The sequence below is a fragment of the Sorex fumeus genome, unplaced genomic scaffold, assembly GCF_029834395.1.
Source record: "Sorex fumeus unplaced genomic scaffold, SorFum_2.1 ptg000063l, whole genome shotgun sequence".
NCBI lineage: Eukaryota > Metazoa > Chordata > Mammalia > Eulipotyphla > Soricidae > Sorex > Sorex fumeus.
Window position 1 is genome coordinate 52138604 of NW_026606120.1, and position 576716 is coordinate 52715319.

At 46.1% G+C, this 576716-nt stretch overlaps 1 protein-coding gene and 1 pseudogene across 1 annotated transcript; one reads left to right on the forward strand and one right to left on the reverse strand.

The window, feature by feature from the left end:
- Positions 1–205: 205 nt before the first annotated feature.
- On the reverse strand, positions 206–262236 carry ASIC2 (acid sensing ion channel subunit 2). The gene is made up of 10 exons (XM_056127053.1): positions 261389–262236; positions 88777–88927; positions 67750–67877; positions 12253–12403; positions 10161–10217; positions 7945–8098; positions 6737–6828; positions 5604–5683; positions 3144–3212; positions 206–801 (listed from the first exon to the last, which is right to left on the reverse strand). The coding sequence occupies exons 1-10, from the start codon at positions 262100–262102 to the stop codon at positions 700–702; spliced, it is 1698 nt and encodes a 565-aa protein (XP_055983028.1). The 5' UTR covers positions 262103–262236; the 3' UTR covers positions 206–699.
- Positions 262237–523955: 261719 nt separating this feature from the next.
- Positions 523956–526686, forward strand: LOC130035029 (interferon regulatory factor 6-like; annotated as a pseudogene).
- The last annotated feature ends 50030 nt before the right edge of the window (positions 526687–576716 follow it).

Here is a 576716-nt window from a genome sequence, read left to right on the forward strand (position 1 = left end):
GAGACATGAACAAAAGCCCCCGAGGAAACAGAACCCGACCATACAGGCGTGTCACAGGGAGAGTCAAGGACGAGGCACCAGGGAGGGGGGGACCCGAGACACCTCCAGCCCCGCCTCTGGGCCTCTATCACAGGGGCCTGGGCAGCAGGGGGTGGTGGTGGCCCTGGTCCCGGGGAGGGGGGCATATAGGGTGGGAGCAGGTAAGGGTCCGGGGTGGGGGGGGTCTGCGGTGGGTCAGGAACCTTCACGAACGACACAAGGACTGGACGTGGTGGACAGTTCTGCGGAGCCCCTCCTAATGGCGCAGTTCGGATTCCGTGGGGCCTGGCAGGGCCGTGGGGGGTGCGGCGTGAGCCCACCCTTCCCCCGCTGAGCGTTCATGTACGGAGACGCGGCAGCCGCGCCGTGAGGAGCGTGAGCATGCAGGTGCTTTATACATCTGGCAGTAAGATGTGATGACAGGTCGGTTCTGGGTCCGTTCCAGAGCGTGACGCACGGGACTCACTTCTCCGAGGAGGGACGCGCGCAGGGCCCGGCGCGGCGGGTCAGACGTGGCTGGAGCGAGGTCTTGGCAGAGAGTTGGCTATGTGTGCACGGGGGGCTCTTGCTTCTTCCGGTCGTCAGGGGCCATCCCGCCTGAGCCCGCGGCGCCCTGACCTGGGTCTGTGGGGGAGGGGATGCTGGGTGGTCGGCAGGCTGTCAGCAGGCGATCTCCTCCAGAGTCCCCAGGGCCGTCTGCAGGGGCACATTCACAGTGTGGCTGATGGTTTCGGAGTGGTTGGGCACCGTGTCACACGTGCTCTGGAGGAAGGGAAGCTGGGTATTGACATTCAGCTCACAAGACAGCAAATACCCCCACACCACCAGGTGCAGCCTGAAGGCTCTTGAGCATAACTGGGTGCTGCTTGGAGGGCCCTGAGCATCACTGGGTGCAGCCTGGATGCCCCTGAGCATCACTGGGTATAGCTTGGAAGCCCCTGAGCATCACTGGATGTAACCTGGAGGCCCCTGAGCATCACTGGGTGCAGCCTGGAGGCCCCTGAGCATCACTGGGTATAGCTTGGAAGCCCCTGAGCATCACTGGATGTAACCTGGAGGCCCCTGAGCATCACTGGGTACAGCCCGGAGGCCCCTGTGCATCACTGGGTATAGCTTGGAGGCCCCTGAGCATCACTGGATATAACCTGGAGACCCCTGAGCATCACTGAGTGCAGCCCTGGGGGCTCACGTCACTGCTGGATGCAGCTCTGCAGGCCCAGAGCACCACTAGCTGGTCTGGGCAATCCGGCACTCAGGGCCTGAGCATCGCCACATCCATAGGCTGTCGCATTGCCTTTTTGGTCAAGAATCACCAGGAGCACCGCTCGGTCTTCCTCCTCCCTGCCTTCATCCCCAAAGGCTCAGCTGTGGGCCAGATGCCCACTATCTGTGCACTGCTCCTCCTGCCTGGCATTTTCAAGCACTCACACGGGAGCATGGGACTGAAGGGACCTCATTCCCCTAAGAATTCTCACCACTGCTGGCTCAGATGCCCTCCCAGCCACCACCCAGTGCAGGGGCTCCCTGAGTTGTTTAAACATCTGTTTAAACAGGGGAGAACAGCTAAAGTTCTCCCCTACAGGGGCCCCGAATGTGTCCCCTGAAGCTGCACCTGAGTGATCTCGAGCTTTGGGCGAGGAGATGCAGCCTGTGGCTAGGTCTGGGGCAGACACATTGGTCACTAAAGCCAAGCAGGAGGACTCAGTTGCACACGGGCCTCTGAGTGAGGCTGGGCTAAGTCTGTGTGGGTGCCGTGCAGGGCAGGGAGACTGCTGGAGCTGGGGAGTGACACCTAGGCTGAGACGGCCAGGAGGAGACCTGGAGGGTGAGAGACTAGCGGGGGACCTGTGCCAGGAACGTGGGAGAGCTGAAGGAACAGGGGCTACATTCTGGAGGCAGAGGGGGCCCCTACTGTCTTAATCATGCAGTATGGCTTGCTTTCTGGGAGGTTCTGGCAGGCTCAGAGCTTCTATGACGGAGCAGATAGATACTCAGGGATGAGCTGTAACTTGCCCCGGGTCCACAGCGAGGAGGCAGGGAACAGAATCTAGAGCTCAGGCCCCTGGCTGGCTCCCCAGTACATGCTATCTGCTTGCCAGAGAGCGCAGGGCTAGGAGACTCAAGGCAAGATTTTAGCCCGGAAGATGATCTGGAGCAGAAATGGAGACATTTTTGGGGAAAGAGACTGGGTAGCTTTTGTATGCTTGAGGGAAGAGACTAGGAGGGTCTGGGGTCACTCCTGGTGGTACTTGGTCAACTGGTCGGCTGGTTCAAGCCTGGGCCTGGTGGTGCTGGGTCTCCAAGGCCACGTCCAGTGGTGCTCAGGGGTCTGGGCAGTGCTGGGGATCCATCTCAGAACCTTGTGCATGGCAGGCAAAAGCTCCAACCCTGAGCCAACTCCCCAATGCTGTTTCTGGGTTTGCTGGCTCGGAGGCACTAATGGCCTCCTCAGAGACCAGAGGTGCTGTTTGAGGAAATCCAGTGACACCAGAACTGTCCCGCCACGGCCCATCCTAGGAGCGCTCTGAGTCTGGGAAGGAGAAAGGTTAGTGTGTTTCTCTCTGGCTCCAGGAAAGGAGGCAGTGTCAGGCAATGGGTGGGGTGGGGCCTTAGTGTTCAACATGGCAGGTGCTATGTGCTCTGAATGTGACAGGTGCCAGGCAGACGTGGCAATGGGCTGACCGTGGTGGGAAAGACCTAGACTCCAGGCACCGGTACTGCGGCTGGCACACAGGGAGTTAGTGCCGGGTCAGCTCCACAGAAGCCCACCCCTGGGACCCCGTCAGAGCAGAAAGAGGACAGTGATGTCCCTGGGGAAGAAGGGAACAAACCCATCTCCCAGCGTGTCTCCGCTTGCAATGCGGGGAATGAAGTCCTGGCTGGGAAGGGCGACCCTGAGCCAGGCAGGACCTGGCCTGGAAGCACCACCAGTCTCTATAGCACACCTGGCTTATTAGGGGGACCTGAGACTCGGCATGCCCTTGGACCTGGTTACTGACAGGGTGCCTCTAACCAAGAGGCCTGGTGAGGCACAGGCCTCCTTCCTCCCCCCAGATCTGCTTTCTTGCTCTCCAAAGCCCAGCTCCAACCCAGGTCGCTCTTACCACATTCTCATCGTGGCTCCCTTCATCCTCTTCTTTGCCCAGCAGGTCTAACAGCTTCTCTTTGATCAACTGCAAGAAAAGCAGGCGGGGTGGGTCTGGCTGCAGAAGGGGACAGAGGTGGAGACTGCCCTCTGCTTGGCTCAGTGGGGGAAGTGCAGATAGTGCAGATTGTGAGGCTCTGGGGCACGGTGACACAAACCTAGGCAGTCCCCCCCCCCCCTCCCGCCCATGTATGGACGGCAGCCGCAGTGGCAGGGCAGGGTCTAGTTTGGGAAGGTGACAGGAGAGCCCTATCTCATACTGAGGAATTCCTTCCCTAGTGATGGAGAGAGTGAAGAAAGGACAGAGCTGAGAAGGGAGAGGGGGTGGGGGCAAGGGCACCCCATTCGCTTTCCGGTGCTGCCTCGGCCTTAAGGATGGGATGGTGAAACCCCACCAGGCCTGACAGGCTCCTGGCTCATAAGGTCAGGCCTGTCCGAACCCTTCCCAGGCTATTCTTAGCAACAGAAATGCAGTTATTAAATGTATTACCCAGGGTGAATTCATTTCCATAACTTTGTACAGCTTCTCACAAAAATTAATAAACAAAGCAGAACAAGATGTAGCCCGGGGATCGAAAATGAGTGTGAGGAATGCTGAGAAGTGGGGTCTGGCCCTGCAGAGGCCTGGGGTCACAGGCATGCTCCAGCTCTCTCTGGTGAGAGACTCCTTCCTGCTCTCAGGCTGTGTGTGTGGCTGACCCACAGTCCTGGGGCTCTGGAGAACCTGGAACTCGAAGGGATTCTGGGTGACCGGGGACCAGCCCAGTCTGGGGTGGCAGGTAGGGGGCTGACAGGCACGGACAACCTCAGTGCCAGAAGCCACTGCTGTCTGAGAAGCCACTGAGGCCCTGTTCCAGCTTCCTGGGAGGGAACACCCACAGACTTACACGTGGACACAATGAAGTGTCTGCTCTCTTGCTGCCGTTGGCGATGCTGCTGGAAAATGCTCAAACCTGTGGGGCTGTGCATGGCGACCATTGATGGCCACTGGAAGAAGGGGTATGTGTGGTCAGAGTGAGAGGCACGTGCTTCTGTCAGGGTATGTGTGAGTGTTGTATACCTGTGTGAGAGCTGTGTGTGTGCATATGTATAGTATACCTGTGTGATGTGTGTGTATTGTGATATACCTGTGTGTGGGGTATGTGTGTGTATAGCTGATGAGAGGTGTGTATGTGTGGTATACCTGTGTGTATGTGGTATACCTGTATGAGAGGTGCATGTGTGTGGTATACCCTTGTAAGAGGTGGACGTGTGTGTGGTATACCTGTGTGAGGAGTGCATGAAGGTTTTATATCTGTGCCAGGGGTGCATATGTGTGGGGTATATTTGTGTAATGTGTGTGTATGTGGTATACCTGTATGAGGGATGTGCATGTGTGGTATACCTGTGTGAGGGGTACATGTGGGTGTTATATCTGTGTAAGGGGTGCATGTGTGTGGGGTATATCTGTGTGAGGTGTGTGTGTCTGTGTGGTATACCTATGTGAGGGGTGCATATGTGTATGCTATATCTATGTGAGGGGTGCATGTGTGTGTTATATCTGTGTTAAGGGTGCATGTGTGCATAGCATATCTGTATGAGGGTGTGTGTGTGTGGAATACCTGTATGTGAGCATGTAGTATAATTGTGTGAGGGGTGTGTGTGGTATGTGCATATGAGTGATGTGTGTGTGGTGTGTATGTGTGTATGTAGTCTCTCTGTGTAAGAGGCGTGTATCTCTGTGAGTGGTATGGGCTGTGTGTGTGTGTGTGTGTGTGGTGTATCTATATGAGTGCTTTGTGTGTGGGAGTGGTATATGTGTGGTATACTTGTGTAAGGGGTGTGTGTGTGTGGTATATCCATGTGAGGGATGTGTGTATATGGAATACTTGTACGTAAGCATGTAGTGTAATTGTGTGAGGGGTGTGTGTGATATGTGCATATGAGTGGATGTGGTGTGTATGACTGTGCATGTAATCTTTCTGTGTAAGTGGTGTGTATCTGTGCTAGTGGCTGTGTGTGCAGTATATTTATATGAGTTCTTTGTGTGTGGGAGTGATGTGTGTGTGTATGTAGTGTAACTATGGGAGTGGTGCGTGGCGTGTGTATGTGTATGTGCTTGTGGTGAGTGTGTGATACACCAGGCATGGTGCCAGCACCCCCGCCCAGCTCCAGAGAGCTGCTGTCACACAGTCAGTCACACAGGCTCTGGTTTCTTCTGTCCCTGCAGGATGGGCCCTGAGACAGAGTGCCCTCAGGGCCTCAGCACAGCACTGCATGGGGTGGGTTGGGGGGCAGGGGAAGGGGATCTTCTCATACAAACCGTGGAGATAGACAATCCCCAGAGAGAGGGAGGAGGAAGCAGAGCAACCCCCCTGCTTTGGTTCTGAACATTGGGGCGTCAGGAGAGCACCTCCCCGTGAGCAAGCCCCAATCTTACCTCATAAATATAATCAAAGAGCTCTAGTATTGTGAGGATACTAGCACCGATGAACAATCCCATCTGACCGCCAATATCACCTGCAGAGAGAGAGAGAGCGAGGATTATACTTGCCGCACACAGCCAGCTGCAGAATGAGGCCCGGCTTTCCAGGGCTGGCCCTGCCACAGCTCAGAGAGCCCTGGACACCAGCGCTCATCGGGACAGGCCCTGAGTGGAGGGCAGGAGGCAAACGGCCTGTCCGAGGACAACGGTTCTCCCCCACCGCAGGGGCCCTGCACTGGCCCTGGGCTGGACTAGAGACGAGGGGTTGTGGTCCTGGAGATGGGGTGTCAGGGGGCCTGAGTGGGGCTCTTGGGAGCAGTGGCCCCCCAAATGGCCCCACATCATATCACAAGCGTTAGGACTGCCCTGAGGTTCCTCTTACCCTTACATGAGGTCACAGGAAGCACCTCCCCTCCCCCACCCCTGGGCACAGGTCTTCCGTAGAGCAGAGAGCAGTCCTGGCTCCTGCCTCTTGACCACATGTTTCCTAGGTTGGCCTTCAGGGCCCCAAACCCCACTCGGGGGCACTTGTAAACAGTGGGTCAGGGCGGAATGCAGATTGTCTATTGTGTGTGCAGGGGACAGGGGCATAGTGTGGCACTTGTGTGGGGGCAGTCATGTCTATGATCCAGGGAATCGGGTCTTTTTCTTGTGTTTGACAAAGGACTCAGTCCAGGGGACAATCCTGCTTTCTCCTGCAGGACATTACTGTCCAGGAGGGGGGCCCCTGTCCCCTCTGCCTGGGGAGCACCCACAGCTCAGCTCACAAAGCGCCGGAGTCATGCTCCCCTCTGTGCACAGAAGACCATGGAAGCTGAGGTCTTTTCCAAACCAGAGGAGAATCCCAGAGGATGCTTACAGCCCAGCTGTCCTTGTGTCAGTGGGGAAACTGAGGCCAGACTGTGGCAGGAACCAGGCTCATATCCCCCACCAGAGAGGCATCCTCCCATTTGGGGGTAGGGGTGTACCAGGAAAGGGGAAGGAGCCAGTGGCCTGGGAGGCTTGACTCCTCAGGAGGCTCGTCTGTCTGCCCGGCTGTCTATCCATCCCCTGTCCACCTCCACGAGTTGTGGAAATCTGTATCATACCGAGTAAGGCAGCGACTTCATACGCCTTCTTCTGTTCAATTGTCTCATAGTTGAGGGCTTCAAAAAATATATCCAGAACCAGGATGTTCTCTCTGCAGAGGGGAAGGGTCAGGACCAGACATGGTTAGCGTTCCCAGCAGGAGGTTTGGCGGGCAGCTTTCCCACGGACACTCAGGGAAACTGAGGCCCTGGGGACTGGAGCAAGCAGCCTGGAGTTAGAGCCAGTTATAACAGAGCTGGGGCTTGGACCTGAGCCCTCCCTGAGACCCAGAGCCCCTTGCAGGCTGGAGGTGTTGACTGGCCACTCTGGATTGTTACCCTGCTCTCTCTCTGCCCCCTCTGCAGGAGTCCTCCCCAGTCTCCCCACTTCTGACTCCCTCATAGGGTCAGCTGAGTCCACCCACGATCCTGAAAGCCCCCAAATTCCTACTGGGCTCCATAGAGTACATCTCTCCAGCAAAGACTGGTAGGAGCAAACCTCTCTGAGGCTGGGGGTGCCCACCTGCTGGAGCAGGGGTTCAGTGGGGTCCCACCTGTGGAAATGAGTGGGAGCAGCCCCCGATTCTGCACCCAGGCACAGTGCCCTCCATGTCCCCTTGAGCTCAACCTGTGGACCAAAACCATCCCTTCCCACCGCACACACAGTATTAAAGACAACACTGCTAAATTGGGCAGAGAGGGCTAGGAGGGTGTCTGACGAAGCTGTCACTGAGCCTCAGTTCAAGTGGACACAGATGCACGGATGTCCCAAGGAATCAGCTGGAGAGTGAGAGGCAAACCATTCCAGCAGAGGGAACAGAATGGGCAAAGCCCTCCTGGACATCTATTTACCCTAAAAACAAACTCTGAGGCTCCCTGGGACGACATCCCCATGCACGGTACAGCCAGCACCCCCCCCCCCCCCCCCGATCGCCTTGTCCCACCCCAGTCAGCAGAGCCGCCAGTCCCAGATGTAAGCAATTTAAAACAGGGACAGCAGCACCTAGGTCACCTTTGTCTCTGTATTCTGAGTGCTGAGCCCAGAGCTGGGCACCGGGTGGGTGTTCAATGGCCATCTGTCTGTCTGGGGAGGCTAATGCTCTGCATTATTCTTCCTGAACTGCTCCCAAATTGCCACCCTCCATTCACTAATCCATTCCCGTCCCCCCCCCCCCCCGCCCATCCCACTCCAGTTTAACGACCAGGCCTGCTTTGCCTGCTTTGCTTACGAGATATATTTCTCAGATTTGTTAAATTTCTTCTCTAGGTACTTGGCAGACGTCTTGCTGGGGATCTTCACCATGGAGAGCTCTTTGTTGTAGCGGGTGAGGTTGCAGGGGGTTCTGCAGAGACAGTAATTACTGTCCTTTTCCGCCAGCAGACCTGGAGAACAGAGGGAGGTGGGGCTTAGCCAGGTTTGGACGACAGACAGTCATTCCTGGTAGGGGAGGCGGGAGGGAAGAGTAACACACCCAAGGGGGTGTGCTCTAAGGAGATGAAAGGGAGAGTCAAGTCTCACCATACGCCAACCTCCCTCCCCTGCCCCCCAGTGCTGGCTGGGCTGGAGATGGCCCAAAGACTCCAGTGCTTTGCATATGCGGGGCACCCTGGACTTCTCTGAGCCCCAGGTTCTTTCCCAGATCCCTTCACCTCCCCCCCAAAAAAAAGAAAAGAAAAGAAAGGGAAGAAAGGTGTCAACTCTCTGTTACTCAGTCTTACTTTCCTCCCACTTCCTCTATTATTATGACCCCTTGAGTGGGCACATCTTTTGGAGTTCTGGCCCTTTAACTCCCAGGCCACATCCGGTGGCCCTAGCCTCTGCGCCCACATCCACAAAGTGGGCTGTCCCTCGAGGATGAATGTGGCAGACTGGAATCCACCCAGAAGAATTACAAATTCAAAGCTGAATTTAAGATTAAACAACAACCAGAACCCCAGTAGGCTCTCTGGGCGGGGAGCTTGTTCTTATCTTGTCCTTCCCCTGAAAACCCCAAGGACAAGGACAGGTCACAGCTAATTCTGACTCTGGTATACAGGTAAGGTGGAGCACGCTCATGAAGAGGTTTCTTGATCAAATGCACCTTCCTGTTCTCTGTAAACAACTTATTTTCTTTTTAACTTAAAAAAATTAATTGGTTTATTTATTTTGGTTTATGGGTCACATCCTGTGATGTTCAGGGGTTATTCCTGACTCTAGGCTCAAAGATCACTCCTGGCAGGACTGAGGGGGTGGGGCAGGGCACTGTGTGGGATGCTGGGGGTTGAACCTGTGTCGGCCACATGCAAAGCAAACGCCCTACCCACTGGACTTGCACTCCAGTCCCCAAAGCTGTTTCTTGACACGATGCAGAGAGATGGTTCCTGGGAGGACTGGAGTCTGCCATCTTCCCTCTGCTAAAGGCCTCCCTCCAACGGTCCCTGGCTCTCTCAGTGGATTGGCCCTTGGATAGCAGAGGAACTGAACCTTCAAGGATCTAAGCCCACTTTATCTGAAACCTTCTGCCCCTTGATTTCCCCCCTGGCTCCCTCCTCCTCCATCGCTGGGTTAGGATGGCAGCCAAATCCCCCTCTGGTTCCCGTGGCAGGACTCTCTATCCTGGGAGTGACGTTTCCATCCCTTCTCTTCTGCCACACAGGATGGGGCACTTTCAAGTCCTCCCATCCCTCCTCTTCGCCCAAAGCCATGCAGTGCTTGTGTTCTTGTCGGTTCTTGGCTCCAACAGAGCCAATCAGCCACTCATTCCCCCTCCCCAGCATAGCCCCCCAACCCCAGCCCCTAGGATTGGGGTGTGTGCGTTCAGGGCTAGCCCTCCTTAGCTCCTGTGAGTGCAGTTGCTGAGGTTTTTGAGACTGGAGGACTGAGACCTTGCCCTCTGTCTGGATGAGAAACTGAGCTGGCCTGTGGAGGGTGAGGGGGCCGGCCATTGGTGAGCTCACTGACTGGTCTGCTTCTCCCTCACCTGCCGGTTTCCGGGTTCGGGATGGGGGGAGCAGAGCTATTCCAAACCATGCACCGTAACTCCCCCTGCACAAGCCCTCTCACTCCCTAGGCATGTCGAATCACGCTGGTTCTGGAATAAGCTTGGCCTCTGCATGTGAGCTAGAGGAAGAGACCCAGGAGCTGTCTGTCCCAAAGGCTGGCTGCTCTGTATCCCAGCTCCGACTCTCCTCGCCTGCATTCCTTATGCCATTCTGCCCTGGATCCCACACCTCCTCCACTTCCACTGGCTCCCCAGGTCCTGTTGCAGCCTCTGTCAGCTGTGTCCCTTGCCTCCTCCACCCCTTCCTCACTCCGGTCCTGTAGGGAAGGATGCATCCTGCCCTCTCTCCCCCGCACTCTTCCCCAGGCCCGCTTCTCTCTCTCTTCCCTACTCAGCAAGTGCTGGATCTCAGTCTTAGTCTCAACCCTGCCCCATCCCCATTCCGTCTGTCCTCCAGTACTGACCTAGGGCAGGTTCTGCACATTCCTTGTGCTGCTCAGGGGTACAGAAAGGGGCATCACCTGCAAAAAAGGAAACAAGGGAGAGATGCTCAGGCAGCAAGACCCCATCTCCACGCCCCACCCCTACCTCCCGTAGGCCCAGGAAGGCAAGGACATCCAGTGCCCAGAGGGAGCCATTGACAGAGTGGCCTGGGACACTGGGGGCTGGAAGATTTGGGTTCTCATCTGCTCTGTGATCTGAAAAGTGACAGCAAGTTGGCGAGGAAGGTACCAGAAACTCAGCAGGTGATGGGGGAGAAAGCCTGGGTGGCTGGCAGTGGGGAGACAGGGCCCACCCTTCACCAGACCCAGCTGCTCTCTGTGAAGTAGGCAATGCCATATTGGTTTTAACAACCCCCTCCCAGAGACTTGGGACTCAGTCTCCTGCCTTCTTAGGAGGCCTGAGCACAGAGCATAGAGGGGCTTGGACACCAGTCTGACCCCAGATCAGGGTGTTGCCTACTGACCAAGTAAAAGAATGCTTGATTTTTCATTTCCCCTTTTGTCCTGCTTAAAGCTGGGCAACTTCCCAGTACAGGAGGTTTCAGTTTGGGGAAAATGTACCTTTGTAAATGATTTGTAAATGATGTATGAGGAACAGCACAATCTTTGCAGATTTGTCAAAGCTATATCAAAGCAGGTCGTTCCGACCAATAGCATTAAGTCAAAAGGGTCACCAGGTGGCTGACCAACGGTGCATGGCTCTGCTCATTGTCCCATCCACTTTCCCACGTCCCATCCACTTTCCTTTCTTTTGGGTGGGCTGTGGAAACATACTTAAGTCTGTACCTATGCTCTGAATAAACGCACGCATTCATGCCATCTCCTGAATGACGGAGCCCTGTGTGTCTCGAGTGCGGCTTTCACCCTGACGGCCCTCCCCTGGCTCGGCCCCGCAGCGCTGGACACGGCACAGGGCTTGCTCTTTCTCATTACACCACCATTTGTGAGGGAGAGGGGCTTGTGTGAGTCCCCCAATGGCTTTGCTCTTCATTCCCACGAGTCATGGGTGTGCAGGTCACACTTTGAGCTGGGTGATTGTTTCTGCTATTTGCTTTGACTCAGACTGCAGGGAGGAGGCTTCACTGGCGGTTGACCCAGTCCAAGAATGAGGCACAAAACACTCCCCCCCCCCCCCCCCCCAGAACTCAGTTCTCATCTCTGGTCTCCCTGCCCTTCACCCTTTCTTTACCAGGTGCTACATGGAAAGTCATTCAGAGACTATTTTCCCAACCATTTCCCTATGCATTCTTTTCTTTATTCTTCTTCTTTTTTTTTTTAATTTGAACCACCATGACACACACACTTAATTCAATTAGACAGTTGTTCATGATTGGGTTTCAGTCATACAGTGTTCCTACACCCATCCCTTCACCAGTGTACATTTCCCACCATCAATGTTCCCAGTTTCCCTCCCCCACCCTAGTCTGCCTCTAGGGCGACACATTTCTTCTTTCTCTCTTTCTCTTTTCTTTTGGGTATTATGCTTTGCAATACAGGTACTTAAAGGTTACCATGTATATCATGTTTTCCTTTGGCAGAGCCTGGTAAGCTCCCTGTGGCATATTCGATATGCCAAAAACAGTAACAATATGGGTTTCATTCCCCTGACCCTGAAAGAGCCTCCAATATGGCACCTTTGGGGTGAGTAAAGAGAGGTTGCTAAAATCTCAGGGCTGGGACAAATAGAGATGTTACTGGTGCCCACTCTAGCAAATTGATGAACAACGAGATGACAGTGATACAGAGATACAGTGATCCTTTTCCTACTTCCATCACTCAGTTTTTGTCCAGAGTAATCATTTCCAACTATCATTGTCATAGTGGTCCCTTCTCTATCCTAACTGCCCTTCCCCTAACCCCCACCAAGTGGCAAGCCGTCCTCCTGGCCCTTGTTTCTGCCATCCTTGGGTATTAGTCTCATACCATCCTAAACATCCTTTCCAAGGCCTGTTGCTAAGCCTCCTCCTTCCTAATAATGGCCATTTATCTCATGTCTCTTGCTTTCTAGGAAGCTTGGGCCCACAGCTGCCCCTTCCTCGGGGAGGCCACTGACCTGGCATGTGGACCATGCGGCAGTTGCAATTTTCCACGATGTAGCGGGTCTCACAGTCAATCCGACAGGCGGTGATACTGTAAACAGGAAAGAAGTCGAGTCCCATCTCTGAGGACCGGCATTCCCCCCATGGTGGGGGCAGGTACGTGAGCTGCAAGACAGGAAGAGCAGATGCAGCAGTGAGTCCTGGCGGGTCCTCACAACAGACTCACAGCTCATTCACTCACCTAGCCAGTCCATGCACACGGGGCCTCTCCCGCCCGGCAACGTGAAGTTGATGGACCTCTCAGACCCTCTGTATCTCTTCCCAGTGTGTCTCCCTCTCTCTCGAAGTTCCCACTGAGGTTGATCTTTCGAGTCTCACACACACCCCTCACGCATGACTTCCCTCTGTAGTGCCTGGTCATCTCCTGCATCTTGGAATGATTTGGAAATGACCCAGCTAAAAGCTGCCCCTCCCCTCATGTCCTGGGACATTGAGATCCCAGACCTAGAGCCACAGGAGGAAACTGGGATGAGACCCAGGAGGAAATGTGTTTTCCATCATGACTGCTATTCATTGTATTATTAATTTTTTTTATAATGCTGGGGTTTGAGCCCAGGGGCTTCACACGTGCAAAGCAGGGTCTCTGTTCCTGAGCTACATCCCAGCCCATCATCACTGTTAATTCATGATTCTTGGCCCTGACTCAGGCAACTCCTGGTCATGCTGTGGACGAGGGCTCTGGGGGAAGATATCACTCTTATTTATAGGGTTTCAGTGAACATAAAATGCTCAAATGCTCTAATATTAGGGTGCTTGTCTCCTGGACTGACAGGCACTTGTGGTTGCTAAGCACTGGCTAGGGGTTTAATCCCAAACTAAAATCCTTTACATGTACCATGTTGATTGATTCCCTCCCCCCCCATCGAAGAACATGAAATAAAATTTTACATATCCTCAGAACACAGTTCAGCAAACTTAAAAAAAAAATGTGTACACTGTATGACCACCACTTCAATCAACAAATCACACCAGAAAGTTCCATCCTGTTGCTTTCCAATCAGCCCCCCACCTGCCCAGGCAATCACCGTAAAGGACTCACTGTCACTGCCTTTGCCAGAGGCTGGCTTTGCCCATTCACAAACGGAGGGACTCTATGGCCTGGAGCTTCTTTGGCTCCAACAATGGGTGAATCAGCTCATTCCCTTTTATTGCTGAACAGGGTTTCAGGATCATCTGTATGTGCTACAGCATCGAGGCTCTCCGGTAGGTGAAGAAGGCTACTTGGCCCACTACAAATTTTTCCTAGATAAGAAAATACCCTGACTAGCATTTACATAAAAGTCATTACGTGAGCATATATTTCAATTTTCCTTGGATAAAAACTAGGAGTATCATAAGATATTTCTTATATTGTCTAGACTGCTAGACAATATAAGAAACTGTTGTAAGGTTTGTGGAACTATTTTCTACTGTGAAGATACCAATTTTTATTCCCCCCCGTAGTGGAGAGTTTTGGTCCCTCCACTTCCTTGAAATTTTTTTTTTTTTGCTAAATATTTAAAAGCTTAGTCATGTTTTTGGTGAGAGATATAGTAGAGGTCTAAGGCACTTTCCTTATATTGACTAGTCAATTCTGATTTGAATCCTGCCACTGTAGATGGTTTCTTAAGCACTGCCAGGAGTGATCCCTGAGCACAGAGCCAGGATAATCCCCCCCCAACTCCCTAAAACTTATTATTCTAAAAGGTGTATTGTTGTAACTTATTGTATCATTATTTGTGGTTCTCTGGTAACTGATTACATTGAACACAATTTTCATGTATGGTCTTTTGTGATAGGTCTTTTGTCTACTAAAACAACTATTTTTTTTTCCTTTTTGGGTCACACCCGGCAATGCACAGGGGTTACTACTGGCTCTGCACTCAGGAGTTACTCCTGGCGGTGCTCAGGGGACCATATGGGATGCTGGGAATCGAACCCCGGGTTGGCTGCGTGCAAGGCAAACGCCCTACCCACTGTGCTATCTCTCCAGCCCCCTAAAACAACTTTTTAAAAAAGTTTTATGATTGAGATGAAAGAATTCATTGTACACTCTTTTTCAGATGTATATCCAGAGAGAAAGAGAAAAACATTTTCCATTCCTCTTAGAGTTTGTGACTTACTCCTTCACATTCTTTTCTTCCTTCTTTTTTAAGTGAAGAAAAATAGTTTTAATCGAAAAAAATTTAAAGAGGTGTGAGGAGAGAGAAATACATATTCAAGAGAGAACACGGCCTTGTCCAGAGTGGAAAAGCGGAGGAGAGAAAGAGACATATGTTCAAGAGAGAACACGTGCTTCTCCAGAATAGTAAAAGCCTCCTTTATTTTCTTAATGGTATACATTTCTCCTGTGTTTAAAATCAAGATTATTATGATATAATTTGTATAGAATAACTGCATCCATTTTGACATGCAATTCAATGAGTTTACAAATGTTTGCAGCTGGGGCTGGAGCAATAGCACAGTGGGTAGGGCATTTGCCTTCTGCGTGGCCAACCCGGGTTTGAATCCCAGCATTCCCAGCATTTAATGGTCCCTCAGAGCACTGCCAGGAGTATTCCTGAGTGCAGAGCCAGGAGTAACTCCTGTACATCACCGGGTGTGACCCAAAAAGCAAAAAACAAAACAAAAACAAACAAAAAAAAATAAAACCCCCAAAACAAATGTTTGCAGCCTTTTAAGGACCCTCCTTAAAGGCTGCAAAAAAGGCTGGAGTGATAGCACAGTGGTAGGGCGTTTGCCTTGTGCACAGCCAGCCCGGCCTAGCCGGGTTCGATTCCTTTGCTCCTCTTGAGAGCCAGGCAAGCTATGAAAAGTATCTCACCCACAAGGCAAACCTGGCAAGCTACCCGTGACGTATTCGATATGCCAAACACAGTAACAAGAAGTCTCAAAATGAAGACGTTACTGAGACTGCTTGAGCAAATCGATGAACAACGGGAGGATAGTGTTTGTGTTTTTGTAAGGACCCTATTAATGGGGATAGAGAACATCTCCATTAAACTCCCAAATACCCCCAACTGCAGTCCCTTGCCCTCCTCAGCCCCCAGGGAACAACTGACTTGCTCTCTCTCAGAGAAGAGTTGTTTTTTCCTGCTTTTCAGACCCCCCTCCACTTTTTATTAAATAACTATGATTTACACCATTATTCATAGTTGAATTTTAGACACAATATAGCAGCACAGATCCCATCACCAGTGACCACTAACTTCCCTCCACCAATGTTCCCCGGTTCCCTCCACTCCCCCCTCCACCTCTACTCCTTCTCTCCCACCCTCTCCCACCAGCCTGCCCTCTCAACAGGCACCTTTCCAAGTTTCCTTGTTCAAGTTTGGGTCTCTTGATTTCAGTGTTGTCGACTCTGTGGTTTGGCCCTTTGCTGCTCTTGAGTCTTATATGAATAGAACCATACAGTGTGTGTTCTTTTGTGTCTAGTTTCTTTATCTCTGTGTCAGGTTCGGGAGACTCATTCATACCTGTGTGTGTATCAGTAGTGTATTGCTTTTTAATGCTGAAAGGTCTTTCAAAAATAGTTATAACTCTTTATCTCCTTTTCCCGCTGGCTAGAAACTCGAGTATCATATTGAAAAGAATAGATGAGAGAAGACTTGGGCTCCTTGCTTCCTAAGATCCCTCGATCCTGAGGAGAAAGGTTTATTCTTTTACCATTAAGTGTGGAAGGCACACATTTTTCTTAAGAGGCCCTTACCAGTAGAAATTCTTTTCTATTCAAGTTTGCTGAGTGGTTTCCCTCTCTAATGAGCACTGACTTTTGGAAGACACATTTTCAGTGCCTATTAATATGACCACATGATTTTTCTCCTTTATTCTTTCATTTAGATGCATGGATACTACTTTACATTTTGGAGACAAACCCACTGGATCACGATTTATAACTTTTTTAATTAATTTAATTCACTTAATTCAAATATTTCTTATATATTGTTGTATTCAATTTGCTAACATTTTGTGGAAGATTTTTGCATTTATCCTCATAAGAGTTAATGTATTTATTTTTCTTATAATGTTCTTACTAGGTTTTGGTATTTGACATTGTGCTAATGTCATAAAAGACTTATAAAGTACTTTCTATTTCTCTGTTCAGCTGGTGCATATTTTGGTATCCTTCCTGTCTTAAATGAATTCACAAATGAAGACTTTTGGACTTGGTGACTGTGCGTGTAGATGTATGTGAAGATTTTAAAAATTAAAAATTTAGTTTCAGAAATAGATTTAGAGACAACATTTTTCCCCTTGTGCTTAGTTTTGGTAAGCTTTTTTCAAGGATTTTGTCTATATTATATAAGTTTTAAAATTTTTTAGCAAAAAATTGCATATACAATCTCTGACCAATGTTTTAAATGTCTATAGAATCCATAGCAATATCTCCTCTTTCATTCTAGATATTGGTAATAATTTTTTTCTGTTTAGGTACTGCCCTAACTTCAAATTTAATTATGTTTGAATCAGGAAAGATACTCTCCATGGCTTCAGTCCTTCCAATTTATTAAGATTTGTTATATGGTCCGGCAGAGTACACCTTGGTGAATGCCTTGTGTATCCTTAAAGTATGTGTATTCTGTTATTGTTGGTGCAGAGGCTTTCTTTTTTTCTTTCTTTCTTTCTTTCTTTCTTTCTTTCTTTCTTTCTTTCTTTCTTTCCTTCCTTCTTCCTATCTCTTTTTCTCTCTCTCTCTTTCTTTCTCTCTTTCTTTCTTTCTTTCTTTCATTCTTTCTTTCCTTCTCTAACTTTCTCTCTTTCTTTCTGAAGAAATTTGAATTCATTTGCATTTCACTTAAATGTTAATATGGTTGATTTTGAAGTCTACCATCTTGCTCTTCATTTCCTAATTCATTTCTAGTGCTTTTTCCTTCTTTGTTCTCTCCTATCCTAATCCTTTTAGGTTAATTGAGTTTTGTTTTAGCAAAACAAAACAAATGTCCTATTTGTTTTTGATTTATACCTCTTTTGAATATTATTTTATTATATTTTATTTTATATTTTATTATATATTATTATTATACCTCTTTTGATTATTATTTTCAGTTCTTTCTTTCTTTCTTTCTTTCTTTCTTCTTTCTTTCCTTCTTTCCTTCTTTCTTTTTTACTTTTTGGATCACACCCAGCATTGTTCAGGGGTTACTCCTGGCTCTGCACTCAGAAATTACCCCTGGCAGTGTGCAGGAGACGATATGAGACGCTAGGGATAAAACCCGGGTTGGCCGCGTGCAAGGCAAACACCCTGCCCGCTGGACTATTGCTTCCAGCCATGGTGCAGAGTTTTACCAAGGGCAATTAAGTTGCTATTAAGTTTGGACAGTGTTGCTCAAATCTTCTGTGTCATGACTGACTTTTGTCTACTTGTTCATCAAGTTTTGAAAGAGCAGAATTGAAGTCTTTAAATCTGGCTTAGGGTTTGGTCCTTTTTCTCCTTTTAGATCTGTCAATTTTTGCTCATGGATTTTTTGAAACTTCTGTTAGATGCACCTTTACTTAGGATCACTATTTTCTTTTTCTGCCACTGTCACTGTCCTCCCGTTGTTCATCGATTTGCTCGAGCGGGCCCAGTAACGTCTCCATTATGACAATTGTTACTGTGTTTGGCATATCGAATATGACACAGGTAGCTTGCCTTTATTTGGTTTTGAGGCCACATACATCTAGTGGTGCTCAGGGGTTGCTTCTGGCTCTGCACTCAGGAATCACTCCTGGCAGTACTGGGGGGATCATATTGGATTCCAGGGATTGAACCTGGGTTGGCAGTGTGCAAGGAAACTGCCCTATCTGTACAATGCTCTGGTCCCATCGCTGTATTTTCTTAATAAACAGAGGCTGGTACCATTGTAAAATAACTCTCTTTATCTCATACAGTTTGTTTGGAAGGGTAAGGTAAAGGTAAAGGGCTGGCTGGAGCGATAGCACAGCGGGTAGGGCGTTCGCCTTACAAGCGGCCAACATGGCCGACCCGAGTTCGATTCCTCCACCCCTCTCTGAGAGCCCGGCAAGCTACCGAGAGTATTTGATATGCCAGACACAGTTTGGAAGGGTACTTTGTATATTATATCAGCTTTCTTAGATATATCACTGGTTTTTGCTTGGGTCAATTCTTTTATTTAAAAACTGTCAGGAATTTATATATTTCTATCACATCTTTTGTTTATTTCTTTTTGGATCACACCTGGTAGTGTTCAGAATCTCCTCCTGCTCTGTGTTCAGGGATCATTCCTAGTGGGGTTCAAGGGACTGTATGTGGTGCTGGGGATAGAACCCAGGATGGCCATGAGCAAGACAAATATCTTATTGGCTGCAAGAAAGCCCCTTACATGTTTAACTCTCTCTCTAGCTCTAAGTGTTATGTTTTCTTTTACTCAATTTTTATTTAAAAAAATTTTAAGTGTTATTTTATTCTTTCTGATAATCTGTTTTTATAGTCTCTGAGTCTTGGCCATTGATGGGATTACACTGCGCCAGGGGGCCAGTTGGTGGATGTGACCCCCGCCTACTGGAATTCGGAGGATCTGGGTGGAGGATGCTCAGCCCCAATCCGAGTAGGCTTGGAGATCTCAGCCCCGGGAACCTCTTGCCTTTGTTCCTCTGCTGGTACCTTCAGGTGTGCGGAGAGTGGTCTCAGCATGGTGGTGGCTGGTAGAGGACATAGTTACTTTTAATTATAAACTGAACATAATGAAAAATGCTTCCCAGTGATTTTATATCAACCTCATGCCTTTGGATAGTATTGATTTCTGTTTCTTTTTAATTCTTTTTGGTTTGGGGGGCGGACATATCTGGTGGTACTCAGGGTTTACTCCTGGCTCTGTGCTCAGGGATCACTCCTGGCTGGTGCTAGGGATTGTGAGGTGCCAGGGATTGAACTGGGTTGGCCACATGCAAGGCAAGCGCCTTACCTATAGTACTATCACTCTGGTCCCAGAATCCCGTTTCTAATAGGCAGCTAAGCAAATAGGTAATTGCTCCTATCCTTGTAGGCACTGTTAAGGCTGGGCATATTCCAAGTCTGCCCTCAGTCCTGAACTGTACTCCTAACCCCTGAGGAAGGATGCCTCAGATTCAATGGGGTTTGGAGCGTCCCTCTGCCACGGTGCGTCCCTTCAGCAGCAGCCACTGGAAAGAGTGCTGAGTGCTTTCAAATGCAGTTTTCCTTCTGGGGTTCCTGGGGTTCTTCATCAGTATGAAGCTCAAGATTCAGCTGGGGATTTTTGGATGATTTATGTAAAAATGTGGGAACCACCATCTGTGACTTCCTCCTTTCTAGGATTTTCCTTCCCAATTTTCAATCTTTGGACACTCCAGCGCTCTGGCTTTGGAATCCTTAACTTGAAACAGTCTGCTTTTTTCTACTTGAGATCGCTTTGAACTGAGGGGTCGTCATGGGGAGGTCTTGTGTCTTTCAGCCATGTGGTTCCCTTCCTGGAAGGTGGGACAATCCTGTCACTGCCTGCTTGGTGCACTCCTGTATTTGCGGTGCTGGTGACTGAATGGAAGTCTCCTGCATGCAAGGCACGCGCTTTACCGCCGAGCCACATCCAGACCCTCTGCGCCTGCATTTAGTCTCCCCCAGCACCATTGCATAATTTTTTACAAAACTTTCTTGTGCATAATGGTAATTCCGGGGGTGCGGAGGGAGGTTGTCTGATGTAAGTAAGCTACCCCACTTTCACTGAGAGTCAAGGTTTCCATATTTTATTTAACATTCAGAGGACCTCTTGGAAGTAGACACTCCTATTCGCATTCATTCGAGAGGAAACTGAGAATCGGGAAGCTTACATCATTTGTCCCCAGCAGTGGCAGAGTCCGTCTGTGGACCTTGAAATTTCTGGCTCCAATAAGGGGCAGAAGGAAGTCTCCAAGGACACTTTCCAGAGCCCTTTGTTTTGTTTTTCATCTATGGCTCCTCCATCTTTCTCACAGAGGTTTACTTAGCTTCTTTGTACTTCTGTAGAATTCAGGAGCTGATGGGGGTATTTACATACATTCTTCATATGACCTTGGCTGAGCCACCATCCACCTCCAGACATGAGAGAGGATTTGGGGGGTACACTGTTGTTCTATGATTAGAATCGACCTACATAGGCTCACCAACATTTGCTCCACAGGATATGGGAAGCAGCGATGTTTTGCAGGGCTGGGGGTGGGGACCTAAAATGCTCTAACTTGGAGGGGCGAGGGTCACTTTTTCCCTCTTCCACTGAAATAGGTTCCCAGAGTGGGTGGGCATGAGCGGGGCTGGTAATGCTCTCGCCACGGGCTGCTCCCCTATTTTGGGCAAAGACATGATTCACACAGCACAGCTGCCCTGTTGCTCATCATTTGTTCCACCAGCTTCTCTCTCCTAGCGTGTGTGTGTGTGTGTGTGTGTGTGTGTGTGTGTGTGTGTGTGTGTGTAGGAAGCATTCCTGTGGTACTCGGAGGACCATGCAGTATTGGGAATCAACCCAGGGCTCCTGAATGCATAGTATGCACTCTAGCCCTTTGAACCCCATCGGCTTTTCTGAAGCCTCATGTACCCCGGCAGCTGGGGGGGAAACCAGTGTGTATAGCGTGAGCTTGCGCTTACCAGCCAGAGAATCTGAAAGGAGGTTGGAGTATTTGTTTATCCTGGGCAAGAGAAGCCTCAGGGGGACCCCGAAGCGCTGTCTTCAAATATCTGAAGGGCTGTCTCAGGGAAGAGGAATTAGATTTGTTTTCTGGTCTCCCAGGGGAAGGATAGCTACAAGAAGAGTTGTAATGGCAAGCGCGGACGGAGGACATTACTGATACAGCAGGCACTGGGGGAGGTGGGGTGTGTCTATCACCTCCCTTATTCCCAAAGGGGAGAGACTTGGGCACGACCTTCTAAACCTGCGAGTTGGATTTAATAAGAAAACCACTGTCTCTGAGAGTGACTTTACCATCACCAGGGGGTGTTTAAGCAGAAGCTTCGTAACTTCCAAGCTGGGATAGGGGGAGAGATGGACGCAGAGGGCGCTGCTGTCAGATCGCACGACTTTCAGGTCTCTTAAGCCCCTGTGGGTTATGGGGGAGGGGATCATAGACCCTAACTCTATTACTTACTCACTTCTGTTTGCAGTGCTGGGGATGGAACCCAAGCCCTCACACAAGGAAAGCAGGTGCTCTACCACTCTGCCTTATTGGTTTGTGTTTTCATAAGGGCCTTTTTCTGCAGTCCCTGGAGTGGGCAGGGGACTCCTTAGGGATGTAGCACTGACATTTACGTGCTGGAGCCACCAGGGCGAAGCCTGGCAGTATAGAGGATACCACGTGGCATACGTGGCATAGTCCTGCCCAATTCAGACCTGCCAGTCAGGGTGCCAGCGGGAAGCGGGCTCCTGGGTTCTGAACTGGGGGAGAGCTGGGGAGGGTGCCGATGTGGTGAGTGATGCAGAGGAGGGGGCTGATGCTCTGCCCGGGAAGAAAGGAGACGGCGAGGTAAAGCCTTCAGAGTTTTGTACTCCCTCACCAACTCATCATCTTCCCTTTCTCTTGTTTTTCCCCTATGCCGTGGCACGGAACTGGGGGGCTCTGGGTAGCTGCTTCAATGTATGAGCCAAAAAAACTTGGAACTGCTCTGGGTGCAGTTCCTTTCAGCGCCCTACGCCTGTGCTGAGGCTAAGCGGGCGCTCCAGCCCGCAGACGCCGCACTGCGCCAGCAGGTGGCGCTGTGGTCAGCGGCGGTCCCCAGGTCCCCGGGCGAAGCTGCCCGGGGGGGGGGGGGGGGGGGGGGGTGGGGGGTGGGGGGTGGGGGGGAGGGTGCTCGTCCAGGCTACTCGGGAGCAGGAGGACACGCTGGTGGCCAGGGCGAGAGAGGGGTGAGAGGGAGAGGGAAAGGGAGCGCTGTCAGCTCCGCTGACACTCACGGGCCCGTGCTCTCGTCCTCTTGGCGTCCTGCTCCAGGGAGTGGACAGGACCCCACCAGGACGCAACCGGGCGGACCTTGGGGTCCACCTGTGGGGTCTTTCCTGGCTTCCCCTCCTCTTCCTCGCCAACCTGCGCTCCCGCCCCGCTGTCTGCCAGGTGGGTGATGAGGAGGATGGACCCTGGGTGGATGCAGCTGGCTGCGCCCCCCGACTTACTTGGGGGGGGGGGTCTTGAAGCTGGAGGCCAGGACTCTGACCGCTGCTGTCTGCAGGAGAAGCCCCCCGGGCCTCGCCGTCCCCACCATCCACCCTGCAGTGCGTGACTCTCCAGGCTGGATCCCTCCAGCCTTCGCCACACTTCCCAGCACGGTTGCCGCCCAGGCTCTGACTCCCGGCTTTCCCCCCAGTCTGTCCCCCCGCCCCCCCCCCACCCCAATCAGGGCAGTTTCCCAAGGAAGGGCAGTTCCCTCTGGAGCAGGAATGTTGAGGTTTTCTCCTGCCTTGTTATGTAACACTATAGAGCACGGACAGGTGTCACTGGGACATGAGCAGCTCAGGCCTCCCTGGAAGCCAGATTCCCTCTGGGGACCCCTCCACAGGTGGCTACAGAATTCAGGCAGCCGCATGGATAACCCAGGCAGCTCCCATGGTGGGTTATTGCTGGCATCTTTTCTCTGTGAGCTCTGCCGGCAGGGGGCTGGAGGGAGCACCAGGAGGTTCTGACCTTCCTAAAGGCCTGAGTGGTGCTGAGGAATAGGTATGTGTGTGTGTGTGTGTGTATGTGTGGTGGGTAGGGGTATATCCTCTGTTCCTTAGGCCCTGCACCAGGCCCCTAGTTGATTATGCCCCTCTCATCTTCTCAACAAATAGCAAGACGTTACTACTCCATTATACAGGTGGGAAAGTTGAGGCCCAGCCACAATTTACTCTGGATCACGAATTACATTGATTCCAGGACTCTCAGATGCCAAAATTCCTACATTCTTTTTTTTTTTTAATACGAACTTGCAGGAGCCAGAGAGATCCAGCAGCAGGTATGATATTTACCTTATGTGAGGCTACCCTAGGTTCTACCCCTGGCATCCTATATGGTCCCCTGAGCCCAGTCCAGCTGAGTGCAAAGCCAGGGGTAAACCCTGAGCATGGCTGGGTATGGCCCCCAAACATAACAAAAACAAAAGTAGGAGCCTTCAAAGGCAGCACAATGGGACACTAATCTACACACAATTGAGTTGGGAGGGGGTGTTGAAAGGGAGGGACTGTGAAGTTGTTGGGGGAGGGAGATGGTACACTGGTGATGGGTGTGGTGTTGGAATTAGGAGCATGAGAAACCATTACTTACCATACTGTAAATCACAGAACCACAATTAACAATAATAAAAAAATAGGGGCCTGCTGAGCTGTTCTTGGGGTGTCCAGGGACCCCTCTGTGGACCCCTGGCAGTGTGAGCCTGATGGCTCAGTGCTGAAGCCTGATGAGGCTGGCACCTCCTGTTACTACTGGGCATGGGGGTGGGGGTGGGACTGCAATGCTGTGCCAGGGATCAAACTCAGGGGCTCACGCACGCAAGACATGGGCTCATCCCTTTCCGCCATCTCCGGGCCTTCCTGATCCCGTAGAGTGATTCGCAAACTTTCGGTGACCTTAGCTCTTCTCCCTCCCCTTAATTCAAATTAACTCTGTACTGAAGTGGCTGTAGTTAAAAAATCAAAGGGAGCTTCTGTGGATACTGATGGGACTGGGAAGTCCAGGGTTTTATGAACAGTTTTCTAGGCCCTAGAGTTGTTGGGTCTGCCCAGGGGATCGGGGTAGAAGGGCGCTGGTGAGCACTGCAGACGGGGCTCATGAAACTGCCCAGTTTTTTCATCCTGCTGGAATTCCTGGAACTTGCACAGTCTCCAACTTCCTCATTCCATCCCATCCCCTTCCTGAGAGCTAACTGCCACATAAGATGTCCCCATAGGCTGCCAGCAGCCCCGTGCTGGGCGCTACTTCTCTGGTCTCTTTAGAGACCCATGAACCTCGCCCAGAGCATCCCCAAGAAATCTGCTTTGGTTTCCTTTTCCTTTCAGTCCTGGTCTCTGCTTCTCCTACAAACCTTTCAGCAGTGACCCAAGTATCTCTTAGTAACACCTGGGCTTAAAGTGCAGAATCTAAATACCCATGCGAGATCCCAGTCACTTAGGTGGTTCTGGGGTAAAGGGTGACACCCTCGCCGAGTCTCACTGCTCCAAAAATAAGGGCTCCATATGACTAGAGAATTTTCGAGAAGCTTCAAAGGTTTGATCAACATGTTTTCCTCCTCTAATCCAGGATAGGGGTGGGAGTGGGTAGGCTGTTCCCAGGTAATTGGTCTGGTTTAAATATTTGGCTCAGAGCTTGCTTTTGTGTGTGTCTGGCTTTCCTTTATGTGTTTCGAGAAACGGATTGAGATGAGGCCAAAGTGACCTGGCTGAGAGCCAGCGGGAAGCCACTAGCACAAGGAGAAAAAAAAATCCCTTTTGTGATCTGTCAGAAAACATGGTAGGAAGCAGGGCGCAGCTGCACTCCTCCCCGGCCACCGGGAAGGCTCAGTGAGGGAGGTGGCCGGTGGGTGCAGGGAACAGGGTTCTGGGATCGTCCCAAAAGGGCTTTTGATGAGGCGAAGCTTTCTCACAGGGGGTTTATAGTCCTAGACAGCACCAGGAGCTGAGCTGGAGAGGTGAGCCAAAGGGGCTAGCTGCTTTTGCCGGGTCGCACTGGCCAAGGCCCCTCCTCCCTGTGTTGGGCCTGCCTCTCAGGCCTGTCCTGTTCCTCTGCCCTCCCTGCCCCCTCCTACCACCAGCACTGCTGAGGGGGGTGGGGAGCCCACAGCCGCAGCTGACAGCCAGTCCTGGGCGAAGTTACCTGACGCCTCAGACTCTGCTGCCTTCTTGGCAAAGCAGAACTGAGCACCTGAAACTCACCGTGCTCCCTCAAGACATGGAGGAGATTTTTTGCAAACCACAACACCCAAAAGGAGAGAGAGAACAAAAGGGAATGCCCTGCCACAGAGGCAAGGTGGGATGGGGGGTGGGGTGGGGTGTAGGAGGGATACTGGGATCCATGGTGGTGGGAAATGGGGACTGGTGGAGGGATGGGTGTTTGATCATTGTATAACTGAAACCCAAGCACAAAAATTTGTAAGTCTACAACTGTGCCTTGTGGTGTCTCACTAATAAAAATTTAAAAATTAAAAAAAAAAAGACTTGGAGGAAACAGGCATGGAAGTGATTGCTCAGTGTGTGTGTGTATGTATCTGTGTGTATGTATGTATATATGTATATGTATATATATGTGTATGTGTATATGTATTCACGTGTGTACATGTATTATGTGTGTAGGTGTGTATTTGTATATGTGTGTGTGCATGTGTGTGTGCATGGATGTGTGTGTGGATGTGGATGTGTGTGGGGATGTGTGTATATGTGAGTATGTGTATATGTGTATGTATGTGTGCGCGTGGATGTGTGTGTGTGTGCTTGTGTGTACCTAGGTTTACCGTTATTCCTGGTGTCCGGCTGTACTGGGCTGCTGTGTGTCCTGTTGGCACCCCTTATCCCACACCACCCTGGGATCTCAGGCCCGGGCATTGGCATTTTCCAGGTGTTCACCATTTGCTTGTTGGTGGCAGGAAGGAGTGACCGCTCTGCTTTCTTCCCGGCCAGCGTGGAACATGAGGCAGGGAACTGCTCTCTCTAGGCCAGGAAGAAGCAGAGGGGCGCCAAGCTGGGCCTTGGCACTGGGGCACACTGGGCACCCTTGGTCCCTGGGTGTGCTAGCTAGAGGCTCTAGGATGACCTGGACTCTCACTGAGCTGCCCGGTCCAGTCTGTGGGGGCGAACCCCAGAGGGCACCGTGCTCCTAACGCCTCTGACAGTGCCTTTGGACCTCCCATTTCCTGCTACTGATGTGAAAACTCAGCCTCGCCCACACCAGTCTTTGGAGCCGTGATTTCTGCCTTGATGTTTTTATTGCATCCCGCAGAGTGATTTAGGTGTGTTTGCAAATGATGTGATTGTGCTCCTTTTAAACAATACTAAAACTCAAATGAAAACGAAAATCAAATCTACTGTCAGTCAGTAACAGAGCAGCACTGGGCTCTCTGGGGATGTGTGGCCAATGTGGAACCCCAGCCCCCCCCCCCCCCCCGCTCCTGCCCGGCTCCAGGGAGCATCTCGCTGGTGTGCGCCCCACCAATAGCACTTACAGAGAATCGGCCACAGAGCATAATTGCAGTTACAGGGTGGGTGGGTGGGCATTGTGGGCATTTGTGAGATGGGAACATAAGTTCTTCAGATCTCCCCAAGGGAAACACATAGATTCAATGAACAGTTTCCAACCTATGGACTCCAGTTCAGCACCATCATCCCCAATTCACAGATGAACAAACACTGGGAACTCGCCCAACAACTCCCAGTTTAAGGAGTGGCAGAGACTGGGCTCAAGCCCACACTTTCCAGTCCCAAAGCTCCTGGGGTGGGGTGGGGTGGGGTGGAGTCAGGAGACATCCTAATCTTAATTTTTTATTTGTTTGGGGGCCACACCTGGCTGTGCTCAAGACTTAATCCTAGCTCTGTGCTAAGACTTACTCCCGGCCCCGCACTCAGGAATCACTCCTGGCGGGGCTTAGGGGTCCATATGGGATGCTGGGGATCAAACCCAGCTTGGCCATGCATACAAGGCAAGAGCCCTCCCACTACACTATTGCTCTGGCCCAAGACTTCTTACTCTTGGCCTGGCACTCACTCTGCTGTGCTCTCAAGGATACCTGCACCCTGGGGTACAGATAGCAGGTGGATTGTGAGGCAAATTGGGGACCCCCACTCTTCTTCCTGGGCACATAGCAGACATTGCCAATGAGCCACAGATGTGGTCTTAAAAATTACCTAAGGACTGTTGTTGGACTAAAACTGGAAATAAGAGTAAATGTTCTATGTTAGGAGGATTCATCCGTAGAAACCACCAGCTGCATATTACTGAATATTCTCATAGACCAGATACAATGCATTTCCTACTATAAAAACACAGAATAACTCCCCTGCAATAATAACACTGTGACCTGCCCTCAGGCGTGGAGATACCGCTGGCTGGCATTGGTGTCCCAGGAGGACCCACTCGGGGTTTGGTGACACCTCAGTCCTACACGGGGTTATACGTGGAACTCTTTACTGTGCTGTCTGGAAATGAAGTACTAGTAGTAGCTGAGGCAACACGTCCAACAAGCAACCAAAATCAATTGAAAAAGTGAATTACCCATGGTTTGTTACTAATAATAAAATAATAAGGTTATACCTAAGACAAAAAGTCTATGAGTGGGAGAAAAATGTGACAAGAGCAGAAAAATATGAATTGTCTATACAAAAAAAGAAAAGGCATTTAAAAATAATGATGAATTGCCCCATTCCAGAATGACTATCACTGGGGACTGATTGGCTCTTGTCATGCCTCTGGGGCTCTTCAAGAATCTTCCCAGCATTGGTGTCATGGGGCAGATGGCTTCTGAAGTTTTACTTTCATTTATATTTCCTTCCTTTCTCCCTTCTTCCTCACATCTGTCCATGCACCTACCTATACGGCCATCAGCCCACACATTCATCTACCAACACATCCATTCATTCACACACCCGCCCACACAATCATCCACCCATGTATCATTCATCTAACGCATCTATCCATCCATTCTTCCTTTTCCCATCATTTCTTCCTTCTACCCACACATCCGACCATCCACACATCCATCCATCCATCCATCCATCCATCCATCCATCCATCCATCCAAATATCCATCCATCTTTCCACTCATCCATTTGTCCATTCAAATGTTCATCTAGCTATCCACCATGCACTCACCTCCACACCTTCAACAAACATATATTAAACACCGAGTTGGTTTCAGCATCAATCCAGGAACTGAGGCCCAGGAACCAAGGCCATAAAGACGAATAAAATGTGGTCCCTCTGCCCACAGTCTAGGAGTAACAAACATGTGGCAGTAAGGCAAGTGCTTCAGTGGGGTGACAAAGTGACCCAGTACAAAGTACAGGGGCTCTGAGCAGGGGGAAGCCGGGCCAATTCAAACTTGGGGAGGGGATCAGGAAGGAGTTTTACAGAGGGGCAGTCACCTTTGATCCGAGTCTAAAGAGCTGTTCAACAGGCAAGCCAGGAGTGCCCTAGGGGAAGGAGAGTCTGGGCAAAGGCACGGAGGTCGGAGGTCGAGAGGCCTGTCTGGGTGGGGAGCCTTAGCGGCTCAGCAGGCTCAGGGCTGAGTGTCAGGCTGGGGGCAGGACAGTCATCTCTGATTGTCTCTGTGCTCCCGCTCACGCTCACGCATCGGATACAAGTCACCAGCCCCTGCTAGATCCCTCCTTCCCCTCCACGTCCCTGTGATCTGTCTGTGTGTGCTGGTGCACCGTCATATTCACATCCGCATCCTGACACAATTTCCAGGGCAGGGGCTGTGGTGCCAGCAGTGTGTTCTTGGCAAACTGCCAGGTGGGTGATGTATTGGTCCAAACAGAGCAAGGGGAAGGGCTGCAGGGGTACAGGGGAGGTGGTGGCTCCCCCTACAGGGGTAAGCTTGGAGCCCACCAGCCTGGCCCCCACCTGGGGCGGGCACAACACTGCTTAGAATCCTGGCTCTTCAACCTTTCCTGCTCAGCGGGGCTATTGCTTTGCCTGTCTGTCTGTCTGTCTGTCTGTCTGTCTGTCCTTCTGTCTGTTACTGCCAGGGCGCAGGCAGTTTTTCCCTCTCAATTGTCAGTGCTGTTGGGTCCTCATGACTCACCCTTTCTTGGACTTACACTCTCACATCTGTGAGTTGCATTGTGGCCTGATGGATTGCAGGCTGCATTTCTGCCCCATAATTTCTTTTTTTTGGGGGGGGGAGAGGGAGAGGGGGAATTTTTTTTTTTGCCTGGTGAAATATCTTTCTGTTTATTTGTATTCTTCTAGGCACTTTTTAAAAAAATTTTTTTTGTTTCTTTTTTTTTTTTTACAGTTGTAGATTTACAATTTTTTGTGCTTGGGTTTCGATTATACAATGATCAGATACCCATCCCTCCACCAGTGCCCATTTTCCACCACCATGGATAATATCCCCCCACCCCCATCCCCCCATCCCCCCTGCCTCTGTGGCAGGGCAATCCCCTGTGTTCTCTCTCTCCGTTTGGGTGTTGTGGTCTGCAAAAGAGGCATTGAGTGGCAAACATGTTCAGTTCATAGTCTACTTTCGACATGCATCTCCCCTCCTGGGAGGATTCTCCAAACACCCTTTATTTGGTGCTCCCTTCTCTATCTGAACTGCCCTTTCCTCTAGGATACCCGGCTGGCCTCTAAGTTATGGAGTAATCCTCCTGGTGCTGATCTCAGCTATTCTTGGGTATTAATCTCATACTTTGTTACTTTTTAGAGGGGGACATTTTTAAAAATTTATTTATTTTTGCTTTTTGGGTCACACCCGGCGATGCACAGGGTTTACTCCTGGCTTTGCACTCAGGAATTACTCTTTGCAGTGCTCAGGGGTCCATATGGGAAGCTGGGATTCGAACCCAGGTCGACCGCATGCAAGGCAAACGCCCTACTCGCTGTGCTATCGCTCCACCCCCAAGGGGGACATTTTTTAAAAAAATAAATTCCTTAATACAACTTCCACCCTCCAGCACCATCAAGTGAGAATTCAAAAGAGGCCAGTCAGATTCCCCTCCCTCTGTGCTGGAGGTCTCTGTATGGCTGCTCAGTGTGTACACTGCACAACCCCAGGCTCTGCTCCAGAGAGTGCACCGAGCATTATCTAGCCATTGGTCTCTCCCAACTGTCTGCTTCAACCCCATTCACTCTGAACCTCAGCCAGCTGGCCAGCCTCCATCCCAGTCTCCCCTGAAAACCCACCTCTCATATCACAGTAGATCTGACCCCTGATTGGGCACAGAGCGACCTTTGTTCACTCTTGATTTTTACCCCCAGTGGCTCTATTTGGGTCCAGGGTGAGATGTTCACTAACGAGGCCCCTTAAAGAGGAGTGCACCTTGAGGCATTTGACTCCTAGCCCCAGGCAAACACCCGCTTTCATGTAACTGGGTGGGGATCAGACTCATGGTGGGGAGTATTCACCCACTTCAGTGGCCTGTGCCCAGGCAGGGGCCATGAGAGGGTGGGTTGGGGTGTCGGGGGTTGGAACACAGGCCAAGTCTCCCCAGCTCTGGGCTCCACATTCCCCCTGTCCCCAAATGGAGACACAGCATCCCCTGCCCCCAGGAGCTGACTCTGAGCCCAAATGGCAGGTTTCCGTTCCATCCTGCACCAAACTCCAGGTCTCAGACCTGAACAGGAAGCAGCAGGTGCTTTGGGGTTCCACATGACACTGGAGCTCCAGGGGGTCCTCCTATGAAGCCACGAGGTGGGGGCACTCTGGCTCCCCCCCAAGTCAACTCCTCCCGGGACACGGCATCCTCCCTCTGTGCTGGAGGTGAGTCTGTCTATCTCTCCGGAGCAGCGACCCACACAGGGGAGGCGAGGGGAACTAGGCTCCAAGCAGAAACACCTCCTCTGGGTTGTGACACAGTGACAGAAATTCTGTCACTTCCTGCTGATCTGAAGGGGGCCCACAGGGAGGCTCCCTCTGCACCAAGCAGTGACCATAAAATCCATCTTTTATGACCCGGTCCTGCAGGGTTGGGGTGGACATTTACAGGAACAAAAAAAATTGTGTGTATTCTGGAAGGGCGAGAAGCAGCCCTACAAGTTTATGCTTTGGGGCCACTTGTGTCTCCGAGGTGAGGGTGAGTGTGGGGGCCCCCATCTTTCACGTGTGGCCCAGCACCAACCTGACCTGTTTAATGGGATCTTCCATAACTTCCCACAGAGGGGGCGCCTGCTCTGTCAAGGCTGTTGATCACACCTGCCTGGGTCCCAGAATCCCCCCAATGATGAAGGTTTGCAGAGGGGTCATTCCAGTCTTGAAAGGCCACCCATTACCTACAAATTTGGGCCTCCTGGTCACTGCCCTGAGCCACATGGCTGGTGTCGGGACCTCAGACTAATCTCTCACCTGGGTCCGAGTACTTCACCTATCTCTCCCCAGCTCAGTGCTTCCATCTCCCAGGGAAAAGCTGGCGCCACATGGATCCCTGTGCTGGTCACCACACCTATGGGTGGTGCATCTGTGGAAGGGGCTGAAGTAACTGTGGCAGCTGCTCCCTCTCACAGACATTGCCCCTGACCCAGGAAGGGTTGTAGGGAGGAGGGAGAAACAGTGCTGGGGGTGGGGGCAGTTCACAGTCAACGGTTTTGGATCTGCATGGGGTGTTCCCACACCCCGTGTGCTGGTTGAAGCCCTAACTTATGGAGCATGGCATCAGGCGCCGGAGCAGATAAGACCTGTCCCTGCATAGCACCCAGTAGGAAGTGTCTGCACCAGGCATTCTCACCTCCCCTTCAAGAGTCATTCCTAACTGCAGCATCTAGCCCTAATTGGGATTGGGCTGGGGCAAAGCAGAGTTGGAAAGGTGATAGGTCAGTAATGCTAAACTTTATGTGATTGGACCCTCCTCCTAAGCCAAGACCCTCTATAAAAGATGTGTGTACTTGGCAATAAAGTGAGCAAGCCATCAGTTGTCTCCCGGAGTGGTTTCTCTGCACACCCATCATCCTTTGCCCCACGTCTGCCTGGACCCGGTGTGCAACGTGTCTGGGCATGATGGGGAAGACTATCCCCCAACACCAACTCTCCTTGTGGAGAAAGGGCCTTCCTGATCGATGAAGACAGCACAGCAGGTGCTTGCTGTCTCCTCAACGGATAGGAGTCGTGCCCTCATAGGAATGGGAAACACCAGAACTCGCCCCCTCGCACACAACTGAGAAAAGGCCCTTTGAGGAAGCTGCAACGACGCCAAGCCACTGGCTAGGATAGCCTGGGAGAGGCATGGGTGCCCACAGCACAGGCTGTCCTTGTTCCATGCTACCAGTATGGTGATGGCAAAGGATGGGAGCTGGGGGCCAGACCTGAGGCCAAATGGTGCAGACATGCCCAGCATGCGCAAGGCTCTGAGCTGGATCTGGGACGATGTGGTTCCCCCAACCGGTAAGTCGAGCCTGATGTCCCCCAAATACTACTGGGAATGGCTCCCCATGAATGGCTGGGGTGATTTCCATTTAAAAATGAAAGACTGGGGTCTGAAGAGACAGCACAGCAGGTAGGGCATTTGCCTTGCATGTGGCTGGCCCAGGTTCAATACCCAGCATCTCACATGGTTCTCCCAAGCACTGCCAGAAGTGATTCCTGAGTGCAGAGCCAGGAATAAGCCTTGAGTATCTCTGGATATAACCCAAAACCCTAAAATAAATAAAGACTAGCTGGAGCAATAGTGGGTAGGGCAATTGGCTTGTACTCAGCAGTCTCAGGTTCAATTTCCATCATCCCATATGTTCTCTCGAGCACTGTCAGGAGTAATTCCTGAGTGCAGAGCCAGGAATAACCCTTGAACATCACTGGGTATGGCCTTCAAACCCGCAAAATAAATAAAAGTAGAAGACTGGAACAGGGTGGTGGTTCAGCGGTAGAGTATCTGTCTTGCATGCTTGAGTCTGTGGGTTCTATCCCAGTCACACGTGTATACACACACACACACACACACACACACACACACACACGAAATATTAATCTTTTTCAGGTACTCCTGATCCTGGGTTCCACTGGCTCAGTTTCCCCACCTGCATGTGGGGAGTGACCACGTAAAACTTGCAGCTGAGAGAGTGCCTATATTTCAGTGGTTCAGATGTTGCATTGTGGCTGGAGAGATGGTAGAGTGCGTGAGGTGCTGTATGGCATGTGGGCAACTTGGATTTGACCCTCACACCACATATGGGCCCTCAAGCACCATCAGGAGTGATCCCTGAGTACAGAGACAGGAATCAACCCTGAGCACAGTCAGGTAGGATCCAAAAATAAACAAATAAAAAAATAAGTCAGGAGGGACTTGGAGATGGCTCAAAGGGCTGGAGCTCAGGATTTGCATGTGGGGGCCCTGGGTGAAAGCCCTGGCATGCCTGGTCACCCACGCACCACTGGGAGCCACTCCACAGACCGAGAGGAGTAGCCCCCTACCAGCACCACTGGGTGTGTCTCCCAACAAAATCAAAACCAAATTTAAACATGGGAAAAATTCATCAAGAGGAACTGACCTAAATTCTTCTTAAAGATCTCCCAGATCTTTCATGCCAAGCAATCCATTTTCAGTAGCTATATTGATGTTTAAATTATATTGACATTTTTTATCTTTAAAATATAAGGCCTACCGTACAGTGGGAAAATCATTTGCCTTGCATATGGCCAAACCTGGTTCAATCTCTGGCATCCCATATGATCCCTGAGCACTACCAGGAGTGATCCCTGAGCATAGAGCTAGGAGTCACCCCTGAGCACTTCCCGGTGTGTCCCCCACCCCTGCCCATGTCCACATTGGTTCAGAACCACACATTTGCTCATTCCCTAATATCTCTGTGAGCACCTTTTCCTCCGTGGTCTCAATTTTATGTCCTAATTTAGCTGGTTGTGCTTTCTCTTTCTTTTGGGCATCTAAAGCAATGCTGACCCTTGTAGGGGTTGCAGATGAGATGACGGAATAAAGAACACAGCTCATGCTGGAAGGACCAGGCGCTCGGTGAATGCATCTGACTTATGGAGGGATCAGGGGCTCATTCAAAATGATCTTTGTGCTTCACAGCCCACACCATGGGCAGAATCTACTCGCAGGTTTGAGAATGAGATGTTGCATCTACAAAGGAGATGGAGCCCCCTAACATGGCATTTGGCACATGACAGGAGCCCCAGGAGTGTCCTCCCCTAGCCCGGCCCTGGAGTCCCAGGGCACTTTGGCATAATGGATGGGGCAGGAAGTGGATTCCTGGTTCTTTAGAGTCATCCATGAGCTTGTTCTTCTCATTGCCACCTGGTTCCAAGAACAGAGGCTAGGCCGTCCCCAGACAGAGGGACAGGGAAAGAAAAGGAGGCAGGGGGCCCAGTTCAGCCCTGAGAAGTCCTTGACAGAGATTCAAAACTCACCTGTGATTGATTTATTGCAATGAAGAAGAAATGAATGACCTGTGATGCCCTCAGCTGTGGTACTCTTTGTTTCATTTGGGCAGGAGGTGGAGGGTATTGATGGCTGTGCTCAGGGGCTAGTCTCTCTGTGCTTAAGAGTGACCCTTGGCTGTATTTGGTGCCAGGCCTTGGAACCAGGGTTGGCTGCCTACAAGTCAAGCACCTTACCCCTGTATGATATCTCTGGCTCTCTGTTTCTCTATACAGAAAGTGATGGCTGAGGAAATCCACCAGCTCTCAGGGCTAATCCGAGAGGCCACACCTTGGTCACCAGTTGCTCCCTAGACCAGCACAGTCTTCACAGTTCTGTCCCGGAGGCACGAAAGGTGTGTGGCCACACTCTGGCTGCTTCCTGCTCCTTCGTTCCAGACCATGTCTGGCAGGGGATGGCTGAGCCCTTGTGTCCGAGCCTGGTGTTGGATGACCCTGGGCACTGACCTCAGTGCTGTGCAGGTCTCAGCATATGCATCAGCAAGGCCGGGGTGGGCAGTGAACACACAGGAAGTCAGCAGCACGCAGGAAAAACCTGTCGGAGGGCTGGTGCCATGACGTGTTTGCTCACCTCTTGCGCTCCCCGCTGCCTCACCTCCGGTGCTTTGAGTATCGGAAGAAATTATAAGCAATATTGACTTAACTACAAAGGTTGGATGTCTTCCTTGCTGCTATGATAAAGGGATCTTTGAAGACAGCTTCTCCTGTGAAGCTGCAGTATCATAAGAGCAGTGGACGTACCAGGCAGAGGGCCCAGGGCTGGTGTGCCAAGGGGGCACAGGTAACCCCCATTCACGCTCTGGGCTGGGCTCATGGAGATGATTTCTCGCCCTTCTGCTTGGTAGGGGCCAGGAGGGACAGAGGGAGGGGGCAGGGGAAGCCTGGATGGGTAGACCTGGTCATCCTGCCGGTTCTGGGCCCAGAGGGTGTCTGAGGTGGGCGCTGTTGATATCTGGTTCAGACAGGTGAAGAAACTTGTATAACAGAGGCAGAAAGGTACAGATCTTGTGCTTCTTGGACCCAGATATTGCTGCCTTGGTAGCAGAGTCAGTGCACAGGCTGATGACCCATCCCACTACTGAGTGCTCCCACCCAGGCCATCTCCTGTCCAATCCCAGGTGCTACCCCAGACAGAGCCGCTCATTATCAAAGGCTGCTACAGAACCATGAGATGTGCCAGCCTGTTTTGAGGTGCTGCCCTGGAGGGCTCCTCTTTCACTTTCGGTGTGGCACCCTCATTTTAGGTAGAAGACTTAGGCTCATAGCATCCAAATGGCACACTGTGAGAGGCAGGAGTTAGGACCAAGAATCCAAGAGTGGGGTGTCACGGGTCCTGTCCCACATGGGGCCAGCTCTCCCCTCCTCCCTGCCCTGTCTGACCCTCTTTCTTGGAGGCTTCCCAGTCATCTGCAAAGGTCAAGGATGGCCTGTCCACCAAATCCACTATCACATGGTCCATCACCCTGAGGGCTCCAGGGTTGCCTTTGCCCTGAGGGTTTTTTAAAAAAGAATAAACTGACCCACACCTGGGGTGTTATGTGGGCGTCTGCAGGCAGGATTAGTACTGGGTAGGGGTTGAGTTGGGAGGAGAAAGAAAGTTTGGAGGAGAGGCTTTGTAGTCAGAAATCCTGCAGGGTTTGGCAAATTCTTGCATCTCTTGAGTGTCGAATAACCTCCTGCAGAAAGGGAAGGTGCTTCTCTGCCTTGGTGCTTCCATGAGCTAAGACAGGAACAGAATCTAGCGTCATGCTTAGAAGACATGCTACGCCTGTGAAACACAGATGGGCAGGTGCTCCAGGCAGCTGCGCCCTCATCTTTTGCCCCTAGGTCTAAGGCCACAATAAAGGCTGGAGAGAAAGAACAGGGGTCACGACGCATGTGTCAAGCCCGAACAATCCTTGGCATCATTCACCCAAGTGTCACTGGGTGTGATCGCGAGATCCTCAATTCCTCTGGGCCCAAGCAGCATCTCATCTTCGACGCTGACCATCACCCAGTTGGCTGAGAATCCCTAGGAGTGATCCCCAGGTCCTCTGAGTACTGCCTGAGAGTCCAAAGGGGTGGGGATGGTGGGAAAGGTTCCAGAATATTTCATTTGCCTTAAGGAATTTCAGTGTGTAAAATGCACTGAAGTCAGGGTAGAGGTTATTTTTAATTATTTAAGGATCCCTGATTTTCACAGAGGACTTAGCCAGGTTCTTTAAGTGGCAGGTACATTGTGCGCTGCCATCCTAGTTTACGAATCATTAGCTAGTGACAGTGATGGTGGTGAGGAGAGCGGATGCTACAGCGGGAGGGTGGAGAGCCAGCACCCGCAGTCTTTCCCTGTGAGAAATCAAATAGAAATGGAGGGGGAAAATAATAGGTCTGGAAGAGCAGCCTCCCCCCAGAAGATTCCACGTAGAAATCGCTGTCACCTTCTTTCCCAGAAACCCATCTTTCAGCTGTTCCATGCATGATATAAATGCAGAGCCAGGTTCCCCCAAACCTTCCCCCCTAAACTTTAAAAGCCCAGTGACAGGTGATTGGAAGGAGCCCACACAATGGACGATGCCCAGGTTGTAATTGTTAATTCTTCAGGCTGTAATTTATCCTGCTTTCCCTTTGGGTAACTAAACAGCTCTGATCACAAGTTGCCCAATCGGCTTATAAGTCTTCTTGATGAATCGCTCTCATTCTTCTAGTCCTTTCTCTGGGCTGCAGTAATTCTTGACAACTGCCGTAGAGTCGCTGTCTCCGGTGTGTGCGGAGGGGAAGAACCATCTATTAGAGGAGCCAGAGGGGGAGGGGCAGGTGGTGGGCTGAGGCCTCTTCTCAGGATGGGACAGCCAGGGTCTAGGTACAGTAGAGATGAACCCCCCCCTCCCCCCACCACTGCTCCCTGCCTGCCTGGATTCTCTGCCCCCAGAGATGACTGGCTAATCCTCCCCAGGTGTGGGTGAGGACGCAGGGCATCTTCACTACGACCATGCTGGCTGAATCCGCTGTAGACATACATCAAGTGCTCCAGGCAGATGCTGTGAATCCTCCATCCCTGGGATTTGGGTCTTCTTCCAGGCTGGTGACCTTTACTGACCCAGAGATGTGTGGCATCTGGGCTGGGTGGTGCTTCTCAGCAAGGAGATATGGGTGGAAGGGATGCAGGGATACCAGGGCAAAAAAAAAGGGAGGAGGAGACATGCTCTCCCTCTCCCTGTGAGATATATGCCCATAAACCTCTGGGCAGAGAGTCCTGGAAAGCAGTCCTCCCTTGGCGGCCGCGGGGCTAGGCACTGGGGGTGGGGTGGGGGCTGCTTGTGCCACTGCCAACTGCACTGCAGCCACATCAATGTGCACAATGGGTCCACTTCGATTGGGTCGAATGCTCGTATTCAAGGGTTAAACTCTTCTGTCAACTTGAGTCAATACTTTATTTGATGGAACACAAATCCTCAACCTGAAGGAAATGCCAGATGACAGCTCCCCGTAGCCGGCAGATAGCCTTGGCTCACCCGAGCGGAGCCTGGAACTACCCCCAGCCACTGCGTGCATGATCTGGTGTCTTGGAGAACACGGATAAAAGGAGCCTTTGGAGACCTGTGGGTGGGTCTCTCCTTCCTCCCCTATATTCTTCAATAAGTCAGTGCAAATATCCCTCCCCAAGTCAATACCAGGATACTCTCTGCTCAACAAGTATCCCCATATTGGCTCTCTCCTGGAATCTTCTTAACTGGCTTCCTGCTTCCCAGGGCCCCCTTCCAAGAAGACCCCCCATCTGATCTTCCCAAAGCTCAGACTCAATCACACTGCCATGTTCCCTGGGAAAAATCCAAGCTTCTTCTCTGGGGTCTGTCTTCCTCTCTCCCTCATCACATCCTGGGATTGTCAGAGTCCCCTCCACTTCCACACCCCATCCCCCGCTCTGTTCTTTTACGTCTGTGCCTGGACTGTCCTTCCTGTTTCTTACATATGACCACCACCCCAGATTGCCAAGCTCTGGTTTGTGTCCCTCTGCCCAGAAGCCTTCTCCACCCACTCCTGTCTTTGCACCCTTTTTCTCTTCCCTGCTCTTCTCTCTGCTCATATTGTGGGTGCGATGATCACACCCATACTTCACTGTGGTGTTCACATACTCTGCTGTGGGGTTGCACATGTGCTTCTTGGGGTCCTACTCCTGGGGGTGCTTGCACATGCTGTGGTAGTGCTCCTTGGGGGGTTGCTGTGCTTCTCACAGTGCTCACTCTGGTTGCTGTGCTCATGTGTCCTTTCACTGTCCTTTTACTTGGGTTGCTTGCTGGGGGTTGTGCCCCTTTGTGGTGCTTATATGCACGGGGTCCCAGTGGGACCGGAATTTGGTGCTGTGTCAGTCACATGCACTAGATTTGTCAGGATTAATCTCAGGCATTCAGGTGGCACTAGGGATCAAACTCATGGCTTCATGTTTGCAAGGTTGGTGCTTCAGCTATCAAGCCACCCAACTACAGTCCCGGGCTTGTGTTTAATTTCAGCTCCTGCAGCACTTCACTGTCATAATCAGCCTCTATGCTGCCTCCTGCGGGCAACAGGACAAGGGGGACTGGTTTCCATTCCCCAGGGCCAGCACAAAGGTGGACTCTTGACTGTAATGCTGCTGAGCCCGTTATCAAGGCAATGGTTCCCCTTTGGTTCCTGTTTCTCCACAAGCTAAACCGAGAAGGTGCATGGCCAGGCTGGTCCCTGATGTCCCAGGACCTCCAGCGTCCAGATTCCAGGGATCTCGGACTTTACCACGAACCCAGTGCAGAGGCAGGAGGGAAATCCACATTCAGAGCTTTTCCTGTGTCATGTCTGGGCAAGCCCCAATACTTCAGGAGTCTGTCCTGGGGGATGCCTGTGGCTTTCCGCTTTGCCTGACGCCAGAGAGAATTGATCACCCCAGGAAAGCTTATGGTGCAGCTTTAGCAAATGTGCCATCGCAGGCTTTCCGGCGCCCCATTCATCAAGCAGGCACGGTTTCCTTATTTAGACTTCAATCACCGGACTCGTAAACTATCACTCAGATACAAGCGCTGGGGCAACACAGCCTCTTTTATCGATCCCAATGAGAAACAGGCGTGATCAATGATGCCCTGGCACGTGGAGAAAGGCCATTTTCAGGCTGGCAACTTGTTACTCAGAGGCTGTGCTTTGGGCACTCAGGAGACTCAGGCCAGGTGGTCTGCAGGAGCTGGGAGCTCCGGCATCATTGGCCTTGAAGCTTTGGCAAGTTTCCTCCCTTCCAGGGTGCCTCTGGAGCCCTGGGGCTCTCCCGGGGTGGGGGTGGGGGTGCCAGGAACACAGGGCCAGTATAGGGGTGGTTTCTGCAGCAGCACATGCAGTGGTTAGGGGCGCTCCAGAGTGAGAACGCTGTGGGGTTCAGGGGCTGAAAGACTTCTGGAACAAATCCCTGGTTCCCTGATGGTGGCTCTGGGGGGTTCCCTACTCAGTACAACCCCCAACAGTCACTTCCTGTTTCCCAAAGGCCTGTGGGATCAGCCAGTCTGCAGAAAACTTTCTGCTCATCCGGTCTCCTCAGCAACCTGACAGCGCAGCTGGGTTCACAAATCTGCATCTCAAAGGAAGCTTCCTGGCTCCCTCCTTGGGCAGCACTTCAGGCCACAACTGGGCCTTCCAGGCCTGCAGCCCTGGGGTCACCATTTATCATTGTAGGATCCCAGGGCAGTCTATCTTCCAAAGACTGCAAGGTCTTTGAGGATATAGCATGCCTAGTCGTTCTTTAAAAAATTAAAACAAATATATTTTCCCTATTTTGGCCTTGTAAGCGGCCAACATGGCCGACCTGAGTTAGATTCCTCTGCCCCTCTCGGAGAGTCCGGCAAGCTACCGAGAGTATTCGATATACCAAACACAGTAACAACAAAGTCTCACAATGGAGACGTTACTGGGCCCACTCGAGAATATCGATGAACAACGGGTGGGCAGTGACAGTGATTTTGACCTTGTAAATGGTGCTCAAGGGGTCCTGGCACCATTTCTGGTGAGGCTCAGCCCATCAGCCCAGCGGTTTTATGCAAAGGCCCCAGGATGAGGCACTGCTCGAGCTCTACAGGGATGGGGACCACTAGCACCACACCCAGAGATGCTTGGGGGCCTCTAGGACTCCCCCAGCTTTGCTTGGGAGGCCCTGGCACACTGGGGATCAAACTGGGGTTGAGTGCATGCACCCTAATCTATGCACTATCTCCCTGGCCCTTACTTGGAGGTCTCTATGACCCTCTTCACCTCAGGCAGAGCCCTCTGAAGACTCTCTGGATGGTCACAGGACAGAAGAGATGTGAAGAGGCAAGCCTCAGGGGGTCCGAATCCTTTCACCTGGCCTGCTTGATCTCGCCCGCCTGCCTCCCAGTGCCCTAACTCTGGGCTGTGAAATTCCAATTTCTCACAAGCTGGCTCTTGAGCCTGTTCAGGATGCCTTGAATGATTTTTCCTCCCACAGAGAGCCTGAATAACAATTTCAACAGAAACTCCTTCAGCTACCTTTCCTGACCCCAAAACTAGAGTGAGGGTCCCCTTCTCTGGGCCACTGTAGCGCTCTTGTCCTTCCTTCTGAGCATGTTGCACAGGCATGCCAGGTGGGCTCACAGGTGTATTGGCCTCTTCTGGACTGTGTGCAACTCATGGGTGGGATCATGTGTGAGCACCCATGGAATCCAAAGGTATGCACCAGCTGGGTAAATATTCATCTGCCCATGAATGGATGGACACTTGGTGGATGGATGGATAAATAGAATAGAAGGATGAATGGCGGATGAATGGATGGGCACACTATGGATAGATGAAGGACAGATGGAAGGATGAATGGAAGGATAGAAGGATGTGCACATTATGGATGGATAAAGGACAGATAGGTAGATGGCTGAGTAGAAGGATAGATGGAAGGATGGATGCTATGGATGAAAGTATGGATGGGTAAATTGCTGAATAGAAGGATGGATGATGGAGGGATAATTGGGAAGATGGAAAGATTGAGCAGTCTTGCTGGGCTGTACATAGAAACAGGAAACAGGAAACAGGAAATGCAGGTGCTATGTTGAGTTCCAGGTGCAGAAAGGAGCAGCCTGGGCTAGGATGGGTGTCAGGGTTTGAGCGAGTGATGCTTTTTCTGGGTGAGGATTCGGAGAGTTTCCAGGGTGTGGCCCACAAAGAGAGGTGCAGAGGACGTCTCACAAGGACAGGAAGGAAACCGTGTGTGTGTGTGTGTGTGTGTGTGTGTGTGTGTGTGTGAGAGAGAGAGAGAGAGAGAGAGAGAGAGAGAGAGAGAGAGAGAGAGAGAGAGAGGTGGAGGTGCCTGTCCAAGCCCAGCCCCAATTCTGCTACTGCTGCTGACCTGTATCGCTGCTGCCTCTTAAAGGACCTGTATGTACCTGCATTCTCTCAAGGTGTCTTTCCATCCAGGCTCTCAGACAAACCACCTTGCACAGTGTCTGCAAGTGTGAAATAAGATGGGACCCCACGGAGGTTCTTATTTATAGTGAGGCTCTGACTAAGTGTTCCTGGCAAATAGATTTATATGCATGGGGCATGTGTGTGTTTGGTAAGAGGGAGTGTGAGCTGGTACAGCCCTCTTCAGACTTTAATGTGTCTAGAATTACTGGGGACCTTCAAAACACAAATCATGACTCAACATATCTGGGACCTATGACTCTGCATTTTTGACTATCCTGTGTTTCTGATGCATTGCTATTGTTGATGCTGCTGGTCCCTGAATAACATGGAGTGGCCAGGAACATGTATTTTGATGACTATCCTTTTAAAGTACACACATACACACACACACACACACACAATATCTGTAAAATCTAACAAAAGAATTTAAAAAATACTCTAAAGATCATCTGGATGCAGGACCATATCACCCCCAAAATTTTGAGAACATTCAAGTTGGAAAAGACCTGAGATCTTACCCAATTTCATCAAAGCAAAGTGACCAGCCACATTAAGATGTCCATATTTTTGCACAGCACTTGGAGGAAGCATCTGGCCAGCCCATGTTAAGAGGCCACCTATGTCAGAGCCGCTAGGATGCTAGAGATGTGAGATGCCTGACTCAGAGCTGAAGGGTGACTATATCTGATCTATACCTCAGATATGGGAGGCACAGGGGGCAAATACTTGTCTCAGCTGCGCTGACTGGACCCTTGTTCCAACCTTCTTTTCCTTGGGGCCAGGAGAATATCACCAACCTCAACCACCCAGGGGCTTCCCTGCTCACTCTTGATGAAGGGTCCTCCGAGCTTCCTGGCTCCATCCTAAACACCAGGCTGAGCCTTCTCATCCCCATACATCTGTATATTTCTGCTTAGAAACCTCCAGTCCAGGAGGCTGATGTTGCCCATTTTACATTCAGACCAACCATTTCTTTCTGTTAAAAAATTTCGCCAGTGAAACTGAATTTTAGAGGGCTATCCAAGAGCCTTCCCGCCTATCTTTGGGGGCATCAGAGGAAAAGGGGTTGCCCCCTCCTCTCTCCTTCCCGCCTCTGCCTCCTCCATGATAAATGGTGGAACTAATGACACAGCAGGACTCATCACCCAGGGCGCTGGTGCTCAGCCCACAGTCTGCATCAGAATGACCCTGGGGAGCTTGACTAGAAACCGCAGAAGACTTGGGCTCACTAAGAGATTAGGATTCAGTCTTTATGACAAGCACAGGGTGCCAAAACCAGCAGTTTTCAAAAGCTAACCAGTGGGTTCTTTTTTTTTTTTAAATTTTATTGAATCAACGTGAGATAGTTACAAGCTTTCATGTTTGGGTTACAATCACACAATGATCAAACACCCATCCCTCCACCAGTGCACATTCCCCACCACCAGTATCCCCGGTATACCCCCTCCTTGCCCACCCTCCCCCTGCCTCCTTGGCAGACAATATTCCCGATACTTTCTACTTTTGGGCATTATGGTTTGTAATGCAGATACTGAGAGGTTATCATGTTTCTGACCAGTGGGTTCTAATCCAGTAGCTAGGGTGAGAGCGAGGCATTTCCTCCAACCTTTTGCACAGATGGAAAAACTGAGAATCAGAAGGGTTAAGTAATTTGTCTGAGGTCACACAGCTGACTAGAGGTGGGAGATTCCCTAAAGTACTCTGGATTATAAACAGTTCATTGTTGGAAACACAATCAGGGAAACTTTAGTTTTGTTTTTTGGGCCACATCTGTCAATGTTCAGGGTTTACTCCAGGCTCTGCACTTAGGAATCACTCCTGGCAGTGCTTAGGAGACCATATGGAATGCTAGGGATTGAACATGGGTTGGCTGCATGCAAGGCAAAGGCCTTATATGCTATCCTACTGTGCTATTATTCCTGCCCCTAACTGGGAAACTTGTTAGCTGCCTCACTGAGCATGAGAGAGAGAGAGAGAGAGAGAGAGAGAGAGAGAGAGAGAGAGAGAGAGAGAGAGAGAGAGAGAGATCCCTTTTCCTTTATCTTCTCTGTTCTAGTATCTGTCCCTCACAATGGTTGAGGGCAAGATCTTATGGGGCACAAAGGAGGTTTCCTAGATGCTCAGTCAGGTATGGCCAGGGCCTCACACATGCAAGGCTGGTGTTCTGCAACTAAGCCACATTCCTAGCACCAGCACACAGACGCCGCCCCGGCCCCTTCCCCTCCATCCCAATCAACCTCCAAGCATGTTTTAGCCCTTGCTATAATTTCATGGCGTGGCTGTTAAGACCCCATTTTCCCAAATGTAGAAAGTTGGCTTTAGAGAAGTGTTCACTTCTGGTGGAAAGAAAAGTCAGGGTACCCCACCTATCCCCACCAGCCCTGTTCATGGCCTTTGAACAGTTCTGGAGAGCTGTACCTGGGAGTGTCATGGTGGGAATTCGAACTGCCTACTGGACATGGAGCCTGCCTTGCAGAGGAAGACTGGGCCTCTGGAGAAGTGATTCACCCGAAATCAGAGAGATGAAGGGTTTCCAGAGGACTGCAATCAGGTGTTCTGCCCACCCCCTCCCCACTCCGCACACCATGATCTTAACACTGGGACTGGCAAACTTTTCCTGTAAATGCCCATATTTTAGCACTTGGAAAAAAAAAAAAGAAAGTAGCTAGTGTTGGGAGGGACTGTGTTCCCTGCAGGACTTGCCCTTGTTTGGCTCTCCACCAGGGAGAAATGGCAAGCCCCAGTGGGCTGGCATCACTGGACAGAAGGAGTGTGTGTCCGTCCCTCTGCACAGTCGTGCTCTCCTTGGGAAGTCAGAGCTTCTCCCATAGCTGGGCCCAGTGAAGACTGGTGGGTGGGCAAGGACAGTAGAGACAAGGGTCAGGAGGATCGCGCCGCGGTTTGGATGCCTGTCTCATGTGCTGGGGTAGAAGGCAGTTGGGACAGAGAAGGGACCACTAAGTCAGTGATGGTTGGAGGGATCACTTGGGATGGGAGATGTGTGCTGAAAGTAGACAAAAGCCCAAACATGTTGGTATTGGTATTGCAAACCATGATGCCTCAAAGTAGAGAGAGAATAAGAAGGAAATAAATAAATAAATAAGAAGGAAAGTGTCTGCCATAAAGGCAGGGTTGGGGTCAGGTGTGGTGGCGGAAGGGATACTTTGGTGGTGGAAAATGTGCACTGGTAGAGGGACAGGTGTTCTATCATTGTATGACTGAAACTCAAGTATGGAAGTTTTGTAACTGTAGCTCACAGTGATTCAACTTATAAAAATCCACTCCTGGGTGGGGAGGTGTGCTCAGGGCACATTTCCTGTGTCATTGTTTTTTAAAAAAAATTATTATTATAGTACTTACTCCCAGCAGTGCTCCAGGGCCATATGGTGCTAAGAATCAAACTGAGGGTCTCACCCATGCTAGGAATGTGTTCTTATACTTGAACTATTGTCGTGGCCCTATCCTGTGTTTTATTTTTTTAAAAGCTAAACAGTATTTGCATAATAGTATTTTAATTTTTATCATTTTTATATTTATTATTAATAAACAGTATTTTTCCTCTTCTGAGAGGCATGAAAACACGATTTTGCTCCCTGGCATCACTCCCTTTAGCAGAGTCCACAATAAAGTTTTGTTGTCGCAGGCCCTGCTTTTTCTTGCCTGTGGCTGTTAGCTGTCTGCTAACCATCTATCTTCTTTGGGTCCTCTGACTCTCTTCCTTTTTTTTACATAAATATCTTGGGGGAAAATACACACAGCACTCTATTTTTCAAGAACCATACAAGTGCTCATTTTCTTGACCCAATAATCTCATCCTCTGAGAAACTAGCTCATGGAAAGAATGAAAACGAGTCCAAGAAAATAATCATTAAGTTCTATGCACAAAGATGTTCAGCAGAGTATTATTTACAATAGCCAAGGACAGAAAAAGCAGTCCAAGTGTTCAATAATGGAGGGTTAATAAGTAAATTACACGCACATCAGATGGAAATATGCAGCCCTAAAAATGATGAAGAGATAGCATCTGTAAGAACAGGGAGAAAATGCTTTCAACAGCCTGTAAGTGAGGATACACACCTGTTTATATGGTAAAATTATGTTCATTAAAAAAAAACCCAACGCAACAAAAGTAAAACACCAAAAATCGATACTTGAAAAAAGATCTACAAAACCACTGAAGTATTAAACTCAGTCTGTCTTTGGGTGGTTATACTTGCATTATTTCTTCTTTCTCTCTCTTTTCTGAGTTTACAAAGACATACAACTCAGACACCTGAACAGAAAAGATGATGAAATATTTGCACAGAACTGTGAGTATCAGGGCTGGAGTGATAGTATAGCTGCATGCAGTCGTATTTGATCCCCTGCGCCCCAACAAGTCCCCTGAGCCAACCGGAAGTGATCCCTGAGCTCAAAGCCAGGAGTAAGGCCTGAGCACTGCCTGACTTGGCCCCCAAACAAAACAAAACAAAAATCGCCATGAAACTCTGAGTTCCAGCGAGGATTTAATAAAGGAGTTGGCCAACATTAGAGCCCGGAAATTTCCAAGGTTTGAAGATACACTTTCTCTATGTCATTTTTCTCAGTTGAAAACTACACTTTATGGACAAGATTCTTTGAGGGTTAAATAAATGTACTAATATGTATAGCACTTAGTAGGGGCTATTGAAAATAATTATTGAAAATAGCAAATGAATTGCCATAAATCAAATAATATCTGCAGAAGGATGGAGGTTTGTGTCCTCACCTTTCAGGTATGTCCAGATGTGTATCACATTCTCAAAAGTGTCTGCTATGTGCTGGAAATGGTAAGAGAATATATTGTCATTAGCATCAGCCTTGTATGGTATAACAAGCTGAGGAGAGAGAACGGAAATTGGAAAAAAAATCAGACTACTCAATAAAAATAAAAGAGAATAAAAGCGGGGTAAACTGAAAAAATACTTGTAGATTGTTTCGTTCTGAGCCTCCCTAGTAATGCTGAGGCCACCACACTCTGGAGTGCCCAGGAGGCCACGAGGCTCTAGGGCCTGAATCTGGAGTCCTGTGCATGGCGATCCAGTCCTTTGAGCTAGCTCCCAGCCCCTAGCCCTTTGAAACTGGAATGCTTTCATTGCACTTTGAGAGACGCAGCGTGAGAGGCAAGATTCTTGGGCAATATTGATCTGGGCAGAGTTGGGATCCACTCCAGGTCAACAGGGTGCTATAGCAGTCAGTTGCCACCTGTCACTTGGCAAGGGAAGGGCTTTTTCTACAAGTCCTTCTCTCCACACAGGGTCCCTGAACTGCTGCCTAAGCAGAAGAGCCTTTGTGAGCACCCCTTGCCAGACTATTCACAGGGGCGCCACCATCTATTCTTAGAAAGACAATGCCCCCATTGCTGAGGGGTAGGGCCCAACTTCTCCTTCTGAGGAGTTGTAAGTGACATGTGAGGCTTAGAAAGAATGACGTGAACCCCTAGTCGCTAAGGGACCCTCTGGGGCATGGATGATGCTGGAATTCTCACCCTGCTTTCGAGGTGAGAACCTGAGACACAGAATTCATCAGAAATTTGTAGGTGACTGGGGGCCCCAGCCTGGCATGAGGCATTGGTCAGAGTGTAAAGGAGGCCCATTTGGGCCAGACTTGTGCTTGCAAGATTAGAACTATGAAGCCACCAGTATTTCTGCATCAAATGACTCAGACGAAGAGCGGAAAGTCCCAAGAGCTACAGACAAAGTGGATTCAGAGGGAACATCCTCACTTCCAGCTCGGGGCATCTAAGAAGGCTGCCTAGAGGAGAGGCATTTGAAGCGAGCATGAAAAGGCATGTGGGGTTTGCTGGAGGATTTTGAGCAATGAAAATGGGGCAGACACAGGATTGGTGTCCAGAAGCTGCCGGGCACAGTGAGGGTTCTGTCTCACAGAGCATCATATCAAGTATGAGCATGGATCACAGGAGACCTTGAACGTTCCCATCATGAAACATAGACTTTCTTCTTTAGACAATAGAGAGCCAGGGAGGGTGCCCAAGGGAAGGCAGAGCGCGTGCAGGGCTGGCTGTGAAGTCTGACTTTCCAGAAGGCCTCCGTTGTCTCAGAAAGAACTCGGAACTCCCAACAGGGCAGGGAGAGGCAGGGACACTGCAAAGTTCCCAAAGAAGAGGAGAGCACCTGTAGGTTGCGTGTTAGTGAGGAGAGATGAGGTGGGCTAGGAGGAACCCAGTGACACCTTCAAAGCTGCCTCTTACCCTGGCTTCTGGAAGCCACTTCTTTAATGCCTCCTCAAAAGGCTGCCTTTGAGAGCACCACAATCTCTGGGAGCCCAAAGAAAGTGGCTGGTGGGGACTAGTGTGGTACTTTTGCAGCATAGTGCCCAGGAGACAGAAGGCTTCAGCAAACTCCTGCAGAATCTAGCACGGCGAGAAGATCAAGCAAAGACTCTCATCACTGAAATGACTAAAACATAAGGCTGGGGTCAAGCTGGGTACATAGGCTGCCTCTGCGGGTGACTGAGGCTTCTAGGTGATTGATCTGCGGAGGGGGGAGAAGTAAGAAGGATGCCAGCTGACGGTGACTGACAGGTATAGTATGAAGTATCCATAGCCCCAAGCAAGTACCCAGCAAACCTGGAGGGGTAGATACCACCCAGTGCTGACCCCTAGAGGCTACACAAGGTATGTGGCTGGGAAGCCGAGCTGTGGAAGGCCAACAAGAGCCCCCAGTGGTCAAATCATTGCCTTAAACTTACGTTTTCTCTCATGATTCCTTTTATATCTGTAGCATCTGTACTGGTGTCACCACTCTTCTTGCCAACAGTAATAGCTTCTGTGTCCTTCCTCCCCTGCATCATTCTGGCAGGAGAGTTATCAGTTTTATTAATATAAAAGTCTTTTGAGTTTTATTGTTCTTCCTGCTTTGACATCCCATTGATTTCTATTCTAATCTTACTTAGTTCTTTTCTTGTGCTTACTTTTGATTTAATTTGCTCTTGTTTTCCTAGTCTCTTAATGTGAAAGTTGAGGTCATTGATTTGAAACCTTTTTCCCTTTTCCCAATATAGACATTTAATTCTATAAATTTCCCCTTTAGTGTATTTTTCTAATAGCAGCCACAAAGTTTTTTAGACATCCATTTTTATTCAGTTTAAAATATTTTTTAATTTCCCTTTTGATTTCTTCTTTCATTCTTGGATTATTTATGAGTGTGTTATTTAGCTCCTAATGACCTGGAGATTTTTCTTTTTTTTTTTAATTTCTAATTAAATTCTGTTATCAGAGACTATGCTCTGTACAACTTGAATTGTTTTAACTATATTGAAATTTCTTCTTTTAGGGATCACAATATAGCCTCTCTTGGTAAATGATCTATGTATGTTAGAAAAGAATGAGAATTTTCCTCTTGTTGTAGGGAGTGCTCTATAAATATCTATTAGGTCAGCTTGGTTGATGCTGTTCAAATCTCCCATATTCTTTTTGGTTTTCATTCTGCTTGTTTCATCAATTATTGAGAGGTTTTCAAATCCCTACTAGAATAACAAATTTGTCTACTTTTCTTTGCAATTTGACTCATTCTTTTATTTTGTGTATTTTTGAAGCTCTGAAAATTGAGCTCAACTTTTGCATCTTCTGGATAAATTGAACTCCCTTCTGCCACTTCCCCCTTTTTGTGGTGCCAGGAACCAAACCTAAGGTCTCACACCTGCCAGATAAGTGCTCTACCACTGAGCTATACTCCCTGCCCTGACAAGCCTTCTTTATACTTGGTGACATAATCTGCTCTATAATTTAATTTATATTTAATTTAATTATGGTAATATAATTTAAGTTGTATGATATTGGTATGGCTATTAAAACTTTCTTGTTCATTTTTGTATTTTGGGCTATACCTGCAGTGGTGTTCAGGGTCTTCTGTCATAAGGGCTTAGGGCTGCCTTCTGCAGTCCTCAGGAAACTGTGCCAAGGGTTGAACCCAGGGCTCTCACGGCAAAGCATGTACTCCAATTATTCAGTGATCTCCCATCCTGACTGTGTTTCAATAAAAGGAAGCATAGTACACACACATATATGTATATATACACATATATACATACATGCATATATAAAAATATGTATGTATACATATATACACACACATATATATGCACCTCTACCCATTTAACTTCTTTTATTTTAATATTTAAAACACAATTTTCAAACAAGAATTAAGTTGGGAATCTGCTTTCTCAGTCTGATGATCCACCTTTTTTTTTAAAAATTAGATCACGTGGGGTACAGTTATGGACTTACAAATTTTTGTGCTTATGTTTCAGCCATACAATGATCGAGTGCCCATCCCTCCACCAGTGCCCATTCTCCACTACCAATGCTCCTAGTATCCCCCCCACTATTCTCCCCACCCTCCCCCCTCTGGCTCTGTGACTCTCTCTCTCCTTTAGGGTGTTGTGGTCTGCAATACAAGTATTGAATGGCCAAAATGTTTGGTCTATAGTCTATTTTCAGCACACAGCTCCCATCCTGAAATGACAACTCTAAACACCTTTAACTTGGAGATCCTTTCTCTATCTGAGCAGTCTTTTCCCCCAGCATGTGAGGCCGGCTTCCTGGTACTTATCTTTACTATCCTCGGGTGTTAGTCTCCCATTCTGTTACTTTATATTCCACAAATGGAATATATACATAAAATGTTACTTTATATTCCTTCTCTTTCTGACTCATTTCACGTAACATGATACTTTCCATGTTGACTCACTTATATGTAAATTTCATGACTTCATTGATGATATACCTTTTAATTGTCGTGCTTAAATCATGGGGTGATTAGCATGTTTAAGTTTGTTATTTTCGTTCAGTTTTCTATTGGTTTCATTTGCTCCTCACTTTCCTGTCCTTCACTTTCTTCCTTCTCTAAGACAAAAAAAAAATTTGTGATTTGTTTTATTCATTGTTGGATTGTATTAACTTTTTGTTTAATTGGATTGTATAACTTTTTGTTTGGCTAATGAATGCTTGTTGTAGGGCTTATGGCATATGTTTATAACTTGCCCTGCTTACCTTCTACAATTGTAAAACTTCATCGAACATTTTTGACAGTGGTGGACAGTTTTGACAATTCTTCCATTTCTTCTTGCTTGCTCTTTATGCTACCACTGTCATTAATTATATATTACACACACACATACATACATACACACATTATATATATATATATATATATACACAGTATGTGATTATTTAGTACATCCATTACTTTTACATAAATTTGAATAATAAAAATTATGATACATATAGTTACCATTTCTGGTGCTCTTCATTCCTTTTATGTAGAAACTTGCTCTCCTTTGGTGTTATTTTTCTTTGGCTTAAAGAACTTTCTTTAATATCTCTTAGAATACAGAATCACTAGATTGTCAGTTTTTTATGCATCCTAAAGAATCTGCATTTTGGAAGTTATTTGTACTGAGTACACAATTTGAGATGGACAGTTTTAATCGTTTTCTGTACTTGAATGATATGGCTTCATAGTCCTATAATTTGCATTTTTTCTAAAGAGAAATTATTTATTATTATTATTATTTATTTTCCTGTTATTATTTTTATTTTCCGGTATAAAATGAATTATTTTTCCTCTAGTGCTTTCATAGTTTTCTCTCATCACCAGGGTTGAGCAGTGATAGTTTTTTTAAAATTTTTTTTTGGGGTCACACCCGGCAATGCACAGGGTTTTTTCCTGGCTCTGCACTCAGAAATTACTCCTGACGGTGCTCGGGGGACCACATGGGATGTTGGGAATAGAACCCGGGTCAGCTGCGTGCAAGGCAAATGCCCTACCCGCTGTGCTATTGCTCCAGCCCTTGGGCAGTGATAGTTTTAGAATAGTTTCTTTTCATTCCTTGGGACTGGATTTTATTACGATTTCCAGATTGTTGGGGCTGGAGCGATAACACAGCAGGTAAGGCGTTTGCCTTGCATGCAGCCCAACCCGGGATCGATTCTCAGCAGCCCATATGGTCCTCGGAGCATGGCAGGAGTAATTCCTGAGTGCATGAACCAGGAGTGCATAGTTGGGTGTGACCCAAAAAGCCAAAAAAAAAAAAAAAAGATTTCCAGATTGTTGAGAGCTGTGAGTTTTAAGTTTTGTTTTTTTTTAAATCATCAAACTTGTAGAGAATTTACCCAGAATTTTCTAAAATATTCTGTCCATCTCTCCCCTTACTTTAAAAACTGCTCATGCATATATGCTAGTCTAGTTGAAGTTGTCTTGTGACTGATACTTTTCATTAATTTTTTTTTCTGTTTTATTATTACTTCTTCAAGTTACTTCATCTTTTCCTCCACAATGCTTAACATGCATTAATCCTATTCAGGGGGCTGGAGCGATAGCACGGCAGTAGGGCATTTGCCTTGCACGCAGCCAGCCTAGCCGAGCTGGGTTTGATTCCTCCACCCCTCTCGGAGAGCCCAGCAAGCTACCAAGAGTACCTCGCCCGCATGGCAAAGCCTGGCAAGCTACCCGTGATGTATTCGATATGCCAAACACAGTAACAACAGACAGGTCTCATGATGGAGACGTTATTGGGCCCACTTGAGCAAATCGATGAACAACGGGAGGACAGTGCTACAGTGCTACAATCCTATTCAGAATTATTTTCTTAATCTCATACATTGTAGGTTTTATCTCTGCAAGCTTGACTTGAGTCTATTAAAATAAACTTACTGTCCAGAACACATGGGATTAAGTTGTCACAGTTTTAATATCCTTGATGACTGTTTGTCTCATATATTAGTTCTGGTTTTGTTTCAATGTGTTGCTCATTTTCCTCATTACAGGTGATGTTTTCCTGTCTCCTTGTAGGCCTGACATTATTTGACTGGATGCCAGATATTGCTTTGTGATTTGTTAGGCAGAAGCAGAACAGCTTTTAATCTAACACTAATTATTATGCACTACTGATTCAAGACCCCATGGGCATTTCCCCAAAGGTCCTATGCACTAGGAGGGCTTCTGGTTTGACTGGTTGAAATAGTAGGAGTAGGCACTATTTGGGAACTGTGTGAGGGTCTGACACTCAACCAGTTCTCTCTTCTTTCAGATCATTTCCCCCTATCTTGGGTCCACTTCTTCCATGCGTACCCCAGCTGGAAATCTGCTGAGTCCCAAAAGGGCTTTTCCAGAGATCTGTGCCATTCTGTTCTATCTTTGACATCCACCCCTCTTTAAAAATTTTGTCCATGAACCCATGAAGTCTAGATGTCTCGGTCTTCCTAGATCCCCCTTCCCATGCCTTTAGCATAGTATACCCCCCCACCTCCACCCCATGAATTGTGATCTGGAAACTTTCTGATGCAGAAGAAGTGGGTGGTCCTAGAACTCGACTTTCCCAGTTCCCATTCTTGTGGGATCACTGTTGTTCCTTCATCCTCATAGGCATGGAAACCGGTGTTTCCTATGGGTCTGTTTGATTTAGGTGAAAGGGTATACCCACATCTTGGCTGGACTGAGAACTCAGAGCCTCTGCCAGGACCAGTCCGATGTGATATAAGGGTTTCAAGGCGCTTTCCAAGCTCACTAGCAGATTTGAATCTTCTGTGCCTGTCTCAACTCTGGGTCTTTGCCTCTCCATCCAGAAAAAAGGTATGCTGGAGTGATTTCACTTCTGTAGAACTCGTTATTATTATATCTGAGGCTTTCAAGAGCCACCTGAGATAAAGCTAGACATTACCACCCCTTTGACAGGTGAGAGGCCAAGTCACCAAGGGACAGAGTGACCTGCCCAGGGCTACATGGAGGAGGGGCTACATAGGGCCTCTGTCCTGGCCTCTGGGCTGTGCTTGCTGTGTCTTCCCTCTCGGGAAAGCAGCAGGCAGGGCACTCGATTCTGCTGATCTGTAGTGACACATGCATTTGCCCACTGGAAGGAGGCTGAATAATATAGTCCCCTGTTAGAAAACACACGGGAGAACAATGTCGCGATGAACACAGCCCCAGGCGGGCCCCCATACTGCCCAGATGTGCAGTACATTCCGTACAACCCTGTGGTTTTTGATGGTTGCCATGGTGTGTGGACAAAACGGGAGCATGTTCCCTTGGAAAAATGTCAACAGTGACTCATCCTGATTTCGATGAAGGCTGATGGAATAAATGGAAAAGCTTGGGAAAGAGCTATGATTAGAGAAGCAAATGTTTGCTACCTTTCAGGAAGTGGTTTGCCAGCAAGAGAGTGTTCCTTACGAGCTCATAAAAGCCAGCCATGTCGATTCCGGTCAAGGAGAAGCTGGCCTGAGAGATGCAGGGGTCTGCAATGAGCTCAGATCCATGGAGCAGGGGTTGGGGTTGGGGGGGGGTGTCTCACTCCCTCTGCTGACTGAGAATTCTGCCCCCACAAGAGAGCTCAGAGGCAGGAAGGAGGGGTGGAGAGGGCACAGATTTGGCCAACTGAGGGATCTGGCTTGGAATGTGCCTTCCTTCTGTAAAATGGGCACTGGAGGCCTCTCTTGCAGGGGCTCTGATGAGGTAGCCTGGAGAGAGCAGCCGGAACCACCCCCAATCCCCAGATTTGGCCAGAATCTCAGAGTCCAAGAACAAGGAAGGATGAAGTTGGGTACAGGGACTCCATTCAGCGAGAGGGGTAGCACATCTCACCAGTGCCCCCAGCGTTACATTGTAGGAGAAGATGCACAAGGGAAAGGATGCAGAGGGACCAGAAGCAAGAACAGTGTCCGAGCCAGGAAGGTTAGAAATAGCCCCGCTAGGGGGCTGGAGAAATAGCACAGCGGGTAGGGCATTTGCCTTGCATGCGGCCGACCCAGGCTCTATTCCCAGCATCCCATATGGTCCCCTGAGCACCGCCAGGGGTAATTCCTGAGTGTAGAGCCAGGATTAACCCCTGTGCATCACCATGTGTGACCCCCGCCCCCCTTCCCCCCCCCAAAATAGCCCTGCTGTTGGCTTCAAGGCCCAGCCCTCTCGGGCTTTGAGTGCAGAGGTTCTTGGGAGGCAAAGCCACGTGAAACGTGTAAGTCGGGTTAGGCGCCGGGCAGCACCAAGGAGCACAGGCATTACTGAGTTCCTTGAAAGAAAAGCCCAGAAAAAGTCCACAGAGAAGGAGAAAGCTGAGAGGCAGAGGGAGTGGGGTGGGAGGAGAGAGGCAGAGACAGGGACACAGACACACATGGTGGGTCAGAGGAGAGAGAATAGGGGGACCCTGGGATCTGTCTCACTCAGGACAAGCATGTCTGTGCCTTCGATAAACATGCTCTTTCCTTGAGTCACCCTTAGGACCCTCTGCTTCCTGCCACCCAAGAGTCGAAGGCAGACACAAACATTCAAATATCATGGAGACTTCCAGGAGAGATGCCAGCAGCATACCCTAAGTGGGGGTTGGTTCTGCGCCCCTCCTCCAATTTTCTCCAATAGGCAAGAGTTAGTCCTTCAAATGACCTTGGGCACAACTGCTATCTCCTTTCCTGCCCAAATTCTTCCTGCCCCTCTCTTGATAGTCTTTCTGCAGGTGACAAGTGTGTTGAATGTGTCTATATAACCCCCCCCCCCTTTCCCCTAGGCCTCCTAGTGTCTTCCATTTCCATTTGCATCTGCCTGCGGTGGCCAAGGGGGCATCTCCTTCATATTTGGGTCCCTCCCTTGGAATTTCTTGGAGCTTGTGCTGTTCTCTGGGCCAGAGTAAATGCAGAATAGTGCTGGGTAAATAAAGGCAGTAAATCCGAGTGGGGAGAACCCTCATTTTAGTAGCAAGTAGATTGCAATCCAGGTTGCCCCATTTCCTTAGGTAAATTTCTTTTGGGGGTGTGTGGTGAGTGGGTAGGTGGGTTTGGACCACGGCCAGTTAAGCTCAGGGCTTTTGTCTACCTCTGCATTCAGGGATCACTCCTGGTGGGTTCAGGGGACCACATGTGGTGCTGGGGATAGAACCTGGGTAGGCTGTGTGTAAGGCAAGTGCCTTACCTGCTAGACTCTTTCTCTATCCCTACATTTATTTTTGTTGTTGTTGATGGTGGTGGCTCCTAGCAGTGATCAGGGGGCCCAGGGTCACTGCTGGCAGTACTGGGCCTGGCTGTGGAGGTCCAGGGCATGGGCCTGGTGATCAGTGCCACTGGGACCCTGCAGTGTGGGGGCCACTAGAGTCACTCCAGTAGTCCCCAGGAACTGCCAGGGCTAGCCCGGGAGCATTCAGGGAGCCATGCAGTGCTGGAGGTCAGCTGTGGGGCTTGTGCATGCCAGGCATGTTCTCCAGTCCTCTGAGACTCCTGCACTTCTCGAAGCTCCAGGTTTATTTCCTGTAAAATAGTTTCCAATCATTTCTACCTTGTTAGATACGAGCTGCACACCTGCAATATGGGTAGGATGCACTTAGAAAGTCTGCAGATTCAATAAAGTCCAGTCACAGAGCCTTCAGAGTCTCATGCCCCACTGTGGGGGGCTGGGATCAGGTTCCCACCTCATTCTCCACAGCCAGCACCCACCTCTCATCTCCAGGACACAGAAGGGTCAGGGGGTTTCAAGAGCAGCCCAGACTCCCGTTGGAGCACCCCCAGCCAGCTGTCTTTAATAAACCTGAATGTCCAGTAAGCCTGGGCAGCAGAGGTGCTGAGTGTTCCCAGACACAGTCCCCATCCCCCAGAAAGCTTGGGAACTGGGGTACTCTATCTTATTGCCTCCCTAGGTGCTGCTCAGGAGGTCAGGGGTCCTTGTCTGGTGATACTCAGCCCACTGGGGCTGAATTCAGTGCTAGGGCCTGAGGATGCAGTGCTGTTAGTAGGGTTCTGCAGTACTGGGGACCACTAGGGCTATCCCACAGTGCTGGGAGGAGGAGGTAGGGGTGCTCCAGGGATGCACCAGGCAGTTCTAATGGGCTATTGGTGATGGGGATAGAAGTGGGGGGTGGGCACTTGCCTCCTACTGGGCCCTAACTCTTGTATTATCTCCCAACCCCTTATACTTCTTTAGAGGTATCAAGCAGAGGGAGGGGACCTCCCTGTGGTACAGCCCAGAAATGGTGGACATTAGGGCAGGGAGAGGTGGAGAGCGGCATTTTAAAGGACAGAATAGTAAAGAACAGCTGTCAATCAAATCTGACCTCATCCAGCCAGCTATGTCTATTTCAGTCTTAACTATCCCACTGGGCTAATCCGGCCCATCCTACATGGATGGAGGAGCACTGGGCGAGGCCCAGCGAGCTTCTATGATCTCTGCAAACTCTGCACTCTGGCCTCTGACCTGGGGGGTGGGAGGGGCACAACAGATTTTTTTTTTTGAACCTGACTTCTCACCTCCCTCCACCATATGAGACTGTCTCTAAGCCCAATTTGTAAACAGCTGCCTTATGCACATTCTTTAAAGAAATTGCATCATTAGATATGAAAATACAAATAGATTCTTGTTAAAAATATTCTGGGGATTCAGGAAAAGAGAAAAGTCTTCTTAAACACTCAATTCGGCTCCGCCTCCTGAGTATGGTGTGGATCTCTCCAGAATTTTTAATATAAAATTTACTTAATTTATTGAATTTAATATGAACATTTGGTGGTAACGGTCTGTAACTTGCTTTTTTCATTTACCATTCTGTCTTGAACATTTTTCCTCAGGGACCCCCAGGTCTTCCAAGCTCGCTCCAACTGCTGCAGGAGGGTACATTTGAATATGTATTTGCCCTCAATTTAATCATCCTCCTATTGATGAAGATTTAAGTTGTTTCTAAATGTTTGCTCACACAAACAGAGCTTTAGAAATAAGCTTTGACTATATTTCTTGGGGTTCATTTGTATTTTTTTGGGTTGGTGCCAGAGACTGAACTCAGGATCTCACACATGAAAGCTCTACCACTGAGATACATCCCTGGCCCCACTTGTTAAGTGCTTTTCTGGGGGGTGGGGGGGTGGGGTGAGAGGTTGGGACCATATCTAGTGGTTCTTCTGGCCCTGTACTTAGGGATTACTCCAGGCAGGGCTTGGGAAACCAAGCATGAATAGAGATGATCATATGCGAAGCAAATAACTCCTGCACTATCTCCCCAGTCCCTCCATTTGTTAAGCGTTACTTATGTGTTTGTTTTTTGGTAGAGTGCTATACTCTGAGATTCTCAGGGCTCACTCCTGGCTCAGGGACCACACCTGGCAGTGCTTAGAGGTTCATATGTGCTGCCAGGACCTGGGTTGGTCACAAGCTAGGCAAACGCCTTACCTGCTGTGCCCCTCTCTCTAGCCCCTGTCAAATGGTTCCTCCCCCTGCCTTTTTTTACTGTTTTCTGGGCCACATCTGGAATGCTCAGATGTTTCTCTTGGCTCTGCACTCAGGAATCACTTCTGGCTATGTTCTGGGGAACCATATAAGATGCTGGGGATCGAAGCCAGGTCTGTCGCAGGCAAGGCAAGTGTCTTACCCGCTGTACTATCTCTCTGGCCCCCACTGCTAAGTGTTTTAAAGAACTGATCCAAAAGGTGGAATTGGATCCTGTCTAGTCTCCACCCATCTTTCCAGCTAAGGCATTACCTTCAGGTTCCCTCATCTCAACAAAGTCTCATCCACCATCCCCAGAGGCAAGGGGCTTCTTTGCGTCTTTGCTCTCACTCCCCTACTGCATTTCCCTTTGCTATCCTCTGGGCTCTCCTACAGACCTGGCCTAAAGCTGTCTTCTTGTTCTTTGTCACCCAGTTGCATCAAAGGCCCCATCTGAAGGACTCTGACATCAATCTCAAAACCGAAAATTAATAAATCAAGGAGCAATGACTCATTTCAGGAAGATTTTGTTCCACAACAGGCTGCAGGGTTCAGAGAAATCCATAAGCCAATACTGATTAAACCTACAATTCATGGATTCATTGATTCACCTAATCATAGCATTAGGCTCGATACTAATATCAGAGCCCTTGCCTTCAAAGGGCGCACTCTCATTGGATAGAGCAAGAGGTGCAAATAATCTTATGTTCTGCCCCCCTGAGCACCACTGGGAGTGATTTCTGAGTGCAGAGTCAGAAGAAGACCCTGAGCATTGCCAAAAAAAAAAAAAAAAAGAAAAGAAAAGAAAAAAATGTTTTAAATACTAGCAAACAAACAAACAAACAGAAATATCAGTAGGTGAGAGACCAGAAATACTCTGGGGGTTGTTAGTGGATTATTACTAAGATTTACTCATTGACAGTGAATAACTGCAGGGTTTTTGAGCCCTATCACCACAATACAAATGCACAGGCATTTCTATCTCTGAGCAACAGTTGTTTTAAAGCATGAGGGAGGAGGGAAGAGATAGGAAAAAAAAAATCTGTCTTGGGCCCACCTTCCCAGCTGTTGCTAAGAGAATGTGACACTCAGAAGGACTGTTCGTATTCATTCGTTCACTCATTTATTCACGTGGTGGATATTTCCAGAATATTTTTAGGTGATTTCTTGTCAACCTTTCCAGCTGGCAAGAAATGGATAAACACCCAGCTTTCAGGTTGTGTGTGGAATTATGAATTATCCTTTCCTGAACTTTTTTTTCTTTATAAAAAAAAAAAAAAACAGAAACCAAAACCACACTGTTGTGAGTTCAGATAGCAAGCTGCTCATGAATCAAAAGATAACGTGGTACCAGAGAGCAGGAACCGACCCAAGAATGCTCTGATTTATGGACTTGTCTTCCGAGGAAGATAAAGGAGCTGAGTCAACAGACATTAGGCCTCCTTTTCTCTGCCCGGCTCTAAGGAGGAAGACGGCCACCAAGCGAGAGAAGCCACAAGAATCTCATGGGGCAGACAAGTACAAAGCAGCTCCGGGAGGGGCTTCTTCGAGCTCTGATGACCAATGAGGGTGGGCAACCCACAGGGCAAGACATGGATCCTAGCCATGTCTGTCAGTACCATGCCAGCCTTGCTATCTTTTTAATGCCCTCTGTAGGGAGTTTTTTTTTTTCTTGTTTCAGTTCCTCACGTTAAACACTGTTTAATTCACTTACATCATATTTGAAGGCTAAGCAGAGTGCTAATGGACTGTAAATTATTGGAGTTATCCCTGAGAGATCGTTCTCACGATTCCATCCATTCATCCTTCCATCTCCAAAAAATCACCTTAACTTCCCTGAGAAGTTTTCAGTTTAATAGGGACACATGATGTAGGCCCCACAGCTCCGAATCTGCGATCGTCTGATGGTCTGGCCTGTCTCTAGACTGTTATCTCCAAGGTCCATATTATTCCTGTTCAGCACTGCATCTGTCCTGCCTGACACAGGTACTGGCACACAGCAGAGTTTCAGCAAATGAATGAGTCAGCAGAACATGGCCAAGGAGTGGACACACAGGGAGGCTGAGTGCGAAGGGCAGCGCGTGGATCAGAGGGGTTCGCTGGGTAGTGGAGGAGTGAACCATTGGGAAAGGTGACAGCTGGAACCCGAAGGTGGAATGTGGACTTTATTCTCTGGTTTCGAAAGACATTAATGAGGAGCAAGCCGAAGAGTGACATGATTCATTAGCTTCTTTCATGTTCAGACATTCATGTATTCATTCATTCCATTCAATACAAAATTCATCAAGGCGCTTCCTATGTAGGGCACCCTATAAACCGCTGAACTATAACGAACAGGAATGAGATGGAATTGGATCCTCAGGAGCTCACAATCTGATTGGGGAGATGGATGAGCAGCCGATAACTCTGATATGTAAACTGTAAGCTAGAGATTCACACAGGGTGCCTCAGGATGGTCTCCTGCAGGAGGTAACATGTGAGCTGAGTCTGGAATCAGGTGGGGTGGGAAGTGTGGAGCAGGCAGATCTGAGACAGAGGGGAGGGGTCACGAGCTGTTTGGATGAGTAGAACTGCTGCTCTGTGTGGGAGTCAGGGAGTGGGCTGGGGCTGGGGAAAGGAGACAGAGAGAGGAAGAGAGAGGATACAGAGATTGTTGAAAAGGCAGGCAGAGGCTAGAGCTGAGAAAACCTGTGAACAGACTCCCAGACTTCCTCCTGGGGGTCATGAGGTGGTCAGATTGGTACTTTAGAAAGTCCCCAGGGATGCAGAAAACAGAGGCAGGAGAATCAGGAGAGGCAGCAAAGAGCCAGGGAGAGGACAGTTATTCTGACCCAGGGGAGGGATCATAAAGGACTGAACTAAGTGGTGTTTGGGGGTTGGAGAGAGAGTCCAGCAGGTAAGGCATTTGCTTTGCATGGGAGGAGTCTGACTGGATCTACAGCACCACATATGGTCCCTCCAGCACCACCAGGCTCATCCGGATCTGAGCACAGAGCTAGGGATAGCCTCTGAGGGCTGCAGGATGTGGTCCTAAATCCCTCCCAAAATAAATCAAGTGGTGTGTGTGAGGGCTAATACTAGCCAGACTTCATGTGGACACCTGCCTTATGAACTACTTTATGTACATGCATGATCTCAGTTCTCCCTGTGCCGTCTGGGAAAGAAACTATCCTCATTCCCATTTGGCAGATGAGAAGAACAAGGCACAGGGTCAACCATCCAGGGAGTGCAGATTTGTATTTATGGGGCCTAGGGATCTAGGAGACACAGCAAATCTGGGGAGCAGATGAAGAAACAGGGCAAGAGGATGAGTGTAGTTTAGGCAACTGATTTGAGATACTCATGGAGCATCTCTCCAAGGGTAGCTAGAGGACAGCACCCAGATATTCGGGTCTGGGGTCAGAAAAAAACATCCATTCGAATTAGGGTAGCAAAATCACATTCATGGCAAAGGGTGAGCTCACGGAAGAAGACTTTAGGCTTGGGAATGTCCATCATCCTTGGCTCACCAGAGAAAGACTTGCACATGTAGGACTAGGCCGGAGAGGGCAGAGAGATAAGAAGAAAAGCAGACCAGAACAGAGCAGAGCAGAGAGTCTCTAGGAGGGCTTGACCCAAGGGCACCTACTGCTGGGAAACCAGAGGGCTGGGACTCTAGAGTGACGAGTGAGGGTCTGGGTATCAAGATTTCTTGGGTGGCCTTGACCAAGAAATGTTTCCAGGGAGAACTCAAGCAGTGCTGGGAAGCAAAAGAAAGGTGATGATGAATCAGATAGAAAGTCTAGAGAATTCTTTGTTGGGAAGGAAAGGAAAAGGGGAGAGTGAAAGGAAGAAGGAAAACAGGGTAGAGAAATCTGATATCTTTTTTGTGGGGGGAGAGGGTTTACCTGATTGTGCTCAGGGCTTAATCCTTGCTAGGCATTCAGGGGTCATTTCTACTGGGGCTTGGGGGGACCATACATGGGGCCAGGGATAAAACCTGAGCCAGCTATGTACAAGGCAAACACCCTACTCTTTGTACTATTGCTCTGGCCCCTGCTCTCTTTTTAAGATTTGAGCATTTTGGGGTAGTGGTTTGGGTCACACACAGTAGTGCTCAGGGCATGTGGGGTGGTGACTCCTGGCAGTGCTGAGTGGGAGGGGGTAGGCATATAGTGTTGGGGATTGAGTTTGGACCTCCTACAGCATGCCCCAGACTATTCAGCTTGCTCTCTCTGGCCCTGGAGTACAATTTGACATAAATTTCTTCTGAGCTTCTACTCACTCCTCCAATTATATCATGACTTACACCTTGAAAGAAACCAGCTCTCATTGTGTAGGAGAAAGTGATGGAAGTCTATCCTTTGGTATCTGAAGATATTTCTATTTTAGGGGCTAAATGGAAACAAGTGATTAAGAAACTAAACCAGAGTTGCTTAATTAATTCCTATTTTTATTTATTTATGGGAAACAATGTACCCAGTTGGTGGTGGAGGCAATGGTCACCTGGAAGGCCACCCTGCCTTCTGGAGCCTCCTGCTGCTGTCTGGAGAGGCACTGGAGGCTGCCACATTTGTCCAGCTCCTGCTCAGGCATTTCAGAAGGTGCTGAAGGTGAAACGGGTAACGATGCTACCTTTTCTAGAACAACTGAGCAATACCCCATGTCCGTGTGAAGCACAGATATCAGGCAACATGGATCTGGCTGTCAGCCTGACAAATGAGTCTTCTCTATTGAACAGAACGTAGGAAGCTGTCTTTGGACACCTAAGAGGAACTGCCTCAGGCTGGTGAGGGCACTCCTCAACAGCGGTGCCTTTAATTAAGAGTGGAAGTGGAAATAATTGTATTAATTCTGAGCCAAAGTGGGATTCTCTTTTAATGCTAGAAGCGTGGCCAACCTATGTCTGAGGCAAAACTTTAGGCTTCTGCAGGAGCCACTGGGACCACACATCCTGCCCATGTCCTAACCGGGCCAATGAACCCCAGCATCTTGTCTGCCTTTGTATCTAGTCCCAAATAGGCAAGTGGACAACTGCTTGTGCAGGGGATGAGGTGGTGGTGAAATTCTCAGGGCACTTAAGAGAGAGCTTAAGGGAGGAACCAAGAGAGTCCAGATGGTGGGATGGGCCGTTTCCTATTCCCATTCACCACCCCAGACGGACAGTGGGAGCACTCGGTGCAACAGGAGACCCCTGGGCAGGGACTTTTCCCACCCTACCTTCCCCAGGTATACTGAGACCCTCAAATGTAAACTCACAGTCATCTCTTCAAGATAATTTCCTGAACAAAGAGACTCATGGATCCCTCTAAGATCTCTAAATTCAATCTTAGGCCTACCAAGAGAAATGGGAAAAGTCGGCGAGTTCATGCTCCATGAACACAACGAGAGACATTGAGAAAATAAGAGCTGTCAGAGGAGAGGACAGAAATCAGTGAGAGTCCTCTGACACCACCTTGGGACTGGGGCCCCCCTCAGGATAGTTAATCACAGAGTTTGACACACTGATGACAGGTGGGGATGTGCTCTTACCACACAGGCTTCCCAAACTGCACTTACACCCCTGCTCAGTTAATCTTCCCGACTCCAGAGTTCCATCCGTACACTGACTCCATCCACGCTTTAGGAGCCACAAGGCAGCACAGCCCTAGCCCGTTTCACAAGCTTCTGATTTGATTCAGGTCTTTAAATGTGGAACCAGATACAGTACGATTGAATCATCTATTACATCTATTACCATCCTGGGGAGAAGGCACGGCCAGGGCAGATCTGAAGGAGAGTTTTATCAGGGGCCGAGGGAGAGAGGGAGGGAGTGCAGTGGAGGGGGCAACTGGGTACTAGCCGAGCATCAATGCTGCCTGCTGTCAGTGTGGCATACCCTCATTCTTCCAACTATGCACACACTGATGGGGCACACGCACACAAGCAAGGCACTGGCTGTGACACATAGAACCCAAAGGACACAATCCTGACTCTCAGGAGCGCCCCATCTAAGGAAGATGGTGGGGGTGGTGGTGAAGAGAGATATTATAGGATTAGGGCAGTTGATTTGCAATCATCGATCCCCAGCACTGCATGAAGTCCCTAGAAGAGTACCCAGTTGGAGCTGGATAAATATGGTGGCCTCCAGAGCCTCTCATACAGCAGCAGAAGGCTCCAGAAGGCAGGGTGGTCTTTCAGGTGGTCACTGCCTCCACCACCAACCAGAGTGACTCCTGAGCACAGAGCCAGGAGTAAGCACTGAAGTGAGCACTGCTGGGAGTAGCCAATGCTACACCATGACAATTACCACCACCACAACAAAAACTCTCAGGGACCTGTTGGGGGGTGATGAAGGGAGTTCTTCGCAGGCAATCCTCAGGACACAATTCTGCTCTGAGAACATGCAGAGGCTGGGGTCACAGAGTGTTAGTCTTCATTTGCCCAATACAGTAGCTGCTCAGTGAGTATTTGCTGCAGGCAGAGATGAACGTCTGTCCATAGTGTTGTAGGAATAGCTAGCTGCCTCTTGGGAGTGTCAGGGTGGGAAAGGGGGTCTTAGAGGCCTTTGAGCAGGGCATGGGATGGGGAAGAGCTCCTTTTCAGGTAAACAAAGCCAGAAAGGGTAGAGACAACTGTGGCTTCAGGGAGATAGAGTTTGTTTCTGTGTCCAGCCCTGGCCTGGAGGGTACATGTTGGCTAAGCATAGGCAGATGAGGAGTCTGGAGCGGTGGGCAGTGGGCAGGCTGCAAGGGGTCTTAGAAAGCATTCTAGAAGGTTTGGAGTTTTTGTTTTTTTGAAGGGGGCAGACCGGCTGTGCTCCTGGCTTTCTGCTCAGGAGTCACCCCTGGTTCAGAAGACCATATGTGGTGTGAGAGGTTCAACTTTGGAGTCAGATGCATGCAAGACAATCATCTTACCCACTAGAGTTTTGTAAGTTACAGGAAGTGCTGGAATGTAAGGGTTTTAAGTAGGGCCATGGCATGGCCTTTGTATCTGTGGGTGTTTGGGGGAGGTTATGGGGTATTGGGGGGAGGACAAGTGCCCAGGGGCATGCCCGGAGCCTCTCTGTCAGAGTTAGGGCTGCCATCTGCCCGGGCTCTTGCTTCACGTGAGCAGGACTCCCTGTGCTGCCTCCCAGAGCTGGGGAGGAAACTGACGTCACATGTCTTTGCCATAATTTACCCTAACGGCATTATCCCACACCAGCCGGCATGACGGATGGAGGCAGAGCAGGGAGCAATGCCAGGTTTCTGCCACCCTAACTCGCAGGTGATTGGGGTGTTCTGTAGTGAGAGGGGAGAGATGCTCAGCCCATGCTGGAGGCCTTGGAGGTCATCCAGTCCAGGCCTGCTACTCTATGGATGGGAAACTGAGGCTCCTTGAGGAAGTGACCAGGGTATAGTCAGGATGGGAAAGACAGATCTGGACTCAGTGCTGAGCCCAGCCACTCCCCTAACTCGCAGACTGAAAATTCTGTTTCCCATCTGTGCAGCATTGCTGTTGGCAGATATAGGCAGAAATACCAATTTTCAGGGGGTGCTATAGGGGAAGGGGAGAGTCACTGAGCCTCACAGGTCTCCAGAGCTCTGCTCTGCTCCTGCAAGCTTCCCCACTGCCTGAGTCTGGGGGTAGGGGTGATGGGCAGGGGTGGGGTGTGTTCATTCAGGGGCTCTGACAGCAGCTGAAAGGGAAGGGGAATGGGGGGGGCATGTCTCACTCAGGTCATCCGGGAAGGCAGGGGTACACCTTGCCTTAATTGGATTTAGGATAAATGTTGATTACAAAAAGCAATCTTTAGTCTGGCTTACAGCCCAACAGTCTGCTCTTATGGATTACAAAACAAAAATAAAAGAATATCGAAAAATATTGAGCGCGATTTTTGCACAGGGGGAGGGAGTGGGCTTTATCATGCAAAAGGGATTCATGGCAGGGTTTTTTCAGGTCTTTTGTTTGTTGGTTGGTTGGTTTGGTTTTTGTCTTTTTGAAATAACACTAGTCTTATGCGGGGACTAAGAGGAGGGAGAGGGGAGAGCATCTATGGTAGGGGTCCCTGACATCACGGGTCTCTCTCAGGAGCTCACTAAAGAGTCGGTTTCCTGAGTTTGCATCACCCATCCTCACTTCCCAGAGAAGGAATACATATACTTGGAGTCAAAACTGCTGAGTCCAGGAACGGGAAGGATGTGGCTGCAGGAAGCTGTGAGCTCTAGCACAAGTTCAGAGATTACAAGAAGGAAGAAGCCCAGCCCCCTGCAGAGAGAAGAAGCATCGAGGATGGAGGATCTAGGACCAGTTAAGAACAGCTGAGGTGGGGAAAAGCACTCAGGGATCCAAGAAGGTCTAGGGTCAGCAGTGTAGGCTCATTCTCCTGGCGGAATGAGAATATAGCCTATCCCCAAATCATATTCAGCCTCATGTAATGCCATGATTGATTAATTTTGGAGGGGAGGGCTACACCCAGCAGTGCTCAGGTCTTGCTCCTAGCTTCTGCTCAGGGATCATATTGGTAGGGCTCAGGGAACCAGATGCTGTGCCAGGGATGGAATTCAGGTTGGCCCTATGCAAGGCAAACATGTTAACCCTGTACTATCTCTGTGACCCATGATTATTTACTTTTTATTTGTGGAGAAACCACTAATTCATAGGCTCCACAGAGCAGACACAGTCTTTTTTTCACCACAGTGCCCCCAGTCCTTTGTACATAGTAGGTATTCAACAACTATTTACCAAATACATAAAACAAAGTCATTTTATCAAACATTAGAAAACTCAGTCAAGAAAATAAACCATTCATTGTTCCCCCACTGCGGGTATTTTGGCTTATTTCCTCCGAGTCTTATTTCCTCTGAATACGCTCTTTTATATACATGTAAACATAATGTATTATTAGACTTAGCTCTGGGATGTGTTTTTGTATTCCTCCATTAATATGACTGAAATGATGAAATGAGATGATGCGGAAATGCTTTGAAGACTGTAAAATGTTTAACCAAATATCTTATGATTAGTTATAATAATCATAGCAATACTGATATGAACGAGGCTGATTTTTCTGAACCTATCCTTTAAGGCAAACAGGCATTGGCCCTGCAAGGCTGGGGAGATATTCTGTTCCGCATCTGGGAGTGTCTCTCTTTCATGTTGGGGAGAGAAAGTGTGACCCAAGATTGCTTAGAGGTCCTCAGTGCTAACTTCCCAGCCTGCTCCTACTCCTGGCTGACCTCAGACTGGTCCCAGCCCTCCAGCATCCTCTGGGTCCTCTTCTGAATCAAACTAGCAGCTTCTGTTCTAGGCAACCAGGAGGCAAGAGAAGTGAAATATCCTGGGGCCTTTGTGCTCTGACACTTCCTCCCCAATTTAGATGCAAACTCCACATCGGTGCCAGTTTTCCCCCCAGTGGGCAGCACTGCCCCACAGTCCAAGAGTGCTGGGAAGGGCCCCCTTCCCAGTGCTACCTCAGAGCACAGAGCGGGAGCTTTCAATAAAACTCTAGAAAGGGTCAGAGACGGCCCCTTCTGATTTCTTTCTGCAGACCACTTTGAACTGCATTCATGGAACTAATAACCTTTCAAACCCTTGCTAGCAGCTTCCCTTGGTACCCACCCCTGCCGACTTTCCCCACAGAATGTTCTGGGGGGGGAGGGGAATAAGTTCCCAATGAGCCAAGCATGTGGGGAAAACAAAAGCTAAGAGAAGTTTCCCTCAGGCCCAATTTTAGGAACTGACAGACAGGAGAACTGGACCATGGGGGACAGTGGCACCTCCAGTTTCAGGGCAAGTCTCTTCAATCCCACGCCAGCCCCCTCGGTGGACTCAGAGCCTTCCAGGATTGGGGACCATGTGTCTCCCCTCACACCTACAGTTGGCAGGGCCAAGTTGAGGATCCCAGGTCCAGAGCCCAGGGAACTTACCCTCTGCTCCTGTGTGGCCACGAAAGTCTGGAACCCGGGAGCCACCCCAAAGCCCAGCTCTTGGATGAAAGGTGGTTCAGATTGACTGTGGATCTGAACCTTCACGCCTGCTTCAAACGTCGTCTCCTCTGAAAGAACAAAGGTGGACAGAGCCAGGGGTCAGAGATGGCAGGTGCTCGGAGCTGGGACAGAGAAGCTCCGAGGGACCCTAGAAAGGTCACATTGTAAGCAGAACCGTGGACCCCAAAGACGTCCGTCTTCTCAGCCCTGGAAACAGAATAGGTTACTGACTTGACCACAGGAACACTGCAGGTATTAGTAAGGATCTCGAGAGAGGCGGGTTGTACTGACTATCCCAGTGACCCAGAGGAATCCCATGGCTCCTTAGAGGAGGGAGACAGGAGACTCAGAGATAGTGGAACTGAACTGAAGATGAAGTAGAAGAGGAAGAGGATGCAGGAGCCACCAGCCAAGGCAGGCAGGCAGCTATGGTGGTAAGAAAGGGGAAGGAAATGGATTTTCCCCGAGGGCCTCTTCCAGCAGCACAGGCCCGCTGACACCTGGTCATATTTAGCCCCATGAACCCCGTGTTTGAATTCTGGCCTCTGGAACATGAAGCTGGAAGCCACTCCCTTCATGATGCTCAAGCACTGTGATCACCAGAAATGGATTCAGGTCATCATTGCCCACTCTTTGTTTCAACCACCAAACCAAAGAATGGGCTTAGAAAGTGAGAGAAGCACCTTTATTGGATTTGCTAGCTTCTGTATGGGGCTGTGGGCTGAAGGGGAAGGGATGAAGAGGAAAATATGAAGATGCAGCTAGAGAAAGTGCCATGGCACTGATTCCATGGAGCCACAGAGCTGGGAGACCAGATGCGTGCATTTCTTTCTGTGTCTCTGGTGGGGGACATTCCCTTGGCTGTGGGAGGAGGCAGGGATGGCACAAGGGGCCTGGCAGAGGGCTCCTCCTCTGTGTTGGAATTCCAGACTGGTGGAGAAGGGCTCTGGGATGGAGAGGCCTCACCCGGGCTTCTCTTTCTCACTCATTCCAGACCATCTGCAGCAGGAGCTCTCTGAAACACAGGCCTGCATATCACTCAGCTTGGCAGAGAAGGAGCCAGACTCTTCAATCAGCCCTGGGTCTCCTGGGACAACGAGGTCAATCCCTCCAGGGCTGCCCAGATTGGCTATTTCAGTCCCCAACTCTGCCTGACATCTCTCCTCCCAGCAGTGTCTTCCTACCTAGACCCCGGCCATCTCCCGACTCGTCACAGAAGATTTAGCCCCCACTCTGTCCACTTAGTTCACTTTGTGGTCCTCTGACATGTAATCAATCAAGTCTCAGCCACACCACTGAATCACCTTTTTTTAATTGTTTATTTTGGCATCATTCCTGACAGTGCTCTGGGGTCACTCCTAGTGACACTCAGGGGAACCTGGCAGGTGTGGGGATTGCACCTGGACCTCCTGCATGTAAAGCTGTGCTCCAGCCCTTTAGGTTACGTCCATGACCCTCCACGTAAACCCAACTCTTTCATCTGACTCTGTCCTCATGATCATCCTGAGGTTATGTTCTGGACTTTCTCTCTGAATCTCGAAACTCCTATACAGGACCAGACACTGCGGCAGGAACCCAGAGAGTAACAAACCAGTGGCTCAAATCTCACTCACATAATTACGAAAGGGCAAGACCAGCCTGGAGTCCAAACCAGGGAATACGCTCAAAGAGGAGCATGTTAGATGCAGGTGGGGGCAGGGATGGGGAGGTGGGGCAGGGAGAGAATGACTGTCAGGGGTCATGTCATAGAGGATGTGCCGGCCCTAGAGCAATATCCTGGTGAAGGTGAGGGGACAGATACTAAAGCAAGCACGAGATAGGACTGGGGCCATACTGGGAATGGGCTGTTCTATTGGACATCCCTGAGCCCATGCAGACAAAGGATCTGGATCTGGGTGAGAATTGCAAGGTTGTGTAAGTACCAGGGAAGACCCTGGCCAGGAGGGAAGGCAAGCAGGGCTTCCAGAGTTGCGACCCACAGGTCAGTGGGTGACACAGGGTTTCAGCAAGTGACTGGGGGTCAGCTCTCCTTTCCCACGCATCTTCACAGAGCAGGATGGGTCCCCAGGCAGCCCAGCAGCCTCCCTTGCCCAGGATGTCTGTCCCATCACCCAGTGCCTTTGTGTCCTTGTCCTCCATAGTTGGGGACTGCCTCCAAAGAGAGGCCTGGATCACTGCTGGCTCAGGGAGGGGGACAGTAAGAGTGGGGTGCAGTAGATAGGGTGGGAGGGGATTCTGCAGCTTAAACTTTCTGAAGTCTGCTCAAGTGGGGAAGGAGGAGGAGAGGTCCAGGAGCCCAGGACCCAGATTCTGCCGGGGGAGAGGAGGAGTCTCAGGGTTCTTCAGGGGAGCTAGGCTGAGATAACTGAAAACCCAGCTTGGGGGGCTGCGGGGTGGGGTGAACTGGGGTGACACCAGAAGGTGTTTTCTGGAGGAGCCTGTGAAAGCTGCGTAGCTGAGCTTAGGGAAGGGGCTCTGGAGGAGCTCGTGAAAGCTCCCTACCTGAGCTTAAGAAGCCCCGAGAGCCACTAAGACAGGCTCAGAGAAGGGGTGCTGGGGCTTAAGGGAAGAAATTAAAAATGAAGCCTTGCTGAGGGAATGCTGAGAGTAATGAGCAATGCTGCGGGGCTGGTGTTGGGTCTCAGCGAGGCTGCTCGGGGCTGTGATGATGGGGTGAGGATTGGGAGGGGGGCTTACAGGGAAGCAGCGGTGGCTCAGGGCAGGGAGACATTCTCACGTAGCCTCCATTTTTTTTTTTATTAGTGAAACACCATGAGGTACAGTTGTCGATTTACAATTTTTTGTGCTTGGGTTTCGATTATACAATGATCAAATACCCATCCCTCCACCAGTGCCCATTTTCCACCACCATGGATAATATCCCTCCCACCCCCACCCCCCCAGCCTCTGTGGCAGGGCAATCCCTTGTGTTTTCTCTCTCCTTTTGGGTGTTGTGGTCTGCAAAAGAGGCATTGAGTGGCAAACATGTTCAGTCCATAGTCTACTTTCGACATGCATCTCTCCTCCTCAGAGGATCCTCCAAACACCCTTTATTTGGTGCTCCCTTCTCTATCTGAGCTGCCCTTTCCCCTAGAATGCCCAGCTGGCCTCTAACCTATGGAGTAATCCTCCTGGTGCTGATCTCAGCTATTCTTGGGTATTAATCTCATATTCCATTTATTTTTTTTTCTTTTTGGGTCACACCCGGCAATGCACAGGGGTTACTCCTGGCTCTGCACTCAGGAATTACTCCTGGTGGTGCTTAGGGGACCATTTGGGATGCTGGGAATCGAACCTGGGTAGGCCGCGTGCAAGGCAAATGCCCTACCCACTGTGTTATCTCTCCAGTCCCCCTCCTTCCACCTTACAGACAGTGGCAGTGGTGAAGGGGTGGGTCTGATGTGATGTGCTCTTAAAACAGCGCCCACCAAGACTGGCTTCCTGTCACCTGCAGTATCCAGCCCTGCAGCCACTGGTGTGTGTGTCAAAGACACGCATGTGTCAAAGGAGCTGAAATTTTAAATGACTCAATCGAGCAATCAATTAATTAATCCCTCTTCCAGCTCTGCTGAGGATTGTTGACAAAATGGTGAGATCTTTAACCTATACAGTATGATGATTTGATAGATCCCCCACACTGAGCTCACGTGCCATCACCTCCCACATTTGCCCTTACGTGCTTGCTTAATGTTTAGTGAGCTGAGTTGAACTTATACATCTGTTGAAATAGCTGCAGGCGGGCAGTGTTGCTAGGCAGTGTGGGCAGGAAGTGTGCCCCAGCTCCTTTGGGACATCAAGGGTGACTGGGATGCCATGGCCCAACTGGGCACCCCTTAGAGGCCCTGGTTCCGAGAGTCAGAGTTGCACGCATGGTCATCTCATGCCCAAAGACCCAGGTCCTCCCTGGCTTAGCTTTCCCCAAAGTGTCATTTACTCCCACCTCTCTGGAGAGAGCACTGTTTCTTTCCCTTCTGAGACCTGCTCTGGCCTATTCTATGTTTCCAGTTTGCCAGTGAAACAGCACTGTTCTCTCTCTCGCTCTCTCTCTCTCTCTCTCTCTCTCTCTCTGATACATCTCTGCCCCCAGTCTATATTTCCTGGACATGGCACCCCCCACCTCCCAAATATGAGGATATGAGGATCCACTTTTTTTAATTGAATCACTGTGAGATGGTTACAAACTTTCATGGTTACGTTTCAGTCATACAATGATCGAGCACCCATCCCTCCGCCAGTGCACATTTCCCACCACCAATGTTCCCAGGATCCCTCCTGCCATCCCCACCCCATCCCACCCATTGCCTCTGTGGCAGGTAGATTCCTTACTCTCTCTCTACTTTGGGGTGTTATGGTTTGCAATACAGATACCAAGAGGCCATCATGTTTGGTCCTTAATCTACTTTCAGCACGAATCTCCCATCCCGAGTGATTCCTCCAACCATCATTTACTTAGTGGTCCCTTCTCCATCCCAATACTGCTTTTTCCTCCAGCACATAAGTCAGGGTTCCAAACTGTGGAGCAATCCTTCTGGCCCTTATCTCTACCGAGGGCCCACCCTTTAAGAGCTGCATTGAAAAAACAGAGTCAAAGGCTCCAAGATCATGGACCTCTGAGTTTCTCAAACTATAACATAGTTTGAAAGCATGAAGGGAACTATGGGGAATGATTCCTGTGTATATTCTAGAAATTCCAATTTGGTTGATATGGTGAGGAGCCCAGAAATCTGTATTTCCAGGAGTTCCATGGGAGATGATAAAGGTTAGGCACCTATGTGCATTGATCTTGACCAGAGCAGGACAAGGCCTTGCCCTCAGTTCCCCAGCAAGAGCAGAGGTCCTCTGACTCTCACTACGGGATGGGTTACTTCCTGTGGGCAGACCCCTGGACTCACAGTTCCTGCATTGTGAATGTGACTGTGGAAGAGAATTAGTTCTTTCCTAGTCAGGTCCCTAAAGTGCCCAGCCCAGTCTTGGGAGAGAATAGAGCTGAGTCTTGTTGGTGTCTCTTGTTTTTCCACTTTAGGCCACACCTGCCCTTGCTCAGGGCTTGCTCCTGGCTCTCTGCTCAGGGATCATTCCTGGCAAGGCTCATGAGACCAGAGGGTGTGCTGGGGATGGAACTTGGGTCAGCCGCGTGAAAGCCAAGTGGTTTACCTCCTGTTCTGCCACTCTGGCTCCAGCAATTATTTAATTATTTGCTGAATGAAGTCAAGGAGTGAATTAGTGGATGCCATGTCTATGGCTCCTGTTCTTGGACCTGCTGTGAATCTGCCTGAGATCTGGCTGGAGACTGGGAGCCCCCAGTGTCACAGACTGCCTGGAGGTAGGGTTCTGTCTTAGGCCAAAGTCTTTGAGTCCTCCTTGGCTCAGCGACAGGTGGCGGTTGCCTACAAACCACAGCGACACGTCACCACAGCAACCACCACAATAACCACTTCATTTGGGTGCAAAAATCCAAGAGTCAAAGGAAAAGGTGGGGCCTTTCTTAAAAAAATTATGATGAATTTCAATATAGCCAGGGCAGAGCATTAAGTCAAGCCTGTGGTCCGACTGAGCTTGGGGGCACACAGGCTGCACAGCCCAGAAGTCAAGCCACAGTGATGGAGATCAGTGCCAGAGAGAAAAGTGGCCACATCCTTGCAGGCCAAGTGCCACCAAATGCCACTGAAGAATCCAGTGCCGAGGTGCTTCAGAGAGTATAATCTAGTCATATACTATGGAGGAGAGAGGAGAGAGAAGAGAGAAGAGAAGAGAGCAGAGAGAGAGAGAGAGAGAGAGAGAGAGAGAGAGAGAGAGAGAGAGAATAACATACATGCGTGGTGTTAGGCACTTAGCTAACTGGAACTGAGCTAAGCCCAGAGTGCTTAGCCTGAAAGCTAAAGCGGAAGCCAGAGGAGGCGTGGGGTGTACATAGCCAGTGCGACCCTGGAGCCTGCTTCTCCCGGCACTCTCTGGCGCTCAGGTGAGGGGAACCTGTGGAGTGTTTTCTGTGCGTGCAGACAGGATTTGGGAGCTCTAACTGAGGAGAGGGGAGTGAGGGGCAGAATGCATAATGGGACAGGGAAGGTACATCGCAATAAAAGAAGCTTAAATCTTTAATCTTTGCAAATTACAGGCAACACGCCGAGGAAATAAACAGTGGCGAGGAGCAGGGAGGCGAGCGTCCCCGAAAAGCCAGAGGAATTTTCTAGGCTAAGGCAGGGATGTGCAGATACCAACCAATCTGGATTGATGGAAACTGACTTCATAACAGTCGTGAGGAAACAGAGCCTGAGAGAAGGAGGGACGCAGGCTCAGGGCACGGCAGCTGCACGTGGGGGGAATATGCCTGTTCCCCATGCTTCTTGCACGCCTCTCCACTACACCCTGGGAGTTGCACCTGCACCCACAGTACAGATGGGTGGGCTTCCTGCTCTATGGGTCCTGTGAGGTGGGCAGGCAGAGGAGAGATGAGAGCCAGGCTGGAGTATTCAGTCTCCTAGTTCTCTTTGCTGGCTTCTGTGGCCAGCTGCCCCAGGAGGCCATGTTTCTGAGTTGAGAGCTGGGAGAAGCTTCTCAAATCCTGTTGCATGGTGCCCCCACTCTGACCTCTGTCCTCTCTGCCCTTGGGGTGGGAATGGCTATCTTTGTGTTGGTCCCAGGACACTGCCCCATCCTGTACTGCTTTCCCCAAGCCTTCCCTACAGATCCCTTGCCGTTTGTTGGATTACAAACAGTTTGGAGGTGGAACCATGGGGTTCCTGCTTAAATCCTGGAGGGTGGAGCTGCAGAGAGCATCTGCTCCCTCAGCTCTGGAGAGAACAGGAGGCCCATTTGCTGGAGGCCAGCCTTGGTGACAGTCCTCTCTTAGGTATGAGACCTCACTACAGGCTAGAGAGCTCAGCTTTGGGCGTTTGTGTTTTTTTATTGGGTGAGTGGGGCTCCCAAGTGGTTTCCAAGGGGCCACTAGGACCACCTGGAGTGATACTTGGCCAACTTGCTGGCATTTCAGTGCTAGGCCTTGAGGATATTGGTGCTCTCAGTTTTCTGCAAACTCTGCAGAATGGGTTGAACATATTAATGGCTCTTGTGTTCCTAGGGCTGTTGGATCTTTAGGGGAATCACCACATAAGAATCTACTGATGTGCCTTGATGCTGACTTAGTGTAAAATCCAGCCTGATCCTCTGCTGTCTTCATTCCTCTGTCCTCATGCTTATTCCTCCCCTAATACAGGCACTTCCTCTCCCCGTGCATTCAGTTGACCTCTCTCCAGCTCCTTTGGCCACTGCAGGACTTCAGGGACCCTTCCTCCCTCAGTGTCAGTGTCCCAATATTGGTCCCTACCTACCATTTCCACTCTTTCTCACACTCTTTCTCCACTAAGGTCCAACCTCCCCCTCCTTAGGACAGTTTATCTCTTTCTCTCTTTCTTTCTTTCTTTCTTTCTTTCTTTCTTTCTTTCTTTCTTTCTTCTTTCCTTCTCTCTTTCCTTCCTTCTTTCTCTTCCTTCCTTCTCTCTCTCTCTCTCTCTTTCTTTCTTTCTTTCTTTCTTTCTTTCCTTCTTTCTTCTATCTCTCTCTCCCCCCTTTTTTCTTTCTTGAGGTCATTGTTTTCTTTATGTTTCACCACTTGTTACCCGGCACACCAATAAGTACTTGGAAGTGAACAAAACTGCCCACCTGATATCTGAGATGCAGAGATTTCTACACATGTCTCCATCAGTGCCCCCCGACCCTGCTGGTTTAGTAGATGTGTCCAGAGGTGCTGAGCAGGTGAGGGGAGAATTGTCTGGCTCTCACAGTGAGTATGTGGCCAAGCTGGGTTATAATACATCAGCTATGGCTGGAGAGTCACAGAGAGTGGGCAGCCGTGAAGAGAACAGAGGGCAGCGCTCAGGAGAGCTGAGCACCACCAAGGAGGACCCATGAAGGGCCTCAGCTGGGCTTGTATTTTGCATGACTGTCCTTCGTCATCTAGAAGAGGCAGCAGACCCAGATGACGAGGCACTAAGGCATGGGTCTGGGCAAGGATGGAGAGGGAATCCAGTTTCAATCACAGTTTTAGCCTGTTTTCTCTCCTCTCTGACTTCATGGGAGAGCTACTGGGCCTGTCAGTGACAATGACAGGGACCAAAGTCCCCTGGCCCTGCCAGATGCTGTTGGGGTGGTCAAGTAGGGCCACCATCTTGGACTCTAGCGCTTTCAGTTCCACAGAGAACTCCTGGTCCCAAATCCAAGGAGGTGCAATGGAAGAGCAGCTGGGAAGTATGAAGCAAAGCCCGGGCTTTGTAGCAGTGGCTGCTGGGGTAAGCTCCAGCACCTCTCTCAGCATCACTTTCCTCTTTCCTGCTCTCGAGCAGGGTTCATCACTTAGGTTACTTTCAGCTCTAAAATTCTTTGAGCTGGAGCTCACACACAGGTCTCCCAAGCTCTTGTTACATCTCATTTCAATTTCCTGGGGAAAAAAAAAGACCTTTCTTATTTTTCTCTCCCCCAAGTAGAGCTTTTAAAAAATAGGCATGGCTCAGTACCCACATCAAGTCAGCAGAGGCTGATTTTTCTAAAGACAGCACAAAGAATCCATGAAGTGCTGCCTCGCTGAAATCGGGTGATGCGTGGCTGCACCCTGCCCCCCCACAGATCGGCCCCCTTCACAGCGAGCATCCGAGCAACAGCAGGCCGAGGAGGTGAGAAAATTGGGCTCCTGCTGGAGAGGGCAAGCTCACGCCTGATTGCTCACAGGTGACATTTTGAGGCTAGGAGAGCTGGAGGGAAAAAAATTGGCTCTGGGGCCCCATGCTGGATGGTCTGTAATTATGCCTAATGGTGGCAGCAGAATGGAACTGTATTCTCATTCACCCCAAGAGCCAGGAGAGATTATCGGGTGTCCCCCAAACTTGGGAGCAGGCTAGGAACCCCCGCTCCCCCGGCAGCATCTCACAGGACACTAGCAATTTCTTTTCTTTTTTTTTTCCCTAGTTGTCTAAGGAGAAACAATATAAAAATAATAAAACATATTTCCAGTACGAGCACGCACAAGAGTCAGGTAAAAGTAATCTTGAGGAATAGCTCCTTGGTATTCTTAATAATTAAGTTGCAAAACCCTAGACCAGCGTGATGATACTTAAATCCTCAAATCAAGTCAAGTGTGCTAATCATTTTTCTTTTACACTATAGTGTACACGGTGTACATTTAAAGTTAGCCTTGCCACGGTTTCCAGCATGATAATAGGAGGGCTACAGAACATCAGGAATGACCTTTAAGAAGAACTAGTTGTGCTATTCAACACTGAGTGGTGAGGCAGGACGATTATTAGCTTCTGCAATTTCTGATTAACCCCTAGAAAACAAAAAATGTCCTCCCAAGGTAAGTTACTTGACTTTTCATACCATAAAAAGCATTAGAAATAAGAAAGAAATCTTCTGGTCAAAACAAATAGGACAAGTGAAGATCTGAGAATCTTGGAGGTTGAAGGACACTAGCTCAACACCCCACCCCAAAAAACAGCACCCCCAAACAACAGTAGAGAAACCAAGGTATGCTAATGCCAGAAAGGTTCTGAAAATACCTAACAATGGCATTGACAAGCCTCTTAATTTGTGGCTTTTTCAGACGTTGTACTCATAGAAAGTGATAAGTAAAATGCCTTTTATCAGTGGCCATGGAAGAATCACTACCTCTCTTTTCTTACATTCCAATCTGCCTGCCATTCAACGTAGCCAAAAATAGTGCTATTCCCAGAAAGAAGGGGATGGTTGTTGTCAGGGAATAGCTCAAAGGACTGTTTTGAGAGAAGCAGCCGAGTCTGAGAGCGAAGAGCCCCCGTCACAAGCTCTCATTCTCCGGCTCTATTGCCTGGTCTGGGAAACTACAAATAAGACCCACGGGCACAACCAGTATTTCCAAGCCCTGTCTACACACAGCAGCAGAACCTGCTACCCTTTTGTTGAATTGCATCTCTTTTAAAAAAATATTTTTATAGGGGACAATTCCCGCTGTTCTTGGGCTTGAGGTGAAGATGATGGCCCATTCCTGGAGATGCTTAGCCTGGTGGGCTTGATGGTTCAGTGCTGGATTTGGGAGGTGATGCTCAGGGCTCACCGGGGACATACTTGGGTAGCACTTGTCGGGGGTGGGGAGGGAGTCATGTTGGTGCCAGAGTGCAAGCTCTGGAGCAATTCTCATGCTAGGTGTGTGCTGTACCATTTGGGCGTTATCTCCCTGGGCCACTGTTTCAATTTTTAAGGAATATTAGCTCTCAGTGGAAAGAAACAAGACTCAAATCAGAAGATAAGGAGGCAAGTGCAGCCATGAGATGGTGGGGAAAGTCACTTAGCATCTCAAATACTTGCTTTCTATATCTGCGCAATGGGTTAAGGTGTGACATGAGCAGCATGGCACTGGGTGGGCATCAGAGGAGGGTACGAGGGTTAGAGGACAGACTGGAAGTGAAGTTCCTATTCCAGCAAGTCCTGTGCCCTTGCAGGGAAGGACACAGTTCCCGTGAGGTCTTGTTTGTGCAACAGAGAAGAGCAACTACACACAGCACATTCATGTTGAAGCGAATATTTACAAAACATACTTCAGTGAAGGCACCGCAGAGTTGGGTCTGAGCTCATTACAAAAAGATATATTCCAAGGATTCTTTAAATAATGAGTTTCCCCGGTGCATTCAGGCTCAGAGATTATAAATTACTTGCTAAGAAGGCTGATGAGTCTGGGTGGGCGACTGGTGCGCAGGAGGCCCCACACTTGAAAAGCCACCGAGAAGTGCCATGGCTCTGAAATTACAGGGGAAGTTGGTGGGTGATTAAGATTCTATTTATAAAGATTCTGTTTACCCACACTGGTGGCGGAAGTTAGGTACAACCAGCTTGCTGAACAGAACATGCAGATAGATGTGATTATAGAATCCAAAATCACTCAAGGCATTATTGAATCCATAGCAACTTTTTGATATTGACTGTTCTCTCAATCAATGAGTATAAAATCTTGAGAGCTCTCAGAGGTGTTTGGCCTCCTCATGCTTGGGAAGGGTGAGGGGACTGCTGGGTCAGAGCTTCTGATCTTAGACTGGGAAGAGGGGGCAGGAAATCCTGTTCACAATGCAGATTCCAGGCCAGGGCTGAGCCTGTGCAAAGCGAACAAGCCCCAGGGACGTGATGATGCTGCATCTTCTGGTCCTTTGGGTAGTAGGATCCACATGCTTTTTTCTTTTTTTCTTTTTTGGGTCACACCTGGTGATGCACAGGCATTACTCATGGTTCTGCACTCAGAAACTACTCCTGGTGGTGCTCAGGGGACCATATGGGATGCTGAGAATTGAACCTGGGTCGGCCCATGTGCAAGGCAAATCGCTACCCATTGTACTATCGCTCCAGACCCTGGACTCACATGCTCTTTTGGAGTTTACACAGACTGTGGTGATGGAGGCTCAGCCTACTATTCAGTCTTATGTCTGGTCCAGCTACCCTGAAAGGCCTGATTCCCCTCCTTCTGCTTGGGGGTCCATCTTTTATGGCCCTGTGTCCCCTCTAGCTCCTCATACTCTCCAACAAATTAACAAGCAGGCTTGAGACTGAGCTCCCAGAAAACCACCCCTGAGATGCCCTTCTCCTGCCTTCCAGAAATGACAAAGCCCCTCCTTGTACTCCCCCTATATCTTTTGGCTTAGCATTTGAGGACATTTAATTGTTCACTTACCACCCCCTGACCAAACTGTACATGCCTACACTCCTCAGTCACTCACCATGAACCTCTGTCCGATGGATCAATGCATTTCCATCGACTGCACTAAGAAGCTTTTGAGGGCTCCTCTAGCTCGCGAATTCTCCAAACCAGGCCTGGGATCTCTGCTCTGCACCTCTTAGTGCCGCACACACTGCAGACGAAGGGCTCCCATGCACTGACCAGAATGTGTTCTGCAGGAGGCCGGTGCTATTCATTTTCTAGAGATTCCTCTTGGCCGTTCGCTGGCTGGGAGTTATAAGCAGAGCAAAGATCCTTTCCATATAGCATGTGCACTAGGCAGGTCTTCTCAGAATGACTGAAGTCAAAATGTGTCTGCACCTCCCTCTGATGATGCTTCTGGTTAAGGACATCATTCTCCAGCTTCCCTGGCCCCTGGGGAGAAAGGCTCACACAAAGGCTCCCTCTCACAGTGGGTTTAGTATTCTAGCTGCATTCTGGCCTCCTGTGTGTTTCTGGGGTTCAGATCTCTGAATTCAGGTCCGAGATTGCTGCTCTCCTGGGCGGGTATGGAGGATGTGTGTGTGTGTCTGTGTGTGTGTGGTGTTGTGGTGGTGGTGGTGGGATGCGGGGGAGGACGGTCTCCTGAAGGCACCTCGACAATGTGTTTTTGTGGGAGCAGAGATGTTGGAGAAACCGTCGCAATCTCATCCATCACTCTTGCCTTGTCCCATTTATAATGGGGGATAAGAGATGAGTTTCCCTGGATAGCTGCTTGGGCCTTCCAGCTACACGGAAAATTTATGATTATTCTTAATTTAATATACATTTTTTATCAAAGCAATATATGTACATAATTTAAAAAGCCAAATGGTACTGCCAGGCTTATAATAAAAAAAACAGCATTTTCCTGCTCTACCTCATCCAAGATCGTGAGCCCCATTCTCAGAGCTACTACCCTTAGCTCTTGTCTTCCCCCCACACCCGGGTATTTACTTTCATATTCCCAAAGACACCACCTGCTTGATGGTGATTTCTGGGTTATGAGAAACACTAGACATTACTGCACTCCTGCCATGGAAGATGAGGACGCGGCAGTCTTATAGGAAGGCCTGCCATATTTGTTCTCCTTCCATCTGCCAATCTAGAATCTTTTGGTATTTTGGTTAAATTGGTATCCAGTTTTTATGTAATTATGACAATCTAAATATTGTCCAACTACATAGCATATGGCTTTATTTACTTTTGGTTTGGATTTTGGACCTCACCCAGTGATGCTTGGGGTCTACTCTCAGAATGGTGGTTGAGGGGCTTTCCTGTGGTGCACAGGGGACTATGCACTGTCAGGATAGAACCTCAACCTCCTGAATACGAATCATGTGCTCCAGCTCTTTGAGTCATTTTCCTGGCCCCAAGTATATGTTTTAGATCTTGCTTGTCAAGCTATTCTGTCTTTCCTTTATTATTATTTTGTTGTTTCTGGTTTGCTTTGTGATCACAGAAATGGCAAAGAAGTCAAACTCACAGAAGGAGAGATGAGAGAAGTAGCTCCCAGGGATCAAGGCAGAAGAAGTAAGAAGAGGTTGGCACAAGGGCAGAGGCTTTCAGTTAGAAGATGAACCAGGTCAGAAGATCTAAGGTATAATGTAGTAGCTGGTTGAGAATACGGTTTGGGAGGATCAAAATTTCCAGGCTGTAAAATGTATGTTCTCATGGGGATAGAGAATGCATTTGAATCTGAATCCTATCTTCATTCTTCACTTGTCATTGCTGGGAAAAGACTTCTCTTGAGGATGAGTATGTGAGTGAAGGAAGAGGTGGACTGGAGGAGGCATAGGGATAGTGATGGAGAATCTTGGGGACTTTTGTGGTGGTGGGGTTCAGTGACTTTGTGCATCAATCCTGTAAACATCAATATTACATCAACATGTGACCATGTTACCTAAACTATGGTTTGAGAGAGATGGGTACGAGAGAGAGAGAGAGAGGCCGAGAGAGAGAGAGAGAGAGAGAGAGAGAGAGAGACCGAGAGAGAGACAGAGAGAGACAGAGAGACAGAGAGACACCGAGAGAGACAGAGACAGCGACAAATATAGAGAGACAGAGAAAGACACATACACACATATACACATAGAGAGAGAGAGAGAAGAGAGAGAGAGAGAGAGAGAGAGAGAGAGAGAGAGAGAGAGAGAGAGAGAGAGAGAGAGAGAGCCCGGCTCCATTCCCCATCTGAATGCCTTGCACTATCTTTTGGCTTCAACAGCTTCCATTGCTTTGAGGTCTCCCAGGCCTCTTTTGATTTCAGAGCCTTGGCAAGTGACTTGTCTTCTTTCTAGAAACCATAACAACTTTCTCTTCATCTGTCAGTTTGAATTTCCCATGACTGTGTCTTGGGCGGTATGTTTTGCTGCTCATGGTAGACAGGATGCGGCATCTCCATATAGAAAACCACGTGCCTCAGTAGACTTTTTCTTAGACTACTTCTCTGGTAATGCCTGCCACCCCCCACCCCTGCCACCCCCACCCTAATGCCATTTCCATCCTCTTGGTGTTGTTACTAGAATTCCTACAATTCCTACTAGTACTTCTGGCTTCACTTGGGCTTCCTGGCTTCACTTCTTCAGCTTCGTAGTTTTTCCTCTCCTATTTTGTCTTTTTCTCTTTTGTTTTACTTTTCAAGAGATTTCCTCATTTCTATATACTCTCTGGATTTACAAAATGTTTGCAATCATATTTTTTTAAATGTCTAGGAGTTTCCTTCCCTTCCATGAATGTTCCTTTTTAAATAGCACCCTATGCTTGTGTTTATGAATGCGACATCATTTCTTACCTCTTAAGAATTTTAATTAAAGTGGTTTGATGTTTCCATCTGCTCCCTGAATTTTTTAATTTATCAGACACTTTCAGAGTGCCTAATATTATTCAGGGCACTTCTCTAACTCATTTCAATCTTATAGGGTGGATAATACTATTTCTCCCATTTTAGAGTCCTGAAAAGGAAGCTCAGAGATGTTAGATCACTTGCCTAGGGTCACACAGCTGAAAGTCCAACTCATGCTCTGGCTCTGTATTGTGTCCTTAACAATTATCTCTACTTCCTCAAAGTCCCTTTTTCTGTCTGGTGCTGGTTTCTTTCTTGCTCATGGCTTCCCTCAGGAGTCAGGCATTTGGGCTGTTGACTCAGAGCTGAGAGTACTTGCTTGTAGGCTGCACAGCTCTTCCTGTACACCCAGAGGCTAAGGGGCAGCAGTGGAGGATGCTCCAATGAGGCCACGGTGCTTGTTATTCTCCATGGCTCTTTCCTATTGAGCCAGTGTCTCCAAGAAGGGACTTCCCCAAACTTCTGTTTGGGTGTAGATGAAGCTGATGGGTTTTCTTGGAAACCACACAGGAAGCAGAATTTCACCTAATGTCTTTGCTTCCTGAAGCACCTTATTCACACCCTCAGCATGGCCTGTTTTCCCCTATACCTAATCTCTTAAGGGGTAAGCTGCTTCAATCTTACTTGCTGCTGGGCTGAGGAAAGAGATCTGTCTGGTGCTCTGGGGCCACGGGGTCGGGTTGGGGACTGCCTGGGAGGGTTCAGTAACTCCTTTGATAGGCTGTTAATTAGCCACCCAAGTTTAGTTCCTCCTCTCATCTCTGAATCACTATTTGCCAATTTCTAATTGCCCCCCCCCTCCGCCCACACAGGGGCTCTATGATGAAGATTGATTGGCAATACTTGGTTTCCCGCTGTGTACCCTTGTCTTTCTGTCTGTCTGCTCTGCCAAGTTGGTTTCCTCTCGTCCATCTCTTCCATTTTCCAAACTTTGCTGATACCTACTATTGTCTTCCTTCCCATCTCCTATCCTGTGCTTCATACAGATAGACAGGCTCACTCACCCCTTTGCCATCAAGAGAGAGTTGGGGTTTGGGGAGCATGAATGCTCTTACTGAGTCTGTCTTCTTGAACTGGTGTGTAGGTTGTCAACCTTTGGAGGCTCTGCAGCTCAGCAGGAGGGCCTTGAGCTTCTTTAAGCATCCCAGGAGTAGATGGAGAGACAAGCTGAGAGCTGTTCTGGGGGAGGTTTGCTGTAATAGAACCAACTCTGTTTGTTCCCCAGAATAGCAGCCTCCCATCTAGTGGTACCCCACTGGGTTCCCTGGTGCCTGAGGGCCCCCTCAGCACTGACCCAGGCTTGTTCATGGGAAGCCCCGGACTTGGTATTGGGAATAAAGAGAAAAGCGGAGATCTCCATCTCCAGTGGAACCAGAGCCATGGCACCTTTATCTGTTTTATATGTTGGGGGGTGGAGGTGTTCTGCTACATCTTTTGTTCAGTAAAAGGATTCTGCTGCTGCTTTAAAAAAAAAAAACCGCTGAAAAAGGAAAATTGCAGCAGACCTATCATTACATGCCGCTCTCTCTCCATTGATGTCACCTGAATCTTATTTTCCTGAGCTATTTTCATGGCAGACTTTTACAATCACATTTTGAACATTACGGGAATGCAGCAGAAGGCGTGTCAGAGGGTTTTAAAGCTTGGTGTCACTGCTTAAAGGTGTTGGGAAGCTTACTCAACCTCTCAGGCCCAGTCCTTTGTAATACGCAGCTGCCAGGGCCACTCGGAGGATTCACGGCACAGACTGTTCCCAGCACATAGCAGCTACTCAGTCATGTTTGTTTCTCACTCTCCCTGGCCTGCCCACGTGCACAGCGACAGCATTTCCCCGCTCCTTGACTCCCCAAGAAATAAATCAACACACTCAGATTACCCTGTCATGTATCAGTGAACCAGACCAGACAACACCCTTGAATTCTTGGGGTGCTTCTGTCCAAGGCAGGAGATAGACTGTAAATCACAGAGTAGACAAGGCAGAAAAACAAGGACCAAGAGGACTGGTCCCATGGTTGAAAACTTGCCATAAGTTGGGAGAGGACAGTTAGGACAGAGAGGAACCACGGTGACAATGATAGTTGGAAATGATCATTTTGGACAAAAACTGAGTGCTGTCCCAAAAGGAGAGAGAGAACAAAAGGGAATGCTCTGCCTCAGAGGCAGGGTGGGGTTGGGGAGGGGATGGGAGGTGGGAGGGATACTGGGATCAGTGGTGTTGGAGAATGGGCACTGGTAAAGGGATGGGTACTCGATCACTGTATAACTGAAACCCAAGCACAAAAATTTCTAAGTCTACAACTGTACCTCATGGTGTTTCACTAATAAAAATTTAAAAAAAAAACTGAGTGCTGAGAGGAGGTAAAGGAATATACATGCCTTTCAGTACCTGTATTGCAAATCATAATGCCCAAAAGGAGGAAGGGAGCAAGAGAGAGATAGAGGGACAGAGAGAGAGGAGGGAAGGAGGGAGAGAGACAGACAGACAGAGACAGAGAGGAAAAGAGAAAGAGGGAGAGAAAGAGAGAAGAGAGAGAGAGAGAGAAAGAGAGAGAGAGAGAAAGAGAGAGAGAGAGATAAAGAGGAAAAATGCCTGCCATAGAGGCAGGCTAGTAGGGGTTAGTGTTAGTGGCAGGAGAAAAACTAGGGACACTGATGGTGGGAACTGTGCACTGGTGAAGGAATGGGTGTTGGAACACTGTATGACTGAACCCCAATCATGAACAATTTTGTAACCGTGTGTCTCACAGTGGGATTGGAACAATAGCACAGTGGTAAGGCGCTTGCCTTGCACATGGCCTGCCAGACTGGCCTGAGTTCAATTCCTCTGCCCCTCTTGGAGAGCCCGGCAAGCTACTGAGAGTATCTCGCCCACATGGCAGAGCCTGGCAAGCTACCTGTGACCTATTCGATAGGCCAAACACAGTAACAACAATGATGGAGACGTTACTGGGCCCTCCTGAGCAAATTGATGAATAATGGGAGAACAGTGCTACAGTGCTACAGTATCTCACAGTGATTTTTTTTTAAGTTATACTGTAGACTCTAGGTGACACATGTGGAGCAAAGGGACCTGCAGTGTGGATAACAAGGGACCATGAAAAGGGTGGGGAGATCATTTCAGGCACTGCAGGCAGGGCGGGCCTCCCAGAGCAACTGTGACCCCCCAGCAAAGACTGGACACAAGCAAGGCAGCCACACCAGGCCGAGGGGGCTCTCGGGCCAGGGGTGTTTGGATGGTTCAAGGAGCAGTGAGAAAGCCAGGTAGCTAGAGACCATGAACAAGGAGGCTAAAGGAAGAAGTGGACGTGGCTGGGGAGACCTGAAGGGGCCTGTTACTGGCTCTTATTAGAGCTCAGACTCTCAAAATAATTAGACTCAAAGTCCTAATAGCCACTTCCTTTTTAATACTAGAGGACATCAAGGCAATTTGTGTTGATGACAACATGTGTTTGGCATGGGGGTGAATGAGCCCCAGAGGCAGGAGAGAGGGGAAGGGTCCTACTCATGGTCTTTCTCTCTTCACAGCCCATTCGCTTGGAAGTACAGAGGACTGTAGCAATTCCTACACACCCGTTCCCCTTCTCCCAGAAGGAACCCACCCCCGGCCCTCATCCCAACCCCACTTCCCCCTACCTGACCCTTCAAGGGACTCCCTCCAGATGGACACCCTGCTCTGGTTGGTCACACTTCGGTCCCCCTCTAGTGTTCTCAGGGTGCCCAGGCCTTTTGCCACAAACTCACCCAGTCCTGAGGAGGCCTGGGGGCAGCCACCTGAGTGAGCTGGGCCTTTGACTTTTTTTTTTTTTTAAATTCCCTACTCAGGAGATTAAATGGAGACTCTAAACAGCCTCTCACTGGTGGAAGGATGTGTCAGATACGAAGCTAGTGGGAGCCATGTGTGAAAAAACATCCGTGTGTGGAAGCAGCCTGTCTCCCGGGAGCAGGATGAAAGCGCCGGGGGGAGAGAGAGGCGCAGCCTCGAGGGGAGAGAGGGGAGTCGGAGGTGCAGGCGCTGGCTTCCCGGCTTTCGCCTCGGAGGCTCCGAAGCCGCAGCCTCGCCTTCCCGCCGCGCTGCGGTGGAAGCTGGCCTTGGATCCAAGCCGCTGTACCGTCCCTTTCAAGTCTGAGCGTGTTTGAATCCGGTTTCTCTCCTGTGCACCCCGGATAACCTGCTGCTGGGGCCTTTCATCTTTGAAGTTGACTCTGAGGCACCGACATGGAATTTCATTTTTTTTTTTAAACAACTCCCACCTGCCTTTGATTCAATTTCTTTTAGAAAACAGTGGCCATGAAACCTGCACTTCTACGGGCGAAGGGTGGCTCCTCTGGTCCTTGTCTCTCTTGCAGGCTCCTCCCTGAAAAGGGAGGTTTCCACGGTCACGGGCAAGACTGTGGAACAGGATGTGGGAGTCCAGCCTTAGAGATTCCCTACGTGGCCCCTGAGAGGGCTCCTGCTTCTCTTTGGCCTCACCAGGTTCTCCTCTCCTCCCCGCCCCCCCCCCCCCCACCATCCCTTTGGTTCCTGAAAGTATGACCCCCAACTCCTGAGATTCTGCAGGGCTCATTTTGGCCTGTACTGTCTGGATCCAGAGAAGCCCAAGTTGCCTCCTTGAAATGAGTGTATCTCCATGGTGCCCTGCTCAGGGATTATGTGACCCAAGGGCACTCTGGTTTGAAACAGTTTCAGCTCTGAGCGAAAGATGCCTTTTTTTTTTTTCCCCTTTAAATTTTTTGGGACATATCCAGCAGTGCTTAGTGGTTTCCTTCTGGCTCTGTGCTCAGGGAGAGCTTCAGGTGTAGCCCAGGGGGACCATGTGGGTTGCTGGGGATTGAACCCAGGTCTACAGGTCTGCTACATGCAAGGAAAGTGCCTTACCCACTGTACTATCTCTCTGGCCTCTTCCTCCCTAAGCTTCTTTTCCATGCAATCTGCTTCTCCAACCCTCCAATCTCAGAGAAAACTGCACCAATAAAAAGCACTCGTTTATGCCTCTATCCTGGGGTAGCGCAAGTTCTGGGAAGGAGCAAGACTATTCTCTGGTGGATTCTGTGTGCCAGTGTGATTTCCCAATGAGATGAGAGGCTCCTCAAAGGCAGAGTGTTTGCCCTGGGCCATCCCTGACAATGCCCTGCATGGAGGTAGGCACATGGCAGGCCCTTCCATGCAACTGTGCCCAGTCCTGACTTGACACCATTCTGGCCCATGAGGCTGACTGAGGGATCAGCGGCCAGTACAGATTAGGCCTGGCCTTGGATTCACTGTGTGGTTCCTAATACCTCACAGCCTCCTACTTCCTATAGGCACCAAGAAGTTTGGCTGGAAGAGGTGATGGAGAGACTCCTTCCTGTCCTAACCATCAGAGGCTGTAGATCCTGGGTCCTCCTTCCTCATTCCTGCTAGAATCACCTCTCCTCCTACTTCTCCTCTTGTCTCCCTCCCCAGGCTCCGCTCTGAACACCTGGTCTCTTTTGCATCCACATTCCAACACTTGAGCTCTACTTCCTGTTCATACCCTGTGAGAGTGCTGAGACCACCGTCACTTCCAGGTTTAGGGCGGGCGGCACTGTTCTCCACTTCCAGCGCCACACTGCCTTCTCCATCTCACCTTCCCAGGAGGACCTGCCTGTGCTCTCCAGGGCCTTCTCAAGACTCCACTCGAAGGTCCTTTGCACCTTGATGCTTTCCCCAAGCCTGCCCTCTCCTGGGTGGACGCTATGTGCCTTCACAGGCATGCACAGTCCTGCCCCACAGGGCTGGATTACCCATCTCCTCCAGAGGCTCCCATCAAGCACATGGTGTGGATCACCTTAATGTCCCCGCTTTGGTGTTAAGCCTGCGACGGTACACATGGCTGGTGAACAGCTTGCAGAATGGACCAATGAATGAATGAATGAATGCAATGCAATGAGCTGTGGGGCCCATGCTCCCAGGCACAGTGCCAGATCCCTGCCCCCCACACCTTTGTCTTTGTCATAGGTCCAGCTTCCCCCAGTCGGAGGGAGTCTGCTTTCCTGTCCTGGGTTCCTTGTTTGACTGGGACCTTGAGGATGGCAAGAGGAAAAAGGGATGCTGGGTTCTTTCTTCATCTCCCCAAATCCAGCCTCCTCAAGGAGGTCCAACCATCCTTGTTCATTCAAACTTTCCTCCACGTCTCCTCCCCAACCCTGCCTTTTGCCTGTCAACCCCAACCCTTTTGCCTGTCATCCTCGATGATCTCCTCAGCTGCCCACCTCCCACCTGGAGAAACAGCATCCCTGTCCATGCCTGTGACATTCTTCCACTTCCGGGCAGGTCACCAACCCCTACCTCGGACATTTCCAAGCCTCGCCCCCAAGCCCCGCCCACCCCGAACAGGCCCCGCCCACCCAGCCCCCGCCCCGCCCACCCAGCCCCCGCCCCGCCCACTGCCCTGCTCACCTGTCTCTCCCCAGATGGGCAGGTACTCGTCTTGCTGAATGTCCAGCATAATCTCCAACCCGTTGCCTGTGCCCCCCTTGACTGTGGTGAGCAGAGGTCTGCCATCCTCGCCTGAGTTAAACATGTAACACTTCCCGTATTTTGTAAACACCTGAAGGAAAGAAGAGAGAGGCACGTGGTGACTTTAGACTCCAGGGAAGACCCCAGAGACCTAACAGCAGAACAGAGTCCCGAAGCCCACCACAACCACCAGCCCACCTTGGACACGGATGAGCCTGTGCACAGCCGGCGGCCTCATATTTGCCAAATAGGCTTCTGGCAGTGAGGGGCAGGTCCTGAGCCCCTAGGGGGCTGGGTGCCTGGGCTGTGGGCTAACTTCCCTCAACTCTCCCCCAGGCAGTTCCATCCATCACCAGGTGGGACCCCTTATTTGTGCACTTCTATTCCAGAGACACCTTCCTTCTCCCTGATAAGCCTGGCCTTGGGGGTCTCCCACTGACGATGCCCGAAGCTCAGTGTACCCCAGGGGGAGCAGCTTTCTCTTCACTTTCCTGCCTGGGGATGGCTTCACTGCCTGCCGAGGAGCAGCCAGACTGCAGAGTGACTGTCCGCTCCCGTCCCCTCTTCTTCCAAACCCCCATGAAGCAGCCAGGCCTCTCAGCACTGCCCTCACATCTCATCTGCATCTGATGCTCTCTCGCCTGCCCTGCAGTAATTTAGACTAGCCCTTGCTTGTGGAGTGGGGGCTGGTGGTGGCTGCTGCTGCTTCCCAGCAGGCCTCCCTAGACCACCCCCTCCACCAGCCTGCAGCACTCCCTGCTTCCGAAACACAGAACCCCCCTCCCCCATCTTGCCAGTACCACAAGGCTCCCAACCTTGCAGGTGGGAGACCTGCCCCAGCCCCCTACATTTCTCAATACCCCAGGCTGACTCCACTCTCTCACTTCCTGTCCACAGGAAGTCCCAGGACTTGTGGACCACATCTGCACATGCGTGGAGGGGTCTGTCCCTCAGGTCAGCACAGTGCCCAGGACAGAGGAGGGAGTGCTTCAGACACAGAATACAAGAATGAGTGAGTGTGAAGTGAGTGATTAAAGCACGACCAAACAACTTTTCAGCGCCTTCATGTGTACCCTGCTGGGTCACACACTGGTGACTTCTATTAACTGCTCTGCCCTCATTCCATGATTCTAGGCAACCCTTTGCACTCCACCTAGACAAGCTCAATTCCTGACCACATTCTCCACAACCGGATTGATGCACTTCCTCCTCCTCCAGAAGCCTTCCTGAGCTTCTGGATCAAGTAGGGAAACCCTCCCCGCCCCCCCCCCCCCCTCAACACACACTATCTTTACCCTCCTCCACAGCATCTCTCGCACAAGCATTGAAGAGCTGGACCTGCAATTTCTCCTGGCCTTGATTTTGCCTTTTCACTCTGGAATCCCCATCCTATTGTCTGACCCATGAGTGGTGCTCTGCCCACTTTGGTCTCATGTGGAGGCATCTTCAAAGATGTGGTCCTTCAGGGTAGAAAAAGCCCAGAGCCAGGAATGCCGGGATCTTGTTCAAGTTTGATATGGCCACTTAAGTAGCTGCAATTTTGGGTGAATGCAGGTAAACCTTCCAGGTCTTAACTTCTCCATCTCTAAATTAAAAGATCGAGTCTGGCCTTGGCTTAATCAGAAGGTAATTGAAAGGACTGATGGAGGTAATTCACATGCCAGAGAACTAGAAAAGCCAGAGACTAAAGCTAAAAACATGTGACTACATAACAGCTTTGGAATCCCGAGCTGAAGCTGAACCATACCTGACACAGTTGGCTGGAAGGGCCAACGGGATGGAGTACTGACCTCTGCTGCTTGGGCCAAGGCCACCGCCCTAAACTGTGTTCCTTGGAGCCAGGTGCTCCTCAGGGAGGATGCTGGGGGGTCCTGGTGCAAGGTGGGTGAGATGGAGTGGGAGGGGGTGAGTGAGGAGGCAATCTTTCTCACACAGATCTTGGTGGCTGGCTAGAAGGCAAGGATCCAGGCCCCTGCTCCATGCCTTGCACCATGCTGGACGCTCAACCATGTCATCTCACTGAATCTATGCAAGTGTGATGAGGAAGGGCCTGGCTGCTCTCATGGTGACTAAGCTAAGTGACTTGCCTAAGGTCACACAGCTGTGAAGGAGAGAAGCAAGGGTTAACTCCCCGTGTCTGATTCTGTAACACTCGCTCTTGAGTGCTCAGAGTGCTGCCATGGGTCTTTATCATGGAGATGTTTCTGAGCCCCTCTCTGCTTTGCTCTTTCAGACAGACAACCAATAATTATATGCACATGCAACTGCTGAGTTCAGGGGTTGGGGAATCACTGGAAGTACAGGTCCTACTGCCTGCCTTCGGGGTCTGTCCAGCAAAATATGATGGTCCACACTTTTTTCTCCCCTCCAGAGAGCAGCTCTGCCAACCTGGCCAGCGATGTAATTTCAGGTGAGCAGAGCCCGACGCTTCCGCCCCGCCCCCCTCCCCCCCCCCCCCCCGTGGCTGCTGGAACATGGTATCTTGGGGGCACTGAGCTCCATCTATCTACTGCATAGAGCCAGTGGACCTGGTTCTGAGATTGTTCCCAGGCTCTAGGGGAGCACTGGAAGGGACAGATAAGAGCACTGGATACATCATAGGCATCCCTATGGTAGAGGGCCTCTGCAGACTTCCAGAGACTCTGACCCGGCTTCTCTTTGTTAAACCCACTAAAGACCACCTGTCTCCCGGCTAGAATATCAATTCACTGACGTAGATGAAGAGATTGGTCAGAAGTTTATGCCTTGCAGTGTAGTGCCAGGTTACTGCAAATACCGACCTCTCCATCCCTTCTGGGACTGGAGAATCAGAATACTAGGGAGCTTTGGGGTCTCCTCCTTGGGCTCTCCCCAAGCCTGGCCCCTGCAGCTCTGAGGCAGAGCACAAGGCAAGCGAACTGATAGGTAAGGACATGCCCCCCTAGAGAGAGGAAGGACTTGCCGAGGTGGTGCAGCAACCAATCAACCCAGCAACTGCTGGGGCTCCCCTTAGTGTGAGAGGAGAGAAGTGGTGAGGGTGGCAGCCTTCAGTGAGTCACTCACTGAGGCTGCATCCCTGTAAGCTTCATGCACTGAGATCTGTCCAGAATAGGGAGGGGGCAGGCAGGCAGGTGAAGACCAGTGCCCCCATCCTCATCGGTCGTCACCAACCTGCCGCCGTCATCTCCCAGAGCAGATGGGGCAGCCACAGGTACCCTTCATGACAATCCCATCTTCCCAACCCTACATAGGTGCTGGGAAGAGCCCACTGGGCAGAGTGTGGTCAGAAGTGATGCTGATCCGAGGGGAGGGGTGAGGAGCTGAGGGGTGGTCTTCACTGTGTGTTTTATGGAGCCAGAATGCAGCCTGCGCAGCCTCTTCTGGGGCTTCTGGTGACACTGAGGGGAAGTCCCTCACCTTCTTCCCAGCCTCCCCTTCTCCATCTCTCTCATGCTTCTAGCCTACACGTAGCCAAGCTCTTCACTCCAGGCTCCTTCCACAGGCCCTTTTTTGGGCCTCGACTCCCCACACCCTCAGACTTCCAATTTGAGATCAGCCTTTGCCTACATTGAACCGCCCAGAAGCTTCACGTGCTCCCTGCACTGCCCCCAAACATTGTTGAGCTGTATTTTATTCTTGTTTTTCATTTAGGTACTGTGATTTCCAAATCTGCTGATAAGAGCGTCTCATGGAGACAGTGTTCTAACTCCATTCTGACCACCAGCATCCACATCCCCCCACAACCCCCAACCTGTCACCTGAGCAGACACGTTTTGAAGTTGATTGTTGTTTGGGTCCCCTGCTTCCAGCAGAGCTGGATCTAGTTTAGACACATATAGCTACTTCACCTCTACGCGCCCCCCCCCCCCCAGGTGACTCCCTGACCCCTGACCTCATCCCTCTGTCATCTCTAAACCACCTCTTCTTCTCTCCCTCCATTTTTCTTTCTGTAATCTAGGGTCAAGGGTTTGGCCCCTTTTAAGGTCAGGGGGTTAGATTTGAGAACCCAAAGCTAAACCCTCGGATCTGTGGACAACTAACTTACAACATGATGCTAGGAGCTTCTTCAATAAATGGTGCTGGGAAAACGGGAGAGCCAGCCTCCATTTAAATGAGGGCTTCTTGGTTACATCCCTCCAGCCTGATTTCCTTTGTAACACTCATCCCAGTATGTGACTGGGTGTTCGTTCACTCAGTTATTTGTGGGTGACTGCCCCTGCACCACAGGGGGGCAGGAGGGTCTTGTGTTGTTGAATGATGAATGAATGGATGAATGGATGGATGGATGGATGGATGGGCTCCAAGGTGCTGCCGCCCATACTTCCTCTGCCCACCTCTGTCCTCTTACCTTGCCACCCCTGGGAGGCACCCTTCAGGGCTGGCTGTGCCTGGCTGGGTGGGGGCTCATGCTGACATCATGTCCACCTCCCCTTCCCACCCTTTCTCTGCACTGGCTTTCTCCTCCCTTCACTTCATTGCACCTACGCAGTTGTTCTTCTCTGTGAAGGCATTAGGGGAGAGAGCCTTTGCAGGAGCAGAGACAAGTTTACCTTCACGCAGGCAGGAGACGCGACGCTAAGGTGCACAGTGAGGCATGGGGTGTGCATCTCCCCAGATCTCCTTAGCCTCCCTGTCTGCACACTGTGAGCTCCCATCCTGCCCCGCTTCTCTAAGAGGATTATTTTCCTCTCTGTTCAACATCAAAGGCCTGAGAGCTCTCTACACACGGTGCAATTTTACTCCCAACTTGGGACAAGACGCAGCTCTCCTTCCCCGTTTCGGGGCATAATGACAGGTAAGTGTAACACACGCTTCCCATTTGTGCCTTATCACCCCCAGCCAGAAAATATGATTTATTTGAGGCCAGATTGTCAGGCTGAGCCTGCGGCAGCTTCTAACTTGCATTTCTTGGTTCTCCTGGCCAGGGCTCTCAGTCCCATCACTGATGTGGGGCTAGGAGGGTTCTCAGTTGGGTTCATTTGCAAGAATGAAAGGTACCTGTGCGAAGCCTACAGGGGTGAGTGAAGGGAGAGATTCTGAGATTAAAATAGGCCCCATGACTGTGGACAACTTGCAAGGTGCATTTGGTATGGCTGATGACCATGGCTGATGACCAGTGTGGTCCATCCCAGATAATGTGTGGATATCCTATGTGGTCTTATTTTTTTCTTTTTGGTCACACCCGGTGGTACACAAGACTTACTCCTGGCTCTGCACTCAGGAATTACTCCTGGCGGTGCTCAGGGGACCATATGGGATGTTGGGAATTGAACCTGGGTCGGCCTCGTGCAAGGCAAACACCCTACCTGCTGTACTATCGCTCCAGTCCTCCTCTGTGGTCTTGATGGTCAAATGAATCCCTGAACCTGCTCTGAGTGGGGCCCCACCTGGCATTGCCATTCCCCTCTTTCCTGGGGATTATTCAGCTCCCCCGGTGGGGAAGCAGGTACGAGTCCAACCCTATTTGCCAGTATAGGAGACTTCGGCTGGTGGGGGGGAGAGAGGCTCCTGAGCGGGGACATCATTGGAAGAGCTGTGGGATTTGGGCCAGACAGGTTGGGGCCGGGCAGCTCACTCATTGCTCACCAGGTTGGTGGCCTGAACAGGGTGTCAACACTTTCCCGACTTCCTGCAGGGCAGGTTGAGCCAGAGGGTGGGGCTTGGGTGCCTGCAGGCCAGCCTACCCCAGAGCTGGCCAGTGTATGAGAATTACACCATCAGTGGGTATCACCACTAGTTAGGAGCATCCTGGCAGTCATGGGCACGTCTCTGTACACCAGAGATGAGGAGTTTAGCTGGTTTATGGGATGAACGGCTGGAGAAGGGAGGGGTTGACAGTCCCTGCCCTCTCAGCCTCTGCGTCCACAGAACCAAGCTCATCTGGAAAGAGATAGAGGGGAAGAAACTCCCCACGTGCCATGCATTTGCTTATCCCGTAATCAAGTCAAGACTGCAGTGGGAAGCCGGGAGGTGACCTCTGAGATTTCTAGGGCCCTGGAATTCAAAAGAAAGATACTGCAAAAACTTTCTGCCTGGGAACTGGGGAAAAGCCAGGGGCTAGACCAGCATTTCTCAATGAGGTGCCCCCCCTTTTGGTTCCCAGGATATTGCAACATGGGGGAGCAAACGTTGTTTAAATGGGAGATAGGGCAGTGCCTGGAACTAGGGGGCCAGTGTGGGAGGGGGCAGGAAGGAAACAATGCTTGCCTTGTCAGTGGACGGCTCAGTGTTCAGTCCCTGGTGCCACACAGGTGTCCAGCATGACCCAACAGCCCCCAAGGCTCATATCTGGCAGCTCTGTGCTCTGGGATTGCAGTGCCACAAACAGCTTCAGGCCGTGCCACAGCCAGAGGTGTATGCAACTGCAGCCAAAAATGGGGTGTGTGACCCCACGTCCCTCCAGCGAACTTCACAACCAAAAGATGTGAGCACTTTGGCTAGAAAGCACGGCCCCAGGGAGTGCATGTGAGCATCACACCACTTCTTGGCAAGCATGCGAGCACGGCAGCGCCCCCTAGAGAGCCCCGTGAGTACTGCAGCATCCTTTAGCAAGCACTGCTAGAGGTGTGTGTGAACACTGCCAGAATGTGCATCTTGGCGGTGGTGTGAGTGCGATAGTCTGCTGTATGACCTCTACCTGTATCACAACTGGGCATGTGTGTGACACTCCTCCTCCCCACCCCATTCATGGCAGCAACAGGAAGGGAATGGAAAGATGGGTGGCCCGTGGCCTTGTCCTTTTTTTTTTTTCCAAATAAAAGCAGACAATTCACTTTGAAAAGAATTCAACATTTGGGGCTGGAGCGATAGCACAGCGGGTAGAGCGTTTGTCTTGCACACAGCCCACCCGCGTTCGATCCCTGGCATCCCATATGGTCCCTCGAGCACTGCCAAGAGTGATTCCTGAGTGCAGAGCCAGGAGTAACCCCTGAGCATCACTGGATGTTACCCAAAAAGAAAAAGAAAAAAAAGAATTAAACATTTGGATTTTAACAATGGAATCATAACTAGCTATTGGCATAGCAGACAGCCTACTCCAGTGGGAAGCATGTTCCAGAAAGAACCTGGAGGTGGGGCTGGAATCATCTTACTACTTTCTAGCAATGTTCCGAGTAGTCCTGAGGGCCCAGGTGGGCACTGGCCCAGCTGACCTCCCTCCTGGGGTGCCACCAGTGCCAACCTGGGCAGCAGCCCCATGCGGTCAGCACCAGGTAAGGAAACAGAGGCAGGTTGTAGCACCCGGCCCCAAGAGGCTAGGGTGAAGCCTTCTCTAAAGCCAGTGCTCTCTCCCCAGCCTTTCCCAGGCTGCTCTGGCGGCCGCGGGGGTCTCAGGGTCAGAGGGATCCTGGTAAAGACCACCGAGATGCCACTCTCCCAAACTTCTCACTGGGAGCCCGGTGTGTGTGTGTGTGTGTGTGTGTGTGTGTGTGTGTGTGTGTGTGTGACAAAGGCCCGAGAGGGTGCCTTGACTTATTGGAGCTAATGCGGGGGCCGAGGGCCATCCTGGGCTGCTGCTAGGTGCTAGCCTCAGTTTCTCCTCCATGGCCAATGGTCCCACCTGCCAGACTGGAGACAGCAGCATCCCACCCCTGCCTGGGGCGTCTGGGAGAAGGAACCAGATTGGTGAGTGCTGCCCCCTGGAGCTGCTGGAACCCTGAATCACTGTCTGGGAAACACAAGCCCGAGCCCCAGCTGGCAAAGCTCAGGAAGGGCTGATCCCCATGAAGGCACCCGGCTTTCGGGGCCAATTAGCAGTACAAACAGCATTTCTACAAGCATGCACCTACTCGAGGCAAATAAATTATGTATAAGCTCCCTTAAGGGCTATTGAAACATCCACTTATGAGCATAAGCCCGGGCTGCAGGCTCCCACCTCCCCACCCCGGCTTTAATCCCGACCTTTAGGACTGCTCCTTGCCAGTGGGCTTCTCGTCTCTTCTTGCTTATTACACTTGAAGGAAATGAAATTATACTGCTCCAAAATGCCGCTAAAACTCAGTCCTATTTTTTTTCCCCTTGATTGAGCTTTCCTCTCAACGAGCTCCTGAAATTTCTCATTAGGCTGTTTTCAAAATACCACGCATGTGAAAGCCAACCATTTAGTTGTGTCTGTTTGATTTGCTTCTCTCAGACACAGACGCATTCCACAGCACCACGACGTGATCAAGTCTGTCAAATGGGTTACCGGGATGGCAGTGAACGAGCAGAATCTGCTTGTTTTGTTTTTCTGGAGTTGCCATTAAACGCGTTTGAAAATTAAACAAGGAAAGGGAGAGAGACACGAGGAGAACGCTGGAGACAGGCTGGTGCTCCTGGAAGCCAGGATGGTCTCCGGCTCCTCCAGCCACAAAGGTTGGCTCCCAGGACTGCTGAGGGGCTGGGTTTCGCCCCACAGTCACATTCAGAGGTGATGGGAACCCAGAAAGCAGCGCTAGGTGGCCAGTGCTGGTCCAGGGGACGAACGAAAGGGGAGATATGGCTTCTTTTGGTGGGGGTGAGGGTGGGCCACTCCCTGGTGTGCTCAAGCTTACTCCTGGCTCTTCACTCAAGGACCACTCCTGGAGGTAATCGGGGGCTGGGGGGGTGGGGGGATGGAACCACATGAGATGCCGGGGATGGAGCCCGAGTTGGTTGCATGGAAGGCAAGTGTGCTCTCAGCTAAATGATCTCTCTAGCCCGGAGACACGGCATGTTTGGCACCACGTATCCTCTTCCTGACAGGCAGCCACCAGCAGCTTGGAACATCATCACTGACATGGTTATATAGAGGTTGTGGGAGGCAGAGGAGCCGGGAAGAACAGTCATTTGCAGAACAAGAAACTGAGGCTCTGCCAGGGCCAAACACCTGGCCAAGTTTTCAGAGAGAGAGAGGATGGGCCGGCTGTTTCCTCTGCATCTTCCAGCTCCTGGAAGACCCTTTTTAAAAAATTTTTTTTAAAAATTTATTTCTTATTTTTAATTTATTTATTTTTTATTTTTTGGGTCACACCCGGCAATGCACAGGGATTACTCCTGGCTCTGCACTCAGGAATTACTCCTGGCGGTGCTCAGAGGACCATATGGGATGCTGGGAATCAAACCCAGGTCAGCTGCGTGCAAGGCAAATGCCCTACCCGCTGTGCTATCGCTCCAGCCCCAAGACCTGTTTATTTTTCCAGAATGGATGATAGGGTCAGGAGGTCCCTCCTCCATGCCCCAGGGCCCACCTATGAGGAGATGGAGTGCTGTGCCCCGCCCACGATCACTAAGAGGCCCTCCTTTGGCAGTACTCCCTGTCAGCTCTGCCAGCCTGAACACCTCCTGGAGACTGTGCAGGGCACTTCAGACCCTGAGGAGTTGCTGATTGAGCATCTGTGGAAGATGGCACCAGCCAGGAAGTAGCATGCGTGCACCCGGGTGTCTGTGGCCTGTGACCCTGACGATCTTGTATGAGACAACATTTGGGGGTCAGTGTTCTCTGGGCACCCAAGTCCCCAAGAGGGCAACTGACAAGTGTGTTATCATTTGTCTGTCATTGTTTATCTGGTCCTGGGAACAAGACATCTCACACCAGACCTCAGCCTGGGGCTCCCTCCCAGCTGAACCCTGCTAGAGGTTCTCAGGTGAGGTAGGGGAGCAGAAGTTCGCCGCCCCCGCCCCCCACCCACCAGGCAGACAGCAGCTGGCTGGTGGGAGAGGAACTGCTGAAGTTGGGGTTTATCAGAAGGTTCCAAGTCCTACCTTTGGTCTCCTGGGGGGCAGCTGGGACCCGTCTCTTTCATCTCTAGATTCCCCATGCCTGCCCCCTGCCTGTGAGGTGCCTCTGTGATCCAGACTCCCAGCAAAGCTTCCAGAGCTGTCTGGGCCCTGATTCGGTTGTTGGTGATCCCCGTATTGATCTCAGTCCCTCTTCAAAGGCACCACCTCCCAACACAATGGGTGAAAAGAGCCAAAGGGGACTGAATAAGAAATAAGGGCACAGGAGAGATAGTGCAGGACTTAGGCACCTGCCTGGCATATGGGTGACCAATGGAATCTTCAGCCAAGAAAGACTCCTGAGCACAGAGCCAGGAATAGCTCCTGAGCACTGCGGGGTATGGTTCAGCCCCCACCCCAAACAAACTGTACAAGGCAGAAGGGGTCTAAAGCACTCAAAGGCTCATGTGCTTACTCAGGGAACACCTAGAATTCCATTGCTGCTCCAGGAAGGCTCCTGGCTGTGGGGGATACAGAGAGGAGCCCCTCACTCTTTGGAAACCCCATCATGGTGGAGGGTGGCTGTACACTCCTTTTGAATCATGTCAAGGCTGTGAGGTGACCTTCACCCAGAGGGAAGTGGCACGGCAGGCAGAGATGGGGCTGGATGGGTCTGTGGCATGATTCCCCATCGGCACAGTGGGGCCACCAGCTGCACGTTGATTTGGCTGTGCCCTGAGACTGTCCCTGGACTCGGGGTGGGTCTGAATTCAGGCTGCCGGCCCATCAGGCCTGGCACCCTCTGTGGAGGTCCACAGGCGACCCCGAGAGGCACGCAGTCTACGTGGAAGGAAGGACATAGCCCAGGTTATCCTGGATGGACCCTCCAGTTGGCTGGACAAGGGGCACTACAGGAGGAGGATCTTAGCCATTAGCAGTAGGTCCAGAAGCTGGAGAGGCGCTGGACACCATCTCCAAGGAAACTTGGTCATTCTGGGAGCCCCTGCCCACACCACCAGTACCCCCAGCCCCCCTGCCAACAAGCCACCAAGCCAAACCTAGGAATCTAAGGCCAAGGCAAGCGCGAGGAACCAAAGGCAAGGGGAACGGCAATGAGCTCTTCCTGGGGGCAAGGGAGATGGCTCGATGCTGAAGAGCACTGTCCTCAGCTCTCCACGGTTCCCTGAGCACTGCTGAGAGTGCCCCTGCCCTGAAAACATAAAGAGCACCCCTTTAGCTATCACCAGACATGGGGAGCAGGACCCAGGAGGGCAGAAACCCTAAATGTGGTTGGCGAGAGTGTGCCCAAAGAGCACGAGTGGCCTTGCCAACCCTTCCCTGTATTTCTGCTGCTGCTGTGTCTAACCCGCTCCCCTGACTCCTGCTGGCCCCTCCAGTTATATCTCCCAGGCACAGCATGGTGTGGAGGTAGCTCAACACCTGAGGATGTGACCCTGAGCCGGGGTGCAGAGCCTCACAGCTGTGGACCTCTTAGTCTAATTTCTGATTATTTGTGATATAAGAGACAGGAATTGCTGGGCAAAGGATACTCATGTAACCAAACTAGAATCCAGGGATCACCATAGCATTACGTACCAAACTCTGAAATCCCGCAGCCTATAGGATGTACTTCTGGAAGTGACGGCGTGGTTCCAAGTTCCTCTTGGAAGAGGTGTTTGTCAGATCCTGTCTACAGCCCTGTGCCCACCTCTAGTTGCTGCCTGCTGGGATTATAGGAATATGTGTCCTGTGTCCAGATTCTTTCTGGAGCCTTCTTAGATATTCCTAAGTAGGAAGTTTTGATCACCCCTATCTCTCCCCCACTGAAATTTCCCCTGCACCAATCCCAGAGTGTGTGGGGAAGTGTGTGGCCTCCCTGGATGGCCAACCCCGAGAGACGATACACGTTAACTCCTCACACCTAGCTCTGTACACGCCCCCTAGAATTGTCCTTCATTTGGGCAGGTGTGGGATGAAGGTGGGGACAGGAGTGTATCATAAGCGTGTTCCACTGCGGTTCCCATTAACTTCCCATTATTCTATGGGGCTGCATTGAAAACGATGCATCGGCAAGAACCAGATGATGGCTTATGATGTTTACAGAGGAAAAGCAGCTGTTCCAATTACCGCCGGGGCTGAGAACAATCCCCAGACAGGCTGATTCTAAAAGCTGATCAAGAAAAGGTCAGATAGGTAACTACCCACATGATACTGAAATCCTTATGCCATATTCTTACTGATTTCATGTTTTCTCATTAAAAACATCTTGTAGCTTTTCTAGGAATGGCTCGGAACTGTCTTCCGTTTTCTTCCCCATGGCTGCTCTTGGAGGTTGAATGGCATGTAATTTTAGCAGCGAGCCATCTTCAAAACCATCACAGATTCACAAATGCTGAGGGGTTTGGGTAGTTTAATCAAATTGCTTTCCTGACGTGTGGAATGAAGACCTGGCTGGCAGTTACACAGCACGCACAATGCCATCTCCTTCCTGGGGCCCTGACAGACATAATTCACTGATCACAACATGGTTTTTCTCTGGGCCCCCCCAGTATTTTTTTTCCTCCAGCCAACAAATTCTGACTGCCACTGGGAGTCTATCGGGCTTGGCAAGTGAGAGGAATCCTATTTCCCATCCTTATGTCAAAAGAACGTAAACTGTGCCATGATGCCAGTGTTCCTGTAATCAGGAAATGCCTGAAAAAGGGGGGTAGGAATGGGTGAGGAAATACGAGAGGCACAAGTTGGGCGGTTTGGGAAGAAAGGACTCTAGCTGGTCATGGAGGCAGATGGAGGAGCTTGTATGGTTCACAAATACTGCTGATCGTTGGCTGCTGGGCTCATGTGACGCCAACATCAGCTTTGGATCCAAATCCTGATTGTGCCATTTACTAGTTTGTAAGTCGGGCTCTTCCTGACTGAGTCTCCCATGTCTCCCTGTCTCCAGTGGGCAAACTGGACTCCTGGGTGAGCGCAACTTCCACTGTCACACTCATGCCACAGCTCTTTGACTTTTGATTGAAATGTCAGAGGACCTATGGTGATTAGGGAAATTAGGGACTGTCAAAAGGAAAGACAAGGGGCTGGAGCGATAGCACAAGGGTAAGGCATTTGTCTTGCATGCAGCTGACCTGGATTCCCAGCCTCCTATATGGTCCCCCGAGCACTGCCAGGAGTAATTCCTGAGTGCATGAGTTGGGAGTAACCCCTGTGCATCACTGGGTGTGGTGCAAAAAAGAAAAAAAAGCAAGAAAAGACAAAACACTCTTCCTTTTAGTGAAATTGAGATCATAACACCAGCATCAGAAAGTTCCAACACCGAGTGGGTGATGACTCAACGTCTAATACCTGCTAGGTAGGTTCAGGAATGATGGGATCAAGAAGACACTGACCTGCCCTCAGGTCATCTGAGCACTGTGGGGGAAGAAAGGGGATGCCCCAGACTCAAATGATCAAAATTTGTGTCCACTGATTACAGAAGGTGACTCTCGCGGGACAAGGGCAGGAAGTAAGGTTCACCAAGCAGCGCACTCCCGTTGAGCTTTGTAAGCTCGATGTTTGTGCATCTGCTGTTCCCCAGCATGCCGTGCAGCTGCTGTTACTGTCCCCTCCATGCTCACCTCAGCCCCACTCACATCTTTTCACCTCCCTAGCAGGGCCTGGACTAAGCTGAGGCAGGAGAGGTCCCGCAGCATGTGCTCTGACAAGGCGCTCACTACCCAGGCCAGCACACATACTCACTGGAGGGGCATGAGAAGCTCCTTAAATGTTCCTCCCTCCCCTCCAGCTGCCTGACTCTCCCCACTCTCGTATGGGCTCTGCTCCCAAGTCAGATGGCATAGGTACTGAAAGCATCACAAAAATGTGTTCTCATCACAAGTTGGCAAAACAGACACCTTCGTCCCATTTTTGGATTGGGGAGTGAGGCCCAGGGAAGGGGAGCTTCTTGCAGAGGCATTGGGGGGCAGGACTGCAGGAAGGCAGAGGTTTTCCAAACAGAGAGTCAAAGTATCAGGGACTTTGGGCCCCTTCTTTCCTCAGAGCTTCTGCATCCCCACCTGGAGAGAGGATATGAGCACCTCTCAGGGTGGGAAGGGAGTGACGCCCAGACTCTTTCTCTCTGCTTTCATGATTTTGGTTTCTCAAGTGTCAAATGGCCACCCCTGCTTTCAGAGAAGGGACCAAGTCAGCAATGGCTGTGGCAACCTGCACTGGGTTCTGCAGAGCTGTTCCGATCAGGGATCAGTTTATTAATAGGCTTCTCTGTCTGCTGCTCTGCCAACCCTCAGCATTGGTTTGGCGGGCTTCTTGATAATAGTTGCAGATCTTTGTTTATTTTTTGCTTTTTGAGTAACACCCTGTGATGTACAGGGGTTACTCCTGGCTCTTCACTCAGGAATTACTCCTGGCGGTGCTTGGGGGACTGTATGGGATGCTGGGAATCGAACCTGGGTCAGCTGCGTGCAAGGCAAATGCCCTACCCTCTGTGCTATCGCTCCAGTCCCAGTTGCAGATCTTTAAAGGGATCCCTGAGACCCAATGCACACGTATCCCAGTATTATAATGGTGAGTATCTGCCTGGCATGGAGGGGCTAAGCAGGTAGTGAGTACATGTTGAATAAATCAATGCATCCATTTACATGTCTATCTTTGCTCCAGCCCCAACTGTAAAAAACTATTTTTTTCAAGCACTCTGTGCAGATTGCTTAGCAAAGCTACTCCATAGAAGTTTGCTAAATGGAAGAAAGACTGAAATAAATCGTATTGTAATTTGTTTTCTTTTGTTTAGTTTTTTTTGGCCACAATGGGCAATGCTCAGGGTTTATTCCTGGTTCTGTGCTCAGGAATTATTCCTGGTGGTGCTTGGGAGACCCTATAGGATGCCGTGGATTGAACCCAGGTTAGCCATGTGCAAGGCAAATGCCCTACCTGCTGTCATATCTTTCAGCCCCCTTGTAATTTGTTTTCTACAGAATGGCACTTCTACACAAAACTCAGTTGTTAAAAGGCCACAGAGAGTGCATTCACTTGGAAGATCCAACCCCAGTAGGGACCTTGCAGAGTAAAACAATTTCTGTCCTCATAGCATTGCTATCAAAGGACTGGGGATGATTTGGTTAGGTGGAAAAGATGAAATCAGGACTTGGTTTATCAATAGCAGAAACAAGTCCTCTGTTTTCTTAAAGCAAGAAAGAAATGTTCAGAGAAACTGAGTGTATTTAGAATTTAAAGAGCAGTCTTATTGACGATCACAGGCATTAATCTGTAAATATTTGAAAGGATTCCATTTGGAAGAGAGAAAAGACTTATTCTGTTCTGTCAGAAAGAATAGGAGTTGGGTTGGATGTGGGGAAAAAATTTGACCACTAACACAGGAAATGTTGATTTCTTTTCTAGAGAGACAAATAGTCTATACCATAAAGGCATGGATTACTAACACTGCTGTGCCCTTTTATCAAAACAGTACAGGTATGATCTGTGAATTTCAATATACATACATTTTATTTAAAAAAGGAAATATCACACCATCATCTTTATCAGTTTTGAATGAGGGTTGGAAGGGGCCGTAGTGATAGTACAACAGATGGTGCTCACCTTGCATGTGGCTGACCTGGGTGAAACAAAACAAAACAACAGCCAAACACAAACAAATGAGGGTGGGGATTCATGGAGGTAGCAGGAGAATGTGGACATGTTACCACAGTGGGATCTGATGATAGATTTTGCTCTGCTACTATTATCATGGGCTCGAGTGATAGCACAGTGGGTAGGGCGTTTGCCTGGCACATGGCCAAACCGGGTGACCTGGGTTCGATTCCTCCACCTCTCTTGGAGAGCCTGGCAAGCTACCGAGAGTATCTCGCCAGCGTGGCAAAAGCCTGGAAAGCTACCTGTGACATATTCGATATGCCAAACACAGTAACAAGTCTCGCAATGGAGATGTTACTGGGCCCACTCAAGCAAATTGATGAAGAACGGGAGGACAGGACAGGACTGTTATCACTGTGTTTGAACATTTTAATTCTAAAACCTGATCTAAGATCCTTACTAAACCAAGATGAATCGGATGGTCTGTTGTGTGTGTGTGTGTGTGTGTGTGTGTGTGTGTGTGTGTCTGCCACTGTAATATTTATGCAAATACTCTAGGCATTTTTCCAATACCCCTAGCTACCACAAGCATGGACGAGTAGAAGGAATGGCCAAGAGCACGTGCCTGAGCCAGAGACCTTTGGTTGGGCTCCTCAACCATTTCCTAATGACCAAAGGGAATGGGCTGAGGAGCTGGAGTCACCAGGAGCCAGACATCCTTTTTCCTGACCATGGTGGTGCTGGCAGTGAGGGTGGAGGTGGGGCTGATTCCCAAGGCATCTAAGGAAGATTCCTGAAGCTCAGGAAAGGAAGATCCAAGGCAGGAGTAATAAAATAAAATAAAATATAAAAATTATAGCAGCTTTCTAATAGGGAGCTATTATAGGAGTTAGGGTGCATGCCTTCCATGCACTTAACCTGGGTTTGCTCTCTGGCACCATATGGTTTCCCAGCATAGCTGGGGGCAACTCTGGAGGCCCCCAGAGCACCACCAGGTGTGACTCTAGAGGCCTTGAGAACTGCTGGGGTAGCCCATGTGTCCCTATACCACAGGGACCCAAGCAAGACCTTATCTGCAGGCCCTCAGTACTGGCCTGCTAAGCTGGCTGGCTGAGTAGCAGCAGAAGCAAACCCCTGGGCTCACTGGGCACTCCTTGAGAAGCCCTCCATGAAAAAAACAAGAAGAAAGAACGAAAGAAAGAGAGAGAGGAAGGAAGGAAGAAAGGAAGGCAGGAAGGCAGGAAGGCAGGAAGGCAGGAAGGAAGGAAGGAAGGAAGGAAGGAAGGATTGAAAATTTATTGCAAAGCCCATCTGATCTGAGCCCACATGCACTTGGGGCTCCTAGCCATAGGCCACTGCTCACCAGCTCTGCCAGCCTGAGCAAGTCACACCACACCTCCAAACCTCAGTGTTCTCATCTGTCGAATGGGTGATAAGAATGGCATCACAGGGTTGTGATGAAGATGAAGTGAGAACAGGTGTCTGGCCAGAAGAGCCCTGCATTTTTGGGAGATAAAGCCCTGCTTTCTCAATTCTGTGACAGTTATTTCCCAGGGAGGGGAAAGTCTCAGACCGGGGGTTATCCAGGGGAGGAGGAAACGGACTTGTAGGTTCATAGGGGTGGGATATCTGAAGGGATCAGCCTGGCACCCAAAGCAGGAAAATATAGGTAAGATCCCTCCTCCCCACTTGACCCACTCCCCAGAATTCTAGGGGTGTTCCCAGTTCCCCATGCAGCCCCTCCTTTATGTAGTCCCTGCTTCCTGACTCTCTCCCTCCATGTCTCTACAGTCTTGGACTACTTCTGACAGGTCCTGGAGTCACACACGGTGAACCCCAGGATAGCCGGAAAGGGGTTCCTTTAGTTCCAGGCCAGTATGCAGTGGCTGAGTCATACCTGGGCTCTGCATAAAGAAACAGCCCCATGAGCTGTGCGTGGGGACAGGCACTTTTGCTGGGTGCATGTCTCTGAGGGGCCCTGTGAGGTGCAAGGAAGGGGCGGCTGGGCTGTGCTCCCCCAGCTGGGTCTGCAAGCGCCCTGGAGGCTTGTGGGCAGGCAGTTGTGGTGGCCACGCACAGCTTCAAGCAGATGATGATGGCCTTTCCATGTCTATGAACACATGGGAGCCCTGTGAGGCCACCCAACGGACATGCCATTCATCAGAAGCCTAATGGTGTGTTTTAGAATGTGAGGGGTGATGAGTGAGCAGAGCTGGGAAGGGATCAGCAGAGGTACAGCGGGGAGAAACAAGAACCCTGGAAGCACCTGGAAAGAAATGGGCCCGAAGCAAACGTCCCACCAGGAGGAGCCATTGGCTCACACCTAGGGGCAGCAGGTATACCCATTTCACTGAAAATTACCACCCTTCCCCGATTGTGTGACCTGGCTCTAACACAGCCCTCCCAGCCACCGATTTGAGTTTTTACTTGATCGGCACTTTGCACACCTATGACATGGCATGAGGAGATGCACATAGGTGAGCCTTTAGTCAGGGGTTCAGGGTGCAATGCTGGGTTTCCCAGAGCCCTGGCATGGCTGTTCCTGAGTCCTGGTTTGATGCAGACATCCTGCTCCTCGGCCTTTCAAATTTCTGATAACTGGAGTTCCCCTATCTTTAGAGTAGGGATGGAAAGTTCCTTTTTTTTTCCTTAGAGCATTTTTGTCCCGCCAAGGGCCATTTGGACATTCATGACATCCTTCCTGTCCATATTAATGCAGGCAGGCAGGATGCAGGTACCGATGGGAAGTTTAAGTGTGTGTGTCCCTTTGTAGTCCAGGGCCAGATCACATTATGCAGGTCTTACCTGGATTTTGCTGCCCAGGCGGGGCATTCTCCATCATCTGCTTCTGAGTTTGACTCTCTTTCAGATTCAAACACTATACTTTTGGGATGCTTTTTTTTTTTTTAAAAAGGGCTTCAATTTATTTATTTATTTTGCTTTTTGTGTCACACCCAGTGGTGCTCAGGGGTTATTCCTGGCTCTGCACTCAGGAATTACTCCTGGCGGTGCTTGGGGGACCATATGGGATGCTGGAAATCGAACCCGGGTCGGCCACGTGCAAGGCAAACGCCCTATCTGCTATGCTATTGCTCCAGCCCCGGGATGCATTTTTATGTGCCTGTGATGGATGAGAGGGCTGTGTCAGCTCCTCAGGGAGAGGAAGCTAAACAATCATGTCTAGTCATGTTGCTTCCTACCTACCTTGTTCAAATTTGGGGGGTGGCAAGGACAGTAGAGACAAGGGCCAGGAAGATTGCTCCACGGTTGGAAGCCTGCCTTATGAGCTGGGGGAGAAGGCAGCTGATATAGAGAAGGGTTCACTGAGTCAATGATGATTGGAGGGATCGTTGGGGATGGTATGGGAGATGTGTGCTGAAAGTAGATAAAGGACCAGACATGATGGCTTCTTCTCAGTATGTATTGCAAACCATAATGCCCATAAGTAGAGAGAGAGTAAGGGGGAAATAGTCTGCCATGGAGGCAGGGGGAGGGGTGTGACAGGGGAGGGGGTAAGGGATACTGGGACATTGATGGAGGAAAATGTACACTGGTGGAGGAATGGGTGTTTGATCATTGCATGACTGAAACTCAAATATGAAAGTTTTGTAACTGTAGCTCATGGTGATTAAAAAATTATTTTTTAAATTAAAAAAAACATTTGGGGGTGGGCTGGAGCAACAGGATAGTGGGTAGTGTGCTTGCCTTGCATGCTTCCAACCCAGGTTTGATACCTGGCACCACAAAGGGTGGCCAGTGCCCCAAGCCCACCAGGTCCCCCAATGCAGAGCAAGGAGAAACCAAAAGTACAGCCAGCTGTGGCCCACAAAATGAAAAGCAAACTAACAGAAATCCCCACACAAAGTTGGTGGTTGTGGGGGAAGCATTTACAACAGAGGGACAAACATGAAAAGGCTCTTACCTTCAAGGACTCTAGAGCCCTCTTTGGGGACAGGAGTGTAACCAAATAATGCAACATGCGATAGTGGAAGGGCAACTGCGTGCTCTGAACTCACTGAGGACACACCAGGAGAGCAGGAGACAGTGCAAGGGGCAGAGCTCCTGCCGTGAATGTGCTAAAATGAGATTAATCCCTGGTGTTGCATGGCCCCCTGAGCGAAGCTGGGTAGATCCCTGGTGATCTCAGCACTGTGGGATAGGCAGCCAGTCATGGTGGCCACACATAGCTTTACACAGCATGTGGCACTAGCGAGCTCTGACTACTAGCCCTCACCAGGCTGTGCTCAGGGTGGAGTGCTCAGAACCCCGAGTACTGCTGGGTATGGCCCCCTATAATAATCTATACACACAGGATGACCCAGAGTATGGTTGAGGGCTGAGGTCTGGTATGAGGGATGAGAAGAGGCTGTGAGGAGGAGGAAGACTCTGTGCTGTGGTCAGAGGAGGAGGAGGAGGGTAGGGCAGGGCAGGAAGAATAGCACTGAGGGGCTGCAGAGGTGTGGGTGGATCCCTGGTGTCCCTGGGAATGTCGAGCACACAGCAGGAGATGCAGAGGAGACTGAGAAGGAAGCAAGGAGTATGGGCGGGAAGGTGGGGAGGGTCCTGACGAAGACTGTGATGCTAGGTTAAGACCAAACCGATGCAAAGTGGCTTATATGGCCATGTACTGCATGCTCGAGGTGGTTCCATGTGTTACTATCACCCTTTAGGCATGGAAACATGGACCTGGGAGGTTACTAGACATTCTAATGCATGCCAATTATTCCAAACACAGCCCTTTAAGCATACAGTAGGGGCCGAATCTTCAGAGCCACATTGCTGCCCCGAGGTAGTCTGGAAAATCATGGAAGACTTCAGAAAATACAAATTTCTGCTGGTCTTCCAGGTAAGGAATCTGCTAGTCTTCCAGGCTATGCATCAGAAGACAAATAATTGACCCAAACCCTCGCTGTAACACAGGAAGAAAGGAAGGAAGGGTGGGAAAGAAGAAAGGAAGGAAGGAAGGAAGGAAGGAAGGAAGGTTAGAAGGAAGAAAGATTAGAAGGAAGGAAGGAAGGAAGGAAGGAAGGAAGGAAGGAAGGAAGGTTAGAAGGAAGGAAGGAAGGTTAGAAGAAAGGAAGGAAGGTTAGAAGGAAGGAAGGAAGGTTAGAAGAAAGGAAGGAAGGTTAGAAGGAAGGAAGGTTAGAAGGAAGAAAGGAGGAAGGAAGGAAGGAAGGAAGGAAGGAAGGAAGGAAGGAAGGACCCGGGTCTGAGGCTCAGCAGCAGGGCATGCAGCTTGCAGTAGTCAGGGCACTGTCATTAGTGATCTTGATAGTAGGTGTGGTATTATCTCTTCCACACTGCAGCTGAGCACTGCAAATGAGTGCCCCTGACACTGCACAAAGAAAAGGGAAGGGAAGAGATAGAAATAAAAGGGGAGGTAAAAAGATGAAAGGAGGCTAAAAGTAGAAGTACAGAGAGCATAAATGAAAGGACTATGAGAAAGGCTTGAGGAGGGCTGGGGAGAGGGATGATGCTGGAAGAAGAATTCAACTTCCCATCCAGAAGGAAGAGTCCCAGAATTTGCAGAATGTCTTGGTTCCTCTGACAGAAGAGAAACAGGAGTGCAGAGAGGAGCCCCAACTCCTGCACCTGGGCTGGGCTGGCTGAAGGAATCGTTTGAGTATGCATCCAACAGCCCCTCCCTGGTCCCACATGGAGCTCTAGGGGGTTGCCAAGAGGCAGAAGGCAGGGACCATGCATTGTGTAAAGAGCGTTAGGTACTGAGGCATGTATTGTGTACACACAGTGTTAGATACTGAGATGCATTACCTCCTTCACTCCTTCAGAGACTCCCTGTAGAAGCAGTGACAGTCCCCTTCCAGCATATAAGAAAACTGAGCTCAGAAAAGTTTATCAGTTACTCAAGGTGGAGGAGGGTTAAAATCTTGTTCACAAACAGCTGGTCCAGTGCAGGACCAAAGTCTATTCCTTTCTCAGCCTTCCACGTTCATTCTTGTCCTCCGAAACCTAATGAGGGCCAGGGAGAGCTCAAAGGGCCAGCGAGCATGCCTTACATGCTTGAGGTCCCAAGTTTGATTTCCAAGTTCAAGCCCCAGCACTGCCCTGGTGGCTCCCAAGAAGAGCCTGAGAGCACCAAAGGAGCATCACCAGGAGAGACCCCTTCCCCCCAGCATTGCTGCATAAGCCGCTCCTCACAAGCAACTGACAAATGAACTGAAACTTAATGACCAGAGCAATTGTAACATTGAGTGTTCCAAGTGTCCCCGGGAAAGTGGCAGATGGGGAGATTTTCAGTAATGCCGTCAGGATAGCTGGTGGAACCTGGCACGGTGCTGGGCAAACTGGGATGGAGGGTCTCCCGGCCCCAGAGGGGGTTGTTTCAGTATTTGCACGGTGCTTGACTGTGTTTACCAGCACGCTCGGGCATTCAGCCCTGACATTCTGTGTCTGCTGACAGGAGAGTGCGACTCAGAGACTGAAGCCAGTCCTTCCTCCCACAGGATGTGGGACCAAGCTGGGAGCTGGTCTGTGGCCTTCCATGCACTAAGAGACACACAGGCACCCGTGACTGCCTGTGAAGACTCTGGGATTCACGGGCTCCCCAGTTTCTAAACTTTATGTCAGCAAAACCCACCGCGACTAGCCCAGGGGAGCCCCAGCAGGGCTGGAATGAGAGGAAACCTGGCAGGCGGGTCCATCATGGAGCGCATTGAGTTCAAACTCTATGCTACTCAGACACGGGCAGTCGGGAAAGGGACTCACTCAGATTAGTGACAGAGATGGGACTCGAACTCAGGTCTCCTGACTCTAGCTCCCCGTGGAGCTGATTCCACAGGGCCCCCTCGTCTCCCCTCTTCCATGCCACCCTGGTCCCGCTGGCAAATGCCCTCTGAGCCTTTGTCCTGGCTGTTCCCGCTCTCAAGAGAAAGTAGGTGGCTGCCCTGCTAGGCGGCTTCGACTGGAACCCGGACTGAATGCCTCTTGGGATGTGTTCGCGGCTCATTTTTGCTATCTATTAGACTGCAGGATTTATGTGCCTGCCTCTCCATTTGATTCCAGGCTCCCCGAGGGCAGAACTTTAGGACTCGCTCTTGTTCATCTCTGTATTCCAGTGCCCCGCACAGGGCCCGAGAAAGAGAGAGAGAGAGAGAGAGAGAGAGAGAGAGAGAGAGAGAGAGAGAGAGAGAGAGCAAGTTTTCAATCAATGTTATTGCATTAAATTGGAATGCCCTTGGGGTGGGGGAGGGGAGGGAGCTGTGACGGGAGAGGCTGGCAGGGAAGGGGCAAAGGATGGTGGCTGAGGGAGATGGGTCCATGGCCCCAAGGCACTCAAGGCACCGTGGGGCCCAGGGTAGTCCTGTGCAGAGAAGTTGCTTAGATTTGGCCTGTGGGTACCGGGAGAAGGTAAGGGGGAGGGGCACCAGCCCCAGAGACTGTTCAATGCTGCATCTGCCTGTTGGAGTCAGTCTCTGGAAAAGTACCAGTGAATTAAAGCCCAATAAAAAAGTCAATTAAGTCCAAACTCGTTTATGCCTTAAGCTCCCCCAAGCCAGTGAGCCAGAATGCAAGCTGGGCTGATATTTCTCCATTTCCCTCCATGTCTACATTGGTCTCCAGTGAAACAACCACGACACGTTTTATTTTGACTATAAATGGGGAAGATAGACAGAGAGCAAAGTGATGGCTGCAGAGGGCTTTCTGGAATCCATCCATATCGATGGATGTGAGGTCTGTGCCCTGATTTTGGGTTCTGGGGTGGGGGCGCTCTGCGTGTGCCTATATTTTGAGATTCACAGGTATTTGCCAACACATACAGGGGCATGGGGCACCCTGTTGCTTACAACTGTGTAAGTGCAATGCACTCATTGTGTGCCGATCAGTCTACTTATTTCACACATCGTTAGTGAGAACCTGCTGGATCCCAGACACTGTTCTTGCCTCTCTGTTTCTTGGGGTGAAAGAGAACATTTCAGCCCCACCCTTATGGAGCTTTATAGGGTACAAAAGTCTAGAAGGAGGGCAGACAATAAAGCAAATTCTAACAAGAAAGCGAGTTGAAAGTTATATAGGTATAAAGTGTGTGTATACATATATGGTCCTGTCCTCCCGTTGTTCATCGATTTGCTCGAGCGGGCCCAGTAACATCTCCATTGGAGACTTTGTTGTTACTGTGTTTGGCATATTGAATACATCACGGGTAGCTTGCCAGGCTCTGCTGTGCGGGCGAGATACTCTCGGTAGCTTGCCAGGCTCTCTGAGTGGGGCGGAGGAATCGAACTTGGGTCGGCCATGTTGGCTGCGTGCAAGGCAAACACCCTACCGCTGTGCTATCACTCCAGCCCTCTCTCTCTCTCTCTCTATATATATATATATGCATATATATGTATATATAGAGATATATAGATATATATCAGCAGACTGGAGTGATAGCCAGTGGGTAAGGCATTTACCTTGCATGTGGCTGACCTGGCCGACCCGGGTTCGATTCCTCCACCCTTCTCAGAGAGCCTAGCAAGCTACCAAGAGTATCTTACCTGCACGGCAGAGCCTGGCAAGCTACCCATGACGTATTTGATATGCCAAACACAGTAACAACAAGTCTCACAATGGAGATGTTACTGGGCCCGCTCGAGCAAATTGATGAACAGCGGGAGGACAGTGCTACAGTGCTACATATAATGCATGCTTGAATATCTGAATATACTCATGCCTGGAAATCTAGGTGCACAAGAATGAAATGGCTTGTGTGTTGTTGAAGTTATTGGTACTATGGGAGGACTAAGTCTCCAGCTGAGCCAGGTCCTGGGAAATGCCTTCTGAAAGCCATTTATGACCTCATGAGAGGGTATGTGAGAGATGGACAAAGATGAAGGGGGAGAATGACAGTGGTCAAGGTCAACTGAATGGGAACAAGGTACCATATGTACCCCAAATTGTGCACCCTTTTTCCTCTCAGTCCCCCACCTCTTAAGCTCACACAGCACCTGCAGGAGTCCCTGGGAGGCTGAGTACCCATCGGGGCTGGGTTGGGTAGAGACTTGGGTCTAGGAGGATGGGGCCATGGAGTCTATGCCAAGATCCTCTGTCAACTAGGAATGCAAGCAGGGCTGTGAAGGTAGGAGCCGGGAGCTACCAGCTTGCAGCTCTGTCATGTGGGCGTGTCTCCGTTCTGTTTCCTTCCCTCCTCTCTCAGGAGTGTGGGAGAATGTGGTGTTTGTCTCCTGCCCCAGGACCGTTGTGACAATCAGTGAGTCCTGCTGCGGCCATGTGAGAGTGGGATGGAACTAAGCACTGCCCACAGTTGCTGTGCTCGCGGTCCCTTTGTAAAGGAACATCCATGGTACCCACTCATCTGTGCAGCATTTTTCTAAAATCTTTGATAGTGGGGGGGGGAACACCTCAATCATTCAACTTTGAGGTCAAATAGAACATGCTTGGTCTGTTTATTGCAGGACTTCTCAGAGTCTTAACAGTGCTGACATGCGTCATGAACTCCCAAGAGGTGGCAGGGGATTTCTGTCTCAGCTGCTCTCTCCAGGGGCTCTCTCCAGGTAGGGTGTACCAGGGTGTGGTCCTGAAAGTCCTGGAAGGGGGTGCAGGAGCAAGACAGCAAGAGCTATCTGGTGCCTGTGGTGGCAAAGGGAGTCCTGAGAGGCAGGGAGCACACCCTGCTGGTGGCTGCACTGGAGCGGGGAGAGAGTGAACCACTCATGCTCTCTCCTGTCTATAGCTGGTGTAGGATTGCTCCTAGACTCCCCTCTGAGACTACTCTAGATCTGAACACCTCCCATGCTCAGCTTAGGGTGCACCTAAGCCCAGAGAGTGACTCAGCCTGAGAACCAGAGGGATCTGGTAGGAAGTGCCTCGTGCCATTCCTGGAAAGGAACGCAGAGTGCAGAGGCCACGCAGGCAGAGGCCATGCAGAGGCCACACAGAGGTAACACAGACAGAGGCCACGCAAAGGTAATACACACAGAGGCCACACAGATAGAGGGCACATAGAGGCCACAAAGTGGCAACACAAATAGAGGTTACATGGACAGAAGACACAGGAATCACATGAACAGAGGCCACATAGACAGAGGCCACAGCAAAGAGGCCATGGACAGAGGCCACATGGACTGAGGCTGTTTGAGTAGAGGCCATGCAGACAGAGCACAGGCAGCAAGTGGCTCAGGCTCCTCTCCTGGCTTTCCCCAAGTCTGTGCTTGTTTCCACAGCTCTGTGTGATCCTGGCTCCAGAGACCTCTCTTATGGAACCCCAAGATAGTGACAATACCCACCCTCCCTCCTCAGCCTGGCCTTACCCTATTTCCCCAATCAGATCCATATCTACTCCGGTTAAGCCTCGGCAACAGGCTATGTGGATTCTGACAGTGGCAGTGGAGTTGGGTTTGGTGACTACAAGCATCTTCTCCAACTTGATCTTTCCTGGGGCATGTGCAAGGCCTGGGGCTGGGGAATACGAGATACACTCAGGAACAGGGGCCTGGGACTCAGCAAGCACAGGTCACTAGCATACAGGGGACGGAAGGACCCAGATGTAACAGCCTGAGATGTCCGGCAGCAGGATTTATGTTAGAGAAGCTACCACTGAAGCTGGAACGTGAGACCAGGCTCTGGGTACCAGGTGTCAGTGAGGGGTAAGAGAAGGGGGCAAGTGGGCTGTGAAAGGCCTGAAGGTCCCTTTCATTGAAGAGTCATCAAGAGAAAGTCAGAGCTCAAAAGAAGCACAGGGAACTGGGAGTTAGTTAAGCCCCAACACTGTTTAAATATAAAAAAAAATGTGAGGACCAGAGTGCAGAAGGGGCTTCCCAAACGTTACTCAAGTGCAGATTCTGGTTAGAATGCACGTTCCTAGCTCACTGGTGAGCCTTAATCCTGGACAAGCAGGGCTCCTTCTGGCCAAGAGCTTGACCATAATCTGTGAACTCCCAGATGAGAAAAATACTCCATGCAGTTTGCTGAGGCTCTCCCATTCCCTGCCCATAGCCTGAGACCCTAAAGTGCAGGGTGCTCCCCCACCTCTCCTCTCACCTTCTGTGTTCCCCGGGGTCCCTCAGCCACCTAGGGTGGTAATAAGATCTGTGATTTTTCAACATGTCAGCAAGTTTTGCCAGCAAACTGAGGGGCCACGAATACTAATGTGCCTATCTGGGGATTCTATGAATACACTATCCTGAGCTGACATTTGAAAAGTTGCATATTTTAATTGGTTTCCTCATCCCTCACCAAGTCCCGGATGGTCTAGTATTTAGCAAGTGTTGAGGGTGGATGGGGTGGGAGCTGCCCTCTATGAGGTTGGAAGGTGCCTGGGGAGGGGGCAGGAGTCTGGGCTGCAGTCCCTGCGGGTACGACCTTGTGAAGGTCAGTCCTCCCCTCGGATCACATGTTCCCCATCAGCACAGGGAAGGGTCACCTGCCTGCATGGGCCTTCTGTACGCCCTGGAGTCCCCCTTTCCCACAGACCCCTTGTCTTTTCCCCATCATCTTCACCACCCTAGCCAAGAACACTATCTCTCCCTCATGCTGGGTCCATTTACAGATGGGGGACACCCTTGGTATCTGGGCTACTTTTTCTTCTAAGTCTTGAAGCCCGGGTTCCCCTCGGTCCCCCACTGGAATGAGACAAGAGCAGCGGGGAGCTCTTTCTGGCTCTTTCTCAGACCCCTTATTGCTCTGGTGTACCCACACTCTCCTTGCCTCTGTGGACAGGAGGTCAATCAAGAGGCTCTTGGCTCACCCATGGCTGAGAAGCTGAAGGTGGGCTGCAACTCTGGGGCACCGGCTTCCCACACCCCTTCCTTGCTGGTTCTTATTCTGTTTGCCACTGACACCCCACAAAACCTCCATCACCCCTGACTTGAGCTCCTGCTGCCTTCCTAGCCCTGCTGCCACTAACTTCTGATTGGTCACAGGTCCTCCCCGAAGCCCCTTCCGTCCCTGTCGCAGTCTCTTGCCTCCTAAAGATCTCACTGGGCCCAGTCACAGGAGCAAATACAGCATCCCCTCCTTTCTCAGCAGGCGGGTGAGGAAGCTATCTGGATAACTGGTCAGAGCTGAGAGGCAGAAGGACACGAGTGAGGCACAACCTCCACCCCATTGGCTTCTCATGTTTCTCTCTTTAAGGAGCCTCAGTTTCTCCTTCATGTGACTTGGGACCAAGGCTGCCTTGTGGATCCTCTGAGATGATGTAGATGTGTGGAGGATAACATACTCTAAAGAGAAGGGAGGAGGAGGGTGATCTGACAACACTCTGTGTAGCAGCTTTTCATCTTCGAAGGAAAACATCTTCTTCCACCCTCCCTGGACTCAGAGCTGCATGTCTCTCATCAGTGGCCCATCCTCAGTGTGTGCCTGTACCACTTCTATCTGACTGGGCACCTTGCTGCAGGAGGATCATGCTATCCTCTTCAGACCAGGAGACCTGCTGGACAGGGCTGGGGGTCTAACTATCTGACTGAAGACCCCTGCCTGGGGGAGGCTGCTGGCTGGTCTTTGTCCCAGAGGACCCCTTCCTTTGTTTATATATTTTAATCAGAACAGAAGCTTCTGTCTTTATTGTCCTGGATGGGGGTTGGGGTGGTGGATGCTGCCCTTTGTTTTGTGTGCAGTAAAAAGGAAAAAAAAAAGCAAAAGCAAAAGCAAAAGACCCAGCAACCAGAAGGCACTAGCTTTCTTTTACTCATTGTTGGCTTTTAAGTAAAGATAGTTAAAATAATTTATATCTTGCTCAGGGGGAAAGCAGGCGAGAGGAAGGAGGGGTAGGTTTTCCTGGCATGAAAAGCTGCATAAAATGTCCTGTTAAATGCTCACTCAGCGGCCGCCATTCCTTCCAGTGCACAGTAAACACGGTGATTTAAGCTAAGTCCCCAGGGTCGGGGTAATACTAAAGCCTCTTGACTGCAGATTTGGCCCAAACGTGTTGGGACTAGAGTCTGGCATCCCAGGAGATGAAGAGAATGGTTCACAGACGAGGGCAGGAGGTGGACAGGATGGTGGCAGCTGCTAGCATTTCCAATTCATATAATTCACATTTGGACTTCAAGTCGGGGTCAGTGATGCGTATGCTGAATCCTTGGGCAAGACCAGAACTGGGAAGTAAGGACCCAGCTTTCTCCTAGTGACTACCAATCTACCTGTGTTACTATGCCTCATCTCTTGCTATTTTTCTTGGTAGTGAAATAACCTCGAGGGCCCCTCTAGTGTTAAGATTCCAGAATTCTAATTCTAAGTATTAGGTACTGGCTTAACTTTTCTTAATATGGATGGTAATTAAGAAGGGTTTCCAGGAAGGCGGGAAACATACACCCTATCAATAAGGATGTTTTCAATTTGCTTAAAGGTGTCTACGCTTAGCACCAAGGTTCCCAGGCTTTGTTGGCGTAGGCCTGTGTGTATAAGATTAGTGGATACATTTCTGTCTTCTCCATTGCACCGTCAAGTCCCCCAAGGGCCTATGACCAGGAACTCCCCTCTCACCTCTTCACTACTCTGCACAGTACTTTCTTTGCACAGACCAGGAGCTCGATCACTAGTATTTCACATGTGCTTATGACTTACTGGATATCAAGGCTTTTTGGGGGGATGGAGAAGACAATGAAATAAAGCAAAGGATGGGTTTTGAGGGAAGATGCTCAGATATTTTGGACATTAGCTGGGACCTTCAGGGTGTTGAGAGGTCAAAATTTCTACCTCTCCAGGATTGGGCTGTGATCAAAGAGACAAAAATAGGGAACTAAGGGACAACCTGCAGAGATGAATCCACTCTTATCACTCAACTTCTTCTGAACATTTATAGATCCATTCTCTGTCTTGAAAGGACAACTGTCCCCCTTTCATAAAAGATTAGACTCCTGCCCATAGAATTTGGGTTCATGAGGGGTCAGTGAATGCCCATTCTGGAGTCCTCAAAGTCACAGGGCTGTCTGTCTGTCTCTCGGGATAGGACAGAGCATGCAGGAGAAGTTGGGAAGAGACCCTATGGGCTTTGGGGATCTTTGTATGGGTTGTTCTGCTTGCCTGGAATGTTCAGCCCCTAATATACTAGGCCTTATATTTCAAGACCCTGATTATCACATCATGGACTTGGTAGAAATGGCCACTTCCTCCTCTGAAACTCACTGGAAAAGGGATATTATTTTTATTGTGCATTTTAGTGTAGTAGCGATAAACCACTTGCATTTATCAGTGTTTCCAGATTTGGAGACCATCTTGCAGCTCAGAGCTTCCCAAATTTAGTAGACCTACTGCCCCTTTTTTGAAAAAAGAAAATATCACTCAACAAAGGTTTGGAAATGTACCTTTTTTAGGCAAACAGAAAAATGACTCCCTTCATCTCCACAAATTGCTCTGGAGGCAACTACCATTGCCTGAACTTTTCAGCACTCCTGGGAGTGGAGCGTGGGGCAGTCACATCTTTCATTTTGGGAAACACGCTGTATGTGAAGCCTGTACATCCACAGCTACTTTTGCTGCTGAGTGCCTGCATGTCACTGTTCATAGTTCTGAAGGACAGGGGCGCTCTTATGAACCGTAGAACATAGAAACTTCCCCATTCTCTTCCACCTTTCAACAGAAAATGCCCAGTGAGGGCTTGGCTGTGGTCTGGGAGAAGAATGCATGGAGTTCAGTGGGAGCCCAAAGGAAAGTCAGCCAGCACATTGCCTGGTGGCTGTTGATCACTGCAAGGGCAGAGCAGATGGTGACTTAAGACCCTTAAGACCTTGAGTTTTCGTAGTTCATGGGTTTTGGCTTATCAGGCAAATGTTTTCTCTAAAAGATAGACCTCTCAGCTGGATGCATTTAAGTTAAACCAGGGAATGTGTGAAGGTCTCATACATTCTAGGAGGCAAAGAATGACCTATTTTGAATGTCATTATTATTAAAGTAAAAGGTAATCATACATTGAAGACATCAATTTTAAAAGCATAATTCATGGAAAACCTAGTTTGTGTCAGGCACGATGATGGTCTTTTGCCTTTAATGTATTCTCCCCGTTGCTCCAAATAACTCAGGAGAATTACATTGATGCAATTATCTATAGACTAGAGAGTGTTCAGAATGTTTGAAAACTTGCTTGTGATCACAGAGCTAGTTAAAAGTTGAGTGAACTCCAGACTGTCAGCCCTTATGTACAAGCTGGAGTTTTTTTTTTTTTTGCTAGTCTATACTACCTAATTTTTTACCAATTGCCTAGCAACAGAGAAAAGTTTCCATAGCAACAATTGTAAAATCAGTGTTGATATTTGGATAATCTCATTTTTTCCACGAATCCATTTAAAACTCAAAGTTACATTCCACATCTGGGGATATACACAAAGGATTGTAACAATGGAAAATATTTATGTGTAAAGGAATAAACAGAAACATTATTCATAATTTTTAAAAAAGTAGTAACCAGAACCGTCCAACACCAGGGAAAAGAAGCAGTGCTGTCATTCAGTTTAATACTTTGTGATCTGCCCAACTTGGCACCTGCCCCTCTATTTCTGGGACTTGCCCTCATTTCTGAGATGTGATAAACCCCCTGGGGCAGTTGTTTCATGTCCTTTAACATGATTCTGTTTTCTCAGTCCAGGCAATTGGACCACAGGCAAGAATCTAACTCATGTTTGGCCAATCAGTTCCTTGCTTGGAAGTTTTAGGAGTCTGGACTGAGTTGAGTCTCTCTTTGGGAATGTGGAGGCATAAGGAATTGGGGTGGTGTCTTGCCTCTGTGTGCTGAGAGAAGGGTCACAACAAGAAGAGACACAGAAATGAAAGGAAGAGGAAGGGGAGGGGCAGGAGGAGAAGCAAAGAAGGCCTAAGAGAAGCAAAGGCATGTGTGACACTCCCTATGTGGAGTGCCCTATGGCACTCCACTCTGGTCCCAACCTTCCAAAATCTCAATGAACTTGAACTTCAATAAACTGTTTCTTATTCTTTCAATATAATTTTTTCTTTATCCAAGCCAATTAGAACTAGCTTTTTGTTATATGTGATCAAGCTCCTTCCTTCCTTCCTTCCTTCCTTCCCTCCCTCCCTCCCTCCCTCCCTCCCTCCCTCCCTCCCTCCCTCCTTCCTTCCTTCCTTCCTTCCTTCCTTCCTTCCTTCCTTCCTTCCTTCCTTCCTTCCTTCCTTCCCAAAGGAGTCCCTAATAAGAAGGGAGACACACAAATTCCTCATGCACTGAGAAGAGATTTGGGGACAGAGGATAACAAAGTCTAGTCTCTGCTTTTACTCTAAGACTGTGTGTGAAGTAGGCTTCTATGTGTGTGTGTGTGTGTGTCTGTGTGCACGCACACACAATCAGAAGGGGGGACTGGTCCCCACGAGCAGTGTCCAGCATGGTTAGAAGTCCAGTGAACTCACTCACCTTCCACCCAGCCAGGGGCCCTTCCAAGCACTCATAGGCAGGCGGGGGTTTGCAAAAGCATTCTGAGCTGGGTTCTCAAAACATGCCCTCACTACACTGGTGGAGGGATGGGTACTTGATCATTGTATAACTGAAACCCAAGCACAAAAATTTGTAAGTCTACACCTGTACCTCAAGGTGTTTCACTAATAATAATTAAAACAACAACAACAACAACAACAAAACAACAAAAAACATGCCCTCACTTAGCACCCTAACCTTAGTCATTCAAACTGCTTTTAATTTGGTCTCAAATATCTTTCAGTGACACCAGGCAAGTGCCGTAAGTCAGGTGGGAGATGGAGTCCAGAAGCTCCACTGGCTCAAGGACAAATCCCTGGAGGTGACAAGGAGAGGCCAGAGGAACCACCATCCTCCATGGGAGCAAAGGAACAAATGATGAATGAACACTCCAGGGGGTGCTTTGGGCACCATGGCTCACCAACCCACACTTGATCCATGAGGTAGGGAGGGTTCCCTGCACTTTATAGAGGTAATCCTGGAACAGTGGAACGATTCAAGGGGGTGCCATGGGCTTAAATTCAGGCCACCCAGTGCTGGGGCTTGAAACCAGTTTCTGCTGACCGAGGGACAGGCTGCCCACTAGGTCCTCCCATGACCTGACTCCTGGCCACAACCACACTCAGGACAGCAGGGGAGATCTGGGGTCAGCCTGGGTGATGTTCAGATCACGTTTCCCAGAGCCCAGGCTCCTTGCAGCTCAGAGCAAAATAGTGGGAGAAAACCAGAATATTCCATGCAGGTTAGATAGGCAAAGGTGGCCGGAACCAGCCCAAGCCTCTAGTGCTGGGGCGTAATTTGGGCACCACCCTAGAGAGTGGGGGAAAACAGTCACACACCTGACAGCACAGAGGGCACATTTGACACAGGGCTAGGATCCGAGGTGTATACGGCACAGCAATCGGCAACAGCAACAAAACAACCCTATGAAAAATGGAGGAGAGGAGCAGAACAGACTCTTTCTCAAAAACAAACAAACAAACAAAAAACCTACAAAGATGGCCAGCAGGAATATGAAAGTTTTCAGCCTCCCTGGTTATCAGGGAATCATACATCAAAATGACAATGAGGTATCTTCTCATACTGGTGAAAATGGTCTATATCAGAAATAGCCAGTCCTGGCAGAAATGCAGTGAGAAAGGAACGCTCATGCATTGTGGTCAGGTCTGTTATCTGGTTCACCCTCTATGGAAAACAGTATAGAGGTTTCTCAAAAAGTTAAAAATAGAGCTTCCATTGATGACCCAGAAATTCTACTTCAGGGCATCTATGCCAGGAACACAAAGACACTAATTAGATAAGATATATGCACACCTATGTTCATTGCAGCACTATTTGTAATAAGAAGTAAAGTAAAAAGAAAGATCTGGAAATAACCCAATTGCCGAACGACAGATGAGTGTAGCTAAAGAAATTATGGGGCTGGAGCAACAATATAGGACATAGGACATTTGCCTTACATACAACTGACCTGGGCTCGATCCCCAGCATCCCATATGGTCTCCTGAGATCTGCCAGGAGTAATTCCTGAGTGCAGTGCCAGGATTAAGCCCTGAGCACCACCAAAAACAAACAAATCCCCACCCCCCCATAACACTCCAAAGAAATTGTGATATATAGATGCAATGCAATGCCACTCAATTACAAGAAAATATGAGAACCTGTTTTTTGCTACAACTTGAGTAGACTTGTCAGTGTCATATTAACACAACAAATCCAAGGGAGAAGGACAAATACCAGATGTTCTCATGCATATGTGGGATATAAAGAAACCAAACAAGGGAATGGACAGTACTCGCTGCAAACCCATTGACCCTGAGAACAGAACTGAGGTTACCAAGAGTGGGGGTAGCCCAGTGAGCAAAGAAGGAGTAGGAATGAGACAAGGACAGTGAAGGGTCTCTGGCACTTTGATGTTGGTTGGGTGCAGTATGTTTGTATCCCCCAAAGCACAAACCTTAATTCTACTGTAACACAACTCACCTCAGTAATAATCCAGTTTAAAAATCAAAAGACAGGTGACACCAGGGGACCATGTTCCCTCCTGCTGGACTGTGGCATGAACTGGGTTCCCAAGAGCAGTCATGGACGAAACCAGGAAGGATGGAGGATGTGGTGGTCGGGAGCATTTGGAAGAGATGAGAAATCTATGAAGGTCCCCAGGCCATCCAAGTGGGAGCTTTGGTTATCTACCTCAGTCAGTGTTGGGTGGGAGTAGGGGGTTCCCATAACAAATCCAATGCCAAGGGTTCCTCTTGTAAGGGGTCAACTAAGAGGCCCAACCAGGTACTTTTTTTTATTTCTTTTGTGTTTTGGGGCCACTCCCAGCACTGCTCAGGGCTTTATCATGGCTCTTTGCTCAGGGATCACTCCTGGCATGGCTTGAGGGACCAAACGGGATGCTGGGATTGAAGCTGGCCCTGCCACCTGTATGCAAGGCAAGTGCCCTACCCACTGTGCTATCTCTCCAGCCCCAGCAAGCAGGTACTTGTATAGATGCTCCTTTTCATAGTTAGTGATTCTACTTTGCTCTCTGGTGTCTATCCAAGACCCCAACTGTACTCTGAAAGCATGCTTGCTTACTTTTTGACTACCTTTGAGGTAAGGATCTGACAGCATCTCAAGTCTGGGCAAGATTAGATAAACTGAGTCCGACAGAGAGGTGAGGTTGGTGGGAGGAGTGTGACTATTGAACACTGTGATGAAGTGGACAAGATTTAAGTATTTTAGAGCATATGAAGGGAAGAGTACCAATGTCCAAAAAAGAAGATTTTAGACAATAACAACTACGAGAGAGAAACGTTTGGAAGTAAACGTTTGAGATGTGTTAGTCACTGCCCATGAACTGTGAATTCAGATCTGCATCGCCTGGTAGCCTTGACTCAAAGGAAAAACAATTTTCATGGTTTGATAAAAGACACACTACAAGTTCAGCTGGTGCTGAAGTCTAGAGGGCCAGGTGGGCTGATGATAGCTTGCTGAACAGAAGCAATTGCAACTTTGATAACATTAATAGACACCTCTGCTTGGGCCAGGGAAAGTGTTGTGTTCTTTAATAAGTTTCAGTCCACTGTCATTTTTTTAAAACATATAATGAGACACAGCAGGACTGTCCTGGAGAAATTGTGGAGTGACACAGAGGAGGCAAAGTAATCTTTCTGTTGCTTCCACCTTCGATTTTAATTGAGGAAGGAGCTGCTAATGATTTTTCTAATGAACAAAAATGACCCCATGCTCCATGGGAACCCAGGGCCAGTGCCAACTTGGATTCAGCTGCTGCGGACAGCAAGGAACTGTGTTTACTGAGCACGGTATATCCATTATCACTTTTATTTATTATTATTATTTTAAAAACTACCCCCACCCTTTATGGTTTCTGTGATGATGAATACATGCTGGGTTGCAGTGAGAATAAGAGCTCCTGCTTTTATGTGTCACTGGAGATCCCAAGAGCAGACCCACTCAACCCCATTCCCTTTAGAGGGAATATCCAAAAGGTGGGATTGTGGGATTGACACTGTGACCTCACTGGCCACAGGCTTGCAAGGCCGTGCTCTACCACTCAGCCGTCCTAGGATCTCTCTCCCCAGCACTTTAATTTATTTGAAAGGTTTGGGCCTCACTCGTCAGTGCTTGGGGGGCTATGACCCCTCCAGGTTTTGTGCTCAGGGACCATGTTGTCCCGGGGATTGAACCTGCCCCCCCCATGCAAAGTATGTGCTCAGCCCCCTGCCCCTAATATATTTAAGCGCTAGAAAGCTGCAGACCCCAGTATCCAGCTTTGACCCACAGGCCTCCCTCTCACAGTGCTCTGCCTTGGGGCACTCAGGTCCTTACTTCAGATGGGAGGACAAGAGATGTTTAGTTTTATGTGTTCACCTGGAATTCCCCGGCATGCAATAGGGGGGACTATGGAGGTCAAGGAGCCCTTATTTCTTTCCTGGGCAGATGGGGAAAACAGGCTTGGAGAAAGACTATTTCCTCTGTTTTTTTTTAAAAATTGAATCACTGTGAGATACTGTTACAAAGCTTTCATGTTTGAGATTCAGCCATACAATGTTTGATTTTTTTTTTTTTGCTTTTTGGGTCACACCCGGCAATGCACAGGAGTCACTCCTGGCTCTGCACTCAGGAATTACCCCTGGCGGTGCTCAGGGGACCACATGGGATGCTGGGAATCGAACCCGGGTCGGCCGCGTGCAAGGCAAACGCCCTACCCGCTGTGCTATCGCTCCAGCCCCCATCCAATGTTTGAGCATCCATCCCTCCACCAGTGCATATCTTCCAACACCAATATCCCCATTATCCACCCCCAACCCAGTCCTCACCCTGCCTCTATGGCAGACAATCTCCCCAATACTCTCTCTCTACTTTTGGGCATTATATTTTGCTTGAATTTTCCCACCATCACTCAAGCCTGCCTGCCAGGGGCAGACACTAGATAATTTATTTTCCATTGCTCATTTTGAATATCATGAGAGGTCGTGTGGCTGCAAAAGCAGCCGTGCGCTTCTGGAATTCTAAGATTGTAAATGGTTGGGTTCCAGAGACACCTCTGTAGGGCACCAGTCCATTCTGGGATTCAATTGGAAGTCTCTGGACCAGGGCTATTGGTGCACTAAGATGGCACCCAGAGGCAGATTGTGGGCATTACAGCCAGGGTGCCGGATGGGCAGGGAGCAGAGGAGGGACAGACCAGCACTTCTGCCACCATGTGGCCTGGAGACTTAGTCCTGGAACCCGCATACCTGGGCCTTGCTTGTGGAAGCTCTTGGTCACTGGGATTCCATCTGAAGTGGGCAGTCTCTTTTATTTGTTAAGAGACTGAGACCTCTCACCTCATGTGGTAAGAAGCCCAGAGTAAGTCAAAGAAAAACTAAAAATAGCATTTACCATCGAGGCATAGGATATCCAGTGTAGCCGGCACTTTTCTACCTGTGGTGTCACAGGTATCTGCACACATGTTCCTGTGCAGAGGCCGTTCTGTGCCAAGCAACACACACTGTCCCCTCGTCAGTCCACGTCATTGCCCAGGGTCATATGGAAAATGGTAAAGATCTCAAATCAGGGTCTCGAGTTTCACACTGAGGCCATGTTCAAGCCTTTCCTCTGCTGTCCAAACGTTCTGGGGTGAATACACCTTACAGCTGGGAAAGATCAACACGTTGCCTACAAAGTTATGGAGATGAAGATCCTGGTGATTGAGGTCCAACGCTCCTGCCATCACTTCCAGCCTATTCTGTGCCACTTATCCATACTATTCCTCAATCTTCTCTTTTATATTTTCCTTTTCTGTGTGTGTGTGTGTGTGTGTGGGCACACCCAGCTATGCTCAGGTGTTATTCTTGGCTCTGCACTCAGGAATTACTCCTGGAAGTGCTCGGGAAACCATATGGGATGTCAGGGATGGAACCTAGGTCAGCCACATGCAAGGGAAATGCCCCTTGGCATATCACTTTGGTCTCTCTTCTTCAGTCCTTTTCAGTATTTTTTTTTCACTTTTTGGGCCACTCCTAGTGATGCTCAGAGGACCATGCAGTCCTGGAGACCAAACCCGAGTGCCTTCATGTAAACGCCTGTGTTCCATCCCTCTCTTGTTGCTTTGTTGTGGGGATTAACTAAAAATCAAAAAGCACTCAGATCAATGTACTACTCAGCCCTCAGTAAATATAAGCTAATAGTACTTGTATTGTAAAAGCAATACAAGACAATAATAAATGGCACAAAATAAAGTGGGAAAGGTGAGTCATATCTTTCTTGGCACTTCGGCTTTAGATTGGTGTTCTGTTTTTTTTCAGAAAAATGGAAAACATTGAAACAAAGAAGAAAATAAAAGCATCACTATTGCCCCAACACAGTACAATCACTATACTATAATATCTAGCTATTTTTCCAGTCATCTTTTTCTAAGCGCATAAAGAATATTGATAGGTTTTTATCCTGCCATTTTTATTTAGCATCATGGCAGGGCACTTTCTAATGCTATTAAATGGATTTAAAAACTATACCTTTGGAGATGACTAGGTTTTATTCCCAGCACTGTATCATCCTGGGAGTATCATCAGGAGCAGCCCCTGAGCACAGAGCTGAGAGTAAGCCCCAAGCATGCCCCAGAAAGCAAACAAGTAACAATGTATCTTTGAGTCGTTACAAGCGATGCCCTTCTATAGGGAAATCCATTCCAGAGGGCTGTGTGTGGTTGGCTAGGGCTTCATTCTTGATGGAAGTTTCTATATGGAATCCTGCTCCTGCACCTTTTAGTACAGTGTGCTGTGCCCCGAAGGGGCATAATTATACCCTGGGTGAATGGAATTCCAGGGCATGATAGCTTTTACTAGAGGGTTTCTGCCAATTTGCTTCCCTACTTTCATTGTAGAGGTCTTTCTCACTCCAATCCCGCCAGCACTTAGACATTTTTAAAAAGTTTAAAAATCTGCCAGTTTTCTTTTTTTAATTTAATTTTTAAAAAGTTCTTCACAATAATTTATTACAGTCAAGATTCCAACACCAATCCTGACACCATTACACCTTCCCACCACATTATTTAGAATTTTCCCACCACCACCCAAGTTTGCCCCCAAAACAGGTCCTAAATAATTTATTTTGTATTGCTGGTTATGAATAATCTGTTAAAAATGGTGCAAAAAAAGTTTCTTAGAGGAAAGTGTGTGAAGGTTGTTGTATCTCACCCTGGAGCCATTAAGCCCTTACATAAGAGACTACTAACATGTTTTTACAGGTTAAATCTTCCAATTTTCTAAGTGAAATATGCGTTGTCCTTGTTTCATTTTTTAAAACTTAATTGACTATTAATAGATTAAAGGTTTATTCATCTGTTTTGTTTTGGGGCCACATCCAGTGGTGCTTGGAGCTTTACTCCTGGCTCTGTGCTCAGGGATCACTTTTGGCAGGGCTCAGGGAATTGAACCCAACCCAGGTCAGCTATGTGCAAGGCAAGAGCCCAAGAGCCCATCCTACAGTACTCTCTCTCTCTCTCTCTCTCAAGTTTATTCACCTGTTAATTAGGTCTCTGCATTGCCCTTCTCTCTTCCTTTCTTCTTTTACTCTTTTCCCCTTTCTCATAAAAGTATCATTTTGAAGAAGCAGATGCCAACCCATCACTACATTTCCTTCGGATTCCTCCATATTTCCAGACTAACTCTGAGGTTCATGACAATGAAAGAGGTGCTTGCTAATTGTTTTAAGGTAATTGCATTAATGAGTTCAGGTATTCATTAATTCTGAGAAAGCTGTGGCAGCCCTCAAGAATTAATGAATTTCTTGCTCAGGTTGAAGAACTGGCAGTTGACACTCAGCTTTCTTGATATTTTTGCTTTCAGATTGCCATTCTGTTTTCCTGTAATTCCAGGCACACCTTATTAAAGTTCAATTATGACTCTGGAGGAACCTTCATCTAAGGCATTAGCCTCCTGTTAATTACTGAGAAGTGACGGCAATTGAAGAAAAATGGATTTTATTTGCTATCATGACAACAGATCCCCTCCCACCCACCTGTCCAGCACAGGTGCATATTTCTTTGGCACTAATGTTCCACCTGCTGCTCAGGGAATCACAGAGACAACCACAGAACATTCCAGAACTGGGGTAGAAGATTAGATTCCTTGCTTTCCAGTGAATATTCACCCCCACTCTCCACCCCAAGATGTTGTCTATTTTCTTCTTGGAACATCTTTGGAAACCAAAGCCTTACACCTACTTCCCATCAATCATTCCTCGGTATTGTCACTGATGAGAAAAATGGTCTTTCTTTAATCAGAATGAAGTCATTCCTGTCTTAATTTCTGCCACTTACTCATAGGCGACCTTGGAAAGCCCTCTTAGTAAGCTTTCTCATTTCTAGAATTGATAGATCTGGAGTTATGACCCCGTGTCAAATCGTAATTCTAATATCCACGAGGTAAAGAAGGTCACAGAAGAGGATGGCTAACCAGCGCTTTCCCCAAGGAAGACTGGGAGGGAGTCGACCCTGACTCAGGTTCTCCTTTGGGATATTACACCTCTGGGGCTTTCATCCGGACCCCCCTCCCTTTCCACAGCAGTCCTGGGGTGTATCACCTTGTTAAGCTGAGTGGGCAGCTGACGTTAGATGGGTAGCTCTCATTCAGCCACACCAATCTGGGGGTACATTTGTTCTTCTTGTCACCCAGAGAGAGAATCACTAGATTTTGCTTGGCACAAGAGACCAGGTTCAGGGAAGTGGATAACAGGAGGCAGCCACACCTCGGGGCTACAGAGAATCAAGATGCCTTCCCAAAGATACCCTGTTGAGTGAAGGAAGCCAGAAGAAGAAAGACAAACACAGGATGGTCTCACTTATCTGTGGTACATAGAATAGCTGGATGAGGAGATGTGACATAGTAAAGGGGGCAATGTCTAGACAACCCTTGACCCCAGAGTTCAGGAAGAGAGAGGATAGAGAAGGAAAAAAATCAAGGATGGGGACAAAAGAAGATAAGAAAGGCAAGAGATGGGGAAGCAGGAGTTCGAACTTCAGTTATACACGTGATGTGGGAGAATGGTATAGCACAACATTGTATCCAAAACACAGCAACACTGAATGCATGAGATCTAAGCTGCCACCACCAAATTCTGCAATATGCCCATCAAGGCGGCAGGTGGGGTTGGGGTGAGGAGTATGGGGACACTAGTAGGGGGCTGTTCACACTGGTGGTGCGATCGGTGTGGAAACATCTGCTTAAAACTTAGCTACCAATAACTCTGTAAATCCTGCCTCTTTAATTTAAAAATTACTTTAGATGCCTCCCCAAAATGCCTGACATCCAACACAAGGTCGGGAGGCCATAATGCCTGAGGTGGGCAAAAGTCCTGCAGACGAGGATGCTGGTGAAGCTTCCCAGGACAGGGCTGCTCTGAGTTTGCTCTCCAAGGATGAGGTGGTGAGAGAAACATGAAGCACAGCAGGGGTGTGGAGATGCGGAGATCTCAACAGAGGCAGGAGGTGGGAATGGTCTCAGATGGTGGAATAGAGAGGACCTGGAAGAGTGGTGAGAGAAAGTGCTGGAAAGGGAGCTGGCAGCCAAGACCCACATACCCCATGGCGACAGGGAGAGCACTGGGGAGAGCCGCAAAGAGAGACTGAGTGATCCCTGCACACGGCCCCTGTTCTGGCCGGTCACGGTGGGGGTCAGCAGGCCAAAGGACTGAAAAGGAAGAGCCAGAAGGTATTTATTTTTTTAACCTTTCACTGGAAAATTTTCAATTAAATACAATTTTAAAAGAATAGAATCTACCATAGCAGCCTGGTGATTCAAATCCCTTCGCCCAGGGTCAGTAGGCAATTTTGTCATCTCCTGGGGTCGGGGCTGGAGCAATAGCACAGCAAGTAGGGCGTTTGCCTTACATGTGGCCAACCCAGGTTCGATTCCTCTGTCCCTCTCGGAGAGCCTGGCAAACTACCGAGAGTAACCTGCCTGTACGGCAGAGCCTGGCAAGCTCCCCCTGTCATATTCGATATGCCAAAAACAGTAACAACAAGTCTCACAATGGAGACATTACTAGTGCCCACTTGAGCAAATCGATGAACAACGGGAGGACAGTGCTACAGTGCTACAGAGCTGGGGTCACCAGAGGTTGAGACAAGGAGTTCTGGTCTCTGAGTGGCCCTTCCCTTTCTCTCTCATTTCCAAGTAGTCGTGGCCCACTGAGTCTGTCCAAACTCCAGTCTCACTTGGTGGACATGGCCACCCGGAAGGCTGGTCACCCATTGGTAAGCAAGAGGAAACTGAGAGTTGAAGTGACCACCCCATCCCTGCCCAGGGCCCTGCAGCCAGTTTCAGCTCTCTGGTGGACATCTGTTCTAAGTGCGGGGCATTCACCCACACCTAGACAGCCCCCACCCCCAAGCCATGCTGCATCCTGCTGATCCCTCCTTGGTAATCCTTGGGGGCTTCCTGAGGGGCTTCAGTTACTATTTGTTGCAGGGGTGGAGGGAGTTCTAGAGGAAGGAAGATCAGATCTGAGAATTGAGCAACTGTATGATGGCCAGCTAAATAATGAAAGTCTCTGGAAGGAAGACATGAGGGACTGATGTTTGAAATCTGGCCACAATCCTTACACGCATGGGCACGGTCCAGCTCAGGTGAGCAGGCACAGCTGAGAAAGTGTGGGAGTTTCAGAGCCATGGACACGGCAGGGTTCTCTTCACTCTGTGGATGGCTGGTTTGCAGGGCCAACACTTTGTGGGATGGACATTTCCCAGGTGAGGGGGTCGGCTTCACTTCTGTGCTGGACACCAACGTGCCACTCCTCTTCATGGTCATGCAGACCAGCAGCTCCTTGGGAAAGCTGTCAGTGGACAGCCCTGGAATCAGCACCTGCAGAGAATGCCTTAGTGGCACTAAGGCCCCACTTCTGCCAGAGCACCCTGCATCCACAGCCTTGTCCAGACGGTCTGCAGCCACCTGGCCCCGCTCCTGTTAGCATCAAGGCAGCCAGCACTGAGTACTAATGCCTTGTCCAAGGCTTGGGTTGAGGCTCCATGCTGGTCTGACCACACCCCCAGTCCTGCAGGCTACCTTTTCCTTCTAGCAATAAACCTTGACACCAGAGCTGCCCTCTCATGGATGTCCTGCACACTACATTTCATCAGGGGCTTGGGGGGCAGCTTTCCAGGTATCTAGGGTGACCATTCATCTCCCAATCTCTGGATTCAGTGCCCAGAGTTCCATGGACATCTGCTTCTAGAGACGCCCTGAGTGGCAAATCCCTGCACCCAAGGCTGGAGCTATTAGTCCTCAGGGTGCCCTCCAGATGCCCAACTGGTGCTCGGGTCTGATGAGTGAGGTAAGGGCCCAGTTTGGACCTGCCTATACTGGAGGTTCTACACACTAGGTGCCAGGCTCCAGCTTGGATGCCCAGATACATGGTGCCTTAAAAGCTGCTCAGCCCACCTGCCCAGGCATGGGTTCCCGGGGCTTCCCAGGTGGAGCAGAGTTCCCACCCTCCAATGAGAGCTGCTTCCTCCCAGGCAGTTCCGGGAGGAACACCACAGCTGACAACTTGGCACAGCCAGCAGAGGGGAAGACAATGAACAGCCTGGGAGAATGGCCCTTGGTGTCCTCCAAAGTAATTCGAAATGCAAATAAGCCGCATGATCATTACCCACAAGTTTCAACTTCTCCTCCAGCCGCACCAACCACCTGTTATGAAATTAAAGGGGATTTATTTTTAATTAATGTGACAGTAATTAGCAGAGTGTTTCGATGCTTAGAACTGGGCCTGTGATGCAAGACAGACCCTGAAGAGAGAGGGGGTTTGGGTTCTGCAGTAAGTTCCCGGCGTGTTTGGGATGCTGGATGCTGGGCTCTGCATCTGTGTCTGCACTACACCTCAAGGGTGCCCTGGGTCCAGGCTAAGGTGCCCCAGGGATACAGTCCCCACCCCCACCATCTGACTTCTCCTGCCTCCAATTTCTCTGGTGAGACCCATTTCCCCGGTTTTGTCATAAGATTATTGGGAAGAGTTAAGAGAGAAATTGAACGTGCCCTGTACCCAATTCTTTCTTTTCTCTTTTAAATTTATTTTTATCGCTCCCCTTGGTTGTTGAGGGTTACACACATGCTTGGCCCAAGGGTCCTCACACACTTCCAGCTTCGGTGCTTCCACATGGGCTGACTAGAGGATGCGCACTGGGACCCTTCTGTCACCCACTTAACTTCCAGGTTCACCAGGAATGCCTCACTTTAGTTGTGGGATTGCACACACTGGGCTGCAGTGATCGCAAGACGCTTGCTAGGCATGCACTTTTGACTGTGAACCATCCTTGGGAATCCCTCCTGCCAACTGAGGTTGGGTTTGCTGTGGGGTCCTGGTGGGCTCCTCACTGTCCTAGTTTTAACATTGAAAACCCTGTACCTTGAGCAAAGGAGGATACCATCTGTCCCCCCTTAGACTGAGAATCAGTGCCCAAGAATTGCCACCTCCCAGTTTCTCACTTTGGATACATGTTACTTGTTGAGGTTTCCTGGACACTGAGGAGTTACATGCATTTCCACTTCCCCAGTCATTCTACAAAGGAGGGAGCCACAGAAGAATACTTCAGCATTTTGCACATTAGAACCCAATGTCATATGGTAGGAACAACCCGGGCTGGCAGGGATTGAACACAGGCTCAAAGCTGCAGGGAATGGGGATGTGGTATTAAGGGGTGCAGCACATGCCCTGCCTGTATGAGGTGCTGAGTTTGACCCCAGGTTCAACATAGTGGCCCCTTGTAGTACCTCTTAGCACCTGACCCACAGTGAGTCCAGTGTACTGTAACAACAATCACAACAGCAGCAACAACAATAACAACAACAACAACAAAAATCAAAAAGAAGAAAGGAAGGAAAGAAACAGAGCCATGAGCTAGACGAGCTGTCATTTAGAAACATCTCTTCTCTCTTACCTCCCTTACACCTGCCCACACGTACAGCAGGAAACTATGATCTTGGCAATTATTAGGCCAGATACCCAGGGATTCCTCATTCCTCCCAGTCCATTTCTAACTTTTAGGGATCTGCCTTTCCCATCTACCCAGAACCCAGCAACGGCACGCCCTGCTCTCAGCCTCTGCTCCTGAAGTTGGCCCCTTCCCTGTCTCTGCCCCGCCCATCTGTGTATGGGTAGCAGCTGGCATGAACAACCAGATCCCCTCACACTGGTCAGTGCCAGCATCCTCCACAGAGGCGGGCACTGCCTGCCATGTCCCACCCTCCTGTCTCCTCTCTGAACTCACTGATTGGGTGTCACACAGTTTTGCTCTCTCCACACCACTACTGGACCCTCTCTTCTCCGTGCCTGGAATGTTCTTCCCCCAGGGTCCACCTGGTTTGCTCCTTTCCCATTTTCAGAGTTTGACTCAAATGTCAACCTGTTTAAAATGGAAATGAACCCACAGGCCACCCTGACTTCACTCCAGCTTTACTATTTCTGGGCCCAGCCAGTAGCTTACCATTACAGTCACACTGATTCGTTTATTGTCTGACTCCAATAGTTTCATTTCTATTTCTGTTGGTTTTATCCATTGCTCATCTCCAGGCCTAGAATAATATTTCCACATAGGAGGTGCCCACTAAGAACCCTTCAAATGAATGAATGAACGAATGAAGAATAAAATCAGCTCCTGCCTCTTGGGAAGGGTGAGCTACGCAGTGAACAGAGGTTAGTGGAAAGTTTGGGGAAGATTTCATGAAGGGATGTGTCCCCAGAGCCAGTTATTATTCTTCTCCTTGGTGTTGGTGTCAGGAGACGGCAAGGCCCAGGGCTGAGTGTGACACATGTTCCGTCCTTCAGACCATCCCCATCTCAGCTGCTCAGCGGGCTTGCCATCTCAGGGACTCAGAACCCCACTCCTTGTGCCATTCTCAGCACTTCTCACTCTACTTGCCTGCTTCTGCCTCACACTGCCACCAGCTTCCTCCACAGTGGTGGGCACTGCCTACCACGTCCCACCCTCTTGTCTCTTCTCTGAGCTCACTGACTAGATGTCACATAGTTTTGGCGGCCTCCCTCCCCACCATCTGCCTCTTCAACAGAATGAAAAGCAATCAATTCTCCCCACTGACCAGAGACCATGCAAGCCTGTCTTCATCACTAAGTGCTCCCCCCAATGATCCAGGGTGGGTAATGTGAGCCTGTCTTCATCATTAAGTGCTCCTTCCAATTATCCAGGGTGGGTACCTCTCTTGTCCCTGCTTTACAGAGGAGGAAAGTGAGGCTCAGAAGAGCTGAGGAACTTGTTCAAGGTCACATGGCTACAGAGCGATGAAGACAGCATTCCACCCAGGCATGTGACACGGTAGTCCATTAGGTCTGCTTGCTCGAAGCCATCTCTCATCTTCTCCTCCCAAAGACTTGGGTTCCCAGAGTGCCCTCTATAATAGGTTTCTGCCTCTGGGGCTGGATGTTGGGGGCTGGGTGGTCCTTGCAGTGGAGGCTGTCCCGTGGGTAGAAGAATGGTAGAGCCATCCTGGCCTCCAGGCGCTAAGCACCAGTAGCACCATCTTTTCCGCGGATTGTGAAACTAAGAATGTTCCCTATGGTGCCCAGTGTCCCCTTTGGGGGTGAAATGGCCCTTAAGTGCCTGTAGGGGGAGCAGCGAGAGGGATTAGGAGGTCTGTGCAATATTAGCTTTGGGTAGGGTCTGTGCTGAGGACCCCCCAGAACCTCAAGGGGCTCCAGGAGGATGCTGAGCTACTCTCACCAATGCACTGCATCCCTGGGGACCTTTAGGGGTTTGTTTGGATTTTTGTTTGTAAGTCACATCCTCATACTCAGTGGCACTCATCAACAGATTCTGTTCAGGGGACCATGTGGTGCCAGGGTTGGAACCCAGGGCCTCACATGTATAAGGCTCTACTGAGCCACAACCCCAGCCAATGCATCTCTTGTTAAGTGATGTGGAAGGGTCTACGGAGTACCAGTATTTGAAAAGAAAAATCAGAAGGTTGACCTAAGTTTACGGAAATCTTTTATTTAATGGTTTACCCCCCAAGTCCAGATGCACTGCCTTGGGAGGTGCTGCAAGCCCCTTGCCCCCTCCAGAGCCCCTGCAGGGCTGCTTGGGGGAGTGCAGTCTTCTGCAGAGAGAGCGCTGGCAGTGCTGTCTTGATTTGGTGCAGCTTTCCAATTGCCACTGTCCTTGCTTTTTAATTATAAATCACCATTAGTTTAGTTTCATCATTACCAATTTGGTTTGTTGTGGGCTGTTTGCTTAACAACAGTAATTTTGGGCTTATGATTTTCAATGACTGCTTTCAGGCACGTGCTCAGTGCAGTTCAGCCATGAGTCATCCATCTCCCGTTCCTAACGCCAATGCTGATCTGTCTCATTTCTCCCCAAACTGCCTGCACAGATGCACTTTCCTCTTACCTCTGGGGCACAGGGAGAGGTGGAGGTAGGGAGCTGCAGGTTCTTTCACCTTGCCTGGGGGTTGGGGGACGGATAGAGTTAAAAAGGATGAGAGATGCTATTCAAGCTGTCTTCCCTCTCCCTCCTGTTACACAGATGGGGAAACTGAGGCTGGAGAGCTGAAAGTCAGAGGTCATCCACAGTCACTAAAATGTAGCTCCCCTAACAACGTAATTGGGTTTCTTCTGCCAATCACACTAGCTCCTTTCCTCCAGAGAAGATTCGGAGCCCCTCAAAGGTGTGTTGAGATTACCCAGCCTCGGGTCAGGGTGTCTTTCTGGCTCCTGCTGTGGAGCTTGGTTGTAGCTCCTTTGTGGTACCCGGGATGGGGAGTGTGCAGAATGGTGAGCACACACAGGCATCCAGAAATGGCTCAGTGCAGGCTGATGATGAGAATGCCCTCCACCCCTTGTATTTCCAGGTGTCCCTTCCCACCTAAAACCTCGGGGTAGGGGGAACAAAAAGAAAAACCGAAACAGTTTCAGTGTATCTAGTGACTTCATTTGACCTCAGAACAACCCAGGACAAGAACAACTACCCTCACTTTACAGCTGGGGACACTGAACCACAAGGATGCAAAGGATGCAAAGACTAAGCAGAGTCCTGCAGCTAAGGGTCCAGAGCCCTTCCTCTGCTGCTTCGGGGCTAACCTCACTGCCCCTCCCCATGACCCCCACCCTCACCCGGCACAGGTCCTGCCTTCGCTCTTCTTCACCAAGGCTCCATCTGTGGTCCAGTAATTCCCAGCCACTCTCGACACACATCCAGGCCAGTTGGAGAACACTTCCTTGTGCTCTGTGTGGGGAAAGCCTCCCTTCCTATTCTTGGCAAGTGGCCTGAGCAGACACAGCAAGAGTGCCTGCTGTTTCTTTCTTTCTTTTTTTTTCTCTTTAATTAAAAAAAATGTTTTTAATCTATTTTTTTAAAAATTTTTGAGTCACACCCAGCAATGCTCAGGGGTTACTCCTGGCTCTGTACTCAGGAATTACTCCTGGTGGTGCTTGGGGGACTATATGGGATGCCGGGGATTGAACCTGTGTCAGCCATGTGCAAAGCAAACAAATGCCTACCCCTTGTACTATTGCTCCGGCCTCGCCTATTATTTCTTATGTTGGGTCACACCCAGCAGTGTGCAGGGGCCCAGTGAGATGGTGAGGGGACCATGAGGTGCTCAGAACGGAACCTGGGGCTCCCACCTACCAAGCATGCTCTCCCGCTTCCCAGCCCTGCCTGCTCTTTCTTTCCTGCTCTTCCAAGTGCAACCAAGTGGAAATCCCTCTACGAGTGCCATGTCTTTGAAGATGTGACCTGGGTGGGGAGGGTGGACAGGGTCCATGCAGACCCTGAGCTGCAAGGCTGCTGGCGGGTGAGGGAGACCCCCAGGCATCTCTGCAGGCCTGGCTCTGGCTCAGCTAATGAGCACAGAGTGAAGGAACCTGGAGCCAGGCCAGGCCTCGCCCGCCTCCGAGACTGGAGCTGATTAGGAAGCCAAAAAGGAGGGGATGATGAATCACTGTGCGCCCCAGTTTCTGGGACAGTGTATGGTGAGGAGTGGCGGAAAGTGGGGGTTTCCTAAACCTCATCGTAGCAGCTCTCCGAGAAGCAGTGCTATTACTAGCGGAACTGGGGGGGGTCTGTCTCCATGGAAGCAACTAGGGTCTTGCAGGCTCTCCCCCGCACTAAGCAAGGACAGGCACCTTGAGCATTTCAGTCTTGACCTCAGAGTGGGGTGGAGGACAAATACTTGTCCAGCGTAGGCTAGGTTTCAGGCACTGGGTGAGGCATCTTCTTGTAGTATGCCTCAGTCAAACCAATCTTTCTTCCCTCTGAAATTCTGATTTTACTACCACAGGGCCTTTGTATAGACCCTGCTGCCTGTTGCTGCTGCTTCTTGCTTTGGCGAGGATCGCCTAGCTGTTTCAGGCCAAAGGTTGAGTTTTGGAGAAGGTGCCTTCCAATTTCAGTTGTGGCATAATTCCTCCTCATCACTCGACCATGCTTTTTCCACTAGTTTTTCTTTTTGAATGCATTTCTCCAGACCCAAACATATCGCTGGCTCATTTTCTGCCTCCCCCAACTCGAGTGTCAGCTTCTTGCAGGTAGGACCCCTCCAGCATGGCTCATGTCTGTCTGCCCCGGCAGGCGTGACCACAGCACCTAGCATGTGCTCAGAAAACACCACGACCACGACCACCCTGTTGTTCGTCGATTGTCTCGAGCAGGTGCCAGTAACGTCTTCTTCGTCCTAGCCCTGAGATTTTTTTTTAAAAGTGCCATATTCAAGGCTTTTTCAGGGTTAGGAGAATGAGACCCATCATTGTTACTGGTATTTGGCATATTGGGTATACCACGGGGAGTTTGCCAGACTCTGCCGTGTGGGCAGGTTACATTTGGTAGCCTGCCAGTTTGTCCAAAGTAGGAATGAGATGATAAGATGTCTTATTATTATAGTTATTATTATTATATATACTTCCGGGAGCTGAGTGTGATAATCTCTGGATCCTGGCTGTTGTTGGAGTTACACGGCAGTTGGTGGGTGTAACTGTCTAGTTACTGGCAGGTCCAGTCCCAAACCGTGCAGGCTTGGAGATCTCAGCCCCGGGTCCCACACACCTCTGCCAGTTCTTTTATGTGTGAGGCTCATCCAAGTGTGTGGAGAGTGGTCCCAGCATGGCCTTGGCTGGGCCCCGGAGGTCTTCAGCTGTTGGGCCCTGGTGGAGACAGTCAGGTACAGGGTAGGAGACTCTGCCTTGTTCTTTCCCGGGAGCTGAGTGTGATAATCTCTGGATCCTGGCCGTTGTTGGAGTTACATGGCAGTTGGTGGGTGTAACTATCTAGTTACTGGCAGGTCAGAAAACACACTTCCCATTTTTCCCAAAATTCTATGGGAACCTCACAAACAGCCTTGGAGGTGGAATAATGATTCCAGTGGGAGCATGAGATATGTATGCTACTAATAAATAATAGATGTCAGATCTGAGCTAATTTTTGGTTTTAAAGTGGTCCCTTTCACTTCTCTACACCACTTCCCAAGAGACAGTTCTCTGATGCTTCATGTAATGATAAGAGCAGTAGCATCAGCACGATCCCCCTCTTTCCGCAGGCTCCATCCTGGGCCTCACCCAGCTTGCTAAGGACATCATGTGGAGAGAGGGAAGTGCTGACCACCAGGACATGAATATTGCATGGGCCCCAGCAGTTCTGTCTCCCCAGTGAAAGAACCCACTGGGCATTTATATTTACCAGCCAGCCTTCTGGGAGAGTTTTTGGCTGCTGAGAGCCACCACCCGCTGTGCCCCCATGATGTGGGCCACTCCTGGGACTACTGACTCCAGCAGTCTCTGACTGTTCAGCTCCCCAGCAAGCTCTGTGGTTCCTTCTCCAAGGCCAAGGAGGCTGCCACTTGAGATTCGGGGTGAATGAGGCATGCTCAGCAGACATTTGTTTCCATGCTTCAGGCCAAAGGGTGTCAGAAACACACATCTTGCAGGGAACAGCAACCGTGCCCCACAGGGGCCATTCATTGCTTTCAAGTGGAATCAGACAGAACAAAACGCGAAGAGAAAGCTATGGGGCTATCTGTAGGGGGCTACTGGGACAGTTTATCTGGCTTCAGGCCCCATAGGGTTCCCTTCTGTCTCTCACTGAAGCCACAGGCCCACCCCCAGCTGAAGGTAGGTCCTGACCCCATTTAGGGCTGCTCTCACCAGACACCTCTGGTCCAGTTTGGGTGGGGGGCAACTGTATTGCATACCCAGACTCTGCATCTACAAAATCTTGGCCTTGGAGATGAGAAATTCATTTTGCTCATTGTTCTTTATCTTGTGGATGTCTCAGGGGTACTGGAGTGGTTGGAGCAAAGGTATCCTGGTTCTCTTTATTCTAATGAGCAACAGCCCCCCCACCCCAAAGGGCAAATAACTCCTGTGGTTATTTGAAAACATCCGAGGTGAAGACTAACACCGTGAGCTGGGCAACTCTGGCATGGTTCCAACTTTGGGTCAGATGTTTTTCTAATGTTGCACGTTTGTGCATGCATATATGTGTGTGATGTAGGTATGTGTATGTATGTATGTGTGGTGTTATGTGGTATGTGTGGTTAGGTGTGTGTGTGTGTGTGTGTGTGTGTGTATGTGTGTGTGTGTGCATGTGCACATGTGCGCGTGTACTGGCACAGATTTTGGGGACCTTGGTGGATGTTTGAGAGCCTGCTTGGGGGTTCAGTGAGAGTGAGATGCTGCTTATTTTTGAAGTGGGTTCAGTCTATCATAAGCCACAAACGGTTTCTTCTGGGTTTCTGGATTCCTGCTATCTCTCTGACCAAGAACCCTCCAAGCACTTAAGAAATTCAGTCCAGAATCTGGAGCGATAGCACAGTGGGTAGGGCATTTGCCTTGCATGCAACCAGCCCGGGTTCAATCCCAGGCATCGCAATGGTCCTGAGCATCGCTGGCTGTGGTCTAAACACCAAAAGAAAAAGGAAATAAAGAAAAAGAAGCTCAGTCCAACAGCAAGACAAAGACACATCTATAAGGGTCCCTTTAGAGATCCTTGGGCACATTTTGAAGTGAGGATCAAGGATAGCCAAAGGATGGAGGCTTTGCCTGTCCTCTAAACATCTCCAGAAGATGAGGCTCCTGGCTTGAGCTGGCTCCCACTCATTTAGGCATGCAGTTGGTCACATAGTCATGATGTATTGGAGACCCACTGAGATAGTCTGCATACCTCGAGGGTGTATGGATGTGAGAAAAAGAATAAAGAACCAAAAGGCTTGGGAAGTCCTTTCTGAATAGATTCTGGGTTTCAAAGCTGCAGAGGTACTAAGTAACCATGAACTCTGGACTTGGTTCAACCTGGACAGAATGCCAGGGCGTGAACCCTTGGACAAGATAGTCAATAATAATTGTTCTAATTTATAAGGCACTTGTGCCAGGCACTTGTCTAAGTACTTTGCTTGAATTTAGTCAATGGAATTAATCTTAACTTTTTCATCTGGAAAATGGGGTGAAAATCCTCTCCTGACCAGAGGGCTAGGAGGGTTACATAAATGAAGAGTTCCCTTGACCTGTCGTGAGAACTTATAATTGTGCCTTCTCTCTCTTTCTTTTCTGCTCTCACGTGGTTCATAGTCTGAAGGAAGAAATGATCTAAGAACATAGGGAATGAAGGTGAGAAGCTAGTTCCAAGGGACAGTTGTGGCCAAGTGCTGAGTGGACTGGGGGCATTCCCTTCAGTTGGAAAAACAAAGAGATTCTTGGTCCTGCCTTGCCTCTGGGGTCTCTGGATCCACTCCTGTCTTTCTTCCCCCAACTGTTGGTGACCCTGAGGTCCTGGTAGCACCTGCTCCTAAGGGCTTCAAATAAAAGCCACCTGTCCTGGCCTCATCGGAACAGTCATCAGTGGAGATGATTCTCAGGGGAATATGGTGAATACTGAGAGGTTGGTAGAGCTCTGAGCAGGAGCAAACAGAATTCTGCCTGCCTCCTGCCCGGGAGGAATGGATGGGCACGGCAAAGGCAGCTCTGCAGAACGCAGCTTGACAGCTCATCAGAGAATGTCAGATTCTGCTAAGGCGTTAGAAATGATGGCGATTTGTTGGTTTCCTTAGAAGCAGTGCAGAACAGAGGCCAAGTTTTGACTTGCTTCCTCAAAAAGAGCATCATTTTGTAATGGCTAGGAGGCACAGGGTCAGTCCTGATGCTGAATGGGAGAGCAGTGTGCCCCTCAGCAGCAAGTGATGATAGAGTTTCAATCATGGGGCTGATGAAGTTTCTTGTAAAGGACTGATGAAGTTTCTCCTATGGTGTTAGTGCAAAGTAGGTCCACACCACCTCATTGTGTGCTCCAAGTCTCTGGTTCTAGACTTGAACCAGAGGTTTTAGACCAGAAGGGTTAGACCAGCACCTGACACAAAAGCTGCTTCACACTTGGCACCATCAAACCTGGCCAGCCTTTTCTCTGGGAGGCACCACTCCTAAGTGACAAGTCAACCATCAGGAAAGACTTAGGAGCTGCTAGACCTCCTTGCCAGGCATCTGTTCAATCACCTGCCAAACTGTAGATCTGCCCTGACTGCAGCTCCCTGCCTGCTTCCTGCTTTCCGAATCACCACCCATACTCCGGTTCAATTCCCTGACACCCTCAATCTCCCACATCAATTTTGATGACTTGTCTCCTCACAACATCAATGGACTTTTCCCAAAGGCATCAATGGTCTCACCCCTATTTGCCCAACTCTCCATGTTTCCCCAGATGCCTCCTCCAGGAGATATGAGCTCCTGACTCAGACATTCAAGGCTTTACCACAGGATACCACGGGCTATCTTCCCAGACTTCTTTGAGTGTCTCTCTAAGATAAACACGGTGCTTAGCAAAACCATAGGGCCTGCTAAATCTGCCCACCTTCAAGCTCGTGTCCGAGGGGCGTCCCTCAACCTCTGTGTGCCCAATCCATCCATCCTTCAGGGCGCTTTCCTGTCAGAAGAAGCTCCCCTTAACCCTAACAGACTTCCTGCCTTTCCCTTGGAACCTAGAGAACCCAAGCTTCTCTCTTGGTGGACCCTGCAGTATGAACAGGTCTTAGCCCCCATGGAGGGCAGCATGGAATTCAGCTGTCTTTGCATGCTGCTTTGAGCAGGGCTTTGTACACCATGAGTACTAAGTCAGTACCAGCTGGTTTATCTTGTGGCCTAGGAAAGTGAGCAACTGGGTCTTTGGAGTCTTACCCCCCAACTTTTCTAGGTGAAATTTGTGCTGTCTGTTGCTCAAGCAGGTGGGGGTGAATTTCTAACACCCAGTCATTCCAAGGAGTGCTCAGTACTGAGGGATTCCTGCAGATCTTACAACAGTGCCAAGTTCAAAGGCCCCCAAGGCATCATCCTTTGTAATGTTCCCCTTCTACAGGTAGATAAAAGGGGAATGTGACTTGTCCAGGGTCACAGAGAAGGTGAACTGGAATTGGGATCTTAGAGACAGAAGACATTTTAGAAATTTGAGCTAAATGAATGGACTTGATTTCTATCAGCAAACACCAACTACCACTAGGATCTGCAGGAGATCCAGAGGATTTTGAAATAAGAAAATCTAGTTTCTGCCTTCCAAGGACATACTGGCTGATTTATGTAGGAGGGGAGGAGCCAACATGTCAGGAGAAAGAGGAGTGATGGGAGTAGGCAGGAAGGCATTTCCACTCAAGTCTCAACCAGTAATGAAGATGGTCCCCAGGTCAACTCATCCCAGCTCCTGCCCCTGCTTTCAAGGATAATCCAGCCTCTGCTGGATCACTTTGTCTCCCTTCTCTCCCACAGTCACTGCTGCAGAGACAGTGTGAAGCAATGAAAGGGAGAGTGGTGTTTTATATAACAAGAACCTCTGTAAAACTCAATTAGACAAGGCATGTAAACCACTTTACATGTGGTTAGTGCCTATAGTTTAGTGCCTATAATTTAGTGCCTTACAGACAACAAACCCTCACTAGAGGAAAAACTACATACTCTGGAACGTGATATAGTGTTTTTAGAATAACACAGTTCAAAAGCTGGGGAGCAGAGCATGAAACTCAAGTCTTTCTGTCGGCAACCTTTCTTTATCTCCACATTGCCACTCAGACAGAGGTCATGGAAAGATCCTGTTGTCTCCTGCTGTCTTTGACCTAAAGATGTGATCCTACGAATCTGCCCCACTTCAGGGTCAGTGAATTCCCTGTCCCGGATCATTCTGTCTCACATACAAGAAGGGGGTGTACCTATGGAAATAATGGATGTTCCAGGACATGCTTACCCCAATGGCTTGACTTGAGTCAAATGCCCAGAGTCTGGTGCCCCCAGTTCTCATCCAGACTCCACAGCAGTAAATACCTCGAACATGTCAGTCTGCAGCCTCCCTAAGGTTTTTCACTCTCTTTCTGTCCCACAAAGTACATAGAAACCCCAAGATGAGTCAATCCACTTTGGAATCCATCGTGTCCTAGGCGAGGGAGCAAAGAGAGGAGAGAGAGCTTTCTGGGAGCTAATAATGTGGAACCAGCAAAGAGGACTGCACTCCCCACAGTGCTGGAAACACACACATTATTATGTGGGGAAGTCCTTCCAAGCAAACCAAGCATAGCCAAGTCAGCCTTTTGGTAAATTCTTACTCAAATTTTATTCACCTTAAAAAACGATTTTCATGGAAAGGTCCAGCAGAGCCAGTTTACATAGCACAAGAAATGTGTGATTCAAAAGGCACGACCCTACTTCCAAAAGATTGGGTCTGTGAATATCTGGTTGTCCAGTAAAAACCCATCACAATCACTCTCATGATAAATATTCACCTCCGAATTCACTGCACAATGAAATGGCTTTGCCTTATCATTTTTAAAACAGATCATTAAGTATTTGACTAGGAGACGTGGGAGTGTGAGGCCAGACAAAGTGAAAGGCATAAGGAGGACAACTCTACCAACTCAAGGTCCTTTTGGACAGTTTCAAAAACACAGTTAGAAAGCACAGACCCGAGTCCTTTGTGGTCTTACTCATGCAGTGGGCCCTTTTCCTGTCAGCCCCACCTGTGCATCTGATGAAATGTGTTTAGTAGGATTTCCTTCTATACATTCTCCAATGACACCCAATAATCTAAAAGCAAGGGCTACTAAAGCCCAGTAGGACAGTGTATGAGAGTTTCTGGCACACTGGGCTTCAAAAACCTTGTAGGTCAGAAAGGGGCCAAGATTAGGTCGCTCAAACCATCATGGATATCTTTCCATAAAATTCCCAGCAAAGCTTTACTCCAGTTGTGCTGGTGATGAGGAATTTTTTCCTAAGATGACCCATTCGACTTGGAACAGGAAATTGTTCTTGTTGGCCCGACACACGGAGTTCTATCCACTTGACTGGGTCTTCTCTCTTTTATTGGCCTGTGGAGGTATGACACTGGGCCTCAACCAAAGGAAACATGTGAAGGTTGGATAGGACTCATCAGGGTTCAATGTCTACATGCTGAAGAAAGCCTCCAAACCCTTCAGTATTGGGGCTTGATTAACAAACCATCCTGTGATCATTGGGCTAGCAAAATGGTAGCAGAAATCCAGAGAACCAAGCTTTAAATCTTACTCCACCACCAACTCTAACCCTCAATTCTAAAACACTACTCCTTATTTCTCCCTAGTTCATGGATTTTTGATAGGAAAATTCCTATCATCAGCCTAAGCAAGTTTTGGTGAGACCTGAATATTCCACTGCTTATTTAATATTGTGTTTTAGTACTTTGAAAAGACTTCCAATTCAAACTGGTCATCATCTGGGGAATCCCTCAAATGGAGCCTGGATCCTTGAGTGACCTGTTGTAACTGTACACTTACTTCACATCCATGCCTGAAATGCATGGATGTTGTGTTTAAGCTCCTGATTTTCAGGGGGGGGGATGGGTGTGTTCTTACCAATCAGCCCATGTGACGTAGCCACTAAGCAGCACACTGACCCTGATGCCTTTGTCAGTATAGATGAATTCCTCCCCTCTGTCTGCCTGCCCACTGCTCCTGCCAAAATTGGAACTTTATTAGAATTTAAAACCCTAAGCAATTAAGATGCTATAAATTGAAGAGTTCTTTCCAATGAACAAAATTACTCTTATTTCTAATGAATATGAGATGGCTTACATGAAGCTAAGGACTCTGGTGATTATAAAATAGCCGACACAGAATAGCAACATTTCTTCTTCCACTGCTAAAGTGGCCTATTAAATGGAGACTGATTAGGCATTTTTCTTTTGCAAGAGCGCTTTCTCTGACACTGATCCTTTGTGCGGTTTCAACCTGAGGTCTGACAGAGCCTGAAATACTTATCCCTTCTTGATCTCTTTAGGGGGTACGTCTATGCTCCCCTTCTGAGTGGCTGTAGGCAAGGAAGAGGGCCTGCAGATACTTAGGATTCTGAATTTCCAAAAATAGACCTGAGTTAGTGTTACTTCACATTTCAGGATACTCCTTTCTATTTTGCAGTGATTTCATTGTCTTGCCCTTGGAGGAGTACAGAGATCAAAGAAACTATGAAAAGGGGCCCTTCCCCCCACTGGACTAGGAGGACTAGCACTGGAGAGAGCCTGGACGGGGCAGGAAAGGCTTAATGTAGTTCCCAACAATGAAAGCAGCAGCACTTGACAGCTTGTACATGCTTTCTCATTTATTCACCAAGTCCAGTTGCTACGTACGGCCTCTCAGGTGTCCATGGGGATCCCTTCATCCCCCTCCATCCTCCACCTGTTCTATTGTTTTTCCCGGTGGACAGCTCCAGCTTGTTCCTAACTGGTGCTCTCAATCTAGCTTCTCCACCCTGCAGGCAAGAGTGATCTTTCTATTAATATAAACCTGAATATTTTATGCCTCGGCTCAAAACCCCTCCCTAGCATTTTCCGGAAAAGGTCCCATGTTGGCATCCCTCTGTGACCCTGTCCCTGTGTATGACTCCAATTTATCGCTCTCTCTCTCCTGCTGCATTCCCCGAAAGCTGTGAGCCCCAGAGAGCAGCCTATTCTTATCTCCCTGGCAAAGGCACGGCTGCTCCCCTTCCTGGAATGCTGCTTATCTCCTCATCTCTAGTTAACATTCATTCATCTTTCAGTTCCCAGCTCCTCCCCTGAGATGGCTCCATTTTTAACTCCCAAAGTCAGGGCAGATGGCATTCTGGGAGATTTCCACAGGCCTAGAGCACACCCCATGTTATCCTGAACCTGGTTGTTTCCCCACTGGACAATGAACACATCTAGGGCAGGGAGAACCTCTCACTTCTCCTTATGCCTCCAGAGCTTGTCACCTAGTAGATGCTCAGAAAGCCCTTGTCTGAACCCAGTGAGAGATTCAGCTTTTTTGATCTTGCCAACAATTCAGGGATGGAGGCAAAGCAAAAATCAATCCCTCCAGCCCCTGCCCCTGCCCCCAGATGTGAGACTCAGAAAACCTTTTCCTCTTAGGGACCCTACATTGTCCCTTCTCTTTGGACTGAATGTCCCATCCTCAGAGCAGTTCAGAATGGCTATCAGGGAAGGGTGAGGATGTGTACCAGGCAGACTCTTCTTAGAGGTGCAGGGGTCAGATAAGAGGTGGTTGGAGTCATAGCAATACTCAGACCTATATATGTGACCCACTGGCTCCTGATTCTGAATGCCTTTGTTCCATAGTCATGAATATAGCTGGTGGGGAGAGCTTGTATCATGGGTACTCTGGCCCTGATGGCCGTGGTTTCCATGGTGAGTCTTCTAACACAATGATGGCACACATACAAGCTGGGCAGAGGGATGATCTGTGTCCCTCTGCCTTTGACCTGCCTGGTGAAAAGTCACAGAGAAATGTCATGGTTCTGATTCTAGAGTGTGTGACCTATCCGAAGCCCCAGGACCCCAGTAGGTATGAAACACTGGGCCCCTGCATGACTAGGGAATGTTGGTGGTTGCCATGAACAAAGCAAACAGGCAAGAGTAAGAACTGTGACACCTGGGGCACATAAACTTGACCTGGGCTTGAACAAAGGGAATATGAAAAATGGTCTGAGGAAGAGGGGTTGCCACCAGATAAAGGGGTTACTAAATGCAACAAGTCAAGTTTAAGGGACTAACATCAATAGAATATTTGGGTCTCCCAATTTATATGTTGAAACTTACACACCCAATGAGATCGACCTAGGAGGTGGGGTGTGGTGGATCTTTATGAGGCACCTAATTCCAGTCCCTTCACCAATGGTATTAACGTTTTTTGCAAAAGGCATCTCAGAGAGATCCAATGTACTGCCTAGCATGAGGAAACAGCTAAAAGGTGCTGTCTGAGAACTAGGAAGCAGGCACTGGCTTTGTCGGCACCTTCATCTGAGACTTCCCAGTATCAGAACAATGAGTATCAGAACAATCTATGGCTTGTAAGTCACTGTTTCCTTATGGCACCTGGAAGAGCTTAGGACATGGAGAATGGGATGATGTGGAGTGCTCTTGTAGGAAGAGGAAGTGGGGATGGAAGACCAGAATTCTGTCTGACTCAGAGGCAGTTTTCTCCCAGTCTAGTCTGAGCATCCCAAATGGCCCACACATTTGTGCCCATCCCGAAATTCCCAAACCCTTCAGTATTGAGGGGTGGCCACTGTGAATGGTGGGATGGTGAGAAACGGCGGGAATGATCGAATTTCAGGCTAGGGTCTAGGCATATTCACTCACTCACTCACTCACTCACTCACTCACTCACTCACTCACTCCATAAACACAGGTTTAATACCTACTGTGCCAAGGCTGGTGCTGGCTAGGGCTAGGCTGTGCTGGGCACAATTGAGTCTAGTTCTCATTGTTATGAAGATCATGGTCTCTGTGAGAACCTTATACGAACTGGGGGCCTTGTCTATCAAATGATTGCAAACTCTGACCCTAAATGACATAATTGAGAATGCCAAGAAAGGAGGGGACAAGTAGGAATTGAGGGAAAGGAGAGGTACACAAGAAGTGTCATGGGTACATGGATCAAAGGTCAGGGACCTTTTGGAGATGGAAAGATGATGTAACCATATATCAAAACCATAAGCTCTAACATCACCATAAACACATGACCCAAACTATGATGATTAAAAAATGAGTTTGCCATGGAGGTGAAGTAGGGGGATGAAAGAAACCTTGAGATATTGGGGGTGCTGACACTGGTGATTGTGTGGTGTTGAGACATCATATATTAACAGTATTATAAATCACAGCATGTAAACAAAAGTCGGAAAAAGAAAAAACAACAGGTCTTCCTTTTCAGAAAAAAAGCAAACCAAATCCTTCCTCCTCTTCCCCCATTTCCACATGCATACATGCGTGCACACGCACTCATGCATGCATACGCGTGCACGCACACACACACAAATACACATTGCAGAATTCCAGGGAGCTAGGTATGTTTCACTGAAGCATATTCATGAACCTAGGTTAAGAGCCCCTGGTTTTGATGGGGAGACAAGCAAATAAACAAGTAAGTGTCACATTAACCAAGAAATTACCAATGTATTCATATCCTTTAGGGGAAATGGGGTTCAAAAGACTTGGTTTGTTAGTAAGTCAACAAACGTTTAATGAACTCCTATTTGTCAGGTACTGTGCTAACAATCTGAGTGAATGGCGACTAGAGCCATTGAATCCTTGTCCTCTGGACCTTATAGTCTAATTAACAGTGTCCTGGTGAAGTGGGGAGGGGGTGCTTGCTAATAAGTGTTGAGGTCAGGCATAAAGATGGGTAAGGGCAGGCTGACAGACCCACAGAAGGTGATATGCACCATCTGAGTTAAGAGTTGAAGGCAAACAGCACCCTCTCCCCATCTGCTCCTCTCCACAAGGGGAGCAGTTTCCTGTGCTCAGTCTGGAAGAAGACTGTGTTGCAGGGGAGGATCCCATGGACAGAAGGAGTCTCCATGTGATGAGTGTGTGTGTGTGTGTGTGTGTGTGTGCACGTGCGCGCGCACGTGTGTGTGTATGCTCTATGTGTGTGCACGTATATGTGAGTAGATATGAACATGGACACAGAGACCAGCTCATCCCCAATGTGGTCCTTGCCCCCTTCCCCCAACCTCTCTGCAGTGTCACCTTGGGCCACGATGGGAGTGCTTTGTGTCAGGCATTACCCAGGTTTCTTCCCTGATCCCAGCCCAGAACCCATTCTGGGGGAGAAAGCCTTGTCTGATTTTCTTGCCCCATGTTGGCTGCGATTTCAAGTGCATGAGAAAGGAAGTTCATCACTGGTATGGATACTAACATGTCCTGGACCCTGATGCAATCTTACCCAGCTTCAGTGTCTGTGAGCATGGCTCTGTGGAGAAGGCAGGGACACTGGCTGGTAGCCATGCACTCGTCTACTGCCACTTTGGGGCTCAGGGCTAGCTTTCACCCGCAACCTCTGCTCTGTTTTAATGGCAGGAACTAGTTCCTGCCTTCCTTTTAGCTTCTTGGCACTTGTAGTGGCCCCTCTGATATTTTTGGCAGATTCATTTCTGGCAAATGGAGGACGTTTTGTAACTACCACAAACAACCATTAAATAAATTCAGAGAGAGAGAGAGAGATCTTTTTTTCTGGATAGAAAAAGAATATAGGCAATGTCTGGATTCATAATGTTACTGTCAGTCAGTGGGCATATGGGTTCCTGAAAACTTGGGCAGAAATCCTAATATTGTTGAAAAGATCCCTGAAATGCATTCCACTCTACCTGGCAAGCTCTTATTCCTCCTTCAGAACCTGCTCAAATGGCCCCTCCCCTGGATGCCTTCGCTGGAGTCCCTCCAATGCAAGGGAACAGATTTTTGTTGCATCTCTCCTGTGTACTGGGAACTGGGCTGCATTACAGATTAGCTAGAACCATCCAATGAATAAACCCTGAGGTAGGAGGCAGACATGTGATGGGCATTAAACTGAGGCCCGAAGTTAGGAGGTTTGTGCACCGTTCCACAGCACACAGGGGATGAGAGTAGATGTTGTACCCTGGTTAGCTGATTCTGAAGCTCAAGCGCAGACAATTCCCTCCAATGTTGCTTGCACTATGATGTGTCCTCCTGGATCACACCAGTCTCTAATTATGCCGCGACTGGTTTTTCCTCTCAGTGGGAGCTAGGGTGGAGGGGCTCTCTTGTGCTGGGAACATCATGACTCTCCACAGGCCCCCTTGGGCCTCTCCTATAGGAGGCGGACAGGGAATACTTTTAAGATTAAATTGGGAATTGATTACAGAGAGCTTCCGAGGTGTTTTAGCTGCAATGATTTTTAATCCCTCTGTAATTGCTGCTTAGAATTCCCTGCTTGCCTCCTGTGGCTCTCTAGATAAACAGTATGGATACTCGACTCTAAGCAATGCAACTTCCTCTTCCATCCTCCAAGGAGTAGCAACTCTGCAAGGTAACTCTAAAAAGTTTTACTCTAGGGCCCCTGATCCTATATCCTAGTCCACTGACCAAGACTTACCCAATAATCCTTCCACCTTCCAGAAACCTAACTTGGAAGCAACTGAACAAGACACAAATGCCTATACCATGAGCTTATGTCTCTGTCACTATTTCAACGACTCTGTTCCAGTCCTCTGATTCCATGAGTGTTCTCCACAGCATGGCTTTTGGCCTGTCACCCCTGAGGGGGGAGAAGCAGCAGGAAATTTGGGGCAGAAACAAAGATGCCTCAGATATCGCTCCATCCAGCCTACTCCAACCCCTTTCATAGCTCATAATAATAACAGTGATAAGAATAAAAGCCAGTTTTTATGGAGAACTTTTATATTCTGGGCTTAAGTACTTTTTATGGATTAACTCACCTCATCTCTGCAAACTGCATTTTACAGGCAAGGAATAGAGGTATAGAGACATCAAGAGGTCCTGCTTCAGCAGCAGAGACTGAAAATGGCAGGCAGGAGCTGACTCTGGGCGTGCTGATCCCCGAAAGTGGGAGTATGACTACTTTGTGATAGTGACTCATAAGAGGTTTGGGGAACATTCCCCAGACATCCCCTCCCCATCCAAACCACTCTGACAACAAAACTTTTTTTTTTCCAACACTCCTTGCCCTGCACCTCCTTATCTCTGCTTCTGAGCTTGCCTTCAGCCCAACTTTGAAATAATTTCCTTCTTGTTGAAGAACACTCTCTCGGATATTGTTGTTTCTCTGCTTTTGAGTTCTACTCTGCATCTCTGGATAACCCAACCCACCGCAGCCCTGCTTTTCCTATAAAGAAAGGGTGACCAAATTTCAAACCTTCCAGAAAAGCAAGAGCTCTGGCAGGCAGCCTGTCTTCCTAGTGAGTTGTCTGGAAAGAATCATCTGAGCAGAGGAGTTTGTTTTGTTAGATGTAGCATAAGTGGCGAGACTTTATCAAAGCCCCCTCTGACTCCCAGTCTCACGAGGTGGGAGTGAGAGGGAGGTCTGAGTAACAGTGACCATGTAGCACGTAGGGATGCCAGAAGGGATACTGGAGGTAGGCAGATCTCTTCTATTTTAGCTGTTCCTAGCATGCATTGAAGGCCATTGCCACTCCTTCCTGGGGCTCCCATGTGGGGGGAGGTGGACAAAGGGAATTGTGTCCTTAGAGGACACAATTCATTTCATCACCACTTCTCTCTTCATTCCATCACCACTTCCTGAGCCCAAGTATATTTTGAGTTTCCCACAGAAGATTTAAGCATTTGTGGGAGACTGGGGTCGGGGGGAGCACTCTTAGGCAAGCCTGGTTAGTAACACCCATTCTGTGTCTTTGTGGACACACAGGAAAGTTGCCAGGGCATTCTCTGCTTCACATCTGCAACATTTGCTTTTGCAATTCAGAGAATCTTTGGGGAGTTCTGGTTGACTGAAGGGAAAAGGAAAACCCTTTTGCTGGAAAGCATTGGATCAATTATAGACTTTAGGAGCCGGAAGAGATACAGTGGAGATTACTGTCAACTGAGGGTTATCTGTCAATAAAATGCTAGGATATAGTGCAGGGGGTTGCAAGTGTTCAACCCCAATTTGATCCTTAGCAGCATATAGCCCCCAAATCATTGCCTGGTGTAGCTGTAGAGGCCTCCAAACACTACTCGGGAGGTCCTGGAGGCCTTCAGACCTCCCTAGATATGACTCCAGAGACCCCTGAGCACTACAGGGCCAGAGCTTCACTGCATCCTTGAGCCCACACATTGAACCCTACAGCATGCCGAATATTGCCAGGCATTAGCCCAAAGCTTTCTGAGCATTGCTTGCAAGGAGTCCTGCCACCACCACTACCACCACCTCTGCCTGTCCAGGCCAGGCAGGTGAGCAGAAGCCATAGCCACTTACTGCTGTTATGATCTCTGAGCCACATGTAGGGGCTGGGAGCTCCAGGGCAGGGCATTTGTCCTCTAAGCACTTTGGTTTCACTGACTGTACAATTAGGCAGCACTAACAGCTAACACTTAGCTACTTCTAATAAACTCTGTACATAGAGATCTGATCATTAAATCCTTTCCACACCCGAATGCATTAACATCCTGGAGCAGAGGCAACAAATGGTTACAAACTTGTGACTGAACACAACAGAAGTTCATTCTCCCACAGAGCCGGAAGCCAGAGTTTGAAACCCAGAAGGGCTACAAGGGCCTCACCCCCTCCATGAAGAACTCAAGGGGGGCTTCTTCCTTCCCTCCTCTCGCCTCCAGTAGTAGCTCCTGGCTTCTCTTGGCTTGTGGCCACATAGCTCCCATCTCTGCCCCATCTCTGGATTCAGGGTGAGAATATGTCCAGGTGTTTCTCTCAATTATGTCTGCAAATTACCCTATTTCCACCTAAAAGCCACACTCAGAGGTACCAGGACTGAGACTTGAAAATGTCTAAGAGTGACACCGCTCAACTCCCCGCTGCCTGCAAAAGAGACACACCACTCCTAGGATCACTGTTTTGCGTTTGAGGAGACAGATCCTTTTTAAGGTCAGTGGCAGACCTGAATATCACACCATTAGATATATTTATTGATCCAGGTATAATAATTCTTTATGCTGGAGACAGACATACCAGTGGAAAAGAAGAAACCGAACAGCAACAGTAGCCCCCCAAACCAATTCCAGGAACCAAAAGGAAGCCACTGGAAAAGTCAGTGAGCATTTTGAATGAAGAGACGGGAGCCCTTTATGCTTGCAAAGTACCGTTGGTAGTTTCTGGACTGAGACTCTCGTGATAGGTTCAAAGCCTTGCAGGGAGCACCCCTGGAGGTCACTGGAGGATCTAGGCATCCTGGGGCAGGGAGACAGTGGGGCTAGGGAAGCAGCTGAGACTGTGCACATTTTATAGGAGCAACTAATAGACTTTGCCTGCAGGTTGGTGGGAACTTTGAGGGAAGTGCACGCCAAGGTTTGGATCTGACTCCTGTGATTTCCAACCAGATTTTCGATTTGACCTAATGAGGTAGTGAGAGGGAACATGCCTAGGGATGGAAGCCAAGCCCATGCTCTCTGTTATCACCATCATCATCGTCATCGTCATCACCATCATCACCATTATCGTTATTAGTGTTGTTTTGTGATCTGAAACTTTTGCCGGTTCTTGGCTGCCAGGAGTGCCCGTTGTGCTTCGAACCTGTCAAGAAAATCAGCATCTCAATTATAAGAGTGTATAATTAGCTGATTATCATTTTGATTTGTCCTTCTCCAGAGCAGCAGTCTCTTCCCTGCTTGTGTGGAGCATATACTTGAGATTCAAGAAACCTCTCTCTCTGTCATAATGGACAAGACAATATCAATATAGATGGCAACAAAGGAAACAGTGGCAATTTCAAAATTATCTCCTTGAGATCCTTGTCATTTTCTCCCTGAGCCTTTGTATTTAGATGGAGAATTTGGAGGCTCTTCACTCTTCATGATGTGAAGTATATAATGACAGGCTACTGCAGAAGGAGCCATAAACTCATGCCTGTCCAGTTTTCTATCAAAATCCTTATCAGTGTGACAGTTTCCTGTTGATTTTTTCTTAAAGGAGAATAATATCCCATATCTTGTCTCATACGTGTCTGAGCACACAAGGGAATTTTCATTGATTCTTGGGTGTGTGGTTCATTTCTTCGAACATTCCACAACTTTCATTGACATGAGGCAGCTACTGCTTTCATTGTGCTTGTTTTACAGATAAAAAAAACAAATGTTCCAGAGGTAAAACCAGCAGTACAGTTCAGACTTGAAGCCCATTTGCCTTCTCAGGCCAATGGGCCACCTCCTCCCTAGAGGGTGGATTTCCAAAAGTTTCACTGAAGCTAACCTTCCTCTCGCCCCTTCTCCAAACAGTTTTTATTAACCTTTGTGAAACGTTGAAATCATAGAGTGATTTTAATGAAAAACAGTTTTATTACTTTCAAATGTTATATAAATGATCAACTAAGATATAATAGAGTGCAAATAATGAATATGAGGGGAGTTAATGAAAAAATTACAATTCATACTAGGCCTGCAAAACGCAAGCATGTATCATAAACATAAAAGACCTTTGACATTACAATAATTAATTGCTAGACTCAGAAGTTGCTGATGCATGAAAGGAATGCTTAATTTGAGAGCCCTCAATCTGAGAAAAAGGATGCTGATTTCAAGCACATTGAGATTAGCTACAGAGACCCCAGTGTTTTGGGGAGTTGAGGTAGTTTTAAACCATTTGCTTGAATAAGACCATAGCCACAGTAGCTGCTTTTATATAACCTCTAGGTGAGTAGGATGCAAAAACCGTTGTGGTCACAATAATTTTCCCTCCGTGCTGTCCATTAAGCACTGCCGAGAGCAGGAATGGAACAGCAGGGCCCTCTCCACACACCCTCTGGGGTTGGTTCCTGGGGTTCACACCAGATTTCAAGATTTCCCTTCCAACTCCATATGCTTAATCACACTTCCCAAAAATCATACTGGATCAGAGAAGGAGAGAGTCTCTGGGGCTGTGAAGTCCAGGTCTGTCATCTCCTGGTCATGCTGATATGGGCTCAAGCTTAAACCCTCTGGATTTCAGTCTCATCAGTCTCTTTAAACTAATAACAGTATTAGTAATGATGATATTATGGGGACTACCATAAGGGTTGGAGCACTGTCTGTGAGACGTCTACTCCGGCAACTGGCGCATCCATCAGTGCTCAGTTAGTCCATTAGTGAGTCCTATGGCCTGACCCCATTACTTCAGAGAGGAGGAACAGATGTTTCAGCAGGTTAAAGAGACTTGCCCAATCCATCTGGCTACCTAGTGACCCATATGGTATAAAAGCAGATTTAAGGTGTTCGCCTCCAAGCCCAATACCTCATCAACCATTCTGTTAACACTAAGAAATACCTCCTCCTACAGACAGATCCCTCATAAAACTCTCCACCTGGAACAGATCTAGAAAAACATTCCCTGTGAGAGGAGAGGCTAGAAGTGGTCAAAGTCAGGAACCCAGAATTCCTTAAAAACATCTGAGACTTTTGGGGGTGAGAGGGAAGAACACGGCCCCCTAGTCCCATGTTTTAGAAGTGGACTATTTTCTCCGATATGTGACCTGACCCTAGACGAATCACATTTTTAACCCTTTGCATCCTACACAATAAATATCCTAAATATGGTTATACAATCTGATTATCTTGATCTTTGGCCTTTGTCTTGATGCTCACTCAGAACTTTTTGTTTTAAAATCTAAATTTTGCCCAGATTTATTCCTAAACTTCCATCCTCTGCAAACCTTTTTATGCACCTCCTTCCTCTCTGTCAGCTTCCAGCCCCTGAGTGGGGTACCTTGCACCACCACTGACTAACCCTGACTATGACTGGTCCATGTACTCGAGGTCTTGCTGTGGGTCCTTCCACTCAATAGTAAGTTTGGGGAACAATAAAAGGCAGCCCCACATGAAACACAGGATGCTAAACTTCCAGAAATTACTGCCCTCCTGTCCCTGGAAGTAGTACAGAATTATATGGAATTTAGCACCTGCTTAAGGTAAGCAACGTGTATAATTCATTAGAACTTATAACTGTCATTAAATATCTTAGGAGCAAATAACTTCTACAACACCTTTTATAGTACTTATAAAAGTTAGAAATTTGTCCCAAAGATTTACTCATCTTCAGTCCTCGAATATTTTCTCCAGAACCTATTACTGGAAGAAAATGAAACAATAATAATAACAAAAATCTAAATGAAAATCAAGCTGGAATGCTCCCTGTCAGTGTTTGCAAAAAATGGACTCTGTTATTTTGAAATGTCCACTTCCTAGAGCAGTCTCTGTGTTCCAGGTTTGTTTTGGTTAAAGTTAATTTTTAAAAAATTGTATTATAGTATGGATAACACAGTTACACTGGTGTTTCAGTTTTTAGTATTGATATATAAAGTTCTAGGTTTTGATAGTATTTTTTTTTAATCCCACTATCACCTCCAAGTTGTTTTCTAAGGAATGACAGTTTCTCCCCAGAGCTGACTGGCGACCCTCTTGGATGACTGTACCTATTAAGAAGGTTTGCATTATTCATCAAACTAGACTAGCTCTGCCACGCCAAACACAAAGGAATTCTTCAACTCACAGAAGCTGCCTAGAATGGCTTTCAGACATCAAGCAATGCAGGACTGTTTTTCCCCAGAGAAGGGCCACAAATAGGGGGAATCCTTTGTTCTGTATTAACTTCAGTTTCTATATTGCAGGAGAGCTGGGGGTGGGGAGTGGGGTAGGGAGAAGCAGGGACCCTCACAGAACCTGAAGGCTCATCCTGAGTTGAGGTGACAAAATTGAAAATTCAGGAAGTCCAAATGGCTAAACATCATTGGGTAGAATATCTAAGAGACAGGAGCAGCAGGAGCAGAGAACAAGGTCTTTGGAGAGCTACAGAAAGTCTCCCTTGCATCATCAGTGAAATGGGGCAACATACAAGGGCATGTACATGTACTTGTATATGTACATGTACTTGGACACTACCAAGAATGCTCCAAAGAACCACCAGAGGCAGAAAAATTCCAGAGATCAAGCAAAGCTAGGAAACATAGGCATTTCTGTCGCTAGATCGAAACAAGTTTGCAGTAAGGTAGGCATCAAGCAGAGAATCCTGACAAGGGGATTGCTCTATTGTAGAGACAAATGAGCCACAGATCTGGGCTAGCTTGGGCTCTCCTAACACAGTTTTAAAAAGTAACTCTTTAAGATTATTTTTAGCAAGAAAACAATAATGAAGTATTATGGCCTTTACACCAAAGATAGAAGTACAATCAATGACAAAAATAGCATTAAGGTAGAGCACGGGCTGGCATACATTTTGTAAAGGGCCAGAAAGGTAGTATTTTAGGCTCTGCAAAATTGCAGTTTTTGTCTTTTTTTGGGGGGAGGGTCACACCCAGCGAAGCTCCTGGCTCTGCACTCAGGAATCACACCTGGTGGTGCTTAGGGGACCACATAGGATGCTGGAGATTGAATCTGGGTTGGCCTCGTGCAAGGCAAATGCCCTACCCGTTGTACTATCACACCGGCCCTACAGTTTTTAATCTTAACTACTTAAATTTGCTGTTTTTTTCATACAAAATAGCCACACTCATATATAAATTAGTGGATGCAGGCATAGAACATCATTTACAAAAATGGAAAGTGGGCTGTATTTTTGTATGGAGAATGCAGATCCCTGTTCAAAAGACCAAAATAGTTTCCAAGTAGTTTAACTGCATCTCAGAACAGGGCCCCGGACATTTAAATGAATTTTAAAAATGACAATGCCTAGCAACATAAAATTTATAATCCCTGACATCCAATTAAAAATGACCAGGCCTGCAATATAACAGAGAACTCTGACCCATAATAATGAGAAAATTCAATCTATAAAAACAGACCCTCCAAAATAAGACAGATGATCAGATCCCTGGAAAACTGAAACAGCTGTTCTAAACATAGATCATTTGTTCAAGAAGCTAGAGGAAAGCAAGCAGAAGGGGAGATGTGGACAACAATGAGAGGACCCTCAATCAAAAGTTTTGAGATTAAAAAATAATTGACTGGAGCTCAGACCCTAGAGAAGAAAAGATCTACAAATATGAAGAAGACACAGCTAGAGGAGCTAGCCAGAATAAACAGGGATGAGAACATAGATCAAACAGGGCATGAATGATTTGTGAAACCATCTCAGATGACCCAATGGTTGCATCACTGAGTCAGAAAGAGGGAGCGGGATGGAGGAGAGAAATGGCCTGGAAGAAATCCAGTACTTTTCAAAGCTGTATAGAAATGATAAGCCCATGTATGCGATCAATAACTATGAAAATATGCATCAATGAATGCCTTCATCAAATTGAGTAAAAGTAGTGATAAAGATCAGAGAATCAAATCAGAGAAGTAGGCAAAACTTTGATCCCCAGCACTCTATATGTTCCCCTGAGTTCTACCAGGAGTGATCTGGAGCACAGAGTCAGGAGTCAGTTCTGAGCACACCAGGGGTGGCCCCAAAACTAAAATAAAAAAGAAATAAATAAAAGAATAAAGTGATATTACCGAAGTGTTGAAAGAAAGTAGCTTTTGTCTGGAATTCTCTAAGTGTGAATATACTGCAAAAACAAAAGTCAGCCAAAGACTTTTTTTCAACATACAAATGATGACAGAATGCATCACCCGCAGACTACCACATGAAATGTTAAAATAAGCCCTTTAGCAGAAAACAAAAATGATGGCAGATGGAAATTGAACTTATAGACAGAATAGGAGTAAATATAATTTTTTTGTTTAAAAATATCTCTAAGGGATTGTGTTTTAAAACTAAGTATACTTTAGTAAGATTTTTATACTATTCATAAAGTGGTATAAAATTGGTTGAAAGAGATGTGGTGATAAACAGAAGATTTTTACTGTAAGCTAGAGTGGTGGTCCTAGCATTGATCATCCTGGGGATATGTGCCACCTGGAGAGAGAAAGGTGACTTGCATCTAGTGGGCAGAGGCCAGAAATACTGTTACATACAATGCAAAAAAGCTTCTTATGCCAGGTAATTGGTACCCCCAAATACTAAGAGTGTTTATGAATTCCAGAACTCCAGCTCCAGAACAACCCCTGAGAACAACAACAACAACAACAACAACAACAACAACAACAACAACAAAACACCCAAAGAGATAGACAGAAGAAGCAAAAACCAATCAAATGGAATCACAAAAATATAATGCACTCTAAAGAAGGCAGGATAAACAGAAAAAAAGAAACAAAGATCACATGGAACAAATATTGCAAAAGCAATGATTGACAGATTTAAAGTCCAATCAATGGTCCTACTGAATAAAGTAACAATAACTGAGTGAAGGCAGAGACGATCAGACTGAATAAGGAAGAAAGACCCCACTATCCCAGTCCTGGGAAGAGAAGGTGATAGGTTCTCAGTGAAGAGTCAAGTGTAAATGTCTTAGAATGTGCTTGTATAAACTGAGTCAGCATCCCTACCAGGAGCCTGATGTTGACACCTGTTGGGCCACTGTCACAGATGCCACCTGTCTGAACCAAAAGCCATTAAACAATGCATGACTGTGTTGCCCCCCGCCATGCTCATAGTAAGTCAATCACGGTCACGGTCCTCCCGTTGTTCATCGATTTGTTGGAGTGGGCCCAGTAACATTGTGAGACTTGTTACTGTGTTTGGCATACAACACGGGTAGCTTGCCAGGCTCTGCCCTGTGGGCGAAATATTCTTGGTAGCTTGCCAGGCTCTCTGAGAGGGGCAGAGGAATCGAACCATGTTGGTCGCGTGCAAGGCAAACGCCCCACCTGCTGTGCTATTGCTCCAGCCCAGTAAGTCAATACTGTATGTTTAATACATATATAAAATTTTTTTCCCCTTTATTTTATTTTATTTTTTTAAAGTTGTGGGCTGGAGCGATAGCACAGGGCTGGAGCGATAGCACAGCGGGTAGGGCGCTCGCCTTACATACGGCCAACATGGCCGACCCGAGTTCGATTCCTCCGCCCCTCTCGGAGAGCCCGGCAAGCTACCGAGAGTATTGGATATGCCAGACACAGTAACAACAAAGTCTCCAATGGAAACGTTACTGGGCCCGCTCGAGCAAATCGACGATCAACGGGAGGGCCTTTACCTTTACCTTTACCTTAAAGTTGTAGATTTACAATTTTTTGTGCTTTGGTTTCAATTATACAATGATCAGATACCCATCCCTCCACCAGTGCCCATTTTCCATCACCATGGATAATATCCCTCCCACCCCCATCCCCCCATCCCCCCTGTCTCTGTGGCAGGGCAATCCCCTGTGTTCTCTCTCTCCTTTTGGGTGTTGTGGTCTGCAAAAGAGGCATTGAGTGGCAAACATGTTCAGTCCATAGTCTACTTTCGACATGCATCTCCCCTCCTGGGAGGATCCTCCAAACATCCTTTATTTGGTGCTCCCTTCTCTATCTGAACTGCCCTTTCCTCTAGGATACCCGGCTGGCCTCTAAGTTATGGAGTAATCCTCCTGGTGCTGATCTCAGCTATTCTTGGGTATTAATCTCATACTTTGTTACTTTATATCCCCCAGATGAATGCAATCTTTCTATGTCTATCCCTCTCTTTCTGACTCATTTCGCTTAGCATGATACTTTCCATATTGTACCACTTGTATGTAAATTTCATGACTTCATCTTTTCTAAGAGCTACATAGTACTCCATTGTGTAGATGTACCAAAGTTTCTTTAACCAGTCATCTGTTCTTGGGCATTCAGGTTTCTTCCAGTTTCTGGCTATTGTAAAGAGTGCTGCAATGAACAAACAAGTGCAGATGTCACTTCGACTATACATTTTTGCCTCTCTGGGATATATTCCCAGGAGTGGTATTGCTGGGTCAAATGAGAGCTCAATTTCTAATTTTTTGAGAATCGTCCATACTGTTTTCCAGAAGGGCTGAACCAGTGGACATTCCCACCAACAGTGAAGGAGTGTCCCTTTCTCGCCACATCCACGCCAGCATCGGTTGCTTTTGTTCTTTTGAATGTGGGCCAGTCTCTGAGGTGTGAGATGGTATCTCATTGTGGTTTTGATCTGCATCTCCCTGATGATTAATGATGTAGAGCATTTTCTCATGTGCTTTTTTGCCATTCGGATTTCTACTTTGAGAAAGTTTCTGTTCATTTCATTGCCCCATTTTTGGATGGGGTTGGATGTTTTCTTCTTGTGGAGTTTAACCAGTATTTTGTATATCCTGGATATCAACCCCTTGTCAGATGTGTATTCGGCGAATATCCTTTCCCATTCTGTAGCGATAGCACAGCGGGTAGGACGTTCGCCTTACAAGCGGCCAACATGGCCGACCCGAGTTCGATTCCTCCGCCCCTCTCGGAGAGCCCGGCAAGCTACCGAGAGTATTCGATATGCCAGACACAGTAACAACAAAGTCTCCAATGGAGACGTTACTGGGCCCACTCGAGCAAATCGACGATCAACGGGAGGGCCTTTACCTTTTTACCTTTTATTCTGTAGACTGTCTTTGTATTTTGGTCACTGTTTCTTTGGAGGTGCAGAAGCTTCTTAGTTTAAGATAGTCCCATTTATCTATCTCTGTTTTCACTTGCTCGGCCAGTGGCGTGGCATCTTTGAAGATACCATTAGCTTCAATGTCATGGAGGGTTTTGCCAACTTTATCTTCAATGTACCTTATGGTTTCTGGTCTGATGTTGAGGTCTTTAATCCATTTTGATCTCACTTTTGTACATGGTGTTAGGCAGAGTTCTGAGCCTATTTTTTTGCATGTAGCCGTCCAGTGATGCCAACACAATTTATTAAAGAGGCTTTCCTTACTCCACTTCACATTACTTGCACCTTTATCAAAGATTAGATGAGCATATGATTGAGGAGAGATGTCAGTGTATTCAACCCTGTTCCATTGGTCTGCAGTTCTGCCTTTGTTCCAGTACCATGCTGTTTTAATTATTACTGCTTTAATACATATATAAAATTTAACCAAGCTAACACTAATCAAAATAAAACTGGAGTCTATGAAAATCAGATGAAGTGAATTTCAGTTTGATACATGTGACAAAAGGAGTTCACTAAAGGACATCGTGAATGTTTAGACTTTGAACAGCAGTGCTTCAAAACATATGAAGCCAAAACTGCTTTAGAGTGGAGTGGAGTGGTGAAGATGTCTATGATTTTGCCCTAAAATTGAGGACAAGGTGAGAATGTCTGCTCTTAACACTTCCATTGGGCAATGGAGTGGAGGTCCTTGCTAGCACAAATGGTCAAGAAAAATGACAGATAAGTGAATTGACAAGACAGGATTAAACCTGCTCTTCTTTAAGATAAAACAGTCTGTGGAGAAAATAGTAAGGAATTTTTTCAAAAGCCACCCATCAACAAAGTGATCTATGTAGCGATATGAAGAAGTTTAAAAGTTATGAGGATCCGATAAGAAAGAGAACATACTGTAAGAATTCATTACTATACAATTCTAGAAAATGAAAACTAATGTCTAATGAGTGACAGAAACCACATCAGGGGGTTCTTAGGGATGGAGATGGAAGGACAGATGAATGACAAAAGGATGTAAGGGAGCTTTGGGTGGTAATGGAAATAAATGCCTATTTTTCTGACTGTGTCAATGGATTTACATGAGTTTTTGTCACTACCCATCATATCAAACATTAAACATGTGCATATGATGGCAGATAATGGCAGATAATAATAGTCAGAAAATGTTAAAAACAAGAAGGATGTAGAGGAAGGAGAAACCAAGTGGTCAGTGCCTGAAGCTCAGGTGGACATTACGAGGGGTTCTCCCTCTTCCCCTCACAGTGCTGATTTAGTCCTCAGGCTGTCCCCCTGGGTGACAGTGAGTACCCATTCTAGATCAGAATCACAAACATCCTGGTCTTTCTGCAGGAAAAGAAGGAGAGAACGGACCCCACAAATCTCCCCTGAAGACAGAACATAGTACTACCCCACCCCACTGAATCCTCCTTCAAACTTCCGTTCCTAGATCATTGTCCAGAATTGTGCTAGTGACTTTCTCTTGAACATTTGATTAAGGATCTAGCACCCATTTCACGAGGAGAGCAGGCTAACAGGCCAGGGGGAATCCCAGTGTTCCTACAGGGATTTTTCATTGTAAGGAGCTACTTTTCATTGGGCGATGGAGGACTGTTTCCTTTTCTTCTTCTTTCTTATTTTCCCTTTTACCCTTCCCACCTTTTTCCCCCTCTCTTTTTGGGTTTTGGATAAATTCCCTTCTGTTTTCAGGGATCACTCTCAGTAAGACTCTGGTGGGGCAGGGTGACAGGGGGTGTTGGAGACTAAGCCCAGCTTGTAAATCACACAAATACTTGCAAGCAAACTGCTTGCATAGGATCAGCCAGTCGGTTCCTGTATCAGGGTTTGCTTCTGGGGAATCCACCCTAAAGCCTTAGATAATGAGCCCCTTAGCTGGTAGAGAGTACTTACATGTCAAGACTCACAGTGGGTAAATTTTCTCACTTTTTAATGACACCTTCAATGCCATATAAATGTATTTTGAAATGAAATATATTTTCATTAAATATAAAAAACTCTTGAGAGAACCATATTTGGGAACAGAGAGATTTAGAAAAGGATAATTAAAGAATGACATGATTAGTAGTTCCATTATTCTATGCAAGATTGGGACAAGGGTCAGGTAATGTGACATATATATATATATATATATATATATATATATTGTGTGTGTGTGTGTGTGATCATTACCAAGAAGATTTTAAGACATCAATGAGATCACATAGCTAACTCTTTTGTGCATTTGTGATAGCACTGTAGCACTATACTGTAGCACTGTCATCCCGTTGTTCATCGATTTGCTCAAGCGGGTACCAGTAACGTCTCCATTGTGAGACTTGTTGTTACTGTTTTTGGCATATCGAATATGCCACGGGGAGCTTGCCAGGCTCTGCCGTATGGGCGGGATACTCTTGGTAGCTTGCCATGCTCTCTGAGAGGGACGAAGGAAGTGCATTTGTGGTAAGACTATTTAATATTACTTTCAGTGACAGTTAAGTATACAATTGATTATTAAATATAGTCACCATGCTGTACATTAGAGCCTCAGAACTTATACCTTTTCTGTTTGTTTATTATAATTATTTATTTCTTGCTAACCTGGCAGTGCTCAGGACTCACTCAGTGCTCAGGGATAACTCCTGGTGAGGCTCAGGGGACTACATGGAAAGTGAGGTATCAAACCAGGGTTGGTGCATGCAAGGTAAGTGTCCTACCTGTTGTACTAATCTTCCCGGCTTCAGAACTTGTACTTTTTCTAACAGAATATTTATACCCATTGGCCTGTAAGGGCCCCAATCTCTCCCTGCATAACCATGGCAATCACCATTTTATTCTGTTTCTCTGAAGCTGGCTTTTTAATAAAAGATTTCACATATAGGTAATACCATCCACCCTGCCAATGACCCACCATGGTGGGGTAATAGTCTTTAGCCAGTGGTGCCACAAAGCTCCCACCCCAACTCTCCAATAATTCTTCAGGTAGAAAGAGCCCATCTCCCTAGATGTCACTCTGAGTGACTTATATCTCAGTCCTTCAACCCCCCAAAACTATGGGCATCTGGACTCTGGCTTTTACTAGTCTCATATGATTATGGTGATGAAGGGAAAAAAGAGGTTGTGGCTCCCTCCCCCAACAAGATGGTGAGGGGCACTCCTTGGTTATGCAGGGGGCTGTTGTGTCATAACTAACTCAGTACACTTAAACTTTCACATGGAAATTTTTTCAGTCTTTCCTAGGGAAGGAAAAAAATCTATACTTGAGGTCTTAAACTTTTTTTTAAATTTTTTTAAATTTTTAATTTATTTAAAAAAATTTTATATTTACTTATATTTATTTTTATTTTTATTGAATTTTTTATTGTTTAAGCTTTAGTTTACATGACTATTGTTTTAAGAGTACAATTACACATCTCTTCAAAATATAGTTACCACAGTCCACCTCCCCTCAGAGTACTAGTATCCCCCCAATCCAGTCCAGTGCCCCCCCTCCTGACTTTGGTTCCCTTTCCCTTCCTCCTCCCGTCAAGGCCAGGAGGTTAGAGTTCACTGTTTACTTCCATTTGGCTTTGTCTGTTCCCATGCATGGTGCCTCTCTAGCCCACAGCCCAGGGAGACCATCAGGTCTTTTGTCTTTCTTCTGCTGACTTATTTCTCTTAGCTTGCCCTCTCCCGTTCCACCCAGGGGAGTCACAAAAGGCAAGGGACTCTTGGATGGAGAGCATTGCACAGCAGAGATTGTATTTATTTTGTTGAGTCTAAGCCTCAAACTGTTTAGATTGGGGTACAAGTCAATCCTATCTGGGGACTCTGTACTGGCTTATAAGACTATATCCATACCACTATTATCCCTGTAAAACAGAGCCTGAGGGCAAGATGGTCATGCTCTAGGGGAAAGAGGTGCAGAATCATTGGACTTCAAGAGTAACTCTGCAGGGTCCTGGTGGTCATCAGTATCTGTACCAGGTTCCCCATCCCCCTGCTCCCCTGGCTCCTGCCAGCCCACCCAGCACCATGCTGAGCCCATCAGGCTGAGTGGGAAACTTTGGGGGTAGATGCGGTTGTGTTTACCACTTCTCGGGGAAGGATGACAGCGCCCCGGCAGAAATATCTGGAGCTCTGCGGATGTGTGAAGCCCAGCCTGGGAAAGAGAGGTAGGAGGTAGGAAGACGGGTGTGGGAACAAGCTAAGTCGGGCTCCGGCTTGACAAATTATTATTCAGCTGGCTTGCCTGAATTGTGACATATTATTTATTCCAATGGAAAGAAACTTTTAAAAGTGAGATGTCAGCTCCAACCCCAACGCTCCCAAGCAGAGGCAGCTGGCACAAAAGCAGCGCCTCTCAGCCTCGAGACCCACAAGATGGCAGTGGGGGGAGAAAGAGTTGGGGAGCTGCTTCAGAAGTCGGCAGACTAGGAGCGTGGGCGGCCCCATCACTGTTGAGTCCCAGTGACCTTGGGACCATGACTCTGTCTTCTTCAGGTCTCTTTCACATTTTGTGGTGGTAGGTGGCGGCAGGGGAGAGGGCATCCCCCAAGCAGTGTTCAGGAAAGCCAAGGCTCCTTCTGGCAATTCTTAGCCAAGTACGCTGGTGGTTGAAGGCAAGGTCCCCAGGATGTGATGCTTCTCACTCCAGCAGAGCAGGTATCCTGCTGGTTATAACATTTTTGTTTTTGTTTTTGTCTTAGAGCCACACCCAGCTGGGCTCAAGGATTACTCCTAGCTCTGCACTCAGGAATCACTCCTGGCAGTGTGCAGGTGTTACTCCTGGCTCTCCACTCTGGAATCACTCCTAGCAGTGCTCAGGGGACTAAATGGGATGCCGGGGATCGAACCTAGGTCAGCCACATGCAAGGCAAAAGTCCTACCTGCTGGACTATTGCTCCAACTCCACCACCAATATTTTTACTCGCTGAGAGATACCCTTCCACCAGGGTGTCTGCAGCCTGCCTGGAGTGTGGTGAAGTTAGAGGACACAGACCTGATACCCAATCACTGGAAACTATTGCCCTGGGCCACAGAAGACCAGAGATCATGTTCATGACACAGAAAGGGAAATCAGGCATAAAAGCTGACTGACAAGCCCAGGGTTGGCGGCTTGAAAGGAAGGGCAGAGGCTTGCCCTGCCTCTCACCTTCACCACACTCCAGGCAGGTGGCCCTCACCCCATGCCCTCCTGGGACACAAAGTGGAAACTCAGCTGCAAGATTGGAGGAGACGAAGAGCAGGAACAAGGCAGTGACAGGAAGTCTCCCCAAGCCCTGTCCTGCCTTCTGTCTGTGTGCCTGTCACGATCCTGGGGAGACTATTTCAAGATAGAGGGTGACTTTATTTTCTGAAAAGGGAGCAATAAGCCAAATGAGTTGGGGACCTTCTGGGTTAAGTCATGGGCTAACAAAGCAATGAACTCACAAATCCTGACTTTGGAATGCAAAACTGTGCCAACATGCTGCCTTGAGGGGACGGGGGTGGGGGGATGACAGTTATAATAATGACCATGATGACCACGATGAGGAAGATGATGGTGGTGGTGATGATGATGGCAATAATGACGACAACTTATGGACAAAGTTGCCAGCACAACCTGCGTCCCAGGAGAGCTGCCTAAGCCACCTTCTGCTGGAGCATCCCCCAATTCCAGGCCAGAGGGGAGAGCCTGCTGAGAGATATAAATAGAAGTGCAAACAGCCTGCCCAGCGGGCATACCAAGGTGTGGCTGTCAGAAGCAATAAGCACCCAGTGCATGGGCCACGGTGCTGGGTCCTGGCACCATTCATGCTGCTTCCGTCTGACTGGGAAACACCAGTATGCTCCGTGCCAGCACCTGATGTCACCACCAACTCAAGTGCCAAGTGTGCTCCTTTGGGCTGGAGACGGCGAGGGACTGGGGATGCGGCTAAGATTCTCTCCAAGCAGGTGGGAAGTGGTTGGATATAAATATTTGAAGACAACAAATCTGATTCAGAAGCCTAATTGAAACTGCTGCCACGGTTGGGCTCCTGGCGGCCAGACACGCAGACGGGAGCAGGCATCTTCCCCCTCGCATTGGAGCACCCTGCAAGCCAGAAGGTGTGAGTGCCGCCGGAAGAGCCACACTGGCCCTTCCTCCCTGCCAGGCGGCCGGGGGATGGGTTAGGGTGGGGGAGAAGATAGGAGGCAGGAAGAATGGCGAGGGTCAGGCAGCCTGGCTTTCTGGGATCTGCCTCCCTTTCTCCTGAGTCGCTTCACCTCTCTGAATCTCTGATCTCTACTATGGGTAAGAGCAAGTGGGTGGGGGTCAGAGCAGACCGTCTTCTGGTTCTCCCTGCCCTGGGTTTTTATGCTTTGCTATTGAGCTCTTACAGAGCCTGGGTTCAAATACTAGTTCTGCCTGTGGGCTTGGGAGGCCTGAGCATGACACCGTGTGGCCTTTCATCTGCTCCTTTCCCTATGGGGACCTAGAGGACGTGCCCTCCCCCTAGGACCAATGAAAGTTTCTCCTTCCAGAATGAAGAAGAGAGGACTAGAGAGATAGGACAGTGAATAGGGAATTTGCTTTGCATGCGGCCAACCTGGGTTCCATCCCTGGCATTCCACATTGTCCTCAGAGCATCATCAAAAGTGATCTTTGAGCACAGAGCAGGGAGCATCATCAGTGGGACCTCAAACCGAATAAATATTTTTTAAAAAAAAATAAAGGTAAAGGTAAAGGCCCTCCCGTTGCTCATCGATTTGCTCAAGCAAAAAGTAACGTCTCCATTGGAGACTTTGTTGTTACTGTGTTTGGCATATCGAATACTCTCGGTAGCTTGCCGGGCTCTCCGAGAGGGGCGGAGGAATCAAACTCGGGTCGGCCATGTTGACCGCTTGTAAGGCGAATGCCCTACCGCTGTGCTATCGCTCCAGCCCACCCACCCCCCAAAAAAAAACATGGCCAACCCGAGTTCGATTCCTCCACCCCTCTCGGAGAGCCCGGCAAGCTACCGAGAGTATTGGATATGCCAAACACAGTAACAACAAAGTCTCCAATGGAGACATTACTGGGTCCGCTCGAGCAAAAAAAAGTAATGCAGGCCTTTTTCTCTCTGGAAAGAAAGATGGCAGCCACTTGGGAGCTTTGTGGAAAGCCAGGTATGAACTGGTCATGATGGGGCGACTAAAACCTCATGAGAAGGGGGGTGTTCCCGGCTCGTCCTTCACGCCCTACAGAGGTCACGGGTTGCTCCCCATGAGCGGCTCTCCGGCACGGCCATGGCTCCAGAAGCACAAGGACTTAATGCAGAGCCCGGCAGCTTGCAGCAGAAAAGTGAATGGACTATGTGTTAATCCACGCCGCCATGCCTGCCCGGAGGGGAAAGGGTGTTGGTCCTTTCTGTCCTTTTCCCTCTGGAAAGAAAAATGGCAGCCACTTGGGAGCTTTGTGGAAAGCCAGGTATGAGCTGGTCATGATGGGGCGACTAAAAACCTCATGGGAAGGGGGGCATTCCCGGCTCATCCTTCACGCCCTACTGAGGTCACGAGTTGCCCCCCACGAGCGGCTCTCCGGCACAGCCATGGCTCCAGAGCACAGAAACCAATCTCATAATTATCTGACTCTCAGCAGAAATACTTCCAAGGTCAATATGTAAAATACTAGAAATCCAAAATTGCGCGGCCGCTATTGTGGCCGTGTGACTTCATTTGATTCTTTTGACCAGCTGTAGAAAACAAATTCACAATGCCTTTTCAGCATGTCTGATTTGGGGTTGTAAAGTCTAAATAATAATGGTGCATCTTTTGTCGAAACAATGAATCTAGACAAAGTAGATAGAGTGTTAACTAGAATTCCTCTGCCTCACAGGCATTAGGAGGGTTGAGAGGGGGCGTTTATTGGGGTTCTTTCTGGTGAAAAATAAGTATTGGTAAAGGGAAATGTGTTTGATATTTGCATAACCAAGACTTAAAACTGAAAGCTTGGTAACTTTTCCCACAGTGATTCAATAAATAAATTAAAAAATAATAAAAAAAATAAATTAAAAATTAAAAAAGAATGCACTCCTGGTCCTTGGAAACATGGATCACTCAGGCCCACTGTGACACCAGCTTGTGGGACCCAAGAGGGCCCCTGACCAACAGGCCAGACTGTTGCTATTGCCCCTCCTCACTCAGAGTGGCTGAGCTGGGACGTCCACATGCTCTGAAGTATGTATGAGAATTCTGAATCCATATTCAGCTTTATTCCATGGGTGTATCTATCAAGAGGGATGAGAAAACTATTCAGCAATTGGTGAGCTGAAGCCATACATACAACTATTCAGGCCGGAGGTTATGTTCCACGAGTTGCTACTGTTTGCCTTGAGTCCCCACAAAAGTGAGTAGGAAACCTGAGTCCTGAAAACCTGTTTGTTAATCACTTGCAACTGGGTTTCCTCATTTGTAAACTAGGAGTAATGTGAGAAATGAACTCAGGGAGTTGTTGAATGGGCCAGTGAACTGACACGTGAAAATTAGTCCCATCACCACGAATTTATGGATACGCAGTGTGAACATCTCCTGCAAAGTACAGTTTGTGTTTGTTTGCTTACAAGTCACACCTGACAGTGCTCAGGGTTTACTCCTGACTCTATGCTCTGTGATCACTCCTGGCAGGGCTATGGTGCCAGGAATCAACCTTGGGGTCAGCTGTGTGCAAGGCAAGTACCTTACCAAGCAAAGTCACTACTATTTTCTGCCACCAATCCCTGAAATGACACTCCCCCAGTCCCTGCAGATATTGTGCTGTCTCACTGTAATCACTTCTCCTCGCCTATCTCATCATTGTTTGTGCCCACAGAACCACCTTTGCATCTCATACTCTCCTGTTGTCATCCTCCACTCCTAGAGTCCCTTCCAGTCTACAGGAACCTCCTCTGTGCTCTTCTGGAAGTTCTCCATCCCGGGGGGGAAAGGAGTCATCAGTTTTCTGGCCAAAGCCTGTAAGCAAGATCTGGGCGCCTAGCTATTTGGGGTAAACACTCTCTCTCTCTCTCTCTCTCTCTCTCTCTCTCTCTCTCTCTCTTTCTCTCTCTCTCTCTCACACACACACACACACACACAGAGGTCTCTTTAAATATCACCACCCCAGTCTGGGAAAGACATATGGAGAGCCAGATACATAATCCCTCTTCTAGAGAGCACATAAATAAACAAAAGGCCGGCTCCCAGGCTGTGGCCATGCCATTCCCCAGCATGCCTGGAGACCTGAGTCATGATAACAAGCCCATGGGAGGGACTGCTCTTTCCGTTCCGCTTCGGTCTCATCCAAACGCCTTCTGCGGTTCCTCTGAAATGTTGATTCTATTTTTCCGGCATCATGCCAGTTAAAGGAAGGATAAGTGATAAGTCTGCTAATGAGTACCCCAGTTAATTTTATGGCAGAGAGAGCAGAGGAGGGAACGGGTGGGACCATCCTCACACTGTGGACTCATAACCATTTGCAGCATCAAACATTTATTAAGGACCAATACTAAAAGCCCCCGTGATGCTATAATGGCTCATTCTAAATGCTTCCTGCTAATAAAATGAGCATTGATTTGAAAGACAATATTTAAATTCCATCCACAGTATGTCAAGGAAAGGACAACTGCGGCTGAGGCGTGAGAACCACTTAGCCAATTTGTCTAATCATCAGCTGCCCTGCCAATGGTTGTGGGGAGAGGGGGCGTTCTCGCTGGGAAACACTGCATTGGGCAGGCATGCGCAGATCTGGGTTCAAATGCAGGCTCCCCCTGATAGACACCCCGTGGCTTTGTGCTTGACCCACGTATCCTTGGATCCTCTAGATGACAGAGATAGTAACACCTCTCCCATATGGTGGTGGCTGGGAATTGGGGGTTAAACGGATGATGTAATAAAATGCTGGGGCAGTGCCCATAATTTGGATGCTGCCTTCTCCATCTCTTGAGCCTGAGCATGGCACTGCTCTGGTTTGGGATGCTTAAAATGCCATGAATCAGGCAGAGTTCTGCATGTGACGGTATGTGTGGCTGGGTGAGCCTGCCATGGTATGAGTGTCATGAGTGGAACTGCACAAACCTAGTGATGGAGCCTATGGGGACCACTGTGGTATCAGAGCCTGCTGCTGACCAAAGGGTGGCAGGTGATGCCAGACTCTGACATGTGTATAGAAAGCGAAGAGTTACTCTCCCTTATAGAGAAGAGCTTTGCACAAGCGCACTCACCGCCCACCTGGATTCATCTCAACAGCCCCAGATTGTGAATAAAGTGACACTGATGAGGGTCGTATGAGCAGAACCTTGCAGTGACCCCATCATGTCCAACCCAGCATGTCCACCCCACCGTTCTCAATGCGGAGCAGGTCTACGCTCCTCGCAAGGCCTCTCAGGCTGCCTGCCACCTCTCCCCACCCCCTCCGACTCTTCCACAGTGTTTCATTTTGGATTCAGCCCATGATCTGCCACCCCTTTTCTGCCTTCACACCTGCTGGTCCCTCTTCCTGGGACTCTTCCTCCATCACAGCCCCTTTATCCCTTAGGGGAACAGAGAGGACCAGCCCTTTAGAGTCCTTCCCAGGCAACCGCACCCCACTCCAGGTTAATCTTCAATGTAAACCCTGAGCCTCTCTTCCTCAGAAGTGATCCCCACCCTTCCATGGGCATTGCTCTCCCTTCTGTTTAGGACCCGAAGGTCAGTCTTACGTCTACATCCTGCATTCTCGTAGTCCCTGGCCTTGAGGTCATAAAGTGAAGGAGGGCTTTGATTCAGTTATCACCTCCTAGAAAAGCTGCCCCAGATTCCCAGATGTAAAAGCCCTCTCTCTGCAGAGGACTTGCAAATCAATCTGGTCCAGTCTACACTGGTGGATCGAACTGCCGTCTCCAGTACCTCCTTAGACATCCAAACCTGTCCCAAACTGAGCTCTGATGGCACAAACTATTGCCTCCTCCAGTGGTTCCCTTCTTAGCCACCCTTCCACTGCTCAGATGGGAAGCTCTGCTCTCACCCCTGGTTCCCACTGTTATCCGTACACCATCTTTTCAGCTTGGCTCTGATGCTATTGTTCTACCTTCAAGACAGATCCTAAGTTGGACTTCTCACCACATCACCAAGGTAGTCTGAAAGGGTGATTTTCCACCCCTGGTCTGCAGACCAGTGTTGTTTTTACTGGTGGGAAATGATGGAACCCCCCAGATCCAAGCACTGTCTTCCTCACACCAGTGATTGCAACAGCTGCATTAGGAGCATCCAGCACTACGCCTCCACCTCCCCTCTTTAGTTTATTCCTAGAATAACCACCAGAGTGAACCCGTGAAATTGTCACTCAAGTGCTCCTCATCACATGCAGCATAAACATCAATATCCTATTTTGTGAATACAATGCCTGGCATAAGCTGGCCCTTGTTACCAGCCCTGTTCACCGTCACTGTTTTTTGGCTACCCCTGGTTGGCTCCACATCCAAAAAGTTTGCACTGGTTGTTTCTTCTGTCCACTTTGCTTTTTCTCCCAACCTCTGTGATGAGCTTCCTGGCTGCTCCAACCCTTCCTCTGATACGCCAGCCTCATCCCCTGCTCTAAGTCGCCTCATCTACACTTTCACTTCCTAGGGTCCACTCCTTTCTGGATTTATTTTTTCCTTCTTAGTGAGCTTTTGCCATAATGACTTATCCTGCTCATATTCTGTCTCCTTCAGCAGCGAGGGCGTGGATTTGGTTTGTTGTTAATTACCACATCCTCTGTGCTGAAACAGTACCTGGTCCACAGTAGAAGTCTATGAAACAGGGGACTGGAGTGATAGCACAGCTGGTAGGGCACTTGCCTTGCCTGGGACCGACCCGGGTTCAATTCCCAGCGTCGAATATGGTCCCCCAAGCACCGCCAGGAGTAATTCCTGAGTGCATGAGCCAGGAGTAACCCCTGTGCATTGCCGGGTGTGACCCAAAAACCAAAAAAGAAAAAAAAGTCTATGAAACAACATTTGGTGGGATGGATAAATGAATGGATGGATGGATGACAATCTTCCTCAAGGGAGGAGGCACCCCACTGGCTCTGTGGTATCAAGGAGCTGGCTGGGGTGGTTTTATAATGAAGGATGAGAAGACTTGGTTTGCTGAATTACTAGACACAAGGACAGTTTTCTGGCCATGGAATATATCTGAATAAGATTTCAGATGAGGAAGACATGAGTGTGAGATGGAGGGCACTGTGTGGGGGACCTATACCCCACTCCCTCTGGGAGAGATGGTTCTCTCCATCTGGGCAGACAGGGCCTCTTGGGTGCCCACTAGGGATGAAGGATGGAACTGTGTGCCATGCACACAGTTCCATTTCTTCATTAACATCGGATCTGCGACCCTTTACAATGAAAAGGTGACTTGAAGATATAATTGTGCTTTCATTGAAGATATAATTGTGCTTTCATTGTATCACCTTCCTAAACAAGCAATTATCTGAATTTCTTCTTCCTGCTTTATTTGGCTTAATCCTTTGGATTAAGGCACGGGTCTTTGGAGTTTTCTCCTTGAGGTCTTCCCAGGAAAAGAAGCCCTTCAAAAAGCAGAGGGTGGGGTGGGGTGGGGGTGAGGAGTCAAAGAATAATTCTTATTCCGCAGGAAAGGATGGAATGTGGTGTCTGCTCTGAGGAGCTCGGCATCCTCGCAGATGCTACTTGGTAGCACATAATGGCTTCTTTTGGCTTAAGAGCCAGGAAAGGCAGCTGTTAAGGGAAGCAGAGGCCAGAGGGCTTAAAAGGGCAGTTTGCAACAGATGAGGCAGCTTTGCACAGAAACAGGATGGAGGCCCAGAAAATCCGCTTATGAAACTCCAGGGACAAGTGAGAACATGTGCACTGGCTGTCCGGTGGGTGCTGGTGTCCGGCCTCCAGGGCTGCAACACTGGCCCTGGCTGCATTTTGGTCTTTCTCCAGCATGGGGTCCAGCATGGAGTACTTCCTTTCTGCCTTTCTCTGGGCCCCCATGGCCCTTCCTGACCCTGTCTCCCTTGGTTCCCATATCACCTACCAAAGAACCGACACCTTCCTGTCTGTCTTCTGCTCGGGTGGAAGCGGCCCTGGGCAGGGGTCATGTTCAGCTTACATGTTTCCCTGTGCATATAAATGATGTGTGTGTATTACTACTGCTGGACTCTGGGCCACTGGAGGTGGCTCCTGCCTTCCTGATGTTGTTTGCTTAGCTGCCTCAAACATGTGTGTGCATGGACACGTGTGCCTGTGTGGATCTCTCACCTTCCACATTTGTGCATGGTTATGTGTGTGACTCTGTTACCATACGTATTTGTACACATGTTTGTGTGTGACCTCTTTCTCTCTCTCTCTCTCTTTCTCTCACCTTACATAATTGCATAGGTACAAGCATGTCTGTGTGCCGTTACATGTTTATGTATGTTTATTATGCTTATATCTGTGTCTTTGTGATTCCTCTGGCCTGATGTATTGATGCATGTGTAGTGTGACCTCTTTCTCATCTTACCTGTCGAGCCTGTACCTTTTCAAGTCACCCTGTTTGGTCATTTGGCATCAATCTTTCAAGCCACCCTGTCTCCCAGTGGGTGCTGTGTGCACAGCTAGAACAGTAGCTGGGCCCCATGAGATGCATCAGAACCTCTTTAGAAAGAGATAAAGAGACTTTTCTTCTCTGCTTTTTTTTTCTTTTTGCGTTACACCCAGCAATGCTCAGGGGGTTGTTCCTGGCGCTGCACTCAGGAATTACTCCTGGCAGTGCTCGGGGGACCATATGGGATGCTGGGAATCGAATCTGGGTTGGCTGCATGCAAGGCAAATGCCCCACCTGTTGTGCTATTGCTCCAGCCCCATTTTCTTCTCTGCTTTGCTCCTTCCTACCCTGGAAAGGAAACTTCCTGGCATCTCTGCCTAGGGGGTGCGGGATGCAGATAAGACCCAACCCTGCCCCTGCTGCTTTCTAGTTCCACGCATTTGGAGCAGAAGGAGCAACCGGAGATCAGGACCAGGTGCTGATCCCTCCCTCATGGCCTGTGGTGTTGACATCATCCGGTCCCAGCCAAGCTCCCAGCCTCTACAGGGCTGGACCTCAGACTTTGCTGTTTCCTCATGAGGACTCCCCTGGCGAGGGAGGACGGGGGGGGGGGGGGGCGGGGGGCGGGAGGTGACATATAGATTGCGCTGACAACTTTTATTCTTCTCTGAGCTGTACAGACTCCCTGGGACTCCATTCTGAGCCCACTGTTGAAATTCAGCAACAAGCGTGTCTGCAGTACATGTCAACACGGAGCTCAATGCTAAACTATGATTGATGTTTCAAATCAAATGCTCTCGGGGTCAGAATGGTGCATGCATTTCTAGGAATAGGAGCCTGAAATGAAACTCACTAGGGTCATAAAAATGTAAGAGGGCTGCTGGATGCCTCCTGGAGATGCCTACCTCGAGGACAGGGAGCAAGCTCTGTTGAAATCATTTTCCTTCTCACTTCTGCCACTCCGTACCCCTCAAGGAAACAGAAAGGCTGGATGGGTCCTGCGTTGTAAATTCTCAGGTCCTGGGAGAAGGCCAACGGAGCCAGTAGAGCCAGTGAGACTAGCCCAGGGGTGGGGATGAGGGGACAAGAAGGACATCAGCCCTGGATGAAGCCCACTCTGTGCTAGGCCCCATGTGAGCTGCCCTGCATTCATGCACCTTCTTACTCTTTGCAAAAACTGGTGGTTAATAGTGCTTCCTACTCACTGGGGAGAAACTCAGATCCCGGAAAGAGGAGTGTGTCCCCTGAAGGACGTGCTGGCATTTCGCCACCCACCCAGAGCACCCAGAGTCCACTCAGAACCATGGTGTCTGTTCCTCCACTCTTGTTGGATGAGATGGCTCCTGCCTCTCCACCCCTCTAGCAATCCCTAAGCCCTGTGTGCTTGGGCTCTGCTCTCTGATGGGGGGAAGGAGAGCTCTGAGGGGCTGCAAAGAAACTAGAAATGAGACAAAAATTCCAATGTTATCCAGATATGCCCAGATTGGAGAAGCTACTTTCAAATGGACCCTGGTTAAGTTAGCAGTGATCATAAATGATCCAAGGAAACCTGCAAGCTGGTTTACTCCCAGGAAATGCCAATTGCTTTTTTGGTATCTATCCCAGACCAAGAAGTCATTCCAAGGCAGGATGGTTAAAAAACTGAAACAAAAACACTCTGGATTGGAAGACAGTAGATCTAGAATCCTGGGTATCTGGGATCCTGGATCTGACACATTCTAGGAGCAAGATTTTCTGAGCCTTCCTTTCTGAGCCTCAGTTTCCTCATCAGTATTGTGGGTCCGATCATTCCTTCACTGCCCATTTCATAATGGCAACAGATGTGATGATGGAAGCAATCCATCCCCTGGGATTTACTGAGCACTACTTGCTGGCTACTTTACGTGGTCCAAAGCATATGGATTGTAGAAGTGGAGATCCCCATTTTCAGGGACTCCCTTAGAGCAGTGAGAATGGACAGAAGTGGTGAGTGTAGATGGACTCCATAGTCATGCTCTCGTTCATTTGCATCCATTGCTTCACTTAAAGCATATGTCAGTTGTCTGAGGGAGGCAGAAGCACAGGACTCTTTTTCTCATGTGGCAGATGGAGGAAACTGAGGTTGCAGAAAGCAGAGTGGTGCTAATACCCTCAAAAGTCTGTGCTCACAATTCATGTGCATGGGGCTTTCCTATGGGGCATGTCAGTGAGTCTGTAAACCATCCCCAGGGGGTCAGACTTAGGAGCGTTAGGGCATCTGCAGGGAGAGAGGCAGAGCCGGCATGTCCGCGCATGGAGACCAGGAGCTGGGACCTGTCATCTGTGTTTTGCTGGACTGTAAATGATCTCTGGTCACACCAGCATTTGTCTTGTCTCAGATAAAACAAGTTCAAAATGGATTTAGGACTCAAATGGACAGGTTTCCAAAGCTCTGTAAATGGTTCAAAAATGTCTTTTAAAGCTCTCCACATCACTAATCATCAGGGAAATGCAAACTAAACCACAATGAATTATCACCTCACAACTGTTAGCACGGATGTTACAAAAAACAAACAACAAAAACCTCCAAAACAAAACAATGTAACAACAACAACACACTTATACAAACACACACACACACACACAAGCACACAAAAAGTAAGTGTTGGTGAGGTTGTGGAGAAATCGACATCTTTTTATACATGGTTTCAGCACACTGTGAAATGGGGCAGCTGCCATGGAAAATTCTTCAAAGCATTGGAAATAGGATCTAGCAATTTTACTTCCAAATATTTATCTAAAAGAATTTAACCAAAATCTCTCTCTTTTGGGGATGGGGTGGGGCCACACTTGGTGGTGTGCAGGGACTCCTCCTGGCTCTGTGCACTTGGGTCATCTGGGTTATCCCTGACACTGTTGGCACCAGTGTTGACAGCATGCAAGGCAAGTACCTTAACTTCACAATCAGAATCTCTCTCTCTCTCTCTCTCTCTCTCTCTCTCTCTCTCTCTCTCTCTCTCTCTCTCTCGCCATATCTGACAGTGCTCAGGGCATACTCTTGGCCCTGGGCTCAGGGCACACTCCTGGGCTCAGAGATCACTCCTGGAGGACCTCGGAGGACCATATGAGGTGAAAGGCAAATGTTGCCCACTGTACTATCTCTACAGTTCTTGAAATAAAAGTCTCTTAAAAAGGCACAAGCATATCCACACTCCCTGAAGCTTCCTTCACAATGACCAAGGGATTGAGGCAATCCATGTCCATCCACAGATAAACAATAAGGACAATATGAACCACATATACAGTGCCACACTAGTCCACATTTTGAAAGATGGAAGTTCTGCAATATGCAATTACATGGATAAATTGGAGCCAAGAATGCTAAGAGAAACAAGCCAGAACACAGAAAGAACAAACAAATGCTCTAAGAGTCCCTTTTTCTAGAGGGGTGCAGCTGGGGGAGGGAAATGCAGTTACCAAGAAGCGGCACGAAATTTCAATGAAGGGGTGTAAGTTCTAGATATTCACTATACAACATGAAACTCACAGTCCACAGCACTTCACCGCACACTTCAAAATAGTCAAGAGGATAGATCTTGTGCTAAGTGGTTCTTACTGCTGTGGAATTAAAAAAAAAAGAAGTAAATAAAACCTAAATAAAACAAAGTGCTTTAAAACAAAGCTGATCTTAGCAGATGCCTCTTTAGGCTCTGCCCATATTCTCTTGGAATTATCTTTAGGGCAGACGGTTCAATTTGTCATTCCCAGTTCCTGCAATTTTGAGGGGGAAGACTTGCAAACTGTGCTCTGGGTTTACTCCTGGATCTGCACTCAGAAGTAAATCCTGGGGGTGCTTGTGGGGACAATAGGGAGTGCCAGTGATCGAATCCTATTAAGCTCATGCAAGACAAATGCCCTACCCGTTGTGTTATCTCTCCAGCCCCAGCTCCTGCAATTCTTTGCTTAAAGTCTTTCTCAAATAGCGAGAACCCTCTTTGCCCAGGCACCTGGCAGGCCTGAGGGTGAACCCTAGGAGCTGTCCCCAACAGATGATGGAGAGGACCACACCACACAGGCAGAGGGCAAGACTTTTGTTGCTGAGATAGAACTTTCTTTAGAGACTGGGATATACGTGACAACCTTTCAGTATCTGTATTGCAAAACACAAAGCTCAAAAAGGCGGGGCGGGGGAAGAGACACATACACAGAGACAGAGAGAGGGACAAAGACAGAGAGAGAGAAAGAGAAGGGAGAGAAAGAAGTGCCTGCCATACAGGCAGGCTGGGGGTTGGGTGGGGGGTGATGGGAGGGAAACTGGGCACACAGGTGTGATGCTGGGAAATGCACACTGGTAGAGGAATGAGTGTCGGAACACTGTATAACTAAACCTATCATGAACAGCTTTGTAAGGGTCTATCTACAGTGATTTAATTTGGGGAAAAAAATAGACTTTTCTAGTTTCGTCTGAGCTGAAACTTGGCTTAGCCAAATAACTTGTCCTTGAAAAAAATGCCACACAAATAGGACTTTCCTTCATATTTGCCTCTAGGTCATGTTTTGATTTTGTCTTTGGGTCACAACCAAAAATGCTCAGTGCTTACTCCTGGCTCTGTGCTCAAGGATTGCCTCTGGCAGTGCTTGGGGACCATCTATGATGCTGGGGATTTGAACTAGGGTCAGCCTTATACAAGACAAGCACCGTAATTCCTCTACGCCTATCTCTATGCCTCCCCTTTTTAATAGATTGTTTTCTTAAATTCCTGAAACTTTTATTTTAAATTGTTGTTGTTTTGTTTTAGATTCTAACCCAGAGGTGCTCAGGGCTTACTGCTGGTTCTATGCTCAGAGGTCACTTCTGGCTGGGCCCAGGAGACCATATTCAGTGCCAGGGATTAAACCAGGGTCATGTTGCATGCCAGGCAAGTGCTTTACCCCTTCATTGTCTCTCCGGTGCCATTTAATTTTGCTTTTAAATGCAAAATTACTAATTATTCTTGATTACTCTTACATTTCATATGCTTTGCAACATTTCTGGCCTCTATCCACCATATGCTTGGAGCTTCCTCAAGTTATGACAATCAAAACCGTTTCTAGACTCTACCCCTTGGGGGTGGGGGTGGGTAACTGATCCTACTTAGGTATCACTGCATCTAACTCTTGGAGGGACAGATACTTTTTCTAGTTTGACTTATGATCACATCCCCAGTGCCTGGCCCAAGTTAAGTGCTCCATAAATATTTGTTGGACGACAGGATGAGTAAATGAGTGACTAAGTAGATGAATGAATGCTGGACTTCAGGCACTGTCCTTGGACTGAGATTGCTGAATCACTTAAACTATGCAGCATCTCACCACCCTCCCCCATCACGTTGCCTCCTAGTTGCCTGACCATTAGTGACATCCCCTTGTAGTCCATCTGGTCAGCTCATAAATGATCTCCAAATAGGTTGCAGTACCCAATTCATCCCAGCCTGATGTGCAGAGTTCAGAAACTCCTAGCCTTTAGACCTATAGAGAGACAGAACACAGAGTACGTGTAGATGTCATATGTCCCCCTCCCATGGTGGGCAAAGCCCCTACTTTGGCCATCCCAAAATGCTGCAGCAGAAGAAAGTTACCGAGCTGACACTTTGCCTGTGCCCTCCCCCGCCCTTCATATTTCTCCATCTCAGAGCCCCGGGTGTAGCAAGCATCCATCAGGGAACATTACCCTGTATAATGAGACAACTGCACTCAGATCCCAAATAAGAAAATGGGAGGCTTCTATTAAACTTGAAGCCACTCAAGTTCACTCAGCCTCTGCTAATGAAAATATGAGCAGCATCTAAAGCTGAGCCTGCTTCCTCACGTGGTCTGGTAAATATCTTAATATCCCCAGATTTCCTCCTGCCTTCTAAATTGTGTGCATCACTTCTGACATTTACGAGTTATCTTATGATGCCTGCAAGATGAAGCCACCAGGAAACTCTCCATCTGCATTCTCTTTCCACACCCCCCACACCCCAATCCAACTCAGCTCGCGTCTCTCAGACTGTGAGAGCTCATCCCATATGGGTGCGATACGAGGCCAGATGCAGACCTTTTAGGGCGCAATTCCCTCCTCATCTCTATTTGCATTGCACATGCTGGAAGATTTCATTTCAACAAGTTTCTTCTAAGTGACGCGAATGTGGAGGGAGAGGACAATCAGGGGACGTGACCCCACTCTCCAAGGAAGGGTCTCATCATATATAAAGCACCTGTTATGTTCTCCATCCATTCCTATCTAGGGGCTCCTCAAAAGAGAATGGGGTATGGGTTGGTCCCTTTGCTTTACAGAGGAGAAGCTCAAGTGCTCTGATTCACAAAGCTACTTAAGGGGATGTGACAAAGGCCAGGAAGGCAGGAAGAAAGATATTGAATGGCTTGGATGTATGCTAGAAGGTAGGATTGAAAAAATAATAAAACGGTAACTGTCCTGCACTAAAGCAGAGGAAAAGGATCTCGATTCACATGAGGACTTGGTGAATCCAATATTTAAGAAAAAGTACAATGTATTGGTGGAATATGGGAAGATCCCAGGGCTGAAAGAGAGCATGTACAAAAGCACTGGAGTGTATGGCCCTGGATCATGAGCCAGGAACATGCAAAGAAATGTATGCGAACATGCAAGCGAAATGAGGGTACAGTGGTGTGGCCCTAATGTTAGTTCTTGAATCCATAAAACACATTGGGGGGGCAAAGTGGTTCAGGGAAACAGACTCATAGAGGCACACAGATACCAACTGCTTGTCCTGACCAATTTGGTCAGTGATGTTGGGTTGGTGCTTGAAATCTACCACAGGAAGGGAAATCTCTTTAACAAATTATACTGGGGGAAAAAAGGGATGAACCTAGATCTGTACCTCATACCATGCATTAAAGCCACTTAAAAATGAATTAAGGATCTCAAATGTTACATTTTAATTATAATTTTTCATATCCCACAGTATTCTGGGTTCTATGCTCAGGGATTACTTATGGAGGTGCTCGGGGGACCATATATTACCATGGCTCAAAGAAAGGTCTTCTGCATGCACTCCAAACCATTGAATTCTCCCTCTAGCCCCGATGCTAAATCTTGGGTATATAAACTACTGTCACTGTCACTGTCCTCCCATAGTTCATCAATTTACTCGAGCGGGCCCAGTGACATCTCCATTGTGAGACTTGTTGTTACTGTGTTTGGCATATCGAATACGTCACGGGCAGCTTGCCATGCTTTGATGTGCGGGCAAGATACTCTAGGTAACTTGCCAGGCTCTCTGAGAGGGGCAGAGGAATCGAACTCGGGTTGGCCATGTTGGCCGTGTGCAAGGCAAACACCCTACCTCTGTGCTATCTCTCCACCCATATAAACTACATAGAGGGAAATATAGGCAGACCTCTCCATGATATTGACTTCAGAAATGTCATCAATAATTCAGCTCCACTAGCTAAGGAAATTAAAACAAAACTTAACAAATAGAACTATATCACATTAAAAGTCTTCTGCACTAAAGAATAAACTATCATTAAAAGCAGAGGACACCCACCAGAATGGGAGAAAATAAACATGCACCCAGTAAAGGGTTAATATCCAAATGATATAAAACATTCACACCATGTAACAACAAAAAGACCACCTCATCAAAGAAACAAAGACACACAGATGAACAACAAACATGAAAAAGTGTTCATCATCACTGATTATCAGAGAAATGCAAATCAAACCAAGTGAGAAATCAGCTCATACCAGTGATAGTCACTTATATCAAAAAGCCCAGAGTGCTGGTGGGGATGTGGTGGAAAAGGAACCCTTGTTCATTGTTAGTGGGTCTTTCATCTTGGGAAACAGTATGGGACCTTCTCCAAAAATTAAAAATAAAAACTTTCACAGGACCCAGTGATACTGCTCCTTGGCATCTATCCCAAGAACACAAAAGCAAACATAGTTATATTATTATAAGCCATGATATCTCAATTAAAAATAAGCCATTGTAGGGGACTTACATCATGGCAATGAGCAATCAGGATCATACCCCCCACATGCAAAGCCATTTGCTATACTTCTCTCAGCTCACATTAAGAGTAAGGGATTGCCACTTGCAAGGTGACTCCAGGGACCCAAGACCCAAACAACTGTAGTTGATCATGCTGTTGATGAGGAAGAGGACTCAGGAAAGGTCCAGTTAATGGCTGCAAATTCAGATCTATGATTCAGAAAATTAGAGGGGCTCATTTTCCTCTTCCCTCATCTCCTCCCCTCCCCCACCTCCACAAAGTAGAAACGGTTTTGTTTAAAGAGAAATAAACATCTCTCTAAACAGAAAAGACAACACACCAGAGTAAAGGGCTGACCAACTGAAGTTTCTCAGTTGGGAAGCAGGCAGAACATGCGGCTCCTTCCATTTATTATCCATATTACATTATCCCAACTCACTTACTCAGAATTCTCTTACCATAGATCAGTGCTTGGCCTCTTCCATTACTCGCTAATCCAAATGGACCTGGTGCAAACTTAATTTTCAGGATAATGGCAGTCCAATCTGTTTGCACAATCGGCTGGCTTGTGCATCTTTATAGCATTTGCTGACTCCTTAAAATCAGCAAGGCTATGCCAGGCCATCAAATCCTCATTCTGAGAGGGAAACAGAGTTCTAGGCTGCCCGAGTGCTCCCGGCTGCCTGTATTGCACCCGTTACAGACTGCGTGGCCTGGGTGAATCATTAAGACTCCTCAGCACAGCGCTTGAAAGGGAGTAACATGACTTCCATGTCATAGAAGAGGAAACAGAGGCATTCTAAGAACACCCAGAAATTTGCTAAATCCAATTCAACAGGGTATAATGTCAACCCGATTGGTTTAATCCTCCTAACCACATCTCATTACTACCTATAGTAAATAGAATAATCATCCCCTAGATATCCTCCTCCCAACCCCTGCAGCCTGTGACTATTACCGTATATAGCAATTTAATTCAAGAGATGGGGCAATTATTGTGGATTATCCAGACAGACCCAAGATCATCCCAGGGCCCCTGAGAACTGGGAGACCAAAAATGTGATTAGAGGAGAAGGCAATGTTAGTGGAGGCAGAGGTCAACGTGACATGGCTGAGGAACGCCAGCAGTCATCAGAATCCAGGAAAGGCAAGCAACGGTTTATTCTTTCCCACCTGGAAGCATTAAAAAAGGAACCAACTTTGCCAACACCTTGATCTTGTCCCTCTGAGACTCATTTCTTGATTTCTGGCTTCCAAAGTTTTGAAACATTTCCACTGTGTTAAGTCACTACTGGCGGTAATTTGTTACTGCAGCATGAAGAAACTCATACACTTGCCAAAGCAGGAGGAAGAGAGGTAAGTGAACTGTCAAAACAAGGAAGGAATAGGATAAAGGTGAACCTGGGGGTATTTTTTGGCACAGGTTCTAGCAGAAGGACCCTCCTCCCTGTCCTTTCCATCACCCACTCTGATCTCAAGATTGATCTAATGTGTACTGATGACAAGCACTCCTGCCACCCCCAAGGAAAGGAGGGAACTGAAAGGCAGAGGGTAACATGCAGGACTCACATTGCTTGGGTTCTGTCTCAGCTCTGCCAGACACTTGCTGTGTGATGATGGGCAAAGCCCTTTATTTCTCTAACTTCTGAAGATGCTGCGACTTCTCAGATTGAGCTCAAAGATTTTTTTATACTTATGTGCTAAACAAACTAATCATAACAGCTCTATTTGGGTAGAATATTGAGCTCACCAAAGGAGCATCCAGGACACACTCTGTGCTGATGATTCTTCTCTATCTTTTTTATGCAAACCCGTTCCTGGGGCTCAAAGCTGCGGGGCTCAGGAACCATCCTTCAGGGAGATGCTCCATGCATATTAATTTGGAAGGATTTCTCTGGCTGCCACGGCCAACGCGTGGGCACAAACTGGCCCTATGAACTGAAAGTGGAAAAACAGACTATCCTGCTTGGAAAGATCTGAAGCAACACTGGATGCCTGCAAATGCAAAGACTTTGCAATCGAGCTTGCAGGAATGGGAATAATTTGGCAGTCTGAGGGAGGAGAAACTTGGGAGCTAAATTGCCAGGAGTGGTAGAGTTTTAAGGGCTTATTCTTTTATTGATGGGAAGTGGAACTGGACAACAGTGGAGAAATGAGGCTTGGGAGTATAGCTCAGTGGGATATGGCATGACTTAACTGAAAACCAAGATGTGCGTTTCCAGTGTTTGAGGTGCGAGTTCAAGTCCTTTAGGATCCTTCGCATGTCAAACTTTTAGCTTCAGCATCCCAATGTGCCAAGTGAGCATGAAGAGTTCCTTCCCCGAGCCAGAGAGCCCTGGTGGGTTGTCCTTGACAACAACCTCTCTGGCTCTTAGTTTACTCAATTGGAAAATGGGGCTCCTCATTAGAAGTGTTGAGGGAAGGTTCAGTGAGCAAGACTTTATCTGTGGTGCTGGCCTTGGAATGCAAGATTTCTCCTGGCTCGTGAGAGCAATGAACTATACCAGAACAAAACTGAGTGTATGGCTGCTCTTCTTTCTAGGAGGCGGGATCCATGAAGCAGGGAGACCCTTTGTGGGGGACACTTGCTTGCCCCTCTGCTGCTCTTCTGCTACTTTCAGAACCAAGTTCTCACGCACCTCTCACCTGCAGTTGAGAATGGCTGCAAGGAAGGATCCAGGCTTCCCACCTCAGTCTGGTCAGCAGTTCTGGGCACCCAGCAACAAAACAGAACGTTTAACATATGTAAATGTTAACATCTACATAACATCTACATAAATATGTAGATGGCTATGTTGGCAGAGTCTATAGCCTCATATCTGCACCCAATGGTGTGTGCCTGGGGTATGACCATTTCTCAGGCAAGAAAAAAGGCTGTTTTTTTTTTAATTGAATCACTGTGAGATAGTTAAAAAACTTTTGTGTTTGAGTTTCAGTCATACAATGATCAAACACCCATCCCTCCATCAGTGCACATTCTCCACCACCAGTGTCCCCAATATACCCTCCCTTTCCAACCCTTCCTATGCCTCTATAGCAGACAATTAACCCCATACTCTCTCTCTACTTTGGGACATTATGGTTTTCAATACAGATACTGAGAGGCTATCACGTTTGGTCCTTTATCTACTTTCAGCATACATCTCCCATCCCAAATGATTCCTCCAACCATCATTGACTTAGTGATCCCTTCTCTATTCCAGCTGCCTTATCACCCTGCTCATGAGACAGGCTTCCATCTATGAGGCAATATTCCTGGCCCTTATGTCTACTGTACTTGGGTATTAGTCTCATATTACTATATTTTATGTTCCACAAATGAGTGCAGTCCTTCTATGTCTGTCCCTCTCTTTCTGACTCATTTCATTTTGCATGATACTCTCCATGAACATCCACTGATAAGCAAATTTCATAACTTCATCTTTCCTAACAGCTGCATAGTATTCCATTGTGTAGGTGTAGCAAAGTTTCTTTAACCAGTCATCTGTTCTTGGGCACTTTTGTTGTTTCCAGATTCTGGCTATTGTGAACAGTGCTGCAATGAACATACAGGTTCAGATGTCATTTCTACTGTGCTTTTTTGCACCCTCAGGATATATCCCCAGAAGTGGTATTGCAGGGTCTTATGGAAGCCCAATTTCTAGTTTTTTAAGGAATGTCCATACTGTTTCCACAAAGGATGACTTCTAATGACGGGGTCCACTCTGTTCCTGAGAGCTGACAGAAGCTGCCTGAGAAGAGGGAACATGGCAGGGTAGCAGGCTCAGAGTCTCTCTCCCTTCCTGGCTCTCATGCTTGGAGCACTGCAGCTTTGGCCCTCAGACTTCACAGTGTGACAGGCTCCCCAACTCCAGTATGCATCTGAATTATTTGGTCTTGTTAAAATGCAGAGTCTGAGGCAATAGGTCTGAGGTGAGTCCAAGATTCCGCATTTCTTTCTGATAAGTTCCTAGGTGAGTGGTCAGAGAGATAGCTCAAGGGGCTAGAGCACATGCTTTGCATGTGGGAGGCCTGGGTTTGAACATAGTCATCACATGCTTCCCTGAGCATAGAGTCAGGAGAAGGCCCTGAGTGCCCCCTGGGTATGGCTGCAAAACCAACTAACCAAGCAAACAGTTTCTAGGTGATGATGAAACTGTTCACCTCCCAGAAGCTAGGGCCCATAGTGTCACCTGGAAGCATGACACTGGGAAAGAGAGTCCCATCTCTGCTGTGGGGTTCCCTGGACATAAAGAGCAAGTTCCACTGCAATTCACACATCGGAGACACATCTACTGGGTAATAGGAAGGGTGCTTGGTTGCATGCTTCATCCAGAAAATACAAAGCAAAATGGGGTGAAATGATCTCACCCATCAAAATAGGACAGATGTTTAGAAATAATAATTATATTGAAAGATGGCAAAATGAGACTCTTTGTACATTTCGGGGGAGATTGAAAACTGGGGCAACCGCTTGGAGAACAGGTGGTAACGTTGCTCAAGAGCCTTATAAATGTTCTTGCCTTTGAATAAGTGATTTCAATTTTTTGACTCTGTCCTGACCAAGATTTGAATAAACCTATCCCAGCATTACCCCAGAGAGAAGGAAATGGTAGGAACAGTCTTAACATCTCAGAGCTGAGAAAAGAGATGTGGATCTGCAGTCATCCATGCCATGGAGTTGTATGTGTGCAAGCCCATGAAAACACTGTGTTGTACAGGGGAAAGTGGTTTGCAAAATTAAGCACAGAGAATAATCTTAAATTTATAATAAAAATTACTTAAGCCTGGGGTCAAAGACATAGTTCAATGGGCTAGAGTGCATGTAAAGCATGCAGGAGGCCCTGGCTTGACCTCCTGGCACCTCATACAGTCTCCTGAGCCCCTCTGAAAGTAACTGCTGAACTTGAATCAGGAGTAGCTTCTTAGCACTTCCAGGTGTATCCCCAGTAATATTACACAGAAAGTAAGACTGAAAGGAGTTAAAACAACATGCCAGTGGTTAGGATTGGGTGGTAGAACCACTAGTGAAATTTGAGGGGGTCACAGGAGACTTGGGGATATACCAGATATACTCAGGGCTTACTCTTAGCCCTGTGTTCAGGGATTCCTCCTGGCAGTGCTCAGGAGACAATCTATGGTGCCAGGGATCCGAACTCGGATCAGCCACATACAAGGCATATGACTTAATCTCTGAACATCTCTCTAGCCATGATTGGTGATTTTTCAAATCAGTTTCCAAAATGTTTCTAATGTGTGTGGACTTTATGATGATTTAGTAGAAATGTCCTTTCAAATGAACTCAGATCTATTGGCACTTAATCCAATGACTTAAAAGTCAATGCACACTATAATTTTATAAATTATTCTTTATTTTCCTGTTGACTCACATGGCAATTTCAGGGACAAGTTTCTGATTGATTACTGATTAGCAGCAGTTTCTATTTCCCTGTCACCAGCTTCTCTGGTTAAGAATACTGTAAAGTCTAAGGAAAAGTCCCAAGAGTGAGGGGGGAGGAGTTCAGTTGGCAGAGCAGGGAGCCCCCATGCTGCCTTACAAGCATGAGATCGTGAGTTCGATCCCCAGCACTACCCCACAATGCTGAGTGGAACTCCCAGCAACATTCCAACAGATTGTGATCCACAACCCCTGTGTGCAAGCCCCACAATCAGAGTGTTAGGTTTCTCCTTGAACACCACAACAAAGTATAGGAACATTTCAACCAAGTGGGGGCTCTGGCAAGCATCAGAACCAAGCATGTGGCCAGTGGTCACCTCAAAAACAACAGCAAAGGGAAGGAAGGGAAAGTCACCCTAAGGTTAATGCAGTAAAGGAAGCTTATGAGTGATCATTCCTTCATCCAGTGGACCAGGCCCTGTATCTCCAGGCATAAGGAAGTTCATGAGCGTTCTGCAGTCTGGTGTGGGGGAGAAGTAGATCATTCCCTTGCATCCACACTTCTGGGTTAGAGTCACAGGACATGATGGAAGTGAGGTAAAAAGGAGTCACTCTGCCAAAGATTCCCTAAATAATGGGGAGGGATTAAACAAGGAGTGGCAGAAAGGAAGCCCAAGCAAGGTTTTCAAAGATGAGAAGGGGAAACATGGAGGACATGGAATGTTCCAGAAGGCACTGACCAGCACTTGGGGAAGAGAAGAGATGAGCTGGGAATGGCTGAGGATGCCAGAAGCTGTTGGTGCCATATTGGTGGTGGTGGGGGGGGTGGGGGGTGCGCTTTACTGAGGTGGTGCAGAGACCCAGCAGGGTTTTTAAAGAGGGAAGATTTGTGGCCAGATGGAAAATCAATGACGATAATTCTAGCTTCCAGGAAGGAGGTAAGACTGTGGGTGGTTAAAAGGAACGTGTGGTGCGGACAGCAAGCCCTAATCTGGGGGATGTTTTAATAATTCAGAAGAGAAACAGAGGAGGTGGCAGTGGGGATGGAGAAAGTTGGACAGCTGGGAGAAAGAGTTAGGTGGCAAATCAGTAGCCACAGGTTTTGTAAATCAATTGGATGTGGAGGGCTTGGGAGAGGAAGAAACTCTCAAGTTTTTGGCTTAGGCAAGTGGGTTGGCTGTCTAAACATTTGTAATTGCTAATTTATGCATTTTTGAAGGTTCGCATTTCAGGGTCGATTAAAAAGTAATTTGAACAGAATAGAAATTAGTCACAACCTCTCAGGACTCTAAACATCACTTAAAAATGTGACACATTCAGATCAAAGGTTTGGGGAAGACGCCAAGGCCGGCCTATCCCCTACCTCTGCCTGAAGGCCTCCGCCAATATGAAGATGCATCACAGGGTGGGTAGCCAAGCCCAGACAGTGGCTCACTGAGGACTCGGGCTCAGAGATAGTAAAAAACACTGTTTCACAAAGGCATTTTGACCGATGATTGCCCCTAGACAGAGGCACTGGGCAGTTCCTCGAGTGCACAGCCCTGGCAAGCTCTGAATTCTTTCTGGATCTTTTCTGTCTGGGATCTTTCCTTACAAAGCAGACAGGAATCGTGTTTTTCCGATCTGCTCTTCCCTCTCTGAGAACTGCCTATACACCAGACACAGATGTGCATCCCGAGCGTGTTCCTGCCCATGCAGACATGTGTGGGCAGATCTAACAGATGAAGCTCCATCTGTCTTGCAACCAGGTGCTGGCCCCAGCAGAGACAGATCAGACCTGAGCCTGACCTCCTGGCTGCTGCTTTTTTCTTTTGGGCACCAGGTTTTGCAATTGGTTATTAGTAGGATTTCATACATGAACTTTGCCAGCACCACAGCTTCTCCCCATGTATCCACTTCCCTCCACCGTTATCCCACGGTCCTCACCCAGTGGTGGAATGTCTACTGGTTTGACCTTTTTGGAAAACAATATGGGCACACTTCTCAAGAACCAAGGGATCGAACTTCCATATGCCCCAGCAATTCCATTTCTGGCCATCTAGCCCAGGGCCCAAAAACTCAATTTCGAAAAGAATACACACTTCTATGTTCATGGAACATGTTTAAACTTCCCTGGAGCACCTTGGGACTTAAGGTTCGATGCTCTGAATGGGAAGGGCTGGGTCTAAATTCAAGTTCCCCTCATCCCTTCCTGGGCCACTCTGGGATCTTCCTCTGGAAGACTTGCTGTGAGGATTAGCTGAGAGGACATGGGTGCACACAATACATAGTGGGTGTTCACTATCCAGGTCATGACTCTGGGGGCTCCCTGCTATCCTGAGGAGATCCCGAGTAGCTGATTCCCTTCTGCTGAGGGGATCTGAGCAAATCCAGGGACCAATACTGTACACAGAAGTCCCCTGGGAGAGTCCAGCCCTGTGACAATCCTGTTTTATGTGGACATTTCTGCAGCAACATTTCCTATGATGGGAAAGATAAAGTCCTCTGTTCTAGAGAGAGCAACTCATGCTTTTATATATTAAAAAAAAGGCAGTGCTGGAGAGATAGTACAGGGATTCAGGCATTTGCTCTCGTACAGCCGACCCCAGTTCCACAACTGACACTGCATCGGATCCTCAAGCTCCCCCAGGAGTGACTCCTTCGAGCACAGAGCCAGGAGCAGGCCTTGATCACCACTGGCTGCGGCCTTTCCAAACCTTCCCCTCTCTAAACAAACAAAAAAGAATCAGCCATGCTGGTGAAGATTGACCCCTACAGTGATGAAAGGGCTGAGTCTTTGACCCATCCCCAGAAAATGGAAAGTCTGGCTCAGGTGCCTCTGGCAGGTGGCATCCTGACGCTACAGGCAGCTCTGGGTCCAGCATACCGAAGCCAGATTCTCACCCTGTTCCTGCCTGCCTGTTTCTTGGGGTGCTGCGCTCCCCTGAAAGCCTTCGCTCTGTGCATCCTCCAGCACTTCAGGGAATGCACGGAGGAACCAAGGTCTCTGCCTCTCCTTCCCTAAATGTGACTGGTAACTCCTGCCTTCAAGTACTGTGTGCCCCATAAGGAGATGCTGCCCGCTCTATGCCTGGCTTATAGTAGATGTGTGGTCTGTGGGCACCAATGGCACTGTTGGATCATTACAAGTTACGTGTTGGTCTGGACCATGGCCCTCTCCTCCGTGGTCTCTGCCAGGATGCCTCACATAGAGTAGCTGTTCAATTCCTCAAAGGGGATTGGGGGGAGGAGGGTTGAACCACATGCTGTAGTGTTCGGGGCTCCTCCTTCTTCTTCCTCTTGTCTTGGTACTTGGGGGTTGCTCCAGAGATGTTGGGGACCATGTGGTTCCAGGAATCAAACATAGGTCTCCTGTTTGAACAACATCTGCTCCAGCCCTGAAGGGATTTTTATTTATTTTATTATTTATTTATTTATTAATTACTCTCATCGCTAGAAGACCAATCAATGCATTATCCATTGCCCCACAGAGCCACCATAGGCTGGAGCTATAGCACAGCACAGTGGTAGGGCATTTGCCTTACACGCGCCTGACCCAACAGACTTGAGTCTGATTCCTCCGCCCCTCTTGGAGAGCCCAGCAAGCTACCAAAAGTATCTTGCCTGCACAGCAAAGCCTGGCAAGCTACCCGTGACATATTCAATATGCCAAAAACAGTAACAACAAGTCTTACAACGGAGACATTACTGGGCCCACTCGAGCAAATTGATAAACAATGGGAGGACAGACTGTGACAATGATTTATTTATTATTGTTATTGTTGTTATTATTATTATTATTATTATTATTGCTTTTTGGGCCATACCCAGCAATGCATAGGGGTTACTCCTGGATCTGCATTCAATCTGAATTACTCCTGGCAGTGCTCAGGGGACCATATAAGATGCTGGGGATTGAATCCGGGTCGGCTGCATGCAAACACCCTACCCACTATACCACAGCTCCAGCCTCCCTGAAGAGATTTTAAAACCAATTTCCCTGTTTGCTTCCAAGGGGATTGTGAATCTGGGTTTCTCAGGGTATCTCTCCTCCCTCCTCCCACCCCTCCTTTCTTCTCCTATTCAGGGGACAGAGTGACAACTAGGGACAACAATTTTTGGTACCCCAGGACCTACTCCTACCACTCCTACTTCCCAACCCTGCCCGGGGAAGCAAAAGCTGAACTAGGACCCGGGAATCATTTTCAGTATTGTCTCCAGCTATTCTAATCACTAACATTTTGCAGTGGGTGGTTGGAGCTGGTGGTTTTCCTTTCTTTTGTGCAAACGAGACTAGAATAAACAGCATGGGGTGAGTCACTTCAGACTCGGAGCACTTCAATTACTTAAAAACTCAAGGGCCTGATGAAGCTTCGAATGTCACCTTCTTCAGAGCAGCCAGAGCAGATGGGAAATGTGCCCTGTTCTGAATTGTCAGTGCTTTCCCGGCACGGCGGCCTCGCCGCGAGCAAGCAACCTGCACCCACGAGAAGAGCAGGAAAGCGCATCCATCTCTGGCGGGCCCTCCAGGTGCCAAGAGCCCTACACAGGGAGTTCTGCATCTGACTTCCTTCCATCTTTACAATGACCTGATAAGGTAATACCCAAGTGCCTTGGTGGTGATCGATCATGGCCCCATGCACGTTCCTTCCCACAGAGGTGATAGTCAGGAGTTTCCGAATCCTTGCAACACTCCCAAGATGTAACTCTTGCTCTCTCTGATTCACAAATGAGACAATGGGGGCAGAGCAGCAAATGGGGGAGCAGGAATCAAACCTGAATCTCTCTGTGGGTAAGATATGCAGGAACCCAGGTGTTTTCCAAATAGCATCATAGGGAACCCTGGAATCTACTGAGTTACAAATAGGTAATTGTCAGGGGACGATAAAAGCTAATGTAGCCCAAAGGTTTTGGGAGTCTTCACTTGCACGGCCTCCATCCCCTTCATAGCACACATCTTACTTCTATTTTTATCTATTTGAGGGCAACAATTGACAGTGTTCAGGGGTTATTAGTGCTGGGAGTTGTTCCCCAGGATGTTAAGGGGACCTTGTGGTGCTGGGGATCAGACCTTGGGATCCTGCATGGAAGGCATGCACTCTAGACTGTTGAGCAATCTCCCCAACTCTCAAGTTACTTACTCAAGACTGTCAGAAAGCTGGTATTAAAGCAAAGAGCTGGCTCTGTTTACCTAGCTATTTCTCTGACTGGCCTTTCAAGGGTAGTGTAAATCTGATCTGAGCACATAGCCCTTCACTCATTCCTGCCTCACCAGAATGCTCACCACAGTCCCATGTGCCCCTGGGCCTGGTGGAGCAAGACTGTGGACAGGAGATGCTACCTCCTGACAGAGGACTCATAAAATAGCTCCATTTCCTCCTAGCACTCCCACTGGGGTACATTTTCCAGGGAAGAAAGCCCAACCAAAGGTTTAAAACAGAATTAAAAACAAATTATTGGGGGGCACAAAGATAGTATGGAGGTGAGGGGATTGCCTGCAGCTACTCCCAGATCAATCCTTTGTACTCTATGTGGTCCCCTGAGCACCACCAGGAGTGATCCTTGAGCACATAGTCAAGTGTAAGCATCGAGCACCTCTGGGTGTGGCCCCAAATACAGACATTATTTTATAACAGATTATAACAGATCTTTGGAACTGGAGAGATAGTATAGAGGTTAAGGTACTTGTCTTGCACGTGGTTGACCCTAGTTCGATCCCCAACACCACATGGTCCCCTGAGCACCACCAGGTTTGACCCAAACCACCCTCCACCCCCAGTTCAGCAAAGGACACCCAAGAATTACTGTGAGAAAATACTGTAGGAAGTCACATTCTGAACACCAATGACTAGCAGCACTGCTTTTGCAGGTTAACACTTGCCTGGGGTGGTGCCCAATCTACATTATAGAGGTCTTAGTAGGGACTTTAGAAGAGCTAAGGGCTAAGGTCCTCCACTGTGGCATGGGGTAGAGGCAAGTGCCCCATCTCCTCCAATTGACCTTCCAGCTTCTGTTTACACCACCCCCACCCCTGGAAACAGGAAGTCCCTGCCCAACAGGCTGCTGTGATGCACTGAAGTGTAATATGTTTCCCAGGGTTCTTGCTCCATGCTCCCTCTTATTTCCCTGTGGCCTCTGAAAGTTGTGAAGGTCCCCCTCACTTCCCCTAGAGCTTTCTATTTTTGGCCTAAAAGATTCACTTGCCCACAGACAATGGGCATGGTCTGGGCTTGGTGAGCAACCTATATCCCTCCATGCCCCTCTCCGCACTCTGCTTCCTCTGTCTCCAGACCTCCACTCTGTCTGCTGCTTGCTCACTGCTTGTCTCTGCTTCCCACTTTCCCTCCCCTGCCCCCATTATCCTCACAGAGAGTCAGACCCCTAGGACTGACAGTGGCGCAGTGCCCTCATTTTAGTCCTGGTTCCCCTGTGAACCAAAATGAGATCTTGGCCAGCTGCCGCTCTCTTCTTCAGTCTTGGTTTCCACCTCTGCCGTCCAACTCTGGCATTCTGGGCTGCTTACAAACGTTCAAATGTGTTTTTGTATTATGTTAAAAGTCAGTGGCTGATCTGACTTTGAGAAAAGAAAATAAATAAAACCAATCACCAGACACACCTGTATACTAAAACTAAAGATGTAGAATCATCAAAAACCAGAAACCAACAAGCATTATTATTTTCCTTTCTTTTGAAAGACTTGAACATTTCCATTTCTCTTTAACTGATTTCAAAATAATGAGAAATTTGGCCAGTTAAATTTAGGTATAAACATGGGCTTTTAGGGGCTGGAGAGACAGTATAGCGGGTAGGGCACTTGCCTTGCATGAAGCAGATTTGGGTTTGATCATGGGAACCTCATATGGTTTCCCAAGGCCAACAAAAGTGATTTCTGAATGCAGATCCGAGAGTAAGCCCTGAGCACAGATGGGAGTACCCCCCCAACACACACACACACACACACACACACACAAGACATAGGATTTTAGGTTAGGTTCCCACTCGGCACAGAAAAGAAATGGGACTTAAGATGTTGATTTCAAAAAGGGTCAAATAAAGGAAAATTTCTTCTTCCATATTTAGATTTATAAAACAGGAATAATGTGCATTATGAAGATTATACTCAAATGTTTTGGTTTTACTGCTTGAACCAAACACAGATTTCCTTCTTTGGAGCTGAAATGCAGACGCTGAACAGTAAGATCATAAAGTATATTTTTTTTCTGAGAGTTCATCGTAAAGATCATTACTTAGAATTTAGATTCAATTTCCCCATGAAAACAAAGTTATAAATGGTGGTCAGGTTCCCCGGCTCTCCTCATAAATGTCTATTTTTCCCATTCACATTTATACTTCTTTTGAAAGTGGCTTGTTTCTTCTTACCGTTACTGCCTTCTGTGGTCTGCCCAACATTTAGGGGGCTCTATTATGAATTGAGTATGTCTGAGGGATTCTTCAGGGAACCTGAGAATTCCTAGGGTGAGTGTATTCTCTGTAGGGCCATAAAAAGAAAATGTGGTGCCCTCAGGGCCACGTTGGATGACCTTTGAGGTTCACCTTTGGGTGAACATGAGGAAAATTTTTTTTTGTTTCTAACTCCATGGCTTACCCTCCATTCTGGCAAGAATTAAGCAAAAAAAAAAAAAAAAAAAACCTAGCAAACCTAAGCCCCTGAGGAGTGGCTCATTGAAATATATCCATTTCAATGGACTACTGGGTATGGATTACTGATACATGCTACACATTCTGAAAATGAGCAAAGCGAAGGAAGCTGATCACAAAAGACACACTCAAATTAGGTGCCCAGAAGGGGCAAATCCATGGGGACAGAAAACAGTTTTCACGGTGAGGGCTCGGAGATCAGACGGATGGTGGGTTGTAGGCAATGAGTATGTGCATACTCTGCAGGTGGGCAAACATGTTATAGATTCAGTTATTGTGATGTTTCCACATCCTTACCACTGAATTGTTCATTTTACATGGGTGAATTGGATGGCGTGTGAATTATGTCTCAATAAAGCTCTGTGTGTGTATTTTAAGTAGAATTAGCAAAGCCATTGAGGGAGTATTTTCCTCTTTCCTGTTCTCCAAGAGAGTGTTCTCCCCTTCCCTGCTTTGGTTCTGGCCTGCTGTTCACAGAATACACAGGACCGTTTGTAACATGGGGACTCATAATTGAGGCGATCCTTCTGTATGTCTCTTCAGAGAGAGCAAGCATGTTTCACGAAATATTATCTAATAAAGATACAGTTTAGGCTCCTTCCTTCTGCAAACTTTTTCTGATCACCAATTCTGCACAATTCTCACCTATGAAAGCCACATTCAAATGAAGGAAAGAGATTCTCAAAAGGGAGAAAGATTCCCATGAGGGGCTCATTCTCACATCAGGAAGCCAGCTTCTCACCCTAGGCCTGGTTTCTCCTCAGGGAATCAGGTTCACACTAGGAATGAGGTTCCCACCAGGGCGCCCCCATTCAGAAAAGTGCTTTGATGTGCTCAAGCTGTGGGATGCAGGCCTGCAGATCTAAAAAAGGTTGAAAACGGCTCCCTTAAAGCCCTAATTAGCCCTTTTTATATCCTAACCAGCATCTCACAGAACTAAAATAAAATATATTGAACTACCCTTTCCCCTTTCTGAAAAGTTTGCCCTTTACCAAGCAATTTTTTTAAGGGGAAAGAAAACAAACATCCAAACATCTGGGGCTAGTATCGAAATCAATTAATGTACTTTATGAAAAGATTTCCCACACGGCTTCAAAGAGGGAATATGTCTGGTGCAATTAAATGTGTCTTTGGCAGCAACAGCAGAGTTCTAAGACAAAAATGTCTAGGACTGAAGCTTTCAAGGCAAAGACCCATCAGCTCTCTCCCCAGAGATGGAGAGATCCTATTACTGGGACAAAATGGCAAGTGAGGAACAGCGCTCTGAATCCTTCTGTGGGTTTCCATCCAGGGGCTGTGCTGGCTTCGGAGATATCAGAGACCAAGACTCTTCCCCAGAGGGTCAGAGTTTGTTGGAGCAAAAGCTGAGACATAAAGAAGATTCTGGTCATCTGATTTTTGCACATGACAACTGGAGGAACAAAAGCCTGGATACTTCTATGGGCTACTTAGAAGGAGGATTTTTGAGGATTCTTTCTAGTAATTTTCTGGGCAAGAGCTCACAGTGTGGATTCTGGGTCTCAGATACATTGTCTCTATGTGGAAAGCAGCTTCAAATTCAAGCCACAATCCAGAATCAGGTGATGTGTATTTAAGCTGGGCCAAATCCAATTATAAAAGCAAAGGGGCTGTATTGGAACTGGAGAGCCCCACCCCCACCCTGTCTTCCGTTAATTATCCTGCTTTGCTTTCTGGGGCCTGAATTATTCATGAGGCCAGATATAAAAGATGATGATGATTGGTAGACTCCAGATGTGACACCTGACTGTGCACCTGCTACATCTGTCTCAGGGAAACAGAGATTGGTCTAAGGGATTCACAGGCTTCAGGGCTCCCGGGAGCAAGAGGTGGCAAGGAGAGGAAGAGGGAAGTCAGGGAAGGCAGAGGAAGGTAAAGTGATGTGGTCACAGAGGAGGGATGAGCCAGCTGTGCCCCAAGTGGGCTAACACCTGGGAGAAAAGAGAATAGCCCCAACTTGAAGAAAGTTCTGGATAAAGGCTGAATGAATGAATGAGTGAATGGTGAAACTGAAAGGGACCAAGGATGGAAACTAGACTTTCTTGCACCCACCTTTGAGCCATTGTATTTAATTCTCGGGACATTTCACGAAACCTGGTAGACACATGATGTTTGCTCTGACATCACATGATGTTTCCTCACAATTCTATATGGGATGGGTTATTGGAAGCAAAGGGTTAAGACAGACAAAATGAGGAAAAGGCAGAATGGGAACTGAGGGGAAAGAATGCTGGCCAGCTGAAGGGTAAAATACTAATGCAGGGGTACTGTGCTGCTCCATCTCCATTTGTCTTCCCCGAGGAAAAAAGTCCCAAGACAAGCCCACAACATTTGTCCCGATACATCTGTGCATATGTACATGGTTAGCCTGGTTAGATCAGGTTAGGCTCAACATTGCTGAATATTGTTCTCCTGGGTCAGAGGTATCAATATTGAACAGGAAGAACAGTTCGGTTTTAGCCACGAGGTTGTTAGTCCCCTACTTCCATGCTTTCCTCTTGTTCTGTCTCATTTCTCAACTGTTGGCAGTGCCACTTGTTCAGCCCTGTTCATCAGAACTGGTCCAGGGAGATGAGCATCTGATTCACAGTGCTGGAATCTGCGGCTCCACGGGAGACCTACTCAGCTAGCAACCATCACTTCAGGTCAGGCCATCCCAATTCCTCTGGCCCGACACAAGACTCTGCCTGCTCAGCCCTCTGGGACTTGGGTTTTGGGTCTTTCCTCCTCTGGCTGCTTTCTGGACAGTTTTGCCTCCAGGGATAGCTGAACTCATGGAGCTTAGGGACTGTGTCCAGTTCTGAAACTCTCGTCATTCTGAGCATCCACCTAAAGATTCGAGGGGAGCTGAACTAGGTGCCCCTGCCCCTCACCCCCATCCAGCTGGCTCCTGGGGCAAAAGTAACACTGGCTAAGGTCTTGTCTCTGGTGTCAGACTGCAGCACCCAGGTGCAAGGATTGGTGCTTCCTGGAACTAGAAGGACTATCTATAGCTCTAGGGGTGTGGTAACTAACAATCTCCTTAACATCACCACAGCAGCAAACTTCTTCCTTCCTTCTTTCTCATTTCTTTGCATTCATTGATCAAGAGATTGGAGAGATGCCAGTGGTTGAAATCATAAGTATTTGGAATGTACAGAGGCAAAGAGGACCCCCAGACCATAAAATAGTCTGGTTTGCGAACAAGTCTCACTGTCTGGAAAAGTGTCCGTCCTATCAGAAGTTAAAACTATTTCCAGTATCTATGGGCACAACAATAGGATCTGTGGAGACACAGAAGCAGGAAGAACCAACTCTGCTCAAAGGCAGGGAAGTCTGTGATAGTGATACATGGATCTGGAGGCGGGGGTGAGTTCAAAGCATAGTGTGTGTGAGCCCCAAAGTTCCATCCCAGCACAGTGCACCCCCACGCTAACATCATAGCTGTGGCTTCTATGAAGAAAGAAAGATGCATAGGAACACGGATTTGGAAGATGAGCATCCAAGAGTTTGCAGGGTTGTCACAGCATGTCCGCAACACTGTCCAGCTCACAGCTGCACTTCATTTTGCAGGAAAGCAAGGTACACACTTTCCTAACCACACAGGCAGCAGGAAGCAGGGCCAAGAGGGTGCCCTCAGCTTTCCTCCCCGCAACCACTGGCCCAGAGAAGTCATGCTCTTCATTTCTGTAATAACTCTCATCACACAATACCATTTATCTGGATTTGTATTAGGTGGTTCCCTCTTTCTCTGGCTCCTGAAATGATACTTTCTCAAAGTGTTCAAAATTCATAAGTGAAGGCAAGGGAAGAAGCAGGGGGCTGGTCCCCCCCTGTCCGGATGTCTCGTGGCCACTCTGTCCCACGGAATATAATGAGGCCCCCGATAGCCTTTCACATTTTCTGTTAGCTCTGCTTTGAAAAATACGGACAGATGGAATGAATTAATATATCCAATTAATGAATTAATAAATTTTATTGAATCTATTCCATCCCAAGTAGTCTAACACCAACATGGAAAATATCATTGAGCCAGCCTTGTATTTGCAAAGGAAGTCTTGGGTTGTACTCAGAGCACATTTCAGCAGGAGCATGTTAGTAGTGGGGCCCATGGTCTCCAGCTCTACCCCGCCACATAGGGTCTGTGGGGCCTGCCTGGGTCCTCATGCAACTTGTCACTCAGATCAATGGATGGAGCCATGTCTGGTGAAAGCAGGATAAAACTGTTTAAAAGAATATACGTTGCTCTGGCAAAACTAAACAGCTACATGCAAAAGAAAAAAAAAAGGCTCAGATCTCTACCTAATACCATGCACAAAAGTCAGATCAAAATGGATTAAAGACCTCAACATCAGATCAGAATCCATAAGGTACACTGAAGAAAAGGTCGGCAAAACCCTCCATGACATAAAAGCTAAAGGTATCTTCAAAGATGACAAGCAATGACCAAGAAGTGGAAATAGAGATAAACAAAAGGGACTGTCTTAAACTAAGAACTTAAACTTCTGTACCTCAAAAAAAAAAAAAAAACAAACAGTGATCAGTACACAAAGACAATCTACAGAATGGGAAAGAGTATTCACCCAAAACCCATTTGATTGTATATCAAGGATATACAAGGCACTGGTTGAACTATACAAGAAGAAAACATCCAATCCCATCAGAAAATGGGGCGAAGAAATGAACAGAAACTTTCTCAAAGAAGAAATCTGAGCGGCCAAAGGCACATGAAAAAATGCTCTTCATCACTAATCATCAAGGAGATGCAGATCAAAACCACAATGAGATACCATCTCACACCTCAGAGACTGGCACACATCCAAAAGAACAAAAACAACCAGTGTTGGTGTGGATGTGGGGAGAAAGGGACTCTCCTTCTCTGCGGGTGGGAACGCCGACTGGTTCAGCCCTTTTGGTAAGCAATATGGACGTTTCTCAAAAAATTATAAATTGAGCTCCCATTTGACCCAGCAATACCACTTCTGGGAATATATCTCGGAGATGCAAAAAAGTACAGTAGAAATGATATCTGCACTTGTATGTTTATTGAAGCACTATTTACAATTGGGCTGGAGCGATAGCACAGCGGGTAGGGCGTTCGCCTTACAAGTGGCCAACAATGGCCGACCCGAGTTCGATTCCTCCGCCCCTCTCGGAGAGCCCGGCAAGCTACCGAGAGTATTCGATATGCCAGACACAGTAACAACAAAAGTCTCCAATGGAGATGTTACTGGGCCCGCTCGAGCAAATCGACGATCAACGGGAGGGCCTTTACCTTTACCTTATTTACAATAGCCAGAATCTGGAAAAAACCCGAGTGACCGAGAACAGATGACTGGTTAAAGAAACTCTGGTACACTTACACAATTGAATACTATGCAGCTGTTAGAAAAGATGAAGTCATGAAATTTGCATATAAGTGGATTGACATGGAGAGTATCATGTTAAGTGAAATGAGTCAGAAAGAGAGGGACAGACAAAGAATGACTGCACTCATTTGTGGAATATAAAGTAACATAGGGAGACTAACACCCCGGGAGAGTAGAGATAAGGACCAGGAGGATTCCTCCAAGGCTTGTAAGCTGGCCTCATATGCTGGGGTAAAAGGCAGCTGGGATAGAGAAGGGACCACTAAACGAATGATGCTTGGAGGGCTCACTCGGGATGGGAGATGCATGCTGAAAGTAGACTATAGATCAAATATCTTGGCCACTTACTACCTGTATTGCAAACCATAATACCCCAAAGGAGAGAGAGAGAGTGAAAGGGAACGTACCTGCCACAGAGGCGTGAGGGGCGATGAATGGGGGGGGGGGGGTAGCAGGAGGGATATTAGGAACACTGGTGGTGAAGAATGGGCACTGGTGGTGGGATGGGTTGTATGATTGAAACATAATCACGGAAGTGTGTAAGTCTGTAATTGTATCTCACGGTGTTTCATTTAAAAATGAAAATGAAAAAAGAATATACGTTGCCCTGCAGCTCCATTTTGATGTGGATGCTCCATACTTGGACCCGGTATTCCTGGGCCCCTCCCTCACAGCTCCAACTTCTCCTTCCCTCACAGACTTTTCCCTCCTGGTCTGTGTAACTATCAGCCGTGGCGGTGCCAGCCGGCCCGTTGAGCCGATGTCAACACACAGCAGGATGGAGACATGGCCTGTGACTGCACCAGGACATGCCTGAGTGCCTGCCACCATCCTTTTCTAGCCTCTCTGTGCACTGCGGCGCTCCACCCCCTGCACCCCACTGGATGTGGGAAGGACATAGCTGCTATACCAAACACGTCCCACACTGTTTCCTGAGCTTTCCCGGGCTCACATGAGGAAGCCACGTGACCACCCTATGTGAAGGGGTGCTATCAGGGACCCCATTTTTATGGAGAAAGAAGCTGAAGCCCAAGGATTTGGAAGCTGGGAATGAATTTGGGAGCCAAGAAAGAGGTCTGAAGATGCTCTGGGAAGGGGTGCAGGCAAAGGTTGATTTCCCAGGATGGGCGAGAGATAGAAGAGGCAGGTACAAACTTAAAACGGGCCTCAGACTATGGGGATGGCAGCATTTCCCAGAGGGGTCCTTGCTTTCTCCCTCAGAGATCTGTTACGCCCTCACCACCTTGAGCCAGGAAGTCCGCATGGCTCTCATTATCTGCTCTCATTATCTACACTCTGAATTATTTCTAGAGTGGGTTCTGATAGAAATGGAACCCCCAACATTTCAACGATGCCAAAGATGTGAATTTCATGCTAGGTGAATGCACTGCAATTAAAAGGGTGCAGGAAGGAAGGCACTTTCTCCAGAGTAGAAGGACAAAGAGAAATTTGGAGAGGCAGAACCGCCCAGCCCTGACCCGATGGTGACAGGGGAATGTGAAAGTCTCGGAGGGTGTCGAAAGGTGGAGGAAAGGGCAATAGGTAAATGAACCAGTCATGCCCATGAGTTGACACACCTTGTGACATCAGAAAGTGTGTGATGTCCTGCACAGGAGGGAAGGATCCCACGCTTATGAATGCATGACACTCATAGTCCTAACGTTCTTACAGGGAGCAGGAGGGAGGGAGCACTGCACGGAGTGAGCAGAGACTAGTGGGAGGCCACACCCCCTTGGAGTGGAGAGGGAGCGGGGGGGGGGGGGGGGAGGGAAAGGATCCACCTCCCTTTGCCCCTGCTACGCTCATCTTTACCTCCTCCACTGGAGCCCAGGTGAGAATGACTGCCCAGTTTTCACCACCCCTGCACTCAAGCCCCCTCCCCGCCCCCCCCGCCCCCGGAATGGATCCATGCAGAACAGAAAGACTTGAATGGAACCCTGAACTGAGGCTGGGGATCAGAGACTTTACCCTAGCCCCTGTCCAGCAGGCCAGCTTAGGGGGTTCTGGAAGATTCCTCTGGAGGAAAAACCACTTGGAGGGTGGGTACTAGTACCCATGGTGTTTCCTTGAATGTGGAAGCATAGGGACTTGGAGCAGCAGCTTAGACTGGGTGCCCATGGCAGATCTGCCCCGACAAGGGTGACAGTCGCAGCTAGAAGAAACTGACTAGGTAGGGGCATAGAAAGGTGGAGGAAAGGGCAATAGGTAAATGAACCAGGATCGATGCAGTCTTCAGGAAACTCCCACAGCTCTAGTGGCAGACTCTGCTCAGACGTTCCTTCATCCCTATGTATGCTTCCTGAGCATGTTGGTGCCCGAGATGGGGAGGTTCTGAGGAGACAGGTTGGAGATAATGGCTCCTAAGCTCAGGGAGCCCACAGGAGAGAGTTGGAGCCAGGCCTGGAAATAGGTGGACCCAGGCTCATGAGACTGTGTCCGCCTGCCTGGGAGGGGATCCCGCGGGTTGAAGGGAAGGCTCAGAGTTGCTCTACAGAAGGGGAAATGCAGGAGTGCTTTCCCTTGCAGCTGCATGGTCTGATGTGAAGCACGTTCCAGGAGCAGGCTTGAGTCAGAGAAGACAGTGGAGACAGAGGAACGCAGCGTGGACCATTCTGGAGCTCCTATACAGCCTGGGCTGGCACGTACTGGCAGGAGATGGAAATGAGGCAGCTCCTTGGGGCTGGCCTGAGTGTGACGTTGGCCCAAGCTGCTTCTCTGCTTCCGAGATGTCTCATTTATCCAGCAAGGAGATCATATCAGATGACTCTCTAAGATAGGAGAGGGGCTTTCCTGCAGGGATGGAGATCCCCCCAACCCTCAAGACTGTCAAGCAGAAAGTGGGCACCACTGGATGGGAGGGCAGCCTTCTATAGGCATTTGGGTTAGATGACCTTGAAGCTCCTTTCTAGTCCTGAGTTGCCCTGATTCCAGGACTCAGATGAGACTTGTGGGCAACGCCAGGACATCTGTGCCCTTCCTGTGTCTTGGACGGGATCTGGGATAGATTCATGGGAGTAGGATGTGCAGGCACAGACCAGTGGTGCAGTAACTCATTTTTGGGGGGTATGCGGGGGCGGGGGGCAAGGCGGAGGCACAGATGTCCCTTTCACTGTCACCAAAAAAAAGTGGTTAGAAGGTCTCTGTGGGCCGACGGTTGGCAGCTGTCCACTGGCAGATGAAAGCAGATGAAACCTCTGTGCTGAGTGGCTTCGAATCAAACTCATAGAGTACCACGGCCTCTGCCTTGCCGGACACAACTCTTCCTCTGCTGCGAGTGAGTGTCCAGTGACTCAGTGACCGACTGCAAAGCCTGGAGGCATGGGGCAAGGCTGGGAGCACTGCCGGTGTGTTCGGGGGAGGCCTCTGCTGGCCCTTTCATCTCACTGTGGCTAGTGGTGTTGGAGGCACAAACAGACTTCAAACTCAGTCCTTCCACTTCCTCGCGGGATGATCTGGGGCAGCCTCCCCCTCTCTGCAGATTCCTGTCTTCTGCCATTCAAGGTGGACAATCAAGCCCCTCCATGCACAGTGAAACAGCAGGGGTGGGGGGAGCATCAGGAGAGTGCTCCTGCCCTGGATTTCAGGATCACTTGACTCTTTCAGAGGACTGTACAATTAACATCCATGCTAAGGAGATGCCAGTGACTTCAGCAGGTGAGCATGCATGTGGTATATGTGCTCAGGAGCCCTGTCTACAATGTAATCTTTAAAAATTCTTGATTTGTAAATGCATATTCAGGAATATATTTCTTGTTTAACTCACAGAAGGGACAGGGTTCTGAGCTCATTCACCTTTTTTTTTATGCAATATTCTCTCAGATTCCCGGAAACTCCAGGACCACACAGAGGCCCACACCTGCGGGAAAGCTCCGCAGGTCACTTGGGCTATTTCCCTGCAGGTTCCCTATGGGCTCCCAGAGCCAGGACTGGAAGGCACAGACTGGAACACAGAGCTGCAAATCCCCATGACTGGAAGGCACAGACACGGGGCATAGGCACTGGTTCATGGAGGCCTGGGGTCCTCCTTGCTAGGTAGCCTGGAGCAAGCTGAAGCCCTAATTCCCCTCCTCTGTAATGGAAAGCAGAACTGCTACCCACCGGGTGATGGTAAGCACTGGCACACAGAGGCACCGCCCAGTGCAGAACTGGTGCCGAATAGACACCCCGGGAAGTTGGAAGCAGTGCTTACAAAGACTTGGTCAAATCCCGAGAGCCAGAATCAGCCTTCTAGAACATGTACCTGGGCCTCAGGACAGTCTGCTGCCCAGGCTTCGTCCAGCTCTGTTTCCTCACAGCCACATCTGAGGGGTGGTCTCTCTCAGAGGCACCATCCCATCCCACGCAGCATTTGGTGCACCTCTCCTGGAATCCCCAGAGCTAAGCTCCTTATACTGACCCTGGACACAGTTGGAATCCCAGCCTTGCCCTTGCCCTGTGATTCTCAGACCTCAAAACACTCCTCCCTCCCCCCTCCCCCCAACCCACCGCCTACCCTGGGTCTGCATCTCTGGCCACGAGCAAGTATAGCTTCCACATTTCTCAACCAAGGAGCCTTATGCTTTGCAGGTATCTCTTTTTATTTTTATTTTTTTTAGTTTGGGCAACACGGGAATTGTATCCAGGGCCCCATGCAGATGAGGAACATGCTCTGCCTCTGAACTGTATTCCTAGCCCCCCCCTACCATTTCTTTTTCACATAAAAAAAATTAAATTGTAATTTATTTGGGGCTGGAATGATAGCACAACGGGTAGGGTGTTTGCCTTGCATGCAGCCAAAATGGCCAACCCGAGTTTGATTCCTCCGCCCCTCTCGGAGAGCCTGGCAAGCTACTGAGAGTATCTTGCCCGCAACAGCAAAGCCTGGCAAGCTACCTGTGACGTATTTGATATGTCAAACACAGTAACAAGTCTCACAATGTTACTGGACCCGCCCGAGCAAATCGATGAACAATGGGAGGACAGTGACAGTGACAGTAATTTATTTATTTACAGTGACAGGGATTTCATCCAGGATCACATACATGTAAGACAGGTACTCTACCACAAAGCTACCCTATCCTTCGTGGTACAAAATTAAAAAAAAAAAAAGTCCCACACAGGGCTGGGGGTGGAGGCAACAAGGTCCTTTCTTTGTGATTTAGATGGAGGTGTTGCTTTGACAAGTTGGCAGTGCTCAGGGGCTACACACTAGAGGTGCTGGGGGAGGGCGGTCTGAGGGTGGGGCCTGCAGTTCTGGGAACTGAACTCAGGACATTGCACATGCCAGGCTTGTGTTCCACCTCCTAAGCCAGCTCTTCAGCCCAGCACCCATTTTTTAAAAATTAGAAAAGTGAAGTGTCCACAGCAGCTTCTATGTTCACTCATCACATTTCCCCCATTTCCCAAGGATTTATCATCTAGGACATCTCCAGCACTGGGCTAGGTACTTGATCAGTTCTACTTACACACTCTAAAGTACATATGAAAAACGGTTAACCACCTCAAATATTCTTAAGCAGCCTCTAAATGTAATTTATTTGGTATTTGTGCTTGAAATAGACTTTTGAAACAACCTCTCGGCTGCAAATTCTGCGTGTGGAATTTAGGTAAAATGTTTCCCCCGCCCTGCTCCCCCACCCCCCACACACACACAACTTGCAGGAGAAGAACAAATTCTTAACCCTCTTAGCTTTCCAGTGGGGTACAAAAATTAAGCAAACAATGGTAGAGTAGGGGCAGAAAACACAGAACTGTTATGGAATTTCTATCTATCTAGGGGAGAGTCACAGAAAATAAGACCCTCTCCCAGAGAGGTACCGAGAGGCACCAGAGCAAGAAAGTTCTAGACCTTTTAGACAAAGCAGCTATAAAGGGGTGAAGAAAGGAAGGATCAAGGGGACAGTAAGTGGTGGGGTGACTGGAGAAAAGGTGGACTCAGCCTGCATTCCTTGGACTGTCCTACCTCCTCACCCCTAAACTCTGCATCTCTGCTGTGGAGCATGAAGGCTCCCATAAGCCCAGCTTGGGAAGGGTATCTTTCAGAAGGGAATTTTAAGAAGACCAACTTGAGGGTCGGGTACAAGGGGATCTTCCTGTTTTTGCTCTGGCCTCAACTTCCTCCAATTCAAGACATCTTGCATGCCAAGAGGCCACCTCGGGGCATACTATGTTCTGGACATCAAACTGAAGCTGTCCTGTTGTTAAGCCTGTCCACCAGATCAAATTTTCAGCCCCCAAAGCCCCACCATTAGCTTTCAGTTCAAAAAGCACATCCACTCCTGTCTGTCTCCATGGCCACATCCAGAAGCCCAGTGAGAGGAAGCTAGAGGACCAGGAGAGGTACAGGGTGCATGAGATGGTTAGGGGGTGGGTGACCTACAGCAAACGCCCTGCTCTGTGCTCAGGGGTGTCTCCCTCCCACAGCATCTCTGAGTATGCCCTGGACTGCCAGGGTTATACCCAGGGCTTGTTTCTCATGTGGCCAGAGAGCACGGCCATGAAAGGAGAGTGGGCTCACCTGTCCTCTCCCGGGAAGGACCTGTGATGTTGGTTCTCAGAAAGAGCATGCTTGTACCACTGGAAAATCTGCGTGGACCTGGTTTGAAGTCAGCTGTGCCTGATGTTTCTTGGCGTTCTCAGCTCTATACCCTTGCAGGCTGAGACTGTGCTAGGGTGCCCCAGAAGTCGAGAACCCTCCTCTCAACAGCCCTGTAGGTCCTGGATGTTTCATCAGAACCCTCAGTGGGAGGTGCTCACTGCTCAATGTGATTGTCAAAATCTGAAATGTGCCACCCCAACAAGACGTGTGACTTTGAGTGACACGGTCCTCATAAGCAGAAAGAGCAGAGAAAGGTTTTCTTTAAGTCCCCCAGCCGAGAGAGAAATATTTCCAAGGAGCACAGTGGTCACAGAATCCCTCTTGGGAGTGTCATCAGTGGAAGCACTGACTCTGGTCACACCAGAAGGGCACCGCACACCACACAAATCATCACAAATGAAGCCTTGCCCATCTACTCTCTGACAACTTGTCACTATTCCTAAACGGCATCTCCTCTCCCCTCCAATTGCCCACTAAGATGGCACTGAAGCCTTAATTCAAAGGTCACATCTCAGACGAAGTCCTTCCTCCTGGGGACTCTCTTACCCAGACCCGAGTTACACATGGGAAGAAGCTTGCCCTTTCTCCCATCTTTCAGGACAGCTGAAAGAACGTGGATGACAGGAGAATTGTTCATCCTCCTCGACAGACTGTCTCTCTAGAAAGCACACGGACTCTGCCACTGTGTGTGTGTTACCTTCTCTGGAGTGGAATTCTACAGCCTGACCTGATTCCTACACACAGGAATGCTTTCCAGAATTTCCTAAAGGAAACACCTCTTTTGGGCAATGAATTGGCGGTTTAAGGAAAACACAGCCCCACGCACACCCACAGAACCACAGAGCCTGGGAACTCCAGCAACGGAGCCAGAACCCGAGGCCTGTGCTTGGCAAAGGGCTGTATATCTACTGAACTGTGTCCACCCCAGGTGGGGCATGTATAATTGTGTGTGTGTGTGCACGCACATATGCGCATGCATGTGTGTATGCACATGTGTATGTGTGGGCATGGAATCACACGCAATGTGAACAACCATTGTGAAACACTGGGCCTCAAACCCCAGCATGGGACAAAATTCGAACTCATTCTTTATAAAGAACCCTATGGCACATACATGCTCACTTACATACACAGGGACCCACATGCATATAGACATACATGCACATTTCAGCACACATGCACACATATAGCACACTCACATGCACACACACTTTTGTCTGTTGGAAATACTCTTTCCCGTACACATCTGGCTGGACCTTGGACTCTAGGTGTCCTCAAAGTGGGACAGCCTGCAAGGCCCTATAGTCTGTGCGGTAAAGAGAAAATTAGGTCATGCCACTGGCTGGTGGCTCTTGGCACGTACAAATGGCCAAGAGCCAAAACCAGTCCTCCAGCAAGAAGTGGGCACATGGACACCCGCATGGCCACCTTGCCTCTTGCTCAGAGGCTGACACAGAACCCACAGAACCAATGTTCCTGGGGAATGTGCTTTATTCCAACTGCCAACATGCCCCGAGCGATGTTTTCTTTGAAGTGAGCAGCCTTTTAAAGGGAAGAAGAAGTTCATAAAAAACTGTGGATGTTATACAACTACACCATCCATCTTTTATGAGGCTTGGGGCAGGCCGGGGGGCCCTCTCTGTAACCTGCTAGAAATAGGGACCCAGGAGGCTGCCCACTCTCGAGGCTTTGCTGTCTTGGGCTCTGTGTCCTGGGCTGAGGTGGGGTCTGGCTGTCACAGGGGGCATTCAGCTGGAGGTGGGGGTCCTGTGCTGGGAGGGAAGCGGCTTCAGATTGGGTTCAAACTCACTCTGCTACCCCCTCCCAGGGCATTTCCATGGTACCCACAAGGAGTGGGTCTTGGAGGCTGTTGGTGCTCCTCAGTAGCATATGCACAACTTCAGTCACACCCTCTTTTACCTCCTTTCCCTCTCCAAGGGCATGTGACTTGGTCTTGTTTTAGTGTCTCTACCCTGCACTTGACAATGTCTGTTCTTAGAAATCCAGGTCACTGCTGGGCCAGGGAGCATATATGCACACACTCTTAAATCCACTCACCAATATACATCACACACACTCACACTCAAACATACACTCATATCTGCATATGCTCACTCAAACATTCATACATTCACATATATACATGTACAAGCACACTAACACACGTGCTCAAATATATACATGCTCCTCCACACACCTCCACACCTACATCCCTACACAATCACACACATTACACATTCACACTTTCACACAAAAATACACACATTCACACATACACACATATATCCACATACCTTTATATACACGCACAAACACATACACACTCATGTGCACATATGCACACTCAGACACACTCATACACATTCACACACAGACACACACAGACAACAGACAGACACATACCACACACACACACACACACACACACACACACACTCACTCCAGCAACCACAGCTCCCACAGACCCGTCTTCATTCCCAGGAACAACAACACATATAGTAAATCCAAACTCACTGGGCTCCTCCCAGGGCCTGCCTGTAGGGCCCGACAAGAAGTGGGTGCTGTGACTGGCAGGGTTCACTCCAGGACAGGAAGGTGGGCCCCTCTGCCCTGGGAGCTCTGCCCTCTTTCGCAGGTCTCCAGGCTGGGAGTGAGGGCATCTAGGCCAATTCAATGGGAGAAATGAGGACTCCAAGCTCAGTTCTCTCAGGGCTCGGGTTTACCTGGCATCTTCAGGCTTGTTGGGGCAACTTGTCCCTCAAGAGCTCCAGCCTCTACTGGGCTCTGCTAGCAAAGGAAGTAGCCCCCAGCCTCCTGACTTGAGCGAGGTGGGGAACCCTGGATGGACTGGACCTCAAATCCATTCACACCTGATTTCGGTGAAGAGACTTGAGTTTCTCTGAGTTACTGAGATGGGGATGAGACTTGGGTTTAGAGATGAGACTGGAATAGAGAGTACTTTGCGGGGGCACATTGGTATATTTCAAGGAGAAATAGTTGGGACCTCTCCTGGAAAGCATGTCCACCTGGAATTTCACAAGCAAGTCTTATCTGGAAACAGTGTCTGTAGAAATAGTTCATGAAAGGTCCTGAGACGAAATTGTCTGGGTTTCAGCATGGACCTGAAACCCAAAAACAGTGTCTCTGTTGGAGAAAAGAGAGGACGATTTGGATGAAGACAAAGAGCTAAAGGCCTCATACAAATAGAGGTAGAAAGTAGAACTTGGGTGAATTTATCACACAGGAACCATAAAGCCTTCTAAATGGGCACACCCAAACCACAACATCCTAAAGGAAAGAGAGAGAGTAAAAGGGACTGTGCCTGCCACAGATGTGGGAGGTGGGGGCGGTGAGGTGGGGTGGGAATGAGGGGGAGGGATACTGGGAACATTGGTGGTGGAGAATGGGCTCTGGTGGAGGGATAGGTACTCGATCATTGTATGACTGAAATGTGAGCACAAAAGCTTATAAGTCTATAACTGTACCTCATGGTGATTCATTAAAAAAATTAAAAATTAGGGTCTAGAATGATAGTACAGCGGGTAGGGCATTTGCCTTGCACACAGCCGACCGGGTTCAACTCCCAGCATCCCATATGGTCTCCTGAGCACCGCCAGGAATGAAAAGCCAGGAGTAACCTCTGTGCATCACCAGGTGTGACCCAAAAAGCCAAAAATAAATAAAATAATAAAAAATAAAAAGTAAAAATATCTTTTAAAAATGGGTGCACCCTAGGTGGCTGATCCAGAAGCTTCGGGCGCAATTCCAATTTCAGTCTTGATTTGGAGTCTGGAAAATGAGGGATATCCCTGGTAGTGTGAGTGAGGCTCAGATGACCACAGAGGAAACATTATCCCCCCTGCTCTGCTAGCATCGTTGGCTCAGCCCGCAACCAACTGAGGCCCAGGCACTGGCCACGTCACCTGGCCCATTCATGGGGATTCTTCCCACCGCTCTTTATTCCTGGAATTCTCCTCCGGCTCCTCCACCCAAGTGACCACCTTTTGTGGAGGCTGGAGAGAGCAAAGCAGCTATTAGGAGGCAGCCTGCCCAGGAGAGGCGGGGGGCTGCTTGGGTGCTAGGCAACGGGTCAGGAAACCAATCCTGGCCTCATCTCCAGGGCTGCTCAAGCCTGCAGTTCTGTGTGTGGATCAGAGTTTGCATTTAATTAAATCTTCACCATTCCCCACCCCATCTGTTTGCAGGGCCAGGAACCAGAGGCTGTTTACCCTGGGTTGCTGGAGCCCAAAGGAGCTTAGCCCCACTAGAGAAGACAGTGGAAGGGGTCTCCTACTTCAAGGCTGGTCACCCCAAGCAGTTAGAGCAGGAAAGAGTTGAGGCCCCAGAGAAGAACGTGCAGGGTGGGGAGAGAGGGGAGGACTGTCTTCTACTTTCCAGAACTGCTGAGCCCATGGCCTGCAGTGGAGGTGGTGGGACTTCTTGCTCCTCTGCAATCCTCCTGCTATAATGTCTTTATTGACCTTTTTCTTAGCCAACCCTCTCAAGAAAAACAAAAAATGGGAGAATAGGCATTGGGCATTATCTGGTGTGGCCCTTTATGGAGGGTCAAATCTGTCCTGAGACCAAGCCCTGTCATCGAATTCACAGATATTCTCCATAGAGAGTAAGAAAGAAACTCTGGTGCCCACAGGAAGGTTCAAGAACGCAAATTCATCAGATCAGGGAGCTGGACTCTCCCTCATCCTCCACTCTTCCTGCTCGACACACTCTTTCTCTCAAGCATCTTGGGCTTTACGCTCGAGTTGGCCTGATTAGCAACACTTAGAGGATGTTGGTTCTCTGATGGAAGGAGAATCACAAATAAAAGAAGACAAACCACATAAGACAGCCCTTGTTAGGGGATGCTTCGTGGCCCCGTTCTACACCTGACAGGGCTCTGTGCATGCCAGACTTGGTGCTTCTCCTACTTGCGTCTGGCCCTTCCTTACTTTTCTGGCCACTCTACCTGTCCTGATGCTCAGCTGCCCAACTGGAGGGAGCACAGATGGGATTCTCGGCCAATGTGTGCTTAGGAAACCATTTTCCTGTGTCTCTCAGCATCCAACCATTTTCCTGTCTCTCTCTCAGAATCCTTCATCAGACCTTGTGGGTTCTAAAAGTAACATTTGTCCTTTCCTTATTTTTTCACCTCATTCTTGTGGTTCCAAACCCAGGCAGGGGGGATGACACATGCATCGAGGCCCCAGCGATGCTGGGTTCTATTCCACTTGACTATACTCAGGGAAGCTCAGTGCAAAGGCTCATACCCAGGGCCTGGCTAGGCCCCTCTCCCTGCCTCACTTCCAGTGCATACTGCCCTCTCCTTGGCTTTGAGGCCCAGCTGCAGGCCCATTAAGGCATGGCATGACAACTGTCACTCTGAAGGCCATGCCCAGAGACCTTCCCAATACCATGGGAAGCATGAGCATCACATTTGAGTCATCTAGATAGCTTTTGTTGGTAAGAGCTGCCCCATATAAAAGGAAGCCTAAACTCAACATGCCATAAATGTCCTACATGGTATCTGACCCACACCAAAGGGTGCTAACCCCCACTGCCCCTGCTGCACAGTTGGGCTCCTCAGGGAAGGTTTGAGGCCACCCTGGATGGGAAGCTTTCCTGTTCCTGCTTCACAGCTAGAGAAAAGGAGACTCAGAGGACTCAGTCCCATCTCAAGGGGACAGAAATGGGATCTCATGCAGATATTTGGATTTCAAAGCCAAGTCCTTGCTAGCACATCTCGCTGCCTCTCTGCAAACATGAGAGCGTTAAATCCTTAACATTCGTGTGAGTAATCCAGACACCTCTGGGAGCTCCCCCTCGACAAATTCCACTTTAGCATGAACTTGCCTACACAAAACATCTATTTCCCAGCTTTTCAGTCCTCCTGAGTGAGCATGGGTCAAGGGAAGATTTTGTTAAACTGTTACATGGGCGGATGTTTTGTTCTCAAAACAATTATGCACCTTATAGCAACTATTAGAATGAGTGTAACTAGTACATCATACCCTGATCAACTAGATAATGTGGCTAATTCTGTTGGCAATGACATCCAGTTTCTCTGATGTCAGTTCCTCTGAAATATCTAGAACTAAGCAAAGCAAGTCTGCTCAATGGAAAATAGTAAATAAAAGTGGTTCGGGGCCTGGTGACGAGGGATATGCAGGGGTATGAAGGTGGGACAAACTGGCCAGGAGGGTCCACTGGGGAGTGGGCAGAAGCTGAGGGAGCTTCAATTGTGGAGAAGCCTGCAAGCGCTTCTGGGAAGCCACTTTCTGAGCTCCTGTGATGGGAGGGCCTGCATTCCCATTGATAGAGGGAAGGGGAAAAACCCAACTCAATGCCCTCACTAGTAATTAGGCATGGAACAGACAGTGTGATGTGGACGGGATGCAAAGGACAGGAGAAAGCCTTCAGAAGAATGAAACACAACTTCTTTGAAGAGGTGAACAGAAAAACAGGACCCCCTCGTGCTACAATCAAACACTCTCCTAGGGTTCTTTTTTTTTAATTTAACATTTTCACATGGAAAATTTTAAACATATGCAAAAGGAGAGAGAATAATATAAATAACGTAGACCTATCTCTGATGCCTTCCTTAGCCTCTTTAATCTTCTGAAGGAAACCCCGGAGCAGGGAGCAGCAGCGAGTACGGGTTAGTTATGACTCGGCTCCTACTAATTTCCTGCTGGCTCTAACGATGTGTTCTCATCTGCCTGAGACCTGGAGCTCCCAAGGACCTCCTGCCACCTCAGCCCACTCTGCAAGGCTATGAAACGTTCGGCAATGAATAGGCTCCATGTCGGGCCGAGCAAAATCAGCTGGCAAGGGTTTCCTGCCCTTTTATTCCCAGTCTGACCTTCCCCACGGGAAAGTGTAAGGATGTGTGGGGACATGCCGGGCGAGCCTGGTAGAACAGACACACACAGCATGGCTGACATGCCGGAAGTCAGGTCCTCATGCGCAGTCAAGCGAAAGAAAGAGAACAAAATATTTCCTTTTTTTTTTTAACTCTTGACTCTGAGCTCAGGGATCCAGAGGGGCTGGAGGGACCATAGGAAGTGCAAGGCAAGTGGCCTGCCCACTATACTCTATCTCTCTGGCTCCAGAACAAAATCATTTTGAAAATCTCTGGAATAAACCTGACTTTGTATTTAACAATATTCAAGGTCAAGTGTGTATATGTCTATAATTCCCACCACACAGGCCTACCTTTGAGCTAGGAAGATCATATGGACCACCAGCCTAGAAAATGAGGCTCCCAGGAAGCCAGTGAACTTCCGGGGGAACTTTTACACCACTGGGTGACTTTGGCTGATCAAACTCATCAGATCATTGTTTATATGCACAATCACGTAAACATGTATATTAATGTCTTTGTGATTTGTGTTTTACATGCATACTTTTTGTTTTGTTTGGCTTTCTGGGTCACACCCAGTGATGCTCAGGGGTTACTCTGGCTCTGCACTCAGGAATTTTTCCTGGCAGTGCTCAGTGGACCCTATGAAATGCCAGGGATCAAACCTGGGTTGATCAAATGCAAAGCAAATACCTTACCAGCTGTACTACCACTCTGGCCCACATGCACATTTTTAATGAAAGCTTTAAGCATTCAAAAGGGTTTTAATGGAAAGAGCAAATAAACTCATGATAATCCACTTTGCTCGAATGATCTATGCTCCTGAGGGAGGAAGTGAATTGTTTTCTGCCTCAGAGTACCCTGTATTCCCCAGTCACACTGGCCACCCACGAACTCTCCCAGGAGCTTTGTGTAGAGTTCTGTGCTTTCAACACTCAGCCTTGCACATGCATCCTGAATTGTCTCACCACTGACCTGCTGCACCACATAAACATCTCAGCTCAGGTGGGAATGAAGAGGTGAGATGGGGGGGGGGGGGAAGAGAGGGCTGGTAGCAGGACAAGCAGAAAGATAAGAAACCAAGGAGTGGGTGGCTCTGAGTTCTGATCCCAGTCTGTACCAGGTAATCCTAGGCCAGATCCCCCTTATTTTTTTTTCAAGGCACCTGGGCTGGTGAACATGACCAAGGAGGAAGAAGCCATGGCAATGCTTACAGCCTCAGCAAAGTCCATGCTCTGCCAATAATGCCAAACATTATTCTCTTCATACAGCTCCTAGTATCAAACTTTAACACAGGTGATCACGAGCCTTATAAAGACTTAGGTACTCATGTCTGGGACTGTCCACCGGAAGTTCTATTTACTACTATCATGCATTTTCACAGGGCTGCCTGCTGAGCACACATGACTCCTGACTTTGAGAAACTCACAGGCTACCAGAAGGAAAAGATTGACTCAAGTACAGTAAGTGTTATAGGTGTTAAGGGGTTTGAAGGAAGCAGCTGTGATGCCAAAGAAGCTAGGATGTCGGCTCATCTTGGGATTAAACACTTGCTGTCCCACACTGAGCCAAAGTGAAAAGTTTGGGGAACTTCCGTGAAACCCAAAGACTTGTTGGTCACTCTGTCCATGCTCTCTTATTTACTGTGGAGAACCTGAGACAGAGGATCTTGGAGATCTAGGCAAGTTTTCCTGAGGAGGTGGCCACTGAGCTAGGAGCTAGCCTCTGAGGAGGTGAGATTTCAGGAAAGAGCATAGGAGGCTGAATACAAAGATGCAGAAATCAACTGCAGAGTGGCAGGAACACCAACAATGAGGGGAGATGGACTGAGGGTAAGAGATCAAAGGGTAAAGAGAGTCCCTACCCCCAAGAACTTTGGGGTTGAGAAGTGAACTGGTCTGTTTTGTCTTTACAAGTCTCTCTGCATTTTAGCAGAGATGGGATCAAAGCGGGGCAATAAGCACTGGAAGGCCATGTTGGAAGTGATAGCAGCAGAGATATTGGAGAGGGGTGGGTGGACAGGGTACAATTGAAGGTGGACCAACTTGGCTGATTTGGTTTATGACTGAGATAAGGGGAAGAGAGATGAGAGAAGGAGGGATGCAGACAGGTTCCCAGGCTCCTAGCTCCAGTATAGGGCTGGAGGTGAGACAGATACAGGGAATGAAATGATGCTTCCATGAGACAAGTAAGATGCTGTGCAGAGAACATCAGCACACAGAGGCACCCAGAAAATTCTGGCCCCTTCATCTTTGTTGTGTTGCATTTGGGGCATGGTGGGGGATTTCCCATGCAGTGTTCAGGGGTCTTAAGAGCCACTCCTGGTGATATTTGTCAGAAGGCTGAAGAGTTCAATGCTAGGGTGTGAGGGTATGGCATTACTTGTGCAGGGTTCCAGGGACCACCAGGGCCACTCAGAACTGCACTTGGGGGAACCATGCAGTGACCAGGAGTGAAGCCGAGTCCTATGCATCAAATCATGCATCCCTGAGCCCTGTGCTATCTCCCCAGTGCCCCTTTCCAGTTTTACAAGGAGCTTTCAGAGAGATGGGCAAGCTTCCTGAGACCAGGGTAGGCAGAGGAGGTTGGGAACAGTTAGGTAACAGTATAGTCTCAGGAGGGACCCTGGCAAGGGAGCTGCAGGCTCACTCTCCCTTGGAGGGAGGGAAAGCCTCGTCTGTCCCTGGTCCCAGCTAAGTCAGCTGGAAAGGATGGTAAAAACGGTAGCCATTAAGAACAAGTATTAGCTGCACAAAGCACCACATTGGCCAAAGTGTACATTGGACTCCTACAAACACTTGGAAGTCGAGGCAGCCTCCTAATTCATTCAGCAGCGGAGCCCCAGCAGAACCTGCATTAGGGTCTTTCAAGGCCACAGAGCCTACCAGTGGCAGCACTGGCCTTTCTTACTTCCACCGAGAGCTGCCCAGGTCCACCAATTGTATGCAGCCCCTGCTAGGGAGGCGGTAGGCCCAGGGCCCAAGAAAATTTCCAAAATCCTATAAGGGAGAAAGAGCAAAGCCTGAAAAAGTATATTGGTGCCCAAACTGCAATATAGGAAAGGCAGAAATGAATGGATGTTTATTTAACTATCTACAAAATATAATATTGTGTCAACTTCATTCATTGTTCCATAGTGCACCTATTAAAATTTCATTATGCAGGGAAATAATGTGGAGGCTAGATTGTCCTCACTCCGTGAGAATTCAAGGGTACAGGGGGCCTTACTGTTGTTAAGGAATCATAGCCCGAGGGGCCTGGGATGTTGTTCAGCTGATAGAGCAAGTGCCTGCATGTGTCCTGCAAGTGGAAGGTCCTGGATTCAGTGAAACACACACACACACACACACACACACACACACACACACACAATTATAGCTTGCAGGAATGGGCAGTAACTTGTAACAGTAACTTAACAGTAACAGTAACTTAACAGTTAACAGTAACAGTAACTTAAATGAACACAAAGGCATAATTTCTATAAATCCTTTCCCAGTCAGTTACAGTCAAAAAATTGTATTTCTCATGTAATAAGGAGTCTTCTTTTAGCATGTTTGATGCCAAAAGTGTTCATTCAGTGCCAAATACAGATGTCCAGCCCCTAAGAGATCTCAGGTAGCCAAGCACTGGATGTCTTTGGAATTTTGTTTCTAAGTTTATTTGATTTTCATGAAACTGACTCTAAAATAGCACCTAAAAGCACCTCTTGGGTTGTAAACCTCCACCTTCTGGCCATCATTACCGTCATAATATTTTTCTGGAGAGTATTTCCAGGTGGAAACAAGAGAATGTTTCCAGGATGTGTAAATAAGAGGCTTCCAGAAAAGTGAAGTGGGGAAGGCCAGGTTTGTCCTGGTAGTCAGAGGCCAGTAAGGAAGCAAGCAACTCAGCAGAAGAAATTTCTAGGGGGTCCCAAGGGTGTGATGATGATGGAGAGGCTTCCCTGAAGAGAAAGGCAAGCATGCTTTGACTTCCTGTGTCATCTATTACGTTTTCTCATTCCACAAATATCTCCTGGGCATCTCTTCTGGACAGGCACACAAAGACCAAAGAGACAGAGATCTCTGGTGTGGGGGCATCTGTTCTGACACCTGGCGCTTGGAGCAGGGAGGCAGCCAGTACGCAGTTCTCTGATGAACTAGAAAAGGAGAGGAGGAGAGAAGAGGGTGGGGAGAACAGACCAGAGATAGCCAAGGAGAACTGGGAGTGTCAGGGAAAGAGAAGATGCAGAGGGTGGCTGAAAGATGCAGAGGGTGGCTTGTGCTGCCCTCAGAGAGACTGAGAAGCGTTTTAAATCTCCACTTTAGGCACACCTAGGGGGTGTGGAGAGAGTCATCATGAAGACTTTTCGGGGAGGGTGGAGTCAGTGCAAAGGCGGGTGGGGCTGGGGGCTAGAGATGCAGATCTATTCCTGGACTGCAAAAGAGATGCTTGGCTACCTGGAATCCCAGAGCTCTCCTTAGCCATCTCAGTGTGTGTGTGTGTGTGTGAGAGAGAGAGAGAAAGAGAGAGAGAGAGACAGAGACAGAGACAGAGACAGAGATAGAGACAGACAGACAGAGACAGAGAGACAGAGAGATGGAGAGGGAGAGGGAGACACACAGAGCATTCTGCTTCTTATAAGGGCATTTGTTTGTGGGAGCATTTAGATCTACCCAGTCAATCCAGGGTTATCAGCCTATCCCATCCCTAATCAATCCTGCAAAGACCTTTTCATCCACAGGTCCCAGGATGGGAATCTGATATTGTGGGGGTCATGAGTCTGCCTCCTTTAGGGGGGATGGGCAGGATGACTTGGGTTTTCTGCGCAAGAGATGTTGATGGCTAGACCAGGGTGAAACCTGACAGACTGGAGGTAGGGTGTGGAAGAAAGAGAGAATCAAATTAAATGTTGCTCAGTCCAAGGGGCTGTGGAATAGGCTCAACACTCCAGCTCTCACATTGTGCTTACTGAGCCTGGATCTTTGGCCTGGCAGCCTGCATTGGTAGTGTGGACTAATAGGAGAGAGAAAGAGAGAGAGAGAAAGAGAGAGAGAGAGAGAGAGAGAGAGAGACAGACAGACAGACAGACAGAGAGACAGACAGAGACAGAGACAGAGACAGATCCCAGAATAGACTAGATGCAGAAACATCTGGGCAATACAGGCCTTGCTTTTCTTTTTTGGTGGGTGGGGATGGGATTTGGGTCACTCCTGGTGGTCCTCAGGGTTTACTCCTGTTTTTGTGCTCAGATATCACTCCTGGAAGGCTCCAGGGACCATACGGGGTGCCAGAAATCAAACCCAGGTCAGAGGCATGCAAGGCAAGTGCACTACCCACTGTACTATCTCCAACCACTTGCCCTGCCTTTCCAAGCTTCTGCTCCTTATCTGTAAAATGGAATTCTTAATTCTTAATTCCCAGGGAAGTAACAAGACAGTGCATGGAAGCTCCAGGCACACTGGAGACACTTGAAAATTTCAGATTTACACCCCTCTCCCCACTGCCTTGATTTTATACGCCCTGGGCCAGTACTGCCCTAACACCCACCCAAAGGGAGATGCATTCTTCCAGGGGAGTCAAGAGGGTCAGGTGACTAGTCTGTGGGCTCGGACGCCAGAGACGGGAATCTATTCCAGAGATGGGAGCCTATTTCTTATGTGGGGCTGCTGTCTTCCTAGATGAACTCCAAAGGCCAGGCTAGTGCTACCCAACCATCTCACAAACTTGTGTCGGCAGGGCAGAGGGCCTGGGGGCTCATGGCTCGTAGCAAACATTGCTGCTCAACTCCAGCAGGTTCACATCACATCAGGAGAAGCCTGAGTGTGATGCTGCCCCCCAATCCCGTGAGCTTTGCCCTCTTGCTGTGTTCTGGGCAAGTCCCTGAGCCTCTGACCTTCACATTTTCCCACCTGTAAAATAAGGCATTGGATATCTGAATGGCACTGGACATCTTCATATTTTTATTTTATAGCAGAACATTTAAATATATATATGTATATATTTTAATCTCATAGGAGAGCCTGGTGTTTAAAATAGATTAGAGATGTCTTGGAAAGTGATCAGGGTCCTAGGTCCTGCTGGGCTCCAAATCTTCCTTAACCCTCCTGCCCAACCTAACCCAAAGCACCACCATGGAGCCCTCCGGTTCCAAGGCATCAATCTGAGTAAAGGCAGAGATTTAAGGCTACATGTGATTGGAGGCAGATGAATTGGTGCTGATGAATATGTATTTCCAATGGTTATGGGTAAAAAACATATTTGTGTGCATGCTTTATTTCCATTTTTAACCTGCAGATTTCTGGCTCTGGTTAAGTTGATTTATGCCAACTTGTTACTTTCTCGACATCAAATGTGTTGCACAGTTGTGTTTAGAAGAAGGGGTTGACTTAGCATTTGTGGCCCATGAAAAACGCTTTGACTATGAGAGAAAATTAAAATCATGCTGAGATCAATCTTTCAAAAGTCCCTCATACTTCAAGAAAATCTCAAAGACAGCCGCTTTTTCTTATGGTCAGTCTCTACAGTTTCATGAAGCTGATTTGAGGTGACAAGGTGGTTAGGGCAAATGTTCAATAGTTTGTGCAAGAAAGGGAGTAAAACCTGCACTGAACATTTGTTTGGGGCCAGGTACCACCTGATACCTTATATTAGTTCATCCTTTGGCCAATGACTGCTACAGGGCACAAAGAGATTATTCCCATTTCACATATGGTGGAAACGAAGGCAACATGTGTTTAAAGTGACTTAACTCAAGGTCAGATAGCTAGCAAGTTCAGGACAGAAATTTATGTGTGAAGACTGTGTTCCCCCTTCATTATATTTAAGGGAAAAACTGGCTAGTTCCTCTCCCTATTCCAGTAGATGGACATTGAGCAAACACGCCTCCAGCACATATTCAAAGCTACTATTGATCTGCAAGGTCCTGGTTCAATTTCAGCTCTCCATCAGTGTTATAGTGGAGCAAGCAGGCAGGCACTAGCAGGCTGTGTAATCTCACACAAAGGTGGCACAGCACACAGCGGCGGTGGCTCTATCTCTCCCGCCGCCCACGTTGATAGTCTCACCCTTCTCCCACCCGGGGAGGTCTATGGCGATGGTCAGGCGGAGGAAGGAACGAGGGCCAGGCTGGTTGGTATTAGTAGCAGTTTATTTCATTCCTCTCTCCATCTACACCAGTCTCTCTTGTCTGTCTCTGCTTCTGTCTCTGCTCTGTCTCTTCTCTGTCTCTGCTCTCTGCTCTGCTCCCCTATGCCCAGTCTACAGTCTCATTATATCTCTCTCCAAGAGGAATTGGGGAAACAATTACACATAGGTGTGGTCACAATCAATAGGGGTAGAAATCAGTAGGGGTAGAAATCTTAGCCTCAGGGAAGGCCACTCCTAGGACAGATCCTTCCTCAGCAGGAGGAGCCACCCTAGAGCAGAATCCCAAGGGTGTGTCTCTCCTTCCTTGTCGACAAGCATTTAAGAATATATAATATAAATCATTTTGTATGGATACAGTAAGAAATATCTTAAACTTATAGAATTGCTCTCCTAGGGCCATCTCGATCTCAGACTACAGTGCTCAGGCCAGATAGTCTTTCCCACCCCTAGCAGGATCCTAGTCTTGTCGTTACCTTTGGATCATGACAGCATTTGTCTATGATCAAACTCTTAACTTATAGTTAAGTTAAGTTAAGAATCGTGGCACTTTGGCCTGGCCCATTTCGCTGCCAGGGTAGCTCACCGCTTGCCCTGGGTCCATTCAGTCCCTCGTCGGGACCCTGCTTTTGGGGTGTTATGAACTAAGGGCAACTGAGGCTTAAGTCGAGAAAGCAGATGCCCGGGAGTGAATAATATTCAAAGCCAATCAAATCCTAAGTTACAAAGCATGATGTTAACGGTGGGCTGGAGCGATAGCACAGCGGGTAGGGCGCTCGCCTTACAAGCGGCCAACATGGCCGACCCGAGTTCGATTCCTCCGCCCCCCTCGGAGAGCCCGGCAAGCTACCGAGAGTATTCGATATGCCAAACACAGTAACAACAAAGTCTCCAATGGAGACGTTACTGGGCCCGCTCGAGCAAATCGACGATCAACGGGAGGGCCTTTACCTTTACCTTTACCTGATGTTAACGGTCTTCCTGTATCTATACAAAAAAAGATATTACTTTAAAGTAAACTGTTCATAAGGCATAAGGAGAGGAGAAAGACAATATTTCACTCATACATATAAAATCACAGATTTCTGGGAAACTAATCTTACAAATTAACAAAGTCTGATTAAGGGGAAAGCTGATTAACTGGGTGGGAAGGAGAGCATAGGGAAGACTGTTTACAGATAAACACAATGGAAGTGGAAGTGCCTCAGGAGCACTGTGATGGGTGTAACCAGATTGATGGGTGTAACCAGATAAACCTAAGCTTCTTGTACTCCAACAGCAGGCCCCTTTTGCAGGGAGACAAATGGAGAGATGAAGCCTAACCTTACAGAGTATGGGACTAGCTGAAGGCCTGCCACTCCCTTCAGATCTTCTTCCAACCAACAAACTTCTCTTATGCCATGGCGCTATCCATAGAGCTACCCTGCTCAGGCGACTGCTCTACTCTCCCGCCCTCCGCTTTAGCTGAACTCATTTTGTTTTCAAACTGCACCAACTTTTTCTTTTTTCATCATCGCAGCCTTTTCATTTATTAGGCATTCAATTTCCCTTCCGTTCATCATTTATTTGGTGCTGCTTTTCATTTTTTAAGAGGTGAAGGAAATGCAAATTAGCCAATGAATGTCATGCATAATACAGCCAGCCTTGTTACAAACAGCCTTGGTGACAGTTCGCCCTGTTCTAGGACAAATTGGCCATCAAGGACCTGCAACACCTCTGTGGGCATATTAACCTAGACCCAGTCTAGAGACCAGACTTCTGCCCCTGGCCTTCCAGGAACAACCAAATATGCTCACATGGGGGTTTCAAGACTAGAGCACTGTCTTCTTGAGCCACAGGAAAGGGGGTTGGCAAGGGCAGTGGGGACAGCACACATACCTGAATGTGGAGCAACCTGCTTGGCATGGGCATGGCCTCAGTTCCAGGACTTCCTGGCCCTGTATACTTCATCTGCTTCTCAGCTCTCCAGGTTCAGAGTTTGTTGTCTCCCTTCTCCTATGCCATGATGTAGGCTCTCTGGCTTGTTACTGGTCTTGTTACTTCTTCCAGGATCTCAGCTCTTTATTGAGCTCTGGCTGCATGTTTCCACTCTAATAGCAAACTCATGGCTTGCCTTAACCACTCAGATCCCTCTCGGCGCCCTCTCTCTCTCTCTCTCTCTCTCTCTCTCTCTCTCTCTCTCTCTTGCTTTTTGGATCACACTCAGCAATGTTCAGGGGTTACTCCTGCCTCTGAACTCGGGAATTACTCCTGGCAGTGCCCGGGTGACCATATGGGATGCTGGGAATCGAACCCAGGTTGGCCATGTGCAAGGCAAATATCCCGCCTGCTGTACTATTGTTCCAGCTCCCTCTCTTACGTCAGGTCTGACTTGCTCTCCTGAGTGGAACCCAGATACCCTTTGACCCTTCAACATTCATATGCTGACCTCCAACAGAAACCGTAGTTACCAGTGAGTGCACGCTGGTCACTGTATTCAGAGTCTTGGTGGGCGAGTTCTCATCTTCATCAGGACTCATGCCCCTGAGAGATTATTAGTATAATGACTCCCACTTTGCTGAGGGAGAAACTTAGAGAAGGCACACAATTTCACCAGTGCTCATGGACAAAAACGGGGTTCAGACACAGGTTACATTCATAAATATATGCACTTCTGCATTCCAATCAGTATGCTCCACTTCAAGAACTCAAGAGCAGATGCATGACCTGCCAGTTTCCAGCTTCATTTTAGCCATATGTGTGCACAGCCACACACATACTTACCCACATGTGCACACACATATGCGTACACGCACAACCCCTCAGCAGTGTCAAGAAAGCATCTCCCAAACAAGGGAGCAGAGTTGGAAAATGAAAAATCACTGCTAGGTCTGTATTATTAATACTCCAGGAAAAATATTCCACTTCTACACAATTAGGTTGATGGATTTTCTTGAATTTCATTCCTTTTTTTCTACTTAATACTACAGATGTTTACAAGAAGGAACAAAGATTTCTGCCCTTGCAGCATTGATTCGTGTTTGCTAGCAGAGATGATTCTTCGTAGAAGGGCTGGTTAGCAACGGGCCTTATGGAGGAGGCAGAGTTCAGGTCGAGGAGAGGGGCTGAGGGGCTGTGGCCGTCCACTTCCCTGACTTTCCAGGAAATAAAAAAGGTAAGGAGGCTTTTAAAATAAGTGAGACATCGAGTCTTTTTCAAATGTCTTGGGCTGCCTGCCCATGACCCATGGAAGTAGCTTCCCTCAGGGAATGTCCAAGTATACCACCAGGCTAAGGCCATTGGACAGGGGTGCTGATGTGAGAGGCATCCATTTCCCATCCAATGAAGCCAGTGTTGGGTTTTATCACTATGTGAATTCCCAGCTCTTACTTCCCCAAGATTTCTGTTTTATAAACTGCAGAGGGCAGTTAGAGATTGAGAAAGCAGATTTCCCGTTATATGTTTTCCAAAACCATTTCCATTGCATTGTTAATGGGTCCAACAACAGGTGTTCTGGGGCTTGGACGCACCATCCCCCAGCTGAGAACGTCACTGCTATCTAAAAGACTCTGATGCTATATGTGGCATCAGCTTACGCACCAGGGGGAGGACCAGGTAAGATTTCAGTCTAGAAGGTTGGGGAACATGGGTCCAGGAATTTCTGTGAATGCTCCAAGCCTCTCGCTGCCTCTAGTTACAGTCACTATTCATAGTCATCAGTGCGATCCTTTTAAAGGGTAAATCTCAGAGGTGATCCTACCATTTTCCTTTCCCTTCCTGGATAAAATCCTTCCCTTGGTCACCTTTGCCTTCAAGACAAAGTCCCTCACTACAGCCTAGATGTTGAGGCTGAACTGAGCTACCAGGATGAGCCCACGTAAACTGCTCCGCACAAGGGCAGGAACATAGGGACCCATGAAAGTGGGTGAGATTTCTCATGTGTCCTGACTGGTTTGGATGAGGCTGAACATCTTTTACTTTTGGCTGCCTTAGTAAATAATTTCATAAATTTCGGTATACTGAAATTGTCAGTCCTTTTCCCACAGATCCCTGAAGGATCCCTTAGCCTGTTTGTTGTCAGCATGCAGATCCTAGGTACCTTGTTTGTTTTCAGTATGCAGAAAAGCTTTCAGCTTTGAATGTTCTTCGTGTAACTTCTTTGTTAGTGACCGTACTGTAGGATGGTAATAAAAGGAGATTTCGGGGCTCTCTACCTTGGTCACAGGTCTGAGAGAACCTGGGCCCTCCATGATATAAGTTTCTTTTGCGTTCCTTGTCTCAGCAACTCTGACTGAACGAATATTCACGCAACACCTAAACACATACAAGACCTGGTTCTTGTCTCCCTCCCCAACCCCATCTAACCCACTAGACTTCATGGAGTGTTTGGATGTCCAAAGTTTCCTTTTACCCCTAGACCTTAACCCTTGCTGTGCCAAGCTTATCTATTTCCTCTTCTCCTTCTTCTTGTTGACTTCCAGTCATCCTTCAGGGCTTTGCCTGGGCATCACCTCTTTCAGGAAGCCTTCCTTGATTGTCCCACATGGAAAGCTATCTTGCAACATCTGTTTTTATTCCTTTCAAGATAACATATGAGAATCATGATCACATTATAAGTAAAGGCCACCAAAATTCCCAAAACTGGACTTAATAAAAATATTCATTACCACCTGCAAAGGCACAGATCTGTGCTCTAAGAGTGATGACCACTAGGAGGGTGGTAGGTCACTTTCATTTCCTTCTTTCACGTTTATAAGTTATCTACATTTCATAGGATGAATTGGATGGTTTTAACAATAGAAAAATGTTTAAGAATAGTCACACTGAATATTGTGTGTGAGTGTACAGATTTCACTAAGGAAGGCCAGAGACAGAGTACAGAGATTAAGGTGCTTGCCTTACATATGGTCCCCTGAGCACCGCTAGGAGTGATCCCTGAGCACAGAGCCAGGCAGGAGGCTTGAGTACTGATGGATAGAGCCCACCCCTCCCCCACCTTAAAAACCCAAACACTAAAATATTACTTAGAAAAGAATAATGCTGTGTCTGAAAACCTTGAATCTGCTGGTGAGAGCATAGTCATGACATGTGACAACTGAAAAAGAGCCAGCTGGAGTTTCACAGGCTTATTTCTGGCTACATGCACAAATAGGTGACTCTATTCATATACATATCTAGGGGTAGACCTGGACACTGCAGGCGGCATTCACAGTAGGCAGACATGCCGCTTATTACAGGGAGGGAGGGGGAGCAGCCAAGCAGGGAGGCAAGGATGCGCTTTGCCTTTTTCCAACTCCGGAACAGCTTATTTCTGTGTTTAGTCCGGGCCTGCATCATAGCTACCCCAACTGTGCATCAAAGAAAGTCCAACAGAGACAAAGAGACACCAGATCTGGATGGACTAAGGTACTTCCAATTAACATGATAAGATTTCACACATGCTTCCTCAGAGTTATCTGTTAACACTTTTAATTTGGAGAAGATCTTAAACCTGGAGAAAAAAATGGAAAGGACAGTACAAAGAACACCCACATCCATGCCCTTTACAGAGTCATCCCTGATTACTATTTTGTCCCATTTGCTTTGTGATTTGTTCTCTCCCAGAGTAGTTTTTAACTCATACTAGGGAGAAAAGTAATAGAGGGTTATATGCAGAGAGATACGGTTGTTCTTTGCAGCACTATTTAGAGTAGAAAACGCTGGCCAACGCCACAGGCGTGACCACAGGGATGGTAAAATAAATGATGGCAAATGCATACAATGGCTTTCCAGGAGGCATCCAAAATTACAAGAAGAATTTGTCTGAGCTAACACGGAAAGGTGGATAAGACATGTTGGGTTAGGAGTACAGAACAGTGCAGACAAACTAGGGGTCCATGTATGAAAAACAAGGAATTTAAACTGGAAAAGAGACACCTGTGATTTGCTTCCTGGAACCAAGCTAAGTTCCTAAGACACCAGGACATAGTCTTTTATTTTGCTTTGTTTTTCAAACCATGTGCATATACTACACTCAAATAATTTTTTTTAAAGAAGCTGACATGAGAAGCATTGTATGACTAAAACCCAACCCAGTTGTGAACAACTTCAGAACTGTGTATCTCACGGTGATTCAAAAAAAAAAAGTGTCGCAAACAAGAAAGAAAGGAAGGAAGGGAAGGAAGGAAGGAAGGAAGGAAGGAAGGAAGGAAGGAAGGAAGGAAGGAAGGAGAAGAAAGTATTTGCTAGAAGATTTGGGGACGTGTAAGGAGCTGGCTCCAGTCCCTCCATGGCACTCTGGGTGGAGGTGAGGGCACCTCCATCCCCGAATAATCTCCTTGCTAGTGGTTCTTCTCCCATCAGCAGGCACAGATGCTGAGTCCAAGGATTCCAGGCTCCCCATCTAGCATACAGATATGTCTCCTGCCATTCCAGGGAGCAGTACCACAAGCTAACACTGAGCATAAGTGGATATTCATAGAAACAAATGCAGATTCCCCACCCAGCTGGAGAAATCTGGCAATGCTGGGCTACAGCCATGATCCCAAGAAGCAGCTGGGGATGGGTTGTGTTGGGGGTGGAGGGCAGGAGGTGGCACCCACACCTCAGCTCTGAGATGTCACAGGTGGAACCCTGCCTTCTCAAGGAAGCCAGGTGTGAACATCTCTCCCTTTCAGCCTCAGGGTGCAACAACTGTTGGAGTCTGCTCAGAGGCAGAGCCTAAGGAGCCCTGCAGTGAGTAGAGAGGCATTCTCTCACATCCTTTGGTAGGGATGAAGAGGCTGTGGCCCAGAGAAGTGAGATGACTTTTCCAAGGTCACACAGCAAGGTAGTCTCAGGGTTGAACAAGAACTCAGGGTGTCTAATGGCATCCCACTCCTGTGCATATTAGGTTACCTCCCTGATTAGCTCCCAGACTGAGCAATGACTGAGAATCATGGGGCTGGACTTTTCAGGGGTACAACCCACCTCCTCAGGTCATCTCTGAGTGAGGAAACAGGCTGGTGTGTGTGCAGATGACCAGGGCCAAAGAGGTACCATAGTCACAGTTCATTCTGAGAGTGCGAAGCGGTATCCACGGCAGGGAAAAACACAGTATGAACAGTAGCATCAGCGCCTAATATCTAGCTGAACCTGGGCACATTTTCTCACTTACTACCAAGAGATTACACCAGCAGCCACCTCATAGAACTGTACTAAGGATGAATTGGATTCACATGTTTAGAGTATTTTAATCATGCCTGGCACATAGCAATTGTTCAATAAACATATGTGGATATGATTACTATCTGGTGGAACTATGATGAGAGTTTTGCATGTGTTCTCTTGAGCCTTAGCAATGGGAATCAGGTGCTGTTCATTCATTCAACAGTTACTCCGGTTGTCTTGGGCTGTGGGGCTCTGTCTGAGGTGCTGAACACTGGAGCCTTCACACAGAAATCTTAGAATTCCACCTTCCCAAAGCTTAGTTACATTCTCCAGGGGCAGGGGGATACTGAAAATCAACCCATCAAGTAGTCGAGAGTGGTTCATGCTGTGAAGAAAACAGGAGAGCATGGGATAGAGAATGAGGATGAGTGGGGCGTTGCGTGGGCAAGGTGGGGAGGTGAGGCTGCTCCCTGGCACTGCATCTGAACAGAACTCTGAGTAGCGTGAGAGGAGAGTCAGCAGATGAACAGAGCATTACTGAAGACAAAAGGGCAAATAGGGTAGGAGGGAAGGGTTAGAAATGTGACGTTCCACACAGAACCCAATGAAAATCTCTGTGGCTGGAGTCAGTAACCCGGGACAAAGGCTGGACCCAGGGTAAGGAGAGAGTCAGGGATCAAACCTTGTATGTCCTCTACTTTGCAGAAGAAGAAACTAAAGCTGAGAGATGTTAACTCTCCCCATGAGAGTTCAGTTGCTGAAAGAACCCCACAATCTGGCTTCAAGGTATATATTCCTTGCAAACCATAATGCCAAAAAGGAGAGGGGGGAGTGGAGAGAGAGAGCGAGAGAGCGAGAGAGCGAGAGAGAGAGAGAGAGAGAGAGCCTGTTATAGACACAGGTGGTGGGGGGGGGAGAGAAACTGGGGACACTGGTGGTAGAAAATGTACACTAGTGAAGGGACAGATGTAGGAACACTGTGTGACTGAAACCCAATCATGAACAACTTTGTAACTGTGAAAAAAAACCAGATAATTTAACTTAAAAATAATAAATAAAAGTAGTAGTTTTTTAAATCACAAATTGGGGTCAGATTATTAAAAAATGTATATATACCCTTGCCCCCAGCACATCTAATCTTGGGTTAATGCAACCAAAAACACAATGGAAGTCCGGACATATCTTCCCTGTTAGTCCTCCTCTGAGCTGTGTCTTGGGAAATCAGGCACAGAGTAAGGATGGTAGAGGGTGTGTGTCAGTGTGTGCTGAACACTGGAGGCTTCACACAGAAATCTTCGGATTGAGCCTTCCCAAAGCTTAGTTACATTCTCCAGGGGGCAGGGAGATACTGAAAATCAACCCATCAAGCAGTTGAAGGAAGCTGAAGGCAGATGAAGGGAGGGAAAGTCCAGCAGAAAGAAAGAGGCATCTTCTCTCCAGCCTACCCACATTCATCTTAGCAGCTTTAGTTGGCCCCTATGAGAAATAGGGGCTCAGGGTTTCCCTGAAAAGAGGCAACTAACCCCAAACTGACAGCTCTTAGGATCCCTTGGAGGTGGCAGTGCTAAAACACCAAAGAGACTTAAATAAAAATAGCACATTTCCAAATGCAACATCCCTTTTGGTAATGATCTATTGGGTCTCTATTGCTGGGTGGCATTATCTTACATAGCAATATATTGCACTGGTACAATTCATGCCATCAGTTTGCAAAACCAGGGTCATAAAACCCTGTAATTTATAACAGAGTCTTGCAAATCTATATTTTATACATGCGCAGATATCATTGCCCAGCATTCTACATGCAATCCCCACTTGGTTCATGAGTCAGGCATACATGTTCCCCAGCGGTAGGGCTCCCCAGACAAGCCCAGGCACACATATCACGGCCAGAATCCCCAGACAGAGCAGTAAATTAAGTGAAGGATTGTGTCTGGGTGGAAGAAGAAAACAAAGATACAGAAACAGCACAGTTCGATGGAAAGAACAGGGAGAGAGTGTAGAGATGCAAATGTGAGTCAGATTTTGCTCATGCAATGATGACCAAAATCTGACTCACATTGTCGTGCACCGAGCTGGGGACAAGGATGAAAGGAGGACCCAGCCCTCCTACAAGCCAGTGTTTACAGAACCTCAATGTGGACACAAGTCACCTGGAGCCGGACAGACCACGAGTGCTGACTGCTACTACAGTGCTTCTGATTTGCATCTGGAGCTCAAGAATTTCCATTTCTCACAATCTCCCAGGTGATATTCTCAGAATATCTGGAACCCCACTTTTAGTTCCGTCTATTCCATCCATTCCAAGTGACGTTGGGGCCTCCATAATAAAATCACAGAAGGAGGGCTGGAGAGATAGTACAGCAGTCCAAGTACTTGCCTTGCATGTGGCTAAGCCAGGTTGGAATTCCCAGCACCACATACGGTCCTCTGAGCACCCACCAGGGGTCACTCCTGAACACAGACAGATGAACACTTCCAGGTATGGCCCACACCCCCATCCAAAACCACAGAGGTGGGTGGGGAAATAACTCAAGGGACTGGAGCACATGCTTTGCATGTAGGAGACCCAAATTGAATCCATGGCACTGCATGGCCCCTGATCACCAAAGGGAGTGACTCCCGAACGCACAAGTAACCCCCCAAGGACCTCCAGATGTGCACCCCCCTCAAAAAAAAATAAAAGAACAAAAAGACTGCAGAAAGAGAAACATATTACTTGCTATCCCAACAGAAGGGGCAGGTCGGAGCTTGATGCTTGGACTCCAGAGTGAGTGCTCCCACAGTGCCTGTGCCTGCTGCTGGCTTTGTTCCCAAGCAGACTTCATCCACAGCAGCGACAGTAGCCACAGGACAGCCACCAGCGACAGGCAGAATCTGCCCTGAACATTAACTCTGCGGGGTGCTGGCGGAGCACTTGGCAGAGGCCACTCAGAGCTTCCCAGGGCGCCCCTAAAGGTCAGACAGAATCAGCTAATGGCTTCTTGAGGGGGAAATAATGGCCTGATGCCTTTTCTCTGTTGAACCTCATCACCTCCAGCAGCTGGGAGAGATCGCTGCTGCTAGGGGGTCCGGAAATGCAGGTCTGCTCTGGACTGCAAGGCGATTGGCTCTTTCATCATCGGAGGTCATGAATCACTTAGGGGGTCAAGGGGTGAGGTGGGGGTGCCGTGTCCAAATGAACACCTCCCCTCCTGAGTTGGAGCCCTGCTGCGTGGTTGCAGGGAGCCCCTGTCCCTCTCCAGAGGGGACCTTCTCCCCACAACCCTCGCTGGCACAGGTCAGGTCCAGGCCCCAGGGCGTCCACTGACCCTCCAACATAGTTGATCCCGTGCAAGTCTTTCACGGGCTCCTGGCAGGATGGCAGAAAGGCAGCATTGCTCTTAGCCTGAGTGTGCTCGGGAACGTCTTCCTCAGATCTCCTTTAAAGCACGCCTGCAAACACTCTGATTTCATTCCTCATTGCCTGATCCTAGCAGCAGAGCCCCAGTTCCTGTAGACTTAGAAGCAAATATCTGAGAGTGCTGACCTCGTCTGAGGATCCAGAAGCCCACCAATGCTTCTGGATCCTGCTCCCCTCTCTTGCCACCTTCACAAACATGGTTTCTCGCCTTGCCAGCACCCCTTGCATGGTGTGCTGCCTTGGATGGGAGTCCCAGCCTTCTCCTGCATCCCAGGTATGCCAGCAAGAAAGCTGGTCTGTGCCTTCTGCTCAATCCCAGCAGCATAGACACTGCCTTCTCTGCCCTTGATCCAAAGGCTGGACTCTGAGCTGCTACTCTATGCCCAGAGCTGGGGGCTGGGCTCTTGTCCCCATGTGCCTTCCAGGTTCATAAGGAAAGCAGTCAGGATATGGGGGACTTGGCTTTTCCCGTGAGACCCTGCTGGACAGGAGAATGTCAGTAAAGTTGCAGAGTGAATGCAGCAATTTGGGGTCCTGCATTGTCCTCTTGCATGAGCAAGAGGATATTTTCCAGGGGGAAATGCAGAACCCCAGATTACTGCATTCCTAATAGTCCATGGGCCTACACTTTACACATGCTAGCTTATATCAGACTCAGGACTGCCCTAAGAGGCCAGCATGAAGATGACATCCGTCACCTTTCACCCAGACAAAAGACCTGAGAGCAGGATCTGAACCAAGGACTCAGCCTCCAGTCTTCCCACTTCCACACTGCCCTCAGAGTCACTTGCTAGGAGACTGTCTTCAGTTAGGGAGTATCTTCATGTCCAGAGGAAGCAACCCCTGGGTTGCTCTGTAAACATTCAGGGTGCTGTTGCCTCACCCTGTCCCAAAATGCAGCAGTCAGAGTTTCTGTCAAGCATTTCTGGAGAGAGGAGTGAGAAAGGGTTGCTGGTGTGTGACTGGGCTGTCAGTCCCAGCACAGAAGGGACTGTGGTCAGAACAATATATTCCAGGAGCTGGCCTGCAGCTGGAGTGGGCTCAGCTGGGCCTGCTGCAAAAGGCCCCCAGACTGACACCCAGGCTCAAAACAAGTGACCACACTCAGGGCAGGAGAGCAAGAATGGGAGAAGGTGTTCCTCTTACATGCACTGACCCGAAGTCCATCCCTAGCACCATGTATGGGCACTGTCAAGAGTGATACCTGCATGCAAATGGGGCTACCTTTCCCCCTGGTGCCTCCAGGGGCGGCACACAGTCTGCCAGCCCTCACCAGGCTCAAGTTTCTCATGGGACAAAGAAAGTGACTGCAGAGGACAGAGGGTGGGGGTGGACAAGCCCCCAGTGATACCAGGTGACACCCCCAGTAGTTGGATCCCCTGCTAGCATTGTTCCTGAACCACCTGGGCAATGCTGCCCTGTTGATTAGACAGATGGGGGTTCTCCTTGAGGTGAGAGTGTTTCAGAGTCATTGCCTCAGAGGCAAAGGACAGTGGCAGAAAGGGCCCCAGTCACCCTGTAACTTGTAATCCTTGCTCCTCTATTACCAGCAGTTGGCTTGACTCAGGCCTGTTCCCTTGCTAGGCGGTTATGTTAATTGGGTCGCCTGCCACTCTTTTGTGTCACCCTTTGCAGTGTTGCCATGGCTTATGGGCTCCCCAGGGAGACTCACAATTCCCCCAGGCCTGTGTTAAACGTCTCCTCTGTGCTACACTTCTCTGCATTGTTTCCCAGTCTATCACCATCACCCCCAACACACACTCTCTAGTGGTTGCTCTCCCCTATATCTAGTCTGTGGTATTGGGAATAAAGGCTGTGGTAGACAACCCACTCCTCATCTAGTCTAGCAGCCAGGGAATGTTTATTGGCCCCAAATGCACCAGGGACGGTGACTCAGACACCTAGTAGCATGGCAGGAGTCTGAGAGAGAAGATCCTGACTTTGGATAAGTCAGTATTTGGGGTTGCCAGTTGATTCAACTCTCAAAGGGTGTTTGGCTGCCATCAATTGTAAGGAGGGAAGGACTGGAGCTGGGCTAACACCCAGGGCTGTATGATGTAGGGCAGGGGGACAGAGCCACTTGGGGGCCCTCCTGGCATGCTCATAAAGGCCATCATTCCACAACGATTTCAGGATAACTGACATGATGCAAATGGGACATAGCCAGACCAGGCTGGAGGCAGCTGCCTCCTTGCACCCATGGCATAAGCACAGTGCCCAACCAGGAGCAAGAAAGAAAGAAGGGAAGGGGACTTCCCTTCCAGCATCAAGGACTTGTGGCAAGTGAAAACCAACCAAGTTTCCATTTTTGTCTTCCACAGAGGAGCAAGTCTGCTCTTGCTTGTGCTGCAAAGAGGCAAACAGAGGGAAGGGCACTGTTTCTTCCTCCTTTGTCGAGGAGGCGGGCACTGCAGGGGGCAGAGCAGCATTTCCATCCCCTGAGCTGCCACGTAGGGAGCAGAGTCTGATGCCTTGTGGGTGGTCTCAGTTCCAACCCACAAGAGTCCCCCATCCTCACGCCCGTGGAAGCCTTCTTGAACAGGCTTCCCTGCCATCTGGAACCAGACACTAAGTGGATGATCACTATGATTAAAACGCCTTTTAATTATTCAATGAGATGTCAATGACAGGCGCCATTGTGACATTATAATGGACTCTGACTCCTTCGCAAATGCCTAGAAAGGCAGGGGACCATTACCTTGTCAAAATGTTCGCTCCCTGTGACTTTATTTCCAGTACACCAACTAATTTTTCAAGCAGCACAGAACAGCGGAGCGAGGCGGGGAGGCGCACAAGGGCACCCGCTCTGAATGATTTGGGCGACACAGAATTCAGCTGGATCCGTCCCGGATGCAACAAATCTTCCGCCCTCGGAAATTTATTGACTCTCAAAAGAAATGAAGTTTTAGGAGTAATCAATCCCAATTTCTTGGTTGCTCACTGGCAAAGGGACTTGCAGTGGGCAGCTATTTATGCAAGGAGGAACAATAGAAAGAACAAATTATCACAGTCCAGGCAAGGCTTGGCTTGATTCATTAAATGATCAGGACTGGGGTTTGGTATGAGAAGTCATGTTCTGGGTTAGAACCTACGTAGGACACAGGTACAGACATACACAGACAAACGGACACACACAAACATAGAAACAAAGATATACACAGGCACACAGAGATACACAGATATATGCCCACATACTGCAGCATCATGGAGTGTTGATTTTGATGGGCAATGATTAGAGGTGAATTTCAGGCCTAGACTCTTCTTGGTCTAGTGGCGCAACTTTGGATAAGTCAGTGTTTGGGGTTGCCAGTTGATTCAATTCTCAAAGGGTGTTTGGCTGCCATCAATTGTATGAGATAAGATAAAATAGATGAACCCTGTACTCAGCCTCACTGATAATTGATCAGCACACACAGATTGGTTGCTGACACTAAACCCAACACTCTTCTCTGACCAGGGGGAATAGCAGGAGAGTCTGACAAGACTTCTGTATTTAAGAAACTTTAAAGAGAGCCCAAGACCTCAAAGACAAAGCAGCCAGTGGACTGAGGGATAGTTCTGGTGCTCACTGAAGGTGAGGTAACTGGAGTTCGGGGGAAGGAACAATCTTCAGGGACTTGAGAAGCTGTGAAGCTTTCTAGAACTAAGTAGGAAGTGCCTCCAGGACTCCCAGAGATGAGAGGAGGCATGATTCAGGGAGAATGAAGTGAGAGAGGAGGCAGGGAGGTGGGAAGACCAAGATACGATACTGCTGCCTCCAGGGACTGATGACTCATCTGTTGTCTCAGCTCAGGGCAGTAGTGGAACAAAGTACCCAGAGGTCATTGTCTCTCCTTTGTCTCTCCACAGAACCCTAATTGCTTTGTGGGAAATTGTCTGCCCCTCATTGTACTTGCTTAGAGGGTTTATGCATCGAGGGCTATGTGACCCAGCAATGTCAACTGGGCTGTATCTTTCAGAACTTTGATCTGAAAGCAGTGACTGGGGGGTGAAACATGGTGGGTGCTCATTCATTTCAGCAACCATGCCCTGAACTGACTTGGGGGAGGGCCTACCATACCTGGTTTCTCAGTGCTTACCTTTGGCCAACTGGTCTATCTGCATCTCTTTGTGCAAGCATGTGTGCAGGTATGGTTGTCTGGGTCCCACCTCCCCAGCTAAGTCCCAGTATGCTCCCATGTCTAGTTAAGGAAATTCTCATTCAGATGCTAATTAGAAAAAAGCCCAGCCAGCATGTTCAATTCTGTAAGCTACCCAATATCTTTTTGATAGACTACCAATCCTTTTTATTTAATCTAGCTAGGTTCAGTGGTCGGGGACCCACACAACTTACTAAGAGCCAATATCAACTACCACCCAACTAACACTCATCCCTACATCTATCCATTTATTTATCTGCTCTTCCTTCCTTCCTTCCTTCCTTCCTTCCTTCCTTCCTTCCTTCCTTCCTCTCATTTATTCATCCATTCTTTAGTCTATTATTGGAGAGTTAAGGATCACTGAGAAATAAAGGAGAATAAACAGGAGCAAAACAAAAAAAAAACTAAAGAAAAAAACAGGAAGGACACATAACAAATTAACCCAGTAACAACAAGCAATTTGGTGCAAGTAATGTGATGCAGTTGGTCCACTGGACCAGCTGAGCTACCAGGAAAGCCTCTTCGGAGGAAAGAACTTTGTAAAGAGCAAAGTTTAAAGAAAATGATGCATGGAGAGCAGCGAGTACCATCCCTGGCATGGTACCCAAGTGACAATCCTCATTTTCCACAAGAGGACAGTCCTTGGGGGAAGAGAGTTTAGGCAGCTTGGCTTCGGTTACATGATACTGAATGTGAGAACCAGATTCAAACTCAGGTCTCAGCACTTCATATAGCCTTGCTCTTTCTATGTGTCCCACTCCCTCCTCTGCCCCCACAGCGCCTACTGCATCTCCTAGGACCCAGTGAGGAACTGCCCTGTGTTCCCCTCTGGGAGGAGAGCGGTGGAAGAGGCAGATCCATGCTGGCATTATCTTCAGTAGGGAGGGGAGCGGTGGGGTGTAGCATTTCTGTTTTCTTCAGGAGCCGCATGCCTTGTACTAGATGTGGGTGAGTCATTGATTGCTGCTCCCAGATCCTCATCTTTCACCAGATCCAGGACTGTTTTTCTGCTGACTTTTTGGACTGGAGATTCTTGTACCACATGGACAGTATCCATCAGACCCCTCGGCCACTCATGGTATCACCCTGTGGGTTCTGGTGTTTGCAGGGAAACTCCGACCTCCACCGCAGGGACTCCTGGCTTTCCAGGGCTTCTGAATGGAGTTTTCTACTCTCCCTTTAAAGAAAGGCCAGTTCTCCCAAGCTCTCTCCATTCTGGCCTTGCCACAGGTATCTTAGATGCTCCCACTTCTCCCAGTCTTACACATACTGGTTTCCCTGCCTAGAGATCCCTGGGAATGTGGCTGTGGGGCTACTACTGCCTTTCATTGTGTCTGAGACCTGCAACCACATTTCTTTCCCTATTCCCTTTTTTCTTACCTCCTTCCTCCCTCTCCACCCTCCCCTTCCCTCCCCTCCCCTCCCCTCCCCTCCCCTCCCCTCCCCTTCCCTTCCCTTCCCTTCCCTTCCCTTCCCTTCCCTTCCCTTCCCTTCCCTTCCCTTCCCTTCTTCCCCTTTCCTCTCCCCTCTCTCCCACCCTCCCTCCCTTCCTTCCCCTCCCTACCTCCTCTTTTCCCTCCTTTCTGCCTCTCTTCTTCCTGCCCTCCTTCTCTCCCTCTCTTTTCATCCTTCCCTCTCCCTCCCTCCCCTCCCTCCTCCATCCTTCCCTCCTTCCTTCCTGTTTCTGTACTTGAAAACATCGGAGAATAGAAATATTATCGTTTGGAGCAGGGGACAGTCCTGTTCCCCGTTGGGTAAGTGTTTCTAGAGCAGAAGGCACAGTTTCAGTTCTGTGCCCACTTGGTGCCTGGTTCCTTCAGGGTGAGGCCAGGTCAGACCCACCACCTTCTTTCCAAGCATGCAGAATCTTGTCTCTGGCTTGACAAGGAGAGTCTCCTGAGTAACCCACCCCGCAATTCAGCTTTCAATCTAACCACCCACTAATCTGTTTTACAAATTTACTGTCCACAATGAGTGATTTTTGGAATCAATAAACTAATTTATTGCTAAATCAATTGGTTAAAAATTAATATCTTATCTTTTATCTCCACTCAGTCAACCAAACTCCCAGGTTGGCAAAGTTTCTTTCACTAAAAGGAAAAAAAAACCAACCCTTAATCATATAATCATCTTTACATTTGAAAAATGATAAGCCTGCACACTGATTATAGAAATAATCATGCTATAATGAGCCCATTTCCTTATCCTGGTCTTTTCTTACCTAAGCAGAAAGCTTCCTGGCCCCTTTTCTATGGGGAACTAGACCCACTCCCCTGAGTTTCTCTGCATATTGCTTCCAGAATAGTTCTTCTGAAATGCAAATATGCCCTTTTTGTCAATCTCTTTTTTCCTATTTAAAATGCCCTGGTCCACCAGCACCGGAGAGAGGGCACAATTCCATGTGGGTCATGATAGACCCACACAAATGTGCTCTGTTTGGGCTGCTTAGGACCTGGGGCATGTTACTTAGGATGCTTCTAAACAGTAAGCTTGCTCCTGCTGGCCAGGTCCTGTGGCTCTTCTGCACCACCTGTGCAATCCCATATGTGCCTTAAAGAGCATCATTTTCAACCCTGAATGAAGATAGGACTCCCCAGTGCAAACTTCCCTTCATAACCCAGATGTCTCCCCAGCACCCCTGAAGACCACATAGGTCCTCTTCTGACCTGTTTGGAAAAGAATACAATGAGCTTCTTTTTACTGAGCACCTCCTATATGCCAGGCCCAGTGTGGAGCACTTCACGGGCACCATCTCCTGAAACTGACATGAAAGGTTGAGGTTAGTGCTTGCTCAGAGTAAAAAAGCTGGGCAATGATCTGGTTACAAACCTAAGAGGACAACCTCCTCCCTCAAACCCTCCCGTTGACAAGGAGGGGCAAGATCTGTCCTCGGAAAGCAGTATATTGCTGTACCCACATGGCCCTCTAGTCTCTGTCCTAGGCTTCTGTTGTCCTCTTCACATTTCCCATCTCTCCTCTTATCTTCCTTTGTCAAGCTCCTCTCTTTTTGTGGGGGGTGGGGGGACAGGGAGGGAGGGGCCACACAAGGCAGCTCTCAGGGCTTACTCCTAACTCTGCACTCAGGGCTCATTCCTGGCAGTGCCTGGAGGACCTATGGAGTGCCAAGGACCAGACCCGGCTGTCCGGGTGCAAGTCAAACATCCTGCCCACTCTTCAGTCTCCCTCCTCTGCTTCTTGACTCCTGAACAGTGGTGTTCTCTGGGACCCAGCACTCAGTTCTGTCCACTGTTCTGAAGGGCACCCAGCCATGTCCACACTTCTGAGTCCATTCATGCCTCCAATGTCTTGTCCCTATGCCAACTTCTCCCTAGGCTCCTATAGTCAACCACCTACTAGGAGAGGAGCATATGTTTTTCTAATGCCAATTACAAGAGCAAATGAGTTGACTTATCCTGTCCCTACATGCACGTGCACACACACACATACACACACCTCTCGCATCCTCCCTATTTGCTTTCCCCTGGCCTTTCTCTCCTTGGAGCATGATATCACACTGGGTCCACAACCTGGGGGCCACTGAGTCCTCCTTTCATTGCACTTCACCAACCTAACATCAAGTCTCACTGAATCCACCTCCAAAATATCCCTACCTTGACCACTGTCACCACATCCACCCTCAAACCCCTAGTCTAATACACCACATCTCTCAGCAGTACTGACTATAATTTCCAACAAGTTTGTAGTACTTTTCATGGAACAAAATAATTTTTTGCACCTTATCCCTTAAGTTCTCAGAACATTCCAGTAAGGAAGGTCAGTTCCAAATTCTTGTCCACAGTTTACTAATGAGGAGACTGAGGCCCAGTAAAGAAGTCCCTAAAACTGAGATCACTCAGCTTCAGGTAAAAGGTATGTGACTCAAACCCAGTACTATAATATTCTATATATTGTACCTATTATATCTATAACTATAATATCCTAAATATTATATTTATTCTACACTGGTGCCTGCTCAAGCAAATCGATGAACAGTGGGAGGATAGTGCTACAGTGCTATTATATCTATTATAGCAATAATTATAATATCCTAGATATTTTATCTGCCTCCTAACTTGTCTTCCTAACTCCATTCTTATCTACTTTCACTCAATTTCTGAAGCTAGCATGACCTTCTCAGAGAGTTTGTTATTACATGGTGCTCCAGGCCTAAACCTCTTAAGGGCTTCTCATTGCCCTTGGATCAATATCCAAATTCAGCCTAGCCTACAAATCTAGCCATAATTTGGTACATATCTGCCTCTTTTGTTAGCCCTTTACACCATCTCTCTCTCTCTCTTTCTCTTTGCTTAAGACACACAAAACCTCCTTTTCATCTACTGTATAGCCAAGTTCATTCTCGTCTCACAGTTTTTGCATTGAGTCTCTTCCACCTGGAATACTTTGGCCCCCAGATCTTCCTATGGTTGCCACCTCTAGCATTTCAAATATCAATCTCAACCCAAATGTCACCTTCTCAGGCAGGCCTTTTTGGACTAAAAATAACACAACTAAAAATAATCTGCTGATAGTCATCTCCATCATTCTATACCTTCCAGCTATTTTATTTCAGAACTTTTATTACCATCTAAAATCGTCATTTGTTGGTATGCTTACCATCTGTCACCACCACCTTCACCTTACCATCTTCTAGACTATAAGCTCCTGAAGACAGGGACCCTGTTTAAAATGCTAACTTGGTCTGGTACTTAGCAGACACCATCACCATTACCACCATAGCCATCATCATCCTCCTCCTCACCACCACCATCATCCCTATTGTTGATATCATCAGCACCATCACTACTACCACCACCACTGTCATCATCACCTTCACCATCATCACTTTCATCACCATCATCAGCATCATTGTCATCCTCAGTAGTCCTAACTATAATTTCCAACAAGTTTGTTGTACTTTTCGTGGAACAAAACAATTCTTTTGCACCTTATCTCTTAAGTTCTCAGAACATTCCAGTAAGGAAGGTCAGTCTCAAATTTTTTTCCACATTTTATTAATGAGGAGACTGAGGCCCAGAAAAGAAATCTCAAGATATGACTGAGATCACTCAGCTCCAGGTAAAAGGCACACGACTCAAACCCAAACTCAAACTTGGACTCCTGGAGCTAGATTTGACAAACTGAGCCCAAGATTTACTGCTGTTGGAACCAAACCTTGTTAAGAAATTGCTCTGAGTCTGTTCATTTTCATGCTGGGAAGGTAGGAGAGGGGCTAGTTTTTAAATTGCAATCCATGGTCATATTTTTGATTGCTAAAGGGGTAAAAAAAAAGCCTAAGGTGAGTTTAGAAGGATTTTTCGGTTGGTTAAAGAAAAAAATTTAAGAAATTAAAAGAGCGGAAAAAAATAAATTACTAGTGACTGTTTTTACTGCATGAGCTTACAAGCTGGAGTGGAGAATTAAAAAGTTATATAGCTGGGGTTTCTAACCATGACTTATCACAGACAAATTCTCCATATTTATAGCTTTTTTTCCTCATTTTTTTCTCTTCTTTTTTCTTTTACATCTCAAGATAGTAAGCAACTCCCTGATATAGGGATGCTGCTATATCAACTGGGAGCTTTGGGGGCTACCTACCTGGCAGAGTGGACAGCTAAGAATACTGGGAGGGGTTGGAGGTTGTGCTGGAGTCTTGCTTACTAGCCCTCTGGCTTGTGGGGATCGATCTATTGTTTACTCAATAGCTACAGTGGGGGCAGGTGGGGTTGGCTGGTGGGAGGCAGTCCTGCTTTGGGCCATGGCCCAGAGAAGAGAAATAAAAGTCCCTTAAGGAAAACAGTAATAGCCCCTACTCTACGCCAAAAGCATCTCTGGCCCTCACCAAGGCACATACTCCATCATCCCCATTCCACAGAAGGGGACCCCAAGGCACAGAAAGACTGGACAGCCTGTCCGAGGCATTGTTCTTGATGACCCAGTCCTGGAAGAGTTTGACAAACAAGCAGGAGGAGTGGAAATGATAAAAAAGAAATGGGAGAAGGAAGAAAGAAGGAAGAGAGGAATACTTAATTGCTCATCAGTGTTGTGCCCAGAGATGCAAAGACTTCGTGGCTCTTCCTATTTTTTCCCCCTCCCCACAACCACCCTATGGAAATGGGTGACATTCATGTCCATTCTACAGATAAGGAAAGGGAAGCCCAGAGAAATGAAAGAAGAAAGTTTCATTTGAAAGCAGCATGACTGGCTGGGTTGGGTTCTGTTCCTTTCTGACTGAATGATGAAGGGCAAATCTTGAGGAAACAGAAATAGCCTTATCAGGCTGACCCCATGGGCCCCGGGTGAGAAAATACTGTACACCCCAGATGGAATCGTAAAGAAAGCGCTGTGGCAACCCCTTAGTTGCAAGCAGGTGGTTATGAGCTACTCTCTCAATATCTAGCCAGGAGGACACTGAGGTCCAGGGTCCCCAAGTGGCCACAAGGCAATAGGAAAAGAGATGCAAAGTGATTCTCTAATATTCTCTAGGAAGATGCAGCCATGCTGGGGAAACATGAAGACCAGGCTGCTGGCCTGTGGGCCTGGTGAATGGCATGGACTCCTCGAATGCCCATCCACAGGGAAAGCGCAGAATTGAGGGACTCACAATTAAGGGACTCTCAATTCCCGCTAAAAAACATCCATGTCCACACTCAGGTCGAAGCAACCGGAAGCTGGTGAATGAACCTGGGGTTTTTGTAATTGTGCTTGTTTTTCAAAGATGTTTACTTTTCTTTTGGTGGGGGTGGAGGCATTGGACCACACCAGCAGTGTTCAGTGATCACTTAGGGCTGTGTTCAGGGAACCATATGCAAGGCTAGCACCTTACCCCCTTGCACAATCTCTCTGGCCCATGTGTGTGTGTGTGTGTGTGTGTGTGTGTGTATGTGTGTGTTTTAAGAAGTTCTCCCCACTCCCATTCAGTGACTGCAACATGCAACTAGAAATAAGAGGCCGATGTGCGTGGGGAGCTGAGGCCCAAAGGGGGCAGTTCAGGGCAGCCTTGGGAGGCTCACCATCAGCAGTAGAAAGGAGGCCTGTACCTGGCCTCCAGTTTAGGACTCTTCTTTGTTTCCTTTGTTCTGGCCATAGAGACTAGATCCTGTGAGTTGCCCCTGATGCTTGAAATAGGGTCTTCCCCACTCATCCCCCTCCGGGGATGCTCTCTCTAGCATCTCAGAGAGAACCCTGAGAGAGAGAGAGAGAGAGAGAGAGAGAGAGAGAGAGAGAGAGAGAGAGAGAGAGAGAGAACCCTGGACATCAGGATGACCAGGGGTGAATCCTATTCACGTCTGCACCTGGCCTGGTCTCCGTGCTGCAGCGGAGGTGGAGATCGAGGCAATTATCTAATGTATTAGCAAGCCTGTCCCTGTGGCACTCCTGTGAGCCAAAGTCATAAATACAAAATGGTAATTTCTCTCCGGAAGCCTGGCTCTGGCCTCCCACTCAATTCCCCTCCCACCCTGAAGTCATATACCACTGCCTGGTTGTCCTCTCCTGCATGGGGCGGCAGTAACTCCGAGTTATTTCAATATCTCCGGCTGAGGTTGCTTTTCAAAATCTGAATCATCACCCAATAACCTCAGTTCTCCTCTGCGGTTTGCTTGTCTAGCCAGGGCAGATTCTTCGAGATCGTTAAAAATGCCTCACTGGTATGAACAAATGACTCCCAGTGGTTCTCTGTTTCTGGGCGCATGCCCTGGGCCTGCATCAGCCTAGGGTAATCTAGACTTGCTTGGGCTTTTATTGGCATTGTGATCAGGGCAGATTCCTCTACTTGCCTGGGATTAGCAATTTCTCCACTACCTTCCCTGAAAGTTATGTGAATCCAGATGGAGAACGGATATGAAACTTTGACTCTGGTCAAACCTTCCCAAAGTCATGCAGTCAGCAGAGGGGGATGTCATCATTTGAACCTATAGTCCTAGTTGCCACCACTAGGAGATTGTGTCTCCATGTGTTGGTCATAAAAAAACTTGTGAGGAAGGACCAAACTCTTCCTGCCATAATGGCATGGTAAAGGCAAGAAACTAACATGCCTGCATCTTTTTTTTTAAGCTTTGTGGGTCACACCCAGTGATGCACAGGGGTTACTCCTGGCTCTGCAACTCAGGAATTACTCCTGGCAGTGCTCAAGGGACCGTATGGGATGCTGAGAATCAAACCTGAGTCGGCCATGTACAAGGCAAACGCCCTACCTGCTGTACTATAGCTCCAGCCCCATGTCTGTGTCTTAAGGATAAGGATGAACTCTCAGAAGACAAGGACATTACAGGACATGCAGATCGAGGGCGCAGACTATGCTAAGACACGAGAAAGTGTCGCATGGTGAGGGAACCCCAGTTCCACATGGTGAAAGCATGATGGGGTGGGGGGAGGGCAAGGGTGTGGAGTTTACCTGGATGACTACAAGCCTTACGTCATTGACTACAAGCCTTATCTTGTAGTCAATGAGGACCCAGGTGATAAATTTCGTGGGGGGCAGGTTTCCCAAGCAGAGATCTGGAGGCCAAGGGATCCCTTCCAGCAATTCTCAACTAACTGATTGGGTGGTTCAATGCCAGGGCCCAAGGATGTGGTTCCAAGGATACCCAGGCCACCCCAGTGGTACTCAGGGGCCACCAGCATTGCTTAGGGCCCCCAAGGCAGAATCTGGTGATGCTCAGGGACCACCTGTTGGTGCTGAGGACTGAACCAGGATTGGTTGCACACAAGACATGTGCCCTCACTCCTGTCCTACCTCTCTGCCTGCCCCCATGATAACTTTAATATGGATTCTCATAATAAAGAGATCAAATGGCTGGTCCACTATTTCGGACGAGATGAGGGGTGTGGTCAGCTGACTGAATATAGGATATAGAGGGCAAGGGGATGGGTGACTTACAGTCAGGCCACTTTAAAATGGAGCCCTGGAAGAGTGAGTGGCATAGAGAATACACTCAGTAAAAATAAATGGACCCTGATGCCCAAAAGTAGAGAGAGAGTGTATGGGGGAAACTGTCTGCCACAAAGGTGGGAGGAGGGGTCTGGCGGTGGGAGGAGGGATACTGGGGACATTGGTGGTGGACAATATGCACTGGAGGAGGGATGGATGTTCAATCATTGTATGACTGAAACTCAAACATGAAAGTTTTGCAACTACATCTCATGGCGATTCAATTAAAAAAAAGAAAAAAAAACATAAATGGACCTAAGAATCTGTGAATGAATGAAAGAATGAGAAAGAGAAGGCCTGAGTAGAAATAATAAACACGGGCATGAATGAATGAACTAAGTGAGTGGTTCACAGCTGCTGCAGCAACTTTAACCAAAGGCCTCGGGGTAACAAAAGCATAGGTTTCCAGCCATGGAAACCTGAAACTGGCCTGTGATTGGCAAAGCATTCTGGAATGGAAGGCTTCTCCCCCTTTATGGCAAAACACCACCCAAAGACAAAGACAGATTACTGTGATCAAGCGAAAGGCTGTTCCTCCTGGCCCAAACCTCTCACACATGGCTGGCTGCCAACACCACTCAAGCAGGACAGGGGCAAAAATGTCCCATTTCCTTCAGACTTGCGGGGAAACTCGGTTTTGTAGGAATGTGACTCTGTGGCCATTTCTCCATTTACACAGTCTCTCTGAAGCACTGGGCATTTCAGAATCGGATAAAAACAGAGAAGGAAGTTACCCTTAATAGAGTCTTATTAATGGCCGTGCCATCTGCATTTGTAAGTGGCAGAAGCCTGCATCCCACCTAGAAGCCATAAGCTTTGTCACTCAGGGATGGATCCGGGACCAGGTGCCCTCACCTGGCCCTCTGTGCAACAGGGAAGAGTGTGGTGCTTCTCCCAGCTGCCTCTCCCTCCTGCCCCGGGGATCACTGATGCTTACAATGTGACCGGATACCAGCTGCACCCACAGCATCAACCTTATTCAGGAAGGAGCTTGTCAGAAAGTAAGTGACCGCACCAGAGCGACACTTGCATTTCAGCAACATCCCCAGGTGGCCCTTGCATACCTCAAAACTACTGAAGCTTGAAGCCGAGAGATAGTATAGCAGGTGGGGGTGTTTGCCTTGTAGGCAGCTGACCTGGGTTTGATCCTTGGCACAGCATATAGTTCCCCAAGCACCACCAGAACAGATCCCTGAGCTCAGAGCCAGGAGTAAGCCTTGAGCACCACCAGGTCTGGCCCCAAACCAGACGAAAGACTACTGAAGTTCCAGGAGCTTTGCCTGCCTCCCAGCCAAAGCTCCAACTCCCCAAGCGGGTTACACAAATCTCTCCTCTGGGGTCTCTCTCTCCAATCCAGTGGTGACAGTGACACAGATTTCCATCATGGCACTGATTGAGTCTTACAACAATATTTCACCAGTACGGGTGGGAGAAGACCAGGAGGAGTGTCTAAGCTAGAACGGACCCAGGCTGTGGTGCTAACTGATGACCGACCTTGGAGAAGGTCATTCTCCCTTTTGGGGCTCAGCTGTCCAGCTGTAAAATGGGCACAGTGCTGTTTGCTGTTCTGAAGATGTGTCTCACAAAGATGAACAGAGGTGAGGATCACAAACTCTGCATAGCACGCGGCCAGGAGAAGGGACTGTGCTCAGAATGGGTAGCCAGAGACCCAGCTGAACATTTCAGCAGCTGAATAAGGAAATGTATCAGGATGTCAAAGGTGTAAGACCATGCCCTCCTGAAGATTCATCAGCAGAGGAGTGAAACACTAATGAGCTAGGACCCAGAATACTCCAAGGATAGGGCCTCGAGCCCTGGGCCTCTCCCAGGCACCCTTACACAGGAACCTGCAAATGACTCTGAGGCCTGTGTTTTGGTTGATTTTTAACCCCTGCTAACCTGGAGCTTTTGGGTTTGGTTTAGTTTTCAAGGGGGGTTAAGCCTAGGGATGCAAGGCTACATGACTACATGACTACAAGGCTACATGATGCAAGGCCTTCCAGAGGTCAGTATTTCCAGAACTGCTAGGATCATGTCGTTCTTTCTCATTGTGTGTGTGTGTGGGGGGGGGGGGGTTGGGAGGGGAATGACATTTTGGAAGAAGCCAGATGTAACTCACCGTGTGAAGAGTAGGAGGTGTGAGCCATCGCGGCTGCATTTCCAGCACTGGGAGTCAGGAGGCAGAATCTCCCAGGCTCCAGAGCCCTTATCAGGCTGGTCCCCACGCATAGAAGGCTTTCTACAGCTCTAGATCCTCCCTCTCATCTTCCAGAATTCAGAGTGCATAGCACATCCTTAGAGAACCAATCCTTCCCTCCCCTGGTCTTCAAGCACCCCTTTGCCCCCAACATTCTCCATCACATGTCCTTCAGCTTGGGGTTTTCCTACCTGCTTTTGTGGGGGGTTTTTTTGTGGGTTTTTTTTGTGGCCTGTATGAGTATTAGAAATAGCATTGTTTGTTTATTTGCATTCTATCTGTGTGCCCCTCTCTCCTAATACAGAACGCTTTCCTCAAACCCTCCTTCAATGGGAGCTGCATGTTAAAAACAGATTGCTGGATTTCTCCCGTCTACATTCTAATTCAGTCATTCTGGGTTGGAACAAGGGGTATATAAACAAGTCTGCCCAGGGCTGAGGAGAGGGTGCAGGAGTTAAAGCACTCGCCTTTCCATGTAGCCGACTCCAATTTCAATTCTCAGCATTGCACAGTCCCCTGAGCACTGCTGAGTGCCGGCCGGAAGGCCTCTAGCCCCACCAGGGTGACTCAGGAGATCCTCACACCTGAGCAGCACCACATCTTCAAGGCCCCGAGCCCAACTGGCCAAGAATTGCAGAAGGGGCTCCTGGGAACTCCGCCCACAGCCCCCCATAAAAATAAATAAAACAAATTCAACGACTCTAAGAGAGTCAGAAAGAGCTGGAGGGGGTGGGGCGCAGGACATTGGATCCACTTCCTGCCAGGCTAGATGACACCTCATCCATGTGGCCTCTTTGCCATTCTTCACGCAGATAGATGACTGAACCAGCAAATGAGCCCACATATTTGGGAAGTCCTCCTTCCTTTTTCCTTTTCAGCAATACAGAACTCAGGTGAAGCACTTCCTACCTCTCAGGCATGGGGTTGGGTGCCTGGGCAGCAAGAGGAAGGAGAGGAGCATGGGTCCACCTGAGGAGGGGGGAGGGTCTGGCGAGGGCAGTGGAAGTGTGTGGACAGTGCTGCCATCCAGGAGAGAGGCAGAGGCAAAGTGGACGTAGGGGCTGAAGGGCAGAGCCTTCATCTTCCTGACACTTTCAGTGAAAGAGGGGTTGGAGAGAACCTCAAAAGAGAAGGGATGGCTTTCTCAGACAGTGTTTCACTTCACATGTCTGCTTACTACAAGCTGTACAAGTATCTGGTTTTAGAAAAAAGCAGGGCTAGGGCCACGGATATGGTTGCAATGCCTACCTTCTATCCTTCCTTCCTTCCTTCCTTCCTTCCTTCCTTCCTTCCTTCCTTCCTTCCTCCCTCCCTCCCTTCCTTCCCACTGTTAGATATACAGTTTTGAAGTTGTTTGTGATTGGGTTTCAGTCATACAATGTTCCAACACTGTCCCTTCACCAGTGTACATTTGCCACCACCCATTTCTTCCCATTCCCAATGTTCCCAGTTTCTCTCCAACACCCAGCCCTGCCTCTCTCTATGGAAGAGACTTTTCTTCTCTCTCTCTCTCTCTCTCTCTCTCTCTCTCTCTCTCTCTCCTTTTGGAAACCCTGGTTTTGATCCCAGGAATTGCATGCTCCTCTTGTGACAAATACAAACAAGGTATAGCTCTGCCGGTGCCCACCTACACTGACAGAAGTACCCCCCCCCCCCCATTAAAAGAAGGTGCCTAGCCCTGGCCTCTTCTTGGGGCAGAATATCCTCAGAGGCACTGTCCAGCATGTTCTGTGCATATGGAAGTAACGGCCCTGCAGAAGAGAGAAGGCTTACAAGGCCATCAAGGCAAAGATGTGTAAATTAGAAAATTCCTGGAAAGAAGATAAGCAGCTCCTAAGTGACTTTGCTCTGGGACTCCAGGCTAGGAATGCAGTAGCCCGGAAGATGGGATGGGATTATTTCCCACTGAATCATTGGCTAGTGAGGATTTGTGGGGCATGGATCAGGGGCAGGAGAGGAAGGAATGAAGTTGCTGGAGTACAGGGGGAAGTAGGAAGGGCATATTCCAAAGATTAATTTTATGAATAGGAAAAACAGGTCCTCATCCTGCTTCCCCCATTGACCTGGCCAGCCTTGCTTTCTTTATCTGTGAAATGGGCTTGCACTACTATGTCTGAGAGGACTGTTTGGAGTGTAGAAGAGACCAACAGGAGCTCTCGAGCCCTCATGTCTAGGGTTACAGCATCGGCAGGGCCCCAATCGGGACAGCTGCCATGATCTTCTAGAGCTTGGGCATCCCTCCTGCCCCCAAAACACACATGTACACACACATGTGTGTATGTACACGCATTCACTCATACACACATACATGCACACGCCCACACCCCCCACACCCCTCCATCGTCATTCACCGTCATCATCCCCTGCTCCCCAGCCTGCATTTTCTAAGCGAAACTACTTGGATGTGAAAAATGCAGCCTTGTTTCCCTGGCTGGTTAAAATATTTGATGCTCATCGAATATTCAACAACAAAAAAAAGGCTCTCACTCCATGTACTGTCAAAAATGTAATGTAATTATAGCGATGTTAAATATCCCCAGCTGTTCCGAGATATTTGAATCTTAAATCAAGCTTGCCTGCTCCTACCCCGGGGTTGCAGCTGGAGAGCCACACTGAGCACCATACAAATGCAGAGCTGGGGAAGTTCCGGCGAGAACTTGGAGCACCGTCTTGGCATTCCCCCTCGCCCGGGCATCACCTCCAGGGCCCAGGCAGGGAGGAGGGCCCCTGAGCCCAGCAGCGGGGCAGGTCAGCACCCTGGGAGGGTGGGAGAGAGCCCCGTTCCTCATGAGGCACAGTGGACAGGCATGTCATCAGCACCTGTCCGGAGAGTGCGCTGCCCCCGCGCAGGAGGCATCAAGAGATAGCACAGAATAAACGGCAATAAAGTGAATAAACACGCGTCTCACTCCAGAGGCTTTGAGGGGCTCCTATAAATCAAATCCCTGCCATAATTTGCTCTGTGAGACCGTGCTGAGAAGCAGACTCAAACCTCATCTGCTTTCCTGAGCAGCGGGCTGAGATTTATGGATGTGAGTGCACGGTGGATGCCCGCGCCGTTTCAAAGTGGGAAAATAATTTTCATTGGGAGGGGTTCCAAGAGAAGATTAAACCCTTCACTTTCAGAGATCGGAGCATCAACAACTTTCAGATCAGATATGCCATCGCAATCAGAAGGGGACGGCCGGCATACATATTTGGGGAGGAGAGGAAGAATCAGACATTGCTAGGAGGGAACCAGAAACCTCTAGTATCCTGCGTCAATTTCGAGCTTCCTCCAGACTTTTCACATTTTCAGTGACCTCGAGCAATTCAATCTCCCTCTCAGATGTTGAGGAGGGTCAAGAAAAGGATCTGCCATCCCCGTAAAGCTGTGACAGGAAACTACCTGGGGCTTCCTGGAAAGAATTGTGGTGATATATACAAGGACATCATTGACTCACTATTCTTCCTGGGCTCAGAAGTGGTTTTTGAAAGAAGAGTTGCCTGTTAATCATGAACCTGAGAGCATGCATCTAGCACCACCTCTACCTCAGTGCATTCACAATGCAGGGGGTAGAATCATTTTCTATATTTATACTAAACTTTTATCCGTCAGGATGGCCATACCATCACTGACTCAAAAAAATTTTTCATTTGGTGAGTCTGAGTGATAGTATAGTGGGTGGGCACTGGCCTTGCATGTGGCCACCCTGGATTTGATCCCCGGCATCCCACATGGTCCCCCAAGCACAACCAGAAGAGATTCCTCAGTGCAGAGCCAGAAGTAAGAGCTGAGGAGTACTGGGTGTGGCCCCAAACCAAAACCTAAATTAATTGATTAAATTAAACAATTCAGATGCTTTTATTACCGTATCCTCCTTAAGTCTCCGGACAGCCATCTGGAAAAAATGTTCGCGATCTACAGATAGGAAACTGAGTCTCCATGAAGCTGAGCAGATCTTTAGCTGCCACTGGATCATCCCTGGAAGAGCTTAGATTTGACCTTGCGTCTATATGATTTCTAAAGAAACTGTATTCTCCTGCTACCAACCCCCGCCCATGCCCCACAACAATCTTGGGGTGCAAATTCCCAATCATGCATGAATATAAATGTGGATTAAATACTCCCTCCTGGACTATGTCTTATATCTAGCGGCCATGCTTTTATTTTGGGTTTGTTGATTTTCTTGGGTACAGACCCTGAGGCAGACTCCCCAGTGTCATGGATTGGTGTGTGTGGTAGAAAATGTTCTGTGCCACCAGCAAAGCTCGTATCCATTTTCTGTTGCTGCTGCTGGGGTCATGAACAGATAGTCTTGGGGGACAGGAAGCTAAAAACAAGGTGTCAGCCAGGTTGCACTCCTCTGAGCTCCAGGGGAGAATGTGTTTCTTTGGTCTCTCCAGCTTTTGGAGGCTGCTTCACACACACACACACACACACACACACACACACACACACACACATCTGCCTTCTTCAAAGTAGCACCTCTAACCTCTACTCTGGGTTACATATTCTCTGGTTACATCTTTCTTTTCCAAGACCCTGTCATGACACTGGACCTGCTAGATCACCCAGGAAAATCTCTCCAATCTCTCCATCTCAAGACCCTCAACCACATCTCCAAAGTTCCCACTGCTGCAAGACCCTGGACTCACAGGTTCCAAGGATAAGAACATGGACCTCGTTGGGGAGCCATTATTTAGCCTACTACATGGCCCTTAGCTTTGGCTTGACTGGTATATTCAGATTGTGGTCACAGATCCTTTGGGGACCCTACTCTGGTGTGATAAGAAAAACTCTCCCCATCCTCCCTGGGAACAATGCTGCCTCTGCAATGCACACAGCTGGGGTTCAAGAGGAGCCCAGCTCACTTCACACAGGCCACCATTCATTTGCCATCCCAAATGCCCAACCCACAAGCATGTGTGCAGACCCAGCATGTGGAGCATGGCTGATAGAATTCTCTTTTGACTCGAAACCTCAAGTTGCCCACAGCCTGGCCTCTCCAAGAGTGGGTCAGGGACCGGCATTGTCTGCATCCCTTGGAAGCTTGTTAAAAAGACAGATCTTAGACTGGAGCAACAGTACAGCCAGTAAAGGCACTTGCTAAGCATGCAGCCAACTGGGTTCAATCTCCAGCACCACATATGGTCCCCTAAGCTCCGCCAGGAGTGATCCCTGAGCAAAAAACTAGGAGTCAGCCCTAAGCACAGCTGGGCATAGCCAAAAATCAAAAAAAAAGAGAAGCAAAGAGAAAGGAAGGGAGGGAGGGAGGGAGGGAGGGAGGGAGGGAGGGAAGGAGGGAGGGAGGAAGGAAGGAAGGAAGGAAGGAAGGAAGGAAGGAAGGAAGAAAAAGAGAGACAGAAGGGAGAGATGGAGGAAAGAAGGGAGGGAGGGAGGGAGCAAGGGAGGAAGGGGGAGGGAGGGAGGGAGGGAAGGAGAGAGGGAGGGAGGGAGGAAGGGAGGGAGTGAGGGAGCAAGGGAGGAAGGGAGGGAGGGAGGGAGGGAGGAGAATGCAATGCAAACCTCTGACCTGTTCTAGACCCCCAATCAGCATTTGTGCTGTGGGCCCAGGAATGAGACCTCGTGAGACTGGGGGAAGCGAGGCCCTAAGGCCTTTTCATGCATCCACCTATAGCTTGTTAGAGGGCATTGAAGCCTGGGAAGGAGGGCCAGTCTGCAGGAAGTCAGAGCAAGAACTGAAACACCTCTTCTTAGCAGCCAGTTCAGCACACACTCTTTTCTGCACGCACTCGCACGCCTGCTTCTCTTTCCCAAGGAAAATCTTCTGGGACAGGTGAAGTCCCCATAAGACCAACCCTGACCAGGAACAGAGAAGCCTTAACTTCTGGCTATTTTCTGCTCCCTTGATGGTGACCCTCGGCACATCACTCCCAGCTAACTATCTGTAGTTAGTTGGTACCAGAGGATATATGACCATCACCCTCCATTGCCATCAGGATAAAATGAGATGCGGCTGCCCTGTTGAGGGATATTGTGAAGGCTTCATCCAAAAGGAATTGGTTTAGTTTTTAATCTAACCAAAGACAGGCTCTGATCGCTTTGGGAAGGAGAACTATGATTTAATAGAGCAAAGGACAGTGATGCTGGAACCAAAATACCTGGTATCCTGCTACCAACCATGGGTAATTGCTAAACCCCTTGGCCCCTCATTCCTTCTCAGAACTGGAGAACCAAAACCTACTTTCCTCTCTGCGCATTGTCGGGATGGAATGAAAGCAGGAAGGTAAAGGTGCCAGCAGAGGAGGAGCTCAATAAAAGGGTGTAGAATGAGAGGAAACAATTTACTGAGCAAATTAATAGTATAAACAACAGTGTCAGGGGAAATATTTGACATGCTCAGGAGAGCAAACTTCCCCGGGGCCTGCGGGGCCTCTATTTGTTTTACCAACAATTCATGTTCCAATTACGCATGAGTCATCTTTTTGTTAGCACTGGCCCTGCTGGAGCTCAATTTGGCAACATCTCCTTAGCCAGGACCTCAAGTCACCAATGTCCTTGAAAGTGGAAATGGTCGTTGAGTTCAGATTCCAGCTGAATTAAAGCTTTGCCAGGACTGCTGCAGACGTTCCCCTTCAGAGACCTACTTCCGGCCAGCCGCCAAGGAGTTAGCATGGGCAAGTCATCGATCACATATGCGCTTAGGAAAAGGACTTCCCTTCTCAGGATTGCAGGTCTGGGAACCCGAGATGACTTCCCTGGGGTGTGCAGGCCTCTGCATTGAAAGAAACTTGTCATTGAAGCTTGAATGATTGCAAGGGAGAGACAGTTCGGGTCTTATCTGCATCTCCAAGCACTGGCAGATGCCAAATCAAGAAAGGGAATGGGCTTTGCAACCAGACCCACCTTGGTTTGCGTCCTGACTCCCTGACTGAGAGTGAGCAGCTCCCTGAGCCTAGTTTCCCCATCTGTAAAATGGGTTCCACAATATCAATTGGATTCTGGTAAAATGGATGTAACTGATCACATAATGCGTACCTCCCAGAAATCCTGGCCATGGTGGGCCAGGCCCCACATTCTCTGTCTAAGGAGTGGCTCCTTTTATAACACAACCCTTTGAGAAGGCACACTGACCACAGACTGTCTATTAGGCATCACAGAGTGTATTTCAGTCAAATCTGTGGACTGGAGGTTGGCACACAGTAAGTAGTTGGTGTGCACTGGCGAACTGAAACTCTGACTTGCTGGTCCAAGGAGATGAGTTCAGACAATCAAGCCTGCTTATGCATAATCCAAACGGCCTGGTTATTTCTCCGGCCTTTCTCAACTGAGCAGACATAGAGTGATGTTGTCATGATGGGTCAGCTCGGTCCCCACACAGCCACTGTCACCATCAGCCCGACATGGGTCAATTTGGAGATCTGCAGACCTGAGCAAAGTTTACATTTGATTCCCTAAACTAATTTCCCTGAAGTCAAATAACAGGTGGAGGTCTTTTCATGTGCCTTGTACAAATGTCTATTTAATCACCGTCCTGTCACTAATACTTCAATAACTTGTACGTTTCCCTCCGTAATCACTGCTTCAGCTCTGCGAAGAAAAGAAATGGTTCGCCAAAAAGCTCAGGCCATCTGCGATAGTTAAGCCCAATTTTCTCTGACTGCTGCCTTGGATGGAGGATTGTGCAGCCAAGTCCCATTGGTCATTTGGCTCACACCCTCATTTCATTGAGGAGGACCCAGAGACCACTTAGAACCACACCGGGCAGAATCAAGACTGGAGTGGTCTTCCAGCCCCTGCCACCTACCAGCCCTCCTCCTGTCTCACCCAGCTGTGGACGCAGCTGCATGAACCTATGTGGTCACGGGGAACTGAGTTCCAATCCTAGTTTTGTTACCTGCTCATCCGTGACTCAACATGTTGAGACCAGTGTATCCCCCTGGTACTCAAAATTAAATGTGGCTTGATTAGCGCAAATTGTAGTGCCAATGCCAATGTGTTAAAGGAGATGACAGACTCTCCCCAAGTTTCAGTTCACCATCTGTAACATGTGCATGATGGCCTCATCTTAGAGCTATTCCAAGGGAAAGGACCTGAGATATGCCCAGTCCTGGTCTGGTACATCACAGCTGCCTGTTGTTGGGTGCCACCATCCTTTGCTCAAAATGTTCCTTGCAAGTAATAATAATGGAAATGGCTCATATTTACGGAGTCCTTCCTTGGTGCCAGAAACTGTTCTAAGCACTTTACGTGGATTAGCTCATCTATTTCTCTTTTTCTAAAGGCAAAAAATATCTTTCTTGCCTCCCTCAAGTCATCCATCCTACCACTGCTGGACTGCCTGGCCTAACTCCATTTCAGCAGAATTTGCTGATTTTAAACAATAAGTTCCTGAAATGATTTCTTGTTTTCTGTTGCTGGCTCAGTTGCAAACTGCGATGAAACCAATTGCCACTTCCTTGGCTTTTAGTCCGAATGACAAGCACCAGCTCTGGATTCGGACAGAGTCCTCACATGGGGGTAGGAGATGGAGGAGAACAGAGGAAAGAAAGATCCCTGGTGGGGTAGGAATGTGAGGACAGTTTGGAGTATGAAACAAAGATGAGCTGCTCCCCACCCCCTACATCTCCCCACAGCCTAACAACCAGAATGAAAGAAGTCTGGGTATTTTTCACAGCATTTAAAAACTCAGTCTGGAGATTTCGTACATAGCTGGGGGGGGGGGGGGGGGAGGGGCAGGGTGTGTGGCTTGTATGCTCAGGGACCTAAATTCGAATCCAGCACAACTGAACTCTCTGAGTAATGACCCTGGTGACCCCCAGCCCTGCCAGACCCAAGCAAAACGGCAACACTGGACCCTACCTTGGATTACCAAGGCCAGAGTACTGCTAGGAATAAACCCTGAACCCCTTCCATATGGTTTGGGAGGATCCCCACATACATACCCACAGAATAAAACCTGGGTTTGGCCTCGAGATGTCCATCACACCATTGCAACATCATCCCTCAGTGCCTCCCATCTGCCTCCAGCAGACCTGGGCGACTCTTAGGGCTCTGAAGCATGTGTTGGGTCTCCTGGGTTCATGCTTTGCTCCAATCATTGGCGCCTGATGTTTCTCTCCTCCCACCCCCTCCTTGGAGCTCCTCCTTATCCTTCAAGATTCCACTCAGCGGACACCTCCTCCAGGAAGCCATTAGTAGACCCCAATCAGACTAGACACTCCTGAAAGCCCACATGGCATACCCTCACACCCCTGGCATCCTTCACACCTGTCTTTCTTCAACAACACGGCAAGCTCATGGAAGGCACACTGCAGGCCTTAATTAGCTGTATCTCCTGGAGCCTAGAAGAGAGCCTGACCTACAGCTGGTATTATTGCACAGGCATGCTCTGATTGAATGGTGACCAGGAACAGAACACATCCCCACCCAAATGAGAGGTCATGAGCAAGAATGATGAGTCCAGGGATAGTAGTGAATGATGGCAAGCACCAAATAACAAGACAGAGGCTCTGCTTTTATCCAGAAGATAACAACAGCTCCTGAATACCAAGCACCAACTGCAACCAGAACTGTGTCAGTTACTGCACACATGGTAACTTAACCTCGTGCTGGAGGCTCAGAGAGAGAACGGCCACCCAAGGCTCATAGATCTGTCGGCCTGATGCCAGCCCTGAACTATGCCCCTCCCTGAGGGGCCCTGCTCTTTGTTCTTGCTAAGAAGCCTGACTGGCCTCTGTTGGCTCAGACCCCAGTCCCTTATCACCTCTTCTGAGACTCCAGTATCCAGAGACCCTGGCCTCACAGCTTAGCTGTCATCTACCCTCTAGCTGGGAAGATTGCTTTCCTCCACCCTCCAGACACCGGGAGGGACCGAAGTGTGTGGAGCTGCAGGTGCCCACTGATGCCAGGACCATCACACGGGTGTTCAGAGGCAGGACCTGCTGGGTTTGGTGGCTGAGAGATCAACCAAGGCACTGCTGCACCCTGAATGGGTCTGGCATATCCAACCTGACAGATGTCCCTCAACAATAATTTTCTCTCCCCACCGAGTTTATTTCCAGACCCTCACGAAATGGGAGGAGAAGTTGGGGGCAGCAGCACATCTTTCACAATCTTTCCTGAACCCCAGACCTCACCCATTGCATTAGGAAGTTGAGAAGCAGAGGAATCAGGGGGATCCTTAGGCATCTGCTATCCATTCTTCCCTGCCTGTCCCCCAAAGGAATGAATGACCAGAACATTTCAGGACATTTCTCACTAGAAATGCATTCCACTGGGATCCTTAGAGAGATTCAGCCAAGAATCTTAAAGTGGTTGACCCCGGATAAACCTGACAAAGGAGTTCATCCCCCAGACCTTTGTCCACACCGACTGCATGATGAGTGCTGGGCTCTGGACTGGGTGCTGGGGAGAGCAAAGAGAGCAGAGATGCTCCTTCCTGGATCTGCAGGGAGGGACACAGATCGGGGGCGGGGGCAGTTATCTGTGAGCCCAAGCCCTGATTGGGGTGGTAGAGGGTCAGGCAGGAGTGGTGGAAGGGTGGAAGAAGAGTGGCCGGGGAAGAGCCTAGAGAAGCACTTCTGGGGCCGGAGCAATAGTACAGCGGGGAGGGCGCTTGCCTTGCATGTGGCTGACCTGGGTTCGATCCCAGGCATCCCATATGGTTCCCAGAGCAATGCCAGGAGTGATTCCTGAGTGCAGAGCCAGACATAACCCTTGAGGATCACCAGGTATGTCCCCAAAACAAAAACATAAACAGAGAGGGAGAAGCACCCTTGGCTAGATGTGAACAGGGAGCGGGGATCAGGCACCCCAGCAGCCACAGGTCACTGAGATTTGGGGCAGTGGACAGAGCTGCCTAAGGAGCAGGCACAGCACAGACAGCTCACCTGGAGGGTTTAATTTATGGCCCAAGAGTGGGGGAGGTGAGAGTCAGGGATTCAGGAACTTCACCCTAAGGCCCAGGGAAGGGTTTTAAGAAGTAACTTGATAGGCTCTGAGAGGATAAAAGGCCACTCTGGCTAGATTCAGAAGACAGGTGCAGAGGGCAGGGACCCATCCCCAACCCTCCCAAGCTGGGGGCCCAAAGCCATTGAGGTTATTTAGTTTCTAATGAGGGCTCACATCCAGCAGTGTGTGTGTGTGTGGGGGTGGGGGGAGGTAGGGTTGACTACTCGAGTTAGCTCTCCAGCCCCAGATGATGCCATTTAACAGCAACACTTTCATGGGAACTGAGCATAGCTCTGAGGGCTTTGTATAAATACACACGTACACACTTATGTATGCAGGTACACACAGATACATCTGAATACAAATACACACATGGCAAACTTGGCATACAAATATATATACACACACATACACACAAGCTTGATATACACACACATATGTATATATAGTATATGTGTATATATACATATATACACAGACACTATTATTTTCTCCACTAGATGGAGTAGGAAACTAAAGAACAGAGAGAGCGAGGCACTTGTCCAAGGGCACACAGTAAATGATTGTTGATTCCAGATGTGAACTGATGCACAGCTGGAGCTCTCAGGCTGCTGAGCACCCGAGCACCCCCACTGAAGATGATGAGGCTGGTGATAGAGTCGCAAGGTCAGGGGAAAGTGTTTCTCGGGGGAATGCTCTGTCTGTCTGTGAGGTTCCAGTTTACACACACACACACACACACACACACACACACACACACACGGTGGGACAGGGGGGTGGGGGGCATATAGCCTTCAATTCTGAGTTCCTGGGGTTGGAAGCCCCAAGAACAATCATCACAGGATGCAACGGGGGAACCCCAGTCCCCAGCAGCACTCCCATGTGGAGATGCAGAGCCTTTGTCTGGGGCACCTGGGAGCAGGGAGACAGGATTTGAGGGTTCAGGGGAGGATGTGTCCCATGAGAAGCACCCTCCTTTCCTCAGTCCCTTAAGCCCTGACACACAGCTCAGCAATCTCTGTGGGGCAGTGGAGCCAGAAGGGTCCTAAAGGGGGCCTGTGCTTGTGGCAGACTTGGTTCGGGCCCCAAATACTCTGCCAGAGTCAAGCCACCAGGACGCTCAGTGGCTCCACATTCCCTGTTGTCAGCCAGGTTCTTAGGAGGAAAAGGCTCAGGAGGGGTAAGGGCAGGGGTCCCCAGAGAGAATAGAGGCCCAGGGTCAGAGAGAAAGGCTACATCTGCTTTCTGAAAATTGCATCTGATGGGCTGCAAAGTTGGACTTTGAACCTGCTACCTCTGGCCTTTGCACAGAGAGCATTTCACGGTCCCCTTTCCCCATTTTCTCCACTTTAAAGCAAGAATAAAACTCATCACTAGCGCAGGGCTGTGCGAAATGTCAAAATTGATAATTGGTTGTTAAAATGCAATTTACACACTTTGTAAACTCACTGTCAGCTGTGTGGAATTGTGTTTGAGAGGGTTGGGTGGGATGGTTCAGAACCAGGAGGCAGTTGGAGTTGGAGGCTGCTGAAATCTGCCTGGGATGATGAATTTCAATCTAACACCAGGAGCTGGTACAGAGCAGACAGCTGAGGAAGGACACACAATAAGGGGTCATGAGCCTCAGGTCTTCATCTGTATGGAACTGAGAGTTGTCTTGAAGTCCCTGAGGACTGTTAATGGCACCTGCTGCTTGGGATGGAATGGGGACCATACTCAGGGATCCTGCAAAGGCAAGGCTGAAAGGTCCAGAAATCAGGGTATTCAGGCTTACAGCAGAGCAAGGAGCACAAGACTGAGGCCAGGGTCACCATCCTAGACAAGAGCTGGTCCACGGAACCAATCAGAGGCCGGTTTGGTGGGCCTCAGTGCCAACACCTGTTGGCACCCTGCAGCTCTTCACCTGCATCCCAGGAAAAACTTCATAAGAGATGAGACTGTTAGGACTGGGGTGATGACAGAGCCTTATAAATGCACACACACACACACACACACACACACACACACACACACACACACACACTGTCCCCCTGCACTGGCAGAAAAGCACTAAACCACCTAAGAGGCATTTCCACACCAACGGTTGGCCAGGTTCGTGCCATGCTGGGGACTGGCAGAGGAACTCCTCCTAGGCAGACCACAGAAGGCAGATACCTTCTGTCGGACAGCTGCGTTATCCAGACCCACAGCGTGGGGCAACCAGCACAACAAATGGTTTACAAACAGAGCAATGCTCCCGGTGCCCCCATGCTGTGCACATCCTTCTCTGCCCCACTGCTTTAACCTTAACCCTTGCAGCACGCTGCTTCCTCTGGACCAAAAGACCCCACAGCATCCCTGGTGGGGTCCAGGGCCTCACGAGCACCCAACACAGCTCAGATTCCCCCTGCTGCCCATACAGAGCACTCTTTAAAAAGTTAACAGAGAAGACAGCCAGACTGTCCTATCAGCAGCAGCTTTGGTATCCGTTAATATTCTGGGAGTTTCCTCCACATCCCAGAGGTGATAAGTGTTTGGAAACTCCAACGGCTGCTAAGAGCCTCCGTATAATCCACCTGATGGCACAATATTCCTATTGGTGTTCCCAACGACAACAAGCCCACGCTTGCGACGCATCTCTCTTCCCTGCCCTCCCTTGCAGGTACAAGATTGTTACCAGGAATCCCAGAGCAGGGAATTGAAGGCCCGTATTTACAGCAGGGACCATACCGGGCACAGTTGGGGGACTAGACACTAGGAGAGGCCAGGGCAGAGGAGCAAGAGAACCCCTCCGACACAGTCTTCACAACCACCTCCAACTTCGCACAACCTGGCGGGAAAGAGGCTCCGGGCATCCAAAAGCCAAAAGGGGGTGGCCAGAGCTTGGGGGGGGGCTCAATATCTGGGCGTGAAGTCGCCGCCAGGGGGGTGGGGTCCCGCCCCAGGGGAGCTGGGAAGGGCGTCGCGCGGAGGCGGCCCCTAACTCTGGCGGGGAGAGCGTGGGGGGGAAGCGGCGGGAAAGGGTTCGCGCCCGGGCAACTCACAGAAGAGAAGTTGTGCGGGCCGCAGAGCTCGCCGCGGTACTTGCAGGAGAGCAGCATGTCCTCCAGCTGGTGGCCCAGGCGGTCCATGAAGGCGGCGCTGATGCCCTCGAAGTGGCGCGGCGGCAGGAAGAGGCGGAAGTCGGCCAGCTTGCGAAACCACTGGCGGCGCGGCTCGTCGCCCCGCAGCAGCTCGCTGACCAGCGGGCGCGCCGTGCGGTTGGGCAGCAGCAGCCCGAGCCAGTGGCCGGCGTAGTAGAGGTCCCCCTTGGACAGGCGCGGGAAGCGCAGCGGGTTGTTGTTGCACACGGTGACGGCGGGGAAGGGCAGCTGGCGGCTCCACTCGCGGTGCACCCGCGTGTGCGACGGGAAACTCAACCAGTAGAGCAGGCGGTTCGAGGACCAGGACAGCAGCAAGCCGAGGGACGTGCAGAAGGCCAGCACCCACAGCGCCCGCCGCTGGAAGGAGCCCCCCGGCGCCGCGCGCCCGGCGCACATGTGCCGCAGCCCGTGCAGTTTAGCGCGGCTCAGCGACGGCCGCCCCCTGCGGGCGCCCCCCGGGCCCTGCAGCGCCCGCTCGCGCTCGCCGCCCCGGCCGCCTCCGGGCTGCCCGGCCGCCGCCACCGCCGCGGGCGCCGGCTCCTCGCGGGCCATGCGGAAGCGTCCCGGGCCGGTGAGCGCGGCCGCGGGCAGCCGGGCTCCGCCGCTCCGGCTCATTCATTCAGTCCGCGGCTGGCGGCAGCGGCGACGGCCCCGGCCGGGCGGAGCCGCCATGGGAGTCGGCAGCAGCGGTGGAAGCAGCAGCGGCGGCCGCCGCGCGCAGCCCGCGCCAGGGAAGCGTGCGCCCGAAAGCAGCTCCGGCGGCGCGGCATGCCCGGCCCGCCCGGGCCTTCCGCGAGCGCCTCCCGCGCTCCCCGGGACCCTCGAGTCTTCCTGGGCCACGCCCGGGCTCCGGCCGCTCCCCCGCCGGAGGGGCCCCCGCGGGGCGCCGCCTCTCCGGTCCCCGGGCGCTGCTGCGCCCGCCTCCCCTCGTCCTGGACCTCGGCGGGGGGGACCCGGCGCTGAGTTCCCCCGCACCCCCCGCCCCGGCTGCGCCCTAACCCCAGCTTTTGCGCTGGTCCCGGGAGAGGAACCACTTGGCCAGCATGCCCGCTCCGGACATCCCGGAGGACCCCAGCGGCCCGGCTGGGAGCCCAGCGGTGCTGGGACACGGGAGAGACGGCGCCGGGGAACGAGCGCCCCCAGAGGCGCACCGGGGCTCCCGGCGGGGAGGGCGGGGTGGGTGTGTACTGGGGTGAGTGGTCGCCCGGCTGGCCGCCGACCACCGGCCGTCCCTTCTCTCCAGGACCCTTCTCACTGTTTCCCGGGCTGTGCTCGGCCGAGATCTGCTAGGGCTCCCCACCCCGCGCCGCGATGTGCCCGCTCTCGCCAGGCTCCGGGGGCACTCGGGGCGTCCTGCCGCAGGCTGCTCGTCGCTGGGGCCCCTTCGAGGCTGCCGGCCGGAGGAAGTGCGAGGCTCTCCGGAGTGCCTGCCCCCGCGTGTCCAGGAAAGCCCGGCCTGGCCGTGCCCTGCCTCCTCTCCGCCCTCGGGAGCTGGGGACTGCGGAGCCCCGGCTACACCTCCAGGACTCCCGGCTCCGCGCGCCCTTCTCGGCTCCCAGCTCCGAGCCCGCGGTGGCGGCGGCGCGGGCGGAGCTTCTCTCCCGGCTTCATGGCCCTCGGCGAGCCCGGGGCGAACTTGGGCAGCGGCCGCGCTGGGCTCCGAGCACCTGCTCCTCGGCTCGCGGGCCCCGCGGCTCGGCGAAGGCGGGGCGGCGGCGGCGAGCGCTGTGCGCTCCTGGAGACGCGGTGCTGACGCGCCCGGCTCCTCCTCGCTGCATTTTAATTCCTGGCCACGGTGGCCGCTGCACACCGAGCGGGAAGCCTGTCGCTGGAGTCCGCGGGGCGGGAGGCACAGATGTGCCCGGCTCTGCGCGCCCGCGGACGTGGGGCGGAGGAGTAGAAGCCGAGGGTTCCCCGGGGGCGCCACGAGTGTCGCTAAGTGTGCCAGCACTGGCTGAGGGGCTGCGACGGGCTGTCAAAGACAGAGGCTGTGCCGCGGGGCCTGTGGACGCGAGTGTATGGGGTCCTGGATTGTGGGTGCGTGGACGCCCGCGAATGGGCATTTCGGTGTGTCTTATAAATGGGAGCTGGTTTGGAGATGAGGGCCGGCGGTCATCTGAGAGTTGAGTGGTGTGTGTAATGTAGTGTCTGCTAGGGCAGGAGCGTTGTGTGCTTGTTTGGGGAATTTCACGGGGCGGGGTGGGGGGGTGCACAGGACAGTGTGCGTGCATATGTGGATGGATATCAGAGTTTCTGGATGCGTGTTGTGTAGCATTTGTGTTGAGGTGCTGGGAACTGTCACCAACCTCTGGCAGCCTGAACCGGGTGGGACAGCCCTGTAGCTGCTCCTGAGGATTTTCTGTGTGTGTCCCCGGCACTTAGGGACAGTCAGGGTGTGTGACCTCCAGGTACAGAGGCTCTACCTCTGCCTTGTCCCAGCTGGTGTCCTGTCTCCTGCACTGAGGATATCAGCCTCCTCCCCGCCCCACCCAGGACAGCACCAGGGCTTTCCACCTGCCTCAGCACCTTTGAGGATACTTTCATTCTGCCTTCCTCAGAGTCTACCTCGCCCAAGGTTGGGAGAATGGCTGGAGCCTGGAAGGGAGGTAGTCTCCCTTCATGCATCCCAGATGAGAGAGACCCAGTTCTGACCCAAGCTGATGCAGACCGCAGTAGTGGACCCCGGATTTGACACCCAGGTGCCTAGCTGCCAGCTCTCGATCCTGAATTACAGGACATCAGCGGTTTTGTGTGCACTTCAGACCACTACCTGGAGTCCTGGGCTGGTGCAGTACAGCAGCTTGGTAGTTTTGTCTCCATTTTTTCCAACCATGGCCTCTCTGAGGCCCCGTGGCAAGGAGTTGCATTCTCTGATCCTGATTCTCCACAGGACAAAGGAGGCCCTCCGACATTCTCCTGAAAGTAAGCCTTGATGAGGAAGGACACCCCCGTGAAATGGGGTAGATAATTCCCACATCTCCATGTTTGGAGAGGGGACCCTGAGCCTCTATACTCTACTTCTCTCTCTCTCTCTCTCTCTCTCTCTCTCTCTCTCTCACACACACACACACACACACAACCTATATGAAGTCTAATTGCACACACATACATACACAAAATCTATATGAACTTCAACTACACACACACACACACACACACACACACACACACCATGGAGGTCCTCATTAGTTTGGGATGAGCTAAGGGATTGGAGGACTTCTGATAAACTCAAGCAATGATCAATCTCTTTATGGCACAGATATGCAGTGATAGGGAATACCTTGACCAGCTCAGCAAAGGTCTACTCATATAAAATCAAGCTTAGGCTGCGCCTGTGGGGTAAAAATCTCTTTAATTCACCCTTTAACTCAGTTGAAGGATCATTTTGGATTCTTTCTTCCCTCTGATGCCCTGAACCTTGAACCTTGTCAGAGCCCTTCTCTTAGCACCTTGTCACTGCTATACCCAGGTCTGATCTGGACTAAGTTCTTCCAAGACAGGTACCATGTTCATTCATATGTGTGTCCCTCTTAGCACAGTGCCCCAGCACATTCAGTCAGAGGCAGAGAGGAAAGGAATAATAATTTCTGAAATAGTCTCTGGGCTGGAGCCATAGCACAGCGGTAGGGCATTTGCCAGCCCGACCCAGCTGGGTTTGATTTCTCTGCCCCTCTCGGAGAGCCCAGCGAGCACTGAGAGTATCTTGCCCACACGGCAAAGCCCAAACACAGTAACAACAAGTCTCACAATGGAGACATTACTGGGCCTGCTCGAGCAAGTCAATGAACAACGGGAGGAGAGTGACAGTGATTCTCTGTGCTGAGTGCTGAACTGGACACAGAAACATAGATTCCCCATATTTTGCGGGAGATATTTTTGCCTTCCTTTCTCAAGGAGAAACCAAGGGCTGAAATTAGGGCTCAAAGTACAGAAACTGAACTCAACTCTAATTCATTCCAAGGTCTAGGTTGTATCCTCTCCATCATGCTTCTTTCCAATGTATTATGATAAATAAAAGTATTGTGATTAATGAATAATGTAAAGATTTAGGCCCACTTGCGTGATTTACTCTGCGTGTGAAAACACACTGTGTTTAGTGTTTGTGAAACCATGAGGAGTAGGAATAAATACATCATTTGATCTCCATCCCGTATCAGGCTCAGAGCTCCTAAAACTGAACATTTTCTAAGTGCCACGAAGCAATATCAGCTTCTTTTGTCTTGTGAATGAGCTGGCTTTAGAAACACCTGTGGCTGGGCTGGTTGCTAGGAGAAGCAACCTTGAGAACCAATTAGGGTTTGGAACTCTGGGGAGGGGAGAGGGCTGGAAGGTTGAATGAATCAATGGATATGATTTAATTTCATCATGGCAGTCTAATAAGGCCTCCGTAAAATCCCGGAAAGGACAGGGCCTGGTGAGCTTCTGGGTTGATGAAGAAGTGGAGATTTGGAGGTAGAGAAGGGTGTATTTGAAGTAGAATTATTTACTCGGAGCCTCTCCCCATATTTTCACCTGTGCATTTCTTCCATCGGACTGTTCTGAGATATCTTTTTATAATAAACCGACATGCTAATAAGTAAAACGTTTCCTTTGCCTCTGTGTGAGAACTCTAGCAAAGTAATTGAGTTGAAGATTGGGGAGGGTGCACACAGGAACCTCTGATTAATAGTCAGTGGGACTATTGGGACCCCACAGGGGTCTGTCACCAGAGCCTAAAGAGGGGACCAGCTACACACGTGGGACTGAACCTTGATCTTGCTCAGTCTGAGGCCCTCTGCAGGCAGAGTGCGGGAATGCAGTTCAATTGCAGAACACCCAGCGGGCGCTGGGAACAGCGCTGCAGCCAAGAATCCCCCCACCCCCACCCCCGCAGTCCTACATTGGAAATCGGGTCACGGGAACTCAAAAGGAATCCTCAAAATAACCCTGTGAAGGTAAATACTATTATTTCCTCGACATCAAAAAGGAGCCCTGCTTACCACAGAGAGGTTGAGCTGTTCACTCTAAGTCACACAGCAGTGAAATGGGACAGTGAGCTTTGAATGTTGGGCAGTCTGACTCCACCTGCCATGCCCTCCGAAACCTGCTACCCAATGCCTCTGCCTGCGCAGCCCCACAGACATATGTGAGTTCACTTTCCCAATCTGACTGACTGAGTTGGCTGGAAAACAAATCCCCCAGTGTAGAAGTGACCCACCTAATTTATCAGCCAAGAAATTAGAATTGAGCTTTGTGGTTTCTCAAGAATGAGCTTTGAACATTTCCCCCCTTTTTGTGTTTATCTCTAAAACATAGTAGGGGGCTGAAAAGATAGTCTAGGGGCTAAGGCGCTAGCCATGCATGTGGCTGACCCAGGTTTGATCTCCGCTGTTCCTTAGGGCCCCCTTGGAACTGCCAGGAGTGATCCCTGAGGGCAGGGCCAGGAGTAGGTCTTGAGCACTGCTAGGTATGGCCTCAAAACCCAGAACCAAAACAAGCAGACAAACAAACATCCATTGCTTCCCTCTCGGCCTGCTGGCATCTGGCAGATGTTATGGGCCATGAGGAAGGGCACAATGAGCGCCTCTACTGGTCTCTTTCTCCATGCAAGGAGTTTGTTGTGAGGGTATCAGCATAATAAGTCAATGTGAGTTTCTGTTTTTGTCAGTTTGGTAGCGGACATTTCTTTGAGTTTGAGCTGGTCACTGGAGCCCCAAATGCTCCTGTCCACCCCCAATCCTCACCACTCTGTGTTGCCCCTTTGGCAGGCCTCAGAGATACCCCCAGCCCCATTTTCTCCCTGCCTCTCTCTTCCACAACATCCACCAGTGACTTCGTCTTTTTTTGGAACATCTGGCAGTGTTCAAAGATTTTCCCTCTTATCAAATTGGAGTCTGTCTCCCGGTGAATTTGTCCTAATATATACTAATATATCCCTGGGGAGCCACATGAAATAAGCTTGCATTTTTTTTTCTTCACATGGCAACTTTTCAGATCTTTTAAGGAATCGGTACTTCAATACTGAGAGTAACATGACTCAATGTCTACCTGCCTAGAGAAGTCTTCAAGTTCCTCTTTTTTCCCCTGAAGGCTGTGTACCAACCCCCTCCCCTCCTTTCTACTATCATTTCTCCTGCACTTGATGCCCTTGGAATGGAATCTTAGAGATCAGTGTCCTTAGCTGAAAGCTCTGTGAAGAAAACCCAGCCCACCCTCACCTGTGGACCCGCTCCTTTCTTCTAACCCATATCTTTCTTTGAAAGGTAGCAGTGGGGATCTTTTCACTTTGTTACTTCTGGGATTTAATGGAGGCAGTAAGTGAGGAGAGAGAGAGCTACTGTGGATCTGCAATGTTCTTGCTTTAACTGCTGAAAGAGACAGCAGGGATTTTAGCCTTAGAGTTCAGAGGTGATGCAGTGGCCCATCCATGAGGGTGGGATGGTTTTTATTGGGGGTCGGGGTTCTGAACTGAGAACCTCTGCCTCCTTCCTCCTAAATTTTTGTTTCTCTCGCTGGGCCACCCTTGGCTCATCTCTTTATCTTCTGCTTTGCTTTCCTTTTCTGCTCTCCCCAACCTCAGCCTGAAGCCCTAGCCATCCTCTCTAGTCCCTTCTGGGGACCTCTGCAGGTATGTAGATGTCCAGCTCTTCAGCAGTTATGCTGGAAGTCCTGGGGACAAAAGACCAGGGAGGGTTTCTCCAGTGTGTTCTCAGCTCATTGCACATTATCTCTACCCCTGCCACCCTCCTCCATGGTCCAGGCACTTGAGCAGCTCAACCCTCTGGCCTTTGCTTATACTCAGGCATCTCTACTGCTTTCCTCTCCCTCTGTGATTGTCAATTGTCGTATGACACAGGACTCAGTACTCTCATATTCCAGGGTCTTTCTTAGACTCACCAAGACTTAAAATGTTCTCTCTCTCTCTCTCTCCGCCCCCCCCCCCCCATTCTACTTGAGTTTAAGCTCTCCAGTGCTTCTCCTTCAACCACCACTAAATCTCCAAGTTGAAGGAGTGGGGGGTGGGTTGGGAAATGGGTCCATGAACCAAGAAGAAAGATCAAGACTATAAAAACCTGGGGAAGAGCAGCAGTACCAATGGGATCCTCAGGGTTGGAGGAAATAGAGCTGAAGCACTGTGCTCCCCTTTTAATGGACAATCATGAAAGCAAATCTGATTTCACCCTTTCACTCCAGGGGAGACAGCTAAGGTGAAGAGAGGAGAGAGATCTGGCATGAATCAGATTATAAAACAGATGGATACCGCTTAACAGAACTAGAATCCAGATTCCAGTTTCCGATTCACCTCCAGAGATGACTTTTTAAAAGTCATTTTGAAATCAGCAAAGTATACAGTGTCAAAAACAACAAAAGAATAAATAATTTAGTGGGGAATAAAATTTAAAAAAAGGCTTTGCTCTGCCGTTCCCCAACAACCATCCTTCTTCCTGGAGACAGGGTGTGCCATCAATTTGTTGTGTAATCTATTAGCAACCCTTTCTGGGTACACATATGTGTTATCATCCCCATATGCCCTGCTTTTCTCAATGCTCGTTGCTTTCCATGACTCCCATTCACTAGCACAATTGTAGTCCGTGTTCTTCACACCTCTTTTCCCTATACTCTCAGTTATTTTATGCTTGCCTTCCTCTGGGGCCTCACTCCAACTTCTGTTCTTTCCCTGAGTTCCCTGATTTATTTCACATCCTGCTTTCCCAACCACAGTGGATGCTGGGTTCTCTGACAAAGAGGATGGACAGAGCTTGTCATTTTATCATCAGAGATCTTGTTACCCTTTGCTAAATGTGCTGATGGATGGAAAGTCAAAGTGCAGAAAATCTCAAAGAACAAATAACGCTGCTATTTGTATTTACCTCTGAAGTGTATTACATGCTTCATTTGCATAATATTTAATTTTCAGTTGCATTTTCCTTGGGCTAATTCTAACACGTACATGAGCATGCACACCCTGAAGACACGGCTCATGTTGATTTGGGGAGGTGGTTCAAACATGGCAGAGAAAGTCAGTTTGAGATTCAGAAGCATCTGTGACTAATAGAGTGGGGAAAGCATAACATGGAGAGAACCTGAGTGTCTGTGTAAAAAAAAATCTTAATAAGCATGTAGTTGAATTTGGAAAAGGAAATGGATGCTTAGAGTTTAGTGGCTTAGTCCTGGTCATTGAGAAGTTGATTGGATGATAGCGGTGAAGGCGACGGTGATGGTGAGGGTGATGGTAGTGTTGCTGGTGGTGTTGATGGTGTGTTGAAGCCAATACTGAGTGAGCCCTATATGGCAAGCACTGTGATCAGTGAGCATGCCTTAACTCACTAATATGCATAGCAACACGCTTATATCACCAGTCTAGCTCTTCTGCACAGGAGGATGAGCGTGGCTAGTAACTGACCCAGTCAGTCTCCGGATTCAAACCCAGGTATTTTGATTCTAAACTATAAGATTAATTAAACTGGTTTTAATTGGCTAAAAGTAATGATTGTTGAGGATCTTTACTTCATACTTAGAGCATGTCAGACACCGCCCTTGGCACTGGGAAATGCAATGTCTACTCAGGTGTGGTCCTGCCTTGCTCTACAGTCCTATGGGTAGGAAATGGATAACTTCCTTTTAGGAAAGCATGAGAAATGCACTGCCAGATATGAGCCTAGCATGTGGAGAGGATAAAGACAAGTTATCTTCCCTACATCGATGTGAAAGGATCAACATCCATGGTTTCTTTTTTGTCACCAAATGTCTCCATTCATTTTTATGTTTTCTCTTTTACACTTGGAGAACTCTGTGACTTCACCCGTGGGGCTCAACCTTTCAATGGAGACTGTGAACAAAGCCCCGTGTTGAGGATTTTCTGGTTCTCCTTGTCCATGGTGTCCACATTCCTATCCTGCTTTGTTTCTCCACGGTGTCCAATTATCCTGTGCCAGCTATTCTCTGAGTTCAGGTCACCTCAGTCAGTTCAGCCTGTTTCTTCACAATCTCCTTCCTGCATTACCATGGTTTTATCATGAATGGATTCTACGTTTAAGCCTGAATAACTGGGCCTCAGTTGTCACTTCGGCCATAAAGGTAGTAGAGAAGTGGAGCTTTTCACATTTTTCCACCCACTTTCCTCTCTCATACACATAACAAAACTCTCATTAAGATAGTTAAGCATAATAACTGCCTCAACTTATGAGTTACCATCCACCATGGTCCAAAAAGGTAGGCTGTAAAAAGGGAATTTTATGAAATGTAAAACCCCTGGTACAGTTAGGCATTTTATTCCCAATTCTTCGCTATCCCCCTTAGCTGGTTCCAGTTATGACTTAAACTTATTCAGGCTCCCCCCTCCTCTTTGGGGAGCCCTAACTAACTGGCCCTACATCTGTCTCCCAGACAGACCCTCTGCGGGGAGCCAGAGATTTAAGGCCGAGCTAGTGTGTCCTCAGCCCTCTCGCAAGCTGCTCTCCCCCTAGTCAGAGCTTTCCTGTCTCAGCCACCCGCGGTTTGTTTACTCGCTTTCCCTTATAAATGGTCTGGCCAAATCCTATCTTGGGTTTCTCTACTCCTGCTTTACCTCACCTGTCGACACAGAGGGGAGGCAGGAAGGGAGGGACTTTGCACATTCTTCCGCGGTAATGTGGGCCATGGTGATCATCCAGACAGAAGACAGGAGGAGGAGAGACAGGATAGGAAAGTAGGGGTAGCGAGAGGCGGGGGAAGGATGACAGGGGAAAATCTGAAAAGAAAATAATCAAGATGGCACCGTTACTCACCACTTAACAATCCTTCATGTTGGTCCTTCCAAGTATATTATACTCATTTATCATTGCTTTTAGACTTTAGAGCCACACCAGGCTGTGCTCAGGGCTCACTCCTGGCTCAGTGCTCAGGGGTCACTCCTGATGGGGTTTGGGGGATCGAACTGGAGTTAGCTGCTTGCAAAGCAAGCATCTTAACACTTGTGCTATCTCTATGGCAAATATTATCCCCAATTTTGCAGGTAGGAACATAGAAACGTCCTTTTCCAATCTCTGCTAGTGGTTCAAGCACAGTTTAAACCTCAGGAACAGCCATCATCACATAATGCCACCAATGAGTTAAGCCTCACTGCCCAAATGATGCAATGAGGTTCAGGGAGGTGAAGTTACTTGTCAAGGATCACAGAGTGTCACACAGCGGCCCAGCCAGTATTCCAGTCCAGATCTGGCTCCAGAGCATTGGTAATTATTTAAAAGATAGGAATTGGAGTCTAGAAAGAGAGAATACAAAGTGGGTGGCAGCATGATTCAGAGCTTGGGGGAAACCTCTGGGGAGATGAAGGGAGTGAAAACAGAAGCTAGAATCTTAGTATCTGTTGTGCCTCAGGGATTTCTGTTCTATCCAGCTTCTGTGTGATGCCCCCATGGGCAGAGCTAAAACTGAAACAGCTGTGTTCTTGGGAAGAGGTTTAGGGGGAAATGCTTGTGTACAAGGCTAGGCTGTGCTAAGTTAGAGAAAGCTACCAAAAATACTTCCTTTCTCAACAACCAAATGAAAAGCACTCAGCCTAGACTGAAAACCTCCTCAAATCTTTGACCTGTCTGCTCTGCCTCCCTTTCTCCTTCCTCTCTACAGCTTTTCTTCCTCTTTTGTTTTCTTCCCCTTTTCTCTCTTTTCTTTCTTCCACCCAGACCCCACTTTCTCTTTCTTTAGATCAATATTTCTTCAGCCAACAGGGCTGAAGTTTTTTTTTCTCAGTCAATATTTCACAGCAGCCTACAGCACTAACACATAACATTAAATTTGAAATAGTTCCCTGAAAGTGCTTGGCGTTATAAAGGCAGGTTCATAAGCTGGATATCTAATATGAGAATGAAACACTTCTTAGCCTGTGACCCAGGTAGATGCCCTAGAAATGTCCCCAAGGAAATAATGTAAAAGAAAGTGAAGAAAAAAATAGCAAGGGATTCCCAGTGAGGCTGTTCATGATAGAGAGAAGAAAAAGGTGATGAGCACATCTAAAGCAGTTCACAAGTCAAAGGATGGGAATTGGCAAAGCAAATGATGGTGAATCTCAACTATTAGAAACAGATGCCACTGAAGATGCAGGACATTAAGTTAGGATAGAGAATGTGTGGGGTAAAAAGATTCATGGCATAGAGCTCATCAGTTTGTTCACTACCTCTGGGAAACATTGCTTTTTACATGCATAGTGATCACAGGAAAATTAGGAGAGGATGGACAAGTTGGTCCTCTATTTCCATAGGTCCTCTGGGCAACATTGTCTAGATTGTAGACAAATAAACAAAACCCTAGAGAGTTTGCCAGAACCAGCTTGGGAGGAAGGTATGTTGTAAGCAGAAGATGTCATCCTGTATTAAAAGTTTATTATTATTATTATTATTATTATTATTAGTCACACCAGTCAATTCTCAGGGCTTACTTCTGGCTCAGGGATCACTCCTGGTGGACTCGGGGGAACTTAAGGGTTGCTGGAAAGCAAATCCTGGTCTGCCGCGTGCAAGGGCAAGTGCCCTACCCTCTGCTCTATTGCTTTGAACCAAGACGTTGCCCTTTATAAACAAATATCACTAGATAATAGACCATGTAGCCCTGTACCTTTCTGGCCAACTTTGCCATTCATGCCCTCGCCTCAAGGTCCACCAACCCACGAGAGTCATGAATGTCACAACCACTGCCCAACCACTGTGTCAGTGGTTTCACTCAGCGTGTCCTCTCCAGTGTGTTCCTCTTGACTCAGGATATCAGAGTACCCCTCCCCCCAACGCTATTAGGTCCCCCCAGCACTACAGTCTAGTCTCTAAACACAAACCTTGGCCATGACTCATATGACAGACTGGATGCTGTGACCAAATGGTGACCTATAATCAAAACTGACTCAGACTCTGAGCCTCCAATAGGGAGAGGTATTTGGATGCAAATAGCCTCCGAGGTGTTGTTTTCCTGTGTCCTTTCTGCAGGCTGTATCTTCATTATCTGCTTCTGCCTTCTGCCTGAAGATCTCACTTTGGCTGCTGGTTACTTGGTTTGGTGCACTTGAACCTGGCTGGACCTTAGCATCACCAAGCCTCTGAGCATTTGCCCCTCATTTCCCCCTGACTACCCCTCTGCCTTTATCTTCAACTACGGTTGGAGTTCTCCTTGTTCTTCGCACCCAGAGGAGGCTTTTGTTTTTCTTGTTTCACTTTAGAGGCAGTGCAGGGGAAAAGACCATTTGAGCAGTCACAATGCTTTGTTACAAAATCCATAATAATAACAAGTTTTAATTGAGGATAGTAATATGGCAGGCATGGAGCTAGGAACTTGGCATGTGTGATCTCAATTTATCCCTACACTAACTCTAATGAAGTTGATGTTATGTTTATTTGTTCCAAAGAAGAATCTGAAGCTGAGTGCTGTTTAGTAGATGATTTGCGGTCAAACTCAGGTTTTGCTAATGCCTGCCAAATTCTCCTCTTCCAACCACCAATATAGAATGCAGCCCACCGGGCACAAAAGATAACATTGAAGATTGGAAATAATTGGGAACCCTTGTCTTGTCATGGAGCATATATGTTCTCTGTTTATGTACAATTCTGATAAAATGCCCTGTTATTTGTTTTTCAGGCTCTTGACAGAATAGAAATAATATATATTATGAGAAGAAAAAAAAAGTAGACTTTCAGATTTAAAAGTACTGATAACCAGAATGGATAGTCAAAGTCTGACAACAAAGGAGGAGACAAAACAACTACAAAAACAGATAAAGGAACTGAAAAAATGATGCCATTTAATGCTGGGCAAACTCCACATATTTCAAATAGTCCTGAGTCTTTTAGCCCAATGTAATGAAGGCCTTGGGTCACGAAAATTACATTTTGTTCTGTATATTTGCATAAGAATATAGGAAAGGATGGGATGTATTTCCCAAAGCTTTTTAGCCAAATGATTCCATTAAGAATAAGGGTGTGCTTAAAGGGATAAATAAACCTTTAACTCTTAAATACTGGTTATTCAGAAAAGTGATTTATTTTTTCAGTGAGAGGTTCAGAATAACAAAGGTGTAACTCCCTCATTGGCCCGTAGTTACAGCTATCCCCTTATGCAAAACGTTTCCTGTTGTCATTTTGTTTAATGGCCAAACAGTGAGGAACTTGGTTTAAGATTCCAAATGGAATAGCTTGCTGCCAGTTGGGTTATGTTGTGGGTGCTCAGTTGTTCAATAAAAGGGATTTTCATGGTATTTAAATGTTTCCGTTTCTTTTCTGTTTCTTAAACTTAAAAACAACGACGGACCAATTTTCAACACATTTTTTTCCCCCCGCAGGAAGAAACAATAAAAGAGGAATGGAATTCTCTTTGAGAAAACAGTTCTAACGTTCATGTCTCCATCAGAAACATTTTAGAGTTTTGTTCTCCAGGACTTGGAAGTCTTATGCAAGGGGTAACAGCAGAAATTCTAAGAAAGCACGTGTGAAACCAGGACATCTTAGCAAATGGAGCCTGTTTGCCAGCTTCCTGAGAACCAACTTACTGCTAGAGCATATAGTACAACAGGGAGGGTGCGTTTCTTGAGTGTGGTCTCTCTGGGTTTGATCCCCAGCACCCCACATGGTCCCTCGAGCCCTGCCAGCAGTAATATCTGAGCACGGAGCCAGGAGTCATCCCTGAGCACTATCAGGTGTGGCCCCTAAACAAACAAAACAAAAATAAACTTGACCTGCTGAGTACCAATATCCTTGGGAGAATTGTGTGTGCTTCCAGTCTTCTCACTCCTGCACTGATTGCCATTTACAGAAAAATATGACATAATCACACTGCTCTGTGAAGTATTGACAATAGATTCATTTAAATTTGGAACTGAAACTTCACCCTTGGGGAATAGACATTTTAGTCACAAATTCTAAGTCCCTTTGTAAACCTTGAAGTCTTGGAAACATCCTCAACTAAGCCACATCTCTGCCACATTCCATTGATCACCGAAGACCATTGATGTTGTCTCTAAATCACTCTCAATCCCTCTGTCTATGATCCATACTCATTTCTGCTACCTCCTGGCTTATAGCTTACATAGCTTATGAAAAAACCCTGTTTTCATAGCTCTTAACCAGGTCCCTTAGCTTTGATGTCTACTCTCTTCAATCGATTCCCCCTTCTGCTATTCTGATTATGTCATCTCTCTGCTTAAAAATCTCTCGTGATTCTCCCTCCTCAAGCTTACTGCAGAGCTTCACAATATATGTATTACACCCCATAAGGAAGGCACAGGTATTGATATTCACAGCTTTGGAGGTGACAGGCAGTTTTTTATCCTCTCTCCTGGCCCTCTAGACCCCATATTGCATCCTACCTCACAAACCCTTTGCTTCTTGACTTTCCTGCTCACATCTATATCCCCCACTTTTGCAATTTTATGACTTTGCAAGTGAGGCCAGATAGTGCCCTCTCTTCTCTGTCTGGGAAACTTCTACTCAGGTCTGAGACCCTACTCAGTAATCCCCTCTCTTACGTACTCCCTGGTTCTGTAATAAGGGGGAAAGCTAAGTTAGCTGGGGGGGGGGGGTGCGGGGCGGGGAACTGGGAGAGTTACTTAAACTCTCTGAGTCTTAATTTCCTCACTTGAGAAATGGAAACAATAATAAGTGCCTTGCAGGGTTAGCGTGACGATGAAATAAAATAGCATATGTAAAGTATTGAGCACAGAGCTTGGATTAAAGCAGTAAATATTTGTTGAGTACTAAATGGTAGTTGCCATTACTATCAAATCTCTGCCGGCGCATTTATCCCCTAATTGTGCAATAGTTGTTAAATGCTCTTTTCAGATTTTTCCTATTTATCTGAGTGCTACAGAATCTATTCTTCAAGTGTGTGAACTTGAAGGAAGGGACTTGAATTTTCCATTCTACAGACCTTCCTCCAGGGCCTGGTATGGACTGAGTAGAACCTTCATAATATTTGCAGTGTCAGAGAGATAGTATGGGGGTTAATGCACTTGCCTTGCACACAACTGACTTCAGTTTCATCCCTGGTACTGCATATAGTCCCTCCAGCACCACCAGGAGTGAGCCCTGACAACGGAGTCAAGCCATTAGCTGGGCCCCACCCAGCTCCCTGCAAATAATATTAGTGAATATCTCGCTTTCTTCATTTGAGTCCTGTGAGGATCAATGTGTTGATATATGTGAAAAACACTCAAAGTAAAAACATCTTGAAAACGTCTTCTCCATCAGGGAACCATCCTTTCATTTACACTTTGACGCTCAAAGCTGGTGCCAGTTTGGAGGCTGCTGAGCACAGGAACCTGAGTGCAGAACGATCTTCCCCGGTGCAGCTTGTGAGTCCTGGGATGCTGCTGCACCCAGACAATGCAACATTTGCCGTTGTAAGGTGGGGGCAACCCAAAAAGACACCCTCATTCCCATAGTTCCTTCTGAACACATGTGTGCTGAACAGAAGGGGCACGCGTACATGTGTCGGCGTTGACACATACACTTTTTGCACAGGTGCCAGAGAGACAGATGCCGGCTACCCTTCTTCTGCAGAGCACGTGTGGCTCTTGTCAAAAGAAGGGCAAATCACGGTGGGAAAAGCTAAGGAGGGAAACTCTGCGGGTGAAGCTGAATTGCCACGAGAGCTAGTCTGAACTGATTGGTTTCATTTAGAGACAAAGATATCAAGGGCTGGAGATAAGCAGGGACCAGTACACAATTCTGCCATCAACTTGGGGACTGTCCTTTAGTGGTCCTTCCTTCCCTTGACTACAGTGTCTTACACAGAGAGAGGACAGAAGGCATTCTAGCCAAAGGATGTAACTTTCTCCAACAAACTCAATACAAGAATTCCACTCATTTGCATGAACAGAGACTAAAAAGTGAAAATATTTGAACATGAAGTTAAATGAACACAGCTAAGGCAAAAATGGTGAATTTGGGGACTGGAGAGATAGTATAGAGGTTAAAGTGCTTGTCTTGCATGTGGCTGACCCCTAGTTTAATCCATGGCAGCACATAAGTTTCCCTGAGCACTGCCATGAGAGCTCCCTGAACAAAGAGCCAGGATTAATCCTTGAGCACCTCAAGATGTGGTTTAAACATCCCCCCCGGCAAGAGTAAATTTAGGTCAAATTGGTGTGTGTTTGTGTTTTCTCATTTTTTCTCTTGTTTTAGGGCCACACCTGACTATGCTCAAGGATTATTCCTGGCTCTTTACTCAGGAATCACAACTGCCATGCTTTAAAGACCATGCTTGAAAGACCATATATGGTGCTAGTGGTCAAACATGGGTTACTCACATATAAGGCAAGATACTTAACTCCAGTATTATCTCTCTAGTCTCCGTGTGCTTTCTTATTCCACTAATACAGAGAATTTTATTTAGTTATTCACTGTCCATTGTCATTGTCCTCCCCATTGTTCATCATCAATTTACTCGAGCAAGTGCCAGTAACATCTTCATTCCTCCAAGCCCTGAGATTTTAGCAGCCTGTTCTTACTCGTCTTTTCCCAACAATTGGAGGCTCTTTCAGGGTCAGGGGAATGAGACCTCTTGTCGTTACTGTTTTTGGCATATCGAATATGCCACAGGAAGCTTTCCAGGCTCTGCCCGTGTAGGTGGGATATTCTCGGTAACTTGCTGGGTTCTCCGAGAGGCATATATTTATGTATTTCTCTCTATTATTTGTTGCCTACTGTCTGAACCCCATCGAATATAGTGTGGTAATTATGGAAAATGGGTAGGAAGTGTCTTTGCAGCTGCGTGGTCCAGAAAGTATCCTGGAGCGTGGTGGCGGTTGGGTAGTGGAGGTTGGCTGCCGGACTGGGTCCCTTGGGGCAGGGAAGGCTCTCACCCACCCCACTCTGGGTGCTCTAAGTGAAAACAGCCTGGCATTTAGTTATTAACATTGTTAATATAATTTTAAGTACACCTATGTTCATTGGAGCACTATTACAATAGCCAAGATTTGGAAACAACCCAAGTGTCCATTGACAAATGAAATGAGTTGAATGGATAAAGAAACTGCAGTGTAGTTATATATTGTATACATGAAGTATTACTCAGCTATGAGATCAGATGAAGTTTTGCCTCTTACTATAACTTGGAAAGAATTGGAGCGAGGTCAAATTAAGCGAAATAGACCAGGAGAAGAAAGACAAATAGCATGTGATCTCACTTAGAGGTGGGATATAGAGAAACAAATCAAGAAACTAGACAGTGTCCAATGAAAACAAACCTTTAGAATAACCATGGAACTGAGGTCACTAAGGTTGGAAAGAGCAGACGGGAAGCATCCTCGGAACAGTGAGGACGGGATGTTGGCACTCTGGCAGTGGAGGTGGTATGGTGGAAAAGAGAATTTGTTTTGTCTGGGGGTTTTATTTCCATGAAATTTGGGTGGAGAAATATGAATATGATCAAGCTTTTAGAAAGTTGCTTCCTTAAAAATTAGGAAAATGAATTGGGGAGTGGAGAAAAGAGAAGAAAAGGAGACAGTCCACTTATTTGGTCTTAAATTGGGGAGGGTGTGAGCATGATGGTGATGGAAATGGAAGGGAATATTTCCATGGAAAGAAATAATTAAGGGATTCCTGGGAGAGAGTGGGGAAGGGAGAATCAATGTGAAACTCCTTAGTGAAGTGGGAGCAGTTAATCAGGCGCCAAGGTGATGGAGTAGATGCCATACAGGTAACAAGACTGATGCAACCATCCCTTAAAATGCTAAGAAAAAAAATCCCAAAGGACAGAAAATCTTATTTAAATAAACTTTAGCTTTAATAAAAAGGAATTTCTTGCCTGGGAGAGACAACCAAGCTAATTAGAGAAGAAATGACTCAGTGCCTTTCTGCTTACTATTTCAGAAATCTTTTAATTTATGTTTTCTTTCATTGAGATGGTGTTTACTCAAAGCAGAACAGTCAAGCACAGTTCCTTGAAGCAACAGCATCCATCTCTTTGCCTTCTCCAAGGGGAATCAGGTCTCGCCCAGTGCCTGAGACCCAGGATGTGTGCAGATGGCTGCTGATGGGACCCCTTGCCTTACCACACTTGCTCCTTTGCTTGCATCTTCTCTTCCCTTAACCAAGTCAGTTGATTTGGGAATCTCTTTCCATTAAAAATTTTAAGCCCCTGTTGGCTGGCTTTATTTAAAACCCTCTCCTGCTATTGCCTCTAGCCAACACAGCCAAACACACGATCATAAACCATATGTAGCTGTGGAGCCTTCCTTGTCCAATAGCTGGCATACTGTGGGTATTCAAGAATTTTGTTGTTACTGAATGAAAGAAATGAATGAATTAATGACAAATCAAAAAAAAAGGAAGAGTAGCATGTTGGGAAGAATAAAAAGAGCACATTTATTTCACTGTTAAATTTCACCTACATGACATTAAAAAAACTTGTTGAGCTGGTTTATTTCTGGCAAAAAGCAGCACCATCAATGAATGAATCATCTACATAATTTAGGTAAAGAGCCATTTTTAGTGAAGAAAATAAAACAAATATGTCACTTAAATGAACTGGTTAACCGTTCACTGATATGATTCATTGCCAAATCATTCGGGCTGAATTGTCTGGGCCATAGAGCAGTTACCAGCTCTATTTGTTGAACTGATTTGGGCTGAGACATCTTCACCACATTGCAACTAGAGGATAGTGAAGTGGTGACTGATCCTTGGATTTAATCGATGTCTTTCATTACCACTAGTTCTTGATTCTATTCCTATATCTCAGATATCTCCTTAGTTATTGCTATACCCACTTTCTGTTTTTCTTTCACTTCTTGCCCTTCCTTCTCTTCCTTCTTTGCTTAGTGCTAAGTTATCAGCTTTTGAAACTGGTTAAATAAGATACATGTCTACACATATGTATCTTTTCCTTCCATAACCATTAAAATGGGATTTAAATAAGACAGAAAGAGAATACTTGCAAAAACAGAGATGAGACATGAAAGGTGGCTCACTAGACAACACCCTTGTAACCAGGGTGCACTTTAGGTTGCTTGAATTTGGTATGTCCCAAACTGAATTCATCACCCTCCCCCTTCTCTTCTACCCTTTATGTCAATTCACTATCTTTGCTATCATTCTTCTGCTTCTGTTCCCGTCAGGGCATCCTCTATCTGTGCATGCAAAGGGTGCACCATTGACTGTTTGCACTGAAGCACCGAAGCACTGAAACCCTACATACCCTATCCCCCAAACCTATCATAGAGACCTCTGATGTGAAACAAATCATTTTGCAGTGGTAATAAAGGCTCCTTTATCTTTTCTTCCGCTGTGTGACAGTATAACCTAAGATAATGATGAGCACAGTACTTGGCACATGGTTGACTTTTTATCAAATATTGGAGCATAATGCCCATCTCTGGAGGAGTGTTTGTAACTAGAATGCCATTGCTCCTCTCCACCATGACTGTATCAGTCAAAAGGTACTTGAGTGGTAATGATATTACTGCAGCATCGCACTCTCCTAGTATGCTATTACTCTCATATTAATACTCTGTAATCTTATCATTTGAAGAAGTATTTGATACCTTTTCACTGAAATCTGGGTGTTTTGATCCCCTTAACATTTACAAACCTATTTGACATCCATTTGCCTGCCCAAAGATTCTATTTCTGCTCAGGGATGGCAGAGGAGACAAGGAATAATGGCAAGAAATAATGGAATCATGAACTCTGGGCTTATATCCCAAATCTGCCACCGATCCCTCCTGTGATGTTGGTAAAGTCACCTTCCTCCCCCGGGGAATATGTTAAATCTTAGACACATTCTTGGATTAAGTGACCTTTAGGATTTGGGTTTCCCTAAAATTTGTAGAAACTTGAGCAACACCAGTTCAACTTCAGAGCATTCCTGAGTACCAACATGTCTCCTTGGTGCAAGCAGTGAGTGGTGTATCAACATGACCAGAAGTGAAGAACCGTGGTGTTAATCTGAAAGCACTGCCTGGACTTTCATCCGAGGGCTCAGAACCCGGGTGCAAAAGTGCCTCTGAAGATGTCAGACACTGACTGGGCATGGTTTTCATCCTGACCTTGTAACTTCTGTGGCTCTGTTTTTATGTTCTTCTAGGAGAGGAAAATTACTCAAATAGTGTCCAAGAGACAGAATCTTCTTTTGGAACAGACCCCTGCTGCTTTCAATGATGTCTGCTGTACAGGAGGGGGATGAGAGAACAGGGGGGAAAAAAACGAAGGATATGTTTTTGTCTTAGCATTACTAATCTGGTCCAAAAGCTAGAGATTTCTCCAGAATCACAGAAGCTTCTATCACCAGCCTAGGGAGAAGCAATCAGGCAAACACAGACCTGCCTGCGCATCCAGTGGGTCCAAACAATGTGGTCAGCTGGAGTATGAAGCTCAGACTCTGCATGGCTCTGGATGCCAGAAGCTCAGAAGCGGGAAAGAAAGAGAAAGGAGGTGGTGCTTCCTCTCTTGGAAACCTGCTGTGCATTGGGAACCTCCTTCTTGGCTCTGTGCTCTACCTAATCTATTCAACCACACCCATCCCAGAGAACAGGTAATGGTACCTAGAGGACTTAAATTACTTGCTCAGGTTATCCCCATTAAACTTGAGTTTGAGGCCAGGTCTGTCTGACATCAGAGGTGGTGCTCTTTTCATTAAGCAATACTCTACTCTGTTCACATTCTGGTTGCTTCTAGAAATTGTTTGGGCATGTGTGAGTTTGGGGGAGGAGGGAAGAGTAGTTCAGTTGGGGAACACAGGTGGCCAGTCCCTTCTGAATAAGACATACAGACAGGAAACTGATGCTTTATCATATGTCTGTCTACAAGAGCAGAGAATCTAAGAGGCTGTGAGAGAATTTCTTTTTATGCAAGCTTGGAATGCTCAAATCTGTTAAAACTATAAGATGGAAGTAGGAGCAGAGTGGTAAGTAGACAGAAGCCAGGAGGAGAGCTGGAAGTTGTCATTTGAACACAGAACAGAGACATTGTTGTGCCATCAGTTTCATTTAGGTTTCCCCCAGAATCCCTGTAGATTTCATCACAGTTCCTATTCTATAAGCTTTTCTGGGACGATTGACTTTCCTGGTTTCAACTCATGAATGAAATGATAGCATTTTGATCTACACTCCTGGCACCAGAGAGCTATTACAGGCTTTTACCTTGCATGCGGTGGACCCTGGTTCCATCTCTGGTACTGCGTACCTCCCTGAGCACACAGGAATGGGAGCACCGAGCAAGGAGTAGCTCCTCTGCATTGCTGGGTATGGCCCAAACCCTCCCAAATCAATAAATAAAAACAAAATAAACTTAAACCTTTCTGCTAAATCTTCCTTCTAGCTCCTAGAGCTGTACAGACAGTTCCTTTTGTATACTTCATTGGCCATTCCATTTTCCTCTTAAATTCTCACCTCAGCAAATGACTCAATTATCTACCACCCTACCTGTGTTAAAAAGCACCCAAAACAAAATCCCCCAAAACCAGGCATTGCACCTGACTTCTTCCTCTGCCTATTCCCAAATTTTGCTTATTTAAACCTTAACAGCATTTAAGTAGACTCACCTTTCCCCCATGTCCACTCTCACAAATATTCTTGTCTTCCATCATCTAGTATCTGGCTACAGGCTACCCACTGGTCTCTTCACCTACTCGTTTCCTACACTCTGACCTAATAAAACCACTTAACCAATCTTCTCTAGACCCTTTAGGGATACCCTTGACCTTTGCAACAAGTTCAAGGCTCATAGTGGCCTTTGAGGTCTCTGTCAAATAGAGGAGACAACAGATGATGTGTAGAAGGACTTAGGGCTGACTAAAAATTCAATAACTGATTATGTATGTGACCCCAGGGAAGCCATGCAATAGTTCTAACTTCTCTTTCAAATATTTAATGTGAAACTAATAGCACTGATAAGGTAGATATTTGTGAAGGTGGTACTGAAGGAGAGAAGTATCTATAGTCTATTAAATTGACAGGTAGAGGCCTTGATTGGTAACTGTTCTTAAATAACAAAGTAGAACTTTCAATGGCTTTGCTGAGGCACCCATGTTCTTTTAGTAGGAGAATTTCAGTGCATCATGTCACCAGTGCAGGAAGTGACATTTTTTGCCTAATGTAAGCATGCTGTGCTTTCCCCACACTCAGCGATCCTGGGCCTTCCCCAGGGGACCCCAAGGCTTTCATCATTAAGAACCTTGGATCAGCACAGCTAGGGCAGCAGAAGCATCTCATCCTCCTATAAGCAGAAGAGCAACAAACCACAGGAAACATGCACTGCACATATTTGGCATTTCTGGCGAGAAGAAACATTGTCTATAACAATCACTGAAAACCAATCAATCAATGAGTCTGGAGACGAAGTCTCCAGATTTTCCATTATTGGAAGGCAAGGACCACAGGCAAAAGAGTGGACCTCAGACACGGGGTGTCTCCTTGTAGCAGTCTTGCACACTTATGGAGGAATCCTGACACGACTCAGAATGTTTCTTCAACCACAGAGGTGAGAGTTTATCTTCTTCCTTAGAGTTATTGCTCGTTCTCTGGTGCAGGATCATAGCCCTTTGTATGGGTTATTGTATTTAATTTTGCCTAACACATCAACAATCACAGGCTTGCAGACCACATTGTTTTCAACAAATCTCTCTGTTTTCTTCCCAGAGTCCAGAGCTAAACGCTTTCTTCAAGATTGTGATATGCGTTTATGTGGGGGAGGGGGCTCCCACGTGATGTCTGCTAAGAAGTCCCTTCTCCACAAAGTGGAGGGATGTCTGATCTCATATTCTCTCTCTTTTTCTTCTTACCCATAACATCTTCTGTTTGCAGCATTCCAGTTGTTTCCTGATTGAATCTGAAGCGAGACTTGTCTCTATATGGGTCAGAAAAGCTAAATGGGGGTTGGGGGGTGGGTGGGTAACTCCATTCTGAGAAGCCACCTGGGAGGGTGACAGAAATTATTCTGGCCTAGTCATCTCCACAATGGGATGGCGATGGGACGTGGGCAAGCAGAAGGTGGGGACAGCTGTCATAGCTGACCCCTTCCTGCAGGGCATTATCTCAGAGGATGTACTATTCTTTGTGGTTTTTTTTTTTCTCTCTCTCATGGTTTGTTCATCTGTGGTTCTATGTGGGCAGCAATGTCATGGAAAGGAAAGGCAGTGGAGTGGGAAGTGAGGGAAGCATGGATTTGACTCTATTTTTGGCTACCTGCTGTGACCTTGGCCATGTTCCCTATTGGGCATCCCTCTTCCCCCCAGTTTCCTCACTGAAACCTGGTTTAAAGGTTGTGTGATGGTGAAGGAGCCCACACAGGAGGTAGCCAGCACTGTTTTGAATGCACAACTCAGTCTCTTTCTTCCTTTCTGTCTCCTTCTGTCCTCCCTTTAATGGGGAGGAAGGTTCACTTTTTATCTGCTATGACTAAATCTTCTGGGCTTTCTCCATGAAACAGCTCCTTCTAGGCTGAGCAGATCTTTTTCCAGGAACCTTGACATGCAGAGTCCAGAAGAGAACTCAGGGCAGTATTCCTAGGTGGAGAGGGGGACAGTGAGATTCCTGTCCCTACAGAGAAGCCTTCCTAGAAATTCAGCTCCGAAATGGACTCATCGAACCCGGTCCTGTTGCAGAGGAGGTAGGGCTTTGTTACATAACATGGATTTGATGTTAGGATTTGTACATTGAGTTTTTATGACCAGGCCTCGTAAAAAAGCAAAGAGTTCCGTGAAAAAGATTTAAAAAGTATTTTTTACAAAGATAGACAAGTCAGGGGGTCTGACACATTCTCCGTACTGTGGTTCTTAAGGACAAAGATAAATGGAAAGGAGAGATTCTATTTTTATGCTTTAAAAGCACTTACTTTAGGTCAGGAAAAAAATCACCAGTTGAGATGTTTAGTCCTGTCACTCTAGCTTGGACTGGGTCTTTTTTCTTTTCTTTTTTATTAATTGGGGGAGCTGACAGAACAGGGAAAAGAGGAGGCTTCATGAGACACACAACCTTGCCGGATCATAAAGGGATGCAGGAAATTGAATCTCTTTTAGCAAAGGGAAAAGTAACAGGCTTCAATAACAGAGAAAGCTCAAAGTCTCTTTTCCTTTTCTTCCTCCTTTTTATCTATGTGACTCTGGAAGCATCAGTTAAGTGCTCTAAACCTCAATTTTCCCAACTGTCAGATGGGGGTAATAAGAACTGCCTGACATGTTGACAAGAGTAAATATTACAGGGTTCATAGCAACACAATGGCTGCTACCAGTGGGTTTTATCTAAATGCATCATTCAAGAAATATGTGCAAGAAAACTCGAGCAGAGCCCATGGTGAACAAGAGCATTCCATTTAACAAACAGGACCCAGGGAGGCAAGAACCAAGCACCCATGTCCTCCACTGGGGCAATTTTTTAAAATTTGTTTGCAGAAAGACCAAAACAATAGATCCACATAAGAAGAAAGCACATGCATTGTTATTCTTATATCGTCTCCATGATTTTGCTAAAAAGCTTTTGAGGCATCTTAAACAAAGCAATGGAGCGATAGCACAGCGGGTAGGGCATTTGCCTTACAAGCGGCCAACATGGCCGACCCGAGTTCGATTCCTCCGCCCCTCTCGGAGAGCCTGGCAAGCTACCGAGAGTATTCGATATGCCAGACACAGTAACAACAAAGTCTCCAATGGAGACGTTACTGGGCCTGCTCGAGCAAATGGACATTATAAATAGGAAATTTCCTGGGTTTAAGGACTGACTTTTGGAGATTCTGGGTAAATAAGCAAGCAGAGAAGGAAATGGCTGGACTGAAGTTTTTTACTATCTGAGAAACCACACATTTTCTCTGTTTAAGGATGAAAACCTTTCCTTGGCATTACGTTGCCAAAGGAATTCATTATATCAGTCTCTTACAAAGATGTTGGACTGTGTGGTGATCTGTGGAAGGCCTGTCACCCCCACCACAAGCCAGGAGCGGGGCACTGTCTTCATCATACTGACCCTGCACGAGGAAGGTCAAGGGCAGGAATAGAACCAGGCAGAGCACAGCTTTGACATTGAATAGACTCAGGTTACAATTCCCTTTCTATCACTTCCTTTTCAAAATTTTATTCAAGCACTGTGATTTACAAAATGATTCAAGTTGAGTTTTTAAAAATACTTAAAAATTTTTTAACCACTGTGAATTACAGAGTTACAAAGTTATTCATTATTATATTCATTATGCCCCTATGTTCATAGAAACATTATTCACAATAGTCAAAATGTGGAATGAACCCAAATGCCCAGCAGTGAGTGAAGAGATAAAGCAGTTGTGGTCTTCAGACTTGGTGGAGCTCTAGTCGGTCATTAACAAAGATGCACATTTACTTAACAAAAATGGCCCATTTACTGCTTTCTACCCTCTGTCTTCCCTTTCCTGCAGGTAGACACCATCATTATCACCGCACGGGTTTTGTTGTTCTTTGCACCAGTTTGCTTGCTTTGAGTTATTTATATTCCATACAAGTTTCAGGCATACAATGTCCCAACACCAGTCCCTTCACCACTGTCCATTTCCTGCCACAAATATCCCATTTCCCTACCATTCCCCAGCCTGCCTCTAGAGCAGACCCTTTCCCCCTTCACCATTGTCCTAGGGATCCCTTCCCTAATTTGTCCCCCAACCTCCCTCCACCCCTCTCAGAGAGCCCGGCAAGCTACCGAGAGTATCTCGCCCGCACGGCAAAGCCTGGCAAGCTACCTGTGACATATTCAATATGCCAAACACAGTAACAAGTCTCAAAATAGAGATGTTACAGGGCCCGCTAGAGCAAATCAATGGACAACGGGAAGACAGTGACAGTAACCTCCAATCCAGTGGCAAGCTTCTTACTGAAGTTCTCCTGCTCTTCATTTCTATGCCCTCTTTGGCTTTGTTATGCCCTTGTGACATTTCTTTATGTCCCATATATGAGAGATCATTCTCTGTCTGTCCCTCTCCCTCTGACTAACTTCATTCAATGTGAATTTTAGACATACAATGTTCCAACATTGATCCCACCACCAGTGTCAACTTTTCTCTGTCCCTTTCTAAAGGGTGACCTTCTGAATTGACTTGCTTTCCATTTCCTCCTCTTGTCATGCCGGTGGTTTACTTGTGGGCAGGGAGAGAATGAACAGGGGTACTCAGCATAGGGAAATGCCCCAGACTCCTTTCTCTCTCCCTTTTTTCCTACACTGTGATGTGGAATGGGGTTTTCTGGGCCATCTAAGCTAATGAACATTTTTTTAAAAAAACTTTTATTAGTGAAACACCATGAGGTACAGTTGCAGACTTACAAATTTTTGTGCTTGGGTTTTGATTATACAATGATCAAATACCCATCCCTCCACCAGTGCCCATTTTCCACCACCACGGGTCCCAGTATCCTTCCCACCCCCCACCCCCCCATCCCACCCTGCCTCTGTGGCAGGGCATTCCTTTTTGTTCTCTCTCTCCTTTTGGGTGTTGTGGTTTGCAAAAGAGGCATTGAGTGGCAATCATGTTTGGTCTACAGTCTACTTTCAGCATGTTTCTCCCATTTTAGGCTGGGCTGGGTCAGACTTTCAAATCCTCTTTTTAGTGCTCACTCCTGGAGGGGCTCAGGGGACCATATAGGGTGCTGAGTATCAAACCCAGTTCAGCCGCATCGCCAGGCACATGCCCCACCTGCTGTTCTATTGCTCTTGCCCTTCTTTTTATTGCCATATTATTGATTAACAATATGTGGTTCTGAGGACCATGGCACCGCTCTTTGGGTACAGAGGTCTCAGCACTACACTAAATTCCTTTCCACCACCAAAATGGCCCATTTACTGCTTCCTCCCCTCTTTTTTCCCTTTCCTGTGGGTAGACACCATCATTATCTCTGCACTTAGGAGTTTTGTTGTTCTTTGCACCAGTTTGCTTGCTTTGAGTTATTTATATTCCATACAGGAACAAAACCACCTGGTGATGGTCTTTCACTTCCTGATTTACTTCCCTCAGCATCATCACCTCCAGTTCCATCCACTCTGTCCCAAAGGGCAGGTGTGCATCTTTGTTAATGACCGACTAGAGCTCCACCAAGTCTGAAGACCACAGCTGCTTTATCTTTTTATTCACTGCTGGGCATTTGGGTTGATTCCACATTTTGCCTATTGTGAATAATGTTGCTATGAACATAGGGGCACAAAATAGTTTCTCAAATTAGTAGTTTCATTTCCTTTGAAAAAACGTTTGCCAAGGAGTGGCACTGTTGGATCAGATGGTGTTTCCATTTTTATTTTTTATTTACTTAAGGAATTGCCATACTGTTGGGAGATAGGTGGCTTTTACAATATGAATTACAATTAAAAATTTAAAAAAAGAAAAAGAAAGATAAAGGCTGGTGAATTGAGGGGCTACTATAGATTAAAAAAATCTCTGGACATGTTTTCCCCATTAATATTATTGTTATCTACTTTGAAATACTGTTGTTTTACATACCTATGTGGTTTTGAGCCCCACCCATGATACACATTCTTACTCAACTACTATTTACCTATGTGTAGGGCTGGAGCGATAGCACAGCGGGTAGGGCGTTCGCCTTATAAGCGGCCAACATGGCCGACCCGAGTTCGATTCCTCCGCCCCTCTCGGAGAGCCCGGCAAGCTACCGAGAGTATTCGATATGCCAGACACAGTAACAACAAAGTCTCCAACGGAGACGTTACTGGGCCCGCTCGAGCAAATCGACGATCAACGGGAGGGCCTTTACATTTACATTTACTATGTGCTTGATTAAAAAAAAGTTTCTACTCCATGTTATTTTTCTTTTCCCAGTAAAAGACCAATCATGGAACCCCTTTCTCTTCAAGCTTTTGCCCTTGATATTTCTCACTGTGATCAGATATTAAAAGAGTAGATGATGGGAGATGGTTCAGCCGAAATCTTGATGTTCTGAGAAAGCTTCTCTCCCTTCCTGCTCAGTCTATTAGCCTCAGTGAACTGGAAATTAAAGATTTATGTTACTAATTATTATTTTTTAAATAAAATTTTAAGGGTGAAGCTTTGCTGGAAACAAACACGGTAATTGTGTTTGCTGATTGTCACTGCTCCCAAACAGCAATTCACGGTATAAAACTCCAGTAATTAGAACAATAAGCCCAGGTTAATTAAAATACCGGGTAGCATTTGGGCAAGAATAAAATTCACTTTGGAGGTTTTCCAGACGCACATTCATTTTGTAAACGCTTAATTCACCCTGGGAGCTGGTGCTGACAAGGTAAGACGCTGGTGCTCATCAGCACCTCAGTCTTTGATCAGGCCCTCCCTGCATCATGCTTCTCTGGCTCCAAGACCTTATTCAGAGCTGGATCTGGCCACTGGGAGAGGAACCCTGCATTGGTATAGGCCCAATTTTGGGTCCCATTCTCCTGTTATTGCCATCCGCGCCACTTGCCCAAATGGTTACAGGCTGGTTAATTAAAGCAATTAATCAAGCCCCCAAGAAGTTTGGATACTGTCTGGACTATTTCCTGACTCTTCGCTTCCTCCAGTGCCAGAGATCTTGTTTCCAGGGGATGTTGAGGCCCCCAGTTAGAGAACCAGGCCCACAGATGACGAGGAATCAATCCTCCTGCAGCAAGCAGGGATTTCTAGAGCTTTGATGGAGGCACTTAAAGGTCACCACTAAATGGTTGTCCCTCTGCTCCAGATTGGAGTGGGGGAGGTACCCAGTGAAGGACAATCATTATTCATGCCTCTTCTGCCTCATCAATGGCCCGACACAGCAGGGCACACCTATGCTTTTCATTTGGATTCTTCAGAAACATGTTCAATGTCTTCAGCTATTGGCTATGATAGGGAACACCCAATAAAAGTCCCCTCATCCCACCAACAGCTGCTTTCCACTCAACAGCTTTGACATAGGAGAATCTTTAGTGCAATAGATATTTATGGAGGGCCCCTTTGGGGCAGTGCAAGGAGTCAGAGATAATTGGAGATGTGGCTCTGACCACACTCAAATTTCCAATCGAGGTTAGGGAGATAAACAGTTATAGATGTAATGCATGTGTCCTATAGGGATGGTCCAAGAAGGCAACATAGGCTTTACCGGGGCAAGAGATGAACATTATTGACTGAGGCAATATGAGAGAACTTCATGGAGGAGATCATATTTTGACTGAGCTTTTGATATGGGTAAAATAGATTTGGATGCATAGAGATTATGTGTGTGAGAGAGAGAGGGAGAGAGAGAAAGAGTGAGAGAGAGACAGAGAGACAGAGATGGCCAGACAGACTTCCATACTGCCAGAAGAGACTAAGATAATTCTCATGGAATAATACTGCCAACATTAGCAAAGATGCTGATTACTTTTGTTTGGTTTTGTTTGAGGACCATGCCTGGATCTGTTTAGAAATAACTCTTGGCAGATTTGGGGAACCATATAGGATGTTGGGATTGAACCCAGGTTAGCTACATGCAAGGCAGATGCCCTGCTTGCTGTACCATTTCTCCAGTCCAGTGTTAGCTACTTTTTTTCCATGCTCATTCTCAGGACAAGATTGAATAGTCTGCTCTCACATAAATTTGGGTCTCAAGCTATTTAGGTTTGGCCTGCCTTAGCCTAGCAATGAATTTAGCTACTGCAGAGCTGAGAGAAGGATTGGTACCCATACAAGATCCTGATATGATTTCCTCTGTCCCAGGAATTGAGAGAAGAAAGCCTCTTTCCTATTGCTTCTCTTCCTTTTACCTACACATCACAGCTGCAAATCTAAACATTTATCTGGGTGAGCAACTCCTGCGGCTGGCTCCACCACTAAACAACTGGTTTTGTTTCTCATTCTTTCCTTTAATAGAGTAAATAGCTAAAGTAGAACTCGTGTTTGTTTTCATTTTTGCTTTGTGGAGGGCTTTTGTGATCACTAGAAGGTAAGAACCTCTTGGATGTCCTTAGGAGTGTTTCTTGAGGGGGCTTCGGGTGAGGTCCGTGTATAAGGCCTCCTGAATATGAGCAAGGGAGATACAGAGAGAGCTTAGTGGTGCACAGAAGGGGCCAAACTAGAAATTTGAAAGGGAAAAAAAGCTCTTTACTTTTTTGGGGGGTGGGGGAGTTAATCCTCAAGGAAAGAAACTGACTGCAAAGAATGTTCATTAATGCAACAGATATTTAAAATCTGTGGGAAGAAAAAAAAATTGACTAGGGAGAACTACTACTCTATGCAACTGCACCTGGCAGGTGGGGTGTGTTCTCAGCATGCCCAGCTCTGACTTTCCCTTTCTCAGGACTTACAGGGACCCCCAGTGGGATGCAGAATGTGGGGTACAAGAATTGCTCAGGATTATCAATGGAGCTGTTGAGGGACCAGCTGATCAGGGGCCACACTACAGGCCCCCGAGTAGAGCAGAGTCTGACTCCCCCAACTTCAGTGAGGAGCTGCCGCTCTCCTGGCTTGATCTATGTGAACCCTCACTTTGGAAAATTTCTAGGGGAAGGGGGGGGGAGTTAAAAAACTAAACAAAACTAGGAATTCTCAAGTAAAAGAGTGGCTTTGAGACCTGGAATGTGACCGAGGGGCTCTCATAGCAGCTCGTGAAGCTAGGAAAAACGAGAGTGAGAGGGCAAGAGGAGGCCCCCAGCACATCACAGCACCCACACCAGTTGGTCCCACTTCTGAGATCAAATCTAATGTCTACCAGCATCCAAGCAGGCACTTCCTCCTTTTTTTTTTTTTAAGTGGAGGGCAGTTTGGAATTACTCCTGGCTGTGCTCATGACTTACTCCTGATTTTGTGCTTAGGATTCACTCCAGGTGGGGCACAGGGGACCATCCATATACAATTCTGTGAATCAAAACCAGACCAACTGCATGCAAGGTGAGTGCCTTCACCCCTGTGCTCTCTCTCCAGCCTTCCTTCCAAGGCAAATTTTCCGTACGTTTCTCTCACCAATGTGAGCCTCTGCCCCACCCTGCCCCAAAGAAGAGACTCTAATTTTTAGGTAAATGTGATTTTGTCAAGTCATGCATTACTTCAGGTGGTGGGATTTGAGCAAGCCAAGTCTTTTGGGCTTTTAAAGATCTCCTTGGGGCATCTTTTCAAGGTTTAATCTGCAATCTAGAGGAAGTAAGGGGATGCCCCAGGGCTGGAAAGTTGTCGGAGACAGTACTGCAGCCAGCTCTGGCTGGAAATGAACAGGAGCCTCCATGAGTGTTCTGTTGTTGCAAACACATCGCCTTGTTGAGTCATTCTTAGTTCAGAGTTGGCTGTATTCCATCAGTCATTTGCTTTCGCATGTGGAACCAGTAAGTCATGATGTGTCTGCTCTCTCTTGGAGCTACAAACATCTATCTCCTCTCTCTTTTCTCTTCCTGGCAATGTGTCCTTCCTGACCCCTCTAAGGCCCTCCCCTAAAAGTCCTTTCCTGTCACCTCAAGGAAGTTCACAGCTCTAATTGGATCCAGTGCACTTCTGTACCTGTTCATTCATTGTGTATGCTCTAAAGTGTTTGACCTCCCTGTTCCTGCTCTACCTTAACTCCTTCTAGAACAGTCATGACTGAGCACATATGTAGGTAAATAGTCATTGAGTGAGCACAGGTACCATGTGTGGGGCTCAAACTCTCAGACACTCCATTTAACAATGCATGCTTAGTTTCTATTACAGAGATACAAAACTTAGTTTTGCATATTTTCAGCATCACAAAGATGGAAGGGCCCATTTTAAAGGCTCCCAAGTGTATAGACTAACCCAAGGATGCACAGCCTTTCTGAATCAGCAAACACTGAAGCCAGGTCTACGTGAATACACAAAGCTCAGTTTATTGTTGCTGAGCCACCATTCAGAATATTTATTATTTAGTTGCATTAAAATACATCTTCCTGCAGAATTCCTTTGGGCACAAAGAAATATTAAGGATTATTTTTCTAGCACTTCTTCTTTTCTGGTTTCTTCCTAAAAGCAACTGCTTTGCTTCTTGCTGGAGGGAAGGATGAGAAACGGCCATTTGTCAGTCTTGGGGGAAGTTGGTTGAAATTACTCTCTATCAAATTTTCAGTACAAATAATTCCTTTTTTTTACACAGAAAAAGAATATCTACAGAACTTTCATTACACATTTTCTTTCCACTGAGTTTACAGCCTCCTTGATGAGAAGCATGATGCCAGCTTAACTAGAGCATTGAAAATGTGCAGCTTGGCTCCCAGCATCGGCAGATCACATACGCCACAGCTTGGACCAGACAGCTCCCAGGGTTGGGAGTTTAGGAAGAGTGGGGATGGTGGTGGCAAGCAGTGTTCTCAGTATGCCAAGACCTTCTGGCTTTCCTAACCACTGACTAGAGCCCAGGAAGGACCATTATGCGTATAGGTTGTATGACATCACAGCAGTAGGTCTGGGCTAGAATCAGCCAACAGCAAGACCCCTCTCCTATGAGTCTGCTCCCAAAGGCTTGTGGGTGGAGGAGGTAGGTAGGTTGATCTTTATTTCCATCACCACCACCCTGGCTCCTGAATTTCAGATCTTGGGAGATCAGAGACCAAGCCAGGCTGAAAGTGGGGCATCGTCAGCTCTGTGTGTGGGTGAGAAATGATCTGAATCATCCTCCTCTGCCTCTTGGTGGCCTTAGAAGAACCAATGGGAAGACCCAAATGTTGCTCAAATCCAGCCCCCAAGAGTCTCTTCTGCCTAGTTCTGCACTTAAGGTTTTCAATAAGAGTCTTTTCTTAAATAATTGGTGATGTTGGTTTGTAATTCATGCCAATTCAGTACAGCAAGCCTCTGTTAAGTGCCTGCTGTGTGCTCAATTAATCCATGGGGGTGTTGAAAAGAAGTTAGAAATCTTGATTTCCAGAACTTACCAAGCAGCAGGAAAATCCATCCATTCATTCAATATTTCCAAGACCACTCTGTGCTCTATATGTATTAAGTACTAAAGGTAGAGTGGTAAAGACACAACTCCTTCCATAAAGAACAACACTGTTGAGTATAATATTAAGGACTTGTATTGCATGCAGTCAATCTGGTACTGCTTATGGTCCCCTCAGCATCACTAGGAGTGATCCCTGAGTGAGGAGACAGGAGTCATTCCTGAGGACTGTTGAATGTGGCCCCAAACAAAAACAAACAAAAAGAACACAATTTGGATAGATTGATGGGGGAGACAAGTATCCAATGGGGGAAAGTTATGGGTAAAGTAGAAAGAAAAGAGTGTAGTAGAAGCAAAAACATGGGGGTTACATCCCTTAGGTCAGGCATAGGGTTGATGAGATAAAGGGGATACTTGAATAACATCATGAAGGATAAAAGAGAATGTGAGTTAGTGAGAAAAGAGAATGATGTTTGTACTGTAAGCTTTTAGGAGATGGAGTCCCCCTTGCTATGAATTAGGGGTGGTTTTATGATTCATGAGAAGGAAGAACCAGAGGTTTTAAAATTGTGATGGTCTCTTTCCAGTTATACACACAAAGAACCAGGTAATGATTAAAGAAACAAACATGAAAGAGCTTCACTCTCCCATCCTATAGGTAGGGGTATAAATTGATACAACTGTTTCTGGAACACTGGCAGTATTTGCTAAAGCTAAACATATGGCCACCCTATGACACAGCCATTCAACTCCCAGGTAAATATCCAACAGAAATGTAGGCATATGTTCACCAAGAGTCAGAGACAAGAATATTCACAGCAACACGATTCCTACTATTGACAGTCTAGAAACTTCCAGGATGACCACCTATGGAGAATGGAGAAATAAACTGTGACATACAAGAGAACGAATATTTCACAACTCGATGCACCAAAGTGCTTGTATCTCAAAGAAAGGAACCAATATCAGAATTGCCTGTCCCATTTGACCTCATCTTTACATAAAGTACAAACATAGGCCAACTAAAATATGCTATTGAAATCAGGATGGTACATCTGCTTGGCAGTTAATGAAAACAAGCTTGAGAGTGTGTTTTGTTAATACTCGTGATATTCTAATTCTCCATTTGGGCATAGGTACCATGGAGGTAAAGTTTACTTAGTGAGAATTCAGCAATAATCACGAGAGTTCATTATCTTTTATTAAAAGCCAACTGAAATTTATTATTGATTCACTAATGTTTTCAAATTCCAATATATATATGACTAATACACTAAGAAGATAATATGACTACTACACTTCTGAGCTTAATATGCTATATTACCAAATTTACTAGTTGCCAATTTACCATAGTTACAAAAACTAATGAACTCAATGACTTAACAGAGATTTGAAAGGAAGAAAAATAAGAGTTCTTGGAGCACATTTCCACAAATGAGATAACCCAGCCTGTGAATAATATAAAGTACTGCATCTCCAATGTGATATTGGAGTGATATTCTACTTCAGTGGGGGTAAGGGGACTCCCAAGTCATACTCAGGGGGTCCTTGGGTCACCCCAGGTGATGGTGAGCAAAATTGGCAGGATGAGCACAAGGCCCCATGATGGGATGGTGCTCAGGCCCTGAACAACACCCGGAAGTGGAACTCAGGGCTAAGGCACGTCCCTTTTTTATGACCCATGTAATTCATAAGCCCAATATCATATAGATGGGAAGGTTGAAGGCAGTGTCCATCACATTGAAGTTGGAGATTCTGCAGTCCCAAGATTGTGGGGGGCTCCACCGTACCCACCCGCTGGCCTTCTAGTCCTTCAAAAGATTACAGAGGGAACCGAACACAACCTGGAAGCTCAGTTGAATGGAGGGGAGGGAACTAGGGCTGCTTTAACACCCAAGCCTGCTCCAGGGCAGTGATCCTTGAGGCATGGTCTCTGGGTCTCCTGGCAGATTGGCAAAGACCTTCCTCACAAGCAATTCCAGAGTCCTTAGCTCCTGCGGCATCTCCACCATCTCTTCCAGGTGTGAACTATAATGTTTCTCTTCATCTAGTTCTTGAACCAGAGCACTGATATTGCACGTCAGGTCCAAGTTGATGTCCACCTTACTGTGGTCACTCTCAGCCAGACCCTGGCACTGGGGCTTTTCAAGCTGGTCTGCATCCCTGCATATTTCTCTTTCATGGCACACAGACAATCAATGAGGCGGTGTCTCTCCTGGAGCTGCTCAGCCATGATTCCCATCAGTCGCTCCTCCCCTTGGTATCAGTGACTTTCCACACACTGGACCAGCCTAACAAGGAGCAGCAGCCCAAAGGCCAAGAACAGGTAGACACACCATGACTTGCAGTAGAAGGTCATAGAGAGAGAACTCATCACCAATTGGTGACAGCATCACCAGCTTCCTGAGAAAAAGTGTCCAAAATCAAGACCCCTAGAGGATAGGCTATGGCTCTGAACTGCACAGGGCACCACCCAGTTACCATGGACGCAGACATTCTGCCTGGAACCTCAGCAGCACAGACCATTCTGAACAAGCCAAGTGATGTGGTCAATCAGGGTGGGGGAGATGAGGGGGGAGTTGGGAATAAAATAGGATTCCTTCCATGGATGTCCAGTGGCCCCTGGCCTCTTTTCACTTCTTTCAGGATAAAATTAAATGTCAAAGCACATGAAAGCATATGTGAAGATCAAAGAGAGAGTGTGAAGGGCTAGTATGTATGCCAAGGACCAACATCTCACATCCAACACCCCACAACTCCATCCCAACATTTCAAATCCTAAATATTGCCAGGAGTGACCCCAAACATGGACCAAAGAATAACTCTGAGCACCACTAGGGTTGACCCAAAACAAATAAGCAAAACACAAAAGCCCAGAGGTACCATGGGCTATTCTTGGCTCTGTGTTAAGGAGTGACCCCTTGTAGTGCACAGGGGACCAAAGGCAGTGTCAGGAATCCCTATGCTATTTCTCCCCAACTCCATCTCTCCACCCTATTTGGAGGCTGGCTCTGGACCATATTTCTGCACAGGGTTCCACAGACCATGTAGGGCTGGTGATCAAACCCACACACAAGGCTTGTGCTTGAGCTCTTTGATTATCTCTCCAGCCCCTAAAACTACTCAGAATGCATTGTCTTAACAATGTTTTTATTTTTCGTTTTTGGGCTACACCCAGTGATGCTCAGGTATTACTCCTGGCAGTGCTCCAGAGAACCAACTGTGATTTGGGATTTAACTCAGGTTGGCTGCATGCAGGGCAAGTTCCTTAACCACTGTACTATTTCTCTGGCCTGAGATGCACTGTCTTATCTTTCAATAAAAAATTTGAAAGCCATCTGTTATGTAGGAAGAAATTGTGGGTCGGAGCGGATGATAGGGGCTGCAGGAACTTGAGTATATGGAAGAGGTCTCTCTTGACCCAGTTTGACCCAGTCAAAAAGTAACCATCTTGGGTTACTTTTCTCTTTGAGAGAAGAGAGGATACTTTGAGGGGTTTCGTGTCTGGTGTCATTAAATCAGGCTCTTTATTTTCTCTCCAAGAAGACCTCATTCCATTCAAAGATTTCACAACAGATGCTATCGTTTCAGGAGGAGCAGCATGGGGCTGTAACAGAGCCAGATTTTCTTACATAGCTGAGTCTTTGCCCTTAACAGTGAGAGCCTGACTCTGTTCCTCAATTTCCACATCAGGTAAAGGGGACAACTTGGGTGTGTTGCTCTAACAGAGCTGTTGCTTTAATTCTCTCCTGCTCTATTAATTGCCTGATTGTTGGGCTCCAGCAAGCTAGAGAATGTGAAAAGACCACATATTTTTGAGGGACTATTGCATTGTGATTCACAGGGGTGGGGTAAAGGCCTTGCTTGAGCCCCTGGAGCTGTGAGCACAGAATTGGGCCTATCCATGGACTAAAAAATCTTTTATTGAGATAATTCTGTGTTCATAGCAACATTTATACTGTCTGCTTTATGTTTAACCAAGTCACTGAACCCTCCCTTGTGCTCTCTTTGTCCCTTTAAAACAAGAGTCCAAGGAGCAGAGGGTCTAGCAGGGTTCTTAATAGCACAAAGGTTGCTTCTCACTCCTTTCTGGAGAACAACGTCAGGACAGGGAAATGTGCAGCTGATCAGTTGATGCTAATCATTCCTCTATGCTCCTGACCTGCCTGCCTGCTTCCCTTCTCACTCTAGTCTCAAGAAATCACACACACACACACACACACACACACACACACACACACACACACATACACACACACAAACTCACACATGGTTGGAAGAGATGTGATAAAACTTGTTGTGTCAACAACAGCTAGGGATTCCTGTCTGGCCCAGAGCTATAGGGGAGGGAGGTGAGAGGAGAAAACCCAGGCTGCTTGCTGAGTCCGTTTCAGCCTTTGTGCTGAAGGTTTCTTTTACATTATCTGACACTAGCTGTTGAGTATCTAATAGGACTTGCAAAGTCCCTGGAAAACAAGCACGAACCCTGACCCCTATAGTCCCGTGGGAATATAGACATGAAGCAGCTGTTCATAACAATGATTGAATAAATGGGGTTGTGATCAATTGAAGGCTGAAAAATAAGAGTATCTGACATCCTATATGGAGTGACCTAGACTAGACTGGGTAGTGAGAGGAAGCTGTCCATAGGAACTAGAAAAAGACCAAGGTGTCATAGAATGAAGAACAGTCTAAAGAGCCAATGAGGAGGAAGCCAATATCCAGATTATGGAGGGCCTTGTGTGTTGTGAAGAAAATTTAAAAATTGACTTTAGACAATAGGTGGTTAGTGAAGTGTTTTAGTAAGATAATGATGTATTTGTGGTATTAAAGGGGTTACTTTGGTAGAGGGGCAACTGGGTGTGGAAAAGAAGAGTAGAAAGTCATGGCAAGGCTATAGTGGATTGAACTGGAGGAGTGGTAGCAGTGATGAAGGTGAGTGGAGAGATATGAGTTATATGGGAGTAGTAGAATGGACACAATTTGATCATGGAAGAGACTATGGGGAGAAGGAAGTAGGTATCTGTTTTGAACCACCGGGTTGGGGCCTGTAATACCATTCTTGAGATGGGAAAATGAGAAAAAGCAGTTGTGTAGAGAAAATTATAAATTATGTTTTCATATTTACTTATTTTTCATTTGGGGGCAACATCTAGTGGTGCTCACACCTCACTCTTGACTATGCTCAGGGATCTTCCCTAAAGGTGTTTGGGCAACCATATCTGATGCTAGGTATCAAACTGTGATTGGCTGCTTTCAAGGCCTTAACCCTCCGGACTATTTCTTTATCCCCAAATTCTGTTTTCATCTTGATTCTCAGAAGGGCACTTTCTCTCCATGTAGGAAAGTTGAGGTCCAGAGTGGTCAGAAACTTGGCTGAGGTAACAAAGTAGGTTTTCTAAATCTGGGCAGCAAGAACTTCTGTCAGAGTCATCTGTTATACATCCATCTCCCTGCAGCTTGTCATGCCTTACAAAGCTATTTCGAATATGTCATTCCATTAAAGTCCTTATTTTTGCAGTACCAAGGATGGATCTCATGGTCTTACACATGCAAGTTAAGTGTTCTATTACTCAGCCACAGCTCTGGCCTTTCATCATTTTTTTATCAATATAATCCTATCTGGTAGATGGAGCAAGATAATAACAGTCATTTTGTAGGCAGGAAGTTGAGGTCATGAACCTGACCGAAGTCACAGGGTTATACCTGGTGTGAATAGCATGGGAAGTGTGGTCTTTGTGTCTTATAATCTTTCTTTTAGGTCTATTCCTCACAACTAAGTTCAGAAATTCTGGAATCAGACATACAATTACCTGTGGCATTATTCTTGGGCAATTTACTTAACTTCTCTGAATTTCACATTCTTCTCCAATAAAATTGAGGAAAAAATCTGGTCCAAAGAATTGTCTTGAGAGTTCAATAAAATGGTATCTGGAAAGCATTTAGTGCAATGCCTGTGATTCCAGCACTTGGATTTCATTAGATCAGAGGCTTCTGCTTGAACTCCATCTCAACCCAGATGCCTCTTTTCCCTTGGGATAAAACTCCCCCCAAGGCTGGGGAGAACCTGAAGACTTGCTGATTAGCCTCTCCTCCTATGATCTCTCTGAGTTCAGCTTCCCCTCACCCACTGGCCTGCTCCCTTGGCAATGCCTGCAGCTTTCTGGATCTTGAGAGTTCCCCCTTCAAAGTGTTTTCCACCTGACTTCTTTCTTCCCCATCTGATACCTCTCCACTTTGGATCCCATTTCCTTTGCTAGCCATTCCCATTAAGCTCCTCACTGATTTCCCTGGTGTGCGCTCATGCTAGCATGCAGATCTCTGGGTGTTTTCATGCACAATAGAGCCTCAGTATCTGTCAGGCATCTTTGCAATCTCCTGTCAATCTCTTTCTAACCTGCTTCCCAGTGCTATGCGATAGGGAGTCTCCCTGGCAAGCAAAATAAAACCCCAAACTCATTATTCCCCAATGCATCTCTAACAATCCCTATATCACATATCTGACCATAATATTTTTGATGCCAGATCATTCCTCTCTCTCCTCCCTATCTATATTTCCATTTCTTTAGTGGCCTAACTCAAGTCTTCCATCCACTTGTGAAGCATGTGCTGAATTTTCTACACTAAAAGACTCTTTCATGGATCCCTAGAATGCTCATTGTAATTTCTAAGCCTTGGAACCTGATATTGCTTCATAGTTAGAGACAAAATGTCCAACACAGAACCCAATACATGTATGAATAGGACCTTGGATTTAGTTATATGGTGATTACTTGGTATATATGCTTTTGGTCAACAAACCCCTCCCCCCCCGAACTGCCATCATTATCATCTGTTTATTTAGTTAACCACCATCAAGTGAACTGTCTGCCTAATATGTGCACTTCCTATGTGGGAAGTGCTGAAATAATCACTATCACTACCACTATCACCCCGTTGTTCTTCAATTTGCTCGAGCGGGCCCAGTAACATCTTCATTTGTCCCTGTCACGTGCAAGTGTAGCCCGATGACATATTGGGAACTCCTTCAGGGTCAGGGGAATGAGGACCATTCATTGTTACTGTTTTTGACATATCAAGTATGCCATGGGTAGCTTGTCAGGCTCTGCTGTGCGGGTGGAATACTCTCGGTAGCTTGCCGGGCTCTCCGAGAAGGATGGAGGCTTTTAGGGCAGCCTCTAATCACCTTTACAGGTGTTTCTAGTCAGGCATATAGGTGGGTATGATACTCTCAGTAGTCTGCTGGGTTCTCTGAGAGTGAGAGCTAGAGAATAAGAGGTCGTGCGGCCGCACATGCGGCCGCACACTTCAAGGAGCTTGGTTTTATAGTCTCTGGATGGCCGTTGATGGGATTACACGGCAGTTGGTGGGTGTAACTGTCTAGCTACTGGAAGGTGGGGGAGCTGGGTGGAGGAGGCCCAGTCCTGAACCGAGCAGATTTGGAATAATAATAAATAATATTATTTATTTTTAAATAATAAATAAGTTAAATATTTTCCCTTAAGGAACTCAGCATGTGGCAGATACAGCAAGGCAACTGATATTTATCTGCAGTAGAATAATGCTTTATGAGAATATCAGGATGCTAATCTGTTCATTAGAAGAGATTCCTACTTTAGATCAAGACAATGATGCAGTTCGTATGAGCTTACACTCAGATCTCTGACAAGATATGTTAAAACCGTAACTGCCGGTGCCCATAAAAGTGTCTGTATTGGAAAAGAGAACATTTTATCCAAAAATGGATTTATCCATCCAGGTAATCAAGTTAAGATGAAATCATACTGAGTTAGGGTAGGCCTTAAGACTATACCTTCATAATCCTGATTGACATTTGCAAGACTCCCACATATTATCCAATATTAGTTCATCCTGTGTGGTATCTTGAGGTTCTTTTGATGCAAAAACTTGGAATAAAGGTACCCAAATTCAAGTTTTAACTTTGTCCTTAACAGCTGTTCATTGACCTTGAACAAACCATTTAGTCTCCTTCAGTCCATTTTTTTTCTCTTCCCGATAGAAATCATCATACTGACCTTGAGGCTCGGAATGCATGAGTCTATGGACTCACCAGACTCACCTTACTCGCATGAGCTACTGACTGGTCCTCTGCCCAGAAAAGAGCTGTCAGCAGACTAAGGAAAAGGAGCAATGTCCTCAGGGTAAGAGGGGAAGGTGTAGATTTACCACACTGGTAAATCAGGATTCAGGTGTGTTCTTGAGACATCACCTGTCCCAATGGGAAAGTGGTTGGGTCCTCATCATAATTCTGCACCTGGGCTGCTCAGTAGTCTGAGCTCAGTTACTTTGCCTCACTTGTGACTGTTACTTATTTAAATCGATGAAAGAGTAGCAGCAGTGGATCTAGATTATTCCAAAGGCCTTGCCTCACTATGCCTTAGGTCCTGCTCAGACTGAAAAAGGCTTGCCTTATGCTGGCGGAAGGAGTTTCCTCTTCCTGGGTTGAATTCATTAAATTAAGCCTATGTTTAGAGCAGGCTCCCTGACACCACTTTATTGAGAGTCCACTGGGAAGGGAGTCTGGAACAAATATCTACTCTCTCTCAATTTCTCTGATTCAGTCTGCACTTCAGAAGGGAGACTGGGAATCTGGTTTTGGGCAGGGCTGAGGAAGGTCTTGGTTTCACCATCCCCCAGAGCCAGGACTGAGCCAGGAAATGAGGAAGAGAGGCTGCATCCTGCAATGAGTTCTCATGGCATCCCAAGGCTCAGTAGTATTAGCTCTAGATTACAAATGAGGAAACGGGAGTCCATGCAACTGCAATATATGACTGCAAAAAAACTATGCTGGGTGCAAACTTGTCTCTCCAACGTGTCCCCTGCTCTCTCTACTGCCCTGCTGCTCATCTCTTCCCTTTGCTTCCCCAGCTCCCTCTGCACTGCCATCTCAGTATTGTTTACTGGTTTGAGACATTCTATTTCACAAGGACTAATGTGTCAGGATAGACTAGGAGCTAAGGGATCAATGTTTCCACTGGATCCTGAGGGCTAGAGGGCAACTCTGGTGTTCCCTGGTTGCACAAGTCAATTCAGGACTGAACTCAGGGAGAAGATACAAACATTAACTACCATGAAGTTCCAGTTCCAGTTTGTGGTGTATATTTTTATGGTTTGGGGGCCACACTTGGTGGTGCGTAGGGCTTATTTCCCACTCTGTGCTCAGGGATCACTCTTGGCAGTTCTCAGATGATCCTATGTGCTGCTGGGGATTGAACCTGGGTGATTGTGTGCAAGCCTCATAAGCTGAACTATCTCTCAGCCCCTGTTCTCTGTGTATTTGGAGGGTTATCTCATTTCATATGAGAAATTATGCAATAATTTTATGGGTTTTTTGGGGGGGCCACACTTGGTGATGCTCATGGCTTATCTTGGCTCTGACCTCAGGAATTATTCTTGGTGGTGCTATGGGATCATATGGGATGCCAGGGATGAAACTTGGGTCAGTTGCCTGCAAGGCAAATGCCCTTTCCACTTTATGATTGCTCTAGTCCTGAGGCAATACTTTTAAAGTAGACACTGCTATTATCTTCATTGTGTGCAAGGAAAGTAAGGCTCAGAGAGGTTACACGCTCATTCAAGTCTGCACAGCAGTAAAGGATCAAAATGTTCTTTCTGTTTGCTTTGGAAATCTTAGTATATTATGTTTACTCCATAAGCACTGCCTCAGTTTCTTCTAAATAATTAGTTTCTGAGATGCCAGAGGCATGGAACTGAAAGATACAGATAAAAGCAAGCACACATTTTATTTTGCCATATTTTTTGATCTATACTCTTGCAAAGGTCTGCACTGTCTCATGAGTCAAAGATGGCCCTTTGTTATGCTAAGCAGCAGTAATTTATAACCCATGTGCTCAAAAGGGCTGCTAATATTTATTAAGCACTCTGTACATCAGATAGCCTGCAGATACTTTTGCATGTATAAAACCATTTACTTTTCTCTCCAGCCTGGCTTTTATTCCTATTTGACAGAGGAGTACATAGAGTCTGAGACAGACTAGGTGAAGCCAACGAGCTTGCAGGTGATATAGCTGGAACTCAAACTCCATCTCTGCCACTGGAGCAGCAGTCAGTTCTCTACTATAGATTCATGTAAGGCAACATAGGGAGCTTTTGACAGACCTACTGAGTCAGACTCTCTGGGAACTTGAAGGCAGAGCACCTGTTTTGTTGATGGTGAGAGGAGGCCTTCTGGGTCATGCTCAGTGGGTCTTGGGGTGACATCTGGGCTACTCCATCACCTGGTGTCGACAGTTCAGCCAGACTCCCTGACAGAAGACTTCCTGATAGTGCTGGGGAAGGCACTCTTGGGCTGCACCTGGCAGTGCTTGGCAAGTCATGTAGTGCCAGGGCTTAAACGTGGGGCCTTTGAACCAGAGCAACAGTACAGTCAGTAGGATGTTTGCCTTGTGCACAGCCGACCCGGGTTTGATCACCAGCACCACATAAGCCCCACCAGGAATGATCTCTGAGTTCAGAGTCAGGAGTAAGCCCTAAGCACCACTGGATGTGCCCCCCGCCCCCCCTCAAAAAAAATTCAGGTTCTTGTCCAGGTAAGGCCTGTGCTACTAATCCTTTTTTTTTTTGAGTTTTGGGTCATACCCAGCAATGTTCAGGGGTACTCCTAGCTTTGCACTCAGGAATTACTCCTGGCAGTGCTTGGGGGACCATATGGGATGCTGGGGATCGAACCTGGGTCGGTGAATGCAAGGCAAATACCCTACCCGCTATACTATCATTCTGGCCCACTACTAACCCTTGAGTTATCTTCCTGGCCCTGCATCAATGTTTGTTAAAGTTCACCAGATGATTCTGATGCTCAGGGAAGGAATGTAGTAAAGGGGTGATGTCTAGATTACCCTTGACCCCAGAATTTAGAGAGGAAAAGGACAGAAAGGAAAGGAAATCAAGGCAGGGCAGGGAACGGGGGAGGAAGAAGATGAATAAGAGAAGTAATGGGAGATCAGGGGTTGGGGTTTCAGTGATGTCATGATGTGGAAGACTGTATAGATATAAAACCAAAGCACATACCCAACAGCATTGAAAACACAATAGCTAAGCAGCAACCACCGAGATTTGTAATGTGCCTGTCAAGATGGCAGGTAGAAATGGGGGGAGTTAGGGGGATGGAATACGGAACACTGGTGGAGGGAAGTTGACACTAGTGGTGGGATTGGTGTTGAAATATTATATGCCTAAAACTCAATAACTTTGTAGATCCCAGTTCTTTAAATTAAAAAACTTAAAAAATAGTCTTAGCAGAATCTTTGCCACTAATTAATAGGGGTTCAGTGGCCAGGTGTTGTTCCCCTTCCACAAACCCTTTGATGTTATGAGGGTGGCCTGAGTCCTTTTGATACCACAAAGATTAATACTAGGACAACTTGTGAGTTGCACAGACTATTGTGAGATGAAACATATCTTTATATTTTTCTAGTAACTTTCTTATTGCTGCAGGGTAGAGTGGGGTTTAGCAACACACAGTGCTCGGGGACTATTCTTGTTTTTAATTTTAATTTTTATAAAGTTGTTCACAATAATTTATTACATTCAATATTCCAGTACCAATCCCATTACTATTACACCTTCCCATTACCATTATTTAGAATTTCTCCACCACTACCCAACCCTGCCCCCAAAGCAGATCCTAAATAACTTATTTTGTATTGCTTGTTAAGAATAATCTGCTAAAAAATGATCCAAAAATATTTCTTTTGAGGAAAGTGTGTGAAGATTGTTGTATTTCACACTGGAGCCATTAAGCCCTTGTATATGAGATGACTAACATGCTGTTACAGGTTGAGTCTTGTGTGCTAATATATAGATATTTTTGATCAAAATGGTTGCTTTCTTCCAGGGATATTCTTGACTCTGCTCAGGGGTCACTCCTTGCAGTGTTCAGGAAATCATATGGGGTGCTGGGGAATGATCTTGGGTTGAATGCATTCAAGGCAAGCAGCTCCTTACCTGCTGTACAATTTCTCTAGCCCTCCCCCACAACCCCTAGTCATTTTTAGCAAAAGTAAAAGTGTCCAGGTAAAATGACTTTTCAAAATAGCTGTATGAAATATATAACATATATAAAATACTATAATTCTAACAGGCATTCTTTCTAAAATCATTTTAATCATAAATACATAATATAATAATTAGATGTTATCATGCACAAAACTCTGCACGGGGCACTTTATTTTTGAATCATGTCTTCTTAGAAATTTGGTGTACTTCATTTAGATATCCCATCTTAACTCAAATAAGCCACAAATCTCATGATCAATGAGTTCTGCTTTAGACAAATTCCTCTGACTTTTGTTTCCTCTCCCAAGATTGCACATTTGTTTAGAAATTATAATACTATGTCCTGGAACAATCTATTTGTTGAAATTCCCTAGCCTCCTTCATACCAATCTGTCTTTTTACCTATAAATAAATAGTTCAATCTATAATAATTGATCCCTGATCTCATGTGCAATTATTACCACCATAGATTAAGGTAACAATTCCATCCAGCCACATATTTACAATTTATTTCTTTTTATTCTTTATTTGGTGTGTGTGTGTGTGTGTGTGTGTGTGTGTGTTTACCATCTACATGCTAGCTCCAATTTTTGTTTTTCCTTCTTTTGTTTTGGCTACTCCCAGCAGTGCTCAGGAGTAGGGCTCAGGGATTACCCTGATAGTGTATGGGGGACAATATGTAGTGCTGAGGATCAAATCAGGGTTAGGGACATGCAAGATAAATGTCTTACCCCCTGTATTATATCTCTGCGCCCCCTTCATCTACTTTTGTTATGCTTTTCCTGCTCCTTAAGTTGGTAGTTCCGGTTGTGGTAGTTATAGGAAGCCCCTTGGCAGGAGAAAGGAAAGTTAGTCATTTTTCCTTCATACTCCCTCCTTTCTTAATTTTTAAAAAGTGAACTGCCTTAAGAAGTAATTTGATGAAATGGATTTGGAGAGATAAAAAAAACTATCCATTTGTTTTGACCAAGTAATTTCCCAAGAAAACAATCTGAAATGTGAAGAAGGTTTCATGCCTAGAGATGTTTATCGGGACCTTATTTATTCTATGAAATAATTGGACACAACTCAATGTTCAGTGCTAGCGGGAAGATATGGGGCTGAATCAAGTCTAAAGGAGTGGGGAATGCAGCCCTTTAAACTGGTATCAGAGAGTAATCATAAAGGGGACTTATGTCAAAACACAAAGGGGAAAGAGCAAGAATCAAAATCAATTGTGTGGAATTATCAGAATTTAAAAATATCTCAACACAACAGTGGCACAAAAAAAAAAAAAGAATACACAAAGGAATTTAGCCTAGCTATCTTCAGTGATATGATGATGGGCAATTTTCTCCTTTTTTGCTCCCCCACACGTCTGTAGTTTTTGAAATTGAATAAGTGCATATCCCTTTCATAATGAAATAGTCCCTATACTAATATACAAAGTTGACGGGAAAAAAACTTTAAAAAGCAGTGAAAAAGTTGATACTGCTGCAGTTTAGAAAAATCACTTGGCTACATCTATAGGGTTCTGGGGGAGGGGAGGGAGGAGAAAAGAGAGGGATTGTGGGTATCAGGGCTCCTCTCCTGCCAGGCAGATTTGCATTTTGCACACTGATGCATCATTTCTGACAATCTGCAAAGTCTTTCCCTAGAGCTCTGGACTGGGGCTTCCCCTCAAACAAAAAGCTGGTTTGTAAGAAGACCTCCTCTTCAGTGTTGTTGACACAACAAACTCTTTCTTTGGCCTGGAGTTGCAAAATGGATGTATTCAGTGGCCTCAGGAAGGGACTGGACAAGGAAGCAGCTCAGTTGTTCTAAGTAAAAAATTAAGTGTCTGAGAAGGGAAACTATGTTTTAATCCCTTGGATGGTGGAATCTTTGTCTTCAGGTCCTGAGACAGAAGCCTGGAGGTCTTACCATGTCGATGTATCCCCCTATCCCCGCCAAGAGAGCTATCTAACCTGGGTTTATTGTACAAGCCAATTCAGCAGAGGGGGTATTAGTGGCTGAGAGAGAGATGAGCCAATGCTCCCATTTCATGGATGGTGGAACAGAGAGAGACAGAGAGAGGGAGGGAGGGAGGGAGGGTGGGAGGGAGGGAGGGAGAGAGAGAGAGAGAGAGAGAGAGAGAGAGAGAGAGAGAGAGAGAGAGAGAGAGAGACTGAAGAAGTGAGTGTCTCCCTGCAGGAGTGCAGTCCAGGGTTTCCTGGCTCAGAGTCCCGACACTGGTCTGTGTGTGGTGCTTCCCCTTGTGACTGCCTCTTCTTTTCCACTCTGTTCTGTAGGGGGTGATGGATGGGGTAGGCGGGCCTCGAAAGATAGTTTCTGGTTCCAATCAACTATCAAACTATTTGATCAGAGGGTATATATCCTTCCCTCACTTAGTCAGTACTTTGTTTTGCTTTGGGGGCCATACCTGGCGGCGCTCAGGGCTTCTGGCTCTGTACTCAGGGATCAGTCCTGCCTGGAGGGGCTTGGGGGCCACTTTGGGTTCTGGGATTGACCCTGGCAAGGCCCTGTGCAAGGCAAGTGCCTTCCCCGCTCAGGGCCTGGTGTTTGATTTTATTTCTCTCAGGACGAGGATCTTAGCCGCTATCAGCGGCATCCAACTTCCTGCCCAGGAGGATCCTAGCGGGGCTCGCTGACTCTGGGCCCGTTGGGTCCCTTGGTCGTTGGGCAGTGGGTGAATCGAGACAGAAATGTCGCAGACTGGACCACTCCTCGAGAGTCCCCGGCCGGGGCACACCTGATTCTTGGGCTGACGCTCAGCTGCCGAGGATGGGGGGCGGGGAGACAAGAGTGGGAGTAACGGCTGCTGCCTAACAGCTCTTTATTTATTATTTTTTCTTTTTAACATTTTTATTGAATCACTGTGAGATAGACCTTCCAAAGCTGTCCATGAATTAATTCATTTATTTTGCCTTTGGGGCTGGTTCGAAAGCACAGAGGGTAAGGCATTTGCCTTGCATGTGGCCCACATGGCCGACCTGGGTTCTATTTCTCCATCCTTCTCGGAGAGCCCAGCAAGCTACCAAGAGTATCTCACCTGCATGGCAGAGCCTGGCAAGCTACCTGTGACATATTCAGTATGTCAAAAACAGTAACAACAAGTCTCACAATTTGTTGTGAGTTGTTACTGGTGCCTGGTTGAGCAAATCAATGAACAACGGGAAGACAGTGCTACAGTGCAGTGCTATAATATATACGTACACACATACATGCTTATACACATATATGTGTGTATATTATATATTATATATACTTGAACAGAATATATATATCTCCCTTGCTGGGTTTTATAGCATACTCACCTCCAAAGTCTATAGCCAGAAAACCTGGGCCCAACAGACCCTACTGGTACTTGGCCCTAAGGATATCCAAGACAAAATGTTGAGAGCAAGCTTACCCAAAGAGGCAATTCTTACACAGAGGAAGCATCTTTAATTCTCCCCCAAACAAGGGGTGATGAGCTGTATAATTTGTAGAGGGTGTTTAAAATGCAAGCAACCGCTCCTTCTCCCCAAAGGAAAGACCCAGCCCAAGACCAGGATGGCTTGTGTGTCATCCTCTCCTCCAAGGACTGACAAAGGGTCCTCTGTATTTGGCAGGTGATGTGGGTCCTCTTCCTGCAGATGAGCGGGAGACGAATGGCGCTTTCAGCGGAAGATGGAGGAATAGGCCGGCAAGCTGCAAACATGCAAGCTGTCAGCATGATTCACGGAGTAATTACGGAATAATACAGTGTAAACTATTAGGAGATAATAACAATAAGTCAGGTTTGACTCATCGCTTTGAAAACTGGGGACTGACAAACCTGCCGGTTATTTGCTAGTTCCCCAAGTCTGTAAAACAGTGTTACAGGAGCCAAGCCTGGCAGCTGGATTCAAAGGAGACAGATCTATTATTCCTTTCTACATTAAACTGTGAGAACCCAGAAATGGGAGACTACAAATGCCAGAACTGAGGCTAATGTCGGCGCTAACATCATAACTGTCAGTCACCTAAATGAGCTGTATCTACTGGAAGCCAAAAGTAAAGGCAGGAAGCAGGGATGGCCACACCTAGATGTAAGTCAAAGGAAAGCAAAAGCAGCAGCAGCAAAGAAGGCTAGAAACGCTGAAGCATCTATCTAACTTATGCCGGGTAATTTATACATAGTCCATTCACACAAATTCTCATCAACTAGCAGAGCGAGAAAGCTTAATCTCACTTTAAGTAGGAAAAAGTGTGGTTTAGCTCATCTAAGTAGCACAGCCCATGTGTCAAAGCCCCATGGGGCAGAGATGAGTTACAAATATATGAGTTTCAAAGACAGGGCATTTCTTCCCCCCAAATTGAGTGGAGTCCTGGGAGTTTAAGGGTGGAGCCTACAAGCTCCTCCCAGCTTTCCCATCTAAAAAGAACCTGTCCCCCCAGAATGACTTCAGGAGAATCAGCAGGCATTCTGGGGTGCCACCAGGAATGGCCAAAGATGGTGATAGTAACAAGTCTAAGAGCCTGATGGGAAGGAGGCCTACCGATGACTACAGCTGCATATGTGCAAATGTCCTAGGCCAGAGGCTGTCCAGGGCCAGTGTTATGCATCAAATATTGAAAAAGCTTCTGTGTCAGATTAGAACCTGGGGTCCCAAAGATGAGTAAGATTCAAAACCAGGGAGATGACTCAAAGGGAGAAAACCCATGCTTTGCAAATGGGAACCCCAGGTTTGATTCAATGGAACCATATGATCCCCGCCCCCCAGTTGTGAGAATTCCTTCCCCACCACCACCAAAAATAAAAGATGAATAAGATTAGGTGCCTTAAATTAAGGAGACAAGAAGCCCACTGTGTGGCCGTTAGATCCTATCCCGGAGCAAGTTACAGAGTCATCCAGAATAGAGGAGACACAGAGCAGGTGAATGGGAATTTGCAGGGAGAGAGAGAGAGAGAGAGAGAGAGAGAGAGAGAGAGAGAGAGAGAGAGAGAGAGAGAGAGAGACAGAGACAGAGAGACAGAGAGAAGAGAGAAGGAAGAAGCCAGCCAAGAAGAATGTGTCTGGGGACTTCTGGGGAATTTGGAGGCAGTTGCAAGTTCTGTGCAGAGTGCGCAGAAAAGGGGGAGGGGTGGGCAGGTAAGTTTCTGGGATACAGTGATAAGCAGATGAGCTGGCTCTGATCTCGGAGCAGCAGGGACATGGCCTCGGTGCACTGGTTATGAATCTGCCAAGTCATGCAGGGGCCCCAGAGCGGGGGGAGTGTTGGGTGCAGGATTGAGGACCAGCCTGGGAAGGCTGGGGATCCAGGAGGCTGGCAGATGCGGGGTGAAGGAAGCAGAAATGGGGAGGTTGCCTGGGAAACTGTAGGTAGGGGAAGGGGGTGCCAGGCTTGGCAGTGGTTACAGTGAAGGGGCTTCGCCTGAGCTGGTGTTCTTCCAGCAGCTCTCAGAATGTGGCCCTGGAATCCTGGGGCTCCAGTGATTTCCCCATGTGCCCCAAACTCCACATCTAGTCTCCTTGCTTACATTATTTCCACCGTCCCCTTGACCTCTGACCCTCTCATTAGCATTCTCACCCCAAAGTGCCGGGCTAAGGAACAGTCTAGAGGGAGGGGTGGCAGGGAGCTGGAGAGGATCCAAGGGAGTCCATTCCCCAGACCTTCTGCCCAGGGCCTTGGCCATCTCCCTCACCACAAGTTTGCTGTCCTTCAAGTGGATTTCTTTTCTTTTTTCCTTTTTGGTTTTCCTGGTAGGATGGGGGCTTCAACCTAGGTGGAAGGCAAGTTCTCTGTCGCTGAGCTACATCCCCGATATTTTGTTTGTTCTGTTTTGTGGGCCACACCTGGTGGGGCTCAGAGCATATTCCTAGTGCTGGTCTCTTGACCTTGCCCACTATACTATCTTTCTGGCCCTCAAATCCTAACCCTTAAAATGGATTTCTGAATACTTTCAAACCCTTAAGTTTGGCCTCTGAATCCTGTTTCTCTAGGGCAGCCATTCATGAGTCTCCTTAGTCTACTTCCAGGGCAGAGGTAAAGTATGACTTCCGTCCTGGCTAGCTTGAAGCAAAAGGGATCAAGGGAAGACTGAACCTGGCTTATGTAAAATAATGATTGTCCCTTCGGCGTCCTCTTTTGAAAGTTTGCTTTTTAAAAGTTCTGTTTGGGGAGCTGGAGTAACAGTATAATAAGTATAGCAGGTAAGGCATTTGCCTTGCATGTGGCCCACCTGGGTTTGATCCCTGGCATACCAGGAGTGATTCCTAACTGCAGAGCCAGGAATATCCCCTGGGTATTGCCGGGTGTGACCCCCAAGACCAAAACTAAACATAAAACCAAACCAAAAAGAAGCTCTGCTTGAGAGTTCCCTATCTTGTCTAGGAGATTTGGGGGACACCCCTGAAAAGTTGTGCTCTGGGTAAGTGCCACTTTTGTTCTCTCCATAGAGAGCTGGCATAGAGGTGAAAAGGCATGTGAGGTGTTTCTTAGGGTTGTCTGGAGAGTCTTCATGGGGTTCCATGCTGTGGTGTCCCTGATTCCTTTCTATGGGGGTGGAGAGTGACCTTCATAGAGAAGCAAGGGCACACAGCTGTCTGTGTCTAATGAGCGACCCCATGGTTCCCGGCTGGAGGAAGTCCCTTACACAAAACAGGGCCGCTGATGGGTCATGACCTGTCTGACTGGGGACCATGGGGCTCCCACGGAAGAGAACAAAAAGGAAGCAATATTTTCAGTGCCACTGTGTCTGGGGCAGAGAGGAGCTGCAGGCTCCTAGACAAGTGGCCAGGGTTTTGGAGACAGATGTATACTCCATGAGCAGAGAAGGGAGACCCATCAGGTTACCAGGATGGGGGCAAAGTATCACTGGAATGCTCCAGCCCCTATTCTGTTAATCTGGGGCTCTCTAGAACCTCTCAGAGCAGATTTTGTGCTGCTGTGGAATCCTTCCCCTCACAGAGAGCTTATGGGAGACAAGGAACCTTCAGGCACTTGTTGGAGAAACTGACTCAGTTTCCACTATCCAAGGACACATTGGCTCTTGGGGGAGGCAGTGAAGACAGAAGCTTGGCCCCATCTTGCAGCCTTGCAGAGTCAACCACTGCCATGGGAAGGGTGTAGTCAGGGCCCCGTTGCACACAGCAGTTCATTGAACCTAGGTTGATTAGACCCCAAAGTCCAGGATTTAGTCTTGCATGTGACCTGGGTGGGACACAGCCTTGTCCCCGGAGCCCCTGTTTCCTGCTCCTCTGTTCAAGGGATGAGCAGCAGTGCTTTCAACATTCTGGAGAGGGGATCCTGAGACCATTTATGTCATGGAACCTCTATTACTGGTCTGCTCTGCTCCCCGCACAGGGCAAGTTCTGGAGGGATAAACAGGGCCCTAGAGAGTCCTGTGCCCAGGAAATGGAGAGCAAACAGTGCCCTTTGTGGTGGGGGAGGAGAAAGTTTTTCTCTTCTGGTTCTTGCCCATAAGCCCAAGGAAGTTGGGAGATGAGTCTATCTGACATCTTTTCAGCCCCAGCAGGAAGCGACAGAGAGGAATTTGGCAATGGAGACACTTGGATGAGTATCTGCTATTTCAGTGTAGGTCATTTGTTAGCAAAACCACCCCCCTACGCACACCCCTGCATTTCATAGCTTTGATTCATTAACTCCAACGGCTGGAATCGCAGGTAACACTCAGAGTTGCATTTTAAACAGGCAAGGATGACTGCTTTAAAAGTGGCCCCTCTAAAAAGGTTAATATTATAAATGCATCTTAAATGCCTAATACATAATCAAATGCCACAAATATGGAAATGTCAGCAGCGTTAAAACTCACGGAGCAGGAAAAAACCAGCTCACCTTTACTCTCTGCTGTATTTTATGAAGGTCTATGCTGCTATGTCAGCCTGCCAACCAGGTTGGAGAAACGCCTTTAGCCTCCCTGATGACCGGCGGGCTGTGCCCGGAACTGGAATGGGCGAGAAGGGAATGATTCCCCCACTTCAGAGAACAGAGGTCACTACTGTCAGGGTCAAACTCTTAACCTGAGCTGGGGCTCCCTTAAATGCAAAACAGGAGGATGACCATTATTCTTGCCCTATTCACCATCCCTAGAAATGCAGAAAGTTCTCAATGACTGTGAATCTCACCATAAATGTTCAATACTGCCACTTTCTCCCCAGGATCTAGGCTGCACTTCCTTAGAGCAAATGCTCTGTGAATGCCCATTCAATGAATACCCACCTTCTCTTTCCTTCTCTCCTTTTCTCTGAGAAAATTAAGGTAGTCTCATGTCAGTTTAGAAGGATGCTGACATTCCCAAGACCTCCTTCAGGTGCAGATGTACTTTTCTAAGATTTGAAGAAATAAGAATGAGAGAAATAGTACAGGGGGCAGGGCACTTTGCTTTGCATGAACTCGGCTCCCCACCACATACAGTTTCTTGAGCCTTTTAGGAGTGATCTCTGGGTGCAGAACCAGGAGTAGGCCCTGAGCACCAATGGGCATGACCCCAAAACAAAAAATCAACAAAACAAACAACCCCCCAAACCAAATTAAACTGAAAGAAGATCTAAAGAAATAATTGTATAAGGAGGATGATAAGTTTATCAATAATCGGAAGGGAAGCATTCATGATGCTCAACTTAGATGATAGAAGGAGTTCCTAAGTTACTAAACTAGCTCTCATTGTGCGTGTATGTGTGTGTGCATGCACACATGCATGAATTCCCATGAGTGAATGTGTGCCCATGTATATGTCTGGATAAGACAGGACCATGAATAGGGGGCAGCATGCAAGCATGTGTGTTGCCCAGGGAATGTCATTTAAGGAGTCCCAAACTCTCAGTTCCTGGCCTTGCAAGTGTGTGATTCCAGGATGAATATCTCCTTAAATACAGTGTCCAGGCTGCTTCTTACACCTCATTCCACTCCCACTCTGGGTGTATTATCTATGTGTGGAGATTCAAGAGGCCTTATTTAAAGTGGATTTCACAAAAAAGAACCAATAGTTCTTCCGTCCTAAAGAGTCTTCTGAACGAAGGAGAGAATTCCTTAAATCTTTGCTTTTGGGACAATTTTGAAAGTCATTCACTGCAGCGGGAACAGTTGCTAAAGTGTATTACAATCACTTGGAGAGAACTCATTAAATCTCTAGAGGGAGATTCCTCACCCCTGAGACATAGGTGGAGACCTGGGATTGTGCACATGCACACACACTCCCCATGTCAGGTGACCTGGAGATGGGTGCTCAGGACACCCCACTGAGAAACTCAGTATTATTAGGCTATGCAAGTCACTGACCAGACAAGATCACTTTCTCCTATTCTTGTCTGGGTCGCACCTGGCAGTGCTCAGGGGTTATTCCAAGGTCTGTGATCAGGTACTGTTCTGACTTAGCACTCTGGGGACCACAAGGTACTGGAGATCTAACCTGGACCTCCTGCATGCAAAGAACATGCTCAACTCACTAAGCTATATTTTTGAACCCCTAACAATGCACTTTAGACTCATTTTAGAGAGTGAAAAAAGGTAGTGAAAGAAAAACCAAGAGGTGGACAATTCTGTTCTTATAACTAAAGCATATTGGACCACAGTAACTTTACATAGTCTCTCTTGCTACTCTTTTCTAGGGTTTGTGTGGTGGGTAAAGCCATACCAGGATGTGTTCAGGGCTTACTCCTTGTTCTATGATTAGGGATACTTCCTAGTGGTGCTTGGGTGTGTGTGTGTGTCGGGGGGGACTATATGTAGTACTAGGGATCAAACCAGGGTTGGCTGTGTGTAACGCAAGTAAGTACCTTAATCCTTTTATTATCTATCCAGCACTCTGGCTGATTTTGAGTTGAGTTGCTGAAAAAGAGACCACATGACTGTGATGCACATAGTATTTAGTATCTAATTCTTTATAGAACAGTCTGATTGCCACTGTCTGATTCCAATGACTGGCAAGTCTTTGTCCCCTACCTCTTTCTCCCATGGGCCAAGTAAGCTGCTTTATAATCTTAATGTGGACAGGACTTATACCTTTCACCTTAGGGCTGGGGTGTTAGGTCTCATGCTATGGACTTGAACTATGAGGCTTCCTCTCTTGCTATCTACTCCCATGAAAGAGAAGAGTAGGTGCCAGTTATCCTTGGATGTCAGCAGAACAAATGAAGATTGAGCAGAACCTGACCCCACTCACTGGCTGCAACTGCCCTGGAAGAGCCCAACCAAGACCTCAGCCAATCCCAGCTCATCCACAGACACAGGAGCAACAGACTGATGATTGTTATAAGCCAGTGAATTTGGGAGTGGTTTGTCAAATAACCCTATTAGGGTAATAACTGATTGATACTAAGACACTGCACATAATTACTCTAAGTTTCCAGGCATAATCGGGGCATGGTTAGTTAATACTTGATTAATGATCCTTGATCCTTCACTTGGAGACAAACTGAGACCCAGAGCAGCTGGGGTTTGACTGAGAAAATTTTAGGCTACTCCCAGATCCTTCACTGTCCTGAATCGTTCAAAATCAGGTTCTGGGTACACATTAGAAGGCCCTCTAAAAAACATGCCTTGTGGACCTGGGGATTGACTGAAGTGAATTTGGGGAGCTGGGGATTAAGTTAGGGTTTTACCCTGGCTGATTTTGCTAGGATGTTGGGCAGAGGTCTGCCTCAATCTGACATCTCTTGAGTTGAACACCCTCCCCCCTTCTACTTCTGAACAAATACACAGCAAGAAAAATGCAACCCAAGGGAAGTAGCAGAAAGAATAATTACCTGGCAGTCACATATTTGATTCAAACTCAGTGTTGCTTAGCAAAAGAAAATGTGCTGTGAATAAACAGAGATCAATTCATGCCACCATTGGGTGGCAGGTGCCATCCACAGAAAATGACCTTACATTCTAGGAAAGCCTTCACATTGCTACCTGGAAGAGAGTTGAACAGTCCCCCCCCCCCCACAAGTCTCTTGTTAACCAAGAGGAGGGGTCATGAACATCTCTCTCTGGTATTAGACATTTAAACAGCAGAGTCGAAGCATAGGGGCAGCTCCTTAGGATCTGGGGCTGGCTGAGTAGTTGAGCTGGAGCCTGGCCTGGCAGGTCTCAGTCTGTGAGTTCTCCTGCCCTACCACACATACTGAGTGCGGGAACTGCCCTTTGGGGGGAGCCCAGGCACCAACTGTGGCATCTCTGAAGAGTACTGTACTCTGTGTGTGAGCACTACAATACACATGGGTGGCCCTAGCAAGCACAGCAATAATGTATATGAGCACTGCCCCCATGTGTGTGCAAACCCAGCACACACATGTTACCACAGCAGCAAAACCCAGCAGCTGTGAGAAGGGAAGGGGGAAATAAGCTGCACGCTGGCATTCCATGGAAGCGCATGTGTTTGGGTGTGGTGTTTGTGAGTATCCTAGTTTGACAAGACAGTGTGTTCTTGTCACTGTGTCTCTGGTGTGGTTCCTTACGTGGGTCTGGATGTGTTCACATGTATGCATGGGCTTCTTGGGGGTGATGGTGGGAAGGCCTGCCCACTGTTGCCTGGTGCATTAGTCTCTCCACTGTCTTCCAGCCTTACTGCTCCTGGGGAATCAGATGTGCACCCTGCCCCTGTGGCTGACAAAGTCTGCCTGACGACTCTGAAGCTTTCGACCTAGAAAGTAATAGCTCGGGAATGGGGACTTGCATCCAGGGAGGTCATTCTTGGCTGTGCCATCATTTCAGAGGATGGCAAAGCTTTGGAGGCTGATGGACCTTACATCCTCCCCACATCTCCCGTCCTGCACCTCCTTGGTTAATTCCAGCCTTGGTCTCCCTGGATGGTCTGCGAGGTTGCTTGCTCACTCACTTTTTGGGAACCTGCTCAGAGTTGGGTGAGTTGGTCTGTCGGGGTACTGAAGGGAGGCCAAAGAGACATCTATGATTCTTGCTAGTGACTCCAGAGTTCACAAGCCCAAGGGCCATATGTATATGGAGCCACATGAGTGAGCAGAGGGGAGATCACACAGCAGCTTGAAGCTCTAGGTCTAAAGAGTAAGAGGCAGGTTGATACTGAGCAATTTGAATGAAGACAGGAGATAGGAGATAATGCAAGGAAAGGCAAGTAAGACCAGACTGTGCACACCTCTGAGGAGGCAGGTGCTCAGTTACTGACCAAAGCCCTGGGGGTAGGTGGGCAGGCTAACACATCCAGGGCCAGACCTGACTGACCACATAGAAGCCTTCATTTAGAAGCCGACTTACTCTTCAACCACTCATAGAACCCCTATTTCCCACCCCATCCTCTCCAATGCAGCCTGATCTGCACTGGAGCCAGTAGAATTCTCATCAGTTCCTACTGGCTACTCCAAGGATTTCTTCCTTTTCCTTGAACAATTAATCTCTTCCAGACATTAGCTGCCTATGGTCCAAGTCACTCCTTCACTGCACCATCTGCCCTCCACATTGCTGATTTCTGTACAGGCCCTGAGTCCTTTCTCTCCAGTCAGACTGAAATCTCCCCTGTCTGCTTCTTGTTCATTGCCCTTCTATGCTGTGCACTTGAATGAAGGCAGGTTGTTGATTCTGCCTGGTGGTTTGATGGGGGCTAGTAGAGTCTGCCTCAGTTCCATTTCTTTCCTTCATTCCCCAGTCTCACCATTCAGTACCTTGGAGCCAGGAGAAGGTACAGCAGTTAGGGCACATCTCTAGGCTGTATCCAGCGTATATTCAATTCCTGGTACCACATGATGCCCTGGGCGTTGCTGGGTACAGCTCTAGAGGTCTCCAGTACCACAAGGCCTGAGCACTGAACCACTAACCCAGTTGATAGAAAATCTCTAGTGGGGAACTACTCTGGAGCCCCCCGACTCTCAAAAAAACTCAGTGCTTGACTGCTCCCAGAGCCTGAGATTTGCCTGAGGGATGCTTTGAAGAGTATGTCTTGGTTCCAGGCTTCCTGGGACCATGAGATTTCTCTATATACTCGTTGCATGAATGAATGAGTAAATATAAATGGTTGTTGGGTTAGTCAAATCACTTTATCTGTAGCAAGCCCCTATGTATTTGGGGCTGAGGACAGCATCATGTATTAGTAATGTGAAAGGTTTGCTTTTTTTAAAAAAAATTTTTAAAATTGTTTTTCCTCCAATATAACCCTGTCCACGGATTCCTTAAGCCTTTTACTCACCCCTCCTGGCAGAAAAATTAAGAATTAAGTTGGTTTAAGAACCAGGGAGCTCTGGCTTAGTTATCTTTAATGCTCCCCGCACATGCACTGTTCCAAGCACCAAACACATTAGAGTATGTTCAAGCATGGTCAAGAAAATCTCTGAAGGATGCCCAAGGTCAATTGCTAGAGGAAGCAAAGAGTCTGAGCTAGGTGGAGCTGAGTGGAGAGAGGAGCAGGTGGGTAGGACCAGAGGTCATTGGCAAGGACGTTCAAAGTTGGACAATGAAGGCTTTTCATGCAGCACTTGTGCACATAGGCCAGGACTGACAATGCCATTCCCTGGCCAAGTTGGGAGCAGATAATAGGTTCCTGCACACAACTATATTTTTAAATTTAGTTTTATTTAGTCACCTGGGCACAAACAACCCTTGGAGGCAACTGCTGTGAGAAACTGCTGGCCAAAGGGGGCTAAATTGAAATTCTGATGGGTCACCTAGTACTGCCTGGCCTGTTGGCATGGTTTCATCCCCCTGGCCTCAGTTTCCCTTCCTGTCTCCTAGGATTGGACTAAGGGCTGCCTCGGAAAGTATGTCTTGGATCCAGGCCTTTGTAGACCATGCCAACAAGGTTCAGCCCTTTGAGTTCTCTTCTGGGTCTCCAGACATTCTTTAGAGATAACAACCATATCTTAATTTATTTTCTTGGTATCTGAGCACATCAGTGTCAATATATACTTACTGTATGAATGAACAAGTAAATATAAATTGTTGTTGGGGCAGTAGAATTACTGTGGGGACTTCCTTCAACCTAGTCTTGTCCTCCCATTCCTTATGCCTTTAAACCACCCCTTCTGGAAGATAAATTTAAATGTTTGGGTGAAGACACTAGCTATCCTTTTCTTCTTTCTTTGGTGGGAGTGGGGTTCCCCAGTAGTAGTACTTCTTGGGGACACACGAGTGATACTTGGCTAGTGTGGGCTTGACCATTTAATGTCTGAGCCAGGGATTCTGGGAATTCTCAGGGCTTGGGTGAGAGGGAACATGGTGCTGGGGATAGAACTCAGGACCTTGTGCCAACAAGGAATAGTTCAGCCTGTTGAGTTCTCTTCTGGGTCTTCAGACATTCTTTAGAGATAACAACCATATCTTAATTTATTTTCTTGGTACCAGAACACATAAGCGTCAACAAATACTTGTTGCATGAATGAACGAGTAAGTATAAATTGCTGTTGGGGTAGTCAAATCACTATAGATGTAGCAAACCCCTATGTGTTTGGGGCTAAGGACAGCATCGTATATTAGTAATGTGAAAAATTTGCTTTTTTAAAAAAATTGTTTTCAAACAAACAAAAATTTAAGAAAAAGAAATTTCCAGTTTATAAACCACCTGAATTTCTGACTACCAAAGTATATTCAGATAGAGGTCTTGTCTGGAAGGCTGCTGGGTGCAGATAAGGCTCATTGGTAATTAGTAAGTGTCCGTTTGCATTCAAATGCAAGCAAGGTGCTCAAGTTCTTAAAAAGAATTTGTTCTCTGGAGAAGGCTAAATGTTACTCTTGTAATCTTGGAGATTAGCTATTTCTTACCTTGGCAACATTTTTCCATGCACTCCTTCCATAAATATTTGTTGAGCTCTTGTTCTGTGCCAGGTACTATTCTAGGCACTGAGAAATAGCAGTAAATCAAGGTGCCCTGTTCTCATATCTGTTATGACCTAGTGAGGGGAGAAAGCCAGTAGATGAATAAGAAAAGCAGGAATAGTATATATGGAGCAGAGACTAAAAAACAGGGGATGTGCTCATAATCATTTGGTGAGCTCCTCTGAATTATTTTTTGTTTGGGGACCACACCCAGTGAATCAAACCCATGTCGGCTCTATGCAAGGCAAATGCCCTATCCACTGTACTATCTCTCTGGCTTGGTGCAGAGTTGGGGAGGGAGGGGGAGTTGATTGGGAGATCTGAACAGAGCAAAAGGAAAGTTCAATCAGAATAAAGAACTTATACCCAGATCTTGCGGGTAGAAATGAGATTGGCATCTCTCCAGTTAGTGGACAAGGCAGAAGGAAAGACACAAACAAAGTTTGAGGAGGAAATTAAAGTCAAACTTTGGGACATAATAATTCCTGGAGAAAGAATTTTTACTTGTTTCTAAGTGTTATGGGCATATTTAAGCAAAAAAAAATGACCTTATTTAATAGATTTCTAAAAAAATCTCTGGTTTCTGTATGGAGAATGGATTTCAGGGACAAGAATGGAAGAGAAGGATCGATTAGGAGGTTATTCCAGTTGTATAGCGATGATGATGGTGTGAAGATGAGAGATGGTGATTTTAGAGGAAAGTATCAGTTGCAAATGCATGAACGAGGAGAGGTCTGTACATTTCCCAGTATACAAATAAGATTGTATTTGGGGAGTAGAATCAACAGCATTGATTTACCAGGAAGAGAGAAAGAGAGGAGAGAAAGAGAGAGAGAGAGAGACAGAGACAGAGACAGAGAGAGACAGAGGGGGGCTAGGGACTAAAGCACAGGACCAAGACTTTGGAATCTGATATAGGGTGATTAGTGGCATTTTCTGAGATGGGAAAGAATTGTGGACAAGCTTGGGGTTTTCTCTGTGTATGAGTGCATTGGTAGGTAGGCATGAAAACACATGTGTGGTAGAGAACAAAGCAAGGGGAGCAAGGGTTTTGCTCCGACCATGCACCATTTGAGGTGCCTGTTATACATTCATGTGGAGAAGTCAAGACGGCCATTGGATATTTGCAACTTGAGCTCTGAGAAGTGATTAAAGCTAGAAATATAGATCTGGGAGTTATTTGCATATAGATTACCAAAGGAAAGGAATATAGATAAGGAAGAGAAAGAGGCCCCAGACAGAGCCCTGAGGCATTCCAATATTTAGAGTTTATACAAAGGAGGAAGGTCTGGCAAAGAAGATCAGGGCAAAGGGGCCAGTGGAAGGGGAACCAACGGGAAGTGAGTTGACCTCTGAGCCAAGAGAAGAGTAGTCTCCGGGAGGCAGGGAAACACAGGGCAAAACTCAGCAGTGTAAGAATGGAGGAAGGATGGGGCCGAGGCTGGGACCTTGGCAGGAGGCCCGGGCAGTGGGGGATGGTGAGTGGGTCTGCACACATAAGCAATATAAGGAGGAAACACGGATGGTTAGAGATTTTTTTTTTCAAAAGGAACATTTGCCCTAAAGAGGGACAGTGAAGCGGAACTGTGGCTGAAGGATTAAATGGGGTGCATGTACTGTAGATTGATTCAGAACCCAATTTGTTGATGGAGGGAAATGGTGCTAGAGGAAGGGAGAAATGACTAGTGTGATTAAATGGCAGAAGTGAGCTCTTTGGGCAGAAAAGATAAAGGGACCCAATATGTGCAAGGAGGGGTGACCCATGAAAGGGCAGGGAGTGTCACCTGCAGAAACAAGAGGAAAGACAGAGGTTCTCAGAGGAACCCCTCTCAGTGTGGGCATCTGAGAGTGTGTCTGCCCAGTCGCCTCCCACCACATTCAACCAGGATATGAGGAATGGGGTTGTATGTATGTGTCTTGGGTAAAACTGAGGGAGTTTTGACAGTAGAAGGTTGGAGATCATCGTTTTAAAGAGGACACAAAAGAACTAAGTTGGAGGGTGTGATCTGGTGGGTTGCCTGAGTGTGTCTGAGAGCTCTAACTGGGATTTTAATATCGGAACTAGTATCATTTGAACCTGTGTTTTGCATTGCCCATTCAGAGCAGGTGGACAGTCTGTTCTGGTCACACCCAGGGCTCATCCTGGGAAAGAGGAAGAGGCAGAGGTGGCAAAGGAATAAGGGGTATTGGACAGAGAGTTGTTCTTACAACAAAGCTTATGGTCATAGGAAGCCAAGTCAGAGGAAGACAAGACAACGAGAGGGTGATTAGGGACTAGAAGTACTGGGGGCTATCAATGGTTTCAAAATATCTGTGAGGTCCCAGAGTTGTTTAAGTATGAGTGGGGGTGTAGGTGAGTCAATAGCATGAGAAGTTTGAAAAGAGGCAGCTTCCCAGCAGATGTCCCCAAGGTCATGGAGTCACTGGTCATACGAAGGCATGGAGCGAAGTGTCTGAGGCAGTGGTTCATTAGAGAAGTCTCTGATTCCCTATGGGGCAATGTGTTGGCTGTCCCAGGCTGGTGAATCCTGAAGTCAGCACGAGTGATGATAGAAGGAAGAGTCAGAGAGGATGCAGAGCCCGGAGTCTGTGTCTGAGGAGGGAGAGGCAGTCCACAGGGAGGGCAAGATGGTGGCAGAGTGTCACTGACCTCTGAGGAATATGTGTATGTATGTGTGTGTGGTATGTGTGAATGTGTGCGTGGTGTGTATTCACAGTGTGTGGTGTGTGTATGAATGTATGGAAATATGTGTGTGTGGTATGTGGAGCATTAGTATGTGTGGTTGTGTGGATGTGTGCAGTATGTGTGGTATACAAGTATGTGTGTATGGTATGTGGTGTGTGTGTGTGATATATGTTTGTGTGTGGTATGCGTGTGGTATGTGGTATGGCCCCAAACAAAAAAAAAATCAAAAAATCATCCCATGGACTAACATTGGTAAGCAAAATTTCTGGTGGGTGGGCTGAACCAAACAGGCATTGAATTCCACATCACACATATGAATGTGTGCTTTTCTGCTGGAAAGGAATTGAAGCAAGATGATGAGTGGGAGAGCACTGGATGGGGTGGAGGGAATTCCGGGGCACAAAAATATTAGGTCCTAGGCTGGCCTCTGCATCTACTGACTGCTTTTCCTCCCGCCTTTACACAGCACTTGTTTTTTCTGTTTTCCATATCCAGAAATCCCTGTATCTGCCCCACCTCCCAATCTTTCAAAGTGGTTTAGGTGGCGGAGTGCCCAGAAGACTCAGTTTTCTTTGTGAAATGCCATGAAATATTGACATGTTTAATGCCATCCTTCAGCCCAGGAATGATTTTTCTAGCAGGAAATATGGCTGTATTAGAGGTACACAGGTCTCTGCAACTCAAGAAAAGAATAATCACACATAAAATATTTTGAAGAAAAACACAGTCCTGGTTTCCCATTAGCATTTATTTCTACTAGTTTGTCTGTGTCACCTCCACGCTCACCAGCAGGCATGTCACCCAAAGTTTAAGAACCGTTTATGCAAAAAAGATCCCCTCCACATAGAGAAAACGCAATCCATTAAGCTAATGTGTTCTGGGAATTAGAACTTATGTGATTATTTTAGTGGTGAAAACCCTTCATTGAGCTTGTGGGATGCTCGTGTTCCAAGTGAAAATGGGGAAACGAGAATGCGCCAGCCCCTGTCCATTGTTTGAAGTCAAGGGGAAGCATGACTAGCCTCCTGAGTCCTCTGGGTCCCTCCCTGCTCTGTCTTTCCCTTTCTTCTGGGGTACTGCATGTCCAATATGTCTTTTTCCTACTTATGTGGTATTCTAGATAAACAGGGTATGTGTCTGCCCTACTGTCCATCAGCAGGGTCTGTCCTTTGTCTCTCTGCTGTGCAGCCTCAAGAAAACCTTCATGACTTTCTTCTCTTGGCATCTTGTGACTTTGGCAACTCATCCTTTCGTGGGTTACAGATACACTAAGAATCTGACATCTTGGTAGCTTCTCCTTGCAAAAGGATGCCCATCTCCTCAAGATTCCACACCAAATTCTGGCGAATCTCCCTTGTGGACAGTGGTATAAGGACTCTTATTTTGTAATGTTGAGAACAGCAGAGGGTTTGGTGTTAGAGACTCCTGGATTCAAATCCTTGTCTCATTACCTTTCAACTGTAGATTTGATCAGGCACTTAAATTCATCATATACTGAAGATACTTAAGCCTCAGTATCTATCTGAGTAAAATGAGAGTCCTACCAAGATCCAAGTAATCCTTCCATGCCTGTGAAACTTGAGCCTCACCCAAATCATGTTACTCATACCCAACCCGACATCCCTATTGCCCACCCATTCAACGAAAGGAATTCCAAAGAAGACCATTACTCCCAAGCCCCCTTGTAACCTCCTTAGCAACGGACTTTGACCTGGGTAGAAGCACCATGTGGGGGCAGGTTGGAGAAACCCTATAAAGACCATCTTGAACAAAGGAAGGATGTGCATACGCTGCCCAAGCCCATGTTCTACTTGTGTCCATGTTGCCAAGCACATGTGGTGCCTGAGAACATGTGTCACCTGCATCTTCCCTTTTGAGATGTATACTTTCATGCTTTCATTTTTTTTTTCTTTTGGGGCCACACCCGGCAATGCACAGGGGTTACTCCTGGTTCTGCTCAGGAATTACCCCTGGCGGTGCTCAGGGGACCATACGGGATGCTGGGAATTGAACCTGGGTTGGCCGCGTGCAAGGCAAATGCCCTACCCGCTGTGCTATTGCTCCAGCCCCATCATCCTTTCATGTTTAATGCTGGAATGTGAGTAGGGGCTCTCTCAACCCTCGGAGAAGCTCACATTCTCTCTTGAGCGTGTTACTCTCTCTCTTATTCTCTCTCACACACACTCTCTCTATCCACTCACTTTCTCTTCCCCTCCATACCTTCAAAACTCCTCCAAATAAAATCTGTTTTACTTCACTGCTTGTCTACTCTTGAAATTCTTTTCTGCGAGGTGAGACAGGAACCCTGAAAACCCTGGTAAGGCCTGGGACTGGTTTCTCCTTTCCTGCAAAGAGCAAATCCCCGCTCCAGCCTGTGTCTGTGAGTCCCCAAGAAATCGGGTGATGGGGATCAATTCCCATGCCTGGCAGACCAAGTGGACTTCAGGTGTGGCCTGATGGCCACCGTGTAGGGCTGGTGGGGCTCAGGCCTGTGCTGAGCAGGGACTCATTGCAGACTTTACCAGTCCTAGTCTTCCCAGCGGGACCCAGGTGGCAGAGGTGGAGTGGGAGAAGGTAACCGTTCTTCTCTCCTCCTGACTCACATGAGCCACTTGTGGGGTTCACTGGCATCAAACTCATTCCTTAAAAGCTCTTTCCTCAGGACCCAGTGGGTATGAGTCCCTTGAGAGTCCCTTGGCCCATATCTTGGGTATCTTTACCTACACTGTCTTGTCCTTGAATTATTTTTCCCACAAAGATAAGAACCTGGGTTTGTGGAATAGAAGCCACTCTCCCATCTTTCTTCAGACTTTAAAGAGTTCCATCTCAGCCCTACCTAGATTCTCTAGCAGCTCTGAGCTATGGGGTCACTCTCACTGTCCTTCTGTTGTTCATTGATTTGCTCAAGCAGCCCAGTAGCATTGTGAGACTTGTTACTTTGTTTGGCATATTGAATACGCCACGGGTAGCTTGCCAGGGATTAACTCCTGGGCTCAGCAGATCATAATGTTTTAGGTGTGGCCTGAAGAGCACTTTGTGGGACTGGCAGGGTAACAACTGGAACTGAATGAGATGCACGAGAATCTGCCTGTATCTTCCCTGAGGTCCAGAGGTCAGCAGAAACTCACCTGGGCCCTCCCTTATCTTTGTGGAAACCTCAAGTCTGTTCTCCTGTCGCATTCTCATTGCTTAGAACAGGGGTCATGTATTTTATTCATCTTTTCCTCTTTCCCTTGCCTCCCTTCACACATGGACTGAGCTCCACATCCAACAGAGTCAGCTCTCAAGACTCATGTGTTGCTTGGATGCTGGAGTGCCTATGTTGACCCTAAAAGACCAGGAACAACTTTGTGCAGCAGGTCCTAATCTTATTCCTCCTAGTTGGAAGCAGGAAGGAGGTTGGGAATTGTCCCGCAATGTTAGTCTAAGTATGTGTACATCCAGAGTTTTGACTGGAGATAGGAAAAAACAAAAAAGCATCCAAAGTTGAGACCAGAGCAATAGTAGAGCGGGTAGGGCGTTTTCCTTGCATGTGGCCAACCTGGGTTCAAACCCCAGCATCCCATATGGTCCCCCAAGCACTTCCAGGAGTAATTCCTGAGTGCAGAGCCAGGAGTAACCCCTGAGCATCTCTGGGTGTGACTGAAAAAGTAGGGGAAAAAAGCATCCAAAGTTAGATATGCACATTTAAGAAGCAGACTTGGAGGAGCAAGTGGGATGGGGGTCTTAATGAGTATGGAACAGGAAATGCCAGTGTCAACCTGTCCCAAGAAATATCCTGGGCAGCATTTGCTGTTGGGTCTGGGGCCTTTAAATACCGGAACTTCTTCCTTCTAGCACATGCCTTGCATTTTCTTTAGGCACAGCTTTTCAGAGGGTAAATTATTTGAAAGTAGGGACCGTATTTTATCTATATGGGTTTTCTCTGCTCCCTTAACAACCTTAACAAAGAGCTGAAGTTTTGTAAATGTTTGCTGAACTGGATTGAATTCATCCTGCTCACAACCTGAGCTCTGGAAAGAGTCATTTGTTCATTCAACATTTACTGCTCACTCTATGATGGACAAGTTGGGGGATTACAATTGCACCAGGGCAGCAAGTTTCCTGGGTGCTCAGAGCCTATAGGGCAGCAGGAATCAGAACTGTGTGATCAGTACTGGGCTTGGAAAGATCAAGGGACAATGGGACTCCAGAGAAGGGTAACATAACCTAGACCAGGGGACAGGAAAGGTTGTCAGGGAAAAGTTCCTGGGGGAAGTTCCTTTTGGAATGAGACAAGCAAGGGTCAGCCAGGAAAGGGGGATTAGGCACTAAGAGAGAGAGAGAGAGACAGAGAGAGACAGAGACAGAAACAGAGAGACAGAGATGAAGAGACAGAGAGAGACAGAGAGAGAGAGACAGAAAGAGAGCGCGCAAAAACATATGGTGGTATGGTGATTCAGAGAATTGGACATCATTCACTAGTTCACCAGGAAAGGAGAGAGAGTGGACTGGAGTGAGTGAGGGATAGTCTGCTGGACCTGCATGGACACTGGCCTTGTGATAACACAAACTGGGCCAAGCACTTTAATACATTCATTTTACTGGATCTGCAGGACAGTCCTCTAATGCAAAGATCATCATGTCATTTTTTTTTCCATGTAAGAGGAAAATTCAGCAAAGCTCAGGGATTCAGAGCTTTGAACTGGTCTTCTTCATCCCTTCATCACCTTTGGATTCAGAGGTCCTGGAGGAGGAAAGGCGACATCGCTGGACACATCTGCGAGACTGTATTCAGGATGTATTCCTAGGCTCATTGACTGGTCCCCTTCATTGTCAGGATCTGCTGCAGGCTGCTCAGCTGGAGGCTTGAGGGAGCACTGAAAAAGCCACCTCTGCAGACAGTGCTTTTGGCCAGAGTGTGTTAACCTCTTGTCTTAACAGTATTCAAATGAGGCCCCCCATGGAGGCTTGCTCTGAGCTAGCACCTGGCTGCACAATTTGGAAGAAGCTCCACAGGCATGAAGGCCTCATTATGTAATTAGGTCTTTGGAAAATGAGCTATTATTCAGCCACTGCAATCAGAGGGCTTGAAGCAGTTCAGGGCTCTGAGGAGATGTGGGGTATATGTCTCTGTTGCTCACTGCTGCTGCGCATGAAGATTGTCACAGAGCAAGGAGACTCCAGGGGTCCCAGGCTGTGCCAGGAGGGAAGGGGATTTCTTTCTTTATCTCCCAGGAGGAAGCAGCTTGGGGGTTGGGAACAGTCTAGAGTGTGGGGTTCTCAAAGCTGAGTGTGGTCACCAAGAGGGCTGGTTAAAACACAGACTGCACCTCCAAAATCTCCACTAGATTGGTCTGCAATGAGTTCTGAGAAGATGTATTTCTAATAAATTCCCTCTAGTAATAGGTTGCTGCTAATTTGGGAAATACACACACACATACACACACACACACATTTTGACAATTACTGCCGAGACAAAGCTGGGGCACCTCAACTTAACTTCTTCAGGAATACTCAGAACTAATCTCCTCTATTCCTCTTATGAGCACTGGGGTTCCGGAAAGCTTCACAATTTAGCAAGGAAGGCAGAACAGAGGTAGTTATTCTTCTCCTTACAATAAGGAAGGTAAAGTCAAGGTGCACAGAACTTGAAACCATCCAGCAAAATGTAAACCCAGCTGCTCTGATGCATGTGATGAGAACATACCGAGGCTGGAATTTGCACAAGCTTCTCCTCAGGAGGTGGCTATTTCTGTAGTTCGGGGGAGTGGGGGAGGGGGGCACTAGCGAGGCCTCAAAGTTGGCATTCTCCCTTTCTTCCTGGGCATCCTGCAAGGCCACTGCTCATGCCTTCCTTCTGCAGGAGAAGGGTAAGGCCCTTCATCAACTTCCCTCCAGTGAGAAGGAACACGGTCATGGTCAACGGTCAAGGTCCTCCCGTTGTTCATGAAAATGCTCTAGTGGGCCCAGTAACGTCTCCATTGTGACACTTGTTACTGTGTTTGGCATATCGAATACCTCACGGGGAGCTTGCCAGGCTTTGCTGTGGGGGCGAGATACTCTCGGTAGCTTGCCGGGCTCTCCGAGAGGGGCAGAGAAATCGAACTTGGGTCGGCCATATTGGCTGCATGCAAGGCAAATGCCCTACCATTGTGCTATTGCTCCAGCCCAAGATGGAACACATGCCTCTCTAAGGTTCAGTCCATGCTACTCTCCCATGTGCTCTGAGGCTAATGTTCAGCTTCTCCTTATGAGGGAAGAAACTGCATCCAGGGCTATGTGTGCAGAAGGGCATTTCCCAGGAATACAATGACTACTTTTTACAAAATCACTGTGAAATATAGTTACAAAGCTTTCATGTTTGAATTTCAGTCATACAATGATTGAACACCCATACCTCCACCAGTGCACATTTTCCATCACCAATGTTCCCAGTATCCTTCCCCCCCTCCCTCTGCCTCTATGGCAGACAATCTCCCCCATACCCTCTCTCTACTTTGGGCCATTATGGTTTGCAATACAGATACTGAGAGGCTATCCTGTTTGGTCCTTTATCTACTTTCAGCACAAATCTCCTGTTCTGAACGATGCCTCCAACCATCATTGACTTAGCGACTCCTTCTATATCTCAGCTGCCTTCACCCCCAACTCATGATAGCCAGCACTTTATGGGATAAACATCCATGTACAAAATCACTAAACTGTTGGGGTCCTTTTGTTTTGGTAGGCTACTCTGTCTTTATGATTAGGATTGGTTTTCTTGTTGTCTGGTCTTAGAGCTGCTTGCCCCAGAACCTCTTGCTTTCTAACACATGCACATTTTTTAGAAAGGCACAGTTCCATACTTTGCTCCATCTCTACTGAAATGGATCGATGGACTGTGGTATCTGGCAGTTGTAGGTCATTCTTGGCATACTAAAGAATGACAGGTCTGAGGCTGGCACATGATGCTTCGGGGCCACATGTGCCTGCCCTGTCTTTTTATGCAGAGAAGAGGTTTTACAGCTGCAAGTGGTCAGACTCATGAAAAGAAGACTAATAAGAGATTATTTTGTGGCACACATTACTGGAATACAGTTCTGTTCAGTTGTTTATAGACTCTTTGGCCGATTTACTCTCCTATGGCAGCTTGAATAGTTGTAACAGACACCATATGGTCACAGAGTCTAAAATATTTACTATCTGGACCTTTATAGGAAAACGTTTACCGAGCCATGTTCTAGACCCTAAAATTCTGCTTTAGAAGGCGCCTCCTAATAAACAGTCGCGAGTAGCTATTGCACCGTGACCTGTGGACTTAGAGTCCCTTGTGGCACAGACAAACAAGAACAAATATTGCCATATACTCATTCATTTATTCATCTCTTAGTGCACATCTCCTGCTCATACTCCTGAAGTGCTGGGCATTGAGATGCAAAAGAGAACATGATAGGTGAATAATACATAAGCTTGGCAATTAAGCTTTCCATTACAGTGAAACTCATTAAATAAAAGGCTAAATATTAACCAATCTCTAATTACTATTTAACAATGTTACGTATTCTTGCTCAGGGATTTCTGTAAAGGGCATTAATAGAAATGCTAGAGGTAAAAGACATGTGTACCTTTTGAAGACCCTTCAATTCATCAATATAGAAATGACAAACTCTAAACTGAAAGCAATTGCAGACAGAGAGAAAGCTGTATTTTTGCAACATCAAACAACATGAGCCAATAAGAGAGGCCAAAAAAATGTCTCAAGGACAATGCCTAATAGCAACAGTGGAAGAAGAAGAGCATCCAGAGCCTCTGGAGGTCATAGCAGAGAGACATGATCAGATACATGTGAATTGCCTGGACCTTGTGAGCTCGGGACAAGAGGGGCCAGGTGGGCTGACAAGCACAGCTGGACTAGGATTCACTGGAAGCTAAGGGCACAAAAGAGGGAATAGCTCTTTTAGCAGGACCAGAACAAATACAAATTAGAGGGGGCTAGTCCAGGTCGGGAATATTGGTAAACTGCATGGGCTTTCCAGGTAGAGCTCATTCTCAGTGTCAGGGAAGGTTCAGGTTCTAGTTCAATGAGGAATATTCAAGTCAATTAATGATCTCCTGAGAAAAAAGATGCCATCTTAGAAGAAAGAATAAGATGAACATGAAACTATAGTGCTATCACTCCCCTACTACTTACTTGGCCTAGCGTTCCTGACTAAGTCCTAAGTCTTGTGAAAATAGTTCAAAGTCAAAGCCAGGATCAGAGCAAAAAACACGCTGTAGAAAAGGATCTAGAATTGGATTTGTAGTCAAACACTGAAATGCCTACTTCGAAGACACAGCTAGTTATTTTTGAAGTTCTAACCCCAAAGATGTGAGAGCAATCACTGGAGGAGCCTGTAGAACAGCTCCTCAGTGAGGGCTGGCATAAGGGGTGGGCATCTTTTTGGCCATCCTTCCATTCCTGCTACCTACTAGGAAACAATGGTGATGGGCAGTGCTTCAACAGCCACCCTGGGCCATGAGGTGACTTGGATAATGAAAATACAGGCAAAGCGAGAAATGGTAGGAGTCTGGTCTTTGGATTATCTTTATATGAGCTAATTGTAGATTTCTTTCACATTAGATAACAATACCTTACAAATTTGTGTTGTTGTTCTTTGTTTGTTTGGGGGATTTAGGGCCACACCTGGCATGTTCATTTTTTCTTTTCACAGTGGGTAGGGCGTTTGCCTTGCACATGGCCAAACTGGCCGACCCGAGTTCAATTCCTCCACCTTTGATTCCTCCGCCCCTCTTGGAGAGCCTGGCAAGCTACCGAGAGTATCTCGCCCGCACGGCAAAGCTTGGCAAGCTCCCCGTGACATATTCAATATGCCAAACACAGTAACAACAAGTCTCACAATGTTACTGGGCCCACTCGAGCAAATTGATGAAAAATGGGAGGACAGTGACAGTGACAGTGAAGGTTTTCCATAATATGAAAAGGATACAGAGGAGCATTTCCCAGCCTGAGGCACATGTGTCACTGTTAGTACACAAAACAAACTTAGACATGCATCAGCCTGTGAGATACAGATTATAAATATACACATATATGCACACATATACAGATACATATGCATATATAAAAATATATATGAGAAAATATAGCCAGCATATCAAGTTTTTGGTTTTTCAGGTAAGACTTCGGTAGGTGTTTACATTTAAAAAGTATGTCAACTTAAGAGGAATGGTTGAATAAATAATAGAACAACTAGCTTTCAGGAGTGGCAATGATCATGAAGGTGGAATTCGAATGACTGAGTGCTTGCAAGCAGCGCCATAGGGAAAGATGCTGAAACTGAACCTGCCTCCTTGGGGCAAGTCAGTGCTCACCAGACCTATTTATCAGCAGATGCTAATAGCTGCCTGTGGCTCAAAGGACAGCAGACACAGTTGCCTCCCTGAATGGACTCAACTTTCTCTGGCACTCCCTCTGTCTCCTCTGTTGCTCACCTTCCCCACTCCGGCCCAAAGACCCTAAGTTCTTTCCTTGTGTGTTCTTTCCCCACTTAGTCTCGTAATGTGCTATTTCTCTTTGCAAAGCAGAAGAAGGTAATCTGATCTCAGGGCTTTTATTTTTCAGGTTTTATTAAATGGAGCTTTTAGCCTCAGCCATTTTACAATTCCATGTTGATCTCCTTCTCGCCCCGGCTCATTGGTTGGATCCCATTTCATGTGGCTGAAATAAAAGGAAACGGCTTCTCATATAGAAGAGCTATGACTGCTTGTTTCCCTTGAGCATAAATATATTTATCACCTGTGGCCAGGCAAAGCCCTACACGAACTTGTCTCCTGGGAAAGAGGAATTCCCTCGCTTTTATGCTGCTCAGCTCACACCAGACGCCCCTCGCTGTGGACACTCATGTCTCTGCACAGTCCCAAGCCTAGCAAATGAATTACAGTAATGCCTAGGCTCGGCAGCCCACCTTACCTGAATTTCCTATCTGCATGAGGACACCAGGCAGACATTTGTCCTCAGCCCTGCAGGCTTAGGAGGACTGGCTGTGGCATCTTGCTCTCTAGTATCGCAAACATTTGGAAAAGACAGGAGGAATGTATAAATAATGAGGGTCCAGCCTGGAATGGAGGACAAGTGGAATAGGCAAGGAGAGGTATCGACCTGAGAGACTGATATCAAGATGAGTCTCAACATGGGAAGGGGACAGTGGGAACAAATGGGGAGCTGTAGGTAGGGAGTAGGGAGAGAAAAGACATCAAGTATAGAAATGATTCTCCCTGTGGCCCAGGTTGGGTGGGCTAAGACCACGAAGGACCAATTAAGGCTGGTGGGGAAACAGGCTGTAGCACATAGAGGTCGAGAGAAGTGGGACAGTGGCAGGGAGAGTCACAGCAAATAGCTTCAGTGTCAGTAACTTCAGGCCAGCTCTGTGGAAACTGAGAAATGGAAGACATTAACAAAGACTCATTCCTAATGTCAGCCTTTTACATGTGAACTCTGTCAGAGTGGCTGGCTGGTGGTGATATGGTCTGACTTGTTACCATACCCTGTATTATCTGGAACCTCATGGTCACAACTTTGGAAGTGGGGCTGGATGGTGGGCCCCATTCTACAGGAAGTGCAGCAGCCAAAGGCTTTCACACACACACACACACACAGAGAGAGAGAGAGAGGGAGAGAAAGGGAGAAAGAGAGAAAGGGAGAGAGAGCAGGATCTAATCCAGATGTCCCACTTCTCCAGTGCCCAAATTCGGGGCTCTTTCCAGAGCCCCCAACTGCTTCTGCAAATGGTGACTCACAGTCATGGCATTTGGAGTGGTTTCTGGAACATGGAAAGGGCTTGGGTGGACTGAATGGGGGCCCTGCTTGGATCACTCTGTTCCTTTGCTTCTCACTCTGCAGAGCTTCCCTCTGCACAGATAGTCTCTATATCTACTGGCCACTTCTCTTCTCCTTGACCTTTCACTTCACTCTATGGTTACTCCAATTACACCTTTGTTCCTCTCTTCCTCGTCTGATGAAGCTTATGATGAGCAAGGTTTGGGGGCTGGCTGTGGGTCTGCTCCATGTTCCCCTTCAGCCAATTAAACTAATTGGGTCCTTTCTCCCTACCCGTGTTGGCTGAGAGCCAGGTTCAATGGAGGAAGTGACAAGGACAGCTGCTCAGAGAGATAAGTGCTACATTCTCAACCTTGATTAGGTTCTGGATTCCATAGAGAGTTGAAAAAATTTTAATTTATATAAAGTTGTTCACAATAGTTCATTACAAATAATGTTCAAACACCAATTCCACCACCATGCACCTTCCCACCACGATAAGAGGAAAGTGTGTTAAGATTGCTGTATTTCACCCTAGAGCCATCTAAGTCTTTATATACGAGATTACAAACATGTATTTTAAAGCCAAATAAATGTTTGCTACTTTTGGTACATCAGTGGGCTAATGTAAGAGTGTAAGAGGATGCGTGGCTGCTCCAGGATGTTCTGTGTTGCTCTCTTCCAGGAGCTTTATTTCATAGTCTCTGGGTCTTGGCTGTCGATGAGATTATATGGCACCAGGGGGCAGTATGTGGGTGTCACTGCCAAGCTACTGAAAACCTGGGGATTTGGGGGGAGGAGGCCCAGTCCCATTCTGAGCAGGCCTGGAGATCTCAGTCATGGGTCCCGCATACCTAGGTTTTTCTGCAGGTTCCCCTATAGGTGAGGCTCATCTGAGCTGGTGGAGAGTGGCCTGAGCATGGCTGCGGTTAGGTCCTGGAGATTTTTGGCTGCCTGGGTGCTGCTTGGGGCGGGGAGGGAAACTCAACCCACCCCCCTCTGAGGTGCCCTGGTGAGGATAGCCTGGCACAGGGTCAGGACAAAGAATGACCTTTGCCCTCAAAAATGTACATATTTCTGGGGAGCTAGAAGGTAGCTCAAAGGAATGGAGCACACACCAAGCTTACACAAGACCCTGAGTTCACTCTCCTGGAAATGCATGGATTCCTGAGTGCCACCAATGTGGCCCAGGTGTCCTCTGAGCACTGAACCATCAGGCCTGTGCTGTGAATGACCCCTGCTCTCTGTGGTGCTGGCAAGGCACCTCTAAGTATATTTTGCATGAAATGATGGGAATTCTAGGAAGTTCCATAAACCTATCTATAACTTTAGTGGCCCAGAGATCAATCATTAAGGGCTGTACATAGCTAAACCACTTGATCCAAGCCTTCTATAAGCAAGGGCCCTATACTATAACAATTAAACTTCAAAATGTATTTGGCAAAGGAATCAGGGGGTTGGAGGTAACCTTGGAGGTGGGACTATTGTAAAATATCTTTTGTAGACAACTCGATATTGCTGGAGCTATTCGAGATCCACCAGCTGTCATTCCAGTGGTTAATACGTGAGATCGCATAGGACTTCAAGACTGACCTGTGCTCCCAGAGCTCAGCCGTCACAGCGCTACAGGAGGTATGTGAGGCCTACCTGGTGGGGCTCTTCAAGGACACCAACCTCTGAACATTCCCCACCAAGTGCATCACCATTATGCCCAAGGACATCCAGCTGGCATGCTGCATCCACAGAGAGAGAACATAAAGTTTACGATGCTAAAATTTTAGGGCTGGGACAAATGGAGATGCTACTGGAGCCTGCTCGAGTAATTGATGATTAACGGGATGACAGTGACAATGACAGTGACAGGCAACTGTATAAATCACAATGTCTAAATAAAAAAAATTTAAGAAAATAAGTAGAAATGGGGGTGAATAGATAAGGACATGAGTACAAGTGGATGAGAAGAAAGAATAGAAGAAGAATGTCTAGTTGCCTAGTTGGAAAGCAAGGGAGGACAGAGTGCTGAAAAATGATGTTGGGGAACATGGCATCTAGGGTGATGGCCAGACATCCACAGGAAGTCTAGCAGAGCACTAGCACGAGAGCAGGCCCTTCCTCTGGGAAAAGTCAGGTCCATCCTTTAAAGGGTAGAGAGAACACCTTCCTCCCTGGGTTGATGTAAGGTTACAAACACAAACCTGGAGACTTCTTCCCAATCTGTTTCTGTAGATCTCATACTCCTCCAGGATGAGGGCCTTGTTCCTTCCCACTGCCTCCAGCACAGAGCAGATATAGATGACTCTCATTGCTGCATTTGCATCCCTGTCATCTTAGAATTGGGGCTGTTTGAGTCTCTACTACAGACATGAGGGAAGGTGGTGGGGAGGTGAGAGCTGGTGACAGAGTCATCTTGGAATTGCCCACTGGGCACAAATAGATGTCTTCCTAAAACTGTATCTGTGTGACAGTTAAAGTCTGATAAGAATAACCCTATTCCCCTAATGACCTAGATAATAATTTCAGAGAGGACTTGCTTTTATTTCCTCCTGATTTAAAATGGGCAGTGAGCTAATATTTTGACCCCAGGAGCACGTTTCTTTCCTATAGAGGAAGAGATACTCTGAAAACCAGTTCTCAAATGAACCAATAATGATAAAGAGTGGGAAAGAAAAGATCACTAGAAAATCTTTACATTTCCCAAGGAGGGACCCTTCAAATAGCTCTCTTGCTCACGCACAGAAGTAGAGGAGAGCCTGCCTTCAGACTCACCAAGCTGAATTATGAACTCATTTTACAGTTTACGAACACACAGCCTGGGAAGATGAAGTGATCTATCCAAGGTCACATGGCAAGTTCATCTTAGACTAGAAGGCAGTGACCTTTCCCTTGGCTGCTACAAATGAGTGCTAGCGGAAAAGTGGGATTTTGTGAAACCAGTTGGGTGAACTTAGAAATTCTGCTTTTGCTTCCTTTGAATGCTTCTGACCCAGGTTGGATTCATTGTCCCACATACAGTCCCCTGAGCACCTCCAGGAGTGATCCTTGAGCACAGAGCCAGAAATAAGCATAGAGAACTACTGGGTGTGGTCCAAACAGCCCCCCAAATCCTGTTATCTATTCCCCATTCCTTTTTTCTAGCTTGACTATGAGGTCCTCACCGGGGCCCCTTGGAGGGGAGCAAGTTGAGTTTCCCTCCCCGCCCCGACCTGGGCTCCGGCAGCTGAAGACCTCCAGAACCAGCCACCACCATGCTGAGACCACTCTCCACACGCATGAAGGTACCGGCAGAGGAACAAAGGCATGCGGGTCCCGGGGCTGAGATCTCCAAGCCTGCTCGGATCGGGGCTGAGCATCCTCCACCCAGATCCTCCATATTCCAGTAGGCAGGGGTCACACCCACCAACTGGCCCCCTGGTGCCGTGTAATCCCATCAACGGCCAAGACCCAGAGACTATAAAACACAGCTCCTGGAAGCGCGTAGCGCGTGGCCGCGGGACATCTTATTATCTCATTCTTACTTTGACAAACTGGCAGGCTACCGAATGTAACCTGACCACACGGCAGAGTCTGGCAAACTCCCCAGGGCGTACCCAATATGCCAAATACCAGTAATAATGATGGGTCTCATTCTCCTAACCCTGAAAGAGCCTTGAATATGGCACTTTTAAAAAAATTTCAGGGCTAGGACAAAAGAGACGTTACTGGAGCCTGCTCGAGGCAATCAACGAACAACAGGATGGTCATGATTGTGATCGTGACTATGAGGTAGTATGTTTGAGGAAGGTGTCGTACACACCAGAATCAAATCTCCAGCCTTGCATTTTGGAAAACCTCAGCTACCTACCATTGGGGCCCTGTCCCTCCCGCTGCCTCTACTCTGGTTCTCTCTAGTATCCACTTGTAGGTCAGTTAGGCTTTGCTCCTGGGGCTGAGTGTTGGAAAATGAAAAGAATCTGAAGAAATATTGTCATGGCAACAGGGAAGCCGTGTGCTGCTAAGGAAGGTGATAGATGCCTTATGTACAGCAGAGGGGTGGCTTGTTTTCTTCCCAAGCTGGGTCCTCCAAGTTTCCAAGGCATGCATTGGAGGAATATTATTAATGCCATCCTTTACCTCCTTATTCCCTGGTGTGTTTTTTTTGGGAGGTTGGGCAGATGACTGGGCATTGGGCATCACCTGCTATCAACCTCCCTTAGCAAGTGACTGGAGGCAGTCTGGGAGGGTAAGCTGATTTTCAGTCTTTCTTAGCACTGGGTGATTATTACCTCATACTTACAGATGGAAAACATCTAGTGCATGTTTTTTGGCTCAAAACACTCCTTGTAGGGAAATTGTGGCCCAGAGTAGAACAATGGCTTGTTTTAAAATGTTCTGTGAATATGGGTTCCCTTGTTTTTATAGGTCACCAGAACAAAATACAGAGATTATGGCTTAAGTAACTGGAATTTATTAATTTCAGCTCTGGAGTTTGGGAACTGAGCTCTGCCTGGAGATCTTTCATTTTATACACATGGGTCCCTGCACTCTTGCCTACCCCTTCTTTTTAGCACAGATGTCTTGATTACCCTTCATTTTTTTTTCTTTTTTTTTTTAATTTTTTTTTATTAGTGAAACACCATGAGGTACAGTTGTAGATTTACAATTTTTTGTGCTTGGGTTTCGATTATACAATGATCAGATACCCATCCCTCCACCAGTGCCCATTTTCCACCACAATGGATAATATCCCCCCCACCCCCATCCCCCCATTCCCCCTGCCTCTGTGGCAGGGCAATCCCCTGTGTTCTCTCTCTCCTTTTGGGTGTTGTGGTCTGCAAAAGAGGCATTGAGTGGCAAACATGTTCAGTCCATAGTCCACTTTCGACATGCATCTCCCCTCCTGGGAGGATCCTCCAAACACCCTTTATTTGGGTTTCGCTTCTCTATCTGAGCTGCCCTTTCCTCTAGAATGCCCGACTGGCCACTAAGCTATGGAGTACTCCTCCTGGTGCTGATCTCAGCTATTCTTGGGTATTAGTCTCATATTTTGTTACTTTATGTCCCCCAGATGAATGCAATCTTTCTATGTCTATCCCTCTCTTTCTGACTCATTTCGCTTAGCATGATACTTTCCATGTTGTACCACTTGTATGTAAATTTCATGACTTCATCTTTTCTAACAGCTACATAGTACTCCATTGTGTAGAGGTACCAAAGTTTCTTTAACCAGTCATCTGTTCTTGGGCATTCAGGTTTCTTCCAGTTTCTGGCTATTGTAAAGAGTGCTGCAATGAACAAACAAGTGCAGATGTCACTTCGACTATACATTTTTGCCTCTCTGAGATATATTCCCAGGAGTGGTATTGCTGGGTCAAATGGGAGCTCAATTTCTAATTTTTTGAGAATCGTCCATACTGTTTTCCAGAAGGGCTGAACCAGTGGACATTCCCACCAACAGTGAAGGAGTGTCCCTTTCTCGCCACATCCACGCCAGCAATGGTTGCTTTTGTTCTTTTGAATGTGGGCCAGTCTCTGAGGTGTGAGATGGTATCTCATTGTGGTTTTGATCTGCATCTCCCTGGTGATTAATGATGTAGAGCATTTTCTCATGTGCTTTTTTGCCATTCGGATTTCTTCTTTGAGAAAGTTTCTGTTCATTTCATTGCCCCATTTTTGGATGGGGTTGGATGTTTTCTTCTTGTGGAGTTTAACCAGTATTTTGTATATCCTGGATATCAACCCCTTGTCAGATGTGTATTCGGCGAATATCCTTTCCCATTCTGTAGACTGTCTTTGTATTTTGGATTACCCTTCAATTTTTTTGAAAAGACAACTTGGGTATTTCTCTGATGCTCAGGTCATCTCTGGGCTCTATAGATACATATTACCAGTCCCTATGAAAGTGATTTTTACACTGAACAATTATTGTTGGTGACCCTTTCACCAGGATGCAGGCCAAATGAGTCAGAGCCCAATCACTTGTTTTCCATTGGCTTTCCATGCATGCAGGTAATATTTGTTGAATAAAATAGTATATCTCATTTTACAAGATTCAGACCATTATGGAGTCCTGGGAAGACATCTAAAAATAAATTCCCAGGATCAAGTCATTAGTGTCTCTTATGCTTTATATTTAGCAGCCTGTCAAGTCCTTGTACCAAGAGGCCATCCACAAGATGCTCACCAGCTTGAGAGTAAGAAGACCCTCAAATGAGTCTTTATTCCCGGGGAAGTCATATCTACTCCCTGACATTAGCTATAATGAGAGGTTTGGGCATGCTGATCCCTAAAGAGCTTTTTATCTTTAATTGCCCATAATTCCAAGATACCCAATCAGCACTTAACAGATAGCAAGTATATTGGCTGAGATTAGAATGGGGAGGGAAAAGTCCTATTGATTTAAACTTGAATTATAGATGAAATTGGGGAATGCGGGTAGAGATGCTTAAGAGGAGACAGCAGTCCAGCTGAACAGGAAGGAGTAGAAGAGATTGTGGGTCTCATTCAGATTGATTTATTAATGAAGCTGGAGTGAGTGTGGGTCTGCGTCAGTTCCTAGGTTGGCAGGGAAGATCTAAAACCAGAGGCTGCCTGCTCATCCTGCTCATCACCTTAACAGATGATGGCATGTGAGACGTCAAAGGCCAGTGCAGAGCCTTCCTCTTGTATTGTTATGATAACAAGCTCATTATCATTTACACTTAGAGATGATCTTAGTGACTGTCAATTCAACAAATTCAACAGTATTTCAATTCAGTGAAATACCAAGTTTTAAGATGGTTATGTGATTGTATCATTCTGGAGAAAGACCAGATTCTTCAGTATAGCATTTGAAAAACTCTGCTTTCCTTTTTTTCCCCAGCCTTCTCACCTTCCCTTGCAATTTTTAAAAGTTCTCCAGATATTCTGAGCTCCACTTCTTTATTCCTTGGCGGCACCATACACTTTCACTCCTTGGTATATGCGTGTGCCCACCTCTTCTTATTTTCTCCTGGCCTACTCTTACTCATGAGTTAAAAACTCATGACTAAAAGTTCAGGTATCACTTCCTCCAGGAAGTCTTTTTTGATACCTCCTCTGTCAAATTTAAATCAAAGATTCTATTATAGGTTAAAAAAACGCTCAGTGTTTATTATAGTTATTATTTTTATTAATTTGTCATTGGTTTGAGGTAAGTTCAGGAGCTTAGTGCCAGAATCTATCTTTATTTCTTTTCTTTTCTTTCTGGTTTGAGAATGGTATCATACTTGGCTGTACTTAAGACTCACTCCTGGGTTCTTTTCTCAGTGATAAGTCCTGATGTTCCTAAGAGGCTTATATGTGGTGCTAGGGACTGAACTGGAATCATCCATGTACAAGTCAACCATCTTGCTCTTAAACCAACTCTCCAGCACAATAGTTCTAATATTCATTTAGCTTCAGTATTTATTATGAAGTCACTACATTTAATTGTTTTCCCACAAAGAACCTAGATTCCTTGAGGGAAGAAACTTTTCTCTCTGGTTCTTCTTGGTCTGCATGGTACTGTAGCACTGTAGCACTGTCCTCCCGTTGTTCATCAATTTGCTTGAGTGGGCCCAGTAACATCTCCATTGTGAGACTTGTTACTGTTTTTGGTGTATCAAATACACCATGGGTAGCTTGCAGGCTCTGCCGTGTGGGCGGGATACTCTCGTAGCTTGACAGATCTCCGAGAGGGGCGTGGTACAATAAACATTTATTTTTTATTTACTTATTTGTTTTTTTTTTTATTTTGAGTGAAGAAAGAAACAACAAATAATAAGATGGAATAGAACTTTCAAGATCCAGTGTAGTGTTTCTTGTTGTCTAGGATAAAAACCCAGGTACTTTATCACTGAGTGACATTCTCAGTCTCAATTATAGTGTTTCTATCAGTACAGGACAAGAATGTAACTGAATTTTAAGTTCTTGAGAATCCTATATGCCTCATCAATGAATAATAAAGAGCAATGTCAGTCATACTGTTTTTTTGGGGGGAGGCTGAGAATTATAGTGGGTAGCAAATATATTCACTTTCTGTGCTTTGTGAGCTAAACTTTCTCCATGCTTACAAACTTTTGCTAACATTGTGCATGTCCTGGGTCTAAGTACTGGGGAAATATTAGAAATCAAAAAGCCATGGTTCTCCACCAGGTCCTTCAGAATGAGCATCTTTCCAGGGTCACAGGGAGTGAAGAGAGACATTCTGCTGTTTCATGGTTTCATGATGGTTTTCCCTGCAAGGGCCTCTATTAGGAAATATACTCCTTAGGAACTGGGTTGAATAGAGATTCAAAGAAGGGCGGTTGTGCATAGCAGGGAAGGTACATGCGGGTGAAAGGATATAGTACACAGAGCATTCAACCACTGCCTTAAGGAATATTCCCATGTGAGGAAGAGTTCTTCAAGTGGCAGCAGCCCTAGCCCTCTAACATTTCACCTGTCCCTTGAGATACTCCCTCTTTGATCCTCCTGCTGTCTCTATCTGTAAAAGAACTTCACAGAAGCCAGATACAAAATGCTCCAGGGCTGAGAGAAGATAAATTCTCCTGAGAGGGGAAGAGAGGCCAAAGAGAGTAATGCACATTTTTGGCCCTGAGTTTTCCTTACTATTGGGGATTCATGCTGGTGCCTGCTCACCTTCAAATCTGTGCCAGGGACCCGAGCTCCATCTTGTCTCTAACTCAGCTGGAAGCAAAATCGGAACCTTCCTCAGTTCTCCTCTGTATCTCTGACATGTGCTTGGTTTTCAGAAAGGTCATTACCAAAACAAAAAGTAATTCATACAGAAGAGGTTTCTACCATTACTATAACCCACCTCAAAGTCAAACAGAACAGGAACTGTGATGGAGGGTACAGAACTTCTGTCCATTGCAGCAAGGTGCCTGGTGCCTGGAAGTTGCTCTCTAATGGAAAATTCTGAGCCTTCACTTTGGGTTTGGTGTGTTCTCATCTCTAGCCCTGTCATTTCAAGAGGAGGCCGAACATCTGTGTTTTGAAATTTCCAACCAAACTGACTAGGGCAGCATGAGGGGGAAACTTGTGCAAGGTAAAGTGGCTGATGGTACTTCCAGTGGAGACCACCATCCCTAGTGATGAGCAAAACACTGGGAATAAAAGTCAAAGAGACCTCAGAGAACCAACATATCCAAGGGTGGGGAACATCTAACTAAAGTCCCAAATTCCTAAGGTCTCCAGGGAATTCAGCAAGTGTCTACCACTGATTCTGCTTTTCCAGGAGTAGGGGAACTGAAACATATGGGGGTCTGAAAGATTCCCCACGTAGGATGTCTGGGCACCAGAACTTGGAAATACTCTCGATGTTTTTGGAAGATGATTAAGGAGCTAAAATGGAAAGATTCTGAGGTTGGACTTACTGTCTAAAGATCTCTTCTTGCTCTGTGTATCTGTAGACAGGTGATTTTTCTTGCCCAAGACTTTCTTTTCCTTCTATAAACTGGAGCAACTGCCTGTCTCTTCTCAGACTGTTGTGAGAATCAAATGACACAATGCACTAGAAGGCACTTTCCCTGAACATTCAGCACATATGCTGGGCACTCAGTCTGTATTACATGGCCTTTTCTTCAGAACAATTCCACAGTGTAGGAATTCTCACATTATGCCACAGAATAGGATACAGGGCAGAGGGGCCTGACATGATTCACCTGAGGTCAGATGACTAGGAAGAGGCAAAGCCAACATTCTGCTTTCTGTTGCCTGACTCTGAAGCCAAGGCCTCTTCACTAGAGCAAGAGAACCGCTGCTGCCACATTACTTTTAGGTCCCTTCTACAATCTGTCTTGGTGGTATTTTCTTAGTCTAGGGCACAAGGAGGCGCTTCATGAAAGGATTTCTGCTTCTCCCCCAATGCTTTTGCTTTTAATCCAATGAGCCATATTCCAACAGATTTTTGCAACTCTCTCTTCCAAGGAGGCCTTCTTCATTTCCAGTACTAGACTTTGGGGGAAATGATGCATCAGAGAAGGTGTCCCACGAATTGATGAGAAATTACTATGATTAAATTGATGAGAAATCCCTACATATGACATGAGAGAGGAGAGATAGCACCTCACGGGGCATATTGAAGCCATGTGGGGTGGAGCTCAGTCTTGGAAACCTATGGTGGTGGGAGTGGAGGTGGGGAATCTGGCCTAAGCAACTTTTGTCAACTTGAGTGAGCTGAATTTCGACATGTCCTCCCATCCACAATGCTTCATAATTGCCTTTACTGCCCTCAAACAGGGAACCTAGCAGCACAGGCGAAATGAACAGCTAAGCATGCTTGCCACGCACTGCCTTCCCACAAATTAGAGAGTGTAAATGCAAGTGCAAGTCCTTCATTAAGGACGGCTCTCCTGCTGGGCAGAGGCTGGGGAGATAGGGGGCTTTGCTGCCTTAGCATTCACAACCCAGCCAACAGATGCCCCTGGGTCTTCCCTGGAAAGAAGGTGTGTGTGTGTGTGTGTGTGTGTGTGTGTGTGTGTGTGTGTGTGTGTGTGCACAAACGCACCACACTGCTCCTCCCAACTGGAACTAAACTTAGACTGCTCAGAGCAAACCCTTCGATTAGTGTTGGGAAATCCATCTCTGATTCCTAGCTGCTTCAGGAATCCCTGCGGGGTTCTCTTTGAGCACAGCAGGGTAGAATGGCAAAGCAGAACTTGGGAGAGTTACTCAGCACTGCTCTCTGAGAGCCGGGGGGCCCTCTGGAAGATTTTAGGCTCCTGTACGTGTCTGTGCTCATGCACTGATGGTCAGAAAGCATGGAAATGCTGAGCAGCAAGCAGGCATGGCCGAGTGAAAGAGACTCACCAAAAAAAAAAAAAAAAAAAAAAAAAAAGGTCCCGCTGAATGTTGCCCATCAAAACACTGAAATTTTAGTACAAGAAAAGCAGAAGTGGTCTTGTTGAGCTTTATGAGGATTTTTATTAAAGTCTTCCCTTCAGCCTTGAGACCCGGCTTCTGTGTTTTATTTATTTGCATGTCAGAATGATTACTTTAGCACTTTAGTGTCTTCACCTGTCAATAGGCAGCACTGTGTGTTCCTCAGGGCCAGTGGAGAGAAACAAATGATATAAATGTGGAAAACACAAACTCTAAACGCCCTTTAGGATTTGTGTTTGGGAGAATGTAGTGTGTGCGTGTGTGCGTGCGTGCGTGTGTGTGTGTGTGTGTGTGTGTGTGTGTGTGTATGCGTGTGTGTATACATAACTGGTAGAGAAAAGCAAATTTCAAAGCAGCGTGTTTCCCCTTCCTGCGATTGAGGTCTGGTCTAGCTCTAATCCTCTGAGATTGTGCTTTAGGGCTTTGGCAAGATTGGTTCCAGAGCTCCTAAAATGAATCGGAAATTGAAAAGAGGAAGCTAAAGCAATTGTGTGTGTTTATTTGAGTGGGGTGTGGAAGCACATGTTGAGGTGTTTGGGGAACCTGGGGAGTGATATCTGCATTTGGGAGGCAAGTATGAGTGGCAAGGGAAGGTGTTCAAATCACTGGGGGAATGGAGGTTTCAGACAATAGCCTGAACCCCAAGAGAATAGAATGGACCCAGAAAGAACATGTGTGGAACGAATTCCCCAGGATCCAAAAGTCAATCTTTCACCTCACTTGAAGATGGGGCCAAACTGCATGAAATGTGGCAGGTTTGAGCCAGCTCCAACACTTCCAGCCCCACAGAGTCACCACTTCCTGTATGCAATGGCTCAGGGCACTGGCAGTGGTCATAATGAGTGTTCCAGGAACTGAGGAGGACTGACAGGCAGTAGGCGTTATGCCTAACACAGAGGAACTTCTGGCAGTTTCCCATTGCCTGACAGTTCTCCCTCCACACTTTCTGAACTTCTCTCTGAACTTCAACATCTTATTCAAGTGAGGCCTGTGGGCCATCTTCATCAATGGAGTCCCTGAATTCTGGTAGCCCCTGGTAGGAGAATAGGAGAGGGCTCAGGATCGACTGAGAGGGAGTGGGTCTGCCACTTCAAAGGCAGCACTAAGATTCACTGACTGTGAGCAAATCTTATGCAAAAAGGCAGGACAGCAACCTGAACATCAAATAAAATGTCCTCAGATGCTGGGGTCTCTAAGATATATAGTGGAGTGGTCAGATATGCAGAGGAACACTATTTTGGATGCTAGGAAGGAAGAATGAGTGGTATCAGGCTGTTCTTCAACACAGTAACGAGACACAAGGTCTAAGTGTGTGAGTAGATGGACCGTTGGGATGAACCTTAGATCTGGGGTCCACAGAACAGTGTATAACTCCCACTGCTGCTGCTTGTACACCTGGTCAATCTCTTACTAATAGAGGTGGGGTCTCCCAGTGCTTAGGCATCTTCTATGTGCTGGACATAACAGTGAGCACCTTTATATAGAGATTAAATCTTTGAATCTCCATCCACAGAAGCAGGAGAAATTCTCCCTGTTTTTAAGTTTTTTATTTTTATTTTTTGTTATTTTGGCCAACCCAGTGTGCTTAGGGCTTACTCCTGGCTCTGTGTTCAGAGATCACTCCTGGCTAGCTCAGAGGATCATATGGGGTGCCTGAGATGAACCTGGGTGGGATTTGTGTAAGGCAAATGCCCTATCTGCTATACTATCACTCTGACCCCTCACCTACATTTCTACTAGGTCCTCAAATTTGTATTTTAGGAAAATGCTCTTTGAAAATATTCCCTAAGCAATTCTTAGCCCAAATTACTCATTATTTATTCATTCAATTGATTTATTCCACAGATATCATCAAGTGCTCATCCTGTTCTGGGCATGATTGAAATTATAGATAAAAGACCATGAACAGCCCCTTGAAGTTCATGTTCTATTGAAAGAAAACACATAATAAAGAAATTAAAGAAATAAGTAGGCGAATGCTGATGATGCTTTATTGGCTGGCCACAGCATTGTACTGCACAAAGGCAGGGCAGAATCCAAGTAACTTAGCTCAGGAAAAATAAATGGAATGGAAATATTAGTTACTACTTACTTTAGGGAAGACACCATTTAAGTTCATCCAAATTAACTCTCTTAAAAAATGAAAAAGACTAATAAATTCAAACGATTATAATAGGCTTTCTACTAAGTTCCAACCACATTGTTCAGGATATAGCTTTAAATAATTTATTTTTTTTAAAGAAACAGGAGTGTGTGAACCTAGCAAAAAAGCTGTAACTGGAAAGTGGCCTTTGAGTAGTTCAGATGTTTAAATTAGTGGGTATGGAATTTTAAAGCAATGGTTATAACTATGCTCAAGGACATAAAGGAAAAGATGCTAGTAATGAGTAAAAAGGGTGAAAAAAGCAACAAAAGGACTATATCTCAACAGAGACATGGAGGACAATGCAATGCATGGAGGGAAATAAATATAATGTGTGAATTAAAAGCTTCACTGGATAATCTTAGTAACATATTGAAAATAATAGAGAAGAATAATCAGTGAGTGTGAAGTATAGTAATAGGATGTATCCAAAGTAAAGAGCCAAGAAAAAAAAGATAAAAGCATTTTGAGCAACAGAAATAGACTGCATTTATTGAGAATTTGTGCCGAGCACTCTTGTAGGGGTTCTGCACATATTAACTTATACAATCCCCAAATAACAGTACTCCAAACTGAAATGACTGCAAGAACCCTTTGCATTTCTCTTAACTCACTAACTAGATTCTCAGTACCACCTTTCTGGTCCACTTCACAATGCCTTTGACCTGACCGTGTCTATCCTGAATGGTCCCTTCTCTCTATCTTCCTTATGAGTAAAGAAGAGTCCTTCCAATTCCCCAATCTAATTCTCATCTCCTGCCATTTTCTTACTTCTCTTCTTTTCCTGGCCCCTAGAATCCTCCTTCATGCAAACAGCTATCTAATGACAGGGGTTGAGATCGCCAAGCCTGCTCCAATTGGTACTGGGCCTCCTCTTCCCTGATCCCCCATCTTCCAGTAGCCATACAGTTACACTCACCAACTGCCCCTGGCGCCATGTAATCCCATCAACGGCCTCCATGTAATCCCATCAACGGCCAAGATCTAGAGACTATAAAACCAAGCTCCCAGAAGAACGTGGCCAAAAATGGAGTTGCACGATCTCTTATTGTCTACTTCTTGCTCTCAGAGAACACGGCAGGCTACTGAGAGTATCTTGCCTGCACAGCAGAGTCTGACAAGCTCCCCATGGAGTATTTGACATGCCAAAACCCAGTAACAATGATGGGTCTCATTCCCCTGACCCTGAAAGAGCCTCCAATGTGGCACTTGCTAAAATCTCAGGGCTAGGACGAATGGAGACGTTACTGGTGCTTGCTCAAGGAAATTGATGGGATGACAGTTATACAATGATTCCCATAAAAGAAATCAGGAACTTTTCCTTTTTTTTTTGTATGTTAAAGATTTGTACACCCTGAGATCCCAACAGACCGAAAGAAGTGAGCAAAACCATTTGAGCAGTTAAATGTTTATAAAGTCCTGAATAGCAGGAATTTTCTCACCCCTACCCCTCAGGGAATGCTAATGCCCCCACCAGAATGCTAATCCTTCCCCACCAGGAAGGATTTAGGCTTCTGAATATGCTCCTCTTTAGAGCCAGTAGATCGGGATTTGAAGAAACCCCATGGTCTCTGGCTAGCTCTTTTCCCAGAACTCCCGTTTCCTTCTCCTTTTCTAAATTTTCAGTCACTGCAGATTCACTGAAGATTGTTGCAGTCACCTGGGCACCAAGCAGAGAGATATTCTGCACATGGTCCTTTCCTCTCCTCTCCCATCTGACTGAAGGCCTCCAGCATCTTGGATAGAAAGGCATCAGTGGTGATGGGAAGGGAAGTCCCTTCTCTCAGTAACTTCATGAATTCCTAGAAGAGAGATCATCTGGATTCTGAACCTCGGAGGCTGGCTCGGCTGGCTTTGAGAGCTGGCAGGTGTTCTGCCCTGCTGTGAATGGTGGGTCTTTGTGCCAGCCCAGTAAAGTGAGTGAGACACCCCTCCATCTTGTCCTCACCAATCCTGACTCCACCCTGAATGGCTCATGCTCTACTTATCACACTGTGATTCTCCTACTCTCCCACACCCTGGATATGTGGCTAGAGCCCTGGAGAGGCAGAGTGGTTGAAGTAACAAAATGCGCAGCAAATGATATGATGGGACCATCTCTTGAAGGGAAGTGATTAGTAAATGATCAGTTACTGGAAATGAATGGGCAGAAAGGCAATTAGCCTCAGAAAAATACTGAGTCCTGTCAATTCTTAATTTCAAGGAATGCTTCTAGTTTTGGGACTGTGAAATGGTTTTATTCTCTGAGTCTTCATTCTTCCTACCTGAGAAATGCTGATCTTCTTGGTCAGATATTAGAGGAAAGACTTAAGGAGGGAGGGAAGTTTGAGAAGCAATCTGGCCTAGCAGAAAGAGCACAGAATTTGGAGGTAGAAATCCTTGAGTATGAGCCAGGGTAAATTAACTAACCTCTTTGGGTGCTATTTTTCTAATGTTTTCCAGAGTTAACTAGTTGAAGTGTTTAACTAATGACTAATGAATGGAAAGGCTGCTATGTAATGCAAATCTCTCTACAGATATGATTTGAGGATTATGGGGAGCATTTGATGAGATAATACATGCAAGGCACCCACCAGAGTGCATAACCGGGTAAAGATGGCTGTTTATGGAGGCAGTCTTTGGCCGGGAGTAGGGGAGAAAATGGGATTCTCTGACTAGTCATGTGTTGTGTTTTGGAGTCGGCAGCCCTGTCTTCAAAGCCTGCCTTTGTTGTCCACTCATGGTGTCAGATTGATCACATTGCATATCCTTTTGTGTTTCAGTTTTCTCCTCTGTAAAATGGAACTGAGGATAATATTTGTGACACCCTGATGATTGTGTAGATAAATTCAGCAAGCCCAGTCTGGAACACGGTGCCTAGGGCACCCTCAGAAAAGGCTTTCCTTCCTTTGCCAGAAAACAGATGGCTGTTTGGTTCCAGCTCTCTATGTGCATACCCCTGTTGCAAGTGCCCAGATTCCATAGTCCTTGAGAGTTTCTCAGAGGTTCAAATAACCATGGCTGCTCAAACACCTCTGGAGATTTTGTTACAGACTCCGACCTTCACTACCACTTTGCCTCTTCCTGCGGCTCCATTGGGGCAGCCTGTACATACAACATAGACACTCAGACTTTCTTCAGGGTGGCATGAGATCCATCAAGATGAGCCATTGGAAGGTCACCTATGGCAAACACATCAGTGATGGCTGGTGTCACTTTGCTGTGGCTAATAAAGTGTGCTGAGGATAGAAAATTACTAAGGAAAAGAGCCAATGCTGGTAGGAAATAATTTTCAATTGACTCTACTTACACTTCTTTCATTGTTAGCAAAGCTTGGCACACATAGTAGGAATTGAGTGTATGTTTCACAGGGCTAGTATAGAGAAGGACTTTGTTAAGGATTGTTTATAATTGGGGCTAGAGAAATAGTACATTGGGCAAGGTATTTACCCTGTACACGGTTAATGTTAGTTCGATACCTAGAATCCCATAAGATCCCCCAAGAACTGCCAGGAGTGATTCTTGAGTGCAGAGCCAGGAGTAACCCCTGAGCATCCCTGGGTGTGGTCCCGAAACAAAACAAAAAAGATAAAAAAAACCAAAAAAAAAAACCCCACCAAAAAAAAAAAACAACACTGAAAAAAAATGTCTATAATGAGACCAGAGAGATAGCTAAATGGGCTTTCTGCATGCTGTGTATCAAGGACTCAGGGTCAGTTCCCAGGACCACCTAGTCTCCTGACTACTTCCAGGAGTAACCATAGGGCAGAGAGTTGGGAGTAGTCCCTAAGTACCACTGGGTGTGGTCCCCAAACAAAAACAAAAACAAAAACAAAAAACCCAAAAATTGATTACATTGGTTCTGATTAGATGCAAGGTGATGATCATACTGATGCAGCACTCATTATGTGCCTACTCTGTGCCAGGTACTCTTGGTGCATGCTATTTCCATCTCATCTTGGAGATAGAATATATATATATATATATATATATATGTATATATATATGAGATCCTATTAGTGTTACTATCAATAACAAAGATCTAGATGACATTGCTAAAGCATTACGGCACAAAGGAAAGCTGGAGTAGAGCTGGTCTCTGAATTCATTTTTATGAACATATTTCAGCTTGGGATGTGTACTTGGACATCATCATCTATGTGACAATACAGGCCAAGGAGATTTTCTTAATTGCAGGCTTCACTGATACATTTTGTGCTGGGAGGGTTGAGGGTGGGACAAGCAGAGGAAATGTGGAGCTGGGCCTGTTGCTATGGTTGGGATTAGAGGAAGAAAATCTTCATCTTACTCAGGTTCAAGAATAACAGGTTCAAGGACATTAGTTGACATATTCACCAGCAAGCAGCTGGTCATCATAGAATCTTACCTATGTCCAGGTGCTTCTGCATTCAGAAAACATTTTATCCCCATGGTTACGACCAGACTGTCACTTTGAAATTCCTATTGTTGAGGACGTTCTATGACTGAAAGTTGTCTTCAGTATTTCAAAGTTCAGTCCTTTTGCAACCTTAGGTAATACTGGTTGCCACAGTCTGCGAGGCAATCTCCTCAACCCTTCCTCAAGGTCATGAACATTCCCCCATAGGGCCCCAAGGGAGCTCACTTTAGGGAGTGGGGGGATGGTTCTTCAGGGCTTACTTCTGACTCTGCTCAGGGATCATTCCTGGTGCTGCTCAAGGAACTATATGTGGTGCTGAGAATCGAATGGGTGTTGGTTACATGCAAGGTGCAAACCTTATCTCCTGTACTCTCTCTCTCTGGCCTCTGGTCTACATATTACATGTGTGAAGAGGTGCTTCCCTATAATGTCATAATTGCTGCTCTTCTGTAGATTGGCAACCTTGGGCATGTTTTTATCTTTGAATAGGCCTAGTTCCCCCAGGAAGACAGATGGGGCTAATGCTGATCTCCCCAAAACACATACATCACACTCTTGCAGCTGATCACTGGTCCCAGATACTTCCTCTGAATTGCTCCAGTGAGGAGACATGGAGTTCAGCAAGGTCCATGGAGGGAGGGATTCCAAAGTGGAGCTGAGTTCATTGTTCCCTGTCCAGATGGCAGGGCTGAGGCCTGGGGAGAGAGACCTTCCTTAGCAGCAGAATCATAAACACACCTAGTGGGTGGCTGTGTTTGCTTTGTCCTTTAAGAGCAAAGGAGAGAATTCTTCCATCTCTCACAGGTAAGTGTGGTATTCAGAGAGGAGCTGTTAGGTGTGGAATCAAAAGGTGTCATGCTTTTTTTTTTTTACTGGAAAGGTCATGTCTCTTTATGAAATGAAGGAAAGCTGACTTGTCTAGGCTGGGTCAACCCCTCGCTGGGTTGTGGCACAGTGGGTGGGATCCCCTTGTCTCAGCGGCTGCTCCCTGTAAACATACATCTGGAACTCCTCCCTGTCTTCCATGCAGACTAGTGCCAGCCTCCTGCATGTAGGTGTTCTTTGGGGAACACAGTCCCTGAAGGACAACCTCCTGGCCTGCCATTGCACTGCAGTCCTGGAAGGGCCAGATCAGCCCGTCCTCTTCATCAGAGCTCTCATTCTTTCCATTTTCTTTAAATTTCTTTAGACTTCACACTCTGGGGTCCCGGAGAGTGAGGAGTGCTACAGCTCTGGAGTTAGGCTCTGGCTGCTGCTGTGGCCCCAGGGAGACCCAAACACTCACTGCCCCATTCGCTCACCCTTCCTGTGATAATAACTTTTATCTACCTGGCACATTTCTTCCGTGGGAAGATGCCGATGAAGCACAGAAAGGGCTGAGCACAGGTCCAGCAGGAGCGATTGTAAATAAGGAAGGAATTCCGGGAGCACAGAGAGGGCTGAAGCACAGGTTATGAATCAGGCCAAATTCTGATCCCTTATACCACCCCTCCCAAAACCCCCGTTTATATGGGTCAAATGGTCTTTAGACTATGCCTTCAACTCCCGAGTCTTAGAGTTCTTGTGGGAAACAGGAGCTGTCTCCAGTTGCTAGTGTTAGTGTAAGGAAGAAATGAGCAGAGAGAGGTACAATTTGCACTGATTTTGTGCTCAATAATTCAAGAAACAGTTTTTAATGGCTATTTTGTTTGTTACGTGCTAAGTATTTGATGCTTCTGAATTCTTTGCTGTGAACCCATGTCCACCCCCTGCTGTGTTGTGTTTTTGTGGTGCTGAACCTTATGTTATGTGCTGCATCATGGCAAGGGGTAGGGGGTGACTCAGTCCTATACTGGGCTCTGTCCTGCCTTTCACTTGCTCCTGAGCCTCTACATGTGATGGAAGTCTTTGACAAGGGAGTCTAATTCTCATCCCAGCACCTTTCCAAATTCATCTCCACCTTGTTCAAGATATCTGTGTGAGAGCTCGAACTCTAGACAGGCAGTTGAGAGAAACAACTGGAAATCTGAAACCTATCCTGGTGAGTGAAGAGGTAGAAATGATGACATTTTGAACCAAGTCTGATCTATCCCACAGACACTGGAGTGGTGTGTGTTTGAAGGTCTCTCTACTAGCAGCTGAGGAAAGATGCCTCCAGAACGCCCAAGGTCAATCTCCAAATCAGAAGGATGCAGTAAAGGCACCATCTCTCAAGGAAGACACAGTCCTGGGGTACATTTGGAGCCTCATGGAAGCTCAGTCCTGTGTTCCCAATGAACTCATGAAGGAGGATGTGTGCGCGCCCTGTAGACCTTCTGGACACGCTGCCCTGGGCTAGACACTCTCAGAAACTTTTCTGACTCCATCACTGGAATCTACCTTTGATTGTATTATGATCTTTGTTCAACAGAGGAGGCATCATGACTCAAAAGTGACCAGTGATTTGTACAGCCCCACCCAGTTGGCCAGCTTTTGGAGACAGAGACTATGACAATTTCTGCTCCCAGGAGGAAACACAGAGCTCAGCCCAACCTCAGAGTTCAGTGAGTGAAGGAACATCCTCTTTCCCTCCTATTTCCTACTTGTCCCTTACTCCCATGTTTCTGGCTGTCCTCTGGGTGTGCTGAGTCTCCTTGAATAGGGTTTGGAGTTGGATGCCACAACCATGACTCTGCTCTTCCATGTGCCTGGACTCTCTGTCCCCTTTCTCCACTCAGCAAACTTGCCTCCTTTGAGTCCTGCCTACCTTTTCTAGGGAGGGTTTCAAAGTACTCTCAGAGAAGCTGATATGTCCTCCCAAGGATCCCAAATAGTAATTTGTTCACTTCTGAGCACGCTTAGCACACAGATTCCAATGCTTTTATTTAGGGTCTTTTTTTGGGGGGGTCACACCCAGCGATGCACAGGAGTTACTCCTGGTTCATGCACTCAGGAAATCACTCCTCATGGTGCTCAGGGGACTATATGGGATGTTGGGAATCGAACCTGGGTTGGCTATGTGCAAGGCAAATGCCCTACCTGCTCTGCTATTGCTCCAGCCCCAAGATTTAGTATCTTTTTCATTCATTAGATTGTGAGTCTCTTGGGGGTTAGGTCATGTAGGAATTGACTTTGTGGCCAGAATGTCCACAGGAAAAATAAGGGAAGTTATGCATCCAATTTATCATGGTGGAAATATTCCATGAGTATATACCTGCCACTTTTAAAATTCAAAACCAGTATCTTCAGCTCCTACCTTCCTCTCAGCAGAGGTATGTCCTAGGCTGTGGATGCCAAGAAATGGAAACAGAAAATTCTCCGTTATGACTGGCAATTGCAGGGCTTTGTGGCAGAAACACATCACAATATCAATAGCGAATTGACCTTTTCACTCACACGGTGCCCTTTGGTGAGTTTGACACAGGGAATCAATTCCTCCATGTCTCAGTGTCTAGACAGAGTTGGTTTAACCAGAATCAGGGCCTCTTCTTGGGCCTCTGTTCTTGGCCTGACAAATCTCATGTTTCTGTCAATGACTCAGAAAAACACAATGAACTTTTGCTCATCACAATTGCAGATGACAAGACAGTGGCAGGGACAGCGATTATGTTAGATGACAAAATCAAGATCTGAAATCATCACAATCAGTTGGAACAAAGGGTCAACTCACTTGAGTGGAGATAAATATTGGGTCCGGAAAACTAACTGCTCAGGAATTGGAGGGGGGTGGTGGTGACTTAGCAGGCGCACGTGGGGCCAAAGTCTTGTTTATAGGAGTTAGACATGAACAGGAAGTATTGTAACTGACACAAGAACAGTGAACCTTCCAGAAAGAATCGGTGTCAGAAATAAAAAAGATGCCCCAATGAACTGAACTCTGATCTGAAAACACCCAGATTATGACTCTCATTTCTGGTCCCCACTTTTTTTTTCAGTTTCAGCAGTGTCTGGGTGACATGCATGGAAATGTGAACTTGATATTTTTGGCTCAGGGATAAGCTACTGCTCAGATCTGGCAGTGCTGAGGCCACCAGAGACAGACCTAGGAGTCTCCAGAGATACATCTGGAAGTGTTAGGAGGGTCATGGAGTCCTGATGATTGAACCCTAGGCCTGGTGCATACCAGGAACACTCCAGCCCTTTGGCTTATCTCCCTGGCCCTACAATTATTACCTTACAAGTAATGTTTTGACAAAGTGGTGCATGTTCCAGTAAATGTGGCCTGATATAGGGGGCACTGAAATCCAAGAGGCCGATGGAGTGTTACCATGGAGAACAGGGCCGGCAGAAGGACTGTGATTACCCTTTACAAATATCCAAGCTTGTCACATTGAAGAGTGATTTGTAAGGCTAATGGGCAGAATCAATGCTAATTGGTAAAAGTGTCAGCCAGACATATTTCTGCCTTCCTATGAAAGAATGTCCTAATAAGTCAGAGCTGGTCTGAGTAGCTGGATGCTCACCTTTACCTAAACTATTTGTCTTGAACACTGTGGACGGATTACAAGATTGGAGGCGGAGATGTGGAATGGAGTGGGGTGGGAGCACTAACTTCTAGATGTCTTCTACATTCAAGTTACTCTTATTTCCTGTTACTTTAATAACCTGAATTTCTGTAGGCTACATTTGCTTAGGTAGAGGATGATCCAGGACCACAGACAAGTGGGTTTTGTTAGTGATGCAAGCCATGCTTTCCTCTTCAGACCAGGGTCCATCATTAATCATGAAAGATTGCTCCTTTGTTTGCTATGCTCAGGGGTACCTCATTTTCTCATGCACATAGAATCATGCCACACCACTTCTGCAAACAGAAGTTCCCAAACTTATTTTAAAATCATACATATTTAATTAATTTTTATAAATTTCTTTTAATGTTTATGGTTTTGATGTATGAAGTTTCTGCACCTTCACTACCAGCAAAGTGCCCCAGAAACTGAACCATAATCCTAATGTCACTATGAATCATTTTTATTTGTGTTTCCCTGATACTAAGTGATAATGAACACTTTTTCATATGCTATTGGCCATCTATAAGTCTTCTTTATGAAAAAGTCTAAGTGTTTCTTCTCCACATTTTAAGAAATTGAATCATAGTGAGATATACAGTCACAAAGTTGTTCATGATTGGACTTCAATCATATCATGTTTCAAAACCCATCCTTTCACCAAGATACATTTCCCACCACCAATGTCCCCAGTCTCCCTCCTACCAACATCTATCCCTCACTCCCCACACACACCTCTATGGAAACTTTTCTTCTCTCTCACTCTCCCTTCCCTGATCTCTCCCCCAATTTATTTTTAAAAATTATTTTTCAACCCCTACAAACTGTTACATTATCCCAGTGGACTTAGAGCATGCAGTTTAGAAAGTTTGAGGGACTGGGGAGATATTACAGCAGGAAGGGCACTTGCCTTTTATATGACCAACTTGGGTTTAAACCCTGATATTTTATATAGTCCCCCAAGCTACAATATGAGTGATCCCTGAGAATCTCTAGGAATGGCCCTAAAACAAACAAACAAACAAACAAATAAACAATCAAATACCCCAAAACCAAGAATCTCAAGGCTTGGGTATAGTGTTTTCAGCCTTGTGCCTCCCTACCTTGACTCCAAATCTGTTATCCACTCTCTTTTAGTAACTATATTGGTTTGCATTTCAAATCCATAGATCTCATACTCCTAATGCCAAAAGAAATCCCCAGGGCACAGGGCTATATCCCTGACTGCATGGAGTTCCTCATGGTCCATGATTAGGAAAGTATACTCGAAAGCAGAATGATGTGGCCTCAAATCCCAGTGCATTGGGCAATCCTTTCTGGGGGCTCAATGCTCATGTCTGTAAAATGCGGTGATTAGATAACGATAGACTTTGGAGGCATTAAATAAGATGTGCAAGTCAGGAACTTGGTAAAATGGTCACAGGTTGTAAGCACACCATAGAGGTAGGCCCTTACATAGGGTAACATTCAACATGATAAGACATTAACTTGGCTGTGCGTGGAAGATTAGACAGTTATGTCCTCAACTGATTTTCCTGTTCTTTCTCCATCACCTGTGCCCCTTCTCTGGCACACGCCAGGGGCTGTTCTTCAATAACACCCCTATTTCTTCTTAGGTGAGCCTCACCATTTAATTAATTAGTAGTTAATTAGGGCCTCCCCAGTGCAGCCCAAGGACTGTGGGATCATTCCTGGCCAACTGGGCCAAATGTTTCCATGTTGTTGGTGGAGGATGCAGTGCTGCTTGGGCACCCTGTTTCTCAGAGGCCTCCAATGTTTCACTTGGTGGTTCAGGAGATGTGGGGCTTACAGTTCTGGGGATAGAATTGGATTCCCATGCATGCCAAGCATGCACCCCTGACTCATTTATTAGCTTGCCCCAGCCTCACCATTTTCAGCCAAGCCATTGCCCCTGAAGTCCATTACTTTACATGACATGGCCCTCTCATTTTCTTCTCCCACACTATCCTTCCAAGAGCAACTTTCAGATTTCTCTTACTTCTGGGGAAAAGCTGTTCTTTCATATGCCTTGCATTTCAACAGCTTTTCATTGCTATTGCTCATTTTGATCTGCTTAATAACATGTTTTAAACTAATCCCTTGTAATAAAAGGATTTCATTACTAATGGAGACAGCTGCATATTGCAGTGAGTTCATTAGTTTCACTTTTCTGATGAGGCCCGCCGGAATCACAAGTTTTGCAACTCTGCAAAGTTTGGCTGAGGAGCGCTGTCTGGGGAAGATGGGAGGAAGAGGGTTTCCATGACAGGGTCTGCAAAAGAACAGAGTGTTGTATGGGTGGAACATGCTGCAGACGCCCAACTCATGGCCAGGTGCCGACTATGGGGAGAAAAGCTAGAGATGGGCGGAAAGGCTGCTGTGCATGGATGCAGGGTGCCTGGGACAGTGAAGGATTAACGCCTACCCATGCTTCCTGCTGCTCACCACCATAAAGGTGCTCACAATCCTCCTCCTGACCCTACTAGCCATAATAACCTAGGAGACCTGAAGTACTTGTACCATTCATCTTTGCATTTCTTGTGTTTAGCAGGATCTGGCCCAAGGGAAATGCTTGATAAATGGAAATAAATCATTTTCCTGGGCATTCTCCTCCTCTCCCCCCTCCGGGAGCTCTATGCTAAAATATCTTTGACAGCCAGTAAGGTAGGTGGCAGAGATTCCTGCCTTTTCCTCTGACCTCTAGTGATCTACCTGTTATTTCAACAAGAGCCTGCCTCTCCCACCCAGCTGCCTAATCTTCCCCTACTGCTTAACATATTTAAAGCTGATCTATCTTTTTTCCTGACACCCAAGCCCTTTATATACAATTGGTGCTTTTCACACAGATATTCTGGTGGGTGGTTAGGGCTGGAGAGATAGTACAGTATGGTAGGGTGCTTGCATTGCACTTGACTGACCAAGGTTCAATCCTGGCACCCCAGATGGTTACTTGAACTCTGAGGAGTAATCTCTGAGCATAGAGTCATGAGCATGGCCAGATGTGCTTCCCCCCACTGCAACCCTTCCCACCGGTAAATCCCATATTCCAACGGGTACACAAGGGTCACCACTGCACCATCAGCTGATAACTGGGAGTTGTCCTAGGCATTTCCTCACTTTACCCTGTGATCTAATTAGTATCCCAATTCTGTTGACTTTGTCTAGTAAAGCAGAATTTGAGTTCACCTATTCCTCTCCTCCACCTTCTTTCAAGCTATGCATTCCTCATCTGGACTTGAACTGATAACCACTCTCCAACTTCTCCAACCAGCAGCAAAGAAAAAAGAAAAAAAGCTTGCTCTGATAAGGCCATCCCTATATCCTGAAAACAACTTTCCAACATCTAAGTGGGCTCACTTCACTGATTTCCTGGCAAGATGGGGTCTTTTCCAATCTCTCTGATCTAATTTAGCAACATATAAAAATTATTACTTTTTTTCTTATTATTGGAGGGATACCTCCTGACAATGGCCTGGGGTCACCATGGCCAGATGTTTGGCAATGCTGGGACATGAGGGAGGTCATGTGGTGGTGGTGGTTGGATTGAACCTAGGGCTCACTCATGTGAGGCACATGCACTACCACTTGGGTCACATTCCTGACCCTCATTTAATAGAATTTTTGCATAGTTTTCAAGTTTTCTGTTTTCCCTATGTTTGGTTTTTAATTCCTTTAATACCTCAGGTTTCTTGCATGAGGGACTTTGCCTTTGCATATCCAAGAAGACGTTTTAATGGTTAGCTGTGACAGGTGCTATGCTAAGCCTTTTCATGTACTCTATTATTTAAAGATCACTTAAAAGCCATCAAACAACTTTTTTTCTACCCCCAATTCCAAGTTTCCCAAACAAACTTTACCTACCACCTCTTTTAAAAAAATTAGTACTTCCTTAGAAATCTAACTTCTTTAAAAAAAGCAACCATACAGAAAGTACTGACTAGTTGTATTTGGGATTATTACTTCCCCATGCCCACCCCAGATCATGCCAATGGAATGTATGTTATGAGTAAATTGAGGCTCCGAGAGTTTGAGGGGTTTTTTTCCTGAAGTTGTTTGGGCCACCCTCCATAGTATTCAGAGCTACTCCTGATAAATATCCACATCAGAGAGAACCAAAGAATGAAGAATGAGAAAAGAGACTCCTCTTATTTTTATAGTGACTAATTCTAGCCATCCATAAAAGCAAATGACCTAGCTTTTCACCTCAAGTCCCACATATACATAATCATCTTAGGACCCTTTCCTTCCTTCAGGATTCCATCACAAGTAGTCAGCAGGTTACATGTCCTGGTTTTATTAGCCTTGAGTTTCCTCTTACTTTATTGGCTGGTTAATCATATGGATAGGGAAGGGCTAGTAGGACCCTTTCTTTGGTCAGAATATGCTAGAGTATGCTGTATGCTAGAGTAATTGCTGGTAATAACTTCTCAAATTTCAGTAATTTAAGATGAAAAATGCTTATTTGTTGTTCACACAAAGTCCAGAGTAGGCTATCTCTTCCCAGTGTGGCATCTTAGCAATCCAGTAAACTCTGATCTTGCAACACCTCTACCTCCATTCATAGTGTCGGTGGGTGCCTCAGTAAGGGGATAGAGCTCATGAAGAATTCTCTTCCACTCTCAAATTTTTGGAATACATGTGATTTTGCTTTTTACAACTTGTCCAGAACTTGTCTCCTGGGTTCCCATTTAACTGCAAAGAAAGTTGAGGGGCCTTACTATAAATACTGAATGAAAAAAAAAAGGATGTGGTGAATTTACTAATCTATATTAAAGGGAAGTCATCCAAGTTCTGTCAGTGGGAAATTCCATTATAATTGGAAAATGTTAGGGCAGGGTTTCCACAAATGTAGCAGAGCAAAGTCATCATGAAGAAACTCTGAAGCTAGTTCTTACAAATAAAGATGATAGGAAATTAATGATAGCTCTCCCAGAACAAAGAAACTTGGCCCATTAGTTAAATTTCTCTGTAGAAGATCAAGAAATAGGGTTAAAGAAAACCCTTTACCACAGTCACCTCTGATAAAAAAAGATTTACTATATCTTCATGCATACAAATCAGTAGATCTGACATACATTATTCCCCCAAACCCTAAACATGTGACAAATTTAGGAGTTGGGGAGATAGCAGGGGTTTAAGAGATAGTACAGCAAGTAAGATACTCCCTTGCAGGTGGCTAATGTGGATTCAATCCCTGGCACACGACATGGTCCTCCAAGGCCCACCAGGAGTGATCCCTGAGCACCATCAGAACTTGAAAAACAAAACTTGAAAAATGATTAACAGGAATAATATCATGAGTTTAGGGAAATGTGAGATAAAGACAATACTTATGTCTCAAGAGGGTTGGAAAAGTGTTGAGAAGGAGTCAATCTCAATGAACTTTGCTAAGTTTATTGTAAAAGACCAACTCTGCTGTGAGTTGGAAAACTTGAGGATCATGGTGAACTGAGACTCAGGTCCAAGATTGGTACAAGCCACCCCTTCTTCCATGAACGCTCTTTCCACTCTACTCTTTTCTTCCTCTAGTTAAATAGAAATGCAGCCCATTTTTGTGGATTGTCCTGTAGTCTGAAATTTTGCATTATGTCCAAACTGCAACTCCTACCAAATGAGTTGTTTAAAAAGTCCAAAAAAATCGTGATTTTATGATTTGTTTGCAATCTCGAAATTCAAGAACTACCTACTCATGTGCCTCTTCATCAAGGACTCTAACAAGGCTACAGAATGTCTCAGGGCTGTGGGTTTATTTTAAAATTCAGCAGGGGAACTCTGGTGGTCAGCAGGAGATGTTTTCTTGCACATTGTTGGCCTACTCACTCCTTGATGGCTGGGACTTCTCTCAGTTTGGTGCAATAGGAGAACCACGGGGCTGTTCACAACATGACCACGGGCCTTCCTTAGAGGAAGTAAGAAAGCACAAGAGAACTAGCAGGATGAAAGCTGCTCCAGTCTGTTATTTCACAAACCCTTTGAGACACTTGAAAAATCTCAGGAGAGACATCAATCATTTTAGCTATAGTTTATTCAGAGGCAAGGTCACGAGAGCACCTGACTCCACTAATCCTCTCTCTGTAGTTTCACATCCTGTTCTGTGTAGAATCCTAGGGCTGGGAAGGAACTTAGAGGTCAGGTTGCCTAAGATTTTTATCTTGATGAGATAAAAAGGGCACGGAAGAGTTTGATCTTTCCCCCAAGGATGGAGTTATTTGCAAAGTGAGTCTAGAACTCAGGTCATCTAATTCCCTCCCCGCCCTCCCCTCCTCCCCCCACCCCCAAAGAGTAGATGGCTTCTTCCATCTATTCTCTCCTATCTGCTCTCCTAATCTACAACTTTGTCAGAAGTTATTCCTGCAAACTTTATGCAAAAATTTTGGGGTTCCTGGCCAACATGAATTGTTCCCTCCATCTTTCAATTGTTCCCTCCATCTTTCATGAGAACACACAGAACTGGTCCCCCCTTCTCTCTTAGTTACAGAACCAAACAAAAACATTTATAATATCCTAGAACTTATTCTTTTTCCTGCCCTCTACACCCCTTATTGAATTTCACTGGTTTTGAGGCGTTTATGATCCCTATTCCTTGCCTTCACCTTGAGTTATGCTCTAGTTCTCCCATATCTAGCTTCTTGATGGGTATTTTCTTATTGGCAGAACTTTGATGAATAAACTAAACTGAAATAATAAGAACCATCCCAAATATCATATATTGCCCTGATGTATGTCCCAGCCCTTGTGCTAAGTGCTCTTTTTATAATTCTTATTTTATTCTCTAAAAACAAAACAAAACACTGTCCTATAAGTAATGCAATCCCCATTTTAAAGACAAGAAAATTAGATTCAGAGAGGTAAAGTGATTTGTCTGATAATGCATAAATAGTAATGGTTCATGCCATTTTGATTTCAAAATCTGTACTTTTAAAAAGCTTTGGACATGAATGACCTTTTCCTTTTTTCCCTCTGGACTTTCCATGTTCTTCTCTGCCCTTCTTCGATTTACTCAGCATCAAAATCTTAGATTTTAGAAGATGCCACACCCACAATACTCTTATGCCTTTGTCTATGTTCTCTCTCTGCTTGGAAGGGCCTTCCTCTCATGGTCAGTATGTTGATGAATCCTTCCATGTCACTACTGAAGGCATAAGTTTCTCCTTGGTATCATATGGCTGGTTCATTGTGAGCTTGAAATTGGCCTCATTGGCTTGTCCCTTACCATAGAAACTGATACTGGAACAGAGCCTGTGGATACCTCTTCGAAAGTGTTTCTTTTCTGAGCTATAATGAGTTGTTTACCTATGACTGTCCCCTTCTGCACAGTATATTTCACAGATACAGGGACTGGGGATGCTTACCTCTGCAGTTCCTGCCCTGGCAGCAGACACTGATAATTAATGAGTCATCTTTGATGCATCTCATTCCTTTATCCCCACAGCTAATCAGGAGACCAGCCCTGCAGAATGTTTTCTGTTAAATTTCTCATCTTTCTTCCACCTTCTCCATTTTACAGTCACTATCCCAAGTCTGTTTCCCCCTTTTCTCTCATGTGGCCCATTGCAATCACCTCCAAGATCACCTCCAGGCTTACTCCTTGCTCCCCTGTCCAGTTCATCCTGATGATTTCTACACTATTAACACTGCTTTGTACACATTGCTTGCCTGCTCAATAGCTCCCTGATGCCTGCATAATAAAGCCCAAGCTCCTTAGGTTGGCTTTCAATAACCTTCCCAATATGCCTTAATATGCCTTCCAATCTCACAGTCACTGCGCACTATATAAATTGCCTCTTCTAGCCAAAGTGTGCTATTCACTGTGTCTTTAATGCTCCATTGAGTCCCACTTCCATGTCATTGCTCACACTGTTCTTCCTGCTTGGAATGCTCTCCCATCTTCCTTATACATAGCTGAACTTGACTCTCTCTTCTCAACTCTGCTGAAATTTCACTTCCTACATGAGCCTTCTCCAAATATCTGACTTTATGAACCCAAGGTAATGTTTTCATCTGGTACAGAGGAAAAATGTTTACACTGCTGTAGAAGAAATATAGTCCCAGATTTTGACTATGAATTAATTGTGTGGCTTTGGGTAAGTCATATAATTTCTTACGCTACACAAAATAGAAGATGATAATAGCTATGACCTGGGATTATGGAGAATTCTTAAATGAGGCAACATATATGTCACAAAATAATAGGTTCTGATTGGGGAATAAATATGTGCTGGTCTAGGACTCAGATGGAGACAGGTACAAGTGGAGGGTCCATGAGCCACTCTTTGCCTCAAGCAAGAGCATGTCCAAGTAATAAAAGACTTGCTTGACCTAAATGATACTTTGGTGACAGGGACCAAGTATAGAAATGAAGAGTCTGGGTCCAGGAACCATGTTCCTGCATTGAACTCGAACTCTCCACTTCTTAGGCAATCTTGAGCAGTTCCTTAACCTTTATCTACCTCTTTCCTCGTTTCCAAATGGGGTTTTAATATGGCACAAACTTCATAGGGTTAATATGATGGTAACTGAAATACCTGTAAAAGGGTTTAGCATGCCTCTGGCAGATCATAAGCCTTTAATAAATGCTAACTATTATGTTTTATATCATTATTCTTTAGCCTGGTCTCTACAGAATTGCCTTCATCCCTGAGCAAAGAGGCTGTGAGTAAAAATGGAAAGAGACGTTTCACTAATTATCCCTGGAAGAGCCTGGAGGGAACAGGGGGAAGCCTGTTCTGTAGCATCTGTTACAAAGGGGAGCATGGAGGAGAATGATGCCATAGAAAACAGCCTGGAATTGGGTCACTTTTCAGGAGTGGATAGAGCAGTGGATCTTAGACTTGGCTGTAAATTGGAATTGAGTACCTAGAAACAAATTTTGAGTCCAATAATCCAAATTTCTGATTTATTTACTGCAGATCTATTTATCTACATATGTAGTTTTAAAAGTCTCTTAGATGATTGTATTGTGTATCTACAGATGACAAACACTAGACTAAAGAAAAAAGTTGGACCAGAGCAATAGTAACAAGAGATAAGGCATTTGACTTGCATGTGGCATATCCTGGTTTGAATCCCGCCCCCCACCTATCCCGCCCCATCATCCCACACTACATATGGTCCCCTGAGCAATACAGAGACCACTCCTGAACACAAAATCAGGAAAATTCCCTGAACTCTCTCCCAGGCATGGTCCCTACTCCCCCCTCGCTCTCCCCCCTCCCACCGCTGGCACAAAAGGAGAAGTCAAAATAAGAACTTGAACATTGAGTATGATGTTCAGGTTCAAGATGCACCAAGAAGGGAGAGGAAAGGTGAAATAAAGATGAGAGGCAAGGTGGGAATGATTCTGACGATTGGACTGGAATTCGAATGATGCAAGTGAGCTACTGAAGGAAGAGGAACTTATCAAGAGTAAGTATCTTGGTAAGATACTTACAAACTTACCTTTTGTATACTAGGTACCTCATTTGCCTCAGATTATTCCTGTTTTTCCCAGAGACATTCCATGGGGGCTCACAGTAATGTCTGACATTTCCTTTTCATGTTTGTATTGAGATCATGTCCTCAATGAAGAAAATATTCAAAACAAAAGATGAGTAAATTAAGATTCTTCTAGTGCTCCATCTACTAACTATCCACTCACTGAGTCAATTCATTGGCCTATCAATTCATGATCTAAACATCTATCCACAATTAATCTAACTATTCACTTATCCACCCATCCATTCACCTATTCTCCCATCCATCTATCCACCTGTTTACTCATCTATTGAGCCATCCATACATCTATTCTCCCATCCACCCAAGTATTCATTCAATAAAAATATATTGAAAATCTATATCACACAAACACTTATCTAGGTGCCTATTCTCTGATCTACTATCACTCATCCTAACAGGCCCAACTGGATAGTTGTCTCTTGGTTGATATGTTGAGGTCTGCACCTCTGTTCTTAATTTATACTGAGGAGGATCAAAGGAGGATCTTAGATCATCTCTGGTTCTGGAACAAAGGTCTGGAGTTATGAGGGCCAAATGGATGTCAGTGCAGTTGAAGGTAATGGTAAGTGGGTTTTTCCCATCAGATGTTACGTTATTAGAGGAAATAACAACTGATTTTGGTAATAGCTTAGTAGCTGTAGAATCTTAACCAATTTGCTAAAATGTCTTAACCTACAGTTTCAGAATTTTCAGAATTGAAATATCAGTTGCAATTGATAATAAAATAAGCAAAGAAACAGGTGACGGTTGTCTCAGGGTAAGTGATCCTAACAAAAGTCAGCAATGTTGTGAATGAAATTCACAGGACTTCTGAACTACTTTCAGGGGGTTGTTATTCACTTTCTAATCAATTAGAAAACAGTAAGGCTCTTCTGTTCTAACATATCCCTTCATAACCAGAGAAACTTAAAATGCGATTGTTAGGAAAGTAAAGGTCATTTAGTCACTCTTGCTCATTTTATAAGTGAAGATATGCCCAGGTAGAGGTAGCATCTTAACAGGGGCAGCCCACAAGTCATTCATTGACTCATGGGGTGGGAGAGACTCAGGATACTCACTACTAATTCCCATGCAGCATCCAAGAGCAGATACACCTCTGGTTTGAATTGAATAGAAAATAAACCATTTTTAACAGTCATGGCTTTGAAAGTGGAATCAATCGAATAGAAACAAGGGGCAAAGCTTCACATTTCTCCAACATATGTCCTAGGGACATACATTAGTGCTGTTTTGTTTGATCTTTACAAAAGCTCATGAGGTAGGTATTATGCTTATTGTTTCTGTTTTATATATATCAGAAATGGAGGCTCAAAGAGGTTAAGGAGCAATAGCTTAGATGAGGTGGTGTTGGGCTGAAACTTCTGTGTGACTTCAAAACTCACTCTATGGGCTTTACCTCACAACCTCACTTATGCAAGTTGCCTCCAAATAATTTATAGGCATTTCTGTATTCAGAGCTAACACTTGTTCATACATCTGAGGCTAGGGTGGTGGAGTGTTAGCATTTGTCTCGTTGGGACACAATTAGACAACCTCCTTAATAACTTTTCACACACTGCTGAGCATATATCAGTGGGATCTTCAGGGATGGGGTGGGCATTGGGAAGTCCACATACCCCTCTTCTCTGTCCCTTCCAAGTTCTGAAATCTGCCCTGAGTGGTTTGTTCCCTTTGTTCTTTATTCTAAATTTCTGGGAATGAATAAGAAGTCACAATAAGCTCTGGTACCTCAGCTTGAATGAGTTGACTTCCCTCCCCCAGCTGTTGAACTCTGACTCATCAAGACCCAGCACAAATGCCACCGAGTATAAAAATTTATAATGTATTCTGAGTCATCACTCTGGGCTATGGGCGAGGGCTCTAAGGACTATTAAGGAAGCTCAATTCCTCCCTAGACTTCTCACTGTCTGGTGTGGAGGGCAGCTCAGACAAAGCACAATTACAGGGTAAGGTGAAAAGAAAATAGGAGATGCAAAGACAGGGGCAGTCAGGGGGGCTCCCAATCTCAGAGGCCCGGCGGGGGGACTAATTTTGCTGCCAGATTTCCTCAGAAGATAGTTGCTTCACCCACAGTGCTCACCAGCATTTTGCATGACCCTTATCCAAGCAGTGATGCTGGACTCTGAGGTCTACTGACTTGTCTGGCCAAGGATATGAGCTGTGTCACCCAACTCTATCTTCTCTGGGGCTGGCATGGACCTGGCAAATAGGTACTCAGCAAAGATGGTGGAATGAAATAAGGGGAGGAAATACAGAGCAGAAGAAAGATAATAGAGATGCTGACAGGATAAAGAAACAGGAAGAAAGACACAGATATGTCAGATTAGGGTCATGGGGCTGCTGTTTTTCTCTCCAGCACACTGGGCTTATGCTCTGCTCTGAGTTGAGCTGACCCTGGAAGTCTGAGATAGAGGCCATAGGGAAGTCCTGGCATTCTGGATGGAAGAACTGATCTTCCCCCATCAATTCGTGGCCTTGGTCAGTGCAGAGGGTATATACTCAGGGCATAGCTCAAGGTCTAGTCTGAAAAATATGAAGCATTTTTCATCTTCCAGCAGCTCTATAACACTTTCATTTTGCTCTCTTATAGATTGAGATTCCTTCCAGTTTTATTGTGAATAATTCACCAATTCACTGCGTTATTTTTAAATCTCTCTTTAATTGGATCTTCCCCCCTCCCCTGTCCCGAGTCATGGTGATTTATATTTGCTGAATAATGACCTTCTCAATAAAGATCACAGAGGAAAAGAAATCTTAGACTGCTGAGTTTTCTGCCATGGTGGGAATCATGCAGGTTGTGAGCCTTGGGGAGATACACTGTCTCATCTTTCCTTTGTTTTTTTGCATTGCTCTGATTTTGTTTTCCTTTGACTTGATCCCCTTCTAACATACCACATAATTTACGTGTATGTCCTTATCTTGCCCTCCTACATTAAGCTCCAAGAGATTAGGAATATTTGTGATTTTTGCTCACTGGTGGATCATAAGAGCCAGGATGTCACCTGAAATGTAGCGAGACAAATGAATAGCCAGTAACTGTGGTTACAACTGACCTAGATGGGGAAGGAATCAGGAAACTTTGTTGTAGAAAAATATTTCTTTGTGCTGACATTGCAGAGCTTCACAATGGCAACATGCTGTTGTTCCCTTAAGCAAACACCTTTGTCTCTGTATAAGGACCATTGCACCCTGTCCTCTCACAGGTCAACATTACATCCCCTTTATCTTCCAACAGTCCCCCATTTGACCATGTCTCTCTTAGATATCCACACACAATTCTGGGAACCTTAATATATTTTTGTCAAAGGAGTGAAGATCCCGAATGCCTCAAAAAGTGAGAACAATGTTTGAGACCCTGTGGAGCTTGAAATCAATTGGGTTAAAAAAAATTCAGAATTAAGGATCAAGTGACCAAAGAATGATATCCAGCTTTGTTATATTTCATTATAATACATTTGCATAGTAAAAATCACAACCACCCACACCATGACAGTTTACCATTGCCATGGCAACCCTTGGAAGTGGCCAAATATGGTTGGAATCTGGGTGTCACTTTGACTCTGAGAAATCATCTGCCTAAAGCCCTCCCTACTTTCTGTAATACAATAAATATCCTGTCCCTTATCAATTTACCCCATTTCTATACTTACATAGGCTAGAGGTTTGTGTAGAACTGGCACTCCCCTCTGAATTATGCCAGCACTTTCTCTGAATGTGTATTCTTGCTATTAGCAAACTGCCTTATTTAGAAACTATAATACTCTCTTTAGCTTATGACTGGTTCTTGTGTATACATTTTTAATATTTTATTCTATAGTAAGCGTTTTTTCTATATTGTATTTCTATGATATGGACTTGAATAAGTAAGCCTATGTGTGTCAAATGGACTACCGTGTTTGACATACAAAGGAATTACAGAGGAAATAGTCAATAGGACTACCCCATGGTCCAGAAATTCAATTACTAGGCATTATCCAAAGGAAGAAAATTCACTAATTAGAAAAGCTATATGCAAACTTATGTTCAATACAGAATTATTTACAGTTCCTAAGGTATAGAAACCACCCCAGTTGTCAAATGACAGGAGAAAGGGTCCTGATGATGTGGCATATATGCACAATGGATTACTACTCATCTCTAAGACAAAATGAAAGTTGGCCTCTTGCTACAACATGGATGAAACTGGAGATGATTATGTTAAAAGAAATAAGTCAGAAGGAGAAAAATAAATGCTAGACTATCTTATATAGCAATAATTTTACCTTGCTGAGCGATAGCACAGCAGTAAGGTGTTTACCTTGCACGCAGCCAAACATGGACGACCCGAGTTCGATTCCTCCGCCCCTCTCAGAGAGCCCGGCAAGCTACCGAGAGTATCTCACCTGCACGGCAGAGCCTGGCAAGCTACTTGTGCCGTATTCGATATGCCAAACACAGTAACAACAAGACTCACAATGGAGACATTACTGGGCCCGCTCGAGCAAATCGATGAACAACGGGAGGACCGTGACCGTGACTGTTAACACAAAATTGGATTAACTCCATCATGAGTATTTAATTTTGTATATAAAATGAGCATACAAAACTCCCAATACTTATGATTTCAAATGTACATTGATATCGGTACTTGTGATATTCATATGTGCCATATAAAGAAACAAGGGAACATAGACAATGTTTAGTAAATACAAAGCCTTACACTCTAACTGAACTGAAGTTACCAAGAGGTGAGGGACTGAAGGATGCCACGGCCTGTGATGGATCGACATTGGAACTTTGCTGGCGGGTGAGGTGGATCGGGGAAGAGAAGAAAGAGAATGAACATTCTTTATTATTTTTTCAGGTCCTTACTTACACTAATAATTTATTTTAACTATAATAGTTATATTGCATTTTAATTATGAAATTCTGAAAAATAAAAGCAAATAACTAAAATAGTAAAGAGTTAAGACAGGTTAAGACAACCCAAAATTTGGAAGCCACCATGCTTCCAAAAGGAGTGAGCAGATAAAGTCATAAACTTACTACTTTTGGAAATTTGTTGCAACCAAGATGGTATTAAAAAACCCACTTAGTAGTAATCATAGTTATGGTGGTGATGACTACGGTGATGTGATGGTGGTAGTAATGATAGTGATGGCAGTGGGGGTGGTGAAGATGATAACATGACTATGATATAATAATAATAATGCTGTGGGGATGGTGTTGGTAGAGATCATAATGGAAAGTGAATAAACACATCCATCAAATTAAAGTTCACAGAGACTTTTCATGTCCTTTTGATTCAGATATAACATCACTGGGCAAGAGTATTACAGTGGAGGTGGTGGGGGACAGGAGAGACACCATATAGTTTAGTTATAATTGGTCATTTTCAATTGGTCATTTAAGATCTTGCCTAATGGGATGTAGCCAGATAGATAATGGAAATGGTTAAAGGGTAGGAGTAAGAATGCTTAAAGTGGATACACAGGTCAGACAACATCCTCTTTGAGCTTTACTCACCAACATGGCCTGAGAACAAAAGAAATCCAAAGGAACAAGGAGCCAGGGGGCTATGGCACACCAGAGATAAACAACATAAAAGCAGACTCCAGGCAGGAGGACAGGGAAAAGGATACAGGCCTCTCAGAGAAGTAGGAGACTTGATCAGGGAGGGCATCCACTGGGAAGGTGAGTCAGGAGACAGGAAAAGTGACATTACACAAGAGAGACTTGACTATCATAAGGATATCAATGTACATTTGAAATAATAAGTATTGGGAGTTTTGTATGCTCATTTTATACATAAAATGAAAGATCCATACTGGAGTTAAACCAGTTTTGTGTTAACAGTAGCAAGGTAAAATTATTGCCATATTTTCAAAGAGATTATTGGAGTTCAAAAGCTGATGTACAGGCATCAAAGATAAAAACGAGAGCTGTAACTCAAGTCTTACATTCCACACCAAGCCATCATTTACTTATCAAGGCACCTGCTCATCATTTTACATTCTTCTTTCATGGAAATTTGAGTCAGAGACTCAAACTTCTCATTTCAAAGGCTTTGTTTGCGAGTAATAAGGTTGGGACAGTAATGGTGTTGTGTAGTGGTGGCCATTTCCTACCATTTAGTAGAGTATAAGAGAATAGAGGGAGAGGAAAGGGTAAAAATGGAGCTAGAGAAGAAGCATCATATGAGTCCCCACAAGGCAAGAGGGCATCATACATATGATTCTCAAGGGCTTCTGGGTCCAAAGTTCAGGCACCTCTTGTGTAAAGTCCTGTTCTCATGAGAACCTTCTCTGTCTCTTGCTTCTGGGATCTAGATAATAAACCACATTTTGACTAAGATGGCATTACTGGAACGCAGTTATTTTCAAACAAGATATAGCTGGCCAACTAGTTTGCTCAGTGTTCAGGAATCATCCATCCAGGGATTCTTCACTAGAGATTGCCAGAGGCATTGAAGTGGAAGTCTTGTCTTATCCTCGCATATTATTAAATCAGCTTTTCCATGCTGTCTCCTGCATTCTCTCCTGACCCAGCTCAGTCCACTCTCTTTCCTTCCTGGTTTTAAGAAAAACAAAAAACATCTACCCCCATCAAGATCCCAATCTGAACTGTTTCCCTAGTTTAATGTTTAAGTGCTATTCCTGGGTCTCAACAGCGATTGGAAAGCAGCTTCTATTCTCAGTGTGATCATATTTTTATGACATCCCACGATATGTACCTCCTACCCAAGCTTCTTGGCATTTTGATAGCGAAAAAGCTGTAAGCAGAAATCTTGGTATTAGGATCTCCGTCTGTGTGTGTGTGTGTGTGTGTGTGTGTGTGTGTGTGTTGGTAGTGTTAAGTGTCAAACAGTGCCCTGGATTAACTATGCCCATCACTCTTCACTCTGCCCCATCAAACAACCAATATCTCTTTAGGGAATAGAAAATGTGATACCATTCCAGATAAGCCTGAGATCTTACCTATTTCCACAACAAACTTCCCAAGAAATTTGTCTGAAAAAGGGACAGATAAGCTTCCCTGGCTATCTTAGATATGTTTGCAAAGGTCAGAAGTCTGCTCAGACTGTGAGTTATTAATTTCCCTCTCGCTCATGAAGAGATTGATCTGGGTTGAAGCCACATGTCACAAGGTTTACTCTTTCATCTTCTTTCCTCTCTTTTTCCTTGAAATGTCAAGTCAGGGGCCAGAGAGATGGTACAGTGGGTAAGGAACTTGCTTTGCATTAAGCTGCCCTGGGTTCGACTCCCAGCATCCCATATATCCAGGAGTGATTCCACACTTGAACATTGCCTCAAAAATAAAAACTAAGCAAGCAAAGAAATGCCAAACCATCTTGACAGGTGTCTAGAGAAGGGCATATGGGAAGGAACTGAGATGTGTTGTTAAGAGGTCATCTGGGAGCTCCTTGTGTGACAAGTTCTTTGCTCTATCTACAGTCTTATAACATTATGTAATTTCAGGAAAACAGAAGCTCAGGGATCTGCTGGGGCTGAAAGTTTGAAGCAACTGGATGATCTTGAGATAAGCGTTCTGGTCTTTGGAAGACCAAACAAGATGAAGTGAATTTAGATCACATTAGAAGAGAGGAAGAATTTAAAGGTGGGGAAGGATAGAGGGAGAATGTTGACTGGAGATGATGAATTTGTGAGTATTTGGAATTTCTCTAATCCTACTTCCCTTTTAAAATATTGTTAATAATGAGGGATATTTCAGAGCCACAGTCTCTCTTTAAAGAGTATCTGAAGTTTTTATGGTGGTAGATGAGAAGAACTTAGCATCTCTCCAACCACGCAAACAGCATACAATCAACACTTTGGATGTTGATTGAATCAACACCAATTCTTCTCCATTTGCTTTCATTCCACAGGCCTATTTTTTTGGAAACTACTGTCCAGGGGCTGAGAATCGAAGTTGCTCAGATAGCATTACGACCCCATTTCCCGATTTTATTACAAATCTTTTGGGTTCCTACATGTCTTTGCTATAGCCTCTTGTTATAAACCAGTGTCTCTGCTATCAAGTGACTTCCAACTGGTTACATTATCATGAAGGAACAAATAATTCTAAAATTCTTAGTGGCTGAAAGAAATACAAGTTTATTTCTTACTTATACTCTATGTCTAAAGCAGATCACAAAAAGTTCTGATCTTCCTACTAATTGAAGGACTCCAATGGACAGAGTTAACTAAGTGTGTGACCTAGCCACTTCAACACTCAAGCTGAGAGGAAAATGTGGAGGATTGCATGTTAGTATATCACCTACTTCCATACAGAAGAGACAAACACAGCTTCTGCTCTTTTAAATTAGCCAAAGGAAGTTGTGGAACCATACAAACCTCATGAGGGTCAGAAAATTTGGTATTTTCTGGTTTGGAAGAAGAGGAAGATCAGAATAATCAATAAGAACTACAAACGTGCACTCATCTCCTGCAATCCATCTCATTCCTTTCTCCCTGTCCGCTTTCCCTGCTCTCCTACTTGAACTCAATTCCTTAGCCCCATGGACATTTCATATTCTCTCCATCTACTCCTACTGATATCTCCATGTCCACTCTCTCACTCAACTCCATTCTCTCTTTGCCTGTCCTTCCTCTGTTCTCCATCCAGCCTTTGATGGTCACACCTCTATCACATGGCTGCCTTGGAAAGAGGTGATTGAATACAATCTCCAGCTCTAAATCCATGAGTTTCCCTTGCCCCTAATTGAGCTTAATGATTTATGTCTTGTAATGGACACAAATGGGCAAGAATTCCTGGATCTCATTAATAATTTTAAGCATGCCAGAAGTCGGATTTTAAATCCTAAGCAAAAATTAAATGACCATAAAATCTTTGTTCGCTTCCCAGGAGACAATCCCGTTTCAACTTGACAGCTTAATTAAAAGCCGGGTAAATTGGACATAACATTTTTAATAAACAGGACTTGGCAGGCCTGGAAAGAGACAGAGGGAGGTGAGAGAAAAAAAATGAAGCTCACAATGTAACAAAAGGAAATTAAGTTATGGAAGGTTGGTGTCCTGTCGAGTGACCTTTCTAGGGGCTTCAGATAGCTTCAAATGACATGACTGACCCAGAAAATGCTGAGAGAATTGATACTCTTCCCTGACTTTAATTTCCTCTTGGTCTATATTCTTCACTATGGCAAGGAAGCTATTGTCAGGAATGCTCTTGGATGATTTTTCAACTTTCCCTTTTTGGAAAACTTAAGCTTTTTAAAATTTCTCCTGAGCCAACAATCATGCAAGCTCCAAGACTACTGGGGAAGCTTCTGGGAGTCTGGGCTGGAGGGTAAAATGTGAGGGACCACACTGCATGGTGGACTTCCTGCATGGGCTTCCTTTTAGCCTAATATTTTCTTTCCATTTTATGACCTTGCCTTATATAGAATTTTGAACCATAATTCTCTATGGTCAAAATATTTTCCATCACTGATGAGATTCATATTTTTCCTAGGCTCTGCTACTCTTATATGTTGTAGTCAAGAAGGCTTAGAGGTGTAGTATGGGATTTGTCTGCAACCCCACCATCAATGACCATGCAAGGCTTACCCAGCATTCTTAGAGGCAAACTCATGTAGTGCCGAAAAGATTTTTGGGGACTGTTCTCAGCATCTTTGGTAGAAGGCAGGTGTCTCATCATCATAATAACATAGTACATGGAGATTGGGAATAGAAAGAAGGCAGGCTCACAGATGTCTGTCTCTGTGCCCTGGGAACTCTGCCCTCCAATCAGAAGAAATCACTTTTCCATTTCCATTTAAGAAGGTCATATCTCTTTCCCCCCTTAGTTGTCTAGTTAGGTTGATTTTTATCTCAGCATTCAGCATTAATTTGCTTGTGTGTTGTTCTCATTATACACAAAGTTGGTAAGGCTAGCTTGCTCTCTTGCACAGAAAAAAAATTAAATACAGAAATCAAAATGTGCTTAAAGAACATTTTGTTCTTCAGTGAAAATCCTTAACTAGCAGGACTAGCACCAAGCCCCTGTGCAGGTGAATATGATCTCTCAGGTAGGTGTGGGGATTGTTCACATTTGAATAAGAAAGGGACTGGAGCAAGAAAATAACCATCATCCTTCTTTGTCCCTGTATCACTTCCATGAAAGAACCATGCAATCCTAAAACTGGTGAAAACCTTGGCCATAAACAGGGTGAAAGGAGTTGAACTTGGAGAGAGGAGGTGACTTGCCCAGGTCTTGCTATGGAGGTACAGTTGGATTCTCAGAAAGCTGACTTCCTCCTGCAGTAAACAGCCATAATGTCCAGAGAGACCTTATTATCCATAACAAGGCTTTAGTAGTTTTGTCTGTTAGTATTCTAGCTTAGTGCAGAACAACAGTTATGCCAAATTGCCTGCTAGGTGAAAACAAATTTCATTCTTTCACTCTGACTTCCTTAGAAGCCAGAAATGTTATTGTTTACAAAAAGCAAACAAATATCCCAGAGCACCTCAATTATTTGAGCTCTTTGGGCAGGAAAGGGTTGAAGTGAAGGAATAAAAGACAAGGGTATTTCATGACTACCTGAAGCCAGAGGTGGGAACTAGAACTGGGAAAGTGGGCTTGAGGTTTATTTTAGAGCTTCTAAAATTAGATTGTAGTGATGATTGCACAATTCTAAATTTGCTAAAAATTATGGATCTACTCTTTAAGGTGAAATAATTCCAGTAAAGCTATCCAAAAAATCAACAAAAGGGGGAAAAAACATACCAAACTAAGAGGAGGGCTCCAAAAATATGTTCAGTACAAAAGCAGAGGTGAGAAAATAAATCCTGGGCTTCCTATTAGTTTGCATTTAAGTCTCGAAGGCTGTCTTCCACCAGGACACAGGGACACAAAGATCTAGCTGAAGCAGATGGCACAATTTCCAATCAATTGCCCTCTAGACCCTCCTCTACGAGCTCAATCTTGACCTGACAACTTCTATAAAATGCATGTTGATTTGGTGATATTTAAGAGGAACAATATATGCATCATGTTAACCACACACCCCACTGGATAGTGGAGGCCTCCAGAGAGCAGAACATTTAAACTTCATTATCCTAGCTGTCCCTGAAAATGCTTTTGCAAATGATGCAACAATCATCTTTCCATTGTATCAAAGTTCAGTGAATGAAATGACCAAGCAAAGACTATAAAGGTATTTCTGGCCATTGTATTGCTATTCAGTGTTCTTCTCATGAGACCCAATTTAGCAAGTGCCTCAAAGAATTTAATACCATGAAAAATGCTTGAATGAATTTGATAAGCAATAGAAGTAACTGGATCCACTGTATCTTCCTTGTCCTCCCTCTTCTCCTCCCCTCCCCTTTTCCCTCCTCCTTTGTCTTTGTTTTGTCTCAGTTGCCATGATCCTCTGAGCTAAAGTTAGAACAGACTGACAAGTATAATGTCAATGTTAATACAACTGTTTCCTTGCTCTCTGGTTCATTCCAGGTCTCCTATATTCTTTCAATCATCAAATATCTCAAGCACACAGCAAGAACCAGACTCTAAACTAGGCACTGGAACTGGAATAATGGAACATGTTTGTCCTTATGGAGACAGACATGGGAATAATTGCAAAGAGAATCCAATAACAGTGATCCAGTCTGGGTGTAGAGAGGAGACAGAGAATTAGAGAAACAGGGAACAACTTTCCAGGGTAATGCATAAACTATATTTTCTTTTTTCTATACTCATTATTTTTTGTGTGTGGAGGTGGATAAAGGATAAAGGTTGGGTCACATTGCCTTTGGTCCAGGCTCCTTCATGCTTCCGTGCTCAGAAATCACTCCTGGTGGTACTTGGGGAATTATATACAGTGCTGGGGACCAAACCAGGGTCAGCCATGTGCAAGACAAGACTTTAACTCTTGTACTACTATTTCTTAGGCTCTTCTACATTCTGGATCTGTGACCTCAAGGACCACCCTCTCAGGGCTGGAGAGGTCTTGGGAGCTTGCCTTTCACATGTAAATGAATCAATCCAGAGTCCAAACTGTAACCCACCTTGTCTATCAAGTCTTTTGTGTTCTAGGAGACAATGTTATATTTCCCTGCATTACACTGGAGCTAGGGACAGACAACTTGAGTGCCTCTAAATAACGTCGTCATCGTTCCAACTAGTTTGTCCTGAGTAGTTCCCCTGCAATGTATTGCCTTTCCCCTAGAAAATATAAATAAATACTCATGACAGCACTTCCCCCTTTCTTTGCCAGCCTCCTGACCAAACCTATTGTTTTTCTACATGGTCTTGCATAAGATGATACACTCCTCTCCTCTTGAGAAATGAAAGTAATTAAAAAAGAAAACTGGAAGGTTAAAACTGGAAGGTCAAGTGGGATCAAAATGGAGGGTTTGCCAAGTGGAAGGACATTTTTGAAGTTGAACTAGATTGAGGACTGGCCCACTGACTATTGTGAAAAAGGACAATTAGCAGATTATGTCAGAAGCATACCATCAGCTCTTTGAAGGCAGTTTTGCTAATGTTCCTTTTATAATGTTGGTGGAATGTAAATTATAAACACTAGTGTCTGTACAAGATTAAATCATCTACAAGCTTCTTTCTATTCTTCCTTTGGTCCCATTAAATGCAGAACATAATACAGTGTAGACCGTGGGGCCCCAACTCGAGCTCTGATTAACTTGTCCAAGTTCTTAAACTCTCTGAGCTTCACTTCCTTCTTCAGAGTTTTTGTGAGGATGACATGGTAATTAATGGTAAAATACTTAGAACTGGGGTCAACATGAAACTTTATGGAAGTGTTTGCCAACTTATTTCTTGAATTCTGCTAAGTGAAGAGTGCATAGATTTTGGAGTTTCTGAGGCTCCCAAACCTAAAGAGTTTACAAGTATAAATAAGGAAAAAAATATAAATTGTTGTTATTTGGGGGAGAAAGTGTCTAGGGCCACACCTGCAAAACTTGGGATACTCCTGGCTCTGTGCTTGGAGTGGGGATCACTCTTGGTGGTGCTAAAGGAATAGTGCAGTGCCAGGAATCAAATTTAGGACTCCTGCTTCAGAAGCATGATGCAGGACTCATTGAGCTACCTCTCTGACCCTTTAGAGAATTTCGGAAGACCAAATTCACAAATCTGTATTTGCAGGGACTGGAGAGATAATTCAATGGGCTAAGCACATCCTTTGTATGTAGGAAGCCTGAGTTCCATCCCCAGAACTACATGGTTCTTTGATAGTAGCCCCATAATACTATTGGGTGAGAGCCCCAAGCCCAAACTAAACAAACAAGCACTGTAGCACTGTCCTCTCGTTGTTCATCGATTCACTCAAGTGGGCCCAGTAATGTCTCCATTGTGAGTCTTGTTGTTACTGTGTTTGGCATATCAAATACATCAAGGGTAGTTTGCCGGGCTTTGCTGTGCGGGCGAGATACTCTTGGTGGCTTGCTGGGCTCTTGGAAAGGGGCGGAGGAATTGAACCCGGCTTGGCTGGGTCGGCCGTGCAAACGCCCCACCACTGTACCAAAAACAGACAAACAAAATCCTCTGCATTTGCATTAGATATTTAAGGTGACAAAAAAATCATATATTAGCATTAATTCACTCTCAAAGATAAAAAGTAAAAGAAAGTGAAATGCAGAAAGAGCACTCAGCTTTGAGTCTGATAAACTTGGGTTCAAATTTGAGCAAATTGATTTATTAGCTCTGCCATTTCCTAGACATATAATCCTCTTAGTTAATTTCTCTGAAGCTTCATTTTCTTGATTGTATGGTATGCATAATACTATGTTGGCCAAAAGGATCACAGTAACAGAAGTTGATATTTGCCAAGGACTTGCTATACACAGGGAACTGGACTAAGAGTTCCCTGAAGATATGGTCTCAGAGAAAGGTCAGATCTCAGTGCCCAGGGTTACTTAGTAATAGATGGCTGAGTTGGATTTGAATTCAGACAATCTGATTCCAGAAGTTGATCTCATATCTGATAGTTTCCAATATATCTGTCAGAACCATAAAAGATTCAACAGGCTTTCCAATAATGACAATGGTTGTTGTTGCTAATTATGGGATATCTCTGATCTATTTGTCTAAGAGTCACTGAACATCTAAGATTCTCATCAAGTGTTAAATTCTCTTTTCACTACTAACCAACATGGCAATACTCTCATCATGCATCACTCAAGGAAAGCATAGGCCCAATTCTTCTCAAATTCTCAGTGATATTTCTCTAAGGGATAAACGAAAAGGGGAAAGTGGTACTGAGTCCCAGGCCCACTAATAAAATTTTAACCCAATAATGTTAGCAATGAAACAGTCCAGTGAAAGAAACTATTTGAATGGCAGGCCTTTGCAGATGAGCAACATTAGATTGGATGGATGATTTACTTGAAATGAAGTTAGCTGAGCTTGATAGAGTCCTCCACCAGGTCACCTTAGGGAGTGTTGATTCAAATACTAGGATGGCCATGGATAATGCAGCTGGCCACTCACCTTTCAGGAGGCCCCAGTGGACATTGGCATCATTTACAAACTCTTGTTCAGTTCGGGAAGGCAATTGGGGCCAAACTCAGACCTCATCACTTCAAGAAATAGGACTCCAACCTCTAAAGAAAATTGACAGATCTGCTTCCCAGGAGCTTCCTTTAACTCAGATCCAGAGCAGAGTTTCATATGCAGAAGGCACCAGCAGTGCTGATGCACATAAATCAATTTGACTGAATTATGTTTTTAAAAAAATAGGAAAACAGCCGAATTCAATAATCAACCTTTGTTTCACATGAGGCTTTTGTTTTGACTGCTTTTAAATCTCCGACAAATGTGATGCAGCAATGGAAATGAGAAAACATGGAAAACCTTGATGGTGCTCATACGTATGAAGAGAACTGGATGCTTTGGGGTGGGGTAAAGAGAGAAAAACAGATTAAGACACAAATGCAGCACCGATGCTTCTCAGCCAGGTGAGTTCAGTCAGCTCATCTTTAAAAGATGACACAGTCCACCCTGGTTTGATCCTCAGCATACAGTATGGTCTCTTAAGCCCAGCCAGAAGTGATCCCTAAGTGCAGAGCCCGGAGCAAGCCCTTAGCATGGCTAGGTATAGCCCCAAACCAAAAATAAATAAGCAAAATTAAAGGAATAAGACACAGGATCAACACTTATATAAACAAACCATATGAAAAATAATGTCAAAGATGTCAAAGTAGATAGAGGAATTTAAAAAGTATTTTGTGGAACAGGAGATGCTGTGTAATAGCTAGGGAACTTGCCTGGCACGTGGCCAACTTGTTTGCTCTCTGGCAGCTCATATAGTCCCCCAAGTTCCACTAGGAATGATCCCTGAATGCAGACCCAGGAGTAATTTCTGAGCACTCCCATGTGTGACCCCCGAAACAAAACAAAAACACAAAAAATTAGTTTGCATTTATTAGAAGCTTTGCATCCCATCTCTCTGTTAGAATAATGATGCTAATATCCTTCATGCCTTGGGTGAACATTGGCAATGAGTGAGTGAAATGATGGTGTTCAGAAAGTCCAGAAACTACTGAGCATGAACCTCTGTTCTGAAGATCAAGAAAAACTTCCTGGAGCTGGGATATAGTACAGGGACTAGGACACATATCCAGCATGCACCCAACCTGGGTTGAGTCCCCAGTGGCCTTCCCTCCCAGGCATTGCCGGAAGTAGCCCTGGAGGCCCTGGAACACTGCTAGGTATGGCCCTGGAGACACAAACCCTCTTGCAGAGCACTACCACGGTGACATGGGTAATCCCCAGCACCTCAGGACCCAAGGCTCTAGCATTGAACTGCCAGTCTGTTTTGCTGAGTGGTCAGGTGTGACACCCCAGGACACTTGAGCACCACTTGGAAGGCATCTCTAAAAGAGTTTCTAATGTCCAAGGACAAGTGTGGGGGTGAGTAAATGGTGAAACCACCTGAGTGGAGAAGGAGGACGCAGGATGGGAGATGAGAGAGGATATAAGTGCCCAAGCAATACCCACACACTCCAGGAGAGTGCACAGGCAGAATGCACTAGAATTGACTTCCAGAAACTGTCAACCTCCTAGCTCCCAGGCAGTCTCTGAAGTAAGGTGATGGTGATTGGGGAGCGAAATGGGGAATGGAGTGGTGGTAAATGTCTGCACAAGGCATCAGCACAGACAATGGAGAAAATTCAAGGAGTCAGAGACTCTGTTGTGAACCTACGTTTGGGAGGTAATAGGGATCGAATTTAGCACCTTGTCTAAGAAATCCCACAGTTAACCCTAACCTTAATAGGGATTCTAACATTAGAGTCTGGCCAGAATTGGGGAACATGGTTGTAGAGATGCTTAGAGTCAGCATTAGATTCTTCTCAGTCATGGTCATTGCAGCCCTTCCTCCCTATGCTCCCATCCTTTCCTTACCAACTAATTCACTCCACCCAAATGGAATCGAGATGAAAATCTGGATCAAGCAGCAGTATTTTATCAAGTGCTGATAAAAGATCTATCTTAGCAGAGAGAGCTGGACCATTTGGTTTGTGGTGGGGAAGAAAGGGTACAGATCTGGGGCTGGAGCGATAGCACAGTGGGTAGGGTGTTTGCCTTGCATGCAGCTGACCAGGTTCGATTCTCAGCATCCTGTATGGTCCCCCGAGCACCACCAGGAATAATTCCTGAGTACAGAGCCCGGAGTAACCCCTGTGCATGCTGGGTGTGACCCAAAAGGGAAAAAAAGAGGGGTAAAGACCCTAGAGCCTCAGCTGAAGAGTCCTGGGGATATCCTAGAGATAAGTTTCATGAACAAGTAATCCTCCAGGATCCTTGCCGAGGTTAGGTGGCCTTCTAGCCAAAGTTGTTCCATTCCTGCATGGTAGAGTGCTCTCCAGCCTGCCTAGATTTTAGTTCTTCCATGTCTACTCAGGTTATGCTGTGGGTCCTAGTTTGCAGCAGTCTGAACCAACTCATTTTAGTCCCACTCGGCAGAGCTCACTATGTTTAGGTGAGTTACGGGGACAGGGACTTAGAATTCATAGGCACTGGTGATGGGCAGACATTGGCCAGCCAATGATCAGCTTCAAAATGATGATGTGGAAGCTCTCAAAAAGCAAATCTCAGAGCTGAACCCCCCAGTGATAGTTATGTGGGATCTAAGAATTCAAATGTTTCAAGAAGAAATAATTCTCGGTCATTCTTATGGGGTTGTCCTTTACAGCAAGCACAAAATTGACAGACCACAGCATCCGGACACCACAGAACTTGGGACAATGCAACTGGAAGGAAGAAATGCGGGTAGGGCGTTCGCCTTACAAGCGGCCAACATGGCCGACCCGAGTTCGATTCCTCTGCCCCTCTCGGAGAGCCCGGCAAGCTACCGAGAGTATTTGATATGCCAGATACAGTAACAACAAAGTCTCCAATGAAGACGTTACTGGGCCCGCTCGAGCAAATCGACGATCAACGGGAGGGCCTTTACCTTTACCTTTACCTTTGCTTAATTGACTAATATAGTCATACTAGACTCTGAGATAATAAGAATGAAACACAAATGCAAAAACATATGAGAGAAAAAAGTATTAATTGAGAAAGCCCCAACCTTTATTTTATTTTCTTCCCTGAGTTGAAAAAATGTCAACAATCCAATTGCAGTCAGTAACACATTCTTCTGGCAGGTCAGGGCTTAAGAACAACTGTTTCTGAGGAAGACAGTACCTGCGACTCAGATACTCTGGGTAAGTATCACCAGCTCCTCATGCCCTGACTTTCCTCTGGCCTCCTGGCATATTCTGCATTAGGTTAGGCCATAGTTGTGCTTGCTCAATCTTGGAATGAAAATCAAGTTTCTATTATTTTCCCCATTTTCTCACTTCCCTTTGTCTAAACCCTGCCCTGAGGAACTTGGCCTGAAGCATCCATCCCTCAGGCTTGCATTACTGTACTTGTGGAATAGGTGAAGGTGTCCACATTGTTCTTTTTCCTTTGCAACTTTTCTTGGCCTGGAGATGGTTTTGTAAACTCTGAAAAGGCAGGACTTAAATATATATATAAATAAATATATATTAAATACATGTACATATGTATGTACATATATATGAACATGGAAGTTTGTTTTTAAACTATTTAACATTGGCTTCCTCATTTTTTGTTATGGGGGATACTATTTATTTAATAATAAAATAAATTTATTTCAAATATATACTAAAAATCAAATAATTGAAAAAAGTTTTTAAAAATTGGGAATTAAGAGTCAAGTCATTAGAATACACACAATAATGGGCTATAAAATAGTTATTGCTCTCACTTTGATGGCCCAATCATCTTTGTGGCAGTTTTGGTGCTCACTTTTTTCAGGATCACTGTATCACTGTATCACTGTCCTCCAGTTGTTCATCAATTTGCTCGAGAGGGTGCCAGTAATGTCTCCATTTGTCCCTGACACATGCTAGTGTAGCCCGATGGCATACTGGGGGCTCTTTCAGGATCAGGGGAATGAGGACCATCATTGTTACTGTTTTTGGCATATCAAGTACATCACAGGTGGCTTGCTAGGCTCTGCCATACGGATGGGATACTCTAAGTAACTTGCTAGACTCTCCAAGAGGGATGGAGGCTTTAGGAGCAGCCTCTAATCACCTTTACAGGTATTCCCAATCAGGCATATATGTGGGAAGGATGCTTACGGTAGCCCGCCGGGTTCTCTGAGAGCGAAAACTAGACAATAAAAGGTTGAGCAGCTGCGAATGTGTTCCCCCCGCCCCACCTCAGGACAGATCTGTGTTGTTCTCTTTCGGGAGCTTGGTTTTATAGTCTCTGGATCTTGGCAATTGGTGGGATTACACGGCAGTTGGTGGGCGCAACTGCCTAGCTACTGGAAGATGGGGGATCTGGGTGGAGGAGGCCAGCAAAATTTCTTTATATCCAGCAAGCACTGTCTAGAATTGAAATGGATACACCAGCAGATATTCAATAGGATATGTGTCTATAAAATATTTTTTGTGAAAGAACGGAAGAGTGAATACATGGAAGGAAGTCAATAACAGCATAAGAGAATAGAAGTATGAGTAAAAATTTGAGTAGACAGAAAAATGTGTACCAGCATAAGCGAATGAATAAGTGAGTGAGTGAATGAATGATGCACTCTTGATCATCATCAGGTTGATGCTACAGACCACACTAGACATTGGCTACTTCTCCAGGGTTACCAACCCTCCTGGGTGAGCAGATGTGGTCCTGGCAGCAATCTACCCCAGAACCTTCTTTAGAACAACAATTCTCCAGCCAGTTGTTTGGAGTTTGAAGTCTGTGATTATTACCATTTGTTCCCAAATGATTAGGAAAACTTGAAGGCGGTTAAAAAAACTCAGCTTCTCCAATTGTCAGCTCCTGGAGTGAGTATCTTTGCAGCTGGGGCCAGATTCTTGGAGCCGGTCTGCCTTTATGTCAATCTAATGTTAATTTAAATGGTAATTGGATGAGAAATGTAAAATGTCCCCGCCTCCATCACTGATTTGGTGAGGCTTCATGCTGGGTTGAATTTAGAGGGAGTTGAGAGGTTGGTGGAGGGAGAGGAAGGTATGTCTGGCCTCATTCCACACATCAATCTGTTCTGGTGAGCTTCGGAGAGAAGTCTGAAACCATGAGTTCATTAAGTCAGTGGATTATGAAGCAGGGAAGCAGTAGAAAGAAAAAGCTTAGGAGAAAGAGGAAAAGAACAATCTTGACATGGAGTCATTGAGGTTATAAGACCTTAATCTTCCTCTGCAGAAGGGCAGGGCAGAGGGGGCATATCATTTCTCAATGTCCAGCAGCAACGAAGAAGAAGCAGAATCAAAGTTAAAATGCCTGTCTCAGTGAGGCCAAAACTCTGCATGATCCATTAGGCAGGGAATAGGTCTTCCTCTTTTCCTGTGAATTCTGGGCTGGATAGAATCTGTATGTCTCTGGGAAGCAAAAGGGATGTGCAGGGCTAGGGGAGCACTGCCTGGATCATCATAGCTGCTTCCAGAAGTGTGAGAAGAGCAGGAAGAAAGAGAGAGACACTGTCTCCCTGTTGAAGGCCAGTGATGGGAAAGGGAATAATAAATTTTGGATGCTATGGGCTCTGCATGCCAGGTAATGGGTCGAGTAGTGAAGCCATTAGATTGATTTGGGGACCTCAGAGGTGGCTATGGGCAAATGAAGGGAGGAGAGTTTGTCAATATCCTTTGCACTGTGCTGCCTTATGCAGGGATCAGAAGAACTCGGGCAAACTATTCTCTCTATTACTACTTCCCTGTCATTCCTCCACCCCTCTCGTAGAGCCAGGCAAGCTACCAAGAGTATTGCGTCTGCATGGCAAAGCCTGGCAAGCTATCTCTGACATATTCAATATGCCAAAACAGTAACAAGTCTCACAATGGAGATGTTACTGGTACCCACTTGAGCAAATCAATGAAATAGGAGAACAGAACTCCACATCGGGACCCATGGCCTGGAATGGAACGAACAGGGTGACAGACTGTCTGAGTTCATCATGTCAACCAAAACCTTCCATGGTAACTCACAGTTCCAAAAGGCTGAATCTAAACGTTGGACATGGGAGTCTCCCGATGGACGGTTCCACAATGAAATAGACCACATCATATTCAATCGGCGGTTTTGCCTAACCAATGTTGCTGTTGTCCCAAAATTCCAAACGGGATCAGACCACCATCTTCTTCATGCAAAATTCTACCTCACAGAATGAGGAGAAAAGAATGCAAGGTTTAAGAAGAGGACTCCCAGAACGACCACCAACTGGGAGATCTTTGGCTCTGTTGCGGCAACATGGGAAGATGCCGTCATTGACAACATTGATGAGGAATACGATCGAATGATTCAGCACCTCCATGATTGTGCGAGGAATGCCAAGAGAGAGATAACCACAAAAAACCGCCTTTCTTTGAACACTCTTGAACTTATTTGCCAACGTGGCTTGGCACATGCCTCAGGCAACCGCAAGCGAACATCCGAACTGGCAAAGCAGTGCAGAGAAGCCATGGAGGATGACCTCAAAAACAAGAGAGCAGCAGTACTGGTAGATGCGGCAGAAGCTGGGAAAAGCATTCGTAATGCCCGCCTGTCCTTCACCAACTACAAAACCAAGATGACTGCCCTCCGACATCATGATGGATCTGTCACATCTTCCAGAAGGGCAATGAGAAGATTATTCATGATTTCTACTCAGATCTCTTTAATAGCCACGTCCACTTGCCCACATACCACATACCACATGATGGATATGTCATTCCCAATGTTCTCCCTTCCGAAATCCAACATGCCATCTCCTCGGTAAAGAAACAAAGAACACCTGGCCCAGACAAGATCAGACCTGAACACCTGAAGAACTTACCATCAGTACTCATCAATACATTGGCTCGGCTCTTCACACGCTACCTGTCTGAATGCAAGGTTCCATCCCAATGGAAAACCAGCAGGACCGTACTACTATACAAGAAGGGAGATATCCACGACATTGGCAACTATCGCCCAATCTGCCTATTGTCTGTCATCTACAAACTGTTCACTCGAGTCATCCTGAATAGGATTAGCAGAACACTAGATGAAGGACAACCATGTGAACAAGCCGGATTCCGAAAAGGATTCAGTACCATCGACCATATCCACACGATTACTAAGCTCATTGAGGTTTCTCGGGAGTTCAAGATGCCGCTCTGTCTAACATTCATTGATTTGAAGAAGGCCTTTGATTCTGTTGAGATGGAAGCGGTTATGGAAGCCCTAGCCAATCAGGGCGTACAAACTCAATACATCAGGATCCTTCATGAGCTCTATTGTGGATTCACTACCAAGATCTCACCATTCTACAAAGAAGTAATCATCCATATCAAGAGAGGGGTTCGGCAGGGTGATACCATTTCACCAAAACTCTTCAGTGCCACCCTCGAGAACATCATGCGATGACTGGAATGGGAAAGCATGGGAGTGAAGATAGATGGTCGGCAACTACACTACCTCAGCTTTGCTGATGACATCGTTCTAATAACACCAAACATTAGTCAAGCGGCACAAATGCTGAACGACTTTGACCGTGAATGTGGAAATGTCGGACTACAGTTGAATCTTACGAAGACAATGTTTATGAGAAACAGCCTTGTTCCTGACGCTCCATTCGCTCTCAACGGAACCACCATCTCCGAATGCAACAGTTATATATACCTAGGTCGAGAAATTAACATGATAAATGACCTGGCACCTGAGTTGCGCAGGAGGAAGAGAGCGGCTTGGAATGCCTTCAAGAGCGTTGAAGAAATAACTAAAAGGACAAAGAGCCTCCAGCTACGATCACATCTCTTTGATTCCACTGTTCTTCCTGCATTAACATATGCCTCAGAGACCTGGACCCTACAAAAACAGGATGAGAATGCTATTCGGGTCTCTCAAAGAGGAATCGAAAGAGCTATGCTTGGAATATCACGATTCACTCAAATGAGGGATAGAATCCGGAGTTCTGATCTTCGTCAACGCTCAAGAATCAGGGACGCTGTCTCATTTGCCAAGACATCAAAAATCAGATGGGCTGGACACGTAATGAGGTTTACAGACAAGTGCTGGACTAGAGCCATTACTGATTGGATTCCACAGGACATCAAAAGATCACGTGGACGCCCACCTACAAGATGGTCAGACTTCTTCGTCAAGACCCTGAATGATCGGTTTGAGGCTCTGCATGTTCTTAGAACGAACAGATACCATTGGGCTATGCTAGCACGCAACCGGGATGAATGGAGATGTTACTGGCACCCGCTCAAGTAAATCGATGAATAACGGGGATTAAGTGATTAAGTGATTAAGTGATTAGGAGAACAGTGCAGTACAGTGCTACTACTTCCCTTGGTCTCTAAGCCTTAAAGTTATTTGGTCTCTGAAAGTCTGAGCTTGAGAGGTTGCCATTGGGAACATAGGGGGCCATCCACAGGAGAGGGTCCTACTGACCCTCAGGGCTACATTTCCAAGTCTCTCAAAGTCAAGTAAAAGAAGGCACTGCCCTCAGAAAAGTACATTAAGGTTCTAGAAGTTCTCACCCCAGACTGAATGCCTCAATGGGAAAGAAGAATTAGCAAATTCATTCATTAAGTCCATTGACACTTCTATTACAAAGACAAATCATTTGTTTTTATTGAGATCTTTCCCCCTGATTAAAGCCATTAGTACCAATGAATAACCGGAGATCAATCAACAAGCTTTCTTAAACACCACCAATTCCTTAGTGTAGCCTGACTATGGTCGATTTCCCCTTCCTGGATTTTACCAAGCTGACCACTCTTCCCCTGGGCAGCTGCCACTCTGGTCCAAGTCCTTAGATTTCTCACTTGGATTGCTCTGAGAGCCTCCTGTGGGGCATTTTCACAAATCCTGGCCTGACTCCCTTGGTCTTCTCCAACACTATCTCTTGCTGACCCCCTCTCTCCCACCAGCCTTGTGTGATTCTGTGCATCTACTCACTTCTCTGCAATTTCAACTGCTACCTCTTCTCCTCTCGTCCTTGATTCACTCTTTTACCAGCCTTCAACTCATTAGAACTCACTCATTTTTCAACTTTCAGCCCTAATACTATTGCTTGGCAAAACTTTTCATCCCAGACCGCCAGACTGAATGTGGTGTTCCGTGTTGAAAATTGGCCCAGGTCTCTGCTCTGGGTTCTTATCTGTTTCTTGATTCTTATCTGTTTCTCCCAAGACAGGCAGCTCTACAAAGGCAGCTAGCACCCCATTTTTATTCACCTTTGGCTTTAGATCAGAGACTAGGATGAAGAATTATTTAAGGTAGCCTTTACTCTCTGAGCTGTCTTCCTGAAGTTTCTTGAGTCTAAGCATGAGCATTTCCTTAAATGTTGCTCACCCACACTCGTGCCCCTCTGAATTTTTCAGTGTTCAGCCCCAAACCCTATGTATGGTGCACTCAGTAGATGCTTGTTAAATGCATAAATGAGAGGCAGGTAAACAAGACAAGTTGCTCCTGAAACAATATGCCCAAGGCAGAGGAGTGGAATTGAGGTTGCTGCAGGGGCTGGGAGAAAACTGGACGGAGGTCTCTGAGACACTCTAGTGGGTTATGTGAAGATATGATAACAGCTGGACTAGAGCTGTTACTGATTGGATTCCACGGGATGTCAAGAGACCGCGTGGCCACCCACCTACCAGATGGTCAGACTTCTTTGTCAAGGTCATGAACGATCGGTTTGAGGCCCTCCATGTTCCCGGAGCGAAGAGATGCCATTGGGCTACACTAGCACGCGACAGGGACAAATGGAGACGTTACTGGCGCCCGCTCGAGCAAACCGACGACTAACGGGAAGTTAAGTGATTAAGTGATTAAGTGATGATAACAGTTGGGATGTCAGGGATGAGGATATGGATTTTTCTAGGTTGAGTGATTGGCCACATGCCTTAGGAGGGGGTGTCTCGGGTGGGATGTTGTGAGTAACGCGTGGTATTCAGGTAAAATGTTTCTACTGTAGTGATCCCATATTTCTGACTGGGATGATTTCATGTCCCTGATTGGACAGATGATCCTATGTTCTTAATTGCCATTATCATTTACCTAAGATGATTCCATGTCCCTGACCAGGGTGATCCCATGTCCCGGATTGGGTAATTTCATGTTTCTGACTAGGATGATTGCATGTCCCTAATTAAGGTGATCTCATGTCCTTGACTAAGATGATCCCATGTCCCTGACTAAGGTGACCCCAAATCTGTGATTTGATGATTCCATGTCCCTGACTAGGATAATTCCATATCTTTGATTCAGGTAATTTCCATGTCCCTGACTGGGGTGATTTCTATGTCCCCTGACTGGAGTGATCCCATGTTCTTGACTAGGGTAATCCCAGGGCCTTGACTAGGATGATCCCATGACCCTGATTTGGGTAATTCCCGTGTTCCCTGACTAGAATAGTCCTATGGTCCTGACTAGGGTGATTTTTATGTTCCCTGACTAAGGTGCTTCCATGTCCCTAACTAGAGTTATCCTATGTGCCTAACTTAGGTGATCCCATGTCCCTGAGTGGGATGATTCCTATGTTCCAGACTAGGGTGACCCAATGTCCCTGATTAGGGTGGATTCCATATTCCTGAGTGGATGATTCTTGCCCCTAGCTGCCCTCTGGGCTTGCCTTGCACTTCATTTTGAATGGGGTACATAATCCACAGAGGCACTGCTCTTTCTTCTTAATCTCTGGACTCATGTGTCCCTCCAGAACTTTCCTAGGACTCTCAGAGCAGAGTCCTCATCCACAACATGGTCTATTTTCACTGAGCATGCCTCACACGTTTCTCTTTTAAATTTTAATTTGGTTCTGTCATGATATCACATTAGGCCACATTCTGCACCCAAAATGACATATTTTAATATTCCCAGATATGCACTGATAACAAACAGGTTACAGGAAGTGTTTTTTTCTCCTCTGGTCTCTCTCCAGGGCCCCCTTTTCTTCCTCTCCCTCCTTCTATTTATTTACACAGCTTGGGTTTCTTAGCCAGGCTACCCCTAGACTGGACACTCTCCCGTGGGCCAGTGGGACTGACTGTCGGCTGGTCTATTCATATTCAGGGTCCCAGGACCCCACAGCAGCTAGCAGAATGCAGTTAACCACACTCCTGGGGACCAGGTGGAACCTCAACCTCCCCTTTACTTGTGCCTGAATATTCTGATTTTAGGCAAGTCATCTACTCTCTCTAAAGCTTGGCTGAAACAGGATGGATCTGGAGTAGAAAATATGATGGGTAGCAGGGTGGGGGTAGTTTGGGATGCTAGGGATTGAACCCGGGTCAGCTGCAAGCAAGGCAAAAGTGCCCTAACCACTGTAGTATTGCTCTGGCTCTATAGTGTTGATGGAGGAACAGAGAGGAAGTGGAGGGAACATAAGGCATGATAGAGCAGAGAGAAGACAGAGGATGCAAAGGAAAAGATTCTTATTTTGTCCCCAATTTGGGAATTGCTTAAAAACCCAGGATATTTGAGGAGATGCCTGTGCTCCTCACTGCTCAGTTTGGGACCTGTGAGCCCCTGTGTCATGAGCTGTATTAGGGAAGGGAATTTACATGGCGGGGTCAATCCAGTTCCAGCTAAGGCCCAAGCAGGAAGTCTCATGTGTGTGTCCCTGGGCCAGGCAGTCCCTTGAGCCTGACTGCACCTTTGTGGGGAAGCCATCTCCCCCTGCTCCAGTGTGACTGTGCCTTTTGAAATATTGCTTCAACGGTAACTCACACACCCATTTTTAGGAGGCCAAAACCAAGGCAGAATGGGACAGCCTTCAACACAAGTGCAATCTGTTAATTTTCTCATGTCCTCCCCTCACTGAACAGATTGACCAAGCCTGGCCCATTTGTCATCGCTGGCGACATCCTCACTTACTCTTTTTTCCATTTGCACTCCAGGGTTCTTGCCAGTGAATCACCGGTTCTCAGTGCCCACACCCTGCCACCCTCCGCCTCTCCCAAGAGCCTTCCTCCTTGCCGTTCCATTATTCTGTTTTAATTTGGAGACTCTCGTGACTCCCGGAGGACCGCCCCCCATGAGGGTTGAGGGGGTTGGGAAGGACGCCAAGCTTAGGCGCCTGGGATGAGCAGCTAATTACTGCAGGTGCCAGTCTGTGCATACCCTTCCCCCCTCCCCGAGTGCCTTGCCCACACAGGCAGCTGAGGATGGCGTGCCTGTGCTATTGCAAAGGATGGCAATGGCTTTTTAATAGCTGGGGGCCCCCTCATTCATCTGCGCTTGCTGAGTTTATTTTGCCATTTGTCAAATTCTGACTCTAGGGGCCCTGGGTTGGGAGTGGGTCGGGCTTTGAGATTGATGACCCAAGTGAATGACAGGTCCCCCTTCTCTTCTAAATAGTCGGCACTGCCAATAGGAAGCCCCACAGCCTGTTCATCTCTGAAAGGCCCATTTCTCTACCTCAGCTGAGGCTGGAGATCAAATATTTATTTGGGATCTAACCAATACACCACAGCTGCCTCTCACTGTGCTAGACAGTGAGCAAGCGTGGAAACCAGCAGGCAGCTTTAATGGTTCAACCGTGTTTTGTTTTGCCAAAGGGAGAGAAGAAAGTCAGGGGGTGTGTTGGGGGGGCAAAGACACCAGGTATGTTTGGAGAATGGATATTCCTCTGATGAAAAACAGTTCTCTCACTGGAACTTGCAATTTCTCTCGCTCACATTCAGGTAGGTTGCTGCAGGAATAGGGGGGGTTGATGGCAAAGAGACAATTTTCCAAGGCAGGAAAGAGAATCTTTCATTCCCAGGGGTGGTCGTGAAATTGTACAATTTATACAATTTACTCAGTCTACTTCTCTAATTCTTGAGCTGCTGCCAGAACTTTCCTCCCTATATTTGAATTCTTCCTGTGATGGGGAAATCACGACTTCTCATGTTGATTATTCCTTATTTGGAATAATCTGTCTGTTGAAAGTTTGTCTTCCATTGAATTGGCATCTGTCTCTGAAACTTCTACCCACTGGATCAAAATTAATGTTTGAAACACAGAACATATCTGTGCTTCTTCTCCTTTGCGCCCTTCAGCAGAAAGTAGGTGATCTTGACCTTGCTGGGGTATAAGGGAAAATAGGGCTGTCCCTCCCTCCTAGTAGGGTCTCCTGAGGCTAAACAAATGCTCTCATTTACATCAGAGTAGTAGGGAAGAAAGCCAACATGAAATAGCATACATATGGAAAATTTACATAACGATAAACTCCTGAAGTATAATGGGGGAGCATTTGGGGTTTATATCCTATGCTAAGGGCCCTGGGGCATCAAGAAAAGAGAATGGGATTCTACATTAGATGAGGAGGGAAGGACATCATCTTTACCTGCAAGGAAAAACAGAGTGTCCTTAGACTGTGAGGGTGTGATCCCTGATAAACCCACTCCTGGCTGACAGTCCCAAACTGTGTTCTTCTAGGTCCCGAGAAAGAAAATGAGAGGAACTGTTCAATTAGGCCTGATGCAGGGACATTAGGAAGTGATGAGGTCTTCTTCCATTAAGGGAAGGACAAAAGGACAAGAACTTTTTCATCTCTCAGAACTTCACTGATCTCTGGATAATCTGCATCCTTTGAGAAAGGGTAAAAGATCTCCCCAGACATACATCTCACCACAGATCTCACCACTCACCTGGGAGAGCTGAAATGGAAAAGGCCTACCTGGACATTCTGGAAAAGGCTATTCAGTCTATTTGGGGAAGCCCCAACCCTAGAAGGAAGCCTCTTGAGACTATTCCTCCCAACACTGGCACCTTGGTGGGCATATTTTATGATAAGAATATGTGGTGTTTTTTTTTTCTTTTTGGGTCACATCCGGCGATGCACAGGATGTCACTCCTGGCTCATGCACTCAGGAATTACTCCTGGTGGTGCTTGGGGGACCATATGGGATGCTGGGAATTGAACATGGGTTGGCCACATGCAAGGCAAATGCCCTACCCTCTGTGCTATCACTCCAGCCCCAAGAATATGCATATTCTTTTTTATTGTATAGTTTGTGTTTTTATTTTTATTATTTTTAAAAATTTTTATTAGTGAAACACCATGAGGTTCAGTTGTAGACTTACAAATTTTTGTGCTTGGGTTCCAGTTATACAATGATGGAGTACCCATCCCTCCACCAGTGCCAAATCTCTAACACCACTGATCCCAGTATCCCTCCCACGCCCCATCCCCCCATCCCCCCTGTCTCTGTGGCAGGGCAATCCCCTGTGTTCTCTCTCTCCTTTTGGGTGTTGTGGTTTGCAAAAGAGACATTGAGTGGCAATCATGTTCAGTCTATAGTCTACTTTCAGCATGCATCTCTCATCCTGGTAGGATCCTCCCAACACCCTTTATTTGGTGCTCCCTTCTCTATCTGAGCTGTCTTTCCCCCTAGCTTGTGCAGCTGGCCTCCAAGCCCTGGAGTGAACCTCCTGTACTTTTCTCGGCTATTCTTGGGTGTTAGTCTCCTATTTTTTTACTTTATGTTCCCCAAATGAATGCAATCTTTCTATGTCTGTCCCTCTCTTTCTGACTCATTTTGCTTAGCATGATACTTTTCATGTAGTACCACTTATATGTAAATTTCATGACTTCATCTTTTCTAACAGCCGCATAGTACTTCATTGTGTAGATGTACCAAAGTTTCTTTAACCAGTCATCTGTTCTTGGGCACTCAAGTTTTTTCCAGATTCTGGCTATTGTAAAGAGTTCTGCAATGAACAAACAAGTGCAGATGTCACTTCGACTATACTTTTTTGCCTCTCTGGGATATATTCCCAGGAGTTGTATTGCTGGGTCAAATGGGAGTTCAATTTCTAATTTTTTGAGAATCATCGATATTGTTTTCCAAAAGGGTTGAACCAGTCGGTATTCCAACCAGCAATGAAGGAGGGTCCCCTTCTCGCCACATCTGCGCCAACACCAGTTGCTTTTATTCTTTTGGATGTGGGCCAGTCTCTGTGGTGTGAAATGATATCTTATTGTTGTTTTGATCTGCATCTTCCTGATGATTAATGATGTAGAGCATTTTCTCAGGTGCCTTTTAGCCATTTGGATTTCTTTTGTAAAGTTTATGTTCATTTAATCACCGCATTTTTTGATGGGGTTGGATGTTTTCTTCTTGTGGAGTTCAACCAGTACTCTGTATATTCTTGATATCAACTCCTTGTCAGATGGGTATTGGGTGAATATCCTTTCCCATTCTGTAGACTGTCTTTATATTTTGGTCACTGTTTCTTTTAAGGTGCAGAAGCTTCTTAGTTTAAGATAGTCCCATTTATCTATTTCTGTTTTCACTTGTTTGGACAGTGGTGTGACATCTTTGAAGATACCAATAGCTTCAATGTCATGGAGGGTTTTGCCAACTTTGTCTTCAATGTACCTTATAGATTCTGGTCTGATGTTGAGGTCTTTAATCCATTTTGATATTACTTTTGTACATGGTGTTAGGTAGAGATCTGAGCCCAGTTTTTGCATGCAGCTGTCCAGTTTTGCTAGCACAATTTGTTAAAGAGGCTTTCCTTGCTCCACCTCACATTTCTTTTTCCCTTATCAAAGATTAGATGTTCATATGTTTTTGGTGGGGGAGATGTCAGTATATTCAACCCTGTTCCGTTGGTCTGCAGCTCTGCCTTTGTTCCAGTACCATGCTGTTTTAATTATAACTGCTTTGTAGTAGAGTTTGAAGTTAGGGAGGTTGATTCCTCCCATTTTCTTTTCCCCAAGAATTGCTTTAGCTATTCGTGGGGGCTTATTGTTCCATATGAATTTCAGGAGTGTTTGCTCCATTTCTTTGAAGAATGTCATGGGCATCGTTATAGGGATAGCATTGAATTTGTTCAATGCTTTGGGAAGTATTGCCATTTTGACAATGTTAATTCTCCTGATCCACGGGCAGGGGATATCTTTCCATTTTCTCGTGTCCTCTTTTATTTCCTGAAGTAGCATTTTGTAGTTTTCTTTGTACAGGTCCTTACTTCCTTAGTTAAGCTAATTCCTAGGTAGTTGATTTTCTGGGGCACAATTGTGAACGAGATTATTTTTTTTTCATGTCACTTTCTTCTCTCTCACTATTTGCATATAGGAAAGCTATGGACTTTTGGGTATTGATTTTATAGCCTGCAACTTTACTATACAAGTCTATTGTTTCTAGGAGTTTCTTGGTAGAGGTTTTAGGGTTCTCTAAGTATAGTATCATATCATCTGCGAGGAGAATATGCATGTTCTTATCCATAGCTCACAGCCACCCGTTCTGGCATTAGAAACTGCTGCCATTATGCTAACAATCATTCTACCAAGCACCTGGAAGGTGACAGGGCTGAACATCTTTGTGCTGCTTTGACATGGGGTTGGACAAATCACTCATCCATCTGTGAACATCCATGCCTCAGCTTCTATGGGTGCTGCCTCTTGACATTATTTTTTTGAGCACACCCAGTTCTGTCTCACTGGGGTACTGGGGATATACAAACATAGCTGTCTGCTGGAATCAGGGTCATGTGCCTCCTCAGACAGACAAGCTTTCAGCTCCCCTGTTCGTGTTACTTGTTAAGGAAGGACCCCTCATGCCCACGTTCCCACTTCTCTGTTTATAACCCTTCCCAGGTCTTCCCTAAGGGTTTGGGGGTAGGGAGGCGGGAATTGCTATTTGTGGATCCAGGACAAGAACACAATCACAGAGTGAAGTGTTCATGTCAGAGATGGTGTCACTGACTGGTCAGGTCACTAGGCAGTAAGCAGACTCAGTGGGACAGGATCAAATTTCCTCTCTCAGGTCTTTGCCCCATGTCTCTTGTCACATCAACCCTACTGTGTGGGCTCAGCTATTTCAGACTCTGAAACCCCAGGCATGTGTGTGTATGAGAGAGAAAGCGTGTGAATGTGTGTGTGACCATGTATGAAAGTATGAGTGTGTATGTTTTATGTGGATAAGTTTTCATAACTAGAGAAGTCCTATCTTGGTATTTGTCTGGGTATGAAAGAAATGATCCTTGCTTGCCTTGCTATTCTTTGTGACTAACACTCAGCTTTGGAGGACCTGATGGTACAAGCGCGAATGATCAAGTACGACATCATTGGTCTGACTGAGACAAGAAGGCACGAATCTCACCATGCCGTTTTTGACACTGGAGAAGAATTGTTCCTCGGAACATGCGATAAAAGAGGTGTTGGAGGCGTCGGTGTCCTTGTCAACACAAACTTGGCCAAGAGCATTGATTCATTCGAATGCCTAACAACCCGAATCGGACGTTTACATTTGAATAGATGTGGCTCACTGCTTGCAGTTTCTATCTTCGTTGTCTACGCACCAACATCTCATTATGATGAAAGAGAAATCGAGAAGTTCTACATGGAGCTAGAGAAGTTCTATAAAGAAGACCACACCTTCTACAAGATCATTGTGGGTGATTTTAATGCCAAGATAGGACCGAGAAGATCAGCTGAAGAACTTCACATCGGGACCCATGGCCTAGAATGGAATGAACAGGGTGAGAGACTGTCTGAGTTCATCATGTCGACCAAGACCATCCATGGTAACTCACAGTTCCAGAAGGCAGAATCTAAACGATGGACATGGGAGTCTCCCAGTGGACGATTCCACAACGAAATAGACCACATCATATTCAATCGACGGTTTTGCCTGACTGATGTCACTGTTGTCCCAAAATTTCGAACGGGATCGGACCACCGTCTCCTTCGTGCAAAATTATACTTCACAGAGCGGGGAGAAAGGGCTGCAAAGTTCAAAAAGAGAACTCCCAGAATGACCACCAACTGGGAACTCTTTGGTACTATTGCGGCAACATGGGAAGATGCCATTGTTGACAACATTGACGAGGAATACGATCGACTGGTTCAGCACCTCCATGAATGTGCGAGGAACGCCAAGAGAGAGATAGCCACAAAAAAACGCCTGGCTTCGAAAACTCTTGAGCTAATTCGCCAGTGTGGTTTGGCGCATGCCTCAGGCAACCGCAAGCTAACGTCTGAGCTTGCAAAGCAGTGCAGAGATGCGATCAAGGAAGACCTCAAAGAGAGAAGAGCAGAAGTACTGGTAGATGCGGCAGAAGCTGGGAAAAGTATTCGTAAGGCCCGCCTGTCCTTCGCCAACTATAAGACCAAGATGACTGCCCTCCGACATCCTGATGGATCCATCACATCCTCCAGAACGGCAATGGAGAAGATTATCCATGACTTCTACTCAAATCTCTTCGATAGCCATGTCCACTTGCCAACATACCAAATTCACAGGATGGATATGTTGTTCCCAACGTTCTCCCCTCCGAAATCCGACACGCCATTTCGTCGGTAAAGAAACAAACAGCACCCGGCCCAGACAAGGTCAGACCTGAACACCTGAAGAACCTGCCTTCAGTACTCATCAATACACTGGCTCGGCTCTTCACTCGCTACCTGTCTGAATGCAAGGTTCCGTCCCAATGGAAAACCAGCAGGACCATACTACTGTTCAAGAAGGGAGACATCCATGACATTGGCAACTATCGCCCGATCTGCCTATTGTCTGTCATCTACAAGTTGTTCACTCGAGTCATCCTGAATAGGATTGGCAGAACATTAGATGAAGGACAACCATGCGAGCAAGCAGGGTTCCGCAAAGGATTCAGCACCATCGACCATATCCACACGATAACCAAGCTCATTGAGGTTTCTCGGGAGTTCAAGATGCCGCTCTGCTTAACGTTCATTGATTTAAAGAAGGCCTTTGATTCTGTTGAGACGGAAGCGGTCATTGAAGCCCTAGCCAATCAGGGCGTTCAAGCCCAATACATCAGGATCCTCCGTGAGCTCTATTGCGGATTCACTACCAGGAAATCTGGTACGGATTCATTCTACAAAGAAGTGATCGTTGATGTCAAGAGAGGGGTGCGGCAGGGTGATACCATTTCACCGAAACTCTTCAGTGCCACCCTCGAGAACATCATGCGACGACTGGAATGGGAAGGAATGGGAGTGAAGATAGATGGTCGGCAATTACACCACCTCCGCTTTGCTGATGACATTGTTTTAATAACACCAAACATCAGCCAAGTGGCACAAATGCTGGCCGACTTTGACCGTGAGTGTGGAAAGGTAGGACTACAGCTGAATCTTACGAAGACAATGTTTATGAGAAACAGCCTTGTTCCTGACGCCCCATTCACTCTCAATGGAACGACCATCTCCGAATGCAACAGCTATGTGTACCTAGGTCGAGAGGTCAACATGACAAATGACCTGGCACCCGAGCTGCGCAGGAGGAAGAGAGCGGCTTGGAACGCCTTCAAGAACGTCGAAGAAATAGCTAAGAGGACGAAGAACCTCCGGCTCCGGGCACATCTCTTTGATTCCACTGTTTTTCCTGCATTAACATATGCCTCAGAGACCTGGGCCCTACGCAAACAAGATGAGAACGCCATTCAGGTCTCCCAAAGAAGAATAGAAAGAGCTATGCTTGGAATATCACGTTTCACTCAAATGAGAGAACGAATCCGGAGTTCTGATATCCGTCGACGATCAAGGATCAGGGACGCTGTCTCATTTGCCAAGGTGTCGAAAATCAGATGGGCTGGTCACTTAATGAGATTTAAAGACGACCGTTGGACTAGAGCTGTTACTGATTGGATTCCACGGGATGTCAAGAGACCGCGTGGCCGCCCACCTACCAGATGGTCAGACATCTTCATCAAGATCATGAACGATCGGTTTGAGGCCCTTCATGTTCCCGGAGCGAACAGATGCCATTGGGCTACACTATCACGCGACAGGGACAAATGGAGACGTTACTGGCGCCCGCTCGAGCAAATCGATGACTAATGGGAAGTTAAGTGATTAAGTGATAACACTCAGCTTTGAAATTTCCCATTGCAGAAGGGCTATTGGGAGAAAGGACAGGAATTTCCACACTTTGCATTACTATCACTCGAATAGCTCCAAAACTCTTTCTAACACACTTCAGTAGTATGGTGTCTAGAACTAAACTGAAAACCTTCACTAGAAAATAAAGATGTACAAAAGTAGAAATAGAAAAAGATGCGCGGGGGGTGGGGGGGGGGTGGGTGGTATTCAAAAGAATAAGAATACCTAAGCCCTGGCAGCCAGTGACCAATGTGCTGTTAGGACCCTCTTAGCTGGAGAACTGCCATGACAGGCTTTGGGGTCTCTGAATAACTTAGTCCTCTTCCGGGAACAAGAAAAGCAAACAAACAAACAAACAAACAAAAACACATGCTTGTGTCAAAGATTTCATCCCCGGAATTAGATTAGGTCTCAGGAATGTAATTATCAGGGTGTGGGCTGGATGTTGTGGGTTAAAATAACAACAACAAAAAAATATGTGTTCTGTACTCTATAGGTAAAAGAAATTTGCTGAGTAATGCTTACTTTCCAAAATGAAAGTATAAGAACTTGCTGAACTTAATGCTTGGGGTCCTTGTTGAAACCCGCTGTGCGGGGAGATACTTGAACCCCAGCTAGCTGGAACAATAAACCTTGCTATATGATTTGCGTTATTGGCTCTGTTCTCCATCCTTGAGGAGTGGTCGACTCCGGACTCTAACAGTGCAAACATTGCTTATATTCACTGGTCTTTCTCCAAATTGCCTTGGAGCGAGTGGCCAAGATGAGAGACAAATGGATACCAGTACACCAGGTCGCCTACTTATCTTTGCTATTGATCTATGGGCAAGGATGGAATGCATTTCAAAAAGATGAAACTGGGTGTGCTCAAATAAGTAATGTCAAGAGGCACCGCCCACAGAAGCTGAGACACAGATGTTCACAGATGGATGAGTGATTTGTCCAACCCCATGTCAAGGCAGCACAAAACTGGTCAGCTCTGTCACCTTCTGGGTGCTTGGTAGAGTGATTGTTAGCATAATGGCAGCAGTTTCTAATGCCAGAAAAGGCTGTGAGCTATGGATAAGAATAAAGAAGCAGATAAAACTGCTGGAGAGATAACAGCATTCAGGTCTTTATGTGTTTGGAAGAAAATGCGACAATATCTATCAAAGTTTAAAATATCCCTACGCTTTTACCCAGAAATCCCATTTTTAGTGTCCCACCCCCTAACAGATAAACTTGTACATGTGGGCATAGATGTATGGATACGGATATTAATTGCATCAGTCTTAGCAATATTCAAGACAGGAAGGAAGTCACATTTCCATGAGCAGGGGGCTGATTACATAAAATATGATCCATCTAAATGAAGGACTACCACGCAACCTTGAAAAAGAAGGAGGTTGATCTAGTTGTGCTGAGGTGGAACTATCTTTGAGACACATTAAGAAAACCACCCTACAGAACTGTGTGCTTCCTTTTGTGCAAAATGAAAAGGTCTATTCAGAGACATATGTGCATGTCTATGTTTAGACTATTTCTGGAAGAACATTATATATATGTATATATATATATATATATATATATATATATATAGTAATATTGCTTACCTTGAACTGAAAGTGGAGATGAAGAAAGACATAAGAATTAGGGAGAAGGGAGGCTTGTTTTTCTTTATAGATAATTTTGCATCGTTTAAATGGTCATAAAATTGTACTCTATTCCCAACAAAAATAGTTCATAATAAAAAAGAAGCACAAATCTACTGCACATCTGCCAAATTCTGAGCTTCTCATTGCCCCAGATATTTACTGAGCATCCTCTATGTGCAGAAGGCTGCCAGCCTCATAGGGAGAGAAATGGGAAAGAGAAGTTTCTGCTTTCCGGGAACCTACCATTCATATGGGGGAAAAGAAACTGTGTTTGTGCAGTTATTCTATGAGACAGAGGAAAACATTTAATCTTCACTAGAAAACTGTAGAAGATTTTGAGGAGCAGGTTTGCAAGGTACTGATAGTAGGATTTTGAGAGGTGAAGATGGATGAATGAAGAGCAATTTCAGGTGGAATAAAAATAGACATGAACCAGAGAAATGGAATGGAAATAAAAACCATGGTTCATCTTAACCACCTCCTCATATGTTTAATGCACTATCACAAATCCTTTTGGGTGATTAAGGTATCATTTTCTTTTCAGAGCCTTTGTGAGAGTGTAAACACTGGGTTTTGATTGAGTTATGAGATGATGGATTGATTGGGACTCCTAGTAAATCAGCTCTCCCCTCAAATATAACAAAAATGAGGGGGGGGCACTAAATTTGTAGCGTTTTCCAGTTTCCATGATATAAATATATTCCCACCATAACTTATTTCAAGTTACCAATACAGAAAGGGGGTTGGGAAGAGGTAATTATAATCAACTCTCTTAAGTCTGAATAGATTTGTGCTAGCATTGGGTAAATTAGAATCCTTTACTACCAGAACTAAACGGATCATGAAAAGAACTTCAGAAGAAAACTGAGATAGTATAAAAAAAGTTTTGGTCCTTATATGGAAGTAGTAAAGTCAGGACATTTTATTCTGGTTCCTAGTTCATTGAAATTTCTGTTTTCATGGACTCACTAAAAGAACAGAGGGGACGGATCATGGGATGGCCTAGTTTTAGATGGACCAAGAAGTTATAAAGAAAACCAAAGCTTTCTCTAAAAGAGCAGAGGTGTGTTGGACACCAGAAAGGGTCTTTATCAACAGGAAGGTTCTGTGTGATAAGTATAGAAAGGACCCTGGCAGGAAGGAAGGGGCACTTTTAAGAGGTTTTAGGGAAGGCGTTGGGAAACAGAATCCCAGATGCATAATTTGACTCAGGACTGACTTTTCTCCCAGGAACAGAAACTTAACAAGCAGACCTAGGCTACTCCAATAATGTCCTTAATAATCTGTGTATATATAGGCAAGTAATTTCCTCTTGCTGGGTTGATGAACTTCCTCCTTATGGTGGGGTTTGGGTTGGGGGTTAGTAGGTGATGTTAGTAGCTGACTGTCTCAGTGTCTGTGAATCAGTAAAAAAGCCCCAATAACCATCGCTGTAAGAATTGGGAGAAGAAGGGATAAAACATGTTGGGTTTCTTTATTTACACCCAATTTGAGATAGAAAAAGAGGAATCAGAGCAGCAGACAGGAAAAATGAGACTGGTTTTTGTCAGTTTATGGTAGGGCCAGGGAGCAGAAGAAAGATTAGGGCAAAACAGGAGAGAGAATCCTCTTTATTATGTCATATATTTAAAAAAATGTGACAGCCCGTGTGGAAAGCTCTTCAATGGGAAGCCATTACCTTCAGGGAAAGACTCAGCTTCCTGCACATAAGGCCAGGGGCCTCCACTGCTTGTCCTTTTTATCTTTCCAATTTTCTCTCCTGAGCCCCCCAGCCTACACTTGAAGCACCTTTGTGATGCTCCAGGAGGACATACCATTTGCCAGCACTTGGGAATGGAGGTTGGGAGAGCTGCAGCTTAACATAGATTATTCTGCCTGGAGGATTCTTCCTCATCATATCTACTAGGCAAACTTGGACCCATTTTTCAAAATGCTGTACCAGCATTTCATGTCTTCTTTAATCCTTTCTGGTGTGGCAGTCTTACTCTGCTCTTGAGAATTACACACACACACACACACACACACACACACACACACACACACGCACAACACACACACAGAGAAGGAGAGAGAGAAGGAGAGAGAGAATGAAAGAATGAAGCAGTGCCCAAAGACAATGACCATCTGGTCCTCTGAACTTTCTTCTGCGCATCTACCATTTCAACAGCAATATAGAGATTTCATCTCATATTTTTTATTTCATTTCCCCCATGTAACTATGATCTTAAAGTAGAAAGTCCCGTCCTGGCCCCTGAGATCAAATAAATAACATGTTGAAGCTTCTGTAAGTCATAGAAGTGGAATTGCTCCTTAGTCCACCCCCATGCCCCCATTCCTGGAGTACCATCCTGGAATAGAGAGAGGGTTGTGCCAGCTGGATGCAAAACCTTCTTTGGGTCCAACTGGGAGTGCTGATCTGCAAGTGCCCAAATTACTTAGCTGAGCCCCCAGGGGAAACAATGAAGTTTCTAGGGAGGCTAAGAGGTTGTAATGCTGTTTGTGAGTGAGGTAAGAGCAAGCCTTGTCTATGGTAGCTCCAAATTGGGCTTCAATAGTGTCATTCCAACTCTAGCTAAGGGAGGATGCCTCTTGAATCCCCACACGAATTTTATGCTACTGCAAAGGACTAAAGCAGTAAGAAAGGGGTGGTCTGAATGGCATGACCAACAACTCAGATCACCCTTCAGCACTGAATGACTGACTCTTCCTTTCCTTTTTTCCAGTCTTTCCCTTCCGTGGGTGCTGACTTCCAGAGCATGCCCCAATCAGTTTCTGCATGTTAACCTCCAACTGGAGTTGGCTTCCTAAGAAACTCAGCCTACAAGGATGATTTCAGACTTCTGTAATGGCTGTTAAAATTCGAAGGCTGGTCAAAATTGATAGTGATGGTCTACTGGAACAGACAGAAACTGAGAGGAGAAGCCAGAGAGAGATGTCCAAGGGTCACCTGGAGAACCACTGAGTACACTTAACTGGACACATGTGACTGATTTTTCAGTGACTAGCATGCTGTCAGTGTGGAAAGATTTATACAGTAGTGAGGAGGTGTCAGTGGGAGTGGACATGACTCTGACGCGAGGGCTCTCACAGTGTGGTCCAGAGGGGTGCTTGCAACCTAAGCTTCAAAACTAGGTGCTACTAGCATTCAACCTGAGGAGACACTGATTTACTAGGCCTGCTAAGATCAGAATTTTCTGTGTTTCTAATGCTCATGGAAGATTTCTAATTCATAGTCAGGTATGTACTATTAGTAATGTTCTACTCCTGGGGGCTAAGAAAGCTTGGGCCATAGTTTAGTTTTATGAGCTTCTGCTTCCTCTGTAGTATTATGTATGTATGTATATGTATGTATGTATGTATGTATGTAGTAGAAATGTTATGAATGCAATATACTTATAGAAATAGTAATGATGGTGCTAGAAATCATTCATCCATGGAGCTATGATCCTGATCATTGTTATTATTATTTGTATATATATGTGTGTGTCATATATATATGTCTCTGAAAACGTGTGTATATGTGTGTGTGTGTGCATGTGCATGTATGGCCTTTCACCCATCCACCAGGGTATACCATCCTAGAATGGACTTGCCTTTCATTGCTCCTATCCCATTATGGGGGAATCTTCTTTCTTTATCTCAGCTGAAGCTGCCTAAAGTCCCGCAAACTGTAACTCTAGCAACTAAACAGAAGACATATGGCCTAGGTTTGACCAAATGACCAAACACTGAGGTCATCATTATACTTCCATTCACACCCAGCATAACACAGACAGAAGTTCAGCCCTTCAAGAACTGGCAGGTATGTGATTGTGGCATGGAAAACCAAGCCGGGCCAGGATGTGCTCATCTATGAGGCTGCGGTACTAAGAAAATCACTTCGCAGAATCGTTCTGGATACCATGTGACTTTGAATAAGCTATTTCCTCTCCCTGTCCCTCAGTTTCCTGCTCTGTAAATACAAATGGCTGAAGTTGATTAATGGCTATTCAGTTTGGTTCTGCTTTTTCCCATGCCTCCCATCTTAGAGAAGGCCTTGGGTATTTCCTCCACTTTTTCCTAGAGACCCTGGGGCCAGAGGTCAGAGAGATGCTAATTCAGAGCAAGAAACTTGATCATCTGTCCAGGATGCTTCAGTCTGTCCCCATCACCCTGTCCCCAAGGCTTGTAAGCTTCCCCATTTCTCCTCCTGCCATCTAGAACTTTAAATAGCTTCCAGCACACTATGTGGCTGCCAGAAATTGTAATTAAATAATGTCCAACTGTCAGAAATGCTGTTATAAATGGTCCTTTTGTCTGAACCACTGTCTGGGAAACCAGGAAGGAAAGTAGAGGGCTATAAATGTGGAGGGCAGAAGTTCAGTGTGGAATTGGGGGGCTAGACGTAGTGTGGAGCAAAAGCTTTTAGGGATCCTGAAAATCACAGGAAGGATTTTTTTTTGGTAGTAGTGGGGCTTTTTGCAGTTCTCAGGTTTACTCCTGACTCTGTTCACAGATCACTCCTGATGGAGCTCAGGGGACCGTATGTGGTGCTAGAGATCAAACCTAGGTCAGTCACATACAAGGCAGGTACCAGAACCCCTGTACTATATCTGGTCCACAGGAGGGAATTTTAAATGTGATTAATCCATGGAAGAGTTCCTACTTCTGCTTTGACTGGATTTCCAATTGGGAGGAACTAGAAAGGATGGGGAAGCCAGCCTGAGGATGATCTCCTTGGTTGCAATCAACAGTTACCCTTAAAGCTCTGATCAGCAAGTCCAGAGGGCAGGTGAATGCTGGCAGTGTAGATCTGGTACAAATAAATGATCACTCTTTCTCCCTCTGTCCCTACTCTCTTCTCTCTTTTATTTCAGTATCACTCTTCCCTTAACATTTTTTTGGGGGGGAGTGGAGGTTAGTTTGCACTTGGCAGTGCTCAGGAGTGACTTCTATTTCAGTGCTTGGGGTATCATGGGATGCTGGGGATTGAACCTGGGGTTCCTACATGTGAAGCCTGAACTCCAACTCCAACCCACTGAGAGACACAACACATCCTCTTAAACTTCCATTATGTTTGAGAATTCTCTCTAAATGAGAAAGATGGAGAATAGATGCATGGTTATTGAGTATGTAGTAAGTGTTAGATATGTTGTGCACAATACTCCACGTAATGATTATAATACACCTAGGAGATAATTAGGATAAAATCTAATATTATAGATGAAGAAACAAAGAGTCTTAGAAGTGTAACAACTTTTTCAAGTCACACAGCTAGTTATTAAAGGCTGGGGATTAGAACTCCATCAGCCTGCCAACTCCATCAATTCAGCAGGAGCTGAATCTCTTTTGTGTATTGTCTTGCTAGAGCATGGCATTGAATCAGTCATGTAGAGAACTTGAGAAATATTTATGGAAGAAATGAAATGAGAGGAGGATGAAAGAGGAAGCCAACTCAGTTCCATCTAACACCCAAGTCAATGATCTTTTTGTCATACCAAGTTGTCTCTGGAGAGCATAGACAGGCAGGTCTAAGCAAGAGCAGCATAAAAAACCAGGTAGATAAAGGAGAGTTCAAAATATATGCAAAAGTAACAGGGATTGAAAGCAAAAAGTCAGTTTAATGTATTCTAGAGAGGGTATAGCACAACTTCTGTGGGTGATCAGATGTTTGTGGGGTCACATTCAGCTGCAGGAATGAGGGAACTTCATGGAGGAGGTAGAATTTGAGACCTTGAGGGATGAAAGGGAGTCATATAAGGAGAGATGGTGAATAGGAAAGTCTGATCAGATCAAAGGGAGGGAGAGAATCTTAACCTAACAGGGACAGACCAACGACTAGGATACTGGGAGCTTCCTGGATTGGAGCAGACCCTGGACAGTGTCCTAAGGAAGCTCCTGGTGTCCAACTGCTCAAGATACCATCTCCCATGAGTGAGTAAGACCTGCTCAGGGAACACGCAATATAGAGACCAGTCTCAAAGTGAGTGTGTGTACATGTGTGCATGCTTGGGTATGCAAATATATGTGTAGATGCACAAGTGTGCGTGCACATGCTAAAATAGGTGATTCACGTTCAGGAACCCAAGCAGAAATTTGTCAAAGTATCCAGGTCTGTATGGCATGCCCAGGTCTGCCTTTCATCTAGGTCTAGGCATCCACACCGGTCTGCTAATAGATTCTGCAGGAGTAAAGTGGTGCAGTGACCACCATGATAGGCATATCTTGGGGACCCAGCAGAGAGGAGATAGAGCATGCCCTGACCTCAGAGACATGATCATGTATGGCTCACTGATCTGGAGAGTGGAAGGAACATCTTGCAGATGGGGAGTTGAAGGGAGTGAGTCAAGTGTCCGGCTCTGATGTCTTTTCTGCTCTTCATTTGTCCCAAGAGTCCTTCAGCCTGACCCCTACTCCCACCCCTACCCCACCTCAGTAGCACAGAGCACTTGGCTCAGAACACTGACTGGGCAGCACAGACTTGTTGTGGCTATCATGAACTCCTGGAGAGCAGAGGGACACAGGTTATAGGAACAGCCTGCCAAAGGTCCTAGCAAGCAGGAAGTAATGCTAATATTAACCATGTTAACCTGCACACTTCCCCTCTGGGGACCGACACCTGCTGCAACCCTGAGGGCTACACAAACTCACCGAACCATAGCAGGACAGGCTCAGAGGTTCCTAGGTGGAAAGATCAGGGTTACTGGAGTCCAGCCCATCCAGAGGCAGCCCTAATTGCTGGGTAAGGCGGTAGCCCCTTGACAGCTACAATAACCTGGTAGTTTTATGGGTGAGGAGGCATTGGCTTTAGCATTCAAGCAGGTGGTGTAAACAATTTTCCACATGATCGGATTTCAGAAACAGGATGGATCCACTAACTGCCTGGGTGGCCCTGGGCTTGTAGTGAGATGTCTCTGACTTGTGGTTTTGTATTCACCAACATTCATGCAGCAAGCACTTAATGAGCACCTGTTGTATGCCAGCTGCTGTGCTCAGTGCTGGGGAACAGGCCTCAGAGAAACAGGTAAAACCTTTCTCCAACCCAGTGTAAACAAACGAATGATAGCACGGATGAGTGCATCATTACACAGCATAAAGGATGCCAACGGGGGAAAGGTTCAAAGGACTAGAGAACTCTTTAGACTTGGAGATCAGGGAAAATTTTTGCGGGGAGGTGGCTGGTCACCAATAACTGGATAGCATGTAGGAGTTAGATTTGAGTCAGAATTGAAGAAAGAGCTTGTAAAAGATAGTGAGAAAGGTTTGGAGTTGAAAGTAAACCTGCTGTGGCCAGAATGCAGTGGGGAAAGGGCCTGAGGCGGGAGAAGAGAGATGGAAGGGGCTCACTACCCAGGAATCCAGAGACTGAGAAGGGTTTGAACTCCCTAGCCCCTTCATCCTCTGCCCTTCTCCCCAGCCCTCACCCATGGTTGTTGGGAGACCACTGCTCAGCATGGAACAGGAGCAGAATAACTGGATTGATTCACAGGCTAAAAATAAAATAAGCAACTTGAAGGGGAAAAATGAAGGAAGGGGAGGGAAAAAAAAAGCTTACAAAACTGTTTGGACCTCCATGCAGGGGAAAAAGATTTGAACAAGTGTTTCCAAGTTACAGAATCTACCTCATGGGAATAATGCGTTAGGAGAACAAAAAACTGTGTGCAAAAGCATCCATTATTGTTAAAAAAAAAAAAGACCAAAACCACTCTGGCAGTTGTAGGAAGAGAATAAACACACGTTATTCTTACTTGCTTCAAAACCCAACAAGAAGGAAAGAAGGATGTGGAGGAACTTTGTAAGTGGCAATGTGCAGGAGGAGTTAGAGAGAGAGAAAGAGAGAGAGAGAGATAGAGAGACCCAGAAGCTTCCTATTGTATATCCTTCCCACCCTGCCTCAGTCATTTCCAACATCCCTGCAAAAGCAAGTTATTTCAGCAGTCCTATACTTCCTAATTATTAAAAGGTAAATGCTCAGGTAGGCCTATGTTTTGAGTGAAGCAAGACACAGACTGAGTGGCATCCCTAAAGGAACCTGCAGCATTGATAATCAACACTGGTTGTTCTTTAAGGAGACCTTGTCTGGTGGCCAACGTCTCAAATGCTCCTCCCCCCAAAGTCTTAACTTATAATATACTAGCTCTTCTACTGCCCCTTCCACAAGAATACAGCTGTTCTGTTATCCTAGAAAATCAAGGACTCTTATTCAACTGTGCAGATTTTAAGGAAATGATGGAGTGCAACTCCCAAGGTCAGGTCATAACTTTGACTTTTGTGTAACATCGTGGCACTCTCTCTATCCTCTGTGGCTTGCTCTGGGGGATGCCAGCTTCCCTGTATCATCTAGAAGCGCTATGGATCAGCCCAGATAGTAAGAAACTGAGGCCTCCTGCCCAAAACCATGTGAAGAACCATCTTAGAAATAGGCCTTCCAGTTCCAGATCATAAGTGTCATTGTTATTGTTGTTCTGGTCTTGCTGATAGTACTCAAACAGGTGGACCATGCCATGACAGTAGCAGAACTCAGTCCTCACACATGTAAAAAATGTGCTACCCCACTTGACCACATGCTTGTCCCCCCGATAATATTTGGGTTGTAATCACATGAAATACCTCCTAATATTTGGCCTGCAATCACGAAACTAAATTAATATTCTAACCTGGCCACTCCCAGATTCCTAACCAAAATGACACTTAATTGCTTGAAGTCATGATGCCTTGGAGTGGTATGTAACATTGTACTAGGCAACCAGTGCTCCTATGGATCTTTCAAAGACATTGATGACCCATCCCCAAGGATCCTAACATACTAGGTCTGGGGCAAAGTTCAGCATGCAGTATATTTCAATGCTCCCGGATCACTAATATGCAGCCAGATTGAGAACTATCACACCATAGTATCCAGTAGGTTAGCAAAGTGGGGCTTAAATACCAGGTATTTCTTCAATGTCTGGAGCTAAAAGTAGGTTTAAGCTAAAAGCTCTTTCCTGGGGTAAAATGAGAGCCAAGTTTCTAGATCAAAGTTTCTGTGGGCTTATAGTCAGGTGGTCTAGTATTCACAGCTTCTACCATGAGCTCCCTAAATTTCTATATGGAAATAGGCAGTCAGGTGGCCTTAGTTGAGATGAGACAAGAGCTCCAAAGTCAGGTAGGTAAATCATTCCTTCCTTCCTTCCTTCCTTCCTTCCTTCCTTCCTTCCTTCCTTCCTTCTTTCCTCATAGCAAACTACATCCTGGGAAACTTACTGTTCCTTGAGAAGAAAATTTTTTTAAAAAGCAGAAGAAAATATTTATGCAATCTTTCACAAAAAAGGAAATAGCTTACAAGAGAATAAAAAGTTAGTTTATTATTAGACTTTCAGCTTATTACTACATAACAATGCTTTATGTAGAAGAAAATGAAGTAATACTTGAAGACATTTGAGGAAACAAAATATAATCTGAAAGTTTCATATCCAGAAAACTGACTTACAAGTACAAATGGCACAAGCAACTGTTATGAACACAAAAACTCAAGGGCTATTTTTTCTTAAAATTTTCTTCTTGAGAGATTTACTAAATAGCAAGCTTCAAATAAGTAAAAGACAAAAAAATTGATATTAAGGGTTGGTGGTAAACAATAAATGCATAGCTACTTAGAAAAGTAAGATTGAATGAGTGTTCAGAGAAAGACAGTATCATAGAATGGCTTTATGATCTGAAAGTATAGACATAAATACAAAGATTTAGGGGATAATGAGAATAATGCAAATTTTTGTTCTAATTATTTTCAGTAATGTTATTTGTGGTTGTAGAATTTGTATTGTTCTTCTGAGACTGTTGAATTGGTAATGTGAGATAAAGCAAATGATTAATCATGAGAATTTTTAGTTTCATTACTTCCTGCGTTCTCTAGGAACTAGAAGACTCAGTTTGAAAGAAAGGATATAGAGATGTAACAAGGAAGAACTCATATAAGATAGAGTAACTCTGAATTTGAAATGAAAGTATCAGTGTTTGTACAGTATGTGTATTTTCTAGTTCTTTACATTGAAAAGGCATAGAAATAATAACCAACCCAGGAGCAATGTACATCCTTATGCAGAAAATGGTCTCAAAAAAATCATTCCCAACTTGAAGAAAACAGGTTTTCCTGAAAATTTTCAGATTTCACAACTGAGGTTGAAAATATATAAGATACCTTTGTAGTATGTGTTAAGCTAGATGGCGAAAAAAGGTTATCAAAGACCACTAGAGACAGGACCAAAGAGGTAATATAGGATTCTTGCCTTGCATGAAGCTGTCCCCAGTTTGGATCCCTGGCACCACATATGGTCTCACAAATACTGCCAGAAGTTGTCTCTGGGCACAGAGCCAGGAGTAAGCCCTAAGCACTACCAGGTATGTCCCCCAAATAAAACAATAACAAACTAAAAAAATGAAGAACACTAGAATCATGTTAAAGAATTAGAGGAAATTAAAGAGCTCTAATAGCCGAGGCTAAGTTCATTTGCTTCACTTCAATAAGAATAATGATTGAAATGAATTAAAACTTTTTAAAATAAAACCTATTAAAATATTTGTATTGGGGATATGGTGCTGCCAATAGATCAACCTGTACCTGCAGGGCAAGTGCATCAGCAGCCGGATGGTGCCTCCAGGCTTTCTGATACCCAAAATTGCCGCTGTTCCTTCGACCAGACCCCAACAACTTGGAACCAAGTTTACCTAGAAATTAAATGGCCAAAAGTTAGGTATGTGGGAGCCACGCCCACAAGCCACTTTCAACTCAGCTATTCAAGCTCATTTATTGGTATTATTTCAGAGACCTATAGATAAATCTCAAAAGAGATCAAAAGTTGCTTTTAATCTTGGACTTGTGCATGGCTGAACATACTGGGGCAAATAGGAGGGGGCCAGGTTGGCCTGGTGGCTTGTCCAAGCAGAGCCCCCAGCAGACACTTTCTTCCACAATCCAAAATCGTCACCATACCCCTGGCCTTAGTACGCTATCTCAGGATGGACCTCACCAAGATAGAATCTGCTGAAAATTCTGGTATGCAGGTTTTGTGACTGAAATCTCCAGGCTTTCTCGGGGTCGGGATGGGCTACCTCCCCCAACCTCCCTGGAAGCCTTGGCAGTCACATCCACACTCCTCCAGCCATCCTGATAAAATACCGAATGCCCTGAACAAACACCATTACCTCTTAGCACCTGTATTGCAAACCATAATGCATAAAATGAAAAGGAGAGAGAGCAAGAAGGAAAGTGCCTCCCATAGAGGGAGCCTGGGCATGGGGGGTGGGGATTTGGGGATGGTGGTGTGGTGGGGAAATGGGAGACATTGGTAGCAGGAAATGTACACTGGTGGAGGGATGGGTGCTGGATCATTGTATGACTGAGACTCAACTATGAACAGCTTTGAAAAGGTGTATCTCATGAATATCCAATTAAAAAAGATTAAAAAAAAAGTAGTGTGGAGTTCATGCCCAATTCAATCAACTTAATCAATGGCTGAATAAATAGCAGTACTCCTACATTAAAAAATATTTGTATCTATACTTTTATTCATATATTCATAAATTTTTATGAATAAATATTTCATATTAAAATATAAAATATTATTTTAAGAACAGATCAATACTTAAATACAGCTGGCCTTCGGAAGATAGTAGGGAACTTATTCATTTTGAAATCTGATAAGACAGATGGATCAAGCATTTATCCTGCCTTAGCTATATAAGCTCTAGGTCAGATATCTCATAAAAACATTTTGATTTACTAAGATAAGAAATGATTCAATTGAAATATCACTATTTATCTTATTTAACAAATTATTGAACCTGAATCTTGAGCATTACTGACTACATACATCCTAAAAGAAAAAAAAAAAGACCACCTATCTTTTTTTTCTCCTTTGTACAATTGTGGTATGGCACGGGGATCAAGTCTTGGTGTGAGCAGGTTCAGGACCCCGTTGCCCTTTTGCCCAAGACATGGCACAAGGGAGCATATTGAATGGGAACAAACAGCAAAACCTGGAGAGTAGGAAATTCAGGTCAGACGATGCAGTTTCTACACCAGACACATTAGAAAAGGTAAGGACTAGAATGCTGTACTTGAAATGAGCGCCTTCTTTAAGAACACTTTAGTCATGAGGTATGCACATGTGCAGGATCAAACTCCAGACTTGTTTACTATAAAAAATTTCCTTTAAGAACTTTGTCATGGAGGGAGTAGGCTGTGACAGAAAAGGGGCCTAGGAAGAGACTCCTGAGTCACTGACAAGTGTCATTTCTTGATGTGGGTGGTGGGTAGAAGAGCATCTATCTATCTTATAAAGATGTCTTTAAACTATATATTTAACTTGTGTGTTTTTCTGTGTTTGATTTATTTTAAAATGTAAGTTCGACTTACACATATATGACACGAAACTGAATGCGTTTACCAAATAACTTCGATCATGAAATGTCAATTTAAAAATCTGCCTTGGAGAAAATCGAGCACTGGCTGTCAGAGTCCCAGCTCCATATTCTGCGGGTTCTCACACATTTGAAAGGACTATCCAATTTACAGGGAGAGGTCAGGAAAGTAAACTAACAAGCGCTTTTTTGGCACTCAGCTGCTGAGTAATAAAATATAACCTGGCCCAGAGTACAGTGTATCTTTCCCTTGACATCTCTACCTCATTCTAACTGGAAGGCCTCTGGGGTCACAGAGTTCCAGAAAATATCATGAGAAGCATGTCTTTATAACAGTGGCTCTGTATTGTTTAGTGAATTCTATGTTAACAACATACGCTATGCAACTTTTCAGAGTATTGGTGATAGTTTCAACACATGTAGTTTCTTCCCTTGAAAGGGTTCATCTTTAAGGTTCCTTTAAATAGCAGCTGGCAGGAGAAGGTAAGCATTTATTTACAGAGATGTAATTGCTTCTCAGGATGGAAGGAGGATGGGTTGTTCAATGATTGTGCCAGTACAGGGGCAAACAGGGCGTATTTGCACAAAGGAGCCCCCTGGTTATGCCAGGATGTGCATAACAGTGCAAAGAATTGAGGGATGTCTTTCATTTCCTTCTCTCCAGGCCAGCCCCCACCCCCCCCCCACCACCTTTTCTTTTTTTATATGCTTGGACCTTCACACAGTAAGAGAGAACCTATGCTAAGAAATCCAGGGAGACTAGTTCTTCTTTTATGTCTGAAGGACTCAGTGGAGTGCTGGGGAGTGGGTGGAGGGGGGCCAGGGCCACTCCTACAAAGCCCACCCAAAGGGTCTCAGCCCAGCATTGGGTCTAATCAGGCCCATGCTTGGCTGTGCCAGGGTTGAGATCCAGGATCTCACACATGTAAGACATGTGCTCTATCTTTGAGCTGCGTCCCTGACCGGTTCAAGAGTTTCTAATCATTTTGTTGAGTGCATTAAGTAACGGATATAGCTAAGCAATTATTCAAATTAGTCATTAAAATGGTTAGTTCTTCTGACTCTAATTTCCCTTTGGATACTTGGAGACTGCTCTGTGGTGCGAGTTTAATAAGAGGTTGCTAAGCTTCACTACAGAAGCTGAGCAGACCGATTGCTCATTTTCCCAGTTCTCCCTGTGTGTAAGTGGGGAGCAAGAGCATGACCTGGGCCTCTCCAGTCAGAACACTCCTGACAGACTTAGCAGTAGAGAAACAAGAATGAGGGGCATTTCCTTTTGGTTGGGAGAGGGGGGCTTCAGGTCCTGCCAGCAGAGTGATTGAAGGCAGTTTGAATTTTGGGGTCCCAGTTCTAGGGTAGAAGCATAAGGGTTTTCCATAGTCAAGTTTTAGGAGCTGGGCTCTAGTACATGCTCATCAGTGTTCTTGCTCTTTTCTGAGCTGATTTCATTTTACAGTCATCTCAGAAATTCTTGAAGTTATCCAGTGTCTTTCAACACATCTCATTAATTACCTGTAATCTTTTCTGGTAATTTTAATGAATTGATTGATTTGTGCTTAATTAAAACATCTTTTATTGATTTACCATTAGTGTGCAATAAAATTCTGAGAGTACAATGCCACACCTTTATGTGTATAGAAGATTCACTGTAACCACCACCCAGGTTCCCATGTCATCACGCTGTGAAAATCAACCCCTCGGCCCTATTCTTTCCATTCCCTACCCCTTCCCCTCTGGCAACCACCAAATCTTCAGAGGATATGAGTTATTTTGGTTGTGTTTTGCCAGTTTTTATGCATTGGTTTATTTATATTCCTCATGTGAGTGAAGCCAGATTATAATTGTCTTTCACTTCCTGATTGCTTTAACTTAGCATAATCATTTCAAGTTTCAACCATGTTGTTACAAATGACATGATGTCATCTTTTTTAGTAGCTGAGTAGTATTCCATTGAGCATATATATATATATATATATATACATATATATATATATATATATATCACAGCTTCTTCATCCACTCATGGGCATTTGGGTAGTTTCCATGTCTGTGAATGATGCTGATTTGGACAGAGGAGTGCAGAAATCTCTTCAAATTAGTATTTTTTATATTCTTCAGTACCTTAGGGTGGGCTTACTGCATTTATATTTCCTTGTATAGAGGAAATACACTAACTACACTAACTTTCAGTTCACCAACGGTGTTTTTCTCTACCCTGGACAAGATTTGTTGTCTCTGGTCCTTTAAAGTCATTCTCAAGGGTGTGAGGTAATAATTACTTTTGGATTGGATTTGCATTTCTTTATTTCTAGTGTTTTTCATGTGTCTGTGGGCCAATGTATGTCTTTCCTTTTGAGCAGCACCTATTCAGGTTTTTTGTCCATTTATGGATTGGGTACTTGCCTTGTGTTCTTATGATATGGTTATGAGTTGTGCAAATTGTTTTTCTGTTTCTGACCTGAACCCTTTTCAAATGTCTGATGTACAACTCTCTTCCTCCATTGCTAGTTGCCTTTTTGTTCTTGTTGTCGATAGTCTGTTATGCTGTGTAAAAGTCTTAAAATTCGAGATAGCCCAATGTTGCCCCTTTTCCCTTGTCTTTATTGCTGCTGTGATGGTCACTGGGGCCACACTTGCTTGCTTGTGCCATTTGCACATTTGGCTGTGATGTTCGCCAGGAATATTAGACTCAGTGCTGACTCATCTTTAGTTGTGGTTCTTCTGGAAGCAACACACTCTTAGCTGCAAGGCTCACACATATCTGGTTGTGTGCCAGAGATTATATTGTTGTGGTCCAGAGAGCAGAGCCACTGGGATTCTGCTCAGGGCATGTAGGGACTGAACTCATGGCCATATGTTTGACTTCAGTGCTTTTAGCCACTCATCCATCTCTGGGGTCCCTCATTTCATTTGTTTGTCATGTTTTCTTTCCTTTGCCATTGGGGTTGAGTCTCCAAATATTATACCTCTGATGTTAAAGTTCTGTAGTGTCTTGTTTATGTCTTGTTTCCTCTATGTATTTTATAATTTTAAACCTATTCTTTACCCTGTTTTGAGTTAATTTGTGGTATGGTGTTAAGTAGTGATCATGTTTTGTAATTTTGCTTGGGACACTCCAGTTGTCCCAGCACTATTTGTCGAAGGGGCTTTCTTTTCTGCACTGTATGAAATCTGATGATTTTTAGGTTGTTCAGCTATCATCATAATCCAGCTTCAGATCATTCTCATTGCCTCCAAAATTTCTTTTGCGCTCATTTGTAGTCAATACACATTCCTGTTCTCAGCCCCAGGCAAACCCTGATCTACTTTCTGTCTCTCTACATTTGCCTTCCTGGAAATGCCTTACAAAGAGAATCAAACAATATGTAGTCTTTTGGATGTGGCTCTAACTTAGTGTGAAGATTTTGTGCTTCTTCCGTGAGTTGAGAGATATCAGTAACTCTTTTTAATTACTGGCTGGTACTATGCTCCATTCTATACATCTGTTTTGATTATTCAGTAGTTCATGAATAATTGGATTGCTTCCTCATGTTGACTGTTAAAAATAATGCTTCTATATACAGTTTTATAGAAGTCTTTGTGTGAATGTATGCTTTAATTTCTCTTTGTTATGTAATTTTTGAGCTTACTCTATTTAATCTTTTGTGAAATTATCAAAATGTAAAGTGACTTATCCACCACTTAACATTTCTACCAGTAATGATCAAGTTTCCAGTTTCTATACATCGTCACAAGAATAGTATTTTGTGTGGTAGCTTAGTGTGACTTCAATTTGCATTTTAGTAATGACTATTGATATGAAGTATCTTTTCATGTATGCTTACTAACAATTTATGTAGTTTATTTGATGTATGGTTACTAACAATTTATGTAGTTTCTTTGATGAAATGTGTGAAATCTTTAGCCTATTTAAAAACTGCATTATAAATTAGCTTTGTACACTTTACATATTCTGGATGCAAGTCCTTTATATTATTTGAAATATTTATATTACTTGAAAATAGTCTCTATTATGTGGTTTATCTTTTCCATTTTCTTACTGGTACTATTCAAAGAACAATTTTTTATTTAGACAAAGTCTAATTTGTTCATTTTTACTTATGCTTCTGGTGTCAATCTATGAAACATTTCTTAATGAAAAGTAATATTTTATCTGATGGGTGGTTTTGTAGATTTAACTTTTATGTTTATGATCCACATGATCCAATGATCAATATAATGCAAAGGTACAAATTTTCTGCTTTGCTTTGGATATTACTAGTCTATGGCTCCAGCACAATTGGTTGAAAGACTCTCCTTTCCCTACTGAGTTGACTTGAGACTTTTGTAAAAAGGATTACCTGACCATGAATTAAATAATTTATTGCTGTACTCTCAGTTCTGTTCTAATTAATTGGTGACTGTTCTAATTATGGCTATTCTTTATTATGAGGTAGATATATATATATATATATATATATATATATATATATATATTTGGTTTTGAGGCCACACCTGGCAGCTCCAGGTTACTCCTGGCTCTGTGCACAGAGATCACTCCTGACAGTGCTTAGGTGGGGTGCCAGGGATGAGTCAGCCGTATGCAAGGCAGTGAACACTATCTGCTGTACTGTCACTCCTTCCCCAAGGTAAGTAATTTTTGAAGAACTATGAGAGTGGAGAGAGAGCAAAGAGAGTGAGAGTAGAGAGAAAGTGGAGGGGGGAGGAGAGAGGACTAGAGAGAGAGAACATGCCTGTGGTGTAGACAAAAATATATCTTTTATTATATAAGTCTATTCTTTCCTTCATGATTTTTATAGATTGATTGCATGTTTTGAAATTAGGTAAACTAAATCCTCCAAATTTTTTCTTTCATAAAATACATGCTTTTGCTATTTTAGATTCCTTTAATTAATTTATGCTTATTTATTTAATTTTGGTTTTTGGCCCACACCCATGAGTGCTCAGAATTTACTCTCAGCTCTGTACTCCTGGTGGTGCTTGGGTGGATCAGATGCAGTGCTGGGGACTGAACTAGGGTAAGTTATGTGCAAGGTAGTGCCTTCACTCCTGTACTATAGCTACAGTCTTATAAGATTTCTAATTAGTTGTTAGTTTTTTTTTTATGCCATTGGGGTTTAATCTTACTGTCACTGTATTACTGTCTTCCTGTTGTTCATCAATTGCCTCAAGCAGGCCCCAGTAACGTTTCCTTTGTCCTAGCCCTGAGATTTTAAAAAGTGCCACATTCAAGGCTCTTTCAGGGTCAGGAGCTTCCCAGAGCAGTATTTTATAGTCTCTGAGTCTTGGCTGTTGATGGGATTACACGGCGCCGGGGGCAATTGGTGGGTGTAATGCCTACATACTGGAAGATGGGGATCTGGGTGGGGTAGGCCCCAGTCCCAATCTGAGCAGGCTTGGAGATTTATGCCCCGGGTCCCGCACACCTGAGTTCCTCGGCCTGTTCCTTCATGTGTGAGGCTCGTCTGAACATGTGGAGAGTGGTCTTTAGCATGGCTGTGACTGGAACTGGAGGTCTTACAGTAAGATTAAATCAAATCTACAGACCAATTTCAAGGTATTACTGAGTTCTCCAGTCCTTGATAACATTTTATCTATATTAAAATATTAGTTTTTCAACAATGTTTTATAGTTGTCATTGATCAGATTTTACCTAAGTTTCTTTAATTTACTCTTAACTTGTGTGCCTTTTCATATTAAAATTTATTGCTTAAAATTGCTTTATAATACTATAAAGTTACAGAGTACAACTTTATACCTTTAACCGTATATACCTCACTACACTCAGCAACAAAATTTTAGTACCATTCTAATCCACCCCCTTCTCTCCTTCTCTTTGACCTCTGGTAACCCCATACTTTTTTTTTAATGAATGCTGAATTCTTCTAATTTATTTATTCATTGACTTCAGTTAATTATATCCCACATATGAGAGAAGCCGTCTGATAATTGTCACTTATTTCACTTAGAATAATCACCTCAAGTTTGACGCAAGTTGTTATGAAAGGTACAGTTTTATCATTTTTGTGGCTGAGTAGTATTCCATCAAGTATATGTAGCACAGCTTCTCCATCCAGTCATCTGTCAGAAGAATTGGGTGGTTTCCATGTCTTAGCTATTGTGAACAAAGCTGTGATGAATGTAGAGGTGCCATATAGCACTTCACATCAGTGTTTTCATATTCTTCAGAGAAGTACCTGGAGAGATACTATTGCCTCATATACCATTTCAATTTTTATTTATAAAGTAGCTTGTTTTCTTTAATGGAGCTTTTCTTTAAAGGAGCTACTTCTTTAAATATTAACCACTTGCCAGATGAATGGTGTACAACTATGTTCTCCCATTTTAGCCTTTTGGTTTTGGTGGTTTATTTTTTGTGTGGAAAACTGTTCAGTTTGGTGTAGAACCATTTATTTGTTTACTTTATGTATGCATATGGGGGTGGGTGGGTGGATGGAAGGGATGTTCCCAAGAAGTACTCAGGGGACCCAAGAGTAAAGATGAGCAATTCTCAGCCAGCTGGGATGAGAATTCAAGGATCTGCGGTGCTGTTTGGATCCTGCAGTGATGGGGATTACCTAAGGCCATCCCAGAGTTGCTTAGGGACCATGTGATTCTGGGGATGAACCAGGGCTGTACATGTACCCTAATCCCTGTACTATCTCCTGTCCTCCACTTATTTATTTTTCCTTTTGTCTTCTTCGCCACTGGAGTCAAGTGCCTCAAAGATATCTCTCTAGTCAATGCCCATGAGTACATTGTTTACCTTTTCTTTTAGATTTCAGGTGTAACACCTAAGTCTTTATTCCATTTTGAATCAATTTTTGTGCTTAGTTGAAAGAGAGGTTCCATTTTCATTCTTTTTTATATGGCTGTCGTGATTCCCTAACATATTTATTGAAGAGAATTTCCTTCCTCTATCAGATGGTTTTGGCACCTTTATCATAAATTAGCTGTCAATATATATGTTGAGTTGGTTCTTTTCCAGTGGTCTCTGTACCTGTTTTTATTTCAGTCCCATACTGACTTGATTATTACTTTACAACATAGTTTGAAGTCAGAAAACGGCTTCAAATATGGAATGACATCTCCATATTTCTTTTGTCACAGGATTATTGGTGTTCTCTTGTGGATCCAAATAAAGTTTAGAATTGCTGATTATATTTCCTTGAAAAATGGTATTGGTATTTTGATAAGGGATTGCACTTAATATGTAAGTTGTTTGGGTAGAATGATCATTTTAATAATGTTTATTCACCAGTTTATGGATGCAGGTTATCCTTCCATTTCTTTGTGTCTTCTCTCATTTTACAAATAACTTGTAGTTTTCAGTGTATAGGCCTTTCACCTCCTTGATTAGGTTTTCCTCCAGGCATTTTATTTTAAAATTTGATTTATTATGTTTAGTCTGTTTAAAATGTTTCTGACATTTATGGTCTTGGTGCTTACATATTCCCAGCTATTTTATCTGTTTTGATGTAACTGTAAATGGAATTACATTCAGAATTTTCAAAAATTGTTATTTATTATTTATATAGAGATGGGATGGAAATGTACATGTTAATTTTATATACTATATACTTGTGCTATATTTTATATTTTAACAAATGCATTCATTTATTATTTCTAGTACATTTTGGGAACATTTAAGATAAAACTTATATGATTGTATCATTTACAAACATCAAGAGATTATTTTCTTCTACAATTTGGATTCCTTTTATGCATTTTTCTTTCCTAATGTTCTGTTATAACTTTTAATGCTATTGTAAATGGAATTACTTTCCTAAATTTGTTTTTTTAATTTTTTAATTTTCCACTGTTAGCTCATAGATATATTGATATTGAAAAATTGTATCTTGCATCTTTGCCAAAATTGTTTACCAGTATTATAATTTTTCCTAATATATTCAATGGAATTTTCTATATATAGTACTATATTGTATGAGAATAGAAATAATCTTAATTCTACTTTATGTGCCATTATTTAATTTCCTTGTATCATTACACTTATTTGATCCTCTAGTAGTAAGAATTGCTTTTCTCCCTGATTTTTGAGGTGAACCATTCAATCTTGTATCATAGCATTATGCAAATTGTAGAATTTTCATAGCGAACTTTTATCCAACTAAGATATATCTACTATTCTTAATATGTAAAAAAAATTACCATGGATTGATGTCAGATTTTGTGAAATGATTTTTTCCTATACCTTTTGTGATTATGTGGCTTTTGATCTTCATTCTATTAATCTTTTATTACATGAATTAATTTTCTGACGTTGGACCAGTCTTACATTGCTGGGGCAAATTTCACCAGTCATGGTTTAAAATTCTTTTTAGGTCAGGAATTTATCTCAGTGGTTGTGTACATGCCTTGAATGTGTGAAGCCTGAAGGTTGATCCCCACAACCACACTTAAAAATTCTTTTTAATATACTGATGAATTCAACTTTCCAATACTAAGGCATTTTTCACCTATATTCATGAGTAATTTGGGAATGTCTCTCAAGCAGTTCTCTGGAGACCTTGGGTGTATCAGGATTTTTGATATGGAGGATCATATTGGCTGTGTGCAAGGCATGTGCCTTAACCCCTGTATTATCTCTCAAGATCCTAGAAGGCATATTGATCTGTAGGTCTCCTTTCTTGTAATGTCATATCTATCTCTGGTATCTGGATAAATCTGGTGCTATAGAATGAGTGGAAAGTGCTCCTTATCATCGGCTTCTTGAATGAGTTTATGGAAACTGGTATTATTTCATCTTTAAAACAACTTGACTGGGGATGTAGTTTAGCAGTAGAGCACTTACCCTCTATGTGTGAGACCCCAGGTTTGATGCCTGGGACATCCCCCTCCCCACACACAAAATAGAACTAACTCATCAAGGAAGTCTTTTGCTTTGGAGTGGTGTGCTGTGTGGTGGGGAAGAGGGTGGATTGGAAGTGCATATTGGGTGAAGGGATTGAAAGAATTTGATCACATTCCACCAGTCTCAAGTCAGTGTTGGTCATCCATGCCCATTTGACTTGACTTAATTTGTAGAATCTGTCTTTGTGCCACCGAGCTTTCTTGGTTTTCTGAAAATGTCCTGTTTCATTTTAGCCCAACTTCCTAGAGCCTGTCTCAGCATCTGCCCAGCTTAGGGATGTCAGTGACTGGGAAGAGGCAGTGCTCAAGCATCTGTGATCAGGAAGACTTTTGTCCTCTGCAGGTGGATCTGCATGCAGCTTAGGGAACCAAAGGCGGTTTTCAATATCCTGGTTTGCTCTTTCTGCTGGAAACCTCAAGCTGCCCTGAACATTTGAACAACCTCCCAATTGCGTCTATGAGGAGAGTATCAAGGCCCCAGAGCCTCTCATTTCCACACTGTTCCTGTTAGACTTCTCATGTGTCTCGGAGGTGGTGGCTCCCACACAGCGAAGCACAACCTGAGGTGAGAGCTGTGAGAGAGCTGTGGGCTCCTCATTCACGCCTCCGCAGGCTCTGTTTCCCGGTCTCATCCAGTCAGCTTCTCCTGGTTTTCATGGCCAGCAAGAATGCCCAGCACAACTGTTGTTTTTCTACCTGAATGCTAGGATTTCTCACAAGCAAACAATTCTCAATTTGTTTGTTTGCCTTTGGCCAATTTCCAGAGTCTGGCAGTGGTTGTTTCTTTTGACAATTTGATCTAGTTTTAGAGTTGTTGCTTTGCAGATAAGATTTGTTAACTTCCTTGGTTCTCTATAGAAATGATTTTCTTCTCACAACTTTTACTAGGATAGATAGAGATTGTGAAAAGAAACTACCAAAAGGTCGTTCTGCACTAATTTTGGGTTTTTTTTGGTTGTTTGTTTGTTTGTTTGTTTGCTTGCTTTTTGGGTCACACCCAGTGATGCACAGGGATTACTCCTGGCTCTGCACTCGGGAATTACTCCTGGCAGTGCTCGGGTGACCATATGGAATGCTGGGAATTGAACTCGGGTTGGCTGCGTGCAAGGCGAACACCCTATCTGCTGTACTATCGCTCCAGCCCCTGCACTAATTTTTGGAGGGGTCTTTACTTTTGGGTAAAGGTACCCCACAAAAAAAAAAAAAGGAAAAAAAGCCTTCCTTGTTTCTCTCTATTAGATGTCCCCTCAGATTTTTTAAAATGCTGGTTAGTGACCTGTTAGTCTTCTCCTTTTTTTAAAAAAAATATATATGTGTATTATTTATGTATTTATTTATTTTATTGAATCACCATGAGATATAGTTACAAAGCTTTCCTGTTTGAGTTTCAGTCATACAATAATCTAACACCCTACCCTCCATCAGTATACATCTTCCACCACCAATGTACCTAGTATTCCCTCATCCTCCCCCTCCCCCTGACTTTATGGCAGACAATCTCTCCCATACTCTCTTTTGTATTGCTTGTTATGAATAGCATAAGATGTGGCAGTGTGCTCCTGGAATTCTAAAATTTTAGATAATTAGTGTCAGGAGAAATCTCTGCAGTGAGCTGCTTGGTTCGGTGATTCTCTTGTGTGACTCTAGATCATGGCCTTTGTTTCCATCTTTTCCAGAGAAGTAAACTATTCGCCTATGCCCTGCTGGGGATGCCTGTTTTGCCATAGCATGCCTCACCACCAGCCCTGACTGAGGCTTTTGATCTCTTTTGAGATTAATAGGTCTATGAAAAAAGGCCCATAAATGAACTTGTATAGCTGAGCTGGAGGTGGTTTGTGGGTGTGGCTCCCACATACCTATCTTCTGGCTGTTTAATTTCTTGGTAAACTTGGCCCCAAGTTGTTGGGGTCTGGCCAAAGGCACAGTGGCAATTTTGGGGGTACCAGGAAGTCTGAAAGCACCATCAGGCTGCTGATGCACTGGCCCCGCAAGTACAGGTTGACCTGCTGGCAGCACCATACCCCCTCTTCTTTTTAAAAGAGTGACCATGGGGCACCTTGAGAAACACAAGTTCTTTTTGAGCAAGTCAAGAGTAAAAGTCATGGCACAGAAAGTATCTGTTGTGGTCCTGGACAATGTGAGAGAAAGTTGGAGATTGAGAGTTGATGGAGGTATGAGAAGTGAGACAGGGCCAGGACTGGGGAAAACTTATAGGAAAATATGAAATTAAAAGGTTTAAAAACAGCTTTTCATTTCTCATGGTCATTGACCTAAAAGTCAATGTTTCCACAAGCCTTTCTTCTGAGGCTCCCTGCCCTAATCTCAGGGTGAACTTCCAGTGGTCTGAGGAGCCACCAGGTGGTCGGGTTGGGGGATTGGAGCACACCGGTCCTTCCATGAGGAAGGCTGGGTGTCAGGGATCCTAATGCATGGGGAGGAGGGATACTCTGCATTTTTTAACCAGTTAAGGGAGCTGAAATTGCTGGCTTCTTGTTCATCTCTAATTTTGAAAATAAACTTTGGCCCTAAGAGCCAGGGAGAGAGTTCAAAGAGACAAAGCACATGCTTTGCATGTGTGACCCAAGTTTGACCCCCAAGCACTGTCTGATCCCCCAAACTCTACAGAGTGTCTCTGTGGTGACCCCAGCACTGCTAGGCCTAAGTGACACCAAATTGACAGAACAGAGCATCAGGCCTGCACAGTCAGGCCAGGTATGGACATAAGTGGCCCATAGACCTCTTAATTAAGCACAACTTGGGAAGCCCCTACCCACCCTCAGCAAAAGATCTGGTCCTTATATTTTAAATAAAAGGCTGGCAAATCTGGGCATATACTTGTCTAGCTCGTCATATTTTTGCCAATAAAGCTTTATTGGTACCCAGTCATATCCATTTATTTTTATGTTTCCTGTTGCTGCCTCTTTGTCATATGGAAAAAGTTAGCAGTTGTTTTTATTCTGTTTGGATTTGGGGGGGGGGGGGAATCCCAAGAGTTACTCCTGGTTTTGTGCTCAGGGATAACTCCTGGCAGGCTCAGGAGACTATTTGGGGCACCAGGGATCAAACCCAAATCAGACACATGCATGGCAAGCCCCTACCTGCTACACTCTCTCTTGCCCCGGTTACCAGTGTGACAAAGATATCTGACCTATAGGCCTAACATATTCACTACCTAGGCACTTACTGGAAAACTTGTGTTATTGTGTTTTAAATTTAAATTACTGGAGGGGTAGTATAGGGGTTAAGGTACATGCCTTGCATTCAACCAAAGCCCGGTGAGGTTCCTGGCCCCACATGGTCCTCTAAACATCACAGGTGCAGTCCTGGAGGCCCCTGAGCACAACTGGGGTAAGTCAAATAATCCTCAGATTCACAGGGCCTACACAACAATGCATTCTTAAGCCCTTAGATTGGACTTCTGGCCTGGCTGGTTGAGAATTGCCAACAGGGGTTGCTAGGCCTCATAATCCCAACAACAACAACTGACCAGAATTATATCACTTGCTGTGTGAATGAAACAACACATGGGGAGTCAGAATAATGCATCCAGGTGGTAATAGTGAGGCTAGAGGATTATATTCATATTCAGAGATAAGCATCAAACCTGGGTACTGTCCCACCAGTGACACCCAGGGAAAGCCACTAACTAGCCTTCTCTGGGCACAAACCCTCTGCAAAAAAGAAATACGTTGACCAAGCTGTCCTTTGGGATCACTATGCCACCAAAACACTGTGTGCTCAGCCGTTATGCAAACCACGAACATGCTGTTCCTTTTGACCTTTGGAGAACAGACACACTGACCTTCTAAGACCCTGTATAGAATCTCTCTTCCAGTGGACTGAACGCTTGCTCATGTACCTTTCATGTGAAGTCTGTGATGCAGCATTTTATTAGGTACTTTCCCTTGATTTGAAGCAGGGGGTGGGGTAAAAGAGACCATTTTCATCACAGAGCACAGGAAAACAGTTTAAAAGAACTCTAGAAGGGGCTGGAGTGTGTAGGGCATTTATTTGCCTTACTGACCTGGGTTTGATCCCTGACATCCTCTACGGTCACCCCCCACCCCACCCCTGTCCCCACCAGAAGTGATCTCTGAGCACAGAGCCAGTTATTCGTGAGCACTGCCAAGTATGACCAACCTCCCCCCTCCAAAAAAAAAAGAAAATAGAATAACTCTAAGAGCCTGCCCTCCCCTCCCCCAGGATGCCAGGAGTGCTGGTGAGCAGAAAAGAAGTGGTCTGAGGGCTGCTTTTCTTCCCAAGGGCATCCCTGCTGGAGAAGATAATCATTTGAGCCTTAATCTTATGAAATATTTCTTTTCCCTTGAAGAGTCTGAACAGGGTAAACCTTATTACAATGGCAAGAATAATTCAATGGTCAGCATGAAACTGAAATTTGGGTGAGAGTTTATTAATAATGGTAACACTATCTTATAACTCAGACCCTGCTATTCCCAGCCTCTGTGACTAATTTCTAGAGCAGGGAAACAAGCCACACCCCCTCCCTGCACACACATAGACACAGCAGGGCAAAAAAGAGTAAGCCTCTGACCACCTGAAATTAAAATTCTTCCTGCGCATTCCCGGCTGCGGTACTGAAGGCATCTGTCACCTCCTGGCGGGCCTCCTCAGCAGGGGAGGTTACGGTCTCCAGGTTCAGCGACAGAGGCCACATCTCCCCCACCTGGATGTCTGCAGCTGAATTATCTGCAGAATGAGCTATGCACACTGTGTGTTCCGCCTGCCCCCCGTGCATGCAGGTCCTGGTATGTGACTGCACAGGATCCTAGGGGTGTTGATTACTTGTAATTGCCTACAATCAAATGGCAGGGAGGACTTCTGAGAGCTTGATGGGGCCAGAGAGGGTAAGACTAAGTGCATGAGGAGAAAGGCAGAGTCAGATTCTGTCTCTGGTGGCAGATGGGTCCCAGGTTCACTGACTAAAGACACCATTAGCAAAGAGAAGTCAAGGGGGGAATGTTAAAAGACCATATGCTTCTTGGGAAACTACTGTGGAAGCCCTACCAGAAATGGGCAAGTCGGGAGAGGGAACAGGAAGGTAAGAGGAATGAAGGAGTGGTTTGATCTCATCAGGAGAGGAAAGAGGCAAGAAGGGGTGGGGTGCGGGGGAGCAGAGATAACTGAGGCTCATTGAGGGAGAGAAAATCTCTAGAAGCAGTGGTAAATGGCCAAGTAGCATTGTTCAGAGCTGTGCCTGTGAACGCTGGGCATAATTAGCTAGTTCTCTTTTGCCCAAAAATAACAGAAACAGATTCTGGCTAGTTCTAAGACAAAGAGAGGAAAGGTGTGGGAAGGGTGAGAGTTAAGGGCTAAGAGGTATTTTATAGAATCGAAACACTGAGATGCCTGTCAAGGATAAGCTAGGATTGAGCATCGGTTTACTGGGAAGAAATTGGACTCTTGCCTTCTACTTTTCTTTATGTCTTTTCTATTGTTTTTCACTGCCCAGTGGCATTTTTTGCTAATCAGGTTGTAGCTGCCAGAAGCTCCTGAATTAGCATTGTCCTCAGTTCTGGCTACCTGGAGAGACCTAGTTATTTTCTCAGAGTCAAAGTTCTTTGGAAGGACTCTGTTTGGTCCAGTTCTGCTCAGGTCACTGCTGCTGGCCCAATCACCTATGGCTAGGAACATAAAAACATGGAAGTATTTATAGCAAGAAATGAGGGCTGGCACAGTGAAGTTGCCGAGAAAATGTTTCTAGAAAAGAGAAAAGTGCTGTGAGGAAATGAGAGTTGTCAATGATACCAGGTGCTGTGCTAGGTGATTGTCTTGTCTGGGTAATGCTACGGTTCAGGAAGGTTAGGGCAGAATCTAAAAAGGCTCAGACTCCTTCCCTTAATCTCCTCAGGGAGCAAACCAAGTGGGCAATAAGGCCAACAGATGTGATCAGAAAGGCCCCTATGTGGAAATGACAAACATGGAAGAGGCCAAATCATGGAGGAGCATAATGCCCCCTCCCCCCAACTCCTTCTCCATCCATCAACATCCCTGTGAAGAATTCTAGGTTTGAACATTTGATTGGGTTTAAAGTAGGAGGCAACCAATCTTAGGGGAAAATATTTTTTTACAGATATATATGGGTATATATGTATGCACAATACTCAAACCTTGACAACTAACAACATGTTAATGCTCTCTTTCTCTTTTTTTCTTTTTGGGTCACACCCAGCAATGCACAGAAGTTATTCCTGGCTCATGCACTCAGGAATTACTACTGGTGGTGCTCGGGGGACCATATGGGATGCTGGGAATCGACGTGGGTTGGCAGCGTACAAGGCAAATGCCCTACCACTGTGCTATTGCTCCAGCCCCTGTTAGTGCTCTCTTATAGAAGCGCTTAATGGCCGCTGGGTGCAATACAACAATCTTCACACTATTTCCTCTAAGGAAACTTTTTGGGAGGATTTTTAATGGTTTTTCATAACAAACAATACAAAATAAATGATTTCATTTCTGCTTCAAAATATGGTGGTGGGAAAGTGTAATGGTGGTGGCATTGGTGTTTGAATATTAAATGCAATCAAATATTGTGAACGACTTTATAAAATAAAAAAATTTAAAAATGAATACAACTCTTTCCCCCTGGGCAGCAAGATGGCAGCTTCCTCGGAGCTTTTTGGAAAGCCAGGTATAAGCCTGTGGTGCTGGGGCAACTGTAACCTCATGGGTAGGGGGGCGTTCCCGGCTCATCCTTCACACCCTACCAAGGTCATGAGTTACCCCCCACGAGTGGCTCTCCGGCACGGCCATGGCTCCAGAGCCACAGAAACCAATCTCATAATTATCTGGCTCTTGGCAGAAATCCCTACAGACTTAATAAGTAAAATATCAGAAATCCAAAATCGCGCGGCCGCTATTGTAAACGTGTGACATCATATGGTTCTCATAACCAGCTGTAGAAAACAAATTATTTCACAATGCCTTTTCTGCAGTTCTGATTGTTGGGTGTAAACTCTGAACAATAATGGTGCATCTTTTGTCGAAATAATGAATGTAATCAAAGTAGATAGTTAAGTAGAATTCATCTTCCTCATAGGCATTGGGAGGGGCTTGAGGGGAGGTATATTGGGGTTCTTGGTGGTGAAAAATACATACTGGTGAAAGGAAAGGTGTTTGATCATTGCGTGACTGAGACTTAAACCTGAAAACTTTGTAACTTTTCCCACAGTGATTCAATAAATAAATAAATAAATAAATAAAACTAAAAAAGAATCCCAGGTTTGAGGATAGAGAATTGAGACCACTGGTGAGGTGAATCAGGAGTGATGGTCTAGATCACAGGGGTGAGGAAGCTTTGTACTGCCAAGGGTCACTTGAATATTTACAACACTATTCGCAGACCATAATATAGGCAGATAGGCCACCAATAGCCATCATAAGCATATAGGTGTGTCCTCAAATCATAGGCCAGGGCCAAATCACATGATTTTGTAGGCCTTATATGCCCTGTGAATCAGATGTTCCCACATTTGGTCGAGAAGACAGGACAGGTAAAGCGTCCTTAAAATTGGGGTTGCCTCTTCTTTACTTTCCCTTCTGGAATAAATGTGTGAATCTGTACATTATATTTGGAGTTATCTTGAACATTGGACTCTTGAGTGGTGCACATGGAGAGAAGAGATTACAGTAAACAATGAGCTGTCAAGAGCTGACTTGGAGGAAGCTTTCAGCATGGCTGAAAAGGTCGTGTGCACCCTATCTACAGAGGAAACCAGAACCAGGATCTGAAATATGAGGGACCTGGTCAAAAAGCAGACGTGTGTTCTTATTATCTCCTGTGCTGTCCTGTGGGATGAGGAATGTGGAATGATCATTTTTTAAAATTAATTTTGATTAGTGAAACACCATGAGGTACAGTTGTAGACTTACAAATTTTTGTGCTTGGGTTTCGATTATACAATGATGAAATACCCATTCCTCCACCAGTGCCCATTTTCCACCACCGTGGATCCCAGTATCCCTCCCACACCCATCCCCCCACCCCACCCTGCCTCTGTGGCAGGGCATTCCCTTTTGTTCTCTCTCTCCTTTTGGGTGTTGTGGTCTGCAAAAGAGGCATTGAGTGGCAATCATGTTCGGTCCATAGTCCACTTTCAACATGCATCTCCCATCCTGGATCCTCCAAACACCCTTTATTTGGTGCTCCCTTCTCTATCTGAGCTGCCCTTTCCCCTAGAATGCCCAGCTGGCCTCTAAGCCATGGAGTAATCCTTCTGGTGCTGATCTCGGCTATTCTTGGATATTGATCTCCTATTTTGTTACTTTATGTCCCCTAGATGAATGCAATCTTTTTATGTCTATCCCTCTCTTTCTGACTCATTTCGCTTAGCATGATACTTTCCATGTAGTACCACTTGTATGTAAATTTCATGACTTCATCTTTTCTAACAACTACATAGTACTCCATTGTGTAGATGTACCAAAGTTTCTTTAATCAGTCATCTGTTCTTGGGCACTCAGGTTTTTTCCAGATTCTGGCTATTGTAAAGAGTGCTGCAATAAACAAACAAGTGCTTCTGCACCTCAAAAGAAACAGTGACCAAAATACAAAGACAGTCTACAGAATGGGAAAGGATATTCGCCAAATACACATCTGACAAGGGGTTGATATCAAGGATATACAAAACACTGGTTAAACTCCACAAGAAGAAAACACCCAACCCCATCCAAAAATGGGGCAATGAAATGAACAGAAACTTTCTCAAAGAAGAAATCTGAATGGCAAAAAAGCACATGAGAAAATGCTCTACATCATTAATCATCAGGAAGATGCAGATCAAAACCACAATGAGATACCATCTCACACCTCAGAGACTGGCCCACATCCAAAAGAACAAAAGCAACCGATGCTGGCACGGATGTGGCGAGAAAGGGACACTCCTTCACTGTTGGTGGGAATGCCGACTGGCTCAGCCCTTTTGGAAAATAGTATGGACGATTCTTAAAAAATTAGAAATTGAGCTCCCATTTGACCCAGCAATACCACTGCTGGGAATATATCCCAGAGAGGCAAAAAAGGGATGATCATTTTAGGGGTGCTCAGGGCTTCATCTGGTTCTGTGCTCAGGGATCACTCCTGGCATTTCTTGGGAATCATACCAGTGCTGGGGATCAAATGGGATTGCCACATACAAACCAAATACCTTAACCCCTATAATATATCTCTGACACAAAAGTTCCTGATTTTTCCATAACCTGTGTTGATGTATTGTCGAGGTAGCTGGGCAAGGTGAAGATGAGCAGAGAGAAGCCATAATAGAGACCTTACGGAAATACGTGGAGATGCCTTGCCATACTATGTATGTTAAATACATCTGATTTTACCTCCCCTAGTCATCCCCACTTTTCATTGACTTTCAGAAGACAGAAGCTATTTTACTTTTATTCTGCAATGCCCTTTCCCCTGACTCTTCTATCAAATAAATCATAATTTGACAGTATGAAAGATTTAATTTCTATGTAAAGAGACCCCGTGCATGTCATCTGCTCATCTTTCATGTCTCAGCTGAAAAGTTTTTTTTCTGCTTAAAATTCCCCCCAGAGCCCCTTTTCCCCTCGTAAATGCATTCCAGTATTGCACTATACTTGCTCGTTTGCATGCCTGCATCCACCCTTAGACTCTGAATGCTTGATGGCAGTGTGGTGGGCTGAAGACTGGTTCTCCATATTATGAATGTCCCGATACATGGATCCTGTGAATGCTAAGTTACATAGTAAAGTTTGTGTACAAATGACTATGAACCTTGAGATATGGAAATAATCATGGATTATCTCTGTGGTTCCTAACTGCTCTTTTAAGAAAGAACCACTGAGTGATTAAATGTGAGGATGGAGGCAGATATTGGAGTTAAGTGACTACAAACCAAGGAATGCTGACAGCTATCAGATGTGGCAGACACAAAGAATGGGGTTTTCCTTAGAAATTCTGACAGGGGTGTGGTTTTGCCAACACCTTAATTTTAACTCAGTGAAATTTATTTTTATTTCTGGTCTCCATAATTCTCGACAATAAATGTTGTTTTAAGTCATAAGTTTGTGGCAAAAGCTGCTATAAGATGGGAATATAGGTAAGGATTATGCTTTTTAATCCCAGTATTTAGTATATAGCCCCAAATGAATGAGGTTTTCAATAGACAGTTGTTGAGTGCATGAATGGATACTCTGGCAGGCAATATTTGAACTACCAGGAGAGTTGGGTCCATTTTTGACTCTACCTCTTAGACCTAGCACAGGACATAACATTGTACACAAAATATGACTAATTTTTATCCTTCCTCCTATACTCCCTTCCTGGGCTCTTCCACACTGAGCTAATACAAGTAAATAAGCACTGTATCAGGAAATATCTGTGTCCATGACAGTGTACTCAGATGGAGTGACTTTGACAGACTCAATTCATCATTATCTCTGCAGAACAGACTGTTTCCAGTCACCTCTTTGGCCTTAGAAATTCTTGCAAGTGAGGCACAGAGACCTATCTAAGGCAACCACCATCTGAAGCCTGATGGGTTAGCATGCTATTAACTCTCCTGTGTCTCCCTATTCTGTCTTCTAAGCAACTCCTAAACCAAACCATCTTTATCACCAATTTGTATCTTTACTCTTTGGAAAGCACATACGTGGCCAGATGTCTCCAGAGACCCCATTTCTACTTAGAATTCCTGTTATACTTGCTTAGATACAACTATATTTTCAGAGAGACTCCCAAATCCCTCCTTCTTAATTCCTTGGTGAGTGTCCCTAGCTGTCAAAGAATTTCTTTCCACTTAGCTAATGATCCCTGGTTTGATTTAGATAAAGTCTCTATGTGTAAAGTGATCACATCTCTAAAATAGCAACATGGGAGTCATGGTTTTTCCAGGTCCACTTTTCACAGATGTGTTGAGGGGTGGTCATGTGGCCAGTGACTGGAGAATGGGAAGTCAAACTGGGGATTCTGGGAAGGTGTTTTCTGTTTCTAAAAAGTGGTACGCTGTGTGTTGAGAAGAGTTCAGGAGATGAATTGTTGCCGAATAACAACAATATAGATATATAAATACTGTGGTACTGCACACTTAAAATTGGTGAAGGGAGTAAATTTTATGACCAGAGGCAGTGGCTCTAAGATAATTATTTTAATTATTATAATAATTGTTTTAAAGATAAAATCCATTTATTCGTCTTCATTTTTGGTGGCATTATGGAATCAAAATCACCACCATTTCCTTCTTTGTTCATTGCAACTGCCTTCTCACCCCATTCCCCTTGCCCTCTATTTAGTCCATTTTTTTTCAGAGTGATTCTGGTTATAACTCAAAAGTAAATTTGATTAGATTAGTTGAAATCCTTAAATAGAACTATCTGTTTCAACTCCTGCCTTTTTTGTACTACTCAGACCAGGTAGGGCTCTTTGTTGCTAGACCTCCATAGCATTTTCTATTTTCCTTCTTACTGCCTCTCATAACTAGAATCATCGCTTGTATATATCCCTTGACTATCACTGACAGCGATGATAGGAACTTTGATGGTATCTGTCACGGCTGTATCCTCAGAACCTATTCAGCTACCTAGTAAAGCTCAACACATATTTGTTAGATGAATGATTCCATGAATGAATTAAACTATCCTCTCCAGTGAGCAGATTTTAATCAACTGTGAAGTGAAAACCTGGAATACTGAGTTCAAACTGCAAGTGAGCTAAGAGCAAAAAACTGGAGCCAGGAGATAGTAAAATGGTTTGGTCCCATGCCTGACCGATGTCAGAGGGGCATTTTAGTCCTGGTACCACATAATCCTGCCAAGCATGACTGGGGTCATCCATGGAGGCCCTCAGTACTTCTGGTGTGGCTCAGATGTCTCTGTCACTACAGAGTCCAAGCAGCATTTCATTCTTGGTCCTTGAGTTGAAGTAGTGGGGACCCTGAACTCCTTAATGCCACTTAGGAGGCCCCTACCCCTGCAATAAAAAAATAAACAATATAACAACAAAGACACTGATTGCCAACTTAAGGTGACTCGGGATACTAATGCTCAGAGCTTGCACCCTCTATCTACTTAGTGGTGAAAAGCAAAATGTGGATGTCGAGCAGATATGGACCCTTAGCTCTGGCTCAATCTGGTCCTACTTTTTGGGTGCTTTCCTGGTCTCTTTGTACCTCAGTTTCTTACACTACAAAATGGACCTACATTTCTACCTATCTCTAAGGTCTCTGTAAGGCTTAAGTAAGCCAGTCTTTCTCTCCTTCCTTTCACTGTGCCTGGGTGCTTGATCTGGAGTGTTTCAGCCTTACACTGTCCCTCTTCGCCAAGAATTTGGCCTGCTTGCACTATAAGAAAAAAGGGAAAGAAAGTCACAGCTCTGTTCTGCCTTTGAGTAGTGGCTTAGAGATAGTTCTTAGTGGGTACGAGCTCTTTGTTTCCTGCACCCCGCCCCACCCCCCCAGCACAACCTGAAAACAGGAGGGGCACAGTGGAGCTTCCATTTCTCTGCACTCGAATGTCCTCTGCAAGCTCTATTTTGGCTGGGAGAGTTGTGCCAGCTATGGTGGAGGGAGGATTTATGTGCTACTGTCTCTGAGAATTGATGTTTTCTTTGTTGAGAGAGGATTGTGCATGAGAATGTGTATGCGTATATGTGTGTGTGTGTGTGTGTGTGTGTGTGTGTGCGCGCGCACATACACAGTGGTTTCCAGCAAGAAAGAGCAAGGAGGTCCACAGGTTCCCTGTAAAAAGTGTGGGTTTGCTGAGTCAAAACCCAATCAAGACTTGTTTTGTGGTTAAAGTCCTCAAGTGTTTTATCAATGAAGTATCTCAAAATGTCTAGGACATGTACATGTCAATAGGTAACACAAGAAATGTACAGTCTCCTGAAATGTCAGAACCATTGTGTTTCCTGCACAAGACTGTGACTCCCTTGGAGTGAATGAGTGTGAGGAGAACTTTCAAACAGCCTCTGGGGAGGATGCTAACTAGTAGCTGGGGGGGGGGGGGGGGTTCCTTTCCTTCCTTGGTGAGCAGCATTTTCCTTGCTCTCATTCCTCATCTTCTGTGTACATGGAGACAGGGGTGGGGTGGGTTTATATCGGGGCTTAGGGGAGAACCTGCTGGTCTGTATGCAGTGGAGGGGGGGGAGGGAGGGAGGAGCGTAAGGGGGAACTGGGGTTGGGCTGTTCCAGCACATCATTGGGGATGACCCTGTGCTTAGCAATTTCAGTAGATGAAAAAGACTGATTTTATATTCTGAGTCCACGGTCTTACTTTTCTACAATATCTCATACTTTGGGAAATATTTATGTACCAAGAATGTCTCTGAGAAAGGATGATAAAAGCTGGGCCACGGATGGGGGCAGGGAAGACCCACAAAGGGCTGCGAAGAGGGAGGGGATCTCAAAAAAAATGAAAAAGTGCCTGTTTCATCAGAAGTGTTCTAAATTTTTTTTCTTTTAGTCTACGACAACAATCATGGAGTATTTACAGTTTCTTTTAAAGCTTTATTGAAATAAGATTGATTTAGGATAAACTGCACATATTTAAAGTGTGCAGTTTTATGCATTTGGCAATATGTATACACCTGTGAGACCATCATCACCATCAAAATAATATCCATCATCCTCCCTCTAAATGACTTGTTCTCCTTTGTTATTCATCCCCACATCATACCCAGCAACCACTAACATGCTTCCCATGCCTATGGAAAAATTTGCATTCTCTAAAATTGCATATAAATGTAATCATACATGAATTTTTTTGGTCTGGTTTCTTTAACTCAGCATGATTAATTTGGGGTTCGTTTAGCTTCTGCATGTATTAATAGCTCATTATATTTTTCCCAGTAGAATTATACCAGGTTGCTTATCCCCCACTTGTTGATAGACACTTGGGTGACTGTAAATAAGTCTGTGATGCAGGTTGCAGGTGAGTCTTTGTGTGAACATATATTGAAACAAAGAAGTTTTTTGTGTGTGTGGCTATTTTGAGTCACACCTGGAGATGCTCAGGAGTTACTCCTGTCTCTGTATTCAGGAATTACTCCTGGTGATGCTCAAGGGGGACCATATGGAATGCAGGGAATCCAACCCAGATCAGACTCATGGAAGGCAATCCCTACTGTTGTATTATCTCTCCAGCCCCAAGAACCATAAACTTTTAAACATCCTTCCTCCTTTCATGATAACCTCTCTTTATAAAAATTACTTTCTACCAAAATAAGTTTGCGTTCCAACATTACGAATTTTGGGGTGTATCATCAAATATCAACATGAGCATAAACTATCTTAAATTCTCCATTAAAATCCCAAGTCTCTCCTTTACTGTAAAATTGACCCCTTTTATAGACTTTCCCACTTCCCTTCCCCTCTCTTTCCAGTAATCACTAGTTAACTTTTTAATCTAAACATTTATTTTTCTTCTATTTAATTTGTCAAATTGTTTGCTTTCTCTACATTCTCCATGTGAGTAAAACCATATGGCATTTCCGTCTGACCTATTTAACTAAGCATAACACCTCCTAGGCCCATCCAAATTATTGCTCATTGCAGGATTTCATCATTTTGAAAACGAAGTACTGTTTTATTGTGTGCATATATCACGTCTGCCCATGGGCCTTAGGCTGTTTCCAGCTCTTGGCTACTGTAAGTAATGCTTCAATAAATACAGGGGATGCAGATATCTCTTTGCATTAGTGTGTTTTTGAATTGGGGGAGTAGACACCCAGAAGTGGGATAACTGGATCAAATAGAATTTCTGTTTTTAATTTTTTAGGGATTTCTATATCCGTATTTCTATATTTTCCATGAGACTACACCAATTTACCATCCCATCATCAGTGTGCCAGCATCCACATTTCTTCTATATCTTCTCTCCAGCAGTTATTTTTGTCTTGCAGATAATAACTCTTCTCACAGAGGTGATATCACATTGTTGTTTTGATTTACATTTCCCTAATAATAAGAGATGACAAACATCTTTCCACATGCTTGTTGGCCATCTGTATGTCTTTTCCAGAGAAGTGTTTATTTGGGTGATCTGCCCGTTTGAAAAATCATCTCATTTCGTTGTTGTTCATGAGTTCTTTGTATTTTGTGTAATAACCCCCTGTTAGAGTATGATAAGCAAATATTTTCTCCCACTCGGTAGGATGGGGTTTTTTGTTGTTGTTTGTTTTATTTTGTTCTGTTTTGATGTTAGTTTCTTTGGCAGTGCAGAAAGTTTCAAGCTTGAGGTAGTTTCATTTGTTTATTGTTGCTTTTATTTCCTAAGTTCTTCCAGTCAGATATTTCAGATATTTTCTCCCATTTTGCCTTTCCCTGACTTTTGTGCAGTACTTGGGTGGAGGCCATGTCCTTTACTGCTGTGCCACATTGCCTGGTGTCTTTTTTTTTTTCTTTTTTAATTTGTTCCTTCCCTTCTCTTTACTGGTGCTGTCATTGTGACAGTGGACTGGGAATTGGATTGCATACTTAGTTGCCTTGTTAGGTTTGCACTCTTGGTGGCATGACTGGGGTTCATGACAATGGGGGACTGTGCAGGGGATCACACTTGTGGTCTCAGTGACTGCCAGACACTGAGGTACCCTCTGAGCCAAATACTTTGATCCTAGACATTATTTTTAGCTTTCTTAAATGTCTCCAAAGCCTAGCACACTGGACAGGCCTAGCCAGTGGTGGGGTGGGCAGAAAAGGGAAAGAAAGGGACAGTGAGTTGTCTCTGTTCACTTTTCTGGTTCCATGGGATGCAGCCTTGGGAAAAGCTGTTTAAATAAAACCAAAAGTTACTCTGAGAAGCAGCGATTCCAATGACTACTACAGAAACACCATGAGTCAAAGAGTCTTGGGACCTCCAGGTAGATTTTTCTGTAGGGACATGTGAGGAGCATGTGAGATGCCAAAACTCTTTAAGGCACCGAACACATCCAACTTCCCTCCTGCCATGTTTGCTTTCTTCATTGCTTTGAGTGGAAGGTCTAGATTATTTTCTTGAATAGTGGGACTTGGAGATAAATAAGATTTGGGTGAAGGAAGCATTACTCTGTTAGTGCTTAAAAGTGTTAAGCTAGGTATAAGAAGACACACCATGTATGAGAAGTCTCAGGGGTCTTTCTTTGTCCATAATCTCTCTTTGGGGAATGTCCTTTGCTCAATAACAGGTCTCCTAAAATCAAAGATGGGGAACATCTGGCTCATGGACCATATAAAGCTCATGAAATTATATGATATGGCTCTGGTACATGAAGGATCAGACAGAAAAGCATTTTGTTGGTTGCTGGCTGCCTATCTGCCTAAATCAGAGGCCCCAAATACAAATTAAGTTATTAATGTCTAAATGGCTCTGGGCCATAAAAAGTTTCCCCACCCCTCCCTTACAGGATAAGCGCTGGCTTCCTTTCATCTTTTTCTTCCAGCGTTGAGTTATTATTGACATAACACCCAAATTTAAGTTGTACAGTGTGATGACTTCATATAGGAATACAGTGCAAAATGATGACAATAATAAGTTTAGTTAACACCTCTACTCTGTCATGTAATATCATTTCTGTGTGTTGCAAGCATTCAAATGGGATAGCAACACCACTTTCAAATAGCTTCTGGATGGTTGTTCACATGCCTGAGAGTGTCCCTCCTTATCAATTTCAGCACCTCACTAAAGGTGACAGTACAAGCATCTGAGAAGCCAGTAGGGGTTCTGGGTTCTGGGTATTTGGAGATGACCCAGCATTCTCACTTTTCATCCAGTCACTGAGGGCTATCTACACAAAACTCACCTTTCCTACCATCCTTTATTACCAACTATCAGAACTGCAGGGGGCTTTGTAGCCCAACTTCACTTTTTTTTTTTTTAAGAGGAGCCAGCAGCAGCTCTGAGGGTGTGGGCCCCACTCAGAATCACAGAGCTTTTGACCTGCTGGACTGGATTAGGTGGAGTCCAGCTTCCCTGCCTAAACTTTCTTCACCCTGATTCCCTCCCACTCACCACCACCCTCTCCCCCTCCCAATCCCTGCCCCAAGCCCCCAGCTCTCATTTAGTTTTTCTGTGCTTAATATGTTTTCCTTGAATTGATTTTTCTCCTCTGCCTCATCCATTACCTTCAAGGTTATTTTTGGTTCTCTTCTCTGCCTCTTTCATTTTGCAGACTGATTTCCCAGGCTTTGCTGAGGTTGGCGGCACTTCCCACCCCAGGGTCCCTGGCTTTCATTAACGTTCTAGTCCCTCCCGCTTTATTGTCTTCCAGGGGCTTGTAAACCAGATCTGCCCCAGAGACCCCTTAAGCCCTTCCTTCTCCTGTCCCTCGCAGCCCCCCAGTGCTGCTATTTCCCATCATGCACTATCTCCACCCCCTCCAGTCTATTCCCAGCTTGCAAAATCTGTTCATAATGACAACTCTAGGAGCTCATCCTTCAGTGATAATTCAAGGCTGCCCCAGCGACTGGGTAGTGGCTACCGATACATCTTTCTGATGGCATTTCTTTTCTCCGCTGCCGGCTTTCATTGTGTGGCGATGTGTCTATCTGGGATGATTCCTTCTCTCTTAACTATGTGGTGGGCAGGATGTCTGCCAGGTGCTTGCAGGTAATGGCTGCTGGAGTATGGATGATTGGGGGCTATGTATGGAGATGGAATGAGAGCTTCCTGGAGCATCATTCCAGTCCTCGGACTTCTGATTCCAGGCAGAATCTCTGAGAACAGAAGGAAGGCTTTCAATATAGTCAAACAATTCTCTGTCCAAAACCCAGTTATGTCACCAATTGGTTTTGTGATACAAATGATCTCTCATTTTCTTTCTCATCTGTAAAATGGGAATAGTCAACCAGTTTTGGTTCGGAAGGAAGTATTTAATGTGGCAAAGGATCTATATTGCTTTGCCCCGGGCCGAAGACCCTGATATATATGGATATCTATGATATCATGAATATCAGATATCTATGAAAACCAGAAAGGGATGAGCTCCAATCCTGGGTTTCCTGAGTATGTTAAAACTGCTGCAAATTTCTTACCTCTATAAGTTTACCCTTACCTAACTATAATTCAGGAAGAATGCCACATTAGTTGGGAGGGTTAGTACAATAACATGTAGATTAGAGGGAGCTTGGTATAATGTGGTCAATAAATGCCAGCCACTTAAAAACAATTAATAAATGCCATTTCCTTTTTCCCGTATAAATTAACCCTTAGTATCTTTTTTTTATATAAATGACAAGAGAACTGAGGTTATATATTGGTACAATTGGTAGGGAAAAGTGGAAGGAAAGGGTCTTATGTACTCTGGTGGAAGATTAATGGTATTTTGGTGGTGGGCATGATATAGTAACATTGTATCCTTAAAACATAAATATTCTCATGGGTCGGGGGGTGTCCCGGTCCGTCCTTCACGCCCTACCGAGGTCACCAGTTGCCCCCGCGAGCGGCTTTCCAGCACAGCCACGGCCCCAGAAGCACAAGGACCTAATGCAGAACCCGGCAGCTTGGAGCAGAAAAGTGAACGGACTATGCGTTAATCCAGGCCATCAAGTCTGCCGGAGGGGAAAGGGTGTTGCCCCATTCACCCTCTCCTCCCTGGAAAGAAAGATGGCGGCCGCATGGGAGCCTTGTGGACAGCAGGTATGAGCCGGGGGTGTGGGGGTGACTAAAACCTCATGGGAAGGGGGGGCGTTTTGGTCCGCCCTTCATGCCCTACCGAGGTCACCAGTTGCCCCCCACGAGCAGCTCTCTGGCACGGCCACGACTCCAGAGCACAGAAACCAATTTCTTAACTATCTGACTTTCAGTAGAAATACTTCCAGGGTCAATAGGTAAAATAGCAGAAATCCAAAACCAACATTTAATTCTTGAACCCAGCTGTAGAAAGCAAATCACTTCACGATGCTTTTTCAGCATGTCTGATTTGGGGGGGGCGGTAAACTCTAAATAATAGTGGTGAATCTTTTAATGAAACAATGAATCTACTCAAAGCAGATAGAGTGTTAACTAGAATTCATCTGCCTCACAGGGACTGGGAGGGGTGGGGGGTGGGGTTTTATTGGGGTTCTTCATGGTAAAAAATAAGTATTGGTAAAGGGAAATGTGTTTGATATTTGCATGACTGAGACCTAAACCTGAAAGCTTTGTAACCTTTCCCACAGTGATTCAATAAATAAATAAATAAATAAAATAAATAAATATAAAAAAACATAAATATTTATACCCTGGTAAACAGATTTTACCTCGATAAATTAATAACTGAAATCAAAAACAAATAAGTGGGTACACCTTCTTTGAGAAGTTTGTGAGTTAAGTATCCAATAAGTACTTTCCTATACACCTAATACATTTATTGAGTATATATACTCAGAAGGGAGAAATCCTAAATTCAATGAAGTTCAAAACGGGACTGGGTAGCCAGAAACTGGGCAAGTGATTTTAAATCAATTTGTCACCAGAGCCAAACAATAAATTGCCAATCGAATAACTGCTCCCATAATTCAATTCTCTATCCATTTATTAAGCACTTGGCCAGGTACAGAGAACTAAGACCTGACCCTTGAGGTTGACAGTCTATAGAAGCACTATAACTAATACATTGGTGATGATAATGCTGCTGCTGCTAATGTCGAAGGAAGCCATACCTCAACATAACCAGAGCTTAGATGTTTGAAGAACTGGTTGCAGATGCTGACTAAGGGTTTTGCATGCATTATCTCATTTAATTCTCATCAGAACTCTGTGAGGTAAATAATGCAATTCTCTTACAGTTGCAGGCAAGGAAGTTTAGAGAGTGAAATTATTTGCCCAGTATCTCACAACGCTTACATAGAATTAGGGCTCAAACTCGGGTATGGGTAGGGTCTAAGACCTCGTGTCCAACTACCAACCACTGTTCATGTAAAATCAATTATAATTAAGGAAAGAGTCATATAAAAGCTGTAGAGAATAAGAGCTATTGGGGAGGGAAGGAAGCATCCTGAACCTGACCAAGTCGATGGATCAGCATAGCTAAGGAACCTGTGGAGCTGAGACTTAGAAGAATAAGGCAATCAATGCAGGGGATGGGAGAGAAGGAGATTCTACAGGTGGAGGGAACTGGAGAGTAGTCTAGCGAATACAAAAAGATCTCAATTTTTCAGATATATTGTGGAACAAGAAGCAGGGGATATGGCAAGAAATGATTTGAAGGGAAAGTTCTTGAGTAATTGAAGCATGAGAGTAGCTTGCGGGGGAACTCTGAGGGCTAAACTTGTAAAATGCAACACAAGGCTAGGAAGTCTCCTGTTGTATTTTGTCAGCTTAATTATTTTATTCCAGGATCCAAAGAGAAAGTTTAGTTGTTGCTGCTATTGTTGTTGAGCTTTTAAAAAACATCTTTGACCTGGGACCTAGGAGAACTGGGTTTGACTGAAAGGCCAAAACCATAATGAGCTCTGTGGTTGGACCCCAGGTTGTAATTTCATATCTATTATTTCCCAGCTGTATGATCCGGGCATGTTCATGAAATTTTGAGCCTCCATTTCAATCTCCTCCTCAACAAATTGTGTTTGTTAGGGACTCAAAATGATGTATGTCTCTAAAGTATTTGGATCAGTGTCTGGCATAAAACAAGCTCTGACAAGACAGCATTGCAATTAATGGTCGTGAGCCAATCACTGATTGGCCTGTGACTTCCTACCTGGGGCTCAGAATCCTCCCTTAATGAGGTCATTCAAGAATATTATTTTTATGATATCTTCTAAGTAAAGTGATTCCTCTGGGGAGGAAGTATATGAACATCATCATGTTAAAGCTTTTCCCAGTAAGAGGAAGAACAATAGTAATTTAGGGGCACTGATACTTGCTGTCCAGCAATCCAGTGAATCTTCTCAGCACTGATAACATTAATACAACTGATGTCCTCATCATCAGCGAGTCCCTGTGGTAATACAGAGAGGCAAAGACCTCTTCTGAGGGAACTGCTGAAACAACCTGTCAATTCTTGTGATCTCATTACCTTAGGTGTTTGTGTGTGTGTGTGTGTGAGTGTGTGTGTGTGTATTTTTAAAGTTTGGGGTTATTTTGAGGACCCAGGGGCCCTGTTATTATTCAAGCATTTTGATCAAGACATAGTTTTGTTTCTGCTAAGTTTCTTGTCTGCTCTGTTGGTAAGAGGATAAGTCATGACTGATTCATTGCAAGCTACCTGTCCACATCCCTGTCTTTCTGTGCTTTCTTTTTATCTCTGGTGTGCATGTGCATGTGCGTGTGTGTGTGTGTGTGTGTGTGTTATGTGTGTGAGACAGGTTATGTGATTCTCCTGTGCTGTGTCTGAGGCATCATTCTCCGCCCAGAGGCCGCCGCCTGTGAGACACGCACAAGATCAGTGTATCTAATTCATCCAGGGGATATTTAGCTCATTAAACAGCAATGAATTCAAATAGAAAAATGAAATTGCGTACATCATTAGAGCTAAATACATTTCCTTCCTTTGTCTTAGTTTTATTTTCTGAAGAGAAATTTAAGAAGATCTGCGTACGTGGGGGCTCATTGCTGGAGCTGGGTGAAGCTGGAAGCAGTCAGGCAAAGAGAGATAAAAGGAGATTGGCTGCAAGCAATATCCCTCCTTGCAGGAAGTGAGTGGTAGTGAATCCATATTTCTAGATAATAAGCTGTGCTGAGGGGGCCAAAGCATCCTGCCATCAGTGGAGGGGAGAGGCTTGTGGGAAAGAGAGCACAGTCCATGCTGCCTCAGGGGAGCAACCAGCTGAGTCTTCAAGGTGGACTCATAACTGGCATGTTTCTACTACTGAATGGGGTGTCTTTAGAGCTGAGAGAATGCTAGGTGGCTGCAAGTTCATTTAGTTCTTGTTTTGCAGTTAGATTCTTCACAACCCTAAAAAAATCTTCTAAGGATTGAGAAGTGATTGAGAGTTATTTTAAAAATCCCAGGCTTTTCACTTAATTTCAGAGTCCTGCTCAGATTTCTTCAGGACTCTGTATAATTGCTTATACAGTCCGTAAACTGAATTGCTATATGCCACTTTATTCTGTCTGCAATGTCCACATTGGATTTAGGGGAGCCATCTCTGACCAGCATAGCCTTGGGTATGGAACCCAGTCAACTCTGAGCTTAGATTGGCTTGAGTCAACTGTGAAGTCTGTTCCCTGGCATGTGACACAGTTTGGGTAAAGCATACATAGGGCAGAAGGGTATGACAGGAGGGACCTTCCATTCTCCTGTTCAGCAGCCTGTGAAAAAGCCTCTCTCCCCTTCACCTGGCTGGCAGCTCTGGTTGCCCTGAGGTGAAATGAGAATAGCCTCTTTGAATTTCTTTTTTTAAAAAAATTTATTTATTTAATTTTTATTAGTGAAACACCATGAGGTACAGTTGTAGACTTACAAACTTTTGTTCTTGGGCTTCAGATATACAATGATCGAGTACCCATACCTCCACCAGAGCCCATTCTCCACCACCACTTATCCCAGTAACCTTCCCACCCCCCATCCCACCCTGCCTCTGTGGAAGGGCATTCCCTTTTGTTCTCTCTCTCCTTTTGGGTGCTGTGGTTTGCAAAAGAGGCTTTGAGAAGGAATCTCCTGAGGATGAAGCAGGGCAGTCAAGGTAGAAAGATGGAGTCTGGGCTGGCTTCCCAAAGACAATGGGAATCTACAGAAAAAAACAAATGAACAAACAAACAAAAAAACCACACAAATGAAGACTAAGCCACTTCTGGATTCTCCAGTGAAGGAAGTCAATTTCTTTCTTTTGCTTGGGGCCAGTTTTCCTCTTAGTTTTGATGGGAAGTTTTAGAACAGATATCCCTATCAAGAACAGAAATAGGAAAAAAAACTAGGGACTGAAGAGACTTTATTCAGCCTCATCAACAATGTCTTTCCTTTCTGTTTCCACATAGTTTCTGAGAATTTTCAGGGACTCTATGCCAGGCTATAATTTGTTAGAACCCCCAAAGACCCAAAGAGATGTACATGTTTATTAACTCACTTTGCGGGGGGCGGGGGGGAAAACTGAGGGACTCAGAGGCTAAGTTATTTGCCTAATGTCACAGAATCAGTAGCGCCAGGATTGAATCTGACATCAGACTTCTCATATCCTCTACAACACTTGTATTCTATGACTAAAATTTCCAGAAACAGAGCTGATGACTCTTCTTTCCACTGGGAACAATCAACCATCCAGCCAATTTCATTGCCCAGAGCTTTCTCAGCTTTTCTCAATACCATCTCTTTTGCCCAAATGATAATTGTCTGCTGCATTCTTAAATCACCTTCCCTCCTCCTCCTAGTCTGACACTCTCTGGGTTCTGTTCCATACATCTTCATCGTGCTCTATTAGAATGTAACCAACTCATTTCCATCTGCCTTTTAGCACTTGCTTCTCCGGGATGGTCCCAAATGTAAGTTTGGCAACTGAAGGAGTTATCCAGAAGGCATGGACACTTAATAAACCTGGAAACTTAGATGCAAGTTTTGAGAAATTTTTTTTGGTCTTTGACCCACTGATTTTGCCCAGATCCTGGGAAACTAGAAAGTTAGAGAATACATTCTCATTACTCCTCTAAAACCACTGCCAATGCCATGTTTCAGGCACAGTCTTAGCTAGATAAATAATCCAAGTTAAATAATGCAGTGTAAAGAACCTCATTTTCTCCACTCCCCAATGAGGCAACTCTCCTGATTTTCACAGTCAGTCTTCTTATACAATGGTATTCCCCAAATGCTCCTTGTAACCCATTCCATTATGCAGTGTAGGGAAAAGGATTCAAGACAGACTCTCCTGATCATGGTCAGGAGCACTAAGAGAGTAAGATAAAAAGGATATGTATAAGTAGTGAGTCTTGTATAAATTGTCCATAGCATCATGAGCTCAAAAAATTCATTTTCCAAATACCCATCATCCTCCAGAATCTATTGCTAAACACATGAGAAGGATGTTACATATGTACATCTAATATTTACATATTAAATGTAGCATTTCACATTTTATTTCACAGTATCACACATATCATACTATACATATGTGTATAAATGTGCATCTAAGTGTTTATATACACATATCACACACTGAATCACCATGTCTTTTTTTTGGTTTTATTTTGGGGCCACACCCAAATGTTCTCAAGATTTGGCACTGTGCTCAGGATTCACTTCTGGTGGTGCTTGTGGGACCATATGTTGTGCTGGATATTAAACCCAGGTTTGTTGTGCAAGATAAGTGCCTTAATCATGGTACTATCTCTCCAGTCCTGACACTGTATCTTATATATCCATGCCATATCAATTACTCACTGGCTTACCGGCCTACCGATTTGAAAAAGCACATAAATATAACTAACCTAAGAAAGTAACTTTTACAAATCACATCAGAAAAACCTTCAGATCCCTGATCATACCACATAGGCTCCAGTTCCACTCACTTATCAATCGAATAACCTATTGATCCATCCATCTACCCATTCATCTCACAAAATTTTATTGAATACCTATATGTTCCACCATGTCAGGCATAGAGGATATAAAGATGAAAAATACTTTTTTTTTTTGCCCTTGAAGCTTTCACTATTATGGAAGAGAGGAAACAAAACAGAGTCTAGCAGTCCATTAGGTAAGTGTTTGCACAGAGCTAACCACAGGGTGCTGAAGAAGCATGGGGGAAGAGGCTATGGGAGTCAGAAAAGGCTTGCCAGCACAGGTGACTGGAGGTGAACAGTGAGAGTCACTGTAGCAGATCCTTTTAATTACTTCCCAGAATCCGCCTTCTCCCTCTTCCTCCTTGTCATAAGACTTAATGGGTTTCAATGGCTATAAACTCATTCCCAGGCTTCCTACTAGCATAGTCATGAGCCTGACTTCTAGCATCTGAATGGAGGGATGTGATGGTTTGGATACAGCTTTCCCAAGTGGCACCTCTCCCTGTTTCCTCTTTCCTTTTCTTCTTGAGTAGGGATAATTTAGTTAATCCAATTGGTCATTTAAAATCTTGCCTGCCTGGGTATAAGCAAACAAGGAAAATAGCTAAGGGCTGGTATGAGTAAGACATAAGAGGAGGACACCAGATAGGCAGCTTCCTCTCTTTGAACCCACATTCCAGCCCAGAATCTGGCAGCAGAGAAAAATAACACCTCTCACTCACATGCACAGAGAAAAAGAAACCAGCGGGACAATGAGCACCAACAGTGATAGACAAACTGCAGACCTCCAGTGACAGACTGGTGGACCATTGAGAGCACTGGACATCATGTACAGAACATCCTAGGCCTCTGGACACTGTGGATACTCTGGGACCTGGCCATCACAACTACAGCCAGAGGAAGTTATATACCTTCTTGGTGCCAGAAAGTTAGTACAGGGCTGAAGGCACTTGCCTTGCATCTGGTGATCTCTGATTTAATCCCTGGCACCATATATGGTTCCTTAAAGCCCTATCAGGAGTGATTCCTAAGCACAGAGCCAGGGGTAAGCTCTGAGCTAGTCATGGGTGTCACCCACCACCAAAAAGGTCAAAAAATAAATATACCTGCTTAAGCTATCAAATAAATGATTGATAAATACCCATAGTTGGGTTTCTGTGTCCTAATCTTGCATACAATTTCCAAGGAACCAAATTAGCTAGCATTCACTGTGACATTAGACCTCTCACCTTTATGGACCAAAACTGAGACTCTTGCAGGATAACTGGAAAATTGAGGCACCAAAGCAGACTCTTAGAGACCTGCTTTCCTGTGACTTCTTTCCCTAGGTCCCAGACCCAGACTTCCCTATTCAGGTGAACTTTTTCCTCTGTATTCTACCAGCCCTTGCAGATGCCTTTGCCATACTACCCCAAGATGTCACACCCCAAGAATATGTCTCTCTCAGCGAATCATTTCTATCCACGTCTCCAGTATCAGCATTACACTTGACATGTAAGAAGGGTTATAAGGTGAATGAATCTTCATAGAGTCTTGTTCAGACATTGCTGAGACCTTCAGAGCAACTGGAATCCAAATCCTAAGACAGCTCAACTGTGAAATTCTGGATACCCTAGTGTTCATTTCACATTCTACTCCCCAGTATTGGACCACCAATGCATCCTTATCTGTGGACACTCATTCCAGAGTCCCAAGGTTCCTGGTTCTGAGCCTACTCAATGAATCCTAACTTTCCTCTTTCCACCTTTTGGCTATTGACAAATCTTTCAATTCTTCTAGCTCTATATTCAGTTTGTTCCATGGCTACTAGTAACTCAGGAGGGGCACTCATGGCTGGTCAGATCCTAGGAAACCACTCACCAGTTCTAAATTCCTTAGGGGCAGTAGGCCAAGAATTTGGATATCATCATTGAACCCCAATAGGGGCTGCTTCTATTGATACATGGGAAAAACATCTGAATAAGAATCTTAATGGAGAGAATCTCGTCCTTGATTCCAAATGTCTGGAGGATACTGTCTATGTCTTTTCTTCCTTCCCACTCCCTTTTTAACACTTTTTATAACAGAGCAGGGAAGTAACTGATAATGAATTCTACTGAGTCCATTACCTGGAACTTCACAATGAGTTCTCTGCTAGCCCTCCTCTTCAGCACTTGGACAAAACTCCAGGGAGCATCCCTAGACCCCCTGAATCATCAAACTCCTGCTGTCCACAGTTCATAAGAACCAACAGGGCACTATTTTTCTGCATAGGAAAGAACTTCTTCCTTTAAAAGTTTTGTTTGACTTCAAGTCCATTTGAATACAAAAATACAATGGAATTCCATTAAAATAATGTCTGGGGCATGAAACACCAGGATAAAAGACAGGAAATTGCCCTATTCTTTATGCGTGGCTCCACTTGGAGCTGACAGTTCTTGGATAACTTCGGGAAGCAGGCTGTTAAGAAAACAAGTGGGCCATATTTCATGCTGGCTTCCAGCCTCCCCTGGCTGTTTTTATTAGGAGCACAAGGGACTGTTAAAGCAATAATATAGCAGACCAGTTTAGAGTACTTTTTCCCAAATGCTGAATTTTCATAATTGTTCAACAAGAAAATTGTTCCTTGGGCTGAAAAATGTAAATTCTCAAGTTGCTCTGGGAAAGGTAGTGGGGGAACTATGAGGGTGGGCTTTGAAGATAAGTAAGCCTATCAGTTCTAGAGATGGAAGGGCCTGATTTCCTCACTTGAAGTAGGGATCATCAGGGACCCAGCAAGGGGTGGGGAGGGTTCCTGATCAGGGAAAGAGAAAGACCTAGAAGTCCAGAAAAGCAGCAGCAAGGGCATATGTGAAACTAGACTACTGACATCTGCTCCCATGTTGGTCCTCATGCAGACTTGGGTGAGCAATGTAGAAAATTTCTATGACTCAGCATTCCTATTACTGTTGGAGTTGAGTCTAAAATTCAGCCAAAGAAAGCAAACATCCTTAGGCTGAAGCTAGGGAGAACATCCTAAAGATCTCTGAAAAAATTCTTGAATGTCAGTAAGTTGGGATTCTGAATGTCAGTAAGTTGGGATTCTGGGCAGGGAACCTTGGTGAAGTGTGGATTCCATGTGCTAATAGAACTTTTTAGAAAAAGTTTTTTAAAGTATGTTTACAAAGAGGCTGAACTTGGAAAGGCCTATCATCAAAGTGAGACAGAGGGAGAATAGGTCAGTAAGAAAATCTCCTCCAAAATTTATAAAGGTGAAAAATACATGAGTTATCCTGGAACAAGTTAGATACACCAAAAGGTGGGGAGAGTAGGCCAGAGGGTGGGGAGGCTTATATGGGGCAAGGGGTCTCTGATGCGGCCTTTTGGAATTATATGGAGACTCCTACTCAGTTCCCAACACTGAGGATTCCAGGGCATGGCTGTTGTCTGTCTAAGGGAAGATGAAGCTGTCACAGAGAATCAGAACAAACAGGGAGCCATGGTCTTCCTTCTGTTCCTTCCCATAACTCCCTAACCAGGGCACATTCTGAGCTTCCAGAATAAGGTTAGACAAATGAATGAGTAAATGAGTGAGTAAGGAACAGTTAAAGAGAGATGGGTAGAGTTAAGGAGACTCAAAGGCCACCATCAGGAGTAGGGGAGGCCATTAGGGGTGCTGGCTTGGCCTGCGGGGGAGGCCAATAGGGGTGCTGGCTTGGACTTATGGCACACTCACACTGCCAGAAGTTTCTTTCCAGTGACACTGCCCACCCCCCGCCAGCTGCAAGAGGAACATGACACTAGAAGTAAGAACTGTAGCATAAATAGTTTTACTAATAGTTCTTTAATAACTGGTCTGGGGATGGCAGAGAAAACAGTGGACACAATGAGCTTTGTTTGGAGATGGGGTACTAGAAAGTTATATATTTTAAATTCCCACCTGATTCACACCCACCTGGAGGCTGTGACCTTGGTCTTGAACCAAGCACATGATCTTGCTAAACACTATGATAAGTGTAATAGCACCTGTTCTTTCAATCAGGATTAGTTGAAGCATCTGGCCCCGTCGCACAAATAAAAGTATATGAAGATGCCCTTATTGCCTTTGAAGGGAGGAAATATATGGAGCACCCTATTTTCTACTTTACTTTGAAGATAAAAAATTGAGAGTTTTCAGACCTACATCTTGGATTTGTCCAAAGTAAGAATGAGATAATAAGACATCACGTGGCCGCGAATGCAACCTGGCAGGCTACCGAATGTAACCTGCCCACATGGCAGAGTCTGGCAAACTCCCCGTGGGGTACCCAATATGTCAAATACCAGTAACAATGATGGGTCTCATTCTCCTAACCCTGAAAGAGACTTGAATATGGAACTTTTTAAAATCTCAGGGCTAGGACGAAGAAGACGTTACTGGTGCCTGCTCGAGGCAATTGAGGAACAACAGGATGATCATGATTGTGATCCTGGATTTATTTGCATTGTTTCACTTTCCCCCAGAGCCCAACCCATGGCCTATTCAACATAGAAATGGTTTGGTTTGGTTGGCTCGGTGAATACCTGGCAGCAATGTATTCTGCATGCCTTCCTGCCAACAGTCTGGGAAGATTGGTAAAATGACTTCAGGTCACATTTGTCCTTTGCCTGTTTTTGATCAGATTCACTTTCTTTTGAAAAATATTGCTCATGGGAGCGATTTGTGATCATTAGTGTGAGGGAGCTCTTCAAAAACCCTTTTGTGTTAGGAGAAATGACCTGGACAGGATTGTGGAACTGACCCTTGGATTTGGTCATTTGAACAAGTTAGGCAATGATAGATGGCACCTGCCTTTTAGAAATGGGGCCAAACAGGGTTCTCATTGCATTGTGGGCTTTTGTTGATTCAGCGCCATTGAGTCACCCTCCCTTCCAGCCCTGGGGAAGACTCTCAGGATGATGGCTTGCCCTCGTTCAAGGGAAAGACTAGGATTAATCCTTATGTACTGTTGAATCCACAGTCCTCTTTCTTTTGACCTTGCCAGATTCTAGTCCCTTAGTTGGATCCTTTGGTGTTTCAATCCCAAAACAGGAGTGTTTGCATGGTTATTCTAGGCTGTCTACTTGGGAAGATCCTTTGCACAAGTGTAATGGAATGATTATTCCATGATGCTGACAGATGAGGTAGGAATGGCTTGGAGAAGGGAAGGAACTAGGAACCACAGGAGTCACTGGGCCAGGAAGGCCGTGAGATATGTATCCAGCTGTAAGTAACTAAAGATGAATTAAGTCAGGTGATGGGGTGGTTAGGGCTCTGGTTTCCTGTAGTCCAGGTTTTAATCCTGGATGAGTTTGATCTATATTAGCCCTTTCTGAGCCCCACTTACTCAAATGTAAAATGGGGGTATGAAGACCTTCCTTGTAGAACTATGAAGAATAAATGAGCCAGCCTAGAGTAGCCTGGGTCATGCAGTGATCAGTAAGTACCTTCTTGCTGAATTGTTTACTTCGGGCCCTGCTGGCTTCGATCAAGCTATAGAGAAAAAGCAGCTAATTTCTTGAAATGGAAAGATCTGATTCTAACCAGGAGGCCTTGGGGCACGGACTGGCAAGGGGGACTCTGGCATAAAATCCATCTGTTAGGTTCTTTCTCCAGGCCAAAATGTTGGTTGTAGGAGCCTTCATCCACACACTAAATCCACCTAATTGGTTTGAAAAGTGCTGGGTGGATAAACATCCCGTTAGCCCAGCACAGTAATAACAGCAGTGACATTTATGCCTGAGATGAAGCATGCAGAATGAATGGCGATCAGTCCCCAGGTACCCTGCCATGAGTGACAGCCCCAACAAGGCATCTCCTCAGCTTGCAGTGCCAGCCTTCAGAGACTGGGTACTACTGGAGGGCACAATGGGCAAGGATGAGAATCATGTGGGTTTCTAAGGGCTTTCAGGCTTAATTAGGCACCTGACATTTTTTGGAAGGGGGAGGGGGCTGGGTTGGGTCACATCTGGCAGTGCTCAAGGCTTACTCTTGGCTCTGTGCTTAGGGATCATTCTTGGTGCTCAGGGGACCATTTGTGATATTGTATATCAAGCCAAAGTCCACAGTATGCAAGGTAAGCACCCAACCCCCTATACTATCTCCCTAACTTCAGGCTCAATTATGAAGCAGATAAGATTAGATCCTGACCCAAAGAAGTGAATAGAACAACAGAACATTACTCTAGGCTAGTTGCTCAGCCTTTCTGAACCTCTGCTTTCTGCCTGTAAAATGTGCATTGTGATAGCCAGAATCTGGAAACCTGAGTGCCCGAGAACAGATGACTGGTTAAAGAAACTGGTACATTTACACAATGGAGTACTATGTAGCTATTAGAAAAGATGAAGTTATGAAATTTACATACAAGTGGTACTACATGGAAAGTATCATGTTAAGCGAAATGAGTCAGAAAGAACGGGATAGACACAGAAAGATTGCATTCATCTGGGGAACATAAAGCAACAAAACGGGAGACTAACACCCAGGAATGGCTGAGATTAGTACCAGGAATTTTGCTCCATGACTTGAAGGTCAGCCACATGTGCTAGGTGAAAAGGAAGCTCAGATAGAGAAGAGAGCACCAAATAAAGGGTGTTGTGAAGACCCTCCCAGGGTGGGAGAGACATGCTAAAAGTAGTCTATAGACCAAACATGATTGCCACTCAATGCCTCCCTGGCAAAACACAGTACCCAAAAGAAGAGAGAGAGAACAAGGGGGAATGCCCTGCCACAGCGGCAGGGTGGGACGGGGGGGGGGGGATGAGGGGTGGGAGGGATGCTAGGACCCGTGGTGGGGGAGGATGGGCACTGGTGGAGGGATGGGTACTTGATCATTGTATAACTGAAACCCAAGCACAAAAATTTATAAGTCTATAAATGTACCTCATGGTGTTTCACTAATAAAAAATGATTAAATAAAAAAATGTGCATTGTGATATTTGTGCACAAAATGAGAAGAAGGACAGAATTCAGATCTGCTCCTGTTGAGTTCCAGGAGCTACAGAGATGTTTTCTCTGTTCTCTTTTCACACTTCTCTACTTTTCCTGGAATCACCTCTTTCTTTGTTCCAAAAAGCCTAACATCTATGTACATCCTATTCACAAAATAAAGGAATCCATCCCTTTTATCCACTTATTAGTTAATACCTCTTCTTTAAAAACAAATTGTCAATTTTAATATTGGAGCTTTGTTTTCTAATTAATTTTTTAAAATTGAATCACCGTGAGACACACAGTTACAAAGCTGTTCATGGTCAGGTTTCAGTCATACAATCTTCCAACACCCATCCCTCCACCAGTACACATTTCCCACCATCTATGTTCCCAGTTTCCCTCCACACCTTCCCAACTGTCTCTATTGCAGGCACTTTCCTTCTCTCTCTCTGTCTCTCTGTCTCTCTCTGTCTCTGTTTCTACCCCTCCCTCTCCTTTTGGGGTTTGTAATACAGATACTTAGAGGTTATCATGTTTGTTCCTTTACCTATTTTTCAGCACACATTTCTTTTTTTTTCAGCACACATTTCTTATCCAGAGCAATCATTTCCAACTATCCTTGTTATGGTAATACACCTCCTCTTAAAGTTCACTCTTTAATTATGTTTTGGTGATCTGAAATGTGCTGTGTCCTAGCCCGGGAGCTAGCACACAAAGATTAACCAGACCTCTCCTCTGCCCTTGAGTTGCTAAGAGGTTAATGGAGGACAACTGTACTGTATCAGACAAGGTCCCAACAGAAACAGATGGTAGATTTAGATGAAGATAACTCAAGGAGTTTTTATTTATAAAGGGACTAGTTATAAAGGAATGATAGTTACCACCTTCATGGTTAAATGGGGAAGAAGAAAACTGAGCCTGAAGCCTGGAGCAGTACACATCAGTACCTGAAGTTAAGGGACAAGGCAGTTCAACGTAACCTCCTGAAGAGGGAGCCTGATAATTCCTTCCTCCTGAGCGTCTCTGGTCCTCCCTAGCACCAGGTATCACTAGATGCTCAAGGAAGATAGAGCCTGTTGATTTGGTTCAGAGTGGTCTGATAGTCTACTGGAGGATGGAGAGCAAGGAGGGGAGAGAAGAGTGGAGGGTGGTTCTGGAGGGGCACTTGCTGGCTGTGCAGTTGTTTACAAAGGCAGCCGTGTAAGAATAGAGAGCAAATGAGCCCTAGGCAAGCGAGATACAAGTCTGCTCCTTTTCCCCCTTACACACCATCCCATATGCTCAAATTCAGAAGGTCAATTAACAGCCCTTCTCCAGTCTGTGTTCCTGAGGCAGCATGAGTATTCATGGCTCTCAGTAGTAGCCATGTCTGTCTGCTCCCGTCTTGAAATCTTACTGTGACTTCCTGCTGCCTTCAGGGTAAAGTCCAACCTGGGGGACATGGCTGCCCAAACACTGAAAGATCTGACCCTTTCTTGCCTCCTCAGAGTCATCTCTTGTTACACTTTTCCCACATCGCACTCCCACGTCCTTCTCTCACCTTCCTTAATAATAAGCAGTTTACTATTCACTGGATGCCAAATACCATCCCCTTCTGAGCCTTTGAATCTGACAATTCTCACCATCACCTTGGACCCAAATCTGAAATATTCACCTTTTTTCTTTTTGACAAACTTACTTTTAGCTGACTTTAAGAAGTCGTGACCTACTCAAACATTCACAAAGGTATAAAGAATAAACAGAAGACACTCATGTACCTACCACCTATATTTAATGAATGCTAAAACTTTACAACATTTGTTTCAGTTATTTTTTACAGAAAAAATGGAAATAAATTATCATAGATTCAAGAACATAAGCCTCTGTTATCCTCCCAGCAACACTATTTTGCAGTCATGGACTGTCCTCCCATGCCATGTTTTCATGTCTGTTAGATAGCTTTGCATTCCAAGTGTCTATCATGACAGGACACTGCATCTTTCCTTCCATATCTTGCCTCGTGTGTGGGACATTATATAGGTGGTTTGTTGCATTGCTTTTGCTGATTGGACATTTTTAAAGAGGGTAGACCTGTTCCTCTAATGATTAGGGTCAAATAAGGATGTATGACCACAGTTGACTGAACATGAGTGACTTGTGCAGAAGTTTCCTAAGCTCAGAAATCTCTGTTGCTCTAAAGTTTCCTTGCTGCCCTTCACCTATAAGTGACTTCTCACATCTCCTTAACCATGCCAGGAGGGAGAGTAGCCTGGTCAGAAAGAAAAGGGAAAGTGGTAGCCAGCACTCCTGCATTCCTCATCTTACCAGGCAGTTGTCTGAGTACTTCTCCATATGCCCACCTGACTGTCTCTAACCATTGCCCAGAAAATATTACCAGTTTGCTTGTAGTTTTAACTATCCCCTTTTCTGTGTCTAGCATTATTATGACACTCGTCAAAATTTCCAGAGTGATATACACACTGCTTGTTAATGAAAGGTAAGGTGGAAATCGGGAAGCTTTGTGATATCTCTATTCATAAGGCATAACAAAGCATTAAATACCAACTGTTCCTGGAGTCCGGGCTTTAGACTCCATCCTCAGCATGCTAAAAGTGTGACCCATGCACTCTGAGTCAACAGAAGCTATTGACTCCAAGCCTAAAGACTTACGGGTTTATGTTGGAAGGGTTTCTTGTCAGATCAGTCTCAGGGACCTTAAGAATATAGCAGAAGCATATCAGAACCCTATCATCACCTTTACTACAACTACTTCCATATTTATAATCAACAGTATGCTTCAGAGTTACCTCTGAGATGCAAATAGATCTTCATTTATTTTATTTGCTAAATCATATTCCACTGCATGACTATATTTTAGTATTTTCCTATTGGTATTTAAACTTGTAAGTGTTTTGATATATAAAAATAATACAAAAAGACAAATTCTTATACTCTTGTAAAGTGTTTTGCAGGATGGAACCGTAGAGATAGTACAGTGGGTAGATTATTTGCCTTGCATGGGAACAACCAGTGATCAGTACCAATACCACATATGGTCCTCTGAGACCTGTCAGAGTGGTCCCTGAGCACTAATCCAGAAGTGTGTGTGTTGTGTCAACACACACACATATATAAACATATCTATGTGCGCATATATATATGTTGTGTCAACACACATATATATAATCATATATATGTGCACATATATATATTCATATGTGGAAGTGTTGGAACACAAGATATCCTCCCTCAATATTGCCAAATTTCCACTCCAAATATATGTGTCAAAGGGGAAAGAATATTTTCCCAATACCCATCTAATAAGGGATTAATATCCAGGATATACAAGACACCAGTAGAATTGTACAAGAAAAAACCTCCAACCCCATAAAAAAATGGGGAGAAGAAATGAACAGAAGTTTCCTCAAAAAAGGAATACAAATGGCCAAAAGGCACATGAAAAAATGCTCCAGCCATCAGGGAGATGCAAATCAAAACAACAATGAAATATCATCTCACACTACAGAGACTGGCACACATTCAAAAGAACAAAAGCAACCAGTGCTGGCATGAATTGGGAAAAAGGGGACGGTCTTTCACTGTTGGTGGGAATGCCGACTGGTCCAGCCTTTCTGAAAAACAATATGGACAGTCCTTCAAACACTAGAAATTGAGGTTTCATATGACCCTGCAATACCACTTCTGGGAATATATCCTGAGAATGCAAAAAAGCACAGTAGAAATTACATTTATACCTATATGTTCATTGCAGCACTGTTCACAATAGACAAAATCTGGAAACAACCCAAGTGCCCTACAACAGATGACTGGTTAAAGAAACTTTGGTACATCTACACAATGGAATACTATGCAGCTGTTAGGAGAGATGAAGTCATGAAATTTGCTTATAAGTGGATAGACATGGAGAGTATCATGCTAAGTGAAATGAGTCAGAAAGAGAGGGACAGACATAAAAGGACTGCACTCATTTGTGGAGTATAGAATAACATAACATGAGGCTGACACCCAAGGACAGTAGATACAAGGGCCAGGAGGATTGCCCCATAGCTGGAAGCCTGCCTCATGAGTGGAGGGGAGAAGGCAGATGAAATAGAGAAGGGATCACTAAGAAAATGATGGCTGAAGGAATCATTCGGGATGGGAGATGTGTGCTGAAAGTAGATAATGGACCAAACATGATGACCTTTCAGTGTCTGTATTGTAAACCATAATTCCCCAAAGTAGAGAGAGAGTATGGGGAATATTGTCTGCCATGGAGGTGGGGGGAGGGTAGGGGGTATACTGGAGAGACTGGTGGTGAAGAATGTGCACTGGTAGAGGGATGGGTGTTTGATCATTGTGTGATTATAACCCAAACATGAAAGTTTGTAACTTTCTCACGGTGATTCAATAAAATAAATATACATATACATATATATATATATATCCAGTCACATTCATATTAGTGGCATCTGAGAGTTCCTATTAGAATTTGATCTAAGAAAGTTTAGGTTTCAAATATTAGGGTAGTCCAAGTACACTGAGAGCCTGCACTGTGTTGTAGAAATAGTTCCAGGTTAGTTCTTTTATTTGGTTTAAGGTCACATTCAACGATGATCAATGTTTACTCCTGGCTTTGAGCTCAGGGACCCCTCTTGGCAGTGTTCCAGAGACCTTATGCAGTGCCAGAGATCAAAGTGGGATCAACTGCATGCAGGGTGAGTAACTTAACTCCTCTCCATTCCCATACTCTGTACGATGAATCCTCAGGAGGAGATCCCTTGCGATAGAACTTTGTGCAAACAGAATTTTCTAGTGTCCTCATTTATAAATTAAAGAATTGCAACAAACTCATCTCTAAAGCCCTCCAGTCTTCACCTTCTGCAATCTGGATTTTAAATAGTGATTGATTAAAGAGGGAGAGAGAGTCTTTATTCATGCATACAAGTATTCAAGACTCTCATTAGGACTTTTATCATGCCCTGTTGTGTTTTAGACAAAGGGTTCTTCTGTAAATACCACCATCACTTCCTTATCCCCAGGGACTTCATAGAAGATAGGAAAATGAAAGAGACCCTGGCCAGCACATCTCCAACTCAGGAAGGGCGTTCTGCTGGAAGTTATGCTTTTGTCTTAGGATGAACTGGAGTCAATAGGCAAACTGTAAGAAAACTCTTTCTTGGCAGAAAGATAGGAGCTTGGGGCATTCAAGAATGTGCTAAGTAATACAGACTGATTACTCCCTTTGGATGCGGTTGCCATCTTCTTATTCTGTTGCAAAATTCACGCCAGGGACTCTGCTAGGAGCTGCCATATAAGAGGAATCATGATGTCATGTGTCCTTCCTATGTGCAATTTTATGTCTAGTGATGGAGCTGCACATTAAATTGACAGAGAAATTAGTATAAAGAGAAAGAAGAGAACAATAGTATCATGGGGAAGTGATTGAGAAGGGATGAAACAAAGTCTCCTCTTAGGAAAGGAGAACTCCACTTGGGACCTGAGGGCTAGGCAGGAGCCACCCAGGAAGAGAATGAGCTGAAGTTTCTGGGGGGAAGGAGTAGAGGGCTGCAGGAGAAAGGGGCTTCATAAGCATGACAACAAAAAACCCAAGGGACACTGTGCTGTGACAGGAAGGCAAAGACAAGGCTGGAGTGATAGGCTGGGCACAAGCCATATCTTTCCTAACAGCTCAGCAGTTGGGCTTTTCCCAAGGCCTAAGAAAGGAGGGACCATTGGTTATGCCTTCAATAACCTCCAATGAATGCCTCTTGGCTACTTTTTTTTTTTTGGCTTTTTGAGTCACACCCGGCAATGCACAAGGTTTCTCCTGGTTTTGCACTCTGGAATTACTCCTGGCAGTGCTCAGGGGACCATATGGGATGCTGGGGATCAAACCTGGATTGGCCACGTGCGAGGCAAATGCCCTACCTGCTGTACTATCGCTCCAGCCCCACTTGACTACATTTTATGGAGAAGTTTCGGCCCCCAATTCACTCCATTCTGCATCCAAACCAGTCAGTCAACTGAAAATCTCACCACACCAATGATTTCCACAGTCCCACTTCTGCGCCGCACCCCAAACAACAACATTTTAAAAAATTGTGCCTGAACTAGATTATTTTCAATGCCTCTTACCCCCAGGCTGCTAAGGGCAAGTGCTATAGGGGTGTCCCTTGGTCAATCTATAATTTCTGATGCTGATGAGGCTGGGAGGCTGTCTGTTCCTGCTGCCCTCACCATCTCTCTCTCTCTCTTTCTCTCTCTCTCTCTCTCTCTCTCTCTCTCTCTCTCTCTCTCACACACACACACACACACACACACACATGCTCATTGTCCACAGTGGTTATTTCAAATATTCATTCCTCACCCTCAAACATCCCTTCCTGCCCTCTGTCCCAAGACTCAATGGAGGACCTCACTTCTTACGAGAGAAAATAAAAGCCAGCAGACAAGTACTCCCTCAGCTGCTTGGCATAACACCTGCCAATTAACCCGTATCTCTGCGCTCTTCTGAGTCTCCCTTTGTTGAGGGCTGATCCTCGACCTGTGCTCTGAATCCCAACATCTCTTCCTTGGTGAGGACACTGCCCCATTGATTATCCATTCACAAGAAGGCAGAGTCCATAAATCTTTGTCCTTGCCAGGTCCCCGGTGCCCTCCATAGCACTGGCCACATAGCAGGTGTGTGAGATATATTTGTTGATGTCTCTCTCCCCTGCCTTCAACCTCTGCCTCTCTATTGATTCACTGAACCACCATTTAAACCTGTTCAGGGCTTGTTCATCCTTTCAGACAAAGCCCAAATCAAACTACAACAAACAGCTCTTGACCCGATGTGCCCTCCACTCTGACTCCTGCTCATTGTGATCTCCCTGACCCAGCAGGCACTTGAACACTAGTCTAAACCCCAGCACCTACTACATCCCCTCCATTTACTCTTCCGTGCCCTGAGCCAATGGCCTTGCTTCACTTTCCTAAGCAAGTAGCTTCTGCCAGGGTGATCTCCTTGTTGCACGTATACTTTCATGTTTCAGAGTACAGTCCTCGGGCAACGGGTTGACCTTGCTGCCTCTCCTGTTTTTGGAAACACTCTCCTCTGCCCTCTGTGATCACACTCACCTACCCCTTCGTCTCTCTGGTTGTCGCACCCTGGTCTCTCCCTCCTGCAACCTCTCCACGTGGTGGATGTCCAGGTCTAGTGCAGTTGGTCTCTCTGAACTGAGGTGCGCTACTCTCTGTCTCTCTCTGAGTGCTGATCTGAACTGTTTCCAGCCTGTTGTCAGACTTAACCTCTCTGTCTCTTGTTCGCTTCTGAAGCCTCATCTTGGGCACCATGTGAACCAGCCGACTAGAAGCCTTGATCCTTCTCCTTTGCCAAAACTTCTGGTTATTTGACCCTTAATCACTTTCCCACAGAGCTAACCTGGCCTTAGACTGCAACCTCTCCTGTCCAGCTGAAATCTTAAGCTTGGATCTGCTTTTCAGTTCCCATCTGGTGCTGACTTAGTGAGGGCCCTCATCCTGGAGACATAATGTCCAAAGTATCTTCCCCTCCGTTTTCTCATGAGAGACTCTACACAGCCTTGGGAGGTGGGATTCTCCACTGCTGTGGAGTGGAAGAGCCACTCTGTTACCCAGAAAAGGAGACGGAGGGTCAGGAGGCTATAGTAGTCAGCCCACGGCCATGCTGAAGAGATCAGGGAACCAAACCTTCAATCCAGTCTGAGGGTTCCTCCCCCTGGTCCTGTTCTGTTTTGTTTCCTCTCTTTAAGGGGGTGGGCAGGGTGGGCAGGATTACTCCTGGATCTGTGCTCAGGGATCACTGCTGGCAGGGCTCAGGATGGAACCCGAATCAGCTGTGTGCAGGGCAAGTGCCGTACCCACTGTGCTATGGCTCTATCCCTGTGCACTGTTTTCCATCCTGTTTCACACTTACAAAAAGGCACCCCATCTCCAAGTGCAGCGGAGGAGGGCTGCCCTGCACTCCCGAGCTCCAAGTGCTCTTGGAGGAGTGGAGGAGCTACCTCCCCTGCCAGCATCCCCTCAGAGCCCTTGTGGAGGATGGGCCTGGGGGTGAGCATTAAAAGGGAACAATCTGTAGACCCCTCCACCTCAAGACTCAGCTGCTGAGGAGGAAATGTTTCCCTTTCCTTGTCTCCACTTCTCCAGCAAATGGTGGATCATGCGCCCACATGACTGAAACTAATTGTCAGGAAGGGACAGAGATGAATGAGGCAAGGACTAGGGAAGAGGAGGCAAAAAGACAAGCAGGCAGGGAGTCTTTAGGGTGAGGGAAGACCTGTCAGAGAAGAAAAACTATCACTGCACGAGGCTTCCCATGTCCCCCTGGCCACACTGATCTATGCAGCCTCTCACTGCCTCCAGCCCACTTGCTTCCTTCCGTCCCTGATTAATAAAACCAGCATCACTGGCCCTGGCACGTACTGAGTGGTGTGGGCTCCATCAAGCCTGCCATCTGCTTGGAAGCGGTTTACCACTGCCCCTTTGATTGCTGTTTTGCCTGAGTCTTGTCAAGATGGGTCCCCTGGTGCAGTCACACATCTGGGCAGCTTCCAAAGGCACTCTAGGGTCATCAACTTGAAGACAGTCTATAAGAGCACAAGGTCAGACAAGATCCCTACACACTGCTGTGTCTGCAGAGACAGAGGCACACAGAGCTACCTCAGGATTCAGCCTTCAAGGGGAGGAGGAATCATCTCCCCAGGGGACCTCTTTCTGGCTGCATGATCTGACCCAAGACACCAAACCTCAGCGAGCTTTTGTTACCTCAGCTGCATGAACACTGGGATGACCAGACTTCCGTGTCCTGGAGTGGAGATCCAGGCTGGCTAGCCTTTCCTTCCCTCTCCAGGGGTACTTTCTTGAGGCTACAATCTGCACTCCTGGTCACAACTTAAATTGGAAGTTGGAGGGCCAGAAAGATAGTGCAGAAGATAAGGTACTTGTCTTGCACGTGGTCAACCCAGGCTTGATTCCTAGCACTGCATATGGTTTTCTAAGCACCACCAGGAATAATCCCTAGGCACAGAACCAAGAATAAACCCAGAGCACTGGCAGGTGTGATCAAAAACCCAAACCACAAATTGGAGGCTGGAATGAAGTAGGCAGGTGTACGAGGCTGAGTGATGCTTCCCTCCACCCAAGTTGTCCACAGTGTAATCACAGAGCTGCTTCTTTGGAGCTGGGGAAAACTCTCAAGCAGCACCCAGGCTGCCTAGGGCCCTTTCCCAGCAATACTTGGCCATTCGGGACAACCAGTTCAATGTTAGGGCCTGAAGATGCAATCTCCAGAGACTTTGGTTACTACTTTGCAAATATGATTAAGAACATTTTGCCTGTTTGCTTTGGGGACATGCCTGGCAGTGCTCAGGGGCTACTCCTGGTAGTGCTTGGGAGGAATCATGCAATGCTGGGAATCAAATCTGAGCATTGTGAATGCAAAACATGCACTTTTGACCTTCCCTTCATCTCCTTGAAGTTAAAGGACTTCAGATGGAAGAGCATGTAGATTATTCAAGATGGCCCAATATAATGCACTGTAGCCCTGTCCTCCGATTGTTCATCGATTTGCTTGAGAGGGCACCAGTAACGTCTCCATTGTAAGACTTGTTGTTACTGTTTTTGGCATATTGAATATGACATGAGGAGCTTGCCAGGCTCTACCATGTGGGAAGGATACTCTCTGTATCTTGCCAGACTCTCCGAGAGGGATGGAGGAATTGAACCCAGGTTGGCTGTGTGCAAGGCAAACGCCCTACCCACTGTGCTATGGCTCCAGCCCAGTCCAATATAATAGAAGGCTTTTTTAAGGATGCACAAGCTGAGAAAGAAGGTAGTAGGAGGTCAAAATCAGAATCTGGTGTAATGAGATGAGGGAGAAGAGTCAGGCTCACAAACCAAGGAGTAAGTCTTTGGGCTCTAAAGAGGGAAAGGGACCAGCTTTTCTCACAGCTTTCAGAAACAACCATTCCGGCTAGCATCTTGTCTTCAGTCCAGAAGAACTAAAATAAGAATTCTAACCTCCAGGTAAGGCCATACATTTAGGTTGTTTTAAGCCACTAAATTTGTGTTAATTTTTTTAACAGCAAGAAACCAAGAGTAAGACTCCACTAGCAATATCCAGATCTGGATGACCTATTTGACACAGGGGGAGGCATTTCCTGGCATCCATACTGGAGGAGATATTCCATTAGAAACATTCTTTTGGGACAGGAGGAATGACACCCTGCTCAAAGACAGACCCTGATAATAGTCATGCTGGCCACATAACACAAGCTACACAGAGAATTTAAACTTCTTACATAGCTCCACTAAAGAGGACTAAAAGTGGGTGGAATTAATTTTATGACGATATTTTATTCAGCCCAATATATCCAAACTATTATCATTTCAACCTGTAATCAATGTAAAACATTTTACTGAGACATTTTATGGTTTTTAGCTAACGCTTTGAAATTGAGTGTGTATTTTACACTTATGGCTTATCTTATGTGGACCAGCCACCCAGGGCTTTGATTTATTCTCAGATCCAATAGGCACAGTTCTGAAGACTTGAGACAGCCAACCCCTGAGAGGGGACCTCTACACCTGGCTCTTTTCAACTGACCCTGAGTGGATGAGGGACTCTGAGACTGTCATGAAAGAGAAGGGTCCATGTACTACATGAAAGAGACATGAATAGGAATGGCCAGGAATGTGAGTATGGGGTGTTCCCTGGTCAGGGTAGAGAGCAGGGAAGTGAGCAGGGTAGGACAGCTCAGCTCTTGTGGTGTCCAGTGGCTTTGACACTGAGTAATGCATCCAGTTAACAAGCTCATCTTTGTTCTTTTTTTTAATATAAGTTTTTAATTTTATAGAGTAGTTCACAATATTTGATTACACTTAATATTCAAACACCAATCCCACCACCATCATACCTTCCCATCACCATATTTTGGGTGTTTACATCCCGAACCCTAATCCCTGCCCCAAAGCAAAACCAAAATAATATATTTTGTATTGTTTGTTATGAACAACCGCTGAAAATGCTACAAAAAATATCCTTGGAGGAGAGGGTGAAGATTGTTGTATTTCACCGGGGTGCTGTTAAGCCCTTCTATAAGAGATCACTAACATGTTGTTAGAGGTTGATCCTTGTGTGCTTTTATATATATGGGTAGGGTGTGTGGTATGAAGTGTTGCACTGCTGCATTTTCAGAATAGGTTCACTTGTGGGTGAGGCTCAGTCTAAGCATGTGGAGAGTGGCTGTGAGTGTGGTGGCAGTTGAGTTCTGGAGGTTTTCAGCTGCCAGGGCTGGGTCCCTTAGGGTGGGGAGGGCTCTCACCCACCCCCCACTCCAGGGTCCCTCGAGTGAAACATCCTAAGATGGGGTCCAGCGGCATGGTTATGGCGAGCGTCATGTTATGCTCCCTTCTGGGAGAAAAGGACACGTGGTCTTCATCTTTGTTCTTTAATACTTAAACTTAAATGACTTCAAACCAACACATCATGGCAATTGGCGTAATCCTTTACTTTAGGTCAAATCATCTTTCTTTAGCACCAAAAAGATATCCATCCGAGGCCTCCAACCCCTCCCAAGCACAGTGGGGTCTAGGTCCCTAAGGCCCCCCCTCATTGGCTATCACTCAAAGGCCCCCATTATTTCAAGGAAGTTTTCCCTCATGTCTTCAGAAAGACAAATTGAGAGCAACAGACTTCAGGAATATGCAGGCTACTTTAACGTTTAAATGATGCAGAAGGCATGAAATACACAGCCTGGAGTGGGTGCCCCTGCCCCAGGGAAATGACTCATTCCTACCTGCCAGTCGATGGTTGGGATGAGCCAACTGATTCTCCAAAGCCCAGAGCTGGCCCTGCTCTGCCCAGTATGCTATGTGCACGTACAGCCTGCTCTTCTGCTCTTCTTTGCTGCCATGGCATCCCTACCTGCTGCAGTGTCATGTCTTACACTTCCCTGCACACCAGAGTTTATATCCTCTCTCTGTCCCTGACCTGCTGTAGCTCCCACTCGCTATATGGACTCAGGAACCTCTATGGTCATCTCCATTCCTCATGCTCATTCAGGAAGCTCGGAGTGTGATAAATAGTGACTAACAGCTAGCTGGCAAGTAAGGACACAGGTCAGGTAGAGTGCTACTAGTCTGGTCTGCATTAACTCTTTCAAGTGGGTACTTGTATGATCCCTGTTTGATCACAGACTCTGCTGAAGTCCAGAGAAATTAAGCTATTTTTGAGAGACTACACAGCAACTTGGGGAGAGGCCAGTGTTCTGATGTTAGGCCCCTGCATTTCTTCACACAAAGCTGCCTCTGCTACCATTCCTGGAGCCTGATTCTGTACCTGGTTCACAGGTTGAGGGCCACCAAAGCTGGCTGAGTGAAAGAACAGATAAGTTGCTTTGGTGGTTCCTTCTGAAAAGAATTTTGGATTAGACTCTTTTGGGAATTAATCGGAAGGAACAGGACTGGGGAGATAATACCTGCCTTTCCCCACCACCTTCTCCCTTGATTCCTACATGGCCTGAATGGGTCACAGCCAGCTTGACATTCTCTCTGGTTCACCTGTGGCCTCTTTGACACCAAATCCTTCTTCATTGATCTGAACTGTGTCCCAGAGTTGGGCAGGAGCTGCTGCCCACCAGCATCCCTGCTCTCCTCACAGCAGGCCGGGCAGTGTTCCCAAAGTTGGAAGATGCCCTGAAGGACCAGGGTTGAGGTCAGGCTGAGCTCATCTTTGTATATTTCCAAGATCAGGGTGCAGGGGGCAGCCCTCTCAGCTCTGGTGGATGTAGAGAGATAGTGGGAGAGAGAGGGGTGTCACTGTAGGAAATGATGAGTACAGAGACCACCCTGCTCTAAAAAGGGGTTCTTCCTCCTCCTCATGAAAATATGACAAGCACACCTGACAGGAAGGTGAGGCTTTCTCTAAAACCCAGTAAGCATGCTAGTCAATGGAGAAATCATTTTCCCCTATGGCCAAGAATAAAATTCTAAAAATGAAAAACCCAGAACCTGCACTGGTCTACTTTGGTTGATTAAGTCAAACCCAGAGCTCTCTCCTGAGTATTTCAGCCACCTCCCTGGCATTGACCTCCTATGTTATCCCAGCAAAACTAATGGGAAGATCAGAGCCACTCCTGCTGATGAAAGCAAGCTCGGAAAGATGAAGAAATTTGCCCAGGGCCAGGAACACAGCTTAGTAGTAAAACACATGCCTGGTTTGTTTGATCAGAACCCCTACCCCTTTGTCCCCCAGAGAAAAAATCTGCTGGGGATTATCTCTGAAAAGAATGACTTGAAAGTCAGAGGGCCCAAGTTTCAATTCTGGCTTGTCCACTTACCACCCTATGACCTAATGCAGGCCTAGCGCTAGGCCTTAGCCTCCACATTTGTAAAGTGAAGACAGCAGCTACACTGTGAAAAACTATGAAAGATTCAGCTTAAATGCTTAGAACAATGCCTGGCAGCCAGATCTTTCTCTCTGGAACTGCGTTCAGATGAATAGAGAAAAAAGCAGAGGTCATAGTAGAAACTTGATTCTTGTATTGGCCACACCAACTTGACCCCAGGTGACACTTTCATCTTTCTCTGACCAGAATCTTAACTAGAAACTGTCTTACCTACACACACACACACACACACACACACACACACACACACACACACACACGCTGTCATCTGGCTTTGGGAAACCATCTTTCTGCTGGCCAATCATCATGAACAAAGACATCTGCCAAGTCCAACGTGCATTTGCTGGCATTGGCATCCAGGTCCCCTCTATTCCATTCCATTTCGTAAAATAAGATTTGTTTTGAAGTTCTGAAATGCATTTTTAATGCACTTTATTTGCAAGCCCTAAAATGTATTTATTTTGGCCCTTGTGTTCTCTTGCTACATTTGGTGAATGTACAGTTGTATTTCATTTTTATTTTTAATCCTGGTAAAATACACATCACATAAAAGTTACCATCTGATCCATGTTTTAAGTATATAGTAGGCAATTCTTCTTTAAGGAATTCTGCCATATGTCATCACATCCCTAAAACTCTTACCCACCCTTAACTGGAGGTTTTACTCCATCCAGCACTGCCCATCCCCACATGGCCAACCTCTGGCCAACCTCAGCATCTTTCAGAATGAATGCCCCAGGTCCTCTGATCTATCTCTTTCGAAGTCCTAGTATCTGTTCTGGTGATCCAGGATGAGATGACCCTGACTTGACCTCTGATATGGACTATCTTGGATTTTACCCAGAACTCTTCAACTCTTTACTTCCAAGTCACCAGGGATTTTCTCCACCAGGCTGTCCTAGTGTTGGTCTGATTAGATGATGCCCTTAGTGCATCCTCTCCAGCCAAAAGAAAACTCACTACTCTGATGGCCCAGTGGTTGAAAAATAAGATTCTTTGAGGTCATGTTTTAGTTGACCCCATCATACTCTTGAGAGTGAGCCTCCTGATGTGGCAGCTTCTACCATTACCAAGGGCTTCTTCTGAACCAGCTGTGTTGTGAGTTCCACACTTTCCATACCTATGCCAGTGTTTAAACTTCCCTGAACCCTTACCGGCTGGGGATTATTGTCTTCATGGTACAAACTGGAGAACCAAAGAAGCATACAGGAGACTAGAGAGATAGTACAGCGGATAAGACATTTGCCTTACAGACAGCCAACCCAGGTTCAATCTTTACCACCACATATGATCCCCTGAGCCCTGCCAGGAGTAATTCCTGAGCAATACTGGGTATGACCCCCCCCCAAATGAAAAAAATACAGTTCAATAAAATAAATTTTAAAATGAGAAAATTTTAAAGAAGAACGGAGCTGGTCAGTGGTGTCTGGAGTCCAGCCCAGATCTGCCCAACTGCCAAGCTGGTGCTCTCAGAATGAATTTTCCTCTGCTCTGCCCCATCAGCCTCCCAGTAATGGGTGTCAACTCCTGGTGTGTCTGTTGAAGTCTCTGCCCCTTTCTCGGTTTTCATCCTTAGTTGCCACCAGAGTCAGCTCAGGGTACTGGGAGAACATGCTTGACCTTTTCTTCATATCTAGGACTTCAGGCTCCGGACTGGAGCAGCCTCCCTGGACAAACAAGACCAAGATCATATCTACAACAGCTGAAAGTGGTTTTTCTCCACTTGCAGACAAACCAGGGGCCCAAGTAAAGCCTGTGTCTGAGCCTGGTGGGGCACAGAGAATCTAGCCTTCCTGAATGGCACCATTCAGTAAGCCTCCACGAAGAGCTAGGATTGTGCTGTTTGGGGCATGGGAATTTGGGCCATTTCATTCAGTTCTTAGTGGACTGGGGTGTGTCTCAAATCCTCAGGTAACCACAGAGTCCTGATTTTACCACCAAATAATAATGATAACCCACACAAGTTCCACACTCCAAACTCAACTCCCCATTCTAGCTTGGAATTTTTCCTTTTCAATCTTTTGAATTTATATTTTATATGATGCAGTCACACTGAATAAACAGCTTCTTTGTTTTGCTTTTGTCCCTTCAAATAGTACTTGGGCCAGATCTGGCCGCCTACCTGGTTTGTGAATAAAGTTTTATTGGAAGAGAGTCAGGCTGATTCATTTAGCTGCTCTCTTGGCTGCTTTCATGTTACAAGGGAGTTGCCTCGATGATTATATACTCTACAATACCAAAAAAGATTTCTCTCTGGCTCCTAACAAAATAAGGTCATTAATTCTTGATTGAGAGTATTGTAAAAAGGTCCCACATTATTGAACAGTTTGGCCGGTTCTAATAATTAAATGAAATTCTGAATGATCTGTGATTTTGTTTTTTGGGGGAGACTTCTCCACCACTGCTTAGGGGACCCTGGGTCATTCCTTGTACCACTGTGCCAACCAAACTGAAGGTTCGGTGCCAAGACCTGGAAATGCCACAGTCCAGTCCCAGAGAGTGTGGGAGCCACCATGGTCACCCACCGTGATATATGGCGGGGGCGGGGGGAGGGCTCACCTGGTGGTTTGGGTAGGGGATGTGAATGGATGATGGGTATTGAAATCAAAGCCCCGTATATGCAAGGCATGTGCTCCTGACTCTTCAGCTATGTCCTTGGCTCTTGAATTTTTTTAAAGGACCACACCCAACAGACCTTGGGACCTGGGTCACCACTGAGCAATTCCAGCCTCGGGAATGATGCTCATGTTTGATAATGGTCAGGGGCCACCAGAGCCACACCCAGTGTTTCTCATGGGACCATGTAGTATGATAGATTAAACTCGGGTTTTCCTCCAGTGTTCTTCCTTCCACATGCACTATTTCCCCGGCCTGGTATGTGATTTTTAACTTGGCCCTATCATGAGGGCCCAGAGAAATTTGTTCTTGACTGGATAATCTGCAGTAAAGATTTTTGTGCTCCTTCTGAAAATCTTCCTTGGGGAAAATTCCCACATGGATTCTTAGGTCAAATCATCTGGCATTATTGCCAGGGACAGCGGAAATTCAGTCTCTGTTGTCTGTGTGTTTGTTTTGCGCTTTTAGGAATTGAATTTCCAAATGCTTAACTGATAGCTCCAGCTGGAGTCAGAATCTTTCTTGGGGTGAATTTCATTTCTGTGGAACTTCCTGTCGTGGTCCAGGGGCTGTTGCTTAGCCCGACCTTGCATCCTCCTCACTCTCTTCAGAGTACATGAAATTACCAGCTCTCTTCTGCCCACTGTCTCTATAGCACAGAGATGGTTCTGTTCTGTTTCTTCTGCTTCTCCTCTCCTCTCTCACCTGCAGTTTCCATGCATGAAAGCATCACGTGTGCAGCTTCCAGATTAGATCTCTGAGCAAACCATGGATAGGGGCTCAGGCTGCCATGACCACACAGCTCCCAGGAAGGCACCATCCATCACTAAAGGCCTCCCCTGGGGTCCAACATGAAGCTGGGCACCCAGGCCCTGGGGCGGCTTGTCACTAAGATTTACAAATCTCTGCCTCCAGCCTCGCTCTTGTCTCTGCCTGCAATTCATCTCCACATTTTTCTACATCCTCTGGCTCCTTGGAAACTTTGCCCATATTGGCTTCTGATTTACGGCATGCATAGACTATTTCTATAGGAGAACGGCTAATAAAAAAAGGGGGGAAAAACTCTAAAAATGGATTTTTTTTTTTGCCCTGAACACTGCTTGCCAATGAGTTTCTTTAATTGCGGCATTAGGAACATACGCAATTACTTTCATTGAGTTGATCTGACGCAGTAATTTGGACCCTGGAGGAAGGGTTTGAGGGGGCAGGCAGGCCCTTTGGCTGGGAACTGCTGGCTGACAGAGCTCATTCCCCACTAACAGATGTGTGGGTTCCCCTTGGGGCTTCTTGGTCTGGAGGGAAGGTCAGAGGTTTGCCACCCAACACTCACTCCCCCAGAGCTGTTCCACTGAGTTCGCTCCCCTCTACTCTAGAGCAAAAAGGGAAGTGGGAACACCAGCCTGCTTTGGAGGTGCTTGTCTATTTAAACGACCTGTTCAAGGAAGAACTTCAGTCTCATGCCCGATATTTTTTTCTGCTGACCTGAATTTTGCCTTCCGGAAATCACTGAACAAGTCCAATCTGTCCTTTTTCATAGTGGATTTTGGGATTTTTGAGGATTAAGAGCCTGTCTCCCTGTGATCTTCTCCTTATAGACGTTCGGTTCCTGTCACCGATTTTCACTTGCCCCGGTGCTAGGGGCCTTGTCAGAATGGAGCCTCGCTTGAAGTTGCAATACCAATAATAAACCGTGTCGATAACAATGATGTCTGTGTGTGTTAGACTTGAGTTTCACAGCCCGCTTCTGTGAGCCTCGCCTGCAGCAGCACCTTTAATCATCATAGGCACTCCTTTCCCAGGCTGCTCTCATTTCCATTTTATTCTCATTTTTGTTTGTTTGATTGGGAGGCCACACCTGGCAGTGCTCACTGATTCCCAGCTCTGCACTCAGGGATCACTCCTGGGCCAGGGAGCTCAGGGGAATATATGGGATGCTAGGAATCAAACTTGGGTTGGGTACAGACGAGGCAAGCACCTTACCCATGGTGCTATTGCTCCGATCCCATTTTATATATGAGGAGACTCAGCCCAAAAGAGGTTGGTTACATACTGAGTTGAGAGCAGGCACAGACTTTAACTACTTCAGGCTCATTCATCCAGTCCCATTGCCTCATTCTCTGCCCTTATAATATGGGGACGTCATTGCTTATACATGGGTGGACATGGAGAGTATCATGCTGAGTGAAATGAGTCAGAGGGAGAGGGACAGGCATAGAATGATAGAACTCATTTCCAGAATATAAAAGAAATATAGTAGGAGACTAATACCCAAAGACAATAGAAACCAGGGTCAGGAGGATGGGTCTGCAGTAGAAAGTTTGCCACAGGTGAGGGTGGGGTGGGGGGAGTGAAAGAATGCAGTTAAGTCAGACAGGAACCACAATGACAATGGTAGCTGGAAATGATCACTCTGGACAAGAATTGGGTGCTGAAAGGAGGTAAAGTGATATGCATGATACCCTCTTACTAACAGTATTGCAATCCACAGTGCTTAAAAGGCAGAAGTGGGGGAGACAGACAGACAGACAGAGACAGAGACAAAGATAGAGACAGATAGAGAAAAAAATGTCTTCCATAGAGGCAGGCTGGGAGCAGGGGGCAGGAGGGAAACTGAGGAAATTGGTGGCAGGAAATGTGCATTGGCCGATGGATGGGTGTTGGAAAATTTTGTGACTAAAACTCAATCATGAACAACTTTGTGGATCTCACAGTGATTCAATACAAATAATTAAAAAATAAATTGAAGACTGCAAACATGTTTTTTTAAAAGCAGACTTCTAGAGTTGGAAAGGTGCACACAGGGATTGGGGGGTGAGGTTAGTGCTAGGCTTTCCCATTTATTCCAGGGGGCAGAGGAGACTTTCCTTTGGCTCAACATTCAGCTTCTCTCCTTGCACATAGAAATGCAGAAAACTGGACTCCCCTTCCTCAGGCCACAGCCACACTCTCCTTGGTAAGTGCACACGCTGTTCCTCTCTCTGCCCATCCTAGGGGCCTTCCTCTCCCCAAAGTTCCATACAACCAACACAAGTAAGGATTGGAGAGGATGTGGGCTGGGCTCTGAAGCTGCTTTCTCATGCTGGTGCTGGGAGGTAGGTGGTGGGAAGAGGTCCAGCTGTGCATCTGCACAGCAGCCTGTGACCCCTTGGATACTCCCCCCACCCATCCCTTTGCCTGGCATGTCAGGGTCTGCAGGAGCAGATGGCAAGTTTGTGGGTGTGTGAAAGCTGCTTGGAGACCAGCATCTAATGGGAGTGGGGTGTCCAACCTGTTGTTTACTCCAGTTTCTCTCTACTCTTGTCCTGTTAGGGGTCCTTCTGACCACGTAGTTCCTCAGCCCAACTCTCTCTATCAGAACCATTAGGAAAGGAAAGACTGAATAGAAGTTCTGGGAAGGGAGGTACCCCGGATGGCATCAGGTCTCAGGGAGGCCAGCAAGGCAACCAGGGAACAGAGGATTAGGAGACGTTTCTCTCCAGGTTCTGCAAGTGCGACCCTGAGCATAAAACACTCCTTTAAGGTGGTATATGAACCCCTTACTTGCATCCCAGCCTGGTTTCATTCCCTAGAGCTGAACTTTTAAAATCCTACCCTGGGGTCTGGGAGCAATGTTAAAGTGGGTAAGGTTCTTGCTTCACATGCAGGTGTCCTGAGATCAATTTTTCAGGCACCCAGTAAGTTCTCCCAAGCTTTGCCAGGATCCCAGGCTCTCCCTGAACCAAGACCCTGGAGTAAACCCTGAGCACCACATAGTATGACCCCCAAACCAAAATAATAGTAAGACTTTGCCATAGATTCTGGTGGGGATCCTGGTATCTGTCACACTGTCACGTCCTCCCGTTGTTCATCGATTTTGCTTGAGCGGGCCCAGTAATGTCTTCATTTTAAGACTTGTTGTTACTGTGTTTGGCACATTGAATATGTCATGGGTAGCTTTCCAGGCTTTTCCATGCTGGTGAGATACTCTCGGTAGCTTGCTGGGTTCTCCAAGAGAGGCAGAGTAATCAAACCCGGCTTGGCCGGGCTAGCTGCGCACAAGGCAAACGCCCTACCACTGTGCTATTACTCCAGCCCCATCCTGGTATACCCCACCTTTAGTCTAGTCCTGACTCCTGCTCCTAGCATCTCTGGCCTCATGCACTCTGGGTCCTAAGTCTCTCATTTCTCAGCTATTCACACTAGGCTATAGTACCAATTAGAACAAAACAGGCACTGTTCCCCTTCTCCTCCCCTTAGCTCATCCCAAAAGAACATGGATAAGCTTCTTATTGGCACAAAGGCGTGATCAGAGCACTGGGTTAGAGCAAAATTCCTTAGAAAAGACCCATTCAAAAAGCCGTGCACGTGATGTTGGTGATGTAATGCAGGGGGAGAAGAAAGAATAATGTGTAGGGACCAGAGAGGTAGGACAGGGGTTCAGGCACTGATCTTGAATGTGGTCGACACTGGTTCTATTCCTGACAACACAATATGGTATCCTGAGTGCTACTGGTATGACTCAAACACCTCCACTACCACCATACCCAAAAATAGATTAGAGAGTATATGGTGCCTCTGGCCCAGGAGATTTGGGGGTGTGTTATAGTCCTTCCTCCATCTTTCAGTTGAGGAAGCTGAAGTTCTGAAGGAATGTGTTGTGCTTGTTTCTCTAACTCGTAGCTAGGGCCAGGGCTTGGCCTCCACTCAAGATTCTTGTTCCTATCCTTTAGGCTCAGGGAGCCCAGAGACTCAGCCCTCTGGACTAGATGTGCTCCCCAGGAACCTGTGAGTCACAGTGCAAAGCCAGGTTGCGATCCTGAGAGAAGGTGAACAGCATAGACATTGTCCTCAGGGGGCTCAGCAACAAAACAGCTCCCAGCCTCTCAGGGGAATGCAGCAGCAAGGAGGGCGGGGGCGGGGGGGGGGGAGGATGCTGCCATGGCGAGAGTTCTGGGGGGCCTGTGCATGAGTCAGGAATGTCCAAGGAGATGCACAACCCTGAGGGGGATTCTGAGGTACCACAAAAAGTGAAGCCCCGACCAGACAGTGTTTGTGCAGAGGGATAGAGGGAGGCAGGAGGCATGGGCGTGGGGTGGGGGAAATTAGCACACAGGAAGTTCTGGAATCATGGAGCTCTGGGAATTGCAGGTGCATGAGGCATAGTTGGTTCACAGGGTTCACAGACCACAAAAGGGGGATAGTACTGTGGGAAAAGACCAGTGACAAGGACCCTTCCACCTGCTGTGGGTGCACAGAGAAAGGAGAGGGATATGCAGGGGACTCAGGGAGGTCGGTGCTTGGGGCTCAGAGGAGGTGCACCCCTATTTCCACAGGGGAAGCCAGGGTACTGCCACTCGAACAGGAAAGACTTTTTTTCAAAACAATTATCAAATCACAGTGAGATACACAGTTTCAAGGTTGTTCATAATTGGGTTTCTGTAATATAATATTCCAATGCCCATCCCTTCACTAGTGTACATTTTCCACCACCAGTTTTTTTCTCCCCTTCCTCCTCCCACCTCCCACCTGTCTTTATGGCAGGAACTTTTCTTCTCTTTCACTGTGTCTCTGTCTCTGTTTCTGCTTCTCTTTCCCTCTCTCTCTCTCTCTCTCTCTCTCTCTCTCTCTCTCTCTGTATGTGTATCACTTTTTATCTCTCTCTTTCCTTTTGGGCATTATGGTTTGCAATACAGATACTGAAAGGTGTATCCCTTTAAATCAGGCAGGAAAAACTTTATGAAACTCCTGCCAAAATGAAGGAAAGGGGGTACACAGTGGGTGCATGCATCAGGCCTGGATGACTGCTGGCACAGGGATATCAAGGCAGATGAGTGGAGGGGGTCCTGCAGTTTGCTCCCCAGCATTTCTGCCCATGCACCCCAGCCACAGTGTGTGTGTGTTTGGGGAGCAGTGGTTTGGGGGGTCCTCAAATGTCTTTACTCTCAGTTTCTACAGCCTAGGTGGGATTTCAATGTCAATCCCCAGCTGAGAACAGGATCTGAGTGAACCCTATTGACAAGATGTCTGCCCCCAATTTAGGACTTCAACTATGTCCCCTTGAAATGCTTGGGTTCTTAATCCCCCAGGACCTCATAAAGTGACCTCCTTTGGACATAGGGTTATTGCAAATATAATTTATTGGCAATGAGGACATATAAATAGAGATGAGGTGATGCAATAGTTGAGTGATCCCCAAACTTACTTGACCTACGGCCTCCTTTTCAGAAACAAACAAACAAACAAACAAACGCAACACTCAGCACCCTCCCGCCTCCCCCATCCACCTCCAGAAATCACTTTTTAAAAAGTGAACAAATAGAAACCCTCCTAGTGGCAACTGAGGCTACTACTCCCTGCCCTGCCTCCTGTCCCCACCCTCCAGCAACCCCAGAGGTATGGCTCCTCTCCCTTTGGGAAAGGCTGCCTAAAGCATCCTGTGATGACTTCACCCACACAGGGAGAATTCCATGGAAACCATAAGGCAGAGATCGGGAAAATGGGTTCAAACATCCAGGAGATGGCCTGAAGCAGACACTTCCTTGGGGATCTCCACAGGAGCTGCCCAGGCCTTGGATTTGCACTTCTGGAACCCCGGACTTAGACTTCACCTTGCTGTTGTTCAGCCAGCAGGGGAGGCAGTACTCGGCACTCTGGGAAGTGCTCACATCTAATGATTCTGATTCAGGGAGGGCCAGAACCTGAGCTGTCAACCAGAGTGACATTTTACTTTGGCAGTTGCCTCCCACAATGCTTTTGCTGGTTTCTATGGGATCACACCTTACACTGACAAGTTGCCACCATTTTGTCGTCCTGAGGAATGACGATATTCTGATGAGGAGTGATCCCAAGAGAGAAGCCATAGAAAAGAAGCATGGCAGAGAGGGGAGGGGGGGTGGAATAGAAGTTCCAAGAAGAGCATGAGTTCCTGCAGCCAGCCACATCCATAGCTACCAAGTTCTGATGAAGCGAAGGAGCCAACCTCAAATTCACTTGGGGCTTAAACCAGTTTGAGGCAGTTTTGGCTGTTTTGATTATTCAAGTTGTGACAGAGTTTTGACTCATATAGTTGAATTTAATAGATAAAGGGAAAAAATTATTGCTTGGGAAGAGCATGAGAGAGCACTTAAATGAATGGAAGGAAGGAGAAGAATAGGGATCCCTGCCCTGCAGAAATCCTGGGAAGCGTGCCTAAGCCTCCTCCCTGCTATTTCTCTTTTTTCTCTTGTTCTTTTGTGTTGCTTTCTTCATGATAGCCTGCCAACATGGCACGGCCAACATGTGTGACAACCAACTCTGGAATTACATCCTTGAAGTCCCACTCAAGACTTGGAGACTACAGCAAAAATCCCAGGGAAGGATTTGCTTGGCCCGTTCCAGATGATGCATTAGATTCTCATTATCTGTCAGGCAGGGCTGGCCTAAGAGCCCCCAGTGATTTGGGTCCATTTAATCTGCCATGCTATAATTCCTCTTTGTAGGGGACAGTAATTCCATAGTTTGCTTAAAGGAATTCAGACAAGAGTTCTGTGGTAGAATATATTTGGGAAACCTTGGATTCATCAGTGAGGCAGGTTTTCTGTGGGAACTCTCCAATTATATAAAATTGTTAAAATCTTTAACAATTTTATATAGGGTGAGAATTCCATGGCAGGGGTGACATGCATGCAACGTTTCTAAAATGTATTTTATGATAAAACACCTTTTGAGTACAGTATCTAAAGACCACCCATTCCTCACTGCCTCATAAAAGAAGGGGCCACGGTTTCTCTTGCCACATCTACCCAGAAGGAACTCAAAGGAATCCCAGAAGCCATGTTGGTTGCAAATAGTCTTAAAATTCAACTGACCCACCACCATTGTATGTGGTATATGAATGTTTCAGAGTCTCATTACATTTCTTCTCTGATGTGACTACATTAGCCTAAGTAAGTTGTTTTAGTGTGAGTGTGACATCTCTGTGTTCTTCTGGGGTTCTGAGTGAGACCTCTGTCTTGAACACGACAGCATTTTGAGGAGGTCAACACATCTGGTGGACCCCTGGTAACACCTCAGACTCCAGTGGAATCCCTGTGGTCCCAAAGTTCCTGTAGGGCTTGTCTGGTGCTGAGCTACAAGTTCCTCTCATAGCACTGGGGAACCTAGGTTCTAGGAGTACATCCATAGCCATGTGATGCCACAAAATTAAAAACAAGCAAACAAACAAGCAAACACCTATTTTCATGATTGAAAATAAATTTCAGGAGCTGGAGTGATAGTAAAGCTGGTAGGGGGTGTGCCTTGCATGCAGTCAACCTAGGTTCGATCTCCAGCATCCCATATGGTCCCCTGAGCACTTCTAGGAGTAATTCCTGAGTGCAAAGCCAGGAGTAACCCCTGTGCATCGCCGGATATGACCCAAAAAGCCAAAAAAATAATACATTTCAGACATGCACAAAGACATCCATTTTATCTCATCATCTTTGGATCTTTAGAGCTCCATCTCAGCTCAGCCCTCACACCAGGAGAAAGATGGACCACAAAAAACAGGGGAGGGGACTGGAAACAGCATCACACAGCAGAGACTCCAGTGACTATCCTGACCACTCCCAACCTGGCTTTTATCTGCTTCCTTTTTAACAAAAGAAGAAACCTAGACCCCAAGAGGGAATGTGACTTGCTTGAAACCACACAATGAACAAAGGTGTCAAATATTGTCAGTATTTAGAGTTTAGGAAGGAGTTCAAGGTCTGAAATAGTCTTAGGGAACACTGGTCTTTGGAAATGGTCCAGCTTTCTGGATCATCTTCTTGGAGAGCACATTGAAATTTCATACTAACAATTCCTATTGATAATTTGAAAAAACAGAAATAAACACACTGATAAAATAAAAAAATAAGCATTTTAAAAAATCTATAACTGGGGATTGCAGGGGTGGGGGTGATGGAAGGAAACCTGGGGACACTGGTGCTAGGACATGTACACTGGTAGAGGGATGGGTGTTGGAATTCTGTATGACTAGAATATAACCACGAAGAGCTTTGTAAGGGTCTATCTCATAGTGATTCAATTAAAAAAATTAAAAAATACCTACTACATGCCAGAAAAAAATATATTCATCGACATTAAAAATATTTAAAGTCTATAGCCACTGTTAAAGCCTTTTAAACCCAGCCACTGTTTTCCATATTTGTTTGACAAGAGGTCTTTCTTCCCTCTTGGTGAAAGGTCATCCTAAAGTAGTTCCTCAGGCTCTAAGAAAGAACAAAATCATGCTGTTTGCAGCAACATGAATGGAAATAGAGGATATCATGCTGCGTGAAGTCAGTCAGAAGAAAACGGATAGATGCAGAACGATCTCTCTCATCTGTGTGACTTAAAGATACAGGACAAGGTAGCAACAAAGTGCCTAAGGCAACATAATAGGACAACTGATCTACACAATTGAATTGGGGAAGGGGGGTTTGACTGGGAGACAAGTTGGGAGAGGGAGGTGGGTACATTGGCGATGGGTGTGGTGTAGAAATTATGTGCATGATAAACCATTACTAGTAGTATTGTAACCACAGAATCTCAATCAATATATATAAGATACACAAAAAATCCAAAGTTCCTCAGAAGGTATGTGTCAAAGGCAAGATCTTAGGTTAATCTGAGTAGTTCTGGCACCGGGCCTGGGTGAGTGAGACAGGTGGAGAATGGACAGGAAGTTGTGAAGGCCACTGACTGCCAGTGGGTCTCTCTGATTTCCAGCTTTGCCTGTTTACCGAATGGAGAGTGTAAGGCTGGAACAGGGTCCTCAAGGCAACCAGCAGCAGCTGACACAAGAGGTGAAGGCAAACCCTATGAGTTCCAGCTATGGTTGAAATCTAGAGGGGGCAAAGGCTGAGAATTCCAAAGAAATGGCTGACAATTCCAATCAGAAAGGTGGCATGATATGGACATGGCTACAGAAATTGTGTAGTGGACAGGGCAGTAGGCCTTTCTAATGAGTGAATGGGGGAGGACAAGAATAAGGTCAGAAACCAGTCTAGCAAAACAGGTTGCCTATCTCTGTCCTGGGCACCAGAGCGCCTTCCCTCCCCCTAGTCCCACCCTGGAAGCCAGAGATCTCCAGGTTCCTTGGAGATCTGGAAAGATATGAAGAAATTAGGTAACCAGCTTCTCTGTAGACCCCCAGGGAGCACATAGTATGCACCAGAGTTAGCTATATTGAAGCAAGAAAGTCCCCAAACTCCAGGGAGGATGATTAGCCAGTCCTTTGACACTTACAGGAGAAAAAGATCATAACCAATAGACTTCATAATATTCGGTGACTATGGTTGAAGTGGACCAGTTCCTGGCTCATGGAATCACAGTAGAGCTAAGATCTGCTTTAGGCACTAAACAGAGGCCCTGTGGTTCCAATGCTGGCATCTTTATCATGGATGGGCCTCAGTCACTTCTTTCCTTCTTTGTCTTTTTGATTGGGAGGCAAATTGGGAGAGGGAGGTGAGTACATTGGTAAGGGGTGTGGAGTTGAAATTATGTGCATTACTAATATTATTGTAACCATAGATTGTCAATCAATATTTAATTATTCTTGATTCTCTCATCCTACAAGGTGCATAAAGCCCAGATTGACCTGGTGTGCACCAGGCTCCACACTCCGCTCTTCTTAGTTTCTTTGTGGCTCTAATGTGAATCTCTCACCTTAGAAGTGTAGAATTGGGAAACTGCAGTTATGTCATGAACATACTTTATAACCCAGGGAAGGTGTTTAAGAAATATAGCTTTCCCAAGGAAGCAAAACCAATCATACCTTGCGAGTCAGCCAGACCCAGCTTTAGCATGACGGGTCATGAAGCCTCCCTGGGCATCCATACCCACCCCATCTCCCCCACCTCATGATCTCCAAGGGAAGCTGGAAAGGTCAAGGACACAGTTGCTATGTGCTGGAGTGATAGCATGACAGGTAGGGCATTTGACTTGCACGCAGCCAACATGGCTGACCCGAGTTTGATTCCTCTGCCACTCTAGGAGAGCCCAGCAAGCTAAGGAGAGTATCTTGCCCGCATGGCAAAGGCTGGCAAGCTACTTATGATGTATTCCATATGCTAAACACAGTAACAACAAAGTCTCACAATGGAGACATTATTGGGCCCACTCGAGAAAATCGATGAACAATGGGAGGATAGTGGCAGTGACAGTGATAAATTCAAATGCTGGACCCAGGGGGTGGGGTGGTGCTAGATGTGAGAATAGGGCGGTGGTGATGAAATTGCTGGGTTCTTGAGGTTAAAATTGTAATGGAAAGAAAAATGGAGCCAATAAAGGCACATGGAAGCCTCCTCTATTAAAGATCTGGCCTAGGGCTGGTGCTGCTGCAAACATCAGTTGCTGAGAAGGATGGGGGCTCAACTTCTGATTGCCTCAGTTGTGTCCTACTTCATGCCACAAGCCGCTGTGAGGTTGATCCTCGGAGCCCGGGAAAACTGGCCATGATGTCAGTTCTCTTCACTCTAGTAACCAGGCAATGCTCTGGAGCCATGTACTGCGCTCTGTGGCTGGCCTATAGAGACTATACAGCGCATTGTGTGTTATGTTTTGTTCTTATTTACGTTTGGGGGTCATATCTGGCAATGCCCACGGCTTACTCCTGGCTCTGTGCTCAAGGATCTCTCCTGGAGGTGCTCGGGGACCATATGTGGTGCTAGGGATCAAACTGGGTCAGCCACATGCAAGTCAAATATCCTATGCCCTGCACTACTTCTCCAGGCCCATGTATTTTTTAAAAAAAAATCAAATTCCTATGAGAAGTGGGTCAAGAGGCCCGTGATATTCTGAAAAGATCCCTAGACTGATCACAGTTATTTTTATTTATTTATTTATTTATTTGGTTTCTGAGTCACACTTAGCAATTTTCAGAGGTTACTTCTGGATCTTCACACAGAAATCATTTCTGGTGGTGATCCGGGGGCAATATGGGATGTCAGGGATAGAACCTGGGTCAGCTGTGTGCAAGGCAAACACCTTACTAAGGTACTCTCTCTCTCTGGACTTGACCACAGTTCTAACCTTAATCTTCTGGCACTATCAGTGACTTTGAGAGAGCCACAAATCTTTTCAAAACTGCAGAGTCTTCATCTGTGGAACTCAGGGCTCAGCATTAAGGACAGAAGCAGCCTCCACATTCCAGGATCAGATGGAAAACTATGAGAGAATTCATACCAGGCTCACCACAGGGAACCTAACTGGGGGAGCATTTAAGCCACCCAGCTCCTATCACCCTGCTGGATCAGACACTGGAAGGGACAGTATGGGAGGCAGGTGGAGCTAAGCAGAGTTTGTGTCCCCCAAATAGACCCCTTCTGCCTTGGAAAAATCCCCAGATGTGTGAAATTGGGAGAGCAGGAAATACTGATGGTAGTAGCCAGCCAGTCTTCTATCCCTCTCTCTATGTCAGAGTTTGTTTGTACATACTGCATTATTCCAGCTCCTTTTTATAGTTGTGACCACAGAGATACACCACATTATAGCTGGGATCGAAACAGTTCTGCCAGAGAGTTGCCTTTACCTGGATTCTTTACTCTCATCGCTTTTTCCTCAAATCATGTTTGCACTTTTTTTTTTAATACAGCTCTTGGGTGACTGCTTCGCTTTTGGCCAGCTAATCAGCCATTCCCCTAGAGTTCCCTTGACCATTCCTGCAAACTGTTCCCCCATCTTGTCCTTGTAATTGATTTCTGGGCTCAGTATTTAGAACTTGACATTTATTGCTGCTAAATTTCATCTTGTTGGTTCAGCTCTATAGTTTCTGGCTGTCAGGGGAGTTTGAATCTACCATGTGATGCTTCTTTCGAAGTGCTATGAGGTGGGGTGGGGCACATAGGGTAGAGTTGTCTAGGCTGAGCTGAGTCAGGACAGTCTTTGAAGCAAGGTCTGGCTCAGCTCATGAGAGAAGGAAAGACAGTGAGGCTGGGAAAATGGGGAGGAGGACATGATTTTGGTTCTGGGATGGCATAGGAAATGACAGGTTTGGAAAAGGACATTGTGTCTGGTTCATACATTTAGGATTGATGATAACTGGTAAGGCAGTAAACTATAGTGGTGGGGCATGTCGGATGTAATTCCTGGAAGGTGTGAAACCTGATCCAATCCCTGGTTGGGACAAGAGGGAATTTCTTTTTGCACATCTTTGCATATAATATCTCATGAACGGGGTTGTTTTTATGAAATGAAAATGATTGTCAATGTTTCCATGCAATATGGGGTTAAGGCAGGGTAAAAGATTTGAGGTATAGGAGCATAAGACAGATGATAAGTGTATATGTGTGTGTGTGTGTGTGTGTGTGTGTGTGTGTGTGTGTGTGTCAGAGGGAGACATAATGGTGAGGAAGTGAGAGAGGAGTGGGAGGGAGAGAGGGTGGAATGGTAAGACAGAAGGAGGGAGGGATGGAGATGAAGAGAAATCCCTCTGGGTCTGTACTAGACACCAGTAGATAATTATGAATTCCCTTATTCATCCTAGCAAAAAAAACCCCCACTTTTTGCTCCTCCATCGTGTGTGTATGTGTATGTATATGTGTATGTGTGTGTGTATATATTACAAAAAATTAGGCTTCTGGCCAACACACAGGGTCATTGTTTCTGCTGTGCTATAGCTATACACATTTAGATAAACACATTGCACTCTCTCTCTCTCTCTCTCTCTCTCTCTCTCTCTCTCTCTCTCTCTCTCTCTCTCTCTCAGATAATGTTAATGAAAAAGCACCTCCCCAGCACCTGGCATGCACAACAGGTACTCAATAAACAGTCAGTGCTTGGCTATCTTAGTTGTTATGCTGAAGAAATGTAAGGACACACCAGCTGGCCAGGACATCCCTGTCCCTGCAGGAGTGCAATTGTCATCAAACAGTCCTTTAGTAAATTAGCGCAAGCAAAGGAGGAAACAGGATCTTAATAGCCAGATCTATTATGGATGCATCCTGAAGTTGACATTGGAACAGCAAGTCAAGGGCTGGAGTGTTGAGTAAATGCTCAGGAACTCTGCCTCTCACCTCCCCTGCCCCACTCTTCATTCTCACTCTTAACTCCCATACTCCTGTTCCCTTCTATAGTGTTTATACTCATTCCTAAAGTGGCTCCTGAATGATTTCCAGGATTCCAGTTCTCTTCCATTAGTTACTTTGGGAATCTGTGCCTTTTCTAGAACGTTTCCGAGGCCTGAGGGCTCTGGAGAGATGGGGTCAGCCCGACTTTCCTGGATCTTTGCCCCCAATAGATCACCACTCTTTAATTTGTGTCTTGCTAGAGGGTGGTGTGGGGTGATGCTAATCTCACCTTATTGATTTAAGTTTCAAGATTGATACTTCTGATTTCCTGCCCAGATTCTAAGGTTCAGATTCAGTCTCTTTGGGGAGCTTGTTTGTTCCTTAAGTTCCTGTGTTTAATATGTTATCTAGCATATTTTCTTATATAAATGACCTGATATTCACTATTTGGGGTCCTGAAATATCTCTGGTCTCTTTTACCTATTTTTGCAATTCTTTAGAATGTAATAAAATCATTCTTAGCTTGAAATTACAAAAAATAAACCAAGACCTGGATAGGGTCCCAAACAAGATCGTGGTTTTCTCCCTGTTGCCTTGCACCATTTACTAAACCAACACATTCATAAATCTGTTTCTCGTTCCCTCCTGCTTTTTACTCCTTTCTGCTCTCTACATCCCCCTCTATTAAAAAAAAATTCTCTTTCTGCCTTCCCCTCTCTCCCCAATTCTCTTTCTACTCCTTCTCCTTCTTTTCCTTCCGTGTTTCCCTTCCTCCCTCTCTTCCTTCCTTCCTGCAACATTTACACAGCCGTTGTGAGGCTTTTATGTGTGGTGCTTTGAATCAAGGAAATACAAATGAGTTAAACAAAACTCCTCTTCTCCATGAGTCCCCAATATCTGAGGTGCCTCTGCCTGCCATCCTAGCTGATAAAATGTACCCATATGAATGGCAACCTTCCTGACGGACAGCACGTGAGTGAGAAGGGAGCATCCAGGTGCTTGGTCTAAGTTATCTCAGGCGACCATCCAGCAGGCAGTGGAACCTAGAGTGGTTGATTCTGGTTCTGGGAAGGTGGTCCTGAGAACTGGACCTCAAAGCAAGTGTCTAGCTAATAGGAGGAAAATTTAAGCATGGGGGGAAGGCAGGAAAAGATGGGCCTTGCCTGTGAAGAATTCACAGATGGTCAGGTGGCACTCAGGACATTCTCAGAGATGGGATGGAGCAGATAAGGCCATGATGTGTGGATCTCAATTTTCCTCATCAATTTCAGGGCCTTACTTGGTTCCCTCAGATCCTTCAGCTTTCATTCTTTTATTTATTTACTTTTTAAAAATTTGTCCAATTAGATATTAGTAGTTCTCTTAGAGAATTGTGGGGAGAAACATGATAGCCAAGGACTATAAAGTGCTCAGCATTGTGGCTGGCCCAAAACAGGGATTCCATCAATGCCAGCTGCTCTCAGAGGGAGCAGAAGAAAGGTAGTGGGGAGGGACGGCAGTTGAGGCTGCTGGGCTCAGGTCATCCGTGCCTTGAACTAAGCTCCCCTGGAACCTGTAGGTGATGGGGGCCCTGTAAAGAGCTCAGAGAGGAGCGTAGATGTTGGGTCTGCTCTGAGCACTCACCTCCTTGCTGACTCTGAGCTGGATGATGAGGAAAGTGATGCTTTGAGAATGAGATAACCTCTCCCCGAGGTCAGCCAGCTGAGCAGCTGCAGCCTCATTTCCTGAACCCGAAGTCTGTGCTCTGGCCCTCCCACGAGGACAGACAGCATCATGCCAGTCTTACCCTGGCTCCAATTAGTAGACAAATCAGAAGCAGCAGCCAGAGCTGCACGCCTGCTCCCACCATGTTTATCATTCACTGGAGGAGAGAAGCAGAGTCTGAGGTGGGTGAGTCAGAGTCCTGGAGGAGAGAAGATTTAAGGTGATGTGGCCTGTGGGGCTGAACCCAGAGACTATAATTTGCAATGTTGGATATACCTAGGAACAGGATGTTTCAGAATCCACTGCGGACTGAATCAGCCTTACCCATGGAGCACTTGGAAAACTTTAGGAGCAGATCAAAGCCTGGCTTGACAGGGGGCAGTATGGAGACTGGGCCTTGCCATGGCAGAGGAGGGGCAAAGGGCTTCTTGTGATTTCTGAGTTTCACCTGCTGTGACAGCACCATACTCAGGACAGTTCAGCTGCTAGTTGGTACTCTGGTGGTAGTAAGATGGAAATGTCACAACTTTTTCCTTTAAACTGAGCTCCAGCACAGGAGGGGAAAGCCAGAGTGCAGAGAGCATTGTGGTGGTGGTGGTGGTGGTGGTGGGGTGGGGGGTTGTAGTTCAGGCTGGCTTTTCCCTATAAGTCATGGTGTGATCCCGGGCTTCTCCACACCTCTCTCTCAAGCTGAGTCTCCCCATCTATTTGTCAAGTGGCCTAGACCAGAGCAGAGGTCCCCTCGGTAATGAGCTGTGGGCTCAGTGTGACCCAAGGATGAGATTTATTGGGTTCTCAGGCACATATATCTTCCTAATTATCATCCATCTCGCTGACTGCATTGGGAAGTGGTCTCACAGGGCCATGCCATATACCATTCTGGTTTCCTTCTTTCTCTGCAGAGAGCAGAAGGTGCCATGCATTCCATCACCAAGTCCCCTGTCATCACCAGCATGCAGGCCTCAAACAAGTCACCAGCTTCTGAAGCATCTGCGCATACAGCCTCTGGCAAGAACCCTATCATCCACATTCCCTGGCCCTGATGGGGGATGTGCAATCCTGTCTTCTGAGGATGATAACCCCGCCTTCTTGGGGACCAGGCATCCACTCTGTTAAGGTCTCAGTACCTCATTTGCTTAGGTGACTTGAAAGTACATAATACTGGTTTTTATCAGAGCCAAGAACCATCTCTTCTAAACTCCCACATCTTCCCCAAGCTGCTGCTGTGCTCCATGGGAGATGTGAGCCACCCCCAGGCAGAACCTTCCTTTTCTAGCACTCTGAGATGGTGTGGAGGTCACCCCAGTTCTCTGGTTCATCAGCCACATACAAAAAGTTATATCCCCATACTAAAGTAGGGTCATGAGAAAAGCCACAACTACAAGTAGTGACTCTCATAAAGTGGTCACTTCCTTTAAACTTACAGTCTCTTTTGGGGGGTGGAAGGTATGTGCTGAAAGGGATTGGGTGATGCCAGAAGTGCTCAGGGCTTTCTCCCGTCTCTGTGCTCAGGGATCATTCTGGTGGTGCTTAGAAGATCATATGCAGTCCTGGGGATTGAACTGGGGTTGGCTGCATCCAAGGCGAGTACCTCAACTGCTGAACCTTTGCTGAACTCTCTGACCTTTCACTCCCTTCTCTTCATCAATGTCCCTCATTCAAGCAAATAAATATCTCCTCCCCGCTGCCTCAGCCAGAGGTTGGGGAATTCTGTTGGATCCTACTCCATTCCTCACTGGCCCGACCCTCTCAAGGTCATGCCTCCCTGACTGTTGTTCCCTCCTAACCTTGCTGCTACATCCAATTTGAAGCCACAACATCCTCGCCCCTGACTCCTGTGGAGCCTCCTGACTCCCATGAGCTCCGCTGTTCCTCTCCAACCTGGCCGCCTTCCCTAAGTCAGATTGGTTTTTAGGAAATCCAAATCCAATCACAGCAGGCCTCTCTAAAACATTTCCAGGACTTCTGATAGACTTCAGGTTAATCCCCAAATCCCTCACAGTTCTGCAGGAGATGAAATGTGTATGTTGTAAGCATGGAGGTGGCTCCCTTCCCCCAATGATCACTTTCCCCAAAAGAACCCAACAGGGCCTCTGGGCAGTGGCTCGTGTGGCTGGAGTGATCCCCAACTACAGTTCTCAGGAGGCCCCATAGATCAGCTCACCCCTGGCCCCCAGCCCCATGGACAGTGACTTCAGCAGCTCAGCTTGATCTAAAGCAGGTGAAAACCTCCATCACTTACTCTGTGTGTCAAACAAAAGCAGGATCATAGACAGCACAGACTCCTGAGTCACCCTCAGAGGTTAACACCTCTAGAATCTGGCAAAGCATGGGAGAACTTTCTTTAATTTATTTGGGAATTATCCTCCAGTAGTGCTCAGGAATCTGAAGGGGGGCACTTCTGCTATACCTAACCTGGTAGAGCTGATAATGCGGGCAATGTGGTACAGCTTGGTCTGGTGGGTGCTCGGAGCCACCAGGTCCATCCCATCAGTGCTCAGGAGACCATGTGATACTGGGACTCAAACTCAGGAACTCATACAAGCTAGATAGTTACTCTAATCCTTTGAACTGTCCCTCTGGGCAAGAAACTAATCTTAGTTTGGTCTAAGAGAAGGGATGGTGCAAGATTAAAGGTTTGGTCACAGCTACAGACAGCTGTACTTTCTACTTTCGATACCTCCTACTTTCGATAGCACAGCGGGTAGGGCGATCGCCTTACAAGCGGCCAACATGGCCGACCCGAGTTCGATTCCTCCGCCCCTCTCGGAGAGCCCGGCAAGCTACCGAGAGTATTCGATATGCCAGACACAGTAACAACAAAGTCTCCAATGGAGACGTTACTGGGCCCGCTCGAGCAAATCGACGATCAACGGGAGGGCCTTTACCTTTACCTTTTACAGACAGCTGTGGTCACAGCTGTAGACAGCTGATCCTGGACCCAAGGCCCTAATCTCAGAGCCTTAAGGCTGAGGGTTGCTAGAACCCCCCTTAGACTCATCATCGTCATGGCTTCAAGCACTGACCCTGGAGAGTTGAATTTCTCAGGTTGAATTCTTGGTGCAATTACTTTCTGCTTTTCACACAAGAAGAAAACCCTGGAAGGCTATAAAACATCCTTGGAGCACAGTGTTAGCTTTTGTCCCTCAGGCCATGATCTGGGGACTCTCCTTTTCCTTACTCACTGGAGGACACAGAATCAGCTTTTATTTCCTCTCTGAACAAAGGATTATTTAGAAGGTTATGCTTTTTGTTGTTGTTTCCTTTTTGTCCTATAAACATTTATTTTTTACCATAGCCTCTGGAGATTCTGTCCAGGATGGGTGTTTTCTGGCCCACAGATAGGTGCTTTTACACTGTCCACCCCTGGATGGGCCAGTCCCTCTGGGGCGTCTTGTCAGGACTCTCCTTTCAGGACCCCAATACTCTCGGCATCCGGTTTCCATGTGAACATTCACTCTTGCGCCGGGGTTCACGCTACACTAATTGTGAAGCCAACAGGCTATCTCGTGTCTTCCTTGGTATAGAAGACCAGCTGTGGTGGTCTCCAGGCTTCATTATAGAAGTTTTCATTCCCCGGTACTTTGCTGTTAATCTTATTCATGACCTCTGTGGGTGCCAGAGGGTGTATTTAATAATATTTATTTTGGAGGCATTAAATATGTGGCTTGAGGGGGTCCCTCCCAAAGCTGGAGCCACGATTGGGCTGGGTAGGGCTAGAGAAACCTCTCAGTGTGTGTGTGTGTGTGTGTGTGTGTGTGTGTGTATGAGAGAGAGAAAGAGAGGTATGTTCAGTGAGGACAGTGAGGAGGCAGATATGAACGGAAGTTGTTTACAGACACTACGCCATCTGATAGAGATTCACAGGGCGCCCACAAGCACTAGATGGAAGATTCTTCACAAGGCTCTAGTGACAGACCTTTCAGAGGGAGATGGGCCATTGACTAGGAGTCACCCACTGGGTTTTGATTGCAAACAAGCCCTGGGAAAACTGTGGTACTTGTTGCAGGGAGGGTTCTGTCCACTCCAAGAGAGGCTGTATCAGCCACTGCTCCCCACCTCATGTCTTTCCCTTCTCATCCCTGCCTCTACCTTCCTAACAGAAAGCTGAGGAGGCTGAGAGTGTGGTAAAACCTGGGGCAGGTGAAATGCGACAAGGTTTGCAACACAAACATTCATGTGAAGATAAGGGCTGACAAGTGAACATTCTCTACCCCTCTCCAAGCCAAGCCCTTTGACCCTTTCTATGGCCCAGATCGATCTTCCTAGAACATTTAGCCAATGGCCAAGAATTATGGATCTCATTTAGAATGGAATCCCTCTCCTGACCATAGATCAATTGAGGAGTTTTATGGTTGAGCTGCTGGGAACTGAGATTTTGAAGCCAAAGAGGGTTAGAAGGTCTCGGAAAGTCTCTTTGCTTCTCTCCCCACCTTCTCTTGCTTGCAGCTTCATTTGTTCCAGGACCCAGGACTTGTGCGTCCACATGGGGTTGAGACAGAGTGGTCCTGGCAAGACCATTCACTCTCTGAGGCCCATGGTCCTCCTTCACAGATCTCTCTGCGCACCCCAGCAGCCACACCACAGGAGTCCTATTTTCTCGTCCATTGGGATTCGTGGCTGTGGTACCCTCAGTGTTCACTGAATACTATGAAGGATGGACAAAAGAATCTAGACATCTAGGCTGTCTTCAGGAGCCTGGTAGAAGAGGGTGAGGAGGGAATCAGGCTGGGCAGAGAAACAGCTGGGCAGCTGTTCTTAAAGCTCAGGGTGGGCATGGAAACTAGTGAGGGGGGCACATCCTGCCCCAAACGGACCCCGAGTCCCCACCCTCCAGGCCACTTCTTCTCCTGCAGGCCTCAGCAGCAGACTCAAGAAGACACATGCTGATCTCAGCTGGTGTTAAGCAGAGCTCTGGCCTTAGTCCATGGCCCAGGGGATTAACCTCACAACCTTTTTCCTCACCTGCAAAATGGAGATAAGAGTAGCCAAATACTTCAGTGGGAATAAATCAGATGAGGAGTGAAAGGTGTGAGCAGAGTTCTGTTCTCCACCATCTATTGTTCCAAGCTTGCTTGAGTCTCAGTCTCTGTGTTCCTCCCCTCCCCTTTCCTCCCCTCCCTTCCCTTCCCCTTCCCTCTCCTCCTTTTGGCTTTCCCTTCCCCTCCCCTTCCTTAACATTCCCTCTATCCCCTTTAGTCCTCTTCCCTCCCATTTCTCTTCCCTTCCCCCTTCCTTTCCCTGTTCTTCCCTCCTCTTCCTGTTCCCATTCCTCTTCCCTCCATGCCCTTCCCTTTCTTTCCATTTCCCCTCCTTGCACTATCCTCACCTTCCTTCTCCTCCCCATTCTTTTCTCTCCTTTCCTCTCCTATTCTTTTGCCCTCTCTTTCTCTTCCATCTTTCTTTTTCATGCTCCTAAAACCAATCCTGAGCCCTAAGGACCCATTCTGATACTCGCTGATCTCATCCCAAATGAAGCAGAGTGCAGTGTCCAGCTGGGCAAAACTGGGGAACTGTGTCAGCTGATATGCTAACCCTCTGCCCCAGCATTGTCTTCTCCCCACACACCAACATTAGCAGTTTGTATCACTTGCTTAAAAATTACTATAGGGGCTGGAGCAATAGCACAGCAGGTAGGGCGTTTGCCTTGAGCGCAGCCAACCCGGGTTGGAATCCCAGCATCCCATATGGCCTCCTGAGCACCGCCAGGAGTAATTCCTGAGTGCAGAGCCAGGAGTAACCCCTGAGCATCACCGGGTGTGACCCAAAAAGCAAAAAAAAATTACTATAGCATTTCGTCACGGTGTGTGTGTGGACACCTGTACATGTGTACACATGTGCTTGTGTGCGTGCACAAATGTGTGTGCGCATGTTTCTCCATGTGTGCTTGTCAGTGTGTTTGTGTGTGAATGGGTCTGTGTGCATGTGTGTGCACATGTGTGTGCATATGTGTGTATATGAGTCAGTGTTTGCGTGTGTGAGTGTGCATTTGGGTATATGTGTGTGCTACTGTGTGTGCGTGTGTGTGTGTGTGTGTGTGTGTGTGTTTCACCAATACTTTTTCACCAATACTAGGTATAAACTGGTAGCTCTCCACCAGGCTCTGCATTAGAATCTCCAAGGAAGACCTGAAACACCCAACACCCATTCTCAGAGGCTGATTACCTGGTCAGTAGTAAAGCCACAGTGCTGGAACTCGTAAGTAGCACTGCCAGCTCCAACTGGTGTTAAGGACTGAGTTGTATGTGGGCTCCCTGAATCAGGTCTCACTTGATCCACATCTGTCTCTGAAAACTGGTTAGGATGGCATACACCGAGGTTTATTGGTCAAGTTTTTTATGACACTTAGCCTGATAAAGCTTCTCCCCACTTTCTTGGACCAACAGGGCTTGTTACACTGTGTTTGATCTTCAGTTTCCTCATGTGTGTGTATCTGTAGCACTCAACAAACCAGGGCAAGACTCAGACTCTCATCCGTAGACCCTCTGTCAAAGCCTTTACAATTCAGAATTTACCCACACCCATGGAACCAAGGACTATCTTCCTGATGGTCCTTGAACCCCTTCCTTGCTGCTTGCTGCTAACTCTCTGTGTTTGGGAATGGTCCACTCACTATATTATCTCCTCTTGCTGTGCAGAGATAGACTGCCCCACGGTTCAGGAGCCTAAAACTTTGTTACTGCACCTTGTTTTGGCAGCTCAACAATGGGAAGCGGCTGATCTGGATAGGTCTAGTTCAATGTCTCTTGTGGGGTCGTGGTCAGGATGCTGGCCATACTTAACGACTGAACTGACTGCAGGACCAGAGAGATAACTGGGGGGGGGGGGGGGTGTCAAAGATGCATACCATTCATGCACAAGGCTCTGAGTTTCATTCCCAGCACTGTATGGCCAGCTACAGCCTGGTGGCCACTTGAGTAACACTGAGTTTAGTAGCCCCGATGGCCCCCAGTGGGGACCCAGCCACACCCATGGGTGGACCAGATCAAATCAAACTTTTGATCTGTTGGGCTTGACTGGCAGAGTACCACAGGGAGTGATCCCCAGGTTCTCAAACACTGTTTGGAAAGCCCCCACCCACATACACAAAATGACTTCACTTACTGGGGTTGGAGAATTAAGTCCAAGACCTTGCATGGCCATCAGTAGGAAGTTTCAGTTCCTCGCTATATGCTCCCATGGATTTCCTAAGATCCATTGACTCAAGGAATAAAAACCATGGAAGGTCCAACCAAGGGAATAGCGGTATTTGTCAAACTTCCAGCCACTTCCCCTGTAGGTGACGGAGAGAGGCTCTGGGTCACAAGGCTGGGATACATAGGATGCAGCAACTGGGGTCACCCTGGAGGATGATCACAAGGGCCACTGTGGAAGGCTGACACTCCCTGGCCTTTCTTCCTGTTCCTCTCCAACGATATTCTCAAATGCCCTCCTCTCTGTGCAGCTACAGCATCAGAGCCACACCTCCTCCCAGCTTCCTTTCCATCTCTCAGAAGAAGGACCACTAGGATAATGCCTCCCTGACTATCAGTTACGAGCTCCTGAATAAGGCCTGAACTCTGTTGAAAGCCTATGAATTGAGACCCAGAAATAAACCAGAATCTGCCAACAGCTTCCGAGTGTGAACTCCCCATTTCTGGCCACTGCATGTAAAACACCAGAAGGAGAGTAGAGGAAGAGGAGCCCCAGAAAATCTGTATCTGTGAACTCTGCTGGGGGTCAGGGGGGCAATCAGAGAAGTTCATTCCCTGATTGTACCCCTGATATGTGGCATGAGGGATAGCAAGACTGGAGATAAGTCAACCCTGAGATCCTAAGATCAGCCACTTCGCAGAGGAGGAAGCAGGACATGCTGTTGGGAGTGGCTAATCTGGATGGGGCTGGCTCAGAGTCTCTTGTGGGGTCATGATCAGGATGTTCAGGTCTGTTGGATACTGTTTTGCTGGGTTTTTTTTTCTCTCAACCCCGACATGACTCTTCCCATTGTTCCTTTCCCAGGGCCTCAGTTTCCCTCTCCACATGAACATATGGCAGTTGTTTTATTTTAATAGTGGTACCTTCGTATTCCAAATTAAATCTTGGAACCAATGAAGTGAACGCAATATTCCTGCCTCATTGCAATATAAAATAGACAATATCATAACAGCTACCAGCCACTGAATGCTTAGTATCATCTTAATGCCGTTCTTAAATGCCTGGCACAATCAGTTCATTTAATCTGCACAGCAGATGTGCATGTGTGTTACTTACTATGTTTAAAATTATTATCCTATCCTCTCCCTCCTCCTCTCCCCAGAAGATGAAGCAGAAGTCAGTACAGACAGGTGAAGTAACCTGTCCAGAATCCTACAGAATTTGACTTGAATGCCTCTAAGGAGTTCAGAGACTTTATTCAATCCCAAAACTATTTCCTTTACCTTTATTCTGTGTATAAATAGAAGCATAATTACTCTGGCAGAAGGGAGGGAAGAAACTGAAAGTCCTGGGATGTGGCTCTTCTCTTCTCCCTTCTTTCCCCATTGAGTACCCTGTAGCCCCAGTTAAAGACCCCTCTCAGGCATGTGATGTTTTCTCCATTTGACTCCATCACTTGATGAGCCACCACCACACTTCTATAGTGATGGCTGAGGCATTTGCTTCCAAACCATCTGGAGTGCTATCAAAGTGAAAATCTCTTGGCCTGAGAGCTAGCACAGGCAAGAAGACCCTTGCCTTGCATTCTGTCAATTGGGTTCCATCCCTGGCACCACAAAGATCCCCTGAGTCCTGTTAGGGGTCTCTCCTGAGCACGGAGCCAGGAACAGTCCCTGACCACTGCCAGAGATGCCCCTCTAACCCCTACCAACCCAGAACAAATGGCACTGTAGCACTGTCCTCCTGTTGTTCATCGATTTGCTGGAGAGGGCCCAGTAACGTCTCCATTTTGAGACTTGTTATTACTGTGTTTGGCATATTGAACACATCATGGGTAGCTTGCCAGGCTTTGCAGTGTGGGCAAGATACTCTCAGTAGCTTGCTGGGTTCTCCGAGAGGGGCGGAGGAATCGAACCTGGCTCAGCCGGGCTGGCTGCACGCAAGGCAAATGCCCTACTGCTATGCTATCGTTCCAGCCCACACAGAATAAATAAAGTACAAATTATAAGTCTTCTTTGTGGGCCCACAGATCTGTCTTGGTGTGGGGCCCAGGAATCTCCAGGTGAAAAGCAGATGCATGGTTCTTGCCCTACATGTGAGAAAAATTTGCTCCTTCTGTGGAGGGTAGACAGTAGGAGATCCAGGACAGGAAAGAACAGGGTCTAACAGCCCAGCAAGAGGTCCAGCCTGATCAGGTTTCCTTGCCCCTGGCTGTTGTCAAACAAGACCTGCCCTCAGGCCAGGACCACCCCCCCAACCACCCCCAGAGTAAACCCCTGAGACCTCTCACGGGAGAGCCAAGCCTGGGTCTTGGTCATCTTCATCGAGACCTTCCAGGCTCATTCACCAGCACATCTGTGAGCACACCAGGTGACTGGCCAACGTTTTTATGCTTGGGAGAGAAAACAATTTTCATTACAGCTCAGCACAGCCCAGGAATCAGAGAAACAAATGGCATTCAACATTCATGTGTTAATTATTGTTATTTCTGGAGATAGTTACCTCCTGATTACAAGCCTGGCTGCAGCCTGCAGTGAGCATCTTTGCTACTACAGGAAAGCTGCCTTCGGACACCCCTCCAGGGGCTGTGCGATTGGGGGAGGGGGGTGTCGCTAATGAATGGGATGGAGTTGCAAGGTAATTGCAGTGTGCGGATGAGGAATGAGGCTTGCGGTTCTGCTTCAATGAAACCCTGCTGGAGCAGACAGGAACCAGCAAGTGCAGGGTCAGAAAGACCAGGAATATGGGGGATGGGAAGGGGGGGTAAACTCCTGGACTCCTCTTGGGCTTGGGGATTTCACTGTTTCAGCCACACCTTGTTCTAGCATTTTCTAAGGAAGTGACCTCACCCCCAGAAGTTTCTGGATGACCTGGTGGGCATTTCTGTACTTCCTGTGCTCAGTTGTGTTCCATACTCCAGCCCCAACAGAGAGTGACTGGTAAGTGCCAAACAGTGGGTCTATATCTTGACTAATCTCTACCCTTGCCCCCCCCCCCCCCCCAACACACACACACTGCCACTCACCCAAGATGGATGGTTGAATGCACAGGGTCTCCTTTTAGGACCTTGAAAGGAGCAGGAACAAGGGATCCTGAAGCTTGAGCTTTGTTTACTCACATCAATGTGCATTTGTGTCTTTACTCTTCCTGGTTCAGAGTTCAGAGATGCAGGGAGTTCCATTTGCAGGAAGTTGCACCCTGAAGCCCCTTACTACAGGAAGAAAGTACAGGAGATTTCTCTGTATTCAAGTCCTGGGATTAAGTTTGAGGAAACAGAGACTGCAAGGGGGTGGGGATGAAGAAACCTTGCTTCAGTATTTTGGGTGGGTGGGTGCGAATGAGGTGGATTACTTTTAAAATGCTACAACTTCACCTAAAAGGAAGAGAGATTCTAGAAGGTGCTGATGTTGATATATTGGCTGATGACAGCTAGGAGTAATAAAAATGATGATGGTCACAATAATAATTAATGATGATATTATCATAAAGATCCATGTTTACCGGGGGCCAGATGCTATCAGGTGGGCAGGAATCACCCAGGAGAGGGACAATAACACAGTCACCTGGCAAAGTTACATCTGGGAACCCCATTTTATTAGAGTCCATCCCACACTTAGCTCTCTGAGTGGGTAGGAGGGACTAAAGACTCTGGGACTTGGCGAGGTTTGTTAAGAAGTGGTTTTTGAATAGTTACATGTACAAACCCCAAACTAACAACACTGGAAATGTGAGATCCAAACCACAACCAAATTTAAAAATGTGCCTCTCAGAAGGCAGCCTGGGGGGTGGTTGGGAGGGGACCTGGGGACACTGTGGCAAGATCCGTGCTGGAACATTGTCTAAAACCCAACTCTATGGATAACTGTGAACCACAGTGCTTTAATACAATGGTTAAATATATATATATATATATATATATATATATATATATTTTAATAACCAAAGGTCATACGCTAAAGTCTTCTGACTGTGCCTCAAAGCCTGAACCGGACTGCGGCTCGTTAGAGCACTGGCCATGGCCTCTGAGGGTGAGGGAGCTTGTATGGTGCTCTGTGTGCCTAGGGCTGTCCCACCCGCCTCACCGCCTCAGCTGCTCGCTGCTGAGAATCTGTGGGCCAGAGCTACGGCGCCCTCTGCTGGGCTACCGCGGCCTGACCCGCCAGAAGGGTGAATGAGGCTGGCTGGGGGGGGGGGGGGAGGGGGGGGGCTGCCTTTTACAGCCGGGCAGGTGTGGACAGGACGGGACAGAATTTATCACATTCTCTGTTCCTTTTCACGTTGATGCTTCTGCCAGGCAGATTTGTGATCTCTGCCAGGGATGCCTGCTTGGGGTTTCTCTTCCGTCCTCTGTACCTTCTAGTAGACTTCCAATACTCTCCGCCTGCCAATCTAGGTATTTCTAATATATCAGCAATTCTTCACAGGTAAATAGATTATTTCCTCTCTATTCTGAAAGACTCATTTGTAGAAACCACATCTTACCCTAAAGGCACCCAACTTGGTCCTCTCTGGGATTTCCATGGTCCCTAGGTCCTGGGGGTGGGGGTTCTATAGAGCCATCATTCAGCATCCTTCTAAGCTCAGTTAGAATCCTGCTCCTTCTGGTTGCTTGCTTTGCCTTTAAACGGTACTTTGGACCCTTCCTCCTCTGTGAAACAGAAACTTCCACATCCCGGAGTTGCCCTAGGTAAGAGTGAGTGCTATAGCCAAGTATTGGTCCCAGGACTAAATTTTTATTTCTTTCAGGGCGAATCCTCATGTGGATGTGGAAGCAACAGTTCCCATTTGCCCCACAAGTTCATATATAGCTTGGAGCTTTGGGCTTTGGAACTTGGGAGGCATGCCACCATTCCTACCAGGTTCTTAGCATATGAATTACTGCCAACTGCTAATAGGAAAGGTCACCTAAAGGTCAGGGTGCTGGGGGCCACTCCCAGCTGCCTAGCTGGATGGTTTGATGCTCAGCACTAACTAGAGATGCAATGCCGCTCAGGTCCCGTAGTACTGAGGGTCACCTGGGCCAGGCCTGCCATAGGGAGCCATGCTGTGGTGGAGGTGAAACTCAGGGTCTCACAGTTACAAGTGATGAGCTTCATCACTCTGCACTGCCTCTCTGCCCCAACAGCAACCTCTTACTGCTATTTTAAATGCTGTGGGGTGAAGGGTAAAAGCATTAGCAAGCTGGCCTTGCTGATGAGTGTCAGAGTTCCTTATGGGGTGGTTATATTGGCCAGAAAAACTAGGCAGCCCCCTCATGCCCATGGAGAAATCCAGGTTCATGTGTTGTCCAGTGAGGTAGGCTTGCTAAGCCTGTGAGGCTCACAAAGATAAAACCCTCCACCTGCACCGAGCCTGCTACCTTTACCATGCCTGTGCCTGGATCATGATTGAACCAAATGAAGTCACAGACTATGCAGAGTCCTGTGAAATCAGTGGAAATGTGTTTCCAGGTAGGCAAAAGGCACAAGGTCCCGCATGATCCCAGAAGGCAGGGAAGCCTCATCGTGTGACAAGTCTGTCATTGTTTGACAAGTCTGTGTCTCCATGTTTCCACTCTCTCTTCCCTCTCTTCCTGGGGTGCCTTATCTCGAGCCATCTGCTTCCCTGGACCACATGCATCTGAACAACACATGGTAGCAGCTCCTGTACCACTTGGCCAGATCACACTCCTTTCCAGCATCCCTTCCTGAACAGGTCTAAAAGATGGTGGCCCTGAGCTGTGACCCGCTATCTCCCAGAACCTTCTCCAACACCTCTGAGTCCCCTGAGTTGAGCTCTGTATGGAGGCCCCGCCAGGGCATTGGCAGGGAACCCCTAATGCCAAGGTCAGGGTCACAGACACTGATATGGACAGTCCTTAGTCCATCTGGGTGTAGTTCCAGCTCAGACCGTAGCAGGTTTTGGATTATCCTCACTCTCCCTTTCTTTGACTCAGACTTCCCTTTCCTACGACTTGCCATTTTTCTTCCCCCCCCCCTCCTTTTCTTTTTAATTAGTGAAACACCATGATGTACAGTTGTAGATTTACAAATTTTTGTGCTTGGGTTTCGACTATACAATGATCAAATACCCATCCCTCCACCAGTGCCCATTTTCCACCACCATGGATCCCAGTATCCCTCCCACACCCATCCCCCCATCCCACCCTGGCTCTGTGGCAGGGCATTTCCTTTTGTTCTCTCTCTCCTTTTGGGTGTTGTGGTCTGCAAAAGAGGCATTGAGTGGCAATCAAGTTCAGTCCATAATCTACTTTCAACATGCATCTCCCCTCCTGGGAGAATCCTCTAAACACCCTTTATTTGGTGCTCCCTTCTCTATCTGAGCTGCCCTTTCCCCTAGAATGGCCGACTGGCCTCTAAGCTATGGAGTAATCCTCCTGGTACTGATCTCGGCTATTCTTGGGTATTAATCTCCTATTTTGTTACTTTATATCCCTCAGATGAATGCAATCTTTCTATGTCTATCCCTCTCTTTCTGACTGATTTTGCTTAGCATGATACTTTCCATGTGGACTTGCCATTTTCACAGGGAGACCAGGGAGACGCAGAAACAGAGCCTTGGGCCACTCCCAGCCAGCAGACCAAATCTAGTCTGTACTCTCCTTTGTTCTCTCTCCAGGGTAGATGAGACGGCACTCAACATACATGGAGGTGGTCAGTGACCCAGGACAGTGCTCTGTGTCAGAGCCCAGCTCCAGTCTCACCTCATAGGAAGTCTCCCAGGCCCTCTCACCATCAGTGTTTACAGTTGCCTCTGCGCTGTTGCTGTGTTTACTTGCCTGCCTGCTTTGTTTGGTCTGAGTTGACTGTCTGATAGTGAGGGCTTTAATCCCCTAAACCAAAGTTCCCGTCACTTCATAGAAGATTCAAATCTTCAGTCCCTCTCCTTGGAAGATGCTCATCTTATGAGTTTTCTCTAGAACAAGAATATGATCATCAAAAAGTGTGAGAATCTCAGACCTGGGTGCATGCAAGCCCCAAGATGACAGGAAGCATGTTGATGGCTGGCAATGACAGTAGTGGATGGAGTGGGGTGGGGTGAGGGTACACCTCTCTTTTTTGAGGTAATAGATTGTCTCAGAGTTCCTACTAGTTCCTTTTCCCTGTGGTTCAAAGCCCCAGATCCCAATGCTGAGGACTTCTTTGGTCCTGTCTGGGACATTCTTACTAGTCACTTGTCCCTCGTGCCCACCTAAGTGACCCATGACCTCCCCCATCTCTGCTCAGCAGGAAGAGCTGTTCTCTCCAACCCCCAGCACACACCCTCCTTCTACCCTTGTTACTGTCCCCAAACTTCAACCCTGCCCCCAGGGCTGGCTCAGACACATTCAGACCTGGCCACTTCTGCTCCTCTCTCCACTTGTTTCTCCAGAATATTCTAGATGCATCCAGTGCCAACCACAGAGTAAATATTCAATAAAAATAGACAAATAATCAGAGTCAGGCTCCCTCTGCTCAGGACCGCCTACTGGGTGAGGACACAAGTGTGTAGGTTTGAAAGCACTGCCAGCCACACACACAGCACTCAGCCTGTTGGGTCAGAGCTACAGGCACTCAGGGGTGCCCCCTACCACCACAAACCTGATTGTCCCTGCATTTGCATACACCAGGGTGTCTCCTGAGTCCTGCAGTCCCAGCATCTGCAAACACCCAGGGGTGTCCCCTAGTCCTCAGCCCTAGCATCTGTGAGGGCCCAGGGGTGTCCCTCCCCCCTGCACAACTCCACATTCCCTGCTGACAGCTCCATGGTGCCATCTCTGCTGTCCACGCAGGAAGCTTTTGTGCAGAGCCTTACAGGAGACACATCTGCTCTCTTATCAGACACAAGCGGGCCTTCTCGTGCTGTGCCCTCATTTGCTGAAATCATGCACAATTGAGATAGATTATCTCCATTTTCCAGTTAGACAATTTGTCATCCACTCTTTCAGCCGTGGTGTAGGGCCAGCTCAGGGTGTCATGGAGGGAGCTTCGGCCCACCTCCTCCTGCATTCACAGGCAGCCTCCAGGCTACCCTCTGGGCTCTAATCCATGAAGAACACAGAAGGGCACCTGGCACGGGGAGGAAGGACTCCTGGTCCCCAGGAGATGTGTGTGCCAGGGAGGAGGCCACAGGCAGTGGAGCGGACCAGTCAGCAGGCAGAGCCAAGAAAGCTCATTTGTCTTGCAGGGATACCAGGATCAGGGCCAGAACCTACCCAAACACCAACTAACAGCAAAAGTCTTAAAGCTCCTCTTTAGAGTCAGGAGTAACACAGAGCAAAGTGGTTCTGGCTTGGGGGCAGTTGCAGAGCAAGGAAACAAATCAGCGCAGAGCTTGGTACACAGCGGGTACAAGTTAGAGAGCTCAGGACCAACACACCTGAGAGGGCATCGGAAATCCTATTGGCAATAGCCAAACTCCGAAGAATGCTATTGAACGAAGGGGTTTTCATGATCAATGCACTTTACCAGACACTCTTTGAAGAGCGCCCTTATCCCATGCCTGTCACCGGAAAGCTAGATTGGCTCCCTCAGTTTCAGAGCCCTGAGCACAGAGTTGGATGCACCTGCCATCAGGAGAAGGGAGGCTCAGTGGGGAGGGGCAAGGGCCAGAGGGGAGACAAGAAGCTGGTTCTACCCCCTTACTCAAGCAGGCTGAGATCACTCTGAAACCCAAAGGAGCAGGGGGAAGCAAAGGATGAGACTGGATGTTCTGGAATGCTCCAGCTCTGATTCATTCCAGGAAGTCCCACTATCGCTAAGCACTCATGTTACTTCATGCCTCCGTTCTCTGTGAAGGGATGTGGGATTGAACTGCACAGATGCAGGAGCAGACCGCAAACAGCTAAGTAGAGTGGGCCCTCAGGTATTTATACCAGCCCTTTGGACAGTGTTGGTTCATCCAATCATTGATAAGGGGAAGTCATCCTGGCCAGGGTGGGGCTGCAGTTCAGGAGTGGTGTGCAAACCCCACCTGTATGGGGCCTAGGTTTGACCCCCACCCTGCTCTCCCCCGACACATACACAGTTCTAGCCCAAAAGGAACAAATCAGTTGTTATTTAAGGATCTGCTTTTGTTATGTCTCATTTTTTTTGAAGCACGGTTAGCTTTTAAGAACTCTGCTCACAGCATCAATGACATCATGGTCACGGTCACGGTCACGGTCCTCCTGTTGTTTATCTATTTGCTCGAGCGGGCCCAGTAACATCTCCATCATGAGATTTGTTGTTACTGTGTTTGGCATATTGAATATGTCACGGGGAGCTTGCCAGGCTCTGCCATGTGGGCGAGATACTCTGGGTAGTTTGCGGGGCTCTCCTAGAGGGGCGGAGGAATCAAACTCAGGTCGGCCATGTTGGCCGCTTATAAGGCAAGTGAGGAGTATTTCCATAGTTCCCCCAAGGCAAAAAAGTAGCAGAACTTGTCAGTGGCCTTACAGCTACACCCCTGAGCAATGAATGGGTTGGGGGAATGGGAAGGGGGTGACTTGTCCCCAGATTTGACTCGCACCTCCCCCCCCCATGAGTCTCGTCTCCCAGGGTCCTCTGGGATAGACAGAGAACAGCCAACAGGGCTGCTCACTGTGCTGCTACTAATCCAAGTTGCACAAAACTCTAGGCCACCCCCGGGGCTTCCGATGGGAAAGAAAGGCCAATCGTTATCATTAACTACCCACAAGGGCCTTGGAAGCAGTTACAACTGCTGCCCAAGAAGGGGCTTTGGTGCCCATGAGAGCATCAGGGTTGCTCCAACACAAACCTTTAAGCAATTCATTTTCCACACTTATAAATAAGTCAATAAAAAAGATGTTTGACATATGATTTCCCCAGAGAATGGGGAAAAAAAAAGAGGAAGCATGAATTGAAAACTCCTATTATCTTCTATTGCTGAGTCTCTGATGACAGCTAATAGAGAGTGGTGAGAGGGAACGGCCAACAGTGCAGGGGGTGAAATGTGTCCTCATGCTCAGGACTCAAAGCAGGGACAAAGGAAAGCCTAAGACACAGGACTAGCCAGGCTGCTTCTCCCAGCCAGACCCCCACCCACATCCGGCCACGTGGCAGCCCAGACACTGTTAGAAACCATTTTGTGAATCACCTTCCTCACTTTGAGAGAGCGGATTAATTGGTCCGATACCAATAACTCCTCATGAAGATCTTAATTAAGGAAGAAATTGCTACCTGTGAGTTCCTGGGGGAAATCGATAGCCCTGGGAAGTCTCTTCCTCTTGCTGTTCAGGGGAGGATGGGAAAGGAGGACAAAAGCTGGTCCAAATCAATGGGATTAAAACACTGGGGGTAGTTAAGAAGGCAAAGCCTTGCAGGGACAACATGTGAGCTGGAAATAACCCAAGAGAAAGGAATAATCATGAGAGAGGTTGGCCTGCAGCTCCAAAGAGGGAAGGGAAGAGGAGGGGATCTGGGGATTGGAATGAGACTGTAAGATTTCAAGAAGACAGCTCTACAAAAGAACAAAATCATGCAATTTGCAGCAGCCTAGAGGATATCATGCTAAGTGAAGTCAGAATGATCTCTCTCATAGGTGGGACTTAAAGATGCACAGCAAGGAAGCAATGAAGGTCTAAAGGCAACTTAAAGAGATAATTGATCCACACAATAGAATGGGGAGGAGCTTGAGAGTGAGGCATATTGGGGTTCTTCAGAGAGGGAAGGGGTACATTGATGATGGGCATGCTGTTGGAGTTATGTGTCTGAGAAACCATTCTTAGTAGCACTGTAAACCACAGAATCTCAATTTAAAAATTTAAAAGATAAAGATAAAGGATAAAGATAGAAAAAAAGAAGACAGCCAGGGGCAGAAAGCTAATACAGCAAGTGGCCCTTATCTTGTATGTTGTCATTCCTAGTTCAGTCTCCAGTAATGCATATGGTCTGCTGAGTTCTGCCAGATGTATTCCCTGAACCCAGAGTCAGAGTAATTCCTGAACACTTCTGGGTGTGGCCTATACCCCCATCCTCAAAGAAAACAGCTCCGGAAAGTTCTTAAAATACTGTGATGCCTTGGGGGCCGGAGTGATAGCACAGTGGGTAGGGCATTTGCCTTGCACATGGCTGACCTGGGTTCAATCCCCAACATCCCATAATGTCACCCAAGCACTGCCAGGAGTAATGCTTGAGTGCAGATCCAGGAGTAACCCCTGAGCATCACTGGGTGTGATCCAAAAAGCCCCCCCAAAAATATTGTGATATCGTGATGCCTGGGTTCTAGCCTAGACCAAATCAGAATTTCATACAGAACACAAATATTCTTCCCAGGTTGATTCCAAGGAACACCTAGGACTGATCCTATGAGAGGTTATGGAAATTCCTTTTCCTCTCCAAGTGTGCTCCACAGACTTCAGAGTTACCTGTGAGATGGTTATAATCTCAGACCCTCCCCCAGACTTGCTGAAGAGGAATCTACAGACCCCCATGACATTCAGGTGCTCACCAAAGTTTGGTGAGCAAAGATGCAGTTAACAGATGGCTCTGGATTTCTGCTCTGATCTTGATCTAAACATCAAGAATAGTTGCTTATCCCCTTTGAGACCGTTTTTCCCTAAGATAAGAATAAATTTGCCTGTCTGCTATGTGGAGGAGACTGTGTCCTTTCATAAAGCATTGGCCATGTACCCTCCACACAGTAACTACTCAGTAGATGTCAGTTTCTGCTCTCCAAAAGGGGGTTAAATGAAATCTACTATGCATTTAGAAAAATGCTACCATGCAATAAGTGCCTAGTACATACAAGTTATCATTATTTCCTTAAATATTCCCTAGGCATAATAAACCCCTGTGATCATTTGCCCTTAGCATATTGTTTTTTTAATCAACTATTCAGGGGCCTAGAGAAGGATGTGGCAGTAGCTTTCAGTGGCTAGAGGCTATATTTGGCTCTTTGCTCGGGAGTGATCATTGGTGGTGTTCAAGGGATCATATGTACTGCTAGGGATGACTGCACATAAGATAAGCATCTTGGGCTAGAGTGATAGTACAATGTGCAGGGCACTTGCCTTGTACATGACAGACCTGGGTTTGATCTCCAGCATCCCAAATGGTCCCCTCAGCCCACCAGGAGTGATCCTTGGGAACAGAATTAGACATAAGCTCTGAGCACTGGAGGATGTGATCCCTCAAAAAAATTTTAAAAAAGAAGAATACAAGTGCTTTACCAACTTTACTATCACTCTGGCCCATAATCTAATAAATTTTAAGACTCTCTACCCCACTGGATCATGTGTGTCTACTATGTCCTATTCAACTCACCTCCCCAAGCCAAGAATAATAGTAGGTGCCAAGCAATCTGTGTTTAATAATATGTAGGCCACAAAAGGTTCCTTGGCAGAGCAAGGCTGAGAGCTCAGCGTACCTAGGGTTTCTGGGTCCCTGGTTTACCCCTTCCTGGCTCTTAGAGGACAGTCTCCTCAGTGTCCATGAGTAGAAAGTGAATAACAAATATATTATGGAATATTCTGTGTTGGACCAATTTCAATTCACAAAACTAAGTGCTTTGTAAACCTAATTAGACTTTAAGCTTCTGGAAAAATAAAATCAACCTTCAGGTTGTTTCTGAACTTTATTCATTTCATTCATTCTCTAAATGGAAAAAAATGAGGGTCAACCCCTTCTATTATCAGACTCAGTGGCAGACAAGGGGAGGCTTGGCAGATGGCAGTGACCCTCTCCTAATGTGGTCACCCTGGAGCTGTGCACAGACAGTGCCAAATCTTTTAATTAGGCCACTTAATTGGCATGAACACAAATGAGCACACAGGTCACCTTTGCTCAGGACAGGGGTCCAGAGGGGAATGTGAGGTCTCCAGGTATGCACTAAATGAGTCTCACTTGGGCCAGAGGAGAAAGGGTTGTAGGTACATCATTGAAAAACAGGTCTCAATCATCCTTAGGGAGCCAGAGGTGGACTGGCTTCCCCAGCGTACTAGGAACAACCTAGCATGTAGCAGGGTTTGGAAATCACCCTTTAGAGATTTCTAAGGTCCAGCAATTTTTGTTAATTTATACACTTGCTCACCTGAAAAGGGTTTTTGCATCCCTACATTATGTTAGCCCAGCTGAGCCAGCTTCAATTCCTCCACCCCTCTCAAAGAGCCTAGAAAGCTACTGAGAGTATCCAATATGCCAAACACAGTAACATGAAGTCTCACAATAGAGATGTTACTGGGCCCGCATGAGCAAATTTGATGAACAACGGGAGGACAGTGACAGTGACAGTGACAGATCTAAATGGAGCCTTAAAGTAACTATGTAACTTAGCTGCAAAATCACACAGCAAGAACGACAGAATTTGAACCATGGATTAACTACTTTGACCCTGTGTTAGTAGAAAAACTTTGTCACTATGACCTCTTGGTGTTTGGAACATTCCTGAACAGGCCAGGGCATGGGTGACAGATTATCTGGTCAGAACCAAGTAGGTTTTTTTTTTTTTTTAGATGATACTGGGACCTGAGCCACTGGTCAGAGGAAAGTGGGGAGGTAAAATAGAACTGAATCTCCTTCTCCATAATGACCTCACACTCAGGGAAGACAGAACCCTGGTAGGAAGAATAATTGGAAGTCAAGCAGATGCACCCCTGTCTCCTCTTTGTCTCTAAAGAGACATTTTTTTAGGCAGAGGTAGTCAGCGTTTACCATCTGGAGGCTAGGGACAGATGGCTGCCCATGCTCTGAGAATGAGGGTGGCCTAATTCCTTGAGCTGTAGAACTACTGTGTCCCTGAAGAGCTGCTCAAAATTCTGCAAGTTGCAAAGAAGTCAGTAATTGAATCGACTCTTTGCTCTTCCAATTGCTCTCACTTCCTCTGGTTTGCCTTCGATCCTTGGTCCTTTATCAGTGGCCTGGTTGTACTGTTACCTTATCCTTCAATTTTCTAAAATTTGGATCCTTGAGATGGTGAAGCATATCCCTGACTGGCACACAGGTAGGAATAATAAGAGGATATGAACCAGCTCTCCCCCCCTCATTGCTCCCTCAATGTCCCAGGCAAGCAAGGGCAAGGGCCACTTGGAATAGGAAAAGGCAGTTCCACAAAGGGACAGCTAAGAGGAGTTCTGCAGACTGGATTGAGGGATCATAAAGAAGAGTCTAAGACCTGAGTGGCATCTTTCATTGTCTTTGATGAGAACTTTCAGGATGTTTCTTACACATTCACTACATTCACTGTTCCCTTCTTGTTCTGGGAAGTGAGGTCTGAACCTATTTCTGGGTCTCAGTAAGGGATGCCAGCTTGGACACTCAGCTCATTCTTTACCTTGATGTGTGTGAGGATTAGTTAAACTGGAATATGAAGTCTTCCATCCAGCACATTTGTAGAGGCCACCCAGTCTAAATCATGAGGCCAAGGAACATTCCTACATCCATTCAGTACATATTTTTCCAGCATCTGCTCCACATCAAACACTTCCAATTGCTCACTTTTCAGGAAAGGCAGAAAAAAAATGATCCACATGGCCCTGCTCACAAAATTTTACAATCTTGTGGTAAAATGCTAGAGTAATTAATACTACAAATCATTAGAATGTCAGAATTCAGGAAGTATTATGAATGTCTTCATGGGCTAGAGTAGAACCTTCCCTCCCTCTTCAAGACTGGGTCTGATCAAAAGGGAGATGGTATATGGGAGCTAATGGAGGATCTTGGAGATGAAATCCAGTCTTGAAACTTTCTGTCTTTGGCTCTTGGGACAGCAGAAAAAAATAAACAGATAAGAGAAAGAAAGAAAAGTGATATGAAAAGTCAGCTTGAAGTTGGAAGAGGCGAATATAATGGATGGAGAAACCATATCTATCAATTCCTTTTGTTTCATCCATATCATTGATGTAGGTCCCTCTACCCTGTCTCACTGTCTTATACTTTGTAGAATTATAGCAGAATGCCTACCCATTTTTGTAACAACAAAAGTGTGTCCAAATATCCCCTGGAAGGAAAAAAGAAATCCTCCCTACTTGAGAATCACTGGCTTAAAGATAGTTTATTCTTGAACTTAACATTCAAGGTGCTCCCTGATCTGATTCTAAATTGCCTTCCAGTAAGTACTCTTCCTCTGTTGTTTCCTATACAAACCTATAACACCACTGCAATCAAGTTCAAAAGATTTCCCCAAAATCTATCCTGTTTTCTTGGTCTTTGGTCTTGTTGTTTCAAGTATTCTTTCCCCCTCTCTATTTTAAAAGTAAACTTATGTCACAAGATTCAGATCACTTCTGAGAAGCTTCTCCAGGTGTATGGATTTTAGTTTTCCCATCTTTCAAAGGAGAATAAAAAGTGACCTATGAATTGCACATAATAATATACTGTCAGGGCTGTAGAAGACCTGGGAAAACACTCTTTCCTCTATAGGGGAAGCAGACAGAGGTGCAGGACAGCAATGCATGTTGTGGGAAGACACACAGCCATTTGGAGATTGAGCTGTACCTAGAATCTGGTGCCCTGGGCTCGACATTCTAAGGTCAGTATTCTAACCCAGCATGTCAGCTTTGGCAAGACAGGGCACTATTTAATCAACAGAAAAGTTAGCTCTAGGGCGATGAATAGGTCACACAAGCTCTCTGCACCTCAATTCCCTCTGTCAAATGAGGAGCAGACTCGGATCATCTCTAGGTCATACTGTGCTCTTTGTGTCATCAGGAGCCTATTTGTTTTGTGAGAAACGATTGCCATTCCAATAGAAGGTATTCTCATGATTAATACTTTCCCCATCCATCTCTCTGTATCAAAATTGAACCCCAGAGCTAACTCCCCAGAAGGTTAACATAACGATTTTGCTACTCATCATAACAACTCTTCGCATCGTGCCTCTGCATCACTCCCCAGCATCATTCTTCAAATTCAAATGTGAACCAGAAATGACAAATGATTCTTGTAATACGCTCTTTGACACAAATCATTTCTGATTGCGCAAGACCCTGGACAACCTTGAGCATGCAGAATCAAGACGAAAGGGAAAAGTCTCAGAAAATGAACAGCATTGACTTGCCGATGAGAACCCTCTGTTCACGAGGCAGTGGAAGTTATGTGCTGATTACCAAACATATCGTTTTTGAAAATGAAGAAAATCTGTGGGGAACTGGTTCTGTGTGGTGGCGGGGCTCATCTCACTACATCCTTTGCAGCTTCCTGACTGTTTTCTGATGCTGACAAAGACAAACCTTCACAGGTACAAGGTTCAAAACTTGTTAATCACATGCACATATGTCTTACTTCATCCTCTCAATGAGCTTGGATACTAATAGTCATTCTCACACTGCAAAGCATCTAAGGGGCAGCTCTAATAGGTAAAGTTCCTACAATGATCTATTACTATTTAAACTAATTTTCTGTGGTTTATGGATGAAATATTAGAATTGAATGTACATTGATGTGAGGTAGGCTTGTGTAGACACTCAAGGGAATGAATTAGGTTATTATAAATCTGTCTCGGTTCAAGTAGAAAAACAGGCCAAGTGTTTCATAAGTATTATTATTTTTCCATATGTACAGAAACTCTATGAAATAACTACTAGGGTTGAGGAAACAGAGTTCCAAGAATTGTTCAGTGACTTTCTCAAGGTAGGGACAGAATGAAAGGCAGATGCAAAGGTCCGCCAAAGATTCATGTTCTTTTCCAAAGCTGGAAGATGTGACTGGGAAGTGGTGGCCTGACCAAGAATTGTCCATCTCAGACCCCCTGAGATAGAGGATGCCTTTATCTACCTGTTTTCAACAAGCTGGAGCGATAGCACAGAGGTAGGGCGTTTGCTTTGTGCTCAGCCAGCCTGGCCGAGCAGGGTTAGATTCCTCTGCCCCTCTTGGAGAGCCCTGCAAGCTACCGAGAGTATCTCGCCCACAGGCAAAGCCTGGCAAGCTACCCGTGATGTATCCAATATGCCAAACACAGTAACAACAAGTCTCAAAATGGAGACATTACTGAGCCCGCTTGAGCAAATCAACAAACAATGGGAGGACAGTGCAGGCAGTGCTTTTCAGCAAGAAATATTGCTATAATTTCTTGGTATAAGTGACAGCAAAATTAGTGTAGTTTTCTCTTTTTACTCTTGCAATGGACATTAATCCCTAGACAGATTTTACAAACTGGATTCCTGAATGTCTGTGTAGACTCCTGTTCATGTTTCCGCATCTACTTCTGCCTGCCAATTTACTGCCACTTGCATGTCACAGAAAGATAAATATTGGATTCAGTCATTGAGACATTTGTTACAGCAACTAACATTACTGATTCATAAAGAGTGTAAAAAGTTGTTTCACTGCGTGTTCTCATGTTTCTACATTAGAATGATTAAGATTTTTACAGATTCGTATAAAAGCCACAAAGGACCAGAGTAACTAGGGTTCTGGAAGGGCTGAGTCCAATGCAGAATTGGAATGTAATCTGGATCAAATTTTTTCTAGAGTCTTTTTGTTAGATTATTAGAGAGCGCTTATCTCTGTCTCCAACTATCTAGCTCTGCAACAATGAGAAAATTGCTTAACCTTTCTGAATCTTAGATCCCTCTGTAGAAATAGTTCATGATACTCTCCTAGGACTGGAATGAACACTACAGATGGTAATAAATGCAGACATCTAGCTTAATGCTTGGGCTGCAGTAACTGCTCAATAACTGCTAATCTCCATACTCTTTCCAGACTTTCCTCCTTGTTAGTGATCACTCCTTCTATTGTCTATATTGTATTGCTGTATAGAAGAACCCAGAAAGGTAGGGTATTGAATCTGGAAGAGACTTAGTGAATAAAGTACATATGGAGACATATAGAAATCATGGCATGACCCAATAAAAAGAGTTAAGATGGCTAATAGGGTCAGGTGGCATTAAAATTTCCACAGAAACATGACTCATGGAAGAATCAGGGAGTTGCCCTTCTTAACATGAGGTCTAAAATGGGATCCTCATTGTTTTTCCGCACAGACTTTCACTAAGGCAACTAAAATGATAAAACAATGAGAGATAGAGAGAAATACTAAGAGATAGATAGAGACAGAGACATGTGGTGACTTTCCATGGTCAGAGAACCAGTGTCTAGCGAGGTGAGACTAAGCACTTAGTTCCCCTGAATTACAGCTCAGTGCTTTCTCTGTGGGATCCACCCTCTACCAGTATTGTCTGCTCCTTGGGAACCACCTTTCTAGAGGGGCCATCAGTTATCCCAAAGCTTCCCTTTTTTGGTGTAACAACATAGTGGTACTCAGCCAATACGTGTGGAGTGTAATGAAGTCCTAGGGAAGAAGTTTCCTACCAAGCAGATTCATACTTTCACTTAAAGGACCCTCTCGAGGAGAATCTGTGGCATGAGGCCATGAGGATGGAGGTACACTGGGCACAGAGATATAACCAAGAGCTGTGAAATTGGTGTCACATTCTGACTTTTAGAAACAAATTATGCATTCCTATACCTGTGAAGTTTCACTCACATCCCCCAGCAAACAAGTGGCAGGAGACACAGAAAAGAATACTCCCCCAGTGTGCAGACAAGGAGACTGAGGCACTGAGAGGGTAAATGGGCATCTGAGAACAGGTGGCCAAGAGGCTATCGTTGGTGGTTGCAGGACACAGTTGGGTTTACCTGAAGAGAAGGTGGCTACAGAGACCCAGTGCAGTAGCATTCCCTGACACACACATTCCTTCTCAGATGCCCAGCAGGTGCCTTGCATTTTAATGGGCCCAGGATGTTTCTGTTTGCAAAGAGGTCAGCTTTCTAAATGGGCATCCAGATGGAGAGACCTTCTGGACTTTCCCAGGGGCCAGCCAAGGCTGCTCCTGCTGCTGGCTCCTGCTTTCCTTGCCCTAGAATCCTTTCAGTGCCTTCTATGCTAATAAACATACTTTTCCTAAGCCCCCCCCCCCCCCCCCCGGGCTCCCTAGCTGGATTCCACTGTGAAGGGCAGAAAGGCAGGCCACACAAGCAAGGCAGCTCCAAAGGCAAACATCTTACAGCCCAAATGTAAATTCTTTTATTTTGTTTTCTGCCTTCCAAGAAAATGCACAGAGGACTTTAGTATGCAGAGTCTTTAGTATGCAGAAGTGCAAATAAGAGGTTCACTGCTTCACCCATTCAGCCTGGGTTAGGACACAAATAACAAAAACTCAGAGCAAGCTGTGATGGCTTGCAAAGCACATACATTCATTGTCACCCTCTCACTTGATTCTCTTAAGATGCCCAGCTCAACAGACTGAACTGGACCAGACATTTGTTGAGGGCTAATTGGAGGAGGCACAGAAGATTCAGCGTCTAGATGGGAGACAGGATATTCCAGGAATTAGATGAGGGAGTAGATGGGGTGCCATGAGAATTAGTGGGCACGTATGCCAATGGACTTCACTATAAGAGGTAACATGCACATGAGGAAGGACTAAAGGTGAAGGAGTGGGCAGAGAAGAATGGTCCTGGTAGATGGATAGTACAACTGAGAGTCTGGATCTTGCATTAGTTTCTTGAGATTTTCATCTCTGCATTTCTTCAAGAACAAATAATAGTTCTGGAGGTTGGAGATCCAAAATGAAGGTGTGCTCCAGAGAACTCCTTCTAAAGGGCTTTGATTCCAGTTACCTCCGCCAAATTCCTTGTAGCCATGGGAATTCTATGATTTGTCCTGAGATGGTGTTCTCTGAGATTCTCTGAGATGGGGTTGTCTTTGCTTCTTCACAACATCTTCCTTAAAGTTCTGTTATAAGAGCTTCCCACTGACAAAGACACAATCATAATGGATTTAGAGACTCATCTAATGATCTAATTCTAACTGGATCAGCTGCAAAGACTATTTGTAAATAAGGTCATATTCCTAGGTACTTGAAGTTTGGACCACAATATCTCCTTGGGGAAACTGACTCAATGCATGAGCATTGCTCCAACAACCACAGATGATGTAGAGATCAGAAAACAGGGTAGCAGGAGAGTGTAATTGTGTCTACCAGGCCCCATGAAGAGAGCGTGCAAGCCACAAGGAAGACTGACTTTGCCATTCATTGTAGAGCAAGAAGATCCCCTTTTTTTAACCCTCATTTAGTATTAGTCTTCTTTGGGTTCTCAAGGTCTTAAACAGTTTCCTAAGAACATAGATATCAATAAATATAAGAAGCTCTGGGTGGGTGGATAGAAATATCCCTTCTGGATGGTTAATTGATATCAGAAACAAACTCTTATTAATCATGGACACCTGAGGACAGTGGTCAGTACTTAGGACATGCTTAATAAATCCTTGTTAATCAAATACTCAGGTCTAGTTCCTATATCAGCTGAGTGCACAATTGTCTCTTCATATATATATATGTGCTTTTGTACATTTGCACCATTGTTTTAACAACACTCAATCTTTTCCATGTGTCTTTATATGCAGTCTTTATTTCTTCAATTGAAATATTTATTTTAGCTGCTAAAACTGGAATTCTTTATTACATGTTCTCAGGCTTCTGCATCTTATATTCTGTGGTTGGTGAAATAGATCTGACTGTCTTTTGTTATTTGTCTTAGAGGGAAAAATCAATAAATTATTTGTGTGTCTTTAATGTAGAGGGAAGTAACAGAATTGGTTTGCTGTCTCAGGGTTGACAAATTAACACTTAAAATGGGGTTTATCTGACCCCAACATTGTTAGAGGTTGTAAGTTGAACAATTCACTTTTAGGATTTAAGATTCACCTGGGTAGTATTCTCAATATCTCTCTCTGTTCTCTCTCTCTCTCTCTCTCTCTCTCTCTCTCTCTTGCACATGCACTTCAACTACTCTGCTCAGAAGTAAGTAGATTTTTTAGCCCCTGACTTACTTACAATCTTTGGACTTCTGAAGAATAAGGGTTCAGGTGTTCCAGAAAATATTCAATTAAATTGCAGTCAGAGCAATTAAAAAGTGATTTGACAAGTGAAATACAGGTAAGACTTGCTTCATTGCAGCATTTAAACTGGAGGAAGTCCAAAGCCTGCAAGATCTTCTCCCCATTTTACAGATGTGTCAGAAGTGGCTTAGAGAGGAATGAAGCCTCACCTAAGCAGACCTTGCAGGTACCACTACACGAAGATGAATTGCTCAGTGGAAACTCAGGCCCTTGCTGCGAAACCCATGGTTACCTGCAGGACTTACAGGACTTCTTGCTCAGGATTTTGGACTTCCTTGCCTGTGAAAAGCATAATAAGGAATATAAGTGGCCTTATGGGATATTCCAGGGATTCACTTAATGAGAAAGAAAGGAATACAAGGGAAGTTACATCCTCAAGCATAGCATGCACTGGATCCTGCAAAGCCAGGCATTTACCTACACCGTAAGACTCTGACTCAGTTACTTCTCCAAAGTGTACCTTTCCGAGGCACACACACCACAAGTACCCTTGGTCTAGGTACCAATGCCCAGTACCCATCTCCAAGGCATGCTGTCATGGCACTGATTCTTTGGTCTAGACTAGCATTTTCCAGAGTAGATAATACTTTCCCTTGGCTGGGTCAAAACAATCCAAGGGGGGAGGGGGGCTGTAGGCTCCAATGAAATTAGGAGATATTTTTATTTTGTTTGCTTTAAAGAAGAACAGTTTTCAAGGTGGGAGGAGGCACTAAATGATTTATTTTTGAGACACCAAATGATTTGTTTTTTATAGAAAGGGGAGTAGACCAAAATGATTTTGGGACCTCTGGTTTAAACGCTAGCTTTTTCATGTCCATCCATTTATAAGCAAATTTCATGACTTCATTTTTCCTAACAGCTGTATAGTATTCCATTGTGTAAATATACCATAGTTTTTCTTTTTAACAAGTCATTTGTTCTCAGGAACTTGGGTTGTTTCTAGATTCTGGTTATTGTGAATATTGCTGCAATAAACATAGAAGAGCAGATGGCATTTCTGCTGTGTGTTTTTGGGCCCTTGGGGTATATTCCCAGAAGTGGTATTGCTAGGGCATATGGAAGCACACTTTCTAGCTTTTTGAGGAATACCCATATTGTTTTTCTAAAAGGGTTGGACCAGTTGACATTCCCACCAAAAATAAATGAGAGTCCCTTTCTCCTCACATCCATGCCAGCATCAATTTTTCTTGTTCTTCTTGATGTGTGCCAGTCTCTGTAGTGTGAGATATCTCATTGTTGGTTTTGATTTGTATCTCCATGATGATGCAAATCATGATTTGCATTTATTCTGCGTGAGATGAGTCAAAAGGAGAGTGACAGACATAGAATGATTGCACTCACTTGTGGGATATTCACTTAATCACTTAACTTCCCGTTAGTCGTCGATTTGCTCGAGCGGGCGCCAGTAACGTCTCCATTTGTCCCTGTTGTGTGCTAGTGTAGCCCAATGGCATCTGTTCTCTCCGGGAACATGAAGGGCCTCAAACCGATCGTTCACGATCTTGACGAAGAAGTCTGACCATTTGGTAGGTGGGCGGCCACGTGGTCTTTTGACATCCCGTGGAATCCAGTTGGAACAGCTCTAGTCCAACGGTCGTCTTTAAATCTCATTACGTGACCAGCCCATCTGATTTTCGACACCTTGGCAAATGAGACAGCGTCCCTGATTCTTGATCGTCGACGGATGTCAAAACTCTGGATTCTTTCTCTCATTTGAGTGAAACGTGATATTCCAAGCATAGCTCTTTCTATTCTTCTTTGGGAGACCTGAATAGCGTTCTCATCTTGTTTGCGTAGGGCCCAGGTCTCTGAGGCATGTGTTAATGCAGGAAGAACAGTGGAATCAAAGAGATGTGCCCGGAGCCGGAGGTTCTTTGTCCTCTTAGCTATTTCTTTGACGTTCTTGAAGGCGTTCCAAGCCGCTCTCTTCCTCCTGCGCAACTCAGGTGCCAGGCCATTTGTCATGTTGACCTCTCGACCTAGGTACACATAGCTGTTGCATTCGGAGATGGTCGTTCCATTGAGAGCGAATGGGGCGTCAGGAACAAGGCTGTTTCTCATAAACATTGTCTTCGTAAGATTCAGCTGTAGTCCTACCTTTCCACACTCACGGTCAAAGTCGGCCAGCATTTGTGCCGCTTGGCTGATGTTTGGTGTTATTAAAACAATGTCATCAGCAAAGCAGAGGTGGTGTAGTTGCCGACCATCTATCTTCACTCCCATTCCTTCCCATTCCAGTCGTCGCATGATGTCCTCGAGGGTGGCACTGAAGAGTTTCGGTGAAATGGTATCACCCTGCCGCACTCCTCTCTTGACATCAACGATCACTTCTTTGTAGAATGGTGAGATCCTGGTAGTGAATCCGCAATACAGCTCACGGAGGATCCTGATGTATTGGGCTTGAATGCCCTGATTGGCTAGGGCTTCAATGACCGCTTCCGTCTCAACAGAATCAAAGGCCTTCTTTAAATCAATGAACGTTAAACAGAGCAGCATCTTGAACTCCCGAGAAACCTCAATGAGCTTGGTTATCGTGTGGATATGGTCGATGGTGCTGAATCCTTTGCGGAACCCGGCTTGCTCGCATGGTTGTCCTTCATCTAGTGTTCTGCCAATCCTATTTAGGATGACTCGAGTGAACAACTTGTAGATGACAGACAATAGGCAGATCGGGCGATAGTTGCCAATGTCATGGATGTCTCCCTTCTTGAACAGTAGTACGGTCCTGCTGGTTTTCCATTGGGATGGAACCTTGCATTCAGACAGGTAGCGAGTGAAGAGCCGAGCCAGTGTATTGATGAGTACTGACGGCAGGTTCTTCAGGTGTTCAGGTCTGACCTTGTCTGGGCCGGGTGCTGTTTGTTTCTTTACCGACGAAATGGCATGTCGGATTTCGGAAGGGAGAACGTTGGGAACGACATATCCATCCAGTGGAATTTGGTATGTCGGCAAGTGGACATGGCTATCGAAGAGATTTGAGTAGAAGTCATGGATAATCTTCTCCATTGCCGTTCTGGAGGATGTGATGGATCCATCAGGATGTCGGAGGGCAGTCATCTTGGTCTTGTAGTTGGTGAAGGACAGGCGGGCATTACGAATACTTTTCCCGGCTTCTGCCGCATCTACCAGTACTTCTGCTCTTCTCTCTTTGAGGTCTTCCTTGATCGCATCTCTGCACTGCTTTGTGAGCTCAGACGTTAGCTTGTGGTTGCCTGAGGCATGTGCCAAACCACACTGATGAATTAGCTCAAGAGTTTTCGAAGATAGGCGATTTTTTGTGGCTATATCTTTCTTGGCGTTCCTCGCACATTCATGGAGGTGCTGAACCAGTCGATAGTATTCCTCGTCAATGGCATCTTCCCAAGTTGCTGCAATAGTACCAAAGAGTTCCCAGTTGGTGGTCATTCTGGGAGTTCTCTTTTTGAACTTTGCAGCCTTTTCTCCCCACTCTGTGAAGTAGAATTTTGCATGAAGGAGACGGTGGTCCGATCCCGTTCGAAATTTTGGGACAACAGCGACATCAGTCAGGCAAAACCGTCGATTGAATATGATGTGGTCTATTTCGTTGTGGAATCGTCCACCGGGAGACTCCCATGTCCATCGTTTAGATTCTGCCTTCTGGAACTGTGAGTTACCATGAATGGTCTTGGTCAACATGATGAACTCAGACAGTCTCTCACCCTGTTCGTTTCATTCTAGGCCATGGGTCCCGATGTGAAGTTCTTCAGCTGATCTTCTTGGTCCTATCTTGGCATTAATATCACCCACAATGATCTTGTAGAAGGTGTGGTCTTCTTTATAGAACTTCTCCAGCTCCATGTATAACTTCTCAATTTCTCCTTCATCATAATTGGATGTTGGTGCATAGACAACGAAGATAGAAACTGCAGGCAGTGAGCCACATCTATTCAAATGTAAACGTCCGATTCGGGTTGTTAGGCATTCGAATGAATCAATGCTCTTGGCCAAGTTTGTGTTGACAAGGACACCGACGCCTCCGACACCTCTTTTATCGCATGTTCCGAGGAACAATTCTTCTCCAGTGTTGAAAACGGCATGGTAAGATTCGTGCCTCCTTGTCTCGGTCAGACCAATGATGTCGTACTTGATCATTCACGCTTGTACCATCAGGTCCTCGATGGATGCATCTGATGCTAGCATACGTGCATTGAAAGTACAGACGATCATTTTTGTCTTTCTTCGTTGTGGCAGCCTAGGTTGGCCTTGAGATTTTGTCGGCCTCTCCTTTCTCATCCTTCTCAGTGCTGCCATGTCGGTGAAGCCTTCAGGGTCAGGTGAATGAGACCAGTTGTAGTTACTGGTTTTGGCATATTGAATACACAACGGATAGCTTGCCAGGCTTTTCCATGCGGGCGGAATACTCTCGGTAGCTTGCCAGTCTTTCCAAGAGGGATAGAGGCTTTTGGGGCGACCCTTGTAGGTGTTACCATATTTGAACCCTATCAAATACGGTACGACAATTCCAGAAGATGAGTACTTAGTGTCTTATGATGTGTCATAATCAGCCGCGCGGGTCCGGAAAGCCTCCTGGAGTGTGGCGACGGCTGGGTAGTGGAAGTAGTGTGGGATATTAAAAAAATGTAATATGAAACTAATACCCAAGGATATCAGAAACAAGAGTCAGGAGGATTGGTCAATGGTTGAAGCCTACTTCAAGTGTTGGGAGAGAAGGCAGTTGGGATGACGAAGGGACCACTATGACAAAAAATAGTTGGAAATGATCACTTTGGGTAAGAATTATGTGCTGAAAGTAGTCAAAGCAACAAACACGATGATCTCAGTATATGTATTGCAAACCATAATGTACAAAAGGAGAGGGAGGGAAGGAAGGAGGGAGGGAGGGAGAGAGAGAGAGAGAGAGAGAGAGAGAGAGAGAGAGAGAGAGAGAGAGAGAGAGAAGAAAAGTGCCTGACATAGAGGCAGGCTGGGGAGGCAGAGAGCAGGAGGGAAACTAGGGACACTGGTGGTGGGAAATGTACAACGGTGAAGAGACAAGTGTTGGAACATTGTATGACTGAAACACAATCACGAACAGTTTTGTAACTGTGTTTCCTACGGTGATTAAATTTTTAAAAATTAAATAATAAAATAAACCCTAGCTTCTTAAACTGATTGTGAGGTTAAAGAATAATTTGGCAACAGTAAATGATTTTTAATGCTTTTAAAGCTCATGGTCACGGTCACGGTCCTCCTGTTGTTCATTGATTTGCTCAAGCGGGCCCAGTAACATTTTGAGAAATCAACCATGTAAAATCATCTGAGATATTTCTGGCAATGGTCATATAGGCAGATTTATTGGGTTAAAAGGGGCTACACGGGGCTGGAACAATAGCACAGTGGGCAGGGCATTTGCCTTGTACATTGCGGACACAGGTTTGGTCCCCGGAACCCCATATGGTCCCCCGAGCATTGCCAGGAGTGATTCCTGAGTGCAGGGCCCAACTAACCCCTGAGAATTGCTGGTGTGACCCAAAAATCAAAAAAGGGGGGCTATAAGTGGGAAAAGTTGAAGACACTCTCCTCCACTGGTGGACCAGAGAGATAGTACAGCAGATAAGGTACTTGTCTTGCATGTAGCCAACCTGGGTTCAATCTCTCAGCACTGAGAGGAGTGATTCCTTAGCACAGAGCTAGGAGTAAGACATTGGGGTAAGTGAATGCATTGGGGTATGACCTAAAAACCAAAACAAAGACTCAGTGGTCCAATTTGGAAACTTTAATCTGGGCTCTGATATTTACTATCTGTCACCTTGGATATATCCCTTTATCTCCCGTATCTATTGCTTTATTCATTTCATGTAAATAATCAATTTTCTATCTCCTTAGTACAGGTAGAAAGACTGAATGAGACCAATAGGTGTGTGCAAAATGATTAACCTAATATTCTTACAGAACTCTTGACTTAGCTCACTACATTTGAAAGGATCAATCACTTAATCACTTAAGTGATTCACTTAATCACTTAACTTCCCGTTAGTCGTCGATTTGCTCGAGCGGGTGCCAGTAACGTCTCCATTTGTCCCTGTCACGTGCTAGTGTAGCCCAATGGCATCTCTTCGCTCCGGGAACATGGAGGGCCTCAAACCGATCGTTCATGATCTTGACAAAGAAGTCTGACCATCTGGTAGGTGGGCGGCCACGCGGTCTCTTGACATCCCGTGGAATCCAATCAGTAACAGCTCTAGTCCAACGGTCATCTTTAAATCTTATTACGTGACCAGCCCATCTGATTTTCGACACCTTGGCATATGAGACAGCGTCCCTGATCCTTGATCGTCGACGGATGTCAGAACTCCGGATTCGTTCTCTCATTTGAGTGAAACGTGTTATTCCAAGCATAGCTCTTTCTATTCTTCTTTGGGAGACCTGAATGGCGTTCTCATCTTGTTTGCGTAGGGCCCAGGTCTCTGAGGCATATGTTAATGCAGGAAGAACAGTGGAATCAAAGAGATGTGCCCGGAGCCGGAGGTTCTTCGTCCTCTTAGCTATTTCTTCGACGTTCTTGAAGGCGTTCCAAGCCGCTCTCTTCCTCCTGCGCAGCTCGGGTGCCAGGTCATTTCTCATGTTGACCTCTCGACCTAGGTACACATAGCTGTTGCATTCAGAGATGGTCGTTCCATTGAGAGCGAATGGGGCGTCAGGAACAAGGCTGTTTCTCATAAACATTGTCTTCGTAAGATTCAGCTGTAGTCCCACCTTTCCACACTCACGGTCAAAGTCGGCCAGCATTTGTGCCGCTTGGCTGATGTTTGGTGTTATTAAAACAATGTCATCAGCAAAGCAGAGGTGGTGTAGTTGCCGACCATCTATCTTCACTCCCATTCCTTCCCATTCCAGTCGTCGCATGATGTTCTCGAGGGTGGCACTGAAGAGTTTCGGTGAAAAGGTATCACCCTGCCACACCCCTCTCTTGACATCAACGATCACTTCTTTGTAGAATGGTGAGATCCTGGTAGTGAATCCGCAATACAGCTCACGGAGGATCCTGATGTATTGGGCTTGAATGCCCTGATTGGCTAGGGCTTCAATGACCGCTTCCGTCTCAACAGAATCAAAGGCCTTCTTTAAATCAATGAACGTTAAGCAGAGCAGCATCTTGAACTCCCGAGAAACCTCAATGAGCTTGGTTACCGTGTGGATATGGTCGATGGTGCTGAATCCTTTGCGGAACCCGGCTTGCTCGCATGGTTGCCCTTCATCTAGTGTTCTGCCAATCCTATTCAGGATGACTCGAGTGAACAGCTTGTAGATGACAGACAATAGGCAGATCGGGCGATAGTTGCCAATGTCATGGATGTCTCCCTTCTTGAACAGTAGTACGGTCCTGCTGGTTTTCCATTGGGATGGAACCTTGCATTCAGACAGGTAGCGAGTGAAGAGCCGAGCCAGTGTATTGATGAAAGGATCAAAGCTTGGTCAAATCTGTTCTTGTGTGCCAAGATTGTGTGCACACTCCCAGAGTATTGTGGGGCGCTGCCCCAAACAGCTTTTCACTCAGCATTCTCTTCCTTTCCATAAAATTTTGAAGAATCAGATGGATTGTATGAGGGTGGCAGTGAAGGCTTGAAAGCACAAGCTGTAAAATGGTTCTGGCTCCATCTCCCTGGGGCCTTCATTTCAACACTGTTTTGATCAGAGGGATGGTTTCAGCCATGAGCAATTGATTGACCTCTACAACTCTGTCATCCACACAACTGATTTATTACTGAATAATGAAACTTCCTGTGATCCCTGCTAGCATGAAAGCAACCATTATTGAATATTTACTTCTTGTCAAGTTCTCCAATTACTTTACATATATTCTCTCATTTAATGGTATGAGAGAAAAGCCATAATATAAGTAGAAGAAGTGGTGAGCCATCCAAAGAGGTTAAATAAGCTTCCTAGGATACACAATCAGTAAGTGGAATATCTGGATATGAACCCAGGACCCCTTTCACCATATTTTTTTTAAATGAGTGAACTGTGGTATAATTTCCATAACAAAGTTTTCAAATAGACATTTTGAAGAGTCTTGAGTGTAAATGGTGCAAGAAAACATTTAATTGTGTGCACACAGTTTTACAACTGTTTGTAGATAGCTGTGTAACTATCATGTAAGTATTCAATGGAATAGTTGCCTCACCACAGAATTTCCCCCTCAGCACCCTGCAGGCAGACTTCCACCAACCCCAAGCCCTAATAACTGCTGATGTATTTTCTATGCCTACAATTGTACCTTTTCTGAAATGATCTATAAGTGAGATCATGCGATCTGTAGTCTTTTGATTCTGACTTTTTAAATTAATTATTAATTTGTGAATTCTCATTAATTTGGTCCATTTTATTGCTTAATAATCAATCACTCACTGAAGGAATAGATCAATACTCAGTTATTCACTCACAGCTGTCACACATTTGGAAATTCCCAATCGGTAGCTACTATAAATAAAATTGTTATACAAACTTGCATATCATGAACATGTGGTCATTCCTCTTGGATATAAATCATGAGTGAAAATACCAGAATTGCAGGTTAAGTTACCGGCAAGCTACCGAGAGTATCTCGCCCGCACGGCAGAGCCTGGCAAGCTCCCCGTGATGTATTCGATATGCCAAACACAGTAACAACAAAGTCTCCAATGGAGACGTTACTGGACTCGCTCGAGCAAATCGATGATCAACGGGAGGGCCTTTACTTACTTACTTACTTACCAAACCATTTTCCAAACTTTGTCCCTTTTAAAATCATGTCTTGAAGTCATGAAGTTTACATACAAGTGGTACTACATGGAAAGTATCATGGTAAGCGAAATGACTCAGAAAGAAAGGGATAGACATAGAAAGATTGCATTCATCTGGGGAACATAAAGTAACAAAATAGGAAACTAACACCCAAGTATGGCAGAGATTAGTACCAGGAATTTTACTCAATGACCTGGAGGACAACCACAGATGTTAGGGGAAGGGGGAGCTCAGAAAGAGAAGGGAACACCAAATAAAGGGTGTTGGGAGGATCTGCCCATGATGGGAGAGCATGCTGAGGGTAGACTGTCGACCAAGCATGATTGCCACTCAATGCCTCTTTTGCTGACCATGGCACTCAACAGGAGAGAGAGGGAAATGCCCTGCCACAGAGGCAGGGTGGGAGAGGGGCTGGGGGGGGGAGGGGATGCTGGGATCTGAGGTGGTGGGAAATGCGCACTGGTGGAGGGATGGGTGTTTGATCATTGTATAATCGAAACCCAAGCACAAAAATGTGTAAGTCTACAACTGTACCTCATGGTGCCTCACTATTAAAAAATAAATAAATAAATAAATAAAATCATGTCTAGCTTTGAAGGAAATGGTTTGTTTCAGCCTCATTTTAAACATTTAGGCTGAGTATCACCTTTCTTCTTCTCCTTCTTTTAATGTAGGATTTATTCAGCCACTTATTAAGTGCTATTTATTCAGCCACTTATTAAGCTGACTGAAACAGGGATGAACTCCACATTAGTTTTTTTTAAACATTTTTATTGAATATCTGTGAGATAGACCATTACAAAGCTGTTCATGGTTGGGTTTCAGTTCATATAATGATTGAACACCCATCCCTCCACCAGTGTACATTTCCCACCACCAGTATCCCCTGTTTCTCTCCCAACACCCTCAACACCCCACCTCCTCCCCCAGCGTGCCTCTATGACAGGCACTTTTCTTCTTTCTCTCTCTATCTTCTTTTCCTTTTGTGCATTATGGTTTGCAATGCAGGTACTAAGAGGTCATCATGCTTGTTAAGGACATTCAGTATTTTTAACAGGAATGTAAGGCTGGAGCAGCTTTTTAACTGCGTGGCAGCTTTGGAGTGTTGACATGACTGCGAAGTCTCCCAGAAGTACAGGGAAGTGGGGGGAGGTAGCCCATCTCAACCTTAAGAAAGCCTGGAGATTTCAGTCATAAAACCCGCATACCCAAATTTTTAATTGATTATATCTCAGAGAGATCCATCCTGAGACAGTGAAGTCCAGCCAGGATGATGGCAGTGCTTTTGGACTATGGAAGTAAGCAGCTGCCAGGGCCTCTTCTTGGGTGGGCACCAGGCCAACCTGCCTCCTGACGACTTACCACGGTCTGTTCAGCCTTGTGCAGGTACAAGATTAATGACAGTTTTTGATCTCTTTCGAGATTTATTTATGGGTCTCTAAGTAATAAATTAGTTTGTATAGCTGAGCTGGAGGTTGTTTAGGGGCATGACTCCCATATACCTAACTTTTGGCTATTTAATTTCTTGGGAAACTTGGTCCTGAGTTGTTGGGGTCTGGCCAGAAGCACAGTGGCAATTTTTTGGGGCATCAGGAAGCCTGAAGTCACCATCAGGCTGCTAGTGCACTTGTCCCACAGGTACAGGTTGACCTGCTGGCGGCACCACATGCCCTCACCCTTATTCTTAACTGCTCTGAGTTGAGAGATTGAGAATAATGATATTTCATTGAATTCAAGATGTACTCAATTTTAGATGCACCATTTTTCTAAGTACCACAAAGAAACAAAAACAATTCTGGAAAACCATGAAACAATGTCTAAATGGAATTAAAAACCTTTCGCATGGCAAAAGTAACTCAGGCTAAAATAAAAAAGACACCCTATTGAATGGGAGTAAATATTTGCACTCCATACATAAAATATAAAGGCTAATATCCAGGCTATATAAAGCAGTCACAAATCTGGAAAGAAAGCAACCAATAACCCCATCAAAAAGCAGGCAGAAGAGAGGAACAGACACTTTCTCCGAGAAGAAAATGAGACAGCCAGTAGGCATATGAAAAAGTGTCCATTGCCTTTTATTAACAGGGAGAGATAAATCCAAACAACAAGATATCATCTCACATCAGTGAGATTGGCATATATCAAAAACCTGAAAACATCCCACATTGGTAGGCAATGTGAAGGAAAACGAATCCTCATTTAAAGTTGATGAAGAACAGTATGGAGACATCTCAAAATAGCAACCATAGGGTTTCCATATAACCCAGTGATTACACTTTTTGGCCTTTACAAAAGCAAAAACATTAATTCAAAAAGATATTTGTGAAGGTGGTGGAACAGAGGGATAGTACAGGCGGTGGGATGTATGCTATGCATGCAACCCAACCCAGGTTCATTCCCTACCATCCCATACAGTCCCCCAAACCCTCAACAGGAGTGATCCCTGAGTGCAGATCCAGGAATAAGTCCTACATTATTGGGTGTGGCCCAAAACAAATAAACAAAAAAAGTGTGACCAGGTAAGGACCAGCACAGCAAGGGAGTAGAGCCTGCAGTCCCAGTCTGAATGTGGCTGGGTGTTGCTCTCCTGGCTGGCTGAGGAGTGCTGATGGTGATGGGAAACCTAGCTAGGAACATGGTTCCAGGAGCACACCCATGGTAAGGACTGTGGGTAGCACAGGGGGGATGGAGACTTGAGGCCTTTGTGAGCTGCCTACTGATCATGGTTCTCCTCCCCCACAGAGTGCCTGAAGCCCTGACTGGTGGTGCAGGTGGACAGTGGCCTGTACCCATGCCTCATCTGGCTGCAGCAAGACTCCAAGTGCTTCCAGATCCTATGCAAGCAAGCCTGGTGCCATGGCACACATCAGAAGGAGGAAAACTCCATCTTCAAGATCTTGAGTATGAGTTGAGCAAGTACCAGTAGGGGGTGAATGAGCCTGACCCTGCTAAGTGGAAAGCCCAGTTTTGCTGCATGCTCAAGAGTTGTGAGTGCAGCCTCATGGAAAGTAACACCAATGAGGTGCCCACAAACAATGTGAAGACCAACCAGGTGTGCAATATCTTAAACCCCAGGACTCCATCATCAACCCAGATTCCACCAGGTCTGCCTCCTAGGATGAGAAGGACAATGAACTGGATGGCAAGGACAAGGACAGATGAGCTGGACCAGTCTCAGAACCACATTCCTACCCAGGATATCTTTCTCCTGAACATCAGGGGCACTGGCCATTGTGCATATAGCCCAAGAGGAGCCCTTAGAGATGGAAGTACCCCAGGATTTCATGTATCCAGAACTGTGTATCATCTCCCTGCTAATGACTGACCTTGGCATCAAGTTCTAGTATCATGGGAAGGAGTGTGGGCTGACCATGACCATAAGCAAGTCCTAGGGCTGCCAGATCTGGTATGGAAACCTCCAATCCTAGCCAGAATGAGCTTTTCAGGCCCATGAACCTGGAGCAGGTCAGATTATTTGGCCTGGAGCACACAGCAATGAGGAGCAGAAGTGGTTCATGAGAAAACTGCTGGATGTGATGGACCAAGGGCTGATCCTGGAGGTCAGTGGGCATGCCACCAACTCCATGTGTTTGAGCTAGTGCAAGTCTAGGACGTGTGCCCCCCTTGCCACCATACCCAACCTCACTGAAAGTCAGAAGACCGTCATATTTATGTCTGAAAACATTCCTCATTGAGCAGCTTGCTCAGCAGAAGGAGTGGATCAAGAAGCAGCCATCCTTAGAGATGTACATACTGGTGCTTCTGGGAGGAGTGGCTGGATTGGGAGACCCAGAGAGGAAGCTGCTCTTGGATCAGGTCATCCCCATAGAGGCATGCATGATATACAGGATGTTTTATGGTGACTTCACACACTCCTTTGACAGTGGCAGCATGGGCCCGCCGACCTCCATGCCCAACATCAAAGTTTACATTGTGATGCAGCTGAATAACTGTGCTGCACCCTGCAGACCCAGGAAACTTGCCCCCAGCCTGAAGTTGTGCCCCGCATTGTCTGCCTAGTAGCCTGGCTGCCCACACTTCTTATCCCTTAGCTGCCCCCCTTCCTGGCTTCAGCAGGTAGCTAGGCAAGCTGACCTCCTGCTGTTTTTATAGATGAGATTACATATAGGGATGGTTTGTTTTATTCAGATTGAACCAGCTTTGTTCCCTCTTTTTTGTCTAATGAGTTGGTTATCTCTGATCTCCAACTCAGCCTATCCTTGAAAATTGATTTAATTTATGGGAAAATTGAGAGAAATAGAGAGGGAGATGACAGAGCTATATTCATTGTAATGCTAAGTATAATAACTATGGTACAGAAACAACCCAAATGTCAGATGAATGGATAAAGAAATGGTATATATACACAATAGAGTGTTGTGCAAGTTTAAGAAAAGATGAAATTTTATAGTTCACTGCAATTTGGATGGAACCAAAGGATGTCATGTTGAACAAAATCAGTCAGAAGGAGAGGGACAAATACCAGATGTTCTCATTCATCTGTGGTATATGAAGAAACAAACCAAAGGAATAGGCAGTGTCAAACGATGATGAATCCTAACCTCCAACTCTACACCTTGTATTTCCAAGAAGTGGAGGTGAAGGGGGATAAGGAGACAGACCAGAACTGACATAAGGACAGTAGAGGGTCTTGGACGTTTTGTTGTGGTAGTGGGGTAGTAATTTTGCACATTAAAATCATAGATTTTTGGGGCCAGAGAAAAAGTAAAGTAGGTAAGGTGAACCTTGCATGAGGCTGACCTGGGTTTGATCCCTGGAATCCCCTAAGGTCCTCTAAGCCCCACCAGGTGTGATCCCTGAGAGGAAAGTCATCACTTTGCACATTACGGACTGTGACCCCCAAAGCAACAAATAAATAAAGTCTTATAGATTTCAATACTACCGTAACCATGTTAACTAAACTATAATCTATTTTTATAAGAAAATATTTTGTAAAAAACTAAAATACCCTAAATAATACATTGAAATACTCTAAATATAACACACACATAGCCAAAATAGAAAATAAGCATGAGAAAGGCAGTGTGTTCCCAGCATAAAGTCACCTGCAGAATTTTCTGATTGTTTGACTCTAAGTCACCAGAGAACTGTTTTTCCTCTTGGGATTCCTCTCAGCGCCACCCACAAATGGATGATGTGATGTAGCATTTTGAAAGAGGGCTCTGTTATTGTCACCAGGATTTTCTTCCAAGCCATTCTCCAGGCTGAGAACTTCCTGATTTGACGACACTCAGCACCCAGCTGAATTATGTATCACCAGAAGTTAAGCAACTTCTGTTCAAATTGAGTTTTTTTTCCCCCAAAGGAGTTTTGGCAAAGGGGTGTTCGATGCCTTAAAGATAGCTCTGCTATCTTTAAGCTAAATTCATTACATGATCCTCGATGGCTTTGAATTCCATTCATCCTTTAAAAAGTGAAGCAAAGCTTTCTCCTGTCCTCAGTATACATAGATTCTGTGTGTGGAGAAAACACACGAAGCAGGGCAGCGACATAAACAACAAACAGCCATACCTCTGAGAACATACATGTCTGCACTATGGGCTTCCTACATGCCTGTCTCCTGCCTGCCATTGACTGAATGATGCTTTCATTTGTGGGACATGGCTTGATTTGGGGGCTATTCATGGGGGGGGGGACTGCATCTTAGAATTGATAAAATAAAGCATAGGTTACTTCCAAACTGGAGCATCTCTCAAGCCCTTATTTGTGTATGTTTCCCTAAATCTTTGTCATAGACAACAGAGATGTCTGCCTTATCAATGCACCTCCCTTATCCCCAAGCACAAATCCTCTCCATGGTTTATCCTTCACACCCATTCCATCACTTTCATTAAATGCCCTGGTCTCTCTCCCTTTAGCTACTGCCACCCCCTCCTCTTGGATCTATTTGCCTGCTAGAAATTTCTTCCTTTTCAGACAATCTGATTCATTACCCCCCAGTGATTTCTCTATCCCACAAATCTGAACATATCATTCTCCTTCTCAAAACTTTTCCCTGGGTCCCCATCATTTGAAGAATAAAGTATAAACGCCTTAACCTGACAGTCAATTTCTTCTATGTCCCGAGCCCTCTATTTTGCTTTGGTACTATTCTTCACCATATCCCACTTCAGGCAAATCTGATTATTTGGTGTTCTCTGAACATGCCTTGGACTTTGTTGCTCTGGGATCCTGATTATGCTCTGTCTAGACACTCTTTCTCTTCCTTACTGCAAATAAAAATTTCTCATAGAAGTGAGGCATAATGGCCTTATTAGAATAGGCTTTCTCTCTTTTGTGTTGAGTTCCCCTTAGTGGACTAATACATGCACACATGCAGAATGAATGTATACATATATGTACACAAACACACATACAACCATACGGATAAAGGTACACGGGGCAATTTTAAGAATTAAATCCAATTACATAGTGTGTGAGTGTTGATATTTTGGAGATATCTGAGTATAATAAACCAGAGAATGTGACATCAAACAATTCTGTGTCAGGCTGTGGATATGTCACTACCTATTCCATTCCCATGACCACAGGCTTCTGATGAAATTTTTTCAATAATTCATAATGATGGTGGGAAAGCTGCTAAGTGGCAGAAAAATTCCCTTCTCCTCTCCCGCCTTAGGGTTTTTAACAAGGAAGCTGCTAGCACTTCCTTTCTGGCCCTTCTTGCAATGAAACAGGGACATGTGACAAGTTCTTAAGGATCTGCAGATGTCTCTTCCACAATCCTTTCCTCTGGCCAGCCAGATACAGGTGGCAGCAACATCCCATGTCAGTCTTTCTCAAACCTAACTATGCCTAGAGCCCCCCAGGTGGTGTGTTAGGGCACAGACTAAGTCTGATAAAACCTGCCCTGACAAAAATTTTATGAAATGGTTTTTCTAACTAGTAGCAGGGGAATGCTGCTGCTGCTGGGGGCACCCAGCTCTGAGGCACCCTGCCCTAGGAAGTGGCAGAATTGCCACGTGAAGTGTCTGGATGCCTAAGTGATCCTGGGGATGGGGGTGGGAGGCAGAACAGTAGTCCTGTCAATCAGATCCATCCATCTGCTATTATTAAATGAACAAGAGATAAGCTCTAATTATATCTGAGAATTCATACAGCTTGGTGAGTCTATGTTTATTGCAGCAGGTTAGAAAGTATCACTTCAAGAACTGGAAGAGAGTGTTGCATACAGGAGACCAAGGTTCAGTCCTTGGCACTGCATATGGTTCCCTGAACACTACCTATCTCTGACACTTCTCCTTGCAGAGAGCAGGCACTCAGTGTCTGAAATAAAAACCACAGAAACTGGTTCTCAGTGAAAGGCTGGGATAAGTGAGAGATAGCAGAGGACAGGGGGGACACAGTCTGCCCGCTCTGTGCTCACAGCCAGAAGCTAGGTACAAGTTCAGAATTTCCTTAGCCAAGTTCTAGGAGCTCCATCTTATCAGAAAGCAGTCTCTCAGACATAACAGGGCAATTGTGTGATAATTATATATCTATAAAAAAAAACTCTAACAAGGATTAAGAGATCGCTAGTTCAATAAGCATATGCAAGCTCAAAGAGGAATTTATGCCATTAACTCAAATGACATGAGCCGCAAGTCTGCCATCACTGTGCTTTTAACCAGCATATCAAGGAGAAGTGGCGCTTTCATAGGTTTATTAAAGGGATTTAATTAACATGGAATATTTCACAGGCAGACAACCTATGACAGAATAATTAAAATATAGTTTGTTGAAATGCACATTAATTGGTTACTAATTATCACGTTTCGTTTCCCATTTAAAGGATAAAGATACGCTCAGGAGACACTGCTCTGTGCAGAAGCAGAGCTCCCTGCTTGTTTGGCTCAGCACTTAATTAGAATGAAGGGCCAGGTCCATTACTTGGTGAGTATGGAAAACCAGAATGCCAGGCAAAGGAAACAGGTGGGGGAGTGTCACCACACACCCAGCATGCTGTGTGGTGGGAGCATAGGGTGGGAGTCTTCAGTCTGGGAGCACCTTTCCTGCTTGGCTCCTAATTCTCTCTCTGTGTCTCCTCCACTTCAAGCTGATGCTGGGTATCTCTTCATCAGATCAATCCCAAATTCCTGTGATCAGGCCAGTTTCTGATTCTCTTCCCACACTTCTTTACCCTGCCAATTCCTCCACAGCCATGCTAAGTAATTGGCTATAATCTGTAAAAATTATGTTTGAAAACACCACAGAACCTTTGCAACAGGCTGGAGTCTGCTTTCCTGCATCTTTCCATAGGATTCCATCATTCCCATCATAGCTCAAATGACTCCTTGGAAGTCTTCCCTGGCCATCTAATGTCATTGCCTTACTTTCCACCACCCAACACTTTTATGTTATTTAGACATAAGACCATAGAATCATTTTGATAATTTGTTTGTTCCTTTATTGTCTGTTTCTACTTACTATAGATGTTATGAGGGCCACAGTCAATCTCTGTCTTTAATGCACTGTTGTTTCAACACCAAGGATAGGGTCTGGCATTTAAGCAATCAGTTGATCCTATGAATTGAAGAGCAGGGAATGGGTAGAAGGGCTTTTGAAGAGTTTCAGGATCAATAGCAGTAAGTCTTCTCTGAAAGTTTGATAAAACTCATCTACACCAGGACTTCTGTTTGGGGGAGATTCTTGATTACTGTTTCAGTTTCCTTACTTGTGATTTGCTGGTTCAGTATTTCTATTTCCTCTTCGTTCAGTTTTGGGAGAGTACATATTTCTAAGAGTCTGTCCATTTCTTCTAGTTCTCCAACTTAACTGAGTAAAGTCATAGTAAGATCTCATGATGTTTTGAATTTCTAAAGGTTCTACTGTAATTTCTCCCCTTCCATTTCTGATCATATTTATTTGAGTGCCTTCTCTTCTTTTCATCATGAGTATAGCCAAAGATTTATTTCTCATATTTATTCTTTCAAAGAACCAGCTCTGGTTTCATTGATGTTTTTCGTATTGCTTAGTTTCTATGTCATTGATTTCTGCTCTGGTTTTGATATTTCCTTCCTTCTTCTCATCTTTGGTTTCATTTGTTGTTGGTTTTCTAGATTCTTGAGATGTGCATTTAGATTGTTGGTTTTATATTTTTCTTTTTTTCTAATGTTGACTTGTATTGCTCTGAGTTTCCCCACTAATTATGCCTTTTTACCGTGTGCAATAAGTTTTTTTAAAATTTTTTTTGGGGGGGAAACACCATGAGGTACAGTTGTGGACATTACAAGTTTTTGTTCTTGGGTTTCAGTTATACAATGATCAAGTACCCATCCCTCCACCAGAGCCCATTCTCCACCCCCAGTGATCCAAGTATCCCTCCCACTAAACTCTTTGTGGCAGGGCATTCCCTTTTGTTCTCTCTCTCCTTTTGGTTGCTGAGGTTTGCGAAAGAGGCATTGAGTGGCAATCATGTTCAGTTTATAGTCTACTTTCAGCATGCATCTCCCATCCTGTGTGGATCCTCACAACATCTTTTATTTGGTGTTCCCTTTTCTATCTGAACTGCCTTTTCCCCTAGCATGTGCAGCTGGCCTTCAAGCCATGGAGTGAACCTCCTGGTACTTATCTCGACTATTCTTGGATGTTAGTCTCCTATTTTGTTACTTTATATTCACCAGATGAATGCAATCTTTCTATATCTGTCCCTCTCTTTCTGACTCATTTTGCTTAGCATGATCTTTTTTTGATTAATTTATATCTCTGTGGCATTGTTGTCAGATAGGATACTTAGTATGATTTTTATGTTTGTGAATTTATATAATTTGTCTTATGACCTAACATATGATCAACCAGGAGAATGTTCCATGTGCACTAGAGAAGAATGTGTATTTGGCTTTTAGAGAATGTAAAGCCCTGTATATATCCATTAGTTCCAGCTATTCTAGCTCTTCATTTAGTGTTTTTATGTCTTTACTGTTATAACGTCTAGTTGATATGTCAGTGGAGTGTTAAAGTCTCCCACTACTAATGTGTTTCCATCTATATGTTTCTTTAGTTTATGTTTCTATAAACTTTGCTGATCCTACATTTGGTACATGTATGTTAACTATAGTTAATACTTCTTGATCTATTATTTCCTTAACTAATAAGTAATGTCCATCCCTATCTCTAATTACTTTCTTTAGATTGAATGCTGTTTGGTCTGATATTAGTATGTCTATTCCAGTTTTTTTTACCGTTGGCTTATATGATTATTTTCTATCCTTTCACTCTGAGCCTGTGTCTATCCTGTGATTTTTAGATGTTTCCTGAAAGCAGCAAATGGATGTTGATCCATTCCAACATGCTGTGCCTTTTGATGGAAGAGTTCATTCCATTGACATTCAGAGAAATTTATTGATATAAAGCACTGTGTTGCCATTTTACTTTGTGTGGTTGTTGATTTTACAATTGGCTGTTTGGTTTATATAAATGGTCTTTCAGTATTTTACCTAGGGCTGGTTTAGTTATAGAAAATGCTGTTAGCTCTTGTTTGTCTGAGAATTTTTTTTATCTTCCCTCCCATCTAAATGAAAGCTCTGCAAGGTAGTGGACTCTAGGTTGAACATTTTTTTTCAGTGAGTAATTTGAATATGTCATTCAAGTCTTTCTTTTCCTGTACCATTTCATATGAGGAAACTCTTTCATTTCCTGTAACATTTCATTCTCTCATATGAAATGGTACAGGAAAAGAAAGAGTTGAATTCTTCTGTTGTGATTCTTCTGTCCCTTATATTTAAAGTTTCTATTCTTCCATGAAGCTTTAAGAAGTCTGTCTCTTTCTTTGGATTTTGCCATTTTGATCACTATATGTGTTGGCATTGTTCTACTTGGGTTTATTTCGCTTAGTACTCCTCTTTTGCTCTCTTGAATCTGTATATATATAAGCCTCCCTCCAGAGAGTAAGGAAGTTCTCAGCTCTGATCTCTCCAACCACTTGTTTCTCCCCCTTTCTGGTTTTCTTCTCTTTCTTTTAAAAAAAGAGAAGCTGGAGCGATAGCACAGTGGTAGGGCATTTGCCTTGCACACAGCCAGCCCGGCCGAGCCAGGTTTGATTCCTCTGCTCCTCTCGGAGAGCCCGGCAAGCTACTGAGAGTATCTTGCCCACACGGCAAAGCCTGGCAAACCCGTGACGTGTTCAATATGCCAAACACAGTAACAACAAGTCTCAAAATGGAGACGTTACTGGGCCTGCTCGAGCAAATCAATGAACAACGGGAGGGCAGTGACAGTGACTTATAAAATTAAAAAAATAATAATGCCTATAATTTGGAGGTAAAAGCAAGTACTTCTTTATTTTATTCATTAAGTACCTTACATTACCATCCATTCTAGTGTTTCTTTTCTCTTCTGCCAGTTCCCTGCAAGCATTGTTGCTGACTTACGTTTTGTCTTGAAATTTGTTTATATGCTTCTCTACTTGTACAATTCTGCTACTATGGCTTACTATTTCTTTACTTCCTTCAGTCTATTTTTTATGGAATATTTCACCCTCTGAGTCAGTTCTTCGAGTTGGTTGAATTTCTCATCTAGTGATTGCTAAAAATTCATAGGCTAGTGTTTGCTTAATTTCTATTGCCAACGTAGTAAGTGTTAATTTCAGGTCCTCATTGAACAGACTCGAGTATTTTAATGGGCTTGAGAATTTGCTTGGGTTTCTATCTCTGTTTGACATAACTCTTCGTTTCCTTTGTTTACCCATTGTTTTTTGAGTTTTATGTGGGTTGATGTTGGAGGTTTAGACTCCCAGAAACTTAAGAATTAATATGTTCAATTATTTAGACCAAAGCATGTTGTTTGGATTTTCCCCTTTACTATGTTGGCTATTAGGCTATGACAGGGAACTTTTGAACTTGTCACTCCATATAATTGATTGAGATATATGACTATAGGGTCAATGAAGGATGGTTGTTGGATTCAGTAACTTCAATATGAACAGTGTGTTCAATAATAATCTCACCTGGATACTAATGCATCTGCATGGTTTTGGGTTTAGAGATTTAGAGCTGACATCAGATGGGACAACTCCCTGATCCAGGGATGACTCCCTGATCTAGACTGTGGGGTCTGTGAGAGAGAAGCTCAGAAGTTCCCAATGCAAGGTGTTCTACCTGGAGCCTGTCAATAGTGAGAGGGAGAGCAGTGAAGGAGTCCCAGTACCCAGAAGTACACACCTGAGTTTGGAGAATTAGAGCTGATGTGAGACAGGGAAACTCTCTGATCTAAGGTCTGAGGTTTGTGAGAGAGAAGCCTGCAGGGTCCAGGTGCAAGGCATTCCATCTGGAGTCTGGCCTGCAGGTGCCTTGGGACATGCAGGTATCAAAGGACTGACAAAAGCTTCCAAGAGATATGAGGGCCACCAGTTGTGATAAGAAAAGTGCCCTTGGGAATTTTTATAAAAATTGCCTTGACGTCAAGGGACTTTCATAGTTAACCCACATACAAGAACAATGATTTAATATCATGAGGCAGCTGCATTGTATGTGGGGCAGGGATGTGGTCATTGGTACAGCACATGCCTCAAAGGTGTGAGAGCCTGGGTTTAACCCCTAGCACCACAACAATAAATTAAAGAACTGGGGATAGTATAGGGGCTAGTATTTGCATTTGTATTTGCATGCGCAGTTCTGGGGTTCTATCTCAGTACCACATTGCCTTGTAGCCATCCACAGTTGTGGTGATCCCTGTATAATAGGGTCTAAGTAGAGACAATTTTGGGGTCCTAGCACTGAGCCACTGGCCCAGTTGACCAAGTATCACTAGGAATAATTCCTGGATACCCCCTTCCCAAAGAAACAAAATTGAGAAAATGAAAATTAATTTAAAAAGCTGTGTTGTGTCGTAGTTAAATAGAAAAAGTGCCAAGAATCTCGAGGCAGATGATAAATTTGGTCCTTGCTCTGCTGGGTGCCAGTTTCCTCATGGAGACATAGGGAGGTTGGTGTGTGTGGGGGGGGAGGGGGGAGCACCTGCTATATCCCTCCTGACCTTGCAGAGAGGAAGGGAGGGGCAGGAGGGGATTGGTCAGCTCTATGAGTGGCACAAGGGCACAGTAACCTCAGAGGGGCAGGTAGCAGAGAAGCAGGTATGTTATCCGGGATACAGCAGAGGAGGGTCCAGCCCCTCTCAATCAGGGAAAGGCATGTGTGGTGCCTCAGGGTGGTAGGCATGGGAATATGGTGCCACAGAGTATTCAGGGTGGACTGGAAGCTTCAGCTCTAGGCAAAGCTAAGGGAGTTGGTGTTATAGGCAGAGGATTTTTTCTTCTAGATGATATTTTTATGCTTCGAAAAATAAACAATATTTATCTTAAGCTCCGTGTAAAAAATCGAGGATGTCAAGGAAGTGCAAAGGAAAAACAATCACATGTAAACTCACTACACAAAATAATTGCTGTTAACATTTGGTCATATGTCTTTTCAGCACATTTTAAATGAATATATATGCCAGTCTAGCTTTATAAAAGTGTGAGCAAAAGAACAGTTTCAAGACAGAGAGGATCACCATCAGGTTGGGATCACAGAAATATCCCAGGGATGGGTGTGTTGGTAGTGGAGGATTGCGGGGAGGGGTTGGCTGGGAGACAGATAAAATGGTCTGGGGCCAGGACAATATCAACAAGGCCACGGAGAAGGGACAGACTGCCTACCCAGGCAGAAATACTTCAAGTGCTAACTGCTACCTATGTGAAGTCAAACATGAGTCAAGTTCAACTAGGACCAGGGAAGGCTAGCTAAGATCGCTTTTCCAGTCCCTGCCCCTCCTAATACACAGCTTGTTCTTCCAACAAGAAACTGCTCCTCTCCTGCTACCTCCCCTCTGGCACACCTCAAACACACTCCACTGTGCCACCCTAAGAACCATAAGAATATCCCCACTCTGGTGGTCTGAGAGAGCAGGGTCACCAGGAGCCTTTGGATGTTAATCCCAACCATCATCCACACCAGGCAGCTTTGGGGTGATTTCCCTAACTTGGCAGGGGCCACACTCTTGGAATCTCAACCCTCAGCCACAAGTAAGACACTCATCCCTTTCCCTGCCTCCCCACCCCCTCTTGCTTGCATCCCTGCCACCAAGCTGTGCCCGGAAATGAAGGTTATCACCAAGGAGCCTGAGGCTGGTCTGAGAAATAAGATGAGCTGTGGGTGATGGAGGAAGATTGAGGGAGCGGATAATTGAGGGTCTGAGCACCAGGCTCTGCACATAGCCAGGATGGGCTCACAGCATGGACCACATTAAAATCCCATCACCCACCACATCCCGGCAACCTCAACTGCCTCACTTTGAGAGCTATTTTGTAAGCAGTGTTTTCAGGGAGTTAACAAATCGGGAGAGGCCCAAGAAGAAAAAGGACCTTTGTTGAATAGCTTTTCTCTTACCAGAGGAAATGAGAGATGGTTTTTTTCCCCCTGTAACCCAATTTCCGAAACCTGTTATTACAGAGCATGGGGGGAATTTACCCCCTGCCAGGCTGAGCAGGGTGGATCAGCTGCAAAGGAAGCTGCAAGATCAGCAGGACCCTGACTGGGAGCTGGGAGGGTGGTCGAGGGGTAGGCTGGGCACCCTTGCTCCTCAAAACATAAAGGTTGGCACCCTCACCCCCAGAGACTTTTCTGCTAACTTCCAGCTTCCACAGAGTGTTCCTTCCCCAGAACCTGCAAAGAAAGGCTGCGTGCTATGCCTCTGAGCCAAGGTGGACTGTCCATCAGGGTCCATCCCCAGGCCTGTGCTCTTCTTCTAGCCCGTAACTTGCAATTTCCCCTCTGTAAAATGAAAAGTCCTGCCTATATCAGAGGCTTCTGAGAAGGGAAGGAGGCAGGATGTGCAATGAGAGCTACACAGAGACCCTACTCCTGCTCGTCTGTCACTGATCCCTAGAACATGATTCAGCCAAAGATCAACCCACATGATTTGTTAAACAAAAATTTCAGTAACAATTTTAGAGCCATGATATAGTAAAAATCACCCCGGTGAGTTCATGGCTGGCCATTTGCTGGCTGGTGGTGCATGAAAGTAGGTGGATGTCCCATTGATACACTGGGCACAGCTGTCAGTGAGAAAAAGTCTGCCCTGGATAGCACTGTAGGGCATTCTTCACTGTCTGAAAGCTGGAGGGGAGAAACATGGGCCCAAGATTCCTGTGTTCTGCCCACACCTGCCCCTAGTCCTTGACGGTGACTCCAGAATGGGCTTCTAGACTGCAGGGAGTTAAGGTCACTTGCTCTGTTGGCTTTGGGGCTCTAGAGAAAGGGATTCCTAGAACTCTCGTGCCCCATCTGCACTCTGGACTGGTGAGTTCACAGTAGAATTAGGAATCATTTGAGGGAACACCAAATGGGGACAACAGTGGCATTGCATACAACTCCAAGAATTCTCTGGGGGCAGTGGAGGTGTTGGTGGGAGAAAAGGTGGAGATGGTGCCACACGAGCATCTCAGAAGGTGGTAGCTGAAAATGTGCTTTCTGGGGTGTTCTAAAATTATAAGTTATAGTAATATTCACCATCAATTAAACACTTCCTGTCTCGGAGCCTTCAGAATTCCCTAGACAGCAATGTTACAACCTAAAAGTCAATGTTGGGTTTCCCATGCAGGCCTTGCAATGAGGGGAAATGCTGCTGGAGTGGGCTTGACATCCTCAGGTGAGAGCGAATTGATGGGAGAAGAAAGAGCCTTCTCATACCAGCTAACATCACTGTGTTCTTTCCAGCTGCTGAGCCTGATGCTATGACCTGTATATGTCTAGCCCAATAAGCTCTCCCACTGTTATGAATTGGCAGGTATTATTATAATTGTTAATATTATCTTGATTTTGATGATAAAGTTGGGTTAGGTGAGATGAGAGTCACAGCCTCTACCTCTAGAGGTGAGACTGATATGAGAATGTGAAGCCTGAGAAAGGCTTCTTCTGGGGTGCACAAAGCAGGTGGAGTGGATTTGAGCCCATTAATTTTTTTTCTCTACAGCTGAATTCTCTTTTCAAGCACAATTCAGGTATTCAAGGCACCACAAGAACAGCCAAGGCCTAGATAAATTGGGTGGCCGTGCTGACTGGGGGGAGGGAGGGAATTATATAGAGAGTCCACAAAGACCCAATGACATAGCCCAGAGGAAGCACTTCTCACACTGGGAGCTGATGCTTTAAACTATCTTGGAGTTTTTCCCAGAACTGGAATCATTTTGCTCAGAAGTGTCTTATGTTGGGGGTAGAGTTATTTGGTTGAGTTTGATTATGTGCAAAAATAACAGTGTCCATCCAAGTGTGTGTGTGTGTGTGTGTGTGTGTGTGTGAAGTGTGTGTGTGTGTGTGTGTGTGTGTGTGTGTGTGTTTTATGGTGATGATAATGAAAGCCTAGAGTGACTATGTAAAATGAATGAATGTCTGTCTACCTTGTAAGTAAGGCAGGTTTGGAAGAGCTGACATTCCTTGAAGTAGGAAACGGATATGGAAAGATGAAAAACAAGGGTGCCAGTTCAAAGTCGGTGCACTTTATGCTGGAACTTTTCTAAAGTCAGTGACTGGGATCATTTCCATATGTTTTTTTTTCTCCTCCTATGCTTTATGTGGAAGGAGGCTAGAGGCAATGGGGTGTGACAAGACAGACAGACAAACCTGGCTAAGCACAGAATGCATCATTAGAGATGAGGGGTATACATTACCCCAACAGGGAGGATTCCAGGCCAGGAACTAGCTAGGGACTGAGTTGGAGGGAATTAAGATGAAATGACACTTCAGACATAGCCTTCCTGAGAAGTGGCTGTGGCTGTCAATGGGACTTTCAAGACTAAAACCTATCTGAAATATACTAGAAACCACAGTTGGTAATGAATGTCAAGGAAGGGCTCCCACCTGTCATATAGGAGTGGAGGGTTTAAAAGGATTTTTTTACACTCTGGGGAGTCTGCAAGATACCTATTCTTACCTCAATTTCTTGGATTATCTGTAAGAGACACATTTGAATATCAAATCCTGCTCTGTCTGGCTCCAATGTCTGTGCCTACAATGTATGTCCTCTTTTCTTTCCAATGCATTTCACACTGATTTCAGATGTTTCTGAAGCCTGTGAGGCTGGGTTAACAGAATTGGCCTTGGTTACCTACAATTCCTAACTCCATAATCCTATCCAGATCTCTCCCTAAGCTAGGTGTGCTCATGATCTAGGTATCATGTAGATTAGGTGAATGGAGCTTAACTGGCACCCCTTTCTCAATTAGAAGGCAGAAAAGAAGGAAACATCCTGATGAGATAAGAAAAATTTGTGTCATTATGTTAGCATCTGACACCCGAGACTCTCATTTTGGGAATATACCATGACAAACGCAAGTAAAAGTGAGTTTAAATGTATACAAAAGTGAGACTTCCCAGGGATCTGTGTATGAAGGAAACTTCATTGAGAAGTAAGATTTGCTTGTCATTCTCTATTAGAATTCTTTACAGAAAATATAACCAATAGAATGTGTGCATGTCTGTGTGTCTGTATACACACGCACACATGCACATGCATATGTTAGATATAGATTCAAGATTTTTCATAGAAATTGGCTGGCATGGTTATGGAGGTGGAGAAGTCCCACAATCTGCATTCTGGAAACTGAAGAAACAAGAAAGCTAGTAATTTAATTCTATCTGAGTCCAAAGGTCTAAGAACCATGGAAGCCAATGATATAACTTCCAGTCAGTCTCCAGGCCAAAGAACTGGCAACTGGATTACTAGTGTAAATCCTGGAGAACTGGATCACTGGTGTCTGAGGGCAGGAGAAGATGGACACCAAGGCTCAACAAGAGAGAGGAGTCCTTTCTTTCTTGTTTGTCCTATTTGAGCTCTCAACATATTGGTTGATATTCCTTAAAACATCATTGAGGGTGATCTCAGTTCATCTTCAAATTTAAATGCTAATCTCTTCTAAAAACAAACACCTTCACAGACATACCCAGAAATAATATCTTACTTGGTTCTGGCCTTCCTGAGTCTAGTCAACTTGATCCAAAAAATTAACCACCATAGGAAGGGAATGAAATGAAGAAGGAAAAGGATAACGAAGAAAGGGAGATGATGAAAAGCAAAAAAATGTGACTTGACAGCTCAACCCTTCAATCCTTTACTAAAACCATTCCATGTTTGGTCCTTATGTCTCTGTTGTAAATATAGGAAATAACTTTTTCAAAGTAAACATGTTTTTAAGTAAACATCAGGGTGGAAAAATCGTGCAAGGGTATGTCATATTGCCTTGCACATGACCCTGGTTCAATTCCCATATGGTTCCTCAAGCACTGCCAGGAGTGATCTCTGAGCACAGAGCCAGAGAGTAAAACCTGATTACTGTTGGATCTGGCCCAAATATCCCCCCACATTCAAAAACCATAGGTGTCACTATGAGAAATAAAGGTCAAGTTCACAGGGATATCAATAGTCAAGAAGTCACAGAGAGTGGGACTCCCAGAGAACTGATCTGATTTGGGGAGGTGTGGGAAATGAAGAGTCTGACCTAAGGCTCCAAGGGGATAGAGAAACTCTAGAAGTAGGTACTTGAGTTCTGCCAAATTGAACTTGGAGTACTCTCCAGAGCAAAGCAAGATTCGATTCAAATCAAAGCACTGTGATTTTCCCGAGACCTATGGTCTAGTTATGAAGGCTAGCGGCACAGAGTCTAATGGTCCCAGAAGAAAACACCTTGTGGAAAAGACACTTGCTTAGATATGTTGAAGGTGTGAGTCTCCACTCCTGTAACGAGATGCCTCCGCAGTAGGAAATACTGGCTTCCCTCCCATTTTGCTGCATAGTAGGTTAGTGACAGGGGACAGGTCAGAGATAGAAGCTAAGTACTAGAGAGTACACTGTGGTGAGATCACTCCCAGATTGTTCACCCTCCTTGGGCTTTCTCCAGAGACTTGGGTAGAGGGACCAAATCAAAGGGTAACTTTGACAATGAATTGAATTAGTGGAGTTCCTGGAGGCGTCATGCACATGAAACAGGGTCCCCTGGAATCTAAGATCATCAACACAAGCAGCAGTGTGACCTCTGCTACCTTCCCTGGACCTGAGAAGAGCATCCCAGGCTGCTCAAAATCATCAATTTTCTCTCTCTGCTAAGTGGAATCTTCTAGTGATTCACAGAATTTTATCTTTTATGAAACCTAATGGAATATACCCTTCTACACCAAAGTCTCATGGCCCACATTTTTCTATGCAAACATGGAGGAAATGAAGCTGTGGAGCTGGGAAAGCTGGGAAGCTGTCATCTTTGAGAGAAGGTCTTTGTTGAATTTGTAAGTGCATGCACTCACATATACCTATAAGCTACCCAGCAGTGGCCATTTCTCTTTTTTACTTGATCTACAAAGACAGTTAATCTCCTGATTATACACTTAGTTCTCTTGTGCCCCTATCCCCACAGGCATGTCAGCTAATTCTATTGACCAACCAAACAGAGCATGGTTGTAAGAGGTGCCATTATACCTGTAAAAGCATAGGGGAGTGAGCAGGTGATAGAAGACCTTCTTGAAGTGGGCATTTTCTGCTGTTCAGTTCAAAAGCACTTAGCACTTTCACAGAATCCATTCCTTTATCTCACAATCATCCCATAAGCTAGCATTTACTGAGAATTTTCAGGAACATAGATAGGTACTATACAAAGTACTTTCTAAGAACACACTCATTTACTAACAAGTCCTCATTTGGAGTAGGATTTGGAGAGTGGTAGTGGCTCCATTGAACAAGTGTTAAATTCAACCGTTTATCTAATTTGTTGGCCAGTGAGTGGAAATTGAAACCTGGTATCTGGTCTGACTGACACCAAAATGTCTGCCTTAAAGATCAAAAAGATTCCTTAGTCACAAGCCTCAGGAAATGAAATCATTTAAGAAACTTATGGTAGGGTGTTTGCCTTGCATGCAGGCGGCCCGGCAGACCCGGGTTCGATTCCTCTACCCCCTTGGAAAGCCCAGCAAGCTACCAAGAGTATCTCGCCCGCATGGCAATGCCTGGCAAGCTCCCCGTGACGTATTCGATATGCCAAATACAGTAACAATAAGTCTCACAATGGAGACGTTACTGGGCCTGCTCAAGCAAATTGATGAACAACGGGAGTACAGTGTTACAGTGCTTCATTCATTAAACACCAATTATGGCTTTACTATATGATAAATAAATTTCTGAGAATCAGCTACCTCCCATTACAAATATGGCATTGGCCCCTTCCTGCTGGGACCACCTGATCTAGGCTGTCACTTATGCTACACATATGTAAATAGATGAAAAAAAGAGAATAGTAGAAGGAGAACAAGGACTTATAGTGTATCATGGGGGGTACTATGTGGCTGCTTCGTGGCCCCGTGACACATCATAAGACACTTAATACTCATCTTCCAAGATTACTGCACCATACTTGATAGGGTTTAAATATGGTTTGAACCATGAGAACACCTTCAAGGGCGATTAGAGGCCGCCCTAAAAGCCTCTATCCCTCTCGGAGAGCCTGGCAAGTTACAAAGAATATCCCACTTGCATGGCAGAGCCTGGCAAGCTATCCATGGCATATTCAATATGCCAAAACCAGTAAATACAATGGGTTTCATTCCCCTGACCCTGAAAGAGCCACAAATACAGCAGCATTAAGAAGGATGAAGAAGGAGAGGCTGATAAAATCTCAAGGCTGAACTAGGCTGCCAAAACGAAAAAGGACAAAAAATGACTGTACTTTCGGCCATCTTTACAGCATACAGGAGGAAGAGAAGGGCCACATGGGGGGCGGGACCCACAGCTCCCGGAGAAAAAGAAAAAAACAGGTTCCAAAAAGAGCCGAGATCATCGGGAAGTCCCAGATGGGATAGGTACCGCATTCCGCCTCCCCCAGATGGAACCCCGGTGACCAGAAGCCTCTACAAACACAGCTCGAGTATGCGGGAACTAGGACTTTCCTGCAAAACCGCGTGGCCGCTTATGCGGCCACGTGACATCTCTCTATATACAAAGTGATCAATGGGAAGTAAACCACCCAACCTTTCTCCCTGAAAATCAGAGTTAAGTTTGGAGTACAGCCACAGCCCCAGAAGCACAAGGACTTAATGCAGAACCCAACAGCTTGGAGCAGAAAAGTGAAAGGACTATGCGTTAATCCAGGCCATCATGTCTGCCCGGAGGGGAAAGGGTGTTGCTCCCTTCTGCCCTCCTCCCTCTGGAAAGAAAGATGGCGGCCACATGGGAGCCTTGTGGACAGCAGGTATGAGCCGGGGGTGTGGGGGCGACTAAAACCTCATGGAAAGGGGGGCGTTCCGGTCCGTCCTTCATGCCCTACCGAGGTCACCAGTTGCCCCCCGCGAGTGGCTTTCCAGCACAGCCACGGCCCCAGAAGCACAAGGACTTAATGCAGAACCCCGCAGCTTGGAGCAGAAAAGTGAAAGGACTATGCATTAATCCAGGCCATCATGTCTGCCCGGAGGGGAAAGGGTGTTGCTCCCTTCCGCCCTCCTCCCTCTGGAAAGAAAGATGGCGGCCACATGGGAGCCTTGTGGACAGCAGGTATGAGCCGGGGGTGTGGGGGCGACTAAAACCTCATGGGAAGGGGGGCATTTCGGTCCGCCCTTCACGCCCTACCGAGGCCACCAGTTGCCCCCCACGAGCGGCTCTCCAGCACGGCCACGACTCCAGAGCACAGAAACCAATTTCTTAACTATCTGACTTTCAGTAGAAACACTTCCAGGGTCAATAAGTAAAATAGCAGAAATCCAAAACCAACATTTAATTCTTGAACCCAGCTGTAGAAAGCAAATAACTTCACAATGCTTTTTCAGCATGTCTGATTTGGGGGGGGGGGGGTAAACTCTAAATAATAGTGGTGAATCTTTTAATGAAACAATGAATCTAATCAAAGCAGATAGAGTGTTAACTAGAATTCATCTGCCTCACAGGGACTGGGAGGGGTGGGGGTGGGGTCTTATTGGGGTGCTTCATGGTAAAAAATAAGTATTGGTAAAGGGAAATGTGTTTGATATTTGCATGACTGAGACCTAAACCTGAAAGCTTTGTAACCTTTCCCACAGTGATTCAATAAATAAATAAATTTTAAAAAAATCATACAGTAATAAAAAAAATAAAAAAATAAAATCTCCATTTAGAGTTCATAAAGACCTACCAAAAAAAATGACTGTACTTTCAATGCACATATGCTGCTATCGGCTGCATCCATCGAGGACCTGATGGTACAAGCGCGAAAGATCAAGTACGACATCATTGGTCTGACTGAGATGAAAAGACTTCAATCACATCACGCCATTTTCGATACTGGAAAAGAACTGTTCCTCAGAACATGTGACAAAAGAAGCAGCGGTGGTGTTGATGTCCTTGTCAACACAAACTTGGCTATGAGCTTTGATTCATTCGAATGCCTAACAACCCAAATCGGACGATTACACTTGAATAGATGTGGCTCACTGCCAGAAGTTTCTATCTTCATTGTCTACGCACCAACATCCAATTATGATGAAGGAGAAATTGAGATGTTCTACATGGAGCTGGAGAAGTTCTATAAAGAAGACCACACCTTCTACAAGATCATTGTGGGTGATTTTAATGCCAAGATAGGACCAAGAAGATCATCTGAAGAACTCCATATCAGGACCCATGGCCTAGAATGGAATGAACAGGGTGAGAGACTGTGTGAGTTCATCATGTTGACCAAGACCATCCATGGTAACTCACAGCTCCAGAAGGCCGAATCTAAACGTTGGATATGGGAGTCTCCCGGTGGACGGTTCCACACGAATTGACCACATCATTTTCAATCAACGGTTTTGCCTCACCTATGTTGTTATTGTCCCAAAATTCCAAACAGGATCGGACCACCATCTCTTTCGTGCAAAATTCTACTTCATGTAGCAGGAAGAAAGGGCTGGAAAGTTTAAGAAAAGCACTCCCAGAATGACCATCAACTGGGATATCTTTGGCACTATTGCAGCAACCTGGGAAGATGTCATCATTGACAACATTGACAAGGAATACGATCAACTGGTTCAGCACCTCCATGATTATGCGAGGAACGCCGAAAGAGAGATAGCCGCGAAAAGATGCCTGTCTTAGAAAACTCTTGAGCTCATTTGCCAATGTGGCTTGGCACAAGCCTCAGGCAACCACAAGTGAGCATCCGAGCTTGCAAAGCAGTGCAGAGAAGCGATAAAGGAAGACCTCAAAGAGACAAGAGCAGCAGTGCTGGCAGATGCGGCAGAAGCTGGGAAAAGCATTTGCAATGCCCACCTGTCCTTCACCAACTACGAGACCAAGATGACTGCCCTCGATGTCCTGATGGATCTATCACATCTTCCAGAAGGGCAATGGAGAAGATTATCCATAACTTCTACTCGGATCTCTTTGATAGCCACGTCCACCTGCCCACATATCAAATTCTACAAGATGGATATGTCGTTCCCAATGTTTTCCCTTCCGAAATCCAACACACCATTTCATCAGTTAAGAAGCAAACAGCACCCAGCCCAGGCAAGGTCAGATCTGAACTCCTGAAGAACCTGCTGTCAGTACTCATCAATACACTGGCTCAGCTCTTCATACGCTACCTGTCTGAATGCAAGATTCCGTCCCAGTGGAAAACCAGCAGGACTGTACTACTGTACAAGAAGGGAGACATCCACAACATTGGCAACTATCATCCGATCTGCCTGTTGTCTGTCGTAAACAAGCTGTTCACTCGAATTATCCTGAATAGGATTGGCAGAACACTAAATAAAGGACAACCATGTGAGCAAGTCGGGTTCCAAAAACTAGAAAAAACAGGAGTGACCCCTGAGCATTGCTGGGTGTGACCCCCCTCCCAAAAAAATGCCACTCTGTCTAATGTTCATTGATTTAAAGAAGGCCTTTGATTCTGTTGAAACAGAAGCGGTCATCAAAGCCCTAGCCAAACAGGGCATTCAAACTCAATACATCAGGATACTCCGTTAGCTGTATTATGGATTCACTACCAGGATTTCACCATTCTACAAGGAAGTGATCATCTATGTCAAGAGAGGGGCTCAGCAGGGTGATACCATTTCACCAAAACTCTTCAGTGCCACCCTCAAGAACATCATGCAATGACTAGAATGGGAAGGAATGGGAGTGAAGATAGACGGTCGGCAACTACACCACCTCTGCTTCGCTGATGACATTGTTCTAATACACCAAACATTAGCCAAGTGGCACAAATGCTCACTGACTTTGACCATGAGTGTGGAAAGGTTAGACTATAGCTGAATCTCACGAAGATAATGTTTATTCAGAAATGGTCTCATTCCTGACATTCTATTCACTCTCAACAGAATGAACATCTCTGAATGCAACAGTTATGTGTACCTAGGTCGAGAAGTCAACATGACTAGTGACCTGGCACCTGAGTTGTGCAGGAGGAAGAGAGCGGCTTGGAATGCCTTCAAGAGCGTCAAAGAAATAGCTAAGAGGATGAAGCACCTCCAGCTCCAGGCACATCTCTTCGATTCCACTGTTCTTCCTGCATTAACATATGCCTCAGAGACCTGAGCCCTATGAAAATAGGATGATAACATTATTTGGGTCTCCCAAAGAGGAATCAAAAGAGCTATGCTTGGAGTATCACGCTTCACTCAAATGAGAGAAAGAATCCGGAGTTCTGACCTCTGTCAATGATCAAGAATCAGGAAAGCTGTCTTGTTTGCCAAGGCGTCAAAAATCAGATGGGCTGAACATGTAGAGATTTGGAGACGACCGCTGGACTAGAGCCATTACCAATTGGATTCCACTGGACGTCAAAAGATCGCGTAGCTGCCCACCAACGAGATGGTCGGACTTCTTCATCAAGAGCCTGTATGATCGGTTTGAGACTCTTCGTGTTCCTAGAACGAGCAGATGCCATTGGGCTATGCTAGCATGCAACAGGGACAAATGGAGACTGTCCATTCTGTTACTGGTACCCACTCAAGCAAATCGATGAGTAACGGGATGTCAAGTGATCAAGTGATGGGTACTGAAAAGTGAACTATTCTGCCTGTGTAGAGATAAGAATGTTGTAGCTGAGAGGAGAGGGGGAGTTTCAGTTGAACCTTAAATATTAATTCAGAATCCTTTAGATGAGAAATAAAACTATCCAAATTTGACTCAAGATATACTTCTACAGGCCTGGATAATTTAATGAATGACATCACCAGCAATCCTACCTTTTATATAAAGAAGTGAACTCTCCTTTATACATCGCATTTCATCACAAATCACAAATCATCCTGTTAATCGTCGATTGCCTCGAGCAGGCCTCAGAAACGTCTCCTTCATCCTAGCCCTGAGATTATATTCAAGGCTCTTTAGGAGAATGAGACCCATCATTGTTACTGGTATTTGGCATATTGGGTACACCACAGGGAGTTTGCCAGACTCTGCCGTGTGGGCAGGCTACATTCGGTTTGTCCAAAGTAGGAATGAGATAATAAGATGTCATAATAAGACGTCGCGCGGCCGCAAAGCTTGGAGATCTCGGCCCCGGAACCCGCGTGACTTTGTCCCTCTGCCAGTACCTTCATGTGTGCGGAGAGTGGTCTCAGCATGGTGTTGGCTGGTCCTGGAGATCTTTGGCTGCCAGAGCCCTGGTCGGGGCGGGGAGGAAAGCTCAACCCGCTCCCCTCCAAGGGGCCCCGGCGGCGAGGACAGTCGGGGGCAGGAGACATTTCATAAATCTCCATATCTAGATGCCCATAAATAAAATTTGTTAAATACTTTCCCTCCAGATTCTTTAAAAAAATTTTAAAGATTTTTTTCTAATTGATAAGATTCTGTGGTTTGCAATACTATTAATAGTGGCTTCTCATGGACATAATTTCAACACCACAGTCAAATCCAGTTTACTCATCCTCCTGGTCTAAGAACCCCAACACCCCTTCCTTTTAACCCTGTCCTCCAACTTAGTCATGTGGATCAGTTCTCCGATTATGTTGCCTTTGGATCTTTGTTGCTCCCTTGAGAGAGAGAGAGAGAGAGAGAGAGAGAGAGAGAGAGAGAGAGAGAGAGATCATTCTGTATCTATCCCTGTCTTTCTGACTGACTTTACTCAGCATGATATCCTCTAGTTCCATCTATGTTCCATAGAAGAATCTTGAATACTCTACTTTTCCCTAGAGGCATTGCTACCATCCAAATATAACCTGTCATTATATACAGGCTCTATTGGCATTTAGCAGAGGCCTTCTAACTGGTCCTCACACATTCACTTTTTGCTAAAGCCTTTATTTCCTGCTGAGATTAAATGTTTATTCATTGGAATGGTATTTTCCTAATAGATACTTATCTGTTTATAACAGAAACTTAAAAGTCTTTGCCAAGTCTAACAGTGGTATCTTCTCAAAGTCTATTTTCATTAAAGATTTTTTCCTTGGGTTCGATTTTCAATGGATGAGATTTTCCTGTTATATGCAAGTCTGTGACTTTTTTATTGTATTCAGGACATTATGATGATGTGTCACGGGTTCTTGATTCTGTTATCTTCCTCTGAAGCATCTTCAATTTTGTTCCAGCAAATGATTTCATTTATGACAAATTATCTTGATATTTTATAGCTTGGTTTTATGCTTTCTTATGTGTAAAGGGGGGAATTCTGTGAAAGGTCAAGGTGTTTTATAAGCTCCTGTAGTATCAGAGGATTCAAATCACAACATTCCTGATGAATCTTTTTGAATTTTATTTTTAGGCTTTAGAAAGACAGATCTAGAACAGTCTTTACAGTATGACAAAGTTCAAATTCTCTTCCTTGTGCTGAGGCTGTATCTCAGTGGTAAAGTGCAAACCTTGCATATCTGAGGCCCTGGGCTTGATCTTTCCTACTGCATTTTCCCCTTATAGGCAAGATAGTAACTATTTTAGTAACTATTTTACCATAAGATATCTGTCCTAAATGATCACCACTGACATTTTAGCTTGAATATAAACAAAAGGTCAAGAATGTTTTCTACTCGGTCTTTATTTACAATCACACTTGACTATGTTTATAAACTACATAATACAGAATATTATTATCCATTAAAGGGGCCACAATTAGCTGACCCTTGCTGTAGGAAATGATCTTATTTCTAAGGCATCCCCTTTCTGAAGTCTCGACTGGAGCCCTTTGTTAGGTTCTAGCTGAGCCACAACTATCACAAGAATGACTCAACCTCTGGTATAACCATTCCATGCTCAACCCCATGGCCCTTTTGGGTAGGCTATGTACAACCCACTCTCCCATCACACAGATCTCTGGTGATTCGCCTCTTCATACCAGTTCTCTTTCCTGCAATGTTCTGTTCTACTGATTTCAGTCACTTTAATAGTTCCCAAATTGGATCCTTTCTCCTGAAGACAGTGAGAATGTCATGCTTTATTTGGGTGGCACCTCCCTGCATTATAATTAAGAAACTGTTCCTAAGATAAAAGAGCTGGAGAAAATAAGACCTCATCTCATGATCTTTTTTTTCTTCCTAGATATCTGGTTTGATATGCCTATCACCAATGCCAGAAATCCTTTTTGCTCATCTCTTTAGTTCAGGTATGTATTTTTTATGGCAGAAGGTTAGTCCAGTGCTATTTTTTTCTGTCATGGTTAAAAGCAGGAATGTCTACATTTATACCTGTCCTCTTCAATCTAATATCCACTCTGCAACCAAAAGGTTCTTTGCTATCGAATCATCCAATCATCTCTAGTGTCTTCTTTAAAATGGTTCAATGATTCCCTATTGCTCTTAAGATAACATCTAAGAGGCTAAAACTGTTTTTTTCCCATCACTGTATTTCCAACATCTAGCACAGAACCTTCCCTATGATAGGTATGCAATAAATGTTTTTGAGTCAATGGATGACATTTTTGACAGAGAGGACAAAATAAGCAAAGACAGAGAAGCCTAAGATAGCCTGAGATATAATTAATTCTTTCATAAGATTGCAACTCAGGATGCAAACTGCAAATGACTCGATGTCTTCATGTGCAGAAAACAGAACAATTGAAGATCATGGGACCAAATTGCTCTTTTTCAATTACCAAAGACCTCAGCCCATTTCTCAGTAGGGAGCACTTATGATGAATTGGGCTGACTAAGTGAGAAATTAGAAAGATTTCCTGGGCTGGCTGTGCTCACAGATAGACAGATGAACATGTGTGTAGGCAGCAGGAATGATCAATTTGCTAAAAATAACATTTCAACCCATTTTTATCAGAATCCCTAAAAAATAAGAGAAAACAGATCAATGGCAAGGCCACCACTTGTGTCATGTGTCAACCTGATGCTCTCCCCAACGTGAGGGAAAGTGAGATCACCTTGGAGACCAAATTCTTCCTTGGGCAGCAGGGAAAGGGACTATGAAAACTGCTACATGGGAACCAAGTAAAGCCCCCAGAGACTCCAGAGTCAGTTCAATATATTTGAGAGAAGAGTGTAGATACAGGAAATTAGAATTTGTGATACTCAGAGGAAGGAAATACAGATTCTGGGCAGAAAGGTACTTTTTGGAAGGCAGAATTCAAAGAGGTTCAGAGGATCGAAGAGGAAGAAGTGGGTGATTTTAGGCTTTGGAAGGATGAACTCAAAAGGTTCAGAAATTCTCTAAGACAAAGCTTTTACTAAGCTCTCACAAACACTCCAAGCTGAAGGAAGGAAGGAAGGAACTGGAAAAAAACAGGTTGCTGGAAACTCACTAAGGGGTCAGAGGACTAGATGAAAATTGACATTCATTGAGTAAGGTGGGCTGAAAGACCACTGCTTGGAACTTTATTTTTTGAGCGAGCCCATGTTCTCTTTAAAATAACCCTTTAGACATACATAAAATTACTGCACCAATTTGTGGAATATAACATAATATGAGACTGACACCCAAGTATTATAAAGACAAAGGCCAGGAGTATTGCTCCATAGTTGGAAGCCAGCTTCATGAGCTGGGGGAGAAGGCAGCTGGAATAGAGAAGGGATCACTAAGTCAATGATGGGGGAGGAATTGTTCGGGATGGGAGATGTGTGCTGAAAGTAGATAAAGGACCAAATGTCATAGCCTTTCAGTATCTATATTGCAAATCATAAATGCCCCAAAGTCGAGAGAGAGTATGGGGGAAATTGTCTGCCATGGAGATAGGGGGAGGGTTGGGATGGGGGCAGGGGATACTGAGGACATTGGTGGTGGAAAATGTGTACTGGTGGAGGTATGGGTGTTCTATCATTATATGACTGAAACTCAAACATGAAAGCTTTGTAACTGTATCTCATGGTGATTCAATAATAAAAAAAATCCTTTAATTTATATTTTACAAGGGAAAATACAGCTCAGATAAGTTGAAATACCCTCCAGAAGTCACATAATGAAAAAATTGTGACTTTTGGACTCAGACTTGTTTAAAGTCCGTGGTCCTTCATCAGTACTGTATTGTTTTCCAGGTTGCTCCCCTAATGTGCAGCTTTGGGTCACACTATGTGCTGCTTTCTGGGCTAGAGGATGTTGAATGCAGTGCTTTTGAGAAAGGGGAGCTTCATAATGATTGTATAAGTGCCATTGTTAAATGGAAATGTTTGACTTATTAATTTGCTTCTAAGAATCATTTTGATTCGCCTACCCTTGAGTATCAATACTAGAATATATGTATGCATGTATGTATGCATCTATGTCATTGCGAAAGATAAAAATCTGGCTGGGGCTGGGGTGATAGCACAGCAGGTAGGGCATTTGCCTTGCACACAGCCGATCTGGGTTCGATTCTCAGCATCACATATGGTCCCCCGGGCACCTCCAGGAGTAATTCCTGAGTGCATGAGCCAGGAGTAACCCCTGTGCAATGTCTGATGTGACCCAAAAAGCAAAGGGAAAAAAATATGACTCCTCTAACTTTGAGGTTCTGCCTATACATATGCAAATGAGCTTGGTTTGTCAGAGTTGGGTTTTAAAAACCAACAGAAAGATTCTTTGGTTCAGCAAAGGACTCATAGAACCTGAAGTTGCTCACCAGCTTAGTTCCTGACTATGCAAGGCAGCATTTATAAAATTGAAGGAGGTGGGTAGACGGGAGGTGAGGGCAATGAGCTCTTAGGAAGTAATAAAACTAAGATGAGATTTAAAGGACAGACATAGAAAAATTGCATTCATCTGGGAAACATAAAGTAACCAAATAGGAGACTAACACCCAAGAATAGCCGAGATAAGTACCAGGAGGATTACTCCATGGCTTAGAAGCCATCCTCACATGCTAGGGGAAAAGGCAGCTCAGATAGAGAAGGGAGCACCAAATAAAGGGTGTTGGGAGGTTCCTCTCAGGATGGGAGGTACGTGATGAGAGTAGACTATAGACCGAACATGATTGCCACTCAATGTCTCTTTTGCAAACCACAGCACTCAAAAGGAGAGAGATAACAAGGGGGAATGCCCTGGCACAGAGGTAGGGTGGGATGGGGGGAATGGAGGGTGGGAGGGATACTGGGATCAGTGGTGGTGGAGAATGGGCACTGGTGGAGGGATAGGTATTTGATCACTGTATAATTGAAACCCAAGCACAAAAATTTGTAACTCTACAACTGTACCTCATGGTGTTTCACTAATAAAAATTTAAGAAAAAAATAAATAAATAAGGAAGTACTCTCTCAATGCTGGAGTGATAGCACAATGGGTAGGGCGTTTGCCTTGCACGTGGCCAACCTGGGTGATCCGGGTTTAATTTCTCTGCCACTCTCGGAGAGCCTGGCAAGCTACCAAGACGTATTCCATATGCCAAACACAGTAACAACAAGTCTCACAATGGCGACGTTACTGGGCCTGCTCGAGCAAATCAATGAACAACGGTAGGACAGTGCTACAGTGCTACTCTCTCACTAGTCCTAAAGTAGCCAAACGAATTATGGCCGAACCCACGTAGGAACTGAAGTCTGATTAAATTTGTTGGTGCCAGCTAGCACCAACTCACAGATCTCCATTCCTTCCATGCTCCCCGCCCCCACCAAAGCCTGTGTTCTTCTTTGAACACATCATTCTCTCTTTCCCCTCTTCATACTCTCTAAGTTATTTTTCTTTGCTAACTTCTCCTTCTGAAATTCTTTTCTGTGAGAAAAGGCAATGGACCTGGAAAGTCTGGGTAAGATTTAGGACCGAATTGCCTTTCCTTCAAAGAGCAATTTCTCTCTCCAGTGTGAATTTTCACGGCTCCCCAAGAAACTAAGTGGGAGGGATCATTCCCACATCAGGAATAACAATTGGAACCCAGGTGTGATTTGACAAACACCTCCTGGGGCTGATGGGACATGAAGTCTGTATCATGCAGGTTCTCAGAGCAGACCCTAGATTTTCCCCCAAGCACTTCTGGTGATCTTGTTGTTACTGTACTGTGTTACTGTGTTACTGGGCTGGAGCGATAGCACAGCAGTAGGGCGTTTGTCTTGCACGCAGCCAACATGGCCGACCCGAGTTCGATTCCTCAGCCCCTCTCGGAGAGCCCGGCAAGCTACCGAGAGTGTCTTGCCTGCATGGCAAAGCCTGGCAAGCTCCCCATGACGTATTCGATATGCCTAACACAGTAACAACAAAGTCTCCAATGGAGACTTACTGGGCCCGCTCGAGCAAATCGATGATCAGCGAGAGGGCCTTTATATTTTTATTTACTTCTGGTGATCAAGGTGGCACAGAAAGAAATGGCAATGGAAGGCTCCTTTTCTGAGGCTCCCACATCTTCTTCCCACTTCATGTGTGTCACTCACACCAAAATGCTTACTACCTGGAACCAGCTAAGGGTCTTCAACAAGCAGGTTGGTTAAATGACTAGCCATGGAAACAGAAGACAAAACAGAAATTCAACACAGAAGAAACCCAGGGGCTCTGTCCCCATGTCTGCATCACTGAGAATGCAGAGATTTACAGAACATCATTCTGTGCCTTGGGCTGGAGCGATAGCACAGCGGTAGGGCGTTCGCCTTACAAGCGGCCATCATGGCCGACCCGAGTCCGATTCCTCCGCCCCTCTTGGAGAGCCCAGCAAGCTACCGAGAGTATCTTGCCCGCATGGCAGAGCCTGGCAAGCTACCTGTGACGTATTCGATATGCCAAACACAGTAACAACAAGTCTTATGATGGAGACGTTACTGGGCCCACTCGAACCCGTGACCATTCTGTGCCTTACACACTTTGGCATCTTTGTCTTTCAGGAAGACCTGGGGACTTGAGGTAGAGTGTGTACTAAGGAGCTTGCCTGTGTGTCAAAAAGGAGATGAGGCAGGAGCCGGAGAAAATGTGTGCAAATGTGGCAGGCTGCAGGAAGCTCAGCGGGAATTGCTGGTTTCCTAGCAATCGATGACCAATTTCCCTCAGGGATGATTCCCAGAAGTGCATATTGTTTTAAAAATAGAAGCAGGTCTGAGTTCAGTTATTGGCATTGTTCTACTCTGCGCTGTGTGCACAGAATCTCCCTCTTGTAAGATCTTAAAAATTTTGGATTTGGATTTGAATTATCACATTCCTGGGATTCCATTTAAAAGTTTGCCCTCTCACCCTGCCCCCCCCACCCTCATTCAGACTCCTTCCATTTTATCTCCAGGTTTCTGCCTCAAACCAGGGTAATTAGAGAAGCCCATTGTTACTCTCAAACCAGGGTAATTAGAGAAGCCCATTGTTACTCTCCAGAGTAAGAATCCTCTTCCAAGACTGAGTTCAAAGGTCACTCCTTCTGTGAAACCTCTAATTTACCTGAATCAAATGCCCTTCCTTCCACTCCTTCTTCTTCCCAAGTTGAGCCCCTCTTATACCACACTTTCCCCCTACACAGGTTTTTAGGACCTGCATCTTTCCCAACAATAATCTAGACTTTTCTCAACTGCCTGTTATTCATCTGTCATTTTGTAGTGCCCAGCACAGATCTGGTAGGTGCTCTCTAGAGGGGGTGCTTATCAAAGGACTTAACAAGCAGTTAGAATCTCAGGGACTTCCCATGTTAATTGACCCTGTCTTGCCCATCTGAAAGGAGGGAGAGAGACAGACCATTGTCCATAACTGCCAAAGTTATTACCGCATTAGCATAGAAGCTGAACTACTACTATCCCATGTGTCACTGGAGGTCTTGCCTAAAAGGACATGCCTACACCATGGAGAAGGTCAGTGCTGTTGAAATCTGCAATCAAGAATCAGGTATCTGAGCATGGCTTCCAGGGGGGCCCAATGAGTCCTGAGGCAGTGCACGGGTGAGTGCCTTCCATTTCTGTGGAATTGGCTGGAATGCTGGAAGATGTCACATTAGGTAAAGGACTGGGAATGCTAATTGCCTCACTGAGAGCAGAGGAAGAACTGAGCCTCTCTGTTCCTTCTCTCAGTCCTTCCTTAGGAGTTCACCCATTCTCCTGCACACACTGGGGATCCCAACTGCTTCACAGAGGAGCCACAGGGCTTGTCTGAGAGCAGATGTGGGCCAGGTTCTAGAGAGAGCTGTTTCAGGAAGAGGGTGTAAGGGACCGGTGATGGAGCCAGTTGGAGTCACGATTGAAAGACCAACCACCCCTTTATCCCAGTGACTTCCCTCCAAACTTCAAACTCTTTAGGTCTGTGTTCCTTAAGATGATAAAGCAGACACACAAATGAATCTTGGACCCAAGCAACTTGCAGCAGAGATGGCCCAGGACTTTGCAATAGGCCCTCTCTGCTGGGCTGTTCCAGATGGGGGCAGGTGTTGTCCCTCCACCTGTCCTTTTAGAGCTCCAATGGTCACCATTTTCTAGAAGCCAGCGAGAAGCATGAGGTACAAATCGTGGTGATGGCAAATTCCAAGTCTCGTGGGACAGGGGAGGAGTGGGCCCTTCTTCCCCCCGCCCCAATGAGGCTCAAGATGATGCCACATCCGTCCACTGTCTACTTAAGTTCCCACACGGCCATGATCCAGAGACAAAAACATATCTCAGACCCAAGCAACTGCTGCAGTGATTTCTTCAGATCCTAATTATTAAAATCTTAGAATTCCTAGATATATTATATCCATAACAAGCAATACAAAACACATTGTCTAGCATTGTATTTTCGGCAGGTATGAGGAGTGGTAGGACTGGTCTCAAAATATAGAAGGTAACTAAAGTAGAGAAAGAATATTTTGCAAATTGTCTGCCACATATGCATGGGGAGGTATGGAATGGGGGCGTGAATACTGGGGATTTGGGTGGTGGAAAACTTGCACTGGTGAAGGGATGGGTGTTTGATGACTGTATGAGTGAAGTTCAAACATGAAATTTTTGTTACTGTACCTCACGGTGAATTAATAAAAAAAAATTTTTTTAAAAGATGATAAAGCATCTTTGTTTCCCAGAACTGGTGGGGAGATAGGAAGCATGAGGAACAAGGGAAACTAAGCAGGGGATGATTAGGGATGGATGGGATGAATAGAATGTGAAAATGGAAATCACAGATTAGGCCTAATGGCAAAGGGTCAGGTTATAGCCCCCTTAACATTCTGCCTGCCTGCCTTTATGAGAAGATTTTGAAAAAATAATTTCTGGGATCTGGGCAATAGCACAGCAGGTGGGGCATTTGCCTTGCATGCAGAGGACCCCAGTTTGATCCCCTGCACCCTATAAGGTCCCTTCAGACTGCCAGGATTAATTCCTGAGCACAGAGCCAGGAGTAAGCCCTGAACACTGTCAAGTGTAGCTCAATACCCCAACCTCAAAATAATTTCTTACTCACCTCTCTAGGTAGAAATGTATAAAAGAGGGAGGATAGTTACACTCCCTGTTGGCATCCCACTGGAACCCCTTTTAATGGGGCCTTTCCCACTTTCTTTCTTCCATTTTCTAGTAGAATATTTTTGAGTTTGATCATTTTATTTTTTCTCTTGCTTCCAATCTTCAGTGGACGAAGACCAGCGCCTACCCACTTTAACACTTGCATGGGGTGAGAAGAGCAATGGTATTTCTTCTGCATCAAGCGTTTCACACATATTCCACTCAGGGCAGGAATCGTGGCTTGGGTTCATATGTTGAAGGATGGAGAAGAAAGTCCTCAACTCAATCCACTCACCTAGCCACAGCAGCTGCCTATAGAAACAGAAGGGGCTGGACTGGGCTGGAAAGGATCCCAGAGACCACGCGAGGGTTTCCCAGCATTTTGATTTTATTACTTTTAAGAAAAATCTATTTTAGGCAACAATGATTTACAATACTATTAATGAAAGGGTTTCATGTACAACACATTCCAGCATCACACCAGAGTCTCTGGACACTGAAAATTGAGCTTCCATATAACCTAGCAATTCCACTTCTTGGGATTTATCCCAAGGGCCCAAACACCATATTCAGAAAGGACATTTGCACTCATATGTTCATAGTAGCACTATTCACAATAGCTAAAATTTGTAAACAACCCAAGAATTAAAGAACAGATGATGAAATAAAGAAATTATAGTACATATACACAATGAAGTACTACATGGCAGCAGGAAAAGAAGTAATCATGCAATTTGCTGCTCCAAGGATTAATCCCAGCATTTTAAATGCAGGAATACCAAGACCACTGGAAGCAGCATGTCAGAGGTCAGACAGGATAATGGACAGGTTGGGCACTATACCCTATACACTATATATGTATATATATGTATATACTATATATATATATATATATACATGTATATATATGTATATACTATACACTATACACTATACCTGCCCTGGATTTTGGATTTTGGATACTTTGGTCAGAAGGAGTTCAGGGCATTCATTCTTCTAGTGTCTTGGATAAAAAAAATCCTTCCTGTATCTGAGTATAGTTCCTGTCCTCTTACTTCAGAGATTCAACATCTGAGGTTCATATTAGAGGCATTGGACCTGACTTGGCTGGAACCACCAGCTCCCTGAAGAAATAAGGTCATACCTTTAAGGGGAGCAGGGTGTGAGGGCCTGCTGCTTCAGCTCCGTGACCAGGCCAGGCTGAGCTGGTATGAAAGAAGCTAGACAAAGGCACACAACTCTAAGACACTGGCTCAGGGGAAGAGGAGGATCATGAGAAGGATCATGCGCCCACTCCTGGCCAGTGAGATGGGAGGCAGTGTTTGGAAAACGCTCCTCTGTTCTGAGAGTCACAGGAGATATTCATCTTCCTCCCTTGGAACTTGCCTTGACTGTGTGTCTTGTTCAGAGTGCCATGGTTCTCTTGCTACACTAACATTAAACCAACATGAAGGGCTCTGCTCCCTGAGCAGAGGGAACTTTGTCCTGGTTCCAGGGAAGTGGGGATCCCTGATTGTCCCAAGTCGAGCATAGTCTTGTTATGCAAATTCCTCATTCAGTATTAACTTCACTTCTGCCTCTCTCCCCCATATGTGAGGAGCCTCACAGGCTCATAGATGACCTTGAAAGAGAAATGGCCTCAAGACTCCTTATAGTCTCACACAAACCACTGGAAGAATGGAGATAATGACTATTTTGATTAAAAGTTCAGGATTTACTACATTTTATGTAAGTCCTAGACTACCTAATGTTGGTGAATCCTATTTCTTCCTGATCCCTGCTGGACACAGAGAGGGCCCTAGAAGTTCTGTGTTTGGATCACTTGACCTTTCTAACCATCCACTGCAGATTGGACCAAGAAGAAGCATCCTTGGCTGCCAGGTGGCCGACGAAGCGTAGGCTCTTTAAAAGAGAAAACATGAGTCAATCAAAATATTTTTATCTGAGGAATTTGCACTGACCACAACTCAGTTGTCCTTCAGGAGAGAGGAGAGAGGCCTAAGCAGACCTGGGAGAGGGAAAGGGCAGCTGGTCATGCTCCATTACCCATTATATTACACTGTGCAGTGCTAGGAAAATGTTCAAGCTCCTGTGAGCCATATTGAATTCCAAGGCCTTTTCAGCTTTGGACTCAGGACCCCCTTTAATTATCCTTGAGATAACCTTCCAATCTTTGATATGTCTACTTTCTACTGGCAGTAGACTATGCATAATTCCCTCTTTGTTTGGTCCAGAGTTGATCCAAGAATCTCTCAAGGGCACTCATGAGCCTCCTAACTCAGTTTCCTGCATACCACAGATTTTCCATTATTTTTCCTCATCAGTTTGCCTTGCTTTGCAATATTCTGTCCTCTTTAAAAGGTCCTTTTCAATTGCCATCTGGTGGGATTTTATTCATCAACAAGAACCTGATCCCATACTATTCCATAGTACTTACTTGATTTTTTTTTTCAATTTTTATTAGTGAAACACCATGAGGTACAGTTGTAGAGTTACAAATTTTGGTGCTTGGGTTTCAGTTATACAATGGTTGAGTACCCATCCCTCCACCAGTGCCCATTCTCTACCACCACGGATCCCAGTATCCCTCTCACCCCCATCCCCCCATCCCACCCTGCCTCTGTGGCAGGGCATTCCCTTTTGTTCTCTCTCTCCTTTTGGGTGCTGTGGTTTGCAAAAGAGGCATTGAGTAGCAATCATGTTCAGTCTATAGTCTACTTTCAGCATGCGTCTCTCATCCTGGGAGGATCCTCCCAACACCCTTTATTTGGTGCTCCCTTCTCGGTCTGAGCTGCCTTTTCCCCTAGCATGTGCGGCTGGCCTCCAAGCCATGGATAAACCTCCTGGTACTTATCTCGGCTATTCTTGGGTGTTAGTCTCCTATTTTGTTACTTTATGTTCCCCAGAGGAATGCAATCTTTCTATCTCTGTCCCTCTCTTTCTGAGTCATTTCACTTAGCACATACTTTCCATGTAGTACCACTTGTATGTAAATTTTATGACTTCATCTTTTCTAACAGCTACATAGTACTTCATTGTGTGGATGTACCAAAGTTTCCTAGAAACAACAGACTTGTATAGTAAAGTTGCAGGCTATAAAATCAATACCCAAAATTCCATGGCTTTTCTATAAGCAACTAGTGAGAGAGAAGAAAGTTATATGAAAAAAAAAATAATCCCGTTCACAATTGTGCCCCAGAAAATCAAGTACCTAGGAATCAGCTTAACTAAGGAAGTAAAGGACCTGTACAAAGAAAAATACAAAATGTTACTTCAGGAAATAAAAGAGGACATGAGAAAATGGAAAGATATCCCCTGCCCATGGATCAGGAGAATTAACATTGTCAAAATGACAATACTTCCCAAAGCATTGTACAAATTCAATGAGATCCCTATAACGATACCCATGACATTCTTCCAAAAAACGGAGCAAACACTCCTGAAATTTATATGGAACAATAAGCCCCCACGAATAGCTAAAGCAATTCTTGGGAAAAAGAAAATGGGAAGAATCAACCTCCCTAACTTCAAACTCTACTACAAAGCAGTAATAATTAAAACAGCATGGTACTGGAACAAAGGTAGAGCTACAGATCAATGGAACAGGGTTGAATATTCTGACATCTCCCCCCAAACATATGAAGATCTAATCTTTGATAAGTGAGCAAGAACTGTGAAGTGGAGCAAAGAAAGCCTCTTTAACAAATTGTGCTGGCAAAACTGGACAGCTACATGCAAAAAAATGGGCTCAGATCTCTGCCCAACACCATGTACAAAAGTAAGATCAAAATAGATTAAAGAGCTCAGCATCAGACTGGATTCCATAAGGTACATTGAAGACACACTGTCACACTGTCCTCCCATTGTTCATCAATTTGCTCTAACGGGCCCAGTAACATCTCCATTTTGAGACTTGTTACTGTGTTTGGCATATTGAATATGTCACGGATAGTTTGCCAGACTTTGCCATGTGGGCGAGAAACTCTTGGTAGCTTGCCGGGCTAAAGTTGGCAAAACTCTCCATGACATTGAAGCTAATGGTATCTTCAAAGATGTCACGCCACTGGCCAAGCAAGTGAAAACGGAGATAGACAAATGGAACTATCTTGAACTAAGAAACTTCTGTACCTCAAAAGAAATAGTGACCAAAATACAAAGACAGTTACAGAATGGGAAAGGATATTCCCATTCCCGAATACACTTCTGACAAAGGGGTTGATATCAAGGATATATAAAGTACTGGTTGAACTCCACAAGAAGAAAACATCCAACCCTATAAAAAATGGGGCAATTAAATGAACAGAAACTTTCTCAAAGAAGAAATCCGAATGGCAAAAAGACACATGAGAAAATGCTCTGCATCATTAATCATCAGGGAGATGCGGATCAAAACAACAATAGGAAGGGCTGGAGTGATAGCACAGCGGGTAGGGCATTTGCCTTGCACGCGGCCAACCCAGGTTTGATTCCCAGCATCCCATATGGTTCCCTGAGTACTGCCAGGAGTAATTCCTGAGTGCATGAGCCAGGGGTAACCCCTGTGCATCACTGGGTGTGACCCAAAAGAGAAAAAAAAAACAAACAAACCAACAATGAGATATCATCTCACACCACAGAAACTGGCCCACATCCAAAAGAACAAAAGCAACCAGTGTTGGCACAGATGTGACGAGAAGGGGACCCTCCTTCACTGCTGGTGGGAATGCCGACTAGTTCAGTCCTTTTGGAAAACAGTATGAACGATTCTCAAAAAATTAGAAATTGAGCTCCCATTTGACCCACCAATACCACTCCTGGGAATATATCCCAGAGAGGCAAAAAAGTATAGCTGAAGTGACATCTGCACTTATTTGTTCATTGCAGCACTGTTTACAATAGCCAGAATCTGGAAAAAACCTGAGTGTCCGAGAACAGCTGACTTGATTCTTTTAAACAGATAGGTTTGCCATTTTTAGGGCATTTCTCTAACATGCATGGATTAAGACAAAAATCTACAAATCATGTACACTACATTATTAGTAGAAAAACAATTGGATAAGGAGAAAGTGATAGGACTGGAGGAAAGTCGGCTGGTAATGGCATCATGGAAGGGGTCTCTGATCAGAGCCTAAGGGGAGAGTCTAGGGGAAGAGTGGCTTTGATAGAAGGAACAACAAAAGTTACATTCCAGGTACGAACAAAACTCTGGTGGAAGAGAAAGCAAGTATGACTGGGGATAGTGAAGGAGAACAGATCAATGGTTATCAAATGGGTGGAATGAAAGGATGCAGAGCTGAATGAACAACTGCAAAGAATTGGGATTTTATGAAGAGTATTGGGAGTTTGCAGGGGGATAATTGGATAGAAAGAAGTGAGCATCATGATTTGATATGTAAACATTGCTTAGTTGAAAGATTGATTTGGCTGCTGAGGGTATGAGGGTTAGCATGAAAGCAGAATTCCAGGAAGGGAAGAGGTGGTGGCATTAGAGGGGTAAGGAGTGACAGGACTAGAATCTCCTTTGGACCCAATAGGACTTGTTGATGAATTAGATGTGAAAGGGAAGAAGAATAGAAAGAATGGAACTGAATTTCAGATCAGGGCCTGAGCAATTTGGTAAACAGAGGTACCATTTACTAAGATGGAAACAAGTAATGTGTTTGGGTCTGGAAATCACGTACTGGCTTCAGACCTAGCCCCTTGTCAACTATATCACAAGACTGTGACATATCCCAAATATCTTAAGGGAAGACTCTGTGCTTTTTTCCACCTCTATCTTTCTCATTCTACTTAGTTATCACAAGCAATCAATCCTTAGTTTCTGTTGATAAATGCTTTAATTTTCACAGTGTCCTTCTTCCTGAAAAACTGCAAATGGTACCCAGATGTCCTTCTGTAACTAGCTCACTTGATCACCACCAACTCTAACATTTTCATTTCTGCTGCTTCTTCAAATGGCAGTGATTGTTCCCCTCTCATTTGTTGAAAGGCCATCTGACCTTCTTCCTAATCCATCCCCTCCACCTGAACTTTCACAGTCAAACAAAACCCAGGGGAGCCCTCATGTTACTGGCTCACTTCCGTAGGCTATTAGCATGTCTTGGTTCAGGGAGATGTTATGGTCAGCTCCCACTGGATTATGCCAAATTGGCCAATTAATCATCACTCAGATACTAAGTGCTTTCTTAATAAGCCCTTGCTTTTGCCTACTGCATATGTGCTTATGAAGCACTTTCATCTACACGCTCATTGGACTTGTGCAACCAACCTCTGAATTGACAGGGCAGGTCTCCAGATACCAAATTCCCTATTTCCCTCCAGCTTCCACCACTTGTAACCAAGATAATCTTGCTCTGTCTGCCTGAGTGTCCTTGCCTCACTTATGGGACAAGATAGCTTCCATTTTTCTTATCAAAATCATGTTCAGTATGAAAGACATCTTTGTTGCTCAGGCAGAGTTAGTTAACTTTCTCCTCTGGGTTACTGCAACAGGTAGCCCTTATCTACCTTTTGGTCAGCATACTATAATATGTGGCTATATGCATATATAGTATACATATATAGTATATAATGCGTATGTACCTCTATCTTCAGCAGATGGCATTTTCCTTGAACAGGGTGAATGTATCTCATCCATCTCAGTGTTGCAATACCCAATAGAGTCTCTTTTACATAGTCATCAATCAAGAATGGCCATATGGATATTTTAAAAGCATGAGTTAATATTGTGAGGGACTGTGCTTATTTTGTTAGGGAATATGGACCTCAGCCTGTAGGTATAAAAGAGTCAGTGGAGGCTTGATTTATATCCCAAAAGGCAGATGCCAGGCTCATTTCATAGGATTTATTTCACTGAAAGCTGATGAGGTCTGATTTATGTCTTCCCTTGAAGGTTAGGTTATGGACGGTTCAACCAACACTGTCTTTTTCTCTAACAAGACCTTCCATGAGCATGAGTTAATGGGGATCAGTTACACAAACCTGTATGACCCATCCAGAGAACTTTGAGAAATTTCATTTTAACTAATCAACTTTCAATGGGCATTTCCTATGTTCCTGGCACTGTGCTTAGAGCTGAGACAATACGGCATGGTGCTTGTGAGTCCTCTTTGCCAACTATGGAGGGGAGGTCTGTAAGGCCGGTGGAAGTGTGACATGTCTGACTTCCTAGCTTTGCAGTCTTCCTCCAATGCTGTGATGATCTGCTCCCAGAAGAGTTGGAGCCTGGCTGTGACAGATGAGCTTCTGTCACCCTCATGACACACTCTCCTGAACCATTTTACCAGCATTCAGGTGAGCCTGCAGTAACCAAGCTGATGGTATAGACCCCAGGGAGAGAACAGAGAAGGCAGCAGTAATGATGAATGTAAGTGTCAAAGCTGCTCACAAGAAGACTTAATTGACTTCCTTAGGCTCTTCCTTCTGCCATGTATTCATTAATTTATCCATCTACCCATGCTTCTACCCATGCATGATACTTGCATTCATTTACCCATTGAATATGCCCATTCTGTTCCTTATTTTTAAAATGCCTATCTCCATGTCTTCCCTCTTTCATTTCATTCCCCCATGCATACACCCACCCATCCATCTATTCTTTTGTCCACTCATCTGTATCTTATATTTTTAAAGCACACATCTGCCAGTCCTTACTGGTACCTTATCCAGCCATTCAGCCATCCAGTCATCCAGTCATCCAGTCATCCATATCTTTATCTTTAAAGCATATTTCCTTGCTCAAAAACCTAGAGTGGCTCTCCCATGTGTCAAACACAGAAGCCAAGTTGCTTATCTTGGCAAACATAATGAGATTTTATTTCCCTGTCATATCCATACAAGACTTCTTTTAGCCAAATGTGTCTGATGATCTTCATATGAGATACTGAACTTTGCCTCCTTCTCCATCTGTTCCTACCTTATCCTTTTTAAGTACCCTCTCCATCACTTCTAACTATCCATTTCTTATTTGTGGCAGTCCAACTCTTCATACGTTAAAATGTTCACCTCTGCACGAAACTGCCCACTTCTACAATGGGTGATTCAATAGAATTCCTAAATATTTTTGTACTTAGTAAATATCAAAGTATTTGATATTTCTGTATTAGTTTGTTTGGTTTTTGTTTCCCTTTTTGAACTTGAATGCCTGAAGATACCAGTGAAGGCAATATTGTATAGAGTAATGCCTTTTATACTTTATGTATTTTGTGGTTTCACCTCATAAAGCAAAGTCTGTAATCCATTTTTGAGTTAACTTTTGTTCATGTATTAGGTAATGATCCAGGTACATTCTTCTAGTATGCAGTTATCCAGTTTCTTTAATACCATTTGTTGAAGAAACTTTCTTATCTCTATTTTATGTTCATGGTTCCTTTGGTGGAAGCTAACCAGCTATGCAAGTATTTCTGGTATCTCAATTTTATTATATTGGTATGTATTTGAAGCCCGGCAAGCTACCGAGAGTATCTCACCTGCATGGCAAAGCCTGGCAAGCTACCCGTAACATATTCGATATGCCAAACACAGTAACAACAAGTCTCTCAATGGAGACATTACTGGGCCCACTCGAGCAAATCGATGAACAACAGGAGACAGTGCTTATGTGTGTGTGTGTGTATGTACCCTTCTTGGGTATGTACATCTTATTGAGTATTAAAAAATTTTAATAGACTGATCCTTTAACCATTTTATATCATCCAATTCTATCTCTTACTACCTTTTGATACCTGTATCAGATAAAATGGACTACCAGTTAATAAAAGGTATTACCTGATACAGGTATCCAGCACATTCTGTTAATCAGAGTTGAGGTTGTCACTTTGAGATGCATGGAACATGTTAGCTTAATACCTTAAGGGTCCATTCTATAGCTAGGCCATATTGAGCTTATTCTTGTTATGGTATTCCAACTGACATGTAAGATCTAAGATGCTAGGAGCTGTCTGGGACCAGGTCACACTTTCTAGATATAATCCTATTGCATACTTTTCATAGCAATTATCATTTTAATTCTTTGCTTATATGTCTTTTTACTCTATTCAAGTGAATTCCTTCAGTAGGAACTTTGTTTTTTATTGAAAAATTACTATCCCCAAATGAGTATTACTTAACAGTAGGTACTCGGTAAATCTTTCTAAATGAATATATTGATTAAACCATAAACTTGTTAATAATCCCTTTCCCAAGTTCTGTTGGTAGAAATTCATAAATACCTATTGCTTGAGGATAATTCATTCATTTCCTAATGAATTAATATAATGAATTAATATAACTGGTGTGACATGCCATGAAGCAGACAGAGATCCTCTTTACAGCCATTTTATAAAAGCTTCTAAGACTCTTCTATGTGTCCTGAGAGAGTTCTGGTCCTTAGAAGTGTATAATTTCTTTGACAAGGCAAAACTTGAACATCTGGAAAGACAAGAGGATGGTATCTGATCCACTCAAATTCCTTCAAATAAATCTCATCCATTGCATGTGTACTAAATAAACAGAAAGAGTAAAAGGCAAAAAAATATGAACATAGAAATTGTTCAGTGGTCAGGGGTTCATGCAAAGCAAATCTAAACCTTTGTATCACATAGCCCCTTAAACACCACTGGGTTTAAGACCCAGTGCACTGCATTTTCCTTGGGGTCCCCAGCACTCAGAATCTGAGGAGAACTGCCCTCCTGGTTGGCCAAAGATCATCAGGAGTGAAAATTCTGGAAATTCTGAGGACTGTATGTAAAGTCTTTATAACCACCTTCACAAAAAGCAAAATTATCCACCACTCCTATAACCTCTAATCAAGTGGTTAACTAGAAATTCCTCAGGACTTCCCAGGCTATTACTTAGGTCAAGTGTTTTTTTTCTGTTTGTTTGTTTTGTTTTGTTTTGTTTGTGGCCAAGTTTCTGGTAATAGTAGACATTATATAGGAGAGAGTTCTGATCCTTTAAGAATGGGTCAGAAAGGGGAATGGGATGGAGCCTGTTCTACATTCCTGCCCTGAAGCTAGAAAATCTTATGCTCAGAGTCTAGCCTGGCCAACTGAAACAAATATTCCTGTGCTGCATTTATGAGTCTAGTCCATATGTGATAGAAAACATCAATACTGTCAGCTATTTGGCTTGCAAGTTTTAAATCTTTATACAAGCATACAAACTATCATCAGAATCCACTATGACTTTTTCTTTCCCCAAATGTTGCTATTTCACCACACTGATACATACTATTTATGCATTCCCTCATTTCCTCCCCATTTGATGGACTGTTAGGTTATTTCTAGTCTTTTACTACTAGAGTGCTGCCATTTACTTTCTTGATCACATTTCTTTCTGAACTTGGAAGAGGTTTTCTCCAGGGTAGAATTGCTCAGTTTGATTATATGTACCTTCAATTTAACGAGGTATTTTCAAGTTGCTCTCCAAAGTGGTTGCACTTACATTAGCTTGAGTTCCCATTACTCTACAACATCCAGCACTTGGTACTCTCAGACTTCTGAAACCCTGATCATTTGATAGTGGAAGATGATGCCTTATTCTTTCTTTAATTAGTATTCCCCTGATGCCCAGTGAGGCTCTTGTACTTTCAAGAGTATTGACCATTTCTGTTTCCACTTCTTTATCTACCTCTTCATATCCTTTGTCTATTTTTCTATTGAATTGTTGATCTTTTTTTCAGCTTGATTTATAGCAGGGCTTTTAAACAGCAGCACTATTGACATTTTGGAAAGATGATTCTTTCTTGTGGGGGGATGTTCTGCATTGCAGGACATTTAGCAGCATCCCTGAACTCTTTTCAGGAGATGCCCATAGCAAATTCTCCCTCCCCAGCCTAGTTGTGACAAGCGTGTCTCCAGGTGTTGCCAAGTCACACTCAGCTGAGAGGCACTGATTAACAAGAACACTGTTTCTATGGCTATAAATCTGTTGCCAGTTATACCGATTACACATATCTTCACAAAACTATTTTGAAATTGTCACCCGGTTCTTCTCTATTTTCGAAACTTTGGAGGGAGGAAGAAAAAATATAATGCTTGTTTGACTGTTCTCTTTTCTACCTTTGTTTTTCAGGAGGAAGATCCTAATATCCTCATTTTACAAATGAGTAGACTAATTCTAGTAATTTCCTGTAGGGTTCTGAGCCAATAGTTAGTGGAAACAGGGTATGGGTTCAGACTTTGCTGGCTGATTTTTGAGAGTTGAATAGTATGGCACCAGGAATGCATCGTTCTGTCATTAGCATATGACCATTCATGCACTCCCCAAGTGTAGTTTTCCCTTGATGACAAAGTGGTTGAACTCAGATTTCAATGTGCCAGTTCATTCAACCAACAGAACAGTACTAACAGCAGAATCTAGAACCATGACTGCCTGAAAGTCGGCTTATTTCTGACCCCTCTCCATCTGTTTCCATCCTCTGAAGATGAGAATTCTAATAGCAACAGTGTCCTAATAATATTGTGAGGATGAGACCACAAATTCGTGAAAAACACACAGCAAAGTCCCATGGATGCATAGAATGTCATGATTGAATACCAATAGGTGAGCGGTTACTTTTGATTGGAAGGCATTGTGACATGTGGAGGTGATGTAAAGAAAGCACATTTTCACTATCTGTAGGTACAAATCACAGAGCACAGGAGGAGTTTTGTCAATAGCTAAGCCTCTTTAATTGGGAGGTGCAGAAAGGAGTTCGGTGATAAGCAGATGGTTTGGTGATATGATGATGGTGTTTTAGAAGGTATTGAAGCCTACCTATAATTTTTTTCCCCTAGGGGAATTTCAGACTCTCACCCTCCTCTACAGAGAGCACATTTAGTAGCGCAGGCTTCAAAACAAATAAACAAAATGCTACTAAGATCAATTTCAATCCCCAAGCCTCCCCGACTCCCAGTGTCCAGAGATCACTGGAGTCTAAACGAGGTGCTGAAAGGGCTAGCCTGCCCTGTTTCCCTTTCCATGGAGGGTGTGTTTGAAACAAAGGATTCAAGTTGCTCTGGAGTCAGTGGACCCACAGGGAGAGGGTCAGGTGAACAGTGAGCAGGGCCCTTTCAAAGAGGAAGGTCAGGGATGATTTAAACATTCATGCTACACAACAGAGCGAGGGCTGCCCCGGCAATGGTACTGTAGACTGAGAGAAGAGCTGACTGTAGAGTGACTCAGTAATTAGTTGTTAGCATAGGGAAATCAAAGCCGGTTGAGAAAAAGAGTCCACTCTTTATTTATAGCAAGCAAACATGTGTTTTTTTTTTTAACAACAACAACAAAAGACCTAGTTTCTAGATAGCATCAAACTACCCAAGTCATGTCAAACTTACCTCCTCACTCACTTGGCTTGTGGCTCCCCTCGCCTAAGAAATCTACCTACACTCAACTGGCCTGGTCAAGGTCTGCACCCTTTAGCTTTCATGCTCTCTATTGCAACCTAAAATTGTCATGTACAGCAAGCCATGGCCAGATTGTGTGCTGCGAATCCCTGCAATTGGGACTTTGCGTCATTTGTGAATGGGAAGGGCACAAGCTTTAGCATGTACCCAGTTTATATGACTTTATAACTGCATGATCTCGGACAGGTAAGTCGGGGAACCAGGCTGGTGGTTAATCTAGGCATTATAAGAGCCTTGCATTTATCACCAGCCTATGATTCCGGTCATAGCACAGTGCTCTTCACATAGCAGGTCCTCTTGTCTTCTCCTGGGAAAGGTTTGTGTTTCTCTTTCCTTTCTTAAACCATGGCAGGACAATCAGGCAGACAGTAGATAGAACCATAAGATCCAGACTGTCTGGATGTGACCCCTGCTCTACTTTTAAGCAACTACTTGACTATGGCAAACAAGCTTAAGTTCAGGATGCCTCTGTTTTTCCATCTAAAAAATGGGAATGACTGTGGGATCTACCTCGTGAGATATGGGTGAAGATTCAGTGAAACTTGGTAAGAACTTGGTGCAGTCCAGGCTTTCAGTACCAGCAACCAGGGGCTGAGAGGAGCTTATTACTCACTCACAGCCCAGAGCACCATACACAGAGCAGGCTCCACGAGGCAGCTGCTCTTTGCCTTTGACATATCCGAGCTACAAAAGCACCAGTTATGTTGTAGGGGCCTTGGGGAAGAGGCAGAGCCTTCAGGGAATAGGTTTTCTTCTGTGAAAAACAGGGATCACAGTAGCCCAGCACTCCCAGTGACTTAAGAGTTCCTGGGAGAAGATTTGCACCCAGCCTCCAGTCCCAGAGGCTCCAGAAGGAACCTCCAGGTCAGTGGGTGCCCTGATTTCATCTTGTGAGATTCACAACAATGATCTCAGCCAAAGACACTTGGATTTGACCTACATAGTGGTGAGATAATCAATGGGTGTAGTTTTAAGTCACTTAAAGCGTTCGTGTTAATTTGTTACAACAGAAAACTAATACAAAATAGAAAACTGCTATTTAGGGGAGAGAGTTAATGGATTATGAACTCCTGGAGGGAAGAAATGGGGTGTTACTTATTTGGAATTCCCAGAAACTGATATAAAGTAGGTGCTCAATAAATATTTATAGTGATTCAATTAATACATTTTTAATGAAGCAAAAGAACCAGACCTCATCTATAAATAAGTAATTTCTAGAAAGCTGCAGGTTTGGAGATCTGCTCAGCAAAGAAGCACAAGGGCTGAGGAATGAGAGGATATTAACAGCACAATGTCTGGGGATTGAAGTCTTGTTCAGTCAGCTGTGTTATCTTGGGCAAGTTACCTAACCTCTCTGTGACTTGATTTCCCCATGTGCAAAATGAGGATAACAATAGTAACTGCTTCGTGGGTTGTTACGAGAATTACATAAAAGAATCCATAGAAAGCTTTTAGAACAGTGGCTTGTCTCTTGTAAATATTCAAGAAACACTTGCTATTATTTCACAGATGGAGCCAGAATCCTCTGATTTTAATCTTTGTTTTTCCAACAATGTGTTTGATCGGTCTCTTGCACACATGCCAAGCCTTGGTTTTTGTCCTCCATGAAATAAAGAGGCAGAATTTAAGAACATTGTCCAATTTTAAAACTTTTATCACTTTAAAGAGCATTGGATACTGTTATTTTAATCTAGGCCAATTCCCTCACTTCTCACTACCGCTGGCTTTTCAAAGTGAAATCCATCAGCAGATAATAGCACAATGAGAGGAGGGATATCTGATTGGCTGGCTGGCACCCCACTCCCCAGATGGAAAGAGTATGAGGACACCAGTGACTTCCATGAGGCTAATTGAAAAGGCCCAGAGCAGCAGGAGCCTGAACTACCCCAGGCAGAACTTCTTTTTTTGAGGATCTCACAGATTAACTAAACTGGGGTGTGGATCAGGGGTGAGGAGTGAGGGGGAGTCATTAGTTTCCTTGTTGTTTTTCTTTATTAGACTCGGAGCTCCTCTATTCCATAAACCCATAAACCAGAACTGGGTACAAATCTATTCCTAATTGTACAGGGACAGATGATCTGCATTGCAAATTGTCCACAGCAAACCTTGCTCCCAAATTATTGATGAGATTGTCACTTATTCTAAGTCCATTTGGACATGACCGGCCCTATTTTTTACAATGCATTTAAATGGCCTGCTATTAGAACTCTTTATGTGTGGCTCTTTCTGCCCCCTAAAAGAGAAGTGCCTTAGAGACGGCTATTTGTCCATCAAATGCAGTTTTGATTGCAAACCCAACCACCCACAACTTTCTTCCAGTGTGAAAGAAGGGAGTTCATGAGAGCACAGTCACCTCTGTGTCAGGATTCCAGGTTCAGGTCTGCACCCCTCCTGCTTGGACTGCTACGGACAAGGGGCGGGGGATGGGGTGGAGAGAACATGGTTGAGAGCCACACCCAGTGGTGCCCAGGGCTTATTCAGGGCTCTATACTCAGGACGGTAGACTGTGCTTTACACTAGCACTGTAGCACTATAGTACTGTCCTCCCGTTGTTCATTCATTTGCTCAAGCAGGCACCAGTAACCTCTCACAACAAATTGTGAGACTTGTTACTGTGTTTGGCATATCAAATACGTCATGGGTAGCTTGCCAGGCTTTGCCATGCAGGCCGAATACTCTCGGTAGCTTGCCAGGCTCACTGAGAGGGGTGGAGGAATCAAACCCCAGTCATATGCAAGGCAAACAGCCTACCCGCTGTGCTATTGCTCCAGTGATAATCTACTTTGCTGAAACCACACACAGGACTCTGCTTCAGTTTCACATCCAGTCTCCAGATGTTGCTCCCTGAGCATGCCTGGAAGACTTTGCAGCCTGGGACCCTCAACATGCCCTGTTGAGGGTGCAAGGGTAGCACTCAGCAGCTTGTGAAGTCCCATGTACATCACAGAGATGAGTCTCGGCTGACAGTTGCTTAAGTTTTACCCAATCACAATCAAGAATAAACAGTGACTTCTCTGTGCCTGAGAAAGGATCTTGACAAGATCACCTGCAAGAGATGAGTTGGCAGGCTTTCATGGGCCTATTTGGAATTGAGTCTGCTGGGGTTTAGCCCAGCCAAAGATATGAACCCTCTGGATCCTTTCCTTTCTCATGCCCCAGTCCTGAACCTTGGCACTGTGAAGGAATCTGTTTTCATAAAACCAATTTATTTTTCCATTTATTTGATTAATTGAAATTGCTAATACTCTGGCCTCTGGGTCATAAACACTGGGTAATAGACCCCCTCTCCCCTTTATATCTCTGCAATGCTGTGCTCCCATCTCCATTATCGATGTGACCCTTGTAACAGCCCTGCGGGACAGGCAGGGATGGGATGAACACTTCAGTATATAGATGGATATGTGGGCTGCCAGTTTTCCCAGGAAGTAAGAGGCAGAGCTTGAACCCCACTCTGGAGCTTATCCTTAAGTCCAGCTTTTTTGCAGAACAACCAACCTTTGCTCATCTCTAAGAGGGGCAGGTGGGCTTCAGGAACTGAGACTTTTCCTTTTAAATGGAGACAGTCCCAGGCCAATGGGAAGGAGTCAGTTTCCCTAGTTCAGGACCCTCACTGTCTCTCATGACACTGAAATGCCCCCTGATTCCCACCAGGTACTGGAGAGGAATGTGTCACAGGGCCCAGGGGATGCAGATGATGTCCCCAGACCCATCAGCAGTAGATGTGAACTGAAGAACGGGCTCTGTAGGTGCCATGTGGATCCATGACCCATGGGGATGGGGAGTGGGCATGCCTTTTGGGAGATAGCTTCTGTCTAGAATTCCCTTCATTTCTCTTTTTGCCCCTGTTCTTGATCTCTTAATATTCTGAATAGGTCGTAGGTGTACTCTGGAGGAATCAAGAGCTACATTGGGACATAGGTAACCTCTTCTGCTAGTGCTTTGTGGAAATAATTTATCAGAGAAGGATGCTGAGAGTTAAAGAAGGGATATTAACAGAAACTTCACTGGTCAGGAAGAATCCAGTGATGCCAAAGGACAGAGCTTAAGCAGAGATGATGGGATGATGGTGGTCAGAGCAGGAGTCTAAGGAGGGGCCGCATAGGAGATATCTCAGCCGGAAATGGTTTTATGACTGTCAGCTACCATCAACCATGTCTTGTATGTGTGACCGCAGCTCCCTCCATCCACAGCTTGGAGTTAATCCCTTCCAAGGAGCCAATCTTGTGTGACTGGGAGAGAGGAGGGGGAAAGCAGTTTGCCTCTAGAGGTCCACATCTGAGCTAGCTTTTGAGTCTCTAGCCTTGGTTAATGGGCATTTAGCCTGAGCTTAGAGCAGGTGCCTGGCTGGCCACCTCTGGCTTGATTTCATATATGCGTCCCCCCACCACCACCCTCGCCACCTCTGCTGCCCCCATTAGTAAGCATCAAGTGGCCTTGACCGCTCCCTGGACCTCTGGCATCGAGAACTTGGCTGCCTTCCCCTGTCACTTTAGAGACCCTCAGGTCTGATTCTATTTGCTCCACTTGTTAGCATTTTGACTTTATGAATGCAAAGAAATCTGATTCTGACTGGGAAATCATTAAGCTAAACTGAGCCCAGAACAAAGAAACTGAATGGAAATTTGTGCACACCAGCTGCCCATGTTCCTCCCACCATAAAGGAAAGCTTATTCAGAAAGTCCTTGAGGGCTGATGGGGAAAGAGATTCCTCATTTTGGGAGATGGACCCATTCCCATGTGGGTGGGCAAGGGAGCCCTAAGAATTGGTGGAAGTATGGGGAAAAGAACAGAACCAAAGAGAGTGTAAATAGTCAAACAGAAACCAGCAAATGGGGGGTGGGGAGTGGGTATGTCTTTGGGGAGATGACTTCTGTCTAGATGCCCTGTGTTTTCTTTTCTACCTATGGTCTTGATCTCTTGATATTCTTCGTGTCTACCTTTCAATTCTATTGCATGCTTTTCTGGAAAGCTGCTTCAAATCCTCTGTGTGACAGAGAGGAATAAACACACCCTTTGACAGTCTCTCCACAATGTCATTTTTGGAGGGTGGGACTGTGGTTCACCCTTGACCAATAACAGAAGCATGATGGCCAAGTGGTGAGTGCAGGCCTGGGGTACACACCTGGTTACTCCAGAGGGGTACACCTGTGCCCTCCTTCCTAGTCTCAGGACTAGGGAAGTTGTGCCAGGCTCCTAAGAGCTGCCCAGGGTTAGATACCAGTCATGGCTCTTGATTCATGGGCCAGGCAATCTGGTCTCAGGGCCATATAGAGTTGGGGTTTCCTATAGATCTGTAGCAGGAAACATGTCTATCTTTCGAGACCTATCTTTCTGGCATTTCCAGGTCCACAGATTCTCTTCCTTCAGTTTGTTTTTATTTTTATTTTTATTTTAATTTTTGGGTCATACCCAGCAATGCACAGGGATACTCCTGGCTCTGCATTCAGGAATTACTCCTGAATTACTCTTGGGGGACCATATGGGATGCTGTGAATTGAACCCAGGTTGTAAAGGCAAATACCCTACCTGCTGCACTATCATTCCAGCCCAGCTTCAGTTTATTTCTACATCCAAAGGGAAACCCATTTATATTCACAGGTTGAATGAATTAGGACACCATATATAAACTCCTCAGATGAGGGCTCGGAGATAGTATGGTACACACCTGCACCCAACCTGGATTCTATCTCTAACACCACATAGTTGCCTGAATATTGTATGTGTAGCCCTGAAGTAACCCCAAACATTTTATGGATATCCTGGGTAATCCCCAGCACCACAGGGTGTGAACAGTGCCACATTCTTGGGTTCTAGCATTAAGCTGCTGGTCTGGTTTGCAAGTGTTTCAGGGGGTCCTTCAGGGTCTCCTAAGCACCTGTTGGGAGCCCCCTTCAACACCAATTCTTATACTGTTGAGATAATTTTGCAACTCTATTTTCACCGCTCCCAGCAAAGGTAAGAGTCAGGCTGATCACTCAAGTGTGAGTGATTGCTCTACCACAGAATCTAGTAGAGTGTGCTTGGCATAGCATCTACTGCTTCCCAGACCCAGCATGAGGTGGCCCTTGTGTCCTTCCCTTTCCCTTTGCTTATTTTTTCTCCAGTCTCCTTGGGATTTTCTGAATATTTCTAATGACTCCTGTTCTCAGGTCTTTGCATCTTCAGTTCCTGATGCCTGTTGTAGGTTCTTACTGTTTCCTTATGAAAACCAAGTGCCTTTTCATTCTTTAATTCTCAAATGCCATGTCAGAAATCCCTACTCTCCCTAATACATTTAAATTGGGGCCAGCCCCATTCCACCTCAAAACTGTATCACTTCATCTGACCCCATAATTGCATCAATCACAATCTACAATTATCTAAAATCAGTGTGATTAGTCTCCCTAAGCAGTGCCTAAGTTCCAAAGGACAGCACTGTAGCACTCTCCTCCCATTGAGCAGGCCCAGTAACGTCTCCATTGTGAGACTTGTAATCTGCTGAAAATTCGGGTATGTGGGTTTTGTGACTGAAATCTCCAGGCTTTCACAGAATTTGGGTGGGCTACTTCCTTCCCACTTCCCAGTACACATGGAAGCATTGGCAGTCACCCCCACGAACCAATTCCAGTGTCACCCTGAAAACCCTATTACTGGCCTTGCTTCACAGACTCAAATAAATATCAAAAGAGATCAAAAGCCAGAGACACAGCAGCAAGTCCTGGAAGACACCGCAGAGCCAGAGATCTCTCTGAGCCCCATAACCTGCAAATTTCACTGGGGCACCCTATATGGAGCAGGTGCAGTCTCCCCACCTACTCCAGATGGAATCCCGGCGACCAAGAGCTTCCATAAGCATGGCCCAGATTTACAGGTTCCAGGACTAAATCGCCATGCAGCATGGCAGCAGAGGTACCGGGCTGTCCCTCCCCAAGTTCCCTCCTGATCTTAGGCCTGGCTGTCACACCCATAATGTGCCATTTTAGTGCCATATTAGTGCACAAGCAGCCCTGGTGCAGAGATGCCCAAGTGAATCCCAAAATGG

What these genes read in the sequence shown, in the direction of transcription:
- ASIC2 (XM_056127053.1), bottom strand. Translation starts at nt 262,102, where the DNA reads ATGAGCCGGAGCGGCGGAGCCCGGCTGCCCGCGGCCGCGCTCACCGGC. An exon ending in GCCCGCACAACTTCTCTTCT is followed by an intron (nt 88,928 to 261,388) that starts GTGAGTTGCCCG and finishes TCTTTCCTTCAG; the next exon opens with GTGTTTACAAAATACGGGAA. An exon ending in GCCCATCTGGGGAGAGACAG is followed by an intron (nt 67,878 to 88,776) that starts GTGAGCAGGGCA and finishes TTGTTCTTTCAG; the next exon opens with AGGAGACGACGTTTGAAGCA.